General features: G+C 47.9%; 3 protein-coding genes and 2 long non-coding RNA genes across 7 annotated transcripts; 2 read left to right on the top strand and 3 right to left on the bottom strand.

Moving 5' to 3' along the window:
- Positions 1–20215: 20215 nt before the first annotated feature.
- On the bottom strand, positions 20216–22518 carry LOC134967012 (lutropin subunit beta-like). The gene is made up of 3 exons (XM_063944008.1): positions 22395–22518; positions 21769–21937; positions 20216–20622 (listed from the first exon to the last, which is right to left on the bottom strand). Exons 2-3 carry the CDS (start codon positions 21934–21936, stop codon positions 20392–20394), a joined length of 399 nt encoding a protein of 132 aa, XP_063800078.1. The 5' UTR covers position 21937; positions 22395–22518; the 3' UTR covers positions 20216–20391.
- Positions 22519–96153: 73635 nt separating this feature from the next.
- SAXO3 (stabilizer of axonemal microtubules 3) lies at positions 96154–112266 on the bottom strand. Its single transcript, XM_063942450.1, has 5 exons — positions 111930–112266; positions 111033–111233; positions 109563–109724; positions 97758–97885; positions 96154–96586 (listed from the first exon to the last, which is right to left on the bottom strand). Exons 1-5 carry the CDS (start codon positions 112023–112025, stop codon positions 96184–96186), a joined length of 990 nt encoding a protein of 329 aa, XP_063798520.1. The 5' UTR covers positions 112026–112266; the 3' UTR covers positions 96154–96183.
- A 65141-nt stretch (positions 112267–177407) lies between these two features.
- NTF4 (neurotrophin 4) lies at positions 177408–441631 on the bottom strand. 3 transcript variants are annotated; one of them, XM_063942449.1, is made up of 2 exons: positions 441141–441631; positions 177408–180394 (listed from the first exon to the last, which is right to left on the bottom strand). In XM_063942449.1, exon 2 carries the CDS (start codon positions 180371–180373, stop codon positions 179666–179668), a length of 708 nt encoding a protein of 235 aa, XP_063798519.1. In that variant the 5' UTR covers positions 180374–180394; positions 441141–441631; the 3' UTR covers positions 177408–179665. The 3 variants fall into 3 exon arrangements, with proteins under 3 accessions (XP_063798519.1, XP_063798518.1, XP_063798517.1); XM_063942448.1 differs by lacking the exon at positions 441141–441631 and adding an exon at positions 423479–423655; XM_063942447.1 differs by lacking the exon at positions 441141–441631 and adding an exon at positions 391340–391472.
- LOC134967011 (uncharacterized) lies at positions 294936–334157 on the top strand. The gene is made up of 3 exons (XR_010188767.1): positions 294936–295136; positions 324844–325050; positions 333978–334157. It is a non-coding gene; the product is annotated as an uncharacterized LOC134967011 (long non-coding RNA).
- Positions 391105–422690, top strand: LOC134965999 (uncharacterized). The gene is made up of 3 exons (XR_010188564.1): positions 391105–391242; positions 405644–405746; positions 422349–422690. It is a non-coding gene; the product is annotated as an uncharacterized LOC134965999 (long non-coding RNA).
- Positions 441632–576716: the final 135085 nt, after the last annotated feature.

The following is a 576716-nucleotide window of genomic DNA, read 5'->3' as shown; positions in this document are numbered from 1 at the left end:
TAAATACATTAATAGCAAGAGATTAAAGAAGGAGAGTATAGGCCCTTTAAAAGACAAGTTGGGAGTCTTAAGCAAAAATGATAATGACATAGCGGACACAGTAAATGAGTTTTTTTCAACAGTATTCACTAGAGATGACCCAATTCAGGGACTGACACATAATCTCAATAATGAGAATATCCCACTGATAGGTACTTATTTAAGCGAGGAAGTAGTCTGTGACCGATTAAAACATTTAAAGATAAATAAATCACCAGGGCCCGATGGTATTCACCCAAGGGTTCTAATGGAGCTTCACTCTGAACTGGCAAAACCGCTATCTTTGATCTTTAAGGATTCTGTTATATCAGGTATGGTTCCCAAAGACTGGCGTATAGCGGAAGTAGTGCCTATATTCAAAAAGGGAAGTAAAGCTGAACCAGGTAATTATAGACCAGTTAGTCTTATATCTATAGTGGGGAAAGTATTGGAAGGTATTCTAAGAGATAGTATTCAGAAGTTCCTTGAAGTCAATAAGGTCATTAAAAGGAATCAACATGGGTTTATGAAGGACAGATCCTATCAAACCAACTTACTTGGCTTTTATGAAACAGTAAGCGCAAACCTAGATCAGGGTAAAGATGTGGATGTAATCTTTTTAGACTTTGCCAAAGCGTTCGATACTGTACCACACATAAGACTTATCTACAAGCTACAAGAATCAGGGCTAGGAAGCACAATATGCACTTGGGTCAAAAATTGGTTAGATAATAGGGAGCAGCGCGTTGTGGTTAATGGATCTTTTTCAACTTGGACTGAAGTGCTAAGTGGTGTGCCGCAAGGCTCAGTATTAGGACCGCTATTGTTCAATATTTTCATTAACGACCTAACAGAAGGTCTAGAGAGCATGGTGTCAATTTTTGCAGAGGATACCAAATTGTGTAAGGCTATAAATACAGAGGAGGATGCCGAGTCTCTTCAGAACGACTTAGTTAAATTAGAAGCATGGGCAGCCAAATGGAGAATGCGCTTCAACACAGACAAGTGTAAGGTAAGGCACTGTGGTAACAAGAACAACAATTACACCTACCTACTAAATGCGGTAAAATTAGGGGATTCTGTACTGGAAAAGGACTTAGGTGTCCTCATAGATAGCAAACTAAGCAGTAGTACCCAAAGTAGGACTGCAGCAAAGAAGGCTAATAAGATATTAGCATGCATAAAACGGGGTATTGATGCTAGGGACGAGAGTATTATACTCCCGTTATATAAATCACTAGTGAGGCCACACCTTGAATACTGTGTACAATTCTGGGCACCGTACTACAAAAAGGATATCCTGGAGCTAGAAAAGGTTCAGAGGAGGGCGACCAAACTAATTAAAGGCATGGAGACGATGGAATACAAGGAAAGGCTTGAAAGACTAGGCATGTTTACATTGGAAAAGCGGAGACTAAGAGGGGATATGATCAACATCTACAAATATATAAGGGGACAATACACAGAGCTTGCGCGGGACCTGATTTTGGTTAGATCAACACAGAGGACTCGTGGACACTCGCTCAGGTTAGAGGAGAGGAGATTCCGCACAATAACGGCGTAAAGGCTTTTTCACGGTAAGGACAATACGTGTTTGGAATTCCCTGCCTGAGGGAGTTGTAATGGCGGAATCTGTCAACACCTTTAAGAATGGGTTAGATAAATTCCTAATGGATAAGGATATCCAGGGGTATGGTGCATAGTCATGCATTATAGTTACTATAAATAGGGATAAAATGCAATGGCTGACAGCAGCATCAGTCAGAAATTTTAGTCAAATCATCATGCATAGGAGACCACAAATAGGTTGAACTCGATGGACAATTGTCTTTTTTTCAACCTCAGATACTATGTTACTATGTAATATCTGCCTAAAAGACAATGTTTACACAAATCACGCTTGCATGTGCTCTACACAACGCGTATGATGATGAGATTTGCGCACAAATATGCAAAACTTCGTATCACGTTGCGCCACGTATTGCTCACACAACCATGCGGTCCAATCGTACCGCTTATAGATACTTGCTATCTATAAGTTGTAGGATCACTGGAGTCTTCACACTGTGCTCCAAAACAGCCGGAGTGTAATACCAAGAAAACAACACCTTTAAAAAGCTTTATCACACTCCGTTGCACGTATTCACCTAGACCGTGCTCACCAAGTTCACCAAGCGGGGTTCAATACATTCACACCTTTTTCAGCCCACACTAACACTCTATAGTTTTCTGATCAGAAAAATATCCTTTCCTGTTAACTGATAGCTTTCCCCAGAGGTAATACAGTAGAAAAGGTTTTATTTAAACTAAATTTTGGAAACCGAGCAATTTGTGCTATTGTAGTGTGGCTACTGTTCCGCCCGTAAACTAAACAATGCTATTGTGTAATTTGTACTTAGCGGTCGTACCCTTACACACGTTGCGTAAACACGCGACCGTGCGTGTCCCTTACGCTGCGTACGCAGTCTTGTACTTTGTCCAAGACACGTGTACAAAAACCGTACGTCCGCAATAGCACAAATCACACAATTCTATCAATGTGAGCAATATTAACTATAATCGCTCACTTAACACAACGCACCGTTTCTTCTGTATAAACCTTTACTACTAGGCCAGGCTGTGTGTGTGTCTTACACTTCCTTAAATATTTTTTTTAACTATATAGCACCAAATATCTCCGATTTTCACATAGTTCTAAATGAATCTAGCAATAATCAATAATTCAAATGGTATGATTCAGATTGGATAGCTATCTTGCAGAACATACACTGATATAAATATACACATAATTATAATAATATTATATATATTTATATAATATATATCACTTGACTCTCATATAACCCCCACACAGTACACACCTACTGAAATGAATGCATTTCCTTTAAAGCCTCTAATTTGCATATCAATGCTGTGTGCTTTTGACTGCCTGTTCAAGAGGGTTGTTCACTGCTAAGAAAAAGCAGTTACACAGGTTCATTTGCATTTCAATGGCTATCTTATAGTAAGCAGAGTTAGCTAAATCTTGGAGGTAAAAGAGAAAAACCTTTGTTTATATCTGTGTGTCGTTCTTACGTCAAGTATTCATCTTACTAATAACTTTCATTAAGCCCCATCTGAAACTATTTGTAATTGACTATGGCATGGGTTAAATAAATGCATTGGTAACTCATAAATGGTGATTGATTGTGACCAGGGAGAGCTGATTATTCTGGGCAGTGAAAATCAGCCATTTAGAAAAATGACCTTCCCAACATGGCCGCTGCTCCTCCCCCTTCCACATCCATGAGGGTTACACAAAATGGTGGACAGGCCATGTGGTTAGTCCAAAATGGAGGACAGACCATGCGACTTCCTTTGTCATAAAGAAATCACACACCATGCAAGCCCCTGAAGTTATTTTAGGCCTGAGTTAAAAAAAACACTATGTCAAGGCTATTGCAGCAACTTTTAAATGTACTTTTAACCCTACTTAACAGATAAGCAATCCAATCTGAATCAAACACAATATGACTCATTTGAACCTTGTTTTGCAACAATAAAAATACATTTTAGCATCTTAAATATTATGAGAAACGAATTGTCCCTTAAATTTCATATCAGCATCTTACTAATAACACAACACAATACACACGGATATGATTTTTTCATCAGCTTCTCAATGCGTCCATTGGAGCCGGTCAATTTCAGCCGCGTTTGTAATGTACAGTGCATTATTAAGAACGTGATATCGCGGAGCAGAGCCCCCATCTATGAATGCCATTTTTAGATTTCTCACAAATATTTAAAATGCCCGCTCTAATATATATTGTAAATGCCTGCACATCTTATTACCAAATCCCATAAATGTGCGCTGTACATCGCACAACACTGCATCCCATAAGAGAAAACACTACACCCACACATTATGAGTTCCAAAGCTCATTGATATATATATTTGTTTTTAAAAAGGATATGGATTCAATATATATTACAAAGTACAGTATACCTATAGTTACAACTCATACAGTAAGCAGTTAATACATAGTTACATACAATTACATACAATTTCAGTTACATGCCAGCGATACAATTACCATTCCCTCCAATGTAGCTTATGTCTCCCTCTCTCTGTAAATAAATACAGGAACTGATCTGCCAGCAAGTCCTCCATCTCCCTCTCAGACCAAAAGCAACTGACTCTGAGCCCACAAGAGACAGGAACTACCTTCCTGTGTGACTAGTTCCTGGGGGAGGGGTCTCTCTCTCATTTATGATCGAGTCACTATTCTCTTTGTATATGCTGATCAGGTTCAGCCCTGAAGACTGCCAAAGGGGCTGGCCGGAGTTCCCTGTTCACTGTATCATTCATTGTTCTAACAAAGTGATTTTAGCTTTTATACATTCAATCATAACTATTCGCTGCAATGTCCTACAACTTAATAACAAGTATCAAATTAATCTACACATTAAGCTGGTTGTTTTAATAGTAAATATGACCGGTGTATCTGGTTTCGTTCAAATAATACACATTCATGACATTACTTCAATATATATAATTCTAAATCATCATGAGCTCTGGCGCTTGATATTATAATTATGTACTGTATGAAATAAGTGTCGAATCCATCTCTGTGGCAAGTCCGTGTAAATGCGTGTGTTACCATATATTGCTGTGCTCGCTGCGCATATTTGCAAGTATAGCGACTTAAATGTGTGTAGTTTGTAGGTTCTCTTATGTAATATTTTTGACTTTGACATATGCTGCAGAGGATATGTCCTCTCAGGATGATCCCATTCCATGTAATCAGGATTGCACTGTGTTAGCGCAGGTCCCAGCAAGGGAGCCTGAGTGGTTAGCCTCTCTTAAAAGTATGATTTCTCAGATTTCTACTAGAGTTGCACAAAATGAGTCTGCAACTCAGGTTTTACAGAACTCGATGGCAGTTTGGTCTGGTTCGGTTACCTCAGGGCCCCCTAATGTACGCTCCCAAAAACATGCTCTTGCCCAGATTATGCAAGATGACACGGATACCGATTCTGACACGGCAGACGGTGAGGGGGATGTGCTGCGGGGGGCGGCATCTCTTGCAAAAGGGGTGTAGTTGATGATAGAGGCCATTAGAGATGTGTTGAGTATTGCTGATACAACACCTGAGCAGGTTGAGGAGGCTTACTTCATTGACAATAAGAAAGCCTTGCTAACCTTCCCTGCGTCTAAGGAATTAAATGCTATATTTGAGAAAACCCGGAGAAAACATTTCAGATCCCTAGAAAGGTTCTGGTTGCCATATACATGGCTTCAGGAGCAATACTACGTCCTACTATTGCCTGTGCATGGATTTCCAAAGCTACAGTAAAGTGGTCAGGCACGTTAATTGAGGATTTGGATACAATGGATAAAAGTGACGTTGAATTGTTTTTACGTAACATTCAGGATTCTGCAGGATGTATGGTGGAATCCATGAAAGACCTGGGTTCGATGGCTGCAGGGATATCTTCCATGTCTGTCTCAGCTCATGGAGGACTTTGGCTGCGCCAGTGGTCTGCCAACGCGGAATCCAGGAGAGGTGTCAGGCTCTCTTTGGGGAAGCATTGGATGCGTTGATTTCCACAGCTACAGCGGGTAAGTCACGTTTTCTTCCCTCGGCTGCACCTGCTACGAAGAAACCTTTTTCTTCAGCTTCATCACAGTCCTTTCGGGCTGCTGAAAAAAGGCCAAGCCGTTCAACACCTTCTTTAGAAGAGGTCGGCCAAAATCCAAGAAACCTGCTGCTGCGGATTCTCAGGAACAGAAGCCTGCTTCAGGTACGCCAAAGTCCTCAGCATGATGGTGGACAGCGCGGCCTGGAGGTGGGGGTGAGTCTGAGGAATTTCAGCCACGTCTGGGTGTCGTCCAGCCTGGATCCCTGGGTGCCGGTTTTGCTGGCAGACAAGGCTATCCTACAGGAAGCCATCCAGAAGTTGGTGGAGTCACAGGTCATTGTACGCGGATCTTCTGGATCTACTGCTAGAAGAGCCGTGCCTCTTCCTCTTCGGGAGGACCTGCTGCAGCAGGGGCCGTTTGCTTATCAAGACTTACAGCGGCTACGTTTGACTGCATGGGGGTTGAACGCCAGATATTAGCTCGGAAGGGCATTCCGAACAAGGTTATTTCTACCCTGATACAGGCTAGGAAAGGCGTAACGTCTAAACATTACCATCGTATTTGGAAAAAATATGTATCTTGGTGTGAGTCCAAGAAGTTTCCTACGGTGGAGTTTCAACTGGGACGGTTTCTCCTCTTCCTGCAAGCAGGTGTGGATATGGGACTGAGGTTGGGATCCGTAAAGGTCCAGATTCCAATCCTATCCATTTTCTTCCAGAAACAGCTGGCTTCCCTCCCGGAGGTTCAGACCTTTTTGAAAGGGGTTCTGCACATCCAGCCTCCCTTTATGCCGCCTACGACACCTTGGGATCTTAACATGGTGCTGCAGTTTCTCCAATCGGATTCGAGCCTCTACGGGAGGTTCAGGTCAAGTTTCTCACATGGAAGGCTGTCACTCTGTTGACCTTAGCTTTCTGCTAGACGTGTGTCGGAGCTGAGGTCTTTGTCTTGTAAGAGCCCCTACTTGAAGATAGAGCTGAGCTCCGGACACGTCAGCAGTTCCTTCTGAAGGCTGTGTCAACATTTCATATCAACCAACCTATTGTGGTGTCAGTTGTTGCTGACTTCTCAATTTCATCAAAGTTCTTGTATGTTGTAAGGGCTCTGAAAATCTATGTGAAGAGGACTACTCGTCAAAGAAAATTGGACTGTTTGTCCTGTATGATCCCAAGAAACTTGGGTGTCCTGCTTCTAAGCAGACGATCTCTCGCTGGATCAGGTTCACTATGCAGCATGCGTATTCTACGGCAGGATTTCCGTGTCCTACGTCTGTTAAAGCCCACTCTACTCATAAGGTGGGTTCTTCCTGGGCGGCTGCCTGGGGTGTCTCGGCTTTACAGCTTTGCCGAGCGGCTACTTGGTCAGGGTCGAACACGTTTGCAAAGTTCTACAAGTTCGATACTTTGGCCTCTGAGGACTTGAAGTTTGGTCAGTCAGTTCTGCAGGAGCTTCCTCGCTCTCCCTCCCGTTCTGGGAGCTTTGGTACATCCCCATGGTACTAAGGTTGACCCCAGCATCCTCTAGGACGTAAGAGAAAATAGGATTTTAATTACCTACCGTAAATCCTTTTCTCGCAGTCCGTAGAGCACTTCGTGATCCTGCAGTGGTTACTTTGTTCAGTACTGCATAGTTCTCGGGTTAGTACTGTTTTGTTAATTGGTTAAGTAATATTGTTCAGCCGTTGATGTTTCAAGCTAGTTAGCTTGGTTTGCCTTGTATGTGTGAGCTGGTGTGAATCTCGCCAGTATCTATGTAAAATCCTTCTCTTGAAGTTGTCTGTCTCCTCGGGCACAGTTTCTAGACTAAGCCTGGTAGGAGGGGCATAGAGGGAGGAGCCAGCCCACACTCTCAAACGCTTAAAGTGCCAGTGGCTCCTAGTGGACCCATCTATACCCCAAGGTCCTAATGTGGACCCCAGCATCCTCTACGGGCTGCGAGAAAAGGATTTACCGGTAGGCAATTAAAATCCTATTTTTATATATATATATATATATATATATATATATATATATATATATATATATATATATATATATAAAATATGTGTATATGTGTGTGTGTGTGTGTATATATATATATATATGTGTGTGTGTGTGTGTGTATGTATATATATATATATATATATATATATATATATATATATAGTGTACATATATTAGTCCAGTGCAGTTTTATTGTCATAATAACTATCTGCATTGCCTGTGACTGTGTGTGCCTGTATCTGCTGTGTGGTTTCACTTTCAGTGTTTCCTAGATATATCTATCACTGTATTCTGTACCCTAAGGGACTAGGTGCGTCAGGGTCATATATATATATATATATATATATATATATATATATATATATATATATTATAGTTCGTCACAGTATTTACCCATGACGTGTATTCTACTGTGTACTCAGTCACATAATACCGGATTTATTCGCTGGTGGTGTGTACTGTCTACAGTCACCTACTAACGGATTTATTCATGTTATGTGTGCAGCGACTGCAAATCTGTCCGTTCTGCTTTCTGCATTGATTAGCACCTGGATCCGGCTGCTCCCTTCTGTTGTTCTCGTTTCCTAGCAACTGATCTCCTGGACCTCATTACCTGCAACTTCAGCCTGACTATCATGTGATTGGTCTGTCTCCCTTTAACTAGGGAGTATCCACATACTACTTGGCCAGTGATAGAGTTCAGTATCAGAGAGTAATAGAGCCTGTTCCTGTGTGCTCAGCACGTGGCCAGTGCACGCTGTGCAAGTTCCCAGTCCCCTGTGTCCTGGTAACTGGTCCCAGTATTCCTGCCAGTCCTGCATCCAGTTCATCTTGGACCTGTATCTACTACAATTAAATATCCAGTGTGTCCTTCTGCCTTGGAATCCCTGCTTCAAGATATCTGTGCACCATCCCAGCCAGTCTTGCACCTTGCCTCAGTAATCCTGCACCTGTCCAGTTTTGCAAACAGCAGTCTAATCCCTCAGACCTTTCTGCATGTTCCTCTCCATTCAGTACCTGCAATTCTGTATCCAGACTCCAAACAAACCCCTGTGAATCCTGCCAAATTCCAGCTCTGCTTTCCAGAACTTTCAGCCTGCAAGTTTGTTTCCCTCTGTGTCCCAGTTCAGCTCTCATCAAACCTCTGCCATTGCCTTGCTGTGTCAGTCACTCTGCAAGTAACCCCTGCCTTACCAGCTGCATTTCTCCAGGTAAATTATCCTGTTTATACCTTGTGGACTCCCGTGCAGATACCAGGTGACCCAGGCAGAGGGCCGCAACCTGCACATCAGGGGCAGCGAAGCCCAAATCCACTTGCGGGGTTCCCTGGTGAACACCCCCCGGTGTGTTAGACTCCGCGCCTCTGCTGTGGGTCGCGCCAACCACCTGGTGTCTGCTTCCAGAATACAGGTGCTTCATAACATTATAACAATTCACAGGTATTGTACTCTGGCTTTATCGTACTAATTCGCTCTGTTGCATTTGTGTACAATGTCTAACAATAAGGGCAGTAAGTCTGTGGACGCTCCTGCATCATACAGAGCATGCGCAAAAAATTTACCAGATGGGGAAGCTGTGTATGATGGTCTGTGTACTATGTCTCGTACATCTCCCAGTCAGCCCGCAGCTCCTGTAACCAATCAGAATCCACCCTGGGCTGCATTCACAAACCTACTGGGTACTCTGGTGGAAAGCCTTACGCCCCCTATGGGACCACCTGTGCCATTACAGCCACAAATTGTCCCTATGATTAATCCGCCTTGGGCGGAAAATTTGTCTAACCAGTTGCAGCAATTAAATCATTCCTTGGTCAGACAAAAATCTACTCCAGGTCACTCTAGTGTCTCTGGGTCATCTTAAGTGGGCTGGTTCCTCCTCACAATCCACTAATCTCTCTTATCTGAAGAGGAGGGGGAGCTTACTGTCTTGTCAGACACTGAATCAGGTGTTTCTGACGAGGATTCTCCATTGCAAATTAATGTTTCTGCCCTTGTGGTTGCTATTAAGCAAATCCTACAAATCACTGATGATGAGGATTCAACTACTGTGGCTAAGAAAACTTATAGATTTTTTTTTTTAACCACCTTCTGCCGTTTAAACATATTACCCCAGTCTGACCAATTAGTGGACATCAGGTAGGAGCCCTGGTCTAATCCAGGGAAGAAATTCCATCTGTCTAAACTGGCCTTGGCTCGCTATCCTCTCCCGGCAGAGTTATGTAACAAGTGGGAAAATTCACCACCGGTGGATTGTCATGTCACCCGCCTAGTGGTGTCGTTCACTCTGCCTGTCACCACTGTCACTTCACTGACGGAACCAACAGATAAGTGTGTGAAGGGATATTTCAAGGACAAGATTAAAATCTGAAATGAAATGATATGCTCTTCCACAGCCAGTGACCTGCTCAATTCCCTTCCTGAACCCTCTAACACCTTCTCTTCATTTGATCCTATAAATGAAGATGAATTATCTGCACTCTTCTCATCTGCCTACTCTACTACCTCTCCCCTTGACTCTATACCCTCACAAATTAGTAAAGCTCTGTCTGCTGTGCTCATCCCAACCTTAACGAAAATGTGTAATCTCTCTCTGTCTACTGATATCTTTCCTTCTCTGTACAAGCATGCAGTGATTACTCCCATTCTAAAAAAAAAAAAACTCTGACCCTAACTCTCTCTCAAATTACCGTCCCATCTCTCAGCTCCCATGCCCCTCCAAGCTACTTGAGAGACTTGCCTACACTCGCCTCACACACTTTCTTAACTCACACAGCCTACTGGACCCACTTCAGTCAGGATTTCGTGCTCAACACTCCACAGAGACAGCACTGACTATGGTAGTGAATAATTTGGTCACTGCTAAATCTGAAGGCCATTACTCACTACTTATTCTCCTTGATCTCTCTGCTGCTTTTGACAATGTTGACCACTCTCTTCTCATACAAACATTACAATCCGTAGGTGTTCCGGACATAGCCCTTTCTTGGTTCTCATCCTGCTTATCTAATCGCTCCTTCAGTGTTCGTTTCTCTGATTCCACCTCTTCTTCGCTACCTCTCTCAGTTGGAGTACAGCTTTTCTCTATGCCACATCTCTTGGCAAACTAATCAACTCTTTTGGATTTCAGTACCATCTGTATGCAGATGATACTGAAATCTACCTATCCTCCCCAGATTTGTTACCATCTATATTGGGCCGTGTCACTGAATGCCTTTCTGCCATTTCATCTTGGATGACATCTCGCCACCTCAAACTTAATATTTCTAAAACAAAATTAATTATATTTCCAACGACCAATAGTAGTTACCAACCTGATATCTCTATCACTGTTGATAACTCAGCAATCATCCCTACCCCACAAGCTCGCTGCCTAGGTGTCATTCTTGACTCTGAACTGTCCTTTGTTCCCCACATTCAATCTGTCTCAAGATCATGTTACAGTCATCTAAGAAACATATCCAAAATACGACCATATCTTACACAAGACAGCAAAAACTCCAATCCATGCTCTCATCTCCCGCATTGATTATTGTAATAGTCTCCTGACTGGTCTTCCCAAACATAGCCTCTCACCACTACAAACCATTTTGAATGCAGCTACAAGGCTAATCTTCCTTGTTAGACGTTCATCGTCTGCAGATCCGCTCTGTCAGTCCCTCCATTGGTTACTGGTATTCTACCATATTAAATATAAAATACTTTTACTTACATACAAGGCTATTAACAAAAATGCACCAACATACATCTCTTCACTCGTCTCAAAATATCTCCCTATCCGACCTCCCCGCTCTGCACAAGATCTGCGGCTCTCATCCACACGCATTACTTGTTCACACTCAAAATTACAGGACTTTATCCGGGCTTCACCCACTCTGTGGAATGCCCTCCCATGCACAATAAGACTCGCCTCTAGTCTCCAAACCTTTAAACGTTCCCTGAAAACTCACCTCTTCAGACAAGCCTATCAAATTCCAGACCCACCAACATAACCTTCAGTGCTTCCCTATCTAATTACATCCTCTCTGTACAGTACACATGTAACCCTCCTTCCCTATTACTAATTTAATATGATACTATTCAGTATTTCCTTAAGGGATGGTTACTCATTGTATGTGCCTCCACCCAAGCTGATTATTTTAAGGCTCACTTGGGAAAGCCCTTCCCATGAGATGTATGTGTGATAGTGTTTAAATCACCTACTTATCACATTTTATATTGTACCTTTCTTTTCTTACAGATGTCCAGGATCCAAGTCAAGCAACACAGATAACGGTAAGTAATATTATTTTAATTATATAATCCTATTAAAACACTTCTGCATTTATAAAAGGTCTTGTGGATCATACAGACAATATTATATTCAATATATACATATATATATATATATATATATATATAGTTATATACTACTGCTAATCCTATACATAGTAGTTTGCATGCAATACAAAAAACTTTCCCTTGTGTCCAATTGAGATTGAGTTACCCGGGTACTCGTTAAACTAATGTGCACAAAAGGGCCCATACCATAAAAACAAACATTCCATGTATAGAAGGACTCAGTAAACTGACAGTGGTATTCTATTCTCCGTTTATATGGAGGAGGAAGTATTTAAGCAGTGGCTGATAAACACTATTGCAATTGTATTCCAGTGTCATAGATTCAATTATAAATGCTGTTCCAAGGGATACTGTTGTAGTGGTTTCCTGTTAAGGATATCTCATTACATGAAACACTGTAGCAGTAGCTTGTAGTGGTCCCAATAGTTGGTTACTTATGTTTCTATCCTAGCTGTATACAAAAGTTCCTCTCTATGAAGTGGAATTGTATCTTTGCCATATGAAATTCTCCTTGTCATAAAATATTAACTCCGGAGATGTGGTAACAATTCCCCCATTAGAGATCCCTTTAAAATCTCTTTGGGCTAAAACCCTGTTGATAGCTGAACTAAGTTACTAGTCTGTGGAACTATACGTTTCCAAATAAGAATTTACACTGTATAACATAAGTGATCCTTCCTGGTAGCAGATATCACCTTCCCTCCTGCCATTACATTCCTTACAGGGAAGTATTAGGAAACCAGCAAAAGTCAGTGAGTTAAATGGGCTGTTGTTTGCTACTAGTTCATTAGGTTGTCCTTCACTGCACAAAGCAAAGTAATAAGGCAGTACTCTTTCTTAATGCCCAGCAAATAAGTGCCCATCAAAGTCTATCTTGTGTAGGACCACCTGTCTATTGTCTGATTGTATGATGATGGTGCTATTTCAGTGTAAAAATTTGAGTGTCACAGACCTTAGCTGTCTTCACCCCCAGCTCCAGCTGAGGGCCAATCACGATAGAGTTCACCTCTTCAATCAGCTCACCAATTGGAGGACATTTGAATTCTTTCGTTCATCTGGAATTCACAGCTCTCCCCCGCTCTTACTTTCAGCTAGGAGGCTGACTTAACCACTGCTGCTGTCCCGCTGTCTTCAGCGACCCCTCCTTCCGACACTCCCCCAAAGGTGGGCTTCTTTGCGGACTCCCTTCAGTGGATCACCGTGCCTCAGTCCCCCCCACTTTCTGACGTGTTGGGGCAGGGACTGATGTTCGGGCGCCGCCTCAGCTGTTAGTAGCGCCTCTGCTCCGCCCCTTAATTATGCCTCAGGGCATGGACGGCGGGACGGGGCGTCCGTCTAGGTTAGCCGCGCCTCCAGTCCCCCTTCTTCGGCTTCGCCTCCTCTAGCGATCGGGACTCTCAGCGGCAGGGAGGAACTTCAGGTTGCCGGTACAGAGGTAGGTATCTTCCTCCCACTCCAGCGCCGCTATGTTTACAGCACAGCTCTTTCCTGTGCAGCGCGGAGAGGGGAGAGAAGCATTCTCCTCAGCGGCTCCCACACTGAACACCCAGCGCGGCTCTCCCTCTTTTATAGCCCTAAACAGTCCTCGTGAACCCCAGTTTTTCCCGCTCACCGCACGCGGCCCCCCAGTTCAGTGACAGTTTCAATACCCCCCAAACTGCAAGAGTCTCGTGCTGCCCCAGTTTTTCCCGCTCACGGCACGCTACTCTCCCCAGGTTATCAGCCAATACAGCGCTTGCAGGGCGCTCGTGCTCCCCTCAGAATTTCTTGTCAGAGCTGTCAGTGCCTCACACAATGGTCACTGACAGCTGTCATTGAGCCCATACTGCTTTCCCTCTGCCTCTATTCTTCTTTGCATGTTAAGCCCCTGCCCATATATCCATCAACTTATACAATTATAAATATGTATTTCATAAATTCTACCTTCAAACATGCTTATACTCACATATTATACATATACAATAAAGAAATATATTCTTAAGGTAAACATGTATATATATATATATATATATATATATATATATATATCCCCAAACTATCCATTAATTCATGACCCAAAACACTAACTATAACCTTGTTACACACATAACATGACATGTCTTTCTTTACTCACACCCTCCTGACACTTGGCCAACGTTGCTGGGTGATCATATCATATAACCCATTAAGAACTAGCAATCTGATGGACCATTATGCAACAGGTAGCATCTATCCTTGTGTATCCATGCCTATTTCCCTATATATTGTAAGCTTGCGAGCAGGGCCTTCCTACCTCTGTCTGTCTGGTTTTTACCCAGTTTTGTTCTATTACTGTTGTTCTAATTGTAAAGTGCAGCGGAATATGCTGCGCTATATAAGAAACTGTTTATAAATAAATAATAAATAATGCCTGAAGTCTATTTACTCCTTTACAGGTGCTGTACATAGACCCACTATTGCGATCGCATGGGCTGCAAAAGGAATAAAGCATGGATTCAGGCATTAGAGGAAGAGCTGCCCGAGGAAATATCTGACAATGAAAGACAATACCTGTCTCACATTGCCACCACTGCCTATTATATTCAGGAGGCGTCTTCTGAGGCGAGTGTGTTGGCAGCCAAGGCGTCGACTATGTCTGTTCTGGCTTGCCGTATTCTGTGGTTGAGGCCATGGAAGGTGGACCTAGACTCCATAAAGACCTTGAAGGTACTCCCCTTTAAGGGGGTACATTTTGTTTGGGGAAGACCTAAATAAAATTGTGTCTAAATTGGCGACTGCTAAGACTGCCTTTCTCCCAAATACTAATCCTTCTGCACAGAAGGCTAAAGGTACCACTTTTCGTTCCTTTCGGCCTCAAGGGAAAGCAAAAAGTCAGGCATACCTGAGACAATCTCGTGCTCCCAAAACCCCTAAGCCTAAGGCAAAGCAGTCGTGGGCAGCCTGTCAGCCTGCTTCTAAACAAGACAAGCCTGCCGCATAATGGGGCGGGCCTCCCCTTGGGAGACCCCAGGGTGAGAGGCCGACTTCTGCAGTTCACCCAGGTCTGGTTAATTACCACTTCAGACGCATGGGTGCGACAAGTTGTCTCTCACGGGTACGCAGTCTCCTTCAAGAGACGTTCCCCTCGCCAGTTTTGCACCGCAGTTATCCCTTCGGATACGTTAAAAGCGCAAGCTTTGCAAAAGGTTGTGAGTTCTCTCCTGAATACAGGAGTGGTAGTGCCGGTTCCTCTGGCCCAGAGAGGCAAAGGTTACTACTCGACCATTTTTCTAGTTCCAAAACCCAATTGGTCTTTCCGGCCTATACTCCACCTCAAATCACTGAACAAGTTTGTGAGAGTGTCCAAGTTCCGTATGGAAACTGCACTCAATTATACTCCCTATGGAACCCGGAGACTATATGGTATACCTGGATATACAGGATGCGTACCTGCATATACCTATTGCCATGTCGCATCAGCAGTATCTGCGGTTTGCTATAGGCAACCACCACTATCAGTTCCAGTCTTTGCCATTTGCACTGGCTACGGCTCCTCGGATCTTCACCAAGGTCATGGCTGTAATGACAGCCCATCTCCGTCGCCAGGGAGTAAGGATCCTGCCGTATCTGGACCACTTGCTGATTCTTGTAAATTCCCACGATGTCCTCCTCAGTCATCTGCAACTGATGGTAAGCTTCCTACAAGCCCACAGGTGGCTCATCAATTAGAAGAAATCCTCGCTGGTTCTAGCTCAGAGCATGGTGCACCTGGGGGCACTCCTGGATACACACAGTCAACGACTGTTTCTGTCTCCAGAAAAAGTCCTAAACTTCAAGACAGGATAAGATGCTTCCTTTGTCACCCCAGAGTGTCGATACACTCGGTGATGCAAGTACTTGGCCTGATGGTGTCAGCGTTCGACATGGTAGAGTACGCTCAATTTCATTCTCGCCCTCTGCAAAGGTTAATCCTTTACAAGTGGGGCGGCCTACCTCATCGGATCAGATCTCACATGATCACTTTGACTTTGGAGGTTCATCTGTCGCTGACCTGGTGGCTACAGGTCCAGCAATTGAGCAGGGGCCGTCCCTTCTGGATCCCCGACTGGGTCCTGCTGATGACATACTCCAGTCTGAGGGGATGGGTTGCAGTGTTGGAGCAACATTCTTTTCAGGGTCGCTGGACCAAGGAGGAGTCACTCCTCCCAATAAACATTCTGGAGTTGTGGGCTGTGTTCACTGCATTGACTCTCGCCCTGCGTCTGGTACAGAACAGGCCGGTTCAAGTACGGTCAGACAATACCACTACAGTGGCATACATAAACCATCAAGGCAGCACTCAAAGCCGCATGGCTATGATGGAAGTGTCAAAAATCCTTAGTTGGGCGGAATGCCATCTGCCAGCAATATTGGCAGTGTCCATTCCGGAGGTCCTAAACTGGGAAGCGGACTTCCTCAGTCGCCTCTTACGTGCATGCTGGAGATTCGAGTCTTCATCCAGAAGTCTTTCAACTCCTAGTGGACAAGTGGGGCCTACCAGACGTAGACCTGATGGCATCTCGACACAATCACAAGGTCCAGGTCTTCAGATTAAGGACCAGGGATCCTCAAGCAGCGTTGGTAGATGCACTGGCAATTCCATGGAAGTTTCGGCTGCCCTACGTATTCCCTCCGGTGTCACTCCTGCCTAGGGTCCTGCGGAAGTTCAAACAAGACGGGGGATTTCTACTTCTAGTCACTCCAGCGTGGCCCAGACGGCATTGGTTCTCAGACCTACGGTGTCTATCGACAGAGCGTCCTCTTCTACTTCCTCAGCGCCCAGACCTCCTCATACAGGGCCCTTGTCTTTTTCCGGACCTGGCCAGGCTGGCTTTGACGGCGTGGCTCTTGAGGCATCACTCCGGAGAGTCAAAGGATTCTCTGAGGCGGTCATCCAAACTATGTTAAAAGCCTGCAAACCGGCATCTGCTCGGATTTATTACAGGGTCTGGAATTCTTACTTCACCTGGTGTGCTGATAAGAATTATGTTGCATACAGATTCAGAACTTCCGGAATGCTGGCTTTTCTGCAAAGAGGCCTGGACTTAGGCCTTCGTCTGGCCTCCCTCAAGGTAAACATATCTGCCTTGTCGGTATGGTTTCAGAGAAAAATTGCATCTACACCTGACGTTCATACATTCACTCAGGGTGTCCTACGGATTCAGCCTCCCTATGTCCCTCCTGTGGCTCCATGGGATCTGTCTGTTGTCCTGAATGCCCTGCAAGAGTCTCCATTTGAACCTCTTGAGACAGTGGACCTTAAATGGCTCACAGCCAAGGTCTTGTTTTTACTGGCTATTGCCTCTGCAAGAAGGGTGTCGGACTTAGGCGCATTGTCCTGTCGACCACCCTTTCCTTTATTTAATCGTGACCGCGCAGTTCTTAGAACTTGCTCAGTTTATTTACCTAAGGTGGTGTCATCTTTCCACCTGAACAAAGAGATTGTGGTTCCGATCTCTTCTGATTTGTCCTCCAAAGTGTGGTCTTTGGATGTGGTACAGGCTCTCCGTATAAATGTGGAGAGGACTGCCTCTATGATTTGGAGGTCAGATTCCCTTTTTGTTTTGTTTGGTTTTCACAAACGTGGCTGGCCTGCGAATAAGCAAACCTTGGGCAGATGGATTAGAATGGTCATCCCAGGTCATGCTGCTATTAATGCCCATTCTACTCGGTCTGTTGGACCTTTTTGGGTGGCCCGCTGTGGCGTTTCCGCTGAAAAATTGTGCAAGGCGGCTACACGGTCCTCAGTGAACACGTTTATTAGGTTCTATAGATATATATATATATCTATACCTTTTGATACTTCCGCCTCCCAGGATGCTTCCTTTGGACGCCGGGTTCTCATACCCACTAAGGCGCGTCCCCTCCCTTGAGGAACTGCTTTAGGACATCCCCGATGTTTCCCTGTGGAAACCAATGTAACCTGCTGCAGAAAAGTAGAGTTATGGTAGACTTACCATTGTTAACTCTTTCTGCGAGGTACATTGGGTTCCACAGGGCTCCCTACCTGACGCACCTAGCTTCTATTGGTTTGTATGGCATTAGCCGCTGGTCCCTTCTCCTGTCGTGAGAATGTGGTTCTGTGGGACTAACATCTACCTTCTCTCTTATCTGCTCCTGCATTGGATTGGTTAACGAAAGTGAGCTCACAGTGCCTGGAGGCGGGGTTATAGAGGAGACCCCAATGCATCCTGGGAAAGCCTAAAGCTTTAGCCTGTTGGTTCCTCTGGATCAAGATCCACTCTACACCCAAGACCCCGATGTTTCCCTGTAGAACCTAATGTACCTAGCAGAAAGAGAGTTAACAATGGTAAGCCTACCATAACTCTCCTTATCTTTCAGTGTGCAGGTACCAACGATCAACGATGCGCAGCCCCGCGGTCGTTCATTGTTGGTGCCTGCTCGTTTTATACCTGCAAGCCAACATGGACAATATCGTCCATATTAGCAAACAGGGCTATGGCGCTGGGTGACGTCATGAAGTGAAGAAACTTCACTCCCCCCATCGATTCTCCCCCCTCCCAATCCCCCCCCCCGCCGACGGGTCAGCCACATCGGCAACTGTGTAAAGGGCATTACAAACCTCCCAAATCCAGTATATGTCCTTCTTACTCAAATCCTATTATACTATGTATCTTTGATATACGACCGCCAGTCTTTCTGGGTATCACAAACGGAGGAACAGTATACAGAGCAGGGGGGAGCTTGTTGTAAATTAAGCTACCGTGATGTACAGTGTTGGTAAAGCGGTATTCTATGTGTTGTCTGTACATGAATTGTGCTGGATGTGGGAAAAGCCTCTTTTAGAATTACTGCACCTCTAGCAGCTGTGCACACTATTGGTACTTCTTACTTGTGTTTTACATCAAATCCATTATAATTACTACATCCCAATTCTGCAAATAAAATCTCCAAGGCATAGTCCTATTCTGTTGAATGTGGGTATAGTATATATTGTAGCGTTTATAAAGCACAGAATAACCTGGTCATACTGATATACAGCATGTTGACATATCACTTTCCTTCCCCTGGGTTATCTGTGGCATAAGAAGAATACAGGATCACCACAACTCCTAGTTTTCCATGTTTCCATTCGCACCTTAGGACAACAGTGCGAGTTTGTCCAACGCGTGGTTTCCCGTCAAGGGTGAGTTTACATGTATTCTCTTTGATCATTAAATTACCAGTGTGATACACTGTATTGCTCTCTCTCCCTGCACACTCATTTAAAGAGAAATTATTATTTTAAGGAACTGTCATTTGGGGAAACTATCTGAATGACCCATCATCGAGGAATCCTAGAAATCACTGGAGCCACCTTCCCAACTCTCTAGAATACTTTTGAGTAGCCCAGTTGAAAGGCTCCTGGTGTTCCAGGCTGCACTTCTTTCCCCATCATCTGTTCCTCAAGAAGTGCTCTGTGCCAGTCACCTACACTTCTATCATATTGGCAGACACAAGAAAAGCACCGAAGCCTAAAGCTTCCAGGTTCTGATTGGCTTGCAGTTTCCTTGGCACTGGGAATGTTCTATTCAGATCTGTGGATTAAATTGCATAATTAGCTGTGATTATGCAAGGGGCTAATTGTAATTATCCTATGTGCCACTTGAGATTTTGTTTAGCCATTAGATGTAGTGACTATCTTTTTAAGGGATCAGTTCTAAATCCCGCTGGACGGGATCCCGGCGGTCGAAATACCGACGCCGGAATCCCGACCACACAATCCCGACAGGGGTGGCGAGCGGAACGCAGCCCCTTGCGGGCACGGTGCCTCGCTACGCTCGGCAAACTATTATATTCTCCCTCTATGGGTGTCGTGGACACCCACGGAGGGAGAATATGTCGGGATTGTGCCGGTCGGGATTCCGGTGTCGGTATTTCGACCGCCGGGATTCCGTCCGGCGGGATCTTGACCGCCTCCCATTTTTAATGTTCTCTCCTGTGTTCATGAGATTGATGTAACCTTGCTCGTTTGGAAAAACCACTGTTGCACTGAACAATTTGTTATCTTATGCTTTTAATTAGAGCTACAGATGGGTCCACGGTTATCTTGGCTAGTTTGCTGTCCCTAGACGCAACATGGGGATTAAGTCTGACTGCCCAGTCTCAGTTATCCTATTAAAGGTCAAGATAAACATGGACCCATCTGTATTCAGTTCTAAAGTTCAGTTGTCCTGAAGACAGTAACAGCTGTAATATTGTGCAAAATCATTGAGGCAAGTCTCGGAAGAATGAGGTAGTGATGCATGAAGCCCTTCCATTTATTTGGGTTCACCTTACAGAGGTGTACACACACACACATACTCAGGTGCTATTGCCAGATGTAAACATGCAAATATATCACATTATTTCAACATATATGTATAAAGAGGGCGGAGACCAAAGACAACTTAATAGGTGATTATATGCTGCGCTGTGTTTATGTGAATGATTAAATCTCAATGCGGCTCTTCACGCAGACGTCTGGCTCGCTGCTGTGCACGGTACAGTCGCTGTAGTCCATCTTGCAGTGGCCGCAGCCACAGCCCACCGCCACAGGATAGGTGAAGAAGGGGTCTGTGCCGGGCAGGCAATCGGGCAGCTTGATGGTCCTGTAACGGATGTCTGTATAGGTACAGATCTGCTGCTCGTGTGGGTACAGGGCTGTTTTGTACACCGAATCCTGAAGAAACAATATATATATACACATGGACTCAATACGGAGAGGCTGTTTATCATAGTGCCTGTTCAGTAGGGGTCGCTTATTGGGGTCTACGTAGCAGTAATCGTGATATTGACTCAAATATTTTTGGCCAATAGTGACACAATTATTAGCGATTTGCCTTCTTTTACAAATAACTGGTTTGATGTATAGGCCCCGTAGTTGTAACGGGTCTGGGACTCCAGGTCGACACACCTTATGTCGACACCAACTGGTCGACATGGACAAAAGGTCAACATGAACAAGGTCCACATGGGAAAAAGGTCGACATGAGTTTTTTTTATGTTTTTTTGGTGTTGTTTTCTTCGTAGTGTGACCGGGAACCCCAATTAGTGCACCACGTTCGCTTGCCATGCTTCGGGCAAGGTGCCTCGCTGCGCTTGGCACAGGTTACCGTTCCCAATCGTAGTCCATGTGGATCGTAAAGTGTGAAAAACTCATGTCGACCTTTTTCCATGTTAACCTTTTGTCAATGTCGTCCTAAGGTGTGTCAACCACTTTTTTGGTGTCGACCTGGAGTCCGGATACCATCGTAACTACTCACAAATTGTACACCATTCAGTGTTCTCATTACGCTAAAATATTAAGGAACTTATTACTAAGTCTTGGAGAGAGAGAGAGACAAAGAGGGCGGAGATAAAATATCAGAAATCTATTAAGTGGAGAGAGATAAAGCGCCAGCCAATCAGCTCCTAAAGGGGGTACACACGGAGAGATCCGTGCTTAAATTCTAAGCAACCAGACTAGATTGCTTAGAAGTTAAGCACGGATCTCTCTGTGTGTGTATACCCCACAGCGATAGCTATGCGTGGTCCTGCGCGTCGCTGTTGCCAGTGCTAGATTGGCCAATCTAGCACATCACTCATTTCGCCGCCGAGCGTCCCCCCCCCCCCCCCCTCGATCAGCACACATCGCGCTGTGTTCTGAGCGGTCTGTGCTAGATCGCTCAGCACAAATCTTCCGTGTGTACTGGCCTTAAATGCCATGTTACAGGCTGTGTTTGAAAAAATAAATAAATAACGAGCTGATTGGCTGATACTTTATCTCTCTCCAAGGCTTAATACATGTCCCCCGTAATACTACACCTAAATACAGAGCAAGACTCACTGTTGTATGACAATGACCACTACAGATGGTGGTGGTGAAGGTGATGCACCTTGGGCAGTGGTCTTTCTCTGCCGAGATGGTGGCGTTGGTGAGGTGGCAGGTCCGGTGTCCTTGCACAGCAGACAAGTAAACAACCAGGAGTTGCACCAACACCTGGGAACTGAACATCCTAGACGGATAAGAGTATAAATATAAGTTACTGATAAAGAACACCACAGGCACAACGTCACTCAGTGTGTATGCTCATATATGTACTTAAATGCAGCTCTGACGGTGTGTTGTGTGTTTTTTCTCCCAAGTTTGCAACCTGTATTCATGATGAAGCATTTGTTACTGACACGGTTTGTGGTTATTACAGTTTGTTGTTAATTTCTAGTATGCCCTATGCAAGGATAAAACGTACATAACATCACCTATCATATGCTGTGCTCCCTTAGGGTGGCTGCAAACTAGGAATACACAATAATACATCATTGCCCTAAACATGGTGACCAGCTGTCACTGTCTAACTTGCATTACACAGATCAAAGATAATTATAATAAGTTTGCACCTATAATCCACCTGGCTTTTGATTTGAGCACAATTAATCCAGGTACCGGTTCTAAAAAATGTTAGGGAGACTTACCTTCTGATAGGGAGCACCACGCGCAGGCTGAAGGGTGAGGCTCAGTACCTGGGCCGGAGTGGTCCGTTTGTTCAATGAAGCCCTCATTTAAATGTTCCAGCGTGACCCCTCCCCATCTGGTGCTATGAGTTCCTGTGGGGGTGTGAAGGCTGAAGGGATCTTCTGATTCTGTTTCCCCGGAACAGATTAGTGAATCATTACTAAGTGATATTTGACGGATATTGTACATCCTGAAATGAATGATCATGTTAATCCCGGAAGGACGAACGTGACCCGATCTGCTGTCAGTGAAACACCTTGCTGCTCTTATCATGTATCTCAGACTCCACACAGTAAGTGGTCTTCAGTTTGAAATGCTATCTATAGAGTGGGTTGGCAGTAACCAATTAATTACGCCTCCTAATTCTCTTCCTTTTTTTCCCCACATTTCGTAGAAATTCAGGCATCAATACAAGGAAAGATAAATAAAATCATTTCATTGAACACACTTATAAAAATATATCTGAGGAAAGGTTTCTTAGGCCAGGGGTGTCCAAACTGGGTGTGGTTCGTTTTATCGACAGTATCTAGGTCGACAATGTTTAGGTCGACAGTCACTAGGTCGACATGGATGGAAGGTCGACAGGGTTTCTAGGTCGACATGTGCTAGGTCGACAGGTCTAAAGGTCGACATGAGGTTTTTTGTTTTTTTTGGTGTCGTTTTCTTCGTAAAGTGACCGGGATCCCAAATTAGTGCACCGCGTCTCCTCGCATGGCTCGCTTCGCTCGCCATGCTTCAGGCATTGTGCCTTCGCTCCGCTACCGCTTCGCTCGGCACACTTTACCGTTCCAATCGTAGTCCACGTGGATCGTTAAGTATGAAAAAATCCCCCCCAAAAACAAATTGTGAAAAACTCATGTCGACCTTTAGACCTGTCGACCTAGCACATGTCGACCTAGAAACCCTGACGACCTTCCATCCATGTCGACCTAGCGACTGTCGACCTATAGTGGTCGACCTAAACATTGTCGACCTAGACACTGTCGATCTTCAGACCGGATCCCGTCCAAACTACGGCCAGTGACCTAAACGTGGTACATCTGCTGCTGCAATCCAGACCCATGTCCGGACTGCACTTTGGCCTGCAGTATAATAGGAGCTGACAGGTTGTTAGACGCAGCTTCTCCATTTGTCTGATTCTCCACTCTAGGAGGCATCATACATCTTCCACCTGGATGCAGCCTGTCCGTACTGCTGGCCCTCCACGCCTGCGTGCATCCTGCCCGCACTGCTGGCCCTCCACGCCTGCGTGCAGCCTGCCCATACTGCTGTCCCTCCACGCCTGCGTGCAGCCTGCCCATACTGCTGTCCCTCCACGCCTGCGTGCAGCCTGCCCATACTGCTGTCCCTCCACGCCTGCGTGCATCCTGCCCGCACTGCTGTCCCTCCACGCCTGCGTGCAGCCTGTCCGTAATGCTGTCCCTCCACGCCTGCGTGCAGCCTGTCCGTACTGCTGTTACTGCTGTCCCTCCACGCCTGCGTGCAGCCTGCCCATACTGCTGACCCCCCACGCCTGCGTGCAGCCTGTCCGTACTGCTGACCCCCCACGCCTGCGTGCAGCCTGCCCGTATTGCTGACCCTCCACGCCTGCGTGTAGCCTGTCCATACTGCTGGCCCTCCACGCCTGCGTGCAGCCTGCCCGTACTGCTGGCCCTCCAGGCCTGCGTGTAGCCTGCCCGTATTGCTGACCCTCCACGCCTGCGTGTAGCCTGCCCGTACTGCTGTCCCTCCACGCCTGCGTGTAGCCTGCCCGTACTGCTGGCCCTCCAGGCCTGCGTGTAGCCTGCCCGTATTGCTGACCCTCCACGCCTGCGTGTAGCCTGCCCGTACTGCTGTCCCTCCACGCCTGCGTGTAGCCTGTCCACACTGCTGGCCCTCCACGCCTGCGTGTAGCCTGCCCATACTGCTGTCCCTCCACGCCTGCATGCAGCCTGCCCGTACTACTGTCCCTCCACGCCTGCGTGTAGCCTGTCCACACTGCTGGCCCTCCACGCCTGTGTGTAGCCTGTCCATACTGCTGGCCCTCCCTCGCCTGCGTGTAGCCTGTCCATACTGCTGGCCCTCCACGCCTGCATGCAGCCTGCCCGTTCTGCTGGCCATCCACACCTGCATGCAGCCTGCCCATACTGCCAGCAATCCAGGAATTGGCTTTGGTATTCAGCTGAGTAATGGTGGATTTTAGCAATCTGTTCCTCTTAACTGAACCCAACCCATACTTTCCTACTTTTTCAGTCTCCTCTCCAGGAGAAGCGTGGACTTGAGACACTGTATGTCACTTTGGGAGGCAGGGTTGAACTGTCTCATCATTAGACCCCACCCCCAACACTAAAACACCTGTGATTCACAGGTCTGTGGCAAGTGGGTGGAGCTAAAGGCCCCACCCCCAACACAAGAAAACACCCACAATTTGAGGGACTGTGGTGAGGGGCGGAGCTATATGATGTAATTCCAGTGATTTAGCACTGCCCCTTCCCGAGGCCTCGCAATTGCGGTGATTATGGTACCATCCTATCCACTTTAAGAAGTGGGAGAGTCGCCTACTCTTCTCAAGCCGTGGGGCACTACCCCAAAAATCGTGATCTACCGCAGCTTCTGGGAGAGTAAGCAAGTATGCTCCAACCTTATTTTTTACAATACAGATCAAATAATTCTCCATTCCAGCAGCTAAAATTACAGATTAAGTGAATTATTCTGGCCTCCTATACCTGACAGTAATATGCTCAATAAGATCTGTATTAACATCAATATTCAAATTTATGTACAGTGCATCCGGAAAGTATTCACAGTGCTACACTTTTTCCACATCTTGTTATGTTACAGCCTTATTCCAAAATGGAATAAATTCATATTTTCCCTCAATATTCTACACACAATACCCCATAATGACAACTTGAAAAAAGGTTTTTTTTTGTGATTTTTGCAAATTTATTAAAAATAAAAAACTAAGAAATCACATGTAAATAAGTATTCACAGCCTCAGGCACATCCTTTTTCCACCGATCATCCTTGAGATGTTCCCACAGCTTAATTGGAGTCCACCTGTAGTAAATTCAGTTGATTAAACATGATTTGGAAAGGCACACACCTGTCTATATAAGGTCCCACACTTGACAGTGCATGTCTGAGCACAAACCAAGCATGAAGTCAAAGGAATTGTCTGTAGACCTCCGAGACAGGATTGTCTCGAGGCACAAATCTGGGGAACAGAAAAATATCTGTTGCTTTAAAGATCCCAATGAGCACAGTGGCCTCCATCATCCGTAAATGGAAGAAGTTCAGAACCACCAGGACTCTTCCTAGAGCTGGCCGGGCGTCTAAACTGAGCGATCGGGGGAGAAGGGCCCTAGTCATGGATGTGACCAAGAGCCCAATGGTCACTCTGTCAGAGCTACAGCATTCCTCTGTGGAGAGAGGAGAACCTTCCAGAAGGACAACCATCTCTGCAGCAATCTACCAATCAGGCCTGTATGGTAGAGTGGCCAGACGGAAGCCACTCCTTAGGCCAATACCATCCCTACAGTGGTTGCCACCACCAAGAATGGTGGTGGCAGCATCATGCTGTGGGGATGTTTTTAAGCGGCAGGAATGGGGAGACTAGCTAGGATAGAGGGAAAGATGAATGCAGCAATGTGTATCCTGGATGAAAACCTGCTCCAGAGCGCTCTTAATCTTAGACTGGGCCGACGGTTCATCTTTCAGTAGAACAATGACCCTAAGCACACAGCAAAGATGTCCTTCAGGACTACTCTGTAATGTCTTTGAATGGCCCTGCCAAAGCCCAGACTTGAATCCGATTGAATATCTCTGGAGAGATCTGAAAATGGCTGTGCACCGACGCTTCCCATCCAACCTGATGGAGCTTGAGGGGTGCTGCAAAGAAGAATGGGTGAAGTTGCCCAAAGATAGGTGTGCCAAGCTTGTGGCATCATATTCAAAGAGTCTGGAGGCTGTAATTGCTGCCAAAGGTGCATCAACAAAGTATTGAGCAAAGGCTGTGAATACTTATGTACGATTTCTTCGTTTGTTATTTCTAATAAATGTGAAAACTTTTTTCACGCTATCATTATGCGGTATGGTGTGTAGAATTTTGAGGGGAAAAATGTATTTATTACATGTTGGAATAAGGCTGTAACAAAATGTGGAAAAAGTGAAGCGCTGTGAATACTCTCCAGATGCACTGTATGTATCTTTTTATATATCTATCTATATATATTTTTTAGAAGAATCCCATGTTTGCTGAATCATAAATAATCAGGACCAGATTAACACTGTGATGAATGGGACTAGGGCCTGAAGCACACCTAAAAAATAAACCTATTATCATAATAAGGTAATGATTACTGTGGTTGGCCATAATAATAATAATAATCAGGTAGTCGCCGCCTACAGAGGGAGGGGGAATTCGCTGTGCAGGTGTGCGATCACATGTGCAGGAGAGCTGAACAAACAGCAGTTTGTGCAGTCTCTGCACAGCCCAGGACTTACTCTTCCAGTGCGACGATCGGGGCCGGAGCTGACGTCACGAATCCTCCCACAAAACGCCGGGTCCCTCCTGCGTTTTTCTGGACACTCCCTAGAAACGGTCAGTTGCCACCCACGAACGCCCTCTTCCTGTCAATCTTCTTGCAATCGCCGGTGCGATCTGTTTTTGTGCACCATTCCATCGCTGCCCGGCACTCACCGTCGCAGTGGACCATCGCGCTTGCGCATTGCGGTGCATACAATGAGCAGTTCAGACCTGATCGCTCGCTGTGCGCAAATGCACAGCAGTGATCAGGTCTGAATTACCCCCAATGATCAATATTATTTGAGAATAATGTAACAGTTGATGTTGCCCCTGCACCCCCAGTAATACAATAACAAGAGCGAGGGTTACTATAGAGCAGGGGTGGGGAACCTTTTTTCTACCGAGGGCCATTTGGATATTTATAAAATCCTTCGGGGGCCATACAAAAATTCTCAACTTAAAAAATGACCCTGCCCCCCAGCAGGTCTGCCCCATAGAGGTACAGTGTGTGCGCGCCGGAAGGCGCGCGCGCCAAAAAAATGGGTGTGGCCAGTTAAAATGGGACGTGATACACATATGCCCCCAATAGTGCAGTGCCAGATCCACAATTGCCCCCACAGTGCCAGGTATACAAATGCTCCTCACAGTGCCAGGTATACAAATGCCCCCACAGTGCCAAGTATACAAATGCCCCTCACAGTGCCAGGTGTACAAATGCCCCTCACAGTGCCAGGTATACAGATGTCCCCACAGTGCCAGGTATAAAAATGCCCCTCACAGTGCCAGATCCCGTCAGTCGGCATACTGAAGACCACCCGTTGTTATATATGTTTTAGATAATGAATTGCTATGGCTGTAAATGAGATGAATTCACACTTTAGAATGTAAGCTCTGACGAGCAGGTCCCTCAACCCTCGTGTGCTTATCCATCTCTTACTTAAACCGTCCTCGACGGCACCTAATCCCATGATTTTCTGCCACTCTGATACTTATGTCAGTGTTATTTACCCTTTACTTGTCCTATATCGTCTTCAACCGTAAGTCACTATTGTTTCTTTTTGATTATTCATTTATGTATTCTGTAATTGGGCGTTGTGGATCCCTTGTGGCGCGATTTAAATAAAGGTTAATAATAATAAATAACCTAATGGGTTTCTTTTTTTGCACAGGTGACATCAGAATGGGAGACCTTGGGCCCATGACCCCCGAGACTTATACCACCTTGATCATTGCTCTTGCAGTTTGCGGGCTGGCTTTGACAGCCTTTATAATATTCATTTATATCAAGTAGGTTCCTAACATCATTCACAGATCAGTTTATAGTTTATGTACAGAGATATTATCCCCAGAGATGGGACGCCACCCACATGCTTTGGGTTTGGGTATAACACCATTTTAGTATTTTGCTTTTGGCAAACCATCCTGAAACCCTTTCATTTTGTATCTGGATTTCCCAAAAATATTGTATTTTGGTGCGGTATTTGTCCACACATTAGTATTTCTATCATTATTACTGTTACCCCAATCTGCTGTCATGTGTACTCAGGGCCGGTTCTAGACTTTGTGGTGCCCAGGGCGAAAGTTTCCTTTTGGCACCAAAAAATAAATAAAAAAATTCAAAACAGGGACAGTGTGAAAAAAATGGAGGTGCATGGCTTCAAAGAGAAGAGGCGTGGTCACAGAATAGTACCAGTTCATATCACATCGAACAGTAGTGTCCGTCAGTCACATTACACCACACGGGAGTACCCCTTACACACATTACACCACAGTAGAGCAGAGACCCTTTATATACATTACGTCAGGTAGAGTTCCTTATACATGTTACACCAGGTAGAACCCCTTTTTTACAGTTTGCACCAGGTAGATCCCCTTTTATACGTTGACAGCTCTTACACTGTGCATCATCCTGGGACAGAGTTACTACCCCCTGTCCCTGTGATGTCAGACAGCTCTTACACTGTGCATCATCCTGGGACAGAGTTACTACCCCCGTCCCTGTGATGTCAGACAGCTCTTGCACTGTGCATCATCCTGGGACAGAGTTACTACCCCCTGTCCCTGTGATGTCAGACAGCACTTACACTGTGCATCATCCTGGGACAGAGTTACTACCCCCCGTCCCTGTGATGTCAGACAGCACTTACACTGTGCATCATCCTGGGACAGAGTTACTACCCCCTGTCCCTGTGATGTCAGACAGCACTTACACTGTGCATCATCCTGGGACAGAGTTACTACCCCCCGTCCCTGTGATGTCAGACAGCACTTACACTGTGCATCATCCTGGGACAGAGTTACTACCCCCGTCCCTGTGATGTCAGACAGCTCTTACACTGTGCCTCATCCTGGGACAGAGTTACTAGCCCCGTCCCTGTGATGTCAGACAGCACTTACACTGTGCATCATCCTGGGACAGCGTTACTACCCCTGTCCCTGTGATGTCAGACAGAACTTACACTGTGCATCATCCTGGGACAGAGTTACTACCCCCCGTCCCTGTGATGTCAGACAGCACTTACACTGTGCATCATCCTGGGACAGCGTTACTACCCCCGTCCCTGTGATGTCAGACAGCGCTTACATTGTGCATCATCCTGGGACAGAGTTACTACCCCCCGTCCCTGTGATGTCAGACAGCACTTACACTGTGCATCATCCTGGGACAGCGTTACTACCCCCGTCCCTGTGATGTCAGACAGCACTTACACTGTGCATCATCCTGGGACAGAGTTACTACCCCCCCTGTCCCTGTGATGTCAGACAGCACTTACACTGTGCATCATCCTGGGACAGCGTTACTACCCCCCGTCCCTGTGATGTCAGACAGCACTTACACTGTGCATCATCCTGGGACAGAGTTACTACCCCCCCTGTCCCTGTGATGTCAGACAGCACTTACACTGTGCATCATCCTGGGACAGCGTTACTACCCCCCGTCCCTGTGGTGTCAGACAGCACTTACACTGTGCATCATCCTGGGACAGCATTACTACCCCCGTCCCTGTGATGTCAGACAGCACTTACACTGTGCATCATCCTGGGACAGCGTTACTACCCCTGTCCCCGTGATGTCAGACAGCGCTTACACTGTGCATCATCCTGGGACAGAGTTACTACCCCCCCTGTCCCTGTGATGTCAGACAGCACTTACACTGTGCATCATCCTGGGACAGCGTTACTACCCCTGTCCCTGTGATGTCAGACAGCACTTACACTGTGCATCATCCTGGGACAGAGTTACTACCCCCGTCCCTGTGATGTCAGACAGCACTTACATTGTGCATCATCCTGGGACAGAGTTACTACCCCCCGTCCCTGTGATGTCAGACAGCACTTACACTATGCATCATCCTGGGACAGCGTTACTACCCCCGTCCCTGTGATGTCAGACAGAACTTACACTGTGCATCATCCTGGGACAGAGTTACTACCCCTGTCCGTGTGATGTCAGACAGCACTTACACTGTGCATCATCCTGGGACAGCGTTACTACCCCCGTCCCTGTGATGTCAGACAGCACTTACACTGTGCATCATCCTGGGACAATATTATTACCCCCTTGCCCCTGTGATGTCAGACAGAACTTACACTGTGCATCATCCTGGGACAGAGTTACTACCCCCTGTCCCTGTGATGTCAGACAGCACTTACACTGTGCATCATCCTGGGACAGCGTTACTACCCCCCTGTCCCTGTGATGTCAGACCGCATTTACACTGTGCATCATCCTGGGACAGAGTTACTACCCCCTGTCCCTGTGATGTGAGACAGCACTTACACTGTGCATCATCCTGGGACAGAGTTACTACCCCCCGTACCTGTGATGTCAGACAGCACTTACACTGTGCATCATCCTGGGACAGAGTTACTACCCCTCTGTCCCTGTGATGTCAGACAGAACTTACACTGTGCATCATCCTGGGACAGAGTTACTACCCCCGTCCCTGTGATGTCAGACAGCTCTTACACTGTGCCTCATCCTGGGACAGAGTTACTAGCCCCGTCCCTGTGATGTCAGACAGCACTTACACTGTGCTTCATCCTGGGACAGCGTTACTACCCCTGTCCCTGTGATGTCAGACAGAACTTACACTGTGCATCATCCTGGGACAGAGATACTACCCCCCGTCCCTGTGATGTCAGACAGCACTTACACTGTGCATCATCCTGGGACAGCGTTACTACCCCCGTACCTGTGATGTCAGACAGCGCTTACATTGTGCATCATCCTGGGACAGAGTTACTACCCCCCGTCCCTGTGATGTCAGACAGCACTTACACTGTGCATCATCCTGGGACAGCGTTACTACCCCCGTCCCTGTGATGTCAGACAGCACTTACACTGTGCATCATCCTGGGACAGAGTTACTACCCCCCTTGTCCCTGTGATGTCAGACAGCACTTACACTGTGCATCATCCTGGGACAGAGTTACTACCCCCCCTGTCCCTGTGATGTCAGACAGCACTTACACTGTGCATCATCCTGGGACAGCGTTACTACCCCCCGTCCCTGTGGTGTCAGACAGCACTTACACTGTGCATCATCCTGGGACAGCATTACTACCCCCGTCCCTGTGATGTCAGACAGCACTTACACTGTGCATCATCCTGGGACAGCGTTACTACCCCTGTCCCCGTGATGTCAGACAGCGCTTACACTGTGCATCATCCTGGGACAGAGTTACTACCCCCCCCTGTCCCTGTGATGTCAGACAGCACTTACACTGTGCATCATCCTGGGACAGCGTTACTACCCCTGTCCCTGTGATGTCAGACAGCACTTACACTGTGCATCATCCTGGGACAGAGTTACTACCCCCCTGTCCCTGTGATGTCAGACAGCACTTACACTGTGCATCATCCTGGGACAGCGTTACTACCCCCCGTCCCTGTGGTGTCAGACAGCACTTACACTGTGCATCATCCTGGGACAGCATTACTACCCCCGTCCTTGTGATGTCAGACAGCACTTACACTGTGCATCATCCTGGGACAGCGTTACTACCCCTGTCCCTGTGATGTCAGACAGCGCTTACACTGTGCATCATCCTGGGACAGAGTTACTACCCCCCCTGTCCCTGTGATGTCAGACAGCACTTACACTGTGCATCATCCTGGGACAGAGTTACTACCCCCGTCCCTGTGATGTCAGACAGCACTTACACTGTGCATCATCCTGGGACAGAGTTACTACCCCCTGTCCCTGTGATGTCAGACAGCACTTACACTGTGCATCATCCTGGGACAGCATTACTACCCCTGTCCCTGTGATGTCAGACAGCACTTACACTGTGCATCATCCTGGGACAAAGTTACTACCCCCGTCCCTGTAATGTCAGACAGCACTTACACTGTGCATCATCCTGTGACAGAGTTACTACCCCCCGTCCCTGTGATGTCAGACAGAACTTACACTGTGCATCATCCTGTGACAATATTATTACCCCCTTGCCCCTGTGATGTCAGACAGAACTTACACTGTGCATCATCCTGGGACAGAGTTACTACCCCCTGTCCCTGTGATGTCAGACAGCACTTACACTGTGCATCATCCTGGGACAGCGTTACTACCCCCGTCCCTGTGATGTCAGACAGTACTTACACTGTGCATCATCCTGGGACAATATTATTACCCCCTTGCCCCTGTGATGTCAGACAGTACTTACACTGTGCATCATCCTGGGACAGAGTTAGTACCCCCTGTCCCTGTGATGTCAGACAGCACTTACACTGTGCATCATCCTGGGACAGCGTTACTACCCCCCTGTCCCTGTGATGTCAGACAGCATTTACACTGTGCATCATCCTGGGACAGAGTTACTACCCCCGTCCCTGTGATGTCAGACAGCTCTTACACTGTGCATCATCCTGGGACAGAGTTACTACCCCCCGTACCTGTGATGTCAGACAGCACTTACACTGTGCATCATCCTGGGACAGAGTTACTACCCCCCTGTCCCTGTGATGTCAGACAGCACTTACACTGTGCATCATCCTGGGACAATATTATTACCCCCTTGCCCCTGTGATGTCAGACAGAACTTACACTGTGCATCATCCTGGGACAGAGTTACTACCCCCGTACCTGTGATGTCAGACAGCACTTACACTGTGCATCATCCTGGGACAGCGTTACTACCCCCGTCCCTGTGATGTCAGACAGCACTTACACTGTGCATCATCCTGGGACAGCGTTACTACCCCCCGTCCCTGTGGTGTCAGACAGCACTTACACTGTGCATCATCCTGGGACAGCATTACTACCCCCGTCCCTGTGATGTCAGACAGCACTTACACTGTGCATCATCCTGGGACAGAGTAACTACCCCCCGTACCTGTGATGTCAGACAGCACTTACACTGTGCATCATCCTGGGACAGAGTTACTACCCCCGTCCCTGTGATGTCAGACAGCTCTTACACTGTGCATCATCCTGGGACAGCATTACTACCCCCGTCCCTGTGATGTCATACAGCTCTTACACTGTGCATCATCCTGGGACAGAGTTACTACCCCCTGTCCCTGTGATGTCAGACAGCACTTACACTGTGCATCATCCTGGGACAGCGTTACTACCCCCCCTGTCCCTGTGATGTCAGACAGCTCTTACACTGTGCATCATCCTGGGACAGAGCTACTACCCCCGTCCCTGTGATGTCAGACAGCACTTACACTGTGCATCATCCTGGGACAGCGTTACCACCCCCGTCCCTGTGATGTCAGACAGCGCTTACACTGTGCATCATCCCGGGACAGAGTTACTACCCCCCGTCCCTGTGATGTCAGACAGCACTTACACTGTGCATCATCCTGGGACAGCGTTACTACCCCCATCCCTGTGATGTCAGACAGCACTTACACTGTGCATCATCCTGGGACAGAGTTACTACCCCCCCTGTCCCTGTGATGTCAGACAGCACTTACACTGTGCATCATCCTGGGACAGAGTTACTACCCCCCCTGTCCCTGTGATGTCAGACAGCACTTACACTGTGCATCATCCTGGGACAGCGTTACTACCCCCCGTCCCTGTGGTGTCAGACAGCACTTACACTGTGCATCATCCTGGGACAGCATTACTACCCCCGTCCCTGTGATGTCAGACAGCACTTACACTGTGCATCATCCTGGGACAGCGTTACTACCCCTGTCCCTGTGATGTCAGACAGCGCTTACACTGTGCATCATCCTGGAACAGAGTTACTACCCCCCCTGTCCCTGTGATGTCAGACAGCACTTGCACTATGCATCATCCTGGGACAGAGTTACTACCCCCGTCCCTGTGATGTCAGACAGCACTTACACTGTACATCATCCTGGGACAGAGTTACTACCCCCTGTCCCTGCGATGTCAGACAGCACTTACACTGTGCATCATCCTGGGACAGCGTTACTACCCCTGTCCCTGTGATGTCAGACAGCACTTAAACTGTGCATCATCCTGGGATAGAGTTACTAACCCCGTCCCTGTGATGTCAGACAGCACTTACACTGTGCATCATCCTGGGACAGAGTTACTACCCCCCGTACCTGTGATGTCAGACAGCACTTACACTGTGCATCATCCTGGGACAGAGTTACTACCCCCCTGTCCCTGTGATGTCAGACAGCACTTACACTGTGCATCATCCTGGGACAATATTATTACCCCCTTGCCCCTGTGATGTCAGACAGAACTTACATTGTGCATCATCCTGGGACAGAGTTACTACCCCCGTACCTGTGATGTCAGACAGCACTTACACTGTGCATCATCCTGGGACAGAGTTACTACCCCCGTCCCTGTGATGTCAGACAGCACTTACACTGTGCATCATCCTGGGACAGAGTTACTACCCCCGTCCCTGTGATGTCAGACAGCACTTACACTGTGCATCATCCTGGGACAGAGTAACTACCCCCCGTACCTGTGATGTCAGACAGCACTTACTCTGTGCATCATCCTGGGACAGAGTTACTACCCCCCGTACCTGTGATGTCAGACAGCACTTACACTGTGCATCATCCTGGGACAGAGTAACTACCCCCCGTACCTGTGATGTCAGACAGCACTTACACTGTGCATCATCCTGGGACAGAGTTACTACCCCCGTCCCTGTGATGTCAGACAGCTCTTACACTGTGCATCATCCTGGGACAGCATTACTACCCCCGTCCCTGTGATGTCAGACAGCTCTTACACTGTGCATCATCCTGGGACAGACTTACTACCCCCTGTCCCTGTGATGTCAGACAGCTCTTACACTGTGCATCATCCTGGGACAGAGTTACTACCCCCGTCCCTGTGATGTCAGACAGCTCTTGCACTGTGCATCATCCTGGGACAGAGTTACTACCCCCTGTCCCTGTGATGTCAGACAGCACTTACACTGTGCATCATCCTGGGACAGAGTTACTACCCCCTGTCCCTGTGATGCCAGACAGCACTTACACTGTGCATCATCCTGGGACAGAGTTACTACCCCCGTACCTGTGATGTCAGACAGCACTTACACTGTGCATCATCCTGGGACAGAGTTACTAGCCCCGTCCCTGTGATGTCAGACAGCACTTACACTGTGCATCATCCTGGGACAGCGTTACTACCCCCATCCCTGTGATGTCAGACAGCACTTACACTGTGCATCATCCTGGGACAGAGTTACTACCCCCCCTGTCCCTGTGATGTCAGACAGCACTTACACTGTGCATCATCCTGGGACAGAGTTACTACCCCCCCTGTCCCTGTGATGTCAGACAGCACTTACACTGTGCATCATCCTGGGACAGCGTTACTACCCCCCGTCCCTGTGGTGTCAGACAGCACTTACACTGTGCATCATCCTGGGACAGCATTACTACCCCCGTCCCTGTGATGTCAGACAGCACTTACACTGTGCATCATCCTGGGACAGCGTTACTACCCCTGTCCCTGTGATGTCAGACAGCGCTTACACTGTGCATCATCCTGGAACAGAGTTACTACCCCCCCTGTCCCTGTGATGTCAGACAGCACTTACACTGTGCATCATCCTGGGACAGAGTTACTACCCCCGTCCCTGTGATGTCAGACAGCACTTACACTGTGCATCATCCTGGGACAGCGTTACTACCCCTGTCCCTGTGATGTCAGACAGCACTTACACTGTGCATCATCCTGGGACAGAGTTACTAACCCCGTCCCTGTGATGTCAGACAGCACTTACACTGTGCATCATCCTGTGACAGAGTTACTACCCCCCGTCCCTGTGATGTCAGACAGAACTTACACTGTGCATCATCCTGTGACAATATTATTACCCCCTTGCCCCTGTGATGTCAGACAGAACTTACACTGTGCATCATCCTGGGACAGAGTTACTACCCCCTGTCCCTGTGATGTCAAACAGCACTTACACTGTGCATCATCCTGGGACAGCGTTACTACCCCCGTCCCTGTGATGTCAGACAGCACTTACACTGTGCATCATCCTGGGACAATATTATTACCCCCTTGCCCCTGTGATGTCAGACAGAACTTACACTGTGCATCATCCTGGGACAGAGTTACTACCCCCTGTCCCTGTGATGTCAGACAGCACTTACACTGTGCATCATCCTGGGACAGCGTTACTACCCCCCTGTCCCTGTGATGTCAGACAGCATTTACACTGTGCATCATCCTGGGACAGAGTTACTACCCCCTGTCCCTGTGATGTCAGACAGCACTTACACTGTGCATCATCCTGGGACAGAGTTACTACCCCCTGTCCCTGTGATGTCAGACAGCACTTACACTGTGCATCATCCTGTGACAATATTATTACCCCCTTACCCCTGTGATGTCAGACAGAACTTACACTGTGCATCATCCTGGGACAGAGTAACTACCCCCTGTCCCTGTGATGTCAGACAGCACTTACACTGTGCATCATCCTGGGACAGCGTTACTACCCCCGTCCCTGTGATGTCAGACAGCACTTACACTGTGCATCATCCTGAGACAATATTATTACCCCCTTGCCCCTGTGATGTCAGACAGAACTTACACTGTGCATCATCCTGGGACAGAGTTACTACCCCCTGTCCCTGTGATGTCAGACAGCACTTACACTGTGCATCATCATCATCCTGGGACAGCGTTACTACCCCCCTGTCCCTGTGATGTCAGACAGCTTTTACACTGTGCATCATCCTGGGACAGAGTTACTACCCCCTGTCCCTGTGATGTCAGACAGCACTTACACTGTGCATCATCATCATCATCATCCTGGGACAGAGTTACTACCCCCTGTCCCTGTGATGTCAGACAGCACTTACACTGTGCATCATCCTGTGACAATATTATTACCCCCTTGCCCCTGTGATGTCAGACAGAACTTACACTGTGCATCATCCTGGGACAGAGTAACTACCCCCTGTCCCTGTGATGTCAGACAGCACTTACACTGTGCATCATCCTGGGACAGAGTTACTACCCCCCCTGTCCCTATGATGTCAGACAGCACTTACACTGTGCGTCATCCTGGGACAGCGTTACTACCCCCCTGTCCCTGTGATGTCAGACAGCACTTACACTGTGCATCATCCTGGGACAGAGTTACTACCCCCGTCCCTGTGATGTCAGACAGCACTTACACTGTGCATCATCCTGGGATAGAGTTACTACCCCCTGTCCCTGTGATGTCAGACAGCACTTACACTGTGCATCATCCTGGGACAGAGTTACTACCCCCGTCCCTGTGATGTCAGACAGAACTTACACTGTGCATCATCCTGGGACAGAGTTACTACCCCCCCTGTCCCTATGATGTCAGACAGCACTTACACTGTGCATCATCCTGGGACAGAGTTACTACCCCCCCTGTCCTTATGATGTCAGACAGCACTTACACTGTGCATCATCCTGGGACAGAGTTACTACCCCCGTTCCTGTGATGTCAGACAGCACTTACACTGTGCATCATCCTGGGACAGCGTTACTACCCCTGTCCCTGTGATGTCAGACAGCACTTACACTGTGCATCATCCTGGGACAGCGTTACTACCCCTGTCCCTGTGATGTCAGACAGCGCTTACACTGTGCATCATCATGGGACAGAGTTACTAGTTACTACCCCCCCTGTCCCTGTGATGTCAGACAGCACTTACACTGTGCATCATCCTGGGACAGCGTTACTACCCCCCCTGTCCCTGTGATGTCAGACAGAACTTACACTGTGCATCATCCTGGGACAGAGTTACTACCCCCTGTCCCTGTGATGTCAGACAGCACTTACATTATGCATCATTCTGGGACAGCGTTACTACCCCCCGTCCCTGTGATGTCAGACAGCACTTACACTGTGCATCATCCTGTGACAATATTATTACCCCCTTGCCCCTGTGATGTCAGACAGAACTTACACTGTGCATCATCCTGGGACAGAGTTACTACCCCCTGTCCCTGTGATGTCAGACAGCACTTACACTGTGCATCATCCTGGGACAGCGTTACTGCCCCCCGTCCCTGTGATGTCAAACAGCACTTACCCTGTGCATCATCCTGGGACAGTGTTACTACCCCCCTGCCCCTGTGATGTCAGACAGCACTTACACTGTGCATCATCCTGGGACAGAGTTACTACCCCCTGTCCCTGTGATGTCAGACAGCACTTACACTGTGCATCATCCTGGGACAGAGTTACTACCCCCTGTCCCTGTGATGTCAGACAGCATTTACACTGTGCATCATCCTGGGACAGAGTTACTACCCCCTGTCCCTGTGATGTCAGACAGCACTTACACTGTGCATCATCCTGGGACAGAGTTACTACCCCCTGTCCCTGTGATGTCAGACAGCACTTACACTGTGCATCATCCTGGGACAGAGTTACTACCCCCTGTCCCTGTGATGTCAGACAGCACTTACACTGTGCATCATCCTGGGACAGAGTTACTATCCCCCCGTCCCTGTGATGTCAGACAGCACTTACACTGTGCATCATCCTGGGACAGAGTTACTACCCCCGTCCCTGTGATGTCAGACAGCACTTACACTGTGCATCATCCTGGGACAGAGTTACTATCCCCTGTCCCTGTGATGTCAGACAGCACTTACACTGTGCATCATCCTGGGACAGAGTTACTACCCCCCGTCCCTGTGATGTCAGACAGAACTTACACTGTGCATCATCCTGGGACAGTGTGAGTGAGGTAAAGCATCAGGTGGACAGGTGGGAGGGCACGGTAGCTGTGTGGATATAACATAGTAGTGCGGCATGGTACAGTATCTGTTATATTGCCTGGTACACGCTCATCTTTAAGTTTTAGTCACTTATATTTTTCAATTAAGGCTGTAACACAATGCTGCCACTAATGTCCTAGACCTTACTGTAATGTCACACTCTGCCTATAATACATGTACCACGGCTGCTGCTGGCATCATACATGACCTGGTGACTCACTGCGAGTTCAGCCCACGTGTCTTGCTAGTTATAATCGCTAACTGTCCACTTTTTATTATTTTTGCAGCTGCAGAAGAATGATTACATACAATACATCTGTCATCGATGTGGAAGCTGCCATCCACAAACCAGGTAACAATCACTAGATCCAGGATTTACCTAATAATGAGTAACCACAGGACAGACTTGTGGTCAATCCGCTATTCTTGATCTTTAAAGATTCAGTTATATCAGGTATGGTTCCCAAAGACTGGCGTATAGCGGAAGTAGTGCCAATATTCAAAAAGGGAAGTAAAGCTGAACCGGGTAATGATAGACCAGTTAGTCTTACATCCACAGTGGGGAAAGTATTGGAAAGTATTGGAAGGTATTCTAAGAGATAGTATTCAGAAGTTCCTTGAAGTCAATAAGGTCATTAAAAGGAATCAACATGGATTTGTGAAGGACAGATCATGTCAAACCAACTTACTTGGCTTTTATGAAACAGTAAGTGCGAACCTTGTTCTGGGTAAGGAGGTGGATGTAATCTTTTTAGACTTTGCCAAAGCTTTAGACACTGTACCACACATGCGACTCTATAAGCTAGAGGAAATAGGGCTAGGGAGCACAATATGCGCTTGGGTTAAAAATTGGTTAGATAATAGGGAGCAACGCGTTGTGGTTAATGGATCTTTTTCAAATTGGACTGAAGTGCTAAGTGGTGTGCCACAAGGGTCTGTACTAGGACCACTTTTGTTCAACAGAAGGTCTAGAGAGTATGGTTTCAATTTTTGCAGACAATACCAAATTGTGTAAGGTTATAAATACGGAGCGGGATGCTGAGTCTTTTCAGAATGACTTAGTTAAATTAGAAGCATGGGCAGCCAAATGGAGAATGCACTTCAATACAGACAAGTGTAAGCTAATGCACTGTGGTAGCAAGAACAAAATTTACACCTACATACTAAATGGGGTAACATTAGGGAATTCTGTACTGGAAAAGGACTTAGGTGTTCACATAGACAGCAAACTAAGCAGCAGTACCCAAAGTAGGAATGCAGCAAAGAAGGCTAATAAGATATTAGCATGCATAAAATGGGGAATTGATGCAAGGGACGAGAGTATTATACTCCCATTATATAAATCACTAGTGAGGCCACATCTTGAATACTGTGTGCAATTTTGGGCACCATACTACAAAAAGGATATTCTGGAGTTATAAAAGGTTCAGAGGCGGGCGACCAAACTAATTAAGGGCATGGAGACGCTGGAATACGAGGAAAGGCTTGCAAGGCTAGGCATGTTTACACTGGAAAAGAGGAGACTAAGAGGGGACATGATCAACATCTACAAATATATAAAGGGACAGGACAATACACCTAGCTTGCACAGGACCTGTTTTTGGTAAGATCAGCACAGAGGACAGGTGGGCACTCGCTCAGGTTAGAGGAGAGGAGATTCCGCACAATGCGGCGTAAAGGTTTTTTCACAGTAAGGACGATATGTGTTTGGAATTTCCTGCCTGAGGGAGTTGTAATGGTGGACTCAGTCAACACCTTTAAGAATGTCCTCTTCATATCCATGACCTCTTCATATCTCACAACTTTAATCTGCTGACTATAACAGACACATGGCTCACACAATCAGACACTGCCTCCCCTGCAGCACTGTCACATGGTGGTTTCCACTTCTCACACACATCTAGGCCTAATAATAGTAAAGGTGGTGGTGTCGGAATCTTACTGTCACAGTTTTTCACATACACTGTTCTACCTCAGATTCCATCACTCGCATTCACCTCATTTGAAGTTCACTCTATCAGGATTTTCACCCCCTTCTCTCTGCGTGTTGCAGCTATCTATCGCCCTCCTGGGCAACCTAAACAACAATTTCTAGAAGATTTCTCTGCCTGGCTCCCACACTTCTTATCCTCTGACATCTCCACCATCATTATGGGCGATTTCAATACAGCTCTTGACAGTCCACAATCTGTTCATGCATCCAAACTCCTCTCTCTAACCTCCTTTCTTGGCCTAACCCAATGGTCCGACTCCTCTACTCACCATGAGGGCCACTGCCTTGATCTTGTGTTCACCAGGCTCTGCTCAGTTTCCGAATTCACTAACACTCCTTTCCCTCTCTCTTATCACAACCTGATCACCTTCACAATCTCTTCTATTACTTTAAATTCTAGGACACTAAAACCAAGCAAGCCTCCTCTAACCCGCAGAAACACTAACAATATACATTTTCAACAACTTTCCAGTTCTTTGCAACAACTGCTCTCACCAATCTCGACATTTACTACACCTGACACTGCTGTATCACACCTGCACCAGACCCTAGAGAGTGCCCTTGATGAAGTGGCTCCAGCTACCCATCATACTCCACGTAGGCTTAGATGCCAACCATGGCACTCTAAATCAACAAGACACCTACAAAAACTGTAAAGTAGAACGTCAGTGGCGGAAATCTCAGAATCCAAGTGACTTTCTCACATATAAGACCACCTACCACTCCTATCGTCAGGCCCTGGACACTGCCAAACAAACCTATTTCCAATCTCTCATCTCTTATCATGCCAACAACCCCAAGCGACTTTTTAATACATTTAAATCACTTCTTTACCCTCCCTCACCTCCCCCAATAGCTACTATCCGTGCACAAGAACTTGCTTCCTACTTCAAGGATAAGATTGATAAAATCCGAGATGAAATGGTATGCTCTAACTCAGCCAGTGACCTGCTCAATTCCCTACCTGAACCCTCTGGCACTTTCTCTTCATTTGATCCCACAAGTGAAGATGAAGTATCAACACTCTTTTCATCCTCCTACTCCACTACCTCTCCTCTTGATCCTATACCCTCACAGGTCAGTAAAACTTTGTCTCCTGTGCTTATCCCAACCTTAACTAAAATCTGTAATCTCTCTCTCTCTACTGGTATCTTTCCCTCTCTGTTTAAACATGCAGTCATTACTCCCATTCTAAAAAAACACAACTCTGACCCAAACACACTCTCTAACTACCGTCCCATTTCTCAGCTACCCAGTCCCTCCAAGCTACTTGAGAGGCTTGCCTACACTCGCCTTACACACTTTGTTAACTCGCACAACTTATTGGATCCACTTCAGTCAGGCTTTCGTGCCCAACACTCCACAGAGACGGCACTGACCAAAGTAGTGAATGATCTAGTCACTGCTAGATCAAAAGGCCATTACACACTACTTATTCTTCTAGATCTCTCTGCTGCTTTTGACACTGTTGACCACTCTCTTCTCATACAAACACTACAATCCCTAGGTCTTCAGGACACAGCCCTTTCTTGGTTCTCATCCTACCTATCTAATCGCTCTTTCAGTGTTCACTTCTCTGATTCTACCTCCTTTTCTCTACCTCTATCAGTTGGAGTACCGCAAGGCTCAGTCTTAGGTCCTCTGCTTTTCTCAATCTATACCTCCTGTCTTGGTAAACTAATCAGCTCCTTTGGATTTCAGTATCATTTGTATGCTGATGATACTCAAATCTACCTATCCTCCCCAGATTTGTCACCACCAGTATTGGCTCGTGTCACTGGATGCCTGTCTGCCATTTCATCTTGGATGTCATCTCGCCACCTCAAACTCAACATTTCCAAAACCGAATTAATTATTTTCCCACCAGCTAAGAGTAGTTACCAACCTGATATCTCTATAACTGTTGACAATGCAACTATCCACCCCACAAGCTCGTTGCCTAGGTGTCACCCTTGACTCTGAACTATCCTTTGTTCCACACATTCAATCTGTCTCTAAATCATGTTACATGCACCTTAAAAACATATCCAAAATACGCCCTTATCTTACACAAGACACTGCAAAAACTCTAATCCATGCTCTCATCATCTCCCGCATTGATTATTGTAATAGTCTCCTTACTGGTCTTCCCAAACATAGGCTATCACCACTTCAATCCATTTTAAATGCAGCTGCGAGGCTAATCTTCCTCGCCAGACGTTCTTCATCTGCTGATCCGCTCTGTCAGTCCCTCCATTGGTTACCGGTATTCTACCGTGTCAAATATAAAATACTTTTACTTACATACAAGGCTATTAACCAAACTGCACCATCATACATCTCCTCACTCATCTCAAAATATCTCCCTACCAGACCTCTCCGCTCTGCACAAGATCTGCGTCTCTCATCCACATGTATTACCTGTTCCCACTCAAAATTACAGGACTTTACCCGGGCTTCACCCACTCTGTGGAATGCACTCCCACGCACAATAAGACTCTCCTCTAGTCTCCAAACCTTTAAACGTTCTCTGAAAACTCATCTCTTCAGACAAGCCTACCAAATTTCAGACCCACACACATAACCTTCACAGCTTCCCTATCAAGTTACATCCCCTCTGTACAGTCCACATAAACTCACATTTTGTCTTCCAACATTGCTGGGTGATCATATCATATACAACCCATTAAGAACCTAGCAACCTGGGGAACCATTATGTTACAGGTAGTATCTATCCTTGTGTATCAATGCCTATTTCCCTATAGATTGTAAGCTTGCGAGCAGGGCCTTCCTACCTCTGTCTGTCTGTCTGTCTTTGCCCAGTTTTGTTCTATAATTGTTGTTCTAATTGTAAAGCGCAACGGAATATGCTGCGCTATATAAGAAACTGCTAATAAATAAATAAATAAATAAGAATGGGTTAGATAAATTCCTCATGGATAAGGATATCCAGGGTTATGCTGCATAGTCACGCACTATAGTTACTATGCAAAGAGGAATAAAACACAACGGCCGACATTAGCATCAGACAAAATTTAGACCAAAATAATCGTGCATAGGAGACCACAAATAGTTTGAACTCGATGGACAAATTGTCTTTTTTCAACCTTAGATACTATGTTACTATGTTACATTTACTACAGAAAGAAAAAAATTATCTACAGCTTTAGATAGGGCTATTGAAAAAAACCCTAATATTGTTTCCTGTTTGTCTTTTCTCCACAGATCATGTGGCAGCAACCCCAACCCCAGCACCCTCTCCCCCCTCATCTTCCCTCCAATCACCCCCAACATCCTGCACCCCTCCCCAACCCCAGCACCCTTATCTGCAGAACCGTCTCCTTTCCGGAATCTTCTGTAAATGTTGTGATTCCAATTTATAACCTAATCCTAACCCACCTGTCCTGCAGCCTGCCTCTACCCGTCCCCTCCTGGCAGGGAACTGTCAGCTAGAATAATGTGGACTGCACTACAAGTGACATATGATATCAGGATGGAGGTCTCATGAGGAGAATAAATTTAAGGTATGTATTGTACAGTATAACCATACTTGCCTACCCTCTCGGCATGGCCGGAAGGCTCTCGAAAATCGAGTGGCGCTCCCAGCCCCCTAGAAAGGTCGGCAGGTGTCCCGCATCCGCCGCCAGCTCCCGCATCCCCCCCTTGGCTGCCCACAACAGAGCCCCAGTGGGCTGTCCGAGGGGGACCCGATGACACGATTTGCGATGAATCGCATCATCGTAGCTCCGCCTCCTGCTCTCCAATGCCTGTTTCCTCGGCACTGAATAACGGGGGGCGGAGCACAATGATGTTTCCATGCAGCCACGCCCCGTCACTACTGGACACGCCCCCTACTTGCCGACCAGGCTGCCCCCTCCTGGAAGAAGGGGCAGCAATATCGGCAAGTATGAGTATAACACAAATGTACATGAATGCAGAAGTATAAATGATTATATAGACAGGATGCATTTTGCTTCTGTTAATGTGAAAATAGAAAATGAGGAAATTGCAACAGCCATGCTTCAAAATTTCATACCACAGTCTGACTTTTTAGTTGTAGCTTTGGAAGCAAACACTGAAAAGTTAACAACAGGCACAGTAAGCGCACTACGCTATGCAGTAATGACAAGTGAGTCACAGTCATTGGAACTCTGGCACAGAAGATTTGGTCACCTTGGATAAGACAATGGCCCTTATTCTGTAATAAATGCAAAGCTACGTTTACGTAGATTGGCCATGCTGCGTATGCAGGGGGGCTATCGGTAAGCTCTATGGTTGCGATGTCTGCATTGCATTCACATTTTTAAATGCGATCGCAGCACTGGGCAACACTTCTCATGCTGGGCAGCCTTGCCCTGTGCTGGGCAGCCCCCAACATGAGAATTTTCAGTATCATATTTTGCGATTTAGCAGATTCTGCTACTGAAGCTGAATGAGGGACAATGGGGGTCATTCCGAGTTGATAGCTCGCTAGCTACTTTTAGCAGCCGTGCAAACGCATAGTCGCCACCCACAAGGGAGTGTATTTTCGCTTTGCAAGTGTGTGAACGCCTGTGCAGCTGAGTGGTACAAAAACATTTTGCGCAAAAAAAGACCAGCCCTGTAGTTACTTATTCTGTGCGATGATTGCAGCGACGAAGGTCCCGGAAATGATGTCAGATACCCGCCCTGCAAATGCTCGGCCACGCCTGCGTTTTCCCAAACACTCCCAGAAAACGGTCAGTTAACACCCATAAATGCCCTCTTCCTGTCAATCTCCTTGCGATAGGCTGTGCGAATGGAATCGTCGCTAGATCCAGTGCATAGCAACAATGCTCTTTGTGCCTGTAAGACGCGCATGCGCATTGCGGCGCATATGCATGTGCAGTTTTGCCGTTATTTTACCTGATGGCTGAGCTGCTAAAATCGGCAGCAAGCGATCAACTCGGAATCACCCCCCCAATGGGCCTAATTCAGACCTGATCGCAGCAGCAGATTTGTTAGCTAATGGGCAAAACCATGTGCACTGCAGGGGGGGGGGGGGGGGGGGGGGCAGATGTAACATGTGCAGAGAGAGTTAGATTTGGGTGGGGTGTGTTCAAACTGAAATGTAAATTGCAGTGTAAAAATAAAGCAGCCAGTATTCACCCTGCACAGAATCAAAATAACCCACCCAAATCTAGCTCTCTCTGCACATGTTATATCATCCCCCCCACCCCCCTGCAGTACACATGGTTTTGCCCATTAGCTAACAAATTTGCTGCTGCGATCAGGTGTGAATTAGGCCTAATGCTGCAGAATGGGAAGGTCACAGGAATGTCAGTGAATGACACAGAGAAAGCATTGTGTGAAAGCTGCAGATTTGGAAAACAGCCTATCCTCTGAGGAAACAGCCATAGGCTGACAAACGCATTAGAGTTCGCTGAATTGTGACTCCAAGTGACATCCAAGTGTGAATCCTGGCAGTATCAGCATGTGTGAAAGAACTGCCTTTAATCCATCACCAGCTGCGCGCTCCCTCCCTGATCAGCATTCCCACTACAGGCTGCACAGCCTGGCTGCTATAAGGAGATTACGCAGCACACTAGCTTGTGGGGTACAGACTGTTATAAAGGAGGCTGAGTAAGCACAGCCACACATGCATATCTGCCAGTGATACTATAAACCTCCTAATGATAGTGTGTGGACCCTTATTCAAAAGTAAAGCATTCAATACCTTTAATAACAAGAAATAATGACACGGAGACTTGAATTTGGCAGAAAATTGTTAGCTATTTATTGTACCCTAACCATTAGAAAAACCTGTAAAGTAAAATTTTAGTTAACATGCCGATTCAGCCGGCATATGGTGGCAGAAAAAAGAACGGCTATATTCAACTAACGGTAACCTCAAAAACATTAAAAACCCAAACGATCCTAATTTACCACAAACCATACATAGGTAATAGGTGCCCGACTCAGACCTCCACGCTGACTGCCCACCCGGATGGGTGATGACGCTGCCCCCTGATGGGTGGTCTAGCGGCCTTAAAAGTCAATGGAGGTGAGTGCACCTAAACCACACCAAAACTGTAAACAACTGCAACTAACAAGTCAAATTACAACCTGCCGTTCTTTTCCGCCGACAAATAGCCAACGATAACACACACTAACAATTCAGAGCCAAGGTACTCCGTGCCAAAACCTCTACCAAATGGGGTGGGAGGGCGGGAAGGAAAACCAGCAGCAAGAGAGACCAAGCTAGGCTATACATCCCTATATATACTGATCCCTCCCCTCTCTATCATTGGCTATACTTTTCAACACAGTTAGGTCCACCCCTCACAGGAGGTTTAACTCTCTCCATTCCTATGCTGTCATTTCGTTCTCCTAAACCTCCTAATGATAGTGTGTGGACCCTTATTCAAAAGTAAAGCATTCAATCCTATAGATTGTAAGCTTGCGAGCAGGGCTTTCCTACCTCTATGTCTGTCTGTTTTTACCCAGTCTTGTTCTATTACTGTTGTTCTAATTGTAAAGCGCAATGGAATATGCTGCGCTATATAAGAAACTGTTAATAAATAAATAAATAAAATAAATACCTTTAATACCAAGAAATAATGACACGGAGACTTGAATTTGGCAGAAAATTGTTAGCTATTTATTGTACCCTAACCATTAGAAAAACCTGTAAAGTAAAATTTAAGTTAACATGCCGATTCAGCCGGCATATGGTGGCAGAAAAAAGAACGGCTATATTCAACTGACGGTAACCTCAAAAACATTAAAAACCCAAACGATTCTAATTTACCACAAACCATACATAGGTAATAGGTGCCCGACTCAGACCTCCACGCTGACTGCCTACCCGGATGGGTGATGACGCTGTCCCCTGATGGGTGGTCTAGCGGCCTTAAAAGTCAATGGAGGTGAGAGCACCTAAACCACACCAAAACTGTAAACAACTGCAACTAACAAGTCAAATTACAACCTGCCGTTCTTTTCCGCCAACAGCGAAAGACTCTTCCCCAGAGTCTTCGCACCGCCACCATACCCTCAACCTAACTCCTGCAACACTAGAAACAGATCCTCCAGGAAAAACAGCATCCCCTCCTTGGACAGATGCACACCATCAGGCCGAAAAAGGTGACTGTCACGTTACCGAATCCTAGGGTGGCGAACCACTTTCCCTCCGTGGGCCAACACCCACTTCGCCACCGCCGCATTCACCTTTTGCCTGGCCTCATCAATTGGGCGACCGTCCGCCACTCCTTGCCAACGCAACCTTGGCACCATCATAGAGAACACCAAGACGCAATTGGTCCACGCTGCTGCCACACTGGCCAGATCCTCCATCATGGCCCACCGCAGCTCCAAAGATGTCCTCTTCCCCAAATCGTTGCCACCCAAATGGACAACCAGCACCCTAGGGACTCCATGCTCGCTGACCTGACTGACCAATCTACTCTTCAGATCTTTCCACATCATCCCCCGCCAACCAAGCCAACGAACGCCATGAGCCCTAGGAAACATCTGTGCCCCCTCCGAGGCCAAAAACCTGGCTGCCCAGTACACATAAGAGTGGCCAACCACCCAGATTGCCAAATCGTCTTCTACCCAACCTGAAGAGAAGGAAAGGAGTAAAAATCGGTTAATAAGTATCCTACAGGAGTATATTAAACGCATTAACCTGAAGGATCTGTCAAAAGAAAAAAGGGGGTTTTCGTGTCTTGCAGAAGTCACGGCCTAGCCGATCTAAACAGGCTTCCAGCCAATCGAAGCAACATAAACACACAACGGGAAAAATCAAAATAAAATAAGGAAAGTAAAACGGGGGTGGGGGGGGGTATAAAATGGGAAAAACATGTAGGAACTCAGCTGGAGGTGAAAGCGTAAAAACCTGCTGAGGGACTTTGATTTGAACTGATTAGCCGAATTGTGGATTAGAATTCAGTCCGTCAAGTCAGGCAAAAAATCGCAAAAGAACTCCAGACCCCCGCTGCCAGCAGCGGCGAGTAGCTAATCCCTGAGTAGGATGAACAGGGGAGACAAACAGACACACTACACAAGGACGTACTTAACTTTACAACATGAACTTATACAACGACTAATAAAACTGAACTGTTAGTCAAACAAACAACTCATGGAACTGGGCGAATATATCGTCTGTAACTTGACGACTTCCATCGCCCCACTGCCTGGATTTCTGCAACGGAAAACCCCACCGACGCAGCTGACGTCGCCGCCCCGATACGGAAAGAATGCGTACCGAAAGCAGCGGGTGAAAGGCCCAAGCTCGCCAGACAGCGACTCAGCATCCAACGAAACTGATATTTCGTTAAAGGATAACCGTCATAATGCAGCAGCCACGACCCCTGCACACCGGGCCGAACCGCTGCATACTTCGATGCCAACCTCACCGGGCAAATGCTCTCCTCCAGAGACGGAACCAAAGTGACCCATCGACCTCTACCCACTTGGTCCTTCTTAGAGCGACGCAATCTGCACAGCAAGGACCTATCACCCACCACCACGTCATCCAGAAGCATGCGCGAGCCTGTCCGCTTAGATGGCGCTACCAGCTCCGAAACCCGAAAAGGCTCTGTGGTAAGCCATGGAGAACGCCAACTGGAACAAAAGCGATTAAAAAATTGACGACGCGATACCGCCAACCGCATCGATGACAGCCGGTAGCAAGGCCGCATCGATGGGCCGTCGCCTATCAGGCGGCGCTGGCGCCACGCGCGCCCACCCTTTCATCGCCTTAACCAGGAGCCCGCTCTTTGTCACGTCAGGGACACCCTTGAGTTTACTAAAAAACAAAATCCCAGCTAAGTACCAGGACACCACCGCTCTGGACCTACCCGTGACAAAAAGCTGCCAAATAAAAGAAAGCATCATCCGATGCCCGCTCTTACCTTCATGACTACGTCCTCGGACAAACTCTTCCCACTCACTCCAAGCTTGCCCGTAAGCCTTGAGCGTGTTCGGAGCCACCGACCGCATCGCTAGACCCTCCAGTCCGGTCCGATCACCTGCCAGACATAACCGGGACATTGAAACCCACGCTCATCGGCCTCGGGCGCCAACAAACGAAATCTCTCCCACTGCCCGCGGGACAACGCGTCGGCAATTCCGTTCTCAAGCCCTGGCACATGCTGCGCGCAGAACCATACATTCTTATGCAAGCATGTCAGCAGCAATCGCCCGAGCACCCTCAGAAACACCAGCGACTTCGCCCTCTGGTTATTGATCGCATGCACCACGCCCAGATTGTCACATCTAAACAAAATGCTGCGATGAGCCAGACGATCGCCCCAAAACTCCAGTGACACCATAATGGGGAAAAGCTCCAGCAGCAAAAGGTCGCGATGCCATTCCTCAGGCCACGAGGCCACGCACCAAGATCCCTCTAGGTAGCAACCGAACCCAGAGGAACCCGCCGTGTCGGTAAACAGCTGTAACCGAGCATTGCCGACCGTTGGGGCCAGCCAGATACGCACCCCATTGAAATCCTCCAGGAACGAGGCCCAGATGGCCAAATCCCTCTTAATCTCGGAGGACAAACGAATGAAATGATGCGCTCTGGCACACCCCGCCGTCGCCCTCTCCAGCTTACGGCAGAAAATCCTGCCCATCGGGATCACCCGGCATGCAAAGTTCAAGAGGCCCAGCAATGACTGTGCCTGCCTCAATGTGAATTTCCGCGACCTTACGAACTGGCGAATAACCTCGCGGAGCTTCGCAACCTTGGCCTGAGGAAGGCAACACGATCCCGCCACCGTGTCGATTTCAATCCCCAGGAACGACAAGCAGGAAACAGGTCCCTCCGTTTCATCCTCGGCTACAGGAACGCCGAAGTGATAAAACAACGCCTGGATGCTGAACAGCAAGTCGCTGCAGCGCGGCGGATTCGCCGGTCCCACACACAGGAAATCGAGGTAATGCGCCACTCCATGACCGCCTGAAGAAGACTCCACGCACCAATGCAAAAATGTGCTAAACCTTTCGAAAAACGAGCAGGAAACGGAACATCCCATCGGCAAACATTTGTCAATGAAATATTCCGCTCCGATCCGAAGACCCATAAAACGGAATGAGTCCGGATGCAACCGAAAGGCGGATTCCACATCTATCTTAGCCATCAGAGCACCCGGGCCGTAACTACGAACCAACTCCAGTGCCTCGTCAAACGACTGGTACACGACCGAGCAGTGTGCCGGCGGTATCGCGTCGTTGACCGATGACCCCGACGGGTAAGAAAGATGCTGAATGAGCCGAAAGGCACCCGGAGTCTTCTTGGGGACTACCCCTACTGGGGAAATGACCAAGTCATCCAAAGGGGGCGAGCTAAAAGGGCCCTCCATCCTACCGAGTCGCACCTCCTTCTCAACTTTCTCGCGCAAAACGGACGGCAAGGAGCGAGCGGACTGGAGATTCCGTGTAGCCTTGACAGATACCTCGCCCGCAACAGGCAGGTGGAAATCGAACTTAAAACCATGAAACAAAAACTGAGCATCCGTTCTATTCGGATACCAATCCAACCATTTGGACATGGCGTCCAAATTAATTGGCGTTGGGGCCCTGAGGAGCGATCCCGCTCGCGCCGGGCCTAGCGTAGCTTTGTTTCCCCCTCGCGCCTTGCCGATTCCCTTTAAAACAGTTGGAGGCTGGGTGGAAGCCGCCGCATTGCAAGCACGAATGTCGAAACCGACACTGCTTGCCGTAGGAACAGGTCGCATTATTAAATGCGAAGCACTTCCCCTTCGCGGCGGCCTGCCCACCCCCTCGGACGGCCAACCTACTTTTCCTACTCGGTCCCCCTTCTGCGCTACTCCCTTGAGCGGATGACCCTGCGCGCTGCCCGTCTGCCCCCGGATTTCGGGGCCCCTTTGTGGGTTGAGAAGCCCGGGTGACCTGGAGCCAGACCTATACGTCCTTGCACCCGAAGTCAATAACCCGTAAGCAGTCCTGCTTCTCTCGGAACTTCTCATCATACATCCGCCATTCGATACCTGACGAAGTGTGCTGCATATCGTGTATCAAGTGCAGGTATCGTATGACGTTCATATGTTCTTCGGGCCTATCTTCCAGGTAACACGCCGCAAAGACGCAAAAACCGGCCAGCCAGTTGTCGAAAGTTCGGAAAGCTTCAGATCCGATGCCTTTTTTAGCTGTCGCTGCCTTATACTCCTTCTTCGCGTCCTTAGTAAGCCCGAACAGATCGACATAGTCGCCCCTGCAGATCTTCCTACGGCAGCTATCCCGCAACCCCCTCAAAACTGCCGTATATACACAGTGGACAACCCCAGGCAAATCGCGGCGTTTCTTGGCCCTGCGCGCATCCTCGCTAAGCCGCTTGCGTCTCTTCCGCCTTTCCTGCTGCCCCGCCGCCCTCTTAGTGTACTTTGTCGCACGCTTTTTAGCCCTAGTCGTGCTACTGACGTCGGACGCCGACGACGACGGGGAAGAAGAAGAGGAGGAACTGAGAGAACTGGAGCGCGCGCTGGACCCCGACGCCGACTGGTCAACCTCACCTGACGCTGACGACTGCTCGGACAGGGCGTCTTCCGGTGTGGAAACTTCGCAATCTTCCTCCTCGCTCACGTCCAACTCCACCACTCCGCGATCTCCTGAAAAAGAAGACAAAGCACGGGACCCGGAAGCCACTCCTGGGGCATGCCTAGCACTCCGGGGCAAAGACGTCCCCACCGCGCGACCGCGCTCCTCCAGTACCGGACGGTGTCCCAACTGTGCCGCGGCCGCCCCCAGGTCGCGGCAAGCGCGGGCTATTCGCTGAGCTGCTGACCCTTGCTGAGTACCGGACGCCGCCGCTTCAGCGCGCGTGCCGGAATGCCTTGCTGCCCCCGGGGATGCTGCTGCGGCCAATGGGCCCAATGCCGCCGCCACCGTCGACAGAGCCGACGTCAACTCACCGGAAGCCTCCTGACTTCCCCAAAAATCGTTGCCGGCACTAGCGGGAGCCCCCGCGCACCTCTCCCGACCCGACGGCCGGCAGTCGCTGAAAAGGGGCCCGACGACCCCAGCCCCGCACGCCTCACTGGTGATCCGCTGGCCCCCCTGACCACAATTGGCGTGGTCCCCCACCAGTCCTCACGCCTGACCTGAACCTGCTGGCCCTCCCTACTGCTGCTGCGCCTGGCCCCTGCCCCCCCGCGGGCACCCTCCCCCCGCAGGCCGGAGCACTCCCCATCTGCAGGGAAGGCACGCCCGCGGGGCTCCACACTGGCGCTCATAATTCTATGGCGTCCCCCCCGCCGCCACTCCCCGCCGGACTCCGGCTGTAAGGGAGGCAGCAGGGGAGAAACTGACACTGGCACACGTGCGCGAACGGCGCCACTGGCTGAGCGCGCGGGCGTGCGCGCACCCCGTGCGCGCGTCCCGCCGCTACCCGCCACCATCCCCTCCGCATCTGTGCCACCAACAGGGTCCGCCGGACGTGGCCCCGCGATAGGCCTCGTCCGACCCGCCGCCGCACTCCGTCCACCCTGGCCCCCTCGCCTGGCACCACTCCGCGACCGTGGCAATGGGGACGGGTGAGAAGACGGAATGGGAGCTCCCGGAGGCCGCGCGCCCGCGGGTGCCTATACTCGGCAACGGCGCCTCACCCTCAAGCACTGACGGTGAAGGCCGACGCCTGGCCAACTCCGGACGGCTCCCCCGTGTCACCGGCTCCCCCTGCCACCCGCGGCCGGAGGTAAGCATCGAACCATCAACCAGGGGCAGGGAAGACCGGGTCCGCCCAGCGACCGCGGCGCGGGCACCCGCACCGGCGCCGGGGGACGGGGAACGGGTAAGTGAGCCCGCAGGCCCATCCGCGGACCCAGCATCACAGCCCGGAGAACGGAAGCGAGCTGGGGTACTGGCAGAGCGGAGGGGGCGAGAGGCGGCCATAATGCACAAAAGTATGTAGGTGGAAGATGAGAGAGGGGGGTTGAAGGGCCCTGAAGTTCAGTACTGTTATAAACAGTGAAACTGTGCCCAGTAAAGTATGAAATTAAGTCTCTAAAGTAAACAGCCAGCTAAGCAAAATCTGTGCAAGTGCAAAAACAGTCACACTCACCAGAAGGAAAACCAGCAACAAGAGAGACCAAGCTAGGCTATACATCCCTATATATACTGATCCCTCCCCTCTCTATCATTGGCTATACTTTTCAACACAGTTAGGTCCACCCCTCATAGGAGGTTTAACTCTCTCCATTCCTATGCTGTCATTTCGTTCTCCATCTCATACTTGTATTGTTCCCTCCCTGCCCTGTGTCTTGCATTGTCCTCTCCCCTCTCACCTCTGTCTTACATGGTCAAGCACCTCTGTCCTCTGCAGTTCTTTACATGGTGATAACCAGGGCCGGATTGGCCAGTGCTCTCACCGGGGTGGTCCCCGGTGGGCCGAGTGGCATGCGGGGCCGCCTCTCATATGTGGCTCCGCCCCCCACGTGTCACGCTGCGCCGCGGCCACCAGCAGCTGTAGGGAGCACAGGCCCTAGGCAGAGGCCAGCAGGAGAGACTGTGTAGCCCCGGGTCCTGCAGCAGAGCCGGCCCCAGCCATAACGCAAACTGGGGCCGACTTTGACTTCTGCTAGTGCTGGGCACAGTGGGGCATATCATTACTCCAGCGCCACCATCTCCTCTCATGGGCTACAGTCTGTAGCTTGCGATGGGGTTTTAAAAAGGGGGCGTGGCCACGGTGGTGGGGGGGGGGGGGTCCGTGATTAGGCCAAGCCCCCAACTTTGCCTGGGGTCAAGTGATCATCTGTGTGTCCCGTACCCTGCCTGGTAGCTGCCTGCCTCCCTCCTTCTGTGCTGTGGGGACCTGGAGGTAGCATTTGACTTATATGTATGTATGTATGCATGCATTCATACATACATATATGGGCTTGTGTGGAGGGTGGTGACTCCAGGGAACAGGGGGTGGGTGGGTGTGTGTGGTGAATGGGATGTAACAGGATGTGTGTGTGGTAACTTGGTGGGTAACAGGCTGTGTGTGTGGTGATTTGGGGGCTAACAGGCTGTGTATGTGAGGTGACTGGGATGTAATAGGCTGTGTGTGTGTGGTGACTGGGATGTAATAGGCTGTGTGTGTGTGGTGACTGGGATGTAGCATGCTGTGTGTGTGTGGTGACGGGGATGGGGTAAAAGGCTATGCGTGTGTGTTTGGGGGGGGTGGTGGATGGCGGGAGCAGGCTGTGTGTGAGGTGACAGGAGGCACTGTCAGATCCAGGGGGGCGGATGCACACAGACTTGGGCCCGTTCCACCCCGCATGTCATTAAGGGAGAGAGGGTGGCCTGCTGCGTCCCTGCTAAACCAACCCCAATATTTCCTCTACTGAAATCATACTCGGAGACAAGATCTGGGATTTAATCATTGGCCACAGTTTTATTAAACATTACCTTATTTACATTTTACATTTTGCAGGGCAGGGACAGAGAACGGTGGGCAAGGCACAAACCCTATCAATGCCTATCATTGATTTATGACGGGGCGTGCCACATACCTACGCCATAGGCCCTCAGCAACGCCCCCGCTATGGAGCCAGCCCCCACAGATCACTCTGGCCTGGTGCGCAGCCGACGGCCCGCCGCCGACAGCTGGGGCCTGGCGTGCGGCACCTCGCCGACGGTGAATCTGCAACCTCAGCTGGCTCCCCTGCTCCACCTGCCTTGTGCACCCCTTCTTCCCGCCACTGAGGTTCTCGGGCCTGCCCGGGTACCGAAAAACCCCCACCCTGCAATCCGCCCTTCCCTAGACTTCCCCTGCCTTTTGCAATGCGTCGTTGAACAAGTCACTGCTAACCTCCGACAGATGCCTCCGTCAGCCCCGAACATGCCCTTGACCTTCTGACTGATGACCTTTCCTCCCAGTGCCCTCACGCACTTACTGCCACATTGACCGTCTTCCTGATCCTCCCTATGGCAGCCCCCTTTCGCACGCCGCGTCAGGTCAGCCTGGAGATGATGCTAGACCACACGGTGCTGGCTGCGTGCCAATGCCCCTTTGCCCATGCTAGGTCAGTGCCAATCCCAATCCTTCTTAACATATCAAGGGACTTCGTGTCCCCCACATCATTACCTCCCGAATGAATGACTGTTGTGTTGGGCCGCTTCTCTTGCACAGTGCCCCCCGCTGACCAGGTACCACCCACCTTGCCGGCTGGCACCTTTCACTTCTATTCCATCAGCGATCAAGAAGCTGCTGGTCCTCCTGGCATGCAGCCTAGCGCTTCCCACTACTTGGCACCGCCGCGCTCTCTCCTGCGGGAGTCCCGTTTCCTTACCCAGGAAAGGGGGGGGGGGGACACCCCGACTGCCCCGGCTCCAAACCTGCCAGTTCAAGTATTTGCTTTGCACTAAACTTGATGCTGCTGCGCAGGCGCCCTGCCGCCAGCCCCCTCCTCGCTTGCTGGCACGTGGCTCCCTTGTTCCTCTGTCTGGCTTGGACATACAAGCTGGCCAGCTTGTGGGCCCTTATGCCCCTAGCTCGCCTGTTGGCGGCCACCATCATGCCACCTTTCTCCTGGCCAGCTTCTTGGCCAGACGAACTGCTTTGGCCCCTGCTGGGCACTCCCTGATTCCTGCATCTCTGCCAGCTGCAGTGGCGTAACTACTGCCCCCGCAGTCCTCGTGGTGGCTTGGGGGCGAGGGGCTGCGGGGGCGCCACTGATTTACAGCAGACTGACATGCGGACGAGCGTCCGCATGTCAGTCTGCAGTCTCCTTCCCTCCGCCGCTTTTTGGAGGGACACGGAGGGCACACAGCGCGCCTCCCTGTGTCCCTCCTGCTGCATCATCTCCGGCGGCCGCGGGTCTAATAGGGGGAAGTGCCGTCCGTGAGCTCTAATTGGCTCACGAACCGGCACTTCCCCCTATTAGACCCGCGGCCGCCGGAGATGATGCAGCTGGAGGGACACAGAAGAGACGAGCTGTGCCCTCCGTGTCCCTCCAAATAGCGACGGCGGGGGGGGGGGGGGTAAATATCTGGCACTGGGGGCATATATGGCAAGGGGGGGGGGGGAGGAATATCTGGCACTGGGGCATTTCTGGCACTGGGGGGAATATCTGGCACTGGGGGCATATCTGGCACTGGGGGGGGATATCTGGCACTGGGGCATATATGGCACTGGGGGGGAATATCTGGCACTGGGGGCATATATGGCACTGGGGGGGGGATATCTGGCACTGGGGGCATATATGGCACGGGGGCATATATGGCACTGGGGGGAATATCTGGCACTGGGGGCATATATGGCACTGGGGGGGGATATCTGGCACTGGGGCATATATGGCACTGGGGGGAATATCTGGCACTGGGGGGGGGATATCTGGCACTGGGGCATATATGGCACTGGGGGGAATATCTGGCACTGGGGGGAATATCTGGCACTGGGGGGGGGATATCTGGCACTGGGGCATATATGGCACTGGGAGGGAATATCTGGCACTGGGGGCATATATGGCACTGGGGGGGAATATCTGGCACTGGGGGGGATATCTGGCACTGGGGGCATATATGGCACGGGGGGAATATCTGGCACTGGGGGGGAATATCTGGCACTGGGGGTATATATGGCACGGGGGGAATATCTGGCACTGGGGGCATATATGGCACTGGGGGCATATTTGGCACTGGGGGGGAATATATGGCACTGGGGGCATATCTGGCACTGGGGGCATATGTGGCACTGGGGGGGAATATCTGGCACTGGGGGCATATGTGGCACTGGGGGGGTATATGTGTACCTGGCACATGGGGACGACGACTATATTTGGCACTGGGGCATGTAAGTACCTGGCACCGTGGGGGAATATCTGGCACTGGGGACATATGTGGCACTGGGAGCACAGCCCTAGCAACAAGGACTACCTCCTAGCAACGAGCATGACACCCAGTGCATGAAACACCTGGCAACGAGCATGACACCCAGTGCATGAAACACCTGGCAACGAGCATGACACCCAGTGCATGAAACCCCTGGCAACGAGCATGACACCCTGAGCATGAAAACCCCTGGCACCGTGCATGGAACCAAGAGCATGAAACCCCTGGCAACGAGCATGACACCCAGTGCATGAAACCCCTGACAACGAGCAGGTAATTGAAAAGTAATTAGAAGCCTTACTGTAGGACTTAATGTGTAATGGACATTACGGTGTGTGGCATAATGTATCACGGACATTGCGGTGTGTGTCATAATGTGTCACAGGCATTACGGTGTATGGTATACTATATCGCGGGCATTGTGATATGTGGTATAATGTCTTAGGGTCATTGCAGTGTGTGGCATAATGTATCACGGACATTGCGGTGTGTGTCATAATGTGTCAGGCATTACGGTGTGTGGTATACTATATCACGGGCATTGTGGTATGTGGTATAATGGGTTCACTACGGCTGGCCGGCGTTCGGGCTCCCGGCTACCAGCATCCCGGCGCCGGGAGCCCGACCGCCGGCTTACCGACAGCGTGGCGAGCGCAAATGAGCCCCTTGCGGGCTCGCTGCGCTCGCCACGCTACGGGCACGGTGGCGCGCTTTGCGCGCCACACTATTTTATTCTCCCTCTATGGGGGTCGTGGACCCCCACGAGGGAAAATAAGTGTCGGTATGCCGGTTGTCGGGCTCCCGGCGCCGGTATACTGAGCGCCGGGAGCCCGACCGCCGGCATACAGAAGACCACCCGGTATAATGTCTCAGGGTCATTGCAGTGTGGCATAATACATAACGGGCATTGCGATGTGTGGCATAGGGTATAACGGGCAGGGCATTGCGGTATGTGTCACAGGCATTACGGTGTATGGTATACTATATCACGGGCATTGTGGTATAATGTCTCAAGGTCATTGCAGTGTGTGGCATAATGTGTCACAGGCATTGTATGTGCTATAATGTATCGGGCATTGCAGTGTGTGGCATAATGTATCACGGACATTGCGGTGTGTGTCATAATGTGTCACAGACATTGTATGTGCTATAATGTATCAGGGGCATTGCAGTGTGTAGCATAATGTATAACGGGCATTGCGATTCCTGTCATAATGTGTCACAGGCATTACGGTGTGTGGCATAATGTGTCACAGACATTACGGTGTGTGGCATAATGTGTCGGGGGCATTACAGTGTGTGCATATTGTGTCGTGCATTATTGTGTGCGGCACAATGTCTAAGGGCCATTGCAGTATGTGGCATAATGTATACTGGGCATTACTATAAGGAGGAAAAATGACAAATAATGTAAGGGGCATGAATCAGGATTATTTTTCTTTCCTGTGGTGGCCAACGTATGGGCGTGCAGGTTGCAAAACTGGGGTATAAGGTAGTCTTTTCCTGCAATGCCACGCTACTTTATGCGAAACCACGCCCACTCCAACAAAACCACGCCCCTTTTTTGGCGCACGCGCCAAAGGCGCGCGCATATTTATCCCTTTCTTGCTAACAATTATGGAGCATGAAGGGAGGGGGGGGGGTCGCCGAAGAATTTTTTGGCTTGGGGGAGAAAAATTTCTAGTTACGCCACTGGCCAGCTGCCTGTGCTTCACCTGTCACAAAACTGCCAAACCTGACCAGGTGCCCTGGCTGTTTCTGAACGTGCCTTGCACTGTTCCTGACTAAGAAACCGCAGTGATAAATTTCATGCTGCCACAGCTTATCTCCCTACCCCCGCTCGGGCCTAACTCACGAGAAATAGCTAGAAGAGGCAAACCGTTCTATCCTCCTAACATCTGATGCAAACATCAATGGTTGCCCCCTATTGGATCCTGCTGCATTTCCATTAACTTCTGCTAACAAAACCAGTAGCACGCTACATGCAAACCTCAATGGTTACAAACCCTTGGGAACCAGCTGCCTCTCTGCGTCTCCGCTGCCGGCAGCCCGTGGGCCAACGCTTCAAAGCAGTTAGTTAGGAAAAACCTTCCTAACCTCCTATTGTATGCCAACATCGATGCTTTGAAACCCTCGGATGCTAAAACTGTCTTGGGCCCTCAGTTTCTCTGGTGCGATAGGCACGCTGAATACCTCCAGCATGACCTGTAGTTCGCGCAGCAATTGGCTGCGCTGCAGCTTGTGGCCCTGCCCCCAGGAAATCCTCTAGGTGGTGTGCTATGGCTCTTGACCCTGTGCGCACCTGCCGGCACAACTGCAGGGAAGAGTTAAATGCTCCGCAGACAGCACCCGAAATGGCGCAGCCCGTCGGCAATACATTTTCCCCTGAAAAATTCTCCACCGCAGCTTCGTCCCGTGAGACTGAAGCTCTCCTGATGCCGGGAAAGCAGCCTAAAGGCTGACTCTAAGTCCAGCTTTGCCCTTAGGGCTCCCAATGCCAGGATCCATAACGTGATCGGATCCTGAAATATGATATTGTGTATATACTGTCTGACATGTAGTATCATGTTATTCCCAGGAGCGGATCTTGGTGCGGGCAAGCAGTGCCTTTGCCCGGGGCGCTGCGGCCTGGGGGCGCGGCCGCAGTCACCCCGAAGGCACCGCCTCCTGCCCGCACTCCGTTCCCCGCTCCACGGCTGCAGCAGACGCCGTGGGCTGTGTGGGCGTCCGCTGCAGCCGGCTCCAGGCACAGACACTAGAGGTCGTTATTGACCTCTAGTGTCTGTGCGGCGCTATGGGAGAGACGTCATTGACGTCTCTCCCATAGAGAGGAGCGGGCAGCCCGACTGACGGAGCAGCAGAAGAAGCAGGAGCGGGGCAGTGGTAAGTATTGTTTTTATTATTTTGTGTGTGTGTGTTTGTAAGCGGGGGGCACAGCGAAAGGGGGCAAATAAAGAGGGGGCACAGTGACAGAGGGCAAATAAAGAGGGGGCACAGCGACGGGGAAAATAAAGAGGGGGCACAGCAACGGGGGGCAAATAAAGGGGGGGTACAGCGACAGGGGGCAAATAAAGAGGGGGCACAGCAACAGGGGGCAAATAAAGAGGGGGCACAGCGACAGGGGGCAAATAAACTGGGGGGCACAGCTACTGGGAGCATAACTGGCCACGCCCCTCCCCTATGAAGCCCCCAACCGCACACTAACTGTTTTGCCACGGGGGCGCGGGGGGGGGGGGCGCCAGTGGAAACTCTCGCACTGGGCGCCACAAGGGGTAGAACCGGCCCTGGTTATTCCTATATTGTAAATTACATTTCTTAAACTGCATGCTGCAATTCATATAGGGGACAGTTGTATTTCCCCTTTGCTGGATTGTAAAAGAACAGGATGTTTATTTTTCACCACAGGGGGGAGCTGTAATGTGGGACAGCTCATAAAGCCTGATACCTGGCTTCCAGACTCTGCCTCTTTCAAGGGGTTACTTATCACACCTCACAAGAGGAGTATCTGATAAGGCTGCTTACTGAATGACAGCCATTAAATTACTGTAGGTTGGACAGGAAACCCAATCTCTGAGCTTCAAACACAGATGCTTTTGAGTGTGTATAACTGGACAAGTAGGCTCAACACACAGTGTCTTCAATTCCTCCTGCCTTTGAAAAAGGGTTAAAACCCCCACCAGTAAGGGGGGTTTCTTTCAAGTGGCTAACAGGGCATAAGACTGACCTGCTCACCCTCCCTTGTGCTCGGACCGTCCTAATGGCCACATCAACTGGCTGGTACTGCCCTGAGCATAGTTCCTTGCCTAATGCGTCGGTCACCAACGCCCCTTCGGGGTAGGACAGGTGCTGGATGTGCCTGACCTCCCTCCCCAAAGGTGAAATTACCCATCCTGCAATGGCAGGGCTGCGAATGGCCTCACCGTCCTGCCTAACGCTAGTTCCTTAGCGATTTTCTCGCGTACCACCCCCAGCTGCCTCCTTACGGACCTTATGTCCCTGGAGCTACCGTTGGGCGTGCCTCTCTGGTTATAGGTACCCTAAAACCATCCTTGAAGCCCCCCCACAGAGAATTGGCTTCCTTAATCCTGGGATACCTGGGCAGCCCTGCCAGGCCCCTGCCCAACTCCACAGGACTATTCGCTTTTCCTAGGCCCAGCTGGTGTGGGCCCCTTTTGCGGGTGACTACCCCTCTCTCTGTTGCACTCCTTGATGGAGTGGTTCACGCCACAGAACGTGCATGCGTGCATGTAGTTGCACGCATAATGCAAAAAACCCAGCGTCTAATTTCTTGCTTTGCATGCCCTGCACTGGATTTTTTGCGGCGCTGCGCCCCATTTAGCTATGGCCGCCGCCTGCGCTTTGAGCCAGATGTCTAAGTCTCTAGTGCCAAAGTCAATGGGCTTTATGCCCCACGGCCTTTGCGCTGACAACCTCGTCATATTTTCACCACACCTTTCCCCTGTGTTCCTTGTACACAGGATACATGAAATTGGTGTATTTTAACATGCTCATGGCTGCCTCTGGGTAAAAACAGTGCCCCTCAGAGGAAAACCAGGCAAACACAGGTAGAACATACAAACTCCACACAGATATAGCTCTGGTCAGGAATTGAACTCACAACTCCAGTGCTGAGAGGAAGCAATGGTACCCTTTATGCCGCTCAGCCAGTGCTCAATTGTTTATAGTTGTACTGACTGTGTTCCACCCTTTTGTTTGGCCTTCTCCTTTTCCTCAAACCTGCCTCTATTAATGAACCTATATCTTTGAAAAACCCTTTTTCTATCCCTTTTCTAGTTAGTAACTTAGTATAGGCAAATGGCCTGCTACTGACACGGAAGCTGGGGCTTCCCTGGGGGAGTCCGGACCGGTGGGGGGCCGTCTACAAATATTCAGTCAGGTCTGGATTCAATCAGACCTGGATCCTTGGGTCCTAGAGATTGTGTCTCAGGGATATAAGCTGGAGTTTCGGGAGATACCCCCTCACCGGTTCTTCATTTCGGCGTTACCAGTAGCTCTTCCGGACAGGGAGGTGGTGCTGGCAGCGATACAAAAATTGTGTCTACAGAGGGTCATTGTTCCCGTTCCCACGTCCCAACGGGCGGAGGGGTTCTACTCGAGCCTCTTTGTTGTGCCGAAACCGGACGGTTCGGTCAGACCAATTCTAAATCTAAAATCCCTCAATCCATACTTGAAAGTTTTCAAGTTCAAGATGGAATCTCTTCGAGTGGTAATTGCCAGCCTGGAAGGGGGGGGATTTTATGGCGTCAGTCGACATAAAGGATGCCTACTTACATGTCCTTCACGTCAGGCCTTCCACAGGTTTGCGATACAGGATTCTCATTACCAATTTCAGACGTTGCCGTTTGGGCTTTCCACTGCTCCGAGGATTTTCACCAAAGTCATGGCGGAAATGATGGTTCTCCTTCGCAAACAAGGGGTTACAATTATCCCGTACTTGGACGATCTCCTGATAAAGGCGAGGTCCAAGGAATGGTTGCTGAGAAGTGTAAATTTGTCACTGTCGGTTCTACGACAGCACGGTTGGGTACTCAATTTGCCAAAATCTCAGTTGATTCCGACCACTCGGCTGCCTTTTCTGGGCATGATTCTGGACACGGATTTACAGAAAGTATTTCTTCCAGAAGAAAAAGCTCTGGAACTGCAGACGATGGTCAGGGAACTTCTGAGGCCGACGAGTGTGTCGATCCATCACTGTACTCGGGTTCTGGGGAAAATGGTTGCGGCGTACGAAGCCATTCCATTTGGCAGGTTTCATGCCCGGGTGTTTCAGTGGGACTTGATGAGCAAATGGTCCGGGTCTCACCTGCACATGCACCGGAAGATAAGTCTATCTCCCAGAGCCAGAATTTCTCTCCTGTGGTGGCTACAAAGTCCTCACCTCCTAGGGGGACACCAGTTCGGTATCCAGGATTGGGTACTTCTGACAACAGATGCAAGTCTCCGGGGCTGGGGCGCAGTCACCCAAGGAAGGAACTTCCAGGGGAAATGGTCGCTCCAGGAAGCTTGTCTCCACATAAATGTTCTCGAGTTAAGAGCCATTTACAACGGCCTGCTGCAAGCCTACTTCAGGGTCGACCTGTCCTGGTACAGTCAGACAACATCACAGCGGTGGCACATATAAACCGTCAAGGCGGAACAAGGAGCAGAGCGGCAATGGCGGAGGCCACAAGAATCCTTCGCTGGGCGGAACAACACGTGAGCGCCCTGTCAGCAGTCTTCCTACCGGGAGTGGACAACTGGGAAGCAGATTTCCTCAGCAGATACGATCTCCATCCGGGAGAGTGGGCTCTTCACCAAGAGGTATTTGCAGAGGTGACAAAACGTTGGGGAATTCCGTTGATCGACATGATGGCGTCTCGTCTCAACAAGAAGCTCCCGAGGTATTGTTCCAGGTCAAGGGACCCCCAAGTGGACGCCCTGGTGTCTTCGTGGGTGTTCCAGTCGGTGTATGTGTTCCCTCCACTTCCTCTCATTCCAAAGGTACTGGGGATCATTCGACGAGCAAGGGTTCAGGCGATTCTCGTCATTCCAGATTGGCCAAGAAGGGCCTGGTACCCGGATCTTCAGGAATTACTGGTGGAAGATCCTTGGCCGCTTCCTCTAAGAGAGGACCTGTTGTTGCAGGGTCCATGCGTGTTTCCAGACTTACTGCGGCTGCGTTTGACGGCATGGAGGTTGAGCGCCAGATCTTAGCTCGTAAGGGTATCCCCAGGGAGGTCATTCCAACTCTCATTAAGGCTAGGAAGGAGGTTACGGCTAAACATTATCACCGTATTTGGAGAAAGTATGTTTCCTGGTGTGAGTCTAAAATGGCTCCTGCGGAAGATTTTCACTTGGGACGCTTTCTCCACTTTTTACAGGCGGGAGTAGACGCAGGCCTGAAATTAGGTTCCATCAAACTGCAGATTTTGGCTTTGTCTATTTTCTTTCAAAAAGAATTAGCGGTCCTCCCAGAGGTTCAGACTTTTGTGAAAGGAGTAATGCATATCAATCCTCCGTTTGTGCCTCCTGTAGCTCCATGGGAGCTTCATGTGGTCTTACAGTTTCTCATGTCTTCCTGGTTTGAACATTTGCGTAAGGTTGAATTGAAATTGTCAGAGTTGGCGGCCTTATCTCATAAGAGCCCGTACTTGATTTTTCATTCGGATAGGGCGGAATTGAGGACTCGTTAACAATTTCTGCCGAAGGTGGTTTCTTCATTTCACATTAACCAACCTATTGTGGTCCCGGTGGCTACGGAGGCTGTGGCGATTCCAAAATCTCTGGATGTTATAAGAGCGTTGAAGATCTACGTCACTAGGACAGCTGTTGCCAGAAAAACTGAGGCGCTTTTTGTCTTGTATGCTTCCAACAAAATTGGTCATCCTGCTTCAAAACAGACTATTGCACGCTGGATTTGTAGTACGATTTAGCAGGCTCATTCTTCGGCCGGACTACCGGTGCCGAAGTCAGTAAAAGACCATTCTACCAGAAAAGTGGGCTCATCTTGGGCGGCTGCCCGAGGCGTCTCGGCGTTACAGCTTTGCCGAGCAGCTACTTGGTCAGGTTCAAACACTTTTGCTAAGTTCTATAAGTTTGATACCCTGGCTGATGAGGACCTTGCGTTTGCTCAGTCGGTGCTGCAGAGTCGTCCGCACTCTCCCGCCCATTCTGGAGCATTGGTATAAACCCCATGGTCCTTTTGGAGTCCCTAGCATCCTCTAGGACGTAAGAGAAAATAGGATTTTGGTACTTACCGATAAATCCTTTTCTCCTAGTCCGTAGAGGATGCTGGGCGCCCATCCCAGTGCGGACTGTTACTTGCAGTGTTTTCTTGCTAGTTAAATTAGTTTATACACGGGTTGTGTATTTCTTGTTTCAGCTTGTTGCTGTTGTTAATTCATACTGTTATCTGGTTTAATGTTACTCTGGTTGTACGGTATGTTTGTGGTGTGGGCTGGTATGTTGGTAGCCCTTAGTTTAAACAAAAATCTTTCCTCGAAATGTCCGTTTCTCCTGGGCACAGTTCCTATAACTGAGGTCTGGAGGGGGGGCATAGAGGGAGGAGCCAGTTCACACCCAGATTAAGTCTTTTCAGTGTGCCCAAGCTCCTGCGGATCCCGTCTATACCCCATGGTCCTTTTGGAGTCCCCAGCATCCTCTACGGACTAGGAGAAAAGGATTTATCGGTAAGTACCAAAATCCTATTTTTACAATTGAATATCCCCCTAAGAGTGTGCTATTGCGTTGCATAATTTGTATTGGGGGTACTATTGTGTGGCCACGCCCTTTCCATGTGATGCCGCACACCTTTTTTGTGACGCGCGCCTTCTGTGCGCACTGTTCCTTTAGACAGTATGGGGGTTAGGGCACAAATTTGTAGTTTACGGGGGGGGGGGGATGCCTAACACCCTACCATCGCCTCTGCTTAATGGGAGGGGAGTCGGTGGCGGGGGAAATGAGTTCCACCACCTCTCCAGAACCACTTTAAGCTCTAGTAGGGACAGACAACACACAAAGAGGCGGGGAATGGGGAAGAAACTGTATATACGAAACTGGAGACAAGAAGGCTAACAGAAGGTGAAAGACAGGCAGGTGATTGATAGATGAAGGCATACACACATGGGGAACAGACAGCAGAAAGTGGAACAATTGTCAAAGCATGGGGAAGCGAATTGCTCAGAATTGTTCACCCAGTGGAAATGCAGTAAAGGTAGTATCAGGTGGTACAGCAGTAAGCTGTGCCCCCTATTTAAACAGGGTGGCTGCGTGCTTCCAATTGTGGCTGTCCCATTGGCGCAGAAGCCCTGCATCAAGTGACTGGCCGAAGCTTGGCAGGTATAAGGGGAGAGAGGCTGAAACTGTGCAGAAGGAGAAAGGCAGAAGGTGGTTAGTGAATAGACAGAAGGAAACATGCATAAGGGAAAATTATATAGGTGTGAAAATGAGAAAAGAGAGGCTGGGAGAAACATGCAGTAGATGGACTGAGAGGCAGGAGGAGACGCACGCAGAAGATGGACTAAGAGAGCGAACATATGCAGAAGATGGACTTAGTGGGGGAGATAGACTAAGGTGTTAATTCAATTCAACGCGGATTGGATAGCACCGGGAGGGAGCTTCTGGAGCTATTCAATGCAGCGCGATGCTAAGTCTGAGAATACCCGTATTCCCGTACTAAATAAGGTGTTAAGTCGTGAGAACAGGCATTCTCCAGCTAAACTGCCTCGCCGTGGTGCTGTTTGCACAGCGTTAGGTCACAAAGCAGCATTGTGGACCTAGTTTTGTTGAATTTCGGCTCGCACCCTTAGAAGGGTGCAAGAAGAAATCCTCTAGTCAGTGACAGCATTGCTCTGAATTGAATAGCACCAGGAGCTCCCTCCCAGCGCTATTCAATCCGTGTTGAACTGACCCCTTAGAAGCAGAGAAAAATTATGGGGATGGACTGAGATATGAGTGTGCAGAGGATTAAATGTCACCCCAGTATTAATTTCTTAACTACTCCTGCTACAACACAATACTTTCTAAACTTTTAATGTGTTAGGTCCAGCTAATTTGACATGCTCTGCCTTTTGTTGGTGTAACTCCGCCTACATTACATTTTTAAGTAAGCCCGCCTACTGTGGTATTGGCTCCGCCTACAGTTAGTTTGGTGCCGCCCACATGAGGCAACTTCTAGAAACTTTTCCAGGGCCACTTTTGTTTCCCAATCCGTCCCTGGTGATAACTTACCTCTGTCTTCTCCTGTTCTCTTGTGCTCCTCCAGGCGATGCAATCCCAATTTCTGTTTGATGAAGGGGGGTAGGTGGCGGTCAGCATGCTAGTCACATCCTGAAAACTCAAGCCTTTATAGCATGCAGCATTCTATATATACTTTCTGACCTTATGGCGGAGCAGCTTGGTTGGTGCAACACAGGGAGCCATGGGTCCAGAATATGGGCAGTCAAGGGGCATGGAGATGTCACATTACGCCCACATTACCGGCATTGTAAAGCGGAGGATGGGACTAAGTCATCACCCTGCCCATTTTTCATCCATGAGCAGGGTGCGGGCAGGGGTGACCAGGATGCAGGAGACTTTCCCACTATTTCAGGTGGCCGGTAGTGCCTCCCAATTTTTGCAAGCCTCCCAGCCATTCCAGGAGAGTGTCATGAACCTGACTGTATTTCTCATGTTTGGTGACTTACCTCTGCCATCTGTCCTGGTTCCTGCATCTTTTCTGCTTACTGGGATAAGCAGCTTGCCAGTGCAATGATCTCCCCGAGTGCTGAGTTCTCTGCCTGGAAGGTGAGAGTTAACGAGCTGCACCTGTGTTGATTGACCTTCTGTGTGAATACTGAATTCAGCAAGTCTCTCTATGCTGTGCCTACACAGCCATCATCATTTGTCATTATACTATATGTCTCTCTGACTCCAGTGATCACCAGATACATTCTCCACTGTGCTCAGCTCTCTGGTGTTTGGGCCTAAAAGCCAGCATCCTCTGCTCATTTTAGGAGTTTAGGCTTCAGTATTTTCCGGCCTGCTAGGCCTCAGTCCACATCATAGCCTAACCTGGAGAATTGACATGACAGGGACAGATCACCTGACCATGAGCTATCCAATCCCATGCCAGCCTGAGACTCCCTGAATCACTTGACCCTGTTCACCAATCACCAAGGACCAGGAAGTATAAGTAAAGAGACATGTGTTACAGAAGCCACCAGTTCCTTGAGTCACACTGCTCAGTGTGAGCATAGTAGCTGAGCTCCCTAAGAGGTAACACTATTACCTTAGTTCCTGTAAAACTCTGCCCTTTTGCTACCCAGTCCGGATTACAGTTGTGTTGCCAGTTATATCCAGTATCAGTCTCGTCATAAAGACACAGCCGCAGTATTCTTCAGTCTCGTCTTAAAGAGACAGCTGCAGAATTCTTCAGTCTCGTCTTAAAGACACAGCCGCAGTATTCTTCAGTCTCATCTTGAAGACACAGTCACATTATTCTTTAGTCTCGTCTTAAAGACACAGCCAGAGTCATCAGTTCTTCAGCCTTGTATTAAAGTCACAGCCACAGTCATTGTTTTTCATACAGAGTGCTACAGCATCATTTTACAATTATTAACTAAATTTTTCTGTTCAGTCATTGGGGTAAACTCAGCCTCTGTGAATTATCATTACTCCATTAAATCTTACTTTTTGTACCTACTTCATCATCCATAGTGTTCCTTGAGCTCTTCATCTCACTGATTCCCACAGACCAGCCAATATACTGTACACACAGTCCTCCAGTTACCCACACGGACTTCACATACACGCCAGGTTCACAAAACTACAATCATGACAGAAAGTAGGCAAGTATGATTCTATGTCTAACCAATTTTTTATGCAAAGCTGTAGCTACCATAGGTGCAGGGAGTGCAGCTGCTATGGGGCCCAGAGCTGAGAGGGACCACATTCCCTGTCTTAGTTACATTTGCTATATACAAGGGTGTAACTACCATAGGTGCAGGGAGTGCAGCTGCTATGGGTCCCGGAGCTGAGAGGGGCAACCTTCCCTGTCACAGTTACATGTGTTGTATACATTTTCCACCATTGGGCCCTTACAAACTTTTGTCTTTCAGCCTACAATATATCTAGTTACACCCGTGGACCTGCTCATTGTACTGTGGTATAAGATGAACTGGAGTGCATTATAATGTTACATACAATATTATGAATTGAGCTACTGTAATGTGGCACAACATGAGGTGGAGGCATCATAGTGTGGCCTAATATGAACTGTGGCCATTTTTTAAATGTGGCCTAATATGAACTGTGGACACTGTACAGTATAAAGGGGGTGATTCCAAGTTGATTACAACCAGCAACTTTTTGCTGCTGGTGCGATCAACTAATCCCTGCCTATGGGGGAGTGTATTTTAGCTTAGCAGGGCTGCAATTGCTTGTGCAGCCCTGCTAAGCAAAAATAGTTTTCATCAACCTAGGAGTAAGGCTGGAGCTACTTACCCTGTGTGATGGATCCAGCGACGTTCCTCCCGGCTTTGACGTCAGACATCCGCCCTCCATTTGCCTGGACACGCCTGCGTTCGGACGACCACTCCCCGAAAATGGCATCCAACGGTGAGTGTCCGCCCCGGAACGCCTCTCCGCTGTCAATCTTCATGCGATCAGCGTTTCATCTTCTTTTTTTGCTGTGCGCATCATTGCACGCTGTGCATGCGCAGTTCCGACCCGTTCGCACGGCATACAATGATCAACTGCTGCAAAGAGGTGTCTCTCTATAAGCATTGGGGCAGGGGACCCTTCAGTATGTTGCTTTGGGGCCCACAAAGTTCTGGCTACACCCCTGCTTTTACATGTTTCTCTTTTAAGGGATATACAGTACCTAAAATTCCCTTTAAATTGACTCTGAGCCTGATTCATAGTTCAGTATGCTGATGTTTTTGCAAATGAGCATTTATCAGTGGTCTGCTTATGCGTTACTGCCACAATGTGCACGTAACGCAATTGAATTGCGATTATGGATACAGTGAGAAATCATTTTTGGGGCGTGTATCAGCCGCCAAATGCGATCCTGTACGCAGGAAACATGCATCTGGCGACTCAGTTGTGGCGACCATTCTGAGTGGCCATAGACTCACTCCGGGAGTCGATGTTTCCTGGATATGCATTGATATGTACTCTATAGTAGGGAAAATCAAATGTAGGTTTATTGAAATAGAGTCAAAGTAAAGAAAATAATAACCTCTTAATATAATTCAAATGGCTGCTGCATACTATGTGCATATGCAGTGGACAGCACATGAGAGGGTCCGCTATTTGCATTAGAGGGTAATAGAAAGAAGAATCACAGGCATCTGCTGTTGTAGTCCTGTCCCAGGGTATGTCTGATACTAGATAGCGCTAACTGGGAATGAAAGCAATGAGAGTGCCTGAAATAATAAAGTAGTGAGGGGGCTGATCCTTCAGGATTATTATTATTACATTTTATTTATAGGGCGCCACAAGTGTTTTGCAGCGCCGTACAAAGGACAGTACAGGAAGACAAAACTTAGCATTACAGTAAATAAATAACAAAAATAGAGTACAGGTAACAAAGAGCACCACAATTCTCAAAACATAATACAGCTAAGATGTAAGTAGCGAGGGAATAATCATCGTACTACTTGGGGCTGGCAGCCATAGATAGAGAGGAGCCTTTACCAGCAGGAGAAAAAGCAGATAAAGATGGTCGCTGAGTAGGAGAGAGTTGTGACTGAAATGTGTCGAGAAGAGGGCTTTGACAACAGGAGGAAAGAGGGCCCTGCTCTGAAGAGCTAACAATCTAGTGGGAAGGGGTGACAGACAGATGACATGAGGTGCAAGCAAGCGGGAGGTAGCCTGATGGCAGTATGTAAGCAAAGCAGAGATGTTCAAGGCATTAAGCAGGGAGATGGAGTAGTAGCCTCAGGACTAAGTTATGCATCGGAAGGGTACGCTTTGATGAATAGGTGGGTTTTCAGTGCCCGTTTGAAGCTTTGCAAGATCGGGGAGCACGTTCCATTGAAGTGGAGCAGCACGGGCAAAATCTTGAACTCGTGCATGGGAAGCAGTGACCAGGGCAGAGGAGAGGCAACGGTCATTGGCCGACCATAGAGGGCGGGAGGGAATATGAAGGGAGAGGAGGTTGGAGATGTTGGGAGAAGTGGAATTATAGATGACCATGTCTGTAATGGTGAAGAGTTTGAAGAGGATTCTGTAGGGGAATGGGAGTCAGAGTAGATTTTGTCGAAGGGCAGTGGCAGATGTGGAGCGGTGGGAGAGGAAGATAAGCCTAGCTGTGGAGGACAGATTGGAGGGGAGCAAGATGGGAGCAAGTGAGGCCAGTGAGGAGAACATTGCAGTAGTCGAGTCGTGAGATGACCAGTGAATGGATGATCAGTTTAGTTGCACTCTGGGAGAGAAATGGCCTGATGCCAGCAATGTTGCGTAGCTGGAACCGACATGATTGCTCCAGAGCTTGGATGTGGGGTGCAAAGGATAGGGAGGAGTCAAGAGTAACACCCAGGCATTGGAGTTGGGGAACAGGGGAGATGATGGTGTTGTCAACAGTGATAGAGATATTGGTAGGGGGTGTTGCTCTGGCTGGGAGAAAGATAATGAGTTCAGTTTTGTCCATGTTGAGCTTCAGAGAGCGCTCAGACATCCAGGAGGAGATGGTGGAGAGGCAGCTGGAAACCTGAGAGAGGACAGAGGGGGACAGATCAGGAGAGGTAGAGTTGTGTGACATCAGCATAGAGGTGAAATTGAAGGTCAAAGGAGTTAATGAGCGCACCCAGGGAAGAGGTGTACAGGGAGAACAGAAGGGGGCCTAGGACAGAACCCTGAGGGACACCAACAGGAAGGATATAAGGAAGGGTGTGAGGTGATGACGGAGGCAAACACAGAGAAGGAGCGGTTAGTGAGGTAAGAGGTAAACCAGTCAAGGTCGGTGCTAGAAAGGCCAATGTTTTGGAGTGTGTGGAGAAGGACAGGATGATCCATGGTGTCAAAGGCAGCAGAGAGATCCAGAAGGATGAGCAGAGAGAAGTGGCCCCTGGATTTGGCCGAAAGCAGGTAATTGGTGACTTTCACCAGGGCGGTCTCGGTGGGGTGGAGTGGGCGAAAGCCAGATTGTAGTGGATCAAGGATGGAGTTGTCAGAGAAGTAATAATAATAATAATTTTATTTATATAGCGCTCTTTTTCCAATAGGACTCAAGGCGCTTAACAGATACATAGCATAATATAGTACAGAAAATAATGAAGTACATTTTCATAAAATACAGAAGCATGGAGTTACTAAAATGGACATTATGGAAATGCTTGAGTAAACAGGAAAGTCTTGAGCCTACTTTTGAAGGATTCTATAGTTGGGGCCTCTCGCACTATGCGGGGAAGTGAGTTCCATAGAGTCGGAGCCGCATGACTAAAAGCTCGACCCCCAGATGAATTACGGGAGATTCTAGGTACTGCTAAAAGTCCTTTATCTACAGATCGCAGTAATCGAGTGGGGCAGTATGGGGTCAGAAGCTGTTTCAGGTACCTTGGGCCCTGGTCATGTAATGCTTTGAAACTCAGTAAGCCAATCTTGAAGATGATTCGCCATCTTACAGGCAGCCAGTGAAGGGAGTAGAGGATGGGTGTTATTTGGCTAGAAAGGGGCTGGTTGGTTAACTGCCTGGCAGCTGTGTTTTGCACCAGCTGTAAGCGTTGCAATTCTTTTACTGGGAGACCAAGGTAGAGGTCATTACAGTAGTCTAATCGAGATGATACAAATGCATGGATGACTTTTGGCAGATCATCTGAGGGAATTAAGTGCTTGATTCTGCCTATGTTCCTCAGGTGAAAGAATGAGGATTTGATTGTGCGGTCGTATCATAAGGACCTCTGTTTTATCCGGGTTCAGTCGCAGCCAACAGGCGCTCATCCACTCCTGTAGCTCAGCTAGACAGCCATTTAGGGTTGCTATTGGGTTATCAGTGCCCCGAGCAAAGGACAAGTACAGTTGTGTATCATCTGCATAGCAGTGGTAGACCAGGCCATGGCGCCTGATTATTTCACCCAACGGGAGCATGTATACTGCAAAAAGCATGGGGGATAGTATAGAACCTTGTGGGACACCACATGGCAATGGCACTGGTGGTGATGAGTATACGCCAGATGATACTCTCTGTGACCTGCCTGTGAGAAATTATTTAAACCAGCTTAGGACTGTGCCATCCAGATCACAGAAATGTATCAGTCGCTCAATCAGAAGCCCATGGTCCATGGTATCAAATGCTGCCGAGAGGTCCAGAAGGATTAATATTGAACAGTCACCTTTGTCTCTTGCCATCAGAAGATCATTTAACACACACACCAGGGCTGTTTCAGCGCTATGTCTTCTCCTGAATCCTGATTGGAATGGATCATAAATATCATAGGTTGTCAGGCGGATTTCCAGCTGATTTGCAACCACTTTCTCAATAACCTTTCCTAGGAAAGGAAGGTTTGATACCGGTCTGTAGTTGGTCATGCTGTCGGGATCTAAATAAGGTTTTTTAAGAAGCGGTCTAACAATTGCTTCCTTTAGGGGGTCCAGGAAAAAATGCCTGTCTGCAAAGAACATTGAACAATTTTTGCAAAGACAGGACCAATTATATCCATACAACCTATTAGAAGCTTGGTTGAGGCCGGGTCCAGATCACAGGTGGTGGGACGCAAAATCCGAGCAATTTCAGCAATGTCCTTTACATCCACTGGGTCAAAGCTGGTCCATGAAGGTAGGTGGCTTATATTGGCAAGCTTTGTAGTTTGGCACTCCTTTGATGGCACTGTGGAGATTCCAGCCCGGATGGTGGATATTTTATCTGCAAAGAAGTTTGCAAACTCGTTGCATCTTGCCTGGGAGAGGGTTTCATCAGTCTGCAGGCATGCTGTTTGGAAAGCATCTCCACTGTGCAGAAAAGTTGAGCTGGCCTGTTGTTTGCTGCCGTGATCTCATTTGACAGGAACTGTGATTTCTTACGAGTGATTGTTGATTGATATTTTTCGTTATGCTTTATTAATTTTATTTTGTCATCCACTAGGTTAGTCTTCCTCCATCATCTTTCCAGTCTACACCCCCTTTTCTTGAGCTCACTAACACTGTTGTCGAACCATGGAGCTTGACGTTGTGCTTTACGAGGTCTTATACGCACAGAGGCAATAACATCAATTGCAGCCATAACATCCCTATTATAATAATGGACTGGGGAACACGGATCTTGTAGCTTGTGAGACGGCTGTAGACCAGTCGTTCAAGTAGTTTGGAGGCGAATGGGAGAAGAGAGATTGAGCGGTAGCTAGTGAGTGATGAAGGGTTGTTGTTTTTTTGAGAATAGGTGAGACCAGAGCATATTTGAATGGTGAGGGAAAGATGCCGGTAGAGAGCAATAGATTAAAGAGGTGAGCAAGGTGGGAGCAGGTAGTGGGGGAGAGGGAGCGGAGAAGACAGGAGGGGAGGGGGTCCAGGGGGCAGGTTGAGGGGGGGAGGATAAGATGAGGGAGCGGACTTTCTTGTCTGAGGTGGGACGGCAGCACGACAGGGTGGGATAGATGGAGGGGAGGGATGATGCGGGCAGGGGGGGCAGCAGTGGGGTGACAGGAGAAGATGTCATGTTGGATATCCTCAATTTTGGAGATGAAGGCAGAGGTAAAGTCAGTGGCAGTGAGGGAGGATGGGGGGCAAAGGAGAGTGTTGAAAGTTTCAAAGAGACGGCGTGTACTGGAGGACCTAGAAGAGATGAGAGCTTGGAAAAAGAATTGCTTGGCGAGAGAAAAAGCAGAGCTGTAGGAGGAGAGAATAAAGTCTGCCAGAAAGTGAGATTTCCTCCAGGAGCGTTCGGCGGAGCGTGAACATTTTTATAGGAATCGTGTTAGTTTGGTGTGCCAGGGTTGGGGTTTGGAGCGGCGGAGGGGGTCAGAGGAGAGGGGGGGCCACAGAGTCGAGAGCAGTGGAAAGGGAAGAGTTATAGAAGGAGGCTGCCTGATTGGAACAAGTCATAGTGGAAAGAGGAGAGAGGAAAGTCTCGTGGGAGGACAGGATAGTGGGGTTGAGAGACCCGAGATTGCATCTGGTGATGGTGGGTCTGGGCATGGAGAGGAGAGGGGAAGATGAGCGTGTGAAAGAAAGCAGATGGTGGTCAGAGAGAGGGAAAGAAGAGTTTGAGAAATCAGAGAGATCACATCGGTGAGTGAAGACAAGGTCGAGGGAGTGGCTGAGATTGTGAGTAGGGGTGGAGGTCCATTGAGAAAGTCCAAAGGAGGTGGAAAGGGCAAGAAGATTAGTGGAAGCTGCATTAGTGATGTCAATAGGGATGTTAAAGTCATTGAGGATGATAGCCAGGCAGCAAAGTTGTCAAGTAAAGGTGGACAGCGGCCAGGGTGGGGCGGTAGATCACTGCCACATGGAGGTGAATGGGGTAGAAGAGGCGGATAGCGTGGACCTCAAAGGAGGAGAAGGTGAGGGAGGGCTCAGGTGGGATGACACGAAAAGGTGCAGTTAGGCCTCCACCTTGGCGGTCACCAGGTCTGGCCGTGTGGGTGAAGGAGAGGCCTCCGTAGGAGAGGGCAGCAGGGAAATTAGTGTCAGAGGAGGAGAGCCAGGTTTAAGTGATGACGAGAAGGTTAAAAGAGTGGGAGATAAAGACGTGGATAGTTGGCAGCTTGTTGCAGATTGATCTAGCGTTCCAGAATGCGCAGGAGAAAGGAAGGGAAGGGACAAGGGAGACGGGGATCAGGTTGGCTGGGTTCTGAATGCGTGTGGGTGGTCTGGAAATTGGGGGACTTGAGGATTGGTATGGGACAGGATCGGGGAGCCATACTTCCAGTGAAGTAGTGTTGTTGGGAGGTATGAATGATTCTATATTATTCCTCTGAACATGACCCTCTCCAGGAGGGGCAGATTGCTCTGCTCCTGGACTTCCCTCTTACTGCTTATTGCTGGCACCTGTGCTGAAACACCTTTCTTATCCATTAACCTGTTCAATAGAGGTGCTGGCATTCATAAATTAAGAGAAAAATCCAGCCCTCCTGGAGAGGGTCATGTTGGGAGGTATGTAGAATGGAGTGGGTGTAATAATAAGATTTTACTCAACGGTAAATCTATTTCTCGTAGTCCGTAGTGGATGCTGGGAACTCCGTAAGGACCATGGGGAATAGACGGGCTCCGCAGGACCGCAGGAGACTGGGCACTCTAAAAGAAAGATTAAGTACTATCTGGTGTGCACTGGCTCCTCCCTCTATGCCCCTCCTCCAGACCTCAGTAAGGATACTGTGCCCGGAAGAGCTGACACAATAAGGAAGGATTTTGAATCCCGGGTAAGACTCATACCAGCCACACCAATCACACCGTATAACTCGTGATACTATACCCAGTTAACAGTATGAAATATAACTGAGCCTCTCAACAGATGGCTCTACAATAACCCTTTAGTTAGGCAATAACTATATACAAGTATTGCAGACAATCCGCACTTGGGATGGGCGCCCAGCATCCACTACGGACTACGAGAAATAGATTTACCGGTGAGTAAAATCTTATTTTCTCTGACGTCCTAGTGGATGCTGGGAACTCCGTAAGGACCATGGGGATTATACCAAAGCTCCCAAATGGGCGGGAGAGTGCGGATGACTCTGCAGCACCGAATGAGAGAACTCAAGGTCCTCCTCAGCCAGGGTATCAAATTTGTAGAATTTAGCAAACGTGTTTGCCCCTGACCAAGTTGCAGCTCGGCAAAGTTGTAAAGCCGAGACCCCTCGGGCAGCCGCCCAAGATGAGCCCACTTTCCTCGTGGAATGGGCTGTTACCGATTTAGGATGCGGCAATCCAGCCGCAGAATGCTCCAGCTGAATTGTGCTACAAATTCAGCGAGCAATAGTCTGCTTAGAAGCAGGAGCACCTATTTTGTTGGGTGCCTACAGGATAAAAAACGAGTCAGTTTTCCTGACTCCAGCCGTCCTGGAAATATAAGTTTTTAAGGCCCTGACTACGTCCAGTAACTTGGAATCTTCCAAGTCCCTAGTAGCCGTAGGCACTACAATAGGTTGGTTCAAGTGAAAAGCTGATACCACCTTAGGGAGAAACTGGGGACGAGTCCTCAATTCTGCCCTATCCATATGGAAAATCAGATAAGGGCTTTTACATGACAAAGCCGCCAATTCTGACACACGCCTGGCCGAAGCCAAGGCCAATAACATGACCACTTTCCACGTGAGATATTTCAAATCCACAGTTTTAAGTGGCTCAAACCAATGTGATTTTAAGAAACTCAACACCACGTTGAGATCCCAAGGTGCCACAGAAAGCACAAAAAAGGGGCTGAATATGTAGCACTCCCTTTACAAATGTCTGAACTCCAGGCAGTGAAGCCAGTTCTTTCTGGAAGAAAATCGACAGAGCCGAAATCTGGACCTTAATGGAACCCAAATTTAGGCCCATAGTCACTCCTGACTGTAGGAAGTGCAGAAAACGACCCAGCTGAAATTCCTCTGTTGGGGCCTTCCTGGCCTCACACCACGCAACATATTTTCGCCAAATACGGTGATAATGGTTTGCGGTTACTTCTTTCCTGGCTTTTATCAGCGTAGGAATGACTTCCTCTGGAATGCCCTTTTGTTTTAGGATCCTGAATTCAACCGCCATGCCGTCCAACGCAGCCGCGGTAAGTCTTGGAACAGACAGGGCCCCTGCTGTAGCAGATCCTGTCTGAGCGGTAGAGGCCATGGGTCCTCTGATATTATTTCTTGAAGTTCTGGGTACCAAGCTCTTCTTGGCCCATCCGGAACCACGAGTATCGTTCTTACTCCTCGTTTTCTAATTATTCTCAGTACCTTTGGTATGAGAGGCAGAGGAGGGAATACATAAACCGACTGGTACACCCACGGTGTCACTAGAGCGTCCACAGCTATTGCCTGAGGGTCCCTTGACCTGGCGCAATATCTAGTTTTTTTGTTTAGGCGGGACGCCATCATGTCCACCTGTGGCCTTTCCCAACGGTTTACCAACAGTTGGAAGACTTCTGGATGAAGTCCCCACTCTCCCTGGTGTCGGTCGTGTCTGCTGAGGAAGTCTGCTTCCCAGTTGTCCACTCTCGGAATGAACACTGCTGACAGTGCTAAGACGCTTCTGCCATCGCCATCCTGCTTCTTGTGCCGCCCTGTCGGTTTACATGGGCGACTGCCGTAATGTTGTCTGATTGGATCAGTACCGGCTGGTTTTGAAGCAGAGGCCTTGCCAGACTTAGGGCATTGTAAATGGCCCTCAGTTCCAGAATATTTATGTGTAGGGACGACTCCTGACTTGACCAAAGTCCTTGGAAATTTCTTCCCTGTGTGACTGCCCCCCAGCCTCGAAGGCTGGCATCCGTGGTTACCAGGACCCAGTCCTGTATGCCGAATCTGCGGCCCTCTTGAAGATGAGCACTCTGCAGCCACCACAGTAGAGATACCCTGGTCCATGGAGACAGGGTTATCAGCCGATGCATCTGAAGATGCGATTCCGACCACTTGTCCAAGAGGTCCCACTGAAAGGTTCTTGCATGGAACCTGCCGAATGGAATTTTGCTTCGTAAGAAGCTACCATTTTTCCCAGGACTCGTGTGCAGTGATGCACCGATACCTGTTTTGGTTTCAGGAGGTCTCTGACTAGAGATGACAGCTCCTTGGCTTTCTCCTGCGGGAGAAACACTTTTTTTCTGTTCTGTGTCCAGAACCATCCCCAGGAACAGCAGGCGTGTGGTAGGAACCAGCTGTGACTTTGGAATGTATAGAATCCATCCGTGCTGTTGTAGCACTTCCCGAGATAGTGCTACTCCGACCAACAACTGCTCCATGGACCTCGCCTTTATAAGGAGATCGTCCAAGTACGGGATAATTAAAAACTCCCTTTTTTCGAAGGAGTATCATAATTTCTGCCATTACCTTGGTAAAGACCCTCGGTGCCGTGGACAGTCCAAACGGCAGTGTTTGGAATTGGTAATGGCAATCCTGTACCACAAATCTGAGGTACTCCTGGTGAGGATGGTAAATGGGGACATGTAGGTAAGCATCCTTGATGTCCAGGGATACCATGTAATCCCCCTCCTCCAGGCTTGCAATAACCGCCCTGAGCGATTCCATCTTGAACTTGAATTTTTTTATGTATGTGTTCAAGGACTTCAAATTTAAAATGGGTCTCACCGAACCGTCCGGTTTCGGTACCACAAACAGTGTGGAATAGTAACCCCGTCCTTGTTGAAGTAGGGGCACCTTGACTATCACCTGCTGGGAATACAGCTTGTGAATTGCCTCTAGCACAGCCTCCCTGCCTGAGGGAGTTGTCGGCAAGGCAGATTTGAGGAAACGGCAGGGGGGAGACGCCTCGAATTCCAGCCTGTACCCCTGAGATACTACTTGAAGGATCCAGGGATCCACCTGTGAGCGAGCCCACTGATCGCTGAAATTTTTGAGGCGGCCCCCCACCGTACCTGGCTACGCCTGTGGAGCCCCCGCGTCATGCGGTGGACTCAGAGGAAGCGGGGGAAGAATTTTGATTCTGGGAACTGGCTGACTGGTGCAGCTTTTTCCCTCTTCCCTCGTCTCTGTGCAGAAAGGAAGCGCCTTTGACCCGCTTGCTTTTCTGAAGCCAAAAGGACTGTACCTGATAATACAGTGCTTTCTTAGGCTGTGAGGAAACCTGAGGTAAAAATTTTTCTTCCCAGCTGTTGCTGTGGATATGAGGTCCCAGAGACCATCCCCAAACAATTCCTCACCCTTATAAGGCTCTATGTGCCTTTTAAAGTCAGCATCACCTGTCCAGTGTCGGGTCTCTAATACCCTCCTGACAGAATGGACATTGCATTAATTCAGGATGCCAGCCGGCAAAATATCCCTCTGTGCATCCCTCATATATAAGACGACGTCTTATGTTCGCAAAATAGTATCCCTGTTTGACAGGGTTACAGACCACGCTGCAGCAGCACTATCTGCAGGTCTCAGTCTAGTACCTGAGTGTGTAAATACAGACTTCAGGATAGCCTCCTGCTTTTTATCAGCAGGTACCTTCAAAGTGGCCGTATCCTAAGACGGCAGTGCCACCTTTTTTGACAAACGTGTGAGCGCCTTATACACCCTAGGGGATATCTCCCAGCGTAACTTATCCTCTGGCGGGAAAAGGTACGCCATCAGTAACTTTTTAGAAATTACCAGTTTTTTATCGGGGGAACCCACGCTTTTTCACACTTCATTCACTCATTTGATGGGGGAACAAAACACTGCCTGCTTTTTCTCCCCAAACATAAAACCCTTTTTTAGTGGTACTTGGGTTAATGTCAGAAATGTGTAACACATTTTTTATTGCCGGGATCATGTAATGGATGTTCCTAGTGGACTGTGTATATGTCTCAACCTCGTCGACACTGGAGTCAGACTCCGCGTCGACATCTGTGTCTACCATCTGAGGGAGCGGGCGTTTTTGAGCCCCTGATGGCCTTTGAGACGCCTGGGCAGGCGCGGGCTGAGAAGCCGGCTGTCCCATAGCTGTTACGTCATCCAGCCTTTTATGTAAGGAGTTGACACTGTCGGTTAATACCTTCCACCTATCCATCCACTCTGGTGTCGGCCCACAGGGGGCGACATCCCATTTATAGGCATCTGCTCCGCCTCCACATAAGCCTCCTCATCAAACATGTCGACACAGCCGTACCGACACACCGCACACACACAGGGAATGCTCTGACTGAGGACAGGACCCCACACAGCCCTTTGGGGAGACAGAGAGAGAGTATGCCAGCACACACCAGAGCGCTATATAATGTAGGGATAAACACTATCACTGAGTGAATTTTCCCCAATAGCTGCTTGTATAAACAATATTGCGCCTAAATTTAGTGCCCCCCCTCTCTTTTTAACCCTTTGAGCCTGAAAACTACAGGGGAGAGCCTGGGGAGCTGTCTTCCAGCTACACTGTGAAGAGAAAATGGCGCCAGTGTGCCGAGGGAGATAGCTCCGCCCCTTTTTCGCGGACTTTTCTCCCGCTTTTTTATGGATTCTGGCAGGGGTAATTATCACATATATAGCCTCTGGGGCTATATATTGTGATTATTTTGCCAGCCAAGGTGTTTTTATTGCTGCTCAGGGCGCCCCCCCCCCCCCAGCGCCCTGCACCTTCAGTGACCGGAGTGTGAAGTGTGTATGAGGAGCAATGGCGCACAGCTGCAGTGCTGTGCGCTACCTTGGTGAAGACTGAAGTCTTCTGCCGCCGATTTTCCGGACCATCTTCATGCTTCTGGCTCTGTAAGGGGGACGGCGGCGCGGCTCCGGGAACGAACACCAAGGACGGGTCCTGCGGTCGATCCCTCTGGAGCTAATGGTGTCCAGTAGCCTAAGAAGCCCAAGCTAGCTGCAAGCAGGTAGGTTCGCTTCTTCTCCCCTTAGTCCCTCGTTGCAGTGAGCCTGTTGCCAGCAGGTCTCACTGTAAAATAAAAAACCTAACATATACTTTCTTTCTAGGAGCTCAGGAGAGCCCCTAGTGTGCATCCAGCTCGGCCGGGCACAGAAATCTAACTGAGGTCTGGAGGAGGGGCATAGAGGGAGGAGCCAGTGCACACCAGATAGTACCTAATCTTTCTTTTAGAGTGCCCAGTCTCCTGCGGTCCTGCGGAGCCCGTCTATTCCCCATGGTCCTTACGGAGTTCCCAGCATCCACTAGGACGTCAGAGAAATAGAACGAACAATGAGAAGGGGGGTGTAGTAAAAGCAGAGACAGTGCAAACAGGTTTTTTGGTGTATAATGGAAGGAACGGAAAGGCTGAGAATGTTACACAGTGGTTGTAGATAGTATAAATGAGGTGCAGAAAGTGTGTGAGAGCAGTAGGGCTGTTACTTACTCAGACAGGGAGGTCAGTGCCCAGGCTGTGCAGGCTGCAGGCATTGGTGGTAGTGGATTAGGTAATTAATTGTAGTATTTTGTTTGCAGTTCTTGTTGTGGAAGTGGGGAAGTTAGTCTGCTGTCCTTCTGTTTCTCTCCTGTTTATCTCCGTGTATCTCCAAAGTTCATATCCTCATACTTGACACTAACATATTTAGCAGCTAAGATGCTGGAGCACCCGTGGTGGCGGCGCGTCAGCTACTGTTTGGTAGGCTCCTCCCAAACAGTGCGGCTGTGTCCGTATTCCCTTTAACGATGCCTTAACTTCTCCCCGTGCTCCGGCCACAGCCTGGTAACGTCTGCTGGACCTGCTAGTTACATCCGACACAGACGACCATCGAGATAGCAATTGTACCGTGGGTAAGCGTTGTTGCGACCCGGCGGAGAGTTGTTGGAGCGACTCTTTCCAATATGCGTGTAAGACGCTGTTAGGAAAGATCACTCAGCAAACATAGTAAGACTATAAAAATAACAGGATTTTGATACCTACCGGTAAATCCTTTTCTCCTAGTCCGTAGAGGATGCTGGGGTCCACTTCATGACCATGGGGTATAGACGGTTCCGCAGGAGCCATGGGCTCTCTTAAGACTTTTCAATGGGTGTGAACTGGCTCCTCCCTCTATGCCCCTCCTCCAGACCTCAGTTATAGGAACTGTGCCCAGGGAGACGGACATTTCGAGGAAAGGATTTACTTGAAACTAGTGGTGAGATACATACCAGCTCATACCTCAACCATGCCGCACAACATGGCATTCAACAGAACACACGCCAACAGGCATGAACCAATTACAGCAACATGCTGAAACTAATATAACACAACTTGTGTAACTCTAATAACAAAACTGCAGGTAAAGTACGCACTGGGACGGGCGTCCAGCATCCTCTACGGACTAGGAGAAAAGGATTTACCGGTAGGTATCAAAATCCTGTTTTCTCATACATCCTAGAGGATGCTGAAGTCCACTTCATGACCATGGGGTTTATACCATAGCTCCAGTACGGGCGGGAGAGTGCGGATGACCCTGCAGCACTGATTGACCGAACTTGAGGTCTTCATCGGCCAAGGTGTCAAGCTTGTAGAATTTAGCAAATGTGTTTGACCCCGACCAAGTAGCTGCTCGGCAAAGTTGCAATGCCGAGACCCCCCGGGCAGTCGCCCAGGATGAGCCCACCTTCCTAGTGGAATGGGCCTTCACCGACGTCGGTAACGGCAATCCAGGCGTAGTATGAGCGTGCTGAATCGTACTTCTGATCCAACGCGCAATAGTCTGCTTGGAAGCAGGACACCCAATCTTGTTGGGAGCATACAGGACACACAAAGACTCTGTTTTCCGTATTCGAGCTGGATGTGCAGAACCCCTTTCACGAAGGTCTGAACCTCTGGAAGAGAGGCCAATTGTTTTTGGAAGAACACTGACCAGGCCGAAATCTGAACCTTGATTGATCTCAATCGTAGGCCCGCCTCCACACCAGCCTGCAGAAAATAGAGAAAACGTCCCAACTCAAACTATTCCGTAGGAGCCTTTTTGGATTCACCAAGACACATATTTTCTACAAATACGGTGGTAATCAGGGGCGGATTGGGAACAAAAAGCGGCCCTGGAAAAATTTGTACTAGTGGCCCCACATGGGCAGCGCCAGAGGTGTAAGGTCTAGCCATGGGCCATGGCAGAAGCACCCTTCCCCCAAGACTTTCCAGATAGTGGGCATGTCCAGCACCAAGGGGGAAGTTAAAAAGAAATAAAATTAAATATTATGAGCACGTTATATGACACACCTTCAGAATTTAGGAAACTATATCATTCTTTAGAAAGATATATTTTCTTGCTTATTACACCAACCGTATCCCAATCACTATTCACTCAATCTTATATGTCAGCCAAGCAGGCAGAGAGAGCATACACTAGATCATCTGCAATCACAGGCTAAGTGGCAAAGTAATTTTCATATATGCAAATTATTTTGCATCTTTATTATGTCTATAAAAAGGACCATATGTCCTCAAACAAAACAGGCCCCACGGGTGCGTCGGCCCACCGGGAATCTTCCCTGCAAACCCTATGGCCAATCCGCCTCTGGTGGTAATGTTTCGACGTTACTCCATTCCTGGCCTGAATAAGGGTGGGGATGACTTCCTTGGGAACACCCTTTCGGGCTAGGATCCGGCGCTCAACAGCTATGCCGTCAAATGTAGCCACGGTAAGTCTTGAAACACGCACGGCCCTTGCTGCAGCAGGTCCTCGCGAAGAGGAAGAGGCCGAGGATCTTCTATGAGCAACTCCTGAAGATCTGGGTACCAAGCCCTCCTTGGCCAGTCTGGGGCAATGAAGATTGCTCGAACTCTTGTTTTTCTTATGATCCTGAGCACTTTTGGGATCAGCGGAAGTGGAGGGAAGACATACACCAACCGGAACACCCACTGGGCCACCAGTGCATCCACTGCTATTGCTTGAGGGTCTCTCGACCTGGAACAATATTTCTGAAGCTTCTTGTTGAGACGAGATGCCATCATGTCTACTTGAGGAACTCCCGAAAGACTTGTACCCTCTGTGAAGACTTCTTGGTGTAGGCCCCACTCTCCTGGATGGAGATCGTGTCTGCTGAGGAAGTCTGCTTCCCAGTTGTCTACTCCCAGAATGAAATTTGCCGACAGAGCCTTTACATGTCTTTCTGCCCAGAGGAGGATCTTCGTCACCTCTGCCATTGCCGCTCTGTTTTTCGTTCCGCCCTGCCTGTTTATGTACGCGACTGCTGTTACATTGTCCAACTGGATCTGCACGGGATGATCTTGAAGAAGATGTACCGTTGTTGAAGGCCGTTGTAAATGGCTCTCAATTCCAGCACGTTTATGTGAAGGCAGGCTTCCTGACTTGACCATTTTCCCTGGAAGCTTTCTCCCTGAGTGACAGCTCCCCAGCCTCGGAGGCTTGCATCTGTGGTTACCAGGAGCCAGTCCTGAATCCCGAACCTGCGTCCCTCTAGTAGGTGAGAACTGTGTAGCCACCACAGGAGCGAAATCCTGGCTTTTGACGACAGGATTATCTTCCGGTGCATGTGTAGGTGGGATCCCGACCACTTGTCCAACAGGTCCCACTGGAATACCTTGGCATGGAACCTGCCAAACTGTATGGCCTCGTAGGCCGCCACCATTTTCCCCAACAACCGAATGCATTGATGGATCGACACACTTGATGGTTTCAATATCTGTTTTACCATTTTCTGGATTTCCAGAGCCTTTTCCACCGGAAGAAATACTCTCTGAACTTCTGTGTCCAGAATCATCCCGAGAAAAGACAATGTTGTCGTCGGTTCCAACTGTGACTTTGGATAATTTATGATCCAACCGTGTTGTTGGAGTATTGACAGGGTGAGTGTGATGTTTTGTAACAACTGTCCCTGAATCTCGCCTTTATCAAGATATCGTCTAGATAAGGAATTATATTGACTCCTTTTTGACGCAGGCGAACCATCATCTCCGCCATCACCTTGGTGAATACCCTCGGCGCCGTGGAGAGACCGAAAGGTAACGTCTGGAATTGGTAATGGCAATCCTGAACCGCGAATCTCAGATAAGCCTGGTGAGGATGATAAATGGGAACATGCAGGTAAGCATCTTTTATGTATACAGACACCATGTAGTCCCCCTCCTCCAGACTGGAAATCACTGCCCTCAGTGATTCCATTTTGAACTTGAATAGTTTCAAGTAGAGATTCAGATTTTTCAGGTTTAGGATCGGTCTGACCGAGCCGTCCGGCTTTGGAACTACAAAAAGGCTTGAATAAAACCCCTCCCCGTGTTGTGACAAAGGTACCAGGACTATGACCTGATCCTGACATAATTTTTGGATTGCCGCTGTTACGGCTTCCCTTTCTGGAAGAGAAGCTGGCATGGTCGATTTGAAAAATCGGCATGGGGGAACGTCTTGAAACTCCAGCTTGTATCCCTGGGACACTATTTGCAACACCTAGGGATCCAGGCCAGACAGAATCCAACCTTGGCTGAACAGTTTGAGATGTGCCCCCACCCAAGCGGCCTTCCGCAATGGAGCCCCAGCGTCATGCTGAAGATTTGGCAGAAGTAGGGGTAGACTTCTGCTCCTGGGAACCTGAAGCTGCTGTGGACTTCTTTCCCTTTCCCCTTCCCCTACCCACAAAGAAGGGGGAACCTCTTGCTTTTTTGTATTTATTGGGTCGAAAGGACTGCATGTGCGGGTGATATGTCTTTTTTTGCCGGTGCAGGCGCAGAGGGCAAAAATGTTGACTTACCTGCGGTAGCCGCCGAGACTAACGCATCCAGTCCATCGCCAAATAAGGCCTCACCTTTATATGGGAGAGCCTCCATATTTCTTTTGGAATCTGCATCCGCGTTCCACTGGCGAATCCACAATGCCCGCAGAGCCGATACTGCCATGGTAGCGGCTTGTGAACTCAAGAGTCCAATATCTTTCATCGCTTCTAGCATGTATGCGGCAGCGTCTTTGATATTCCCTAACTTAAGGAGTATCTCATCTTTATCAATCGTGTAAATTTCTGATGAAACGCTTTCTGACCATTTTTCAATAGCGCGACTCACCCACGCGCAAGCAATTGTGGGCCTGAGCATTACTATTGGCATACCATTGGCAACATAAATGGATTTCAATGTAGTTTCCATCTTTCGGTCTGCCGGCTCTTTTAGTGAAGCCGTGCCAGGTGCAGGGAGAATTACCTTCTTTGTCAACCTGGACAGTGCACTGTCTAACACAGGGGGTGACTCCCATTTTTTCCTGTCCTCCACCGGGAAAGGATAAGCTATCTGAATTCTCTTGGGAATATAAAATTTTTTTGGGGGATTCACCCACATCCCTTCAAAGAGTGTATCAAGCTCGTGGGAAGGAGGGAAAGTTACCTTAGATTTATTTTCTTTATAGAAATAAGCCTACTCCTGAGGTACAGGAGTGGCTTCCGTGACTTCCAGATCTTCCCTTATAGCCACAATCATATATTGTATATTTTTTGCCAATTTATGATCTATTTCTCTGGAGTCACTATCGTCGACACAAGAATCAGTGTCCGTGTCGGTATCAGTATTCACAATATTCGCAAATGGTCTCTTATGTGACCCAGAGGGGTCGCCTGCGGATGGAAGAACAGAGCCCTGAAAAATCACATCCTCCACAGATTTTCTCCAGCACTCAGAATGAGATTCAGACTTATCTAATCTCCTATTGAAATGATGCATACTATCACGTATTTCTTTCACCCATGCAGGCTCTTGGTGTGCCGGCAGTGCCGCCACATTACACTTCTGTGTCCCTAAAATGGTTTCCTCCGGGGAGGAACTCCCTGCCTCTGACATGTCTTACACACGTGTACAACACACATACAGACACACTGGGACTTATAGGGGACAGACCCACAGTAAAATCTGTCAGAGGGACACAGTTTAAGAGCAGCCAGTTCACAACCCCAGCGCCAGTATCTAATGCCTGTGAACACAGAATGCCCACTGACATGCAGCGCTTTTTATACAGTAAAACACACTTGTAAAACACCAAATTTGCTTGTGCCACCCCCTGGTTTGCACCCTGATACTTGTAGTCAGAAGTGAAGGAGGACCAGTGATGTCTCTGCAGCCTGAGGAGAGAGAACATGGCACTGAGCAGTGTGCTGGCTGCCTGAGGAAGAAGCTCCGCCCTTTTCACCTCAGAAACTTTTCATAATATTTATACTGGTGGGAGTAGGGCTGTGCCTGGGCATCTTATGCCCCCTTTTTGACAGTTTATAGAAGTGTTTTCGCTGCCCAGGGCGCCCCCCCCACGCCCTGCAGTGCATGTGTGTGTGGGCAGCAATGGCGCGCTGCACTCCCGCCAGCCGCGCTGTACCTCAGCCGTGACTTTTCTTGATAGAAGATCTGTCTTCTTCTCCTCACCGGTCTGACTTCTGGCTCTGTGAGGGGGGTGACGGCGTGCTGTGGGAGTGAGCATCTAGGCACGGCTAGCGGTCAGTTCCCTTCAGGAGCTAATGGTGTCATGTCAGCCAGAAGCAGAGCCATGAAACTCTTCAGGAAGTTGGTTCCTACTTCTGCCCCCTCAGTCCCACGAAGCAGGGAGTCTGTTGCCAGCACTTCTCCTTGAAAATAAAAAACCTAACATAAGTCTTTTCAGAGAAACTCAGTAGAGCTCCTCAGAGTGCATCCAGGCTGCCTGGGCACATTTCTAAAACTGAGGACTGGAGGAGGGGCATAGAGGGAGGAGCCAGTTCACACCCATTGAAAAGTCTTAATAGTGCCCATGGCTCCTGCGGAACCGTCTATACCCCATGGTCATGAAGTGGACCCCAGCATCCTCTAGGACATATGAGAAAACTAATTATAAATAAAGTTGCAGGTTATCTAGCACAATTCAAATAAGCATGTAAAGTTGCATGAGTGAGAGATTGTTGCAGGAGTGAGATAAAGTTGCAGGTTACCTGAAGAAGACAAAGAGAAGATAGGGGTCATATCAGCTGAAGCATATCCATGTATCTCCAAAGTTTATATCCTCATACTTAACACTAACATACTTAGCAGCTAAGAGGCTTTGCAGTCAAAAGGATGCTGCTTCCCAGAGTGTGTGGTGAAATAACACTGAAGTCTGGGTGAGCGATACCAGAGCAGAGAAAATAAACCTCAGAATAAGTGCAATAGATGGTCTTGTGTGTATAACAAAACTTCAGCAGGTTTGTTGCTATGTCAGTGCAAACCAGAGCTGAGGAAGTGTATTTAACAAGACATCAGAGCGGAAAAATGTTGAGTACATGGCGTTGTAATCAACTCGGTGCTGCTGGTGTTTGCCAGACGCACATTTCACTTGAGGAACTTTTTCATGGCCTGCCTGCAAGTGGAAAAGACTGGGAACCCTGATGTATCCAATTGCAGCACAGTCTGACACATAGACCAATAGTGGATATCCTCCGGATGAGGGAAGAACTGATGTATGCGGGGCACAACTGGAGGGCTGGGGCTGACGGGTACATACTACTACCAATAGTATTAATTCAAAGCTGGGACAGTATTCCAAGTTAGCAAACTGGGGGTTGGGGATAATTGACATTTCCACTTGCCTCTTAAAGTAGGTAAACACAGTTGAAGTTGAGGAGGTGTAGCGATATATTGTAAACGGAAGAGGATATATTTGATACTTAACATTAATCACTAAGAATAAAGTCAAAGACAACATTTGCTGGCGTTTTACTTTTTTTTTTTTTTTATGTATTAATGACAATATTTAAATTAACATTTTAAATGGTGGTTGCACTACAGAACAGATAAGACAACCAAACACACAACACCAAATGTTGTTGTCCAACTCTCTATTCCACAACTCACCTGTTCAGATGGTGTAACCATTTCCAGTCTAGGACAATTGCTTTGTGACAGACCCCACTGCAAGAACACCCGCTAAGCCTAAAACTTAACAAACAAGCTACCATTCTTTACCGCCATGCACACATGAACAAACCATCCGAAAGAAAAGGGAAACGGACGGTGGGAGAACCAGAACAAAGACGCAGATATTCTGCCTCTCATTACTATTAACTGTAAACATTCCTCCTAACTACTATTGGCTTTTAAAAGCAATCTGACTGCCTTAAAGGGGAAAATACCTGCATATTATTAAAGTGGCAACACCCAAAAGCTCTTATGGTTTAATGTCCTTCATGCTTCTGTCAGCCTTCTGTCAGATTTAGTGCAAAATAATCTTATTGGTCTTTACACAATTGTAGGCCTGTGATCAAGCCTTGTGAAACGTACGTCAGGTCTAAGTGGGTAAGTCACGTGGTGCGCACACGTGACCCACTGGTCCGTCAGCGGCACAGCATTGTGGCAGTAGGAACAGAGGGAGCGTGTGGTTGCCGCTGATCAGAGCGGCCACAGGCAGACGAGACCCCGTGCGGCTGATGAGCGGCGGGGATCATCTTTAACTAAAGACTCTTACATGTGGGACTCTGGGGCGGCATTCCCCTCTTCTCTCTGCAATCTATTTCAAGAGTGGTAACTATACAGACAAGGTGGTGGCCGGTGAATCTATTAACGGCTCCATAGATTTCTTCCACAATGCTGAAAATACCCTGTTTCATTCAATTATATCAGGGTTATAGCCATGAGGACATAAATTGCTTATAAAAATTGATTCAGTGCTATTCTCAGTGGGCAACCTCAGAACAGCAACATGTCTTTTGACAATGTATAATTTTTTTGATATAGGATCAACATTTAATTACAATTTGTTACTAGGTTGCTGGCAGTAGCTGAAAATACATAGTAGGGAACAGCTGATTGTTATATTCAGTGAGCTCTAATAGTGGCTGTAATTATTAGCAGTAGCTGAAATTTGCATAGGAGGGAACAGCTGATTATGATATTCAGTGAGCTCTAATAGTGGCTGTGATTATCTCTACTATCTCTTTTTTTTGTTTAAACTATTGGGGTATATGTAGGAAGATATTTTGGTAAAGAGAGATGGAGTAATATACAATACAAATTAATTTGTTTTATTACTGGCAATAGCCAATAGTGGTCATTTCTCCCTTATCTCTCTTAAAAATGTAACCATTCGGGAGCGTACCGCATCAGAGGCTTATGTGCAGGTTTAAATCTCTGCACTACCTGTTACAAGGCATCAGAGAGTACTTGCTATAGTCTCCTTGCTTGATACCTCCTCTTCCTTCCTTCTGGCCAAGTTGGGTGCACCTACCCTCTCTCATTCCTCGTCCTATACCTGCTGGCAAGACGGGAGAACAGCAGAAGGGGGGTCTATCTGTATCTTGGCCACTTCACACGCCTCTATGTGTTTAAAGAACAAATTACCATGTTATGAATTCAGCATTCCTAAACTGGCTGGCAGTTGTTGAGAAATTGAGATATATATGCCTTACACCTCTGTCAAAGTATGATTGTAATCAATTTTCACTATTACATGAATTCAGCATTTTGAAACCGCTTGGTAGCTGCTGAAAAATTGAGGTATTTGTGCCTCATACCTCTGTCAAGACATGATTGTAATTAACACCTGTTTTTGAATTCAGCATTCTGAAATTGCTTGGTAGCTGCTGAAAAATTGAGGTATATGTGCCTCATACCTCTGTTAAAGCACGATTGTAATTAACAACTCTAAAAAAGGTTGAGGTATTGGTGCCTCATACCTCTGTCAAGACATGATTGTAATTAACACCTGTTTTTGAATTCAGCATTCTGAAATTGCTTGGTAGCTGCTAAAAAATTGAGGTATATGTGCCTCATACCTTTGTTAAAGCACGATTGTAATTAACAACTTTAAAAAAGGTCTCTTAGTGAGTATGCTGTGAGTTCCTTAGAAGTGGATTATCTCTCAGATATGGATGGATCCAGTTGTTGATTACTGAGCTACAATTTCTCCGGTGCAATCATCATATGACCATTTGACATCAAACAACTGTTTCTCCAGATAGCTGTCATCAAGCACTGACAAATCAATTTTAGTTCTCCTGCTCAAACTGCTGGGATGTATGTGGAAGAAATTATGGCAAAGAGATTTGGAGATATATAGCGTGAGTTTTTTTCCAGAAAATAATTATCTCTCAAGACATGGGTGTATCTAGCTGTTGACAACTGAGGCATAACTTTCTTGGTGCGATCATTACATGACTGTTTGATACGAAGCAACTGATTATCCAGATAGCTGTCTTTAAGCACTGATACCTCACACCCCTTCCTTAACCCAGTAAGCAGAATGGTTGACAACTGCTGAAAATGGAGGCACATGTACCTCATACCTCTACATAGCAGCGACTGTGATCCATATTAAAGGTAAATTGATTTCCTTCTGGGTGATTAACACAGGACTATTTGACATAGAACAAATAGGTTTTTTTAAGTACTGGTGCCTCACACCCCTTCATTTTGTATATGCGTGTGATTTAACATAAATTAATTATCATTTTTTCACACAGGTGGCACCATTACATGGCTGACTGATGGCATGCCCATGTCCACTATATTTCTGAGAAACGGCTTCACAGACACTTCTCTTTGTTAATTGGGCCTCATACTGGTGTATAGGTGACCCAACTAAAAATAATCTATCAGTGACCTATGATTCAAACTTATTGCCTTGAGAATTTGTATATGGGCTATACAATTGATAAAGATGATGGTCACATTGTCCAATTTTTAACATATTCTTACTTAGCCACACACCAGTGGTAAGGGAATTATTACGTAGACGGACTTGAACATATAGAATTGTTCTGACAGAGGTCATCTAGATAAGACCATATCTCTCAATATATTTTCGCAAATGATCACATACTTATTAGTGAATTCACACGGACTGTGTAGACTTAAATTTTTAAGGCATATCTAATAAAATTTGTAATTTTAAGATTATTTCATTAATACACATTAATTAATTTTGTTACCTCAGATAAGAGTGCTCCCTACCAGGGTTATCTTGTCTTCTTTGTAGTCTTCTTTACAATTGTAGGCTTAAAGGTAATAACACCAGTACTAATGCGCAGACATACGGCCGTACTGGTGGCATGGGCCTAGTGCCAGAAATACAAGAAAGGATGACCAAAGTACCTGGTATCCATCTTTTCCCCTACTGCTTTTTTTCCAGCTATATAGCTACTGCTGATAGGAGTTTCTACCATGGTTGCAATGTGTGTGGTGCAAAGAGGCCCCTGGGTCCAGAGGGGGCCCACACCGCACCCATGTTGTTTTATACTTACCTTTCCGGAGTCCCGCGACGAGCACTGCAGCTGCTGCAAAAATCACTTCCAAAATGGCCGCCACGCATGCACAGTCGGAAATATGTCTCCGGACCATGGCGGGTGCCATGTTTCCGGAAATCTGCACATGTGCAGTAGACCCCGGCACAATTCCAGAGCCTGCAGCGACGTGGAGAGGAGGGAACCCACCCAGAATCTGCACACGGCTCCCTCCTCTCTTAAAATGCCCCTTAGCCACTGCTCCAGATAATACAGTCCACTGCCATACTCAAGACCCTGCTACTGTCTTCTGGCTTGACTTGCCAGCCACCACAGTCCTCAATGCTCTGCCGTCATCTTCTCTCTCCTTCCAGGAGTTGCTTTGAGGTCCTAACACTAGTGATGAGCGGATTCGGTTTTACTCGGTTTTACTCGGTTCTCAAAACCGAATCTTATTGGCTATCCAAAACACGTGACATCAGTGAGCCAATAAGATTCGGTTTTGAGAACCGAGTAAAACCGAATCCGCTAACACTGCCATTGACTGCTCTGCTCGAGATAACTATTATACGCCATTCTGAGGGGGCAGCGCAATGACACTATGACTGTATTGATCTGCTGTGGTGCAGAATTTAAAATATTGTCACCGGCCTGGTTGCGGATTGGCTAACAGGGAATCTGGCTAGATTCAGTATGGCCAGTGCTGAAAAGCATTATAGGCAGTGCTGACATGCCAAATCAGGAGCAGAGACCAAGTAAGTGTAATCTTGGTCTGGGGATCCTGCACAGATCTAGCACTTATAAATTGCTAAGCACGCCCTCTGTACCCATTGTGCACTGCCAAGGAGGGTGCAGGAGTGCACCTTTATTTTAGCTACCATGATAATAATCTATATTATCTTTACACCAACACCATGTATGGAAGCCATCAAACTGGCCTGTGGTCACAGTGCACAAAGAAACATAGGAGGCCACGGTTAAAGGGACATAGGGAGTTATTCCGACTTGATCGTAGCTGTGCTAAATTTAGCCGTCGGCGGTCAGCCATGCGCTGGTGCACTGCGGTGCCGACGCATGCGCAGTTCTGACCTGATCGCTGTGCTGCGAAGAACTGCAGCGAGCGATCAGGTCAGAATGACCCCCATAGCTGGGAGGTAAAAGGGCATGTTGGCTAAGTTTAGGGAGCGCCGTGGGCATGTCGTCAGGATTGCGGATATGCACCGCTGTGCGCACGTATAAATACACCTGTTTTCAGACACACTAATAATGATGGCGTTTGGGGAACTAAGTGTACAGATAGGGGTAGTGCAGTCACATAGATTCATAACATTCAGCATCGCTTCTTAAAAAGATAGAATAAAGCTCTATGGAGGTTATTTCTGATCATGGTTATACCCGCAATTTAAAAGGGCAATGATTATACTAGCTGTGTTTTGCTAGTAAAATCATTGCCCTTTTAAATTTCGGGTATAAACCCGATCAGAAGTTTCATAAATAAACCCTTATATATCAATTTATTATTGCGGACATTTCTTCTGGGGAACTTAAAGTTACTTCATCATCATCATCATCTGCAGCCTCCCTATATTTTCATAGCAATATTGACACTTAGCGCTCTGATTTGCACAGTGTTGTATTATTATTATTAATAATAATAATAATAAGGGGAGTTTCTTTGCACCTTATAAGAATAAATAGTATTAATACATCTCCTTACACAATATGTACGCACGGTCCCACGACAGTCGTGAAACCACCCCTCGGCGCCCACATCTATAGAACTTGTGATTTTCCACCTTGGTGTAAATTCGGTCCAAAAAAAACCTAAAGTGGCTGAGTAGCCGTCACATTCCTTTCTAATCTGTGTTTTTTAATGTTTCCAGTAATAAAATAACTTTCACCACTTCACGATGGTATTATTGAATACTGCATTACTCAACATGAATAAGGAAGATCATTTATTTAGGGACTGCTGTCAACCAGGATTTACCTGATGGAATTCCAAACACTTACATTCTTTTTTTCTTCTTCTAATATTTTATTAAATGACAGCCTCTTTGATTCTTTCCCTCATTATAAAATGGGGAGAAAGCATACACAGTGTAGCATGTGTGCGGCAATTATTATACTCTTGATGCTGTAAATCCATATTTATGCACTTACATACGAGAAATCCTAAACCAACGTTCATTCCAAGCCTAACAGCCCAACAGAAATCCAGTTATCGAGCACATTATCTCAGTACAGTACATAGTAATATAACAAGGTCAGCTTATGGGTTGGGTTCGTGTGACTGCCGGTCCTCATACCGACGCTCGGCTATTAGGTGGCCGGCAGGGAGAGGGGAGGGGGGGTCAAGTGCAACTAAGCCCCTTGTGGGCTCGCTGTATTTGCCACGCAGCGGGCTAGGTGGCTCACTGCACTGGCTGCAAGTATGGTGGCCAATCCCGGGATCGGGATCCCGGGATTTAGGCCCCAAAATGGCTGGGATTCAATCCCGGGATTGGAAGCTCCAATCCCGGGGATTGAGGGATCAGTGTTGAGCGTCCACAGGACGCTCAAACGCTGCCCGGCTTCCTCCTTCCGGGTCCCCAGCGCAGCATGAGAGGTCACGCTATGCTGTCAGCTGCTGGTGGGAGCCGCCAGCAGCGTTCACAGGATGTTTCCCTCCCCTCCGCCCCCGGTATATGGTGAGTTATGTGTGCGGGGCGGGGTGGGGCGAGGGGGCGGCCACCTAGGTAAAAGCCAATCCCGGGAATCCCGGGATTGGCCATTTTTCAATCCCGATACCTGGGATTGAAAAAATGGCCTGGGATTGGCTTCCCTTGCTGCAAGTTGTATTCCCACTCTATGGGTGTCGTGGAATAGTCCCTGTTGGTCGGCATGCCGACCGGCAGGCTATTCAGCGTTCGGGATTCCGGCGCAGGTGTTTTGACCGGTGGTCTCCCGCCCGTCGGTCACATAACCGCATCCCCAGCTTACACCTTACCATCTACAATAACAAACCAGAGAGGAATACATTAATGTGTTTTGTTTTTCCAGTTGCCTCGATCTTTCATTTGTAAATAAAAAAAAGCAATTCTCTATTAATAATGAACTATTTTCTATAATCGCTATGACAGATGTTTCAGTTGGACCGTTTATTGTGCCTTGTGTTACACGGCAACTGGCCGGTTACTGCCATACGTATCATATTCTTTTTCGTACATCTTAGGCACGGATGTTATCTCAGCTCCGGGATGTGGCATTGTCCAGGGGCATTCCAGCGGGCAGTAAACATCCCGGGACCTTTTGGCATCCAGGGGCCAGTGGTAGGTCTCCTGTGCCAGAGTTTTAAGTCCTCTGTGAGGGACAGATTTTGCACGTGGCGGTATCCGTGGCAATTTTGTGGCTACGGGAAACTGCATGGTGTCACGCATTGGAGGGGGGCGACGAAGTGTTGGCAGCATCTCCTTGGGCAAAGGGTTCTCTTTCATGCCATGCCCCCAGGCCTTAGGGTAATCCTCAGCCTGCCAGTATGTTAAGGCATCTTTTTTGGCATAGCCCTCCAGTTCTTTCCTAGGCAGAAGAAGACGGAAATACAGACATAAGAAAAGTGATGTAACCTGAGTATAACCTGTTCACTGGTAGAAAGATGACGGGCATTGGTGTAACAACAGCTGGAGTAATCTATGCTGTGCTACGGGCCCCAACAATGCTGGTCTATCCTCTCCAGGGGCCACTGCTCTTATGTATGAGCATGCATGTGGGGAACCTGTTTGGACTTTTAATTCCAGAACTGAAACCGCAAATGTGGCGTCACTAAGTCTGAGCTGCCCCTTGTGCAGAAGAGCTGGGAGGAGGAATCTGGGGACAGATTGCCCCTATATTTGACTGGAGGATGAGTCATACACCCTTATGTGGGGGAACTGGCTGTCTCCTCCCCCTGAGCAGAGTAGGGTGCACTCTATGTAACTGATCTGATGCTGCTTCCAAGTATTATGTTATGCTCATTCCCGGGCGGAGTCACCCCTACATGTGTGAAAGGAGCCACCCTGGAGAGAGTATAACATGTACGATGCTGAAATCAAGAGCAGGGCTGGACCAGTTACAAACAGCACACTGATATATGTTATGCTCACTCCTGGGCGAAGGGGGCGTATTATTACCCAAACACATAGCACACGGGATACGGTCGTTAGGCCGACACAGCTTAGGTCGACATGCGTTAGATCGGCATGTACTAGGTCGACAGGTCAAAAGGTCGACACGAGTTTTTCACCTTTTTTATTTTTTGGTCTTTTTCATACTTGATGATCCACGTGGACTACAATTGGGAATGGTAACCTGTGCCGAGCACAGCGAGGCACCTTTGCTTGCCATGCAAGGGTCCACGGTGCACTATCTGGGGTTCCCCGTCACTTTTCGAAGAAAACGACACCAAAAAAGTCCAAAAACCCATGTCGACCTTTGACCTGTCGACCTAGTACATGTCAACCTAATGACCATGTTGACCTATTGTCCCTGTTGACCTAATGCATGTCAACCTTCCATGGTCAACCTAATGACTGTCGACCTAAGCTGAGTCGACCCAACGACCCGTACCCTAGCACACAGGGGACTATATAACAGAACTCCTACACACAGGTGACAGGATCACTATTGTATCACTGCAGCCAGAACAGTGACATGTTTCCTAAAGACTCCTTATACCAGACGTGTGAGAGGGAGACATGGTGGTGTTACTCACGTGGTAAATGCCCGGAAGTCCCGCGCCGTAGTGGACGCATATATGTCATTCAGGCTCAAGACTCCATTGTCTCTTATATAGAAAGGTTCTCCAGACACAATCTTGTTTTCAGTAGTTGCCACTAATGACTAAACACCAACATATTATCGACACGACACCAACATATTATCGACACGTGACATGTGCACAGTTCAATCAACATTATTCACAAACGTTTGTAACTAGCACGTGTTTATGCATTTCTTTTATTCATGTGAGCTCCTATTTCTGATAGATGCTTTGTCGAAACATGTTTCTAACCTTCAGCCAACTTTAACTTCTTAGTTTGTACATGGGGGGTCATCGCTTTGCAGAAGTGCGAACGCTTGTGCAACAGAGCGCCTGCAAAAAATGTTTGTGCAAAACAAGACCAGCCCTGTAGTTACTTATCCTGTGCGTTGATTCTAACGACGGAGTGACGGCTTTTGACGTCACACACCCGCCCAGCGAACACCCTAGCCACGGCTGGGTTTTTTCAGCCATGCCTGTGTTTTTCTAAGCACTCCCTGAAAACGGTCAGTTGACAACCAGAAACGCCCACTTCATGTCAATATTCCTGCGTTCGGGCGTGCGACAGGAATGTTCGTTATACTCTGTGCAAACCCACGATGGTCATTGTACCCGCACGATGCGACTGCGCATTGTGGTGCGTACGCATGCGCAGAAATTACGATTTTTAGCCTGATCGATGCGCTGCGAACAACGGCAGCTAGCGATCAACTCGGAATGACCCCATAGTCTCTCGTAACTTATCATAAATAGAAATTTTTACTTACCTTTGTTTTTCTGTTATCTGTATGTTGCGTTTCTGTGTTACTATGATCTTTTTACCATTTAGCCAGTTAATTATGTTGCTGGCCTTTGGCTACAACATAAAACTAGTCTGTAGACATACTGTATACACAGGGGCGGATTGGGACGCTGGGACTCCATGGCGGTTTCTGGTTGGCCGTTCCCTTTGTCCCATCAGTGGCCGCCCCCCCCTTCCCCCCCCATTACAAGGCCATCCGCTGCAATCGGAGCTTGTGCAGCGTTACCTGACAGAAAGAGTGCTTTTGAAATTCCAGCCACCGTGGGGTTGTGGTGGTTTCCTATGCGGCGGCCGCACAGGAGAGGAGAGTTTTTATCTCCGAGCAGCAGCACCACCAGCGGCGGAGGCGGCAGCGCTACCAGCAAGCGGAAGCAGCAGCATCACCAGCGGCAGCAGCGTTACCAGCAAGCGGAAGCAGCAGCATCACCTGCGGCGGAGGCGGCAACGTTACCAGCAAGCGGAAGCGGCAGCATCACCAGCGGCAGAGGCAGCAGCGTTACCAGCGAGTGGAGGCGGCAGCAGTGGTCCCCCCCTTCCCCAGGTAACCTGTTAAAAATAAAATTTAATGCAATTGTTGAGCCACTGTGATGTGGTGAGAGGGGGTGTAGTATGGTATGCCAGCGGCCAGGCTCCCGGCGACCAGCATACCGGCGCCGGAAGGCCGACCGCCAGCATACCGACAGCATGGTGAGTGCAAATGAGCCCCTTGCCGGCTCGCTGAGGGGGGTCGTGGACCCCCACGAGGGAGAAAAACTGTCGGTATGCCGGCTGACAGGATTCCGGCACCGGTATACTGTGCGCCGGGATCCCGACAGTCGGCAACCTGAAGACCACCCGTGAGAGGGAGGGAGGGTTGCCGGCCACTGTGGGGGAAGAGAGCCGCTGATTGGGGGAGTGAGAGGGGGGTTGCCAGGTGCTGCGGGGGACAGAGATGGCAGGTTTGCTGGAGGCTGCTGGGGGAAGAAAGGGAGGTTGCAACATACTGTACCGGGGGGAGAGAGTGGGGGGAGAGAGGGAGGCTGTTGGTGGCTGTATACTGCTGGGGTATTTGCTGGCTGTATGTTGGCTACTTATGTGCATTGAATCTGACCAGGTAATCTCACCCGGCAGCTGCATGCATGGAGGCAAGGGAAACTGAAACAGTCAGTGTGTCCGTATGTCAGCATCTGTCTGTGTTATGTTTGTGTGTGTGTCATCGTCCGTGTGTCAGTGTCTGCATGTGTGTAGGAGTCTGTGTGTATAGGCTTCTGTGTGTCAGCATCTGTGTGTCAAGCAACACCGTGTCAGCATCTGTCTGTGTGTCACCATCAGTGCATCAATATCGGTTTGTGTGTCGGCGTCAGTGAGTCAGTGTCTGTTAGCATCAGTGTGTCAGCATCTGTTTATCAGCATCTGTGTGTCTGTGTCACGCTCTACCTGGTGCAATGTGTATAATGTGCTCTACCTGGCGAAATGTGTATAATGTACTTTACCTGGTGCAATGTGTATAATGTGCTTTACCTGGTGCAATGTGTATAATGTGCTTTACCTGGTGCAATGTGTATAATGTGTTTTACCTGGTGCAATGTGAATAACGTGCTTTACCTGGTGCAATGTGTATAACGTACTCTGCCTGGTGCAATGTGTATAACATGCTCTGCCTGGTGCAATGTGTATAATGTGCTTTACCTGGAGCAATGTATATAATGTGCTTTTCCTGGTGCAATGTGTATAATGTGCTCTGCCTGGCGCAAAGTGTATAATGTGCTTTACCTGGTGCAATGTGTATAACGTGCTCTGCCTGGTGCAATATATATAACGTTCTCTACCTGGTGCAATGTGTATAATGTGCTTTACCTGGTGCAATGTGTATAACGTGCTCTGCCTGGCACAATGTGTATAACGTGCTCTGCCTGGTGCAATGTGTATAACGTGCTCTACCTGGCGCAATGTACACAATGTGCTTTACCTGGTGCAATGTGTATGTGTGCTTTAACTGGTGTCAGCATCAGTGCATCAACATCGGTTTGTGTGCCGGCGTCAGTGAGTCAGTGTCTGTTAGCATGAGTGTGTCAGCATCTGGCTATCAGCATCTGTGTGTCTGTGTCATGCTATACCTGGTGCAATGTGTATAATGTGCTCTACCTGGCGTAATGTGTATAAGTGCTCTACCTGGTGCAATGTGTATAATGTGCTTTACCTGGTGCAATGTGTATAACGTGCTCTGCCTGGTGCAATGTGTATAATGTGCTTTACTTGGTGCAATGTGTATAACGTACTCCGCCTGGTGCAATGTGTATAACGTACTCCGCCTGGTGCAATGTGTATAACGTACTCCGCCTGGTGCAATGTGTATAACGTACTCCGCCTGGTGCAATGTGTATAACATGCTCTGCCTGGTGCAATGTGTATAATGTGCTTTACCTGGAGCAATGTATATAATGTGCTTTACCTGGTTCAATGTGTATGTGTGCTTTACCTGGTGCAATGTGTATAATGTGCTCTGCCTGGCACAAACTGTATAATGTACTTTACCTGGTGCAATGTGTATAACGTGCTCTGCCTTGTGCAATATATGTAACGTTCTCTACCTTGTGCAATGTGTATAATGTGCTTTACCTGGTGCAATGTGTATAATGTGCTCTGCCTGGTGCAATGTGTATAACATGCTCTGCCTGGTGCAATGTGTATAACATGCTCTGCCTGGTGCAATGTGTATAACGTGCTCTACCTGGCACAATGTACATAATGTGCTTTACCTGGTGCAATGTGTATGTGTGCTTTACCTGGTGCAATGTGTATAATGTGCTCTGCCTGGCGCAAAGTGTTTAATGTGCTTTACCTGGTGCAATGTGTATAATGTGCTCTGCCTGGCGCAAAGTGTATACCATGCTCTACCTGGCGTAAAGTGTAGAACGTGCTCTATCTGGCGCAATATGTATAACATGCTCTACCTGGCGCAGTGTGTATAGGAGGTTCTACCTGGTGCAATGTGTATAAGCGGCACTACTGTGTGGTGTAATGTGAATTGACGCTATTATGTGGCCACGCCCCTTCCCCACAAAGTCACGCCCCTAAAATTTTGCTGCGCGCCTCTGGCGCACACTTTCCATCCCGGCATGTGACCGGGCCTTCTGAGCAGCAATCCTGCCCACTTCACAGACTCCACCCCCTCAACAGAACAGACCCCACCCCTATTAGGGCTCCTTCCATAAAGGCTGGTTTTCGATCCCAATCCGCCCCTGCTATATAGTCATCCAATGCACAGAGCTGGTCATTGTCATATCCAAGACGGGGCAAACACAGGAATACTAGAGGGTGGGGGCATTTCCAAATGCTTTGCTTTAGAACAAGATGAGAAGAAAATCTATTTTTTCAGTTATGAAGAAGGAAGGTAATAGGTAGAATACTTGAAGGTGCTTCTCACGGGAATTAAAGGGTGTGGGGGTATCTAACTGCTGCCAGCTATAGCAGTGTTTTCAGTACTATAATTTTTTTAATATCCCCCATCCTGCTAGGTGCCTTCCTGTAAGCTGATATATCTCAGACACCAGGGCATAAGTCCATAACAGGGGCCAGGAGGGGAGATACTGGCTGGTGCCCACATTACCAACACCCCAACCCCCACAGCCCCCAGAGACACACTCCCCCCTGCCAAGAACCTATGCCCCGCAGCACCGAGACACACTCCCCTCTACCAACACCCTAAGAGTGTTTGCATTTAGAGATCATGTGATATTATTTGCATAATGCTATATGGGTGTATTACATAAAAGACCAGGCATGTGGACTTCTTTACCATGACAAAAGATGCCCATCAGAGCACCACTGCAAGGTGTGGTAGTCAGTCAATTAGGTGATGACAGGGTATGTGCAATATCTTTATTTCTCTCAGGGTGTGTGATCACGATTGAGATACGAGTATAGCAAAGATTAGAAAAGTGGATGCACTCAACTGAATAAAAAAAAATCTGCTTTTGATCAAGTGACCGTTGGCAGTGGATGACCAATGAGAAATCATGAACTCAATGCCTGTGCTAAAAGGGTTGCCCTGTATCTGCTGTCCGCTCCAGAAAGTTGAGCCAATGATAGTACAGAGAGGAGAGAAGATCTGAATTCTAATAGGAAGTACATGTACACATTAACTGCAACTATATAATATAATCGTTGTGTGTCTATAGAGGGCTATGACACTGTGTGTGGGTGATAAAGTGTTAAGTCTCAAATATTATCCAACATCAATAGTAATTCTAGCATATATGTGTGACACAGCAGTACCAGTTAATCAAAGGTATCTTTGTTAAAAGTCTTAAGAAACACAGAAACCAACACCCTAACCACAGCTGCACCCAGAGACATACTCCCCTCTACCAACACCCCAACCACAGCTGCACCCAGAGACATACTCCCCTCTACCAACAACCCAACCACAGCTGCAACCAGAGACATACTCCCCTCTACCAACACCCCAATCACAGCTGCACCCAGAGACATACTCCCCTCTACCAACACTCCAACCACAGCTGCACCCAGAGACATACTCCCCTCTACCAACACCCCAACCACAGCTGCACCCAGAGACATACTCCCCTCTACCAACACTCCAACCACAGCTGCACCCAGAGACATACTCCCCTCTGCCAAGACCCCAACCACAGCTGCACCCAGAGACATACTCCCCTCTACCAACACCCCAACCACAGCTGCACCCAGAGATATACTCCTCCATACCAACACCCCAACCACAGCTGCACCCAGAGACATATTCCCCCTAGCAACACCCCAACCACAGCTGCACCCAGAGACATACTCCCCGAAACCAACACCCCAATCACAGCTGCACCCAGAAACATACTCCCCTCTACCAACACCCCAACCACAGCTGCACCCAGAGACATACTCCCCCCTACCAATAGCCCAACCACAGCTGAACCCAGAGACATACTCCCCCCTACTAAAACCCCAACCACAGATGAACCCAGAGACATACTCCCCCCTACCAACACCCCAACCACAGCTGCACATAGAGACATACTCCCCTCTACCAACACCCCAACCACAGCTTCACCCAGAGACATACTCCCCACTACCAACACCCCAACCACTGCTGCACTAAGAGACATACTCCCCCCTACCAACACCCCAACCACAGCTGCACCCAGAGGCATACTCCTCCATACTAACACCCCAACCACAGCTGCACCCAGAGACATACTCCACCCTACCAACACCCCAACCACAGCTGCACCCAGAGATATACTCCTCCATAACAACACCCCAACCACAGTTGCACCCAGAGACATATTCCCCCTAGCAACACCCCAACCACAGCTGCACCCAGAGACATACTCCCACAAACCAACACCCCAATCACAGCTGCACCCAGAAACATACTTCCCCCTACCAATACCCCAACCACAGCTGCACCCAGAGACATACTCCCCCCTACCAATACCCCAACCACAGCTGCACCCAGAGACATACTCCCCCCTACCAATACCCCAACCACAGCTGCACCCAGAGACATACTCCCCACTACCAACACCCCAACCACAGCTGCACCCAGAGACATACTCCCCCCTACCAACACCCCAACCACAGCTGCACCTAGAGACATACTCCCCTCTACCAACACCCCAACCACAGCTTCACCCAGAGACATACTCCCCTCTACCAACACCCCAACCACAGCTGCACCCAGAGACATACTCCCCTCTACCAACACCCCAACAACAGCTGCACCCAGAGACATACCCCCCTACCAACACCCCAACCACAGCTGCACCCAGAGGCATACTCCTCCATACTAACACCCCAACCACAGCTGCACCCAGAGACATACTCCACCCTACCAACACCCCAACCACAGCTGCACCCAGAGATATATTCCTCCATAACAACACCCCAACCACAGTTGCACCCAGAGACATATTCCCCCTAGCAACACCCCAACCACAGCTGCACCCAGAGACATACTCCCACAAACCAACACCCCAATCACAGCTGCACCCAGAAACATACTCCCCCCTACCAATACCCCAACCACAGCTGCACCCAGAGACATACTCCCCCCTACCAATACCCCAACCACAGCTGCACCCAGAGACATACTCCCCCCTACCAAAACCCCAACCACAGCTGAACCCAGAGACATATTCCCCCTAGCAACACCCCAACCACAGCTGCACCCAGAGACATACTCCCATAAACCAACAACCCAATCACAGCTGCACCCAGAAACATACTCCCCTCTACCAACACCCCAACCACAGCTGCACCTAGAGACATACTCCCCCCTACCAATACCCCAACCACAGCTGAGCCCAGAGACATACTCCCCCCTACCAACACCCCAACCACAGCTGCACCTAGAGACATACTCCCCTCTACCAACACCCCAACCACAGCTTCACCCAGAGACATACTCCCCACTACCAACACCCCAACCACAGCTGCACCCAGAGACATACTCCCCCCTACCAACATCCCAACCACAGCTGCACCCAGACACATACTCCCCTCTACCAACACCCCAACCACAGCTGCACCCAGACATATACTCTCCTCTACCAACACCCCAACCACAGCTGCACCCAGAGACATACTCCCCTCTACCAACACCCTAAACACAGCTGCACCCAGAGACATACTCCCCTCTACCAACCCCAACTGCACACAGACACATACTCCTCTCTACCAACACCCCAACCACATCTGCACCCAGCGATATACTCCTCCATACCAACACCCCAACCACAGCTGCACCCAGAGACATATTCCCCCTAGCAACACCCCAACCACAGCTGCACCCAGACACATACTCCCCTCTACCAACACCCCAACCACAGCTGCACCCAGACATATACTCTCCTCTACCAACACCCCAACCACAGCTGCACCCAGAGACATACTCCCCTCTACCAACACCCTAAACACAGCTGCACCCAGAGACATACTCCCCTCTACCAACCCCAACCACAGCTGCACCCAGACACATACTCCTCTCTACCAACACCATAAACACAGCTGCACCCAGAGACATACTCCCCCCTGCCAACACCCCAACCACAGCTGCACCCAGAGACATACTACCCCCTACCAACACCACAACCACAGCTGCACCCAGAGACATACTACCCCCTACCAACACCCCAACCACAGCTGCACCCAGAGACATACTACCCCCTAACAACACCCCAACCACAGCTGCACCCAGACATATACTCTCCTCTACCAACACCCCAACCACAGCTGCACCCAGACACATACTCCTCTCTACCAACACCATAAACACAGCTGCACCCAGAGACATACTCCCCCCTGCCAACACCCCAACCACAGCTGCAACCAGAGACATACTCCCCCCTACCAACACTCCAACCACAGCTGCACCCAGACATATACTCTCCTCTACCAACACCCCAACCACAGCTGCACCCAGTGATACACTCCCCTCTACCAACACCCCAGTCATGTGCGGTGAGGTGAGGCAGAGCCTTTCCTGTCATACTAACACTTGCGCCAGAGTTTTGACTATATAAAGTATATGTAAAATACAAAGAATATATTAGAAATAGTCTATGACAGGTGAGGCAGTGCCCCCCCTCATCCCCCCCCCGACAATTTTTTTCCGCTCATCTCTGATCAAACTCACCAAATTTCCAGTAGTATACACTGCTGCATCTGTGCATAATGCCCACATGTATATACTGCTGCACCTGTGTATAATGCCCACATGTATATACTGCTGCTCCTGTGTATAATGCCCACATTTATGTACTGCTACACCTGTGTATAATGCACACATGTATATACTGCTGCACCTGTGTATAATGCCCACATGTATATACTCCTACACCTGTGTATAATGCCCACATGTATATACTGCTGCACGTGTCTATAATGCCCACATGTATATATTGCTGCACCTGTGTATAATGCCCACATGTATACTGTATACTTCTGCACCTGTGTATAATGCCCACATGTATATACTGCTGCACCTGTGTATAAAGCCCGCATGTATATACTGCTGCACCTGTGTATAATGCCCACATGTATATACTGCTGCATCTGTGTATAATGTCCACATATATATACTGCTACACCTGTGTATAATGCCCACATGTACATACTGCTGCACATGTGTATAATGCCCACACATATATACTGCTGCACCCGTGTATAATGCCTACACGTATATACTGCTGCACCTGTGTATAATTCCCACACGTATATACTGCTGCACCTGTGTATAATGCCCACATGTATATACTGCTGCACCTGTGTATAACACCCACATGTATATACTGCTGCACCTGTGTATAAAGCCCACATGTATATACTGCTGCACCTGTGTATTATGCCAACATGTATATATTGCTGCACCTGTGTATAATGCCCACACGTATATACTGCTGCACCTGTGTATAATGCCCACATGTTTATACTGCTGCACCTGTGTATAATGCCCACATGTATATATTGCTGCACCTATGTATAAAGTCCACACGTATTTACTGCTGCACCTGTGTATAACACCCACATGTATATACTGCTGCACCTGTGTATAATGCCCACATGTATATACTGCTGCACCTGTGTATTATGCCAACATGTATATATTGCTGCACCTGTGTATAATGCCCACACGTATATACTGCTGCACCTGTGTATAATGCCCACATGTATATACTGCTGCATCTGTGTATAATGCCCAGATGTATATACTGCTGCACCTGTGTATAATGCCCACATGTATATACTGCTGCACCTGTGTATAATGCCCACATGTATATATTGCTGCACCTGTGTATAAAGTCCACACGTATATACTGCTGCACCTGTGTATAATGCCCACATGTATATACTGCTGCACCTGTGTATAATGCCCACATGTATATACTGCTGCACCTGTGTATAATGCCCACATGTATATACTGCTGCACCTGTGTATAATGCCCACATGTATATACTGCTGCACCTGTGTATAATGCCCACATGTATATACTGCTGCATCTGTGTATAATGCCCAGATGTATATACTGCTGCACCTGTGTATAATGTCCGCTGCACCTGTGTATAATGCCCAAATGCATTCATGGGCTCATATATTGTGTCTAAATTTGTCTCTGGTACTAGCCAGTGCCCCCTGAGCCATTTACATCACTGCACGTCCCTGCAAGCAACACCCCAAGCACAGCTGCACCCAGAGACACATTCACATTTGAGAATGTTGACATTTTACATGTCGATCTAATGTCCATGTCAACATTCCATCGAAATTTAGAACCTGCTAACATCCTGGTATTCTGACTGGAACCCATCAAATTTTGATGCCACTGTCCTGATGCTACCCCTGCCCACTATTCACCCCACATGGGATCTTACAGGGTAGCACACTGCTTCTGGGCCCTGCATGTATCTGACCTGGAGGCCTTTGTGCTCGGACGTAATGCAAACAGACGCCCGGCTTCCTTTCCATCATGGGTGCCCGGCTCATATAAGCGTAGGGCAGCCAAGAGAAGGTGAAAATCGGATAGGATCCTGTAAGTAAGGTAAGTCTTCCCTCCACCCTGTGGCTGAGTGGGTGTAATTGGGGGATCGGTATGAAATACCTCCAATTAAAATCCCGACGGTCGAAATCCCGACAGCAATTGACCGACGGTCAAAATCCCAACAAGGTCAAAATACCGACATGGACAAAATACCGACATTTAAAATACCGACAAGGTCAAACTACTGACATGTAAAATGCCGACAGGCCAAAATGCCGACGTGTGTTTTTCATTGTTTTTGTGTGTATGTCGACATAGGTTTTTGTGTGTATGTCGACATGGACACCGTATAAGTGTACCGCGTCCCCACGCATGGCTCGCTGCGCTCGGCACACTATTATATTCCCCCTCCAGGTCCAAACTGGGATGGTAACGTATGAACAAGTCGGTTTCAATGAAAAAAAATCATGAAAAACTCATGTCAGCATTTTACATGTCGGGATTTTGACCGTCGGGATTTTGATTGGAGGTAAATTGACTGCATCCCGTAATTGGACCCTGCAACTGGGTGTCACAAGCAGGATAAGTGTTTGGAGGGCGTGCGTGGGTGTGGAGATGGAAATGTGAGCTATTCAGAGGTGAGTCCACACGGAGATGCTTCTGATCCCCAATGGATCTCTTGCACCGAGGACATTTGTTTTTCATCTCATTTTCTTTTTCAAACTTTTTATTTTTGAACTGACGCCATATGAAAAGCTGATGGAAATGTGAATAGATTGGAGCAGAATGTTTGGATTAGGCATTGAATGCATGTTTATGTTCTAGGAACACACCTTAGAACTACCTCTCAGTATTCTGAGTTCCTCCCACAATGGTGGTGGCTCCAGCAAATGGACTGCAGTTCTGAGGGGGTGCATTAAACAGTATTCGGAGATTGGGGGGACATGATTATGATAGTTATTGATGACATGATATTGCTTGACACCTCTCTAGGTGGTGCTAGACACACCCCTCAAGTGGCACTAGACACGCCCATCTAGCAGCACTAGAAATACCCCTCTAGCAGCACTAGACACGCCCCTCTAATGGCACTGGACAAGCCCCTCTAGCATCACAAGACACACCCCTCTAGCGGTGCTAGGCACACACCTCTAGCAGCAATAGACACGCCCCTCTAATGGCACTGGACAAGCCTCTCTAGCATCACAAGACACACCCCTCTATTGGCACTAGACCTCAGCATTAGACATGCCCATCTAATTTGGCACCAATTTTTACTTTCTGGATTTCCCTGGTTGCAGACCCTAATGGAATGCCCTGCACATGCCTATGATGAGAAGAAACATTATGTATATGTTATATGTAAATATGTGATGAGCAGTCTGTGTTCTCTTCCGGCTGTCTATGAAATGTCATTATCTAGTAATAGGACCCATGTGCGCTGTAAACCTGAAATACGCAGTACAGTGTAACCCTAACCTGTGATGGTCCCTTGTTGAGGTGATTTTCCAGAGTGAAGGGCTGAGGTCCTGCGTGGAAGGTGCTGGTGGTGGCCTGAGCTGGAGCCCCCAGGAATTGTGATTTCATTTCGGAGCTCTGGTTTACTGGATCCAGTGGGGTCCTCCATTCCCTTAGTTTTAGCTGCATGACATATTGTAAAACTGGTATTTAATCATTACAAGAAGATGAGATAATAACAAAAGCAGTAAACTCTGTTTTTGATTTCTGAACCATGCGTTTGCTGCTGATATCATACACAATAGCAGCCCAAAGTGTATAACTCTAAACATATAATAAAAACACATAATAAGGACCGCCCACAATCCACCCAGACCCAATCCTGATCTGACCAACCTTGACAAAATTGGAGCAAAACCGCACCCACTTTTAGGCCACCCCCCACTGATGGCCCAAGAATTGGAATGGTCCTGGCAAATTGTAGAGCTTGTACCCTTTCATACGGGATGGTATCGGAATTGGGACGCCAGTGGTCAGAATACCGACAGCGGCATCCTGACGTTCAGGATCCCGACTCATACTAGGTAAGTATTCTATCTCTAATCCCCAAACCCCCTAACCCTATAACCCTATCCTTCGCTACCCGCAGCCCAGGGCGTATTAACAGAGGCCCGCGTCCATCCACCTCTGTTTGGGCCCTCTCCTCTGTAGCCAGCGTATGTCTGCCCAATAGAGTTTGAGCACTAGAGGGGCACAGAATCTATTGCGCATACGCAAATGGAGTGGTGGCCATTTTCCCAGGGGTTTCCTTACTGCGCATGCGCATATTTGCTGAGAGATGCTGCAGCCGGAGGAGGACTCCGGAGAGGTGAGTATTTAAAACATTGGTGCAGGGTGTGCGGTGTGAGCTTCCCTGTACCCCAGAGGCTGTGTGCACCGCACACACTACACCCATTATAGATACGCCACTACCGCAGCCTATCCCTAACCCCCCCCCCCCCCCCGCCAAAGCTTAACCCTAACCCTCCCTGGTGGTGTCCAAACCTAACCCTTCCTCCCCGTAGCCTAAACCTAATCCTCCTTCCCCCGCAGCCTAACCCTAACCCTCCCCGGTGGCGCCTAAACCTATCCCCCCCTCCCCGCAACCTAACCCATCCAACCCTGCAGACTAAGCCTAACCTTCCTCCCGCAGCCTAAACCTAACCTCTCCCCATCCCCCCCACCCCTGCGGCCTGACCCTAAGCAGCCCCACATACTTACGTCGGGATCCCGGCAATCGGGATTTCGACTGCCGGGATTCCAAACATCATACATAGGCCCTATAAAGATGTATAGCCAAAGGGGTCCAGGAGACATGCCTGCCTTTCCAGACATCCGGGAGAGCCACCTGTGATTCGGTAGCATCCCCGGCGTTCAGGTAGACTACCAGTGTATTTAGTCAGTGGAAGCTACAAGCAGATTAGTACATTATGAGATGAATTCACCTCTCACCTTGTCCCACAGATCCTTGTTATAATGAACCTTCCAATGAGGTGGAGGGAGAGGGTGGTTGGGCTGCGCCAGGACACCCCCTGGGTACTTCCTGGCATGAGCGCTGCCCGAGGTCGTCTCATATATACTGATCAGTCCATCACATGCTCTGATGTCACTCGTCTGCTGCTGCACTGGTGGCAGAGGCTCGAAGAGGGATGACTGGGAAACAGAGCACAAATATCATGTAACATCACTGTATGTAAGAAATACTCAATAGGCCACAAACACTGATATACTGTAGTATTAGTGTATATATAAATCGTATATGGCAAATGAAACATTGATATAGTAACATGAACACTACATACACAGCATTGAGCAATGTAGTATAGTTGCTTACTGTAAACTGCCATATTTCTGTGAATGTCCATTTCACATACAAATCTGGAGCAATCATCTTGCCACTTTGTGAAACAAACCAAATTATTATATCTCCAAAACTCACGTAGATATTAATGGCAGCTGTGTAATATATATTATATATGCAGTTACAGCATACCTCCCAACATGACCCTCTCCAGGAGGGACACAATGCTCTGCTTCTGGACTTTTCTCTTAATTTATGATAGCCATCACCTGTGTTGAACAGTTTAATGGATAAGAAAGGTGTTTCAGCACAGGTGCTGGCAATCATAAATTAAGAGAAAAGTCCAGGAACAGAGCATTGTGTCCCTCCTGGAGAGGGTCATGTTGGGAGGTATGGTTACAGGATTTCTCCCCCTGGTAGTTGTACTTTTTCACTGTAGATTAATGCATGAATTACACGTAACCATTTCCTCTACTGTATATGTATCCAGTATATTATTATAATAACCAAGGTAAAATCTTGTAGGAGATTGCTAATTCTCACATTACCTGGATGTGTGCAGGGGGGAAAGGAACCTGAGCCCTGTAGTTGTGCCCAACGCCGGTACTGGTTAGATGCCAGTCTTGTCTCCTTTCCAGAGCCATTATAATAGCACCGAAACAAAATAATGCAGAGAGATAGCAGGGCACCAAAGTCTGCAGCCAGGAGGTCTAGTGACTTAGCATACGGCTATTGTATTGTGTGACCTGTTGTTGTCCTGTGGCCATGGTGATAGGCCACGCCTCCTCCTTTACAGCACTGAGCCACACACAAACAAAATCAGAGGTTGTTTACCTACGACTGAGACTCTCTCTGTCAAGTATGTGAATGCTGGGACTTGTGGTTCTACAACAGCTGAAGCGTTTATTAACGGGCAGATTTACTAAAGCTTCAGACAGGTGTAGGTGTTACCCCTAGCAACCGATCAGATTCTATAATGTTCTAGAATGCAATAGAGAAATTATAGCTTATATCTGATTGGTTGCTAGGGGCAACACCTGCACGTTTCATTTTTAGAAGCTTTAGTAAATCTACCCCTAGGAATCTTTTGTGTCAAGTCAATTTGGAAATAGTTGTCATGTTTGCTTTTCCGCATGAATACTTTTATTTAAATATTATGCCATACCTGGCAACACTTGGAAAGGGGGGCCATTGTGCTGGCACCAACAGTGTGCCGTAATGGGGTGTGGCTGCACTTAAGGCCCCGTTGTTCGTCACAGAGCTGCTGGGCTAACCAAGGCGGAATGACGGAACAGTGTGGTCTATTCATGTAGGAGTCGAAAAATGAATTGATACTTATCACTATATATCGCATCGGTCTGTCGGTCCGATGTTATATATAGATGTTATAAGTAGCAATTCATGTAGACTCACCCTTCCGGTGAAGCGATGCAGTATTCTAGGCTCCAGCGATGCTGTCTCCTCCAGCGGCGCTCCTCTGCAGTCTTGAAGTAAACCAGCGGGTCCTTCTGCGTATGCGCCGCAGTGGCAAACGCAGGATTTCCATGGGGGGGGTTCCGTACATATACTGTATGTACGTGTGGGTATATATATATCTCTATATATATATATATATATCTCTATATATATATATATATATATATATACAGACACATATATAATTATTGCGCAGATATATATCCATAAATTATATATGTCATATATATATATATATATATATATATATATATAAGAAAACACAATTCCTGAGTGCGCTGTATTGATTGTATAGATTTGACGGAAGTCCTTCCCAATGGGTATATCTTATACTGTGCAGGATTTTCTGGGTTCCTTCAAAAAGGTGCGAGTTCAACAAAAGGGAGTGTTTCCATAGACCGGATCCCTGACCAATGGCTGACAAATCCAACGCGTTTCGTCTGTTAGACTTCATCAGGGGTAACAAAAGTAAAAAAAATTTTTAGTAGGGATAGATCTTATATCAATAAATCTGTATAATTGGTGTTCTAAGCCACCTTTTATATAAATAGGCTCTTCATGTAAAAAGTAGTTCTTAAGAATGACTTCTTAATCAGACCCTATTTAGAGCCTCTATATCTTTAGTGGTGAATCCACCTGAACAAAATGGAATAGTTCAGTACGCTGAATTTGGAATTTTTATGAATGTGTACAGAAGTGTCTGCAGCATAGGCGTGGTGTATTTACACACGCCAGGTGTAAATACACCACAGCTATGCTGCAGACACTTCTGTACACATTCATAAAAATTCCAAATTCAGCGTACTGAACTATTCCATTTTGTTCAGGTGGATTCACCACTAAAGATATAGAGGCTCTAAATAGGGTCTGATTAAGAAGTCATTCTTAAGAACTACTTTTTACATGAAGAGCCTATTTATATAAAAGGTGGCTTAGAACACCAATTATACAGATTTATTGATATAAGATCTATCCCTACTAAAAAAAATTTTTTCTTTTGTTACCCCTGATGAAGTCTAACAGACGAAACGCGTTGGGTTTGTCAGCCATTGGTCAGGGATCCGGTCTATGGAAACACTCCCTTTGTTAAACTCACACCTTTTTGAAGGAACCCAGAAAATCCTGCACAGTATAAGATATACCCATTGGGAAGGACTTCCGTCAAATCTATACAATCAATACAGCGCACTCAGGAATTGTGTTTTCTGATCTATGTTAATCTGAGATTTGGCATCGGTGATCTCACCTGTAGTGCTGCTTTTCTTTTGAGCGCAAGATAAAGATATTTGTGTTGTGTGTGTATATATATATATATATATATATATATATATATATATATATATACATATATATATCACTGCACGGCACATCACGATTTTTAAATGCAGACTCTACTTTCTCAATGTTTTGGGGTCAACCATGCCCTCTCATCGGAATAAATATACAAAGGTATATTGTTTTTTTAATATTTATACTGACAATGGGGTACGGTTGACCCCTGAAAAGTTGGGAAAGTAAAGTCTGGATGTAAAAATTCAGAAGTGCTGTGCAGTGATTATACTGTATATTTTACCGATATATATCTAACTCACGTAGCTAGCTTCGGGTTTTAATTCTCCATTTTCAAGCAGAATATACAAAATTGTATATGCTGCTTGTAAAAGGGGTATTAAAGCCCAAAACGTCGCTGAAGCTGGCTACGTGAGTTTGCTCGAAGATAGAATGCTGAGTGCCATACTTGGAAAAATGCATGTTATATTGTAATAGACACTGCGGCAAACTGCTTGAGAGGGGACAGTGCCTGCAAATTGGATGATATATATATGTATATATATATATATACATACTGTATATACACCTCTATACATAAGCATTGAATACATATACATATAGCTGTATCATTGACACACAAAATACACCCCCCCCCCCCCTCCCCAATTAACAGAAAGCACAGCATGCAGAACAGTACAACCCCTCACCCGGTGAGACCCGTCCCCATCCCCACACTCACGCATGTACTTCCCCCGACCCTATATGTGACTCACTCCAGGCTTCTGCTGAGTCCGTGAGAGTGTCGGAGACGATCTCTGCTACCCAGCGCCTCACCCGCGTCAGTCAAAAAGTTGTGTGCGGAAGCTGTGCGCGGCCACTGCTGCTCGCCGTACATGCGAGCAGCCAATCAGTGCAGCCACATTGATTTCCTCCACACAAATAAAAACAAAATCGCTCCGCAGCGCAGATGGATCGGCGGTCAGGGGGGGTTTCTAGGTACTCGGAACCCCCCCCTGTGTGCGCTTGTGGCCGCCAGCTGACCTCCCGGGGTAGGCTGCAGTGGCTGATGGAAGGTCAGGAGGGCGGAGCCAGCATGGGTTCCGAGCAGAGAGCAGGGAAGCATTGAGCTCCCTTGCAGTTACCGCACCGTAGTACAGGTTACGCCATCCTGAGATGGTGAACCTGAACTCCTTGGAGAAATGGGAAGCTGAGCTTTCAGTTCCTTCATGAAATACACTCACCACACTAAAGTATGGTGATTTGATTCAGGCACGGAGCGGGGGTGCCGCAGGGGAAGTCAGGGAACTCGCACTGTGAATTGCGGTAAGCAGAGAAAAGCTTTTCTCTGCTACATGCATAGACCCCAGTGTCTGAAACATGGGACTGTCCTGGCAGCATCCGGAAGGTAAGGTTTTACTTAGCGCATACCTCCCAACTTTACATAGTCCAAGCCGGAAAGGGAGTGTGGCTTATTGTGGTAGGGGCGTGGCTAGACCAAGTGGGCATGGCTGAGCATCACGGACCAGTTTTTCGGCATTTTGGGGGCGTGCCCAGTGTTCCACGAGTGCTGGGCAGCCCCCTGCTTCCCTCCCAGCACTAAATAGATGCCGTGCGTGTACGCACGGCATCTATTCAGAGATCACTCGCTGCTTTGCAAAGCAGGGGTGATCAAAGCGTCCCCCAACTGCCCCCCCACCTGCGGGACACTGCTGCCCGCGGGAGAGACAGCGGGACAGTGGCCAAATAGCGGGACTGTCCTGCTGTAACAGTTGGGAGGTATGACTTAGCAGCAGGCCGACCATATAGTGCAGAGAGGAACCGCTTAGCACATACGTGCTCTGAAGTGTTTAATTTATGTGCTGGCTGGTTACTTCACAAGGAGATTGACAGGAAGAGGGCGTTTATGGGTGGCAACTGACCGTTTTCAGGGAGTGTTTGGAAAAATGCAGGCGTGTCCAAGCTTTGGAAGGGAGGGTGTATGACATCAATTCCGGTCCTGGACAGGCTGATGTGATCGCAGCGGCTGAGTAAGTCCTGGGCTGCGCAGAGACTGCACAAAATCAGTTTGTACAGTTCTACTACACATGCGATCGCACACTTGCACAGCTAAAATACACTCCACCTGTAGGCGGCGACTATCTGATTGCAGGGCTGCAAAAATCACTGCCTAGCGATCAGGTCTGAATGACCCCCTATATACTTCTTTATGTGAGATGGGGTAGTTCTGTATTTGTTAAATGCCAGCTGTTCCTGTAATGTATGTACTGTGCACAATATTGTTGTGTAATCAGACTTTCTATACTACAAAATAGCTGATGTATTTTTTTATTTCTCTAACGTCCTAAGTGGATGCTGGGGACTCCGTAAGGACCATGGGGAATAGCGGCTCCGCAGGAGACTGGGCACATCTAAAGAAAGCTTTAGGACTAACTGGTGTGCACTGGCTCCTCCCCCTATGACCCTCCTCCAAGCCTCAGTTAGATTTCTGTGCCCGACGAGAAGGGTGCACACTAGGGGCTCTCCTGAGCTCTTTGTGAAAGTTTTAGTTTAGGTTTATTATTTTCAGTGAGACCTGCTGGCAACAGGCTCACTGCATCGAGGGACTAAGGGGAGAAGAAACGAACTCACCTGCATGCAGAGTGGATTGGGTTTCTTAGGCTACTGGACATTAGCTCCAGAGGGACGATCACAGGTTCAGCCTGGATGGGTCCCGGAGCCGCGCCGCCGGCCCCCTTACAGAGCCAGAAGAGCGAAGAGGTCCGGAAAATCGGCGGCAGAAGACGATCCTGTCTTCAGATAAGGTAGCGCACAGCACCGTAGCTGTGCGCCATTGCTCTCAGCACACTTCACACTCCGGTCACTGAGGGTGCAGGGCGCTGGGGGGGCAGCGCCCTGAGACGCAATAAATCGATAAAAACCTTATATGGCTAAAATAAATGCATCACATATAACTCCTGGGCTATATGGATGCATTTAACCCCTGCCAAAACATACAGAAAAACGGATGATAAGGACGCCGAGAAAGGGGCGGAGCCTATCTCCTCAGCACACTGGCGCCATTTTCCCTCACAGCTCCGTTGGAGGGAAGCTCCCTGGCTCTCCCCTCCAGTCACTACACTACAGAAAGGGGTTAAAAAAGAGAGGGGGGCACAAATTAGGCGCAGTATAAACAATACAGCAGCTATAAAGGGAAAAACACTTATATAAGGTTATCCCTGTATATATATAGCGCTCTGGTGTGTGCTGGCAAACTCTCCCTCTGTCTCCCCAAAGGGCTAGTGGGGTCCTGTCCTCTATCAGAGCATTCCCTGTGTGTGTGCTGTGTGTCGGTACGTTTGTGTCGACATGTATGAGGAGAAAAATGATGTGGAGACGGAGTAGAGTGTCTGTAATAGTGTTGTCACCCCCTAGGGGGTCGACACCTGAGTGGATGTACTGTTGAAATTGCGTGACAGTGTCAACTTTGTATTAAAGACAGTGGTTGACATGAGACAGCCGGCTACTCAGCTTGTGCATGTCCAGACATCTCATACAGAGGCTCTAAAGCGCCCGTTACCTCAGATACAGACGCCGACACGGATACTGACTCCTGTGTCGACGGTGAAGAGACAACCGTGATTTCCAATAGGGCCACACATTGCATGATTGAGGCAATGGAAAATGTTTACACTTTTCTGATAATATGAATACCACCAAAAAAAGGGGTATTATGTTTGGTGAGGAAAAACTTCCTGTAGTTTTCCTGAATCTGAGAAATAAAATGAGGTGTGTGATGATGCGTGGGTTTCCCCCCGATAACAATTGATAATTTCTAAAAAGTTATTGGCAGTATACCTTTTCCCGCCAGAGGTTAGGGTGCGTTTGGAAACACCCCCTAGGGGGGATAAGGCGCTCACACGCTTGTAAGAACAAGGGCTCTATCCTCTCCTGAGATGGCCGCCCTTAAGGATCCTGCTGATAGAAAGCAGGAGGGTATCCTAAAATGTATTTACACACATACTGGTGTTATACTGCGACAAGCAATCGCCTCAGCCTGGATGTGCAGTGCTGGGTTGGCGTGGTCGGATTCCCTGACTGGAAATATTGATATCCTAGATAAGGACAGTATATTATTGCCTATAAAGCAATTAAAAGATGCATTTCTATATATGCATGATGCACAGCGGAATGTTTGCCGACTGGCATCAAGTATAAGTGCGTTGTCCAATTCTACCAGTAAAATGGTCAGGTGATGCGGATTCCAAACGGCATTTGGAAGTATTGCCTTACAAAAAAAAGGGGATGTACCCCTGGTCGCCTCTCAAAATAAGACGCCGTATTATCAGGCGCAGTCCTGGTTGGCAAGCGGACAAAAGGGTTCCTCTTTTCTGCACGTGACAGAGGGAGAGGAAAATGGCTGCAGAGATTAGCCAGTTCCCAGGAACAGAAACCCTTTTCTGCCTCTGCAAAGCCCTCAGTATGTCGCTAGGGCTTTACAAGTTCAGGCACGGTGGGGGCCCGTTCTCAATGAATTTCAGTGCGCAGTGGGCTCACTCGCAAGTAGACCCCTGGATCCTTCAGGTAATATTTTCAGGGGTACAAATTGGAATTCGAGACATATTCCCCTCGCCGTTTCCAAAAGTCTGTTTTACCGACGTCTCCCGCTGACAGGGAGGCAGTTTTGGAAGCCATTCACAAGCTGTATTCCCAGCAGGTGATAATTAAGGTACCCCTCCTGCAACAGGGAACGGGGTATTATTCCACACTATTGTGGTACCGAAGCCGGACGGCTCGGTGAGACCGATTTTAAAATCTAAAATCTAAAATCTTTGAACACTTACATTCAGAGGTTCAAATTCAAAATTGAGTCACTCAGAGCAGTGATTGCAAACCTGGAAGAAGGGGACTACATGAGGTCTCGGGACATCAAGGATGCTTACCTTCATGTCAAAATTTACCCTTCTCACCAAGGGTATCTCAGGTTATGGTACAGAACTGTCACTATCAGTTCAGACGCTGCCGTAGGGATGGGCAACGGCACCCCGGGTCTTTACTGAAGTAATGACCGAAATGATGATATTCCTTCGAAGGAAGGGAATTTTAGTTATCCTTTACTTGGACGATTCCCTGATAAGGGTAAGATCCAGGGAACAGCTGGAGATCGGTGTAGCACTATCTCAGGTAGTGTTGCGGCAGCACGATTGGATTCTCATTATTCCAAAATCGCAGCTGGTTCCGACGACTTGTCTTCTGTTCCTAGGGATGATCCTGGACACAGTCCAGAAAGAAGGTGTTTCTCCCGGAGGAGACAGCCAGGGAGTTATCCGAGCTAGCAGGAACCTCCTAAAACCGAACCAAGAGTGCATCAATGCACAAGGGTTCTGGGTAAAAATGGTGGCTTCCTACAAAGCAATCCCATTCGGCAGATTCCACGCAAGACTTTCCAGTGGAACCTACTAGACAAATGGTCCGGGTCGCATCTTCAGATGCATCAGCGGATAACCCTGTCACCAGGGACAAGGGTATCCTTCCTGTGGTGGTTGCAGAGTGCTCATCTTCTAGAGGGCCGCAGATTCGGCATCAGGACTGGGTCCTGGTGACCACGGATGCCAGCCTGCGAGGCTGGGGAGCAGTCACACAGGGAAGGAATATCCAGGGCTTATGGTCAAGCCTGGAGACATCACTTCACATAAATATCCTGAAGCTAAGGGCCATTTACATTGCTCTAAGCTTAACAAGACCTCTGCTTCAAGGTCAGCCGGTGTTGATCCAGTCGGACAACATTACGGCAGTCACCCACGTAAACAGGCAGGGTGCCACAAGAAGCAGGAGGGCAATGGCAGAAGCTGCAAGGATTCTCCGCTGGGCGGAAAATCATGTAATAGCACTGTCAACAGTATTCATTCCGGGAGTGGACAACTGGGAAGCAGACTTCCTCAGCACGACCTCCACCCGGGAGAGTGGGGACTTCACCCAGAAGTCGTCCACATGATTAAAAAACTCGACAGGTATTGCGCCAGGTCAAGAGACCCTCAGGCAATACTTGTAGAAGCTCTGGTAACACCGTGGGTGTACCAGTCAGTATATGTGTTCCCTCATCTGCCTCTCATACCCAGGGTACTGAGATTGATAAGATGGAGAGGAGTAAGCACTATATTCGTGGCTCCGGATGGGCCAAAAAGGACTTGGTAATCGGAACTTCAAGAGAGGCTCACGGAGGATCCGTGGCCTCTACCTCTAAGAAGGGACCTGCTCCAGCAAGGACCCTGTCTGTTCCAAGACTTACCGCGGCTGCGTTTGACGGCATGGCGTTTGAACACCGGATCCTGAAAAAAAAAAAAAAAAAAGGCATTCCGGATGAAGTCATCCCTATCCTGATCAAAAGCCAGGAAGGATGTAACCGCAAAAACATTATCACCGCAATTGGCGAAAATATGTTGAGTAGTGCGAGGCCAGTAAGGCCCGACGGAGGAAATTCAACTGGGTCGATTCCTGCATTTCCTGCAAACAGGAGTGTCTATGGGCCTGAAATTGGGGTCCATTAAGGTTCAGATTTCGGCCCTGTCAATTTTCTTCCAAAAAAGAACTGGCTTCAGTCTCTGAAGTTTAGACGTTTGTAAAAAGGGTACTGCATATACAGCCTCCTTTTGTGCCTCCAGTGGAAATTTGGGATCTCAATGTAGTTTGGGTTCCAAAAGTCACATTGGTTTGACCACTTAAATCTGTAGAGTTAAAATATCTCGCATGGAAAGTGGTCATGCTGTTGGCCCTGGCCTAGGCCAGGCGCGTGTCAGGATGGGCGGCTTTATCCTGTAAAAGCCCTTATCTGATTTTCCATTCGGACAGGGCGGAATTGAGGACTCGTCCTCAGTTTCTCCCTAAGGTGGTTCCAGCGTTTCACCTGAACCAACCTATTGTGGTGCCTGCGGCTACTAGGGACTTGGAGGAATCCAAGTTGCTGGATGTTGTCAGGGCCCTGAAAATATGTTCCAGGACGGCTGGAGTCAGGAAATCTGACTCGCTGTTTATCCTGTATGCACCCAACATGCTGGGTGCTCCTGCTTCTAAGCAGACTATTGCTCGTTGGATTTGTAGTACAATTCAGCTTGCACATTCTGTGGCAGGCCTGCCACAGCTAAAATCTGTAAAAGCCCGTTCCACAAGGAAAGTGGGCTCATCTTGGGCGGCTGCCCGAGGGATCTCGGCTTTACAACTTTGCCGAGCAGCTACTTGGTCAGGGGCAAACACGTTTGCTAAATTCTACAAATTTGATACCCTGGCTGAGGAGGACCTGGAGTTCTCTCATTCGGTGCTGCAGAGTCATCCGCACTCTCCCGCCCGTTTTGGGAGCTTTGGTATAATCCCCATGGTCCTTACGGAGTCCCCAGCATCCACTTAGGACGTTAGAGAAAATAAGAATTTACTTACCGATAATTCTATTTCTCGTAGTCCGTAGTGGATGCTGGGCGCCCATCCCAAGTGCGGATTGTCTGCAATACTTGTACATAGTTATTGTTACAAAAATCGGGTTATTATTGTTGGGAGCCATCTTTTCAGAGGCTCCTCTGTTGTCATACTGTTAACTGGGTTCAGATCACAAGTTATACGGTGTGATTGGTGTGGCTGGTATGAGTCTTACCCGGGATTCAAAATCCTTCCTTATTGTGTACGCTCGTCCGGGCACAGTTTCCTAACTGAGGCTTGGAGGAGGGTCATAGGGGGAGGAGCCAGTGCACACCAGTTAGTCCTAAAGCTTTCTTTAGATGTGCCCAGTCTCCTGCGGAGCCGCTATTCCCCATGGTCCTTACGGAGTCCCCAGCATCCACTACGGACTACGAGAAATAGAATTATCGGTAAGTAAATTCTTATTTTTTTTTATTTATTAGGCCCTGGAATATACTGTATTGATTTGCTTTAAAATATAAATTTAATGGTATGTGCCCCTTTTTCAATGTGAATGCTATCAGTATGCTCTGAATTGGGGTGTGGTATAGAAGATCTACAGTTATTAGACAGACAGTCAATAGGGTCGACCCTACAATGCATCCTGAAAGTATTCACAGCGCTTCACTTTTTCCACATTTTGTTATGTTACAGCCTTATTCCAAAAAGGAATAAATTCATTTTTTCCCTCAAAATTCTACACAGAATACCCCATAATGATAACGTGAAAAAAGTTTTTCTCTTACGTCCTAGAGGATGCTGGGGACTCCGTAAGGACCATGGGGAATAGACAGGCTCCACTGGAGACATGGGCACTAAAAAGAACTTTAGGTATGGGTGTGCACTGGCTCCTCCCTCTATGCCCCTCCTCCAGACCTCAGTTTAATACTGTGCCCAGAGGAGACTGGGTGCATTACAGGGAGCTCTCCTGAGCTTCCTGATAAGAAAGTATTTTGTTAAGTTTTTTTATTTTCAGGGAGCACTGCTGGCAACAGGCTCCCTGCATCGTGGGACTGAGGGGAGAGAAGCAGACCTACTTAACTGCTAGGCTCTGCTTCTTAGGCTACTGGACACCATTAGCTCCAGAGGGAGTCAGAACGCAGGTCTCCCCTAGCGGTTCGTCCCGGAGCCGCGCCGCCGTCCTCCTCGCAGAGCCAGAAGATAGAAGCCGGGTGAGTATAGGAAGGCAGAAGACTTCAAAGGCGGCAGAAGACTTCAGAGCTTCACTGAGGTAACGTTGCACGCCATTGCTCCCACACTGAACACACACAGCGCACACTGTTGGGTGCAGGGCGCGGGGGGGGGGGGGGCGCCCTGGGCAGCAATGTATACCTCTAGGACTGGCTGTAAGGAAATATACATTTATTTGTGTGTTTTTGAGTCTCCCCGCCAGTTTGTTCAAAGAGCGGGACCGAAGCCCGCCACTGAGGGGGCGGGGCTCCTCCTCAGCACTCACCAGCGCCATTTTCTCCACAAGCACACTCTGAGAAGCTGGCTCCCCGGACTCTCCCCTGCTGATCTCCGGTGACAGAGGGTTTTAAAGAAGGGGGGGGGGGGGGCACATAATTTGGCGCAGTGAATAGCGCTGTATCTGGGTAATTTTTTTCTGTTTCCCAGAACGTACTGGGTGTGTGCTGGCATACTCTCTCACTGTCTCTCCAAAGGGCCTGGTGGGGAAACTGTCTCCAGATAGAGTTTTCCCTGAGTGTGTGATGTGTCAGTACGTGCGTGTCGGCATGTCTGAAGCGTAAGGCTCTCCTAGGGAAGAGGTGGAGCGCATGAGTGTGGTGTCTCCGTCGGCAAGGCCGACATATGACTGGATGGATATGTGGAATATTTTAAATGCAAATGTGAATTTATTGCACAAACGTTTGGACAAAGCAGAGTCCAGGGACAGTACAGAGGGTCATACCCTGCCTTTCCCTATGTCACAGGGGCCTTCTGGGTCTCAAAAACGCCCACTTTCTCCGGTAGTTGACACAGTTACCGACACAGATTCTGATTCCAGTGTCGATTATGATGATGCGAGGTTGCAGCCAAAATTGGCAAAGAGTATTCATTATATGATTATTGCTATAAAGGATGTGCTGCATATTATAGATGACCCCGCGGTGCCCAATCCAAAAATCCACATGTTTAAAGAAAAGAAGCCTGAGGTTACTTTTCCACCTTCTTTTGAATTAAATGAGTTATTTGAAAGTGCTTGGGAAACTCCAGACAAGAAACTGCAGATTCTCAAGAGGATTCTTATGGCGTATCCTTTCCCGATCAATGACAGGATACGGTGGGAATCCTCCCCAAGGGTGGACAAGGCGTTGACACGCCTTTCCAAAAAGGTGGCGCTACCGTCTCAGGATACCACTGCCCTCAGGGATCCTGCTGACCGCAAGCAAGAAACTACCTTAAAGTCAATTTACACACATACCGGTACGTTACTCAGACCGGCAATAGCGTTGGCTTGGGTTTGTAGCGCTGTAATAGCGTGGACCGATACCTTATCTGCTGATATGGATACCATGGATAAGGAAACTATTTGATTGATCCTGGGCCATATTAAGGATGCGGTCCTTTATATGAGAGAGGCTCAGAGGGATATAGGCTTACTGGGGTCCAGAGCAAACGCTATGGCGATTTCTGCCAGGCGAGCACTGTGGACCCGACAGTGGTCGGGTGATGCCGACTCAAAACGGCATATGGAGGTGTTGCCTTACAAGGGTGAGGAGTTGTTTGGGGAAGGTCTCGCGGACCTAGTTTCCACAGCTGCTGCAGGTAAATCAACTTTTTTACCTTATGTTCCCTCACAGCCTAAGAAAGCGCCACATTATCAGATGCAATCCTTTCGGCCGCATAAATCCAAGAGAGCTCGGGGATCTTCCTTTCTTGCCAGAGGTAAGGGCAAGGGGAAAAAGCTGCCAACTACAGCCAGTTCCCAGGAACAAAAGTCCTCCCCGGCCTCTACTAAATCCACCGCATGACGCTGGGGCTCCGCGGGTGGAGTCCGCTCCTGTGGGGCACGTCTTCGTCTTTTCAGCCAGGTCTGGGTTCATTCTCAGGTGGACCCCTGGGCAATAGATATTGTTTCCCAGGGGTACAAGCTGGAATTCGAAGAGGTGCCTCCTCGCCGGTTTTTCAAATCGGCATTGCCGACGTCTTCCCCAGAGAGGGAGGTGGTTTTGCCAGCAATTCAAAAGTTGTACCTTCAACAAGTGGTGGTCAAAGTTCCCCTGCAGCAGCAGGGGATGGGCTATTACTCAACCCTGTTTGTGGTTCCGAAACCGGATGGTTCGGTCAGACCCATTCTGAATTTAAAATCCTTAAACCTATACTTAAGGAGATTCAAGTTCAAGATGGAATCGCTCAGGGCGGTCATTGCAAGTCTGGAAGAGGGAGATTATATGGTGTCCCTAGACATAAAGGATGCATACCTTCATGTCCCCATTTATCAACCTCATCAGGCGTTCCTGAGATTTGTGGTGCAGTATTGTCACTACCAATTTCAGACGTTGCCGTTTGGGCTTTCCACGGCCCCGAGAATTTTTACCAAATTAATGGCAGAGATGATGGTGCTCCTGCGCAAGCAGGGTGTCACAATTATCCCATACTTGGACGATCTCCTGATAAAGCGAGATCGAGAGAACAGTTGCTGGACAGCGTATCACTCTCCCTGAGGGTGTTGCAACAACACGGTTGGATTCTCAATCTACCAAAATCACAGTTAATTCCAACGACCAGATTGCCTTTCTTAGGCATGATTCTGGACACGGAACAAGAGAGGGTCTTTCTCCCGACGGAAAAGGCCCAGGAACTTCAGAGCTTGGTCAGGGACTTGTTGAAGCCAGACAGGGTGTCGGTACATCACTGCACTCGAGTGCTGGGAAAAATGGTGGCGTCTTACGAGGCCATTCCATTCGGCAGGTTCCATGCCAGGACCTTTCAGTGGGACCTTCTGGACAAGTGGTCCGGGTCACATCTACAGATTCATCAGATAATCTGCCTGTCCCCCAGGGTCAGGGTGTCTCTCCTGTGGTGGCTGCAGAGTGCTCACCTTCTAGAGGGTCGCAGGTTCGGCATCCAGGACTGGGTGCTGGTGACCACGGACGCGAGCCTCCGGGGATGGGGAGCAGTCACACAGGGAAGAAATTTCCAAGGTCTGTGGTCAAGCCAGGAGGCTTGTCTTCATATCAACATTCTGGAATTAAGGGCCATATACAACAGCCTTCGTCAGGCGCAGACCTTGCTTCAAGGTTTACCGGTTCTGATTCAGTCAGACAACATCACAGCAGTGGCTCATGTAAACCGCCAAGGCGGCACGAGGAGCAGAATGGCAATGGCAGAAGTCTCAAGGATTCTTCGTTGGGCGGAGAGTCATGTAAGCGCTCTGACCGCAGTCTTCATTCCGGGAGTGGACAACTGGGAAGCAGACTTCCTAAGCAGACATGATCTGCATCCAGGAGAGTGGGAACTTCATCAAGAAGTCTTTGCAGAGATTGCAAGTCAGTGGGGACTGCCTCAAATAGACATGATGGCTTCACGTCTCAACAAAAAACTTCCGAGATATTGCGCCATGTCAAGGGACCCTCAGGCGTTTGCAGTGGACGCACTGGTGACACCGTGGGTGTTTCAGTCGGTCTATGTGTTCCCTCCTCTTCCTCTCATCTCAAAGATTCTGAGAATCATAAGACGAAGAGGAATTCGGGCAATTCTCATTGTTCCAGATTGGCCTCGAAGGGCCTGGTATCCGGATCTACAGGAAATGCTCACCGAAGATCCGTGGCCTCTTCCTCTCAGGGAGGACCTGTTACAACAAGGGCCCTATCTGTTCCAGGACTTACCGCGACTGCGTTTGACGGCATGGCGGTTGAACGCAGGATCCTAGCGGAGAAGGGCATTCCGGATGAGGTCATTCCTACTCTGATAAAGGCTAGGAAGGAGGTGACATCGAAACATTATCACCGTATCTGGAGGAAGTATGTGTCTTGGTGCGAAGCCAGTACTGCTCCTCCAGCAGAATTCCATCTGGGCCGTTTTCTCCACTTCCTACAAACTGGAGTGAATTTGGGCCTAAAATTAGGCTCCATTAAGGTTTAGATTTCGGCCCTATCCATTTTCTTTCAAAAGGAATTGGCTTCTCTTCCAGAAGTCCAGACTTTCGTGAAAGGGGTGCTGCATATCCAGCCTCCTTTTGTGCCTCCGGTGGCACCATGGGACCTTAACGTGGTGTTACGGTTCCTTAAGTCTCACTGGTTTGAGCCTCTTCAGACAGTTGAATTAAAGTATCTCACTTGGAAAGTGGTCTTGTTATTGGCTTTGGGTTCGGCACGGCATGTGTCGGAGTTTGCGGCTTTGTCTCACAAAAGCCCTTATCTGATTTTCGATGTGGATAGAGCTGAGTTGCGGAATCGTCCTCAATTTTTGCCTAAGGTGGTTTCTTCTTTTCATATGAACCAACCTATTGTGGTGCCGGTGGCTACAAGGGACGTGGAGGATTCCAAGTCCCTGGATGTGGTCAGGGCATTGAAAATGTATGTGGCCAGAACGGTTCGGGTTAGGAAAACAGAGGCCCTGTTTATCCTATATGCAGCCAACAAGGTTGGCGCTCCTGCGTCTAAACAGACTATTGCTCGCTGGATCTGTAACACGATTCAGCAGGCCTATTCGACGGCTGGACTGCCGTTATCGACTTCGGTAAAGGCCCATTCCACTAGAAAGGTGGGCTCTTCTTGGGCGGCTGCCCGAGGCATCTCGGCGTTACAACTTTGCCGAGCAGCGACTTGGTCAGGTTCAAACACTTTTGCAAAATTCTACAAGTGTGATACCCTGGCTGAGGAGGACCTCATGTTTGCTCATTCGGTGCTGCAGAGTCATCCGCACGCTCCCGCCCGTTTTGGAGCTTTGGTATAATCCCCATGGTCCTTACGGAGTCCCCACCATCCTCTAGGACGTAAGAGAAAATTAGATTTTAAACCTACCAGTAAATCTTTTTCTCCTAGTCCGTAGAGGATGCTGGGCGCCCGTCCCAGTGCGGACTGCATTCTGCAAGACTTGTATATAGTTATTGCTTACATAAGGGTTATGTTACAGTTTTGATCAGTCTCTGACTGATACTGTTTGATTTCATACTGTTAACTGGTTCATATATTCCATGTTATACGGTGTGAATGGTGTGGCTGGTATGAATCTTGCCCTTGGATTTACAAAATCCTTTCCTCGTACTGTCCGTCTCCTCTGGGCACAGTTTCTCTAACTGAGGTCTGGAGGAGGTGCATAGAGGGAGGAGCCAGTGCACACCCATACCTAAAGTTCTTTTTAGTGCCCATGTCTCCAGTGGAGCCCGTCTATTCCCCATGGTCCTTACGGAGTCCCCAGCATCCTCTACGGACTAGGAGAAAAAGATTTACCGGTAGGTTTAAAATCTTATTTTTTTTTTTTGATTTTTGCAAATTTATCAAAAATACAAAACTAAGAAATCATACGTACATAAGTATTCACAGCCTTTGCTCAATACTTTGTTGATGCACCTTTGGCAGCAATTACAGCCTCCAACCTTTTTGATTATGATGCCACAAGCTTGGCACACCTATCTTTGGACAGTTTCGCCCATTCCAGCACCTCTCAAGCTCCATCAGGTTGGATGGGAAGCGTTGGTGCACAGCCATTTTCAGATCTCTCCAGAGATGTTTAATCGGATTCAAGTCTGGGATCTGAAGTTGTCCTGAAGCCACTCCTTTGATATACTGGCTGTGTGCTTAGGGTCATTGTCATGCTGAAAGATGAACCATCGCCCCAGTCTGAGGTGAAGAGCGCTCTGGAGCAGGTCTTCATCCAGGATGTCTCTGTACATCGCTGCATTCATCTTTCCCTCTATCCTGACTAGTCTCCCAGTTCCTGCCGCTGAAAAACATCCCCACAGCATGTGTGATATGTGGTGCTGAGTACCTGGAGTCTGACGCCCGTCCGGAGGCGGCTTCTCTGATGGCCCAGTTCTTACTTGTCGCGGCCTCGGCAGGGATCTGCGTCGAGCGGCTGGACCTGGGCAGAAGGACGGAGATACCCCAGTACGAACAACACCCCACCTTGTACGTACAAGAATAACTATGGTGCAACACGGTAACAAGGCTTTATTGTAAACAGGACTAGTCCCTGTCTAGGGGAAAACCAGTCCTAAGATATGTAACCCTAGCACATTTCAGTTAGGATAATTACCATCGCTCACATCTCACTTACAAAAGTAATATGAATGTAACAGCATAATGACACAAATACATTCCTGAACTTTAACAACCTGACTGGGTCTTTAGGAAAGTAAGTTCCACAAATACACAAGCAATATGCTGAACCCGCCACTAGGTGGCACTATGAACTCGATACAAGGATCTCTAATCCAATGTCTCTATATATAATCCTGAGAAGTTCCAACGTGCGTTTGCACGGAAATGTCAATGGACTTATGTCTATTCTCCACTTGGAGGGAATTGTAAATCCTGCACACAATGCGCGGGGCTATTATCCTTGGAGATGGAAACTTGGGGGGGAAAGGCACGGGCAACTACATCCACTGGGACGCAGATCAAACGGCGTCCGCTGCCTTGCGGAGTACACCGCCCTAGGTGTAACGTGGGGAGGGGATGCCGGTCATTGGCGTCCTTCTCTTAGGGCCGGCCCCGGTCCTGTTATATAGCCGCGGGGATGGATGATAGGTAGCGCTTTGATCCCAAGTGGGCTTTCGTGGTCAGGCCTGCGGTGGCGCAGAGGACTCCCTCTGGGGTGGATTGCTGTGCGGGTGTGCGTGCTGAGGGTGCTTGTTATGTGGGGAGTGGGCGCTCTTCCCTCTCGCCTGTCTGACCAGTTAGGGCTGGTGTGAATGGGGCTGACAGTTCTTATACCCTTGCAGAGTGTCTCTCAGTTCATTTAAAGTGGGAGGGGAAAGGCCGCACGGATTCTCAAAGTACCTGGTGCCCTGACGTGGCTCGTTCAGTCCCACTGTCCGCAGCTTCTTCCGACCGGCGCGGGGATGTCCTCAGCAGCAGCGTCCGATCTGTTCCTCCGCTGCTCCCCTGGTGTAGCAGTGTCATCCGCTTGGCTGCGGCTCGCAGCTGTCCCTTCTGTTCAACGTCAGGGCGCACTCCGCCTTGTCAGCCGCCGCCCCGTTCGTGTCTCTCTCTCTTCACGTCTCCGCGGTCGGGCGCGCTCTGACTCTCTCCCGCCTGCTTTTTTCTTTCTTGGCGCCAGTCCCGCCTACTCCTCTCCCGCTCTCTGAGCCGCCAATCCCCGCGAGCCGACAGCTTCTTCCCTCCTGGGTCCTAAGATCCTCCAGGTAATTGTCGGGACCCGCTTTTGTTGCCTAGCAACCGGGCAACCTATTAAACCCTGCGGGTCAGCGGCTGCAGTGGTAGTTATAACGGGTCAGAGGGCCAAGTGCTAGGTATCACACATGATGCTGCCACCACCATGCTTCACTGTAGGGATGGTATTGGCCTGGTGATGAGCAGTGCCTGGATTCCTCCAAACATGATGCCTGGCATTCACGCCAAAGAGTTCAATCTTTGTCTCATCAGACCAGAGAATTTTGTTGGTGGATTTTCACCCAGGTGTGGTTTTCCAGCATTTGGGAGCAAGAGTAGTTGTTATTTGCCCCCATGCATTGCCAGAGTTTTGTTACCACCAGACAGATTGGACAGATAAATCTGTAGATGTGTACTCAGCTTAACCCTATAAGTAGTGCCTAACCCTTACCTCCCCTTCCACAGCCCAGCTCTATCCCTCTATGTAGTGCCTAACCCTAACCTCTCCTTCCACAGCCCAGCTCTATCCCTCTATGTAGTGCCTAACCCTAACCCCCCCCACCAGTGTCTAACCCTAACCTCCCCTTCCACACCCCAACTCAAACCCTCCATGTAGTTCCTATCCCTAACCTCCCCTTCCACACCCCAACTCAAACCCTCCATGTAGTTCCTAACCCTAACCTCCCCTTCCATAGCCCAGCTCTATCCCTCTATGTAGTGCCTAACCCTAACCTCTCCTCCCCCCTAGTGCCTAACTTCCCCTTCCACACCCCAACTCTAACCCTCCATGTAGTACCTAACCCTAATCTCCGCTTCCACAGCCCAGCTCTATCCCTCCATGTAGTGCCTAACCCTACCCCCCCTAGTGTCTAACCCTAACCTCTCTTTCCACAGCCCAACTCTATCCCTCTATGTAGTGCCTAACCTCTCCTCCCCCCTAGTGCCTAACCCTAATCTCCCCTTCCACAGCCCAGCTCTATCCCTCCATGTAGAGCCTAACCCTAACCTCTCCTCTCCCCAGTGCCTACCCCTAACATCCCCTTCCACACCCTAACTCTAACCCTCCATGTAGATCCTAACCTCCCCTTCCACAGTCCAGCTCTATCCCGCTATGTAGTGCCTAACTCTAACCTCTCCCCGCTAGTGCCTAACCCTAACCTCCCCTACCACACCCCAACTCTAACCCTCCATGTAGTGACTAACCCTAATCTCCTCTTCCACAGTCCAGCTCTATCCCTCTATGTAGTGCCTAACTCTAACCTCTCCTCCCCCCTAGTGCCTAACCCTAACCTCCCCTTCCACACTCCAACTCTAACCCTCCATGTAGTGCCTAACCCTAATATCCCCTTCCACAGCCCAGCTCTATTCCTCCATATAGTGCCTAACCCTAGCCCCCCAGTGTCTAACCCTAACATTCCTTTCCACACCCCAACTCTAACCCTCCATGTAGATCCTAACCTCCCCTTCCACAGTCCAGCTCTATCCCGCTATGTAGTGCCTAACTCTAACCTCTCCCCGCTAGTGCCTAACCCTAACCTCCCCTACCACACCCCAACTCTAACCCTCCATGTAGTGACTAACCCTAATCTCCCCTTCCACAGTCCAGCTCTATCCCTCCATGTAGTGCAGGGGTGGGGAACCTCAGGCCCGAGGGCCGTATAAAGCCCTCAAAGCCACTTGATCCGGCCCGGCCAGGCTCACCTAAACGAGAGGAGATGCAGAGCGCCCGCTGAGATTTTACGACCAGCGGGAGCCCAGCTCCTCAGCAGCAGCCGGAGGCAGGAGCTCACTTCTGAGCTCCAGCTTCTGGCTCAAGCAGTGTACATGTGTGGCTGTGCGGTGCTATGGGAGAGACGGCATGACATCTCCCATAGTTTCGAGGAGAGGGAGGGCAGCGGTCCGGAAGAAGGAGCAGGGCTGGTGAACATTGTGTTTTTTTTTCTTTCTTTTAATGTGTGTGTGTAAGCGGCACTACTAGGGGGCATATTTAATGGGGCATAACTACAGGGGGCATAACTACAGGGGACATATTTAATGGGGCATAACAACTGACGGGGCATATCTAATGGGCCAAAACAGCTGACAGTGGGCATATCTAATGTGGCATAACAACTGACTGGGGGCAAATCTAATTGGGCATAACAAGTGACTGGGGGCATAACTACTGACTGGGGGCAGGCTAATTTTTAAGTTGATAATTTTTGTATGGCCCCCGAAGGATTTTTATAAATATCCAAATGGCCCTCGGTAGAAAAAAGGTTCCCCACCCCTGATGTAGAGCCTAAACCTAACCTCCCCTTCCACAGCCCATCTCTATCCCTCTATGTAATGCCTAACCCTAACCTCTTTCCCCTAGTGCCATTAAAGAAGGCTCTCGGCTTTTATGGCTTATTTTGATTTATTTATTTATTTTAATTAGAAATCAACTTATTTAAATGTCTTCTTATGATATATGAGGGACTAGAGATGAGTGATTCGCTTTTGACTTGGTTCATCCCAGTGAAGATGTCCATGAAAGATGATGTTTTTCCTCATCTTCTGCTCTGAACTGAGTCACCTCTCCCAGGGACACATTGTAGCGACCGCTGTGCCCTGTGCATGGCACAGCAGCACAGAGGTTATGCTAACACTTGAGAGCTGCCCATCTGTACACTGAAATCAATAATGGTGCTGGCCCAACATATCTAGCTCCAACAGAATAAAGTCAGTAGGGACGAGAGGGGCATATTGGTGGTAGTGGGGGCGATGTGAAAGAGATGAGGCAAGAAGAGGAGAGACAGATGAAGTGGAGATAGAGATTTAGAACGTGGGGGGAATGAGGAGAGCCAGATAAGGCATAGGATGGAAGGAGAGAGACAGAGAAGGGGGAAAAGGGGGCACAGATGGAAAGGGAGGGTACAGAGGAAGGGAACACAAGTTAATGCCGGCCACGACAGCTAACAATGGAGGGGTGGAGGGGGGCACTGATGCTGTCCCTGCCACACAGCACCAAACTGTCTAGTTACAGCTCTGGTGCTGCTTCACCCCACCGCACGTCGGGGGTGATTCCGAGTTGATCGTTATTGTTTTCGTTCGCACAACATATTCGCAAAATTGCGAAAGCGTTGCACAATAGCGAATATCCGCCCCAACGTGTTTTTGCTATTTCGTACGCAGTATTACACAAAGTAGGCGTATGCCAAATGACATCGCACTAATGCGAACCCATCGCATTCCCACAAACCTCATCGTAAAAATACAAACTTCTCGTAGATTTACACATTCTTCTTAACATTGCACACGCTTTTGCTGAAAAACGCACAGCAATGGGTTTTTTTTTCAAGTTATATTACACCTTTCAATTCAAACTCAACAAGCCTTCCTCAATTATGAATCTAATTAGTGTAATGAATGATTGTGGTCATGACCAATTAAGTCTTCAAAGAATACCTACAGAACACTTTGTAGGCAGAATTGGCCATTACCATGTTTGTTTATAAATAAGTGAAATAGATGTGTAAACTGTGCCTGGCCTAATGTTAAATAGCATATTTTTGTGTGGAGGTGTAGTGTGTGAATATATGTGTTTACATGTTTTTCTAAACAATAAGCTACTAACTGACATAATTTGTTTGTTTGTAAATAATAAGATTAATAATCGTAAGTTTGATGTGTGTTTTTTGTAAGGTAACCAATTTCTGCTAGGCAATATGCTGTTCCTTTATTGCATTAAAAAACACAACAACCGCTTAACTGTAATAAACAATTTTTTATTTTTGAACATATTTTTTTTTGTTTTTTTTTGTTTTGAACAAATAACAAATATTTTTCAATTAAAAATTTTTTTGCAGCCGGTCAACATCGGCCAGCATGGCCTGCAAATTTGCCTTTAGGCTGGCAAGGATGCCAGGCAGGCTTGTGGGATCTCCAACTGCACCATCTGAAAAGAAGAGCAAAAATAAAAATAAAAAACTTACTCACATTATCTATTACACAAGCAAGCCACAAAGCACACTTTAATGGCAAAGGGACTACATCATGGATGTTTGAATGTTAAAACAGTAGCATACCAACACACAATCATGCTCAGCAATGTTTGTTATTGTTAACTTACATTTTTAAAAAGTGTACCACACCATGATGTACATTTACTAAGATGGGAGTTCTATTTAAGATGGGACGTTGCCCATAGCAACCAATCAGATTCCACATATCTTCTAGAAGGTGCTAAATAAATGAGAAGTTGAATCTGATTGGTTGCTATGGGCAACATCCCATCTTGAATAAAACTCCCATCTTAGTAAATGTAACCCCATGCTGGGATTCATTCACATCTGGAGTGAAGCAGACTTGTCTTTTTTGGTGTTTGCCCTGCATCATCACACTGCATATCAACATCTTCAGAAGGACAACATATCCTAGCATGCCCACACTCTCTGAAAGCCTGCCTTACTACATAAGGTGAAACAGGTTTTTTTTAATTAAAATAATTATTTTTTAGTGTAACTTTCACAACACAAATAATTGTGTCCTTAGCCTGGCTAACAAAGTGAAGCATGCGAGTTGAATGTGCAAATATTAGGAATACCCAGGCACAAGTGTAAAAGACCAACAACATACTAAACTCCACTCAGGTCTAACTGTTTCACTGACAACCTAGCACATATAAACCCTGTTGTCCTGGCAACCCTGTCAACCTAATGAGTGTCGACCTAGAGTGGACACCCTAAACATTGCAGACATAAATACTGTACATCTAATGATACTCACACAAATGTAAATGCAACATCCATACCATGATGAAGAACACAAACATTTTTCCTTGGGCCAAGATTGGCCACAGTACAACACTGCATGTATTTGATTTTGAAGTTTAAGTAGGTAACAAATACATTTTAAATGTGTTAAAACTTACTCTCATCTGCCACATGCGCACTACCCTGAAGATCCGCAGGGGCTTCTGCTGCCCATTCACTGGGTGGGGAAGGAGGCTGGATGGGGAAGGAGGCTGGATGGGGGAAGGAGGCTGGATGGGGGAAGGAGGCTGGATGGGGGAAGGAGGATGGATTGGGGAAGGAGGATGTATTGGGTAAGGAGGAGGGATTGGGGAAGGAGGATGGATTGGGGAAGAAGGATGGAATGGGGAGCTGTTTACAGAGGGTGGGTCTGATTGAGAGGGGGAGGGGGGCGGAGAGGGTGTTTGGGCCACAGAGGGGGAGGGGGCCAGAGAGGGGGAATGGGAAAGGGAGGGGGAGGTGGGCGGAGTGGTGGTTTGGCCTACAGAGGGGGAGGGGGACAGAGAGGGGTATTGGTAAAGAGAGGGGGAGGGGGGCTGAGAAGGGGATTGGGAAGGAGAGGGGGATTGGGCGACAGAAGGGGAGGGGGGCTGAGAAGTGGATTGGGAAGGAGAGGGGGTTTGGGTGACAGAAGGGGAGAGGGGCTGAGAAGGGGATTGGGTAGGAGAGGGGGTTTGGGCGACAGAAGGGGAGGGGGCTGAGAAGGGGATTGGGAAGGAGAGGGGGTTTGGGCGACAGAAGGGGAGGGGGGCTGAGAAGGGGATTGGGAAGGAGAGGGGGTTTGGGCGATAGAAGGGGAGGGGGGCTGAGAAGGGGATTGGGAAGTTGAGGGGGATTGGGCGACCGAAGGGGAGGGGGGCTGAGAAGGGGATTGGTCCGGACTTCCAGCAGCAGCTTGCCGTTGTGCTCGCCCTAGAATGACATATGTAATATTAAGGTTGTGTCTTTAAAAATTATAACAGCATTTTTCTATTACACTTTTCTGTCCCATGTTAAAGACACAGGGGTAAAATTGCTAAGTTTTTTTTTTAAACTGGTGATGTTGCCCATAGCAACCAATCAGATTCTACGTAACATTTATTAAGCTGCTTCTAGAAGATAATAGATTGAATCTGATTGGTTGCTATAGGCAACATCACCAGTTCTAAAAAGCTCCCACCTTAGTAAATTTACCCCACAGAGCAAGTTATTGGGTTCAGTTGACAGCCTGTGTAGCAACTCAGTACAACAACATTCACTTTTTCAGAAGCACTTTGATACACAGTCAGTACTGCTTGCCCTAACAACACACACTGTGTCATGTTTGTTCTACAATAGTTCATTGTCAGTGTGCCAATTTTCACACTATATAACTTAGTGAAAATATGTAAGTTTTGCATTAAAAGTTTCTAATAATCTCAGTGTTATTTAATGTAATATGAAACTTACTGCGCCTACGTCTAGTACGGATTTGTTGGCGGAGCTCCGCCAACAGGTCCGGTGTGCGACGGCGGAGGTCGCTCCAGCGCCTTTCAAGCTGAATAATGGAGCGTGTGGTCCGGGTGCGGCTGCGGAGTATGCGGCAGACCTCCGCGTAGGCCTCGCGCTTTATCCTATTGGGGCTAAAGGGGCATGCGCGGCCTATGCGGCGGTCCATCACCGTGACCAACACACGCAGCTCACGGTGGGTAAATGCAGCTGCGCGCATGGTGCCAATGGCGTTTTCCATATATGGGCTTATATTTATAGTGTGTGGTGGCATGTGATTGGTTGTAAATTTATGGTGTCATCTAATAAACTTTATTGATGTGTGCATTGCTGTGAAGGACAGTGGGTACAGTTCGCAATAGCGGAAATTCGCAGCCGCGGAAGAACAAGAAAAACAATACATACACTCACAATTACACTCACACACACTCACATACACACACACACACACACACACACACACACACAAACACACTCAAAATCACACACTCACAATCACACTCACACACACTCACATACACACACACTTATAGAAAAGTAATTGTTACAATCTGTGTACTCACCACATTTGTCAATAACAATCAGCTGCACAAAGTCACAAAGTTTTCGACATTTAGGATCATATGTTGTGTCATTTGTAATGTAAACAGATGCATGGCATATAGACATTTGTGGAGCAAGGGTTACAATCAGAATATTTAGACAAACATTGCATATTAAAAATTTAAACAGGTATGCCTTGCACAACACTTAACTGGGCATATAATTAAAAATAAAAAAATAGGACCTGGGGTTACTAGGGGCAACATTACCTAATATTAGATATGGACACATATTCCCAAAAATTTTTAAATACATTTTATTAAGTAACATTAAGTGTAACCTGCATTATGTGGTTCATGTTATTTGGTATGTACAAAGGAATATGTCTATGTCGATAAGATTTAGCTGATGTAGTTTATAAGTTGGTTTATTCACACGTGATTGCATTTGCTACTATTAAATAATTACAACATGCATTTAACATCAATGTTTATTTTGCAAAAAAAAAACAAACAAGATTATTTGGGAGCATGTCAGATGTGTAGGTGCTAACAATAAAAATGTTATGTGTCCAGACAATTGCTGTTTGTAGTATTTTGGCTGAGCAGTGTTTGCTAAGTAATTGGACAACAGGTGAATTCATTGGCATAATAATTGCTAATTAGGGCAGACACACTAGTAACAGTACTTCGCAAGTGCAGAGTAACTGCAGACTTACTCCTCGGCTGCGACAGGATAGCGAACATTTGTTGTGTACATTTACCATCGTATATGCATTTCTGCTCAAAACACGCCTACTGCTGGTTGCATACTCCCACACTAGCCGCCCACTTTCACGCCCATTTCGTTAGATAGCGAAGCCGTGCCTCTGTCACGCCTCTGTCACTCCCTATTTTCGGTGGTGTAGTACGAGCAGATTTTCAGTTAGTAATTTTGCTCAAGCGTCGTATCGCTCCCTTTGCGCACGCGCAGTCTAGCTGTTGCGCATGTGCAGTTGGCGGATTTTCGCCATTTTGCGATGCGATGAACTGCTGCGATCAACTCGGAATGAGGGCCGTCACTGCTCTGGTGTATGCCCAGCATAAGGAGCAATGTGGATGACATTTTCCTCCCAGCAGAGGCTGAGCAGCTTTTCTGCAGGACATTGTAACATTGTTGCACTTTACACCAGCTCCCAGACACAGGTGCAAGCCTCCTAGGCTGCTGTAAACTCTGTGGTGGCACTTATAAAACAAAGGTGAGGTCTCTGGTTTATGCTGCTTTTCCACCAAAATCCCAGGTCTGACCCGGTATTTGGAACATGGTTCCAAGCTGGAAAGACCTGGGATTTACCTCCTTTCCACAGTGGTGCTGACCTGGGATATACCCAAGTCGGCACCGTTTCCACTACACCTGAAGTCATCTCAAGCGCCGTAAACAGTGGACGGAGACCGGCGGCGGGCCAGCAGAGACCGGCGGTGGGAGGACTGCCAGGAGACCGTCAGCGGGTGGTCTCTAAAGCACCGCAAACAGCAGACCGGAGACCGACGGTGGGTGGTGTGCGGCGACTGGCGTCGGGGTGGGTGTGGCGTGTTTGGGAGGGTTTTTAGCTAATCACCAGGCTGTAAATGGGTTATCCTGTTCAGATGACCCGGGTAAACTATTTCCCCTGCAGCTCACATGCAAAAGACCTGCTAAAAACCCTCCTTGTTACCAGGGTAAAAATCCCAGGTCACTTTACCCAGGATTTTTGCTTTGCAGCCGTTTCCACTGACAAAAATCTCGGGTTGATGCGCGTTCATGTGCAAAAACCCGGGATTTTATTGACAGTGGAAAATGGGTATTTGTGGATTAATATGTCAGCTGAACTCTAGCTCACAAGTTGATAAGTTAGAAACAACTTTCATGTTTACTATTTTGCCTTCTAAAATGCAGCCGAAAAGTTAACAGTAATTTGTAAATATTGAATTTGGGACATAAGTTTTAATAAAAGTTGTTACATCTCTACTTTCATGTGGTAATAATTGTACAATGTGGGGATTGAGCAGTAGAATTGCATTTTTGCACAGCTGTAACAGTATATTTGGGAATGTTACAAGCCATAATTGTTTTATATCAAGCAACTTACAATTTAGGGATAGTGTCCTTTTAATTTCTGAACACAAGGTGGCAGTATTTAGACATGTATAAATGAAGATATCACAGTTTAATAATGGTGCAGACTGGAGTACAATATGTACTATGCACTATTACACGTGCATACGTCCCAATCTTGTCATTTTCCAAAGAGGGACACTCGCAAGGCGCAGCAGCGCGGGTTCCAGAAAGGGGCGTGGCTTCACGGGAGGGACCACGATCGTGAGCCACGCCCCCATTTTCGTCACTGAGGGGGCATGTCCAGTGCTCCCTAAGCTGCTGGCATGCCCCTTCTCCCTCTGTCTCCAGTGCACAGCGTCTATTCACCACTACTCTGCTAAGCAGGGCAGCGATGACAGGAGCCTCTCGACTGCATCCCACCGCGGGACACTGCGGCCCGCAGGTGGGACAGCGAGACAGTCCCAGAAAAACGGGACTGTCCCGCGAAAATCGGGACAGTTGGGAGACATGCACGTGTGAGACGTTCATCGCTTTACGGCGCTACCTAATTGGTTGGCGGCTCCCCAAGTGACAGGAGTCATGAGGTGTCCCGCCATTCGGGGAAAGGGGATCACCTTCAGTTGCGTGGACCGGGTTTTCAGCAGTTTTTTTGTTTTTTTATCCCCTGGATGTCTACATGGAACGAAGAGGAGCGATCTACACCGGATTAGGTGAGTATAATTTTTTTATGTACAAGTACCCGTGGATTCTACTTGACACGGGGACCGAGGGGCTCCAAGGGGCACTAGGTAAGTATGTGTGAGTGTGTATGTATGTTTGAATAAAATTTTACTTTCACGGTGTGTGTGTGTCCTTTTTTTAATATTTCTTTTACTGTGGAACTACAAGTACCAGTGGGCCCTTAAATGCCCTCCATGCTGGCACTTGTGTCCAAGTACCAGCACGCGGGGGAGGCTTATTGGGACTTGTAGTTTCACAGCAAAAGACAATATTTATTCTTATTTTTTTACACATTTTATGGCTATCAGCCTGCTATCCACAGCCCACGGATGGCAGGGACAGCCGCAAATGTAACAGGCCTAGACGATGATGTAGTGCCTGCTGCCGTGCAGGTGTCGTCACTCCACCCACCTGTGCAACTCCCGTCACCGACGATGCCCGAAGCGTCAGGGGACTCCGCCTTCCGGACCTATCACCAGCGTGAACACCACCTTGCAGGGGGTGATGCGGAACCTAGGAAGAAGGAACGAACCGGTAGAGACGTGCGTGTTGGCCTCCGTCCGGAGTACGGGGCACGTCAGGGGTAGCAGCGACCTTCACCGGCTGGGCGGAAGGTCATCACCGGCCGGCAGGCCTCAGCTACCCAGTTCTCACACACTCGCACGTTGTGTGGTGAGGGGGGGTCCTCACGTCCGTGAGCAGACCCCCGACCGGTTATACGGGGTGATGACAAAACAGACACAGAGTAATACTCACTCCCGACTTGCTGGTCACCTTGATTGTCGCGCCTCTCCACTCCTGTTGGGGCAAGAAGAGCAGCCTCCCTAACTACAGGCTACACTAACGGCTAACAACAACTACAGCCAACTACGCCTGCCTGAACAAACAGTCTACGACAACTGAGGCTACTGGTTCTATCCCAAACTAGCAGAGACCGGACAAATTAAACACATTCACTAACCAACAAGCCAGTAGAACAATTTCCCCGGCCCAAACGCGTACCCCGACTAACCAGTCCTACCTACCAGATGCTGGCCACTGGCCACTGCCTTTTGCTCTCAATGGGGAACGGGGGTCCAGAGCAGACGGTTGCCCACTCCAGACGACCGGGGGATGGCGACGTGTGGGACGGGGACGTTACTCCACACTTCCGAATCCCCTGGAGTATACACCGCGTGGGGCCGGTCGGCTCCTAACACCGGCCACGGATCCCTCGGAAGCTGCCGCACAGCCCACCTCCAGCCAATCCGGGCCGGTCCGCACAGAAATTGCCCCGGGTCCCGTGTAAGGCAGTAGGCCTGGGAGCCTGAGTGAGGGCACAGGCCGGAGGCCTGGGTGAGGGACACAGGCCGGAGGCCTGGGAGTGGGGCGCAGGCCGGAGGCCTGGGTGAGGGGCGCAGCCCGGAGGCCTGGGTGAGGGGCGCAGGCCGGAGGCCTGGGTGAGGGGCGCAGGCCGGAGGCCTGGGTGAGGGGCGCAGGCCGGTGGCCTGGAAGAGGGCTCAGGCAGGAGGCCTGCCTACCGTGGGCACAGGCCGAGGGGGCCTGATTATCCCTGCAGGCCTAGCGCCTGTCCCTGGTGCTCTAGGGTGGACTCAGAGGTAGGTGGAGGTGGCCCAAGGCCGCCTACCTGTCTCGGAGGGAGAGGCTGCAGCGGGGAGCTTCGTTAGCTCTTTTGCTCTCCACACGCTGCAGCACTCTCCGCCGGACTTCCGCCGCTGGTCGCCGTCCTCCGCCGACACCTTCCGCCTCTTCTTCCTCTCCGCCGACGTCTTCCTCCTCTTCTTCCGCTCGGCCGCCGCTGCTGCCGCCGCCGGATCTTCTGTCTTCCGCGGGAGGTCTTCTTTCTTCCTCAGGAGCTCTTCCTTCTTCTCCGTCCGACGCTCGACTGACTCTTCCCGCTCTGCAGCGTCTCTTATATGACGCTGGGAGCGGGCGGAGCTATGACGCGGCGAGCTCCGATTGGCTCGCCGCGGCGAGCTCCGATTGGCAGCCAAGGCGCGAGCCCTGATTGGCTCGCGCTTGGCGCGCTGTTCAAAATGAGACGTCGCGATTGGAGGGACTTGAATCCTTTCGGATGCAAGCCCCTCCAGGCTAGGGCCTGCCCGCCGCGCCGAAACCCGTCGCTCCGCCGTCCGCCGCGATGCACGGGAGAAGGGGGCAACCCCCTTCACACAGGCTTCATCCCTGGCCCTGGAGGGGGGGACACCCCTTTATTGTGGGGGTCACCACTCCCACAGGGAACCCCGTCCAATGTTGACTAGTTGGGAGGGGGGGGGGGGGGGAGGTAATGCCACAGCTACAGGGACCTAAATAAATGTGTCCCCTGACTGTGACATTAACTCCTTGGCTAGTAGAGCCCTGTGCTGGTTTCAAAAATACAGGGGACTCCTACATCCTTTTTCTGCAACAGAAATGTTAGTAAATGTACCATTAGCCTACCCCTTTCACGCCGCAAATAGATTCTGGGATATTGCCGGGTCGAGCTGTCGCGACCAGGATCGAGGTGCAGTCTAAAAGCACCACTTTTGAATATCCCGGGTGAAGTAACCATGCATTTCAACCCAGTATAAAAGCAGTGTTATACACGGGTCCAACTCTAAAGTGTCCAACCCGGGTTATTCAACCCTGCATTCATGTAAACGTGCTGATTGGCTGTTCTTTGTGTGCCTTGATGATGTCAGCAGCCTGAGGCCTGCTACACAGGAGAGAACAGCGAGCATTAGAGCTATTAAGAATTAGGGGTGAGGCAGTGATTGCTAGGCAGCTTACTGTATACCTCCCAACTTATTAAAAGTACAAAGAGGGACCTTGGCGCGTGCACTGGGGTGTGGCCTATATGGAAGGCAGCAGAGTCGCGCTCGCGAGTCACACCCCTTGTACCGTCACTGAGGGGGCATATCCAGCCCTCTCTGAGCTGCTGGCATACCCCCTCTCCCTCTGTCACCTGTGAATAGACGCTGTGCGCGTGCGCATAGCGTCTATACACCGCTGCTCTGGCAAGCAGAGCAGCAGTGACAGAAGCCTCCAAACTGCCCCCCCCCCCCCCCCCCCATCGCGGGACACTGCGGCCCGCGGGTGGGACATTGGGCAGTCACAAAAAATGGGACTGTCCCGCAAAAATCATGACAGTTGGGAGGTACAGTATGTTACTGGAACAGTGAAAGATGTGTATAAAAACATAGCTCTCTCCGCCATGATTCCTGCAATGCTGTGAGCTGCCCCCACCCTCTCCTTTTGTCCCCTTCTGACACCTCATCTTTCTGAGCCAAAATAAGTGCATTTGAAATGACATCCATGGTGTTTTAGTTGCTGACCCGGGTTGAGTTAAAAGGAGCCAACTCTGCAATAACCCGGGTTGAAAGTGTAGTGTGAAAGGGTCTGACCCAGCTTTGCGGTGTGAAAGGGGAGAGAAATTAGTTGAAATGCAGAATCACTGTAGTCATGCAGTCCTCAGAAATGATCAAACATCATATAAATGTACATGTATTATATCCTGCTCTTATCATATGTGTGATATAAATATATAACAATTGTCAAACTGTGCCCTGTGCAATTTACATATACACAAGGAACAAAGCATCGGGGATCTCTGATGCTGAATTGCACATGCAAATGTATCAGGGTAATTCATATAACTGCATATCTAAAACACTCTTTTAAAAAAGAATCAATTTGCACCTACAACCTATTGAGTAATTAAGCACAGAAATAACATGTAGGGCAGGATTATACGAAGGAATAAATCCTTAGTACTCAATGGTTGCAATAAAACTAAAGACTTCCCATCGTAAGGATATAAATTCTGTCTATGGGGGTAATTCTGAGTTGATCGCAGCAGCAAGCTTGTTAGCAGTTGGGCAAAACCATGTGCACTGCAGGGGAGGCAGATTTAACATGTGCAGAGAGAGTTAGATTTGGGTGTGGTGTGTTCAATCTGCAATCTAAATTGCAGTGTAAAAATAAAGCAGCAAGTATTTACCCTGCACAGAAACAAAATAACCCATCCAAATCTAACTCTCTCTGCACATGTTATTTCTGCCTCCCCTGCAGTGCACATGGGGGGCCATTCCGAGTTGTTCGCTCGTTATTTTTTCCCCACAACGGAGCGATTAGTCGCTAATGCGCATGCGCAATGTCCGCAGTGCGACTGCGCCAAGTAAATTTGCTATGCAGTTAGGTATTTTACTCACGGCATTACAAGGTTTTTTCTTCGTTCTGGTGATCGTAATGTGATTGACAGGAAGTGGGTGTTTCTGGGCGGAAACTGGCCGTTTTATGGGAGTGTGTGAAAAAACGCTGCCGTTTCTGGCAAAAACGCGGGAGTGGCTGGAGAAACGGAGGAGTGTCTGGGTGAACGCTGGGTGTGTTTGTGACGTCAAACCAGGAACGACAAGCACTGAACTGATCGCACTGGCTGAGTAAGTCTCGAGCTACTCAGAAACTGCACAGAGAAGTATTTTCGCAATATTGCGAATCTTTCGTTCGCAATTTTGATAAGCTAAGATTCACTCCCAGTAGGCGGCGGCTTAGCGTGTGCAAAGCTGCTAAAAGCAGCTTGCGAGCGAACAACTCGGAATGACCACCATGGGGGGTAATTCTGAGTTGATCGCAGCAGCAAGTTTGTTAGCAATTGGGCAAAACCATGTGCACTGCAAGGGGGGAGGGGGGGACAGATATAACATTTGCATAGAGAGTTAGATTTGGGTGGGTTATTTTGTTTCTGTGCAGGGTAAATACTGGCTGCTATATTTTTACACTGCAATTTAGATTTCAGTTTGAATACACCCCACCCAAATCTAACTCTCTCTGCACATGTTATATCTGCCTCCCCTGCAGTGCACATGGTTTTGCCCAACTGCTAACAAAGTTCCTGCTGCGATCAACTCGGAATTACCCCCTATGTGGTATATGCTAGTGAATGTCTGGAATTCAATCTAGTTGATAGTGTAAAGGGGGATACACGCTAGGTGATTTCTGGCTAATAATAACATTTATGTCGTTATTGTTTATTTTTAGCCTTAAATCGTCCAGTGTGTATGGGGGTGATATTGGTGAGCGATGTGCACTTCCGCACATCATTCAGCGTTCACCAATTTTGAGCTAACATGCAACTCAACCCGTCAGTGTTGGGCTGAACTGCATGTTCGGGAATGCCGGTGGTGATGTCACTGAACGTGTATTCACTATATCGTTGAAAGCTATATCATTCAACAAATATAGTCGTTCATTGCTGGCATTTAAACATTGGGTAGTGTGTACCTGCCTTAAGGGAGGACCAATCTGGTGGCTAGTGTATGGTAGGACCTCCAATCTGGTGGCTAGTGCAGGTCTGTCTTTTCGTATGGGCTCAATGGGCAGTTGCCCAAGGTCCCCAGGAGTATAAGGGCCCTAGGCAGATAGCTGGGGGGCTCCTTTTTTTCAGGGGTACCAGAATTATGAAAATCGGCCCTGGGGAACCGGAGTTATCCTAATTCAAAGCAGTGTTCCCCATCCAAGCCTATTAATTGCTCTTCCCAGCCAGATATCTTGGGTTCTGTCTGACTTAGAGTTTTTCTGAGGGTATACTCCAAAAGCTGGGACTCTCCCTTTTCCCCAGAACAGAGATATCAGCCTTCCAGTAGCTGGTCCCTGCTCCAGCGCTACATGTCTGGTATTCAGTTTTACATTTTCGTCGGTAGATTGCTCTGGCTCCTGAACTCTGATCCCCATGGGGCAGATGTATTAAGCCTGGAGAAGTGATAAAGCAGTGATAAGTGGAAGGTGATAACGCACCAGGCAGTCAGCTCCTAACTGTAATTTCTCTAACGTCCTTGAGGATGCTGGGACTCCGTAAGGACCATGGGGAATAGACGGGCTCCGCAGGAGATAGGGCACTTTAAGAAAGCTTTGGACTCTGGGTGTGCACTGGCTCCTCCCTTTATGCCCCTCCTCCAGACCTCAGTTTTAAACTGTGCCCAGAGCAAGATGGGTGCACTGCAGAGAGCTCTCCAGAGTTCTCTGCCTAGAAGCATTTTTGTTTGGATTTTTTCTTTCTACCTTTTACTACTTTTTCACAGGGAGCACTGCTGGCAACAGGCTCCCTGCATCGAGAGACTGAGGAGAGAGGAGCAGACCTTCTTGTCAAAGATAGGCTCTGCTTCCTCGGCTACTGGACACCATTAGCTCCAGAGGGGGTGAACGCAGGTTCTTACTGGGCGTCCACCCCCGGAGCCGCGCCGCCGTTCTCCTCACAGAGCTAGAGGTACAGAAGACAGAAGTCGTCAGGCGGCAGAAGCCTTCAGCTTCACTGAGGTTATGCACAGCACTGCAGCTGTGCGTCATTGCTCCCATACACCTCACATACTCCGGTCACTGTAAGGGTGCAGGGCGCAGGGGGGGGGGGGGCGCCCTGGGCGGCAATATAAACCTCTGCATGGCATAAAGAATATATACATGTACAGGTGGGCTCTGTACATGTATATAAAAGAGCCCCCGCCATATTTCACTAAGTTTGAGCGGGACAGAAGCCCGCTGCCGAGGGGGCTGGGCTTCTCCCTCAGCACTCACCAGCGCCATTTTCTCTCCACAGCACTGCTGAGAGGAAGCTCCCCGGACTCTCCCCTGCTTACACACGGTGAAAGGGTGCTTAAAAGAGAGGGGGGGGGGGGGGCATAATTGGCGGTTTACATATTATACAGCGCTGCTGGGGAAAAACAATTTGTGTTGGTCTCCAGGGTTATTGCGCTGGGGTGTGTGCTGGCATACTCTCTCTCTGTCTCTCCAAAGGGCCTTGACAGGGATACTGTCTTCAGGAAAGGGGTTCCCTGTGTGTGTGTGAAGTGTGTCGGTATGCGTGTGTCGACATGTTTGACGAGGAAGGCTCGCTTAATGTGGAAGGGGAGTGCTTGAATGTCAGGTCGCCGTCGGCAACGCCGACACCGGAATGGGTGGATATGCTGAATGTCTTGAATGCAAATGTCAATCTATTGCATAAAAGAATAGACAAAGCAGAAGCTAGGGATCAGTCAGGTAGCCAGTCCATGCCTGTCCCTGGGGCGCCAGGTCCTTCGGGGTCTCAGAAGCGCACCATATCCCAGATCGATGACACTGATACCGACACAGATACTGACTCTAGTGTCGACTATGAAGATGCAAAATTACAGCCAAAGGTGGCTAAGGGTATACGGTACATGATTATGGCCATTAAAGAGGTTTTGCATATTACTGAGGAACCCCCTGTCCCTGACACGAGGGTACACATGTATAAAGGGAAAAAGCCTGAAGTCACTTTTCCATCCTCATTTAAATTAAGTGACTTGTGCGAAAAGGCTTGGGAATCTCCGGATAGGAGACCACAAGTTCCCAAAAGGATTCTCCATGGCTTATCCTTTTCCACAAACTGATAGGATACGATGGGAATCTTCGCCAAAAGTTGACAAGGCGCTGACACGTTTGTCCAAAAAGGTGGCACTGCCTTCTCAGGATACGGCTTCCCTCAAGGAACCTGCTGATCGCAGGCAGGAAATTTCCTTAAAGCACATTTACAATCATTCCGGTACTATTGCTCGACCGGCTATGGCGTCGGCCTGGGCTTGTAGTGCGGTTGTAGCATGGGCAGATTCCTTATCTACGGAAATTGACACCTTAGATAGGGACGCCATTCAAATGACCATAGAGCATATCAGAAATGCTGCCTTGTATATGAGGGATGCTCAGAGAGACATTTGTTTATTAAGCTCCAGAATAAATGCTATGTCTATTTCTGCTAGGCGGCTCTTGTGGACCCGACAGTGGACGGGAGATGCCGATTCAAAGCGGCATATGGAGTCCTTGCCTTACAAGGGGGTGGAGTTGTTTGGAGACGGCCTCTCGGATCTTGTCTCTACGGCTACGGCTGGTAAGTCAAATTTCTTACCTTATGTCCCCCCGCAACATACAAAAAAAGGCACCTCATTATCAAATGCAGTCCTTTCGTTCTAATAAAAACAAGAAGGTACGTGGATCATCCTTTGTTGCCAGAGGGAAAGGCAGGGGAAAAAAGCTGCCTACAGCTAGTTCCCAAGAGCAGAAGTCCTCCCCCGCGTCTGCAAAGTCCACCGCATGACGCTGGGGCTTTCCAGGGGGGAGGCAGATCTGGTGGGGGCTCGTCTTCGATTTTTCAGCCACGTCTGGGTTCACTCGCAGGTGGATCCCTGGGCATTAGAGATTGTTTCCCAGCGATACAGGCTGGAATTCGAAGACTTGCCTCCTCGCCGATTTTTCAAATCGGCTCTGCCGGCTTCCCCGTCAGGGAGGGAGCTAGTGTTGACAGCAATCGAAAAATTGTATATTCAACAGGTGATTGTCACAGTTCCTCATCTCCAGCAAGGAGAGGGATATTACTCAACCCTGTTTGTGGTCCCGAAACCGGACGGTTCGTCAGACCCATTTTAAACCAGAAATCTCTGAACCTGTACTTGAAGAGGTTCAAGTTCAAAATGGAATCACTCAGGGCGGTCATCGCCAGCCTGGAGGGGGGGGATTGGATGGTGTCCCTGGACATAAAGGATGCTTACCTTCATGTTCCGATATTCCCCCCGCATCAGGCGTTCCTGAGATTTGCAGTGCAGGACTGTCACTACCAATTTCAGACGTTGCCGTTTGGGCTTTTCACGGCCCCGAGAATTTTCACCAAGGTAATGGCGGAAATGATGGTGCTCCTGCGCAGGCAGGGGGTCACAATTATCCCATACTTGGACGATCTCCTCATAAAGGCGAGATCTCGGGAGAGGTTGCTGGACAGCGTGTCTCTGTCCATGAAGACGTTGCAGTTACACGGCTAGATTCTCAATATACCGAAGTCCCAGCTAGTCCCTACAACGCGTCTGACCTTTTTGGGGCTGATTCTAGACACAGACCAGAAAAAGGTTTTTCTTACGATCGAAAAGGTTCAGGTACTCATAGCCATGGTCAGGAACCTATTAAAACCAAAAAAGGTTTCAGTGCATCATTGCACGCGGGTCCTGGGGAAGATGGTGGCTTTCTACGAGGCCATCCCTTTCGGCAGGTTCCATGCGAGGACCTTTCAATGGGACCTTTTGGACAAGTGGTCTGGGTCCCATTTACAAATGCATCAAAAGATCACACTGTCTCCCAGGACCAGGGTATCTCTCCTGTGGTGGCTGAACAGTGCTCACCTACTAGAAGGTCGCAGGTTCGGCATTCAGGACTGGGTCCTGGTGACCACGGATGCAAGCCTCCGAGGCTGGGGAGCAGTGACACTGGGAAGAAATTTCCAAGGTCTCTGGTCAAGCCTAGAGTCTTGTCTCCACATCAACGTCCTGGAGTTGAGGGCCATATACAACGCCCTGCGTCAAGCGGAGGAATTGCTTCAGAGAAAACCGGTTCTGATTCAGTCAGACAATGGCCCTCATTCCGAGTTGATCGGTCGCAAGGCGAATTTAGCAGAGTTACACACGCTAAGCCGCCGCCTACTGGGAGTGAATCTTAGCTTCTTAAAATTGCGACCGATGTATTCGCAATAATGCGATTACTAACTACTTAGCAGTTTCAGAGTAGCTCCAGACTTACTCTGCCTGTGCGATCATTTCAGTGCTTGTCGTTCCTGTTTGACGTCACAAACACACCCAGCGTTCGCCCAGGCACTCCCACCGTTTCTCCGGCCACTCCTGCGTTTTTTCCGGAAACGGTAGCGTTTTCAGCCACACGCCCCTGAAACGCCGTGTTTCCGCCCAGTAACACCCATTTCCTGTCAATCACATTACGATCGCCGGAGCGAAGAAAAAGCCGTGAGTAAAAATACTTTCTCCATAGTAAAGTTACTTGGCGCAGTCGCAGTGCGAACATTGCGCATGCGTACTAAGCGGATTTTCACTGCGATGCGATGAAAAATACCGAGCGAACAACTCGGAATGAGGGCCAATGTCACGGCAGTGGCTCATATAAACCGCCAAGGCGGAACAAGGAGCAGAATGGCCATGGCAGAAGCGACCAGGATTCTACGCTGGGCGGAAGGCCATGTAAAGGCGCTGTCAGCGGTGTTCATCCCGGGGGTGGACAACTGGGAGGCGGACTTCCTCAGCAGGCACGACCTGCATCCGGGAGAGTGGGGACTTCATCAAGAAGTCTTCGCACAGATCACGGATTGTTGGGGACTGCCTCAAATCGGCATGATGGCATCCCGTCTCAACAAAAAGCTAAAGCGGTATTGCGCCAGGTCAAGGGACCCTCAGGCGGTAGCGGTAGACGCTCTGGTGACACCTTGGGTGTTCAGATCGGTCTATGTGTTTCCTCCTCTTCCTCTCATACCCAAGGTGTTGAGAATAATACGAAGAAGCAGGGTCAGAACAATACTCATTGTTCCAGATTGGCCACGGAGGACTTGGTATCCGGAGCTGCAAGAGTTGCTCGCAGGGGATCCGTGGCCTCTTCCTCTAAGGCAGGACCTGCTGCGGCAGGGGCCCTGTCTGTTCCAAGACTTACCGCGGCTGCGTGTGACGGCATGGCGGTTGAACGCCGGATCCTAGCGGAAAAAGGGATTCCGGAGGAGGCCATTCCTACCCTGATCAAGGCTAGGAAAGACGTGACGTTAAAACATTATCACCGTATATGGCGGAAATATGTTTCTTGGTGTGAGGCCAGAGCCGCTCCTATGGAGGAGTTCCATTTGGGCCGTCTACTCCACTTCCTTCAAACAGGAGTGACTTTGGGCCTAAAATTAGGGTCCATAAAGGTCCAGATTTCGGCCTTATCCATTTTCTTTCAAAGAGAATTGGCCTCTATTCCTGAAGTACAGACTTTTGTGAAGGGAGTGCTGCATATTCAGCCTCCTTTTGTGCCTCCGGTGGCGCCTTGGGATCTTAACGTGGTGTTACGGTTCCTCAAGTCACCTTGGTTTGAACCACTCAAAACTGTGGAGTTGAAATACCTCACGTGGAAAGTTGTCATGTTGTTGGCGTTAGCTTCGGCAAGACGTGTTTCCGAATTGGCGGCTTTATCACATAAAAGCCCATACTTGTTTTTTCACGTGGATAGGGCAGAGTTGAGGACTCGCCCTCACTTTCTGCCAAAAGTGGTCTCATCTTTTCATGTGAACCAACCTATTGTCGTGCCTGTGGCTATACGGGACTTGGAGGATTCCGAGTCCCTGGATGTAGTCAGGGCTTTGAAGATTTATGTGACCAGAACGGCTAGAATCAGGAAGACTGAAGCTTTGTTCGTTCTGTATGCGGCCAACAAGGTTGACGCTCCTGCTTCAAAGCAGACTATTGCTCGCTGGATCTGTAACACGATTCAGCAGGCGCATTCTACGGCAGGATTGCCGTTACCGAAATCGGTTAAGGCCCACTCCACTAGGAAAGTGGGCTCTTCTTGGGCGGCTGCCCGAGGGGTCTCGGCATTACAGTTGTGCCGAGCAGCTACTTGGTCGGGGACAAACACCTTTGCAAAGTTCTATAAGTTTGATACCCTGGCTGAGGAGGACCTCCTGTTTATTCAATCGGTGCTGCAGAGTCATCCGCACTCTCCCGCCCGTTTGGGAGCTTTGGTATAATCCCCATGGTCCTTACGGAGTCCCAGCATCCTCAAGGACGTTAGAGAAAATAAGATTTTACTTACCGGTAAATCTATTTCTCGTAGTCCGTAGAGGATGCTGGGCGCCCGTCCCAAGTGCGGACTTCTTCTGCAAGACTTGTATATAGTTATTGCTTACATAAGGGTTATGTTATAGTTTTCGGTGGTACCGTGGCTATGTTGTTGTTCATACTGTTAACTGGGTAAGTTTATCACAAGTTATACGGTGTGATTGGTGTGGCTGGTATGAATCTCGCCCTTAGATTTACAAAAATCCTTCTTTGTACTGTCCATCTCCTCTGGGCACAGTTTCCTTAACTGAGGTCTGGAGGAGGGGCATAGAGGGAGGAGCCAATGCACACCCAGAGTCCAAAGCTTTCTTAAAGTGCCCTATCTCCTGCGGAGCCCGTCTATTCCCCATGGTCCTTACGGAGTCCCAGCATCCTCTACGGACTACGAGAAATAGATTTACCGGTAAGTAAAATCTTATTTTTTCAAATCCATAATGATTGGCTGGCACGTTATCGCCTTCCACGTATCACTGCTTTATCCCTTCTCCATGTTAATACATCTGCCCATTGGTCCCCAGTAGCTCCTGAAAGGTGGGACTCTCTAATTTTTTATCTAAAGCTAAGAAATCTATTTACTGTAACTGAATATATCTGCAGTCAAGCAAGCTGTCCTCCTACCGGAAAATGATGAATATTAAGCCCACCCCACTACCCACCCCTCCCCTGCATATTAAACACCCCCTACAACCCTAGAATTCATGTACCCCTTCATTCAGCCCAAAGACCCCTTCTTCAGTTTAGTGTTCTCCGTTCCGCCCCATCTCCCACCATCTGTGCAGTAAAGGAGTAATTATCAGAAATTACAGCTCCAGGTCGTACATGCTGAGCAGAAGATAGAACACCCTCTATTGCCCGGTGGGGGCATCAAATGATAGCAACTCCCACCCAGGCTCGGACTGGCCCATTGGGGTACAGGGGAAACCACCGGTGGGCCTCACTGCCTGGGGGCCCACCCTCTCAGTTATACATTATGAATATGTTACATTATACTGCACAGGACTATGGTGTATTTTCTACAGTGCTTTGCTGTTATTAATCCGGTACATTATCATGCATGTACTAGCAGTATTTACTATATATATTATTTATCAAAGGGCCCAGACCATGAACTAATGGTTAGCCAAGCCTCTAAGACATACTTACCTACTCTCCCGGAAGCTGCGGGAGGCTCACGTTTTTTGGGGTAGCCCCCCGCACCCCCTGAAGAGTGGGCAGGTCTCCCGCATCCTGCTCGCACCTTAGTGATGCGAGCAGGATGGAGAGATAATCTCCCGTTTTCGCGGGTCCGTCGGGTGGGGAAGGGGTTAAAATGATGCAAATCACCATCCGCCCCCGCCCCCCGAAGACTACTGCAGCATCTCCTCTCCGGGCTTCTCCCGGAGAGGAGACATACAATGTAGGCAAGTATGCTCTAAGAATGGGCCCCTACCACTGCATTTCCCAAGGTGGGCCCTTCATGCCCCTGTCCGACACTGCTCCCACCCCTATCGCTGGAGGATGGGTAGGGGCCCCAGTGCATTGCTTTGCCCATGGGCCCACACTGCTCTTAAGATGGCCCTGGGCTAGTGTATGGGAGGACCTCCAATCTCTTGGCTAGTGTATGGTAGGACCTCCAATTTGGTGACTAGTGTATGGGAGGACCTGCAATCTCTTGGCTAGTGTATGGCAGGACCTCTAATTTGGCGAATAGTGTCTGAGAGGACGTGAGGACATACACACTGTACATATCGGCAGCACTCTTTCCTGAGTTGAGAAAAGAAGTGTTACATTGATAACTCTGACTCCTTAACCATAATGCTATTAGTACATTATAGCTGATCCCCTATACACATGGCCGTAAATAGGGGTGTGCGACCGGGCGCTCAGGAGGTGGGCTGGCACAGGGCACATTTGAGCCTTATGGCGGTGCTACCTGTACATTATCAGTGTCTAACTTGACTCTCCGAGACCTGTCCTCATTTGCCATTTGCATTGCTCCAGGTGTCCAGAGAGTGTCAAGATCTGGCCCAGGGTGTGCAGAAGAATTGCACACCCTATTACCAGCATTACCAGCAGACTGTAATGAGTCAGACTGACTCATTATAGCACATCGGCAGCCGCCACGCAACCAGGGTCACGGACATACTGTAGTAGAAGGAGGAGGCGGCCCCGCTGGAAGAGAAAGGGACCCATCATCTCATCTCCCTGTTGGCTCCTTTTCTCTGAGGCGGTCCTCCTGCTGTTGCCTCTGCTAATATTCTGACGTCCCAGGCACCCACATCGTGAAAAACAGGAGGGAGGAGAGGAGCCATCCTGCCTGCTTCTGCCTGAATTCACCCTGGCTAGGAACTGGGCTCTTGAGGAGAGGATGCTGCTGCGGAGCCATCCTGGGCTTCTTTCTGTTGTAGAGGTAAGGATAGGGACCTCCAGGGTATAGGAAAGGGGGGGGGGGATAGTTGGTCTGCCGCCCCTCACAGCAGCTCTCATTTTCAGTCTGATGTGTGCCATAGAAGTGAATAAGCAGCACCACTGTGCGACGTAACATGATTGTGGACACCACTGTGTGACGCAACGTGATTGTGGGTACCACTATGTGATGTAACATCATTGTGGGCACCACTGTGTGGCGTAACGTGATTGTCGGCACTACTGTGTGACGTACATAAAATGATTGTGGGTACCACTGTGTGACGTAACATGAATTGTGGGCACTACTGTGTGACGCAACGTGAATTGTGGGCACCACTGTGTGATGAAACATGATTTTGGGCACCACTGTGTGACGTAACGTGAATTGTGGGCACCACTGTGTGATGTAACATGAATTGTGGGCACTACTGTGTGATGCAATGTGAATTGTGGGTACTACTGTGTGGCGTAACGTGAATTGTGGGCACTACTGTGTGACGCAATATGAATTGTGGGCACTACTGTGTGGCGTAACGTGAATTGTGGGCACTACTGTGTGACGCAACGTGATTGTGGGCACCACTATGTGATGTAACATCATTGTGGGCACCACTGTGTGGCGTAATGTGATTGTCGGCACTACTGTGTGAAGTACATAAAATGATTGTGGGTACCACTGTGTGACGTAACATGAATTGTGGGCACTACTGTGTGACGCAACGTGAATTGTGGGCACCACTGTGTGATGAAACATGATTTTGGGCACCACTGTGTGACGTAACGTGAATTGTGGGCACCACTGTGTGATGTAACGTGAATTGTGGGCACTACTGTGTGATGCAACGTGAATTGTGGGCACCACTGTGTGATGAAACATGATTTTGGGCACCACTGTGTGACGTAACGTGAATTGTGGGCACCACTGTGTGATGTAACATGAATTGTGGGCACTACTGTGTGACGCAACGTGAATTGTGGGCACCACTGTGTGATGAAACATGATTTTGGGCACCACTGTGTGACGTAACGTGAATTGTGGGCACCACTGTGTGACGTAACGTGAATTGTGGGCACTACTGTGTGATGCAATGTGAATTGTGGGCACTACTGTGTGGCGTAAAGTGAATTGTGGGCACTACTGTGTGACGCAATGTGAATTGTGGGCACTACTGTGTGGCGTAACGTGAATTGTGGGCACTACTGTGTGACGCAATGTGAATTGTGGGCACTACCGTGTGGCGTAATGTGATTTGTGAGCACTACTGTTTATGTGGGCAATACTGTATATGCGTACCAGCTAGGGCTTACCAAGGTCAGTGTGTTATCAATGGGGCACCTCCATAAGGGCGTGGGCAGGGTGCAGCACCAGCTGAAACAAATTAGTGAGAACACTGTCTATTCATATAATTGAATGCGTGGGGGTCCAATGCATATTGTTGCACCTGGGCCCACCACTAGTTCCTCCACCGAAACCATGTCAACACTGGGGAGCCGGGACTGTTACCGACCAGAGCCACAAGTCTTGTTTTTAGGAGAGATTTTTATATGCTAATAAAAGACTGGTAATGGCTGGCAATGTGATTGTACCCTATTGGCCGATTGTACAGGCAGATCCTGATTTGTCATCCTTAGCTTCAAAGCGTTTATTACACTGTTATCGCAGAGGATGGAATTTGTGGGATATGTACACTCAGATGTCTCTGCTTTTGCTATATCTAGACCCAGTAATTTTCTCTCTAAAAAGCCTGGAAATTATAGATGCTTAGGGTGTACTACTTGCATCTAACTAGAAACGGGTGATACATTTTTCATCCCCAGTCTGGCAAGTCGATTAAGATCTCACATTGTCTGACCTGTACGTCTAGGTTTGTGATTTATTATATTAGATGTCCCTGTGGCTTATTTTATGTGGGGAAAACCTCCTGTACATTGAGGGAAGGTATGGCCCAGAATTGGAGTGCCATCAAACAGGCATCCGAGGGTAAGGTCTCTGAACAGCCAGTGGCTAAACATTTTATATTATGTGGCCATAATTTGTCTAGTTTACGCTATAAGATGATCGACCACAAACCTGAAAACAGAAGAGGTGGTGACAGAAAGAAAAATGATTGCAATGTGAGGCTCATTGGATTTATCGCTGCAACACTATTGAAGCCCTGTCTTTTAACAGTTTCCTTTGATTTAATATAACTGAAACGTCTAGAAAGCCCATTATCTAGAATTATGCTAACGTATTAATAGATGAGTTTTTATTATAAGAGTGGTATGCTCTAACAGAAGGGTCTCTGTTGCTTGATGTCAGCTGATGCTGGTTAAAGTTAAGCCGTTCATTCGGATATGTGTATCTTTAGATGTAACTATTATACTAATTACCGTATTTGCCGGCGTATAAGACGACTGGGCGTATAAGACGACCCCCCAACATTTCCACTCAAAACATAGAGTTTGTTATGTACTCGCCATATAAGACTACCCCTGCCGTCTCCCTGTCACTAGCAGCTGTCTGGTCCGCCCTTGAATCCATATTATGGATACCTGTAGTACCAGTATTAACCCACCACATAAAGTTGTAAGCCCCCTTCACCTGCAGCTTCCCTGCAGTGCTGCCGCTGTCCCCCCTGCCTAAGCCGCTGTCCCCCCCCCCCCCCTTCTTATGCATACCTTGATACTCCAAATCTCTTATACTGTAAGAGACATGTCAGTGCTGCCGCTGTCCGCTCTGCCTAACCGCCTGCCACTGCTGAATGTCGGCTCCTGCTCAGTGACATGAGCCGGGTGCTGCACTGTAACAATACATGCAGCACCTGGCTCCTGTCCCTGTGTAGGAGCCGGACTTCACACAGCTTCACCCGCCGGCAGCGCCGTACACTCACACAGGTGAGATAGAGGCACTTCACGGGGGAAGTGGGTGGGGCAGCCAACATCATCTTTTTAACCCCCTGGATTGCTGAAAACGGGGGTCCGCCCGTGAGGCCACGCCCCCTTATGCTAGGCCACGCCCCTGTTTCGTGACTTCTTGCACCGGGTGTATAAGACGACTTCCCGCCCGGCGTATAAGACGACCCCCGGCGTATAAGACGACCCCCCGCTTGGAGGCATGTTTTTCAGGGGGAAAAAGTCGTCTTATACGCCAGCAAATACGGTAGTTACTTGTACATTGCTACCTCTTTTATTTGTTGTCTTAGCATGTTTAATAGCTCCTTGATTATGTATATTTTGTTTTACAGCGTATTCCTGTATCATGGCCCTCATTCCGAGTTGTTCGCTCGCAAGCGGATTTTAGCAGATTTGCTCATGCTAAGCCGCCGCCTACTGGGAGTGAATCTTAGCATCTTAAAATTGCGAACGATGTATTCGCAATATTGCGATTACACACCTCGTAGCAGTTTCTGAGTAGCTTCAGACTTACTCGGCATCTGCGATCAGTTCACTGCTTGTCGTTCCTGGTTTGACGTCACAAACACACCCAGCGTTCGCCCAGACACTCCTCCGTTCCTCCGGCCACTCCTGCGTTTTTTCCGGAAACGGTAGCGTTTTTTCCCACACGCCCATAAAACGGCCTGTTTCCGCCCAGTAACACCCATTTCCTGTCAATCACATTACGATCGCCAGAACGATGAAAAAGCTGTGAGTAAAATTCCTAAGTGCATAGCAAATTTACTTGGCGCAGTCGCAGTGCGGACATTGCGCATGCGCATTAAGCGGAAAATCGCTGCGATGCGAAGATTTTACCGAGCGAACAACTCGGAATGAGGGCCCATATTGCTTTTTTTCACATGATGAAGGGTTAATGGGTGAGGTCCGTTCTGACTGGCATCAGCGGACGTCCAGTGTTCCGGACGTCCTGGGACCATGCCACTTCAAGTTACTGTATGTTATAAAGGTAAGACTTTTTGTATATGTTTATTGAGCCTGATGACGGTTGAAATAAATACCGAAACATTGCTATACATGGGGTGAGGACCCATTTCTTATCATGAAAGTCATGTGAGTGCCGTTCACAAGTTTGTATATATATATATGCCCTTGATGAAGTCCTTTGCATTAGGACGAAACGCGTCGGAAGTTACCCTGGACCCTCTTTTAATGGACAGATAAGCTTTTATATCAATTGTTTCTTGTACGTGTGATACCTGCTCGTTTTAAACCGTGGATATATTTTATGTACTTAATTAAATATGAAAAATTATCTTTCTACTACGCTATTGTGGAGTGTGATATTCTGGGAGCATTTCCAATTAACACTCACTAAGTAGAAAATGCTATAAGTACATATAGGTTTAAACGGTACACACTATTGGTTGTTTCTTTTTCTCTTTTGCATATCACTGTGATGATATTGGTCTGAGGACCGAAGATTCCTATCTGAGATAAGTGTTTGTCCCATTTTTTTCACTAAATTTCATTCTATGTCCCCACCGTCATTTTCTGGGCATTATTAGGCGCTGATTACTTCTATTTTTTACACATACTAATCGCCATAATTTGTTATCAGCTGCCACCCACGTTTGTGAGAAATGCATGTGAAAATATTTTAAATTATAAGAAAATATTTAAATATTTTACTAGAGATTATATTTGATCCACATGAGCGCACACTTATACATTTTGACTATATATATATATATATATATATATATATATATATATACATATAATATACTTCCCAACTGTCCAGATTTTTGCGGGATAGTCCCGATTTTTTGGGACTGTCCCGCTGCTCCACCTGCGGGCCGTTGTGTCCCGCGGTGGGGGGGTGGGGGGGGCAGTTGGGAGGCTCTATGACTTGCACAGAGCAGCGGTGAATAGACGTTGGGGGTAATTCCAAGTTGATCGCAGCAGGAATTCTGTTAGCAACTGGGCAAAACCATGTGCACTGCAGGGGAGGCAGATATAACATGTGCAGAGAGAGATAGATTTGGGTGTGGTGTGTTCAATCTGCAATCTAATTTGCAGTGCAAAAATAAAGCAGCCAGTATTTACCCTGCACAGAAACAAAATAACCCACCCAAATCTAACTCTCTCTGCAAATGTTATATCTGCCCCCCCTGCAGTGCACATGGTTTTGCCCAACTGCTAAAAAATGTCTTGCTGCGATCAACTTGGAATTACCCCCTGGTTTATTCCAGGTACTTTGGTTTCCTCCCATGATCAAAAAATATACCTATAAGTCAATTGGCTCCCAACAAAAATTAACCCTAGTGTACATGTGGTAGGGAACATGGGCCCTCATTCCGAGTTGTTCGCTCGTTAGATTTTTTTGCAACGGAGCGATTAGTCGCAATCTGCGCATGCGCAATGTTCGCAGTGCGCCTGCGCCAAGTAAATTAGCACAAAAGTTTGGTATTTTACTCACGGCCTAACGAAGATTTTTCATCGTTCTGGTGATCGGAGTGTGATTGACAGGAAGTGGGTGTTTCTGGGCGGAAACTGGACGTTTTATGGGTGTGTGCGAAAAAACGCTGACATTTCTGGGAAAAACGCGGGAGTGGCTGGAGAAACGGGGGAGTGTCTGGGCGAACGCTGGGTGTGTTTGTGACGTCAAACCAGGAACGAAACTGACTGAACTGAGTAAGTCTCGAGCTACTCAAAAACTGCAAAGAAATTTCTATTCGCAATTCTGCTAAACTTTCGTTCGCAATTCTGCTATGCTAAGATACACTCCCAGGGGATGCAGTCAGTTTACCTCCAATCAAAATCCCGACGTTCAAAATCCCGACACCAATTGACCGATGGTCAAAATCCCGACAAGGTCAAAATCCCGACATGGACAAAATACAGACATTTAAAATACCGACAAGGTCAAAATACTGACATGTAAAATGCCGACAGGTCAAAATACCGACATGAGTTTTTCATGATTTTTTTCATTGAAACCGACTTGTTCATACTTTACCATCCCAGTGGACCTGGAGGGGGAATATAATAGTGTGCCGAGCGTAGCGAGGCACCGTGCCCGAAGCATGGCGAGCGCAGCGAGCCATGGGAGGGGACGCGGCACACTTTATATGGTGTCCATGTTGACTTATGTCGACATACACACAAAAAACAACAAGAAAACATGTGTCGGTATTTTGACCTGTCTGCATTTGAAATGTCGGTATTTTGTCCATGTCGGTATTTTGACATTGTCGGGATTTTGACCATCGGTCAATTGGTGTCGGGATTTTGAACGTCGGGATTTTGATTGGATGTATTTCATACCGATCCCACTCCCAGAGGGCGGCGGCTTAGCGTGTGCAATGCTGCTAAAAGCAGCTAGCGAGCGAACAACTCGGAATGAGGGCCATAGACTGTAAGCTCCACTGGGGCAGGAACTGATGAATGGTAAAAAAAAATATTCTCTGTATAGCGCTGCGGAATATTTTTGCGCTATATAAATAACTCGTAAAAAATAATAAATACATTTAGCATGGCAATTCAATCCGCTCAGCCCCTCCTCTCAGCAGTTGCCAATATTTTGCATCACTGCACTAATCTATATATTTCCTATGAAAACAGGTGCCTTTGAGCATAAAGAGCATAAATAGGTGCAAACGGTATCCGGCTTTTCCCAGACATTGTCGACACTTAGGTCGACAATGTCTAGGTCGACCACTATTGGTCGACAGCAACCAGGTCGACAAGATTTATAGGTTGACAGGGTCTCTAGGTCGACAGATCAAAAGGTCGACATGAGTTTTTCACATCTTTTCTTTTTTTTAACTCTTTCATACTTAACGATCCACGTGGACTACGATTGGGAATAGTAACCTGTGCCGAGCGCAGCGGAAGCGGAACGAGGGGACACGGTGCACTAATTGGGGTTCCCAGTCTCTGTATAGATAAAACGACACCCCCCAAAAAAACAACCCTCATGTCAACCTTTTGACCTGTAGACCTAGACAGCCTGTCGACCTAGAATCCCTGTCGACCTAATTACTGTCGACCAATAGTGGTCGACCTAGACACTGTCAACCCTCCATACCACAACTGTGCAAACTGTTGGAATTTTTTTTACAGAATATTAAATGTCTTAAATAACTGTAATGGCCAGTCCCAACCACTAGAGGTCTCTTTAAACCAGTGCAAATCCGTTTACTGGCATTCCATTCTGTTTTTTCAACTTCATGCTGTGTACTTACTGCAAGCCCTTATTACTGTATGGGAAAACCCTTTCCTAAGGCTGCTGTGGAGAATGACAAGAGCTGTCAACACATGCTGCAATATTGGCAGACAAAAAGTAAGCCCAATAATAATCTTATTGAAATCAAGCAGGGTTTTGTTTTTGTTTTTTTTATCATGCTTTGGTAAAAATGCAGCTGCTTGGTCAGTTCACCAACACCATGGATCTCAGCCAGTTTGTCCACCTAATAGGTCACTGATCCACATTCATTTTCAGGCCAAACAACAGGATTGTTGCACTTGTGGTGGAGATGACATGAGAAGGGCAGTTCCTCAATATTCCATCCAACCGGAATGGGGATGGCTGTGAGGATGAGCCCAGTCGCTGCAAACTGAAGCACTCTGACTGCTACCAAGTGCAGTACTTGTCTGTAGGAAGCAGCCAGTGGGGATTTAGCCGACACCAACCAGGAGGTGTTGCTGCAGCGTAGCTGCACAAAGAAGTAGGCGGATCCAGGTGCCGGTGTAGGTGCCTGGTGGTGACAGTTACCCGCCCATGATGCAGTGGGCGGAGTCAGTAACAGGCGGTTACTGATGTTGATAGTGATCCCTCCATATACGAAGTAAGCAGAGGCGTATCTAGGGTAGGGCGAGTGGGGCACGTGCCCTGGGTGCCTTGGCAGGCCCAGGAGAGGGGGGCGCCGCCGGCGTCCAGGGCATCATGCCCCACTCGCCCCGTCAACCCTAAATGTGAGGGGAGGAGAGCGCAGCGTCTCTCCCTCCCCTCACCGCCGCTGCCAGCACTAGTCCGGTGGCACAGTGGGGCATGTATCTGGCACCAAGTGGGGCCTGGCACTGTGGGGCATGTATCTGGCACTGTGGGGCATGTATCTGGCACTGTGGGGCAATGTATCTGGCACTGTGGGGCAATGTAACTGGCACTGTGGGGCAATGTATCTGGCACTGTGGGGCAATGTAACTGGCACTGTGGGGCAATGTATCTGGCACTGCGGGGCATGTAACTGGCACTGTGGGGCATGTATCTGGCACTGTGGGGCAATGTATCTGGCACTGTGGGGCAATGTAACCGGCACTGTGGGGCAATGTATCCGGCACTGTGGGGCATGTATCCGGCACTGTGGGGCATTGTATCCGGCACTGTGGGGCAATGTAACTGGCACTGAGTGGGGCATGTATCTGGCACTGAGTGGGGCATGTATCTGGCACTGTGGGGCAATGTAACTGGCACTGAGTGGGGCATGTATCTGGCACTGAGTGGGGCATGTATCTGGCACTGTGGGGCAATGTATCTGGCACTGTGGGGCATGTATCCGGCACTGTGGGGCAATGTAACTGGCACTGTGGGGCAATGTAACTGGCACTGTGGGGCAATGTAACTGGCACTGAGTGGGGCATGTATCCGGCACTGTGGGGCAATGTATCCGGCACTGTGGGGCATTGTATCTGGCACTGAATGGGGCATGTATCTGGCACTGAGTGGGGCAATGTAACTGGCACTGAGTGGGGCATGTATCCGGCACTGTGGGGCAATGTATCCGGCACTGTGGGGCATGTATCCGGCACTGTGGGGCATGTATCCGGCACTGTGGGGCAATGTAACTGGCACTGTGGGGCATGTATCCGGCACTGTGGGGCAATGTAACTTCGGCGCGCGTGCATGTTTCTTTTTGTGTGTTTTTTTTTTTTTTGGGGGGGGGGGGGGGGGGGGCGCCATTTCCCATCTTGCCCTGGGCTCCAAAAACCCTAGTTACGCCTCTGGAAGTAAGCCCACTCAGGTTGCTCAGGGAAGAGTAACCTCTATGCAAATTGTCAGAATGAGGTCTTAACGATGAACTTCCAATGTCCTAGGAACACAGAACTGAAGCATCAGGAGCATGCAGATCACTGTATGTGTGTAATTGGTATGCGTTCAGGACACCAGCTGTTGGGATCCCGGCAGCTGTAATAAGTTATAACCAACACCGGAATCTCGTCAGACGCCACAATACCGACGATGGCATCCCGAAGACATCAGGATCCTGACGACGATATCCTGCCAGTCAGTATCCCGAAGGTAAGTATTAACTGTTGGGTTAGGTTTAGCATGTGAAAGGGGGGGGGGGGGGCATAAGTTTAGGCACACTCCGGGGGGGTTTGGGCTAGGCTGCGGGGTGGGAGGTTAGGGTTAGGCTGCGGGAAGGGAGGGTTATGGTTAGGGGGTAGTGGCTAGGGTACCTGAGCACCCTTGTTGGCATTGCCGCGATCGGCTATGCAGGCGTTTGGATACAGACCGCCTTTTCATACTGAACCCATGTAATTTGAACTTTTTTGACAAAATTTGGCATTTTTTTTTTGCATTTAGATTCTAATCTTCATAAATGAAGATGCAAGTTTTTAACGTTATTTTAATATTTAACAGCTAATTAATGCCACCTGAAGCATAAGGACTGCGAGACGTGTCAGAGGTTCTGCAACGGTTCCCTTCTGTGGAATTAAAATGAAGTGGAAGAAGATGTAAAAAATCGAATCATTTATGTTTGGATCAGGACACACCCGGACAGCTTTTGCAGCATTGGGATAAACGTGCTTATTTTGCTGGCGTTACAAAAACATTGCCCCACTTATTCTTTTCTGTAATTACCACCAACACCGGGAGGCGGAAACGATTTAAAAATATCATTGTACGGGTCGATTCTGAGGCGGACGCAGCGGCGATGTCGGACGCAGTGGAGGGATGTCTTTGTAGCAGAAATGTAAGGAACGCGCCTGCACGTGACCAGGAGGTGACGGAGGTGACATAAGACACACAGACAGGTTGCATCATTTTAGCCTTACCTGAGGATGTCATATGGATAGAATGAATAGCTTGTATTGTTCTTGCTAGACAACATTTTGGGCAATGAGGTGCAATCCATGTCTGGTCACAGAGGGGTTAAGTGTGTCCCATATGGATAACAAAGGGTTAGAATCATGTTTCCTCCTTAAATTAAACCGTCTGGATGCGCTGGTTATATCCTAATGAGGGACACATTATCATCCTTGTAGGCTGTGGAAAGAATGCTGTAATGTGTTGCAGATTAATGGACAACGCATTGGGCGGGCATACACTGGCATCTCTTTTCATTCACACCACTGGCAGTGCCAAGTCCTGCATGGAGGATTTGTCTTTCTTTCCATGCACTCATGGACCCTCAGTTATGCATTCTGTAGGCAGGGTATTCAGGGAACTGGCTCATGGGTTTCCATACAATTGCTGCCCCTGCCATGCCACCCTCGCCACTACCACCCTCATGGTGCACTGCTCGCAAAAAAACTCTTTATGCAATCATATTGGACAACAAAGTTTTGGAGTAGTGTCCCCACAAGATATTTGCCTTTGGGCCCCTGCAGAACTAAGGGTCCAATTCAGACCTGATCGATGCTGTGCGTTTTTGTATAGCGGGCAATTATCGATTGACTGCGCATGCATATGCAGCGCAATGCGCACGCATGGCACTAAATAGCGACAAGCTGGTGCGAAAATGTAGATCGCACAGCCATTCACAAGCTGATTGACAGGAAGAGGATGTTTGTGGGTGGTAGCGGACCATTTTCTGGGAGTGTCAGGAAAAAATGCAGGCGTTACCAAGCGTTTTCAGGGCGGCTGTGTGACGTCAGCCCCGGCCCCGATCAGCCTGTGCTCATCACACTGCAATAAAAGAAAGAAACTAACTTTGTATCTGGAACAAACCATGCTGCAATGTAAGGGGTGCAAACACATTTATGCTTGCATGCAGGGTAAATACTGGCTGCTTTTGCATGTACCCCACAAATGCTGGACAGCATTATTGTTACATTTGAGTAAGGACACGACCCTCCCACATCTAATCTCCCTGAAGATGTTACATCTGCCCCACCTGCAGCGCAGAATGGTTTTACCAAGGTGTAAAAGTTACTGCTTTTCTCCCAACTGAGAATCAGGCCCTTAGGCTTGGAATACTACAGTGTTAATATAATAATACTGTCGCCTTTATAACCAGTTTATGATCATAATAATTTGAGTCCTCTCTATTGCAAAATGTTTTAATGAGCTTTATATCTGAGTCTATTCTGCTGCATGTGTTTAATATATGCTACTATTTGTGGTCATCAGGTGAATGCTAGATTCCCTATTTTCTATGTATTTGCTCCTTCTATATGACGCGACGATGTCATACGATCATGCATGGTATACTTACTGTACTATTATTTCTGAATAGCATAACTACTGTTCCTTTTTCCTGCAGCCCTAATATCTATGGTACCACCCAACGTTAAGGGTCCTACACACTTGCCGATGTGTGCGGCCGATATAAAAAATCTTGTTCAGTAATGAACGATAAATTGTTCATATCGCTCAGTGTGTAGGCAGCAACGATGAACAATGTGCACCAACGATGAACAATACGCGGCCCCACGGTCGTTCATCGTTGGTGCCGGGTCGTTTATGCCTGCAAGCCAATGAGGACAATATTGTCCATATTAGTATGCAAGGCTATGGGCTAACTTCACCCCCCCGCCCATCACCCATCGACCCCCCCCCCCTTCTCCCCGCCGCCGGGTCGCCCGTAATAGCAAGAGGTAACAAATAGAAACCCATACTGATTTAAAAACCAAAAATCAAACTAAAAAGCAGAAGTTTAATAATGATGTGGTCCGGTAGACCCTGTATGTGTGTGCCCAAAGTGTACAGATGTATCCTTTTATACTGTGCCTTCAGTGGCGCCAAATAACCCCTCTTGGTGCACCAGGTCCCTTGGCCGCACCAAGCATCTTTTCGCTTACAATGTGCATTTCATTTGCACACATAGAACTACTGGGAGCGATAAAGCTGTATTGCCAGCGTACGCAGACCACCGGGATTTGTGGCATTTGTACATCTGTGTGCGATGCCTCCATTTGCGATGGAGACATCGCAAATGTTTGGAGCCCTGGCACTGCTGTGAACGCGTGATCTGAACGCGTGCCTATGTACGCGCTCGTGAAAAGGGGGCATGATCACAGCTCATAGAACGTGACCTTTGCGGAAAGCGCCCATGTCTCTGTATGCTGGACGGCCGAGCAAAGGCGCACAGAGGCAGACCGTCTTCATATACTGGGCAGTCAAGTGCCGGGAGGCTGCAATGCTCTGCCAGCCCATCTCTCTATGTAGCCAGACCGGCCCATCAGACCATCAGCCCTTGTGGCATTTGCCAGAAGTGCCAGATGGGCAGTCCGGCGCTGTCTGGGGCAGTGCCATAGTGTCAGAGTTTGCGGCTGTCATGAGGCCCAAGAAAGTCTGGGGGCACTGTGCACCAGTATCGCTGAACAGTAGCCCAGTTCTAGAGCCAGGAGCCACGCCCAATGGCTGTAGGGTCTGCGCAGCTACATGCATGGGGCCAGGGACCAATTCAACAAATAGGGGACTTTGTACAGTGTAAAATACTGCATGGAGACATCGGACAGCGCTACATAACTGAGTGATATTTAGGTAATTGGGAAGGAGCGGCAGAGGCTGGAATTCAAGAAGGGACCCATCTCAGGAATGCCCCAGGATACATATTGCACTGAATTGGGCATTTGGATCTTTGAGTTAAGATAGCCATTATTGGACTGATGAAGTCTGGGCCATATTCCGCCTTGTGTTTTCTGCACTGTACATGCCCTGGTACTGGCTAAATGCCATGCAGAGATGTTCGCAATTCTGTTATATTTCCATTTGTCTCTGAGTAGACATAATTGGACCTTAATAGGCAGTACTCACGCAAATAAAGTTCAGGGAGGGAGTGGCGACATTACCACGGACTGTGCGCAGTTGGGTGGAAGCCTAAACACCGCCCGCTCCCAGATGCTACTTTTGCACCATGTATAAGCTGGTGTAAATGCCCACTGCTATCAAAAGAGTATGAATAAGGGCGGTGAGGCCGCACAGATCCGTACCACTCAGCATACTGGCCAAAATAAATATTTAGTTCCGTAAACGCAATACTGGAGCAATGGCCGCCCCGATATTTCTATAAGATATTTTATTATTTTTTTGGTTAATATTTTTGCACTCTTTGCAGACCAATATTTTGTTTGTTTTATGAGCAGGAGCAGTCTGGGCAATAACAGACCAGACTGTTCTAAAAAGTGTTGAACTGGTTGTAAAATTCACCGGTGAACTTGCAAAAAAATAAGTGAAAATACCAGAGACTTTACAGACCCCCAGGTGCACACACCAGCGGGCAAATGGCCACACACCGACATAAACAGTGGCAGCACACTCCGTAGCAAAAAGCTACAGGGAATAACAGAACATAGAGAAAGCGTATCTTAAAAAAGAAAAACCCATTCTTTAGTTAGTGCGATACAAAATATGTAGACGTTCAACTGTTCCAAGACCAAGTCTTTCCTGCTAAGCTTCGCTCCATAATTCATTCAAAATACTTTACGGAATGTCTGCAGCGAGTTTCTAAGGACCAGGGTGCGTTCTGCACCATATAAAATCTTGTTTATATATTTGATTTCTGCTTAAAAGATTCTGACACCATTTTTCAAATACTAATAAACTGTTAATGATTAATCCGGAGACGTTTAAAAATAAGGTGTTACACGCTTGGGGGCATTCCGTACTTTATGTCACCAGAATACTTATTTTTACGTGAAAATACACCTTTGATTAATTTACACAGTAAACAATATGCAAATGTATTTTATCTTTTTCGGCATGATAAGACCTAGATTATTTATGGTTCCCATAATAATAATAATAATAATAATAATAATAATAATAATAATTTTAATACAGCATTCTGAAATTTACATTCAGTTCTGTGTTGCTACAGTTGTCCAATTGGAGCTTCTCCAATTAGAACTTCAGAAACTGGATAGCGGTTAAATCATTGTTTAAAAACAATTATTTATTCTCTACAAATCACACCAGGGGCCGTAACTTCCAGCACAAGAAGAAGATGAAGCAATTGGCTCTCTCCTTATAAGGAAAATATTTGCTACACTCCCATATTTTTAAAAACAGACCTGTCATTTACTTCCACTTCGATTATTCTTTCCACGTATTTTTGAGAGTACAAGACATTGGGGGAGATTTATCAAACATTGGAGACAGATAAAGTGGAGAGAGACAAAGTACCAACCAATCAGCTCCTTTCATTTTTCAAACACAGCCTGTGACATGGCAGTTAGATAAAGTACCAGCCAATCATATCCTCTCCCCAAGCTTTGATAAATCTCCCACATTGTACTCTGTATCCTGTTTCTTGTAAAGTATTAATTAGCATTTTGTTTATTAACATTTAAGCATGGCAAGATATTACACAAGTCTGTTCCAGCTTTAACATTGCTTAATTTATTGAATCCAAGAAGATTACACAATGTTGTGTTGGCATACATGCTTGATGTTTTGTAACCTGCATTATTATGACACGATAGAAAGCATGATAATTGCATTATACAGGTTGAGTCTTCCTAATCCAAAATTCCGGAATACAAATTTTTTAATCTCAACTGAGATAGTGACACCTTTGCTGTGGATTGGTTCTGGGTACACAAACTTTGCGCCATGTACAAAATTAGTAAAGATATTGTACAAAATGACATTCGGACTGTGGGCCTAATTCCTCAGACCTGATCGCTTGCTAGGGTTTTTTTGCAGCACTGCGAACGCCGCCTGCAGGGGGAGTGTAATTTCGCTTTGCAAGTGTTCGAACGCATGTGTAGCAGACATATTTGTAATTATTTATGGGGTGGGTGTGGGGTGCGGTGGCCCCTGTGTCGGTATGGCTGCTTCAGGTCGGCACACCCTAACACTTTATTAACACTTATAATTTTTCCTATCACTTTGTATATATTTTTGTATTATTTTAATCACACCACCTATATAGCACTTCTGTGCTTCTTATTAACCCTTATTAACTCTCACTTGTGTGCTGACCTGGGGTAGCCGACCTGTGCCGACGTTATGGGGTCCTGCACCCCGGACCCATACCCAGTATTAGGGACCCCCAGTGACGGAGAAGCCTTGTCGATCGGCCTGGGGGCTTAACCCTATATCTGCAGATATACGCAACTAAGATCTCCGTATTATCTGACTATTATGTCGTAATATTTTTCACTCGGTGTGCATTAGGGAACCTTTGTTTTTTCCCAAACAGATTTTGTGCAGTCTCTGCGTAGCCCAGGACTTACTCAGCCGCTGCGATCACTTCTTCCTGTCCGGGACCAGAATTGACGTCAGGAACCCTCCCTGCGAACGCCTGGACACGCCTGAGTTTTTCCAACCACTGCCAGAAAACGGTCAGTTGCCACCCACAAACGCCTACTTCCTGTCAATCTCCTTGTGATCGCCGGTGCGAATGGATTATTCGCACAAACCCATTGCTGAGCGTCGATTCGCTTTGTACCTGTGCATTGCGGTGCATACGCAGTTCTGAACTGATCGCAGCGCTGCAAAAACGCTAGCGAGCGATCAGATCTGACTTATAGAATATATGCTGTACACTACATGCCTTTTTTTAGCAGCACTTTACCAGCTGATCCCGCAGATTAGTTACCGTGGCTGGAAAATGGCTGATACTTGGTTAGATCAGGTAATAATAGTCAATTCAAATTTTCAGCTTTCCTGGTCAGACTCTAAAGCTGGGCACACATTGGGATGATGTGTACCCAGCCGATATGTTGTCCCAGCAAGCTGCCATTTTGGATCCTGGTTACACATTGGGTGGTCATTCCGACTCATTTGCACGCTGCGGTTCTTCGCAGCGGTGAGAAAGGGTCAGTTCTGCACATGTGCGATGGCCGCAATGTGCACGCGTGTCATTGCCCAGCGAGCAACGACAAGAATAAAGAAAGAAAGCGATCGCTACTGCGATCGCAAGAAGAGTGACAGGCGGAAGGCGCTCCGGGGTGTCAACTGACCGTTTTCTGGGAGTGGAGCACCGAAAGCAGGCGTGTCCAGGCGTTTGGAGGGCGGATGTCTGACGTCAATTCCGGGATCTTCATCGCTGGATCCATCGCACAGGGTAAGTAACTGCAGGGCTAGTCTTGTTTTACACAAAACTTTTTTAGCATAGCAGGGCTGCACAAGCGATCGCAGCCCTGCTATGCTAAAATACACTCCCCCATAGGCGGCGTCTAGTTGATCACACGAGCAGCAAAAAGTTGCTACGTGCGATCAACTCGGAATGACCCCCTTTGAACGATGTAATGAATGTCAGCGAGACACATAACTCCTTCCTTCATTACACATGCTGCAGTAGCTACATTGGCGTAACTAGAAATTTTTCTCCCCCAAGCCTCAACATTCTCTGGTGCCCCCCCACCCCCACCCATAATTGCCCCTAGAAATGTGGTGAATCTGCTACAAAAGGGGGCGTGCTGAAATGGGTGTGGCTTTGCTGAAAGGGGCGTGGCATTGCAGGAAAAGACTACCTTATACCCCAGTTTTGCAACCTGCACGCTCAGATGTTGGCCACCACAGGAAAGAAAAATAATCCTGATTCATGCCCCTTACATTATTTGTCATTTTTCCTCTGTATAGCAATGCCCAGTATACATTATGCCACATACTGCAATGGCCCTTAGACATTATGCCACACACAATAATGCCCCCAACACATTATGGCAAACACCGTAATGCCCCCGACACATTATGCCACACACCGTCATGCCTGTGACACATTATGCCACACACTGCAATGCCCGAGACATTATAGCACATACAATGCCTGTGATACAGTACACCACACACCGTAATGCCTGTGACACATTATGCCACACACTGCAATGCAATAAGTGGTTATACCAAGGTATACTCGGGCGCTGAAAACATGAGATGCTGTACTTAGCAGCTGCCTCTATAAATTGGGGAAGTCACTCCCACGATGCATAAGAGATATACAAAAAACAAGAAGGAGGCTGCGCTTTGATGCACCAATGAATGAAATTAAACAATGTACCAGAGCGATTTTGGGGGGTCATTTGCAGCGGTGCGATCGGGTCAGAACTGCGCAAGCGCCGGCACCGCAGTGCATGCCAGACGACCAAAGGCTGTCGGGCCACTACGATCGCCTCAGGCAGTCGCTGGGCGGGAAGGGGGGGCCCGCTGTTTCGTGGGCGCGGTCCGGACAACGCAGGTGTGGCCGAACCGAATGGGGGGCCGCTGTGGGCCGGGGAGCGATGAGTAGCTCCCGGCCAGCACGCTAAAGCTGCGCTGGTCAGGAGCTACTCTTGAAGTGCAAAGACATCGCCGCTGTGCACTGCCTTTGCACTTCTGCGGGGGGGGGGGGGCAGCACGGACATGCGGGGCTAGACGTCCCCCCGCATGTCAGTGTGAATGATCATAGCTGTGCTAAATTTAGCACAGCTACGATCATCTGGGAATGACCCCATTGGTACTGTAATTGCACAAATTATTACAGGTACACCACCGATTTTCCGGCATCCTCGGTTCCAGTGCCGTGCCGGATTATCGATTTTGCCGGATTAACGGTGGAAACTAATTTTGCACCTTCAGAACATTTCTAAAGCAATAAATAGTAAAATATATGCTACAGTATAATATTAATTAATGAATAAACACAGTAGTGTATGCAAAACTGTTTATAAGCAAAACAGGTATCAGGCTCAGGCTGTGTGTTCCACCCATGTGCGGTACTTGCTGTGACCTTGGACGCCATAACAGCCCCACTGATGCTTGCTGTGTCACCTGCAGTGTCCGTGGAAGCTGTACCCACTGACACTTGCGCGTTTTGCGTGTTACGCCCATGCGCAGAAAATGTTCCAGATTAAAGGATGTCCCTAACCCCCTTTAATCCGGACAAATCAAAATTGTCCGGATTAAAAGAGGTTCCGGATCATCGTTTGCCGGAAAATCGGTGGTGTACCTGTATTACAAAAAAGAAAAATGAATGTTAAAAATTAGTAAACCATAAAACTGCTGCATATCACTGAATTTAGAAGTGTGAATTCACATACATATAGTTGAGTATTGTTACCCAATAGTCAGGACAGTCCTCCTCTATACCGTAATGCACGAGGAGCTTGTTTCTCAGACATCGGAGTATACCATCCTCTAACGGTGAACTGCGCACCTCCCACTGGTCTCTCATTCATTTTCAGAGACTTCGCTGCTTGGATAAGTACCTCTGCTACAGGGGAACATCACTGGAACCGACTCCTCCAATTATCCACACTCAGTTCCTGACTATTGGGTAACAATACTCAACTATATGTATGTGAATTCACACTTCTAAATTCAGTGATATGCAGCAGTTTTATGGTTTACTAATTTTTAACATTAATTTTTCTTTTTTTGTAATAATAAATTGTACAATGACAGTACCAAAATCGCTCTGGTACATTGTTTCATTTAATTAATTGGTGCATCAAAGCACAGCCTTCTTCTTGTTTTTTTGTATACAATGCAATGCCCCTGAGACATTATGCCACATACCACAATGCCCGTGATATTGTATACCACACACCGTAATGCCTGTGATACATTATGCCACACATTGCAATGCCCATTACACATTAAGTCCTACAGTAAGGCTTCTAATTACTTTTAAATTACCTGCTCGATGCCAGGGGTTTCATGCTCTTGGTTCCATGCACGGTGCCAGGGGTTTTCATACTCAGGGTGTCATGCTTGTTGCCAGGGGTTTCATGCGCTGGATGTTATGGTTGTTGCCAAGGGTTTCATGCACTGGGTGTCATGCTCGTTGCTAGGGTGTAATGTTTGATGCTTGGGATTTCATGAGCTGGGTGTCGTGTTTGTTACCAGGGGACAATGCTTGTTGCTAGGGGTGTGCCCCCAGTGCCAGATATTCCCCGACAGTGCAAGATAAAAATATGCCCCCATAGTGCCAGAAACACATATGCCCCCAGTGCCACATATGCCCCCCAGTGCCAGATACACATATGCCCCCACAGTACCAGATACACATATGCCCGATTGCCAAATATGCCTCCCAAGTGCTAGCTGCACATATGCCCCAGTGCCAAATATGCCACCCCATTGCCAGATACACTTATGCCCCAGTGCCAAATATGCCCCCCCAGTGCCAGATACACATATGCCCAGTGCCAAATATGCCCTACCAGTGCCAGATACACATATGCCCCCAGTGCCACATACTGTATGCCCCCACAGTACCAGATACACATATTCCCCAATTGCCACATATGCCCCCCAAGTGCCAGCTACACATATGCCCCCAGTGCCAAACATGGCCCCTAGTGCCAAATATGCCCCCCCAGTGCCAGATACACATATGCCCCCCCGTGCCACATATGCCCACCCTCAGTGCCAGCTACAAAAGCTCCACCCGCTCCCCGCTGCTATGCTGCCTGTGTGTGAGTCCGGAAAGGAGGGCGCAGCGCACGCCTCTCCTGTGTCAGTCCTGTGTCTCCAGCGGCGGCATTGCTGTCAAATTAAGTGCCGGTTCAGGAGCCAATCAGAGCTCGCGGACTGGCAGCTGTGGCTCCTGATGGACTGTCGGTCCACAAGCTCTGATTGGCTCACGAACGGCACTTCATTTGACAGACACGCTGCTGCTGCCGGAGACACAGGAGAGGAGCGCTCTGCGCCCTCCTTTCCAGCCTCACACGCAGCACTATTCGGCGTTGCCTCCGCAGTGGCTGCGGGGGTGGTAGTTACGCCAGTGAGTAGCTAGTGTTATCGCCCAGTTGGCTGTGCAGCAAGACCGACCAGGCGATGTCACTAGCGACTGCAGGCACCCGTAAATCAGGCATACACAATGAACAATATGCCCAATTTGCCGTTCCAATTCGTCTGGAAATGACAAATCAGGCCAATATTGTCTCAGTGTGTACCCATCTTAAAATATGCTGACCAGAGCTGATCAGATCAGATTTGGGTTCCTTTTGAGCCCACACAGGCTTATGCCAGCAGAGTAATAAGTCTGTGTGGGAGATTTAAAAGGGGGCAGGTAAAAGGGAAAGGGGGCGATTATGGGCAATATAATGCTGATCTGTATAACCTAGAGAAGTAACCTATAATGCCCTAATTCTAGAGTCTATAACAGGACCAGCAATAGCTCTCAAACGGGGGTCATTTTTACAAAAAGTTACTAGATTTTTTGGTGGAGAAGGGTAAAAAGTTGGATTATTTTATTCTTTACATGTTAATTTTCTATATCCTTCAACATTCATTATTAGCATTACCTAAACCAAATATAACCATTGACGTTTATGTGGACAGGTGAAACAGGATGTATAGTGGGGGTAATTCTGAGTTGATCGCAGTAGGATTTTTGATAGCAACTGGGCAAAACCATGGGGGGTAATTCCAAGTTGATCGCAGCAGGATATTTTTTAGCAGTTGGGCAAAACCATGTGCACTGCAGGGGAGGCAGATATAACATGTGCAGAGAGAGTTAGATTTGGGTGAGTTATTTTGTTTCTGTGCAGGGTAAATACTGTCTGCTTTATTTTTACACTGCAATTTAGATTGCAGATTGAACACACCCCACCCAAATCTAACTCTCTCTGCACATGTTATATCTGCCCCCCCTGCAGTGCACGTGGTTTTGCCCAATTGCTAACAAAGTTCCTGCTGCGATCAACTCAGAATTGATTGAACGGTAAAAGCTGTAGATTTGAATTGGAAGTCCCGAGGTTCCATCCGGAATTCATTAGTGTTCTTCCTTCACTGTTGGTCACAAACAAATAAGAATAAAAAGAAAAACAAGAAAGTATAGGAAAAAGTGTTTTATTCGTTTTCTTTCCATTTCAGAGTAGTTTCATAAAACAACAGAGAAACATATCAGACTATTTGTCATAGAAAATAGTAACACAAATAAGTTACGATGGAGAAAAGGAACGGTTGCAGAGTTTGTAAACCGCATACATTCAGGATTAATACAACTTTGAGTTCGTTATTTATGACATTTCCCTAATTAAATTATTTCTCATGTATTTTTAATTTTTTTTAGTTCGGAAGAGCGGGGCCATGAATAAAATGCCGTTTATAAATAGCTATTGTGACAGTTGTAAGAACCAAGTGACCCATTAAGACACTTGCATAGAAATATCTTAAGGTGGGTACACACTAGGCGACGTGCTGTATGAGCCTAGTGTTTCCCCTCCTGGGCCGGAGCGGGGTGGTCGGGCATACACACTGAGCAATACGACGACCATATCGCTCAGTGACATCATGCCGCAGCCGGGCCGTGGATGCAGCTCTTGGACGACAGTTCAAATTGAACTGCATGCACTGCCGACAGTGAGGGTCGTTAACGACCCACGGTGCCGTGCATAGATCGTCGACGGCGGCATACACACTTGTCGAGAAAGTGAACGACGTCGCTCAGGAAGGGTGAAAATGAGCGACAATGTTTACTTTCTCGGCAAGTGTGTATACACCATTAGAGGTCTAATGGGAATTCCCAGTTGAGCATCAGTCACATGACCCATAATTCCACTGTCCAATATAAGTCATATGGCCTGAATGAATGATTTAATGTTGTGCATTTTTGCATGAATTAGTTATTGGTATTTGATCTATACATAACGATGATAAAAGAGTATTAGTTATTGGGTGTTATAGATCTGCTATCATTATACTGTGCACAAATACTATGTGGGGAAACTACATATACAGTATTGCTCTATAAATTCCAAAGTTTTCATTAGAATTTTACTGTATAATGTCTTATATTGGAATTTATAATAGTTGAGATTTTATTTACTTTGTTCCATGTTTACCCCAATAAACAGATAAGACAGTTCTGCTACATTATTATTACTACATACAGTTACACAACTTAATGGGTCCACAACAATATCACAGCTGTTCTGCTATCAGGGTCCTGGGACAGCTGGCACCTATAGCTGTTACCTCTGGCCCCCGCCTCCTCAAAAAAAACCCCAGAAAAACAATAAAACACACAAAGATAGGGCCGACTGGATGGACCTGTAGGTTAGTTCCCGCTGTCACATTCTATGTTTCGGGCATCTGATTGGTGCAGTCTGAACGGCATGGGCTATGTCTAGGGATGCTAGACGTCAGAAGAGCCAATTCTAGGTCCACTCTTAGGAATTGATGGATAGAGGTAAGGGATTATAGAGGATACACAGACACGTAATTACGGTATTGACAGGGAGGTCCGATTTGTGGCACTTCATCATTAAGGGAAGTTCTGTTGGATCTAGTAAGATGAATTCAAATACAAAGTTCCTAGCTTTCAATGTATCGGCTAGTGGTGGATGTACTGTACTGCAGGAGTGAGAACAATGGTAGAAATTAGAAGCAGTAGAGCTCAGGGGTACCAGCGAAGGTGGGGATGGTGGTGGGGAAGAAGGGGTATTAGGGGGTCAGACATGTATGGGGACCCAAGAGAAGCCATGTTCCATTAAAGTCTACCCATTCCCCCTCCAGGGTTGCTCTACCACAACAGTGTCTTGGTATTTGCAACAGGACATGCCCGAGTACAGCTGACAGTGGTGCAAGTAGAAATATTTTCTTAGTGGTACTGAGTGCCAAAAAATGGGCGTGGTCATGTGTTGTGAGGGGGCATGGCCACATGCTGCTAGTGGGAGTGGTTACATGACACTAGCAGTGTGGCCACGTGACAGACCCTTTTTTTTTTGGTATCTGGAGGCAAGGCTAAAAATATATAGTAATGCCCCCAATTTAATAACAATATATAGTAATGCCTCCAGTATAGCAGGAAAATACAGCCACTGTCGCACTCCCAGTAACCCTGACAAAGTGGGAGTAGCCGTCATGCTGCCAAGCACCATGGTCTTGCTGCTTTGTGGCACATTGTAATTGTGTACCCGCTGCCACATTCTTAAGGGTACTCCGTACCCGAGCGTACCCGCATACTTGCACCGCTGACAGCTGACCATGCCCAACCAGCATGGGGCCTGAAATTAATTTAGTGGCCCTGACAGCGCTTTGGTATTAGGTGTATGTAGACTGAAAACTACATATGGAGACAACAAGCTGTAGCCCTGTTGCTGTTTTTGCTTCTCTAAGATAAATTCATAGGCGCTGACCTTTCTACTGCCCCCTCCTGGAGGGGGCAGGCAGGTTGGTGTCCAAGGAGCCATGGCGCAGTAAAGTGGATGCTACAGGATGGGGTGAAGCGTTGCTTGCATTATTGCGGCCCCGCCCCCTAAAATACAAGCCGCTCTGACCGCCCACTACACTTTAAAATGCATTGCCAATAGAAATCAACGGGAAAATCGTAGCCAATCACAAGCTATGAATACATGCAGGGTACTTTTGATTGGTTGAGCAGCTACTGTTCTACAACAATAGGGCTGCAACAATATACTATAGAGGAATTAAATTTTATCCCATCCACTTGCTTCCATCAAGTGCTGGGACTTGTAGTTCCACACTACTATTTCAAAATATTTTTTTTCATTTCTATTTTTAAATCTGTTTATTTGCTTCACAGAGAATTTTCACCATTCAATTCAATCGGCAGCGCATTGCTAAAGGTTCTCAGACCCTAGTGATTATTATCCATTTATTTAAATAAGTAATCTCATTAATCTCACTGGTTTTTGGGTAATCTCCACTGCGTGTAATCATCTGGATTACTGTGAGAGATTCCCATGGTGATTGTGTAAAAGCACTCTCTAAAGGCCAGCACTCACGGGCCGATGTTGGAGAGATGTGTGCTGAGCGAACTGCACAGTACACATCTCTCCTCCCGCTCAGCACAGCGCGATGTGTGCTGAGCGTGCGGGGGGGGGGGCCTCATTTCACCCAGCGGGTGAAGTGGGCGACCTGCTAGATTGGGCCAATCTAGCACCAGCGATAGCGATGCGCTGTGAGGGGGGTACACACGGAGTGATCGCTGCTTAAAATCTAAGCAATCTAGTCAGATTGCTTAGATTTTAAGCGGCGATCGCTCCGTGAGTACCCCCCTTAACAGAGACCCCTGCTCTGCACTCAATGATTTCTGGTATTATGAGATGTATGGCGATTTCTTATCAAAGTGGGGATTTGCATGGGGAATTGCTTTTGGTAAATTAGGGGCAATGCTGTAGAAATTAGAACACACTTTGATAGACATCTTCCCAGATAACGTCTTCCTGTGATAACATAAGTAGAACCCACAGATGTTTATTCATATACCTAGCCTGAATATGCGAGACGCCTTGCGCGAGTGATTCTTGCCGAGCGGTGTAGCGTCTTAGTTGCATCACAGATACAACGAAACACCACTCAGTCTGTACCAGAGACACCGGGCTTTGACTTTAACACCACAGGAATTGTTTTAGATATGTACAACGTCACAAACGAAGCGGTTTTGTCGCATTGCCTTGTGACTGAGACGCACATTGAGTTGCACGGGACCTAGCGCGCCGAGCTGGGTTGCACGGGACCTAGGGCGCGACTGAAGTCACATTGTATGAGGATACATCTGTACCTGACACACAAAAAGGGGATAAAATAACAAAAAATACACATAATAGAATATATGTGATTATTTCTCCAATAATAAGTCCAACCAATTATAGGATATCTTACAGAGGAGGTTAGAGGTTCTAGTTTGTATAATAATCCCATTTATGGATAAACCATTACCCCAAGTCTGTTCCTGACCATTACTAATGGACACATGTACACAGTGATATACAGTACGTGGCAAACATGAGGGTGAATGCTCTGACAGTGAGTAAGGGGTAATAAATATGGGGTAGAAAGCAGCTCTGATGGGCGGGAAGCAATGATGGGGAGGGGGGGGGACTGTCACATGCGGTTCATAAAAACAAAATTACAATAAGTTATATTTCTCAATATATATACACATATATATTTATAGATATATAAAATTTACAAATAGAATAACAACTTTATAATAGCTTACAATGTAAACTGCCTAGTACCTGGGGACAAGTAAAATAAACACACGTTCTCCAGCAGTTCCCTTCTACACAATTAATAAGAATCAAATGCAAACAGGTCTCTCATTGAAAATGCCAACATGGGCTGACTTTGTCCATAGCAGACATGTGTAAACCGGATTTTCAGATTATGGGGCTGATTCAGTCTTGGGGGCAAAGCAAAAAAGAGCAAGTACTTTACACCTGGGCAATGCCATGCTGCCCTGCAGGTGGGGCAGATGTATCATGTGCAGGGACACTAACTTACACCTGTATAATACCGTGCTGCACTGCAGGTGGGGCAGATGTATCATGTGCAGGGACAGTACCTTACACCTGGGCAATACCATGCTGCACTGCAGGTGGGGCAGATGTATCATGTGCAGGGACACTAACTTACACCTGTATAATACCGTGCAGTACTGCAGGTGGGGCAGATGTATCATGTGCAGGGACACTAACTTACACCTGTATAATACCATGCTGCACTGCAGGTGAGGCAGATGTATCATGTGCAGGGACACTACCTTACACCTGTGTAATACCATGCTGCACTGCAGGTGGGGCAGATGTATAATGTGCAGGGACAGCAGTTTACACCTGTGTAATACCGTGCTGCTTTGCAGGTGGGGCAGATGTATCATGTGCAGGGAGATTTAGATATGGAAGGGACTTGTCCAAACTCACATCTAAATTGCAGTGCAGAAATAAAGCTTCCCACCATTTGTGGGCTACATGCACCTGCAGCTAGTCTTTACTGTCCGTGCAAAACATATAAATGTATTTGCACCGTTGCATTGCAACGTGGTCTATAGTTACTTGCTTTTTTTGCTCTGCTCATACTTTAGCCTCTCTACCGGTAACGGTACACGTAGGTGATTATCCACGGTGCCGCTTCTGAAACTGTACTGGCTGTTAGTAACAAAACTCCGTTTTACTGATCACTATACTGTGCAAATTCAAAGTGAAAGGCACTAAACTGCAGAAAGCACGGGGAGGTGACGCCTTAGTCCCGGGGGCAGCGTGTCTATTTGTATCCAGTTTTCGTGCTCCTTTGCGACGTGGTAACGTTAAAACCACTCCTGATGGCAGCTGTTGCTTCATGGCTCCTCCATCCCCCAAACATTTGTGTGTTTGTGGCGTGACTCCAGGAATGTGTTATGCAGGCCGCTGTGCCATATTGTAAACAGCTTAAGGAAAACTACAGGAGCTCCATCCGCTTTCCCTAACCACAGTAAACCACGGTGAGGATCACCCTCTGCCTTCCCCAATTTTACGTCCTTCCACTTCTGTTTAACAGGGTGCAGACACAAGCAGTATCTATCCGGATCCAGCGCCACCCAACCTGCTTGTCATCCATGGTCAGTGCCCGGACGTAGGACTGTTTTGCTTTGCACTCTGATATCCACTGTCTTTTATCCACCCCTCGGCAACCATTAGTGGTACCACCAGCAGGGTTACACTTGGTTTCAAAAAAGTACTGCTTCAGGGGTCCTGTGAGGGTCTGAATTTCAGACATGATGGTTACGGTCTTACCCCGAACATCCACAGCTGAGCGCTTGTCCGTAACCCAGACGTTCATGCTATCACACACGGAAAGATCTCCCCTCCGAGAGGGGCTGATAGACTCCGACCCCTGTGCCCTTTTCACCCGAGAAGTCCTATTGGCTGGTTCTGAATGGGCAACTACCTCCTCAGCCAAGAACAGAAGAGGGGGTCCTGATGGCTCCTGACTAGAGAGGGCCACTCTTGGGGAATAAAGGTTCCATTCTTTACCAGACATGTCGGGATATGTGGTTGACAAGTCTGGGTAGATGCCTTCATGTAGTCCCTCAGTGAAATTATAGGGTCCCTGTGGTCGGTCTGAGGTGTAGGTGGAATTGTCTGGTCCATAATCACGGTCAGTGCTCTGGTTTTGGAAGGGGGCAGCGCTGATGGCACAAAGGTATGAGATCACCATGACATAAAGGCGGAGGAGCATTACTTAATCCACCTCAAACAACTGCAAAGAGAAGAAAGGAGACCGTTAGGAAATGTCTCTCATTTATCAGCGAAACAACTTTATTTGTCAAAACTACAGATTCGTACAATACACTCCAAGCCAGTGGTTCCCAAACTTTTTTGAATCACGGCACCCTAGAATATCAGAATTGTTTTCATGGCACCCCTGGGCCAAAAGTTTCTTATTGAGAAATTTAGAAATAAATATTAAATTACGTAAATTGTGTTTATATGTCATCCTTAGGTTCAATTGTGTGGTGAGGGAAAAGATTTGCTCCTGTTTGTCCACATATTTTATGACTGGAAGCCACCAGCACTGCTTTTACCTATTACACTGACAATAAATAATTGGAATTGGTCCTGGACCACCAGCCCAAGGCACCCCTGCAAGTGCTCTGAGGGACCCCAGGGTGCCACGGCACACAGTTTGGGGACCACTGCACTAAGCACAAGACAGAGACACTAAAAAAATGAGCAATACAAAGCTCAAATGTAAAACAGAAGGTCATTATTCTTAAAATCAGAGGTATCTAATGATATAACCTCCATAGCCACCTTCTCTGCATTTCCACCTTTAGGATAAGACTGTTGCTCCTCTGTGAAAGGCAACGTTCCTATGCTATGTTCTCATAGACCTGTGGTGGGACATCCCAGAGACAGCTGAATGTATGCAATAAAGATTTAGGGAATGAACACTCTCATTGGGAAGGCTGTATCAAGGTGGCACCATCCCTGCGGATGACATTTGAGTATCTGGTATCTGTGCCTAGGACTAGACCCTGGTATATATATAGAGCATATAGTTAGCAGCCTGCCATCCCATAGGGCATACTTGCCTACTTTTGAATAAGCGTTTCAGGGAGATTGTGAAAGTAACACCTATCAGCATGGGCGCATATTGCTACATAGGAGAGGCGTCATGAAAATGACTTACATCCAAATGTAAATGAGCCCCAAAGTTATTAAGATCTATTTGTTGAAGAAAAACCAGTGATATTTTACAGGATTTGTTCATGTATTGTGTTTTACAAGAGGTTCCATATACTGTAAGTGGCCATAGGGATCATTGTGCCTTATAACCAATGCAGGGAAATGGCACTAATGATCCCATTTGAATGTATATATCTCTGATTTATTTTCCCCCCAAGAATGTAACAGCTGCATAATGGGGATAAGGTGTAATCAGGGAGATTTCTGGTCTATTCAGGGAGTGAGGGAGATTGCTGCTATTTCAGGGAGTCTCCTGCAGAATGAGGGAGGGCAGGCAACTATGCCATAGGGTCAAATTAACCTACAAGCTAGACATCCATCACATGAAACACAGACGGCAACAAATACAATGGAAAGCTGTGTAAGGTACCCAGAGAAACCTACACGATACGTCTGACCATAGAATTGTCTGGATATGAGATTTCACTGACATGCTGCTGAATTCAGCATAATCCTTTAGCACCCTGCACCACTGGAGCTAATAATCTATGGGCCTAATTCAGACCTGATCGCAGCAGCAAAATCTTTCTCTAATGGGCACAACCAAGTGCACTGCAGGGGGGGGGGGGGCAGATGTAACATGTGCAGAGATAGTTAGATTTGGGTGGATTATTTTGTTTCTGCAGGGAAAATACTGGCTGCTTTATTTTTACACTGCAATTTAGATTTGTTTGAACACACCCCACCCAAATCTAACTCTCTCTGCACATGTTACACCCCTCCCCCACTGCAGTGCACATGGTTTTGCCCATTAGAAGACAATGTTGCTGCTGCGATCAGGTCTGAATTAGGCCCTATATTTGGTACCACATGAGTACAGACACACAGTCACGTCATACAAAGCCTGTTAACCTACCAATGATGTTTTTTTTTAACAGTGAGAGGAAGCTACAGTACTCAGGATGAAATCCATGCTAATATGGGGAGCACATACAAACTATACACATATTAGGCCCTTTATCCCCAATGCTGAGGCAGTAATGCAGACATATGTGAACATATGCTTATGATTCAATGGAGCAAAATAAAGAACACACACGGTCAGAGTACTGTCTTGCACATAGGGCTCAATTCAGACCTGATCGCTGCTGTGCGTTGGCCATCAAAGCCCAGCGATCACCTCTGCCTGATTGACAGGCGAGAAGGAGCGGGTCGGAGCCGTTTGGCCGCCGTTTTGAGGGTGCGGTCCGGGTAACGCAGGCAAGCCCGGACCAGGTGGGGGTGGGCCACGACGTCACAAGCTGCCGCTGCGACCCAGGAAGCAACGAGTAGCTCCCTGCCAGCGTGCAGGAGCTGCGCTGGCAGGGAGCTACTCCTCAGGTACTAAAGTATTGCCGCAGTGCAATGGTTTGGGGAGGGCAGAGCCATACATACTGTGTGGGGAGGGCAGAGCCATACATATGGGTCGGACTAGCCATGTGCTGGGTGCCCCTCCGCATGTCTGTGAAACTGATCGTAGATGTGGCCCATAGAACGTGTTGTCATTCTACTAGTGTGTGATATTGGAAGCTTAAAACAGTCTATTCTCTAAAGCTGATGTGTTACACTGTATCTCAGGGGCGTAGCCAGAACTTTGTGGGCCCCATAGCAACATTTGAAGGGGCCCCTGTCCCAATGCTTCTAGAGACACCTCTCCACATAAGTTGTTCATTTTATGCCCCACAATAGAGCCCTAGTTCACGTTATGTCACATTGTAGGACTGGCAGTACACATTATGCAACAGAGTACCCCAATTTACATTATGAAAGTGTCCCCAATTTATATTCACAAGATCTACGTCTCTCATCCGCAATCATTAGTTGCTCACATGCACGATTACAGGACTTTCTGCGGGCTGCACCCACTCTGTGGAATGCCTTACCACGTACAATAAGACTCTCCTCTAGTCTTCAAACCTTCAAGCGTTCCCTGAAAACTCAACTCTTCAGACAAGCTTATCAAATTCCAGAACCGCTCACATTACCTTCACAGCTTTCCTATCCAATTATATCCCCACAGTACAGTCCACGCATATCCCCCACATATCTCTTCACTCTCCCTCCCTCCTGACCCGGGTTCATCATTGCTGCGATGTGGTATCCTTTCCAATCTGGTGGACAACTATACAATAGATAACACCTATCCTCGTGTATCAATGCCTATTTCCCCATAGATTGTAAGCTTGCGAGCAGGGCCCTCCTACCTATATGACTGTTTGTTTTTACCCGGTTTTGTCTTCTAATTGTGTAGATACCACATGTCATACCACAGTGCAGTGTTTACCAACCACGGTCCTCAAGGCACACTAAAGGGCCCTACACATTTAAAGATCGTCCGCCGAGGTGCCCGACGGCGGATATGGGCGACAGGCGACCCGGCGGCGGGGGGGGGGGGCAGTGACGGGGGAGTGAAGTTTCTTCACTCCCCCCATCACACGGCACCACTGAAGTGCAGGCAAATATGGGCGAGATCGTCCATATTGGCCTGCATGCACAGCCGACGGGGCACCAGCGATGAAAGAACGTGGGGCCGCGCATCGTTCATCGCTGGTGCCTCCACATTCAAAGATATAAACGTTATCTCGTTCATTAATGAACGAAATCGTTCATATCTTTGACGATTATCGGCCAGTGTGTAGGGCCTATAACAGTCTTGGTTTTAGTGATATCCAGGCTTGAACACAGGTGACTTAATTAGTACCCCAGTTATTTTGATTTAACCATCTGTGCTGAAGCCTGGATATCATTAAAACCTGCGCTGTTAGTGTGCCTTGAGGACCGCGGTTGGGAATGCCTGCCATAGTGCCTCCACTTCATATTGTGTCACATTACAGTGCCCCAGGTCATATTATGTAACATTTTAATGCCCTTCTGTTCATTTATATATCACATTACAATGAGCAGGTACAGGGGCATAACAAGATATATAGTAGTCCACAAGGCAAACGTTTGTAAAAGCCTCTATGTGCCACACAATGGTGAAAAATGTATATAATGACAGGAAAGATGGGGCCCTCTCAGCTCTGGCCCCATACTCCCTGCACCTATGGTAGCTACACCCCTGCTGTACCTACAGAATGATTGTCTCTAATTAAACATTAAACATTGGTTGTAGGGCAACAAACCTTACAATATGATCCCACTGCTTATAAAATAAGCTTTGTCAAAATGTCTCTCTTTAAGAGTCTACCATTAATAATTGTTCCCAGAATAATGACATAAGGCGTGATACAGAGATGGACGCACACACTGCCTGGCCCCTGCAACGAGTGGCTTGCACAATACCATGGGTGCTGTCAAGTGATCTAATGCCGAGTCTTAAGGCTCATATAGACGGGCCGATGCGGGAGAGATGTGTGCTGAGCGAACCGCTCAGCACACATCTCTCCCGCAGCTCAGCACAACGCGATCTGTACTGAGTGTGCGGGGGGGGGGGGGGGGGATGCAGGCCAATCTAGCACCAGCAATAGCGATGCGCGGGGCTGCGCATCGCTATCGCTGTAGGGGGTACACATGGAGCGATAATGCTCAAATTCTAAGCAATCTAGTCAGATTGCTTAGAATATCGCTCCGTGAGTACCCCCCTTTAGGACGCAGACCGCATAACTCCTGGCAGCTCAGCGGCGGATCGGCCAATGTGTAGGGCCTATTAGGGGCAGATATATTAACCTGGAGAAGGCATAAGGATAGCATCTCCAGCCACATCTGATTCAGGCCCATACTGTGATAAAACGTTTTATGGCATAGGACAATTTCTTTTCCAAAATTGCCATCAAGGTCTCCCAGCAAAAACATCTCAAGAATTCCCCACGGAGCTATCCGTAGAGAAATGTACGTTTGGTAATATTTTATAGTTTAAGGCAATATGCTAGGTGTCACAATAACCTAAACTTTGATATGCAGGAATAAGCAAGCCTATCCTCTATATTGCATCAGCGTTGCAAGAGAGTGATTTTAGTAATGGTTATAGGGGGTCATTCCGAGTTGATTGCTCGCAACTTTTTGCAGCGCTGCGATCAGGTTACATTTTGGCAAAACTGCGCATGCATATGCACCGCAATGCGCAGGCGCATCGTACGGGTACAAAGAGGATCGGTGCTGGGTGATGGATTTAACGAAGAATCCATTCGCACAGCTGATCGCAAGGTGTTTGACAGAAAGGGGGCGTTTGTGGGTGTCAACTGACCGTTTTCTGGGAGTGTTTGGAAAAACGCAGGCGTGTCCAAGCGTTTGCAGGGCGGGTGTCTGACGTCAATTCCGGGACTGGACAGGCTGAAGTGATCGCAGCGGCTGAGTAAGTCCAGAGCTACTCAGAAACTGCAAAAAAAAATTTTGTGCCGTCGGCTGTAAAAGCGTTCGCACACTTGCAAAGCTAAAATACACTTCCCCATAGGCGGCGACTATCTGATCGCAGAACTGCAAAAAGTTGCTAGCGAGCAATCAACTCGGAATGACCCCCATTGATCTCGCCATGTAACACAGAAAATAAACCAGGCATGCTCTGTTTTTGCTGCACAGTAGAACACTCCACCTGTATAGCTGGCTTTCTATGGCCATGGCAAAAACTGGCCTCATTCTAGGGGTTGTGTGCAATAAGTGATTATTTATTCAGTATGAGACCCTGGGAAATGGCAGGATAAAGGAGGCTGGTGTACTCTTTTGGTAGTCTGGGAGTGCTCCTCAAAATTCCTGACTCCCCCGAAAATTCTGGAGTGTAGTAGAAAAATAAACAGGCTTCATATCTTTTTGCTATATTTTGCTGTCACTTATTAAGTAAATCTATTATGATCTCTTGGCGGAGGTTACAAATGCAAAACTGATAGGAAATGTAGAAATCGGACTTATCCGTAGGCGCCGATCTCATCAGAGGCGCTGACCCGTGCAAAATGGAGATTTTCTAATAGTTTGGAAAGGAATCCTGTGTTTAGCGCGTTCCGCCATCAACAATCACAGGAGCTGAACTTCACAGGGAAACGGGAGGAGGGGGGAACATGTTCTTCAGCTTTCTTCTTCTGAAATGTACACAACAATTAAGTCAAATCTGTACTTGACTGGAGCTGCAGGGACTCAACATGCAATGTGGCTCTTTAGTACAGATCTGTAAGCCTGTTAATCCCAAAACACAGATGGGAAAAGCCTAAAGAGTGGGAAGGGAGGCTCTCAGATAAACTCCCTACATGGCCACATGCCAAATAGTAATAGTCATTTATTTGTCTTTTTTTGGGCTGTGCACAGGAGAGATACACTGTAGCTAATTCTGAATATTCTCTAGTAACTAGGCACTAGAGAGATGTTCACTTAGCCCTATGTAAAGCCACGCAGCAGTCGTGTGGGAATACCTGGCCCCTGACATTATGTAAGTATTATTGGGAGGCTACTTCCTGGAAGCAATAGACTTCGGACAGGGCAGAAATTCAGCCGACTGAGCAGTGGATGAGCAGATGACAGGACACCAATCACCTTCATCTTCCTCAGGGCTGAGAGTCTCCTTCTCTGATTCCCCATTCCCATTTCCTCCCCCCATTCACACCTCCCGGTCAATTCAGCAGCTCAGGATGGTGGCTGGAGAGAACCTATATGGTGACATAGAATGGCCACCAGGGCCAGATTATAGGGGAGGCAAAAGGGGTGGTCGCTCCGGGCCCCCACATATTAGGGCACCCCACGCACTGTCCCCAGGATTGGCCACTGGCACTATTATTAAAACCGGAGCATAGCTTTTAGCTGCATTTCCGTTCCCCTCAGCTCTTCCTTAACAGCAGGCGCCGAGGAGCTCCTCACAGTCAGTCTCCCGGGATAGTGACGTCATGGCCGCTGCAATGCTAAAGGAGCCGACTAAAGGTGCATACACACGGCTAGATATTGACTATCTCCGATTTTCACTATCGTTACTTGGGGTATGGGTCATTAGGTCGACAGTCATTAGGTCGACATAGGCAATAGGTCGGCATGTAGTATGTCGACATGGAAAAAGGTCGACATGAGTTTTTGGTGTCGTTTTCTTCGTAAAGTGACGGGGAACCCCAATTAGTGCACCGTGTCCCCTTGTGTGCTTCGGGCGAGGTGTTTTGCTCTGCTACCGCTGCGCTCGGCACAGGTTACCGTTCCCAATTGTAGTCCACGCGGATCATAAAGTATGAAAAACTTCAAAAAATTAAGGGAAAAAAATGTGAAAAATTAATGTCGACCTTTTTCCATGTCGACCAATAGTGGTCGACCTAATGACTGTATCCCCTTTACTTGAGATATTGGCTATGTGCGATTTTGACTTTGTACTAGATAGTCTTTTACTATCTTTTCTTGCGATACCAACCCCACGGGAGCGCGCATCGGTATCTCAAGCTGTATACACACGCTGCCATATTCATTAACTTTCCTCACGATTTTTACTGTATAGTCAAAATCATAAGCATACACTGCACCGTGTGTATGCACCTTTAGACACCAGGGGGTAAATTTACTAAGATGGTAGTTCTATTTAAGATGGGATGTTGCCCATAGCAACCAATCAGATTCTGTTTCTCATTTCTCTAGCACCTTCTAGAAGATAATACCTGGAATCTGATTGGTTTCTATGGGCAACATCCCATTTTAAATAGAACTCCCATCTTAGTAAATTTACCCCCAAGACGCTGAATCTCTGCGCGGTCTCCTAGCTCCCCGCTCTCCCAGCCCAGGCTGCTGCTCTGACAGGTAACGCACCAGTGCCCAGTTCCTGCCCTCTTGTGTGTGCTATTGCAGTGACAGCAGATGTTACTGGGGGATCCGGAGGGGTAACACAGGGGATATCATGGATCTCTTGCTTACATTGCATGGCCAATGTGATCCACAGTCCCCATTCATCAGTATGGGGACCTAACTTTATCAAAAGTCTGACTGTGAGAACTGATGCTGTGTTCAGATGGTGTCAGTTCCCAGAGATTAGCTCCCCTCCGCCCCTGCCGCCCCTCCGGTAGTGCGTGTTCATGAACTCAGCTCACTGCAGGGTCATACCTGGCCTCAAAACTTTAGCCTCTAGTAAATGGTGATAGGACTCGTGGGATAACTGCTTATAAGGGTGGCAGTGCCCACAGTTGAGCAATACTGGATTTGCTTAAGTGCAGCCACTGGTTGTTTGGTGCGGGTGGTATTCATATACCGGTTGTTGGGATCCCGGCGCACAGTGTATCGGCGCCGGAATACTGACAACCGGCAAACCGACACCTTTTCTCCCTCTTGGGGGTCCACGACCCCACTGGAGGGAGAATAGATAGCGTGGCGCACGTAGTGCGCCTCCATGCCTGCAGCGTGGCGCGCGCAGCGAGCACACAATGGGCTCATTTGCGCTCACCCCACTGTCGGCAAGCCGGCGGTCGGGATACCGGTGCCGGTATGCTGGCCGACGGGAACCCGGCTGCCAGCAACTCATACCACACCCGTTTGGTACATGCTGCTGCAATTTGCAGGGAGTTGGATAGCAATTTGGGGGAGACTGGATGAAGAATGGACCCCTAAAGGAGAAATGTTTCATTTGGGAAATCCTTTCACATGCTGAATGTGAGCTAATAATCTGAAACAACCAATCAGAAAGCTGCCTACAGGCTACACAGCAGGAAAGAAAATAGAAAACTCTATTAGTGTATACATCGGTAATATCACATGCAGCAATAAATGTACTACAGTCATGACAAGACACAATGCAGAACAGCAGTCCCGGGGAGACTGTTATATACTCTTACAGAAATCAGACCATGGGGTAAATTTACTAAGATGGGAGTTCTATTTAACATAGGATGTTGCCAATAGCAACCAATCAGATTCCAGGTATTATCTTCTAGAAGGTGCTAGATAAATAAGAAGTAGAATCTGATTGGTTGCTACGGGCAACATCTCATCTTGAATAGAACTCCAATCTTAGTAAATTTACCCCCATGATCGCAGAGACACGTCACCATAGCGAAATGTAAGAAAATCTCTGATCATGAGAATTCATTATTGGAATGTGGTGAGAAGAAGAATTAGCACTGTGGCAGCCAACATACTCTGCATGCCCGTCAGCTAATGTACCACATTGCTCACCGGGCATGATTCAGATGTGATTGGAGCAGCTATCGCTGCTGCTGACATAGAAACAGCAGAGGTAGCACTAATATGGTCATGCAGCAGGGGGCGCCACATCTCATGCTGTACTACTGATCCGAGCTGCATCCTAAGACTCGGCATTGCATCATCTGCAACACCATTGTCCGGCTTCGTAACCCAAAGAGGGAAAGATATCTCTGTCTTCTGACGGTGGCGACACATTTCCGTGTTGAGAAACGGAAGCCGTCGCTGCACTCAGTCGGCATCAGACCGTCAATCACCGATAGTCTGATGCCGTAGTGTGACCATCGTCGCCGATCAGCAATAAGATCCTGTGGGTATGTAAGATCCCGCATGTGCACAGTGGGGTCACCCAGAAGCCGTGCCGTAGCTCTAGTCTAATGCTCTTCTGCAGAGATCACCAGAGCGGGGAGTTTTCTCTCCCGATAAAAAACTGCAACTTATACCATCAGCCAGGGCTGCCTTCAGAAATTATGGGGCCCGGGACTGCCAAAAGAGACAGGGCTCCTCTGCCCTCCCAATAAAAGATTCTGCCGCACTGCTCCACCCCTATGTGATGTCATACATTGTGGAGTCTTACGGCCCACAGGAATGGCTGGCAGAGCTGATGCGCAGTTGAAGGCTTATTTTAAGAAGTCCTCCCTGTGCATCGGCCCTCTGTTATTTAACAACCTGGTGCAGCTCTCCAGGAATTGGTGCCAGGAGCCTGGGTTGGGCCCCCCTCTCTGTAACACCAGTCTCCCGCCTCATGGCTGCCCTGCCGTCAGCCAGACTCACCAGAAAGTTGCCTATGCTTGCAATTGACAGGCTATTACATTTAATTCAGGGGGCATATTCAATTGAAAGCAGCGTTTTGACAGACCCGCGGCACGGCGCAGGGTTTTCCCTATTCAAGTAAGGGAAAGAAAATGAGACAGTGATTTCTGTAGTCTCTTTTCACGCATCCCCAGAGCAAGTCTGATTTTTCCTAAAATCGTTATTTGTAGGAGAAATCAGCGGGACTTGCTCTGGCATCGTTGTAGGACCCCCACCCCCCACCCTACAATTGGAAGTTTCCAATTACTTTAATTAGTCCTTAATTACTCACCTTACGAAGCAGTGTCTCCTTCCTCCAGCGTCGGGATCTAGTCTTCTGCAGCTGCGGTGTGTGTAAGTATAATGTGTGAGTGTGTGCAAGTATATGTGAGTGTGTGTAGTATGTGTGAGTGTGTGTAAGTATCAGTGTGTAACTAGGGCCAGTTCCAGCCCTTGTGGTGCCCCGGGTGAAAATAGGGGCGTGGCTTCATACATGGGCGTGGTCAGTTATGCCCCCTGTAGAGTTGTGCCCCCATTTGTGCCCCCAGTAGAGTTGTGCCCCCAGTTGAGTAGCGCCGCTTACAAAAAAATAATTAATTAATTAATACTTACTATCCCCGCTCCTGATTCCCGACCGCTGCTGACCTCCGCCGGCGCCGCTCCTCGGATCTATGGGAGAGATGTCATGATGTCTCTCCCATAGCACAGCATAGACACTAGAGGTCAATTATGACCCCTAGCGTCTATGTGCCAGTCCGCACGCACAGCAAAGGTCCTGTCCACGAAGGGAAACTAGACGGGTAGCGTCTAGTTTCCTTCACAGCACCGGGGGGCACTGACCAACAGTAGCGGATCTTGCCATGCAGGGGCGCTCTCCGGATGGCGGCGGTGCCCTCCGGAAGGTGGCGCCCCGGGCAAAAACCCTGTGTGCCCGTAGCAAGATCTGCTACTGTGTGTAACCCCCCCTGGAGGCAGCAGCGGGGAGACCTACATCTCCGAACAGCCACCTCCCCTTCTTAAAGCCCCCTATCCTCCCAGCAGCCGCTTTCCCAGTGGAAAATGGAGGGTAGATGACAGGGAGCTGAGGAGACCACCGGACTGGTAAGTATCATTCTTTTTTTCTCACACAGCGGAGTTTTCAAAGCTGAAAACCCAGCGTGCATTTTTTGAAAATTGGATACTGCAGATATCGGGTTCACGCTTGCCCACAGTAATCCAAAATTAGGCGCAAGGTCTTCAAGTTTATTTGCAGCAAAAACTTTATGCCCAATTGAATACTCCTCTATATGTCCAAAAATTGTGGACCAGCTGTAATGGCCGGAGGTGCGTATTGTAGTGCGAGTTGGCCGGAGATGGAGGTTGCTGGCCGAACACTGACTGTTTTTTAAAGTGGCAATCATTTACAAGGCATGGATATCCATGGCTGAGCCATGGATAGCTTTAAAACCTGGTCCGTTGGGGTGCCTTGACCTTGAGGACGGCGTTTGGGAACCTCTGGTGTAAGGAATACCAAATGGTTAAAAGAAACAAAAAACAAAAAACCAGCTCATATGAAACTATTGACTTATTATAGACCTGTCAAGAAAAGAACATTGCTCATTGGCCCTCATTCCGAGTTGTTCGCTCGGTATTTTTCATCGCATCGCAATGAAAATCCGCTTAGTACGCATGCGCAATGTTCGCACTGCGACTGCGCCAAGTATCTTTGCTATGAAGATAGTATTTTTACTCACGGCTTTTTCATCGCTCCGGCGATCGTAATGTGATTGACAGGAAATGGGTGTTACTGGGCGGAAGCACGGCGTTTTAGGGGCGTGAGGTTGAAAACGCTACCGTTTCCGGAAAAAACGCAGGAGTGGCCGGAGAAACGGTGGGAGTGCCTGGGCGAACGCTGGGTGTGTTTGTGACGTCAACCAGGAACGACAAGCACTGAACTGATCGCACAGGCAGAGTAAGTCTGAAGCTACTCTAAAACTGCTACGAGGTGTGCTAATCGCAATATTGCGAATACATCAGTCGCACTTTTAAGAAGCTAAGATACACTCCCAGTAGGCGTAGGCTTAGCGTGTGTAACTCTGCTACATTCGTCTTGCGAGCGATCAACTCGGAATGAGGGCCATTGTACGAGAGGACACCACAAATAACGTTTTGGGGTATACCTTACAAAGTTATATCAAATCTGTGTCGATGGTGAGCTGGCATGTAACAATTTGCTCCAGTTCTCTAGTGAGGTTAGTAAATCCTAATAAAGGGTAAATGAGTAGAAACAACAATTAGTTGGAACTAATTTGGCACGATTTCGCAGGAATTTGACAATTAAAGCAAATGTTTGTTTAGGTGCTAGGGGTTACTCACATTTATGCACAGTAATCACAATAACCCACATTACTGTACCTCAAATAAGATATACAATGGTAAAAACATGTGACATATTACCGTAGATAAAAACAAAAACATTTTCATCGGCCTTCCTATTTTTTTGCCATCTCTTTAATGTTGCACAAATGTGCTTAAAACAATTATGACAGTTATTTGGGGTTCAGATCTTGTTGAAGACAGCGGCACAATAAACAATGAAGAATCACAATACGAAAAACAGATAACGTGTTTAAAAATAGCCACTTTGCAATTATTTTTCACGTGGAGGTTACCAGAAGTCAAGGTGACCCCCAGTTTCCTGTGCCCGGTCTTCAACAAGATGGCGTCACGTCAAGACAACTGGTAACCTCTAGTCATCTGCACTGGTCAATATGGCCAATGACATGTAGTGGGTAAAGCAATTACAGGAAATCGCTGTGTGTAGATGGATGCTTAGGATATGGTTTTGATCTGGGCATCTCTGGAGACTTGCTGCTGAAACCAGTACGTATGTTTCAAATGATCTTCCCTCCTGTGATATTAAGAAACCGATACACACTTGCACACAGGCAGAGACTTTGGAAGAGATCACATTGCTTTTCATCCACACCAGCTTGGTCCCTGGCCAAGAACCTGAGCACGCTCCTCCGGCACAGATCAAATAGACTTCTGTAATTCCACCCCAGGCTCAGGTTAATCCTCACGCGGGGACTGAAGTGCAGATCGGAACCCGCCCGCATCTACTCTAAGACAGATATTACTGATAAGGGCCATGCCACCCAGCTGCTGCCTCGCTGGCGTGCTGACATGGAGTGCCCCCCCCCACCATCCCCAAGGACAGGCTTCTCCTCTAGCTGGGCCTCCAGCTGTTTTTACTGGCATGGTTATATGAGTGCAAGTGAGCTGTCCTACCCATCATGGCTCAGTCCCTCTATCGCAGGTCCTCTTTGTTATGTATACAGCTCTGTGAATGTTAACTACTTGCTTGTTCTTTACTATGTAACCTCTAGCAACCTGCACCCGGTCACCTGCATTCTGCATGTTCCTGTGGTGTCGGCACAGAATGTTCATTTGCTGCAAAGTATAATGGGAATGTACACATTCATCATATTACTATTAACACTCGGGTGGCTTGCAGCTTATATACTCCAGATATACTTAGTGGGATGCTAGCGGCTAGCCTTGACCTTATCGCCTGGTTATTCTGAGTCACTTTTTATAAAAAGAAAATTAGAAAAGGAGATTTATGGTAGACTTACCATTGTTAAATCTCTTTCTGCGAGGTACACTGGATTCCACAGGGAAAAACATCGGGTGTACAGTTGCATCTTGATCCGAGGCACCAACAGGCTAAAGCTTTGACTGTTCTCAGGATGCACTGCACCGCCTCCTCTATAGCCCCGCCTCCAGGCACTGGAGCTCAGTTTTGTTAACCAGTCCAATGCAGTAGCAGGTAAGAGAGACGGTAGGTGTTAGTCACATAGACCTACATTCTCACGACAGGAGAAGGGACTAGCGGCTAATGCCATACAAACCCAAAGAAGCTAAGTGCGTCAGGGTGGGCGCCCTGTGGAATCCAGTGCACCTCACAGAAAGAGATTTAACAATAATAAGTCTACCATAAATATCCTTTTCTGCAGCGGGGTACACTGGTATTCCGCAGGGAATAACATCGGGGATGTCCTACAGTAGTTCCTCATGGGAGGGGACGCACTGTAGCGGGCACAAGAACCCGGCATGCAAAGGAAGCATCCTGGGAGGCGGAAGTATCAAAGGCATAGAACCTGATGAACGTGTTCGCTGAGGACCACGTAGCCGCCTTGCACAATTGTTCTGTGGGCGCGCCACGTGGGCCGCTCAAGAAGGTCCAACCGACCGAGTAGAATGGGCCTTGATAGCAGCAGGAGCTCGGAGCCCACCCTGTGCATAAGCTTGTGCAATCACCATTCTAATCCATCTGGCCAAGGTTTACTTATTCGCGGGCCAGCCACGTTTCTGAAAACCAAAAAGTACAAAAAGAGAATCTGAGCTCCTGATGGAGGCAGTCCTTTCCACATAAATACAGAGAGCCCGTACCACATCCAAAGAGCTTTCTTTGGACGACAAACCAGAAGAGATGAAGGCCGGAACCACAAGCTCCTGGTTAAGGTGAAAAGATGATACCACGTTAGTTAAATAACCAGGGCGAGTTCGAAGAACTGCCCAGTTACGGTGAAAAATCAGAAAGGGTGGACAACAAGACAAAGCACCTAAGTCCGCCACCCTTCTAGTAGAGGCAATGGCCAACAGAAACATGACCTTAAGCATAAGACATTTAAGGTCCACAGACTCAAGAGGTTCAAATGGAGACTTTTGCAGGGCATTTAAGTCGACAGACAGATCCCATGGAGCCACAGGAGGGACATAGGGAGGCTGAATCCTTGGAACACCCTGAGTGAAAGTGTGACCGTCAGGAAGAGATGCAATTTTTCTCTGAAACCATACCGACATGGCAAATATATGAACCTTGAGGGAGGCCAGACGAAGGCCCAAGTCTAGGCCTTGTTGTAGAAAAGCCAAAAGTCTGGAAGTTCTGACAGTATATGCATCATAATTCTTAGCAGCACACTATGTGAAGTAAGAATTCCAGACCCTGTAATAAATCCGAGCTGAAGCTGGTTTATGGGCTTTCAACATAGTTTGAATGACCGCCTCAGGGAATCCGTTTGCTCTCAGAAGTGATGCTTCAAGAGCCACGCTGTCAAAGCCAGTCTGGTCAGGTCCGGGTAGACACAAGGGCCCTGAACGAGGAGGTCTGGGCATTGAGGAAGTAGAAGATGAACGAGGAGGTCTGGGCATTGAGGAAGTAGAAGAGGATGATCGATCGAGAGACCCTGCAGGTCTGAGAACCAATGCCATCTGGGCCACGCTGGAGCGATCAGAAGTAGTATGCCTTCTTCTTGCTTGAACTTCCGTATTACCCTGGGCAGGACTGACACTGGAGGGAACATATACGGCAGCCGAAAGTTCCATGGAATTGCCAGTGCGTCCATGAACGCTGCTTGAGGATACCTTGTCCTTGCTCCGAAGACCGGAACCGTGTGATTCTGTCGAGACGCTATCAGGTCTACTTCTGGTAGGCCCCACTTGTCCACTAGGAGTTGAAAGTCTCCTGGATGAAGGCTTCACTCTCCAGCGTGCACGTCCTGACAACTGAGGAAGTCCGCTTCCCAGTTGAGGACTCCCGGAATGAACACTGCCTATATAGCTGGCAGATGGCGTTCCGCCCATTGGACGATTTTTGACACTTCCAACATTGCCATGCGGCTTTGAGTGCCGTCTTGATGATTTATGTACGCCACTGTGGTGGTGTTGTCTGATTGTACTTGTTCTGTACCAGAGGCAGGGTGTCACGATCCGGGTATCTGGACGCCATTTCTTACCCATCAGATGCCTCCTAAGGCTGGCTCAGCGCTCCAGGACCGGATCCCATCTGTTATCCTGATGTGCATATTCCCGCATCCTCTCCTGTCTCTCTGGACGCTGTCACAGTAACGCCTTATACATCTGGCATGGCGTCTCCCGCGGCCTCCGCCGCCGTTCCTGAGCTTCTGCATTCAGAGTGGCGATTACGTCAGCCGCGGCCTCCGCTGTGTCCGCGTGGTTGGATGTGCACCTGTCAGCCTGGCGTCTCCTGTCTCCGGTGGCCGGCGCCGCCATTACTGTTTTCCAGACCACATGGATTACAAACCAAACTTCCCTCCAAGTGTCTGCATGGGCGCAGCCATCTTGGATTCTGTCATCTGATCATATTCACCAATCTGCTGTCTGTATTATTAATTTGCATAATTGCCTAGCCAATGCCTTCCTTGCTGCAGGTATAAATAGGTTGTGCCTGAGCAAGGAAGGCGTCAGTGCTTTGGTTGTCAAACCTAGTTCCAGTTTGTCTCTCTCCTGTGAATGTCTTCCAGGTTCCAGCTCCTGTCTCCAGACTTCTGCTATAGAGACCCGCACCAGCATTCCATCTGCGGTGTAGCCTGACTCTCCGATCCATTCTGGACTCACCTGTTTCCAGCTACAACATCACCTGCTTCCAGCTCAGCTTCCAGCAGTGTACAGCTTCTCTTAAAGGGCCGGTGTCCTTTCTGCAGTTTACCACTCTCCACCGGTATTATTATTTCTCCGCTCTCAAATTCTACATTTCATCTATATTGCATCGCTCTCAAGCTTTATCTATTATTTAACTGGTTCCAGCCAGTATCTACTCCGTGCCAACACCTGTCTGGTTCTAACCAGTACCCACAGCAGCATTTTATCTACAGCAGTCCAGCTTTCCCTGGAACACCAGCTGGTACGACCCTGGGCTTTCCTCATTGCTACAGTTGAGCCTGGTAAGGACTTTCCAACTTGCAGATAATAAGAACTATCTCATACCACCAGAGCTCTGTGGCCCCTGCCACCCTGTAGTACCCAGGAACTGTATTATTATTTCTCTGCTGATTTTGATGTTTCTTTTTACTGCTACTGTGATGCATGGAGTTTGTCATAAATAAATATCATTGACTTTTACTCAAGTTGTCGTGGTCACGCCTTCGGGCGGTTTCTCTTCATGTTACTTACATGTCCAGGGGTCTGATACAACCTCCCAGGTTCCGGTACATCTCAGCCCCTACAACTGAGGCTGCCTTCCGTCAGCTCAGGCCCTCAGTTGTGACAGTAAGCACTGACGCAAATGAATCCAGCCGGAGACCAGGATCAAGCGGCCAGGCCGATGCAAGAACTGGCAGCCCGACTTGAACATCAGGAGGCTGCACAGGGCCACATCATCCGCTGTCTCCAGGATCTCTCTACTCGGCTGGATGGGATTCAGACAACTCTCCGTGGATCAGACGCGTCCGGTGCGTCAACCACAGTGACTCCAGCTATAACCCCATCCACCTTACCCGTTTCTGCTCCACGTCTTCATCTTCCAACGCCAGCAAAATTTGACGGTTCTCCAAGATTCTGCAGGGGATTTCTCAACCAGTGTGAGATTCAGTTTGAGCTACAACCTGGCAATTTTCCCAGTGACCGTACAAAAATTGCCTACATCATCTCTCTTCTCAGTGGCTCAGCCCTTGATTGGGCATCACCGTTATGGGAGAGGTCCGACACCCTGCTATCTTCTTACACTGCATTCGTGTCAACATTCAGGCGCATCTTCGACGAGCCAGGCCGGGTAACTTCAGCTTCGTCTGAGATTCTCCGTTTACGCCAGGGATCACGTACTGTAGGACAATATCTTATACAGTTCCAGATCCTGGCATCCGAACTGGCATGGAACGACGAGGCCCTGTATGCTGCATTCTGGCATGGTTTATCTGAGTGTATTAAAGACGAGTTAGCTACCAGAGACTTACCCTCCAAGTTAGATGAGCTAATCTCACTTTGTACAAAAGTTGACTTACGTTTCAGAGAGAGAGCAACTGAGCGTGGAAGATCATCTGCTCCAAAATCTTCTGCTCCTCCTCGCCAACTGTCACCAATTAAAGATGAGCCCATGCAAATTGGCCGTTCCCGTTTAACTCCTGCTGAGCGCCGAAGACGTCTCTCCGAGTCTCTCTGTCTTTATTGTGCAGCTCCGTCTCACACCATTAATGCTTGTCCCAAACGTCCGGGACTCCAGACCCTAGCTCGCCAAGGAGAGGGCCGGCTAGGAGTAATGATCTCCTCTCCATCCCCTCAAGATTGTAATCTCCCAGTCTCGCTTCAAGTTGCTCAACGTTATCAGAACGTCATTGCCCTCCTTGATTCCGGAGCAGCTGGGAACTTTATTACCGAAGCCTATGTTAAACGGTGGTCCCTACCCACCGAGAGACTTCCTTCCTCCTTTTCCTTAACTGCCGTGGATGGCAGTAAAATTTTTGATACAGTTATTGCTCTAAGGACTCTACCAGTTCGTCTGAGAGTGGGAGTTCTTCATTCCGAACTTATTTCACTTTTAGTGATTCCAAGAGCCACACATCCTGTGGTCCTGGGCCTTCCATGGCTCCGTCTTCACAATCCTACAATTGATTGGACGACTACGCAAATCCTGGCATGGGGTCCCTCCTGTGCGGAGACATGTTTGTTTAAAGTGTTGCCTGTCTGTTCTTCCTCCCCCAGGTCGTCTGATGTTCCACCTCCTCCATATCAAGATTTCACGGATGTGTTCAGTAAGGCTTCTGCTGATATCCTTCCTCCTCATAGAGAATGGGACTGCCCGATTGATCTCGTTCCAGGGAAGGTTCCACCTCGAGGCCGAACTTATCCGTTGTCTCTGCCCGAGACGCATTCTATGGAGGAATACATTAAAGAGAACCTAGCAAAGGGGTTCATTCGACCTTCTTCTTCTCCAGCCGGCGCAGGCTTCTTTTTTGTAAAAAAGAAAGATGGTGGTCTGCGGCCGTGCATCGACTACAGAGGTTTGAACGACATTACCATCAAGAACCGCTATCCTTTACCTCTGATTACTGAGCTCTTTGACAGAGTTAGCGGAGCTACCATCTTTACAAAGCTGGACTTGAGAGGTGCATACAATCTCATCCGGATCCGTGAGGGTGACGAGTGGAAGACCGCATTTAACACCCGTGACGGACATTATGAGTACCTCGTCATGCCCTTCGGATTGAGCAATGCTCCAGCTGTCTTCCAGCATTTCGTCAATGAGATCTTCAGAGACATTCTATACCGTCATGTCGTGGTCTATCTAGATGATATCCTCATTTTTGCCAACAATTTAGAGGAACATCGTTTTTGGGTAAAGGAGGTTCTGTCCCGTCTCCGTGTCAATCATCTCTATTGCAAATTAGAGAAATGCGTCTTTGAAGTCAAGTCCATTCCGTTTCTAGGGTACATTGTGTCCGGTTCCGGACTAGAGATGGATCCTGAGAAACTACAAGCAATCCAGAATTGGCCGGTACCCTTAACCCTCAAAGGGGTCCAGAGGTTCTTAGGGTTCGCCAATTATTACCGAAAGTTTATACGAGACTTTTCCACCATTGTGGCGCCTATTACTGCTTTCACCAAGAAGGGTGCTAACCCGTCCAAGTGGTCTGAAGAAGCCATGCAAGCTTTTCATCTTTTAAAACAGAGGTTCATCTCTGCGCCTGTCCTGAAACAGCCTGACATCGACTCTCCTTTCATCTTAGAGGTGGATGCCTCCTCCGTTGGAGTAGGAGCGGTGTTATCTCAGAGGGCTAAAGATGGCCATTTACATCCTTGCAGTTTCTTCTCACGGAAGTTCTCCCCAGCGGAACGCAACTATGCCATTGGCGACCAGGAGTTGCTAGCCATCAAGCTCGCTCTAGAGGAGTGGAGATATCTGTTGGAGGGAGCCTCTCATTCAATCACCATCCTTACAGACCACAAGAACCTTCTATATCTGAAAGGCGCACAATGTCTCAACCCTCGTCAGGCCAGATGGGCACTTTTCTTTTCCAGGTTCGACTTTAAACTCCAGTTCTGTCCGGGCTCTCAGAATCGCAAGGCCGATGCCCTTTCCCGCTCATGGGAGCAAGAAAATGAGTCAGAGTCTTCAGACAAGCATCCTATTATAAATCCGTTGGCATTCTCCACGGTAGGGATGGACTCTACGCCCCCATCAGGGAAAAGTTTTGTGAAGCCGACACTAAGGAAGAAGCTCATGCATTGGGCCCATGCTTCCCGCTTTGCCGGACATACAGGTATCCAAAAAACCCTGGAGTTTATCTCTAGGTCCTATTGGTGGCCAACTCTGAAAAAGGACGTTTTGGAGTTTATTGCATCTTGCCCAAAGTGTGCTCAACATAAAGTATCCCGCCAGTCGCCTGCGGGGCAACTGGTTCCACTATCTGTTCCCCGTCGACCATGGACCCATTTGTCGATGGATTTTATTACTGATTTGCCCATGTGCAACAAGTTCAATACCATCTGGGTGGTAGTTGACCGGTTCACCAAGATGGCACACTTCATTCCTCTCACCGGTCTTCCGTCAGCTTCCAAGTTGGCTCAAGTATTCATACAAGAGATCTTCCGACTCCACGGTCTTCCAGAAGAAATTATCTCAGATCGAGGAGTTCAATTCACAGCCAAATTCTGGCGAAGTTTATGTCAAGTCCTCCAAGTCAAGCTAAAGTTTTCCACGGCTTACCATCCTCAGACCAATGGTCAAACTGAGAGGGTGAATCAGGACTTGGAGTCCTTCCTCCGCATCTATGTGTCCTCCTCTCAAGATGACTGGGTTCAATTACTTCCCTGGGCCGAGTTCTGTCATAACAACCAGTATCATTCTTCATCTTCTTCAACACCATTCTTCACCAACTTTGGATTCCACCCTAAAGTCCCTGAGTTCCAACCGCTTCCAGCAACTTCTGTTCCCGCAGTGGATATCACCTTGCATCAGTTTGCCAATATCTGGAAGAGCGTACGATCAGCTCTGCTCAAGGCATCGTTCAGGTACAAGAAGTTTGCGGATAAGAAGCGTCGAGCAGTTCCTGCTCTCAAGGTGGGTGATCGGGTATGGTTATCCACGAAGAATTTGAGGTTGAGAGTTCCCAGTATGAAGTTTGCACCTCGCTTCATCGGTCCTTTTAAAATTGATCAAGTCATCAATCCTGTTGCTTACAGACTCCAGTTACCTCCTTTCTTAAAAATACCCAGGACATTCCATGTTTCCCTGTTGAAACCGTTAATCTTGAATCGGTTTCATTCCTCACTTCCTCCAACTCCGAAAGTCCAAACTCAACGAGGCGTTGAGTATGAAGTGGCCAAGATCCTGGACTCACGTCACCGTTACGGTCAACTTCAGTATCTTATTGACTGGAAGGGTTATGGCCCTGAGGAACGTTCATGGACCAATGCTTCTGATGTCCATGCTCCTGCCTTGGTCCGGAGATTCCATTCCAAGTTTCCTCAAAAGCCAAAGAAGTGTCCTGGGGCCACTCCTAAAGGGGGGGGTGCTGTCACGATCCGGGTATCTGGACGCCATTTCTTACCCATCAGATGCCTCCTAAGGCTGGCTCAGCGCTCCAGGACCGGATCCCATCTGTTATCCTGATGTGCATATTCCCGCATCCTCTCCTGTCTCTCTGGACGCTGTCACAGTAACGCCTTATACATCTGGCATGGCGTCTCCCGCGGCCTCCGCCGCCGTTCCTGAGCTTCTGCATTCAGAGTGGCGATTACGTCAGCCGCGGCCTCCGCTGTGTCCGCGTGGTTGGATGTGCACCTGTCAGCCTGGCGTCTCCTGTCTCCGGTGGCCGGCGCCGCCATTACTGTTTTCCAGACCACATGGATTACAAACCAAACTTCCCTCCAAGTGTCTGCATGGGCGCAGCCATCTTGGATTCTGTCATCTGATCATATTCACCAATCTGCTGTCTGTATTATTAATTTGCATAATTGCCTAGCCAATGCCTTCCTTGCTGCAGGTATAAATAGGTTGTGCCTGAGCAAGGAAGGCGTCAGTGCTTTGGTTGTCAAACCTAGTTCCAGTTTGTCTCTCTCCTGTGAATGTCTTCCAGGTTCCAGCTCCTGTCTCCAGACTTCTGCTATAGAGACCCGCACCAGCATTCCATCTGCGGTGTAGCCTGACTCTCCGATCCATTCTGGACTCACCTGTTTCCAGCTACAACATCACCTGCTTCCAGCTCAGCTTCCAGCAGTGTACAGCTTCTCTTAAAGGGCCGGTGTCCTTTCTGCAGTTTACCACTCTCCACCGGTATTATTATTTCTCCGCTCTCAAATTCTACATTTCATCTATATTGCATCGCTCTCAAGCTTTATCTATTATTTAACTGGTTCCAGCCAGTATCTACTCCGTGCCAACACCTGTCTGGTTCTAACCAGTACCCACAGCAGCATTTTATCTACAGCAGTCCAGCTTTCCCTGGAACACCAGCTGGTACGACCCTGGGCTTTCCTCATTGCTACAGTTGAGCCTGGTAAGGACTTTCCAACTTGCAGATAATAAGAACTGTCTCATACCACCAGAGCTCTGTGGCCCCTGCCACCCTGTAGTACCCAGGAACTGTATTATTATTTCTCTGCTGATTTTGATGTTTCTTTTTACTGCTACTGTGATGCATGGAGTTTGTCATAAATAAATATCATTGACTTTTACTCAAGTTGTCGTGGTCACGCCTTCGGGCGGTTTCTCTTCATGTTACTTACATGTCCAGGGGTCTGATACAACCTCCCAGGTTCCGGTACATCTCAGCCCCTACAACTGAGGCTGCCATCCGTCAGCTCAGGCCCTCAGTTGTGACACAGGGCCAGTGTCAACACATTGAACACTGCCCGCAATTCCAGAATGTTTATCGGGAGGAGAGATTCCTCCCTGGTCCACCGACCCTGGAGAGAGTGTTGCTCCAACATCGCACCCCAACCTCGCAGACTGGCGTCCATTGTCAGGAGGACCCAGTTGAAGATCCAGAAGGGACGGCCCCTGCTCAACTGTTGGTCCTGTAGCCACCAGCTCAGTGACAGACGAACCGCCGGCGTCAAGGAGATCATTTGAGACCTGATCCGATGAGGCAGGCCATCCCACTTGGAAAGGATTAACCTCTGCAGAGGGCGGGAATGAAATTGAGTGTACTCTACCATGTCGAATGCCGACACCATGGGGCCTAGTACTTTCATCGACGAGTGTACTGACACTCTCTGGCGAGAGAGGAAGTATCTGATCCTGTCCTGAAGTTTCAGGACCTTCTCTGGAGACAAGAACAATCGTTGGTTGTATCTGTCCAAGAATGCCTCCAGGTGCACCATGCTCTGAACAGGGACCAGCGAGAACTTCTTCCAGTTGATGAGCCACCCGTGGGCTTGTAGGAATTGGACCGTCAGTTCCAGATGACTGAAAAGAACCTCTGGGGAGTTTGCCAGGATCAGCAAGTTGTCCAGATACGGCAGGATCCTGACATCCTGACGGCGGAGAAGAGCCGTCATGACTGCCATGACCTTGGTGAAGATCCGACGAGCCGTGGTCAGTCTGAAAGGCAAGGCCTGGAATTGATAATGTAGGTTGCCAATAGCAAACTGCAGATATTGCTGATGCGACATGGCAATAGGAATGTGCAGGTAAGCATCCTGTATGTCCAGGGATATCATATAGCCCATGGGTTCCATGGGCAGTACAATGTAACGCAGAGTTTCCATACGGAATTTGGATACCCTCACAAATTTGTTCTAAGATTTGAGGTTGAGTATAGGCCAGGAGGACCCATTTGGTTCCGGGACTAGAAACAGGGTCGAACAGTAGCCCCTGCATTTTTGAGACAGAGGTACCAGCACAATCACTCCAGTATCTAGGAGAGATTGTACAAGAGACTGTGTAAAGTCTGTGCTTTCAGCGGATCCGAAGGGATAACTGTCGAGAAGAACTGGTGAGGGGGACGTCTCTTGAAGGAGATCGCGTACCCGTGAGAGACAACTTCCCGCACCCAGGCGTCTGAAGTGGTCTTTAACCAGGCCTGGGCGAACTGCAGAAGTCGGCCTCCCACCCTTAGATTGCTTGGACTTGGGCTTGGTGGTTTTGAAAGTACGAGCCTGACTCGGCATGCCTGACCCGTTGCTTTACCTGGAGGCCGAAAGGAACAAAAAGTGGTACTCTTAGCCTTTGGAGCAGAAGGATTAGTACTTGGAAGAAATGCAGTCTTAGCTGTTGCCAAGTCAGTCACGATCTTGTTCAGATCCTCTCCAAATAGTATGTCTCCCTTAAAAGGAAGAACCTCCAAGGTCTTTTTGGAGTCCAGGTCCACTTTCCAGGACCTTAGCCAGAAAATCCGGCAAGCCAGGATAGACGTAGTAGACGCCTTGGCCGCCATTACGCCTGCATCAGAGGCCGCCTCCTGAATATAGTGAGAGGCTGTGGTAATATACGACAGATATTGTCTGGCAGTGTCAGAAAAATTTAGAGGTAGCTCATCCTCAATTGCCTGAACCCATGCTTCAATAGCTTTTGCAGCCCAAGAGGCTTCCATAGTGGGTCTATGCACAGCACCGATAGGTGTGTAAATAGACTTCAGGCATCCCTCCACACGCTTATCTGTCGGTTCCTTCAGTGAAGCGACAGTGGTGACAGGCAGAGTAGAAGATACCACTAGACGGGCGTCATGAGAGTCCACCGGCGGTGGAGTTTCCCACTTGTTACTCAACTCCGCAGGGATAGGGTAATGAGCTAGCATTGTTTTGGACAGGGAAATTTTCTTCCCTGGAGATGACCAGGATTCCAGACGTATGTCAATTAAGAGGTCAGAATGTGGCAAAACGACTTTAGCAAACTTCTGACGTTTAAACTTAGACGTAGCGGTTGGGGGGGGGGGCTCAATATCATCATCAATCTGGAGAATCAGCTTGATAGCCTCCACTGGGTCAGGAACATCAACTTCAGTTGTAGATTCCTCATCAGAAGCAACTGTATCAGTTTCTGACTGATCAGTATAATCTCCATACTCATCGTAAGAATTATCCAAAATATTAGTGGATTGTGAGGAAGAAATAGCCCGTTTAGATGACCCCTTGACCCCAGCAGGCCGAGGGGTAGGCTTTTGTCTAACCAAAGACTGATTTAATTGTTGTAACTGGGTAGACAGAGCATCCGCCCAAGGCGGGTTGACTACAGGGACAATATGTGGCTGCAATGGCACAGGAGGTCCCACAGGGGGCATAAGCCGCATTACAAGCGTGGACAGCATATTTGAAAAAGCAGCCCAAGGTGGTTCTTGATTTGCCACAGGTGCTGCAAACTGACTGGAAGGTGCAGGGCACGCAGTACCTAAACCCTCAGCTGAAACCTTTTCCTCAGACAAATCCGTAGCGCCAGCACTGCATGATGCAGGTGCGTCTGCGGATTTCCCGCCCTGAGTAGCAGACATTATTGAGAATATAGCCTTAGGGCGCAGCAGTACAATGTAGGCAGACAAACACAATACCTGCAAAAAAACCTGTGTTATGTGATAGCAAATGCAAAGCAAAAAAATAAGATTTTACTCACCGGTAAATCTATTTCTCGTAGTCCGTAGTGGATGCTGGGGACTCCGTAAGGACCATGGGGATTAGCGGCTCCGCAGGAGACTGGGCACAACTAAAGAAAGCTTTAGGACTACCTGGTGTGCACTGGCTCCTCCCACTAAGACCCTCCTCCAGACCTCAGTTAGGATACTGTGCCCGGAAGAGCTGACACAATAAGGAAGGATTTTCAATCCCGGGTAAGACTCATACCAGCCACACCAATCACACCGTATAACTCGTGATACTATACCCAGTTAACAGTATGATAACAACTGAGCCTCTCAACAGATGGCTCAACAATAACCCTTTAGTTAGGCAATAACTATATACAAGTATTGCAGACAATCCGCACTTGGGATGGGCGCCCAGCATCCACTACGGACTACGAGAAATAGATTTACCGGTGAGTAAAATCTTATTTTCTCTAACGTCCTAAGTTGATGCTGGGGACTCCGTAAGGACCATGGGGATTATACCAAAGCTCCCAAACGGGCGGGAGAGTGCGGATGACTCTGCAGCACCGAATGAGCAAACTCTAGGTCCTCCTCAGCCAGGGTATCAAACTTGTAGACTCTTGCAAGAGTGTTTGAACCCGACCAAGTAACAGCTCGGCAAATTTGTAAAGCCGAGACCCCTCGGGCAGCCGCCCAAGAAGAGCCCACTTTCCTCGTGGAATGGGCTTTTACAGATTTAGGGTGCGGCAGTCCAGCCACAGAATGTGCAAGTTGAATCGTGCTACAGATCCAGCGAGCAATAGTCTGCTTAGAAGCAGGAGCACCCAGCTTGTTGGGTGCATACAGGATAAATAGCGAGTCAGTTTTCCTGACTCCAGCCGTCCTGGAAACATATACTTTTCAGGGCCCTGACTACGTCCAGAAACTTGGAATCCTCCAAGTCCCAAGTAGCCGCAGGCACCACAATAGGTTGGTTCACATGAAAAACTGCTACCACCTTAGGAAGGAATTGGGAACGAGTCCTCAATTCCGCCTTATCCATATAAAATACAGATAAGAGCTTTTGACAAAGCCGCCAATTCTGATACACGCCTGGCCGACGCCAAGGCCCACAGCATGACCACTTTCCACGTGAGGTATTGTAGCTCCACGGATTTAAGTGGCTCACCTCAATGCGACTTCAGGAAATCCAACACTACGTTGAGATCCCACGGTGCCACTGGAGGCACAAACGGGGGCTGACTATGCAGCATTCCCTTAACAAAAGTCTGAACTTCAGGCAGTGAAGCCAGTTCTATTTTGGAAGAAAATCGATAGAGCCGAAATCTGGACCTTAATGGAACCCAATTTTAGGCCCATAGTCACCTCTGACTTGTAGGAAGTGCAGAAATCGACCTAGCTGAAATTCCTCCTTTGGGGCCTTACTGGCCTCACAGCACGCAACATATTTCCGCCATATGCGGTGATAATGGTTTGCGTTCATTTCTTTCCTAGCTTTAAATAGCGTAGGGATAACTTCCTCTGGAATGCCTTTTTCTTCAGGATCCGGCGTTCAACCGCCATGCCGTCAAACGCAGCCGCGGTACATCTTGGAACAGACAGGCCCCCTGCTGCAGCAGGTCCTGTCTGAGCGGCAGAGGCCATGGGTCCTCTGAGATCATTTCTTGGAGTTCTGGGTAACAAGCTCTTCTTGGCCACCCGGAACAATGAGTATAGTTCTTACTCCTCTCCTTCTTATTATTCTCATTACCCTGGGTATGAGAGGCAGAGAAGGGAACACATACACCGACTGGTACACCCACGGTGTTACCAGAGCGTCCACAGCTATCGCCTGAGGGTCCCTTGACCTGGCGCAATATCTTTGTAGCTTTTTGTTGAGGCGGGACGCCATCCTGTCCACCTGTGGCCTTTCCCCATGGTGTACAATCATTTGGAAGACTTCTGGATGAAGTCCCCACTCTCCCAGGTGGAGGTCGTGTCTGCTGAGAAAGTCTGCTTCTCAGTTGTCCACTCCGGGAATGAACACTGCTGACAGTGCTAACACATGATTTTCCGCCCATCGGAGAATCTTTGTGGCTTCTGCCATCGCCATCCTGCTTCTCGTGCCGCCCTGTCGGTTTACATGAGCGACCGCCGTGATGTTGTCTGACTAGATCAGCACCGGCCGGTGTTGAAGCAGGGGTCTAGCCTGACTTAGGGCATTGTAAATGGCCCATAGTTCCAGAACATTTATGTGTAGGGAAGTCTCCTGACTTTTCCATAGGCCTTGGAAGTTTCTTCCCTGTGTGACTGCCCCCCAGCCTTGAAGGCTGGCATCCGTGGTCACCAGGACCCAGTCCTGTATGCCGAATCTGCGGCCCCCTAGAAGATGAGCCCTCTGCAGTCACCACCACAGCGACACCCTGGCCCTTGGAGACAGGGTTATCCGCCGATGCATCTGAGGATGCACCCCGGACCACTTGTCCAACAGATCCCACTGGAAGATCCTTGCATGGGACTTGGCGAATGGAAATTCTTCGTAAGAAGCTACCATCTTTCCCAAGGCTCGCGTGCCTTGATGCACCGATACCTGTATTTGTATTAGGAGGTCTCCGTCTAGAGACGCAAACTCCTTGGACTTCTCCTCCGGGAGAAACCCTTTTTATCCTGTTCTGTGTCCAGAACCATACCCAGGAACAGTAGACGCGTCGTAGGAACCAGCTGCGACTTTGGAATATTCAGAATCCAGCCGTGCTGTTGTAGCACTTCCCGAGATAGTGCTACTCCGACGAACAACTGCTCCCTGGACCTCGCCTTTATAAGGAGATCGTCCAAGTACGGGATAAGTACTTCGGTCATTACCTTGGTAAATACCTTCAGTGCCGGGGACAGACCAACGGCAACGTCTGGAATTGGTAATGACAATCCTGTACCACAATTTTGAGGTACACCTGGTGAAGAGGGTAAATAGGGACATGCAGGTAAGTATCCTTGATGTCCAGTGATACCCTGAAATTTTCCAGGCTTGCAATAATCGCCCTGAGCGATTCCATTTTGAACTTGAACCTTCGTATATAAGTGTTCAAGGATTTCAATTTTAGAATGGGTCTCACCGAACCGTCTGGTTTCGGTACCACAACATTTTGGAATAGTAACCCCGGCCTTGTTGAAGGAGGGGTACCTTGATTTCACCTGCTGGAAGTACAGCTTGTGAATTGCCGCCAGTACTACCTTTCTCCGAGGGCAGCAGGCAAGGCTGATGTGAGGCAACGGCGAGGGGGAGTCGTCTCGAACTCCAGCCTGTATCCCTGTGATACTACTTGCAGAACCTAGGGATCCACCTGTGGGCAAGCCCACCTGGTCCCTGCAGCTCCCGAGACGCGCCCCCACCCCACCTGTCTCCACCTGTGGAGCCCCAGCGTCATGCGGTGGACTCAGAGGAAGCGAGGGAAGATATTTGATCCTGGGAACTGGCTGACTGGTGCAGCTTTTTCCTTCTTCCCTTGTCTCTGTGCAGAAAGGAAGCGCCTTTGACCCGCTTGCTTTTCTGAAGCCGAAAGGACTGTACCTGAAAATACGGTGCTTTCTTAGGCTTTTGTGAGGAAACCTGAGGTAAAAATTTTTCTTCCCAGCTGTTGCTGTGGATACGAGGTCCCAGAGACCATCCCCAAACAATTCCTCACCCTTATAAGGCAGAATCTCCATGTGCCTTTTAAATGCAGCATCACCTGTCCACTGCCGGGTTTCTAATACCCTCCTTGCAGAATGGACATTGCATTAATTCTGGATGCCAGCCGGCTAATATCCCTCTGTGCATCCTTTTTTATATATATAAGACAACGTCTTAAATATGCTCAATGTTAGCAAAATATTATCCCTGTCTTAGCGTATTAATATTATCTGACAGGGTATCAGACCACGCTGCAGCAGCACTATTTATGCTGAGGCAATTGCAGGTCTCAGTATATAACCTGAGTGTGTAAATACAGACCTCAGGATCGCCTCCTGCTTTTTATCAGCAGGTTCCTTCAAGGTGGCCGTATCCTAAGACGGCAGTGCCATCTTTTGACAACGTGTGAGCGCCTTATCCACCCTAAGGGATATCTCCCAACGTGACCTATCCTCTGGCGGGAAAGGGTACGCCATCAGTAACTTTTTAGAAATTACCAGTTTCTTATCGGGGGAAACCACGCTTCTTTACACACTTCATTCATTCATCTGATGGGGGAACAAAACACTGGCTGCTTTTTCTCCCCAAAAATAAAACCCCTTTTATGTGGTACTTGGGTTCATGTCAGAAAATGCGTAACACATTTTTCATTGCCGAGATCATGTAACGGATGTTCCTAGTGGATTTTGTATATGTCTCAACCTCGTCGCCACTGGAGTCAGACTCCGTGTCGACATCTGTGTCTGCCATCTGAGGTAACGGGCGTTTTTTGAGCCCCTGATGGCCTTTGAGACGCCTGGGCAGGCGCGGGCTGAGAAGCCGGCTGTCCCACAGCTGTTACGTCATCCAGCCTTTTATGTAAGGAGTTGACACTGTCGGTTAATAACTTCCACCTATCCATCCACTCTGGTGTCGGCCCCACAGGGGGCGACATCCCATTTATCGGCCTCTGCTCCGCCTCCACGTAACCTTCCTCATCCAACATGTCGACACAGCCGTACCGACACACCGCACACACACAGGGAATGCTCTGACTGAGGACAGGACCCCACAAAGTCCTTTGGGGAGACAGAGAGAGAGTATGCCAGCACACACCAGAGCGCTATATAATGCAGGGATTAACACTATAACTGAGTGATTTTTCCCCCAATAGCTGCTTGTATACATATATTGCGCCTAAATTTAGTGCCCCCCCTCTCTTTTTAACCCTTTGAGCCTGAAAACTATAGGGGAGAGCCTGGGGAGCTGTCTTCCAGCTGCACTGTGAAGAGAAAATGGCGCCAGTGTGCTGAGGGAGAAGCCCCGCCCCTTTTTCAACTGACATTCTCCCGCTTTTTCTGGAATACTGGCAGGGGTAATTTTACATCTATATAGCCTCTAGGACTATATATGATGTAGATTTGCCAGCCAAGGTGTCATATATTGCCCTCAGGGCGCCCCCCCCAGCGCCCTGCACCCACCAGTGACCGGAGTGTGAGGTGTACATGAGGAGCAATGGCGCACAGCTGCAGTGCTGTGCGCTACCTTGGTGAAGACCGAAGTCTTCTGCCGCCGATTTTCCGGACTCTTCATGCTTCTGGCTCTGTAAGGGGGACGGCGGCGCGGCTCCGGGAACGAACACCAAGGTCGGGTCCTGCGGTCGATCCCTCTGGAGCTAATGGTGTCCAGTAGCCTAAGAAGCCCAAACTACCACTTGTTAGGTAGGTTCGCTTCTTCTCCCCTTAGTCCCTCGCTGCAGTGAGTCTGTTGCCAGCAGATCTCACTGTAAAATAAAAAACCTAAATATATTTCTCTATCGTCCTAGTGGATGCTGGGGTTCCTGAAAGGACCATGGGGATAGCGGCTCCGCAGGAGACAGGGCACAAAAAGTAAAGCTTTAGGATCAGGTGGTGTGCACTGGCTCCTCCCCCTATGACCCTCCTCCAAGCCTCAGTTAGATTTTTGTGCCCGGCCGAGAAGGGTGCAATCTAGGTGGCTCTCCTAAAGAGCTGCTTAGAAAAGTTTAGCTTAGGTTTTTTATTTTACAGTGAGTCCTGCTGGCAACAGGATCACTGCAACGAGGGACTTAGGGGAGAAGAAGTGAACTCACCTGCGTGCAGGATGGATTGGCTTCTTTGGCTACTGGACATTAGCTCCAGAGGGACGATCACAGGTACAGCCTGGATGGTCACCGGAGCCTCGCCGCCGGCCCCCTTGCAGATGCTGAAACGAGAAGAGGTCCAGAATCGGCGGCAGAAGACTCCTCAGTCTTCTTAAGGTAGCGCACAGCACTGCAGCTGTGCGCCATTTCCTCTCAGCACACTTCACACGGCAGTCACTGAGGGTGCAGGGCGCTGGGAGGGGGGCGCCCTGGGAGGCAAATGAAAACCTTTTTTGGCTAAAAATACCTCACATATAGCCTCCGGGGGCTATATGGAGATATTTAACCCCTGCCAGAATCCATTAAAGAGCGGGAGACGAGCCCGCCGAAAAAAGGGGCGGGGCCTATCTCCTCAGCACACAGCGCCATTTTCCCTCACAGAAAGGCTGGAGGGAAGGCTCCCAGGCTCTCCCCTGCACTGCATTACAGAAACAGGGTTAAAACAGAGAGGGGGGGCACTAATTTGGCGTTAGAAATATATAAAAGATGCTATAAGGGAAAACACTTATATAAGGTTGTCCCTATATAATTATAGCGTTTTTGGTGTGTGCTGGCAAACTCTCCCTCTGTCTCTCCAAAGGGCTAGTGGGTCCTGTCCTCTATCAGACCATTCCCTGTGTGTGTGCTGTGTGTCGGTACGTGTGTGTCGACATGTATGAGGACGATGTTGGTGAGGAGGCGGAGCAATTGCCTGTAATGGTGATGTCACTCTCTAGGGAGTCGACACCGGAATGGATGGCTTATTTAGGGAATTACGTGATAATGTCAACACGCTGCAAGGTCGGTTGACGACATGAGACGGCCGACAAACAATTAGTACCGGTCCAGACGTCTCAGAAACACCGTCAGGGGTTTTAAAACGCCCGTTTACTTTAGTCGGTCGACACAGACATAGACACGGACACTGAATCCAGTGTCGACGGTGAATAAACAAACGTATTCCTTATTAGGGCCACACGTTAAGGGCAATGAAGGAGGTGTTACATATTTCTGATACTACAAGTACCACAAAAGAGGGTATTATGTGGGATGTGAAAAAACTACCGTAGTTTTTCCTGAATCAGATAAATTAAATGAAGTGTGTGATGATGCGTGGGTTCCCCCCGATAGAAAATTATGGGCGGTATACCCTTTCCCGCCAGAAGTTAGGGCGCGTTGGGAAACACCCCTTAGGGTGGATAAGGCGCTCACACGCTTATCAAAACAAGTGGCGGTACCGTCTATAGATAGGGCCGTCCTCAAGGAGCCAGCTGACAGGAGGCTGGAAAATATCATAAAAAGTATATACACACATACTGGTGTTATACTGCGACCAGCGATCGCCTCAGCCTGGATGTGCAGAGCTGGGGTGGCTTGGTCGGATTCCCTGACTAAAAATATTGATACCCTTGACAGGGACAGTATTTTATTGACTATAGAGCATTTAAAGGATGCATTTTCTATATATGCGAGATGCACAGAGGGATATTTGCACTCTGGCATCAAGAGTAAGTGCGATGTCCATATCTGCCAGAAGATGTTTATGGACACGACAGTGGTCAGGTGATGCAGATTCCAAACGGCACAAAGGTGTATTGCCGTATAAAGGAAGAGGAGTTATTTGGGGTCGGTCCATCGGACCTGGTGGCCACGGCAACTGCTGGAAAATCCACCGTTTTTACCCTAAGTCACATCTCTGCAGAAAAAGACACCGTCTTTTCAGCCTCAGTCCTTTCGTCCCTATAAGAGTCATATCTGCCCAGGGATAGAGGAAAGGGAAGAAGACTGCAGCAGGCAGCCCATTCCCAGGAACAGAAGCGTTCCACCGCTTCTGCCAAGCTCTCAGCATGACGCTGGGACCGTACAGGACCCCTGGATCCTACATGTAGTATCCCAGGGGTACAGATTGGAATGTCGAGACGTTTCCCCTTCGCAGGCTCCTGAAGTCTGGTTTACCAAGGTCTCCCTCCGACAAGGAGGCAGTATGGGAAACAATTCACAAGCTGTATTCCCAGCAGGTGATAATCAAATTACCCCTCCTACAACAAGAAAAGGGGTATTATTCCACATTATATTGTGGTACTGAAGCCAGAAGGCTAGGTGAGACCTATTCTAAATCTAAAAAAAAAAAAATTTGAACACTTACAAAGGTTCAAATCAAGATGGAGTCACTCAGAGCAGTGATAACGAACCAGGAAGAAGGGGACTATATAGTGTCCCGGGACATCAGGGATGCTTACCTCCATGTCCAAAATTTGCCCTTCTCACTAAGGGTACCTCAGGTTCGTGGTACAGAACTGTCACTATCAGTTTCAGACGCTGCCGTTTGGATTGTCCACGGCACCCCGGGTCTTTACCAAGGTAATGGCCGAAATGATAATTCTTCTTCGAAGAAAAGGCGTCTTAATTATCCCTTACTTGGACGATCTCCTGATAAGGGCAAAGTCCAGGGAACAGTTGGAGGTCGGAGTAGCACTATCTCGGATACTGCTACAACAGCACGGGTGGATTCTAAATATTCCAAAATCGCAGCTGATCCCGACGACAAGTCTGCTGTGCCTAGGGATGATTCTGGACACAGTCCAAAAAAAGGTGTTTCTCCCGGAAGAGAAAGCCAGGGAGTTATCCGAGCTAGTCAGGAACCTCCTAAAATCAGTGCATCATTGCACAAGGGTCCTGGTAAAGATGGTGACTTCCTACGAAGCAATTCCATTCGGCAGATTTCACGCAAGAATTTTTCAGTGGGATCTGCTGGACAAATGGTCCGGATCGCATCTTCAGATGCATCAGCGGATAACCCTATATCCAAGGACAAGGGTGTCTCTCCTGTGGTGGTTACAGAGTGCTCATCTTCTAGAGGGCCGCAGATTCGGCATTCAGGATTGGATGCTGGTGACCACGGAGGCCAGCCCGAGAGGCTGGGGAGCAGTCACACAAGGAAAAAATTTCCAGGGAGTGTGATCAAGTCTGGAGACTTTTCTCCACATAAATATACTGGAGCTAAGGGTAAATTTATAATACTCTAAGCTTAGCAAGACCTCTGCTTCAAGGTCAGCCGGTATTGATCCAGTGGGAAAAACATCACGGCAGTCGCCCACGTAAATAGACAGGGCGGCACAAGAAGCAGGAGGGCAATGGCAAAAACTGCAAGGACTTTTCGCTGGGCGGAAAATCATGTGATAGCACTGTCAGCAGTGTTTCATTCCGGGAATGGAAACTGGGAAGCAGACTTCCTCAGCAGGCACGACCTCCACCCGGCAGAATGGAAACTTCATCGGGAAGTTTTCCACATGATTGTAAACCGTTGGGAAATACCAAAGGTGGACATGATGGCGTCCCGTCTGAGAAAAAAAACGGGACAGGTATTGCGCCAGGTTAAGAGACCCTCAGGCAATAGCTGTGGACGTTCTGGTAACACCATGGATGTACCAGTCGGTGTATGTGTTCCATCCTCTGCTTCTCATACCTAAGGTACTGAGACTTATAAGACGTAGAGGAGTAAGAACTATACTCATGGCTCCGGATTGGCCAAGAAGGACTTGGTACCCGGAACTTCAAGAGATGCTCACAGAGGACTTATGGCCTCTGCCGCTAAGAAGGGACTTGTTTCAGCAAGTACCATGTCTGTTCCAAGACTTACCGCAGCTGCGTTTGACGGCATGGCGGTGGAACGCCGGATCCTAAGGGAAAAAGGCATTCCGGAAGAGGTCATTCCTACCCTGGTCAAAGCCAGAAAGGAGGTGACCGCACAACATTATCACCACATGTGGCAAAAATATGTTGCGTGGTGAGAGGCCAGAAAGGCCCCACGAAGAAATTTCAACTCGGTCGATTCCTGCATTTCCTGCAAACAGGAGTGTCTATGGGCCTCAAATTGGGGTCCATTAAGGTTCAAATTTCGGCCCTGTCGATTTTCTTCCAGAAAGAAGTGGCTTCAGTTCCTGAAGTCCAGAAGTTTGTCAAGGGAGTATTGCATATACAACCCCCTTTTGTGCCTCCAGTGGCACTGTGGGATCTCAACGTAGTTCTGGGATTCCTCAAATCACATTGGTTTAAAACCAGTCAAATCTGTGGATTTGAAGCATCTCACATGAAAAGTGACCATGCTCTTGGCCCTGGCCTGGACCAGGCGAGTGTTAAATTGGTGGTTTTTTTCTCAAAAAAGCCCATATCTGGTTGTCCATTTGGACAGGGCAGAGCTGCGGACTCGTCCCCAGTTCTCTCCCTAAGGTGGTGTCAGTGTTTCACCTGAACCAGCTTATTTTGGTGCCTTGCGCCTACTAGGGACTTAAAGGACTCCAGGTTGCTAGATGTTGTCAGGGCCCTGTAAATATAGGTTCCAGGACGGCTGGAGTCAGGAAAACTGACTTGCTGTTATCCTGTATGCACCCAACAAACTGGGTGCTCTTGCTTCTAAGCAGACTATTGCTAGTTGGATGTGTAATACAATTCAGCTTGCACATTCTGTGGCAGGCCTGCCACAGCCAAAATATGTAAATGCCCATTCCACAAGGAAGGTGGGCTTATCTTGGGCGGCTGCCCGAGGGGTCTCGGCTTTACAACTTTGCCGAGCGGCTATTTAGTCAGGGGCAAACACGTTGGTAAAATCCTACAAATTTGATACCCTGGCTAAGGAGGACCTGGAGTTCTCTCATTCGGTGCTGCAGAGTCATCCGCACTCTCCCGCCCGTTTGGGAGCTTTGGTATTATCCCCATGGTCCGTTCAGGAACCCCAGCATCCACTAGGACGATAGAGAAAATAAGAATTTACTTACCGATAATTCTATTTCTCGGAGTCCGTAGTGGATGCTGGGCGCCCATCCCAAGTGCGGATTATCTGCAATACTTGTACATAGTTACAAAAATCGGGTTATTATTGTTGTGAGCCATCTTTTCAGAGGCTCCGCTGTTATCATACTGTTAACTGGGTTCAGATCACAGGTTGTACAGTGTGATTGGTGTGGCTGGTATGAGTCTTACCCGGGATTCAAAATCCTTCCTTATTGTGTACGCTCGTCCGGGCACAGTATCCTAACTGAGGCTTGGAGGAGGGTCATAGGGGGAGGAGCCAGTGCACACCACCTGATCCTAAAGCTTTACTTTTTGTGCCCTGTCTCCTGCGGAGCCGCTATCCCCATGGTCCTTTCAGGAACCCCAGCATCCACTACGGACTCCGAGAAATAGAATTATCGGTAAGTAAATTCTTATTTTTCTTTCTAGGAGCTCAGGAGAGCCCCTAGTGTGCATCCAGCTCAGCCGGGCACAAGAATCTAACTGAGGTCTGGAGGAGGGTCTTAGTGGGAGGAGCCAGTGCACACCAGGTAGTCCTAAAGCTTTCTTTAGTTGTGCCCAGTCTCCTGCGGAGCCGCTAATCCCCATGGTCCTTACGGAGTCCCCAGCATCCACTTAGGACGTTAGAGAAACAGAGGATTTAAGCGGTGTGAGGTGACTGAAACACACAGTAAAAAATACAAAACAGTATATCCTGTGGAACACTATATTTGAAATGAGACCCTGACGCACTTAGTCCCCCAGGGTACAGAATATAGTGATAGCAATAAGTGTGATACACAGAATAGAATCCACACAGCAGCTATAGGCACACACAGTCACAGGTACAATGCAGAAATTCTTACATATAAACAATAATATGTAAATCTACATATAGATATGTATGTATACAGATATAACAATGCACAGTAAACACTGGATGTATATCACAGAATACTTGTACTAAATTCATATAGCAGTACACTTGTTCTTAACTAATACTGTCTAAAATGACATGTAGAATACTTAAGTGTCTGTAAATACACAGCGCTGATGATATAGGCGGTTTTACAGAGGAGACAGTGCCCAGCAGTTCCGGAGATCAGCCCAGCTATGTAATGGCGCCAAAATCTCTTCAATGGAGTGAGGGAGAAAGAGAGATGCAGCTCCAGGGCGGGAGCATTAGCAGTAGATGGCGCCTGGAGCTGGGGGAGGGGCTACAGGTCAGCGCCTTATCCCCTCTGCTGGACTTCACCACTGGGTACTATGGAGCCTATATTAAACGGATTTTAGTAAATCCGACCTGTGCTCCCTGCCCTGGTGGATATAGTGGGGTCCCTGCACGGCCAAAGTGTCCACGCCAGCGGCGCGGTCCGTCTCCTGGGACCGTGGCCGGATCACGATTTACCGGCGGGTCCCACCTGGGGGACACTCCTACCTCCTCCCTGTCATACAGCCACGCAATCCAGGAAAGCAGCAGCGGCGGTGTGCCTAGAAACCGGTGCATCCTCGCTGCAAGTACCCGGGAACCAGGCCGCGGGAGTATGCAGCGCCGCTGAGGGAGGTGATGGAGCCGCAGCACAGCATGTCAGAATGATATAAAAGTGCTGCGGCCCCTTGAAGTCTTCTTAAAAAGCTCTTTTCAGGGCTGCCTAGCGCAGCCCCCCCCCCCCCCCCCCTTCCCCTTTTAGTGACCTGCACTGCAGGCACCAACTTAAAAACTGAGCTCCAGTGCCTGGAGGCGGGGGGCTATAGAGGAGGCGGTGCAGTGCATCCTGGGAACAGTCAAAGCTTTAGCCTGTTGGTGCCTCGGATCAAGATCCAACTCTACAACCGATGTTATTCCCTGTGGAATACCAGTGTACCCCGCTGCAGAAAAATGAGTAGGTGCACAAAGTAAAAGGAAAACGATGCTGAAAGTTTAGACATTTAAAAAAAGACAACACGCGTTAACAAGGGATTAAGTCAGCATACCGGCATTCGGGATCCCAAAGCCGGAATCCCAACACTGGTCAGAAGAACAATGCCGGAATCCTGACAAGGATCACAATGTTGGCACTGGAATCCGGACTGCCGGCATCCCAAACTTAAAGTATGCTGGGTCGGGTTAGGGTCAGGCTGCTTGGGGGTGTCGGTTAGCTCTAGGCTATGGGGGAGGGTTTGGCTGCAAGGGGGGAGGTGGGGTGGCCAGGCTGCGGGGAAGGAGGGTTAGGTTTAGGCACCAAGAAGGGGGAAGGGGGGGGGGAATGATAGGCACTAAGCGGGGAGGGTTAGGGTTTGGCTGCAAGGTAGGAGGGGAGGTGGACAAGCTGCGGGGAGAGAGGGTTAGTTTAAGCACCAAGAAGGGGGGGTGGGGGGGTGGTAGGCACTAAACGGGGAGGGTTAGGGTTTGGCTGCGGGAAGGGTTAGACTACTTACCTACTAGGTGTTGGGGTCCTGTGCATCTGGATGCCGCTGTAGGTATTCTGATTGCCAGCATCCCAAGCACCGGGATTCCAATACCAACCTGTTAGCTATACCTGTCTACTTTCATTCATACACAGCTAAAATACAGTCTGAACAAGTGTAAAAAGTTTATATAGTAATAGTCACAAATACTGATGTAAAAGAGCACACAGCACAACGTTGTACAATATATATGGAGTTATGTGTTATTAGGCGGCCAAAGACAAATTATTTCTCCTGTGAACCCCGTTGGCCTGAGTCCTGATAGAGCCACTACGCCTAAAATACACGTTATCTTACATTATATCAGGACTGGATACGTCCCAGGAACCAGGGAACTAATAAGCCTAACAATGGCAACTACGACGGACATCAGTGTTCTTCTAAACGTTACTTCTACATTTTACCTTCATATACATAAAAATGTATATGTCTATGTAGATAGATATATAGATAGATAGATAGATAGATAGATAGATAGATAGATAGATAGATAGATAGATAGATAGATACTGTAGACAGACTCCGACTAACCATTACATTGAGCCCGGTGCACTCACATTCCCATAGGAAAATATATATATATAGATGGGTACTGTAATACAAACAGCGGCACTCAGAGACTGACACAGCCGGAAAGATGTAAAGTGCTGGTGCTATTTATTCCATGATACAGGCTAAGTGTTCCAACGTTTCGGGGCACGCAAGCCCCATTGTCAAGGTGAGCCAAATACACTCTGTATTTGGCTCACCTTGACAAAGGGGCTTGCGTGCCCCGAAACGTTGGAACACTTAGCCTGTATCATGGAATAAATAGCACCAGCACTTTACATCTTTCCGGCTGTGTCAGTCTCTGAGTGCCGCTGTTTGTATTACAGTACCCATCTGCATGAACTTTTCCAGAAGGCACCAGAGCAATTTACTCATATCCAGGAGAGTGCCGATCCGATACCAGCTGCTATATATATATATATATATATATATATATATACACTGCTCAAAAAAATAAAGGGAACACTAAAATAACACATCCTAGATCTGAATGAATGAAACATTCTTATTAAATACTTTGTTCTTTACATAGTTGAATGTGCTGACAACAAAATCACACAAATTATCAATGGTAATCAAATTTATTAACCCATGGAGGTCTGGATTTGGAGTCACCCTCAAAATTAAAGTGGAAAAACACACTACAGGCTGATCCAACTTTGATGTAATGTCCTTAAAACAAGTAAAAATGAGGCTCAGTAGTGTGTGTGGCCTCCACGTGCCTGTATGACCTCCCTACAACCCACACAAGTGGCTCAGGTAGTGCAGCTCATCCAGGATGGCACATCAATGCGAGCTGTGGCAAGAAGGTTTGCTGTGTCTGTCAAAGTAGTGTCCAGAGCATGGAGGCGCTACCAGGAGACAGGCCAGTACATCAGGAGACGTGGAGGAGGCTGTAGGAGGGTAACAACCCAGCAGCAGGACCGCTACCTCCGCCTTTGTGCACGGAGGAACAGGAGGAGCACTGCCAGAGTCCTGCAAAATGACCTCCAGCAAGCCACAAATTTATTTATTTATTTATTAACAGTTTCTTATATAGCGCAGCATATTCCGTTGCGCTTTACAATTAGAACAACAGTAATAGAACAAAACGGGGTAAAAACAGACAGACAGAGGTAGGAAGGCCCTGCTCGCAAGCTTACAATCTATATGTGCATGTGTCTACTCAAACGATCAGAAACAGACTCCATGAGGGTGGTATGAGGGCCCGACGCCCACAGGTGGGGGTTGTGCTTACAGCCCAACACCGTGCAGGACGTTTGGCATTTGCCAGAGAACACCAAGATTGGCAAATTCGCCACTGGCGCCCTGTGCTCTTCACAGATGAAAGCAGGTTCTCACTGAGCACATGTGACAGACGTGACAGAGTCTGGAGATGCCAAGGAGAATGTTCTGCTTCCTGCAACATCCTCCAGCATGACCGGTTTGGCAGTGGGTCAGTAATGGTGTAGGGTGGCATTTCTTTGGGGGGACGCACAGCCCTCCATGTGCTCGCCAGAGGTAGCCTGACTGCCATTAGGTACCGAGATGAGATCCTCAGATCCCTTGTGAGACCATATGCTGGTGCGGTTGGCCCTGGGTTCCTCCTAATGCAAGACAATGCTAGACCTCATGTGGCTGGAGTGTGTCAGCAGTTCCTGCAAGACGAAGGCATTGATGCTATGGACTGGCCCGCCCGTTCCCCAGACCTGAATCCAATTGAGCACATCTGGGACGTCATGTCTCGCTCCATCCACCAATGCCACGTTGCACCACAGACTGTCCAGGAGTTGGCGAATGCTTTAGTCCAGGTCTGGGAGGAGATCCCTCAGGAGACCATCCGCCACCTCATCAGAAGCATGCCCAGGCGTTGTAGGGAGGTCATTCTGGCACAAGGAGGCCACAGACACTACTGAGCCTCATTTTGACTTGTTTTAAGGACATTACATCAAAGTTGGATCAGCCTGTAGTGTGTTTTTCCACTTTAATTTTGAGGGTGACTCCAAATCCAGACCTCCATGGGCTAATAAATTTGATTTCCATTGATAATTTTTGTGCGAGTTTGTTGTCAGCACATTCAACTATGTAAAGAACAAAGTATTTAATAAGAATATTTCATTCATTCAGATCTAGGATGTGTTATTTTAGTGTTCCCTTTATTTTTTTGAGCAGTGTATATATATATTCTGTCAGCACACCCAAAACAAGTAATAATCTTACCGGTGCCCTCCTGAGTAACCTGGCAAGGTTACCCATACACACCAGACAATGCAGGCGGCACTCGGATAAATTGCAGGACCATAGCAGGTTTATTGTGTCAACATTTAAACATTTTCTACTCACTTCGTCTTCACGTCCTGAAGACAAAGTGAAAAAAATAACTTTGAAACAGTGACATAAATCTGATATGGTCCTGCAATTTATCCGAGTGCCGCCTGCACTGTCTCACGTGTGTGTGCGTATATATATTGTCAAAGCCGAAAAATATTACAGAACACACATCACGTACATACTGCACACACATGCCCACTACGCGTGCACTTGTTCTGCCGTGCGTGCACAAGTACGCACTTTGCGTATGGTCGCTCCCGCGATCCTGCGCATAGGCGCGTGGTATGGGTATTTATGGCAGAGTTTGTGTACGCATGGAGGGCCATCAGAACACATTACATATTTAATCCAAATAGTGCACAATGTACACATAGTCTCCTTGCACCACATCAGAAAGTTATAGCTGTTTAAATGGTTGCAGAACAAAGGGAACTTTTATAGGATAAGAGGGGACAGACTAAGGTTATAAGGTGGCATTTGGTATCCAGCTGTAGGGTATTTTAAGGGTAACATTCCGGTGTTGGTCTGCGGAAGATCGCATGTTCCTGCGGATAGTTATGTGCAGAAGCAGAATATAGATATAAACTGTATTTACTGTACATTATGTATGCGGCGGGAATCCAGAGGAGACCACCCACAAGAGCAGTGAAAATAGACATCGCCCACCTATTCAAACAGACCTATGACCTCTCCTGTACTGTAAATGACCATCCCTGTGTCCAATGGACAAAGAGATTACAGTATCCATTGTGTTATGTTTTGGATGAAGTGAATAAAGAGAGCCTGCAGCAGGCTTGGTCACACAAGACTCACAACGTTATCTATTTGATTACGGAGGACTGGACCAGGAAGCGCACGCGAATATTCTCACGTATGTACATTGACTGTAGCCATTATTCTGTTATATATATTGTCTTGTATTGTAGTGTATAATTTGTATTGTAAACCCCCTTTCAGAAATAATCCACTGTGGTGTCGGAACCCAGCGGTAAAATCACAATTAGTGTCGTGTCCTCATTGCCCTGCTAAGCTTTAAAGTGTTTTATCATTGCATTGCATTACTGCTAAGGTTTAAAGTGTAATAGCATCACACTGCATTGCTGCATAAGGTTTAAAGTGTAATAGCATCACACTGCATTGCTGCATAAGGTTTGAAGTGTAATATCATTACATTGCATTACTGTGAAGGTTTAAAGTGTATCTCTGGGTATGTGCGCGCTGTGTGTACTTTGTACCCCCAGCGCGGCGTTTGTACACTAAGTCCGTACAGTGATACGGGACTCCGTACGCAAACAGTGTATAAAGTACGTTGCGTGTGTATTAAGTAAAGCGGCCGCAGCGGCTAAAGGTTTAAAGTGTATATAAGGTGTGTTTAAGGTATAGCTTTCATTCCTGTAAGTTAATCGACATTATCAATATATATATATATATTAGAGATGAGCGGGTTCGGTTTCTCTGAATCCGAACCCGCACGAACTTCATGTTTTTTTTCACGGGTCCGAGCGACTCGGATCTTCCCGCCTTGCTCGGTTAACCCGAGCGCGCCCGAACGTCATCATGACGCTGTCGGATTCTCGCGAGACTCGGATTCTATATAAGGAGCCGCGCGTCGCCGCCATTTTCACACGTGCATTGAGATTGATAGGGAGAGGACGTGGCTGGCGTCCTCTCCATTTAGATTAGGAGAGAGAGAGAGATTGACCTGAGGCTGATACTGTAGAAGAGAGTGCAGAGTTTAGTGACTGACCACAGTGACCACCAGCAGTGCAGTTGTTTTATTTAATATATCCGTTCTCTGCCTGAAAAAAACGGTACACACAGTGACTCAGTCACATACCATATCTGTGTGCACTGCTCAGCCCAGTGTGCTGCATGCCTGCATCATCTATGTATATATTATATATCTGACTGTGCTCAGCTCACACAGCTTATAATTGTGGGGGAGACTGGGGAGCACTGCAGTGCCAGTTATAGGTTATAGCAGGAGCCAGGAGTACAAGACAGTCACATACCATATCTGTGTGCACTGCTCAGCCCAGTGTGCTGCATCATCTATGTATATATTATATATCTGACTGTGCTCAGCTCACACAGCTTATAATTGTGGGGGAGACTGGGGAGCACTGCAGTGCCAGTTATAGGTTATAGCAGGAGCCAGGAGTACATATTATATTAAAATTAAACAGTGCACACTTTTGCTGCAGGAGTGCCACTGCCAGTGTGACTGACCAGTGACCTGACCACACTGACCACCAGTATAGTTAGTAGTATACTATATTGTGATTGCCTGAAAAAGTTAAACACTCGTCGTGTGACTTCACTTGTGTGGTGTTTTTTTTTTTATTCTATAAAAAACTCATTCTGCTGACAGACAGTGTCCAGCAGGTCCGTCATTATATAATATATATACCTGTCCGGCTGCAGTAGTGATATATATATATTTTTTATATCATTATTTATCATCCAGTCGCAGCAGACACAGTACGGTAGTTCACGGCTGTAGCTACCTCTGTGTCGGCACTCGGCAGTCCATCCATAATTGTATACCACCTACCCGTGGTTTTTTTTTCTTTCTTCTTTATACATACATACTACTACATCTCTTTATCAACCAGTCTATATTAGCAGCAGACACAGTACAGTACGGTAGTTCACGGCTGTGGCTACCTCTGTGTCGGCACTCGGCAGTCCGTCCATAATTGTATACCACCTAACCGTGGTTTTTTTTTCTTTCTTCTTTATACATACATACTACGACATCTCTTTATCAACCAGTCTATATTAGCAGCAGACACAGTACAGTACGGTAGTTCACGGCTGTGGCTACCTCTGTGTCGGCACTCGGCAGTCCGTCCATAATTGTATACCACCTAACCGTGGTTTTTTTTTCTTTCTTCTTCATACATACATACTACGACATCTCTTTATCAACCAGTCTATATTAGCAGCAGACACAGTACAGTACGGTAGTTCACGGCTGTGGCTACCTCTGTGTCGGCACTCGGCAGTCCGTCCATAATTGTATACCACCTAACCGTGGTTTTTTTTCTTTCTTCTTTATACATACATACTACGACATCTCTTTATCAACCAGTCTATATTAGCAGCAGACACAGTACAGTACGGTAGTTCACGGCTGTGGCTACCTCTGTGTCGGCACTCGGCAGTCCGTCCATAATTGTATACCACCTAACCGTGGTTTTTTTTTCTTTCTTCTTCATACATACATACTACGACATCTCTTTATCAACCAGTCTATATTAGCAGCAGACACAGTACAGTACGGTAGTTCACGGCTGTGGCTACCTCTGTGTCGGCACTCGGCAGTCCGTCCATAATTGTATACCACCTACCCGTGGTTTTTTTTTCTTTCTTCTTCATACATACATACTACGACATCTCTTTATCAACCAGTCTATATTAGCAGCAGACACAGTACAGTACGGTAGTTCACGGCTGTGGCTACCTCTGTGTCGGCACTCGGCAGTCCGTCCATAATTGTATACCACCTACCCGTGTTTTTTTTTTCTTTCTTCTTCATACATACATACTACGACATCTCTTTATCAACCAGTCTATATTAGCAGCAGACACAGTACAGTACGGTAGTTCACGGCTGTGGCTACCTCTGTGTCGGCACTCGGCAGTCCGTCCATAATTGTATACTAGTATCCATCCATCTCCATTGTTTACCTGAGGTGCCTTTTAGTTGTGCCTATTAAAATATGGAGAACAAAAATGTTGAGGTTCCAAAATTAGGGAAAGATCAAGATCCACTTCCACCTCGTGCTGAAGCTGCTGCCACTAGTCATGGCCGAGACGATGAAATGCCAGCAACGTCGTCTGCCAAGGCCGATGCCCAATGTCATAGTACAGAGCATGTCAAATCCAAAACACCAAATATCAGTAAAAAAAGGACTCCAAAACCTAAAATAAAATTGTCGGAGGAGAAGCGTAAACTTGCCAATATGCCATTTACCACACGGAGTGGCAAGGAACGGCTGAGGCCCTGGCCTATGTTCATGGCTAGTGGTTCAGCTTCACATGAGGATGGAGGCACTCAGCCTCTCGCTAGAAAAATGAAAAGACTCAAGCTGGCAAAAGCAGTAGCACCGCAAAGAACTGTGCGTTCTTCGAAATCCCAAATCCACAAGGAGAGTCCAATTGTGTCGGTTGCGATGCCTGACCTTCCCAACACTGGACGTGAAGAGCATGCGCCTTCCACCATTTGCACGCCCCCTGCAAGTGCTGGAAGGAGCACCCGCAGTCCAGTTCCTGATAGTCAGATTGAAGATGTCAGTGTTGAAGTACACCAGGATGAGGAGGATATGGGTGTTGCTGGCGCTGGGGAGGAAATTGACCAGGAGGATTCTGATGGTGAGGTGGTTTGTTTAAGTCAGGCACCCGGGGAGACACCTGTTGTCCGTGGGAGGAATATGGCCGTTGACATGCCTGGTGAAAATACCAAAAAAATCAGACAACGCCAGCAATATTGTGTGTGCATTAAATATGGGCAAATTCCAGCACGTCCCATGTTTTGCACATACCTTGAATTTGGTGGTGCAGAATTATTTAAAAAACGACAGGGGCGTGCAAGAGATGGCCAGAAAAATTGCGGGACACTTTCGGCGTACAGGCACCACGTACAGAAGACTGGAGCACCACCAAAAACTACTGAACCTGCCCTGCCATCATCTGAAGCAAGAAGTGGTAACGAGGTGGAATTCAACCCTCTATATGCTTCAGAGGTTGGAGGAGCAGCAAAAGGCCATTCAAGCCTATACAATTGAGCACGATATAGGAGGTGGAATGCACCTGTCTCAAGCGCAGTGGAGAATGATTTCAACGTTGTGCAAGGTTCTGATGCCCTTTGAACTTGCCACACGTGAAGTCAGTTCAGACACTGCCAGCCTGAGTCAGGTCATTCCCCTCATCAGGCTTTTGCAGAAGAAGCTGGAGACATTGAAGGAGGAGCTAACACGGAGCGATTCCGCTAGGCATGTGGGACTTGTGGATGGAGCCCTTAATTCGCTTAACAAGGATTCACGGGTGGTCAATCTGTTGAAATCAGAGCACTACATTTTGGCCACCGTGCTCGATCCTAGATTTAAAGCCTACCTTGGATCTCTCTTTCCGGCAGACACAAGTCTGCTGGGGTTGAAAGACCTGCTGGTGAGAAAATTGTCAAGTCAAGCGGAACGCGACCTGTCAACATCTCCTCCTTCACATTCTCCCGCAACTGGGGGTGCGAGGAAAAGGCTCAGAATTCCGAGCCCACCCGCTGGCGGTGATGCAGGGCAGTCTGGAGCGACTGCTGATGCTGACATCTGGTCCGGACTGAAGGACCTGACAACGATTACGGACATGTCGTCTACTGTCACTGCATATGATTCTCTCACCATTGAAAGAATGGTGGAGGATTATATGAGTGACCGCATCCAAGTAGGCACGTCACACAGTCCATACTTATACTGGCAGGAAAAAGAGGCAATTTGGAGGCCATTGCACAAACTGGCTTTATTCTACCTAAGTTGCCCTCCCACAAGTGTGTACTCCGAAAGAGTGTTTAGTGCCGCCGCTCACCTTGTCAGCAATCGGCGTACGAGGTTACATCCAGAAAATGTGGAGAAGATGATGTTCATTAAAATGAATTATAATCAATTCCTCCGCGGAGACATTGACCAGCAGCAATTGCCTCCACAAAGTACACAGGGAGCTGAGATGGTGGATTCCAGTGGGGACGAATTGATAATCTGTGAGGAGGGGGATGTACACGGTGATATATCGGAGGGTGATGATGAGGTGGACATCTTGCCTCTGTAGAGCCAGTTTGTGCAAGGAGAGATTAATTGCTTCTTTTTTGGGGGGGGTCCAAACCAACCCGTCATATCAGTCACAGTCGTGTGGCAGACCCTGTCACTGAAATGATGGGTTGGTTAAAGTGTGCATGTCCTGTTTTGTTTATACAACATAAGGGTGGGTGGGAGGGCCCAAGGACAATTCCATCTTGCACCTCTTTTTTCTTTTCTTTTTCTTTGCGTCATGTGCTGTTTGGGGAGGGTTTTTTGGAAGGGACATCCTGCGTGACACTGCAGTGCCACTCCTAAATGGGCCCGGTGTTTGTGTCGGCCACTAGGGTCGCTAATCTTACTCACACAGTCAGCTACCTCATTGCGCCTCTTTTTTTCTTTGCGTCATGTGCTGATTGGGGAGGGTTTTTTGGAAGGGACATCCTGCGTGACACTGCAGTGCCACTCCTAAATGGGCCCGGTGTTTGTGTCGGCCACTAGGGTCGCTAATCTTACTCACACAGTCAGCTACCTCATTGCGCCTCTTTTTTTCTTTGCGTCATGTGCTGATTGGGGAGGGTTTTTTGGAAGGGACATCCTGCGTGACACTGCAGTGCCACTCCTAAATGGGCCCGGTGTTTGTGTCGGCCACTAGGGTCGCTAATCTTACTCACACAGTCAGCTACCTCATTGCGCCTCTTTTTTTCTTTGCGTCATGTGCTGATTGGGGAGGGTTTTTTGGAAGGGACATCCTGCGTGACACTGCAGTGCCACTCCTAAATGGGCCCGGTGTTTGTGTCGGCCACTAGGGTCGCTAATCTTACTCACACAGTCAGCTACCTCATTGCGCCTCTTTTTTTCTTTGCGTCATGTGCTGATTGGGGAGGGTTTTTTGGAAGGGACATCCTGCGTGACACTGCAGTGCCACTCCTAAATGGGCCCGGTGTTTGTGTCGGCCACTAGGGTCGCTAATCTTACTCACACAGTCAGCTACCTCATTGCGCCTCTTTTTTTCTTTGCGTCATGTGCTGATTGGGGAGGGTTTTTTGGAAGGGACATCCTGCGTGACACTGCAGTGCCACTCCTAAATGGGCCCGGTGTTTGTGTCGGCCACTAGGGTCGCTAATCTTACTCACACAGTCAGCTACCTCATTGCGCCTCTTTTTTTCTTTGCGTCATGTGCTGATTGGGGAGGGTTTTTTGGAAGGGACATCCTGCGTGACACTGCAGTGCCACTCCTAAATGGGCCCGGTGTTTGTGTCGGCCACTAGGGTCGCTTATCTTACTCACACAGTCAGCTACCTCATTGCGCCTCTTTTTTTCTTTGCGTCATGTGCTGATTGGGGAGGGTTTTTTGGAAGGGACATCCTGCGTGACACTGCAGTGCCACTCCTAGATGGGCCAGGTGTTTGTGTCGGCCACTAGTGTCGCTTAGCTTAGTCATCCAGCGACCTTGGTGCAAATTTTAGGACTAAAAATAATATTGTGAGGTGTGAGGTATTCAGAATAGACTGAAAATGAGTGGAAATTATGGTTTTTGAGGTTAATAATAATATGGGATCAAAATGACCCCCAAATTCTATGATTTAAGCTGTTTTTTAGTGTTTTTTAAAAAAAACACCCGAATCCAAAACACACCCGAATCCGACAAAAAAAATTCGGTGAGGTTTTGCCAAAACGCGGTCGAACCCAAAACACGGCCGCGGAACCGAACCCAAAACCAAAACACAAAACCCGAAAAATTTCAGGCGCTCATCTCTAATATATATATATATATATATATAAAATGCAAGGGAGACAGCACTCACTGGATTTAAATGCATAAATGAAGACACTGTACTACCACCTGTACAGTCTTCATTTATGCATTTAAGTCCAGTGAGTGCCGTCTTCCCAGCATTGCCTGTTGTATCTGTTTGTGGTTGGCACCGTGTCCGTTGCTGTAACTATTGTGAGTGCCGGGTTTATACCGTGTTTCCCCGATAATAAGACCTACCCGGATAATAAGACCTACCCTTACTTCTTCAGAACAGTACAAAATAAGCCCTACCCCGAAAATAAGACCTAGTTAAATCCCCATTTTGTCCGGTCCCTGCGCTACACTACAATGCCCCCAGCTCCACCCCCCCACCCCCGCATGAAAGGATGCCGCTGTTGCATCCAATCACAGCTGCAGCGTCTCACTCTCTCACAGTGAGCGTGCACTTTCCCCTCGTTTTCTGTGAATGACACTGGCGTGCGGTGACAGAAGTTGATTTCGGAGCATGGTTTTTGAACAGGAGCTTCAACCGTTTTGCAGCATATGAGAAATTCCCTAAGTCCCGGACCCATCGATTTTGGTCAAAAATGAAAATTCCAAAAGTGCCCCAATTTCTGCTTTAAACTTTAGGTACTATCCCAAAATGTATCACTGAGGTGACAAAAGTTGATTTCGGAGCATGATTTTTGAACAGGAGCTTCAACCGTTTTGTGGCATATGACAAATTCCCTAAGTCCCGGACCCATCGATTTTGGTCAAAAATGAAAATTCCAAAAGTGCCCCAATTTCTGCTTTAAACTTTAGGTACCATCCCAAAATGTATCACTGAGGTGACAGAAGTTGATTTCGGAGCATGATTTTTGAACAGGAGCTTCAACTGTTTTGCGGCATATAAGAAACTCCCTAAGCCCTGGACCCATCGATTTTGGTCAAAAATTAAAATTCCAAAAGTCCATTTACAGCAGCACCGCGGAGGAGAGTACAGAAAAAGAGGAAAGTGAAGACAACTTACCTGTTTATTGAATTGCTGTCAAAATTAATATAAGACCTACCCTGAAAATAAGCCCCATGGTGTCTTATTATCGCGGAAACACGGTGTGTATGTATATATATATATATATATATATAGATAGATAGATAAATAAATAAATAAAATAATCATTCAGTCAATGAATGGTTAAGGGAATTCTCTTAAGAGGACGTAAGTAGAGAAGACATCACTATGGGGCAGCACCGTGCTGTTACTGTCGTAGGAGAGCACTACCCTGTGCAGATGTCTACATCCAACACTAACCTGGAAGGATTTACACACAGCCATTCATGCACGTGCCTTCATGATAAATTGTTGCATTCCCTTACAGTACCATGCCTAATAAAGTTAGTAAACAAGGCGTGAGAACACCACGTATTAGCAGTGCCATGGAAATCCATATTTACCTGTGCTGATGGAGTACTGCTCTACCCTGCAGGGAATTCACCTAAGCAAGGCCTCTATTTTGAGAGGCTGCCATCTTGAGACCATCTGAAGGGAGGTAATGACTGCTGCACAGATCCACTACACTGCTTTTAAGTCTTTATTTGCAGCAGCAGCAGAGGGGAGCAGTAAAGCAAACAAAACCCCATGAAATTACTGCCTTGAACTCCTATAAACAGCCTAAGCCCTGTAAATCTGGTGTTGGCGAAGTACAGGTTAACGCTTGATATATCAGAGATCTGTGAACAGCACGGTCCAGCAGGAAGTTAGGATCTTGATATAATTACATTTAGTTATTACTACAACGCTGGCCTGCTTCTTTTTTTTTTTTTTTAATACATCATTAACTTGAGGCATGTGTGCAGGATGAAGCCAGAAGGTTTATATTGTTTAAACAGTTTACCTTTGTCAATCCCTGGAAATATCGGATCATCAAAGAAAGTACAGAGGGAGGAAGACATTTTACAAAACTTGACCAAAGTCAGCTGGACGGAGTGAAAATCATACTAGGGGGCTCATTTATCAACGAGTGATAAAATTTATTGTGAATGATAAAATATAATACCTATCGTAAATGGTGCTCCAGCCAATCAGCTCCTGTCATGTGTTTGAAAAATGACAGATGGGATGTGATTGGCTGGAGCATCATTTATCATACGCAACAAGTTTTATCATTCACAACGAGTTTTATCACTCATTGATAAATGGGCCCCTAAATGTCTATAGAGGACGAGGAGGTTGCATACCTCCCAACATTTTAAAAAATGGATGCAGGACATCCGTACGTGCATAGCGCGCACGTAGATGAGAAAAGGGCCATGGCCTATATGAAAGGGGGCATGGCCTTGCGGCAATCTGATAGCTGCAGAGAGCTGCTGGCATGCCCCCTCTTCTGATGTCTCCTGCTAATTAAGGCAGCAGGTGACAGGAGCCTCCCAACTGCCCCCCCCCCCACCACCACCACCTCCGCCCCTACACCACTGCGGCCCGCGGATGGGACAGCGGGAGGTATGGTTATTGTGATATTCCCAGGGCAGACAAAACCCCATGCAGCATGTGAACCCTAAGCTGACAGAAAGGGTGCTCACTGTTCACCTGGAAGTAACTGTGCTCTAAATCAGGGGCGGTTTAAAAGAGGAGGGGGCCCGTGTGTGCATTACTGGTGTGGACCCCTCAACTCTCTTGCTGCACAGTAGACTCTGGCATTGTCTCAAAGTCCTTGTCCTCGTGGCCTGAAATTCTTTTCCAGGTCTTGATGATTCAAACTGCTTGTGGCTACTCCGCCTGTTGCTTGAAGCGAGAAATTATAGCGTTAAGCAGCAGGGGGCAGGACTGTGATGATGCAAGTCACTGTGCAACGCCCCCCACACCTCCCATCTGGACCTTCCCAGGTCACCCTGCTGAATCCCACCCACTTCTCTCTGCGATACCACGAAACGTGGTATTGGGTAGCAAGGGGCGCTGGCCATGATAACACAAATCACATCGCCACCACCACTGCACTTGGCATGTGGACCTAAAAAAGTAGGTATGATTTATTTTTATTTTTAAATTCAAACAGGTTTTTATTCCACACAACCTTGGAGACACACAATAAATACATGAAACCATGATACATACAAAAGTACAGAAATACAGGAAAAAAGCCACGTAACAGAAGTATACAAAGTCCGGTATTAGTAGAGATATCACAGGCCACGCAACTTTAATAGAAAAGGAATAAAAAAAAGGGGGAGGAAGAAAATGCAGGAAAGGGTGTGAAAGACAGAGGGGCAGAGGGTATTAAATTAAGGGGCAGATGTATTAACCGGGAGAAGGCATAAGGAAGTGATAAACCAGTGATATGTGCAAGGTGATAAAGGCAGCAGCCAATCAGCTCCAATATGTAAATTAACAGTTAGGATCTGATTGGCTGGTGCCTTTATCACCTTGCACATATCACTGGTTTATCACTTCCTTATGCCTTCTCCAGGTTAATATATCTGCCCCTAATAGGCCCTACACATCGGCCGATCCGCCGCCGAGCTGCCCGACGGCGGATACGGCCGACCCGGCGGCGGGGGGGCAGTGACGGGGGGAGTGAAGTTTCTTCACTCCCCCCGTCACGCGGCTCCATTGAAGTGCAGGCCAATATGGACGAGATCGTCCATATTGGCCTGCATGCACAGCCGACGGGGGACCAGCGATGAACGAGCGCGGGGTCGCGCATCGTTCATCGCTGGAGCCTCCACACTGAAAGATATGAACGAGTTCTCGTTCATTTATGAACGAGATCGTTCATATCTTTAACACAAATCGGCATGTGTGTAGGGCCCTTAAGAGAGATAATTGTGGATCCTTAAATGATGGAAGAGGCCAGTGGTGTTGTCCCATTTCATCAATCGGATGACAGATTGAAGGTACTAGGACAGGGAGTGAGGGGAGCGAGAGAAAGCTACAGCAGGACCCAAGAATGAGGCGTAAAGCAGAGGACTCATTGAATTCCAGCCATGATAACCATGTGGGTAGGTTTGATTGAAGTTATCATTAGGAAGGCATTAAAAGGGAAAATAATCCCTAATTATAAGCACAGCTAGAATCAGTTTGGTACAGGTGTCACTATTGCCGGAGTTCTGTCAGAGGATATATAAGAAATACCAGCGCTGTGGCTTGATTCAAATAAATGTATTAAAAAATGGACGGATAGGATTAAAAGTTACAACATACATTTATTATACATGTAAAAAAGTAAAGCTGATACTACTACAGTCATTTTTGCCTGCTTTACTTCTTTACATGTATAATAAATGTATGTTTTAACTTTATATCCTATCCGTCCATTTTTTAATACATTTATTTGAATCAAGCGCTGGTATTTCTTATATATTTTTGGCGATAGCACTTTTCATAGGGATTGACACCCCTTTACCAGCTGCTGTTAGTGCGCAGTGGTTCTCCATTATATTTAGTGACGGAGAAGAACGTATGGACCTTCAAACTGGAATTAGAGGCATTGATGTATATGCACTTGACACCAGTTTTCATAAATGAATGTGACAGGAACCTTACATCTATATCCTGTGCTGTTGGTGGTCTCTGATTATTCCACTATCTAACTCTCAGTCTGCTTCTTCCTGTTTCCCTTATGCACTTCTCACAACATGACAGTGGGGGTAATTCCAAGTTGATTGCAGCAGGACATTTTTTAGCAGTTGGGCAAAACCATGTGCACTGCAGGGGGGGCAGATATAACATGTGCAGAGAGAGAGAGATTTGGGTGTGGTGAGTTCAATCTGCAATCTAAATTGCAGTGTAAAAAATAAAGCAGCCAGTATTTACCCTGCACAGAAACAAAATAACCCACCCAAATCTAACTCTCTCTGCAAATGTTATATCTGCCCCCCCTGCAGTGCACATGGTTTTGCCCAACTGCTAAAAAATTTCCTGCTGCGATCAACTTGGAATTACCCCCACTGTCCTTATAACAGCCAGCCCAAGCATCATGCATTTGGGCCCCTGAAATACTCCAGAGGGAAACTGGTCATATATCAGTTTCCCCAGACGACTTTCTGGCTGCCACCTCTGAGAGCGGGAGCCGTGGTGTGCCTCAGTGGGTGGCACTAGGGGTGTTGTGTGGCAAGGTGGTGGCATGACGGCGTGATTGAATCATCCTGTCATAGCGTGCCGGAACCCGGTGCTCACTTTCTGGGTCTGGCAGTGCTGGTCCGTGGAATCTACAGCAGGGCAACGGGCAGAGAGTCCCTGGCGTCTGCTGTTGTAGTTTCTTACAGGCCATAGTTTCTCTCCAGCTGCAGCCTCTGAGTGTACCTGTGGCCACAGCTCCCATAGGAATGCACAAACCGCTCTGTGTGAAATGTAAAGGGCCAGGCTCGCATAAATGTGACTTTTGGCATCAGAATCTCCACCTATATAAGGGACTTTCTAGTCACTCTCTGGTGCCACAATATAGGCTCCCAAACCTTACCCCAGTGTTCGAGCCTTGTGCTTACCAGTTCTCCTGTGAAGCTACAGTATGTCCATGTCTTCCCATGCTCCGTTCCTTATTCCTGCAATCTGGCTCTGACCCATTCTGTTGCCCCTATATCTATACGCCTCTCAATAAATCAACATTGTCTTCTCCAGTGCAAACCAGCTCCGTACTAGTGAACACAGACAGAGGGCCGAGACCTGCATGACGGGCGCAGTGAAGCCCAAACCCCCTTGCGAGGGTCCTTGGTGAACATTAGACTCCGCTCCTCTGCTATGGATCTCATTGTGAAATGGGGGGATGCTGAAATTTAGTGCCAATCTCTTTGTAGGCTGCCCTGTCTGAGTGAAGTGGGCAGCCTCGGGAGTATGGCGGACGGCCTTTGGGCGAGTAGCCCACTCTTCTGACCATCTGGGAGAGTCAACCAAGACTCGGGAGCCTTTCAGATGTTCTGGGAAAGCAGGTAAGTATGAGTTTCCTCATGGGTGTATCTATAATGGGGTGCAGGGTGTACAGTGCACTTGGGCCACTGGGTCTACACATCATACCCTGCACCCATAGACGACACTTACCTGTCAGCGCTGCAGAAATCACTGGTAGGGGGCGCAGAGAGGCTGCACATGGGCCCCCATCTCTCTTAGTCCTTCTTTGATTCCCCTCTTCAGTACATCTGTGTCCACTGCAGATAGACCATAGAGGAACAGATATGTTCCCAACTGAGCACAGATTCTGGGGTGTTAATTAGATCCTAGTGTCGGCGGTCAGATCAGAGTGCTCATTACACCCTGACCATAGTGACGTAGTAACTGGCTGCAAGAGGTCTATCCCACCCACTTAAAAAGTGAGGACATCTCAGACAGGGTTGGGTACGGGACACCGGCGCTTAGGATGCCGGCAGTTACAAGACCGATAGCAGCAAACCCGACGCTCAGAATCCTGACACCTGGTGGGTAAGTATGCTACCACCCCCACCCCTCCCTTCCCGCAACCTAACCCTCCGTTCCAGCAGCCTGACCCTTACCCTCCCCCCACCCACGCCGCAGGCTAACCCAAACCCTCGCCGGCATAGTTACGTTCGGAATGTTGACTGTCGGATTCTGGCATCGGGATTCTGATGGGTGTCGGGATTCCCGGCGCCAGTCTTCTAAAAGCCAGCATTCCAAGCGTCGGGATGGCCACTACACCCCCTCAGACAAGCAGGAGTTTAAGATTTACTACAATTAGGTGTTTGGACCCCCAGGCAAGTATTTGCTTAAACGAAAACAAGAACAAAAGATATTCCCTGGGAAATAAAAAAATAAAAAAAGATTGGAAGCAGAAATAATCCAAGACATGGGGTCATTTATCCTGAATCCCAATATTTATAAAGTTTCTTAATGATAAATATAGTAAATTAATGCTACTATGAAGTCATAAAAAAAATGAATACAATGGCTTTATTGCTATGTACCTCCTTCTGTTGTCACCGAATGAAAAGAATGCAAAGGGCAGTGGGGGTAATTCAGACCTGATCGCAGCAACAAATTTGTTAGCATTTGGGCAAAACCATGTGCACTGCAGGGGGGGGGGCAGATGTAACATGTGCAGAGAGAGTTAGATTTGGGTGGGGTGTGTTCAAACTGAAATCTAAATTGCAGTGTAAAAATAAAGCAGCCAGTATTTACCCTGCACAGAAACAAAATAACCCACCCAAATCTTACTCTTTGCACATGTTACATCTGCCCCACCTGCAGTGCACATGGGGGCTAATTGAGACCTGATCGCTGCAGTGCGCATGTGCATGCCAGAGATGCGATCGGCATCTCAGCCCAGCGATCGCCTCTGCCTGATTGGGGGTGGGCCGGTGGCATTCGGCCGCCGATTTGGGGGCATCGTGTGGGGGCCGGGCCGCGGCGGCTGCGTGACATCACCCGGGATGCGGCAAAAAATAAGAATTTACTTACCGATAATTCTATTTCTCGTAGTCCGTAGTGGATGCTGGGGACTCCGTAAGGACCATGGGGAATAGCGGCTCCGCAGGAGACTGGGCACAAAAGTAAAGCTTTAGAACTACCTGGTGTGCACTGGCTCCTCCCCCTATGACCCTCCTCCAAGCCTCAGTTAGGATACTGTGCCCGGACGAGCGTACACAATAAGGAAGGATTTTGAATCCCGGGTAAGACTCATACCAGCCACACCAATCACACCGTACAACTCGTGATCTAAACCCAGTTAACAGCATGATAACAGAGGAGCCTCTAGAAAAGATGGCTCACTACAGCAATAACCCGATTTTTTTGGTAACAATAACTATGTACCAGTATTGCAGACAATCCGCACTTGGGATGGGCGCCCAGCATCCACTACGGACTACGAGAAATAGAATTATCGGTAAGTAAATTCTTATTTTCTCTAACGTCCTAAGTGGATGCTGGGGACTCCGTAAGGACCATGGGGATTATACCAAAGCTCCCAAACGGGCGGGAGAGTGCGGATGACTCTGCAGCACCAAATGAGAGAACTCCAGGTCCTCCTCAGCCAGGGTATCAAATTTGTAGAATTTTACAAACGTATTTGCTCCTGACCAAGTAGCTGCTCGGCAAAGTTGTAAAGCCGAGACCCCTCGGGCAGCCGCCCAAGATGAGCCCATCTTCCTTGTGGAGTGGGCATTTACAGATTTTTGGCTGTGGCAGGTCTGCCACAGAATGTGCAAGCTGAATTGTACTACAAATCCAACGAGCAATAGTCTGCTTAGAAGCAGGAGCACCCAGCTTGTTGGGTGCATACAGGATAAACAGCGAGTCAGATTTTCTGACTCCAGCCGTCCTGGAAACATATATTTTCAGGGCCCTGACAACGTCTAGCAACTTGGAGTCCTCCAAGTCCCTAGTAGCCGCAGGCACCACAATAGGTTGGTTCAGGTGAAACGCTGAAATCACCTTAGGGAGAAACTGAGGACGAGTCCTCAATTCCGCCCTGTCCGAATGGAAAATCAGATAAGGGCTTTTACAGGATAAAGCCGCCAATTCTGACACGCGCCTGGCCCATATTTTAACTCCACAGATTTAAGTGGTTCAAACCAATGTGACTTTTGGAACCCAAAAACTACATTGAGATCCCAAGGTGCCCCTGGAGGCACAAAAGGAGACTGTATATGCAGTACCCCTTTTACAACGTCTGAACTTCAGGGACTGAAGCTAGTTCTTTTTGGAAGAAATTTGACAGGGCCGAAATTTGAACCTTAATGGACCCCAATTTCAGGCCCATAGACACTCCTGTTTGCAGGAAATGTAGGAATCGACCCAGTTGAATTTCCTCCGTCGGGCCTTACTGGCCTCGCACCACGCAACATATTTTCGCCAAATGCGGTGATAATGTTTTGCGGTTACATCCTTCCTGGCTTTGATCAGGATAGGGATGACTTCATCCGGAATGCCTTTTTTCCTTCAGGATCCGGCGTTCAACCGCCATGCCGTCAAACGCAGCCGCGGTAAGTCTTGGAACAGACAGGGTCCTTGCTGGAGCAGGTCCCTTCTTAGAGGTAGAGGCCACGGATCCTCCGTGAGCATCTCTTGAAGTTCCGGTTACCAAGTCCTTCTTGGCCAATCCGGAGCCACGAATATAGTGCTTACTCCTCTCCATCTTATCAATCTCAGTACCTTGGGTATGAGAGGCAGATGAGGGAACACATACACTGACTGGTACACCCACGGTGTTACCAGAGCGTCTACAGCTATTGCCTGAGGGTCCCTTGACCTGGCGCAATACCTGTCGAGTTTTTCCCAACGGTTTATAATCATGTGGAAGACTTCTGGGTGAAGTCCCCACTCTCCCGGGTGGAGGTCGTGTCTGCTGAGGAAGTCTGCTTCCCAGTTGTCCACTCCCGGAATTGCTGACAGTGCTATCACATGATTTTCCGCCAAGCGAAGAATCCTTGCAGCTTCTGCCATTGCCCTCCTGCTTCTTGTGCCACCCTGTCTGTTTACGTGGGTGACTGCCGTGATGTTGTCCGACTGGATCAACACCGGCTGACCTTGAAGCAGAGGTCTTGCTAAGCTTAGAGCATTGTAAATGGCCCTTAGCTTCAGGATATTTATGTGAAGTGATGTCTCCAGGCTTGACCATAAGCCCTGGAAATTCCTTCCCTGTGTGACTGCTCCCCAGCCTCGCAGGCTGGCATCCGTGGTCACCAGGACCCAGTCCTGAATGCCAGATCTGCGGCCCTCTAGAAGATGAGCACTCTGCAACCAACACAGGAGGGACACCCTTGTTCTTGGTGACAGGGTTATCCGCTGATGCATCTGAAGATGCGACCCGGACCATTTGTCCAGCAGGTCCCACTGGAAAGTTCTTGCGTGGAATCTGCCGAATGGGATTGCTTCGTAGGAAGCCACCATTTTACCCAGAACCCTTGTGCATTGATGCACTGAGACTTGGCTCGGTTTTAGGAGGTTCCTGACTAGCTCGGATAACTCCCTGGCTTTCTCCTCTAGGAGAAACACCTTTTTCTGGACTGTGTCCAGGATCATCCCTAGGAACAGAAGACGAGTCGTCGGAACCAGCTGCGATTTTGGAATATTGAGAATCCAATCGTGCTGCCGCAACACTACCTGAGATAGTGCTACACCGACCTCCAACTGTTCCCTGGATCTTACCCTTATCAGGGAATCGTCCAAGTAAGGGATAACTAAAATTCCCTTCCTTCGAAGGAATATCATCATTTCGGCCATTACCTTGGTAAAGACCCGGGGTGCCGTGGACCATCCATACGGCAGCGTCTGAACTGATAGTGACAGTTCTGTACCATAAAACCTGAGGTACCCTTGGTGAGAAGGGTAAATTTTGGACATGAAGATAAGCATCCTTGATGTCCCGAGACATCATGTAGTCCCCTTCTTCCAGGTTCGCAATCACTGCTCTGAGTGACTCAATCTTGAATTTGAACCTCTGTATGTAAGTGTTCAAAGATTTTAGATTTAGAATCGGTCTCACCGAGCCGTCCGGCTTCGGTACCACAACAGTGTGGAATAATACCCCGTTCCCTGTTGCAGGAGGGGTACCTTGATTATCACCTGCTGGGAATACAGCTTGTGAATGGCTTCCAAAACTGTCTCCCTGTCAGAAGGAGACATCGGTAAAGCTGACTTTAGGAAACGGCGAGGGGGAGACGTCTCGAATTCCAATTTGTACCCCTGAGATATCACCTGAAGGATCCAGGGGTCTACTTGCGAGTGAGCCCACTGCGCGCTGAAATTCATTGAGACGGGCCCCCCACCGTGCCTGATTCTGCTTGTAAAGCCCCAGCGTCATACTGAGGGCTTGGCAGAGGCGGGAGAGGGTTTCTGTTCCTGGGAACTGGCTGATTTCTGCAGCCTTTTTCCTCTCCCTCTGTCACGGGGCAGAAATGAGGAACCTTTTGCCCGCTTGTCCACGAAAAGACTGCGCCTGATAATACGGCGTCTTCTCATGTTGAGAGGCGACCTGGGGTACAAACGTGGATTTCCCAGCTGTTGCCGTGGCCACCAGGTCTGAAAGACCGACCCCAAATAACTCCTCCCCTTAATAAGGCAATACTTCCAAATGCCGTTTGAAATCCGCATCACCTGACCACTGTCGTGTCCATAACCCTCTACTGGTAGAAATGGACAACGCACTTAGACTTGATGCCAGTCGGCAAATATTCCGCTGTGCATCACGCATATATAGAAATGCATCTTTTAAATGCTCTATAGGCAAAAATATACTGTCCCTATCTAGGGTATCAATATTTCCAGTCAGGGAATCCGACCACGCCAACCCAGCACTGCACATCCAGGCTGAGGCGATTGCTGGTCGCAGTATAACACCAGTATGTGTGTAAATACATTTTAGGATACCCTCCTGCTTTCTATCAGCAGGATCCTTAAGGGCGGCCATCTCAGGAGAGGGTAGAGCCCTTACAAGCGTGTGAGCGCTTTATCCACCCTAGGGGGTGTTTCCCAACGCACCCTAACCTCTGGCGGGAAAGGATATAATGCCAATAACATTTTAGAAATTATCAGTTGTTATCGGGGGAAACCCACGCATCATCACACACCTCATTTAATTTCTCAGATTCAGGAAAACTACAGGTAGTTTTTCTCCACCGAACATAATACCCCTTTTTGGTGGTACTCGTATTATCAGAAATGTGTAAAACATTTTTCATTGCCTCCATCATGTAACGTGTGGCCCTACTGGAAGTCACATTTGTCTCTTCACCGTCGACACTGGAGTCAGTATCCGTGTCGGCGTCTATATCTGCCATCTGAGTTAGAGCCCCTGACGGCCTATGAGACGTCTGGACAGGCACAAGCTGAGTAGCCGGCTGTCTCATGTCAACCACTGTCTTTTATACAGAGCTGACACTGTCACGTAATTCCTTCCAACAGTTCATCCACTCAGGTGTCGACCCCCTAGGGGGTGACATCACTATTACAGGCAATCTGCTCCGTCTCCACATCATTTTTCTCCTCATACATGTCGACACAAACGTACCGACATACAGCACACACACAGGGAATGCTCTGATAGAGGACAGGACCCCACTAGCCCTTTGGGGAGACAGAGGGAGAGTTTGCCAGCACACACCAGAGCGCTATATATATACAGGGATAACCTTATATAAGTGTTTTTCCCCTTATAGCTGCTGTATCTTTAATACTGCGCGTAATTAGTGCCCCCTCTCTCTTTTTTAACCCTTTCTGTAGTGTAGTGACTGCAGGGGAGAGCCAGGGAGCTTCCCTCCAACGGAGCTGTGAGGGAAAATGGCGCCAGTGTGCTGAGGAGATAGGCTCCGCCCCCTTATCGGCAGCCTTATCTCCCGTTTTTCTATGTATTCTGGCAGGGGTTAAATGCATCCATATAGCCCAGGAGCTATATGTGATGCATTTTTTGCCATCCAAGGTGTTTTTATTGCGTCTCAGGGCGCCCCCCCCCCCCAGCGCCCTGCACCTTCAGTGACCGGAGTGTGAAGTGTGCTGAGAGCAATGGCGCACAGCTGCAGTGCTGTGCGCTACCTTGTTGAAGACAGGACGTCTTCTGCCGCCGATTTTCCGGACCTCTTCTGTCTTCTGGCTCTGTAAGGGGGCCGGCGGCGCGGCTCTGGGACCCATCCATGGCTGGGCCTGTGATCGTCCCTCTGGAGCTAATGTCCAGTAGCCTAAGAAGCCCAATCCACTCTGCACGCTGGTGAGTTCGCTTCTTCTCCCCTTAGTCCCTCGGTGCAGTGAGCCTGTTGCCAGCAGGTCTCACTGAAAATAAAAAACCTAAAACTAAACTTTTCACTAAGCAGCTCAGGAGAGCCACCTAGTGTGCACCCTTCTCGTTCGGGCACAAAAATCTAACTGAGGCTTGGAGGAGGGTCATAGGGGGAGGAGCCAGTGCACACCAGGTAGTTCTAAAGCTTTACTTTTGTGCCCAGTCTCCTGCGGAGCCGCTATTCCCCATGGTCCTTACGGAGTCCCCAGCATCCACTTAGGATGTTAGAGAAAGATGCCTACCAGCGCTGCAATGCTGCGCAGGTAGGGACTTACTCGCCGAGTGCAATAGCATCGCCATTGTGCGATGCTATCGCCCCCGTGCGGCGGGGGGAGGGCCAGACATGCGAGGTGGACTAGCCCTGTGCTGGGCATCCCCCCGCATATGAGGGTGGCTGATCGTAGCAGTGCAAATTTTTACACGGCTACAATCAGGTCTGAATTAGCCCTATGGTTTTGCCCAACTGCTAACAAATGTGCTGCTGCAATCAACTCAGAATTACCCCCAGTGTGCGGAAAGACAAGCCTTTCTTTAAAGGGTATATTAGGAATTATGCTCCATTTGAGTATTTTTTTGAGTCTATGGGTGTGATTTTATGTTGTAGTTTTTGCGTATTGTTGATCAGTATAGTCTAGTATAAAAATCTTGCCTGCAAAATGGACATGAAGCATGTGCTAGCACCTGCATGTCTCATAATGACTAATGTTAGACTATAGTTCCTATGCCAGGAGCGTAGCATTAGGCTGGTTTGTTTTGTATAAGCTATCAGGGGAAGGTAATTGTCCGTGACCAATTGTTCACTAATGCCTCTGCTCACTGGTAAATCGGCAGCCGCTGCATTCACAGACCAACGCTCCCTCTCCTCACTATCTACATGAAATATGTTTAACGTATTAGGATAAAGAACAATTTGTTTTTGCAGATATCTATCTATATATATATATATATATATATATATATATATATATTTTTTTTTTTTAAACGTGAAAAAATCCTACAAATATTTATTATACAAATGCAAAATTTGATACCTTTGAAAAACACACGTAAACTATTTTCCTATTCACGCCATAACGTATTATGTACAAAATGTGAAACTTTGCAAAAGTTCTATTGTATGCAGGCAGCATTGTAAAATAGAATACATTATATATAACAAACATCACATCAATACAAAAATATGCTCCAATTTGCTGCCAATTTACCCCATCATTGCTAAGGCATTTTCTCACCCCTGTGCTGAGCCCACTATGGCACTTGTGGGCTCATCTCTTTCCGACTTCAATATTGGTAATTTTGTGGCCCTCACACAAATCCCATCGCTTTCAAAAGACTTTGCATTGTATTTTCTGGCAATGAATTTCTTTCTGAGAAGATTAGCATGTCATTTCTGGAACGTGTCGCAGCTTGGGATCAACGTTGCGACCGACGGTCACGATATTCCCCGCAGATTGTCAACTGAGTTAGCCTCAGCTTCCTCAGGCTGGTCATCGCACTTGGCCTCGCCACTCCTGGAAAACGGAGGTGAAACACCAGCCGTTTCCGCCCCCCTGCCTCGCGAATGCCTCTGCCTGGCTGTTGCAAAGATGCGAGCCACATACAGGACAGCTCTGCACATACGCAGAACAGGTCAATAATCAGGGAACTGCGCAGGGGATCACAATAGTGATCCTTACTGAATAAGGCCCTATATGCAGCATACATGCCAATGTGCTCTTAGAAATCTCATCTAGCTTTAAAACCCTTTCGAACTGTGACCGGGAAAAACTGCCGTTTGGTCACATGTGAATTGCATTTGAATTGAGGTTAACGACGCAGGTTCAAGGGCTAGTGGGATGGTATATCATATGACATGCAGTTATTAACAAGAATTTCCACTTGCATTCAGGTCACTGGAGGTCATTAAATTGACTTTGGTGCTTTTAACATGTATTAATCGTATTGATTAGAGCAAGAAGGACCCCCCCATAGACACACACACACAATATCAGAACATGTGAACGCAAATAAGAGTGTGAGTGGGTATGCTGACATTGAAAATAATAAGAATTTACTTACCGATAATTCTATTTCTCGGAGTCCGTAGTGGATGCTGGGGTTCCTGAAAGGACCATGGGGAATAGCGGCTCCGCAGGAGACAGGGCACAAAAAGTAAAGCTTTAGGATCAGGTGGTGTGCACTGGCTCCTCCCCCTATGACCCTCCTCCAAGCCTCAGTTAGGATACTGTGCCCGGACGAGCGTACACAATAAGGAAGGATTTTGAATCCCGGGTAAGACTCATACCTGTCAAAGTCAGAAAAATGTCTCTATGCACGTTGCCATATTTGCACCGCACACTGGTCCGTGCTGCGCATGCGTACGCTCTCCCGTGAAGGCGCATACCCGCAATAGCGTGCACTCGCAGGCGCGGTATGCGTATTTACGGTAGAGTTTATGTAGTCGTAGCGTGCGACTCATTCGTTACATATTTTCACAATTAATGTAGTTTATAGATCATGGTCCCTTTGATAGTTTCTGATAGTTTGGTTAATATAGAAGGTCCCTGAGCTAAGGAATCCCTCTTTGTATCGTACGAAGGGTCTAACAGGAATCATACAGCAGTGTTTGGTACCCATCGGAAGAGTATTTAATTAGCAATATTCCGGTGTTGGTTTGGAGCGTATTAATCGCTCGTGCGAATAGTTATGGACATAAGAAGTTTATGTCCATTTCTACTATTTACTCATACTCAGGTATGCGGCGGGAAACCTAGTTCCCCACCCACCTGAGCTGTTTGAAATCGTCACAGCCCACCTGTATGAATCACCCTATGACCTTTTGTTGTGATACAGGGTCGAATTCCTTCATCCAATGGACAATGGGATTGTAGGGACTGTAGGATTGCATTGTGTGTGGGGCATAAATAGGCAGGCCGACCACATCCAGCTCTCACTCTTCAACGGTTCTCATTGCTGAAAATCGGGTGCTGGATGTCCAGGCGCATGCGACCGTTTACCCTTGTGCGTAAGTTTCTCTCCGTTATCATTGTCTTTCTGTGAGCCAATTTCTCTCATCTCTCTCCGTCTCCCTCTCTCTCTTTCCCTTCTCTCTCTCTCTCGTATCTCCCCTAGACTAGTATTGTATTGTATTAGATAGTATTGTTTAGTTCTGTGGTTAGGAAGTCTCTGTTATATTGTAGTGTATCATTTGTACTGTTATCCCCTTTTTACAAGTATACTAGATATAATACAGTTAATAGGCTTTGGAACCTAAACCAGTATCTGTGTATTTTCTATAGTGTTAAGTGTTCACTTGAGCGTCGGTGACGCTCAAGCAGCTTTGTAGTTAGTCAGGTTACACAAGGTTGCACTTACACCCTGTATTCACATGAAGGTATTCTGTGTATTTCTTTGGTATAAGGTTTAGACATAAAGGTATAGCGTTGTGAGCGTCTGCGCCGCTGGTGATCTCCTCGTGGTCTCGAGCGTCCGCTACGCCATAGCGAATCATTACTCTAGTCATAGCCAATAACGTGTCCTGTGATCGCTGGGCCGTGAGCGAACGTGACGCTTGAGCGTCTCGCCTACGGCTGAGCGATCGTTACGCAACTAGCGTACCATTACGGTACTTCTTAAGTAAACAGCGTACAGTGTTCTTAGCTTCATAAAGGGTTGTTTATACGACAAGGGAATTTAGCATTGTCAATTGGGGACTCGTCCTATCCTTCTCATATCTGCACTAGGTAGATCAGCAGACATTATCCATCAGCAAAGGGCGGGATCATATTCCTTGCAGTGCTGATTGGATAAGCGTCTGCTTCGCTTAGATAAAGAGTGCTGAAGGAATCCGGGAACCGGAAGTAAGAACAAAACGCTTGTGTCTTTTAAAACTGTTTTATTTTTCTTCTGTCTTGCGTATACACGCACGCATACATTTATCTGCATTTCTTTTTCAAATTTCGTATATCACTATTCCTGTTTGCCAAGTTTTATAGTTGATAGAAAGTGCAAAAAGAGATTTGCTGTTATTTCATAGTAGAGGTAATAGTTAAAGTATAGACCAACACACGGCTTGTCTGGGAGATAAGACAGTCAGTGTGGTGTGCGGTAGATGATCAGAGATCATCTACATTGATAAAGGTAGAAATTGTGTTACGGTGGATCTTTGTTTTGCGTACACGTGTCCCTAACAAAAGACTTGCGTACGCAATCCAAACGGCAGACGCACGCAGCGTACATTACGCAACGTAGCGTCTGGTTACGCCCACGTAGCTCAAGTCACGAAAAGTTGAATTAGCGCAAAGGCGATAAGTAACGCACAGCGGTAAATAACGCGACGCGGTAAATAACGCAAATCTATTTTTGGAAAATCTGAAATTTAGCTTAACAGATCCTGCTCCTAATTAGTAACACTGTTGGACTGAAGACAATTTCTGCGCAGAAATAGATATAGAAACAAAAGTGTACATGTGTTGAGTGAGTGTGGTTTTGTATACAAAAGTTTATATAACTTTAAGGTGGAACCAAAAGGAAAGTCGGGTACTCGTCAAGGGACACACGTGTAAGTGACATATACGGTGGCTAGGGAGGCATCCCTGGTTAAATAATATTTGAGCATTAGAGTATAGCGGACCATAAGGTAACAGACCAGGAGGTCATTAACAGAAGGTAACAAGACCAGGAGGTCGTAAGGTACTAAAGAGGTCCGCTATAAAAGTCCAGTGGCACAACGCCTGGGGTGTTGGTGCAGAACCCATATAGGCCATAAGCTCTTGCTGAAGGAATCGCGGCCGGAAACATCGATTCCATTGATCTTTCAGTACATGACAAGTAGTGCTTATGTACTGAACGATTGGACCGCACGTAATTGTGTGCAGTAGTTAGTAATCTGACCTAATACCATTAGAGTAAAGTGGTCACAAACGCTATCTGTACATTCTGACGTGATTTGTGTAATTTTTTATTTTTGGAAGGGAAGTTCGCTGGTCACTCAGGAACTATCTAACAACCCCACCTTTACTGGAAAGAGTAAGTGTCCTGCGGGTAACCCTCATATGTTCCAGTAAACTGAAGGTTCCATAGGGGCCCTGTATCGAGTACGCCAGCACCATATCGGTGTGATCAGGTCGTATTGGTCGAGGTGGGCGAGTGAGTGGGGTACTCGGTAAACCGCCACCGCCGGCCTACTGTGGAGTAATTTGGTTGTCTGTAAAGGCTTGCTGAAAACCTTGATACAGAAATCCAAGGAGGACTAAGCAACACCTGCAGACTATGGGGGCCAGTTGCTCAGGTAGGGGGCGATCAACCCTGGTTCAGGTTGATTCTGTGAACCGACCAGTTGGGTCGGCACGATATGTAATGTGTGAAAAATACGGAAGTCACACAGAATCTTTATGTGATGAATGGGAGAGAATGACTGTACAAGACAGGGACAAATTCCCAAGAATAGGTAGCTTCAGTCCAGACGTGTTACAAAATTTAAGGAGGAGGATATGTCTCGTAAAATCATCAAAGAGACGAATTCAGCATCATGATTACTTACAGTTATGGCACCAGGAAGGTGAGATACAGAGAGGTTTGGCTCTGGCGGCGGGATCTGGGGCAGTCAGGAAGCTGATAGCCACAGCTCCACCTCCACCATACATTGCAGGAGAGAAGCTGATTACGGAGAGAAACGCACTGGGTTGTAAAACACAAACTCTTAGTAACCCTGTAAATGTTAATGATGTTAACCAAATAACTCATGCAAGTATTAACCCGTGCAAGATGTACCCTGTTTTGAACCTTCCTCAGGAGTGTGATCAAGAAGAAGATTCGGCAACAATTTCAGCGCTCTCTCTAGCGGCCACCATATCAGAAACCACAGTAGGAACTGCACCACCCACGAGATTAGTTAAGGCCCCTAGCGGAGGGATAGGTGAGGTCGTGTCAACGGGTAAGTACGGCACCATGCATTACACTGAAACAATTGTACCACCACAAGTTGTAGAATCTACGCAGAATGAGGCTGTTAGAATTGCTCCTGTAAAGGTGATAGTAGTTCCCAATGGGAAAACAGATGCATCAGGAGCCACACCCGTCAGGAACATTGCCATGTATTGCCCGTTCACTAGAATGGAATTGAGGACCATAGTGTCTGAATTCCCAGACCCCAGAAAAGATTTAGTGGCAAGCCAAAAATACATCAGGGATCTAGGAAACACTTTAGAGCCCAATAATAAGGATTGGCAGATAGTGCTAAGAGCTTGCTTACCTTCCAATGTCGACTCAGTTAAATTCTTGGCTGATTGTGGACTAGATAAAGATGTACCGCTTACAGATGTGTACGACCAGGATAATGTAAAAAGGATAAATTTACAGCTAAAGGAGTATTTCCCAGCCGTTGTTAAATGGAATAAAATATTTTCCATTAAGCAAAAGGAGTCCGAAACGGCAGCAGAATATTTCCACCGGGCACTATCAGAAATGGCAAAATACACTGGTATAGAAGACATTAAGACCAACCCAAACCATCGAGAAGTAGCAGTATCTGTACTGATGGATGGTTTGAAAGAAACATTAAAAGCTAGGGTACAGACCACACAACCATGTTGGCGAGGTCTGTCAGTGTCCACCTTGAGAGAGGCTGCTGTTGATCACGACAAAAACATCACTAGACACAGGGAGTCGCAAAGTGATAAGTTGATGTCCGTAAGTATACAGGCGCTGACCACAAGGCAGCCTGCGTATGTACCACCGAATCCTGTGGGTAAGGCAAGTGTAATAACATGTTTTTCTTGTAACAGACCGGGACACTTTGCACGAGAATGTAGAACAAGGAATGTACAAAGATCTTTTCAACCCCCTAGACAACAACACAACACACGACATTGGGAGCAGGGTCCACAGAGGCGGAGTTTTGAGCCACATACAGGGGAAACAAAAAGATATCCCCCGAACAGAGACTGGCAGGCCTCTGGTAGTTCCCAGCTAACTCCCCCACAAGTAGTTGCTGCCAATGGGATTCAGGGAGGTCAGCATACCCAATAGGGGTGTGGCCACACCTGTAATCTGCAGCCAGTTAAATTGATTGCCAGTCTTGGAAGCGAACCAGAGATTGCAATCAATGTAGCTGGTAAAACTTTAAACTTTCTTGTAGACACAGGGGCGGCCAAGTCAGTGATAAATTCGACAGTGGGCATGAGAACCACTGGTAGGACAGTTCCAGCCATGGGAGTAACAGGAGTAGTCCAGCACTACCCTGTTAGCAAACCAGCCGAGATTACAATAGGGCCTTTGCATACCAAGCATTCCTTTTTGCTGGCTGCATCGGCACCAACTAATCTCCTGGGGAGAGACCTACTATGTAAAATGGGTTGCGTCATTTATTGTACTCCTGAAGGTGTATTCTTGGACATTCCTGAGAATCACGCTCAGGAGGTACGAGACATGTTAGACTCCCCATCAAAATTAATGTCACATTCCATTATGACAAATAGGAATCCATCCCAAGTAGAAGAGATGATATCTCAGATACCAGAGTCACTTTGGACAAAAGATGGACAGGACACTGGATTAATGGCAAACGTAGCTCCAGTAGTTGTACAAGTAAAAGATGGTAGGATAGCTCCAAAAATCCCACAGTATCCTCTGAAGCCAGAGGTGGAGTTAGGAGTTTTCCCAGTAATAGAACGCTTGCTACAACAGGGCATTCTGGTAAGAACGTCCAGCACAGCCAATAGTCCCATCTTCCCTGTTAAAAAGAGTGGGGGGAGGGGTTACAGGCTAGTGCAGGATCTAAGGGGGATTAACAAAATAGTTGAGAGTCAGTTCCCCGTAGTGCCTAATCCAGCTGTCATCCTAATGCAAATTCCTCCCACTGCCAAATTTTTCACTGTTATTGACCTCTGCTCCGCTTTCTTTTCGGTACCTCTGCATCCTGACAGCCAATATTTGTTTGCATTCACATACAGAGGAGTCCAATACACGTGGACTCGGCTACCCCAAGGTTTCATAGATAGTCCAAGTATATTTTCTCAGGCTTTGCATGATTGTTTACAGTCTTTCCAACCAGACAGTGGATCAGTATTGATACAGTATGTGGACGATTTATTACTGTGTTCAGATTCACTGGAAGCATCTCTGAAGGATACGAAACAGCTCCTGTTTCATCTTTCAGACACAGGTCACAAGGTTTCCAAAGACAAGTTACAATTATGCCAAACTAAGGTAAAATATTTGGGACACTGTCTAACACAAGGACTGAGACACCTGACCGCTGATAGAATCCAAGCCATTAGAGACATGACACTGCCACAAACCCAGCAACAGATCAGGACGTTTTTAGGAATGTGTGGGTATTGCCGTAATTGGATCCCAGGGTTTTCCATATTGGCGTTACCTTTGCAGGAAATGGTCTCTTCAAACAAACCTGATCGGATTTCGCATACAGACGAATCTGAAACAGCATTTGAGAGACTCAAACAGTGCCTAACGCAGGCACCAGCACTAGGTATGCCAGACTATGGGAAACCCTTTGAACTATACGGAACAGAAAGTGCTGGGTGCGCAGCAGGTGTACTAACACAAAAACACGGTGACGCCAGCAGGCCAATTGCATACTACAGCGCCCAGCTAGACACGGTAGCGCGATCCCTCCCCACATGCTTGCGTAGCGTTGCGGCGATAGCATTGCTAGTGACAAAAAGCGAAGATGTCGTGCTAGGCCACAACCTCACAATCCATACACCGCATGCGGTATCTGCCTTATTGAATTCTGCCCAAACCAGACACGTCTCATCAGCAAGGTTTACGAGATGGGAATTGGCATTAATGGCCCCAGTAAACATCACCATAAGGAGATGCAGTGCATTAAACCCTGCAACATTTCTCCCAGGTGTGCCTGGTCAGACACAAAGGGTGGAAGGTGAGAGTGATGGGGAAGGAGGATTTAATGCAAAGGAAGATACACATGATTGTATGGAATATTTGACCCAAAATTTTACCGCAAGGCCTGACATCAGTGACAACCCACTGGAAGATGCAGAACTAACGTTCTACACGGACGGTAGTTGTCATAGACAGTCAGACTCGGGAGACTTGTGTACTGGATACGCAGTCGTAGATGACCAAGGCACCATAGAAGCGGAACCGCTAGGCCCACCTCACTCAGCCCAGGTTGCTGAACTGGCCGCCCTAACCAGAGCATGTGAATTGGCTAAGGGTAAGTCAGCCAATATCTACACCGATTCTAGATACGCCTTCGGGGTAGTACATGATTTCGGAGCCCTATGGCGGCTCAGAAATTTCATGACGGCGGCTGGTACACCGATAGCGCATGCAGCTCACATAAAAAGGCTTCTAACAGCGATACAGGAACCCGACAGAGTGGCTGTTATCAAATGTAAAGCACATACATATAGCCAAGACCCAATATCCCTTGGTAACAGCCGAGCAGACGAAGCCGCAAAGCTTGCAGCTGCTACCCCCATACAGACAGACACCACACAACTGATGGTATTTAATACCATCAACACACAGAAGTTGTGTGAGATGCAGAATTTGTGTTCCACACAGGAAAGAGCAGTCTGGAAGGCAAAGGGATATGGCCAGGAGTCCTCAGGGCTCTGGACGGATGGACATGGTAAACCGGTGGCCCCCAGGGCATACCTTCCATGTCTGGCTGAAGCAGCTCACGGGCTGACTCATCTAGGCAAGGAGGGGATGTGCAAATTGGTAAGAGCATACTGGTGCGCCCCAGGATTCTCCTCTCATGCGAGTAAAAGAGCAATGTCATGCCTTACCTGTCTGAGAAAGAATGTTGGAAAAGCAATACCTACAGAACCATCCCATATCCCACCTGCCGGCGGCCCTTTCCAGGTAATACAAATTGACTTCATTCAATTACCCCCATGTCGAAATTTGAAATATGTACTTGTTTGTATAGATGTTTTCTCGAATTGGGTCGAAGCTTTCCCAGCAGCTACAAATACCGCTATGTTTACCGCTAAGAAAATTGTGCAGGAATTTGTATGTAGATATGGTATCCCTAGAATCATTGAAAGTGATAGGGGTACCCATTTTACAGGTGATGTCTTTCAAGGAATGTGTAAGTTGATGGGAATTGATAGCAAGCTGCACACTCCGTACCGTCCACAGGCGAGCGCGAAGGTCGAAAGAGTGAACAGCACTATTAAAAATAAATTGAGTAAAGTAATGGCAGAGACAGGATTGACGTGGCCAGAAGCTTTACCCATTGTTTTGTATAGCATCAGAACCACTCCCAGGTCCCCTCTTAATCTGTCTCCTTTTGAAATCTTGTTTGGTCGACAACCGCATGTCATGATTAACCCTCAGGATGATTTGAAATGTAACAATGAAGTAACTGTAAAGTACTTGATTAACATGAGTAAGCAGTTGAGGAATCAAAATGATAATCTGAAGTTGGTGATTCCTGATTTACCAGATAGTAATTGTCATGACATTGAACCTGGGGATTGTGTAATGATACGAAATTTTCTACGCTCAGGTTGTCTTATTGATAGATGGGAAGGACCATACCAGGTCTTATTGACTAGCACCACAGCATTGAAGGTGGCTGAGAGAGAGACTTGGGTCCATTCATCCCACTGCAAAAAGGTTGCTGATCCAGAGAAGTCCCGTGATAAGGAACAGACGGTAGAGGTTGTATCACTGGAGTGTCTGTTCCAGGAGGACTGAGGCGGCACCTGAGCCTTGAAGACCGAAAGCAGTTGTCGACTCCCTTCTCCCTTTTATTGTTTTTCTCCACTTCCCATCCCCTCTTCCTTGAAATTTCTTTTTCCCCCTTCTCATTCTTCTCTATTTCCTCCTCAAAGATGGACTTGCCCCAAGAGACTGTGATCCGGATTTTGATGTTAACCATGATGTTGACCAGAGCAGTCTGTTCCGGCGAGAGTACCATAGAGGTCGAGAGAGGTTCTGGAATGGGTTCCGATTATGATGATGGAGGCGTAGTTTTCCAAGATCAACCAAACCAACAAGCAAAGGCGAGTATCAGAAAACGATCCGATAGAAGAAATTGTGATGGATTGTTAGCTGAAGAAAATTGTATCTGTAGGCTCTGTGATAATCTGGTTGAAGATGGATGCATAAAGAAATGCCAATCTAGTTTTAATATCCATATAGACCGGCATCCATTGAGTGACTATCACTCCTTAGTGGGTAACGTGTTAAACCAAACAGATTGTTGGGTATGCTCTCAAGTACCTCAGGGTCATAGCAAATCAGGGCTAGTACCATTTCCTTTAACGTTAGGGGAGGTACTTGAGCTAAGTGGTGGGAGACCGGTGGACCGGAGGTTTAATATCTCCAGCCCTCCTAGTTTGAAGCTCCACCAATACCATGTGGATAGGTCCCTCTTATGTTTCAATATCTCCAATCCCAGAAAACCGGGAAATTGGGAAGTGTCATGGAGCAACCTTACCATGACCTTTTCACACAGAGCAGATAGAATGCCTACAGATACAGAGCTGGTACGCCACATAGCCAGTAGAGGAAAATCTTTCCGGTATCGATATACCTTAGGAAATAGGATTACTAGAGTTGGAGAGGTATCACCAGGATACTGTGCACATATTGTACAAACTGATACGTGCATTAGGCAGATGGAAGAATTAGGGTCAGGAGATTTCACCTGGAAGGTTTGTAACATGGTCATGTCCTTCTCCGTCCCATATGTTCTCCCCGATGATGCATATTTCATATGCGGGAGAAAGGCGTACAAGTGGCTTGCCCCAAACTCTGAAGGATTGTGTTATATTGGAAAAGTATTGCCTGAAGTGATGACTGTTACACATGACAAAATGAAGGACATACACCGTGGTGCCCAAGCTCCTTATACTCACACTCATTACGAGCACCGAGTTAAAAGACAACTGTCAGAAAGGTTAGAGCATCCGGCCTCTGATCTTATCCATGAATCCACCGGGATTCAGGTTCTGGTAGCGTTAGATTTCACTCGTACCGCTCGGGGAGTGATGAATTATAGATACATTTCCGCACTCGCCAATTTGTTAGATAATATCACTGAAATGTATGATGACACGTTTAGATACACTGGAAGAGAGCTTCAAGCTTATAAAACAGAACTAGTTCAGCATAGGATGGTTCTTAATTATCTTACAGCAGTAACAGGCGGATATTGTGTTACATTGGCAACACAGTACGGCATAAAGTGTTGCACGTATATCACAAATAGCACCGAGGATCCGGTAGAGGTCATAGACCAAAAGATGGACGACATTCTCCAATTAAAGTGGGAATTTCGCCGAAAACACAATCTCACCCTTGCTGCTGTAGGTAATGAGCTGACTGGTTGGGTGTCATGGTTGAACCCGCGAAATTGGCTCTCCGGTTTGGGAGACTGGGCTCAAGGAGTCATAATGGATGTTGGAAAGTTTCTACTATGTATCTTGGGTGTCGTTATATCGATTGGATTGATATTTAGATGCGGGCAGGCTTTAATGAGGTGCAAACAAAGTACAAAAGTGATGAGCTTGAGGAGTGAGGAAACCGTAATTAACCTGGATTTGATTTATGACCCAATGATAGAAACCAGGATGTGATGAAAATGCGATTATACGGTCCGTTTCTTTCACCTGTTTTTCTGCTTTTCTCCAAGATACAAAGACCCCCTTGGACGAGGAAGCTGACGAGACGAGATGTATACAGACAACGGATTGACCAAAGAAGAAGATTTGACAACTTTAAATATGGACACTTGATGAACTTTGCCATGGATCCCCAGTTTCCCTAGTACTTTTAAACTCACGCTAGCCCAACATTTTTTGTAAATCTGATGGCTCAGACAAAGCTATTTGCTCATGCCCAAGGAGCAATACAGCGCAAAGAAGACGACTCTCAACAGATACCGAACACAACTTCGACGACAGATGTACATTTCCCTGACATAGAATATCATTGCATTTTCCATAAGTGTTCTTTATCTTCATCTCTACAACCCTCAGGTAATGACACACATAGACGATAGGGAATACAGGCACAGATATCAGCAACCACATACCTCCCCCATTCATGTATCATCAACTAAAATGTGCTCCCCATTTTGTTCAAAATCCGAAAAGAGCTCGGTAAAGTTTGACAGCCCATCCACAGACCTGTACCACAGGATAAGAAGGAATTCAAATGTATACTTCGCAATACCTCGAAGCTTGATTTACCACACGTACGGCACGATGATACATGACCCTCCAAACATGGATTCATACACACATGCTTCTGCTATCTCACTAGGTCATACCCTCTTCACACCTTCTCCTCTCTCCTCCCTTACCCAACCATGGAAATCAATTAACCCCTGACTTGCATTTTTCTCCTTAAATGTTTTGTGGCAGTTATTATTGACTGCCAAAGGGTGGACTGTCAAAGTCAGAAAAATGTCTCTATGCACGTTGCCATATTTGCACCGCACACTGGTCCGTGCTGCGCATGCGTACGCTCTCCCGTGAAGGCGCATACCCGCAATAGCGTGCACTCGCAGGCGCGGTATGCGTATTTACGGTAGAGTTTATGTAGTCGTAGCGTGCGACTCATTCGTTACATATTTTCACAATTAATGTAGTTTATAGATCATGGTCCCTTTGATAGTTTCTGATAGTTTGGTTAATATAGAAGGTCCCTGAGCTAAGGAATCCCTCTTTGTATCGTACGAAGGGTCTAACAGGAATCATACAGCAGTGTTTGGTACCCATCGGAAGAGTATTTAATTAGCAATATTCCGGTGTTGGTTTGGAGCGTATTAATCGCTCGTGCGAATAGTTATGGACATAAGAAGTTTATGTCCATTTCTACTATTTACTCATACTCAGGTATGCGGCGGGAAACCTAGTTCCCCACCCACCTGAGCTGTTTGAAATCGTCACAGCCCACCTGTATGAATCACCCTATGACCTTTTGTTGTGATACAGGGTCGAATTCCTTCATCCAATGGACAATGGGATTGTAGGGACTGTAGGATTGCATTGTGTGTGGGGCATAAATAGGCAGGCCGACCACATCCAGCTCTCACTCTTCAACGGTTCTCATTGCTGAAAATCGGGTGCTGGATGTCCAGGCGCATGCGACCGTTTACCCTTGTGCGTAAGTTTCTCTCCGTTATCATTGTCTTTCTGTGAGCCAATTTCTCTCATCTCTCTCCGTCTCCCTCTCTCTCTTTCCCTTCTCTCTCTCTCTCGTATCTCCCCTAGACTAGTATTGTATTGTATTAGATAGTATTGTTTAGTTCTGTGGTTAGGAAGTCTCTGTTATATTGTAGTGTATCATTTGTACTGTTATCCCCTTTTTACAAGTATACTAGATATAATACAGTTAATAGGCTTTGGAACCTAAACCAGTATCTGTGTATTTTCTATAGTGTTAAGTGTTCACTTGAGCGTCGGTGACGCTCAAGCAGCTTTGTAGTTAGTCAGGTTACACAAGGTTGCACTTACACCCTGTATTCACATTAAGGTATTCTGTGTATTTCTTTGGTATAAGGTTTAGACATAAAGGTATAGCGTTGTGAGCGTCTGCGCCGCTGGTGATCTCCTCGTGGTCTCGAGCGTCCGCTACGCCATAGCGAATCATTACTCTAGTCATAGCCAATAACGTGTCCTGTGATCGCTGGGCCGTGAGCGAACGTGACGCTTGAGCGTCTCGCCTACGGCTGAGCGATCGTTACGCAACTAGCGTACCATTACGGTACTTCTTAAGTAAACAGCGTACAGTGTTCTTAGCTTCATAAAGGGTTGTTTATACGACAAGGGAATTTAGCATTGTCATACCAGCCACACCAATCACACTGTACAACCTGTGATCTGAACCCAGTTAACAGTATGATAACAGCGGAGCCTCTGAAAAGATGGCTCACGACAATAATAACCCGATTTTTGTAACTATGTACAAGTATTGCAGATAATCCGCACTTGGGATGGGCGCCCAGCATCCACTACGGACTCCGAGAAATAGAATTATCGGTAAGTAAATTCTTATTTTCTCTATCGTCCTAGTGGATGCTGGGGTTCCTGAAAGGACCATGGGGATAATACCAAAGCTCCCAAACGGGCGGGAGAGTGCGGATGACTCTGCAGCACCGAATGAGAGAACTCCAGGTCCTCCTTAGCCAGGGTATCAAATTTGTAGGATTTTACCAACGTGTTTGCCCCTGACTAAATAGCCGCTCGGCAAAGTTGTAAAGCCGAGACCCCTCGGGCAGCCGCCCAAGATAAGCCCACCTTCCTTGTGGAATGGGCATTTACATATTTTGGCTGTGGCAGGCCTGCCACAGAATGTGCAAGCTGAATTGTATTACACATCCAACTAGCAATAGTCTGCTTAGAAGCAAGAGCACCCAGTTTGTTGGGTGCATACAGGATAACAGCAAGTCAGTTTTCCTGACTCCAGCCGTCCTGGAACCTATATTTACAGGGCCCTGACAACATCTAGCAACCTGGAGTCCTCCAAGTCCCTAGTAGGCGCAAGGCACCAAAATAAGCTGGTTCAGGTGAAACACTGACACCACCTTAGGGAGAGAACTGGGGACGAGTCCGCAGCTCTGCCCTGTCCAAATGGACAACCAGATATGGGCTTTTTTGAGAAAAAAAACCACCAATTTGACACTCGCCTGGTCCAGGCCAGGGCCAAGAGCATGGTCACTTTTCATGTGAGATGCTTCAAATCCACAGATTTGACTGGTTTTAAACCAATGTGATTTGAGGAATCCCAGAACTACGTTGAGATCCCACAGTGCCACTGGAGGCACAAAAGGGGGTTGTATATGCAATACTCCCTTGACAAACTTCTGGACTTCAGGAACTGAAGCCACTTCTTTCTGGAAGAAAATCGACAGGGCCGAAATTTGAACCTTAATGGACCCCAATTTGAGGCCCATAGACACTCCTGTTTGCAGGAAATGCAGGAATCGACCGAGTTGAAATTTCTTCGTGGGGCCTTTCTGGCCTCACACCACGCAACATATTTTTGCCACATGTGGTGATAATGTTGTGCGGTCACCTCCTTTCTGGCTTTGACCAGGGTAGGAATGACCTCTTCCGGAATGCCTTTTTCCCTTAGGATCCGGCGTTCCACCGCCATGCCGTCAAACGCAGCTGCGGTAAGTCTTGGAACAGACATGGTACTTGCTGAAACAAGTCCCTTCTTAGCGGCAGAGGCCATAAGTCCTCTGTGAGCATCTCTTGAAGTTCCGGGTACCAAGTCCTTCTTGGCCAATCCGGAGCCATGAGTATAGTTCTTACTCCTCTACGTCTTATAAGTCTCAGTACCTTAGGTATGAGAAGCAGAGGATGGAACACATACACCGACTGGTACATCCATGGTGTTACCAGAACGTCCACAGCTATTGCCTGAGGGTCTCAACCTGGCGCAATACCTGTCCCGTTTTTTGTTCAGACGGGACGCCATCATGTCCACCTTTGGTATTTCCCAACGGTTTACAATCATGTGGAAAACTTCCCGATGAAGTTTCCACTCTGCCGGGTGGAGGTCGTGCCTGCTGAGGAAGTCTGCTTCCCAGTTTCCATTCCCGGAATGAAACACTGCTGACAGTGCTATCACATGATTTTCCGCCCAGCGAAAAGTCCCTGCAGTTTTTGCCATTGCCCTCCTGCTTCTTGTGTCGCCCTGTCTATTTACGTGGGCGACTGCCGTGATGTTTTTCCCACTGGATCAATACCGGCTGACCTTGAAGCAGAGGTCTTGCTAAGCTTAGAGTATTATAAATTTACCCTTAGCTCCAGAATATTTATGTGGAGAAAAGTCTCCAGACTTGATCACACTCCCTGGAAATTTTTTCCTTGTGTGACTGCTCCCCAGCCTCTCGGGCTGGCCTCCGTGGTCACCAGCATCCAATCCTGAATGCCGAATCTGCGGCCCTCTAGAAGATGAGCACTCTGTAACCACCACAGGAGAGACACCCTTGTCCTTGGATATAGGGTTATCCGCTGATGCATCTGAAGATGCGATCCGGACCATTTGTCCAGCAGATCCCACTGAAAAATTCTTGCGTGAAATCTGCCGAATGGAATTGCTTCGTAGGAAGTCACCATCTTTACCAGGACCCTTGTGCAATGATGCACTGATTTTAGGAGGTTCCTGACTAGCTCGGATAACTCCCTGGCTTTCTCTTCCGGGAGAAACACCTTTTTCTGGACTGTGTCCAGAATCATCCCTAGGCACAGCAGACTTGTCGTCGGGATCAGCTGCGATTTTGGAGTATTTAGAATCCACCCGTGCTGTTGTAGCAGTATCCGAGATAGTGCTACTCCGACCTCCAACTGTTCCCTGGACTTTGCCCTTATCAGGAGATCGTCCAAGTAAGGGATAATTAAGACGCCTTTTCTTCGAAGAAGAATCATCATTTCGGCCATTACCTTGGTAAAGACCCGGGGTGCCGTGGACAATCCAAACGGCAGCGTCTGAAACTGATAGTGACAGTTCTGTACCACGAACCTGAGGTACCCTTAGTGAGAAGGGCAAATTTTGGACATGGAGGTAAGCATCCCTGATGTCTCGGGACACTATATAGTCCCCTTCTTCCTGGTTCGTTATCACTGCTCTGAGTGACTCCATCTTGATTTGAACCTTTGTAAGTGTTCAAATTTTTTTTAGATTTAGAATAGGTCTCACCTAGCCTTCTGGCTTCAGTACCACAATATAATGTGGAATAATACCCCTTTTCTTGTTGTAGGAGGGGTAATTTGATTATCACCTGCTGGGAATACAGCTTGTGAATTGTTTCCCATACTGCCTCCTTGTCGGAGGGAGACCTTGGTAAACCAGACTTCAGGAGCCTGCGAAGGGGAAACGTCTCGACATTCCAATCTGTACCCCTGGGATACTACATGTAGGATCCAGGGGTCCTGTACGGTCCCAGCGTCATGCTGAGAGCTTGGCAGAAGCGGTGGAACGCTTCTGTTCCTGGGAATGGGCTGCCTGCTGCAGTCTTCTTCCCTTTCCTCTATCCCTGGGCAGATATGACTCTTATAGGGACGAAAGGACTGAGGCTGAAAAGACGGTGTCTTTTTCTGCAGAGATGTGACTTAGGGTAAAAACGGTGGATTTTCCAGCAGTTGCCGTGGCCACCAGGTCCGATGGACCGACCCCAAATAACTCCTCTTCCTTTATACGGCAATACACCTTTGTGCCGTTTGGAATCTGCATCACCTGACCACTGTCGTGTCCATAAACATCTTCTGGCAGATATGGACATCGCACTTACTCTTGATGCCAGAGTGCAAATATCCCTCTGTGCATCTCGCATATATAGAAAATGCATCCTTTAAATGCTCTATAGTCAATAAAATACTGTCCCTGTCAAGGGTATCAATATTTTTAGTCAGGGAATCCGACCAAGCCACCCCAGCTCTGCACATCCAGGCTGAGGCGATCGCTGGTCGCAGTATAACACCAGTATGTGTGTATATACTTTTTATGATATTTTTCCAGCCTCCTGTCAGCTGGCTCCTTGAGGACGGCCCTATCTATAGACGGTACCGCCACTTGTTTTGATAAGCGTGTGAGCGCCTTATCCACCCTAAGGGGTGTTTCCCAACGCGCCCTAACTTCTGGCGGGAAAGGGTATACCGCCCATAATTTTCTATCGGGGGGAACCCACGCATCATCACACACTTCATTTAATTTATCTGATTCAGGAAAAACTACGGTAGTTTTTTCACATCCCACATAATACCCTCTTTTGTGGTACTTGTAGTATCAGAAATATGTAACACCTCCTTCATTGCCCTTAACGTGTGGCCCTAATAAGGAATACGTTTGTTTATTCACCGTCGACACTGGATTCAGTGTCCGTGTCTGTGTCTGTGTCGACCGACTAAAGTAAACGGGCGTTTTAAAACCCCTGACGGTGTTTCTGAGACGTCTGGACCGGTACTAATTGTTTGTCGGCCGTCTCATGTCGTCAACCGACCTTGCAGCGTGTTGACATTATCACGTAATTCCCTAAATAAGCCATCCATTCCGGTGTCGACTCCCTAGAGAGTGACATCACCATTACAGGCAATTGCTCCGCCTCCTCACCAACATCGTCCTCATACATGTCGACACACACGTACCGACACACAGCACACACACAGGGAATGCTCTGATAGAGGACAGGACCCACTAGCCCTTTGGAGAGACAGAGGGAGAGTTTGCCAGCACACACCAAAAACGCTATAATTATATAGGGACAACCTTATATAAGTGTTTTCCCTTATAGCATCTTTTATATATTTCTAACGCCAAATTAGTGCCCCCCCTCTCTGTTTTAACCCTGTTTCTGTAGTGCAGTGCAGGGGAGAGCCTGGGAGCCTTCCCTCCAGCCTTTCTGTGAGGGAAAATGGCGCTGTGTGCTGAGGAGATAGGCCCCGCCCCTTTTTCGGCGGGCTCGTCTCCCGCTCTTTAATGGATTCTGGCAGGGGTTAAATATCTCCATATAGCCCCCGGAGGCTATATGTGAGGTATTTTTAGCCAAAAAAGGTTTTCATTTGCCTCCCAGGGCGCCCCCCTCCCAGCGCCCTGCACCCTCAGTGACTGCCGTGTGAAGTGTGCTGAGAGGAAATGGCGCACAGCTGCAGTGCTGTGCGCTACCTTAAGAAGACTGAGGAGTCTTCTGCCGCCGATTCTGGACCTCTTCTCGTTTCAGCATCTGCAAGGGGGCCGGCGGCGAGGCTCCGGTGACCATCCAGGCTGTACCTGTGATCGTCCCTCTGGAGCTAATGTCCAGTAGCCAAAGAAGCCAATCCATCCTGCACGCAGGTGAGTTCACTTCTTCTCCCCTAAGTCCCTCGTTGCAGTGATCCTGTTGCCAGCAGGACTCACTGTAAAATAAAAAACCTAAGCTAAACTTTTCTAAGCAGCTCTTTAGGAGAGCAACCTAGATTGCACCCTTCTCGGCCGGGCACAAAAATCTAACTGAGGCTTGGAGGAGGGTCATAGGGGGAGGAGCCAGTGCACACCACCTGATCCTAAAGCTTTACTTTTTGTGCCCTGTCTCCTGCGGAGCCGCTATTCCCCATGGTCCTTTCAGGAACCCCAGCATCCACTAGGACGATAGAGAAAATTGGTTGCAATTTAAGACTTATAGCATGCGTTATACTGCTCTTAAAGGGCAGTAAAACCCCCATTTTTTTAAATGTACTAAGACGCGGCCGCCCGCTTTTTTCGATGCAGAGAGTATCGCCATCTTTTTATGGCGATACCCTATAGAAGCCTACGGGCTTTTTACCGCATCCCGTCACACCTGCCGCTCACACCGCCCCCCTGCCGGCAGCTCCCATCGCAGTCCCGGATCCCAGCCACCTCCTCCCCATGGTACACAGCCATCTGTACTTCTGGTTGCAGGGAGGAGGTGGAGGAGCCCGGTACTGACAGCAGACGTCACCTCCCGGTGCTGGGAGATGACGGAGACTCATGGAGGCCCCCGTAGACCCTTCCTCCGGACCACCAATCTTCACAGGGGGTCACTGCCATAGCATTGCGATACTAATCGCGTATACTGTATTAGTACATATGCGATTGCATCGGTGCGTTAGCAGACGATGGTCCGCGTAGATTATTAGTACATCCCGCCCAAAGAGTGCAACGCATGCAGCCATTTCTATTGCTGTCAGTAACCTTGTACCCACGTGTGATAACATGCTGCAGAGCTTCCTTAGCCTGGTACACTTGTGCTTACATACTGGGGAAGCCTGGGTGTCCTTTCATGACCTCCTGAATGCGAGTAAAAGTCAATTCATTTTTTAGCTTAGCTTGTGTTTCCGTGAATTACACCGTGCAATTCAGCTGTAACCTAACACACGTGTATGTACAGTACATCGCTGATAACACGGAGCTTAATGCAAGCTTTCTGCAGAAATACATGTTACAGGAGAAAGGGTTCCCGCTCTGAATGATCCTTAGCTCTGTTTACACATCTCTCTTATTCACTTGTTATCACCATTGTAAATCCTTCCCACAGCAAACTCAGCAAACAGAAATGTCCTTTTCATCTACGCTGCATTAATAGTTCCTTACAATGCTGGAACAAAATCTGCTGAAAGATCATAGGTAAGTGTCAGACAATGGGAGATCTCTTTTTTCTTCTCACTCATTCAGCGGCAGATGCTATTTAACTCATTCACAGACACACAGGCGTCACCTTGCAGGTGCTCGGGTCACGTGACCACAGGTGTCACCGCACAGTCAGCTGACCTCCCGGGGGGATGGAATGGTCACATGGTCTTCCACGGCTCAATGGCAGCAGTGAGGGCTTGCTGAGACTTGTAGTCTCACGACACCTGTAAATCCATAGGATGCAGCTATATACTTATTACGGTATCCGGACTCCAGGTCGACAGCACAAAGGTCGACACACCTTAGGTCGACACACCTTAGGTCGACATGGACAAAAGGTCGACAGGAACAAGGTCGACATGGAAAAAGGTCGACATGCGTTTTTCACGATTTTTTTCTTTTTTTGAACCTTTTCATACTTAACGATCCACGTGGACTACGATTGGAACGGTAAAGTGTGCCGAGCGAAGCGGTAGCAGAGCGAAGGCACCATGCCCGAAGCATGGCGAGCCATGCGAGGGGACGCGGTGCACTAATTGGGGTTCCCGGTGACTCTACGAAGAAAACGACACCAAAAAAACATAAAAAGCTCATGTCGACCTTTTTCCATCTCGACCTTTTGTCCATGTCGACATAAGGTGTGTCGACCAATTGGCGTCGACCCAAGGTGTGTCTACCTTTGTACTGTCGACCCTCAGTCCCAGACCCACTTATTACTGCCCTCTGCGGTGATCATGGGTAATGGCTTTCTGTACAGGAATACGTGTAGGTGAGGCAGGGCTGCTTCAGATGCTGGTTGCAGATCTCACAGTGTGGTGGAAGTAGCGCAGGCTTTGGGCGGAGCAGACACGGTATGACAGGCGCTACACGTCCCCAGTCAGAGGAACATGAGTGTGTACAGGGAAGAAAAACAAAAGAGATGACAGCTATGATCTAAAGATAATGAAGTGATTTGTACATAGTTGGAGCAATACACGGAGCCATGGAGCATAAGATTGTTTAAATGATGTACGACCATGACTAAAACCAATACCAGGAAAGAGAACGGATTGCGTTTTATTCATGTAAGCAGCTGTCTCACGGTGCTGGTATTATACAATATCTATCTATAGGGTCTATGTACTAAGCCTCGGAGAGAGATGAAATGGAGAGAGATAAAGTACCAGCCAACCAGCTAGTTCTGTTAGGAGCTGATTGGCTGGTGTTTTATTATTATTTCTAATATTATTATTATTCATTTATATGGCGCCACAAGGGTTCCGCAGCGCCCAATTACAGAGTACAAAAACGAGTAAGCAAAACAAGAAAACAGTAACTAACAGTTCAAGACAATATAGGACAAGTACAGGGTATATTAACATAGCTGCGTCAGCAGACGACACTGAAATAAGTATCAGGGTGGCAGAAAACCAAGGAATCTGGTGCCGTCAAAAGGAAGTATGGAGTAGAAGATAATGAGGAGAAGAAAAAGCACATGAGGGAAGAGGGCCCTGCTCGTGAGAGCTTACATAGCATTTCTCTCCATCTCCAAGGCTTAGTACATTTATTTCCTTTTTTCTTTCTCTTTCGTATCTATAATCTTATTGTATTGTTCCTATCAACCAGCTATCTTATGTCTATTCATCTCATATTGATCTACCTATCTCTATCACAGCTAGCTACCCTATTATTCGCTTACCTATCTCATATCTGCACCCATCGCAGATCAGTCAATTAACTAATTAGTGGGTAGCCATATGGTGTTGCCGCATGGCTGCAGGAAGTGACATTGCAGTCACAGCCTCCAACATGTCCCCAAAACGGTTACGACTCAATTTTGCCGCCACTCCACGCTACCTCCCCCAAACGATCCCTGACTGTCAATCATATGCAAATAAATTCTCTCTGTGACCACCATCGCAACACCATGGCGGAACATTCGCAGACTGACATTGGGAGTCATTCCGAGTTGATCGCTAACTGCTTTCGTTCGCAGTGCAGCGATCAGGCAAAAAATTGGCACTTCTGCGCATGCGTATGATGCGCAGTGCGCACGCGTGACGTACTTTCACAACAGCCGATGCAGTTTTACATAAGGTCTAGCGACGCTTTTCAGTCGCACTGCTGGCCGCAGAGTGATTGACAGGAAGTGGGTGTTTCTGGGTAGTAACTGACCGTTTTCGGGGAGTGTGCTGAAAAACGCAGGCGTGCCAGATAAAAACGCAGGTGTGGCTGGGGAAACGAGGGAGTGGCTGGCCGAACGCAGGGCGTGTTTGTGACGTCAAAACAGGAACTAAATAGTCTGAAGTGATCACAAGGTAGGAGTAGGTCTGGAGCTACTCTGAAACTGCACAATTTTTTTTTGTAGCAGCGCTGCGATCCTTTCGTTCGCACTTCTGCTAAGCTAAGATACACTCCCAGAGGGCGGCGGCTTAGCGTTTGCTCTGCTGCTAATAGCAGCTAGCGAGCGAACAACTCGGAATGAGGGCCATTAATCGCTCAACTGCGAAAAAAATCAAGTTTGCATACATCTCTGGATCATGCCCCCATCCGTGTCCTCTTGCATCCGTGTCCGTCAGCCAGGGACGTGCAGTCAGGGGAGGCAGAGCGTCACCTGTCATGCTCTCCATCATACTCAGAGTTCTCACTATAAAAATGACAGGGATAGCACAAAGAAGATATTTATTACTTATAAGCATCTTCTTTGTATTAATGCAATCATTATTATAGATAAAATGGACAGATCTACAGGGCGCCTCCAATTGCAGGGAGAGCTTGTTGAAATATGGACAACAGACTATGGTTTCGTTTATATGCATGTAGTTACCGTACAGGGGCAGCAGATGGCGCTGTATAGTCACAGAGATGTAGTGTTTGTCTGTTGCATATGTTATGTACTTGTTTGTTTTACCTCACATGTGTTCTTTCTAGAAGAGTCTCTGAGGGAGAAGGACATAAGCTGATGATACTGAAACCTGTTGTATTGATCCTGCTATTTCAGTACTATATAAAGGAGATATACATCTCAAGTCTCGTTCTGTCTGTATACAAGGTAACTCCTGAGGTAATACTTTATCTAAGGCTCCCCACTGCACACCTATGGTATCGATCCATCGCACTATACCAACAGGTTATGGGCCCAGACTGGAGTCTGTACAAGATAAAGTTTTCAGGAGTGCATCCTAAGCAGCATCCAGATCACGAGTCGCACTGCAAGTCCCAGCAGGCGCAGACAGCAGACTGTGTAACGCACAAGAAACAACCCAGGAGAACCTTGGAAAGAAAACTGTGAGTAAAACAAGTTCAATACCACAGAAGAATAGAGAGATCTATACAAGGAAGGGTTATGGCAAATTACACAGATCTCAGACTAGCTGCTAGCAAGCTTTCTAATGAGAACTATCAAACATGGAAGTTTAAAGTAGAAATGCTATTAACCAGAGATGATTTATGGGATGTTATAAATGCAGACAGACCTGAAGGAGAGGATCAGCAGTGGATTAAGAAGGACAGACAGGCAAGAGCCACTATAAGTTTACTAGTGGAAGATGAACAGCTTATACACATAAGACAAGAGAGTACAGCTAAAGGCATGTGGTGTGCTTTGCAGAGAGTGCATGAAGGAGCAAGTTTGAACAGCAAACTATTCCTATTAAGAAAATTATATCAAATGAGATTTAATAAAGGCAAGACAATGCAAGAACACATCAGTGCACTACTAGAGATAACCATACAGCTCAGGTCAATGGGAGAAGAAATCAAAAGCAACCACATAGTAGCCATCCTCCTTTGCAGTTTACCAGATACATACAGTGCACTAATAAACGCACTAGAAATGAGACCTGAAGCAGAAATCACACTAGACTTTGTGAAGAACAGGCTCATAGAGGAGTATCAACGCAGAAAGGAGCTTACAGAGTGCAATACTGAAAGTGACACAGAGAAAGCACTTAAAATGGCGGACACTAAGCCACACACCAGGGAAACAAGAGCATGTTTCAGATGCAAGAAAGTGGGTCACCTGAAAAGAGATTGCACCATATGGAAGACAGAGCAGTACAAACCACCAGAAAGACTACACAAACAAAGAGCCAAAGCCACACTTACAGATACAGGAGCACACAATTGGAATGGAACATTTAAAGCGACAGTAAACCAATTATCAGAAAAGTGGTATGTAGACTCAGGAGCGACTAGTCACATGACAAATAACAAGGACTTCTTTACTGAACTTGATTTGAACCATAAAGAAACAATCTACCTAGCAGATGGAACAAATATCATTGCAGAAGGGAAAGGGAATGGTAAATTCCTATGTTCCAAGGGTAATGGCAGCTATACAGAAATACCCGTAACAGATGTGCTATATGTTCCCAAGCTTGAGGGAGCACTGCTATCAGTAAAGAATCTAGTAGAAAAAGGACTTACTGTAAAGTTTCAGAATAATAAGTGTTTTATCCAAAGCGGAAGAGAAACACTAGCTACAGCCAGAATAAAAGAACATTTATACTGTCTGGATATCGCAGCACAGCAGGCAAAGCTGAGTACACAGAAACACGCTGACTGTATTCACAAGTGGCATAGAAGATTAGGACACAGACACCCAGATTGCATAAAGGAAATGCAGAAGAGAGACCTAGCCAGGGATCTCAAAGTGTCAGACTGTTCAGAAATGATGAAGTGTCAATGTTGTATAAAAGCAAAAGCAACGAGGATTACAATTCCTAAGAAAAGTGAAAACAGAGCTTCCAGACCACTAGACCTGGTACATAGTGATGTATGCGGACCTATGAAAACGCGAACCGTAGGAGACAAAAGGTATATACTGACATTCATTGATGACTACTCCAGGTTCACAGTCACTTATCTAATAAAAAGTAAAGATGAAGTCTTTGAAAAGCTGCAAGACTATGTGAACATGACCAGAAACAGGTTCAAGAGGAATATGCTAACTCTTCGCAGCGACAATGGAGGCGAGTTCACAGGACAGAAAATAGAACGGTACTTAAGAGGACTCGGTATTGAGCATCAGAAGACAGTACCATATACACCAGAGCAAAATGGCGTATCTGAGAGGAAAAACAGATCACTAACAGAAATGATAAGGTGCATGCTTACAGATTCAGGACTACCTGATAAATATTGGGGTGAAGCAGCAGCAACAGCCACCTATCTTCAAAACAGACTACTTTCCAAAGCAGTAAGGAAGACACCATATGAGCTGTGGCGCGGTAAGAAACCCAGCTTAAAGCACATTAGAGTTTTTGGATGCAGAGCCTTCGTTTACATTCCTGCTGAAAAACGAAGCAAGTTGCAGAACCGAGCAGAAGAGGGAGTTCTAGTCGGCTATAGTGAACATTCAAAAGGCTACAGAATCCTAAATCCAAGAACTGGAAAAGTAGTTATAAGCAACAGTGTGACATTCATAGAAGAAACACGAGATGATGTCATAATTCCAGTAGACTCTACTGAAGAAGAAGAAAGCACCAAATCCAAAGAAACAGATGAAGTAGAGATCATTCAAGAAGTTGAAGTACAACACAAGACAAATACCAGCGACACTCATGAGAGTGCATCCGAGGGTGTGAGACGCTCTTCAAGAGAAAATAAGGGAAAAGCACCTACACGTTTATCTTACAAAGCAAAAGCCATTAACATACAAGAACCGGCATCATGGGAAGAAATTGCAAATTTTTCTGAAAGAGAAGCACAGAAATGGCTAGGAGCCGCAAAAGAAGAAATGGAATCAATGGAAGACAATCAGACATGGACATTGACCAGACTACCATTAGACAAAAAGGCCATAGGATGTAAATGGACTTTTAAGGTCAAGTATGATTCTGAAGGAAAAATAGAAAGATACAAGGCAAGACTTGTTGCTAAAGGATATTCACAGAAATTTGGAGAAGATTATGATGAAACGTTTGCTCCAGTTGTGAAGCACACTACCATTAGAACCTTACTCCTAACAGCAGCCATAAAGGGTATGAAAGTGAAACATTTCGATGTAAAGACGGCTTTCCTACATGGTGAACTAAAGGAAGATATATACATGGAACAACCACCAGGCTTCGTGAATTCTCAGAACCCAGATCACGTATGTAAACTGAACAAGAGTATATATGGTCTTAAACAAGCAGCAAGAGCATGGAATACAAAGATAAATGGAGTTCTGACAGAAAAGGGATTCATCAGAAGCAAAGCAGACCCATGTCTCTATACAAAGTTGATAGAGGAAAGATGGTTCTATGTATTAATTTACGTGGACGATTTGCTAGTTTGTTTCGAACAAGAAGGGGACGAAGTTGAATTGTTACAAGAACTAAACCGTCAGTTTGAAACAAAAGACCTCGGCCACATAACGCATTACTTGGGAATGCAAATCTCAAGAGAAGGTGATGGAACATTCACACTAAGTCAGAAATACAAAATTCAGGAAACCATTGAGGAATTTGGTATGCAAGATGCAAAGACAGCAAGCACTCCTATGGAGACAAGCTATGAAAAGGAACCAAATGATCAGAGCAACCTGTTAGAGGACAACCATCTATACAGAAAAGCTATAGGAAAATTGCTATACATTGCAACCGTCACCAGACCAGATATCTCCACAGCAGTCGGGATTTTAAGCAGAAAAGTCTCTAAACCAACAAAGATGGATTGGAACGCAGTTAAGAGAGTAATTCGTTACTTAAAAGGAACGATTAACAAGAAGCTTAAGCTCTCAGCAAACACAAGTCACAAGTTAACAGGATATGTTGACGCAGATTGGGCTGGAGACACAAGTGACAGAAAATCCACAAGTGGATATCTATTCTCTATTGGAGAAGGATTAATCAGCTGGACAAGCAAGAAGCAGTCTACCGTAGCACTATCTTCTACAGAAGCTGAATATATTGCAGCAGCTCACGCCAGTCAAGAAGTGGTATGGTTTATGCAACTACTATCAGACCTAGGAATGCCTCAAGAAGAACCTATCAAGATATATGAGGATAATCAAGGATGCATAGCATTAGCGCAAACAGAAAGAGTGAACCCAAGAACCAAGCACATTGATGTCAAGCATCACTTCCTGAGGGATCTACAGGAACAAGGTCTTATAGAGTTGAACTATTGCCCAACAGAAGACATGACAGCTGATATCATGACTAAGCCTCTTACCAGAGAGAGACATTGGAGACTTACGTCAAAGATGGGTCTAACTGAAGAAACCCAGTCTGTTGAGAAGGGGTGTTGAAATATGGACAACAGACTATGGTTTCGTTTATATGCATGTAGTTACCGTACAGGGGCAGCAGATGGCGCTGTATAGTCACAGAGATGTAGTGTTTGTCTGTTGCATATGTTATGTACTTGTTTGTTTTACCTCACATGTGTTCTTTCTAGAAGAGTCTCTGAGGGAGAAGGACATAAGCTGATGATACTGAAACCTGTTGTATTGATCCTGCTATTTCAGTACTATATAAAGGAGATATACATCTCAAGTCTCGTTCTGTCTGTATACAAGGTAACTCCTGAGGTAATACTTTATCTAAGGCTCCCCACTGCACACCTATGGTATCGATCCATCGCACTATACCAACAGAGCTATACTGTAGATGAGGCATCGGCAGCTCAGCCTCATCTCACACACTGTCAGGCAGTGTCTGTGCAGTGGGGCGGGGCTACACTGCGGCCAAACAGAACAGGGAAATGGGAGGCATGCCTCACAGCGGGGGCGTGTGTGAGCTCTGATGGACAACTCAGATTGGTCATGTGACCAATCCAGGAAATTCAAGAAGATTGGAGCTGAGCAGTGTGGCAGGGGAGGAGGGAAATGGGGACCCGAAGTGCCAGCAGCAGCCACCCGTGCACAGTGACTGGGGTGAGTAGATGCCAGTACCTGGACTCTGTGTGTGTGTGTGTGTGTGTGTGTGTGTGTGTGTGTGTGTGTGTTTGTGTGTGTGTGTGAGTGTCATCTGAATTGAGTGTACGGACATGACTGTGTGTGCGTCATCAGTAGTGAGTGTGGGGACAGGGGTGTTTGTGTGTGTGGCATCTGTAGTGAGTGCGGAGCCATGACTATGTGCGTAATCTGTAGTGAGTGCGGAGCCATGACTATGTGCGTCATCTGTAGTGAGTGGAGAAAAAATAAGATTTTACTCACCGGTAAATCTATTTCTCGTAGTCCGTAGTGGATGCTGGGAACTCCGTAAGGACCATGGGGAATAGCGGCTCCGCAGGAGACTGGGCACATCTAAAGAAAGCTTTAGGACTACCTGGTGTGCACTGGCTCCTCCCTCTATGCCCCTCCTCCAGACCTCAGTTAGGATACTGTGCCCGGAAGAGCTGACACAATAAAGAAGGATTTTGAATCCCGGGTAAGATTCATACCAGCCACACCAATCACACCGTATAACTCGTGATACTATACCCAGTTAACAGTATGAAATATAACTGAGCCTCATCCAGGGACCCACGGGCTCCACACACAAGGAGACATCCTCCAGCCTGTCACAGCTGCGGCGGCCATCTTGGATTCAAAGTTACAGTGCACACATGCTGCCCACATAGAGAGCCCTTTCTGAGCTATCTGGCTCACAACTCCACACCTCACCAAATTAATATCACACCCAGGACTGTTATATTAACTAAAGCTCACTCACTCCCCACTGCCTGTGGGGGTGTCTGGAGCTGTGGGGTGATGCCAAACTGATTCCTGCCTGCCGAACCCCACTGAGGTCACCGGCCATCATCACTGCCTACTGACAGACAAAGCGGCTCCTAGACACCACCGGACCCGACGGGTGAGCCCTCTCGCGGCCCGCTGCTTATTGCGGGACCCGCGACTCCTCTATTCCACCCCCACGAGTAATAGCCTGTCTGAAGCCAACGACACAGGACCCCTGGACCTCCTGCGACACGGCATCCTAACCTGGATTCCTGGGGAGTGCCCGCGCCCTGGAGGCACGGAACCACCGACCCTCCACTCTCCCCTCGCTAACTACGAGGAAAGCTGCGGTCCCACAGTGCAGGTGCTTGGATAGCCCTCACCCCACCTACCCACCGCAAGAGCGACCTGCAAGTGTGACCTGCACTCCATTACCAAACCAAATTTCTCTCCCCGCTCGCTGAGCCTCATAGAGCTCATGGCTCCTTAAGCATAACGACCACGAAGTGACAGGGGGCTCTGCCATACATATTGCATTATTCTATTACATTGGTACAAAGCGCCTTATTTACAATGTCGCTAAAAAAACCCGCAAGAACTCTCAGATACCTAAAGCTAGTATCCTGCGTGCTTGGGAGAAGTCCGGCTCCTCCACCCGGAGCTCCCCATCAACTGAACAATCCTTTGATCCAGCTGACATCGCCACCTCCAGCAACCCATTGACCACTCAGGATGTGGTGGCTATCGTTACAAAAACGATTCAGTCAGAAATGAGGTCGGTTTTAACTGAGTTCAGATCCGAAATAGCCGACTTGGGCTCCCGCACAGATACACTAGAGCGCAAAGTGGACGACGTCTGCCAATTTCAAACGGTGGTGGAACAGGAACTTTTGGATATTCGGGCAGATATGGAAGCGTACAAAGAACAACTAGAGGATATGGACAACCGCAATCGTCGGAATAACATCCGAGTCCGCAACATCCCTGAAACTGTGTCCCCCAGCTCTCTCCCTGAGTATCTGGAGAGCCTTTTTTTACAACTGACGCCAGATGTCCCCGAGGCCCTTCTCCAGCTAGACCGAGCCCACAGGGCCCTCCGCCCTAGACCGCCTCCGACACAACCGCCACGAGACGTCATTATACGTTTTCATTACTACGCCACCAAAGAGCGGGTCATGCTGGCGGCTAGAGGTCTACCGACGGTGTCTTATGCGGGCTCCCAGTTACAGCTGTTCCAGGACCTTGCCCCCTCTACACTCAAGAAGCGCAGAGACCTAGCACATATTACCAAGGTTCTCCGAGCCCACTCCATAAAATATAAGTGGGGCTTCCCCTTCTCACTGCAGGTAACGCAGAATGGGAAGACTTTCACAGTCAAGACACCAACGCAAGGAGCTGATCTACTTAAAACTTTTGGCATTTTTGAAGATCTTCCTGAATCAACCCAAGACCAGATGTCACCCTCAATCTCAAGCCCACGGGCCCCAGCCCCGGCATGGTCTTCTACTTGAAAGATTTCAGATACCCGTGTTAAATGTACACTCAATAATTACTGAAAGCTTACATACCTCGGTTCGCCACGTATTCATATACGTTTTTCAGGCTCTACGCGTGACCTGCTGGCTACGGCGCCATGGGCGGTGCTCTCCACTTGGTTACACGTGAGAGTCAAATAGTTCTCCATTTATATTTTTGTCTTATTTATTTATTTTTATTTTTTATTTCTATAGTATGAAGGCCTTCATACTTCGGTTTGCCATGTTTTCATATATGTTTTTCAGGCTCTCCGCGTGGCCGAGTCGCTGCGACGCCATGGGCGGTGCTGTCCACTTGATTACGCGTGAGAGTCAAATAGTTTTTCTTTTTTATTTATTTATTTTTACTTCTATAGTATGTTATCATGTCTGTTCATGTTGGTTTATGATTAACATGGTGCACACTTGTTATTGTTATTATTCATAATCTCCTGGTTAGACTGATGTCGATTTTGACCCAAGACCAGATGTCACCCTTAATCTCAAGCCCAAGGGCCCCGGCCCCGGAGTAGTCCTCTACTTGACTGCTCGCAGGCACCCCATGATACAATCCTTGTTAAATGTGATACGTATAGTTGCTGAATAACCCAATCTGCATACTCTACTGCCTTGACGCGCTAAGTAATCACATGTGTTTGCTCAGGCCCTCTGCGTGGCCGACTGGCTGCGACGCCTCGGACGGCGCGGTCCACTCGGCTACGCGTGAGCGTCAAGCTGTTTTCTTTTTTCAAATTTGTTTATGTTTTTATTATTTCTATAGTCTGTTTTCATGTTTGTTCATGTTGGCCTATGATTAGCGTGGCGCTCATTTGTTACTGTTCATAGTCTCCTGGTAGGACCGATGTTGGTTTAGTATCCGACACCATTGCATGCTTTATCCTTCTCCCTCATCATATCTATACCGCTCACACTACTCCTATTTATCTCAATAATGCGATCCTCCTCGCTACCTTTATTCCCCCCTGTCACTTGGTCGTTCCTATTACAACCTCTCCCTCCCCTATGCCCCTCCTTACCCTACTTATCGTTCTGTCACAATGCCATGTCCCCCCCCGAAGGATACGCCAGGATGGCGTTTTTCCTTTTAGTGTTAAACCTTGCCCTTCTACAGGAAAAGGTTCTCCCCCTCTGTATTTTCATACAGTCCCTTTCCCCTTTTCTCTCTGTCTCTATTTCTCCTTTCCCCCTCTCCATCCCCATGGTCGGACCGCTCCCATCCCGCCCCTCTATTTGCGTCACCCACAGTTCTTCCCACCATGACCCTGAAAATTATATCGGTTAATGCTAATGGCCTTAACTCTCCCACCAAACGAGCCATGGCCATCCAATTCTTTAACAGACAAAAATCTGATGTGGTACTAATTCAGGAGACTCATTTTAAACCCCCACACCCCTCTATGTCCTGCAAACAATTTCCACATGTCTATTATTCAAACATGCCTACCAAACGAAGGGGAACCGCTATTATGATACGTCGAGGCCTCCCTATAACTGTTCATGATACTATCTTGGACCCCCAGGGCCGTTACGTTATCCTTTCATGTTCCTATAACCAAGCTCCCCTGATCTTGGCCTCCATATATGCCCCTAATGCGCAGCAGGGCTCTCTATTTACAGCCTTTTTTGACAGCCTATCCCGCCTTCCTACAAGCACGATTATAATTGGTGGAGACTGCAATGTCACGCTGGATCCACTCCATGACAGATCTCGCCCCGCCCCTACTACTTCTACTCCCGCCAAACTAGCCAAGCGTCTGCAGACACATTTAACACTATATAACCTGTATGACAGTTGGAGGACCTTGTACCCCTCAGCGAAGGGTTTCACTCACTACTCCCCGCCCCACGACCTCTATACCCGCATAGACTATATATTCGTCGACCGAGACACTACTCGTAAACTCCTCAGTGCCCAGACGCTCCCTATCTCCTGGTCGGACCACTCCGCTGCTTTGCTCGAGATCTCATCCTCTTCACCCCTCCCCACCAGATTCTGGCGGCTAAATGAATCTCTTCTGCTTAAAAAATGTACCGTAGCTGATATTGCCACCGCCTTAGCTAACTATTATGCGGAAAATGCGACTCCTGACGTCTCTCCCTCCCTAATATGGGAAGCACATAAGGCCACTATCCGAGGTTACCTTATAAGCCTTTCGGCTGCCCAGAAGAAAACTGAAGCCCAACGGATCCGAGTTTTAGAAACAGAACTTGCCGCCTTGACCCTTCTGCATCAGCGCCGCCCCAGAAAGAAAACATATTCCAAACTCCTAGCAGTTAAAGGTCAGCTATCCCAAATCCTCACCAAAAAGGCAGCCAAGGCACTCTTATGGGCACGCCAAAGGTTCTATGAGAAATCTGATAAGGCTGACACCCTGCTAGCCCAAAAACTAAGAGCGAAACGCACTCAAAATCGCATTATATCCCTACGCTGTGCGGACGGGTCTGCCACATATGATCCATCGCGAATGGCCGCCCAATTCCGGGATTATTATACATCCTTGTACAATCTCCCTTCCACTCTTGATGCAGATCCTGATCACGTCTCTAAACTCAGAGACTATCTTTCCACTTGCAAACTCCCTAAACTTTCCGACTCGGATATATTGACACTCAATGCCCCCATTTCCACAGAGGAAATCTCAGTGGCCATTCAGCAGTTACGCCGCACCGCAGCCCCTGGCCCTGATGGCTTCACCGCTCTATATTATAAAAAATTCACTACCTCTTTGCTCCCCATGCTCCAATCTCTGTTTAACGCAATCCTAGATGGGGACTCATTCGACGCAGCCACCACCAGGGCCAACCTTATCCTCATTCCGAAACCTGACAGGGACCCGATGGAGATGAAGAACTATCGACCCATCTCGCTCTTGAATGTGGACCTAAAGCTTTTCGCCAAAATCTTGGCTAATAGACTTGCTCCATTCTTGCCCGCCCTCATTCACCCCGACCAGGTCGGTTTCATTCCCTCCAGACAAGCCGCAGATAATACCAGGCGCCTCATTGACCTCATCCAGTTGGCACAAGACAAGTCTCTCCCGACGCTGGTCGTGGCTCTCGACGCAGAAAAGGCCTTCGATAGGGTAGCTTGGCCATTCCTACAACAAACACTCCTAAATATGGGCCTGCATGGCGCCTTCTATAAAGGCGTTACTTCGCTGTATCAGAACCCCTCAGCCTCTATCTTAATTAATGGCCTTTCCTCTGATCCTCTTCCCATACGCAACGGCACCCGACAGGGCTGTCCCCTTTCCCCCCTACTCTTCGCCCTTATTATGGAACCGTTGGCAGCTAGAATTAGACTAAACCGTAACATATCTGGTGTCACGTCGGGAGCTCACAATCACAAAATTGCTCTATATGCCGATGACGTCATTCTCACCCTGACTGACCCACCTGCCTCCCTCCCACATCTGATAGAGGAGATAGCTACGTATAGCAGATTTTCAAATTACAACATTAACTCAGACAAAACCGAAATATTAGCCCTACATGTCGCGGACCCAGATCTTCGACTCCTACAGGCCGCCTTCCCATGTGCTTGGCGAGCTGATAAACTCAAATACCTGGGCATCTATCTCACTAAGTCCTACTCTGGTCTCTATGCTGCCAACTTTCCCAGACTCTTAACCTCTATTAAACACGATATGACAAAGTGGAATAAATACATCCTGTCTTGGTTTGGACGAATGACGGCCGTTAAGATGACACTACTGCCCCGTCTGTTATATCTATGGCAAACTCTTCCCATCCACGTCCCCACCTCAATCCTTAAAAATCTTCAAGCAGACCTCACCAGATTTATCTGGGCAGGGCGAAAGCCCAGAGTAAAGATGCGAATCCTCCAAAAGCATCGTCTAGAAGGGGGTCTAGGAGTTCCTGACCTCCTTAAATACTATAGAGCTGCTCACTTAACCACATGTGTCCTTTGGCACGATAATCCTGGACACAGAATCTGGACGCAACTAGAGACTACCACACTCCACAGATATTCCCCCTACAGCTTGCTCTGGTGTCGACCGAATAGCCGTCCCCCAGCTTCCTCGCTGTTGCCCACAGTGAAATTCACCCTTGCCATATGGGACCTTTGCTCACGTCTTTACCGGCTACGCTCCTTTCACCCTCTACTCACCCCTCTGTGGAACAACCCGGCATTCCCGCCAGGGGAGAACCACTTAGCTTTTGAGTCCTGGACCAGCCATAACTCACTTTTCCTTCTAGACATCGCCCCGCTACATACGTTCCCCACGTTTGACGTCTTACAATCCCGTTTCTCGCTCCCACGCTCAACCTTTTATCAATTCTTGCAGATACGCCACTTTTTTGCCTCTATCTCCGGAACACCGCCCGTGGGAGGTAAAACGAGCTTTGAATCCCTCTGCTGTACCTGCCGATCAACTAAAGGCTTACTCTCAACTATATATCAAATCTTATTAGCTCACAACTCGCCCCCGAAGGAACCCCACGAAGTAGCGTGGGAGCGGGAGGTAGGTGAAACCCTGACGACAGATGAGTGGTCTGAGATCAGGCAAGAAATTTCCACAAGCTCCATTTCGGTCCGAATTAAAGAAAATGCCTACAAACTATATTACCGTTGGTACCTGGTACCATCGCGTCTCCATTCAATTTACCGCTCCTGCTCGGATAACTGTTGGCGTCAATGCGGCCAGCGCGGAACCCTGCTGCATATTTGGTGGAACTGCCCGCAAATTAAGGGCTATTGGACTAGGGTCCATAGACTTATCTTTAAGGTCCTCGGATTGACGATCCCGATGTCTCCTCTCTATTCCCTGCTCTCTCGCCCAATACCTCACACCCCTCGCCACCAACAAAAGCTAATTAAGCATATTTTAAATACGGCCAAATGCCAAATCGCGGCCAACTGGAAATCTCTGTCACCCCCCACGACCCCTGCTACCATTAATGCTATATGGCAAACCTATAGATTGGAACATATTACAGCGGTTCTCCGGGACACCCCTGATAATTTTAGCAATACGTGGTCACCCTGGACGTCACACTTCGGTGCTGAACCTCCACTAACTACCATATAAGATAATGGGAACCATCACAATACCCTATCCAACTGAGGATAATCTGACGCACTGCCCAGGCGACTGGGACCGCCCGACCATTCCTCCCTTTCCTCCCTTCCCAATCCTCCCTCCCTTCTTTTCTCTTCCCCCTCCTTGCCTCTTTTCTCTTCTACTTCTAATCTTAAACTTACTCTTTGTTTTTCTTTTATAAGCTATAATGCTTCATTAAGAGATATTCCTTCGCCCTTAGCTACGGTACACACCAAATGTATTACACTATCTATTGACAGCTTTCTATACATTGGCATGCGTGCCTGTTTGATTCTTTACTCACTCGATATTGTACATAGGCCCTCATTCCGAGTTGTTCGCTCGGTATTTTTCATCGCATCGCAGTGAAAATCCGCTTAGTACGCATGCGCAAAGTTCGCACTGCGACTGCGCCAAGTAACTTTACTATGAAGAAAGTATTTTTACTCACGGCTTTTTCTTCGCTCCGGCGATCGTAATGTGATTGACAGGAAATGGGTGTTACTGGGCGGAAACACGGCGTTTCAGGGGCGTGTGGCTGAAAACGCTACCGTTTCCGGAAAAAACGCAGGAGTGGCCGGAGAAACGGTGGGAGTGCCTGGGCGAACGCTGGGTGTGTTTGTGACGTCAACCAGGAACGACAAGCACTGAAATGATCGCACAGGCAGAGTAAGTCTGGAGCTACTCTGAAACTGCTAAGTAGTTAGTAATCGCAATATTGCGAATACATCGGTCGCAATTTTAAGAAGCTAAGATTCACTCCCAGTAGGCGGCGGCTTAGCGTGTGTAACTCTGCTAAATTCGCCTTGCGACCGATCAACTCGGAATGAGGGCCATAGATAGATACTCTGCCACTGCTCTTTGACAGTTGAATGCGATATGTACCAATGTGTGATACCTGTAATGTATATCTTATGAATATCTTGTTAAAAGTTCAAAATTCAATAAAAACTTTTTCTCAAAAAAAAAAAAAAAAGAAATATAACTGAGCCTCTCAACAGATGGCTCAACAATAACCCTTTAGTTAAACAATAACTATATACATGTATTGCAGACAATCCGCACTTGGGATGGGCGCCCAGCATCCACTACGGACTACGAGAAATAGAATTACCGGTGAGTAAAATCTTATTTTCTCTGACATCCTAAGTGGATGCTGGGAACTCCGTAAGGACCATGGGGATTATACCAAAGCTCCCAAACGGGCGGGAGAGTGCGGTTGACTCTGCAGCACCGAATGAGCAAACTCAAGGTCCTCCTCAGCCAGGGTATCAAACTTGTAGACTTTTGCAAAAATGTTTGAACCCGACCAAGTAACAGCTCGGCAAAGTTGTAAAGCCGAGACCCCTCGGGCAGCCGCCCAAGAAGAGCCCACTTTCCTCGTGGAATGGGCTTTTACTGATTTAGGATGCGGCAGTCCAGCTGCAGAATGCGCCTGCTGAATTGTGCTACAGATCCAGCGAGCAATAGTCTGCTTAGAAGCAGGAGCACCCAGCTTGTTGGGTGCATACAGGATAAATATCGAGTCAGTTTTCCTGACTCCAGCCGTCCTGGAAACATATATTTTCAGGGCCCTGACTACGTCCAGTAACTTGGAGTCCTCCAAGTCCCACGTAGCCGCAGGCACCACAATAGGTTGGTTCACATGAAAAGCTGATACCACCTTAGGAAGGAATTGGGAACGAGTCCTCAATTCCGCCCTATCCATATGAAAATCAGATAAGGGCTATTGCATGACAAAACCGCCAATTCTGATACACGCCTGGCCGACGCCAAGGCCAACCGCATGACCACTTTCCCCGTGAGGTATTTTAGCTCTACGGATTTAAGTGGCTCAACCCAATGCGACTTCAGGAAATCCAACACCACGTTGAGATCCCACGGTGCCACTAGAGGCACAAACGGGGGCTGAATATGCAGCACTCCCTTAACAAAAGTCTGAACTTCAGGCAGTGAAGCCAGTTCTTTTTGGAAGAAAATGTACAGAGCCGAAATCTGGACCTTAACGTAACCCAATTTTAGGCCCGTAGTCACTCCTGACTGTAGGAAGTGCAGAAATCGACCCAGTTGAAATTCCTCCGTTGGGGCCATCCTGGCCTCACACCAAGCAACATATTTTTGCCATATGCGGTGATAATATTTTGCGATCACATCTTTCCTAGCCTTAATCAGCGTAGGAATGACTTCCTCCGGAATGCCTTTTTCCTTTAGGATCCGGTGTTCAACCGCCATGCCGTCAAACACAGCCGTGGTACGTCTTGGAACAGGCAGGGCCCCTGCTGCAGCAGGTCCTGTCTGAGCGGCAGAGGCCATGGGTCCACTGAGATCATTTCTTGAAGTTCTGGGTACCAAGCTCTTCTTGGCCAATCCGGAACCACGAGTATAGTTCTTACTCCTCTCCTTCTTAGTATTCTCAATACCTTGGGTATGAGAGGCAAAGGAAGGAACACATACACCGACTGGTACACCCACGGTGTTACCAGAGCGTCCACAGCTATCGCCTGAGGGTCCCTTGACCTGGCGCAATATCTTTTTAGCTTTTTGCTGAGGCGGGACGCCATCATGTCCACCTGTGGCCTTTCCCAATGGTGTACAATCATTTTGAAGACTTCTGGATGAAGTCCCCACTCTCCCGGGTGGAGGTCGTGTCTGCTGAGAAAGTCTGCTTCCCAGTTGTCCACTCCGGGAATGAACACTGCTGACAGTGCTAACACATGATTTTCCGCCCATCGGAAAATCCTTGTGGCTTCTGCCATCACCATCCTGCTTCTTGTGCCGCCCTGCTGGTTTACATGGGCGACCGCCGTGATGTTGTCTGACTGGATCAGCACCGGCTGGTGTTGAAGCAGGGGTCTAGCCTGACTTAGGGCACTGTGAATGGCCCTTAGTCCCAGAATATTTATGTGTAGGGAAGTCTCCTGACTTGACCATAGTCCTTGGAAGTTTCTTCCCTGTGTGACTGCCCCCCAGCCTCGAAGGCTGGTATCTGTGGTCACCAGGACCCAGTCCTGTATGCCGAATCTGCGGCCCTCTAGAAGATGAGCACTCTGCAGCCACCACAACAGCAACACCCTGGCCCTTGGAGACAGGGTTATCAGCCGATGCATCTGAAGATGCGACCCGGACCACTTGTCCAACAGATCCCACTGGAAGATCCTTGCATGGAACCTACCGAATGGAATTTTTTCGTAAGAAGCTACCATCTTTCCCAGGACTCGCGTGCATTGATGCACCGACACCTGTATTTGTATTAGGAGGTCGCTGACTAGAGATGACAACTCCTTGGCCTTCTCCTCCGGGAGAAACCCTTTTTCCTGTTCTGTGTCCAGAACCATACCCAGGAACAGTAGACGCGTCGTAGGAACCAGCTGCGACTTTGGACTATTCAGAATCCAGCCGTGCTGTTGTAGCACTTCCCGAGATAGTGCTACTCCGACGAACAACTGCTCCCTGGACCTCGCCTTTATAAGGAGATCGTCCAAGTACGGGATAATTATAACTCCCTTTTTTCGAAGGAGTATCATCATTTCGGCCATTACCTTGGTAAATACCCTCGGTGCCGGGGACAGACCAACGGCAACGTCTGGAATTGGTAATGACAGTCCTGTACCACAATTTTGAGGTACTCCTGGTGAGGAGGGTAAATGGGGACATGCAGGTAAGCATCCTTGATGTCCAGTGATACCATGTAATCCCCTTCGTCCAGGCTTGCAATAACCGCCCTGAGCGATTCCATTTTGAACTTGAACCTTCGTATATAAGTGTTCAAGGATTTCAATTTTAGAATGGGTCTCACCGAACTGTCTGGTTTCGGTACCACAAACATTGTGGAATAGTAACCCCGGCCTTGTTGAAGGAGGGGTACCGTGATTATCACCTGCTGGAAGTACAGCTTGTGAATTGCCGCCAGTACTACCTCTCCTCGAGGGCAGTAGGCAAGGCTGATTTGAGGTAACGGCGAGGGGGAGTCGCCCCGAAACTCCAGCTTGTATCCCTGTGATACTACTTGCAGAACCCAGGGATCCACCTGTGAGCGAGCCCACTGGTCGCTGAAGTTCCCGAGACGCGCCCCCACCACACCTGGCTCCACCTGTGGAGCCCCAGCGTCTTGCGGTGGACTCAGAGGAAGCGGGGGAAGAATTTTGATCCTGGGAACTGGCTGTCTGGTGCAGCTTTTTCCCTCTTCCCTTGTCTCTGTGCAGAAAGGAAGCGCCTTTAACCCGCTTGCTTTTCTGAAGCCGAAAGGACTGTACCTTATAATACGGTGCTTTCTTAGGCTGTGAGGAAACTTGAGGTAAATTTTTTCCTTCCCAGCTGTTGCTGTGGATACGAGGTCCCAGAGACCATCCCCAAACAATTCCTCACCCTTATAAGGCAGAATCTTCATGTGCCTTCTAAAGTCAGCATCGCCTGTCCACTGCCGGGTCCCTAATACCCTCCTGGCAGAATGGACATTGCATTAATTCTGGATGCCAGCCGGCAAATATCCCTCTGTGCATCCCTCATATATAAGACGACATCTTTAATCTGCTCTATGGTTAGCAAATAGTACCCCTGTCCTGGCAGGGTAATAGACCACGCTGCAGCAGCACTATCCATGCTGAGGCAATTGCAGGTCTCAGTATAGTACCTGAGTGTGTATATACAGACAGTGTGTATATCCAGTGTCGGGTCTCTAATACCCTCCTGACAGAATGGACATTGCATTAATTCTGGATGCCAGCCGGCAAAATATCCCTCTGTGCATCCCTCATATATAAGACGACGTCTTATGTTCGCAAAATAGTATCCCTGTTTGACAGGGTTACAGATCACGCTGCAGCAGCACTATCTGCAGGTCTCAGTCTAGTACCTGAGTGTGTAAATACAGACTTCAGGATAGCCTCCTGCTTTTTATCAGCAGGCTCCTTCAAAGTGGCCGTATTCTAAGACGGCAGTGCCACCTTTTTTGACAAAAGTGTGAGCGCCTTATCCACCCTAGGGGATATCTCCCAACGTGACCTATCCTCTGGCGGGAAAGGGTACGCCATCAGTAACTTTATAGAAATTACCAGTTTCTTATCGGGGGAACCCACGCTTCTTCACACACTTCATTCACTCATCTGATGGGGGAACAAAACACTGTCTGCTTTTTCTCCCCAAACATAAAACCCCTTTTTTGTGGTACCTGGGTTAATGTCAGAAATGTGTAACACATTTTTCATTGCCGAGATCATGCAACGGATGTTCCTAGTGGATTGTGTATATGTCTCAACCTCGTCGACACTGGAGTCAGACTCCGTGTCGACATCTGTGTCTGCCATCTGAGGTAGCGGGCGTTTTTGAGCCCCTGATGGCCTTTGAGACGCCTGGGCAGGCGCGGGCTGAGAAGCTGGCTGTCCCACAGCTGTTACGTCATCCAGCCTTTTATGTAAGGAGTTGACACTGTCGGTTAATACCTTCCACCTATCCATCCACTCTGGTGTCGGCCCCACAGGCGGCGACATCACATTTATCGGCATCTGCTCCGCCTCCACATAAGCCTCCTCATCAACCATGTCGACACAGCCGTACCGACACACCGCGCACACACAGGGAATGCTCTGACTGAGGACAAGACCCCACAAAGTCCTTTGGGGAGACAGAGAGAGAGTATGCCAGCACACACCAGAGCGCTATATAATGCAGGGATTCACACTACCCACAGTGATTTTTCCCTTATAGCTGCTATAATACACATATTTGCGCCTAAATTTAGTGCCCCCCCCTCTCTTATTAACCCTTTGAGCTTGAAAACTACAGGGGAGAGCCTGGGGAGCTGTCTTCCAGCTGCACTGTGAAGAGAAAATGGCGCCAGTGTGCTGAGGGAGATAGCCCCGCCCCTTTTTCGGCGGACTTTCTCCCGCTTTTTTATGGATCCTGGCAGGGGTATTTTTCACATATATAGCCTCTGGGACTATATATTGTGATTATTTTGCCAGCCAAGGTGTTAATATTGCTGCTCAGGGCGCCCCCCCCCAGCGCCCTGCACCCATCAGTGACCGGAGTGTGAGGTGTGCATGAGGAGCAATGGCGCACAGCTGCAGTGCTGTGCGCTACCTTGTTGAAGACCGAAGTCTTCTGCCGCCGATTTTCAGGACCATCTTCATGCTTCTGGCTCTGTAAGGGGGACGGCGGCGCGGCTCCGGGACCGGACGATCGAGGTCGGGCCCTGTGTTCGATCCCTCTGGAGCTCATGGTGTCCAGTAGCCTAAGAAGCCCAAACTACCTCCAGTCAGGTAGGTTCGCTTCTTCTCCCCTTAGTCCCTCGTAGCAGTGAGTCTGTTGCCAGCAGATCTCACTGAAAATAAAAAACCTAAATATACTTTCTTTCTAGGAGCTCAGGAGAGCCCCTAGTGTGCATCCAGCTCAGCCGGGCACAAGATTCTAACTGAGGTCTGGAGGAGGGTCATAGAGGGAGGAGCCAGTGCACACCAGGTAGTCCTAAAGCTTTCTTTAGTTGTGCCCAGTCTCCTGCGGAGCCGCTATTCCCCATGGTCCTTACGGAGTTCCCAGCATCCACTAGGACGTCAGAGAAAGGTGTGTGTGTCATCTGTAGTGAGTGTGGGTACAGGACTGTGTGTATGTGTGTGTGGCATCTAGTGAGCATGGGGACACGACTGTGTGTGTGTGTGTGTGTGTGTGTGTGTGTGTCATCTGTAGTGAGTGTGGGGACAGGATTCTGTGTGTGTGTGTGTGTGTGTGTGTGTGTGTGTGTGTGTCATCTGTAGTGAGTGTGGGTACAGGACTGTGTGTATGTGTGTGTGGCATCTAGTGAGCATGGGGACACGACTGTGTGTGTGTGTGTGTGTGTGTGTGTGTGTGTGTGTGTGTGTGTGTGTGTCATCTGTAGTGAGTGTGGGGACAGGATTCTGTGTGTGTGTGTGTGTGTGTGTGTGTGTGTGTGTGTGTGTGTGTGTCATCTGTAGTGAGTGTGGGGACAGGACTGTGTGCATACCTCCCAACTTTTGTCCTCTGTGAAGAGGGATATATGCGCGGCAAAGCCGCGCGTGCTCCTGAAAAGGGGGCGTGGCCTACATAAAGGGGCGTGGCTTCACGGAGGACCCCACGATCGCGAGCCACGCCCCCATTTTCGTCACTGAAGGGGCATGCCCAGCGCTCTGTGAGCCGCTGGCATGCCCCCTCACCCTCTGTCTCCAATGAATAGACGCTGTGCGCATGCGCACAGCGTCTATTCTCCGCTGCTCTGCTAAGCAGGGCAGCAAGAGACAGAGACTCCCAACTGCCCCCCCCCCCCCCCCCCCCCCACCGCGGGACACTGCGGCCCGCGGGTGGGACAGCGGGACAGTCCCCAAAAAACGGGACTGTCCCGCGAAAATCGGGACAGTTGGGAGGTATGCTGTGTGTGTGTGTGTGTGTGTGTGTGTGTGTGGCATCTGTAGTGAGTGTGGGGACAGGACTCTGTGTGTGTGGCTACAGTAGTGAGATGTAGTGTACAGATATGATCCTGCTCTCCCTCCCCAGGTGCTGCCTACTGAATCACCGATGACTGTATTGCCCTGTGTAACCTCCTGCACCAGGCCAGCGGTGTTCTGCAGGTGAGGGGCAATGGGGGACACCTAACCCAGAAGTTAGTATCCACCACTTTACTCACAACGCTAGGGTGATGGCTGCGACCTGGTTATTTCTTTATATATGTTTTCCATGTGTTTGCATGGATGTAGTGCAGAGAAATAAGACTTAAAATGCGTAGGGGGGGAGACAGGCTCCCAGCACTGAGACCCACCAACATTTGTGCCTCCCCAGCCTCTGACCTCACCGCATGTCACTGCCTTCAGCGTAGATGTCCCTGCTCTAAACCTGTACTTTGATTCTTTCCATACAGTATATATGAGATCAGGATGCTATGCAATGTAGGACCAGAAGGGTATGAATATTTTAGGGTCTTTTCTTTGCAATCCCCAATATAGCACTTTTATTTGGTCCTCTTGCAACAGATCCGTCACCCCAGCTGCAAATGTTTTCTGTAGTTGGATAAGCCTGCTAGTACAACTTCCTTTCTCTATATGCTCAAAGAAGCATTACAGCTGCGGATCAATAATCGATCATAATCCTGACGTGAACCGGCTCTGGACTCATCAACTGATGGGTGTGTCTGATCGCTGCCCGGCCACATGCTGTCTGCAGAGGCCATTAATACACGGTTATGTGCATTCCGCACCAGCTTGGACCATGGCCTATGTACTAGCTGGTATGCAGTGACATAACCGCTCAGAAACTATAATCATATTTGTCATAGATCTTAACTTTGTTCTGAATAATCAGTATCAGCGAAGGGCAGATGTTCGCCATGGATGCCCGATGACAGGAGGATGATTAATTAGATATTTCTGCCTGAAATATGCTTAGCTGGATACAAAAATTAAATAAATAAACTTTAAAAAAAAATTACATAACCTTTTGAAGCTTTTGCTGAGGATTTACTGTAAGTCTTGGATGGCTTTGTGCCAACTTTCTGTTTCATTGCTGCCTCTACAACACTCGCAAGGAACTCGCCTCTATCGAGCGTTTGGTAAACTAAGGGCCTATTCGGAGATGAATGCAAACCAGACGGTCTGGGTACTTTACTGATGGTGGGGCGTCTGTACAGAACGGCTCCCGCGTCATTGCAGGGCCAATTTGAGTAAGCTCAGATGGCCAATGGTCTTGCAGGTGATCCGATGCTGGCAGCAGTCGTCTTTTTCCCTCAGATGTTTCCTGTGGCATTAGAATATTTTCACATCACTGCGGCGTCTTTGGACGCAACACCGATGTGAACTGCGTCCATCATTTACGAATCAGGCCCAAAGACAGGAATAACATGGGAGTGGTAGATGAACTTGGCTGAGTAATCATCCACCCTCTTGTTACAACTCACTTTGTGCACTGGGACACTAGCAGGGCCATAGGTTGGGTTGTGTGAGCGGTGCTGTCGCCCCGGGGTCCCACCCGCGGCCCCTGCATCTGGCTAATAGAATGGAACCTTGCGGCCAGTAGCGCTGCTCCAGTGGGTACGCCCCCTGCAGTATGTAGAGCCGCTGGGAGCTTTCAGCAGTGAGTCTTGCTCCGGCACTGGGCTCTATTACTGTCCATATCTGGTGTTCCTTCACGTACAGAAACGCATGCAAGAAAAATAACATTGCGCTCACATCTCAGCCATGCCATACTTTTTACATATTTTGATCAATTTTAGACTATGGTGGTCATTCCGAGATGATCGCTCGCTAGCTGCTTTTAGCAGCATTGCACACGCTAGGCCGCCGCCCTCTGGGAGTGTATCTTATCTTAGCAGAATAGCGAACGAAAGAGTAGCAGAATCGCTACATTTTTTTTTGCAGTTTCTGAGTAGCTCCAGACCTACTGCTAGATTGCGATCAGCTCGGTCCGTTTAGTTCCTGGTTTGACGTCACAAACACGCCCTGCGTTCGGCCAGCCACTCCCCCGTTTCTCCAGTCACTCCTGCGTTTTAGCCTGACACGCCTGCATTTTTTAGCACACTCCCGGAAAACGCTCAGTTACCACCCAGAAACGCCCCTTTCCTGTCAATCACTCACCGATCAGCAGTGCGACTGAAAAGCGCAGCAGAATCCACAGCAAATCTACTACGTTTTTAGTAAAATAACGAAGCGCATGCGCCCTGCGTGCCTTGCGCATGCGCATTTTGCAACAAATCGCAGCATAGCGAAAATCGGCAACGAGCGAACAACTCGGAATGACCCCCTATATGGAACCCCAATTATCATTATTTAAAGGGTAGACCTATCCAAACGATCTTTACATTTTTACAATTAAAGATCATTGATCTTTACAGTTTACTGTATGAAAAAGGTAGCCATAGACATCATATATTTCTCTGGTTTTACCCTACTTACCGCACCTTACCGCTGTCCTCATAGATTCTATAGGGACTGCAGTTTTGTTCTACACGCAAGTTCCTTCATTTCAATGCTCTGTAAAGCCATCATGAGGTTTCCCTACCTATACCTATACCTACCTAACAGAGACTGGCGGGGTGGCTCGGAACAGGTCCTGCTCGTGCATATTTCTCATTGGCCTCTTTGTGAATATCACAAGAGGACACTAGCAAGCAGGATGACGCGCACACACCTCCCTGGACAGGTAAGTATTGAGAAATACCGGCAGCACCTACTCATAGTATCAGCAATAAACAGTATACTATAGGAAAGGTACTGCCAGAGTCGGTGAATATTGAGAAGCAGAGCTCTCTATGGGGCATATTCATCAAGAAAAAATTGTGAAATAAGAATTTTTAGTTTCCTATTCTCACCCTCTCATTTCACACATTTTTTTCGAGATTTACTATTCTTCTATAATAATTTTATTGATTCCGATAAAAATGCTCCTTTTGCGGAGACAGCATTTCGGAAATCAATATAATTATCCTGTGCTCCTCAGTGTTGTTATCTCCTGCACATGCTCAGTTGGACTCGGAGGAGTAAGCAGGATCCGCCGCTGAAGGGAGAACTCGTGGGGAGCCTGACCCGCTGCCAGGACACGTGTGAGCCTGGAACTGCTGAAAGGGGACACTCCGCTACCGCATAAATCCCGGGGACACTTGAGAGCCAGGAGCAGCTGAAAGGGGTCCGCTGCTGCCGGCGGGGACACAGCGGGAGGGAAGCCGAAGGGGATGAGGAAGAGGTACGGGCAAGGGAGGCATCTGGGACCGGCAGCCACACAGCCGGACAATGCTTCTTTGGAGTTTGATGAATGTACTAATTGCTACGCCCCCATACTATAGTATGGGAAGTGTAGAGATAATCGAAACAGGCTGTAACAAAGGAGATATTCATTATATCGCCTTTGTTCCAACTTTGATGAAGGAAGATTAGTGAGAGAAAAAAATGACAATTTGATAAAATAATAAAAATGTAGTGATAATGAATATGCCCCTATATGTGGAGACAACATTTTCCATATACTTTGTGTATTCCTTTCTGTCGCCTCTCCAATCACATATTTATTATTATTACATTTTATTTATAGGGCGCCACAAGTGTTTTGCAGCGCCGTACAAAGGACAGTACAGGGAGACAAAACTTAGCATAACAGTAAATAAATAACAAAAATGGAGTGCAGGTAACAAAGAGCACCACAATTCTCAAAGCATAATACAGCTTAGATGAAAGTAGCGAAGGAGTAATCATTGTACTACTTGGGGCTGGCGGCCGTAGATAGAGAGGGGCCATTTACCAGCAGGAGAAAAAGCAGGTAAAGATGGTCGCTGAGTGAAATGTGTCAAGAAGAGGGCTTAGACAAGAGTAAAGAGGGCCCTGCTCTGAAGAGCTAACAATCTAGTGGGGAGGGGCAACAGACAGATGACATGAGGTGCAAGCAAGCAGGTAGAAGCCTGATGGTGGTATGCGAGCAAAGCAGAGATGTCCAAGGCATGGGGCAGGGGGATGGAGGAGCAGCCTAAGGACTAGGTTATGCATTGGAGGGGTACGCTTTGATAAATAGGTGGGTTTTCAGTGCCCGTTTGAAGCTTTGCAAGGTCGGGGAGAGTCTAATGGAGCGGGGGAGCGCATTCCACTGAAGGGGTGCAGCACGGGCAAAATCCTGAACTCGTGCATGGGAAGCAGTGACCAAGGCAGAGGAGAGGCGACGGTCATCAGCCGACCGTAGTGGGCGGGAAGGAGTATGAAGGGAGAGGATGTTGGAGATGTAGGGAGCGGTGGAATTAGAGATTGCCTTGTATATTTACTATAAAATATTCCGTGATGTTGGGGTTGATGATAATTTTGTTTGTGTTTTGCACTGCACAAGCTCCAAAACTCTGCGCGCCAAGTACAGGCAATGCGGATCCCGACGCATTTCGCTCACATGTACACTTCTGTCTGTAATGTCACGTTCTCACATAGGCAAAGTTCAGTGGGGGGCGTGCCGATTCACCTGCGGTCTGTGGAGAGCAGGACGTAACCATTTACCGTATTCCAGGCAAATGTTTAGCTCCTAATATAATCCGGTGCATGTTTACACTAATGATGATGATAATAACTAGTGTCATACCAAGCGGACTGATATGGTGCAGGTGCAAAGCACGGTGTGTGCAGCTCTGCATATATTCAGTTATGCGCATTCATTACCAAGCAACACACAACGCCGGAGCGCATACTTCTCATTCCCATCTCACTCTACACCAAGCCCAGGTCTACACCAGGCCCAGTTTGTACACAGTGTAGGGTTTACAGATGTGCCCTCATATATCATGGCTGCAGTCATGCCAAACAGCCCCTCTCAGTGCGCCAGGTGACTCTACTAGATGTGGGCGCTTTTTTTTAATCTGAAAATGAAATGTGATGTGACTAGGGTGCACCAGAGACTGCGATGATTAATTTTATATGCGACACTTGTATATCTGTGTGTGACCGAGTCTCTGAATCTGCTTACCAAGTGCTACGATGCAGCAGCTGCACTTTTTATCCACGCCAAGTTCCACTGTGCTTTGTAAACAAGCTCAGTCACACACAGCTATACAAGTGTCGCATATCAAATGCGCATAGTCTCCCAGTGCGTCCTAGTCACTTTGTGTTTTCTGACTAAAGTCCCCTATACATCTGCCGGCATAAACCGACACGTCGGCACCACTGATCCGCCGACCGGATGCGCCGATCATCAATGATTGGCGATCCGTCAAGGGGTCACGGAAATTAAACATGTTAAAAATGACCAATTTTCCCATCCCTGCTGGGATCAGAATTTTTAAACATGTGTAATATCCCCGATCCCCCACCGCAACCGTCACGGGATCAGGAGATTGCCCAAATATATCACCAGTGTATTGGGGGCTTAAGACGTATTTTAAGATAAAGAGATTCAAAAAAAGGATGCCTGGCGCTAGCAGAGCCACACTGGGCCTGGTGGCTCAATTGCGCCAGTGATCTCGCATTACATGGCATAATGAGGCTGTTTTTTTGGGGGGGGGGGTTTAGCATATTTTAGGTTAATATGTAACGAAATGTGAATCCAGTTAGGATTCTTTTAAAATGAATTTACAACGTATTCATAATATTATAGTATTCAAACATTTGTAGTTATTGACCTAGGCAACTTCTTTGAGTATATTTATCTACTTATACAACCAATTAAAAAAAACTAAATTCCTCATATGATTAATATGACGTCTATTGGGCATCATCAAACAATCAAAACTCTGGCAACCAGCCTACCGATTTATTCCTGCCTACACATGTTCCTTTGTTCTTTGGATTCCACTTTTATATATTTAAAATGCTTAGTTTAATTATGTTCCTGGCGCTTAGGATACACACAATAGAAAGTAAAGTAGGTTATACAGTACATATACTATATTTAGCACAGGCCTGGACATGGCGGTTAGAACGGTGCCGCTGTCCACACTATGGGGTGGCTTCTGCATTGGGAGCAAATCACTTTGTGCCTGGGACAAGCCATGGTGCGATGCAAGGGGACCAAATACATTTATACCCCTTTTCCACTAGCTTTTAGAACACGGTAAATGCGCGGGGCCGCGCATTTACCCGTGTTTTTTTCTAGTGGAAAAGTTCCCCCCTGCAAATTTCTGGATCAAGTGATCCGGGAATCCTATGGGGATCATAGTGTATGGGAGGGCAGCGCTGGGAGATCATGTGATCTCCCAGCACCGCCCCTGCCGCGTCAGCAGCAGCGTCACCAACCCGGCAATATGCCGGGTTGGTGAGCGCTGTGGAAAAGGGGCCTGTAGCACGGGTCGCAGCCGTGTCAGGCTCCCGGCTGCGACCCGTGCTACAGGTGGAAAAGGGATAAAATTATTGTTGCATGCAGGATAAATACTGGCTGCTCCTGCATGTAGCTCACACATACTGGACGGCTTTATGTGTACACTGCAATTCAGATTTCACTTTGGACACGCCCCTCCCACATCTAATCTCCCACCACATGTTACATCTGCCCCACCTGCATGGTTTTACCAAGGTGCAAAGTTACTTGCTTGTTTTGCTTTGTTCCCAGCGCAGAATCAGACCATTTTCCTTGCATTGTTTGACTGAAGGATCTGCATGTTGAAGTCTGCATGTGGGAAGATATTGCCTATGTCAGAGGTTCCCAAACTTTTTTGAATCAATGGTACCCTAAAGTATCAGAATTATTTTCACAGCACCCCTAGACCAAAAGTTTCTTATTGAGAAATTCAGAGAAAATATGAAGTAAATTGTGTTTATAAGTCTTCCTTAGGGACAGTTATGTGGTGAGGGACACAGTCCTTGGCTACTCCCGGAAAATGGAGGTGACATGTCCCTATTTTCTCCAATGCCCCGCCCCCATCCCTCCCCACCAACACCTCTGCCTGTCAATCAGACAGAGGCGTTTGCATCCTTGCGATGCGATAGCAGGGGTATCCGGACTCCAGGTCGACAACAAAAAGGTCGACACCAATTGGTCGACACACCTTAGGTCGACGTGGACAAAAGGTCGACGGGAACAAGGTCGACATGGAAAAAGGTCGACATGAGTTTTTCACAATTTTTTTCTTTTTTGGAACCTTTTCATACTTAACGATCCACGTGGACTACGATTGGAATGGTAATCTGTGCCGAGCGGAGTGGAGCGAAGGCACCATGCCCTAAGCATGGCGAGCGAAGTGAGCCATGCGAGAGGACGCGGTGCACTAATTGGGGTTCCCGGTCACTCTACGAAGAAAACAACACCAAAGAAAACCCCATAAAAAACTCATGTCGACCTTTTTCCATGTCGACCTTGTTCATGTCGACCTTTTGTCCATGTCGACCTAAGGTGCGTCGACCAATTGGCGTTGACCTAAGGTGTGTCGACCTTTTTGTTGTCGACCTGGAGTCCCAGACCCGATAGCAGGACCCGTTCTACACATGCACAAAACGGGTCCTGTGCGTGAAGTTGGAGGCACTGAAGGAGTGAGGTCTGTGAGAAGTTTTAGGGTAGAACGAGAGGGGATGGCAGAAAGCGGGGATTGCACAAGACCATAGGTATGGTGAGACATCTCCAGCAGCCATGGGAAGGATCCTATAGAAAGATCAACATGTCTATCAATCTCACTACTATAAGGAACATTCAGACAGAACAATATAACCACATCTTCCTAATGACAGACTTACCCGCATATATGTGACTCTTTCTTTAAATATCTGCTTCATTTGCTATACTAATCCTAAATACTCAGTGACCTATTAGTGATTTATACACTATTAGCAAATTATGATGCCAAATTCAGGAAAAAGGACGTAATCTGGGTAAAAGACAAAAGACAAGAGGTAATCCTACAGTACAGGAATTCATAGGGAATTGTGAGCTGTGCGAACAAGCTAGGGCTGACATTAGGACAGAGGACCCAAGCTGCAGGTTTTCCTGTTATAGTGTCACAGGCCAGCCTAGCGCTGACAGTGCTGGGAGGGACTGCAGTTAAAATGCCGGCTGTCGGGATCCCGGCCTTCAGGATACCGACACCAAAATCCCAACAGCTGACCATATCGACAGCTGGAATCCCGGCGCACAGGGACTATTCTCACTCGTGGGTGTCCACGACACCTATAGAGCGGGAATAGATCCTGTAGCGAGCGCTGCGAGCCCGCAAGGGGACTCTTAGCGCTCGCCCCGCTGCCGGCATTTTGACAGACTGGATACTGCTGTCGGGATATTGACAGCCGGCATCCCGTCCGCCGGTAAATAGTATGTATTCCGCTGGAAGCTGCATCTACGAGAGCAGTAGTACTTGGGGTACAAATGGTAAAAGGGATACTCACTGTGACGTTCAGGTGTACTTGAAAAAGTTTCTGTAATATCCAGGTGATATGTAGACACATAGGGAAAATAGTGTCCTAGAGCAGGGCAGTAAATAGGAGTGTGCGAGCGGTACCGTAGCACAGGGGATATGTAGGCGGTACCGTCACTGCCCCACGGTCCCTACATCTGGCTAGTACGGTGCCTGGAATAGCCTCCTGCACTCCTTTAGGATGCTCCAGACGTGCACACTGCAGCCAGTATGACCTGCCACCTCAGCATGACATCATGAGAGCAGGGGGCGTGGCACTGTCCTAGAGATCTGTAGCCGCATGCATCACTCTCGTATTACCCTGACATCTGAGCCCTCCGGGATGAAGCAGCCAGGACGGCCCAACAGCAGGTGGGGCGGCATTGATTACGTCATTGGGGTTCAGATTACCGGCATTGTTGAGCTGGGGCTACTATGAAGCGATTCAGCGCAAATCGCATCATCGCCCTGCCCACTTTCACTCAGCAAGCGGGCTGGTGGCAGAGGTGTGTGGCCAGCTGCATGGGGGAGAGGGCAACTGGAAGCCGTCTCCAGGAGAATTACCTACTATTCCAGGCGGGTGGGAGTGCCACCCAAGAATGGTCTTGTTCCACTTTTTTTTTAACTTCTTCTCCTATATATTTGGCTACATCTGTGACTCTGGGACAGATGTATTAACCTGGAGAAGGCATAAGGAAGTGATAATCCAGTGATATGTGCAAGGTGATAAAGGCACCAGCCAATCAGCTCCAATATGTAAATTAACAGTTAGGATCTGATTGGCTGGTGCCTTTATCACCTTGCTCATATCACTGGTTTATCACTTCCTTATGCCTTCTCCAGGTTAATACATCTGCCCCTCTGTGCCTGGCCGTAACGCTGGGTGGAGTCACAGCGGTGGGCGGAGTCAGCAAGTCTCTGCTCCTGCTGCCTGTCCATCTCTCTCTCTCCCCTCCCCCCACCCATCAGCAGCTCTGACTCCCCGGCCGCGGCGCCGGGCCAACAACAACGGCTGATGCCGCCCCCGGCATACACATCAGGAGGGACGGGTGGCGCAGGAGAAGGCTTTCATAGCCCTCCCTTCCCCGCGTACACAGACCCGCCGCCTCCTCCACACACATCCGCTGTCCGCTCTCCTGCTGTGACAGGAGGCGAGTGCTGCAGTGACGTCATCTCCTGCAGCACTCGCCTCCTGTCACAGAGAAGAGCCGGCACACACACTCCAGTCTCCGGGGGCTGCCAGCATCTACAGGCAAGCTGGAAACACCCCCGGAGCGAGAGAAAACATACCCGTGAGGCCACGCCCCTTTCACAGCAGGCCACGCCCCTTTTCGGCCGCGGTGGGGTGAGAGATGTGTGTAACAGTAATACTGACCCGGTGACGCCTCTGGACACTACTGTTTACCAGCCTGCAGCAGCCGCCCACAGCCTCAACGGTGAGTCCCTCCGGCCATCCTACCCACTGATTCTATGTGTGGTCCGCACTTTACAAATGTCTCCTCTTCTGGTGCCCTCCCCCTCCACTACTTTCCCCCCTTTCTTCATCAGCTTCCTCACTGGGGACCCTCCCTGCCGCCCCGCGTCTCTCTATCCCCTCCCTACCGCCCCGCGTCTCTCTATCCCCTCCCTGCCGACCCGCGTCTCTATATCCCCTCCCTACCGCCCCGTGTCTCTCTATCCCCTCCCAGCCGCCCCGCCTCTCTGTATCCTCTACCTGCTGCCCCGCGTCTCTGTATCCCCTCCCCAACACCCTGCATCTCTGTATCCCCTCCCTACCGCCCACGTCTCTCTATCCCCTCCCTGCCACCCTGCGTCTCTCTATCCCCTCCCAGCCGCCCCGCCTCTCTGTATCCTCTACCTGCTGCCCCGCGTCTCTGTATCCCCTCCATAACACCCTGCATCTCTGTATCCCCTCCCTACCGCCCCGCGTCTCTCTATCCCCTCCCTACCGCCCTGCGTCTCTCTATCCCCTCCCTACCGTCCCACGTCTCTGTATCCCCTCCTCCCTACGCCTCTGTATCCCCACCCTACCACCCCGCTTCTCTCTATCCCCTCCCTACCGCCCTGCGTCTCTCTATCCCCTCCCTACCGCCCTGCGTCTCTCTATCCCCTCCCTGCCGCCCCCTGCGTCTCTCTATCCCCTCCCTGCCGCCCTGCGTCTCTCTATCCCCTTCCTACCGCCCTGCGTCTGTGTGCCCTCCCTACCGCCCTGTGTCTCTGTATCCCCTCCCTACCGCTCTGCGTCTCTGTATCCCCTCCCTACCGCCCTGTGTCTCTGTATCCCCTCCCTACCGCTCTGCGTCTCTGTATCCCCTCCCTACCGCCCTGTGTCTCTGTATCCCCTCCCTACCGCTCTGCGTTTCTGTATCCCCTCCCTACCGCTCTGCGTCTCTGTATCACCTCCCTACCGCTCTGCGTTTCTGTATCCCCTCCCTACCGCCCCGCATCTCTGTATCACCTCCCTACCGCTCTGCGTCTCTGTATCCCCTCCCTGCCACCCTGCGTCTCTCTATCCCCTCCCTACCGCCCTGTGTCTCTGTATCCCCTCCCTACCGCTCTGCGTCTCTCTTTCCCCTCCCTACTGCCATGTGTCTCTGTATCCCCTCCCTACCGCTCTGCGTCTCTGTATCCCCTCCCTACCGCTCTGCGTCTCTGTATCACCTCCCTACCGCTCTGCGTTTCTGTATCCCCTCCCTACGGCCCTGCGTTTCTGTATCCCCTCCCCACCGCCCCGCGTCTCTGTATCCCCCCCCCTACCGCCCTGTATCCCATACACGGTCCATACCACTGGCTCCTTGATACCTCCCTGACAAACCCTCACCAGGAGTACAGGAGCCATAACCCCCTGCGGTGCCCCCCATAGTTACCGGTATATCGGTGATGTTCCGCTCTGCCGCCTCCTCCCTATCCCTCACACAGCAAGCGCAGGGCGCAAGCCCAGCACCGAGCACATGACCGCGCTGTCCATGCCCATTGGCCCTGGTACCAGCTCCAGCCATCGCCCCCTCCTCCTACTGCACCTGAGGGGGGCGCGCACATAGCGCATGCAGAGGGGACTGGTGCACCTGTGGCTGCGTGGAGACCTTGCGTGCGCAACATGTCCGTGTTGCTACACCTGAAGGATGGTACGGTGTAGAGAGAGGACACAGCTGCCCCTGCTCCGCATTGTACCAGCACTTCCCTCTGTGTCTAATGACACCATATACCTCTTCATGCGGGTATGTCTATATCACATACATCCTTATCCGTGTCCTATATATTGTTACAAATAAAATGACATAGGTATAGGTCCCGCACCCCCTCCCCCCACACCTGCATCCACCTCCCCGTCCACTCGCAGCATCTACATACTCCCTGCCTCATCCGCGGTCCCCCCCGCACCCGCTACATTCTGTACATCGTGCTCTGCAGGCACTGTTCACGCCGTCGCAAGGGGCTACGCCCCCTTCACCATTGGAAGCACTTTCGTCGTGCAATATTTAACCACTAACAAACCTAGGAATGCAGGTAATACTCATACAAATATTGAACCGCAGCAAGGCGTGCAGGGGTTAAGGGGGCGTAGCCCCTTGCGACGGTGTGAAGAGCGCCCGTAGGGCGCGATGAAGCTCCTAGTTATAGAGTATTTATTGCTTTTACATATAGCAGTACCTGCACAGATTATCGAATATCAATTATTTTCATTACACATGTGTTACTTTGCAAATGCTGTGAATTCAGATAAAGCAAATGGGCTGCCAGGGCGTACCCAGCTGGTAAATGAGGGAGAACCACTGTACCAGAGGGCCTCCGCTTGTCTATTTGTAAATGGTGATATCTGCTCAGGCTACTTTTGACTTATGTTGTTTTTTTTTTTTTTTTTAAATTGTGTATTCTTTATTTATAATTTCAATACAGAGAAAAAAAAACCCACAATAACAACAGAACAATACAAACATTAACAATTACATTATGTCATATACCACTCGATTATACAGTCAAAGTAGCCCACACATATTAGTGACCAGAACAACCTTCCAGTTAAAATTCATATACGAAGAAATGTTACACCACTACTTGTCCTATGTGTAAAAAGTACCCACAGATATAGTTATTCTGCTGTCGCTGCACCCGTCACCCTTCTCAACACTGACTCGCACCATCTACCCCATTTATGCAAAGCATTCTGTTTTGTAAACATATTTTTTTCATGCCTGACTACGTTATCCACCAAAGCCCTCCATTTGTGTATCACTGGGGGAGTATTTGTACACCAGACTCCCGCAATAATGACCTTGGCCAATGTAGTGAGGCACAAGACATACCTATATAACACTAAAGAATGTGTCTCCTCTATATCTAGGCCAAACAAACATATTCTAATACTAAAACCAGGCAGAGAGGGAGACGTCTGCAAGACATCTCTCCACACCGCCTCCCAAAAGGAGAGTACTAACGGGCAATCCCACAGTAGATGCCAAAATCCAGCATTTTCCACTTGGCAACGAGGGCAAAAGGTATCCTCTCTAATCCCAGTCCTTTTCATAGATAAAGGCGTATGATATACTCTATGTAATATATATAGTGTTCATTCTAGCACCCTGCAACTTTCAAAATCGGTGCAGTTCCTCATTCCTGCCTGAGGTGTCACTCTCTGCTGTGATGCTTCTCAGCACACTCTGATCCGTTACTCAGTGCTGTGATACAGACCTGTGTGTGCTGAGAAGCACCAGAGCAGAGAGTGACACCCCAGGCAGGAAAGAGGAACTACACAGAATTTGAAAGGTGCAGGGTGCTAGAATGAACAGTAATATAGAAATATATTTGCTGATAACGAACACAAGGAGTAGTATACCTAAGAGATCCTAAAATCTGAATCCAGTGCTCGGTTGATAACGGGCCTATATCCATTTCCCATTTCAATTTCAGAGGAATCTAGCTGGTTCGATTAAATTATTATTAATCTGGGCATATATACTGGAAACATGACCTCTAGAACCCAAATGCAATAACATTGATTAACGGGTGAAGGTGACAGTACAGGGTCAGTGCGTGAAAACTGAGTTTGGATCGTATGCCTTATTTATAAATATCGAAAAAAGGCACTATTAGGAATATTAAATTCACTCTGGAGATGAGGAAAATAAGATTTTACTCACCGGTAAATCTATTTCTCGTAGTCCGTAGTGGATGCTGGGACTCCGTAAGGACCATGGGGATTAGCGGCTCCGCAGGAGCACAACTAAAGAAAGCTTTAGGACTACCTGGTGTGCACTGGCTCCTCCCACCAAGACCCTCCTCCAGACCTCAGTTAGGATACTGTGCCCGGAAGAGCTGACACAATAAGGAAGGATTTCGAATCCCGGGTAAGACTCATACCAGCCACACCAATCACACCGTATAACTCGTGATACTATACCCAGTTAACAGTATAAAATATAACTGAGCCTCTCAACAGATGGCTCAACAATAACCCTTTAGTTAGGCAATAACTATAAACAAGTATTGCAGACAATCCGCACTTGGGATGGGCGCCCAGCATCCACTACGGACTACGAGAAATAGATTTACCGGTGAGTAAAATCTTATTTTCTCTGACGTCCTAAGTGGATGCTGGGACTCCGTAAGGACCATGGGGATTATACCAAAGCTCCCAAACGGGCGGGAGAGTGCGGATGACTCTGCAGCACCGAATGAGCAAACTCTAGGTCCTCCTCAGCCAGGGTATCAAACTTGTAGACTCTTACAAAAATGTTTTAACCCGACCAAGTAACAGCTCGGCAAAGTTGTAAAGCCGAGACCCCTCGGGCAGCCGCCCAAGAAGAGCCCACTTTTCTCGTGGAATGGGCTTTTACAGAATTAGGGTGCGGCAGTCCAGCCGCAGAATGTGCAAGTTGAATCGTGCTACAGATCCAGCGAGCAATCGTCTGCTTAGAAGCAGGAGCACCCAGCTTGTTGGGTGCATACAGGAGAAATAGCGAGTCAGTTTTCCTGACTCCAGCTGTCCTGGAAACATATACTTTTCAGGACCCTGACTACATCCAGTAACTTGGAATCATCCAAGTCCCAAGTAGCCGCAGGCACCACAATAGGTTGGTTCACATTAAAAAATTATACCACCTTAGGAAGGAATTGGGAACGAGTCCTCAATTCCACCTTATCCATATAAAATACAGATAAGGGCTTTTGTATGACAAAGCCGCCAATTCTGATACACGCCTGGCCGACGCCAAGGCCCACAGAATGACCACTTTCCACGTGAGGTATTATAGCTCCACGGATTTAAGTGGCTCAACCCAATGCGACTTCAGGAAATCCAACACCACGTTGAGATCCCACGGTGCCACTGGAGGCACAAACGGGGGCTGACTATGCAGCACTCCCTTAACAAAAGTCTGAACTTCAGGCAGTGAAGCCAGTTCAATTTTGGAAGAAAATCGATAGAGCCGAAATCTGGACCTTAATGGAACCCAATTTTAGGCCCATAGTCACCTCTGACTGTAGGAAGTGCAGAAATCGACCTAGCTGAAATTTCTCCTTTGGGGCCTTCCTGGCCTCACAGTACGCAACATATTTCCGCCATATGCGGTGATAATGGTTTGCGTTCACTTCTTTCCTAGCTTCAAATAGCGTAGGGATAACTTCCTCCGGAATTCCCTTTTCCTTCAGGATCCGGCGTTCAACCGCCATGCCGTCAACGCAGCCGCGGTACGTCTTGGAACAGACAGGCCCCCTGCTGCAGCAGGTCCTGTCTGAGCGGCAGAGGCCATGGGTCCTCTGAGATCATTTCTTGGAGTTCTGGTTACCAAGCTCTTCTTGGCCAACCCGGAACAATGAGTATAGTTCTTACTCCTCTCCTTCTTATTATTCTCATTACCCTGGGTAAGAGAGGCAGAGAAGGGAACACATACACCGACTGGTACACCCACGGTGTTACCAGAGTGTCCACAGCTATCGCCTGAGGGTCCTTGACCTGGCGCAATATCTTTGTAACTTTTAGTTGAGGCGGGACGCCATCATGTCCACCTGTGGCCTTTCCCCACGGTGTACAATCATTTGGAAGACTTCTGGATGAAGTCCCCACTCTCCCGGGTGGAGGTTTCTTAGTTGTCCACTCCGGGAATGAACACTGCTGACAGTGCTAACACATGATTTTCCGCCCATCGGAGAATCCTTGTGGCTTCTGCCATCGCCATCCTGCTTCTTGTGCCGCCCTGTCGGTTTACATGAGCGACCGCCGTGATGTTGTCTGACTGGATCAGCACCGGCCGGTGTTGAAGCAGGGGTCTAGCCTGAATTAGGGCATTGTAAATGGCCCTCAGTTCCAGAATATTTATGTGTAGGGAAGTCTCCTGACTTTTCCATAGCCTTGGAAGTTCCTTCCCTGTGTGACTGCCCCCCAGCCTCGAAGGCTGGCATCCGTGGTCACCAGGACCCAGTCCTGTATGCCGAATCTGCGGCCCCCTAGAAGATGAGCACTCTGCAGCCACCACAACAGCGACACCCTGACCCTTGGAGACAGGGTTATCCGCCGATGCATCTGAAGATGCGACCCGGACCACTTGTCCAACAGATCCCACTGGAAAATCCTTGCATGGGACCTGGCGAATGGAATTTCTTCGTAAGAAGCTACCATCTTTCCCAGGGCTCGCGTGCATTGATGCACCGACACCTGTATACGTATTAGGAGGTCTCTGTCTAGAGACAACAACTCCTTGGACTTCTCCTCCGGGAGAAACCCTTTTTATCCTGTTCTGTGTCCAGAACCATACCCAGGAACAGTAGACGCGTCGTAGGAACCAGCTGCGACTTTGGAATATTCAGAATCCAGCCGTGCTGTTGTAGCACTTCCCGAGATAGTGCTACTCCGACGAACAACTGCTCCCTGGACCTCGCCTTTATAAGGAGATCGTCCAAGTACGGGATAATTATTTCGGCCATTACCTTGGTAAATACCTCGGTGCCGGGGACAGACCAACGGCAACGTCTGGAATTGGTAATGACAATCCTGTACCACAATATTGAGGTACTCCTGGTGAAGAGGGTAAATAGGGACATGCAGGTAATCATCCTTGATGTCCAGTGATACCATGAAATTCTCCAGGCTTGCAATAATCGCCCTGACCGATTCCATTTTGAACTTGAACCTTCGTATATAAGTGTTCACAGCTTTCAATTTTAGAATGGGTCTCACCGAACCGTCTGGTTTCGGTACCACAACATTTTGGAATAGTAACCCCGGCCTTGTTGAAGGAGGGGTACCTTGCTTTCACCTGCTGGAAGTACAGCTTGTGAATTGCCGCCAGTACTACCTTTCTCCGAAGGCAGCCGGCAAGGCTGATGTGAGGTAACGGCGAGGGGGAGTCGCCTCGAACTCCAGCCTGTATCCCTGTGATACTATTTGCAGAACCTAGAGATCCACCTGTGGGCAAGCCCACTGGTCCCTGAAGTTCCCGAGACGCGCCCCTACCGCACCTGTCTCCACCTGTGGAGCCCCAGCGTCATGCGGTGGACTCAAGAGGAAGCGGGGGAAGATTTTTGATCCTGGGAACTGGCTGCTGGTGCAGCTTTTTTCCTTCTTCCCTTGTCTCTGTGCAGAAAGGAAGCGCCTTTGACCCGCTTGCTTTTCTGAAGCCGAAAGGACTGTACCTGAAAATACGGTGCTTTCTTAGGCTGTGAGGAAACCTGAGGTAAAAATTTTTCTTCCCAGCTGTTGCTGTGGATATGAGGTCCCAGAGACCATCCCCAAACAATCCTCACCCTTATAAGGCAGAATCTCCATGTGCCTTTTACAGGCAGCATCACCTGTCCACTGCCGGGTTTCTAATACCCTCCTGGCAGAATGGACATTGCATTAATTCTGGATGCCAGCCGGCAAATATCCCTCTGTGCATCCTTTATATATAAGACAACGTCTTAAATATGCTCAATGTTAGCAAAATATTATCCCTGTCTTAGCGTATTAATATTATCTGACAGGGTATCAGACCACGCAGCAGCCCTATTTATGCTGAGGCAATTGCAGGTCTCAGTATATAACCTGAGTGTGTAAATACAGACTTCAGGATCGCCGCCTGCTTTTTATCAGCAGGTTCCTTCAAGGTGGCCGTATCCTAAGACGGCAGTGCCACCTTTTGACAAACGTGTGAGCGCCTTATCCACCCTAAGGGATATCTCCCAACGTGACCTATCCTCTAGCGGGAAAGGGTACGCCATCAGTAACTTTTTAGAAATTACCAGTTTCTTATCGGGGGAAACCACGCTTCTTTACACACTTCATTCATTCATCTGATTGGGGAACAAAACACTGGCTGCTTTTTCTCCCCAAAAATAAAACCCCTTTTATGTGATACTTGGGTTCATGTCAGAAAATGCGTAACACATTTTTCATTGCCGAGATCATGTAACGGATGTTCCTAGTGGATTGTGTATATGTCTCAACCTCGTCGCCACTGGAGTCAGACTCCGTGTCGACATCTGTGTCTGCCATCTGAGGTAACGGGCGTTTTTTGAGCCCCTGATGGCCTTTGAGACGCCTGGGCAGGCGCGGGCTGAGAAGCCGGCTGTCCCACAGCTGTTACGTCATCCAGCCTTTTATGTAAGGAGTTGACACTGTCGGTTAATACCTTCCACCTATCCATCCACTCTGGTGTCGGCCCCACAGGGGGCGACATCCCATTTATCGGCCTCTGCTCCGCCTCCACGTAACCTTCCTCATCCAACATGTCGACACAGCCGTACCGACACACCGCACACACACAGGGAATGCTCTGACTGAGGACAGGACCCCACAAAGTCCTTTGGGGAGACAGAGAGAGAGTATGCCAGCACACACCAGAGCGCTATATAATGCAGGGATTAACACTATAACTGAGTGATCTTTCCCCAAATAGCTGCTTGTATACATATATTGCGCCTAAATTTAGTGCCCCCCCCCTCTCTTTTTAACCCTTTGAGCCTGAAAACTACAGGGGAGAGCCTGGGGAGCTGTCTTCCAGCTGCACTGTGAAGAGAAAATGGCGCCAGTGTGCTGAGGGAGAAGCCCCGCACCTTTTTCAACTGACTTTCTCCCGCTTTTTCTGGAATACTGGCAGGGGTAATTTTACATCTATATAGCCACTAGGACTATATATGATGTAGATTTGCCAGCCAAGGTGTCATATATTGCCCTCAGGGCGCCCCCCCCAGCGCCCTGCACCCATCAGTGACCGGAGTGTGAGGTGTACATGAGGAGCAATGGAGCTGTGCGCTACCTTGGTGAAGACCGAAGTCTTCTGCCGCCGATTTTCCGGACTCTTCATGCTTCTGGCTCTGTAAGGGGGACGGCGGCGCGGCTCCGGGAACGAACACCAAGGTCGGGTCCTGCGGTCGATCCCTCTGGAGCTAATGGTGTCCAGTAGCCTAAGAAGCCCAAACTACCACCTGTTAGGTAGGTTCGCTTCTTCTCCCCTTAGTCCCTCGCTGCAGTGAGTCTGTTGCCAGCAGATCTCACTGTAAAATAAAAAACCTAAATATACTTTCTTTCTAGGAGCTCAGGAGAGCCCCTAGTGTGCATCCAGCTCAGCCGGGCACAAGAATCTAACTGAGGTCTGGAGGAGGGTCTTGGTGGGAGGAGCCAGTGCACACCAGGTAGTCCTAAAGCTTTCTTTAGTTGTGCCCAGTCTCCTGCGGAGCCGCTAATCCCCATGGTCCTTACGGAGTCCCAGCATCCACTTAGGACGTCAGAGAAATGATTTTAAACATTCCTTCACTGTACAATTGACCTAAAGTAGTAACGCCCTTCAACAACCATATATTGTCAGCTGAAATTTTAAGCAACTCGGAATATGAAGTATTGTGCCACAGTGGGGACTCCGCATCATAACCGGACCACTCAAAAAAAGTATGTGCATGTCGCCAGATCAGTAGAGCCTGCCGGAGCAATGGAGGCAGATTAGAGACAGACAGTCCAGAAAGCAGAAAGAATAAGGGAGAAAAGAAGGGCCCCACCTGCTCACCCAGAAAGCCCACCAGAGTCAAGTCAACGGTGTCCTGAACCCAACTAACTAAATGCGCCAGTTGAGTCGCTATATAATAGACCCTAAGATTGGGAAGACCAAGTCCCCCAGACGTCTTGGATTTATATAACGTTTTAATGGGAATTCTTGACGGCCTATCCCCCCATATAAATAAATGATGACAAAATACTCTCAATAGCAGAGAATACCACCATGGGAATATATACTGGAGAATGCTGCAGAACATACAAGAACTTCGGTTGAACCGACATTTTAAACAGATTGATACGGCCTAAGACAGATAGCGGCAGTTTTTTTCACACATGAGTTTTCATCTTAAAACCCGCCGTTATGGAAGCAATATTTTGGGATACATAATCTCCCTCCTGCGGCGTAATCCAGACACCCAAGTATTTAAACCGCGTTGTCCACTGCAAAGGGCAATCCGTAAAATCGACTTATGTTTGTTTTAACTAAAATTTCATAATCGCCAATTGACGAGGACGATTGCTGTTTCTATGCCTGCCATATATGGATAGCGGGAATCTACAGACCACACATTGCAACATACTTGATCATGATCCGACATCAGTTGAATCATTCTACGGCATGATGCGTGGTTTGGAGGCGCAAAACGCGCCAATATCAACTCAAATGCTGGATATTACAGAAGCTTTGTCCATCTCTACTTATAGATTGGTTTACCAAGACATAAAGTGCTGTATAGTCATCAGCATACTCATGCTGCAATAAAAATATTATTATTAGTAATATAAAGAACAGGGAGAGAATCAGTTAGCATGAAGGCTTTTCATTCATTTCCCTTAGACACTTATGTTTTATTAGTAATCATATTACAGGACCCTGTGTAATAATCCTGGTTCACAAAGAGATGTAAGAGGGAGAATGCTGGAACTAAAAGTCAGTTCCAAGAGCCCTCTCCAGGCTGCTTCTCACGGGCCAAGAACATGCTGGAGTTCCAGACAGACACGCTAAGTGATTGGGAAAACATTTTATCCCCCAGGAGGAACCCAGAGTATAATACCCAACTATTTAACATTTCTTCTTTTCCCAAATGACAATATACTTCAAAAACAGTAATTACTATCAGAAAGAGTCGATGAAATGCCAGCGAACAATCACCAACAAAAGCAGACTCTCTCCCCTGGTAATCTGGTTTCGGGATATTCCGCAGGAGGAATCAGACACCCTACGGTTTGCTGGTAATACAATAACAGCCCTTGACAGGTTGTATAATCGCTTACAGTAACTCCTGATGTAAAGGAGCCGTAATGCATCCAGTCGCTTCGTGTCATTAAGTGTCTTTTATACCCCATGAAATTAGAGGGCAACCACCAAGCTGACGTTTTAATGCCGAGCCTGCTTTCACCTCCAACCGTGACGATCCTGGATTCAAATTAATCGAAATGTCCTATTTATCTTCAAGAGATTCCAGTTGTTTGTTTTTATGAGTTAAATAGTTATTTCTACTTCCCCCTCCTGTGGAAAGCTTGTGGACATTGGCAAAGGTAGTAGATGAAGGAAACAGGTTCAGGAGTCATCCTACGTGGTTTAACCACTTGAGTGCTAAGAACAAGCCTGGCTCATCTGTAGCATGGAGAGTAAAATTGCTGAAGATGGTCCTCACTTGTCTTCACCACTCAAGAACTTCAAGTAAGTTACCAGGCACCCACCAGTAATTACTATTGGCGAGTGGCAAGGGCTGACGGTAGCGTATGTGCAGGACTACCGGGTTATAAACCCAGAAGTCCCCACACCGCAAAGGACAGTTCTTATTGGGACAGTTGGTCTTTGCTTAAATCTACATGCATACCAAGTTAATAAATACAGCTATTTACTGTATGTGATTAGTGGTGGGATGTATTCCGCCCATTGTCTGGTGATCAGAGTGAACACCAGACAATGACCCCTTATACTTCAGAAAACGGTAAGAAGTCTAGGGATGGGGTAAGAGCTCCACAATCTTGGCTCACATAAAGTCAATGGCATCCACATTTGAAAGAAGAGATTCTCCTCATTAAAATGATGTGATCCCACCAGACAGGGATGGATTGGAATGTAAAACCAACACAGGAAATGTATAGACGAAGACCTAATGGGGGCGGGGTTTGTTGTGAGGGTGGAGTCTGTTGAGGGAGTGGGATTGTTCCTCATAGGGTCTGATTCTGAGTTGGCTGCAGTTGTGGCGTTCCTTACATTTTTTTCTGCAGTTGTGTCTGTCATTGTGTGGTGTACATCCGTGCATCCAAATATGCAAGGACAGAGATGCCCACTTGTCTACAGATGCTGCAATTGCGCTTTGTGCGTCTTTAGACGCCACCATTGGTTGCACCAGTCTATGCTAGGTGCAGATCATCCGTTTGAGTATGACCTCCAATGTGAGCAATTCAATGTCTATATATGCAACCACTATCAGCAGCATGCCCATACTACATTACATCTGCGTCTGATTAGCCAACCCCCTGTAACCACACAGGAATGCCCAACACATTTCTAATGCACTTCTTGGTGCGTGTGTCTGACTCTGTATGAACACCACTGCGGTGAATGCATGCGTCGTGCAACTCAGATGCAAGAGCAGATGAAAAACTTGCACAATAAAAAAAATAAAACACATTGGCCCTCACAGGAAAAACCACGCACATTGGCCCCCACAAAAAAACAATAAAACAAATTGCCCCCTACAGGAAAAAATAATGTATAATATAGCTTTTGGTATTAGAAGTTGCTTAACATTTCCACTGCTGTTTGAGAGGCCCAGTGACACCAAGAGGTTTTATAATTCTTGTCTGTAACCTATATATTCATTTATTTATGATCATTTATGTAGTGCTAGCATATTCCATTGCACTTTCTTTCAACATCGGGCAGGGGTGGATAGGGCAGCACTAGAGGTATACAATGTAACTCTGCCGGCAGCACCACCCCTCACATGTGAACAAACACAACAGGCCCCACATGCACGTCAGCCCACTCTTCCCTGTGAGCGCTATTGGCGATCCACCCCTGTCACCAGACCAAGCGGTCTATTTACGAAACCTTGGATAGAGATAAAGCCGCTGGAGATAAAGTACCAGCCAATCGGCTCCTAACTGCCATGCCACAGGCTGTGTTTGAAAAAACGAGTTTTATGGTAAGAACTTACCTTTGTTAAAACTCTTTCTGCGAGGTACACTGGGCTCCACAAGTCTGGATAATGGGGTGTAGAGTAGGATCTTGATCCAAGGCACCAACAGACTCAAAGCTTTGACTGTTCCCAGAATGCACAGCGCCGCCTCCTATATCACCCCGCCTCCCTGCACAGGAGCTCAGTTTTAGTTAACCAGCCCAATGCAGTAGCAGGAAAAGAGACGACAACGGTTAGTAGCCACATACACCACACTCTCACGACAAGAGAAGTGTCAGCGGCTAATGCCATATCAACCCAAAGAAGCTAAGTGCGTCAGGGTGGGCGCCTTGTGGAGCCCAGTGTACCTCGCAGAAAGAGTTTTAACAAAGGTAAGTTCTTACCATAAAACTCGTTTTCTGCTGCGGGGTACACTGGGCTCCACAAGTCTGGACAATGGGGATGTCCTAAAGCAGTTACTTATGGGAGGGGATGCACTGTAGCGGGCACAAGAACCCGGCGTCCAAAGGAAGCATCCTGGGAAGCGGCAGTATCGAAGGCATAGAACCTTATGAACGTGTTCCCGGAGGACCACGTAGCCGCCTAGCACAATTTATCAAGGGTCGCACCACGGTGGGCCGCCCAAGAAGGTCCAACAGACCGAGTAGAATGGGCCTTAATGTGATCAGGAGCTGACAGACTAGCCTTCACATAAGCATGTGCAATCACCATTCTAATCCATCTGGCCAGCGTCTGCTTGTGAGCAGGCCTTAAGTGCCTGCTTACTGCAGCACCAACTTACAAAACTGAGCTCCTGTGCTGGGAGGCTGGGTGATATAGGAGGCGGCGCTGCTGTGCATTCTGGGAACAGTCAAAGCTTTGAGTCTGTTGGTGCCTCGGATCAAGATCCTACTCTACACCCCATTGTCCAGACTTGTGGAGCCCAGTGTACCCCGCAGCAGAAATGACAGTTAGGAGGTTTTTGGCTGGTACTTTATCTCCAGCTACTTTATTTCCATCCAAGGCTTAGTAAATAGACCCCCAGAACACCCTGTGGGGTATCTCCCCTAAACTGTCATGTACACACCCTCATTTCAAAAAGAGTCCTCTCTTTCAAACGAAATGCACCCTTAGGGGCTGATTCTGAGTCAGAGGAATGGTGAGTTTTTACATTCAGCGCATGCACAGATATAAATTTAGGCATTTTTGCGTATTTCCGTCCTATTCTAGGGGGCATGTATCAACGCTTGGGAAGTAATATAGTGGAGAGAGATAAATTACCAACCAAATAGGATGCCAGGGCTTCGCCTATTGAATCATATGGACTTCTTTCCGTATCCTTCTCGGCACCCCCTGCGGCCGCCTTCGTCACTCTGTGCGTGCACTGACGAACTCCCGGGTCATGAACCCACGAAATCCAGTGACCGACGCTGATCTCAAAGGACAGCTCTTATCGGGAGAGCTGTTCTTTGCAGTACTAACCACATGTTAGTACAGATGTGATTAGTATGAATGCGATGTGTGCCGGGATGTACCGCCATTGGTTAGTACATCCCGCCTTAAGCAATATATCGGACGCAGGGGCGTAGCCAGAACTTTGTGGGCCCCATAGCAACATTTTAAAGGGACCCCCATCACAATTCTTCTAGAGAGACACTTCTCTGCAGCGATTGTCACTTTTATGCCCTATAATAGTGCCCTAGTTCATTTTCTGAACCATAGTAGAGCCTTATTTAATATTATGCCCCGTAGTAGTGCCCTAGTTTCTTTTATGAATCGCAGTAGTACTTAAGTTCACCCTATGCCACATTTCAGAGCTGCCAGTACACATTATGCCGCACAGTATCCCCAATTCACATTATGATATACTGTAGTGCTCCCCGTTCATATTGTGCCTCATTTGTGCCCCAGTTCATATTATATAACATTATAATGTCCTCCAGTTCATTTTATACCACACTACAATAAGCAGGTCCAGGGGCGTACCTAGATATAGTGCAGGCCCCAAGGAAAAAGTTTGAAAGGACCCCTATGTATCACCCAATGGCAAAAAATATATATAACACATGTAACTGTGACAGGGAAGGTGGCCCCTCTCAGCTCTGGGCCCCATAGCAGCTGCACTCCCTGCACCTATGGTAGCTATGCCCTGTATATAACACATGTAACTGTGACAGGGAAGGTGGCCCCTCTCAGCTCTGGGCCCCATAGCAGCTGCACTCCCTGCACCTATGGTAGCTACGCCCTTGATCGGCCGATATACTGCGTGCTAGTCGGTGGGTGCGTACACACGATATGGATGTATGGCAGCTTCACTTGTATCTAAATGCACACAACATGCACTAGATCATAAGTGTACGTCTCGCGTGCAGCGTGCAAAAGCCCATGGGCAACTAGCCTCATAAAAACACATACACGCAAAAGCATACTATAACGGTATCTGGTCCATAGATCTACATTAAAAAGGCCTACAGTCAATAGGTCGAACACTAATGGTAGACATGAATTAGGTTGACAGGGGCAAAAGGTCGACACGACAATTTTCAACATACATATATGGTTGACACAAGTTTTTTTTTAAAAATCTTTTTTCAACTTTTTCATACTTTACCATCCACGTGAACTGCAATTGGGAATGTGAACTGCAATTGGGAATAGTAACCTGCACCGAGCGCAGCAGTAGTGAAACGAGGCTCCTTGCCTGAAGCATGGCGAGTGAAGCGGTACAGTAATGGCGCTTGTTTGCGGCAGAAGTGACAAAACACCCAAAGAATAAGAAAAAATAATTGTGTCTACCTTTTTTGTGTCGACCATTTCCATGTCGACCTTTTGGGCGCTGCGGAACCCTTGTGGTGCCATATAAAATAAGAATTTACTTACCGATAATTCTATTTCTCATAGTCCGTAGTGGATGCTGGGACTCCGTAAGGACCATGGGGAATAGCGGCTCCGCAGGAGACTGGGCACAAAAGTAAAAGCTTGAACTAGCTGGTGTGCACTGGCTCCTCCCCCTATGACCCTCCTCCAAGCCTCAGTTAGGATACTGTGCCCGGACGAGCGTACATAATAAGGAAGGATATTGAATCCCGGGTAAGACTCATACCAGCCACACCAATCACACCGTACAACCTGTGATCTGAACCCAGTTAACAGTATGATAAACGAAGGAGCCTCTGAAAAGATGGCTCACAACAATAATAACCCGAATTTTGTAACAATAACTATATACAAGTATTGCAGACAATCCGCACTTGGGATGGGCGCCCAGCATCCACTACGGACTATGAGAAATAGAATTATCGGTAAGTAAATTCTTATTTTCTCTAACGTCCTAAGTGGATGCTGGGACTCCGTAAGAACCATGGGGATTATACCAAAGCTCCCAAACGGGCGGGAGAGTGCGGATGACTCTGCAGCACCGAATGAGAGAACTCCAGGTCCTCCTCAGCCAGGGTATCAAATTTGTAGAATTTAGCAAACGTGTTTGCCCCTGACCAAGTAGCTGCTCGGCAAAGTTGTAAAGCCGAGACCCCTCGGGCAGCCGCCCAAGATGAGCCCACCTTCCTTGTGGAATGGGCTTTTACAGATTTTGGCTGTGGCAGGCCTGCCACAGAATGCGCAAGCTGAATTGTACTACAAATCCAACGAGCAATCGTCTGCTTAGAAGCAGGAGCACCCAGCTTGTTGGGTGCATACAGGATAAACAGCGAGTCAGATTTCCTGACTCCAGCCGTCCTGGAAATATATATTTTGAGGACCCTGACTACGTCCAGTAACTTGGAGTCCTCCAAGTCCCTAGTAGCCGCAGGCACCACAATAGGCTGGTTCACGTGAAACGCTGAAACCACCTTTGGGAGAAATTGAGGACGAGTCCTCAATTCTGCCCTATCCGTGTGAAAAATCAGGTAAGGGCTTTTATAAGATAAAGCCGCCAATTCTGAGACACGCCTGGCTGAAGCCAGGGCTAACAGCATTACCACCTTCCATGTGAGATATTTTAATTCCACAGTGGTGAGTGGTTCAAACCAATGTGATTTTAGGAACCCCAAAACCACATTGAGATCCCAAGGTGCCACCGGGGGCACAAAAGGAGGCTGTATATGCAGTACCCCTTTGACAAACGTCTGGACTTCAGGCACTGAAGCCAGTTCTTTTTGGAAGAAAATCGACAGGGCCGAAATTTGAACCTTAATGGACCCTAATTTTAGGCCCATAGACAGTCCTGTTTGCAGGAAATGTAGGAAGCGACCCAGTTGAAATTCCTCTGTAGGGGCCTCTTTGGCCTCACACCACGCAACATATTTTCGCCAAATGCGGTGATAATGTTTTGCGGTTACATCCTTCCTGGCCTTTATCAGGGTAGGGATGACTTCTTCTGGAATGCCTTTTTCCTTCAGGATCCGGCGTTCAACCGTCATGCCGTCAAACGCAGCCGCGGTAAGTCTTGGAACAGACAAGGTCCCTGCTGGAGCAGGTCCTTTCTTAGAGGTAGAGGCCACGGGTCCTCCGTGAGCATCTCTTGAAGTTCCGGGTACCAAGTCCTTCTTGGCCAATCCGGAACCACGAGTATAGTTCTTACTCCTCTCCTTTTTATGATTCTCAGTACTTTTGGTATGAGAGGCAGAGGAGGGAACACATACACTGACTGGTACACCCATGGTGTTACCAGAGCGTCCACCGCTATTGCCTGAGGGTCCCTTGACCTGGCGCAATATCTGTCTAGTTTTTTGTTGAGACGGGACGCCATCATGTCCACCTTTGGTTTTTCCCAACGGTTTACCATCTCTTGGAAGACTTCTGGATGAAGTCCCCACTCCCCCGGGTGAAGGTCGTGTCTGCTGAGGAAGTCCGCTTCCCAGTTGTCCACTCCCGGAATGAACACTGCTGACAGTGCTATCACATGATTCTCCGCCCAGCGAAGAATCCTTGCAGCTTCTGCCATCGCCCTCCTGCTTCTCGTGCCGCCCTGTCTGTTTACGTGGGCGACTGACGTGATGTTGTCCGATTGGATCAATACCGCCTGACCCTGAAGCAGGGGTTTTGCTTGACTTAGGGCATTGTAAATGGCCCTTAGTTCCAGAATGTTTATATGAAGAGATGTTTCCATGCTTGACCACAAGCCCTGGAAATTTTGTCCCTGTGTGACTGCTCCCCAGCCTCTCAGGCTGGCATCTGTGGTCACCAGGATCCAATCCTGAATGCCGAATCTGCGGCCCTCTAGTAGATGAGCACTCTGCAGCCACCACAGAAGAGACACCCTTGTCCTTGGCGACAGGGTTATCCGCTGATGCATCTGAAGATGCGATCCGGACCATTTGTCCAGAAGATCCCACTGAAACGTTCTTGCATGGAATCTTCCAAATGGAATCGCTTCGTAAGAAGCCACCATTTTTCCCAGGACCCTCGTGCACTGATGCACTGACACCTGGCCTGGTTTTAGGAGATTCCTGACTAGCTCGGATAACTCCCTGGCCTTCTCCTCTGGGAGAAACACCTTTTTCTGGACTGTGTCCAGAATCATTCCTAGGAACAGGAGACGTGTCGTTGGAATCAGCTGCGATTTTGGAATATTTAGGATCCTCCCGTGCTGACGTAACACTAACTGAGATAGTGCTACTCCGACTTCTAACTGTTCCCTGGACCTTGCCCTTATCAGGAGATCGTCCAAGTAAGGGATAATTAAAACGCCTTATCTTCGAAGAAGAATCATCATTTCGGCCATTACCTTGGTAAAGACCCGAGGTGCCGTGGACAACCCAAACGGCAGCGTCTGAAACTGATAATGACAGTTTTGTACTACAAACCTGAGGTACCCTTGGTGAGAAGGGTAGATTGGGACGTGGAGATAAGCATCTTTGATGTCCAGAGACACCATATAGTCCCCTTCTTCCAGGTTTGCTATCACTGCTCTGAGTGACTCCATCTTGAATTTGAACCTCTTTATGTAAGTGTTCAAGGATTTTAGATTTAAAATTGGTCTCACCGAGCCGTCCGGCTTCGGTACCACAAACAGCGTGGAATAATACCCCTTTCCCTGTTGTAGGAGAGGTACCTTGATTATCACCTGCTGGGAATACAGCTTGTGAATGGCTTCCAAAACTGCCTCCCTGTCGGAGGGAGACTTTGGTAGAGCAGACTTCAGGAACCGGCGAGGGGGAGACGTCTCGAATTCCAGTTTGTACCCCTGTGATACTACCTGCAGAATCCAGGGGTCCACTTGCGAGTGAGCCCACTGCGCGTTGAAATTTTTGAGACGGGCCCCCACCGTGTCCGAGTCCGCTTGTAAAGCCCCAGCGTCATGCTGAAGACTTGGCAGAAGCAGAGGAGGGCTTCTGCTCCTGGGAAGAGGCTGCCTGGTGCCGTCTTTTTCCTCTTCCTCTGCCCCGGGGCAGAAATGAGTGGCCTTTTCCCCGGCTGTACTTATGGGAACGAAAGGACTGAGTTTGAAAAGACGGTGTCTTTTTCTGCTGAGAGGTGACCTGGGGTAAAAAGGTGGACTTTCCGGCTGTTGCCGTGGCCACCAGGTCCGATAGACCGGCCCCAAATAACTCCTCCCCTTTAAACGGCAATACTTCCATATGTCGTTTGGAATCCGCATCCCCTGACCACTGTCGCGTCCATAACGCTCTTCTGGCAGAAATGGACATAGCACTCACTCTTGATGCCAGGGTGCAAATATCCCTCTGTGCATCACGCATATATAGTAATGCATCCTTCAAATGCTCTATAGTTAGTAATATACTGTCCCTATCCAGGGTATCAATATTTTCAGTCAGGGAATCCGACCACGCCACTCCAGCACTGCACATCCAGGCTGATGCGATTGCTGGTCGCAGTATAACACCAGTATGTGTGTATATACCCTTCAGGATATTTTCCAGCCTTCTATCCACTGGTTCTTTGAGGGCGGCCGTATCAGGAGACGGTAACGCTACTTGTTTAGATAAACGTGTGAGCGCTTTATCTACTTTAGGGGGTGTTTCCCAACGCGCCCTAACCTCTGGCGGGAAAGGGTATAGTGCCAATAATTTATTAGAAATTAGCACTTTTTTATCGGGGGAAACCCACGCTTTATCACACACCTCATTTAATTCATCTGACTCAGGAAAAGCTACTGGTAGTTTTTCACTCCCCACATAATACCCTTCTTTGTGGTACTTGTAGTGTCAGAAATGTTCAATGCCTCCTTCATTGCCGTGATCATGTAACGTGTGGCCCTACTGGACATTACGTTTGTCTCCTCACCGTCGACACTGGACTCAGTATCCGTGTCTGGGTCTGTGTCGACCCACTGAGGTAACGGGCGTTTTATCGCCCCTGACGGTGTCTGAGACGCCTGGACAGGCACTAATTGATTTGTCGGCTGTCTCATGTCGTCAACAGTTTTTTGTAAAGTGCTGACATTGTCACGTAGTTCTTTAAATACAACCATCCAGTCAGGTGTCGACTCCCTAGCGGGTGACATCACTAATACAGGCAATTGCTCTGCTTCCACATCATTTTCCTCCTCATACATGTCGACACAATCGTACCGACACCCAGCACACACACAGGGAATGCTCTGATAGAGGACAGGACCCCACTAGTCCTTTGGGGAGACAGAGGGAGAGTTTGCCAGCACACACCAGAGCGCTATATATATATATATATATAGGGATAACCTTATATAAGTGTTACTCCCTTTTATAGCTGCTGTTTATAATTTAGCTGCCAATAGTGCCCCCCCTCTCTCGCTTTTACCCTGATTCTGTAGGGACTGCAGGGGAGAGTCAGGGAGCCGTCCTTCCAGCGGAACTGTGAGGGAAAATGGCACTTGTGTGCTGAGGAGATAGGCTCCGCCCCTTCACGACGGCCTTATCTCCCGCTTTTTTCTGGAAAACTGGCAGGGGTTAAATACATCCATATAGCCCAGGAGCTATATGTGATGTATTTCTTTTGCCATCCTAAGGTATTTCTGTTTTTATTGCGTCTCAGGGCGCTCCCCCCCAGCGCCCTGCACCCTCAGTGACCGGAGTGTGAAGTGTGCTGAGAGCAATGGCGCACAGCTGCAGTGCTGTGCGCTACCTTAGTTGAAGACAGGAACGTCTTCTGCCGCCGATTTCACCGGACCTCTTCGTTCTTCTGGCTCTGTAAGGGGGCCGGCGGCGCGGCTCCGGGACCCATCCAGGCTGAACCTGTGATCGTCCCTCTGGAGCTAATGTCCAGTAGCCTAAGAAACCCAATCCACTCTGCACGCAGGTGAGTTCGTTTCTTCTCCCCTTAGTCCCTCGATGCAGTGAGCCTGTTGCCAGCAGGACTCACTGAAAATAAAAAACCTAAAATAAACTTTTACTCTAAGCAGCTCAGGAGAGCCACCTAGCATGCACCCTTCTCGTTCGGGCACAAAAATCTAACTGAGGCTTGGAGGAGGGTCATAGGGGGAGAAGCCAGTGCACACCAGCTAGTTCAAGCTTTTACTTTTGTGCCCAGTCTCCTGCGGAGCCGCTATTCCCCATGGTCCTTACGGAGTCCCAGCATCCACTTAGGACGTTAGAGAAATAAAGGATAATAATATAATAATGTGCAATCAGCATGAAAACAGGAGATGTGTCCGTTTTCACAGATGCATGCAATCAGGCCTAGTGTGTGGAATCTACCCAGAATGAGGCTGCGTGCGAGCGCACCCTGAGCGAATCTGTCCCTTACACTCTCCGATACCTCGCGAGGCGGCCACACACAGCATAGGCGTGTTTACACAACTGCAGACAGACGCATAGCAAGAGGCTCTGCAATGTGGGGAAATACTTTCAAAATATAAGGGCTGATTGAGCCGCGCACGCAGCCGCAAATCGGTTGCAATTGACCAAAGTTTTTGGGGCTGCACAAGTGCTGGAGCCACAGTGCGCATGTGCGGTGCCCTGGATGCTGCAGCCTGATTGGGGAAGAGAGAGAAAGCGTTACAGAACATGGGGGGCTTGCGTCCTCGGCAGACGGACATCCTGAGTAACCTAATGTCCGACCTGCAGCCGATGAACGCGATGTTGATCCGATGCTGCTTCTGCAAACACCGCAGCGGATCAGAGAAGACGTCAGTGTGCGGCTTTTTGCACGAGACGCTTTGTGCGGCTTTTTGCACAGTTTCTGTGTACACAGACGCAGCGGCTCTGCCATTTGCGGCACCTCTGAATCAAGCCAAAAGAGCCTGGAAAAAGAATGTTATTTACTCCCATATTTCCGACAACTGCATCAGCCCTACAGATTATGATGGGGGGAAAAAAGTAACACTATATACTCTCCAGTAACTGGATAATAAATCGACAGTGTATAGGTCCACATTCCATAGGTCGACACCCAGTAGGCTGACAGGTCCTAAAGGTCAACAGAGAAAAGGTCGACAGTGCTTAAGGTCAACTGGTACAAAATGTCGTCATGAAAATGGTCGACATATTTTAAATGGTTTACACGTGTTTTCAACATCTGCTTGACTCACTATAGATGTGAACACCTGTTGGGAATAGTAATCTGTGGTGAGCAAATCGGAGCGAGCTAGCAGCCCCAAGGCATGGTGTGCGAAGCAAGCCGACGAGAGTCGACGTTTCTACTGATGGCGGTCAGATAACATTACGAAGCCAAGATTTGGTACAAAATAATCCCCCCCAAAAAATGTGTCAACCATTTCCATGTCGACCCAATGCAAATCGACCACTCACTGTCGACCTAAACATTGTGGCTCTATTAATCCACTTAACTTCCAGCGCAGCACTGGGAATCCTGCACAACACATCCTGTCGCTCTCTCCAGTTCTCTAACTATTTCTTACACCCGAAAGACAGGGTGACAGCTTCATTTTAAATGTTAATTCCAGTTTGCTTAATAATTTTGGATATAAGCCTCCCTAAAACTAATAAAATTCCCAGAGTCTGAGTTACTTAACCCCCGGGCAGCCTGCTCAATGTATCCTCCAGGCAGCTGTGTCTGGAGAACGTTGAGAGAAGGCAGACGCCTGTGCACACTGTCAGGAGGTAGCGCGGCTGTGGGAAGCCGTGTCTTGTGCAACCAGCAGCATCCTGGACACTTTCCTAAACCCTCTTTACATCTTTACATTACAATATATATATATATATATATATATATATACTGCAGCTATAGAATATAGATGACGAGGGGGGTCCTGTGGGGATAAGTTTCCCAGGAGCTGCATGTGAGAGCGACTCCTGAAGAAGTGCTAGCTGGGAATAAAGAAGACTTACAGAAACATCTTAAGGGGTCTAGAGGGGAGTGGTATGACTAGTTTACATTCATAAGTCAGAATGTCGACATGGCCATTAGTCTGACAACCAATATGTTGACCATACACTTAGGTCGAAATTGTTCAAATGTCGACACATTCAGACTGTCTACATTTAACTTGTCGACACCAGAATGTTGACATATCGGTGCGGTTTTGCTTAATTTAGTCTAACCCTAAAACTAACTCTAACTCTAACCCTAACAACCGACTAAAACCATATGTCGACAATCTGGCATGTTACATGTCTACATTCTGAACATGTTGACATTTTAACCATGTCAACATAATTGTATGTCAACATATTGGTTGTTGACCTGACGTTCATGTCAACATTCTGTCGACATTCTGGTGTCTACTTTCTAAATGTCGACAAGCTGACCAGATGCCACCTAGAGTTCTAGTTCCGTGGGTAAGAGTCACCTAAAGCTTTATTACATGTGTACACATTGTATAATTTATTATGGAAGTTGTTTTGGGGGTTTTTAGGTTCCCCTTGCAGTATACAATGACTGTCAAAAGTTATATTTATTATTATTATTTTGTTATATACAGTATTTACAGTTAATTCAACCAGGTACATGTACAATTACTGGGGTCTATTCATGAAGCAGTCAAAAGTGTGGAGAAGTGAGCCAGTGGAGAAATTGCCCATGGCAACCAATCAATAATTTTTTAAAATGCACTTGATAAATGTTACTTCAAAGCTGATTGGTTGCCATGGGCAACTTCTCCACTGGCTCAAGTCTCCACTCTTTTCACTGCTTCATGAATAGACCCCATTGTCTCTAAAGGCAGTGGGTATTTCGGGCCTTTATTATAGGTTACATAAAACCAAATGTACACAGCACAGATACTACTCATATGATTGTCAGCATTGTAGTTACCAAGTCCATAACCAGGCTAAATAAGATGCTAAGTAAAAGAATGACATGGAGACTCTGCGGCCATAGGTAGCACACATTCTATTTATACATCCCATTTACACCCTGGAAGAGTGGGTGGATCTCCCGCAAGCCCTGCCCACTTCCTAGTGGAGTGAGCAGGATGGGTAGATAATACCGGGAATCGTAGGCTCATATGGAGGGGGCAGGGCCAACATGACACGAAGAGCCAGGCCCCGCCCCTGGAGTTGTCACCTGCATCTCCTCACCACACCTCTCCCAGAGAGGAGAGATGAAAAGTATGCCCCAACTCTCCATGCATTCACTTTGTATTTATCATATCCGAGATGCCTGGAAAGAGAATCCAAGGAAGCCCTGAACCAACAAAGGGTTAAGGAGTTGACGGGGGAGTGAAGTTTCCCTGGCGGCTTGCAGATATAAACGAGCCGGCACCAACGATGAACGACAGCGGGGCCGCGCATCCTTTTTTGCTGGTGCCTACACACTGCCTGCAATGAACGATTTCTTGTTCATATCGGCCGCACAAGAAGCGAAGTAATAGTACCACTATCCCATTACTTCCCGGCATAATGTACATGTGTGACCGTCCATCTGTCTTGTCTGCACATGTGTGGCCGTCTGTCTGTCTTGTCTGCACATGTGTGGCCGTCTGTCTGTCTTGTCTGCACGTGTGTGGCCGTCTGTCTGTCTTGTCTGCACATGTGTGGCCGTCTGTCTGTCTTGTCTGCACGTGTGTGGCCGTCTGTCTGTCTTGTCTGCACGTGTGTGGCCATCTGTCTGTCTTGTCTGCACGTGTGTGGCCGTCTGTCTGTCTTGTCTGCACGTGTGTGGCCGTCTGTCTGTCTTGTCTGCACGTGTGTGGCCGTCTATCTGTCTTGTCTGCACGTGTGTGGCCGTCTGTCTGTCTTGTCTGCACGTGTGTGGCCGTCTGTCTGTCTTGTCTGCTCGTGTGTGGCCGTCTATCTGTCTTGTCTGCACGTGTGTGGCCGTCTGTCTGTCTTGTCTGCACGTGTGTGGCCGTCTGTCTGTCTTGTCTGCACGTGTGTGGCCGTCTGTCTGTCTTGTCTGCACGTGTGTGGCCGTCTGTCTGTCTTGTCTGCACGTGTGTGGCCGTCTGTCTGTCTTGTCTGCACGTGTGTGGCCGTCTGTCTGTCTTGTCTGCACATGTGTGGCCGTCTGTCTGTCTTGTCTGCACATGTGTGGCCGTCTGTCTGCGCATCCACCAATTCTCTGCAGGTTCCCCTGTTTCCAGGAATTCTCTGCAAAATAAATATGCCCCTTACTCTCATTTATATCTTTCATTGTAGGGCCCAATACATGCTTATACGCAACTGCAATTGCAAGTGCGATTCTCTAGGTGACGGAGCTACTAATGTTAGCAAGTGAGGCTACCGCCCAGGAAAGAAAGGCGACACCCGCCAGAGTCACCGCAAACTCATTCACAATTGTGTACACATTGGCAGTCTATACGCAAAAACAGGGAACACTAAGGTGAAGGGTTGGTCTGTGGCTACACAGAATGGACACCATGTTTTTGCGCAAATGAGCTCGCAGCCATCAATAGATACACGTCCTGAAAACGGCCATGACACTCCTGCATTTTCCCAACCACTCTCTGTAAACTCCCCGTTAACACCTCCAAGCGGTCACTTATTGTCAATCACTTTTCCTGGATTTTATGAAATCCTCATTGCGAGTGCGATCGCAGCGACACCTTTGCACATGCGCATAGCCATCGCAGCACATGCGCAGTCTGCCGATAATCACTCACATGTGATGATAATAATCTGCCGTTGCGTACAAACACGAATTAGGCCCATGGCACATTATGAAAAGTGAAGAAGGAACATTGGATATTTAGCATTTTCTAGCAAATAGTTTTGTGCACAAAACCCAACGATTAAATAATACAGTCACAACAAAGGGTGAAAGTGTGAACCTGGAAGGAATTTACAGCAGCCTGGGATCATGACCTTGAAACTGAGAATGGCAATGCAGCAAGATGCCTGACCTTGTTGGTGTATATTAAATGTCAATGAATTCAAATAAATATAAATATATATATATATATATATATATATATTCTTGTACGTACGTACGTTCGTACATACACACAAAAGTATGCAATTCAACTATATGCAAGTTAACAAATAATTCTAATACCTGTGCAGACCAAGCTTATGTATATAACATATACCAGCCTTCCAGCCCTGTCCGTCATTATGCTGAAATATAAAGTCTTTCAATCTACTGGGACTACAAGCTTCAGCCTGCCCTGCCACCCACAGGCAATACCAAGACTAGGGGAGAGGTGTATTACAGCATGTCATATAGAGGCAAAGCAGGAAGCAATAACATCAAGATTTATTCACATCTCAGAGGTAGGAGTGGGGGACAGAGAACCCCCCCCCCCCCTCCTTCGGCATTCCCTGCACACCCTGTAACCCATCAGCCTAGTGCTGATGTGCTGTATCTTGCATCCTCAATAGCCCTGATGCGCATGTGTGAGATCTCGCCAAAATTGCGAGATCTTGTGCGCAGAATGACCACCAAGGCCACCGCTGCTGCAGGTACTACTGACGATATGTGAGAAAATGATAAGCCCAAAAAAAAAGTGCCCGGCAGCTGCATGAATCTCCATCGCCAAAAGTATGGTGACAGCGAAATCGTTATATGCATACTGTAGAGAATTCGATATACCCGTGTAATACTTGACACTTTTCCCGCTCAGTATATATTAATGATGATTATTTATTGCTTTGTTTCAATGCGGCTTCATTTCAGAACGTTGATCTGATCAATTTAACAACCTACAGGTGTCACTGAGGTTCATTTATGAAGATTAAAAGTCATCACTGATATCGTATCACTGCCTGTAATACATAATGAAATGTACCAATCTCTTGGAGACGCCATGAATACTCTACTGCTGAGTGGTGCTGGCAGGGAAGAGTTACGGTAATATAGGCACACTGCAGCAGGGATCCAGAAAATACAGACAACCGGCATCCCGATCGTTCGGACAGCGGGACTCGCTCCCGCAGGGGGTGGGTTAGGTTTAGGCGGCAGAAGTGGGGTTAGGGTGCAGCCACGGGAAGGTTAGGGACCAGGGACGGAAGGTTAGGGTTAGGCACATAGAAGGGAGGGTTAGGCATCAAGCGGGGAGGGTTAGGCACCCACAAGGGAGGGTTAGGGTGGGGGAAAAGGTGAGGGGGCTTAATGGGGGGCTATTGGGATTCTGATGGACAGGATGCTGCTATCTGTATACCCCGTCCATCGGCAAATCATATTGAACCCCCAGGGAGATAGGCAGCAACTTAATAGGCACTGTATATAACTAGGCCCCTAAGATATGTCACGTTTTATCCTAAAGAATACAATTCCCTGTATAGAAACAGCACAATTCCTTCCCTAAATTAAGCACAATTAGGATTTCTTTAATGCAGGTCTTTAAAAAATTAAAAATCAATCAATCAATCAATCAATCAATCGAGAGTTTGACAAAAACGATGTCACCTTTTTGCACCTCTTATTGTGTATGTGTATGGTATGCACATAATGGCATTTCAAGCAAGTTTAACCACATAGGCAAGTTCTGCAGGGATCACATAGTCAGACATATTTCCCTGCGTTGGTGTAATCTAACACTGCTGCCCCTCAGGGTGATATAGTAACCGAACTCTCAGAAGTGGAGCGGCATAAGGGCCAGCGTCTCTTCCTCTAGAGAGGGGGGGGGGGGGGGTCTCTGGCGACCTTGCATTGTACACCTTATACACTGTCTGCATACTTCCCTGTAACGCAGAACACGCTTTCCTGAGACAAAACAGGGCTTCCGGCTAGGAGAATAACTCCAAAGTGTGAGCTTGCAATATGACAGAAACCGCACAAGGTGATGAAGTGGCAAATACGTCTCTGGATAGAGTCAAACGCTGGAATAAGGGTCATTGTGTAAGATGCAACAAAGCTTTCACAATGATGAAACATGCACATATAAGAGCTTACACATACACAGCACAATAACACCACAGCCAGGGTCACTCATAGTACGCTCACTATATACAATGGTGCACTTGCACAAAAGAGAAAAATATTAGAACATCCAAATACAAGTTTGAGAACTAAAGTTATTAAATAAAATATGTAAAGCCCGCCCCGTGCAAGTGTGCAAATGCATGCGTACGCCATCTGAAAATTCCGCCAGACAGCGGACACCTTCAAATCCGTTCTCAACTCACTCACCATCGAATGATTTTTCCAGTCTGTGCGTAGCCCAAGACTTATTCCTAGAGTGCGATACAAACAGGCTGATCGGAATCGGAGCTGACGTCACACAGTCACACACCCTCCCTCAAAACGCCGGGGAACGCCTGCGTTTTTCCTAACACTCCCTGAAAACGGCCAGTTACCACCACAAACGTCCTCTTCCTGTCAATCACCTTGATCGAAATTTTCGCAACGCGCCTGCGCATTCCGGTGCATACGCATGCACAGTAATTCGATAATCGGACGCTGTGCGAATTCGCACAACAGCTATCAGGTCTGAATCAGGCCCTAAGTGGGGTACCGACTTTGCAGATGGCTCGGCCATCCAGCTGATCCACCGACTGACTGGCTGATTTTATACGTATGTGGCACAACACAAACACACTAATACCCCTTTTCCACTGTGACACGTCTGCGACCCGTGCTACAGCCCCCTTTCCCTCAGCGCTCACCAACCCGGAATATTGTCGGGTTGGTGACACTGCTAGTGATGCGGCAGGGGCGGCGCTGGGAGAACACATGATCTCCCAGCGCCGCCCTCCCATACACTGTGAACGGGAGCCGTGTCGCATCGACACGGCTCCCGTTCACACTAGACAGCTTACCGGGTTGAACACGTGTTCAACCCGGCAAGCTACCCGGGTAGGATTCCCGGATCACTTGTTCCGGGAATTTGCAGAGGAACCCTTTTCCACTAGGGAAAAACACGGGTAAATGCGCACCCCCGCGCATTTACCCGTGTTTTAAGGAGCTAGTGGAAAAGGGGTATTACTAATCGGATGACCGATATGTTTGGCCACAGGAACTAGTACTGACCTCATTGTCAATGGTTCCTACGGATAGTTTGTGGTCAGTCGGTTGCCCGTACACACAGATGCGCATGATCTATCTATCTATCTATCTATCTATCTATCTATCTATCTATCTATCTATCTTTCCCATCTCTAACTCATATCTATCTATGTATCTCATAATTATCTTATATCTACTATATATTTAATATATATTTATCTGTGTATATCGGTATCTGGACTCTAGGTCGACACCTATTGGTCGACACACATTAGGTTGACACAGGCAATAGGTCAATGCAGCCATTAGGTTGACATGGAAAAAGGTCGACATGCGTTTTTCACCTTTTTAAAAAAAAAATTGGAACTCTTTCATACTTTACGATCTACGTGGACTACAATTGGGAACGGTAACCTGCCGCTGCGCTCGGGCACCTTGCCCAAAGCATGGCGAGGGGACACGGTGCACTAATTGGGGTTCCCCGTCACTTTACGGAGAAAACACCCAAAAAACATAAAAAACTCACGTCGACCTTTTTCCATGTCGACCTAATGGCCACGTCGACACATTTCCTGTGTCGACCTAGTCACTGTCGACATAATGTGTGTCGACCTAGGCACTGTCGACCCTGAGTCCAATACCCTTAAATGTCTATCTCATAACAACCCGTCTCATATCTATCTATCTATCTATCCTTTATGTATCTCAAATCTATCTTACAGTATATCTATGTATCTACAGTAAGTATCTCATATCTATCTCATAACTCTCTATCTGTGGCTATTTAACTGAACTCCCTTTTTGTCTTAACAGGCGTTAACACACAGAATCAGAGGAAAGCTCACAGATTTGCTTGTTAACAGGGTTGCGGCACCCGTTATCCCACTAATTATTGGGGATTTTATTTTGAATCGCTGAGGCAGGTGATAAAAAAATCCTACATAGCTTCTGACTTCGGGGCTAATTGGAAATCCCCGGGGGATCAATTAGCCAAATGATCAATTGGATTCCGGCATAAGGGTTAGTGCCTTAGCTGCTTTTTTAAAAGTTACAAGATCAGATAGTTTTTAAGGTGTACAGTGCCTGTAAAAGGCCGATCGTCAGATACACAGCAATGTATACTACAGAGACAAGGTACCAAGCTGTTTGGTTAATGCCATGCATCTTATGTAGCCAATAGCGAATTTAGTTTTACGTTGAACTCAATCTGTAAAGGGAAATCTCCAATCATTTCTGGCATACGTTTCTGTTCCTTAACATCAAGCATTGTTCTACATCACATTAGGGATGGAAATCGACTGGTCTACCATCAATGGTGTAATCTAATCAGTGGTTTACTTTGATGGCATGAAACCATATATTGTAGACAATCGACAGTTTACACCATCGATGGAAATCAGTGTGGAGGCTGTGACACAGTGGGAGGGGGGACTTTGTGGGCCAATCATAGGAGCGGTGGGGCTTCACCAGGCAAATTGTGGGCGGAGCTAAGATCTGTGTTGTCTGCGCTGGAGGGGGAAAAAAATTGCCATCGACTGCAGAAAACCATCAGATCTTCACCACCAATGGCAAAACCATCAACCTTCGTTGACAAACCATCAATGGTTGGTAACTAACGATGGCCATCCCTAAATCTAATTACAGCACCTGGGAGACACCACGAGGTACAGTCTCATCCTGTAATTGCCATCTGCCTCAGGCGCAAGACATGCAAACACATATAGCACGTAGCAAGTGTTGTATTACACAGCAAACTGCTAACTAACCATATAGGTGGATCTCATAGCCACTTCTTTTTTTTAAACTTGTGTAATTTTTTTTATTGAAGTTTTTCAGAGAAAAACAAAAAACATTAAATACAGAACAAAACCAAACACCAAACAAAACAAAAAAAAAGACAAAGGTACAGGAAAAATACAGCAAATAATGCAATCTGTATCACAGTGTCACATAGATAGAGATAATAAGTGTCACGGCAATCTCGCAAATTCACATACTAAACATCAATCAGTTAGAGAGTAGTGCCCCAGCTGCAGCCAGACCTATCCCACTTGCTGAGGTAATGGGGCAGGGTCCCTCTAGACCTATGTGTAAACCTCTCATGTCCTGACACCTCATTCACCAGAGCTCGCCAATTGTACACATTAGGGGAAGAAGTAGCAAACCAGTTACGCGCTATAATCACCTCAGCTAAGGTAGTCAGGCAAAGAACATATTTGTACAATGCCGGGCAGTAGGATTCCTTTAAGTCTAGCGCAAACATACACTGTGTAGGAGAGAGGGGGGGCAGCGTAGGTTCAGTGAGCAGAATATCCGACCAGACTGCTTCCCAAAAGGCATATACAGTGGGGCACAGCCATAGTAGATGCCAAAAGGTAGCTTCAGGGGCACCACATCTTGGACAGGTAGTACCAGGCCGTAGACCTGCTTTACATAAAGAAACTGGAGTTCTATACGTCCTATGCAAAACAAAGAAATAAACCTGCTGGTACTTGACACACTGGGTAGTATATTTAAGAGAGCACAACACCTGGAGCCATTGGTCATCTGTAAGTGAGCCAATGTCTTGCTCCCACTTAAGTTTAAGTTGGTCAAATATATTCGGGCAGATGTGGGCATTAAGACTACCATATAAAATGGAAACTTGGTGACTTGTACCCAAATTCATAACCATGTCTTTAATCGGAGATTCAGAAATGGACGTAGGCGAGGCCCCAAACTGTGCCTGCACCGCATGGCGGAGCTGTAGATAACGATAAAAGGATCTATTGGATATTTCAAGCTCCTGCCGCAGTTGTGTGAAAGATTTAAAAACACCATTATCATACAGTTGTGAAACTGTGGTAAGGCCCGCCCCAATCCATATATTGTCCTGTGAGAGCTGCAATAACTCCCTATACGCTGGGTTAAACCAAAGTGGCGTGTCATAATCTGTACCTTGCTATTCATAATAGGAGTGAGTTTGACGCCATACAAGTAGCGACTGACGGAGTAAAGGAGGAAGACCAGCAGTAGAAGAGGCAGAAAGAAGGAACTGGACAGGGGAGAAGTGAGACCCCACATACTCGGCAAAGAATCTCTCAAACGTGGGACTATCCCTACTGAGAATCCAATTAGACAAATGCGCAAGTTGGGCAGCTAGATAATAGGCCCGCAGATTGGGAAAACCCAAACCTCCATCCAATTTAGCCCTAACCAGAGCTCTCAGAGCAACCCTAGGCGTTTTGTCGCCCCAAACAAAAGAGGAAAGCACGCTATCAATGCTAGTGAAAATTTTCTTGGGGATAAAAGTAGGAGAGTGCTGTAATAGATAAATATATTTTGGTTGTATCACCATCTTGATCAAGTTAATGCGACCCGTGACAGTAAGGGGAAGCTTCTTCCATACATGGATCCGTCGCTTCAGATCCACCGTGACCTGGTCAATGTTTTGATGTACAAAAGACTTAACATTAGGAGTGATCCAGACACCAAGATACTGAAAGCGAAGGGTCCAGTGCAAGGAGGACACAATAGGCAATGGGTCAGGAAGAATACCAGATATGGGAAAGACATTAGATTTATTCCAGTTGATAGTCAGGCCGGAATAGAGGCCAAATGTATCAACAATACTTAGAAGGGAGGTCAGGGAAGTATCAGGGTCATTGAGAAAAAAAAGCATGTCATCGGCATATAATGCAATAACATCCTCATGTCCGTCAATAGTAATGCCCCTAACATCAGGAGACGCTCTAATGAAATTTGCCAATGGTTCCACAGCCAGGGCAAAAAGGGCAGGGGACAGTGGGCAGCCCTGTCTAGTACCACGGGACAAAGTAAATGGGGATGTTACATAGCCATTGACAGATATTCGAGCCACGGGGGAGGAATAGAGTAATTGTACCCAGCGTATGAATTTGGGGCCAAAAGCAAATCGTCTAAGGACTTCCCACAAATACTCCCATGCCACAGAGTTGAAGGCTTTGGCAGCATCCAGGGAAACCACCACAGCCCCCGACTCGGACTGGTCCCCCATCTGCAGGTGACAAAACAGTCGCCTCAAATTTTGGAGAGTAGACTTGCCTGGCATAAATCCTGTCTGATCATCATGAATGATCGAAGTGATAACACTATTGAGTCTAAGTGCCAGAATTTTGGCCAAAATCTTGACATCAGTAGGTAGCAATGAGATTGGGCGGTAGGATTCTGGGGCCGTGGGGTCCTTACCTGGTTTGAGGATCACCACAATAATAGCTTCTGACATAGAAGGAGGCAAACGAGCACCCTCTAGTAAAGCATTAAAGAGAGTCAAAAGATAAGGGACAAAGTATGCACGATATTGTCTATAGACTTCAACCGGTATACCGTCGCTACCCGGGGCCTTTTTATTAGGGAAGGAGGCAATAGCTGCCTCAACTTCCTCTGGAGTGATACTAGCATCTAGAAAATCTATAGATTGTTGGGACAATTGTGGTAGGACAATACATGAAAGATATTGCTGTAGTTGACTGGAGGTATAAGTGACTTTAGAGGCATACAACGAGGAATAAAAGGACTGGAAAACCTGGGCTATCTCAGGAGTGGCATAGACCATTTCGCCCTGGGCGTCACAGATCTGCTGAATGGAACCTCCAGTTCTCTCCCCCCGAGCTAGAAAAGTCAAGTAACTACCCCCCGTTTCCGATTGTGAATAGAGGGTATGCTGGGAGAAAAGTAATTTGCGCCTTGATTTATCAAGTAAATGGTCAGACCAGGCTTTCCTGGCCAAATCCCACCTCACTCGGTCACTAAGGGTCTTAGTAGAAAGATAAACAGAATCAGATTGGGAACAGGCAAGCTCCAGGCGCACCTCCTCCTCCCTACTAGATTTTTTAACATTAGCAATTTGTCGTATGAAGGAGCCCCGTAACGAAGCCTTAAATGCGTCATGTTTAACCAGTTGATCAGAACAGGACGCATTATGAACCTCAAAATCACTCCATTCACGAACCAAGGCCTCATGATCAGTCAACAAGGTCAACCAAAAGGGGTTCAATTTCCAGAGTTTAGCCCCACAGACAGGCACAGAATCTAGGGCCACCAGCAGGGGTGAGTGGTCCGAGATTCCCCTCTGTAGGTACTGGACATCTAGTATTCTAGCAGTGAGATCAGGGGAAACGAGGGCCAAATCTATTCTCGAGAACGTGTGAAAACTGGCCGAGTGACAAGAGTATTGTAGTTGTTTAGGGTGCCTCAGCCTCCAAATATCCAGGAGCCCAAGCTCGGTAACCAGCCTCGCAAACGGTGTGGGGGACGGGGAAGTAGAGGGTAGAGAAGGGGGAAGCTCAGCCCAACGATCTAAAACTTTATCTAAAACATTATTGAAATCTCCGATGCAAAGGACCGGTGCTGAGGGAGAAGTAGCAATAAACGACATTGCCTGTCGGAGTACTTCGTTAGTGTAGGGGGGGGATATAAACAGCAAGTATATGTAAAAGTGTACGGTTAACATAAGCCCTAAGGAATACATTGACTATGAACAATTTGAACAATTTGACTATGACAATTTGACTATGAACTAAATGGAAATTAACCGACTTCCGCACCAAAACTGAAACCCCCCTGGAATTAGCAGAAAAGGTGGAATGATAGGAGAGACCAACCCAGGGCTTCCTGAGAGCCAAGGTTCTAGTACCAACCAAGTGTGTTTCGGAGAGGCATATGACATCTGCCTTATACTTCCTCACCTGAGATAAAACCAGAGCCTGCTTGATGCGGTCATTCAGGCCCCTCACATTCCAGCCGAGTATGCGGAGTCCATCAACCCCTGCAGCCATGAGTATAAGAAAGAAAGGACAGAAGGAGAAAAGAAGCAAGGGGAGAACAGGGAGTGGCAGAAGAGGAGGAATATCCAAGGCAAGCAGGGCACGTAACAGAGAGGAACCTGGAGTGTAGAGAAGGAAGGAGCAAAGGGACCACTGCGGCCCTCCACCAGCAAGCAGGTAGAGCATCTGGAGACCAGAAGGCACATATAAGAAAAAACATAGACACATTGCAATTCAAGAAAAAAAATAACACAGTGACACACGGAGCAATACACATACAAGAAAAACAAACAAACAAACAAACCCAAAATAGCCCAAACACCCCCCTCCCTGCATATCCATCCCAAACTAGACACGCCTGGATCCCAAAAAACCAACTAAACTAAAGCTGAAAACCTATAGCAACCCCAGGGAGTAGAGACAAGTATTGCCTCTACAAAAAAGCTATATCCTAGCATTCAGCTCCTAAACTTAAAGATCGTCCCCGCTACATAAATAGCAGAAGTACAAAACCCAGCAAACAATGCGACCCCTGAGAGAGAAACAGTCCTCAGTTAGGGGCCCGAGGTCTACGCTCCAGCCAGGCCTCCGCCTCTTGAGGGGTATTGAAGAAGTGTGTGAAGCCATCATACACCACCCTTAAACGTGCCGTAAACAGCATGGCATATTGGATTTGATGGTCACGAAGCTTCCTTTTGACCTGAAGGAACTGCGCACACGACTTCTGGACATCTACGGCGAAGTCCGGATAAACAGAAATATCATGGTTGTCAAATTTCAAAGGACCCTGTGTGCGGGCCAGCCGCAGGACCGCATCCCGGTCCCTGTAGTGCAGGAAACGAGCTATGAAAGTGCGTGCAGGTGCGCCCGGGGGAGGAGCCCTGGCAGGTAATCAGTGCGCCCTCTCCACAGGGAACTGAGGACCAAAGTCATCACGTTGAAATAATCGGATTAGCCATGTTTCCAGGAACGATTCAGGAGAGGAGCCGTCCGCTCTCTCCGGGAGGCCCACAAAGCGGACGTTATTACGACGGAGTCTTCCTTCAATATCAGAGAGCTTCGCCTTAACTGCCGACATTTGAGTTGTGAGATTGGATACCGTATCTTTAAGAGGATTGGTGACGTCTTCTAAGTCGGAGATACGGTGCTCCGCTTCCCCCACTCACAAATCTTTTGCATATCATGTCTGATTAAAGTGATATCCACCTGTACTTGGCCAATTTTATCCATGACTCTGTGTTCGGACGTGGATATGGCCAAAAGAATTTGCGGCGTCGACTGGGACGTGTCATCCTCTCGAGGAGGTGTCCCCAAGGGGGAAGGAGGGGATGGGGGAGCAGTACCCCGGGTGAGTTGGGAGGAAGAACACATAAACATTTTTATTCATAAGCATTATAACTACATACCTCTTAACTGTCCCGATTTTGGTGGAACAATCCCGTTTTTCGGGCACTGTCTCGCTGTCATTCCCGCCCCCGTGGGCCGCAGTGTCCCGCGGTGAAGGGGGTGGGGTGTTGGGAGGCCTCCTCTCATGTACACAGCCTCTATTCACTGGGAGAGAGGGCCTGAGCTCCCAGGGATATGGTCATACCCCCACAGTGATGAAATTCAATTGTGGCACTTCCTGTCAGATCACGCCTCCTAGTCGTAATGCCACACACCCTAAATTCAGGCGCATGCAAGTGTCCCTCCTCCAGTCCAGACAAAGTTGGGAGGCAACTAGAGATCTTCAACATAGCTGCCACATTATAACACCTAAAAGGTAAATATAGAACCTGAATGTACAGTATATGAAAATATACCCTTCACTCATTACTGCATAAAATCTACAAACTAACGAAGCATTGTGCCTTATGTTTACATTTAACAAGATGTACAATTATGCAACTGGTCAGTTAAAGCATTTACAAAGGGGCCAATCCCAATAGGTAAACTAGCTGCTGATATAGCGTTACAACTAAAATTGCGACATTTGCTCACGGTAAAAAAAAAAATGCGTCCCTAAATGCGGCTTTTACATGCCTCTGCAATCATAAATGGGGGCATGCATAAGATACTCTAAGATCAAGGTAAGGCAACAAGTTGTGCAGCTGTTGCAGGTTTTAGGCAAGTCGCTATTTTACATGCTGACAAATGAGCGTACGTCCAATGGTAGCACGGACCTTGTGGTGGAGATTCTGAGTTGGATGCATCTGTTATAATGGACGCATCTCCTGATTCCACACCGTCCGCACATGTGTAGGATTCTGAAAATATGGGCCCTCATTCCGAGTTGATCGGTCGCAATGCGAATGTAGCAGAGTTACACACGCTAAGCCGCCGCCTACTGGGAGTGTATCTTAGCTTCTTAAAAGTGCGACCGAAGTAATCGCAATATTGCGATCACAAACCTCGTAGCAGTTTTGGAGTAGCTTCAGACTTACTCTGCCTGTGCGATCAGTTCAGTGCTTGTCGTTCCTGGTTGACGTCACAAACACACCCAGCGTTCGCCCAGGCACTCCCACCGTTTCTCCGGCCACTCCTGCGTTTTTTCCGGAAACGGTAGCGTTTTCAGCCACACGCCCCTGAAACGCCGTGTTTCCGCCCAGTAACACCCATTTCCTGTCAATCACATTACGATCGCCGGAGCGATGAAAAAGCCGTGAGTAAAATTACTTTCTACATAGCAAAGTTACTTGGCGCAGTCGCAGTGCGAACATTGCGCATGCGTACTAAGCGGATTTTCATTGCGATGCGATGAAAAATACCGAGCGAACAACTCGGAATGAGGGCCATGGTGAGCGCATTCGCTGCAAGATTCATTCATAGTCACAAGTAGGTGCTTCCGTGTGGCATCTTGTGGAAACGGAGAGTAACATGAAGCAGGTATTTCTGGGCGGTAAGTGTCAAGACGCACAGAGCAGCTGTGTCTGATGGGAGGGTCAGGCGTGCATTAGTGAGGTGTTGGACCCTGTCCCATAACAGATCTCCTGCACCCAGCACGGTGCCGGTAAAAGCCCACATACAGTACAAATAACACGGCAGGAGTATTAAGCCTGGAGAAGGGATAAAGCAGTGATAAGTGGAAGGTGATAACGCACCAGCCAATCAGCTTCTAACTGTAATTTTTCAAACCTGTAATGATTGGCTGATGCGTTATCAACTTCCACTTATCACTGCTTTATAATTTCTCCAGACTTGATACGGGTTGGGCGCGTGTTGCCGACTGCTGGGATCCCGGCAGTCAGTATACCGACCTCGGGATCCTGGCAGCAGAATGCTGGGGGAGGGGGTGCAACAAAGCCCCTTGCGGAGTCACTGTGCTTGCCACGCAACGGGCTCGGTGGCTTGCTGTGCGCGCCATAGGTTCTACTCCCACTCTATGGGTGTTGGGTAGGCATTGTGACAGCTGGCATTTTGAGCGCCTGGGATTCTGGTGTTGGCATGGTGACCGCCCGGATCCCGAGACCGCATCCCATTAATACATCTGCCCAAATGACGGCTGAAGCACGGATGCAAAAAATAAACTAAAAAAGTGGGCGGTGCACCTAGGACACAGGAAACCACATTTATATGCACACAGACGGAAAGATAGCTGTATTAACATATGTTAGTCCATAGGCTGACGCAACAGACGCACATTCCGCACGACTGTGTGTGACTCAGAATCGGGATTGCATGTACCTATACATATGCTCAGCAAATATAGCAGCAATTTTTATGTCATTTTGCATCTTTCAAAATGAGCCTCACAGACATCTAAGGGATGAATGTGTAAGACTGTGGAAATATGAAAAAAAAAAAACTGTTAGAAGTAATCAGAAACGCTGAGTGATAGCTTACTCTGAAATACCAGACGTTTAACCACTTAACTGGCATGGTCAGATCAAATGCGACCGCGCCGCCCCACTGTGTCACCCAGTTTTTGACGAGGAAATCCGTTCTGCATATGTGCATAATATAATATTTAAAAAAATAAGTTTTAAACTATACTAAATAAAAAAAACAAAAAACAATTATTAATGGTTCTGAAGGGAAAAATCATCAGGTAAGTGGTTAAGGCAATAAAGGATTTTAATGTGCATTAGTATATGTTTTAATACTGTAGTTCTAAACGTCAATACGGAATTGTTGAACGTATGAGCTTTAAAAACTAATTACAAATGTGATCCTAATAAATTTCAGGTTTCGATGCCATGGAACTTCTGTACATAGGAACTTAGCAGATGGTTTCCACAATTGTAAGAAGCCAGTATGGATTTCCTCACAGTAAAACTACAAGAATACATAAATGAAAAATGTGAAACGTGTTTTCTTCCCGTCAACGTGTGGAATGTGTTTTAATCGAATAGAAAGGAAGTGCGCTGTCCATCATGTATGATTATCCTGTCAGAAGGTGTTTAGATCAATAAAACCCTCCTTTCAGAAGAACGTCAAAGACTCTTCACACGGACCACATGTAAAGTTTAAGCGCGTATGTGTCTCACTGGAAGTAAGGGCTGCTATTAGGCCTGATGGTTTACTTAACGGTTTTTCAAATAACATGTCTTCAACTAAAAGACAATTGGCCTGCTGAAGAGCCGGACACGAGGGAGACTAAAAACCTGCACAATTGTGTGTAAATGTGTCGGCCAGAACCAGTAAGATACAGGAGGGCAAATTCACAGCCGCACGCAACGCCGAAGTTCACGTTACGGAGCGATTATTTGCAACTGCGCATTCACAGATATTTCTAACATTACCTATGGCGCCGGCGTTACACAAAGTCACTATTGCGATCGCAACAGACGGCATCCGAAATGCTGTGGAAAAGTGATTGGCGTTCCTGGGCAATGATTGTGAGGTCACTAGAAACGAACGTAAAAATGGTCCGTTCAGTGGGAGTTTTATATATTATCTTTGGCAATAATATAACATATAATATGACTAGTATTTTTTACTTATTTGCCAGGTCGCTAGTTAATGTGGTTGTCATTTAGCCTTATCTCTGTGTTGTTACTTGCCTCCCCTAACGCCTGTATAATCTCATTCATCAAAGTTTTATCTAGCCTCATGCCCTCCTGTGTCTCCGAGTCCAGTCTCAAAAACTCCTGCCTCATTCCACCCCTTGTCTCTTCAGCCTTATGCCACCCTCTGTATTTCTCCAGGCTCATGCTACCCCCAGTGTCTCTCCAGCCTCATGTCCACGCACCTCTCTTGCATCATGCCCCCACGTCTCTCCAGCCTTATGCCACCCCCTGGAATTTCTCCACCCTCATGCCCTACTGTGTGTCTCCAGCCTCATTTTGTATTATATAGCGCAGCAAATTCGTTACACTTTACAATTGGAAGCAACAATTGTAAAACAAAACTGGGTAATAACAAACAGTCATAGAGGTAGGAAGGCCCTGCTCGCAAGCTTAAACTCTATACCCCACCATGTCTAGGGCAGTACAGATGGTGTAATGGTTAGCATTACTGCCTCACAGCACTGAGGTCATGGGTTCGATTCCCACCATGGTCCTAATTCTGTGGAGTTTGTATATTCTCCCCGCACTTGCGTGGGTTTCCTCCAGGTACTCCGGTTTCCTCCCACAATCCAAAAATATACTGGTAGGTTAATTGGATCCCAACAAAAAATTTAACCCTAGCATAAATGTGTGTGCGTGTACATGTGGTAGGGGAATATAGATTGTAAGCTCTACTGGGGCAGGGACTGATGTGAGTGGGCAAAATATTCTCTGTAAAGCGCTGCGGAATATGTGTGCGCTGTATAAATAACTGGCAATAAATAAAATAAGAATTTACTTACCGATAATTCTATTTCTCGTAGTCCGTAGTGGATGCTGGGCACTCCGTAAGGACCATGGGGAATAGCGGCTCCGCAGGAGACAGGGCACATCTAAAGAAAGCTTTAGGATCACCTGGTGTGCACTGGCTCCTCCCCCTATGACCCTCCTCCAAGCCTCAGTTAGGATACTGTGCCCGGACGAGCGTACACAATAAGGAAGGATTTTGAATCCCGGGTAAGACTCATACCAGCCACACCAATCACACTGTACAACTTGTGATCTGAACCCAGTTAACAGTATGATAATAGAGAAGCCTCTATAAAAGATGGCTCACTACAATAATAACCCGAATTTTTTGGTAACAATAATTATGTACCAGTATTGCAGACAATCCGCACTTGGGATGGGCGCCCAGCATCCACTACGGACTACGAGAAATAGAATTATCGGTAAGTAAATTCTTATTTTCTCTGACGTCCTAGTGGATGCTGGGAACTCCGTAAGGACCATGGGGATTATACCAAAGCTCCCAAACGGGCGGGAGAGTGCGGATGACTCTGCAGCACCGAATGAGAGAACTCCAGGTCCTCCTCAGCCAGGGTATCAAATTTGTAGAATTTTACAAACGTATTTGCTCCTGACCAAGTAACTGCTCGGCAAAGTTGTAAAGCCGAGACCCCTCGGGCAGCTGCCCAAGATGAGCCCACCTTCCTTGTGGAGTGGGCATTTTAAGATTTTTGGCTGTGGCAGGCCTGCCACAGAATGTGCAAGCTGAATTGTACTACAAATCCAACGAGCAATCGTCTGCTTAGAAGCAGGAGCACCCAGTTTGTTGGGTGCATACAGGATAAACAGCGAGTCAGATTTTCTGACTCCAGCCGTCCTGGAAACATATATTTACAGGGCCCTGACCACGTCAAGCAACTTGGAATCCTCCAAGTCCTTAGTAGCCGCAGGTACCACAATAGGTTGCTTCATGTTAAATGCAGAAACCACCTTAGGTAGAAATTGAGGACAAGTCCTCAATTCTGCCCTGTCAGAATGAAATATTAAATAAGGGCTTTTATATGATAAAGCCGCCAATTCTGACACACGCCTGGCTGAAGCCAGGGCTAACAGCATCGTCACCTTCCATGTGAGATATTTTAAGTCCACAGTGGTGAGTGGTTCAAACCAATGTGACTTTAGGAAACTCAACACAACATTGAGATCCCAAGGTGCCACTGGAGGCACAAAAGGAGGCTGTATATGCAGTACCCCTTTTACAAATGTCTGAACTTCAGGCACTGAAGCCAGTTCCTTTTGGAAGAAAATCGACAGGGCCGAAAATTGAACCTTAATGGACCCTAATTTTAGGCCCATAGACAGTCCTGTTTGCAGGAAATGGAGGAAACGACCCAGTTGAAATTTCTCTGTAGGGGCCTTCTTGGCCTCCCACCACGCAACATATTTTCGCCAAATGCGGTGATAATGTTTTGCGGTTACGTCCTTCCTGGCCTTGACCAGGGTAGGGATGACTTCATCTGGAATGCCTTTTTCCTTCAGGATCCGGCGTTCAACCACCAAGCCGTCAAACGCAGCCGCGGTAAGTCTTGGAACAAACAAGGCCCCTGCTGGAGCAGGTCCTTTCTTAGAGGTAGAGGCCACGGTTCGTCCGTGAGCATCTCTTGAAGTTCCGGATACCAAGTTCTTCTTGGCCAATCCGGAGCCACGAGTATCGTTCTTACTCCCCTTTGCCGTATAATTCTCAGTACTTTTGGTATGAGAGGCAGAGGAGGGAACACATACACTGACTGGAACACCCACGGTGTTACCAGAGCGTCCACAGCTATTGCCTGAGGGTCTCTTGACCTGGCGCAATACCTGTCCAGTTTTTTGTTGAGGCGGGACGCCATCATATCCACCTTTGGTTTTTCCCAACGGTTCACAATCATGTGGAAGACTTCTGGATGAAGTCCCCACTCTCCCGGGTGTAGATCGTGTCTGCTGAGGAAGTCTGCTACCCAGTTGTCCACTCCCGGAATGAACACTGCTGACAGTGCTATCACATGATCTTCCGCCCAGCGAAGAATCCTTGCAGCTTCTGCCATTGCCCCCCTGCTTCCCGTGCCGCCCTGTCTGTTTACGTGGGCGACTGACGTGATGTTGTCCGATTGGATCAATACCGCCTGACCCTGAAGCAGGGGTTTCGCTTGACTTAGGGCATTGTAAATGGCCCTTAGTTCCAGAATGTTTATATGAAGAGATGTCTCCAGGCTTGACCATAAGCCCTGGAAATTCCTTCCCTGTGTGACTGCTCCCCAGCCTCGCAGGCTGGCATCCGTGGCCACCAGGACCCAGTCCCGAATGCCGAATCTGCGGCCCTCTAGAAGATGAGCACTCTGCAACCACCACAGGAGGGATACCCTTGTCCCCGGTGACAGGGTTATCCGCTGAAGCATCTGAAGATGCGACCCGGACCATTTGTCCAGTAGGTTCCACTGGAAAGTCTTGCGTGGAATCTGCCGAATGGGATTGCTTCGTAGGAAGCCACCATTTTTACCCAGAACCCTTGTGCATTGATGCACTGAGACTTGGTTCGGTTTTAGGAGGTTCCTGACTAGCTCGGATAACTCCCTGGCTTTCTCCTCCGGGAGAAAACACCTTCTTTCTGGACTGTGTCCAGGATCATCCCTAGGAACAGAAGACAAGTCGTCGGAACCAGCTGCGATTTTGGAATATTGAGAATCCAATCGTGCTGCCGCAACACTACCTGAGATAGTGCTACACCGACTTCCAAGTGTTCCCTGGATCTTACCCTTATCAGGGAATCGTCCAAGTAAGGGATAACTAAAATTTCCTTCCTTCGAAGGGATATCATTTCGGCCATTACCTTGGTAAAGACCCGGGGTGCCGTGGACCATCCCTACGGCAGCGTCCGAACTGATAGTGACAGTTCTGTACCATAACCTGAAATACCCTTGGTGAGAAGGGTAAATTTTGACATGAAGGTAAGCATCCTTGATGTCCCGAGACATCATGTAGTCCCCTTCTTCCAGGTTTGCAATCACTGCTCTGAGTGACTCAATTTTGAATTTGAACCTCTGTATGCAAGTGTTCAAAGATTTTAGATTTTAAAATCGGTCTCACCGAGCCGTCTGGCTTCGGTACCACAATAGTGTGGAATAATACCCCGTTCCCTGTTGCAGGAGGGGTATCTTGATTATCACCTGCTGGGAATACAGCTTGTGAATGGTTTCCAAAACTGCCTCCCTGTCAGCGGGAGACGTCGGTAAAACAGACCTTTGGAAACGGCGAGGGGGATACGTCTGGAATTCCAATTTGTACCCCTGAAATATTACCTGAAGGATCCAGGGGTCTACTTGCGAGTGAGCCCACTGCGCACTGAAATTCATTGAGAACGGGACCCCACCGTGCCTGAACTTGTAAAGCCCTAGCGTCATACTGAGGGCTTGGCAGAGGCGGAAAAGAGTTTCTGTTCCTTGAAACTGGCTGATCTCTGCAGCCATTTTCCTCTCCCTCTGTCACGAGCAGAAAAGAGGAACCCTTTTGTCCGCTTGCCAACCAGGACTGCGCCTGATAATACGGCGTCTTATTTTGAGAGGCGACCTGGGGTACATCCCCTTTTTTGTTAAGGAAATACTTCCAAATGCCGTTTGGAATCCGCATCACCTGACCACTTTACTGGTATAATTTGACAACGCACTTATACTTGATGCCAGTCGGCAAATATTCCGCTGTGCATCATGCATATATAGAAATGCATCTTTTAATTGCTCTATAGGCAATAATATACTGTCCTTATCTAGGATATCAAATTTCCAGTCAGGGAATCCGACCACGCCAACCCAGCACTGCACATCCAGGCTGAGGCGATTGCTGGTCGCAGTATAACACCAGTATGTGTGTAAATACATTTTAGGATACCCTCCTGCTTTCTATCAGCAGGATCCCTAAGGGCGGCCATCTCCAGAGAGGGTAGAGCCCTTGTTCTTACAAGCGTGTGAGCGCCTTATCCCCCCTAGGGGGTGTTTCCCAACGCACCCTAACCTCTGGCGGGAAAAGGTATACTGCCAATAACTTTTTAGAAATTATCAATTGTTATCAGGGGGAAACCCACGCATCATCACACACCTCATTTTATTTCTCAGATTCAGGAAAACTACAGGAAGTTTTTCCTCACCAAACATAATACCCCTTTTTTTGGTGGTATTTATATTATCAGAAGAGTGTAAACTTTTTCCATTGCCTCAATCATGCAATGTGTGGCCCTATTGGAAATCACGGTCGTCTCTTCACCGTCGACACAGGAGTCAGTATCCGTGTCGGCGTCTGTATCTGAGGTAACGGGCGCTTTAGAGCCCCTGTATGAGACGTCTGGACATGCACAAGCTGAGTAGCCGGCTGTCTCATGTCAACCACTGTCTTTTATACAAAGCTGACACTGTCACGCAATTTCAACAGTACATCCACTCAGGTGTCGACCCCCCAGGGGGTGACAACACTATTACAGACACTCTACTCCGTCTCCTCATCATTTTTCTCCTCATACATGTCGACACAAACGTACCGACACACAGCACACACACAGGGAATGCTCTGATAGAGGACAGGACCCCACTAGCCCTTTGGGGAGACAGAGGGAGAGTTTGCCAGCACACACCAGAGCGCTATATATATATACAGGGATAACCTTATATAAGTGTTTTTCCCTTTATAGCTGCTGTATTGTTTATACTGCGCCTAATTTGTGCCCCCCTCTCTTTTTTAACCCCTTTCTGTAGTGTAGTGACTGCAGGGGAGAGCCAGGGAGCTTCCCTCCAACTGAGCTGTGAGGGAAAATGGCGCCAGTGTGCTGAGGAGATAGGCTCCGCCCCTTTCTCGGCGTCCTTATCATCCGTTTTCTTGTATGTTTTGGCAGGGGTTAAATGCATCCATATAGCCCAGGAGTTATATGTGATGCATTTATTTTAGCCATAAAAGGTTTTCTATCGATTTATTGCGTCTCAGGGCGCTGCCCCCCCAGCGCCCTGCACCCTCAGTGACCGGAGTGTGAAGTGTGCTGAGAGCAATGGCGCACAGCTGCGGTGCTGTGCGCCTACCTTTATCTGAAGACAGGAAAGTCTTCTGCCGCCGATTTTTCCGGACCTCTTCGCTCTTCTGGCTCTGTAAGGGGGCCGGCGGCGCGGCTCCGGTGACCCATCCAGGCTGAACCTGTGATCGTCCCTCTGGAGCTAATGTCCAGTAGCCTAAGAAGCCCAATCCACTCTGCACGCAGGTGAGTTCGCTTCTTCTCCCCTTAGTCCCTCGATGCAGTGAGCCTGTTGCCAGCAGGTCTCACTGAAAATAATAAACCTAAACTAAAACTTTCACAAAGAGCTCAGGAGAGCCCCTAGTGTGCACCCTTCTCGTCGGGCACAGAAAATCTAACTGAGGCTTGGAGGAGGGTCATAGGGGGAGGAGCCAGTGCACACCAGGTGATCCTAAAGCTTTCTTTAGATGTGCCCTGTCTCCTGCGGAGCCGCTATTCCCCATGGTCCTTACGGAGTTCCCAGCATCCACTAGGACGTCAGAGAAATAAATGTGTCTCTCCAGTCTCAGGCTCATTCTGTGTCTCTCCAGCCCCATTCCCAACCTGTGTCTCTCCAGCCTCACGCCCCTCTGTCTCTCCAGCCCCATTCCCAACCTGTGTCTCTCCAGCCTCACGCCCCTCTGTCTCTCCAGCCCTATTCCCAACCTGTGTCTCTCCAGCCTCACGCCCCTCTGTCTCTCCAGCCCCATTCCCAACCTGTGTCTCTCCAGCCTCACGCCCCTCTGTGTCTCTCCAGCCCCATTCCCAACCTGTGTCTCTCCAGCCTCACGCCCCTCTGTCTCTCCAGCCCCATTCCCAACCTGTCTCTCCAGCTTCACGCCCCTCTGTGTCTCTCCAGTCTCATGTCCCCCTGTGCCTTCCTGTCATCTGTAGTCCCATGTTTCCCTCACTCCGCCCCCTTCCTCCCTATCTCTAATCTCTGCTCTCCTATCCCCATTGGATAGGGATGTGTATGTAGGGTTCACCAGAGGTGTCTTCAACTACCTTCCCATACCTGTTGCTCCCCCTCCACCCCATATCCCTGTCTGTCTCTTTCATCTCTGCCCCCTCCTACCCTCTTTCTCTTTCATCCATGTCCCCATCCAACAGCGGTAAATTTTACTGGGGTCAACATAGTGGTGCTGGGATTATCATGCCGACACCGCAATGTTGTTGCTGACATAATGTACCACACACAGCATATGCGCACCAAAAATACACATGTCCATAAGTAGACTTTTGTATATTGTTACCTGCGTCCCCTAAATCTTCTTGAGGTGGAACAGGCGGGCAGGCGTAGGCTGAGCACAGTATCAGCATGTTCATGTAATTGTGAAATATATTTTAGGAGGTGTATTTATACTGGTAGGCTGGTGCATCAATATGCACAAATATCGGTTGAATGCCTAATGACCCCTCAATCTACTAGTACTTATCATTACGACTATTGCAGGAAAGAGCATACACATTTAATTTTTAAAGGGCAAAACAACAGATCATGATTATGGGCCCGATTCAGACTTGATCGCTGCTGCGCGTTTTTGCAGAGGTCTGCGATCAGACAGCTGCTGCTCATAGAGAGTGAAAACCTGCCCCGTGCAAGTGTGTGACTGCATGTGTACGCCGTGCGAATACTTCACCAGACAGCGGACATCTGCAAATCCGTTTGCAGCTCACTCACCATTGAATGAATTTTTCCAGTGTGTGCGCAGCCCAGGAATTACTCCTAGAGTGCGATAGAAACAGGCTGATCGGGTCCGGAGCTGACGTCACACACGCACCCTGAAAACGCTAGGGCACGCCTGCATTTTTCCTGACACCCCAGAAAATGGCCGCTACCTGTCAATCACCTTGTGATTGAAATTTTCGCACCATCCTGTCGCTCTTTGACGTCGCACCTGCGCATTGCGGTGCATACGCATGCGCAGTCATTCGATACTCGACAGCTGTGCGATCAGGTCTGAATGGGCCCTATATTTGATATTAAAAAGAGTGACTCCATCACTTTTGTTTTAAACAGTCAGTACACTATTCTTTCCTGTCACTTCATATTGTGAACAAACAGGGTGAACAAACATAATATTGTGAACAAACAGGGTACTGTGACTGTAGCACTTACTACTAGATGTAAATATATGTACGTATATGCGCGATGTATGTCTGGCGAAAATACTAACGCTTTGGGCTAGAAGCGTCTTGAGGCACAATGACTGCACATCTTCACATACTGTACAAACCCTTTTAAGTATGCGTGGTTTCCTACATATGTTTGGTGAGCAAATACGTCAAAGTTTGAATAAGCCCCAAAGTGCCCACAGAGATCGTAATGGCTAACATTATGGAAGTGTGAGTGCAACAAGAAAAAAAAAAATTTTTGTCTAACCCAGCAAAATATTGCGTCTTAAAATCTGGCGCAAAAGTGTAAATGGAGTTGTATGTTATAAAGTAATAAAAAAACTTCTTCACTCCATTAAATTCGGTATGATCCTTAGTGACCTCCATTGTGTTATTTACAGTACATACAAATGAGAGACTATTACGATAAAGACATAAGACCCCATTAGCATATGGCCACCTACAGATATGTCCTCATACATCTAGCCTCAATACGCCACGCAGTGGGAGATGCTTGGCGCGAGTGAGCTGCCGGGACCCGTGCAACTCCACTAACACTGGGCGTCTTTTTTTGCCAAATGTCCAACTTTGGGGAGGATTTCGGCTTTCCACCTCAGAAGGGTGCATGCAGTAATAATGGCCACCCTGTGTACTAGCGTACATTGGCAAAACAGTTGACTATCACCCTTTGGGTACTCATTACTTATGGACGCCCAAAAACAATTGAATTTCCAGGTTACATACTATTTATCGGTGGGCGGGATGCCGGCTGTCAAGAACCTGACAGTGTCATCCCGCCCGCCAGAATGCCATCAGCGGGGCGAGCACTAAGAGTCCCCTTGCGGGCTCACTGCGCTCACCATGCTGCAGGCTTGGTGACTCGCTGCGCTTGCCACAGGTTCTATTCTCCCTCTATCTGTGTTGTGGACACCCACGAGTGGGAATAGCCCCCGTGCCCCGGGATTCCGACTGTCGACATTGTCGGCATTCCGGTGTCGGTATATTGACCGCTGGGATCCCAACAGCCGGCAAATTGATTGCATCCCAAATTTTCCCCTTACAATCTAGTGATATGGGCCATACAAGGTAACATTTTTTATACAGTTTGTGAGATCTTAAGATGTCCATTGCTTTAAGCCACAGGTTCTCAAACTCGGTCCTCAGAATTCCACACGGTTCATGATTTCCAGATCACCTGTGGATTTTTAAAATGTAAGAGTTGGTGATACACAGTGCACCTGCCGGATGACCTGGAAAACGTGACTTGTGTGGGGTCCTGAGGACCGAGTTTGAGAACCACTGCCAATGGAAGGTGCCTTACATGATTTTCAGTATTATAGGACGGGGCTCTTGGCTGCATTTTGCAGTACAAAAAGTCATAGCCCACTTGTAAGCCCCAGTAGATGAGCTGATACATTGAAACAAGGCAGTCCTTGGATAATATAGGAGTTCAAAGTTAAGTAATTTAACCCCAACACAATGTAGAACATTCAGAAAATATTAACAGAACTCCGAACTTATTGGCAACAATCTGTAGTTCAATTCTTGTATTCGGAACCTATTACACCGGAGACAATGAGTAGACCTTTTTCACTAACCTTTCCAAAACAAAAATACTTTAGTCATGTCTCTTTCCCAGTCATTTAAGAATTTAGGAGGATTAGAAAATCAGGAGATAACATCTGATACATTAATAATTCACAGTGTGTAGATACAAAAGACATCTTCTAAATCTGTATAGAATTTGTTAACTCAACAACGGTTATTAATGGTTTTGGCAAGTACACCACAAAATGACTGAGTTGTTTGAATCTTCAATGATCTAATGTGTAAAAGCCATCTAATGTCACTGCTTACCACAGTGTATGATCTCCATGGAGTCCTCTATTTCTGCTCCTGACTGCAGATACAATCTAGATGTCTAGTAAGAGACACAACATCATAACATTTTATGATCAAGATGATCCTGGACTTTAGGTCACCTCCGGGTCATGAATGTAAGCCTAAGCCCCTTGCCCTGCCAAACAAAACCATTGATGAGTATATGAGGAGACCACTATGAGGCAAGATATACATGTTTTATTTAATGGTAGATTTACAGGAAATCTTAGACAGGTAAATAAAAGTGTAGACAGGTTTGAGGTTAGATATTAGAACAAATCGGTCTTCCTTTGGAAAGAAAATGTATCTTGAAGGGAGAAGACTCATCTGGTGAGAGAGATATGGAGAGGATCTCAGACTTACTGAGGTTCATTCTGAAGCCCAAGATCCTTCCAAAATGGTCCAGCACTTGTAACATGCTAGGGAGAAGAGGAAGGATTATGTTACATGAAGGAACATAGTCATTCTTCATTCCAATCCTCAGGTCATGGAGTTTTCTTGTACAGTATAAGGTGAGACTTCCAGTATTATGAAACTAAAAGGGAACAAAGGGAAACCCCACACTGTGCCAGAGAGGGAACTGAGAGAGAGCTGAGAGGGACCATTCACATGCATCCTTTGCTAAGAATCATGAATAAAGGGTCTGATCCAAGAAGAAGCTGCTTGCTCCCAGCAAAAACAACAAAACTGACAAAGCAGAAGCTCCAACTTACTATGTTAGACAGTATCTCAGCAAAATGGAAGCCCATAGGGATCTGGCTGAGTGTATTATAGTAAGGGTACATAGCGGTTTATGTATTAAGCAGTGAAAATACTGGAGAAGTGCCCATAGCAACCAATCACCATCAAGGGGGAGCCATTCAATTTTCCGGCTGTCGGGATCTCAGTGGTCAGGATACCGACGCCGGAATCCCGCCAGCCGGCAATGCCGCCAGCCGAAATCCCTAAACGACAGGACTATTCCCACTCGTGGGTGTCCAAGACACCCACAGAGTGGGAAGAGATCCTGTGGCAAGCGCAACAAGTTCGCAGCGTGGCAGCTTTCTGGAGGGCAGAATGCCGCTGTCGGGATATGGACAGCCGGTGTCCCGCCCACCAGTAAATCGTATGTATTCCCATCAAGGTAGTATTTATCAAGTACATTCTATATAATGATAGGTATTAGATGATTGATTGCTATGGGCAACTTCTCCTCCGGTCTTCGTCTCCGCTATTTTCACTTCTTAATACATCAACCCCATAGAGTGTCCCTGGCATTTGGGGACAAAGCCCAACTGGTCTGTGGATCCTAGCAGGTCAAAATATCTTCAATCTGTTCACTAGGCATATACATTTGTAGTTATCAATATTCAACAATCAAATTGGATGTAGCACAAGGCAGAGTTCTAATGCTGGCTATATACTGGGTGATATATCGTCCGTTCAACTGAACGGCTGATATATTGTGGGCGCGTCGGCAGGTAAGTACCAGCGATATGTCTGTGAACAACGTTGTTCCCAGAGATATCGCATTGGCTGCTGCAGAGTTGCCGGTGACTGACATTACAAGTGTGCTGGCACATGTAAATGCGAGCCCAGTTGATACATCACGCAGGACACATCGGATAGGTCGGTGGATCAGCCGGATGGCCAATCAGTCGTTCTATGTGTTTCCAGCATTACACTCCTTTTTGACAATATACGTTGGCAATGCTTCAGGAGAAACAAAAGGGCTTTTTGGAGGCTGAGTTCACGTATTTTGATAAATACGTATGATTGGGTTTAGGCAATTGTTGCAGGAGTAAGAACCCATGAGGGCCTGTAGACTGATGTCTGATGTAAACAGGGGGCTTCCCACAAGGCCACACCCTCTTCCCCCCAAGGAGGCCACACCGCACACCTCCATGTGAGGCCACGCCCCCTTTCTAAAGGCACGCACTGAGGGCTATATACCGCCACTGTTAACAGAGACTTGTGCACTCTCCACTGCAGGGGCACTGATAGGGGTGGTTGGTTACTGATACTGGTTACCCAGGTGTGGGTTTGATAGAGGGGCACTGGTCAGCTGCTGAGGGGGACAAATTTTGCACGCCTTGCACAGTATTTTTACATTTTTCCCCAGAATTTTGCCCCTCTTCTCCCCAGTGCCCAATCAGCTCTTGTCGGCCCTGCTCCACAGAGGCTGGAGGCACTGAACTGAAGCTGGTGAAAAACTTTGGTACTTCTTTTGTCTTTACAGTCCCAGAGACCTCTGTTGTTCTATGATGTCACTGAAACTTGTATGTCCAGTGAATATTTACTGAGTCTTTCACCATGAAACGTTTGTGTTTATTTGCTGAGAGAAGCAGTAATATACAAATTAGGAAAAAGAGATTGAACTTGTTGTCAGACTCTCTGCTGTTGGGTGCACACTGTTTTATGTGCATCTTAATAGCAGTTTGCACCATTTTATTACCCCCAGTATATCAAGATGTGCAAATGTCTCACACACACCATACTAGGTGCGATGTGAGGACTGAAAACAAGAAAGTTTTATGTCTTCTGCCTAACATTTGGCATACCTATTCCTACAAAACCCTAGCTGCTTTATTATTCCAAGTTACGGAGCCCAAACTGGCTAATGTACTGTATTATAATTAAGGCCATTTATCATTAGCTTTCAGGGCTATCATGTCTGTGCAGACATTGCCCTGGATCATTTGCCTCATATTACTTCTTCCCCAAACGCAAGTATAGGGCAAGCGACCAGCCATCATTTCTCCATGGTTCCAGGACACGGAGCCTAACCCCAACATCACCCACAAAGTACCTCCCACCTCTGATTGGCCCATCTGCCCTGGAAGTAATAGACCAGGGATGAACATTGTTGTGCAAAAGCCATTGATGGTTCCCCTGTTGATGGCTACATACCATCCAGGGCAACCACCAATGGTATCATTGATGGTAAAAATCAATGCTTGACCCACAGATGGCCATCCCTATGTCGGAGGAGGAAAGTATGAAGTGAGTGTTCTTCCTGCTTCCTCCCCCATCTGGGTTACTAATATTCAGATCTTTTTTTGTTCCTTTTACTGTCTCAGATCCCCGTATCTCCCCACCACCATACAGAGTACACAGGCTTATTTTCTGTGCTAGTCAGAGTGGAGGAGTGGGGTCACATCTTAATCGAAATAAAATAATAAAATATATACTTAGATACTATCTTTTTCCAAAAATAACAAATATTTTTAATAAGGTATAACCATTAAATATATTATAATATATTTATAAATGTATAACGTAAGCGCTCATTCCACTTGAGGGGTGGTCCTCAGTATGCCGACTGATGAGATCCCGGCGCACAGTATACCGGCGCCGGAATCCCGACAGCCGGCATACCGACAGATTTTCTCCCTCGTGGGGGTCCACGACCCCCCTGGAGGTAGAATAAATACCGTGGCGTGCTTACCGCACCACCGTGCCCGCAGCGTGACAAGCGCAGTGAGCCCGTAAGGGGCTCATTTGCGCTCACTACGCTGTTGGTATGCCGGTGGTCGGGCTCCCGGCGCCGGTATGCTGGTCGCCGGGAGCCTGGCCGCTGGCATACCATACTACACCCCACTTGAGACATTTGTTTCCCATACAATCACATTATTTTACGTTCCACATCACGGTGTTATGTCAGTGCATATGTTTCCACAGGAGGGACAAGCATTCATAAAGCGGGATAGTCCGCGCCGCATGTCAGGCCCGACCCCCCCCCAGCACAAGTACAGAAGCATTGCAGAGTGGCGATGCTTCTGTACTGGAACAGTAGCTCCCTGCCAGCGCAGCTCCTGCGAGCTGGCAGGAGCTACTCGTCGCTTTGAGGGTCGCAGTGGCTGCATGTGAAGTCACGCAGCCGTCGCGGACCGCCCCCCCCCCCTCCCCGCGGCGGCCGAACACCGCCGCCCACCCCCTTCCGCCCAGCGACCGCCTCTGCCTGTCAATCGGGCAGAAGCGATCGCAGGGCTGAGACAGCCGTCAACTGTCTGGCATGCGCTGGTGCACTGTGGCACCGGCGCATTCACAGTTCAGACCTGATCGGCTGCTGTGTGAAAACGCACAGCAACGATCAGGTCTGAATTAGGCCCACCGTTCATTGGGGTAGATTTAATAGCGGATTGCCGGCATTGGCGACTTCCAGGCTAGTCAGGCTGATCTTTTAATTCTAAATAATTGCTATGGTAAAACACTGGCCAGACTGACCGGGAAGGCACCAGTACCTGCCAGGCTATTACAGTTACTCCATTGAGTCTATAGTACACCTCCCAACTGTCCCGATTTCAGCGGGACAGTTCCGCTACTTGGAGACTGTCCGCTGTCCCACCAGCGGGTCGCAGTGTCCCGTGGGCGGGGGGGGGGGGCAGTTGGGAGATCCTGTGATCACTGCTGCTCTGCAAAGCAGCCGGTGATCACTGATTTAGATGGCGTGCGCATGCGCACAGCATCTAAACAGTGCAGGGAGTGAGGCGGGGGCTGCCCAGCTGCTCAGGAGCGCTGGACACGCCCCCAAAATGTAAAAAAATAGGCCCTTCCGATCAAGCTCTGCCCCTTCTGACAACACCCCACCCCTTTTTGAGCGCGGCCCTCCTTACCCGAGGCCAAAGTTGGGAGGTATGCTATAGACATCCTCTTTGCAAGCACTGTGAAGTCTCAGCTGAGTTCCAAAAGCCTCAGACACTGCTAAAAACTGAATACATACATATTCACGGCGGACGGTATGCCGGCTGTCAATGGGGTAAATGTACAGTATGAAGCAGTGATAAGAGTGGAGAAGTGAGCCAGTGGAGAAGTTGCCCATGGCAACCAATCATCACTGAAGTAACATTTACAATTTGCATACAATAAAATTATACAGAGCAGCTGATTGGTTGCCATGGGCAACTTCTCCGCTGACTCACTTCTCCACTCTTATCACTGCTTCGTACATTTAACCCAATATCCCGACAGCAGCATCTCGCCCAACAGAATGCTGGCAGACGGACGAGCGCAGAGTCCCCTTGCAGGCCCAATGTGTTTTCCACATTGCGGGCTCGGTGGGTCGCTGCGCTCGCCAAAGTTTCTATTCCTACTTTATGGGTGTTGCGGACACCCACAAGTGAGAATAGCCCCTGTGCACCGGGATTCCAGCTGTCAGCATTGTCGGCTGTTGGTATCCTGACCGTCGGGATCCCGCCAACCAGCAAATGAACGGCATCCCCTAAAACCCTATACAAAACTGTAGAATGGAAACGCATCATTATCAGGCAATATTCGAGAGACAGTAATCAGTTAAGCATCATGTTGTCCAAGTAATGAGTTATTGCAATCATTTCTTTCTAGCTAGGTTTAAAGATAATGCAGTAAAAGGTGAAAATCTGCACTGGTGCAAGAATAATGCCATACCTTCCACCTGTCACGATTTAGGTGAGACCGTGGCAATCATAGGGCTCTGTTCCGCCTTCATGATCGGGACTGCTTTGTTCCAATTCATCTGGCAATTGGGGAGGTACAGTATGTTCCATTCACATCACAGCAGTGCCCTCACCATGCACCCAAGACGCTGCTTCACACTGGGGGACCGATGCATCAACCTGTATTTCTCTGAAAATGCTGCTTTCGGAGGCTTGGCCGCTTACCACAAATGCACCAAGCTCTGGGATGTGATACATTCCGAAGCTTGGACCCCATGGGTTATACCATTTTTAAATGCCGTTACAAAATAGAAACCCATGGCCTTCTATTTGCATTGCCCTATGAGAGGAATCCGTCCCAGCACCCCCCGCTAAAGTGTGCATCATACAACGCATGCACAGATAGACTCTTGGGTTATAAGCCCTGAAGTCTCCACACCGCAGAGGACAGCTCTGACCGGCAGAGCTGTCCTTTGCTGAAATCTTCATGCATAGGGCGTTATTAAATCCCAATATACATGCGATGAGTAGCAGGATGCATTGCATTCAAACTGTGATCCTAGATGCATCCCACCCTCTGTCTTGTCCCAATTCTGAAGGAGCAAATGTTAACAAAACTCAAGCATGAGACACAAATGCCAATAAAATGAAAGTATGCCCATACGGCATACCATTAAGAAATCAGTAGCTGGTACGCCGTATTGCTCGACTACCATACCGCCGTAGGGGCCACGAAAACCGGACAAACTGCTGGATGGAGGCGGTGGAGCCCGGAGAGCTGCCAGCGGGAGGCTGTGGCACAATAAAGTTTTTCTTGCAGATGCAGCAGCGTGATGTCATGACGTCGTGCCACTGGACATTGAACAGGAGCCGAGCCGCCCGCAAAGACGGAGACAGAGAGCGAGGCTCACAGAGGCTGAGAGACACAGATTTGGAGGCTGAAAGACAGAGTGGGAGCCTGTGAGAGTCTGAAAGACAGAGGGGGAGGCTGACAAAGAGAGGGATACCGAGAGAAGATGAGAGACACACCTTCTCCAATCTTTGGGCTTCATACTATTCTTTCAATGACACGCACTTTGCACACTCAGTCGCACTTATGTGAAAAAGCACATTTAGGGCCCTCTTGAGTAAAGCTAAACAAACACAGGAAGTGACAAATGTACCACAGGAAGTGACAACTGTAACACAGGAAGTGACAAGTGTTAATCCCAATGTCCTCTCCCTTTAATTTAAGACATGATGACTTTATATCAGGCAATATGTTAGGATAGAGGTTTCATTGATTGAAGAAAGTGGTCCTAGCATGTGCCAGGCATACAGAAGCAATGATGAGCTATGGTTTTTGTGGTTCAAAAATAACCATTATTGTACAAAGGACTTAATAATCAAATTAGTGATGTGCACCGGAAAAATTTTCGGGTTTTGTGTTTTGGTTTTGGATTCGGTTCCGCGGCCGTGTTTTGGATTCGGACGCGTTTTGGCAAAACCTCCCTGAAATTTTTTTGTCGGATTCGGGTGTGTTTTGGATTCGGGTGTTTTTTTCCAAAAAACCCTCAAAAACAGCTTAAATCATAGAATTTGGGGGTCATTTTGATCCCATATTATTAACCTCAATAACCATAATTTCCACTCATTTCCAGTCTATTCTGAACACCTCACACCTCATAATATTATTTTTAGTCCTAAAATTTGCACCGAGGTCATTGGATGACTAAGCTAAGCGACCCAAGTGGCCGACACAAACACCTGGCCCATCTAGGAGTGGCACTGCAGTGTCAGACAGGATGGCACTTCAAAAAATAGTCCCCAAACAGCACATGATGCAAAGGAAAAAAGAGGTGCACCAAGGTCGCTGGATGGCTAAGCTAAGCGACCCAAGTGGCCGACACAAACACCTGGCCCATCTAGGAGTGGCACTGCAGTGTCAGACAGGATGGCACTTCAAAAAATAGTCCCCAAACAGCACATGATGCAAAGGAAAAAAGAGGTGCACCAAGGTCGCTGGATGGCTAAGCTAAGCGACCCAAGTGGCCGACAAAAACACCTGGCCCATCTAGGAGTGGCACTGCAGTGTCAGACAGGATGGCACTTCAAAAAATAGTCCCCAAACATCACATGATGCAAAGATAAATTAAAGAAAAAAGAGGTGCAAGATGAAATTGTCCTTGGGCCCTCCCACCCACCCTTATGTTGTATAAACAGGACATGCACACTTTAACAAACCCATCATTTCAGCGACAGGGTCTACCACACGACTGTGACTGAAATGACTGGTTGGTTTGGGCCCCCACCAAAAAAGAAGCAATCAATCTCTCCTTGCACAAACTGGCTCTACAGAGGCAAGATGTCCACCTCCTCCTCATCCTCCGATTCCTCACCCCTTTCACTGTGTACATCCCCCTCCTCACAGATTATTAATTCGTCCCCACTGGAAGCCACCATCTCAGGTCCCTATGTACTTTCTGGAGGCAATTGCTGGTGAATGTCTCCACGGAGGAATTGATTATAATTCATTTTGATGAACATCATCTTCTCCACATTTTCTGGAAGTAACCTCGTACGCCGATTGCTGACAAGGTGAGCGGCTGCACTAAACACTCTTTCGGAGTACATACTGGAGGGGGGGCAACTTAGGTAAAATAAACCCAGTTTGTGCAAGGGCCTCCAAATTGCCTCTTTTTCCTGCCAGTATACGTACGGACTGTCTGACTACTTGGATGCGGTCACTCATATAATCCTCCACCATTCTTTCAATGGTGACAGAATCATATGCAGTGACAGTAGACGACATGTCAGTAATCGTTGGCAGGTCCTTCAGTCCGGACCAGATGTCAGCACTCGCTCCAGACTGCCCTGCATCACCGCCAGCGGGTGGGCTCGGAATTCTTAGCCTTTTCCTCGCAGCCCCAGTTGCGGGAGAATGTGAAGGAGGAGCTGTTGACGGGTCACGTTCCGCTTGATTTGACAAGTGTCTCACCAGCAGGTCTTTGCACCTCTGCACACTTGTGTCTGCCGGAAAGAGAGATCCAACGTAGGCTTTAAACCTAGGATCGAGCACGGTGGCCAAAATGTAGTGCTCTGATTTCAACAGATTGACCACCCGTGAATCCTGGTTAAGCGAATGAAGGGCTCCATCCACAAGTCCCACATGCCTAGCGGAATCACTCCGTTTTAGCTCCTCCTTCAATCTCTCCAGCTGCTTCTGCAAAAGCCTGATGAGGGGAATGACCTGACTCAGGCTGGCAGTGTCTGAACTGACTTCACGTGTGGCAAGTTCAAAGGGTTGCAGAACCTTGCACAACGTTGAAATCATTCTCCACTGCGCTTGAGTCAGGTGCAATCCCCCTCCTTTGCCTATATCGTAGGCAGATGTATAGGCTTGAATTGCCTTTTGCTGCTCCTCCATCCTCTGAAGCATATAATAAGAATTTACTCACCGGTAATTCTATTTCTCGTAGTCCGTAGTGGATGCTGGGACTCCGTAAGGACCATGGGGAATAGCGGCTCCGCAGGAGACTGGGCACAACTATAAAGAAAGCTTTAGGTCTAACTGGTGTGCACTGGCTCCTCCCACTATGACCCTCCTCCAGACTTCAGTTAGGATACTGTGCCCGGAAGAGCTGACACAATAAAGAAGGATTTTGAATCCCGGGTAAGACTCATACCAGCCACACCAATCACACCGTATAACTCGTGATACAATACCCAGTTAACAGTATGATAACAACTGAGCCTCTCAACAGATGGCTCAATAATAACCCTTTAGTTAAGCAATAACTATATACAAGTATTGCAGACAATCCGCACTTGGGATGGGCGCCCAGCATCCACTACGGACTACGAGAAATAGAATTACCGGTGAGTAAATTCTTATTTTCTCTGACGTCCTAAGTGGATGCTGGGACTCCGTAAGGACCATGGGGATTATACTAAAGCTCCCAAACGGGCGGGAGAGTGCGGATGACTCTGCAGCACCGAATGGGCAAACTCTAGGTCCTCCACAGCCAGGGTGTCAAACTTGTAGAATTTAGCAAACGTGTTTGACCCCGACCAAGTAGCTGCTCGGCAAAGTTGAAGAGCCGAGACCCCTCGGGCAGCCGCCCAAGAAGAGCCCACCTTCCTCATGGAATGGGCTTTCACTGATTTAGGATGCGGCAGTCCAGCCGCAGAATGTGCAAGCTGAATCGTACTACAGATCCAGCGAGCAATAGTCTGCTTTGAAGCAGGTGCACCCAACTTGTTGAGCGCATACAGGATAAATAGCGAGTCAGTCTTTCTGACTCCAGCTGTCCTGGAAACATATTTTTTCAGGGCCCTGACTACGTCCAACAACTTGGAAGCCTCCAAGTCTTTTGTAGCCGCAGGCACCACGATAGGTTGGTTCAGATGAAAAGCTGATACCACTTTAGGGAGAAACTGGGGACGAGTCCTCAATTCTGCCCTATCCATATGGAAAATCAGATAAGGGCTTTTACATGACAAAGCCGCCAATTCTGATACACGCCTGGCCGAAGCCAAGGCCAACAACATGACCAATTTCCACGTGAGATATTTCAAATCCACGGTTTTCAGTGGCTCAAACCAATGTGACTTTAGGAAATCCAACACCACGTTGAGATCCCAAGGTGCCACTGGAGGCACAAAAGGGGGCTGAATATGCAGCACTCCCTTAACAAAAGTCTGAACTTCAGGTAGTGAAGCCAGTTCTCTCTGGAAGAAAATCGATAGAGCCGAAATCTGGACCTTAATGGAACCCAATTTAAGGCCCATAGTCACCCCTGACTGTAGGAAGTGCAGGAAACGGCCCAGCTGAAATTCCTCCGTTGGGGCCTTCCTGGCCTCACACCACGCAACATATTTTCGCCATATGCGGTGATAATGGTTTGCGGTTACTTCTTTCCTAGCTTTAATCAGCGTAGGAATGACTTCCTCCGGAATGCCCTTTTCCTTCAGGATCCGGTGTTCAACCGCCATGCCGTCAAACGCAGCCGCGGTAAGTCTTGGAACAGACAGGGCCCCTGCTGCAGCAGGTCTTGTCTGAGCGGTAGAGGCCATGGGTCCTCTGAGATCATTTCTTGAAGTTCCGAGTACCAAGCTCTTCTTGGCCAATCCGGAACAATGAGCATAGTTCTTACTCCTCTTCTCCGTATTATCCTCAGTACCTTTGGTATGAGAGGAAGAGGAGGGAACACATAAACCGACCGGTACACCCACGGTGTCACTAGAGCGTCCACAGCTTTCGCCTGCGGGTCTCTTGACCTGGCGCAATACTTTTCTAGCTTTTTGTTTAGGCGGGACGCCATCATGTCCACCTGTGGCCTTTCCCAACGGTTTACAATCTGGATGAAGTCCCCACTCTCCCGGGTGGAGGTCGTGCCTGCTGAGGAAGTCTGCTTCCCAGTTGTCCACTCCCGGAATGAACACTGCTGACAGTGCTAACACGTGATTTTCCGCCCATCGGAGAATCCTTGTGGCTTCTGCCATTGCCGTCCTGCTTCTCGTGCCGCCCTGTCGGTTTACATGGGCGACCGCCGTGATGTTGTCTGACTGGATCAGTACCAGCTGGTTTTGAAGCAGGGGTTTTGCCTGACTTAGGGCATTGTAAATGGCCCTTAGTTCCAGAATATTTATGTGCAGGGAAGTCTCCTGACTTGACCATAGTCCTTGGAAGTTTCTTCCCTGTGTGACTGCCCCCCAGCCTCGAAGGCTGGCATCCGTGGTCACCAGGACCCAGTCCTGTATGCCGAATCTGCGGCCCTCTTGAAGATGAGCACTCTGCAGCCACCACAGCAGAGACACCCTTGTCCTTGGAGACAGGGTTATCAGCCGATGCATCTGAAGATGCGATCCGGACCACTTGTCCAACAGGTCCCATTGAAAGGTTCTTGCATGAAACCTGCCGAATGGAATCGCTTCGTAGGAAGCTACCATCTTTCCCAGGATCCGCGTGCAGTGATGCACCGACACCTGTTTTGGTTTTAGGAGGCCTCTGACTAGAGATGACAGCTCCTTGGCCTTCTCCTCCGGGAGAAACACTTTTTCTGTTCTGTGTCCAGAACCATCCCCAGGAACAGTAGACGTGTCGTAGGGACCAGCTGTGACTTTGGAATGTTTAGAATCCAGCCGTGCTGTTGTAGCACCTCCCGAGATAGTGCTACCCCGACCAACAACTGCTCTCTGGACCTCGCCTTTATCAGGAGATCATCCAAGTACGGGATAATTAAAACTCCCTTCTTTCGAAGGAGTATCATCATTTCGGCCATTACCTTGGTAAAGACCCTCGGAGCCGTGGATAGACCGAACGGCAACGTCTGGAATTGGTAATGACAATCCTGTACCACAAATCTGTGGTACTCCTGGTGAGGATGGTAAATGGGGACATGCAGGTAAGCATCCTTGATGTCCAGTGATACCATGTAATCCCCCTCGTCCAGGCTTGCAATAACCGCCCTGAGCGATTCCATCTTGAACTTGAATTTTTTTATATATGTGTTCAAGGATTTCAAATTTAAAATGGGTCTCACCGAACCGTCCGGTTTCGGTACCACAAACATTGTGGAATAGTAACCCCGTCCTTGTTGAAGTAGGGGTACCTTTACTATCACCTGTTGTGAATACAGCTTGTGAATTGCCTGTAACACTGCCTCCCTGCCTGAGGGAGTGGTTGGCAAGACAGATTTGAGGAAACGGCGGGGGGGAGACGTCTCGAATTCCAGCTTGTACCCCTGAGATACTATCTGAAAAATCCAGGGATCCACCCGTGAGCGAGCCCACTGATTGCCGAAATATTTGAGATGGGCCCCCACCGTACCTGGCTCCGCCTGTGGAGCCCCAGCGTCATGCTGTGGACTTAGAGGAAGCGGGGGAGGACTTTTGCTCCTGGGAACTGGCTGTATGCTGCAGCTTTTTTCCCCTACCTCTGCCTCTGGGCAGAAAGGACGCGCCTTTAACCCGCTTGCCCCTATTGGGCCGAAAGGACTGTACCTGATAATACGGTGCTTTCTTTGGCTGTGAGGGAACATGGGGTAAAAAATGTAGACTTCCCAGCTGTTGCTGTGGAAACGAGGTCCGAGAGACCATCCCCGAACAACTCCTCACCCTTATAAGGCAGAACTTCCATGTGTCTTTTGGAATCTGCATCTCCTGTCCACTGCCGAGTCCATAACCCTCTCCTGGCAGAAATGGACATTGCACTAATTTTGGATGCCAGCCGGCAAATATCCCTCTGTGCATCCCTCATGTATAAAAGTGCGTCTTTTATATGCTCTACGGTTAGCAATATAGTGTCCCTGTCTAGGGTATCTATATTTTCTGACAGGGAATCTGACCATGCAGCTGCAGCACTGCACATCCATGCTGAAGCAATAGCTGGTCTCAGTATAACACCTGTGTGTGCGTATATATAGATTTCAGGATAGCCTCCTGCTTTCTATCAGCAGATTCCTTCAGGGCGGCCGTATCCGGAGACGGTAGTGCCACCTTGTTTGACAAGCGTGTGAGCGCTTTATCCACTCTAGGGGATGTTTCCCAACGTGACCTATCCTCTGGCGGGAAAGGGTACGCCATTAGTAGCCTCTTAGAAATTACCAGCTTCTTATCAGGGGAAGCCCACGCTTCTTCACACACTTCATTTAACTCCTCAGATGGAGGAAAAGCTACTAGTAGTTTTTTCTCTCCAAACATAATACCCTTTTTTGTGGTACCGGGGGTAACATCAGAAATGTGCAACACATTTTTCATTGCCTCAATCATGTAACGTGTGGCCTTACTGGAAGTTACATTAGTCTCATCGTCGTCGACACTGGAGTCAGTATCCGTGTCGACATATGTGTCTGCCATCTGAGGTAGCGGGCGTTTTAGAGCCCCTGATGGCTTTTGAGACGCCTGGGCAGGCACAGGCTGAGAAGCCGGTTGTCCCACATTAGGTATGTCGTCAAACCTTTTATGCAAGGAGTCGACACTGTCGCGTAATTCCTTCCACAGCACCATCCACTCAGGTGTCGACCCCGCAGTGGGTGACATCAAATTTACAGGCATCTGCTCCGCCTCCACATAAGCCTCCTCATCAAACATGTCGACACAGCCGTACCGACACACCGCAAACACACAGGGAATGCTCTGACAGAGGACAGGACCCCACAAAGCCCTTTGGGGAGACAGAGAGAGAGTATGCCAGCACACACCAGAGCGCTATATAACACAGGGATCCCACTATAAATGAGTGTTTTCCCTTATAGCTGCTTTTTATATATCTATATATATTATCCTGCGCCTAAATTTAGTGCCCCCCCCTCTCTTTTTTACCCTTATGTAGGTTTCAGACTGCAGGGGAGAGCCAGGGAGCTTCCTTCCAGCGGAGCTGTGAGGGAAAAATGGCGCCAGTGTGCTGAGGGAGATGGCCCCGCCCCTTTTCCGGCGGACGTCTCCCGCTTTTTCTGGAATACTGGCAGGGGTATTTTTACATCTATATAGCCTCTAGGACTATATATGATGTAGATTTGCCAGCCAAGGTGTCATATATTGCCCTCAGGGCGCCCCCCCCAGCGCCCTGCACCCATAAGTGACCGGAGTGTGAGGTGTACATGAGGAGCAATGGCGCACAGCTGCAGTGCTGTGCGCTACCTTGGTGAAGACCGAAGTCTTCTGCCGCCGATTTTCCGGACCTCTTCATGCTTCTGGCTCTGTAAGGGGGACGGCGGCGCGGCTCCGGGAACGAACACCAAGGTCGGGTCCTGCGGTCGATCCCTCTGGAGCTAATGGTGTCCAGTAGCCTAAGAAGCCCAAACTACCACCTGTTAGGTAGGTTCGCTTCTTCTCCCCTTAGTCCCTCGCTGCAGTGAGTCTGTTGCCAGCAGATCTCACTGTAAAATAAAAAACCTAAATATACTTTCTTTCTAGGAGCTCAGGAGAGCCCCTAGTGTGCATCCAGCTCAGCCGGGCACAAGATTCTAACTGGAGTCTGGAGGTGGGTCATAGTGGGAGGAGCCAGTGCACACCAGTTAGACCTAAAGCTTTCTTTATAGTTGTGCCCAGTCTCCTGCGGAGCCGCTATTCCCCATGGTCCTTACGGAGTCCCAGCATCCACTTAGGACGTCAGAGAAAGAGGGTTGAATTCCACCTCGTTACCACCTCTTGCTTCAGATGATGGCGGGGCAGGTTCAGGAGTGTTTGCTGGTGCTCCAGTCTTCGGCACGCGGTGGCTGAATGCCGAAAGTGTCCCGCAATTCTTCGGGCCACCGACAGCATCTCTTGCATGCCCCTGTCGTTTTTTAAAAAATTCTGCACCACCAAATTCAATGTATGTGCAAAACATGGGACGTGCTGGAATTTGCCCACATGTAATGCACGCACAATATTGGTGGCGTTGTCCGATGTCACAAATCCCCAGGAGAGCCCAATTGGGGTAAGCCATTCTGCGATCATGTTCCTCAGTTTCCGTAAAAGGTTGTCAGCTGTGTGCCTCTTATGGAAAGCGGTGATACAAAGCGTAGCCTGCCTAGGAACGAGTTGGCGTTTGCGATATGCTGCTACTGGTGCCGCCGCTGCTGTTCTTGCTGCGGGAGGCAATACATCTACCCAGTGGGCTGTCACAGTCATATAGTCCTGAGTCTGCCCTGCTCCACTTGTCCACATGTCCGTGGTTAAGTGGACATTGGGTACAACTGCATTTTTTAGGACACTGGTGACTCTTTTTTTTCTGACGTCTGTGTACATTCTCGGTATCGCCTGCCTAGAGAAATGGAACCTAGAGGGTATTTGGTACCGGGGACACAGTACCTCAAACAATTCTCTAATTCCCTGTGAATTAACGGTGGATACCGGACACACGTTTTACACCACCGCAGCTGCCAAGGCCTGAGTTATCCGCTTTGCAGCAGGATGACTGCTGTGATATTTCATCTCCCTCGCAAAGGACTGTTGGACAGTCAATTGCTTACTGGAAGTAGTACAAGTGGTCTTCCGACTTCCCCTCTGGGATGACGATCGACTCCCAGCAGCAACAACAGCAGCGCCAGCAGCAGTAGGCGTTACACTCAAGGATGCATCGGAGGAATCCCAGGCAGGAAAGGACTCGTCAGACTTGCCAGTGACATGGCCTGCAGGACTATTGGCTTTCCTGTCTAAGGAGGAAATTGACACTGAGGGAGTTGGCGGTGTGGTTTGCAGGAGCTTGGTTACAAGAGGAAGGGATTTAGTTGTCAGTGGACTGCTTCCGCTGTCACCCAAAGTTTTTGAACTTGTCAATGACTTCTGATGAATGCGCTGCAGGTGACGTATAAGGGAGGATGTTCCTAGGTGGTTAACGTCCTTACCCCTACTTATTACAGCTTGACAAAGGCAACACACGGCTTGACACCTGTTGTCCGCATTTCTGTTAAAATAATTCCACACGAAGAGGTGATTTTTTTTGTAATTTGACCAGGCATGTCAATGGCCATATTCGTCCCACGGACAACAGGTGTCTCCCCGGGTGCCTGACTTAAACAAACCACCTCACCATCAGAATCCTCCTTGTCAATTTCCTCCTCAGTGCCAGCAACACCCATATCCTCATCCTGGTGTACTTCAACAGTGACATCTTCAATTTGACTATCAGGAACTGGACTGCGGGTGCTCCTTCCAACACTTGCAGGGGGCGTGCAAGTGGTGGAAGGCGCCACCTCTTCCCTGTCCAGTGTTGGGAAGGTCAGGCATCGCAACCGACACAATTGGACTCTCCTTGGGGATTTATGATTTAGAAGAACGCACAGTTCTTTGCTGTGCTTTTGCCAGCTTAAGTCTTTTCATTTTTCTAGCAAGAGGATGAGTGCTTCCATCCTCATGTGAAGCTGAACCACTAGCCATGAACATAGGCCAGGGCCTCAGCTGTTCCTTGCCACTCCGTGTCGTAAATGGCATATTGGCAAGTTTACGCTTCTCATCAGACGCTTTTAATTTTGATTTTTGGGTCATTTTACTGAATTTTTGTTTTTTGGATTTTACATGCTCTCTACTATGACATTGGGCATCGGCCTTAGCAGACCACGTTGATGGCATTTCATCATCTCGGCCATGACTAGTGGCAGCAGCTTCAGCACGAGGTGGAAGTGGATCTTGATCTTTCCCTATTTTACCCTCCACATTTTTGTTCTCCATTTTTTAATGTGTGGAATTATATGCCAGTAATATATCAATAGCAATGGCCTACTATACCGTACGGCTATATATATACTGGTGGTCAGCAAAATTCTGCACTGTCCTCCTACTATATACTGCGCACAACTAAAATGCAGCACAGGTATGGATGGATAGTATACTTGACGACACAGAGGTAGAGCAATGGACTACTGTACCGTACTGCTATATATATATATACTGGTGGTCAGCAAAATTCTGCACTGTCCACCTACTATATACTGCGCACAACTAAAATGCAGCACAGGTATGGATGGATAGTATACTTGACGACACAGAGGTAGAGCAATGGACTACTGTACCGTACTGCTATATATATACTGGTGGTCAGCAAAATTCTGCACTGTCCTCCTACTATATACTGCGCACAACTACAATGCAGCACAGATATGGATAGTATACTTGACGACACAGAGGTAGAGCAGTGGACTACTGTACCGTACTGCTATATATATATACTGGTGGTCAGCAAAATTCTGCACTGTCCTACTATATACTGCGCACAACTAAAATGCAGCACAGGTATGGATGGATAGTATACTTGACGACACAGAGGTAGAGCAATGGACTACTGTACCGTACTGCTATATATATATACTGGTGGTCAGCAAAAATCTGCACTGTCCTCCTACTATATACTGCGCACAACTAAAATGCAGCACAGGTATGGATGGATAGTATACTTGACGACACAGAGGTAGAGCAATGGACTACTGTACCGTACTGCTTTATATATATATATATATATATATATACTGGTGGTCAGCAAAATTCTGCACTGTCCTCCTACAATATACTGCGTACAACTACAATGCAGCACAGGTATGGATGGATAGTATACTTGACGACACAGAGGTAGAGCAATGGACTACTGTACCGTACTGCTATATATATACTGGTGGTCAGCAAAATTCTGCACTGTCCTCCTACTATATACTGCGCACAACTAAAATGCAGCACAGGTATGGATGGATAGTATACTTGACGACACAGAGGTAGAGCAATGGACTACTGTACCGTACTGCTATATATATACTGGTGGTCAGCAAAATTCTGCACTGTCCTCCTACTATATACTGCGCACAACTACAATGCAGCACAGATATGGATAGTATACTTGACGACACAGAGGTAGAGCAGTGGACTACTGTACCGTACTGCTATATATATATACTGGTGGTCAGCAAAATTCTGCACTGTCCTACTATATACTGCGCACAACTAAAATGCAGCACAGGTATGGATGGATAGTATACTTAACGACACAGAGGTAGAGCAATGGACTACTGTACCGTACTGCTATATATATACTGGTGGTCAGCAAAAATCTGCACTGTCCTCCTACTATATACTGCGCACAACTAAAATGCAGCACAGGTATGGATGGATAGTATACTTGACGACACAGAGGTAGAGCAATGGACTACTGTACCGTACTGCTTTATATATATATATATATATATATATATATATACTGGTGGTCAGCAAAATTCTGCACTGTCCTCCTACAATATACTGCGTACAACTACAATGCAGCACAGGTATGGATGGATAGTATACTTGACGACACAGAGGTAGAGCAATGGACTACTGTACCGTACTGCTATATATATACTGGTGGTCAGCAAAATTCTGCACTGTCCTCCTACTATATACTGCGCACAACTAAAATGCAGCACAGGTATGGATGGATAGTATACTTGACGACACAGAGGTAGAGCAATGGACTACTGTACCGTACTGCTATATATATACTGGTGGTCAGCAAAATTCTGCACTGTCCTCCTACTATATACTGCGCACAACTACAATGCAGCACATGTATGGATGGATAGTATACTTGACGACACAGAGGTAGAGCAATGGACTACTGTACCATACTGCTATATATATATACTGGTGGTCAGCAAAATTCTGCACTGTCCTCCTACTATATACTGCGCACAACTACAATGCAGCACAGGTATGGATGGATAGTATACTTGACGACACAGAGGTAGAGCAATGGACTACTGTACCATACTGCTATATATATACTGGTGGTCAGCAAAATTCTGCACTGTCCTCCTACTATATACTACGCACAACTACAATGCAGCACAGATATGGATAGTATACTTGACAACACAGAGGTAGAGCAATGGACTACTGTACCGTACTGCTATATATATACTGGTGGTCAGCAAAATTCTGCACTGTCCTCCTACTATATACTGCGCACAACTACGATGCAGCACAGATATGGATAATATACTTGACGACACAGAGGTAGAGCAGTGGACTACTGTACCGTACTGCTGTATATATATACTGGTGGTCAGCAAAATTCTGCACTGTCCTCCTACTATATACTGCGCACAACTAAAATGCAGCACAGGTATGAATGGATAGTATACTTGACGACACAGAGGTAGAGCAATGGACTACTGTACCATACTGCTATATATATACTGGTGGTCAGCAAAATTCTGCACTGTCCTCCTACTATATACTACAATGCAGCACAGATATGGAGCGTTTTTCAGGCAGAGAACGTAGATATTTGCAGCACACTGAGCACAGATATTTGCAGCACACTGAGCACAGATATTTGCAGCACACTGAGCACAGATATTTGCAGCACACTGAACACAGAAACTGAGAGAACGCAGCCACGTCCTCTCGCTATCATCTCCAATGCACGAGTGAAAATGGCGGCAACGTGCGGCTCCTTATATAGAATACGAATCTCGCGAGAATCCGACAGCGGGATGATGACGACCGAACCCGCTCATCTCTAAATCAAATGATATTTAAAGTCAAATGTTTCATGTGGGAACGATGTGAAGGGCAAAGCCCTCGGCACATTCCTCGGGGTGACACTACACACAAAATGTATTTTTAGAAGCAGCCTGAATGCGCAGTCACTGTACCCTGTCACACATTACGTAATTAGACATTCCGAGAAGCCTGCTGTAAGTGCATTATCATAAACTCCAGACTTCCCCTTCAAAGGAAGAGATGTACAGAAAATGCACGCTGCAGTGACATGCAACAGGACATCTAATCCTGAAGCCATCCACAGCTTTCAGCTCAACCCCACAGCTGAAGGCAAGCGCCCTGTAGGTTACATAGGAAACAGATCTACGGGTGCTCTGTGAGTAAAGTGCCGCACAAAGTTTTCACCTGTGATAAAGGGAGTTCCCAGTCATGGTGCTGTTTAAGTTATATAAATGAGTAACAGGCACTTCCACCTCTGCTGCTTCACAAATAGGTGCACGGTGGTCACCATACCATGCCATACCGGGAGCAGGGGTGAGTAAGGGGGGGTTATCCCCTCTCCCCAACCCCCTAACCCTTTCTCCCAGCAGCCTAACCCTAACCTCCCCCTTTGGTGCCCAACCATAACCACCCCCTGTAGGTGCCTAAACCTAACCCCCTGTCCCCGCTGCCTGAACCTAACCCTCCCCCCTGGCAGCCTAACCCTATTCCACCGAGGGGGGTGCCTAACCCTAACCCCCCCTGGGACACAGCCTAACCCTAAACCCTCCCCCCGGATCCTAAACCTAACACCCCCGCAGCTTACCGGCCTTGCGCCGCGGTCTCTTCTCGTTCGGGATTACATCTGTCAGCATTCAGAATAGGGTCGATATTCCGGCGTCGGTATTCTGGCTGCCGGAATACCAACAGCCACGATCCTGACTGCTTCCCTACCATACCCTGGCAGAAGTCTATATTGAGGGGCACAAGAGGCCCAAAGCTGCATTTGCACTAATGGACATTATACGGCAGAGAGAAGGTTTTATCCAACTATACATTGGCCCAGAATGGCTAGGAGTGGACAAAGTGAACACAGATAGAGCCATTAAGAAGAAAAAAAAGAGGCATTTATTTTGGGCCTTCCAAGAATGTGGGCCCACCATAAGACTGTAGTAGTAAACAGTTCAGGATATTAGAGGCCCTAAAACAGATATAGAGCCAGATGTAATGACGCCCGCGTTCGGTGGCTGTGCAGGATGCCGGCCGAACTCAGAGTTTTTTTTATAGGGGCAATCACTTACAAGGCAAACCATGCCTCGTAAGTGATTGCCCCTTTAAAAAAACGTTCCGAGTTCGGCCGGAATCCCGCACGGCCACTGAACTTGGGTTTTATTACATCCAGCCCTATATCTCAGTCATCAGCCTCATAGGAACATAAAACACCCCTTGTTGTATAGAGAAGGATAAAAATACTGGTGTGGCATAGTGTGCATCAGTTGATTTTATGGGTCATGGGTTACTCTTAAGAAACATCCAACACACTTGCTCATGCCTCAGCGTTGATACGGGTTCCTACAGATTGGGGTTGGGTAGGCTATATATAGGTTCAGTCCACAAAATGACTAAGGAGTGGATTTACTAAAACTTCTAAAAATGATGGCCCTCATTCCGAGTTGTTCGCTCGTTCTTTTTCATCGCATCGCAGTGAAAATCCGCTTAGTACGCATGCGCAAAGTTCGCACTGCGACTGCGCCAAGTAACTTTACTATGAAGAAAGTATTTTTACTCACGGCTTTTTCTTCGCTCCGGCGATCGTAATGTGATTGACAGGAAATGGGTGTTACTGGGCGGAAACACGGCGTTTCAGGGGCGTGTGGCTGAAAACGCTACCGTTTCCGGAAAAAACGCAGGAGTGGCCGGGGAAACGGTGGGAGTGCCTGGGCGAACGCTGGGTGTGTTTGTGACGTCAACCAGGAACGACAAGCACTGAAATGATCGCACAGGCAGAGTAAGTCTGGAGCTACTCTGAAACTGCTAAGTAGTTAGTAATCGCAATATTGCGAATACATCGTTCGCAATTTTAAGAAGCTAAGATTCACTCCCAGTAGGCGGCGGCTTAGCGTGTGTAACTCTGCTAAATTCGCCTTGCGACCGATCAACTCGGAATGAGGGCCGATAAGTGGAGGTGTTCTCTATAGCAACCAATCAGATTTTAGCTGTTATTTATCTTTGCATTGTAGAAAATAATAAAAAAGGATCTGATTGGTTGATATGGGCAACATTACCGCTTGTCTGTTTTAGAAGCTTTAGTAAATCTACCCTTACTTCTTCTAAGTGTAGGTGACCAGTACAGTGGAAGAAGGTTAGAAGCCTCCTAAGGCGGAGATTTATCAAAGCTTAAGAAGAGAGAGAAAAAGTAAGTGAAGAGAAACAAAGAACCAGTCAATCAGCTCCTAGCTGCCATGTTACAGGCTGTGTTTGAAAAACTAGAGCTTGGAGCAGATTGGTTGGTACGTTATCTCTCTCCAAGCTTTGATTAATCTCCACCCCAAGTCTCCATCCCTATGGATATGTGTGACATAAGAGAACCCAACCATGCTTATTAGTGGACATTCATGTCTTCTATTCAATTGGTTCATTGCGAATAACCCCATTTCATCCACAGAGGCTCCAATCAGTTCATTGCAGACAGTATAAAAGACACATAAGTACATCTGAAAAGCTATTAGAAGGTTGCGACCTCTTCATCACCTGTAAGGTCACTATCATATTCTTCCGGAATGTGACTAGGGCTTTAATGCTCTCAAATCTATTGTGTTTAATTGAGCAGTAATATAGGACCCTTCATTAGCTTTAGGCAACAGAAGAAGGGTGGGAGTCCTAGCGCTGTAACATGGTATTTGCAGCTTAACACCGGGACAGGCTCCGACCTGCTTCCTTATACTGCAGGGCAAGTATCATCGTTTACAGGAAATTCCATGAAGACCAGAACTTTGCAGTGACTCTTATAATTCCAATTATTTCTTTCAAGGCAATGAGATTCTGCATCAGTTGTCTGGTGATATTGCAGAGCACCACGCTTCCCATACACACAAAGAACCACGCTTACAAGACACACAAAGCACCAGGCTTAAAAGACACACAAAACAACACAACATCACATAAACATATAGCGTAGAACTGTAGAAACATCTCAGCAATAATAAATAACTAAAACAACAAACATCCAGATGTAATATAACAAACCATAGGAGAAAATAAGATTTTACTTACCGGTAAATCTATTTCTCGTAGTCCGTAATGGATGCTGGGGACTCCGTAAGGACCATGGGGAATAGACGGGCTCCGCAGGAGACTGGGCACTCTAAGAAAGATTTAGTACTACTGGTGTGCACTGGCTCCTCCCTCTATGCCCCTCCTACAGACCTCAGTTAAGGAAACTGTGCCCGGAAGAGCTGACATTACAAGGAAAGGATTTTGGAATCCAGGGTAAGACTCATACCAGCCACACCAATCACACCGTATAACTTGTGATAACTTACCCAGACAACAGTATGAACAACAACAGAGCATCAAACAATGGATGCCAACATAACATAACCCTTTATTACGCAATAACTATATACACGTATTGCAGAAAGTCCGCACTTGGGACGGGCGCCCAGCATCCACTACGGACTACGAGAAATAGATTTACCGGTAAGTAAAATCTTATTTTCTCTAACGTCCTAGTGGATGCTGGGGACTCCGTAAGGACCATGGGATTATACCAAAGCTCCCAATCGGGCGGGAGAGTGCGGATGACTCTGCAGCACCGAATGGGCAAACACCAGGTCCTCCTCAGCCAGGGTATCAAACTTGTAGAACTTAGCAAATGTGTTTGAACCCGACCAAGTAGCTGCTCGACAAAGCTGTAATGCCGAGACCCCTCGGGCAGCCGCCCAAGAAGAGCCCACTTTTCTTGTGGAATGGGCTTTCACTGATTTTGGATGCGGCAATCCAGCCGGTCTTAAGTGGCTCAAACCAGTGGGATTTCAGGAAACCCAACACCACGTTGAGATCCCAAGGTGCCACTGGTGGCACAAAAGGGGGCTGAATATGCAGCACTCCCTTAACAAACGTCTGAACCTCAGGAAGAGAAGCCAGTTCTTTTTGAAAGAAAATGGATAGGGCTGAAATCTGGACCTTTATGGACCCCAACTTCAAGCCCATAGTCACTCCAGACTGTAGGAAGTGCAGGAACCGTCCCAGCTGGAATTCCTCTGTAGGTGCCTTCCTGGCATCACACCAGGCAACATATTTTCGCCATATACGGTGATAGTGTTTTGCTGTCACGTCCTTCCTAGCCTTTATCAGCGTAGGAATAACTTCATCCGGAATGCCTTTTTCCGCTAGGATCCTGCGTTCAACCGCCATGCCGTCAAACGCAGCCGCGGTAAGTCTTAGAACAGACAGGGCCCCTGTTGCAACAGGTCCTGTCTGAGAGGCAGAGGCCAAGGGTCCTCTGTGAGCATTTCTTGCAGTTCCGGGTACCAAGTCCTTCTTGGCCAATCCGAAACAATGAGAATTGTTCTCACTCCTCTTTTTCTTACGATTCTCAGCACCTTGGGTATGAGAGGAAGAGGAGGAAACACATAGACCGACTGGAACACCCACGGTGTTACTAGTGCGTCCACAGCTATCGCCTGAGGGTCTCTTGACCTGGCGCAATACCTTTGTAGCTTTTTGTTGAGACGGGATGCCATCATGTCCACCTGTGGCAGTTCCCATCGATTTGTAATCTGAGTGAAGACTTCGTGATGAAGTTCCCACTCTCCCGGGTGGAGGTCGTGCCTGCTGAGGAAGTCTGCCTCCCAGTTGTCCACTCCCGGAATGAACACTGCTGACAGTGCTTGCACGTGATTCTCCGCCCAACGAAGAATCCTGGTGGCTTCCGCCATCGCCACTCTGCTTCTTGTGCCACCCTGGCCGCTGCGGTGATGTTGTCTGACTGAATCAGCACCGGTTGGTTGTGAAGCAGAGGCTCCGCTTGACTCAGGGCGTTGTATATGGCCCTTAGTTCCAGGATATTTATGTGCAGACAAGTCTCCTGACTTGACCACAACCCTTGGAAGTTTCTTCCCTGAGTGACTGCCCCCCATCTGTATGCCGAACCTGCGGCCCTCGAGAAGGTGAGCACTCTGCAGCCACCACAGTAGAGACACCCTGGCCCTCGGGGACAGGGTGATCAGCCGATGCATCTGAAGATGCGATCCGGACCACTTGTCCAACAGATCCCACTGAAAGATCCTTGCATGGAACCTGCCGAAGGGGATGGCTTCGTATGATGCCACCATCTTTCCCAGGACTCGCGTGCAGTGATGCACCGACACCTGTTTTGGTTTTAAGAGGTCTCTGACTAGAGTCACGTGCTCCTGAGCCTTCTCCGCCGGGAGAAACACCTTCTTCTGGTCTGTGTCCAGAATCATGCCCAGAAAGGGCAGACGCGTCATAGGAATCAGCTGCGACTTTGGGATATTCAGAATCCAGCCGTGCTGCTGAAACACTTCCTGATCAGCAACTGCTCTCTGGACCTCGCCTTTATGAGGAGATCGTCCAAGTATGGGATAATCGTGACTCCTTGCTTTCTCAGGATCACCATCATTTCCGCCATTACCTTGGTAAATATTCTCGGTGCCGTGGAGAGCCCAAACGGCAACGTCTGGAATTGGTAATGACAGTCCTGTACCACAAATCTGAGGTACTCCTGATGAGGTTGATAAATGGGGACATGCAAGTAAGCATCCTTGATGTCCAGAGACACCATAAAATCCCCCTCTTCCAGGCTTGCAATGACCGCTCTGAGCGATTCCATTTTGAACTTGAATCTTTTCAGATAAATGTTCAGGGACTTTAAATTCAATATGGGTCTGACCGAACCGTCCGGTTTCGGTACCACAAACATTGTGGAATAGTATCCCCTTCCCTGTTGAAGGAGGGGAACCTTTACCACCACCTGCTGGAGAAATAACTTGTGAATTGCCGCTAATACTACTTCCCTTTCCATGGGGGAAGCTGGCAGGGCCGATTTGAGGTAACGGTGAGGGGGCATCACTTCGAATTCCAGCTTGTATCCCTGAGACACAATCTGTATAGCCCAGGGATCCACCTGTGAGCGAACCCACTGGTGGCTGAAATTTCGGAGAAGCGCCCCCACCGCTCCTGGCTCCACCTGTGAAGCGCCAGCGTCATGCGGTGGATTTAGCGGAAGCCGGGGAGGACTTCTCTTCCTGGGAACTAGCTGTATGGTGTAGCTTTTTTCCTCTACCCCTGCCTCTGGCAAGAAAGGATGCACCTCTGACTTTCTTGCTTCTTTGTAAACGAAAGGATTGCATTTGATAATACGGTGCTTTCTTAGGCTGTGAGGGAATATATGGCAAAAAATTTGACTTCCCAGCCATAGCTGTGGAAACTAGGTCCGAGAGACCGTCCCCAAACAATTCCTCACCCTTGTAAGGTTAAAACCTCCATGTGCTTTTTGGAGTCGGCATCACCTGTCCATTGCCGAGTCCACAGGACCCTTCTGGCAGAAATTGACATTGCATTTATTCTAGAGCCCAGTAGGCAAATGTCCCTCTGGGCATCCCTCATATATAGGACAGCGTCTTTCATATGCCCCAGGGTCAGTAAAATAGTATCCTTGTCCAAGGTATCCAGTTCCTCAGACAGATTATCTGTCCATGCTGCTACAGCACTACACATCCAGGCCGACGCAATTGCCGGCCTCAGTAGAGTACCTGAATGTGTATAAACAGACTTCAGGATACTTTCCTGCTTCCTATCGGCAGGATCCTTTAGGGAGGCCGTATCCTGTGACGGCAGGGCCACCCTCTTAGATAAGCGCGTCAGAGCTTTGTCTACCCTAGGGGAGGATTCCCAGCGCATCCTGTCCGTTGGCGGGAAAGGGTACGCCATAAGTAACCTTTTGGAAATCAGCACTTTCCTATCGGGGGAATCCCACGCTTTTTCACATAACTCATTTAACTCATGTGAAGGGGGAAAAGTCACTTCTTGCTTTTTCTCCCCAAACATATAAACCCTCTTGTCAGGGACAGGGTTTACCTCTGATATGTGCAATACATCCTTCATTGCTATAATCATGTAGCGGATGGCTTTAGCAATTTTAGGCTGCAATTTTGCATCATCGCCATCGACACTGGAGTCAGAATCCGTGTCGATATCTGTGTCAACAATTTTGGATAGTGGGCGCTTCTGAGACCCTGACGGCCTCTGCGCTGTAGGATCAGGCATGGGCTGAGACCCCGACTGTCCCAATGCATCAGCTTTATCCAACCTTTTATGCAAGGAGTTTACATTATCATTTAACACCTTCCACATATCCATCCAATCAGGTGTCGGCGCCGTCGGCGGAGACACGTCATTCATCTGCACTTGCTCTGCCTCCACATAGCCCTCCTCGTCAAACATGTCGACACACGCGTACCAACACACCACACACACAGGGGATGCTCTATATGAGGACAGGACCCCCCACAAGGCCTTTTGGAAAGACAGAGAGAGAGTATGCCAGCACACACCCCAGCGCTATATGACCCAGGAATCACACAGTAACTTAGTGTTTACCCAGTAGCTGCTGTATATATGATTAATGCGCTAAATTTATGTGCCCCCCCTCTCTTTTTACCCTCTTTCTACCGTGAGTCTGCAGGGGAGAGCCTGGGCAGCTTCCTCTCAGCGGAGCTGTGGAGAGAAAATGGCGCTGGTGAGTGCTGAGGAAGAAGGCCCCCTGCCCCCTCAGCGGCGGGCTTCTGTCCCGCGATTTTGTGTAAAAGTAATGGCGGGGGCTCATGCATATTACAGTGCCCAGCTGTATATATGCTGCTTTTTTGCCAGGAGGTAATCAATTGCTGCCCAGGGCGCCCCCCCCCCCCCCCTGAGCCCTGCACCCTACAGTGACCGGAGTGTGTGGGTTAGTGTGGGCGCAATGGCGCACAGCTGCAGTGCTGTGCGCTACCTCATATGAAGACAGGAGTCTTCTGCCGCCGATTTTGACGTCTTCTTGCTTCAACCCGCCGGCTTCTGTCTTCTGGCTCTGCGAGGGGGACGGCGGCGCGGCTCCGGGAACGGACGACCAAGGTTAGGTTCCTGTGTTCGATCCCTCTGGAGCTAATGGTGTCCAGTAGCCTAAGAAGCGCAACCTAGCCGCAGTTAGTAGGTTTGCTTCTCTCCCCTCAGTCCCACGTAGCAGAGAGTCTGTTGCCAGCAGAAGCTCTCTGAAAATAAAAAACTAAAATACTTTCTTATTAGCAAGCTCAGGAGAGCCCACTAAAATGCACCCAGCTCCTTCCGGGCACAGATTCTAACTGAGGTCTGGAGGAGGGGCATAGAGGGAGGAGCCAGTGCACACCAGTAGTCCTAATTCTTTCTTAGAGTGCCCAGTCTCCTGCGGAGCCCGTCTATTCCCCATGGTCCTTACGGAGTCCCCAGCATCCACTAGGACGTTAGAGAAAGGTGTATACTGTAGTATTCTTGCAAGCTGCAGAAACGGAAACACTTGGACCATAGCAGCCTGATACAGTTGCACACATGGAAAGTATGATAAGGAGAGTTTTTGGCACAATACAGCAGAGGTATGTGGGAAGGAGACAAGCCAAAGAGGTGAACAGAGGAATCCAGACACACAGCAGAAGACAAATGAAGTACAAGAGAAGAATATTAGATCGGATGCCGAGTGATGGACCCAAGCCTGTATTCACCACTCACAGCAAGGGAGAACGGAAATATATTAAACGTTCTCTACAGATAGGAGAGAAGATATAGCAGATATTCCACTGTCGGTCAAGTGGACTTATCTCCCAACCCCTCCCCCAACACTATAACCCTGGGAACAAGTGATTTAGGAGTACATTCCAGCATATATCTTTCCTTCTTTTTCCTAGATCGGAAAAGTACCAGTTAAGTCAGCGTCCTGAATCATGACTATACTTTGTACGAATCCACAGGCAAAAAGAAACTGCAGCTGGGAGTAGCCTGGAGCTGGGCTGTCTCCCTATGTACTGTGTGATGATCTTATCAGGAGTCATCATGCATGGATAGTATCCCAGAGGGGGTGTACTACGAGTGACCGGCTGTCAGGATCCCCGTGCCCAGCATACCGACGCCGAGATCCCGACAGCCGGCCAATGCCGTCAGTGGGGCGAGTTGCAGGCTTGATGTCGGGATCCAGGCGCCGGGATGCTGAGCGCTGGGATGCCGACAGCGCCGACAGCCGGTATATTGCGTGCCACCCTCCTAGAGGTGTCAATGATTGCAATGATGACCTCAGACATATCCACATCAGGTACAAATGTGTCACGCTGATCAGTGAGAGGACTAGGATAGGTCTATGGGGACTGGGACACATCTGTAGCTTGTATCCAAAATCACCTCTAATCTGTTCTCATTATTTCATAAATATGCACACAGGTGTTGTGCTGAGACACAGAGGGGGATGTGAATTCCACAGTTACAGAGAAGATAAAGAACAGCGGGTAGGTGCACCCAGGACAGGGGAAACACCAGCACTACATTACCCTTAGGATCCCTCAGTCCTATGGTAAGGTATTTGAAACATTTTGGGCGGGATGTACTAAAGTGGAAATGAGGTCAAAACCCCCAAAGCGGGGACAAATTCTCCATATGTACTAAGGGGGTCATTCCGAGTTGTTCGCTCTGTATTTTTTTCTCGCAACGGAGCGATTAGTCGCTAATGCGCATGCGCAATGTCCGCAGTGCGACTGCGCCAAGTAAATTTGCTATGCAGTTAGGTATTTTACTCACGGCATTACGAGGTTTTTTCTTCGTTCTGGTGATCGTAATGTGATTGACAGGAAGTGGGTGTTTCTGGGCGGAAACAGGCCGTTTTATGGGTGTGTGCGAAAAAACGCTACCGTTTCTGGGAAAAACGCCGGAGTGGCTGGAGAAACGGAGGAGTGTCTGGGCGAACGCTGTGTGTGTTTGTGACGTCAAACCAGGAACGACAAGCACTGAACTGATCGCAGATGCCGAGTAAGTGTGGAGCTACTCAGAAACTGCTAAGAAGTGTCTATTCGCAATTCTGCTAATCTTTCGTTCGCAATTTTACTATGCTAAGATTCACTCCCAGTAGGCGGCGGCTTAGCATGTGCAATGCTGCTAAAAGCAGCTTGCGAGCGAACAACTCAGAATGACCCCCTAAGTCCTGCACCGTTCCAGAGAGTGCTGGCATTACACTATAGTAGCCTTTGGGCCCACAGCAGTGACAGGTGTAACACCTTATTAATGTGTCTGACTGGGGCCTGACAACTTTCTCTGCTTCATTATGCATCAGCCCCACACACCTAACCAACCTTTCCATCAGACCAACCAATTTCTCTCCAACTTGTGATGTCACAGCAGTAGGCGGACAGTATCTGTCTATTTCTGCATGCTTTAAATAAATACTTCTTTGTTAAAAATGTGAATGTCTTTATGCGCATTTATTACTTTTAATTTAATGTAGGAATTAAAGATTGACACAGAAAACACGTGGACAACCGCTTAGGTTAGAGAAGAGGAGGTTCCGCACACTAAGGCGAAAACGTTTTTTTCACAGTTAGGACAATACGAGTTTGGAATTCCCTGTCTGAGAGAGTAGTAATGGCAGACTCGGTCAATATTTTTAAGAATGGGCTGGATACATTCCTAATGGATAAGGATATACAGGGATAGATCACACGCTATAATTATAAAAAAGAGTAATAAACATAACGGCCGACTTTAGCACAAGTTAGATTAGTCCAGGAAAAAATACAGCGTAGGAGAACACATAGGTTGAACTCGATGGACAAATTGTCCTTTTTCAACCCCAGAAACGATGTTACTAATATATATATATATATATATATATATATATATATACAGTAGCGATGAGCGGGTTCGGTTCCTCGGAAACCGAACCCACCCGAACTTCACCCATTTTACACGGGTCCGAGGCATACTCGGATTCTCCTGTATGACTCGGTTAACCCGAGCGCGCCCGAACGTCATCATCCCGCTGTCGGATTCTCGCGAGATTCGGATTCTATATAAGCAGCCGTGTGTCGCCTCCATTTTCACTCGTGCATTGGAAATGTTAGGGAGAGAACGTGGCTGGCGTCCTCTCCGTTTATTCATTGTTGAGTTGATGCAAATATTTGTGCTTGCTTATATCATTGTGGGGACTGGGGAGCAGATTTATATTAATATAGGAGGAGTACAGTGCAGAGTTTTGCTGATCAGTGACCACCAGTTTTATCCGTTCTCTGCCTGAAAAAAACGCTCCATATCTGTGCTCAGTGTGCTGCATATATCTGTGCTCACACTGCTTAATTGTGGGGACTGGGGAGCAGCTGTATTATATAGGAGGAGTACAGTGCAGAGTTTTGCTGACAGTGACCACCAGTATACGTTGTCTGCCTGAAAAAATAAGAATTTACTTACCGATAATTCTATTTCTCATAGTCCGTAGTGGATGCTGGGGACTCCGTAAGGACCATGGGGAATAGCGGCTCCGCAGGAGACTGGGCACATCTAAAGAAAGCTTTAGGACTAACTGGTGTGCACTGGCTCCTCCCCCTATGACCCTCCTCCAAGCCTCAGTTAGGATACTGTGCCCGGACGAGCGTACACAATAAGGAAGGATTTTGAATCCCGGGTAAGACTCATACCAGCCACACCAATCACACCGTATAACCTGTGATCCGAACCCAGTTAACAGCATGATAACAGAGGAGCCTCTGAAAGATGGCTCACAACAATAATAACCCGATTTTTGTAACAATAACTATGTACAAGTATTGCAGACAATCCGCACTTGGGATGGGCGCCCAGCATCCACTACGGACTATGAGAAATAGAATTATCGGTAAGTAAATTCTTATTTTCTCTAACGTCCTAAGTGGATGCTGGGGACTCCGTAAGGACCATGGGGATTATACCAAAGCTCCTAAACGGGCGGGAGAGTGCGGATGACTCTGCAGCACCAAATGAGAGAACTCCAGGTCCTCCTCAGCCAGGATATCAATTTTGTAGAATTTTACAAACGTATTTGCTCCTGACCAAGTAGCTGCTCGGCAAAGTTGTAAAGCCGAGACCCCTCGGGCAGCCGCCCAAGATGAGCCCACCTTCCTTGTGGAGTGGGCATTTACAGATTTTTGGCTGTGGCAGGCCTGCCACAGAATGTGCAAGCTGAATTGTACTACAAATCCAACGAGCAATAGTCTGCTTAGAAGCAGGAGCACCCAGCTTGTTGGGTGCACACAGGATAAACAGCGAGTCAGATTTCCTGACTCCAGCCGTCCTGGAAACATATATTTTCAGGGCACTGACAACGTCTAGCAACTTGGAGGCCTCCAAGTCCCTAGTAGCCGCAGGCACCACCAATAGGTTGGTTCAGGTGAGACGCTGAAACCACCTTGGGGAGAAACTGAGGACGAGTCCTCAATTCCGCCCTGTCCGAATGGAACATCAGATAAGGGCTTTTTCAGGATAAAGCCGCCAATTCTGACACGCGCCTGGCCCAGGCCAGGGCCAACAGCATGACCACTTTCCATGTGAGATATTTTAACTCCACAGATTTAAGTGGTTCAAACCAATGTGACTTTTGGAACCCAAAACTACATTGAGATCCCAAAGTGCCACTGGAGGCACAAAAGGAGGCTGTATATGCAGTACCCCTTTTACAAACGTCTGAACTTCAGGGACTGAAGCTAGTTCTTTTTGGAAGAAAATTGACAGGGCCGAAATTTGAACCTTAATGGACCCCAATTTCAGGCCCATAGACACTCCTCTTTGCAGGAAATGTAGGAATCGACCCAGTTGAATTTCCTCCGTCGGGCCTTACTGGCCTCGCACCACGCAACATATTTTCGCCAATTGCGGTGATAATGTTTTTGCGGTTACATCCTTCCTGGCTTTGATCAGGATAGGGATGACTTCATCCGGAATGCCTTTTTTCCTTCAGGATCCGGCGTTCAACCGCCATGCCGTCAAACGCAGCCGCGGTAAGTCTTGGAACAGACAGGGTCCTTGCTGGAGCAGGTCCCTTCTTAGAGGTAGAGGCCACGGATCCTCCGTGAGCATCTCTTGAAGATCCGGTTACCAAGTCCTTCTTAGCCAATCCGGAGCCAAGAATATAGTGCTTTCTCCTCTCCATCTTATCAATCTCAGTACCTTGGGTATGAGAGGCAGAGGAGGGAACACATACACTGACTGGTACACCCACGGTGTTACCAGAGCGTCTACAACTATTGCCTGAGGGTCTCTTGACTTGGCGCAATACCTGTCGAGTTTTTTAATCATGTGGACGACTTCTGGGTGAAGTCCCCACTCTCCCGGGTGGAGGTCGTGCTGAGGAAGTCTGCTTCCCAGTTGTCCACTCCCGGAATGAATACTGTTGACAGTGCTATCACATGATTTTCCGCCCAGCGAAGAATCCCTGCAGCTTCTGCCATTGCCCTCCTGCTTCTTGTGCCACCCTGTCTGTTTACGTGGGTGACTGCCATGATGTTGTCCGACTGGATCAACACCGGCTGACCTTGAAGCAGAGGTCTTGCTAAGCTTAGAGCATTGTAAATGGCCCTTAGCTTCAGGATATTTATGTGAAGTGATGTATCCAGGCTTGACCCTAAGCCCTGGATATTCCTTCCCTGTGTGACTGCTCCCCAGCCTCGCAGGCTGGCATCCGTGGTCACCAGGACCCAGTCCTGAATGCCGAATCTGCGGCCCTCTAGAAGATGAGCACTCTGCAACCACCACATGATGGATACCCTTGTCCTTGGTGACAGGGTTATCCGCTGATGCATCTGAAAATGCGACCCGGACCATTTGTCCAGTAGGTTCCACTGGAAAGTTCTTGCGTGGAATCTAACGAATGGGATTGCTTCGTAGGAAGCCACCATTTTTACCCAGAACCCTTGTGCATTGATGCACTGAGACTTGGTTCGGTTTTAGGAGGTTCCTGACTAGCTCGGATAACTCCCTGGCTTTCTCTTCCGGGAGAAACACCTTTTTTCTGGACTGTGTCCAGGAACATCCCTAGGAAACAGAAGACAAGTCGTCGGAACCAGCTGCGATTTTGGAATATTGAGAATCCAATCGTGCTGCCGCAACACTACCTGAGATAGTGCTACACCGACTTCCAACTGTTCCCTGGATCTTACCCTTATCAGGGAATCGTCCAAGTAAGGGATAACTAAAATTCCCTTCCTTCGAAGGGATATCATTTCGGCCATTACCTTGGTAAAGACCCGGGGTGCCGTGGACCATCCCTACGGCAGCGTCTGAACTGATAGTGACAGTTCTGTACCATAACCTGAGGTACCCTTGGTGAGAAGGGTAAATTTTGACATGAAGGTAAGCATCCTTGATGTCCCGAGACATCATGTAGTCCCCTTCTTCCAGGTTCGCAATCCCTGCTCTGAGTGACTCAATCTTGAATTTGAACCTCTGTATGTAAGTGTTCAAAGATTTTAGATTTTAGATTTAGAATCGGTCTCACCGAGCCGTCTGGCTTCGGTACCACAATAGTGTGGAATAATACCCCGTTCCCTGTTGCAGGAGGGGTACCTTGATTATCACCTGCTGGGAATACAGCTTGTGAATGGCTTCCAAAACCTTTTGGAAACGGCGAGGGGGAGACGTCTCGAATTTCAATATGTACCCTTGAGATATTACCTGAAGGATCCAGGGGTCTACTTGCGAGTGAGCCCACTGCGCACTGAAATTCATTGAGAACGGGCCCCCACCGTGCCTGAGCTTGTAAGGCCCTAGCGTCATACTGAGGGCTTTGCAGAGGCGGGAAAGGATTTCTGTTCCTGGGAACTGGGTAATCTCTTCAGCCTTTTTCCTCTCCCTCTGTCACGAGCAGAAAAGAGGAACCTTTTGTCCGCTTGCCAACAAAGGACTGCGCCTGATAATACGGCGTCTTATTTTGAGAGGCGACCTGGGGTACAAACGTGGATTTCCCAGTTGTTGCCGTGGCCACCAGGTCTAAAGGACCGACCCCAAATGTCCCCTTTCAAAGGCAATACTTCCAAATGCCGTTTGGAATCCGCATCACCTGACCATTTTACTGGTAGAATTGGACAACGCACTTATACTTGATGCCAGTCGGCAAATATTCCGCTGTGCTTCATGCATATATAGAAATGCATCTTTTAAATGCTCTATAGGCAATAATATACTATCCTTATCTAGGATATCAATATTTCCAGTCAGGGAATCCGACCATGCCAACCCAGCACTGCACATCCAGGCTGAGGCGATTGCTGGTCGCAGTATAACACCAGTATGTGTGTGAATACATTTTTGGATACCCTCCTGCTTTCTATCAGCAGGATCCTTAAGGGCGGCCATCTCATGAGAGGGTAGAGCCCTTGTTCTTACAAGCGTGTGAGCGCCTTATCCCCCCTAGGGGGTGTTTCCCAACGCACCCTAACCTCTGGCGGGAAAGGGTATACAGCCAATACTTTTTAAGAAATTATCAATTGTTATCGGGGGGAAACCCACGCATCATCACACACCTCATTTTATTTCTCAGATTCAGGAAAACTACAGGTAGTTTCTCCCTCACCGAACATAATACCCCTTTTTGGTGGTACTCGTATTATCAGAAATGTATAAAACATTTTCCATTGTCTCAATCATGTAACGTGTGGCCCTACTGGAAATCACGGTTGTCTCTTCACCGTCGACACAGGAGTCAGTATCCGTGTCGGCGTCTGTATCTGCCATCTGAGGTAACGGGCGCTTTAGAGCCCCTGACGGCCTATGAGACGTCTGGACAGGCACAAGCTGAGTAGCCGGCTGTCTCATGTCAACCACTGTTTTTTTATACAGAGCTGACACTGTCACGTAATTTTCAACAGTACATCCACTCAGGTGTTGACCCCCTAGGTGGTGACATCACTGTTACAGACACTCTGCTCCGTCTCCACATCATTTTTCTCCTCATACATGTCGACACAAACGTACCGACACACAGCACACACACAGGGAATGCTCTGATAGAGGACAGGACCCCACTAGCCCTTTGGGGAGACAGAGGGAGAGTATGCCAGCACACACCAGAGCGCTATATATATATATACAGGGATAACCTTATATAAGTGTTTTTCCCCTTATAGCTGCTGTATGTTTTAATACTGCGCCTAATTAGTGCCCCCCTCTCTTTTTTTAACCCTTTCTGTAGTGTAGTGACTGCAGGGAAGAGCCAGGGAGCTTCCCTCCAACTGAGCTGTGAGGGAAAATGGCGCCAGTGTGCTGAGGAGATAGGCTCCGCCCCCTTTTCGGCGGCCTTATCTCCCGTTTTTCTGTATATTCTGGCAGGGGTTAAATGCATCCATATAGCCCAGGAGCTATATGTGATGTATTTTTTGCCATGTAAGGTATTTTTATCATGTTTTATTGCGTCTCAGGGCGCCCCCCCCAGCGCCCTGCACCCTCAGTGACCGGAGTATGAAGTGTGCTGAGAGCAATGGCGCACAGCTGCAGTGCTGTGCGCTACCTTATTGAAGACAGGAACGTCTTCTGCCGCCGATTTTTCCGAACCTCTTCGCTCTTCTGGCTCTGTAAGGGGGCCGGCGGCGCGGCTCCGGGACCCATCCAGGCTGGGCCTGTGATCGTCCCTCTGGAGCTAATGTCCAGTAGCCAAGAAGCCCAATCCACTCTGCACGCAGGTGAGTTCGCTTCTTCTCCCCTTAGTCCCTCGATGCAGTGAGCCTGTTGCCAGCAGGTCTCACTGAAAATAATAAGAATTTACTCACCGGTAATTCTATTTCTCGTAGTCCGTAGTGGATGCTGGGCACTCCGTAAGGACCATGGGGAATAGCGGGCTCCGAAGGAGGCTGGGCACTCTAGAAAGATCTTAGACTACCTGGTGTGCACTGGCTCCTCCCACTATGACCCTCCTCCAAGCCTCAGTTAGGTACTGTGCCCGGACGAGCGTACACAATAAGGAAGGATTTTGAATCCCGGGTAAGACTCATACCAGCCACACCAATCACACCGTACAACTCGTGATATGAAACACAGTTAACAGTATGAAACAATAGAGCCTCTCAACAGATGGCTCAACAATAACCCGATTTAGTTAACAATAACTATGTACAAGTAATGCAGATAAACCGCACTTGGGATGGGCGCCCAGCATCCACTACGGACTACGAGAAATAGAATTACCGGTGAGTAAATTCTTATTTTCTCTAACGTCCTAGTGGATGCTGGGAACTCCGTAAGGACCATGGGGATTATACCAAAGCTCCCAAACGGGCGGGAGAGTGCGGATGACTCTGCAGCACCGAATGAGAGAACTCCAGGTCCTCCTCAGCCAGGGTATCAAATTTGTAGAATTTTGCAAACGTGTTTGCCCCTGACCAAGTAGCTGCTCGGCAAAGTTGTAAAGCCGAGACCCCTCGGGCAGCCGCCCAAGATGAGCCCACCTTCCTTGTGGAATGGGCATTGACAGATTTTGGCTGTGGCAGGCCTGCCACAGTATGTGCAAGCTGAATTGTACTACAAATCCAACGAGCAATAGTCTGCTTAGAAGCAGGAGCACCCAGCTTGTTGGGTGCATATAGGATAAACAGCGAGTCAGATTTTCTGACTCCAGCCGTCCTGGAAACATATATTTTCAGGGCCCTGACAACGTCTAGCAACTTGGAGTCCTCCAAATCCTTAGTAGCCGCAGGCACCACAATAGGCTGGTTCAGGTGAAACGCTGACACCACCTTAGGGAGAAACTGGGGACGAGTCCTCAATTCTGCCCTATCCATATGGAAAATCAAATAAGGGCTTTTACAAGACAAAGCCGCCAATTCTGATACTCGCCTGGCAGAAGCCAAGGCCAATAACATAACCACCTTCCATGTGAGATATTTCAGATCCACGGTTTTTAGTGGTTCAAACCAAAGTGATTTTAAGAAAACTCAACACCACGTTGAGATCCCAAGGTGCCACAGGAGGCACAAACGGGGGCTGACTATGCAGCACTCCTTTTATAAATGTCTGAACTTCAGGTACTGAAGCTAGTTCTTTTTTGAAAGAAAATCGACAGAGCCGAGATCTGTACCTTAATGGAACCCAATTTAAGGCCCATAGTCACTCCTGCTTGCAGGAAATGCAGAAATCGACCTAGTTGAAATTCCTCTGTTGGGGCCCTTTCGGCCTCACACCATGCAACATATTTTCGCCATATGCGGTGATAATGAGTTGCTGTAACCTCTTTCCTGGCTTTAGTAAGCGTAGGAATTACTTCCTCCGGAATACCCTTTTCCTTCAGGATCCGGCGTTCAACCGCCATGCCGTCAAACGCAGCCGCGGTAAGTCTTGGAACAGACAGGGCCCCTGCTGCCGCAGGTCCTGACTGAGTGGCAGAGGCCATGGGTCCTCTGATATAAATTCTTGAAGTTCTGGGTACCAAGCTCTTCTTGGCCATCCACGAGTATCGTTCTTACTCCTCGCCTTCTTATTATTCTCAGTACCTTTGGTATGAGAGGCAGAGGGGAGAACACCTAAACCGACTGGTACACCCACGGTGTTACCAGAGCGTCCATAGCTATCGCCTGAGGGTCCCTTGACCTGGAGCAATATCTTTTATAGCTTTTTGTTAAGGCGGGACGCCATCATGTCCACCTGTGGCCTTTCCCAATGGTGTACAATCCTATTGGAAGACTTCTGGAGGAAGTCCCCATTCTCCCGGGTGGAGGTCGTGTCTGTTGAGAAGATCTGCTTCCCAGTTGTCCACTCCGGGAATGAACACTGCTGACAGTGCTAACACATGATTTTCCGCCTATCGGAGAATCCTTGTGGCTTCTGCCATCGCCATCCTGCTTTTTGTGCCGCCCTGTTGATTACATGGGCGACTGCCGTGATGTTGTCTGATTGGATCAGTACCGGCTGGTTTTGAAGCAGAGGCCTTGCTGGCCTCAGGGCATTGTAAATGGCCCTCAGATCCAGAATATTTATGTGTAGGGAAATAACCTGACTTGACCAAAGTCCCTGGAAGTTTCTTCCCTATGTGACTGCCCCCCAGCCTCAAAGGCTGGAATCCATGGTCACTAGGACCTAGTCCTGTATGCCGAACCTGCGGCCCTCTTGAAGATGGGCACTCTGCAGCCACCACAGTAGAGATACCCTGGTCCTTGGAGACAGGGTTATCAGCCTATGCATCGGAAGATGCGATCCGGACCACTTGTCCAACAGGTCCCTCTGAAAAGTTCTTGTATGGAACCTGCCTAATGGGATTGCTTCGTAAGAAGCTACCATTTTTCCCAGGACTCGCGTGCAATGATGCACCGCTACCTATTTTGGTTTCAGGAGGTCTCTGACTAGAGATGACAACTCCTTGGCTTTCTCCTCCGGGAGAAACACTATTTCTGGTTTATGTCCAGAACCATCCCCAGGAACAGTAGACGTGTCATAGGAACCAGCTGTGACTTTGGACTGTTTAGAATCCACCTATGCTGTTGTAGCACTTTTCAAAATAGTGCTACCCCGACTACCAACTGCTCCTTGGACCTCGCCCTTATAACGAGATTGTCCAATTACGGGATAATTACAACTCCCTTTTTTTTTTTTTTTGAAGGAGTATCATCATTTCGGCCATTACCTTGATAAAACACCCTCGGTGCCATGTACATTCCAAACGGCAGTGTCTGGACTTGGTAATGGTAATCCTGTACCACAAATCTGAGGTACTCCTGGCGAGGATGGTAAATGGGGACATGCAGGAAAGCATCCTTGATGTCCCGGGATACCATGTAATCCCCCTCGTCCAGGCTTGTAATAACCGCCCTGAGCGATTCCATCTTGAACTTGAATTTTTTTATGTTCAAGGATTTTAAATATAAAATGGGTCACACCGAACCATGCGGTTTCGGTACCCCAACCCGTGTGGAATAGTAACCCCGTCCTTGTTGAAGTAGGGGCACCTTGAGTATTACCTGCTGGGAATACCGCTTATTAATTGCCTCTAGCACAGCCTCCCTGCTTGAGGGAGTTGTCAGCAAGGCATATTTTAGGAAACGGCTGGGGGGAGACTTCTCTAATTCCAGCTTGTACCCCTGAAATACTACTTGGAAGAAACAGGGATCCACCTGTGAGCGAGCCCACTAATTGCTGAAATTTTTGAGGCGGCCCCCCACCGTACCTGGCTACACCTGTGGAGCACCCGCGTCATGGTGTGTACTCACAGGAGGCGGGGGAAGAATCTTGATTCTGGGAACAGGCTGACTGGTGCAGCTTTTTCCCTCTACCCTTGTCTCTGTACAGAAAGGAAGCGCCATTTGACCCGCTTGCTTTTCTGAAGCCGAAAGGACTGTACCTTTTTCTGTGAGGAAACCTGAGGTAAAATTATTTCTTCCCAGCAGTTGCTGTGGATACGAGGTCCCAGAGACCATCCCCAAATAATTCCTCACTCTTATAAGGCTCTCTATGCGCTTTTTAAGTCCGCATCACCTGTCCAGTGACAGGTCTCTAATACCCTCCTGACAGAATGGACATTACATTTATTTTGGATGCCAGCCGGCAAAATATCCCTCTGTGCATCCCCCATATATAAGACAACGTCTTTAATATGTTTTTATGTTTGCCAACTATTATCCCTGTTTGACAGGGTCACCAACCACGCTGCAGCAGCACTATCTGCAGGTCTCAGTCTAGTACCTGAGTGTGTAAATACAGACTTCAGGATAGCCTCCTGTTTTTATCAACAGGTACCTATTAAAGTGGCCGTATCCTAAGACGGCAGTGCCACCTTTTTTGACAAACGTGTGAGCGCCTTATCCACCCTAGGGGATATCTCCCAGCGTAACTTATCCTCCTGGCGGGAAAGGGTACGCCATCCGTAACTTTTTATAAATTACCAGTTTCTTAACGGGGGAACCCACGCTTTTCACACACTTCATTTATTCATCTGATGGGGGAACAAAACACTGCCTGTTTTTTCTCCCCAAACCTAAAACCCATTTATAGAGGTTAAAGTCAGAAATGTATAACACATTTTTTATTGCCGGGATCAAGTCACGGATTGGATTGTGTATATGTCTCCACCTTGTCGACACTGGAGTCAGACTCCGTGTCGACATCTGTGTCTGCCATCTGAGAGAGCGGGCGTTTTTGAGCCCCTGATGGCCTTTGAGACGCCTGGGCAGGCGCGGGCTGCGAAGCCGGCTGTCCCACAGCTGTTACGTCATCCACCCTTTTATGTAAGGAGTTGACACTGTCGGTTAATACCTTTTACCTCTCTATCCACTCTGGTGTCGGCCCCACAGGGGGCGACATCACATATATCGGCCTCTGTTCCGTCACCATATAAGCCTCCTCATTCAACATGTCGACACAGCCGTACCGACACACCGCAGACACACAGGGAATGCTCTAAACGAGGACAGGACCCACAAAAGCCCTTTTGGGGGGACAGAGTGAGAGTATGCCAGCACACACCAGAGCGCTATATACTGCAGGGACTAACTGAGTTATGTCCCCTATAGCTTTATATCTATATATATAATGTATACTGCGCCTAAATTTAGTGCCCCCTCTCTCTTTTTTTAACCCTTGTAGACTGCAGGGGAGAGCCAGGGAGCTTCCCTCCAACGGAGCTGTGAGGGAAAATGGCGCCAGTGTGCTGAGGAGATAGGCTCCGCCCCTTTTTCGCGGCCTATTCTCCCGTTTTTTATGGACTTCTGGCAGGGGTATTTACCTCATATATAGCCCCTGGGGCTATATATTGAGGTATTTTTGCCAGCCAAGGTGTTTTTATTGCTGCCTCAGGGCGCCCCCCCCCCAGCGCCCTGCACCCTCAGTGACCGGAGTATGAAGTGTGTGAGAGGAGCAATGGCGCACAGCTGCAGTGCTGTGCGCTACCTTGGTGAAGACTGATGTCTTCTGCCGCCGATTTTCCGGACCATCTTCTTGCTTCTGGCTCTGTAAGGGGGACGGCGGCGCGGCTCCGGGACCGAACATCAAGGCTGGGCCTGCGGTCGATCCCTCTGGAGCTAATGGTGTCCAGTAGCCTAAGAAGCCCAATCCGGCTGCAAGCAGGCGAGTTCGCTTCTTCTCCCCTTAGTCCCTCGCTGCAGTGAGCCTGTTGCCAGCAGGTCTCACTGAAAAGAACAAATTCTAAGACTATAACTTTCTAAGAGCTCAGGAGAGCCCCTAGTGTGCATCCAACCTCGGCCGGGCACGAAATCTAACTGAGGCTTGGAGGAGGGTCATAGTGGGAGGAGCCAGTGCACACCAGGTAGTCTAAGATCTTTCTAGAGTGCCCAGCCTCCTTCGGAGCCCGCTATTCCCCATGGTCCTTACGGAGTTCCCAGCATCCACTAGGACGTTAGAGAAAACAAACCTAAACTAAAACTTTCACTAAGAAGCTCAGGAGAGCCCCTAGTGTGCACCCTTCTCGTCGGGCACAGAAATCTAACTGAGGCTTGGAGGAGGGTCATAGGGGGAGGAGCCAGTGCACACCAGTTAGTCCTAAAGCTTTCTTTAGATGTGCCCAGTCTCCTGCGGAGCCGCTATTCCCCATGGTCCTTACGGAGTCCCCAGCATCCACTTAGGACGTTAGAGAAACACTCATTATCTGTGCTGCATTGTGTAGTATATAGTAGGAGTACAGTGCATAATTTTGCTGACCACCAGTATATAATATATAGGAGTACGGTACAGAAGGCCACTGCTGTACCTACCTCTGTGTCGTCAAGTATACTATCCATCCATACCTGTGGTGCATTTAAGTTTTGCACAGTTTGCTGACCACCAGTATATAATATATAGCATTACGGTACAGTAGGCCACTGCTGTACCTACCTCTGTGTCGTCAAGTATACTATCCATCTACATTCTATACCTGTGGTGCATTTTAGTTTTGCAGTTTGCTGACAGTGACCACCAGTATATACATACCCTCCAACTGTACCTTTTTAATAGGTACAGTACCTTTTTTTTATGGTCTGTACCTATTTTTGGCTCTCCAAACTTCCATTGAAAGTATAGGAAAAGGGACATGACCACGCCCCCTTTACCCGTGACCACGCCCCCTTTCTAATTTGTACCGATTTGTGTGTGTAAAATGTTGGAGGGTATGGTATATATAGCAGTACGGTACGGAAGGCCACTGCTGTACCTACCTCTGTGTCGTCAAGTATACTATCCATCTACATTCTATACCTGTGGTGCATTTTAGTTTTGCAGTTTGCTGACAGTGACCACCAGTATATATAGCAGTACGGTACGGAAGGCCACTGCTGTATCTACCTCTGTGTCGTCAGCTATACTATCCATCTAGATTCTATACCTGTGGTGCATTTCAGTTGTGCAGTTTTCTGACACAGTGGCCACCAGTATATATAGCAGTACGGTACGGAAGGCCACTGCTGTACCTACCTCTGTGTCGTCAAGTATACTATCCATGTACATTCTATACCTGTGGTGCATTTCAGTTGTGCAGTTTGCTGACACAGTGACCACCAGTATATATAGCAGTACGGTACGGAAGGCCACTGCTGTACCTACCTCTGTGTCGTCAAGTATACTATCCATCTACATTCTATACCTGTGGTGCATTTTAGTTTTGCAGTTTGCTGACAGTGACCACCAGTATATATACAGCGACCTTGGTGCGCCTCTTTTTTTCTTTGCATCATGTGCTGTTTGGGGACAATTTTTTTGAAGTGCCATCCTGCCTGACACTGCAGTGCCACTTCTAGATGGGCCAGGTGTTTGTGTCGGCCACTTGGGTCGCTTAGCTTAGTCACACAGCGACCTTGGTGCGCCTCTTTTTTCTTTGCATCATGTGCTGTTTGGGGACAATTTTTTTGAAGTGCCATCCTTCCTGACACTGCAGTGCCACTCCTAGATGGGCCAGGTGTTTGTGTCGGCCACTTGTGTCGCTTAGCTTAGCCATCCAGCGACCTCGGTGCAAATTTTAGGACTAAAAATAATATTGTGAGGTGTGAGGTGTTCAGAATAGACTGGAAATGAGTGGAAATTATGGTTATTGAGGTTAATAATACTATGGGATCAAAATGACCCCATACAGGAGGCAGATATAACATGTGCAGAGAGAGTTAGATTTGGGTGTCCCAAATCTAACTCTCTCTCTGCAAATGTTATATCTGCCTCCCCTGCAGTGCACATGGGGGGTCATTCCGAGTTGTTCGCTCGCAAGCGGATTTTAGCAGATTTGCTCATGCTAAGCCGCCGCCTACTGGGAGTGAATCTTAGCATCTTAAAATTGCGAACGATGTATTCGCAATATTGCGATTACACACCTCGTAGCAGTTTCTGAGTAGCTCCAGACTTACTCGGCATCTGCGATCATTTCAGTGCTTGTCGTTCCTGGTTTGACGTCACAAACACACCCAGCGTTCGCCCAGACACTCCCCCGTTTCTCCGGCCACTCCTGCGTTTTTTCCGGAAACGGTAGCGTTTTTTCCCACACGCCCATAAAACGGCCTGTTTCCGCCCAGTAACACCCATTTCCTGTCAATCACATTACGATCGCCAGAACGATGAAAAAGCCGTGAGTAAAAATCCTAACTGCATAGCAAATTTACTTGGCGCAGTCGCAGTGCGGACATTGCGCATGCGCATTAAACGGAAAATCGCTGCGATGCGAAGATTTTTACCGAGCGAACAACTCGGAATGACCCCCCATGGTTTTGCCCAACTGCTAACAAATTTCCTGCTGCGATCAACTTGGAATTACCCCCACGGTCTCGCTCCTTTCATCTCCCACTGCCTCTCTCTCGCTCCCTCTGTATCCTTCAGTCTCTCACTGTCTCTCTCTCACCCCCTGTCTCTCACTTTCTTACACCCTCTGTCTCTCTCTCTCCCTCTGTCTCCCACTGGCTCTGGTGGAGCAGCAGGGATAACCCATGTGTGGTCACCATCAATTAGATTTTATTAGCCATAAAGTAATAAATGGAAAGGGAATTTTTTAAGTATTGAAAATACAGCTAGTGCTTTACTTATAACCAAATCACTGGTTACAAAGGTAATAAATGAGTTTCCCGCGAGACATCTTTCATTTTTGGGGTTGTGCATTTATTTCTACAACTTCTATCACTTGCCTTGCTTGATCTTTGACCTTCTATGGGGGTCATTCCGAGTTGATCGTAGCTGTGCTAAATTTAGCACAGCTACGATCATAAACTCAGACATGCGGGGGGACGCCCAGCACAGGGCTATTCCGCCCTGCATGTCAGTGCCCCCCCCCCCCCCCGCAAAAATACAAATCATCGCACAGAGGCGATGCCTTTGTATTTGAGGAGAAACTCCCAGCCAGCGCAGCTTCTGCGGCTGGCCGGGAGTTACTCGTCGCTCCCGCTGGCCACAGCGGCTGCGTGAGACGTCACGCAGCCGCCGCGGCCCATCCCCCGAACCGTCCGGCCACGCCTGCGTTGGCCGGACCGCTCCCCCTAAACGGCGGCTTAACGCCGCCGTTCAGCCCCCTCCCGCCTAGCGACCGCCTCTGTCTCAGAGGAGATCGCTAGGTAACGACAGCTGCCATGCGCTGGCGCATGCGCAGTTCCGACCCGATCGCTGCGACAAACTGCAGCGAGCGATCGGGTCGGAATGACCCCCTATGTGCTTCAGCGGGAAGCGGTTAGTTTCTCGGCGGTCAGTTTATACTGCATCCTTATTGCAGCTCTATCCTTCTGCTCTCCAGCTTTCCCTCAGTACAACTGTAGCACACTGTGCAGTGTTGCTGCCAAGTTCCTATTCCGGCGCCCGGAAATCCACCACAACTACCCGCAGCAGCATCACCTTTATCCTGGGACATGCAGTTCAACAAGGCTGATTTCTTAAATTGATATTGCAACCTGATGTACATTTATGTGATATCAATCCATTAAGATTAATGTGAAGTTTTACTATATCATTGATGTTTTTGTTTGTTTTTTCTTTGTTTTGTTTTTATATATGATTAAAGATTATTTCCCTAATAAATTGTGTCTTGCTAACTTTCCATACAAGTGGTGTACATATATCTATCTATCTATCTATCTATCTATCTATCTATCTATCTATCTATCTATCTATCTATGTAGAGAAATTTATTTATTTATTTATTATTTTCTTTCTCCTTTAATTGTTATTATTGCTATTCCATTGGATAGAGATTGGAGGGAATACTGTGGTTCAATTGTGTCACCGATTCAACATTTAGGAACTAGCGGTTTATTTATCTATTTACAAGTATTAATATCTATTATAATACCACAGATAGGGGACTTTGTACTCCCTCAAATAGCGCCAAGGAATGTTTCAGGTTGTTTTTTTTTTGTTGAGCCCAGAACATGGTTTTTCAGGTTAAAAATGCTCAATATTTTAAGACCTATACACATTTTCTTTAATAGAGGATCTGTTATAATATTCCTGCAGTAGAAAAAAAGTACAACCCCCATTATTATGAAAACTTACACACCACCTACTACAACCATAGGCATCCGTGACCTTTCCTTAAGAGCGAGTTTACATCTTGTGCGTTTATACAGCTATGAAACTGTTCCATGACCTTTCCTTTTTTAATGTACATAGTACATAACGGAATGCATTTAATGATAGCATATACAAAGCTGTCAGACCAATCTCTGTTAAATAAATTGGGCAATAGACTAAAGCACCTTGTGAAGATTCTGATAGAGAAAGGCATGACAGGAATGGATCTAACCTTTCTCTACAGCATAAATCACTATAAGGCAGCCACAGACAAGTGGATTAAGCAGGACATGAAACTATAGTCTTATGCTCTCCAGAGAACACAAGCTTGTCTTAGCCAGCATCACCTTCTATCCTCCGTCTTAGTCAACCGGGTTTTTACATCGTGTCAACACTTAACCTGTCTCTGTCAGTCGATAGACATCAAACCCAGGGTGCTACCAGATGTTCCACCATGTACTGAAATATAGCTGCCTGCCAGGATTTCAATCAGACATGGGGGTAAATTTACTAAGATGGGAGTTCTATTTAAGATGGGATGCTGCCCATAGCAACCAATCAGATTCTACTTCTCATTTAGCTAGCACCTTCTAGAAGATAATACCTGGGATCTGATTGGTTGCTATTGGCAACATCCCATCTCAAATAGAACTCCCATCTTAGTAAATTTACCCCTTGGAAAATCATAGCTACACAGCATCGTGTACCGTGACTGCCTACAAGGCCTGAGGTGCCCCCTGCTGGTGCACGGCCGCAAAGCACACAGTGTGGGGTAAATGAGGGGAGTCTTCCAGCGTTATGACTATCGCACCTCATTATACAAGGTAAATAGACATGTGTGAGGCTGTTTATGGATTCAGAGACAAGCTCTTGCTGGTACGGTGCATCCGGCTAGACCGGCATGGTGGTAACGTATCTCACCTCAGCAGATGGCTAACATCACACTCGTCATAATATTCCTCTACCCACTCATGGACGGGAGAACCTTTTAAGCCAACACAGAGGCATTGATGTCTGGAGCCCAAGTGACAATGAGAAATGACCTGACCTCTGTCCCGGCTAATTAGCATATTTACAGTACGTACAAGCTGCACGCTCCGGCGTAACATGACGTTAATGAGCAGAATTATGTATCTGTAAATATGAAAATAATAAAAGAAAAAAAAAGTGGGAATAATTACATACCCGTGGATCTGATGCAGTGCGACTGCACGGTACTTCTACTTTTCCCACTTATTTTCCAATTCCAATAACTTGGGCAGAATGAGTGTGATGTTAAACTACAATTAATTCCAGTAAGTTCTTTCTGCCCAGGTTATTACTGTTGGAAAATCAGTCGGAAAGATGGAGGGGCATCCACTGCCACTTTCCTGTCCGCTCATGGCTGCTCACTACATTATAGTAATACGAGAAGCCGCTTTTGTATAGTAAATCTGTGACCGATGTTCTTGTGTCTGCTGCCATCTTTATTAGTATCTGGACGTACACCAACCCCATGCTGTGTGCACATGATACATCTGCAGGCTACGTTCAAGCAAAAGTCTTAAACCTCTGCAACGCTCCTGTGACTGTCCTACAGCTCTACTGTGACACTCCCGCAGCACTCCTGTGACACTCCAACAACACTCCTGTGACACTCCAACAACACTCCTGTGACACTCCAACAACATTCCTGTGACACTCCAACAACACTCCCGTGACACTCCAACAACACTTCTGTGACACTCCAACAACATTCCTGTGACACTCCAACAACACTCCTGTGACACTCCAACAACACTCCTGTGACACTCCAACAACATTCCTGTGACACTCCAACAACACTCCTGTGACACTCCAACAACACTCCCGTGACACTCCAACAACACTTCTGTGACACTCCAACAACATTCCTGTGACACTCCAACAACCCTCCTGTGACACTCCAACAACATTCCTGTGACACTCCAACAACACTCCTGTGACACTCCATCAACATTCCTGTGACACTCCAACAACACTCCTGTGACACTCCAACAACATTCCTGTGACACTCCAACAACATTCCTGTGACACTCCAACAACAATCCTGTGACACTCCAACAACACTCCTGTGACACTCCAACAACACTCCTGTGACACTCCAACAACACTCCCGTGACGCCTCCACAGCGCTCCTGTGACAATTCCGCTGCGCTCCAGTGACACTCCAACAACACTCCTGTGACACTCCAACAACACTCCCGTGACGCCTCCACAGCGCTCCTGTGACACTTCCGCTGCGCTCCTGTGACACTCCAACAACACTCCTGTGACACTCCAACAACATTCCTGTGACACTCCAACAACACTCCCGTGACGCCTCCACAGCGCTCCTGTGACAATTCCGCTGCGCTCCAGTGACACTCCAACAACACTCCTGTGACACTCCAACAACACTCCTGTGACACTCCAACAACACTCCCGTGACGCCTCCACAGCGCTCCTGTGACACTTCCGCTGCGCTCCTGTGACACTCCAACAACACTCCTGTGACACTCCAACAACACTCCCGTGACGCCTCCACAGCGCTCCTGTGACACTTCCGCTGTGCTCCTGTGACACTCCAACAACACTCCTGTGACACTCCAACAACACTCCCGTGACGCCTCCACAGCACTCCTGTGACACTTCCGCTGTGCTCCTGTGACACTCCAACAACACTCCTGTGACACTCCAACAACGCTCCTGTGACGCCTCCACAGCGCTCCTGTGACACTTCTGCTGTGCTCCTGTGACACTCCAACAACACTCCTGTGACACTCCAACAACACTCCTGTGACACTCCAACAACGCTCCTGTGACGCCTCCACAGCGCTCCTGTGACACTTCCGCTGTGCTCCTGTGACACTCCAACAACACTCCTGTGACGCCGCCACAGCGCTCCTGTGACACTTCCGCTGCGCTCCTGTGACACTCCAACAACGCTCCTGTTACACACCAACAAAACTCCTGTGACGCCTCCACAGCGCTCCTGTGACGCTCCTGTGACACTCCCGCAGCGCTCCTGTGACACTCCAACAACATTCCTGTGACGCCTCCACAGCGCTCCTGTGACACTTCCGCTGCGCTCCTGTGACACTCCAACAACTCTCCTGTGACACTTCAACAACATTCCTGTGACACTCCAACAACACTCCCGTGACGCCTCCACAGCGCTCCTGTGACAATTCCGCTGCGCTCCAGTGACACTCCAACAACACTCCTGTGACACTCCAACAACACTCCTGTGACACTCCAACAACATTCCTGTGACACTCCAACAACACTCCCGTGACGCCTCCAGAGCGCTCCTGTGACACTTCCGCTGCGCTCCTGTGACACTCCAACAACACTCCTGTGACACTCCAAAACGCTCCTGTGACACTTCCGCTGTGCTCCTGTGACACTCCAACAACACTCCTGTGACACTCCAACAACGCTCCTGTGACGCCTCCACAGCGCTCCTGTGACACTTCCGCTGTGCTCCTGTGACACTCCAACAACACTCCTGTGACACTCCAACAACGCTCCTGTTACACACCAACAAAACTCCTGTGACGCCTCCACAGCGCTCCTGTGACACTCCAACAACACTCCTGTGACACTCCAACAACATTCCTGTGACACTCCAACAACACTCCCGTGACGCCTCCACAGCGCTCCTGTGACAATTCCGCTGCGCTCCAGTGACACTCCAACAACACTCCTGTGACACTCCAACAACACTCCCGTGACGCCTCCAGAGCGCTCCTGTGACACTTCCGCTGCGCTCCTGTGACACTCCAACAACACTCCTGTGACACTCCAAAACGCTCCTGTGACACTTCCGCTGTGCTCCTGTGACACTCCAACAACACTCCTGTGACACTCCAACAACGCTCCTGTGACGCCTCCACAGCGCTCCTGTGACACTTCCGCTGTGCTCTTGTGACACTCCAACAACACTCCTGTGACACTCCAACAACGCTCCTGTTACACACCAACAAAACTCCTGTGACGCCTCCACAGCGCTCCTGTGACACTCCCGCAGTGCTCCTGTGACACTCCAACAACACTCCTGTGACACTCCAACAACACTCCCGTGGCGCCTCCACAGTGCTCCTGTGACACTTCCGCTGCGCTCCTGTGACACTCCAACAACACTCCTGTGACACTCCAACAACACTCCCGTGACGCCTCCACAGCGCTCCTGTGACACTTCCGCTGCGCTCCTGTGACACTCCAACAACACTCCTGTGACACTCCAACAACACTCCCGTGACGCCTCCACAGTGCTCCTGTGACACTTCCGCTGCGCTCCTGTGACACTCCAACAACGCTCCTGTGACACTCCAACAACACTCCCGTGACGCCTCCACAGCGCTCCTGTGACACTTCCGCTGCGCTCCTGTGACACTCCAACAACACTCCTGTGACACTCCAACAACGCTCCTGTGACGCCTCCACAGCGCTCCTGTGACACTTCCGCTGTGCTCCTGTGACACTCCAACAACACTCCTGTGACACTCCAACAACGCTCCTGTGACGCCTCCACAGCGCTCCTGTGACACTTCCGCTGTGCTCCTGTGACACTCCAACAAAACTCCCGTGACGCCTCCACAGCGCTCCTGTGACACTTCCGCTGTGCTCCTGTGACACTCCAACAACACTCCCGTGACGCCTCCACAGCACTCCTGTGACACTTCCGCTGTGCTCCTGTGACACTCCAACAACACTCCTGTGACGCCTCCACAGCGCTCCTGTGACACTTCCGCTGTGCTCCTGTGACACTCCAACAACACTCCCGTGACGCCTCCACAGTGCTCCTGTGACACTTCCGCTGTGCTCCTGTGACACTCCAACAACACTCCTCTGACACTCCAACAACGCTCCTGTGACGCCTCCGCAGCGCTCCTGTGACACTTCCACTGCGCTCCTGTGACACTCCAACAACGCTCCTGTGACGCCTCCACAGCGCTCCTGTGACACTTCCGCTGCGCTCCTGTGACACTCCAACAACGCTCCTGTTACACACCAACAACGCTCCTGTGACGCCTCCACAGCGCTCCTGTGACACTCCCGCAGCGCTCCTGTGACACTCCAATAACACTCCTGTGACACTTCCACTGCGCTCCTGTGACACTCCCACAGCGCTCCTGTGACACTCCTGCAACGCTGCTGTGACACCTCCACATCACTCCTGTGACACTCCAACAACGCTCCTGTGACACCTCCACAGCGCTCCTGTGACACTCCAACAACACTCCTGTGACACTCCAAAACGCTCCTGTGACACTTCCGCTGTGCTCCTGTGACACTCCAACAACACTCCTGTGACACTCCAACAACGCTCCTGTGACGCCTCCACAGTGCTCCTGTGACACTTCCGCTGTGCTCCTGTGACACTCCAACAACACTCCTGTGACACTCCAACAACGCTCCTGTTACACACCAACAAAACTCCTGTGACGCCTCCACAGCGCTCCTGTGACACTCCCGCAGTGCTCCTGTGACACTCCAACAACACTCCTGTGACACTCCAACAACACTCCCGTGGCGCCTCCACAGTGCTCCTGTGACACTTCCGCTGCGCTCCTGTGACACTCCAACAACACTCCTGTGACACTCCAACAACACTCCCGTGACGCCTCCACAGCGCTCCTGTGACACTTCCGCTGCGCTCCTGTGACACTCCAACAACACTCCTGTGACACTCCAACAACACTCCCGTGACGCCTCCACAGTGCTCCTGTGACACTTCCGCTGCGCTCCTGTGACACTCCAACAACGCTCCTGTGACACTCCAACAACACTCCCGTGACGCCTCCACAGCGCTCCTGTGACACTTCCGCTGCGCTCCTGTGACACTCCAACAACACTCCTGTGACACTCCAACAACGCTCCTGTGACGCCTCCACAGCGCTCCTGTGACACTTCCGCTGTGCTCCTGTGACACTCCAACAACACTCCTGTGACACTCCAACAACGCTCCTGTGACGCCTCCACAGCGCTCCTGTGACACTTCCGCTGTGCTCCTGTGACACTCCAACAACACTCCTGTGACACTCCAACAACGCTCCTGTGACGCCTCCACAGCGCTCCTGTGACACTTCCGCTGTGCTCCTGTGACACTCCAACAAAACTCCCGTGACGCCTCCACAGCGCTCCTGTGACACTTCCGCTGTGCTCCTGTGACACTCCAACAACACTCCCGTGACGCCTCCACAGCACTCCTGTGACACTTCCGCTGTGCTCCTGTGACACTCCAACAACACTCCTGTGACGCCTCCACAGCGCTCCTGTGACACTTCCGCTGTGCTCCTGTGACACTCCAACAACACTCCCGTGACGCCTCCACAGTGCTCCTGTGACACTTCCGCTGTGCTCCTGTGACACTCCAACAACACTCCTCTGACACTCCAACAACGCTCCTGTGACGCCTCTGCAGCGCTCCTGTGACGCCTCCACAGCGCTCCTGTGACACTTCCGCTGCGCTCCTGTGACACTCCAACAACGCTCCTGTTACACACCAACAACGCTCCTGTGACGCCTCCACAGCGCTCCTGTGACACTCCCGCAGCGCTCCTGTGACACTCCAATAACACTCCTGTGACACTTCCACTGCGCTCCTGTGACACTCCCACAGCGCTCCTGTGACACTCCTGCAACGCTGCTGTGACACCTCCACATCACTCCTGTGACACTCCAACAACGCTCCTGTGACACTCCGGCAGCGCTCCTGTGACACTCCAATAACACTCCTGTGACACTCCGGCAGCAGTACTTTCTGTGACACTCCCGCAGCACTCCTGACACACTCCAACAACACTCCTGTGACACTCCGGCAGCGCTCCTGTGACACTCCTGCAACGCTCCTGTGACACTCCAATAACGCTCCTGTGACACTCCGGCAGCGCTCCTGTGACTCCCTCAATACTCCTGGCATATCTGGCTGCTTCTCCTCCTGGATGCTGGGTCTGAGGGAGTCCCAGTGCCTCACTGTTTCTGCATACCAAAGCCCTTAATCGTGGTACAACCGCAGGACCAGCGGGGGAGCAGCCATCTTGGAAGGAAAGGCTGAAGGGCTGGATGCCTGCACTATATGTAGCTGCTGCTAGATAGGGACAGTGGGAAAATCTCCATCCCTCCATATGGTATACTACTGTAATATTATAGCGCTGCTTTCCCTAAGCATGTCCTGAAATAAGTTAAAGACTGTAGGGCAGCATGACAAACCAGAGTCACACCATTCTTGTACTGTAACTGCTCCATAATGAAGTATTTAAAGTCTTCAATCGACCTGCACAGGTTGTTGCAAAGACACCAAATTACTGCCTTGCCCCGGGTGACATAAATCCTAGTTTCGGCCGTGGCCCCTTTATTCTCAAAGGTTCTTATCATACAGCTTAGACTTGGCCTACCATCAGACAGTTAAAACCATGGACAATTTCCCAAGTTAAACAAAGCATACAGTAGATTTTGGAGATTGGCCCTGATAACTAACACCATCTATAGGCTACAGTATCAATAGAGACCTATACTGTGCGTAAGTGCAGCCCAAGGGCTCACATGTGCAGTGGGGAAACTGGATCGGAATAGACAGGATAAAACAGACACCCAACTGACTTTTAAAACAACTGAATTCCACCCTTAGTGTGAGGATGCCGCGGTTGGTCATGTGACTTTAGTTCATATGCAGTAAACGTCTAAGGATAAAGATTAGGCTTTGTCTGTCTGAGTCGTAGGAATTCGGTCAAATCTAATTCTTGATCATGACCTCTAGGATTAGTCATACTCAGAGCTCCACTGGAACTGACTCTACTACAAGGAATGATACTCCTACTGTATACCCTATGTTGATGTATTATCTAAAACGTTAGACTTTATCATTTCACCAGTGCAGACGCACGATGATCACATTTCAGAGGTTATATATACTTTGGAGTCCAATGTACATAATGTGCACATCATTTATCAAATTCTTGTTTCTGTAACCTTGCCCGGTAAGTTTCGCTCTTAGCTTGCCAACGACTGTAAACATTAGCTGCCAGTGAGTTGCGTGTTACAGGTATCTATAACGTAAGGACGCGATAACGCTACAAAATATTTCCACGATTAGATTTTTAACATACATCACATTCTAGATTTGTTCCAGACTTCCGTAATAAAATCTGTTATCCAGAATTTTCAATACACTTGCAAATTATTGTACCTTGGCCCTGGCGCTCCATGATATGAATCAGACCGGGCTATTGCTCCCAGAGTGTGCGGCTCTACCTCTGAAAGACCATAAAATGCTGGGAACAACCAGCCACTTGTCGGACGCCTGACGCTTCATTTCCAGAAGATATAAAAATAAGAATTTACTTACCGGTAATTCTATTTCTCGTAGTCCGTAGTGGATGCTGGGGACTCCGTAAGGACTATGGTGAATAGCGGGCTCAGCAGGAGACTGGGCACTCTAAAGAAAGATTTAGTACTATCTGGTGTGCACTGGCTCCTCCCTCTATGCCCCTCCTCTAGACCTCAGTTAAGGAAACTGTGCCCGGAAGAGCTGACATTACAAGGAAAGGATTTTGGAATCCAGGGTAAGACTCATACCAGCCACACCAATCACACCGTATAACTTGTGATAAACTTACCCAGTTAACAGTATGAACAAACAATAGAGCATCAACCAATGGATGCCAACATAACATAACCCTTTATTAAGCAATAACTATATACACGTATTGCAGGAAGTCCGCACTAGGGACGGGCGCCCAGCATCCACTACGGACTACGAGAAATAGAATTACTGGTAAGTAAATTCTTATTTTCTCTAACGTCCTAGTGGATGCTGGGGACTCCGTAAGGACCATGGGGATTATACCAAAGCTCCCAAACGGGCGGGAGAGTGCGGATGACTCTGCAGCACCGAATGGGCAAACACCAGGTCCTCCTCAGCCAGGGTATCAAACTTGTAGAACTTTGTAAATGTGTTTGAACCCGACCAAGTAGCAGCTCGGCAAAGCTGTAATGCCGAGACCCCTCGGGCAGCCGCCCAAGAAGAGCCCACCTTCCTTGTGGAATGGGCTTTTACTGATTTTGGATGCGGCAATCCAGCCGCAGAATGAGCCTGCTGAATCATGTTACAGATCCAGCAAGCAATGGTTTGCTTTGAAGCAGGAGCACCCAGCTTGTTGGATGCATACAGGATAAACAGCGAGTCAGTCTTCCTGACTCCAGCCGTCCTGGCAACATAGATCTTCAAAGCCCTGACTGCATCAAGCAACTTGGAATCCTCCAAGTCACGAGTAGCCGCAGGCACCACAATGGGTTGGTTCAGATGAAAAGATGACACCACCTTTGGCAGAAACTGCGGACGAGTTCGCAATTCTGCCCTGTCCATATGGAAAACCAGATAGGGGCTTTTACATGACAAAGCCGACAATTCTGACACACGCCTAGCTGAAGCTAGGGCCAACAGCATGACCACTTTCCACGTGAGATACTTTAGCTCCACCGTCTTAAGTGGCTCAAACCAATGGGATTTCAAGAAAGCCAAAACCACGTTAAGATCCCAGGGTGCCACTGGTGGCACAAAAGGAGGTTGAATATGCAACACTCCCTTAACAAACGTCTGAACCTCAGGCAGTGAAGCCAGTTCTTTTTGAAAGAAAATGGATAGGGCCGAAATCTGGACTTTTATGGACCCTAATTTCTGGCCCATAGTCACACCCGACTGTAGGAACTGCAGGAATCGACCGAGTTGGAATTCCTCTGTAGGGGCCTTCCTGGCCTTACACCAAGCAACATATTTTCGCCATATATGGTGATAATGTTTCGCTGTCACGTCCTTCCTAGCCTTTATCAGCGTAGGAATAACTGCTTCCGGAATGCCCTTTTCTGCTAGGATCCGGTGTTCAACCGCCATGCCGTCAAACGCAGCCGCGGTAAGTCTTGGAACAGACAGGGCCCCTGTTGTAACAGGTCCTGTCTGAGAGGCAGAGGCCATGGGTCCTCTGTGAGCATTTCTTGCAATTCCGGGTACCAAGTTCGTCTTGGCCAATCCGGAACAATGAGTATTGTTCTCACTCCTCTTTTTCTTACAATTCTGAGCACCTTTGGTATGAGAGGAAGAGGAGGAAACACATAGACCGACTGGAACACCCACGGTGTTACCAGTGCGTCCACAGCTATCGCCTGAGGGTCCCTGGACCTGGCGCAATATCTTTTTAGCTTTTTGTTGATACGGGACGCCATCATGTCCACCTGTGGCAGTTCCCATCTATTTGCAATCTGCGTGAAGACTTCTTGATGAAGTCCCCACTCTCCCGGGTGGAGGTCGTGTCTGCTGAGGAAGCCTGCTTCCCAGTTGTCCACTCCCGGAATGAACACTGCTGACAGTGCTAGTACGTGATTCTCCGCCCACCGAAGAATCCTGGTGGCTTCTGCCATTGCCACCCTGCTTCTTGTGCCGCCCTGGCGGTTTACATGGGCCACTGCCGTGATGTTGTCTGACTGAATCAGCACCGGTTGGTTTCGAAGTAGAGGCTCCGCTTGACTCAGGGCGTTGTATATGGCCCTTAGTTCCAGGATATTGATGTGCAGACAAGTCTCCTGACTTGACCACAACCCTTGGAAGTTTCTTCCTTGAGTGACTGCCCCCCACCCTCGGAGGCTTGCATCCGTGGTCACCAGGACCCAGTCCTGTATGCCGAATCTGCGGCCCTCGAGGAGGTGAGCACCTTGTAGCCACCACAGAAGAGACACCCTGGCCCTGGGGGACAGGGTGATCATCCGATGCATCTGAAGATGCGATCCGGACCACTTGTCCAGCAGATCCCACTGAAAGATCCTCGCATGGAACCTGCCGAAGGGAATGGCTTCGTATGATGCCACCATCTTTCCCAGGACTCGTGTGCAGTGATGCACCGACACCTGTTTTGGCTTTAGGAGGTCTCTGACCAGAGTCACGAGCTCCTGAGCCTTCACCTCCGGGAGAAACACCTTCTTCTGGTCTGTGTCCAGAATCATGCCCAGGAAGGGCAGACGCGTCGCAGGAATCAGCTGCGACTTTGGAATGTTCAGAATCCAGCCGTGCTGACGCAACACTTCCTGAGAGTGTGCTACACTGAACAGCAACCGCTCCCTGGACCTCGCCTTTATGAGGAGATCGTCCAAGTATGGGATAATTGTAACCCCTTGCTTCCGAAGGAGTACCATCATCTCCGCCATCACTTTGGTAAAAACTCTCGGTGCCGTGGACAGGCCAAACGGCAACGTCTGGAATTGGTAATGACAGTCCCGTACCACAAACCTGAGGTACTCCTGATGAGGCGGATAAATGGGGACATGCAAGTAAGCATCCTTGATGTCCAGAGACACCATAAAATCCCCTTCCTCCAGGCTTGCAATGACCGCTCTGAGCGATTCCATTTTGAACTTGAATGTCTTCAGATAAATGTTCAGGGATTTTAAATTTAAAATGGGTCTGACCGAACCGTCCGGTTTCGGTACCACAAACATAGTGGAATAGTAGCCCCTTCCCCGTTGAAGGGGGGGGACCTCTACCACCACTTTCTGGAGAAAAAGTTTGTGAATTGCCTCCACCACTATCTCCCTTTCCATGGGGGAAGCTGGTAAGGCCGATTTTAGGTAACGGTGAGGGGGCATCACCTCGAATTCCAGTTTGTATCCCTGAGACACAATTTGTATAGCCCAAGGATCCACCTGTGAGCGAACCCACTGGTGGCTGAAATGTCGGAGACGCGCCCCCACAGCTCCTGGCTCCGCCTGTGGAGCCCCAGCGTCATGCGGTGGATTTAGTAGAAGCCGGGGAAGACTTTTGTTCCTGGGAACTAGCTGCGTGGTGCAGCTTTTTTCCTCTACCCCTGCCTCTGGCAAGAAAGGACGCACCTCTGACCTTCTTGCTCCTCTGAGAACGAAAGGACTGCATTTGATAATACGGTGCTTTCTTAGGTTGTGGAGGGACATAAGGCAAGAAATTTGACTTCCCAGCCGTAGCTGTGGAAACTAGGTCCGAGAGACCGTCCCCAAACAATTCCTCACCCTTATAAGGTAAAACCTCCATGTGTTTTTTAGAGTCGGTATCCCCTGTCCATTGCCGAGTTCATAAGACCCTTCTGGCAGAAATGGACATAGCGTTAACTCTAGAGCCCAGCAGGCAAATGTCCCTCTGGGCATCCCGCATATATAGGACCGCGTCCTTGATATGTGCCAGGGTCTGTAGAACAGTGTCCCTGTCCAGGGTATCCAACTCCTCAGACAGAGAATCCGTCCATGCAGCTACCGCACTACACATCCAGGCCGAAGCAATTGCTGGCCTCAGCAGGGTGCCAGAATATGTATAAACTGACTTCAGGATAGCTTCCTGCTTTCTATCCGCAGGATCCTTTAGGGCGGCCGTATCCTGAGACGGCAGGGCCACCTTCTTAGACAAGCGTGTCAACACCTTGTCTACCCTAGGGGAGGATTCCCAGCGTAACCTGTCCGTTGGCGGGAAAGGATACGCCATAAGTAATCTCTTGGAAACTATCACCTTCCTGTCAGGGGAAAACCACGCTTTTTCACATAATTCATTTAATTCATGTGAAGGGGGAAAAGTCACTTCATGCTTTTTCTCCCCATACATATAAATCCTCTTGTCAGGGACAGGATTTTCCTCAGAAATGTGTAATACATCCTTCATAGCTACAATCATGTAGCGTAAGGCTTTAGTCATTTTAGGCTGCAACTTTGCCTCATCGTCATCGACACTGGAGTCAGATTCCGTGTCGACATCTGTGTCAACTATCTGGGATAGTGTGCGCTTTTGGGACCCTGACGGCCTCTGCGCTGTAGGATCAGGCACGGGTTGAGACCCTGCCTGTCCCCCGGTTACAGTTTTATCCAATCTGTTATGCAAGGAGTTTACATTATCATTTAACACCTTCCACATATCCATCCAATCAGGTGTCGGCACCGTCGGCGGCGACACCACACTCAGCTGCACCTGTTCTGCCTCCACGTATCCTTCCTCATCAAACATGTCGACACAGGCGTACCGACACACAGCACACACACAGGGAATGCTCTGACTGAGGACAGGACCCCACAAAGGCTTTTGGGGAGACAGAGAGAGAGTATGCCAGCACACACCAGAGCGCTATATAATTAGGGATTACACTGTAACTTTGTGTTTACCCTGTAACTGCTGTTAATATATATACTGCGCCTAAATTTATGTGCCCCCCCTCTCTTTTTTACCCTCTATTGCACCTGTATACTGCAGGGGAGAGCCTGGGGAGCGTCCTTCCAGCGGAGCTGAGAAGAGAAAATGGCGCTGGTGTGCTGAGGAAGAAGGCCCCGCCCCCTCAGCGGCGGGCTTCTTTAATGTGTAAAAAATGGCGGGGGCTCTGGCATATATACAGTCCCAGACTGTATATATGTCTCTTTTTGCCAAAAAAGGTATTTAATTGCTGCCCAGGGCGCCCCCCCCCCCCCCCTGCGCCCTACAGTGACCGGAGTGTGCGGTGTGCTGTGGGAGCAATGGCGCACAGCTGCAGTGCTGCGCACTACCTTAGGTGAAGACAGGAGTCTTCAGCCGCCGATTTCGATGTCTTCATGTTTCTGCTGCTTCTGTTCTTCTGGCTCTGCGAGGGGGACGGCGGCGCGGCTCCGGGAACGGACGATCAAGGTTAGGTACCTGTGTTCGATCCCTCTGGAGCTAATGGTGTCCAGTAGCCTAAGAAGCGCTACCTAGCTGCCGTGAGTAGGTTTGCTTCTCTCCCCTCAGTCCCTCGTAGCAGTGAGTCTGTTGCCAGCAGAAGCTCTCTGAAAACAAAAACCTAACAAAATACTTTCTAATCTAGCAAGCTCAGGAGAGCCCACTAGGAGCACCCAGCTCGGCCGGGCACATATTCTAACTGAGGTCTGGAGGAGGGGCATAGAGGGAGGAGCCAGTGCACACCAGATAGTACTAAATCTTTCTTTAGAGTGCCCAGTCTCCTGCGGAGCCCGCTATTCCCCATGGTACTTACGGAGTCCCCAGCATCCACTAGGACGCTAGAGAAAGTGTCCTGGTGATAATTAAGTAATGTGATGTAAGAAGCTACACAGCTGTATCTCACTGTACATGTAACATATGTTTATGTTCTGTCTGGTCAGATAACTGTTTGATATGCAGTTGTGTGTAGTTTATAAAACGTGTAATACCCCGCTGTTAAAGAGCATGTGTACATTAACAAGATACAAATGGGTGTGGGTGTGGCAGGGGGTGACCCCAATACCCATCTCCACCTGCAATTGGAGCAGCGGTGGTGCAGTATCCACTTTAGACACTTTGCATGCAATGCAGCCAGAGTCACACGGGTATTGTGGGTAGGACAGTAAAGCAGTAAAGAGCCTGAGAGTATTTTAAGCGCTTCCTTAGCCACACTGCAGCTGTTTGTTGGGCTAAGGAAAAGAGCTGCAACTGCCAGGTACAGGGGCGTGGGGGGGGGGGAAGTACACCTAGGTCCCACTAGGTCCCTCCATCAGACCTGAGCTTGGGTAATTTGTCCCCTTAACCCTTCTTGGCGCCACTGACCGTGGATACAGAACCAAACGCGGGTATAAGATCATACGCTGAGTTATTTGAATCTATGGTGGTCATTCCGAGTTTTTCGCTCGCTAGCAGTGTTTAGCAGCCGTGCAAACGCTATGCCGCCGCCCACTGGGAGTGTATTTTAGCTTAGCAGAAGTGCAAACGAAAGGATCGCAGAGCGGCGGCAAACTTTTTTGTGCAGTTTTAGAGTAGCTCAATATCTACTCAGCGCTTGCGATCACTTCAGACTGTTCAGTTCCTGTTTTGACGTCACGAACACGCCTTGCGTTCGCCCAGCCACGACTGCGTTTTTCCTGGCACGCCTGCGTTTTCCGAACACTCCCTGAAAACGGTCAGTTGACACCCAGAAACGCCCACTTCCTGTCAATCACTCTGCGGCCAGCAGTGCGACTGAAAAGCTTTGCTAGACCCTGTGTGTAACTACATCGTTCATTGCAATTATACGACGCGCGTGCGCATTGCGCCGCATACGCATGCGCAGAAGTGCCGTTTTTTTGCTTCATCGCTGCGCAGCGATTGAATGAAGCTAGCGTAGAACTCGGAATGACCCCCTATGTAACCACTATTGATACAATATGCTTGGTTACATAGCTGTCATCACAATCAATCTGGCTTGAATGAAACTCTGCATTAACCCTGTATGCTCTGTTTTCTAGGTTCACACTGGCATTATTAACAGGATCCATAATGCAATGCATGTGAAGTGAACGCAAGGGAAGTTGATGGGGTGTCTGTCATTAACACACCCTGACTGTAGGGGTAAGCGCTGGTTACACACCGCATGTAAATGTTAATTGCAGTATCACTGGCATGTTCTTAAAGTCTGTGGTTAACCGGCCTACAGAATCCCAAACCACTGTTACTTGTCTCCTCCGCGGTGTATAACCGTATCCACTCACTGCGTTTTATGTAAGAGCTGGATGTGTGTATAATACAGATGTGTCTTCACACACCTAGCCTCAATATGCCACATGCGCGAGTAAGATGCGCTCAGCGATATAGCATTTTTTTTTTCATTTTTTTTGCATTTGCAACTGAATGTGTGTTTCATGGCAATGTGATGGGACAAAACCAATTCACGAGACTGCACCGATTATTTTGATATGCGACAACTGTGTGCGGCTGAGTCTGAAGTGCTACAATGCAGCGGCCGTGGCTTTTTTCCCACGCCAAGTTCCGCAGAGGGTTACTTAGGACAGAGCCAGGGGGCACACGCCCATGTTCTACAGACAGTAAGCTGACACCTGCTCAGGGTTAGCAAGTGAATGAGGTGCGTGCTGATGGGTCCATGTGTGTGTGATATTGTCATGACCCACCTGATGCGGTCACTGTGATAGGTGGACCCACATTTCTGGCCAAACGTGCTAAACGCCTCAATTGTAGTCAATGTTAAATTGTAGAGTTTATTATAACTGTTTTCAATATCAGCATTCTTAGTGGTATTCACCTGAATTTTCTTTTTTTCCTGTGTGGCACTATAAGTCTCAGCATGGTAGCAACTCCCCCATCCTTGTCTTCTATCTCCCTCTTTCCTGCCATAAGATGTGGACTCTATAGGTGTGATGTACTACGCATTGCATTATGGCTTCCACTACTAACACTGGTGTTTACCTAGATATGCAATTAGAATCGCAAAGGACAGCTCCCCTGGTAAGATCTGTCCTTTGCGGTAGAAGGACTTCCAGGGTTATGACCCGGGAGCCCTTCTGTGCATGCGCAGTGTACGCGCGCACCACAGGGGACATTGGGAGGGATCAGATTTGATCCCTTTCAGGAAGAATGTGTTAGGAAGCCCATAGGATTCTCTTGGCAACATCACATAAAGGTGGTGTTACCTACCAGCTCCAAGCTTCAGACTGCATTGCATTATGGAGCTTGGTGCATATGGGAAATGTGGCCAAATTCCGAAAATGGCCCCATATATCACACGCTGTGTTCCATATTATAACACACTGTCCTCCATGTAAGTATGTCATGCACATTGTACTCAATATTGTGAAACAAATGCCCTAGAGTATCACAAGGCTCTGTAGTGTATGTCACAGCCTCCTTTGGTGACATTGGGCGGGATGTACTAAAGTGAAAATGCGGCCAACATTCTGAAAACTGAAATTTTCTGAGTTTTGGCTGCATTCCCATATGTACCAGGCTCTGGAATGTGGTACTAATCTTGTCTCCGGTAGGTAACGCCATCTACACATGGTGTTGCCTAATAGAAGACTATGGGGGTCATTCCGAGTTGATCGCAGCCAGCAACTTTTAGCTGCTGCTGCAATTAACTAGTCCACGCCTATGGAGGAGTGTATTTTAGCTTAGCAGGGCTGCGATCGCTTGTGCAGCCTTGCTAAGCAAAACAAATTCAAGCAAAAGTAGACTAGGCCTGGACATACTTACCCTGTGCGACGATCTCAGCGATGCTGGGGCCGGCTTTGACGTCAGACATCCGCCCTCCGTTCTCCTGGACATGCCTGCGTTTTCCTTACCACTCCCCGAAAATGGCAACCAATTGTCCGGATCCACCCTGGAACGCCTTCTAATGTCAATCTTCTTTGCGGTCGGCTGTACAACCGCTTCCTTCATTAAATGCGACGTGACCCGGCCACTGCGCATGCGCATTCCGGACCCGTTCGCACCGCAGCGATAAACCGCTGCATGCAAACGGGTCAAAATGACCCCCAATGGGCTTCTCTCCACAATTCCCCTGAGAGAGATCCAATGGGATCCCTACCAACACCCCCGGAGGCTGCTGCGTCACTCTGCGCACGGATCCTTCTATTGCAAGGACCGCTCTTATAGGGAGAGCAGTCCATTGCAATTTTAATTGCATTTCTAGTTACGTATCAGCATTAGTTATGCCGGAATGGATTCCATAAGAGGAGGGATGTACCGGATCGCAGAAGCAATGCTTAGTACATCCGCCCATGGAGTTTTGTGATGTGATATATACACCCATGAATATATGTGACTGGTATCCATAGGACCTATAGATAACAATCACATATTTATATATATATATATATATATATATACACACATAAAAAAAAAAAAAGTGTAGGCCTGATTCGGATGTGGTTGGAGATGCAATCGCTCCTGGTTACATGGAGGCAGCAGCGACGCACAGAAATGTGAATGCAGCAGGAGGCGTCTGATATAAGCAGACGTCCCCTGCTTGCATCGGATCACATGCGACACCATCGGCCGGCTGCATGACCCACGGGGTCACGTAAGCCGGCTGCCACAGTTCCTACATAGAGGCCAGGAAATCTCCATGTTACAATGGAGATCCTGGCCTCCCCCCTCCCCCCACAATAGCAGCGTTTTGGGACACGGCACTCATCGGCACCCCTCCCCCCCGAAACGGCAGCAGACTGTCAATCACTGACAACAACACATGTGCAGTACAGGTCTGGCGCTGCGCAAGATACTGAACATCGGTTCTTTGCGCAATGTGCCTCCAACCACATCAGAATCCGGCCCTCTGTGCACACTGCATATGCTGATAGCAGCTCCAGTACTCTGCGTGATGATAAGAGTTGTACACTGGCAACAGTAATACTATAGTAATAATGGTGCAGTATACAGTATACACGAATATCGCTGGGCTATGGGGGTCATTCCGACCTGCTCGCACGCAGCGGTTCTTTGCTGCGGTGCAAATGAGTTGGAACTGCGCATGCGCGGTGCCCGCAATGCGCCCATGCGTCGTTGCCCGGAGACGCAACGACCAGAAGAGGCAAGAAAGTGATCGCTAGTGCGATCGCAAGAAGACTGACAGCGGGGAGGTGTTCTGGGGCGGATACCCAACGTTTTCCGGGCGTGGAGATCCGAACGCAGGCGTGTCCAGGCGTTTGGAGGGTGGATGTCTGACGTCAATTCCGGGACCTTCGTCGCTGGATCCGTCGCACTGGGTAATTAAGTCTGACCCTTGTCTTGTTTTGCAGGAAACTTTTTTAGCATAGCAGGGCTGCACAAGTGATCGCAGCCCTGCTATGCTAAAATACACTCCCCCATAGGCGGCGTCAAGTTGATTGCACGAGCAGCAAAAAGTTGCTACATGCGATCAACTCGGAATGAGGGTCTATGTACAAGTGCTGTGCTAATGCTGCCAACACGAGAACTGCAATGGAATCCAAGATATACATATATGTACACACTGTATGTATATGTATGCATATGAATAAGAATTAAGGTTCAAAAAGGGTTGAGAGTACCTAAAGGATAAAAAAGGGGCAGACTAGATGGGCCAAGTGGTTCTTATCTGCCGTCAAATTCTATGTTTCTATGTTTACATGAAGAAGATAATGTACCTGCAAATATTGGGCCTGATTCAGCGGTGGGGCGATGTTTTGCTACTGCGCATGTGCCTAAACCGTAACGCGCATGCACGGCAATGTATTGGCGATGGCGTATGCACAAAGGATTTATTTGCATAGTGAGTGACAGGTAGGCAGCGTTTGAAGGAGGTAACAGGGTGGTTAGAAAAATGCAGGCGTGTCGGGGCCATTTTCTGTGTGCCATAGTCAGCCTCTGTGAATTCGCTCGCAGCTTGAGAGCCCTCGACATCATAGGTGAGACACTCGGTCTGACACAGCAGAGCGTTGCTGAGAGGTTCCAGGCTGCGCCCTGTGTGCGTCTGATGCTCCTAAACTGCTTATGTACATAATTGTTATCGACTTGGAGGGGGTATTCAGGTTTGTTAGCCAACCAAAAAAATAAGAAATTCGGCAAAACCATGTTGCACTGCAGGTGGGGCACATGTAACATGTGCAGAGAGAGTTAGATTTAGGTGGGGTATAGTGTTTCTACATTGCAACTTATACCCTTTTCAGATAGAAATCCCAGCAATTACCCGGCATTTCAGTGCCAGGTCATTTTTCCGGTCTCTGCCTGACCCCCCCTTTCACACGGAGAAGCATATTACCGGGTCAAGAATTTGCGGATCAAAATGGATATTTCGTCTGTATGAAAAGGTCAACCGTGAAAAGGTCAGCCTGGGTTGACCCTTTCACACAGAAAAAGGACCCGTGTTTTCTGCAAATTGCCAGGTAGAACTTCTTCACCCGGGAATTTCATTTTCCGTGTGAAAGGGGTATAAGAATTCAGTTCGAACACACCCCACCCAAATCTAACTCTCTCTGCACATGTTACATCTGCCCCCCCTGCAGTGCGACATTGTTTTGCAAAGTTGCTTACTTTTTTGGCTTGCTACGAAACCTGAATAACTCCCCTGATATAGTATTTATTATTTATTTATTACCAGTTATTTATATAGCGCACACATATTCCGCAGCGCTTTTACAGAGAATATTTGCCCATTCACATCAGTTTCTGCCCTAGTGGAGCTTACAGTCTAAGGGGGTCATTCCGACCAGATCGCTCGCTGCAGTTTATCGCAGCGCAGCGATCGGGTCGGAACTGCGCATGCGCTGGCGCCGCAGTGCACTGGCGCAAGCCGGACGCCCAAAGGCCGTCGTTTCCTAGTAACCGCCTCTGCCTGACTGACAGGCAGAGGCGGTCGCTGGGCAAGGGCAAGAGGGGGCGGCACGGCGGTGTTTGGCCGCCATTTTGGGGGCGCGGTTCGACCAATGCAGGCGTGGCCGGACCGTGCGGGAGGCAGGCCGCAGCGGTTGCGTGACGTCACATGCAGCCGCTGTGACCAGGGGCAGCGATGAGGTTCTCTTGGCCAGCGGCACGGACTAGCCCTATGTCTGAGTGCCTGATCGTAGCTGTGCTAAATTTAGCACAGCTACGATCAACTCAGAATGACCCCCTATATTCCCTATCACATGTACACGCAACACACATTCACGCTAGGGTTAATTTTGTTGGGAGCCAATTAATCTACCAGTAAGTTTGTGGAATGAAACCGGAAACCAACGCAAGTACGGGGAGAATATACAAACTCCACACAGTTAGGGCCATGGTGGCAATCAAACCCATGACCTCAGTGCTGTGAGGCAGTAATGCTAACCACTACACCATCCGTACCACCCTACAGCAACTATATAGTAACTATTATACAGAGAACTAGTGTTCACTCTAGGATTTTTTTAGGGCAGGGTGCTGAGCATTGAAGAGGGCACATTTTTATTCTGAAGGGCACATTTTTGATGTGACGCTTTGTGCACAAAGCATAGCGCATATGTTTATAGTTTTTGTAGATACATTTTGCCCTTAGTAAATCATATACCCATGCATACATATAAGACACCTAACATCTGTACTGAGAAACATACTGTATATGTCCAGTCTTCTTGACAGATCGGCTGTAGCAAATACATAAGTAGATAATTATAAATGTCTTTTCCAGTGCTGAAGTAGTTACTTATAATCCGTATGTGTTATAAAACAGAAAAGTTAAACAATGGGTTAAAATATATAGGAAAAAAATAAGTCTGTTCTACTAGGGAAATACTGTAAGCAGTACATGCTCACTGCTTACCCTGTTCTTTCCCTCTTTATCAGAATGCTGTGTTATATGGGATCCGGTCTGAAGATCGACAGTATCTAGGTCGACAATGTTTAGGTCGACCACTATAGGTCGACAGTCACTAGGTCGACATGGATGGAAGGTCGACAGGGTTTCTAGGTCGACATGTGCTAGGTCGACAGGTCTAAAGGTCGACATGAGTTTTTCAAAAAAAATTTCTTTTTTTGAATTTTTTCATACTGAACGATCCACGTGGACTACGATTGGAACGGTAATCTGTGCCGAGCGAAGCGGCAGCGGAGCGAAGGCACCATGCTCGAAGCATGGCGAGCGAAGCGAGCCATGCGAGGGGACGAGGTGCACTAATTTGGGATCCCGGTCACTCTACGAAGAAAACGACACCCAAAAAAAAAAATCCTCATGTCGACCTTTAGACCTGTCGACCTAGCACATGTCGACCTAGAAACCCTGTCGACCTTCCATCCATGTCGACCTAGTGACTGTCGACCTATAGTGGTCGACCTAAACATTGTCGACCTAGATACTGTCGATTTGATGAACCACACCCGTGTTATATACAGTGCCTCCTCTGCCATCCAGTTGGCTAAGGATAGAAATTGTGTTCCAATTTCAGAGGTGGGCAAGGAATAAATGACAACATTGTAACATGCACTCTGACTGTTACATTCTGTATACAAGGGGGCGATTTATGGTCCTGCAGGGTGCACTGAAAAAGGGCAGGGTGCTTTTTCACATTTCAAAAATGGGCAGGGTGCAGCACCCTGCTAAAACAGCCTAGAAGGAACACTAGAGAACTCTATGGGGTTGTACATTATATAAAGTAGTTTAAAAGGCTGAAGTATGAATTTATTAGGAAAGGTGTGAAAAGCGTGTGGGAGATGAGCGAGACCACCTAGGAGTAGCCTATGGAAATATATGGAAATGACAAGTGTTTAATACATTATTTAATACGCCCTATTCTTTTACCATATCTTTTTAAGTTATGTCTTTTCAGAGTCATATAAATGGAATTAATAAGCAGCGTACGCTATAAAAGCACATCAGTAAAGCCATTTACATTGATAATGTCAAAAGTTTTCACAATTGTAGTTTCAAAGCAGAAGTCGTGTAATAGACATTTAAAGTGAACCTGAGACCTATGCAAAGTACAGGCAGCAATTTTCCTGTGTACGCCTCAAACAGGTCTTGACTGCAGCATCACATAGATGAATGTACAGTGGAACTCAGGGTTTATATCTTTTACATGAAAGCATGCAAAATACACGTAAACAGGTCAAGCACTAGTAGCCATTGAACTTACTGCAGTGCCTCAAAATACTGCAAACACTGACAGAACATACAAACTCCACACAGACAGCACTGCAGAAGCCAGCAACGTTAATCACTGGAATAAGATCGAATAAAATCTAACACTACAGGTTGATTACATTTTTGTGCACATTTCTGACCACTGTATGGAAATCGCGCTTGATTTTTTTGATCGCACCTCTACGGGGTGCAAGCTAAAACAAGCAATATTTCCTTTACCCGAATATCCCGTAATGCATTAAACCATATGGGTCTGACAGAACCTCACAGCTAATTAAATAATCCCCTATTTGTTAGTTACAGAAGCAGTTAGAATATAGATGAATAATAATAAAATATTGTGCCCCATGAAAAAAAAACAGTAAAAATTAAAGTGGAGACCAAAGCAATCAGCTGATTAATAAATATGTTACATTAAAAAAAATAAAAAAATCCAGTTATCCACTGTCTTTATTATAGATTATAGGATTATTCATTAAAGTGTCTGCATATGAAGCACCAATTAAACCATCTTTCTTAGAATTGATCAATTGATACATATATATAATGTATTTTTTTATTTTTTTTGTCTACATATATGGCTGATTTGTTTCTGGGAAGATCAATTATATATTCAGGGGCAAACGCAGGATTTAGCGAGGGGGGTTTCCATGGGTGTGTATGTACAGTATATGCGCAGGTATGTGTAATATATATATATATATATATATACACACACACACACACACACACAAACAAACATACATACATACATATATATATATGTACGAAGGCAGACGGCACTCATAGAGACTGGTAAACCATAGAAAATCAGCACAGGACGCTGAAGCTGTTTGTCAACGTTTCAGAGTTAGACTCCTTTAAAAGAGTCTAACTCTGAAACGTTGACATACAGCTACAGCGTCCTGTGCTGATTTTCTATGGTTTACCAGTATCCATGAGTGCCGTCCTGCTTCCATACATATTATCTGAATCTGACAGGCACCGGACCGGAGCATGTTGTGCAGTACTAGTAAGGAGTGCCATTCATCATTTGCAGATATATATATTTGCGTGGTCGTCTGGCACTCTGGATGAAAAAAAGCAAAGATGCTGGGGTGCCCTCCTGAAATTAATATCTATAACTGGTAATCCTCCTTGGGTCCTGTGATAGGACCTCTATTGAAGGAAAATAGGCGGCACTCCACGGACTTAAATATGGTCAAACTGTATTTAAAAAAAAAATTTCATGGTGCAAAAAATTGAGTACTGTTTGACTCTATGTAAAACCTTGGAGTGGTGCCTATTTTTCTTCAATAGAGGTATATCACAGGACCCAAGAAGGATTACCAGTTATATATATATATATATATATATATATATATATATATATATGTATATAAACCACACAATTATATATACATACAGAAACTCACACATGTAAACACACATACATAGGTACGTACGTACACAAGCACACACACAAACCCACATACATACATACATACATACATACATACATACATATCATACAAAAACACACATAAAAAAACTTACATACAGTATACAAGGCTGGGAGCAGAGGGGCGGCCGCGGCAGTGTGAGGACGGAGGGAGCTGCTGTGGCTGAGCGTGCGCAGTCAGCAGCTCCCCCGGCAGCCGGAACATTCTCTAAGCAGAGAGCTGCATAGCTCTCTGCTGTTGCTACAGCTCCCTGTCCGCGATCAGCTGTGTCTCCGTCTCAAAACATATTTTGTGGTCATCGGGGGGTTCCAGGTACTCGGAACCCCCCCCTGCGTGCGCCACTGATTATAGACTCAGTTTTCGCCATGGGTGGAGATGAGACTAGCATTAATGGCGGCTCTCTTTAGACTGCACTTAGGGCCTAATTTATATTTGTATGCACATGGCTTTAGCAAGTGCAATTTTCTAGGCTACGGAGCGGCTCATGTTAGCAAGTGAAGCTGCCACCCTGAAATGACAAGAGATGCAACGGGACTCATTGCAAACTAATTTACAACTGTGTACATATTTGCAGCCTATATGCAAGAACGAAGAACATTGACTGTAAAGGTCAGTGACGTGTGGTGGGGTGAGGCAGGGCCTTTCCTGCCATACTAACATTTGCACCAGAGTTATGATAGTATAAAGTATATGAAAAATACAAAGAATGTGTTAGAAACATCCTCTCTGTATTATTCTAATCATTTTTATAGTCAAAACTTTGGAGTAAAATGTCTATGGCAGTGCCTCACATGTGTATCTTTTCCGCACATCTCTGATTAAAACTTTACTGGAGTTTATACTGCTGCACCTGTGTATAATGCTCACATGTATATACTTCTGCACCTGTGTATAATGCCCACATGTATATACTGCTGCACCTGTGTATAATGCCCACATGTATATATTGCTGCACATGTGTATAATGCCCACATGTATATACTGCTGCACCTATGTATACTGCCCACATGTATATACTGCTGCACCTGTGTATAATGCTCACGTGTATATACTGCTGCACCTGTGTATAATGCTCACATGTATATAATGCTGCACCTGTGTATAATGCCCACATGTATATATTGCTGCACCTGTGTACAATGCCCACATGTATATACTGCTGCACCTGTGTATAATGCCCACATTTATATACTGCTGCACCTGTGTATAAAGCCCACATGTATATACTGCTGCACCTGTGTATAATGCCCACGTGTATATACTGCTGCACCTGTGTATAATGCCCACATTTATATACTGCTGCACCTGTGTATAAAGCCCACATGTATATACTGCTGCACCTGTGTATAATGCTCACATGTATATACTGTTGCACATGTGTATAATACCCACATTTATATACTGCTGCACCTGTGTATAATGCTCACATGTATATACTGCTGCACCTGTGTATAATGTCCACATGTATATACTGTTGCACATGTGTATAATACCCACATTTATATACTGCTGCACCTGTGTATAATGCTCACATGTATATACTGCTGCACCTGTGTATAATGTCCACATGTATATACTGCTGCACCTGTGTATAATGCCCACATTTATATACTGCTGCACCTGTGTAAAAAGCCCACATGTACCCTTTGGCTCATATATTGTGTGTAAATCTGGCTTTGGTACTAGCCAGTGCCTCTTAAGCCATTTACCTCACCGCACATCCCTAGTAAGGGTAGCTCCACGGCTATGCAAGCTAGTTGCGGCAGAAGCGACAGTGGCGCCATGTTTCTCTGCGTACATGATCACAGCTGAATGCAGACACATGCCCCAAAAACGTCCATGACACGTCTGCATTTTTGGACCAGCTTTTACGTCTGGTTGTTGGGGTGGGAGATACCGGAGTGAAACTTGTTTTACATGAAAATTGAAGATAAGTAAAAAATAAGAATTTACTTACCGATAATTCTATTTCTCGGAGTCCGTAGTGGATGCTGGGGTTCCTGAAAGGACCATGGGGAATAGCGGCTCCGCAGGAGACAGGGCACAAAAGTAAAGCTTTCCGATCAGGTGGTGTGCACTGGCTCCTCCCCCTATGACCCTCCTCCAAGCCAGTTAGGTACTGTGCCCGGACGAGCGTACACAATAAGGGAGGAATTTTGAATCCCGGGTAAGACTCATACCAGCCACACCAATCACACCGTACAACTTGTGATCTAAACCCAGTTAACAGTATGATAACAGCGGAGCCTCTGAAAAGATGGCTCACAACAATAATAACCCGATTTTTGTAACTATGTACAAGTATTGCAGATAATCCGCACTTGGGATGGGCGCCCAGCATCCACTACGGACTCCGAGAAATAGAATTATCGGTAAGTAAATTCTTATTTTCTCTATCGTCCTAGTGGATGCTGGGGTTCCTGAAAGGACCATGGGGATTATACCAAAGCTCCCAAACGGGCGGGAGAGTGCGGATGACTCTGCAGCACCGAATGAGAGAACTCCAGGTCCTCCTTAGCCAGGGTATCAAATTTGTAGAATTTAGCAAACGTGTTTGCCCCTGACCAAGTAGCTGCTCGGCAAAGTTGTAAAGCCGAGACCCCTCGGGCAGCCGCCCAAGATGAGCCCACCTTCCTTGTGGAATGGGCATTTACATATTTTGGCTGTGGCAGGCCTGCCACAGAATGTGCAAGCTGAATTGTATTACACATCCAACTAGCAATAGTCTGCTTAGAAGCAAGAGCACCCAGTTTGTTGGGTGCCTACAGGATAACAGCAAGTCAGTTTTCCTGACTCCAGCCGTCCTGGAACATATTTTCAGGGCCCTGACAACATCTAGCAACTTGGAGTCCTCCAAGTCCCTAGTAGGTGCAAGGCACCACAATAAGCTGGTTCAGGTGAAACACTGACACCACCTTAGGGAGAGAACTTGGGACGAGTCCCAGCTCTGCCCTGTCCGAATGGACAAACAGATATGGGCTTTTTTGAGAAAAAACCACCAATTTGACACTCGCCTGGTCCAGGCCAGGGCCAAGAGCATGGTCACTTTTCATGTGAGATGCTTCAAATCCACAGATTTGACTGGTTTTAAACCAATGTGATTTGAGGAATCCCAGAACTACGTTGAGATCCCACAGTGCCACTGGAGGCACAAAAGGGGGTTGTATATGCAATACTCCCTTGACAAACTTCTGGACTTCAGGAACTGAAGCCAATTCTTTCTGGAAGAAAATCGACAGGGCCGAAATTTGAACCTTAATGGACCCCAATTTGAGGCCCATAGACACTCCTGTTTGCAGGAAATGCAGGAAACGACCGAGTTGAAATTTCTTTGTGGGGCCTTCCTGGCCTCACACCACGCAACATATTTTCGCCACATGTGGTGATAATGTTGTGCGGTCACCTCCTTTCTGGCTTTGACCAGGGTAGGAATGACCTCTTCCGGAATGCCTTTTTCCCTTAGGATCCGGCTTTCCACCGCCATGCCGACAAACGCAGCTGCGGTAAGTCTTGGAACAGACATGGTACTTGCTGAAGCAAGTCCCTTCTTAGCGGCAGAGGCCATAAGACCTCTGTAAGCATCTCTTGAAGTTCCGGTTACCAAGTCCTTCTTGGCCAATCCGGAGCCATGAGTATAGTTCTTACTCCTCTACGTCTTATAATTCTCAGCACCTTAGGTATGAGAAGCAGAGGAGGGAACACATACACCGACTGGTACACCCACGGTGTTACCAGAACGTCCACAGCTATTGCCTGAGGGTCTCTTGACCTGGCGCAATACCTGTCCCGTTTTTTGTTCAGACGGGACGCCATCATGTCCACCTTTGGTATTTCCCAACGGTTTACAATCATGTGGAAAAAAACTTCCCGATGAAGTTTCCACTCTCCCGGGTGGAGGTCGTGCCTGCTGAGGAAGTCTGCTTCCCAGTTTCCATTCCCGGGATGAAACACTGCTGACAGTGCTATCACATGATTTTCCGCCCAGCGAAAAGTCCTTGCAGTTTTTGCCATTGCCCTCCTGCTTCTTGTGTCGCCCTGTCTGTTTACGTGGGCGACTGCCGTGATGTTTTTCCCACTGGATCAATACCGGCTGACCTTGAAGCAGAGGTCTTGCTAAGCTTAGAGCATTATAAATTTACCCTTAGCTCCAGTATATTTATGTGGAGAAAAGTCTCCAGACTTGATCACACTCCCTGGAAATTTTTTCCTTGTGTGACTGCTCCCCAGCCTCTCGGGCTGGGCTCCGTGGTCACCAGCATCCAATCCTGAATGCCGAATCTGCGGCCCTCTAGAAGATGAGCACTCTATAACCACCACAGGAGAGACACCCTTGTCCTTGGATATAGGGTTATCCGCTGATGCATCTGAAGATGCGATCCGGACCATTTGTCCAGCAGATCCCACTGAAAAGTTCTTGCGTGAAATCTGCCGAATGGAATTGCTTCGTAGGAAAGCCACCATTTTTACCAGGACCCTTGTGCAATGATGCACTGTTTTTAGGAGGTTCCTGACTAGCTCGGATAACTCCCTGGCTTTCTCTTCCGGGAGAAACACCTTTTTCTGGACTGTGTCCAGAATCATCCCTAGGCACAGCAGACGTGTCGTCGGGATCAGCTGCGATTTTGGAATATTTAGAATCCACCCGTGCTGTTGTAGCAGTATCCTAGATAGTGCTACTCCGACCTCCAACTGTTCCCTGGACTATGCCCTTATCAGGAGATCGTCCAAGTAAGGGATAATTAAGACGCCTTTTCTTCGAAGAAGAATCATCATTTCGGCCATTACCTTGGTAAAGACCCGGGGTGCCGTGGACAATCCAAACGGCAGCGTCTGAAACTGATAGTGACAGTTCTGCACCACGAACCTGAGGTACCCTTAGTGAGAAGGGCAAATTTTGGGACATAGAGGTAAGCATCCCTGATGTCCCGGGACACTATATAGTCCCCTTCTTCCTGGTTCGTTATCACTGCTCTGAGTGACTCCATCTTGATTTGAACCTTTGTAAGTGTTCAAAAATTTTTTTAGAATAAGTCTCACCTAGCCTTCTGGCTTCAGTACCACAATATAGTGTGGAATAATACCCCTTTTCTTGTAGTAGGAGGGGTAATTTAATTATCACCTGCTGGGAATACAGCTTGTGAATTTTTTCCCATACTGCCTCCTTGTCGGAGGGAGACCTTGGTAAAGCAGACTTCAGGAGCCTGCGAAGGGGAAACGTCTCGACATTCCAATCTGTACCCCTGGGATACTACTTGTAGGATCCAGGGGTCCTGTACGGTCTCAGCGCCATGCTGAGAACTTGTCAGAAGCGGTGGAACGCTTCTGTTCCTGGGAATGGGCTGCCTGCTGCAGTCTTCTTCCCTTTCCTCTATCCCTGGGCAGATATGATCTTATAGGGACGAAAGGACTGAGGCTGAAAAGACGGTGTCTTTTTCTGCAGAGATGTGACTTAGGGTAAAAACGGTGGATTTTCCAGCAGTTGCCGTGGCCACCAGGTCCGATGGACCGACCCCAAATAACTCCTCTTCCTTTATACGGCAATACACCTTTGTGCCGTTTGGAATCTGCATCACCTGACCACTGTCGTGTCCATAACATCTTCTGGCAGTTATGGACATCGCATTTACTCTTGATGCCAGAGTGCAAATATCCCTCTGTGCATCTCGCATATATAGAAATGCATCCTTTAAATGCTCTATAGTCAATAAAATACTGTCCCTGTCAAGGGTATCAATATTTTTAGTCAGGGAATCCGACCAAGCCACCCCAGCTCTGCACATCCAGGCTGAGGCGATCGCTAGTCGCAGTATAACACCAGTATGTGTGTATATACTTTTTATGATATTTTCCAGCCTCCCGTCAGCTGGTCCTTGAGGACGGCCCTATCTATAGACGGTACCGCCACTTGTTTTGATAAGCGTGTGAGCGACTTATCCACCCTAAGGGGTGTTTCCCAACGCGCCCTAACTTCTGGCGGGAAAGGGTATACCGCCCATAATTTTCTATCGGGGGGAACCCACGCATCATCACACACTTTATTTAATTTATCTGATTCAGGAAAAACTATGGTAGTTTTTTCACATCCCACATAATACCCTCTTTTGTGGTACTTGTAGTATCAGAAATATGTAACACCTCCTTCATTGCCTTTAACGTGTGGCCCTAATAAGGAATACGTTTGTTTATTCACCGTCGACACTGGATTCAGTGTCCCTGTCTGTGTCTGTGTCGACCGACTAAAGTAAACGGGCGTTTTAAAACCCCTGACGGTGTTTTTGAGACGTCTGGACCGTGTTTGTCGGCCGTCTCATGTCGTCAACCGACCTTGCAGCGTGTTGACATTATCACGTAATTCCCTAAATAAGCCATCCATTCCGGTGTCGACTCCCTAGAGAGTGACATCACCATTACAGGCAATTGCTCCGCCTCCTCACCAACATCGTCCTCCTACATGTCGACACACACGTACCGACACACAGCACACACACAGGGAATGCTCTGATAGAGGACAGGACCCACTAGCCCTTTGGAGAGACAGAGGGAGAGTTTGCCAGCACACACCAAAAACGCTATAATTATATAGGGACAACCTTATATAAGTGTTTTCCCTTATAGCATCTTTTTTATATATTTCTAACGCCAAATTAGTGCCCCCCCTCTCTGTTTTAACCCTGTTTCTGTAGTGCAGTGCAGGGGAGAGCCTGGGAGCCTTCCCTCCAGCCTTTCTGTGAGGGAAAATGGCGCTGTGTGCTGAGGAGATAGGCCCCGCCCCTTTTTCGGCGGCCTCGTCTCCCGCTCTTAACGGATTCTGGCAGGGGTTAAATATCTCCATATAGCCTCCGGAGGCTATATGTGAGGTATTTTTAGCCAAAATAGGTATTCATTTGCCTCCCAGGGCGCCCCCCTCCCAGCGCCCTGCACCCTCAGTGACTGCCGTGTGAAGTGTGCTGAGAGGAAAATGGCGCACAGCTGCAGTGCTGTGCGCTACCTTTAGAAGACTGAGGAGTCTTCTGCCGCCGATTCTGGACCTCTTCTTACTTCAGCATCTGCAAGGGGGCCGGCGGCAAGGCTCCGGTGACCATCCAGGCTGTACCTGTGATCGTCCCTCTGGAGCTGATGTCCAGTAGCCAAGAAGCCAATCCATCCTGCACGCAGGTGAGTTCACTTCTTCTCCCCTAAGTCCCTCGTTGCAGTGATCCTGTTGCCAGCAGGACTCACTGTAAAATAAAAAACCTAAGCTAAACTTTTCTAAGCAGCTCTTTAGGAGAGCCACCTAGATTGCACCCTTCTCGGCCGGGCACAAAAATCTAACTGGCTTGGAGGAGGGTCATAGGGGGAGGAGCCAGTGCACACCACCTGATCGGAAAGCTTTACTTTTGTGCCCTGTCTCCTGCGGAGCCGCTATTCCCCATGGTCCTTTCAGGAACCCCAGCATCCACTAGGACGATAGAGAAAAAACCTTACTAGTCAGAACTTGGATTCGGTACTGGAGCAACAGCTAACTCTCCTGCCTATGATCTCTTGAAGTGACAATTACATTGAAAAAGACATTGCTAAGTTTCACATATAGTTATAATATAATATATTCTATTTATCTATTTTAGATTTGACGCATTAATTGTGCCAAGCCTTTTATATTCACCTATTGTTTTGATTTATCGCCAGAAAGACTATAATCAATGTTTCCATGGAAATATCAATAACGCGTATATCAGCTATGTCCAGTTCTATAAACAGCGTTTGTAGATCTCTCCATCAGACAATTAGGCGCGAGATTCTGAGATCCCTATCGCCAGCATTACCGGGAAACGCTGCATATTATCTGCCACGAAAAGACTCTGCAGGCCTGGTTATTCTCTCTCTGGTCTTCTGAGTTTATTTGTGTGCACGGGGATCTACATGTTTTAATCATGAGGATGTATTTGTTATGCTTTGGTGTGGACGGGCTGGGTAATAACCACTTTTGTCTAAGATAAAATTGCTTACAGTTCAATTTGCATTTGGGATCAAGGGTTCCCAAACGAGAAGACACGTTGATGAATTAATTGCTGTAAACCAGCCGCAATCAGTTAAAACGAGACGATAACGAGGGCTTTAGGCTGAACAAACGAAGTACCCGCAGCCAAGTTCCCCAGTGAATCAGCCTCTTTTATCCAACAGGCATTGCGGAGCATTTGTGCCTTGCGAAAATGGGGACAACGAGTCCTGGTAATGCAATCCCCATCTTTGTGGAAGACTTTCAAGGCAGTCTCTCATCTCACTGCAGCTGTTCTCAATTGAACAAAAAAAGCTGAACGATACCATCTGAGAGGAGAAAAACCAGGTCTCCAAATGGGATGAGAAAAAAAAAATCTGCATGGTTTATAAGACATCAGAGAAAGAGAATCTGCGAAACATGCGGCAGAGATGTTATCCGTATACAGGCAAGGTAAAACTGGCATTACAGAGAGCTCTGACCTAGAAGCTATACCTGCTGGGTTCTACGCTGTATGAACGCATAAAATATGTTATATCCCAAATGGACAAAAGATTAGTGGAGCCTATAGTTATTTTTCCTAGTCCTAAAAAAGATACACAATGACAAGTAAACACACATATACAGTATAAATGATTATTAAAGCCTGTATACTACAAAGCACTAGAACTGACAATACTAAACACGGAGGACATAACAACTTCATTTGGTTGCCAGAAAATGAGGACGCAACCAAGAAAGTGCATTCATTAACATATCAAAAAGTAGAATAGGGGGGTAGACGAGGACAAGTGATGGGAAGACAATTCTTTCTGACACATGCGCGGACGTATTTGATAAGGAAGCATAAGGTACATCTTCATAAATGACCTATTACCGAGACCAAGTGGAAGAGCACACCTACTGTATACTAAATTACTCGACTTAACTCATACAATAGAAATACACTGTTGACTGTATAACTCTGCAAAACATTAACCTGGAAGACAGAGACTCTTTATTACCTAGTGCAGTATTTACATATAAATTGTTTTTGAACCAGAGAACACTCTAGTCTATGACGGCCCGTCACTGTTTAGTCTTCATTGTCTCTAATGAAAAGAACAGGTGCACACCTACTAGAATAATCATCCGATGTTTAACAAGACGAGTCCATTTTTATAACCCCAGAAAACACACAAAGGAATATGCTTTCGTGTTTGCCAGTCAAACATCCCCATTATCCATAAAGGAAGCAGACGTCACACACCGGACAATGGTAAACACACAAACACACCACCACACCGCCCAGCACAAAGACACAGGTTGACAATACCTTGACTGGTGACTATTCTGGGTCTTAGGAGGGTTCTCTCGTCTCCGTGGTCCGAAGGTCTTCTTGAGGAGTCATCCCACCAGGTGTAAGGGGTTTTTCTTTTCTTATTTCTTCTCTAATAAATGAGTTTGCAGTTACTTTACAACATGCTGAATGACCGAAACAATGTGACCTCAAACACTGATCTAGAGACTGTGCACGGATAGAGCCGGTCATGTAGAGTTTGGGAATTATATCTACCCCCTCCGAGCACTATACCTGTAGGCTGCTTATCCACATCAAACCGAAGTGTAGGATGAATAGAACCCCCCCCCCCACCCCCTCCTCTATCTCTCTCTCTCACCTATTCTGCCATCACCAGAGAGTAAAATAGAAGGCGTTTCATCTTTCACATGAAAACTTAATAATGCTCTAACAAGAGGGAGATCACCTTTCCTACTGCTATTCAAACACAAGAGGGGCGAGGAGAGAATAAAGAACAACCGAGAGAGAGAAAAGAAAGAGTAAAAGAGTTAACTATGTAGCAAGACAGAAGCAAAGGGCACTTTGCGCACTTCTGTCCTTTGATGTCGGAGTTTGTGAGACCCATGTTTGCAAAAAATCAGAGAAAAGCCGACAAAAAGAAGAAAATGATTGTAAGACAGATTGGGTAACATGGCACATCATCACACGTCTCTCAGTAATACAATCTATAGATAAAGACGCTCTAGAGTTACATGTACATATAGACTTTAGGCCTTTTCTAACCTGACGAGCCCCGCTTGTTTGCTTTATATAATCTTATGGCTTAGTTTACACGTTTGAAGTCTTGCTTGTCCCATCCACCAAATCAAGGAGTGGAGACAGATAAACCAGTAGCAGATACAGTAGTAGCTGGAAGTTTGTCTTTTACCCTGGCAAAATTAAAGGGGTGTAGTATGGTTTGCCGCCGGCAACCTGAAGACCACCCAATTTAAAGGGGTTGGCCACAAATCCCAGGAACGCTTGTTAGGAGTGACTTGCAGATTAAAGATCAAGGGGGAGATTTATCAAAGCTTGGAGAAAGATAAAGTAAAGAGAGGTAAAGTACCAACCAATCAGCCACTTATCATGGCTGTAGACAGCGTGGCCGGCTGGGTCCAGGAAAATGGGAGGATTGGGGGGGGGGGGATCCTATTGGAAGGGGGCGTGACCATGGCTCCTTCCAGAAACATATAATTGAAACTAGTATACTCTAAGGGGGATCCACTGCTGCTGATCGGCGGCAGCAGCCTCCTTGAAGTCACTGCAGCCCAGGGTGGGAGCAGACAGGTAAGTGGGGTTGAGTGGATGATCGGCGGACCCAGGCCCCCACCAGCCCCTACATCAGGCCGGGTAATGTGTACCCGTTCCCCAACCCAGCTCTTGGCGCCACTGCTCCTAACTGTCATATTTCAAACACAGCCTGTAACATGACAGGAGCTGATTGGTTCGTACTTTCGGGGTTATTCAATTTGGCCCGAAGCTGGCGGGTGATAAGTATCGCCGCCGGGAGCTATTTAATTGGCCCTGATAAGCCGGCGGGTGCCGCGGCTTATCGGGGGTTTTGCTTCACCTGCCTCCGAAGGCGAAGCAAAATGCCCGATAACAGCCCCTATTTCACCCGAAAACACACAGGTTTCATTGAACCTGTGTGTTTACAGATGAAAAGCAGGTTTCACCGACCGAGCTAATTAAATAGCCCGACCGCAGCACCAGAAGAAACATCGGGGGGGGGGGGGGGGGGGGTTTAGTCCTGATGTCTCTTCGGGCCAAATTGAATATTTGTCTTTTTCCGCTGTATCTTTCTGCAAGCTTTGATAACTCTGCCCCCAAATCGAAGTCAGATTAATTCCCAGTAACGCAATCAGACAGACAATCAGATACTCGGAGTTGTAGTATTTAGTCTATAGGGAATTTAAATAAGAGCGGGAAGTCTAAAGAAAAAAAATCCGGCCGCAGGTTTCTCCTATTCAATTAGAGGACAGAAAATGAGACGCAGTGATTTCTGTAGTAATCACTGCATCTTTTTTTCGCACCCCCACAGCAAATCTGCTTTTTCCTAAAATTGTTATTGCTCTTGCACCCCTCCCTCCCTACTCACCCTGAGGACTAATTAAGAAATTAGAAGTTTCCAATCAGCTTAATTAGTCTGTGATTACTCACCTTCCAAAATGGTGTCTTCTCCTCCAGCGTCGGGATCCAGACTCCTGCAGCAGCAGTGAGTGTAATGTATGTGTGAGTAAGTATGTGTGTGTGACCCCCCTACCACCGGAAGCAGTAGGTGGCAGCCACCTCCACCGAGAGCATGGAGACCACCGGACAGGTGAGTATATTTTCTTCTTTTCACAATGAATACTCTGCATGCCTTTTTTTTTTTTTAAATGAAATCTGCGGGTATCAGGAGTGCGCATACCCGTGGCAATTTAAAATTGGGCACGAGGTCCGGAGGTTTTTGTTTATTTTCGGGATAAACCTCACGCCTAATTGAATGTGCCCATAAGAGCTTCTGAGAAAAAATTCACAGGGCACTAAAAATAACCTGGGGGAGATGTATCAAACCTTGGAGAGAGATACAGTGGAGAGAGATAAAGTGCCAACCCATCTGCCTCTATCATTTTTCAAACACAGCCTGTAACATGGCAGTTAGGAGCTGATTGCCTGGTACTTCATCTCTCTCCACTTTATCTCTCTTCAGTGCTTGATACATCTCACCCTGGTCGTTTTTTTTACAAAACCAGTATTGCACTGTGCTTTATTAAGTGTAAAAAGATATACATTTGTTCTAAAGACTTTGGTGCTGAGTGAAGGAAGCTGCAGTAAGTAAATATTGAGCAGGGTGCTGGTGCAGATGGGTAATGGCAAGTATGCAGGGGTCAAGGAGGTAGTGCAGAGAGATAGTGGCAAATATGCAGGAGTCAGGGAGGTAGTGCAGAGTGGTAGTGGCGAGTACGGTGGAGTCAAGGAGGTAGTGCAGAGGGATAGTGGAGAGTATGCAGGAGTCAGGGAGGTAGTGCAGAGGAATAGTGGAAAGTATGCAGAGGTCAGGAAGGTAGTGCAGAGAGGTAGTGGCGAGTATGCAGGAGTCAGGGAGGTAGTGCAGAGAGGTAGTGGCGAGTATTCAGGAGTCAGGGAGGTAGTGCAGAGGGGTAGTGGCAAGTATGCAGGAGTCAGGGAGGTAGTGCAGAGAGGTAGTGGCGAGTATGCAGGAGTCAGGGAGGTAGTGCAGAGAGATAGTGGCGAGTATGCAGGAGTCAGGGAGGTAGTGCAGAGGAATAGTGGAGAGTATGCAGAGGTCAGGGAGGTAGGTCAGGGAGGTAGTGCAGAGAGGTAGTGGCGAGTATGCAGGAGTCAGGGAGGTAGTGCAGAGGGGTAGTGGCGAGTATGCAGGAGTCAGGGAGGTAGTGCAGAGAGGTAGTGGCGAGTATGCAGGAGTCAGGGAGGTAGTGCAGAGGGAGAGTGGAGAGTATGCAGGAGTCAGGAAGGTAGTGCAGAGGGATAGTGGCAAGTATGCAGAGGTCAGGGAGGTAGTGCAGAGTGGTAGTGGCGAGTATGCAGGGGTCAGGGAGGTAGTGCAGAGTGGTAGTGGCGAGTATGCAGGGGTCAGGGAGGTAGTGCAGAGTGGTAGTGCAGAGAGACAGTGATGAGTATGTAGGAGTCAGGGAGGTAGTACAGAGAGGTAGTGGCGAGCGTGCAGGAGTCAGGGAGGTAGTGCAGAAACGTAGTTGCGAGTATGCAGGGTCTTGGAGGTAGTACAGACCGGTAGTGGCAATTATGCAGGAGTCAGGGAGATAGTGCAGAGGGGTAGTGGTGAGTATACAGGAGTCAGGAATTTACTGCAGAGAGGTAGTGGTAAGTACTATGCAGGAGTAAGGGAGCTAGTGGTAAGCATGCAGGAGTTAGGGAGGTAGTGCAGAGAGATAGTGGTTCGTAAGAAGGGGTCAAGGGGTAGTGCAGAGAGCCTGAGAGGTAGTGGCAATTATGGAGGGGACAGGGAGGTAGTGATGAGTATGGTGGAGTCAGAGGGGTATAAGACCACCATATACGTACTAACATATTTGGTCAGGTCTAACCTTGATGCAGATTCCTGCCTGATGTCCCAGCGCTGTAACTAGACATTTTAACGACTTAGACGGGAGAGACCACAGGTATCCCCCCTGAACTCTTTTATATGCTATATTCTCCGCTCCATATACCCATATTTTATTTCTATTGATCTTGTGCGATATGTCTCTCCTCCACCATTTCCTAATATATATTCTCAACCCCTCCTCACCTTTTATTACATATTATTGTAAATATTTTCATTACTCAGTACTAGTTCTCAAAGGGAGCTCAATGTTCAACTACTATACAGCCATATTAATTGAACTGTGTATGTGGTACTGAGGATGGGACCTGCACACATAATGACTATGAAATATACCGCTTTTACACCAACTGAGGCGGGTCGCAGCTGGGAGCCTGACACGGGTGCTACCTGGCTTCGACACGCCTCAGGCCCCTTTCCCACTGCTGTCTCCAACCCGGCATATTGCCGAGTTGGTGACGTTGGCGGTGACGTAGTGGGGAGGGCGGCGCTTGGAGATCACATGATCTCCAAGCGCCGCCTGTCCATTCACTGTGATCGGGAGCCGGGTCTATGCGAACCGGCTCCCGTTTACACAGCACAGCTTGCCAGGTTGAACCAGTGTTCAACCCTGCAAGCTACCTGAGTTGGAATACCGGGTCACTCAACCCGGATTATTCCAACTTGGCCCTTTTACACCGAGCAGCAACACGGGTTATGCACGCTCATGTGCATTAACCCGTGTTATATGCTGGCGGTGTAAAAGGGGCATAGATGTGCAAAACTGCTGACAGTCCCACTCCCCGCCTCCACCACCGATATCACCCCCATCCCAATTACTATCGTTCTCACATTATACCACACTATAGTACCACACTTTTTGTTGTCGACCTGGAGTCCGGATACCCCACACATTATACCACACTGCAGTGCATCCACATTATACCACACTATAGTACCACACATTATACCACACTGCAGTGCATCCACATTATACCACACTGCAGTGCATCCACATTATACCACACTATAGTACCACACATTATACCACACTGCAGTGCATCCACATTATTCCACACTATAGTACCACACATTATACCACACTGCAGTGCATCCACATTATACCACACATTATACCACACTGCAGTGCATCCACATTATACCACACTGCAGTGCATCCACATTATACCACACTATAGTACCACACATTATACCACACTGCAGTGCATCCACATTATACCACACTGCAGTGCATCCACATTATACCACACTGCAGTGCATCCACATTATACCACACTATAGTACCACACATTATACCACACTGCAGTGCATCCACATTATACCACACTATAGTACCACACATTATACCACACTGCAGTGCATCCACATTATACCACACTATAGTACCACACATTATACCACACTGCAGTGCATCCACATTATACCACACTGCAGTGCATCCACATTATACCACACTATAGTACCACACATTATACCACACTGCAGTGCATCCACATTATTCCACACTATAGTACCACACATTATACCACACTGCAGTGCATCCACATTATACCACACATTATACCACACTGCAGTGCATCCACATTATACCACACTGAAGTGCATCCACATTATACCACACTATAGTACCACACATTATACCACACTGCAGTGCATCCACATTATACCACACTGTAGTGCATCCACATTATACCACACTGCAGTGCATCCACATTATACCACACTATAGTACCACACATTATACCACACTGCAGTGCATCCACATTATACCACACTATAGTACCACACATTATACCACACTGCAGTGCATCCACATTATACCACACTGCAGTGCATCCACATTTTGCCACACTGTAGTGCCAACACATAACACACTGTAGTGCATCCACACTGTAGTGCCCACACATTACACCACACTATAGTGCCCACACACCATACAACACTTTGGTGGCCACACACTATACCACACTGTAGTGCCCCCACATACCACATGGTAGTGCCCAAACATTATACCACACTATAGTGCCTACATTATACCACAGTGTACTCGCAGAAAGCAGCCTCAGGCACCCGGCCAGCAGAGCAGCCTCACCAACTGTCACTCTCATGAGGCTGCTGCTGCTGATCTCTAGGTGTCAGAGGAGCACGTGATGGGCTCCCCCAATCAGAGCTCAGCGCATGATCCTCTGACCCCTCAGCACAGTCTCATAGGAGTTATTTCCCAGTAGTGAATTGGTAGATGCTAGATCCAAGTGAGCTAAAGGACCTTTGATGTCACCACCATGTGACCCGCAATGGCAGAGGGAAGGGCAATGTTGGTAGACTAGCACTTTTTTTTTATCCACGTGGATACGTGGGAACAGTAACCGGAGAAGAGTGAGCCACCATGCCCGAAGGGAGCCTGAGGCAAGTGAAGCGAGGTCGCGAGGGTACAACCTGAGCCGACCTTGCTCCTCCACCTGCTGTCGTGGGTCACATGGTTGTGATGTCAGAGGTTCTTAAGCCCACTTGAATTCAGTCACAACCGTAGTGCATTGCTGCAGTAGTTGCCGGGCCTCAGTGCCATAACTAGAAATTTTAGTGCTGTGTGCAAGAAATGTAAAATATAGGCAGCGCGTGCCGTAGGCGCGCAAAAAATATATAGGGGTGTGGCTTCATGGGGAAGGGGTGTGGCCACAAAATAATACCAATTCATATTATGGTGCACAGTAGTCTCCATTGTTCAAATTACACCGCACAGTAGCGCCAATACACCAGGTAGAGACCCTTTTACACATTACGGCAGACAGTCCCCCTTTTTACACATTACGGCAGACAGCGTCCCCTTTTTACACACTACGGCAGACAGCGTCACCTTTTTACACACAACGACAGACAGTCCCCCTTTTTACATATTACGGCAGACAGCGTCCCCTTTTTACACACTACGGCAGACAGCGTCCCCTTTTTACACATTACGACAGACAGTCCCCCTTTTTACACATTACGGCAGACAGCGTCCCCTTTTTACACATTACGGCAGACAGTCCCCCTTTTTACACATTACGACAGACAGTCCCCCTTTTTACAAATTACGGCAGACAGCGTCCCCTTTTTACACATTACGGCAGACAGTCCCCCTTTTTACACATTACAGCAGACAGCGTCCCCTTTTTACACATTACGGCAGACAGTCCCCCTTTTTACACATTACGGCAGACAGCGTCCCCCTTTTACACATTAGGTAGATAGATAGATAGATAGATAGATAGATAGATAGATAGATAGATAGATAGATAGATAGATAGATAGATAGATAGATAGATAAATGATACGTACCATCTATCCGCTGGCTCAGGCTGTCATGCTCCTCGGTGCTGGCAGCTCCGAAGGCAGGGGAGAAGGAGGAGGAGGGAGGGGGACCCAGGAGCCGCAGCAGCGCACTGTAATTGGTAGCGGCGCCACATGCAGCTGTCCCTCTCCTTGCACATAGGCTGGCCGCCGCTGTGAATGCTGGGATGAGGGAAGCGCATCCCAGCATTCACAGCGGTGGCGGCGGCCAGTCTATGTGGAAGGAGAAGGACAGCTGCAGCGGCGCCGCTACCAATTACAGTGCGCTGCTGCGGCTCCCTCCTCCCCCTCCTCTTCCTTCTCCACTGCCTCCGGAGCTGCTCCTCTCCTCTTCCGGCGCATACAGGCGGCTTGTAATGAGTAAATTTGACTCATTACAAGCCGCTGATTTGGAATGTGGGCAGTTGCACCCTCAGGACGACTGCGTTGTGTGCCAGGCACACCTAGCACGCACGTAGTTAACGACTCTGCCAGGGCTCATTATCTGCCCGCTGCATGCAGCCATTGCAGGGTTAGTCAAACAGCCTTTATGACTGGCCCGGCAAGCAGCTGCCCTGTGCCCTGCTAAAGCGACCTACTCTGTAGGCCACACCCTGGAGCGGGCGTGGCTACAAATCAGTGGAGACCACCATGGATTTATCCTACCCCCGGTAGCCCAGTCCGATCCAGACTGCACTTGCCATGGGGCTGAGCAAGTTCTGACGGTGCACCGATGGCGCGTTTAAAGACACACACTAAGAGGAATCTACTGTTCTAATACGCTGCAAGCGAGCGACTCAGTTGTTTGAAAATCGGATGCAACATTAACGTAACGTACACACAGCTTCACCTTTATGTTAGAATAAAGTTTAAAAATAAATCCAACAAATACAGTAAGTATAACACTCCATCGTGTGTACCAAAAAATAAAAATCCTCTAGAAATACAAAAGCAAATCATGTATGACCAATGAGAAAGCAGCTATCAGTGGCTAGCTAGTGCTGGTGATCGGCATAGTGTAGCATTTCCACAGGTAATTGTTACGGCTTGTATATTTGTGCAGGTCCGCTTCTGTTTGCAATCACGCAAACACTCCATATGAAATCCCAGGGATGCTTAATATTTTTGGGTGGCCCCTTTAAGAGAAGCTTTTCTGCAGCATAGAAACCTAATGGGGTCATTCCGACCCGATCGGTCGCTGCAGTTTCTTGCAGCGCAGCGATCGGGTCGGAACTGCGAATGCGCCGGCGCATGCCAGCCGTCGTTGCCTAGTGATCGCCTCTGAGGCAGAGGCGGTCGCTGGGCAGGAGGGGGCTGGACGGCGGCGTTAAGCTGCCATTTAGGGGGTGTGGTCCGGCTAACGCAGGCGTGGGTCGCTGGGCAGGAGGGAGCTGGATGGCGGCGTTAAGCTGCCATTTAGGGGGTGTGGTCCGGCTAACGCAGGCGTGGCCAGACCGTTGGGGGGGCAGGCCAGGGAGCGACGAGTAGCTCCCGGCCAGCACGCTAAAGTTGCGCTGGTCGGGAGCTACTCTTGAAGTGCAAAGGCATCGCCGCTGTGCGATGCCTTTGCACTTCTGCGGGGGGTCCGGCACTGACATGTGGGCGGACTAGCCCTGTGCTGGGCGTCCCCCCGCATGTTAGTGTGAATGATTGTAGCTGTACTAAATTTAGCACAGCTACGATCAACTCGGAATGGCCCCCAATGCCCTTAATGGTGGTAATTCAGCTTAGTGAGGTCCTGAGATGTTACAGGTAGGAAACAATGAGGCAGCTGTATTAAGTCTGGAGAAGTGATAAAGCAGTGATAAGTGGAAGCTGATAACGCACCAGCCAATCATTACGTGTTTCAAAAATGACAGTTAGGAGCTGATTGCTTGTGCGTTATCACCTTCCACTTATCACTGTTTATCATTGCTTTATCACTTCTCCAGGCTTAATACATCTGCCCCAATACTTACAGTATTTTTTCCTCTCACCCGATAAGCAATGTTTTGCTTACTGTAATACAGATGTGTCCTCTGGGTGCACCATGTCCCGCATACCTTGCGCCTGGCGTCTTTTTTGCCGAAAAAGCATCTTAGTTGCAATGTGATCAGGATGCACCAGGAGATTGTGCTAATTAATTTGATATGAAACATTGATCTGAATCTGTATACAAAGTACACAGTGACCGCTGCAGTTTTCCACGCTAAGTTTCGCTGTGCTCCGTATACAGACCAGGTTGGTTTTGCCTTCTAACTGTTTGCCGCTTTGAAAAAAAGTCAGAGATCGGCCGGCATACCACCCCTCCAACAAACTAGAACCCTATTACATATGCCCCCCTATGCAAATTTTCACTGCCACAGCATTTAAACACTGGCAACGGCTCCCTGTCTCCAACCCTTCACCCGGCTGGTCGAATGCCCGTTTTGCACAAAAGTGCTCGCTACCCTATGGCGCTACCCTATGGAAAAGCGAAGACTTTTGTGTGAGTTCCCGCTGCCGTAAAGTGCGGCTTCTGCTGAGCAGATTCTGCATGGGCCAAGGATTCGCCAGCAATTTGAATTCACCCCTTAAAATGCATATCACCAACTTAATATTAATGCCAGTGTTTACAAGGCCTAAAACTACTTTACAGAACTTGGTGACTATAATATGGCAAATATTTATAGGGGAAGATGTATCAAAGCTTGTAAAGAGGGCAGGAGGAGACAAGTGGAGAAGTTGCCCATAGCAACCAATCACATTCTAGCTAACATTTTATAGAATGTACTAGGGCCCTCATTCCGAGTTGTTCGCTCGCAAGCTGCTTTTAGCAGATTTGCTCATGCTAAGCCGCCGCCTACTGGGAGTGTATCTTAGCTTCTTAAAATTGCGAACGAAAGATTCTCAAAATTGCGATTACACACCTCTTAGCAGTTTCTGAGTAGCTTCAAACTTACTCGGCATCTGCGATCAGTTCAGTGCTTGTCGTTCCTGGTTTGACGTCACAAACACACCCAGCGTTCGCCCAGACACTCCTCCGTTTCTCCAGCCACTCCCGCGTTTTTCCCAGAAACTGTAGCGTTTTTTCGCACACACCCATAAAACGGCCAGTTTCTGCCCAGAAACACCCACTTCCTGTCAATCACACAATCACCAGAACGAAGAAAAAACCGTGAGTAAAATTCCTAACTGCATAGCAAATTTACTTGGCGCAGTCGCACTGCGGACATTGCGCATGCGCACTAAGCGGAAAATCGCTGCGATGCGAAAAAATTTACAGAGCGAACAACTCGGAATGAGGGCCTAGGTAAATGCTAGAACTCGTTTATTTTCCTAGTAGTGCACTTCTTTTTCCATTAGTGTAATAATAACCTTAGCAAAATGAATGTCACCATCAATTAACTAAGGATATACGCCCTCATTCCGAGTTGATCGCTCGCTGACGTTTTTCGCAGCCCAGCGATCAGGTGAAAAATCTGCAATTCTGCGCATGCGCTAAGTACTTTCACACAAAACTTTGTACTTTTACACAAGGTCGAGCGACGCTTTTCAGTCGCTCGAGTGTTCGTAGTGTGATTGACAGGAAGTGGGTGTTTCTGGGCGGCAACTCAGCGTTTTCAGGGAAAGTGCTAAAAAACGCAGGCGTGCCAAGAAAAAACGTGGGAGTGTCTGGAGAAACGGGGGAGTGGCTGGCCGAACGCAAGGCGTGTTTATGACGTCAAACCAGGAACTAAACGGACTGAGGTGATCGCAATCTAGGAGTAGGTCAGAAGCTGCTCAGAAACTGCAGGAAAAAAATTTCAAGCAGTTCTGCTAATCTTTCGTTCGCAATTCTTCTAAACTAAGATACACTCCCAGAGGGCGGCGGCCTAGCGTATGCAATGCTGCTAAAAGCAGCTAGCGAGCGAACAACTCGGAATGAAGGTCATTGTTGTATGAATGCATACATGGGAGTCAGATACACCATATGGGAGTGAGGGGCAGATGTATTAACCTGGAGAAGGCATAAGGAAGTGATAAACCAGTGATAAGTGTAAGGTGATAAAGGCACCAGCCAATAAGATCCTAACTGATAATTTACATAATGGAGCTGATTGGCTGGTGCCTTTATCACCTTGCACATATTCTCCAGGTTAATACATCTGCCCCTTATACCCCTTTCACATCGCACTAAAAACCCGGTATCGACACGGCATATTGCCGTGTCGAAACGGGTCAGTGTGCGATGTGAAAGCTCCTTTTCAGAATTAGCGGGTCGCCTGACCCGGTAATTCAACCCGGTAAAAAAGAAGGGTTATTACCGGGTTGATTACCGGGTCAGGCGCAGTGTGAATGGGAGCCGTTCCGATGCGACGCGGCTCCCATTCACAGCATAGGCAGAGGCGGCGCAGGAGATGAGCTCATCTCCCGGCGCCACCTCCACCCCCGCCCCTGCTGCTGCTGCGCCCTCCGCTGCTATGGCAACCGACCCGGTATATTGCCGGGTCGGAAAGCCAGCAACGGAGCGCAAATGCCGGATCCCACCCTGTAAGTACACGTTTCTCTTACCGGGTAGGATCCGGCATTTGCGATCTGAATGCAGCATTAATGAGCTTGGGAAAATAAATGTGATGTTTTGTTACATGTTTCTTTGTTTTGTTTTGTATCATGTTTGCTTTGTTAGTTACCAAAATACAAACATACCTGAGATATTTTACAAAGACCAACGTGACTCTAATAACTGGATTGTACAGTATGTATATTCATTTGTTATTCAGTGCTCGGACTATAGTCTACCTATTGTCAAACAGGCCCTTAACTGAGAGTCCCACACCAGTCCTCCGGTCTCAGCAGCGATGCATGATGCCCTCACATAGGGCGGGATGTACTAAGCGGAAAATGCGGTAAACTCCCTGTTTACCGCATTTTCCTGATGTACTAACCCCCGGCCGGCAGGACAGCGCCGCGGCGGGGTACGCGTACGTCCATAGAAGCCTATGGGCTTCTCTCCGCGGCGCTGTGTGAGGGATCCGATCGGATCCCTCCCAGCATGCCCTGCGGCCGCCCCCGTCACCCCGCGCATGCGCAGACTGACTTCTGAGGCCGAATCCCAGAAGTCAGGCTGCCGCTGCGCATTGCAGAGGACAGCTCTTATCGGAAGAGCTGTCCTCCGCAATGCTGATCGCATATGTTAGTACATATGCGATCAGCATCGTGGCGCAGGGCGGCGATGGGCGGCGATGTACATTAGTACATCCCGCCCATTAGCACATGTTGAAATCATTGATTCAAATAATGGGGCAGATGTATTAACCTGGAGAAGGCATAAGGAAGTGATAAACCAGTGATATGTGCAAGGTGATAAAGGCACCAGCCAATCAGATCCTAACTGTTAATTTACATATTGGAGCTGATTGGCTGGTGCCTTTATCACCTTGCACATATCACTGGTTTATCACTTCCTTATGCCTTCTACAGGTTAATACATCTGCCCCAATGTATTTGGTATGCAGTCATGTTTTCTACATTCACAACGTCAACAGTAAAAAGGTCGACACCATAATGTCCAATGTCATAATGTTAAAATGTCGACACCTGCAAAATGCTGACACAGCTAAAATATTGACACAGTTACAATGTTGACAATAGAAATTGAAGGCTTAGGGTTAACATCAGTAATGTGTAGTCAGGGTAGACAGGGGGAGCAGAGCCTCACCTGTCATGGGGGGTGATTCAGATCTGATCACTGGGCTGCTAAATTTGTAGTCCTGCGATCAGATAGTCACCGCCGTGTATATTCGCCGTGCAAGTGTGGGACCGCACGTGTACGCCGAGCTGAAAAAATCCCCCAGTTACCACTCACAAAAGGCCTCTTCCTGTCAATCAGCAATGGCTGTGTGATTTAAATTTTCGCACCAGCCTGTTGCTATCTAGCGATGCCTGTTGTTGTCTGCTGATGCACATGCGCATTGCGATGCATATGCATGAGCAGTCTACCGCTAATTGCCCGCTGGGCAAAAACGCACAGCAGCGATCAGGTCTGAATCAACCCCACACTCCAGTACACACCAGAGTTTGGACTATAAAATGATTAGAATAATACAAAAGATATTTATAACTTAAGGCCGATATATCGCGGGTCCGTCGGCCAGTGTCTATGGGCGAAATGTCTGTGAACTCCGTCGTTCACAGACATATCGCGTCGGCTCCACAGCACAGCCGACGGCCAATATATCTACTGATATATTGGAGCATCGCTGTGTGTGTACGGGCGACCAGCCAACCGCCCATACACAGGCTGCGGCAGCCGGCGGTGATTGACAGCTGAGTGTACACGCCCGCCCAGTTCATGACGTCAGTCCCCGACAGATCAGGCAGTGTGTATGCACAGCACACTGCCCGATCCGTCCATAGCTATATCTGCCGATCAATTGATCTGCAGATATATCTATCAGTGTGTACCCACCATAAGAAATATCATCATCTATATTATTCTAATCATTTTTATAGTCAAAACTCACCAACAAATCATATATGTGTGTGTAAATTTGGCTCTGATACTAGCCAGCGCCTCCACTGACCTCACGGATTAGCATTAGGGTTGATAGGGGTTAGGGTTAAGGGATGGTATCAGGATCCCAGCGTTTGGGATGCCGACAGTCAGAATACCGCCAGCGGCATCAGATGCACTGGATCCTGACACCTGGAAGGTAAGTAGGCTAACCCTCCAGTCCTACCCCCCTAACCCTCCCTTTCTGCTGCCTGACTCTAACCGCCCCCGCAGCCTAACCCTAACCATCCCCAGTGGTGCCTAAACCCTGCCTTCCCTTCCCGCAGCCTAAACCTAACCCTCCCTGGTGGTGCCTAACCCTACCCCCCCCCCCCCCCCCCCCCCACACGCAGCCTCCTCCAGGACCCGTGCGGTGTGAACGGGTCCCGAAACGCATCAACCAGGGTAACCCGTTCACACCGCACATGACTCGGTAAGAAATAACCCTGCCTAGCCTAGGGAGTACCACTGGTGAAGACAAACAAAATGCGACATTTCAAATGACAAATAATATGAGTTCATGCAGTGTTCCCTTGCAGCACACCAACAAACATTTACCTTCTAATTGAATCATCCGCTAATGTGTTAGCCAAAATTGCCTTGAAACACGGATTCCAAATGAGTGGAAAAACATTTGCTGAAGTTTTGTGTGTGGAAGTTATTGCTCTGATGGAATTTGACATAAACAAACACGATTAAGACCTTCATTTGGATTTACTATAATATTGCATTAAAAAAAGCGAACTGTGCGTCAACAGTTTATGTAGCTCAACCAAACAGCCAACAGAGGGTGGGCAGCTATAATTGGAAAGATTTCTGGCATTAAAACGGTTTAGTCACCGCATTGGTAAACGGGTCATTAAAAAAAACATGCGCTAGACAAACATATGAGTGATCTATGGAAACAAGGGGGGGGGGGGGGGAATCAAACTAAAACAGATGGCTGGCTACAAAGGAGGCGTACCGGAATCTCCCATGTGTTCGCTTTTAAAGGAAGTCTTACAAGTCTTAAACTATCAAAAGCTGAGATTTACATTAAGTTAAGCGCTGCATTGTTCCCTGTGTACCGTACACAAAGTAAAAATATGAACGTAATGGGTTTTACAGGCTGATGAATTTCAGTCACCGAAAGAGTATAACATACTCCATCCATAAACTTTATTATAATAAAGATGTGCTTAAACTGGAAGTCAAATTGCAGACAGTATTGATGCAAAACTAAATCCTACTATACAAGTACTCAAGTGGTCATCAGCCTTCTATACGAAACAAGACTACAAAATGCAGGACGTTTCTCGTGTAGTTACAGGTCCGAGCCTCTCCAAACCAGCCTGTCTCATAACTTGCGTGATCAAATGCGAAACAGCTGGCACGGAAAAAAATACAGGACCTTTTGCTGTAGACTAATCACACCCCCCCCCCTGTCTGATTGTGTGCCTGGTTTTATGAATGAAATAACAAAAAATAACCAAAGCTGAAAGCAATTCTAAATAGGATTACTTTAAATGACTTAAGTTACAGCACAACCTGGCTACTTTTACCTCATAAAACCCAACCTTGTGATTTAACCTATTCAATTCTACAAGAGAAAAAGATGCATTTAATAAACACGGTTCAAATAAATAAAAGGTGATGTAATCTACAGAAATCAAAGATTGGCTCTGATCAGATTTTGCAGACTATGCTGCCGTACATGGAACAATTGGTCAGTAATGCTAACCACTATGCCACTGTTCTGTCCCATATTAAAGAAATTAACTATACCCATAACAATCGGCAAACCTGATACAGTAAAACGATTTTTTGGTCAGCACAGCAAGCACGCGTCTGCGGTCACTGGCCAATCACACTTCTTGGACCAACATCTGCCAATCAACCTGATGTTCACCGAACCACCAAATCTGTACAATTCGTCAGAACGAATGAATGCACTTATTTGGCCAGCACCAGAGTAATAATATTGTTAAACGCTTCATTGGTTGCTGTGGGTAAAACACTCAATTTGTGCTACTTGAAACAAATCATTAAAAAATAATTACCACCGCGTTCTCATTTCTAAAAAATATGACATTTACTTCCATAGCATATTCCTGTTTGTGAAATGATCACAAAAGTCGCTTTCTAGACAGATATTATCTAATTGTGAACAAGTCTGCAATTTGGCAGATTCGTGCTTCAGCCTCCTGTCTGCAAACAGAATGGTATCCGTTCACATGGTCGACCATGTTATGGTCGACAGTCATTAGGTCGACCACTATTGGTCGACATTGACATGGTCGACATGGACACATGGTCGACACATGAAATGTCGACACATGAAAAGGCCGACATGAGTTTTTTTTTTCTTTTTTCTTTTTCTTTTGGGGAACTTTTCCATACTTTACGATCCACGTGGACTACGATTGGAACGGTAATCTGTGCCGAGCGAAGCGGTAGCGGAGCGAAGGCACCATGCCCGAAGCATGGCGAGCGAAGCGAGCCATGCGAGGGGACGCGGTGCACTAATTGGGGTTCCCAGTCACATTACGCAAAAAACGACACCAAAAAAAGTTAAAAAACTCATGTCGACCTTTTCATGTGTCGACCTTTCATGTGTCGATCATGTGCCCATGTCGACCATGTCAATGTCGACCAATAGTGGTCGACCTAATGACTGTCGACCATAACATGGTCGACCATTCATACCGGAACCAAACAGAATACCTCATTGTTTTTTCCTGTCATCAAGGCTAGCACCTATGGGAAACAGCCGCAGAGAGTGATCTGTCATTCTCCTGTAAACATTTTTCACACCTTCACTTACCACGCGTCCACTACAGATATATACCCATAATTATTTGCTGTGTCACTTAACGCAAGAGCATTTAGGATGCACCATGTGTGAGTCTCTGTGTTAGCGCCTGTGTTACATTGCCTCATGTAACCTCTCTTACAACTCTGTTTACATAATACAGTAACATCAAGTCATATAGGCAATAGGCAGGATTACATTTGACATTCAGACATTTGTCTTGGCTGTTACTAGTAAAAAAAAGAAAAAAGAAAATACAGCTCATAACCAATAAATCTCTTTAATTTTCCGCATTCTATCATTGGAGAGTTAACAGGTTATTTTTCACAGGGTGCTAAAATAGAAGCAATGTTTAGTGTAGCCTTTCCAAAGACGCCATAAGACTGTCATGCTGGGAATTTGTTTTTTACCTTCATAGCTAAAGGAATATATATATATATATATATATATATATATGGACAGATAGATAGATAGATAGATAGATAGATAGATAGATAGATAGATAGATAGATAGATAGATAGATAGATAGATTAGATAGATACGGTATGTATATACACTTTTCTCAGCTCTTTGCTTTACTTCCAGATCATTTCTCTCATTCTAATAAAGCAAAAAGCCTTTGGCAATTTTTGACGGTAAACAGTTTGCACCTACTGTACAGTTTGCAATAACCTATACACACATCTGAAACATGACAATTCACCATGCACTATCTCTTGCAGAAAGAGCTTGCAATCTACCTAGTACTGCAAGAACTGTATTATGATCAGCTGCCTACACAAACACAATAGTCTCAATAACCAGTAACAATGCCAAATTCCCCCCCATATGATTTAGCTACCAGTACAAGCATGGAGGGATATGTCAGGGACATAAATACACCAGATGGAGATTCAGCCAGCAGGAATTTATCTGATAAACACATTACTTCCAAGCTGGGGGGGAAAAGTACAAAAGTTTTAGCAAAGTTGAAAAACTTACCGTCCCCCAGCAGTGAGTAACTTGTGCAGTATCCCAGGCACACATGTGATCAGGGGAGAAAGTTGCAGCTTCTTTTGTCCCTCTTTTCTGTCACTCCAAATGAAAATGGGGAAAAAAAAATAGAAAAGAAAATGGAAAAGCAGAGTGGTAAATGCAATGACAGGGCACCCTGCTCCTGCTCAGGACACTTTGCTGCCAAGACTCGCAGAGAGAACCTGTGTCCACATCAGGGAGAGAAAAGTCATTCTTGCAGGTTCCTTGCACTGGAGAGTATGAAGGAAAAGCAGTGGTGGGGGAACAGCCTGCAAAGATGCAAGGTAGACTAGCCCCAGCTAGGTCTCTTGCTCCTTGTGCTGGTGGTATGGCCAGTGGGCACCTTCCTGCCTCCCATATAGCAGCCAGACCAGTAACAGAGACCTCCCTGCTTGCTGCTGCCTCCTATGTACTATAACCTGATCCCTGCTGCTGTGAGATTCCCAGCAGGAGGCGAGATACACTTCACTCATAGACAAATTCTCTTTCTCCCCTGGTGACGTGTCTCATCCTCCACTCCCCTTTTTCTAGATAATTTCACCCTGATAATAACACCCAGGCCACTAGGCAAAATACCTGGGTGGATCAGCCTGCTTAAACTAGGTCCCTCTGACTCCTGAAGTGCCTCCTACTGTCAGCTGCAGTGCATGGCTGCAGCTCTGCTTGTAATGGTAATCCATGGTTATTTGTCATTAACAGGACGGATATATATTATTTACAGGACAATAGGTAATACTGTACACTATATATGTATCTATCTATCGATCTATCTATCTATCTATCTATCTATCTATCTATGTATACAACTTTTTAAAAGTTTTTAAATCGGCATTACAATCCATAAAATATTAATATTTATCAACAGGTATTTATACCCATTGGAGCTTATTATCTGTAGGCATGATTCAGAGGTGGAAGCAAATCTTGTCGTGGCTCCCATTCCGTACGCAGCAGATTTGCAAACCTATGCAAATGTCACAGCCGCGGGCATTTCTACAGTGACAACTGCAGTCGGCGTCTCAGATCCGTGGCTTGCATGCAAAGATGCACATTGGACGCACAATCGTATGCGTATTCATATGCGCATTTAAAAAAAAAATAGTTCAAAACCGCAAACATCACCATTGAATCCCAGTCCTATGGTGGTCATTCCAAGTTGATCACTCGCTAGCCGTTTTTAGTAGCCTTGCAAACGCTATGCTGCCGCCCACTGGGAGTGTATTTTAGCTTAGCAGAAGTGCGAACGAAAGGATCGCAGCGCGGCTACAAAGTTTATTTTGTGCAGTTTCTGAGTAGCTCTAAACCTACTCAGCGCTTGCGATCACTTCAGACTGTTCAGTTCCTGTTTTGACGTCACAAACACGCCCTGCGTTTGGCCAGCCACGCCTGCGTTTTTTCTGTCACGCCTGCGTTTTTCCGAACACTCCCTGAAAACGGTCAGTTGACACCCAGAAACGCCTACTTCATGTCAATCACTCTGCGGCCAGCAGTGCGACTGAAAAGCTTTGCTAGACCTTGTGTGAAACTACATTGGTCGTTGTAATAATACGTTGCACGTGCGCATTGCGCCGCATGCATATTGCGCCGCATGCGCAGAAGTGCGGTTTTTTTTGCCTCATCGCTGCACAGCGAACGAAAGCAGCTAGCGATCAACTCGGAATGACCCCCTATGTTCCTTATTAAATGGGCACATAAACACTAGGCTTAATTTTTTTTTTTTTTTTTTTGCAGAAAGCCAAATAACCTAGTAGTATGTTTTAGGAGCATGGGAGGAAACCCATGCAAACATGGGGAGAGAGTACAAAATCAACACAGATGTGCCATGACTGAGGCAAAAATCGGACACCCTGCATCCATGTTTAGTTACTTACCTCTCAGGAGTCCCGCGTTGGTGCTGCAGCTGAAACAGAAATAATCGGGAAAATGGCGTGGCGGACATTTTCACGGTGATATGCGCATGCGCAGTAAGGATTAGTTTGCCTGTAGCACAATGAGGCCTGATTTTGAAACGATTGCTACGCCAATATGTACGCAGTTGGGCAATATTTTAAGTAGTGCGCATGCCTAAAGTCACAGCCACGTCTGTGATGCAGAATAAGCCCACAGTGACCCAGGGGGCACAGTCACACATACATTTGTAGCTAGAACAGAATGAGTTTGATAAGGGAGTCGGCTTAAGGTCCATACACACTTAACGATAAAATGAGCGACGTTCCTCATTTTCCCCCTCTTTGAGCGACGTCGCTCATTTTATCGTCAAGTGTGTATGCCGCCAGCGACAACCGATGCGCGGCCCCGCGGGTCGGCAACGATCGTCGCTGTCGGTAGGGCATGCATGAAGGATGTGGACTGTCGTCCACGACCTTCATGCAGGGCTGGCGGGGGTGTGACGTCACTGAGCAATATGAGCGGTCATATCGCTCAGTGTGTACAGTCGGCCGCCGACCGGCCGGCCCGGGAGGGTGAAACATTAGACGATGTCGCTCACAGAGCGACATCGTCTAATGTGTATGGGCCTTTAGTCTATTGGTTTAAACCATTAGAAATAATGACGTTAACCTGAAATTCATGTGTTTTGATTTTTCAACAGTATTTTATATTTGTCGGCCTAAACTCCCCAAATGATTGCACAATATACATTTCATATTAAATTGCCTCACACTTATGACTATCTGATGGAGCCGTATCTCGTTGCCCAGCTGTGGGACATAAGAGAATACAGCCCAGAAAGCGTTGTACTGTGAAAAGGATCGCTGACCCCTATGATTACAAGGCCTATTTATTTGCCCTGTGCTGTGTGAGTCGCCCTTGTCATCATCACAGGGATAATTGAGTCCTTTTATCACGTTCTGCCTGAGCTGCCTTCAAAAAGAACACGGCTCACATGACACATGTATGCACCCTCATGGAGGATTTGCATTTCATTTCATTTCCAGTTTATGTTCCTTTGTAGAAGCACCAGCAATATACAGCAATGTTTGTTCTGTCTTCCTGTGATTTTTAAAGACATTCCAAACTTGCGTCTAGGACGCACGGAAAGGATGCAATCTGCTCCGTTCCGAATGAAGGGATGCCTTTTTTTTTCCACCAATGCATTTATTTGAATACTTTATATACATTTTTTTCTGTTGCCGCTATCCATTTTCTGCCTGCTTTGCATTCATCGACACAAAAGCACAAAATCTGGGATGTCATTCAAACAACAACAACAACAAAAACAAAATAACAAAAATAACACTTGACAAACATAAAAAAAAAGAGTGTAATAATTTGTATCTGCATTTTTTTTTTTTATGTTCCTGTGAATGAGGATTTCTACTGCCAATGACGACTTACACCATTGTTAGGGATGCAGTTAATATTCCGGCTGTCAGGATCCAGGCGTTCAGGCGACTGACGCCGGAATCCCGACAACCGGTGAAATGCTGACGGCTGAAATACCGACAAACGCTGGGTATTCCCACTCGGTTGGTGGGTCCACGCCACCAACCTGTGGCAAGCGAAGCAAGCCACCAGGCCCAAAGTGTGACGAGCGAAGCGAGCCTGCGAGGGGACTCGCTGCCTGGACTCCGGTAGACAGGATGTCGCTTTCGGTATAGCGAGAGCTAACATCCTGTCTGCCGGTCAATGATATAGGTCTGCAGTAAATAAGGAGGTCTGTATTCAGGGCCGGTGCAAGGTTTCACGGCACCCTAGGCAAAACTTCTGCCTACTGCCCCTTGCCCCTACCTGATCTTCAGGAGAAAGGCATACTGCTGCTCTCCCCCACCCCGTCTGTTGTATGGCTGCTCTCTTCTCCCCATCTCGCCAGTCTGTGTGGTCTCCTGCTGCCCCCCTCAACCCCACTCTTTTAAATGTCCTCTGTTCTATCCCCTCCACCATCTTCGTGCATGCCAGCTGCTCATCTCCGCCCCCCCCCCCCCCCCTCTCCCACCCCCCAGACTGCTGCTCTCCCCTTCTTTTCTTATTAAATGCAGAGAGTGCACTGTGCAGCCACCTTACCTGCAGGCTACAATGAGGAGTTGGGACTGAGTAGTCTGTGAAAGAGCCTGGAATGAAGAGCAGCGCCGCATGTCACCCCCCAGCCAAGACTCCAGGAGCTGTCAAAGTTACTGCCTGTGCCAGGTGGAGCTGGATGCTGCAATACAGGAGCTTGGCAGTCGCGGCTACTGTAGATACGAGTGCCAGGGAGATTGCGGCGGCTATGAGATGTAGGACCACACTACCTTTTTTTTGCAGCTGTAGCAGACTGCCCCTTCAGTTCCCGGCGCCCCTAGGCAGCTGCCTAAAGCTGCCTAGTGGAAGCTCCGGCCCTGTCTGTATTTCCAGAGAAGGTGACAATTCTACTCTTAGCAATATACATACTGTAATTAGATGTTAGGTTACACCTGGCATGGTGAGAGCTCTAAGTGTCGTACATGTTTTTTTTCTGAGATGTAGTTACAATTGCAACATCAACAGCTATGATGTCGACAATGTTAAAATGTTGACATTGATCATGGCGTGTGCAGAATGTCAACATGTTCACAGTATCAACATGTGAAATGCCAGCATTCTGTAAGTGCAGCGGAAGGTTAGGGTTAGGCTGAGGGAAGGAATTTTGGGGCTCACACCCCCCAGGGCCGTTGCAAGGTTTCCCAGTACCCTAGGCAAATAGTCAGTGCCAGACGCCCCCGACATCCCCCCCCCCCTCCCGTGCAGACACGCCATTTTATGAGTTCCATAGCCACCGCCTGATAATTTTGCGATTTGGGTTAGGGTATTATCGATAGGATATTAGGGCTGATTTGCCAGCGTGGGTTAGGGGTTATTATTAGGGAGAGGTATGTGACGCAGACACTGGTCGCTGCCAGGGAGCCATGTACGGCTGTACGGTGCAGTGCTGACAGTGTGTTACCCGCCGCCTGCACTGTTCCGTGCGATGCTGCTCACCTTTTCCTTCTGCTGGGCTATGAGAGTGAGTCAGTGAGTTGCGCCGTGTGAAGGTCCTGCCCCTGGTCTCCTCCTCGTGCTCCAGTAGTTCCGTGCCGTGCCCTCCATTGCTTGGTAGACCCGGCAGAGGGAGCAGATCTTTTACACGATCACCGGGTCGGGACAGCGGGGTAAGTGAGCGACACAGTCACTTCCCTCATTTTTTTTTTTTAGTTTAACTCCGCACCGTCCTTTTTAAGTGCTACCGCCCTTAGGCAGCTGCCTAATGGTGGTGCCGGCCCTGAAGGCCCCCATACCTCAACGGCAGTTTGCTGCAATTTCCCGAGCCCCTGGCAGAAATCGAGAATATTAAACAAACATGTTTAAAAATCTCGATTTTCCAATCCCGACTGAGAATTGATCTGATCATAGTTATATAGTTACATAGTTGTTGAGGTTGAAAAAAGACAAATGTCCATCAAGTTGAACCTGTATTATAATTTATTTATTTTTTTAGATTAATTAAATGCTGTATCCTTGGATATTTTTTTCCACTAGGAATTTATCTAATCCATTTTTAAACTTATTGATTGAGTCCACCATTACTATATTCTCTGGCAGAGAATTCCAAATCCTTACTGCTCTTACTGTGAAGAACCCTTTTCTCCGCTGTGTATGAAAATGTTTTTCTTCTAACCTCAGAGGATGTCCTCGTGTCCTATGTAGTGTTTTTTTTTATAAACAAATCATCTGATAAATCCTTGTATTGTCCCTTAATGTATTTATAAATATTAATAATGTCCCCTCTCGATCGCCTCTTTTCCAGTGTAAATATATCTAACCTTTTAAGTCTTTCCTCATAATCCAGTGCCTCTAACCCCTTAACCAGTTTGGTAGCTCGCCTCTGAACCCTTTCTAGTTCCAAGATATATTTTCTATAGTGAGGTGCCCAGAACTGTACACAATATTCCAGGTGTGGCCGCACGGCCCGCACCAATGATTTATACAGTGGCAGGATTACACTCTCATCCCTTGTCTCCATTCCCGTTTTATGCATGCTAAGTTGCTAACACCTTATTTGCTTTTGTTGCGGCATTTTGACATTGCATACTGCTACTAAGTTTATCATACCTCCCAACCTTTGAGAGATGGAAAGAGGGACATCTTCACGCGCGCAAAGCGCCTCCAAAAAGGGAGCGTGGCGTACTGAAAAGGTGGCGTGTCTTGGCGAGAGGGCCGCAGTCGTGAGCCACGCCCCCATTTTCGTCACTGAGGGGGCATGCCCAGCGCTCTGGGAGCTGCTGGCATGCCCCCTCTCCCTCTGTCTCCACTGAATAGACGCTGTGCTAAGCAGAGCAGTGAGTGACAGAGCCTCCCAACTTACCCCCCACCGCGAGACACTGCGACCCGCGGGTGGGACAGCGGAACAGTCCCAAAACAACGGGACTGTCCTGCGAAAATTGGGACAGTTGGGAGGTATAAGTTTATTGTCGATGAGCACTCCCCAAATCTTTTTCAACTACCGTTATCCCTACATTTTCCCCATTTAGTTTATAGGCTGCATGAATGTGTTTAGTCCCAAAGTGCATAACGTTACATCAACAGACCGGTGGTGTCATCGGATCAGGGAGTTTGGGAAATGGGTTCCAGATGTATGGGGGCCTTTAGGCCGGGGGTTGGAGATTAGGGTTAGGCGCTAGGGTTAGGAGTTAGGTTAGTGGTTCCCAAACGTTTTTGAATCACAGGGCCCTAGAGTATCATGTTTTTTTCATGGCACCCCTAGGCCAAAAGTTTCTTCTCATCCTAATGTTACATTGTGTGGTGAGGGACCGGATTTGCTTATGTTTATAACCATAATATATGTTTGGCAGCCGCCAGCACTGGTTTTGCCTATTACATTGACCATAAATAATTATAATTGGTCCTTGACCACCAATTCCAGGCAGCCCTGCAAGTGCCCTTGGGCATACAGTTTAAGAACCACTGGGTTAGGGGATTAGGTGTAGTCACTGCCGCAAGTGCTGCTGAATCCAATGAAAGTCATCAGCTGACCGCAGGTGTGTAGGTGGTGGGTTGGTTTCCATAGGGCAATTAAGTGACAATAAACCTAATTTATAAAGAATATTCACTTAAACACTGACCAATTCTTATGTAAAGTCATTTCATGTAAAATCATAATGACGAGCGTTCCGGCCATGATACAAATAATACAGCGTCTCCCTGAACAGCGAGCAGTTTATTTTTGTTGGTAGCTCATGTGTAGCTAAAGGTTGACCTGCGGGAGGTCAGACAAAGCTGACGTGAAGCCTCTGTGCAGCGCCTGGGAGCAGCAGCCATCTAGCACATGGTCACTTTATCACTGTCACTGTCGGCATATGGGTTTACCATCAGCTCCTCAGCATTACACTACTAGGTGCCAAAAGCTGTCCCTGACATCCATATGAGCTCAGTCATTTCCCTTTCTGGCTGACTATTGCCATTATCTCCTAATTATCTAATAGACACTGCTGGCACAACCATAAACCCAGATTTATCAAGCCTTGGAAAGTGATAAATTGCACGGTGATAAAGTGCCAGCTAATCAGCTCCTAACTGTCATTTTTCAAGCACAGCCTGTAACACGGCAGTTAGGTGCTGATTGAATGGTACTTTATGTTTGTGCAATTTATCACTCTCCAAGGCATGATAATAGTTTTTAAACTGTCGTTTTCAAGAACTGCTAGCAGTTAAGATTTTTAGGATGTCCCTGTTTAAGCAGAGCTACAATATTAAGGTAATCAACCAATTTCTAGAATTGCCAAGTAACGGTTTTATTCACGATTTACACGCGAACATACATGATGAACATACGTACAACAATACGGGCCTATACCCGCTAGTCTCCAAAATGGATTAATCATTTACCAACAATAATTTCCCTGACTAATAATTTTTATATAAATTGTATTATATCAGGAGCTATTTATGACAGGCTGATCAGCCTTAAACATGGAGAAACTGACTAATTAATCCAGAGAATGGCCATCACATCTTGCTGCACAAATGTATCAATGCCTTAACTTATTTAACAATTATTAATACAGGGCCTAATACAGACCTGATCGTAGATGTACACATCTACGATCAGACACACAGACATGCGGGGGGACGTCCGCCCCGCATGTCAGGCCCGACCCCCCTGCACAAATACAAAAGCATCGCACAGTGGCGATGCTTTTGTACTTTAGGAGTAGCCCCCTGCCACCGCAGCTCCTGCGCGCTTGCAGGAGCTACTCGTCACTGTGAGGGTCGCAGCGGCTGCGTGTGATGTCACACAGCCGCCGCCGCCTGCCCCCCCAATGGTCCCGGCACCCCTGGATTGCCCAGACCGCGCCCCCTAAACGGCGGCCAAATGACACCGGCCCACCCCCTCCCTTCCAGCAACCGATTGACAGGCAGAGGCAATCGCAGGGCTGAGACAGCCGTCGGCTGTCTGGCATGCGCCGGTGCACTGCGGCGCCAGCGCATGCGCAGTTCAGACCTGACCGGCTGCTGTGCGAAAACACACAGCACCGATCATGATTGAATTAGGCCCACAGTCTCCATAGGAGACTGCAAACGTTTTCAGGTTATCAAGATTAACGCCGTGTCAGGAAGGTGATCCCTTATTTTGGCATGGTGATGCTGCTACAGTACTGTAGGTCGGAGAGTCTTTGTGGATCCCTACTGAACCAAATCTCACAGAGCAGCCATGACATGGTAAATAGCAGCTCTCAGCTATATGCAGTGATACATTGTGATAGTTACCGCAGGTTCACTGTCTGCCACCAATGCTAAATGCAGCAGACCCCATTTTATTATTTATATATATATCAGTGCAAATGTCACCTTGACACAACTGCATACGTTATTTATGCCGGTATGTACCCGATAAATGGTGGGATGTGCTGCATGGCGTATGCGATGCTTAGAAACTGAGTTCTGTATGATCTTGATATGACATCAGGGAGAGGAGCAATAAAGGATAAAACAGATGCTTGCCACTCGGCACGTGCAGTGTGCAGGCTCCTCAGGTCCAGAATGACTATGGGGCCTATTTATTAACATTATTTTTACTAAAATAATGTGAAAAGGGGTGTTTTCTGTTTTCACACCCGTTTCACATTATATTAGTATCACCTGAATGTATTAAAGGCAGGGCTTAAAGTGGTCCTTGAGAGGTCGGGGAACTCATCTACCATGCCACCCCTCCCACTCAGTGTGCGACGAAAGCACGCGCACCGCCAAAAGGGGTTTGTCCTCACAAGGAAGGGGCGTGGCCACACAACAGTACCCCCAATTCGAATTACACATCACAGTAGCACAAACTTATTTACTTTGCCCCACATACTATTGCCCACAGTAGCAGTGCCCTTTACACACACAATGCCCACAATAGTAGTGCCGCTTACACACGCATTGCCCACAGATGTGGTGCACAATGTAGCAGGATATGTTGAACAACCTTTGCTCACCTCTCTTATGTCTTCCATGTACCCACTCTGCTTGTTCCCTTTGTTAGTCACTCTCGTTATGTGTCCATATCTTCATCCTAGGTAATACTCTTCTTTGTGTCTGATCACCTGCATCTTTCTCTACTTACCCCCTACACCTCTCATTCCCTGTGCCTCACTCCCCCATCTCACCCCCTGCACCTCTCACGACACTCACCCATCTCAGCCCCTTCTCCATCCATATTTCACCCCCTGCTACTCTCGCACACACCCTCATGGTGCCCTCCCCTGACACCTCTTATCCGTCACACAGCTCTCCCCCCTGACACCGCGTATCCTTCACACAGCTCTCCCCCTGACACCGCATATCCCTCACACAGCTCTCCCCCTGACACCGCATATCCCTCACACAGCTCTCCCACTGAAACCGCTTATCCCTTACACAGCTCTCCCCCCTGACACCGCTTATCCCTCACTCAGCTCTCCTCCCTAACACCGCTTATCCCTCACACAGCTCTCCCCCTGACACCGCGTATCCTTCACACAGCTCTCCCCCTGACACCGCGTATCCTTCACACAGCTCTCCCCCTGACACCGCGTATCCTTCACACAGCTCTCTCCCCTGACACCGCTTATCCCTCACTCAGCTCTCCTCCCTAACACCGCTTATCCCTCACACAGCGCTCCCCCGACACATCTTATCCCTCACACAGCGCTCCCCCGACACATCTTATCCCTCACACAGCTCTCCCCTACACATCTTATCCCTCACACAGCTCTCTCCCCGACACCGCGTATCCCTCACACAGCTCTCCCCTACACATCTTATCCCTCACACAGCTCTCTCCCCGACACCGCGTATCCCTCACACAGCTCTCCCCCAACACATCTTATCCCTCACACAGCTCTCCCCAACACATCTTATCCCTCACACAGCTCTCCCCTTGAAACTGCTTATCCCTCACACAGCTCTCCCCCCTGACACTGCTTATCCCTCACACAGCTCTCCCCCTGACATCAGTTATCCCTCACACAGCTCTCCCCCTGACACCACTTATCCCTCACACAGCTCTCCCCCCCTGACACCGCTTATCTCTCACCCCCCCCCCCCATGACACATCTTATCCCACACACAACTCTTTCCCGACACTACATATCCCTCACACAGCTCTTCCCCTGAAACCGCGTATACCTCACCAGGGGCGTAAGTTCGTCCCAGTTGCCCGGAGGCAAGATAAATATTGGTGCCCCCCTATTTCCTATATTAAGATAAATATATGTGTGTATGTGTGCGTATTATGTGTGTGTGTGTGTGTGTGTGTGCGTGCGTGCGTGCGTGCGTGTGTGTGTGTGTGTGTGTGTGTGTGTGTGTGTGTGTATGGAGTGTTCTGAAAAAATATATATACTGTATTTATACATTTAATTGTCTTTTATTTGAAATCACACATTTCTTAGCAGTCATACCCAGGAGTAGAACCCATGACCTGTTACACTAACAGCAGACACTTTACTGATGGAGCTATTTGCTCCTGTACAGGAAGCATGAGAATTCTAACTATATGAAGTTACGTGTAGTTGTCAGAGAAGTATCTTCATATAGTGAAAATTCTCATATTTCCTGTACAGGAGCAAACAGCTTCATCAGTGAGGTGTCTGCTTCCAGTGTGATAGGATATGGTTTCTAATCCTGGGTGTTACACTTGTAAAATGTGTATATTCAGTATAATAAAGAGGGTGTGATTTGCAGCTATCAATTAACTTCATTCAATTCAATGGTGTCACAGAATGGGAGGAGAGGTGCCCCCCTTCAGAGCAGGAGCCCGGCGGCAGATGACTCCGTTGCCTCCCAGAGTTCTGCTTCTGTACCTCACATAGCTCTTCCGCTGACATCACTTATCCCTCACACAGCTCTTCCCCTGACACCACTTATCCCTCACACAGCTCTCCCCGACAGCATTTATCCCTCATACAGCCCTCCCCCCCTGACACCGCTTATCCCTCACACACCCCCCATGACACATCTTATCCCTCACACAACTCTTTCCCGACACTACATATCCCTCACACAGCTCTTCCCCTGAAACCGCGTATACCTGACACAGCTCTTCCCCGACACATCTTATCCCTCACACAGCTCTTCCCCGACACATTATATCCCTCACACAGCTCTCTCCCCGACACCGCGTATCCCTTACACCAGGGACGTGCAAGTGCCTCCCGCTGACAATGGGAATAAAGATAAAGTGGGAGGCGGGGCCAAGCACTGCGCTGTAAAAGCCCATTCAAAAAAAGTTGAGAAAGTGGCACTTAAACAAGTGCCTCGCTGCTGACAGGGATGGGCTTCCAGCCCACATCAAAGCACGCCTCTGTCAGCGAGGCACACGTGATTGGACAGCGGATCCAGTGCTGGATCCACTGTCCAATCACCCATATTTGGCATGGGGAAGCGGCAACAGGACCCGGCGGATAGCAGAGTGAGTCACCCGCCAGGCAGTAGAGGGTGTGCGGCGGCTGTGGCCGGTGCTCTTCCCTTTCCTTCAGCCTCCTCAGCCGTCCCAGCCAGCAGCAGCAGCAGCACCTTCTCTCTCCCGGACGGGGGTCTCTGCACGGAATAAGTCTGCCCAGGACGAAGCAGGGCTGGACGTGTACTACCTGCAGGCTGCGTAAGTGCAGCAGTGCCATTTAATTCACTGCACGTCACTGAAGTACTGTGCTGTGTTTGGAACCATCAGTTTTTTGATCATTTGCTCCAAGCGCTGTCTTCTGTTGTGTCCAGTAATTTGCAATATATAAACTGCACAGAGGCTTGTTATTACTACACAGCAGCTGGAACATATTGTTTTATAAGCATACTGATTATATTTATTATATTTATGAGCGCCATTGTTCTGTTTTAACATTTTTATCCACACCCATGTGTGCCTCCCCAGCCACTGATCTCACCGCACGTCACTGCCTCACACAGTTCTCCCCCGACACCACTTATCGCTCACACAGCTCTCCCCCCCTGACTCCTATTACCCCTCACATAGCTCTCCCCCTGACACCGCTTATCTCTCACACAGCTCTCCCCCTGACACCACTTATCGCTCACACAGCTCTCCCCCCCTGACTCCTATTACCCCTCACATAGCTCTCCCCCTGACACCGCTTATCTCTCACACAGCTCTCCCCCTGACACATCTTATCCCTCACACAGCTCTCCCCCCCTGACTCCGCTTATCCCTCACACAGCTCTCCCCCTAACTCCGCTTATCCTTCACACAGCTCTCCCCAACACATCTTATCCCTCACACAGCCCTCCCCCCGACACCGCTTATCCCTCACACAGCTCTCCCCCTGACTCCGCTTATCCCTCACACAGCTCTCCCCCCCTGACTCCGCTTATCCCTCACACAGCTCTCCCCCTAACTCCGCTTATCCCTCACACAGCTCTCCCCAACACATCTTATCCCTCACACAGCTCTCCCCCCCTGACTCCGCTTATCCCTCACACAGCTCTCCCCAACACATCTTATCCCTCACACAGCTCTCCCCCCCTGACTCCGCTTATCCCTCACACAGCTCTCCCCCTAACTCCGCTTATCCCTCACACAGCTCTCCCCAACACATCTTATCCCTCACACAGCTCTCCCCCCTGACTCCGCTTATCCCTCACACAGCTCTCCCCCCCTGACTCCGCTTATCCCTCACACAGCTCTCCCCAACACATCTTATCCCTCACACAGCTCTCTCCCCCTGACTCCGCTTATCCCTCACACAGCTCTCCCCAGACACATCTTATCCCTCACACAGCTCTCCCCGACACATCTTATACCTCACACAGCTCTTCCCCGACACATCTTATCCCTCACACAGCTCTTCCCCGACACATTTTATCCCTCACACAGCTCTCTCCCCGACACAGCGTATCCCTCACAAGTCACACAGCTCTCCCCTGACACATCTTATCCCTAACACAGCCCTCCCCGACGCATGTTATCCCTCACACAGCTCTCCCCCCCCGACTCCGCTTATCCCTCACACAGCTCTCCCCGACACATCTTATCCTTCACACAGCTCTCCCCCCAGATCAGCTCTGTGTGTCTGATGGAAAAAATACTTACCAGTCCTGGGAGCCAGTGTCCGCTGCTCCGATGAGCGCTGCCGGGCACCGGGACATCCATATGCTGCGCTGTGACCCCGGTGCAGTAAAGTGACAGTGCACTTTACAGCGCAGGGGGTCACAACACAGAAGAAGGACCTGGTGCCCGGCAGCCTCCTGGAGCAGCGGACACCGGCTCCTGGACTGTTAAAATAGGATTTTAATTACCTACCGGTAAATCCTTTTCTCGTAGTCCGTAGAGGATGCTGAGGTCCACTTTAGTACCATGGGGTATAGACGGGTCCACCAGGAGCCATTGGCATTTTAAAAGTTTGAGAGTGTGCGCTGGCTCCTCCCTCTGTGCCCCTCCTACCAGACTCAGTCTAGAAACTGTACCAGAGGAGACGGATATCTTCCAGAGAAGGATTGTACACAGATAGATGCAAGATTCATACCAGCTCACACATACAAGGCAAACCCAGCTAACTAGCCTGAAACTCAGCAATCACTGAAACATTACTTACCGAGTAACAATGTAGTACTTAACCAAGAACAAAGTTGTACTGAACCAGATAACCACTGCAGGAAAACAAAGCGCTGGGCAGGCGCCCAGCATCCTCTACGGACTACGAGGAAAGGAGTTACCGGTAGGTAATTAAAATCCTATTTTCTTACGTCCTAGAGGATGCTGGGGTCCACTTTAGTACAATGGGGATGTACCAAAGCTGCCAGAACGGGAGGGAGAACGCGGAGGCTCCTGCAGAACTGCTTGACCAAACTGTAGGTCCGCAGAGGCCAAAGTATCGAACTTGTAATACTTAGCAAACGTGTTCGACCCAGACCAAGTAGCCACTCGGCAAAGCTGCAAAGCCGAGACACCCCGGGCAGCCGCCCAGGAAGAGCCCACCTTATGAGTAGAGTGGGCCTTAACAGATTTTGGACACGGCAATCCTGCCGTAGAATATGCAGGCTGGATAGTGAACCTGATCCAGCGAGAAATCGTCTGCTTAGAAGCAGGACACCCCATTTTCTTGGGGTCATACAGGTCAAACAGTGGGGTATATTTACTAACATTCGTAATTCTCCCGATTTGGTGGGAGAATAATCACGAATGACATCGAAAGTGTAAAACTGCAACTTTTTGAATTTGTTACGACTAATTTACTAAGCTGCCGTATTCTGCATTTTCGGGTTTTCCGATGTCGATGTCATTCGTTTTTTTAGGCAGTGTTTTACGTGAGTGACTTGTAAAACACTGCCGACTTTAATACAATGAATCTCGTCCGGATCTGAGAGATCCGTGCTGGGCTTCATTGTGCACTTTGTTAAAAAATAAATAAATGTTTAAATGTAAAAAAAAAATTGCGTGGGGTCCCCCCTCCTAAGGCAAACCAGCCTCGGGCTCTTTGAGCCGATCCTGGTTGCAGAAATATGGGAAAAAAATGGACAGGGGTTCCCCCATATTTAAACAACCAGCATCGGGCTCTGCGCCTGGTCCTGGTTCCAAAAATACGGGGGACAAAAAGCGTAGGGGTCCCCCGTATTTTTAAAACCAGCACCGGGCTCCACTAGCTGGACAGATAATGCCACAGCCGGGGGTCACTTTTATACCGTGCCCTGCGGCCGTGGCATCAAATATCCAACTAGTCACCCCTGGCCGGGGTACCCTGGGGGAGTGGGGACCCCTTCAATCAAGGGGTCCCCCCCCCAGCCACCCAAGGGCCAGGGGTGAAGCCCGAGGCTGTCCCCCCCATCCAATGGGCTGCGGATGGGGGGCTGATAGCCTTTTTGTAAAAGTGATTGATATTGTTTTTAGTAGTAGTACTACAAGGCCCAGCAAGCCTCCCCCACATGCTGGTACTTGGAGAACCACAAGTACCAGCATGCGGCGGAAAAACGGGCCCGCTGGTACCTGTAGTACTACTACTAAAAAAATACCCAAAAAAAGACAATACACACACACCTTGAAAGTAAAGTTTTATTACATCCATCCACACAAACATACATACATACTTACCTTATGTTCACACGAGGGTCGGTCCTCTTCTCCAGTAGAATCCATGGGGTACCTGTTGAATAAATTATACTCACCAGATCCAGGGTACCAGGCTCCTCGGATAATCCTTTTGTAATCCACGTACTTGATTAAAAAAATAAAACGGATACCCGAGCCACGCACTGAAAGGGGACCCATGTTTTCACATGGGTCCCCTTTCCCCGAATGCCAGAAACCCACTCTGACTGATGTCTAAGTGGGTTTCTTCAGCCAATCAGGGAGCACCACGTTGTAGCACCCTCCTGATTGGCTGTGTGCTCCTGTACTGACTGACAGGCGGCACACGGCAGTGTTACAATGTAGCGCCTATGCGCTCCATTGTAACCAATGGTGGGAACTTTGTGGTCAGCGGTGAGGTCACTTTCGGTCAACCGCTGAGCAGAAAGTTCCCACCATTGGTTACAATGGAGCGCATAGGCGCTACATTGTAACACTGCCGTGTGCCGCCTGTCAGACAGTACAGGAGCACACAGCCGATCAGGAGGGTGCTACAACGTGGCGCTCCCTGATTGGCTGAAGAAACCCACTTAGACATCAGTCAGAGTGGGTTTCTGGCATTCGGGGAAAGGGGACCCATGTGAAAACATGGGTCCCCTTTCAGTGCGTGGCTCGGGTATCCGTTTTATTTTTTTAATCAAGTACGTGGATTACAAAAGGATTATCCGAGGAGCCTGGTACCCTGGATCTGGTGAGTATAATTTATTCAACAGGTACCCCATGGATTCTACTGGAGAAGAGGACCGACCCTCGTGTGAACATAAGGTAAGTATGTATGTATGTTTGTGTGGATGGATGTAATAAAACTACTTTCAAGGTGTGTGTGTATTGTCTTCTTTTGGGTATTTTTTTAGTAGTAGTACTACAGGTACCAGCGGGCCCGTTTTTCCGCCGCATGCTGGTACTTGTGGTTCTCCAAGTACCAGCATGTGGGGGAGGATTGCTGGGCCTTGTAGTACAGCTACTAAAAACAATATCAATCACTTTTACAAAAAGGCTATCAGCCCCCCATCCGCAGCCCATCGGATGGGGGGGGGACAGCCTCGGGCTTCACCCCTGGCCCTTGGGTGGCTGGGGGGGGGGACCCCTTGATTGAAGGGGTCCCCACTCCCCCAGGGTACCCCGGCCAGGGGTGACTAGTTGGATATTTGATGCCACGGCCGCAGGGCACGGTATAAAAGTGACCCCCGGCTGTGGCATTATCTGTCCAGCTAGTGGAGCCCGGTGCTGGTTTTAAAAATACGGGGGACCCCTACGCTTTTTGTCCCCCGTATTTTTGGAACCAGGACCAGGCGCAGAGCCCGATGCTGGTTGTTTAAATATGGGGGAACCCCTGTCCATTTTTTTCCCATATTTCTGCAACCAGGATCGGCTCAAAGAGCCCGAGGCTGGTTATGCTTAGGAGGGGGGACCCCACGCAATTTTTTTTCAAAAAATTAACACTTTCCCACCCCTTCCCACTGATATACATGCACGGATCTCATGGATCCGTGCATGCCTATCCAATCACGGCTCAAAAAAGCAGGTCTGTTTTTTTTTAGCACTTTTTTACGAGTTGTATTTTTTCACGGCAGTGATTTTTTTTTTTTTGCTTTGCACTTCTTAGTAAATGACCGAGATTCATATCTAAACAGCCGCGTTTTGACCGATGGTGTATTCATTCGTATTTTTATTCTTGGACTTGCAAAAAAATACGAATGGCCTCATCACTGCCGTGATTTCTGCTTAGTAAATTCCCGAGATGACACTTTGAAGAAAAAACGGCATCTCGGTCAAAATCGGGACCTTAGTAAATATACCCCAGAGAGTCCGATTTTCTGTGATGAGCCGGCCTCTTCACATAGATCTTCAAAGCCCTCACAACATCCAAGGACTTTGATGTAATTGAGGAGTCAGTAGCCACTGGCACCACAATAGGTTGGTTGATATGGAAAGCCGACACAACCTTTGGAAGGAACTGCTGATGCGTCCTAAGCTCACCTCTATCTTCATGGAAGATTAAGTAGGGGCTTTTACAGGACAAAGCCCCCAATTCCGACACACGTCGAGCCGAGGCTAAGGCCAACAAAGTGACAGCCTTCCATGCGAGAAACTTGACCTCTGCCTCCTGCAAAGGCTCAAACCAATCCGATTGGAGGAAATGCAACACCACTTTAAGCTCCCAGGGTGCCGTCGGCGCCACAAAGGGAGGCTGGATGTGCAGAACCCCTTTCAAAAAGGTCTGAACTTCAGGGAGGGCAGCCAATTGTTTCTGGAAGAAAATGGACAAAGCTGAAATTTGGACCTTTATGGATTCCAAACGCAGGCCCATATCCACACCTGCTTGCAGGAAGAGGAGAAACCGTCCAAGTTGAAACTCCACCGTAGGAAATTTCTTGGATTCACACCAAGACACATATTTTTTCCAAATGCGATGGTAATGTTTAGACGTCACACCTTTCCTAGCCTGTATCAGGGTAGGAATAACCTTGCTCGGAATACCTTTTCGGGCTAAGATCTGGCGTTCAACCACCATGCCGTCAAACGTATCCGCGGTAAGTCTTGATAAGCTAACGGCCCCTGTTGCAGAAGGTCCTCGCGAAGAGGAAGGGGCCTCGGATCCTCCAGCAGTAAATCCAGAAGATCCGTGTACCAAGCTCGCCTTGGCCAGTCCGGAGCAATGAGAATTGCCTGAACCCTTGTTCTCTTTATGAGTTTTAGAATTCTTGGAATGAGTGGAAGTGGAGGGAACACATACACTGACTTGAATACCCACGGAGTTACCAGGGCATCCACCGCCACTGCTTGTGGGTCTCTCGACCTGGAACAGTACCTCCGAAGTTTCTTGTTGAGACGTGAGGCCATCATGTCTATGTGAGGCACACCCCAATGACTGGTCACTTCTGTAAATACTTCCGGATGAAGGCCCCATTCTCCTGGATGGAGATCGTGTCCACTTCCCAGTTGTCCACTCCTGGAAGGAAGAATGCTGACAGCGCCAACGCATGCCTTTCCGCACAGAGGAGGATTCTTGTCACCTCTGACATTGCAGCTCTGCTTTTTGTTCCTTCCTGTCGGTTTATGTAGGCCACCGCCGTTACATTGTCCGACTGTACTTGAATGGCCCGATCTTGTAGAAGATGTGCCGCTTGAAGAAGACCGTTGTACACAGCTTTCAGTTCCAAAATGTTTATTGGAAGAATGGCTTCCAGGTTTGACCATCTACCTTGGAAGGTTTCCCCAGAGCCGGCGCTACCCGCTCAGCAAGGGGATGCAGTGCAGGGAGGCGCCGTGCTGAAGGGAGGCGCCGACCTGCTCTGCAACCCCGCTGATGCTGGCAGCGTGTAGCATGGCTCTCTCCCCGCATCCTTCCCCAGAGAGTGGCCTCAGGCCGATGGGTATCATTTTGGGGGCGTGGCCTAATCGGGGGAGGCATGGCCACGTCCCCTTGTGAAAAAAAGTTGTTTTTTCTTTATAACTTTGGCGTGCCGAGCAGGGTGTAGGGGTTCGGGGGGGGGGGGGTGTCCTGATCCCTGAGCCAATTTGAGGGGGGAGTGTGATCACTTCCCCCCACTACCCAAATAGGCATTGGCTCAGCAGTAGCAGCAGCCTCACAGCAGCACAGCACACTGCAGCATGTGCTGTGCTGCCAAGATGCGTGCTTATGCTGCTGTCCAGTAAGGAGGGAGGGTGTAGGGAGTGCGGTGGACCAGGGCCCCACCGGGCCCTCCATCAGTCCGTGGCCCGAGAAATTAGTACCCGTTCCCTCCCTCTCGGCATAACTGCCGACATCCTACAGAGCCGCTGCTGCGGGGGTAACGGCGCCTCCGAGAGACATGAGGAGAAGGCCGAGGAGGAGCAGCGCCGGAGTTGGGGACCTCCTGCAGGTACTGGGGCAGTGCTGTGGAGGGAATGAAGGATGTACCTGGCATAATATGTATAATAGGCTCTACCTGGCCGCATGTGTATAAGGTGCTCTTCTGTGTGGGTACTACTGTGCAGTGTAATGTGACTAACGGACACTACTGTGCAGTGTAATGTGACTAACGAACACTACTGTGCAGTGTAATGTGACTAACGGACATTACTGTGCGGTGTAATGTGACTGACGGACACTTCTGTGCAGTGTCATGTAACTAACGGACATTACTGTGTGGTGTAATGTGACTGACGGACACTACTGTGTGGTGTAATGTGACTAACGGACATTACTGTGCGGTGTAATGTGACTAACGGACACTACTGTGCGGTGTAATGTGACTAACGGACTCTACTGTGTGGTGTAATGTGACTGACGGACACTACTGTGCGGTGTAATGTGATTGACGGACACTACTGTGCGGTGTAATGTGACTGACGACACTACTGTGCGGTGTAATGTGACTAACGGACACTACTGTGCGGTGTAATGTGATTGACGGACACTACTGTGCAGTGTAATGTGACTGACGGACACTACTGTGCAGTGTAATGTGACTAACGGACATTACTGTGCGGTGTAATGTGACTGACGGACACTACTGTGCGGTGTAATGTGACTAACGGACTCTACTGTGTGGTGTAATGTGACTGACGGACACTACTGTGCGGTGTAATGTGATTGACAGACACTACTGTGCGGTGTAATGTGACTGACGACACTACTGTGCGGTGTAATGTGACTAACAGACACTACTGTGCGGTGTAATGTGATTGACGGACACTACTGTGCAGTGTAATGTGACTGACGACACTACTGTGCGGTGTAATGTGACTAACGGACACTACTGTGCGGTGTAATGTGACTGACGGACACTACTGTGAGGTCTAATGTGACTAACGGATGCTACTGTGCAGTATAACGTGACTAACGGACGCTACTATGTGCTGTAATGTGAATAACGGACGGTACTGTGCGGTGTAATGTGAATAACGGACACTACTGTGTGGTGTAGTGTGAATAACGGACGGTACTCTGCGGTGTAATGTGAATAACGGACACTACTGTGCGGTGTAATGTGAATAACGGACGCTACTGTGCGGTATTATGTGAATAACGGACGCTACTGTGCGGTGTAATGTGAATAACGGACACTACTGTGCGGTGTAATGTGAATAACGGACGCTACTGTGCGGTATTATGTGAATAATGGACGCTACTGTGCGGTGTAATGTGAATAACGGACACTACTGTGCGGTGTAATGTGACTGACGGACACTACTGTGCAGTGTAATGTGACTGACGGACACTACTGTGCAGTGTAATGTGACAAACGGACAGTACTGTGCAGTGTAATGTGACAAATGGTCAGTACTGTGCAGTGTAATGTGACTAACGGACACTACTGTGCAGTGTAATGTGACTAACGGACACCACTGTGCAGTGTAATGTGACTAACCGACACTACTATGCTGTGTAATGTGACTAGCGAACACTACTGTGCAGTGTAATGTGACTAAAGGGCATACTACGCAGTGTAATGTGACGAGCGAACAACACTGAGCAGTGTAATGTGACTAGCGAACACTACTATGGGGTGTAATGTGACTAACGGACACTACTGTGCAGTGTAATGTGACTAATGGACACTACTATGAGGTGTAATGTGACTAGCGAACACTATTGTGCAGTGTAATGTGAATTGGTACTATTGTGTGGCCCCTATATTTTTGGCGCTTCCCCCTGCTGGGGGAAGCTGCATGTGTAAAAGGGTGCTCTACCTGGCGCAAAGTGTAGAAGGGTGCTCTACCTGGAATAATGTGTGACTGGCTCTACCTGGTGCAATATGTAAAAGGGGGCTGTATCGGGCGTAATGTATATAAGGGGCACTACCTGGCGTAATGTATATAAGTGGTAATACGGTGTGGCGTAATTTTGAATAATGTTGACTACTATGTGTCATAATTATTTTACGCCCCTATATTTTATGTCATTTTTTTATGACCCTATATTTATGGATCTTGAGGGGGGTGGGGGCACCAAAATGTCTAGTTACAGCTCTGAGGATGAGATCGGTCACATTTGTATTTGTAGAAAGGCGCAAAATTGATAGTTTGCAGGAGGGCGCCGAACACCCTAGCACCGGCCCTGGGTTTCCCCCTGGGTGACCGCTCCCCAACCTCTGAGACTTGCATCCGTGTTTAGGAGGATCCAGTTCTGAATTCCAAACCTGCGGCCCTCCAGAAGGTGAGGCATGTGCAGCCACCAGAGGAGAGAGATCCTTGCCTTCAGTGAAGTAAAAACTGCAAATATTGTTTACAAAGAAATTTTGTAATCAATGTGTACAATAAAAAACATTCATCAAAATATTAGATGGCACGACTGTCTTTGTAAAATTACAGTAGTTCCGCTGAGCAATAACAGACATCCACGCAAGCGAAGCCGCAGGCAAAAATTTGTAACTACTATTTAAATAAAAAGTCATACATACCGTGCTCTGCACTTACCTAATGACACTACATACGGTAATTCATTTAAATTCAGGGAGTGTTAATTCCAAAATATTGCAATGCTTTGCCAAGCTGGCCAGCCACGTCACGGCCTCTCCTTTCTGGCCAGTCCCTGTATCATTTGCCACAGATTTGAAATACAATATATCACACCTCCCAGTAGCGTCTCTTGCCACGGGCAAGCAGGCTTTTTGCCCGGGGCGCCGCTACCCTGATGGCGCCGCAGTGGCAAGAGCCGCTACTGCTCCTCCTTCCCTCCCGCTCCCCGGCTGCAGCGAGCGCTGTGTGCGCCCGCTACAGCCGGCATCACTGACTGACGCTAGAGGTCAAAATTGACCCCTAGTGTCAGTGCGGCGCTGCTATGGGAGAGAGACGTCATTACGTCTCTCCCATAGAGCGGAGCTGGCGCCCGGAGACAGCAGCAGCGGTCCGGAAACAGGAGCGAGGCTGGTAAGTATTTTCTTTTTTCTTTTAGGTTTTGAAAGCGTCGCTACTACTGGGGGCACATATAGGGGGAACAGCTACAAGGGGCCCTATCACTGGGGGCATAGCTACAAAGGGCACAACTACAGAGGGCACATACAGGGGGCACTGCAACAGGGGGAACAGCTACTGGGGGCACTACTACAGGGGGCACATACTAGGGGCACATTCTGGGGGCACTACTACAGGGGGCACAGCTACTGGGGGCACAGCTACTGGGGGCACAGCTACAGAGGGCACATACTGGGGGCACTGCTACTGGGGGCACTACTACAGGGGGCACAGCTACAGAGGGCACATACTGGGGGCACTGCTACTGGGGGCACTACTACAGAGGGCACAGCTACAAAGGGCACAGCTACTGGGGGCAAATCTACAGGGGGCCCATACTGGGGGCACTGCTACAAGGGGAACAGCTACTGGGGGCACTACTACAGGGGGCACAGCTACTGGGGGCATATCTACAGGGGGCACATGCTGGGGCACTGCTACAGGGGGAACAGCTACTGGGGGCACTGCTACAGGGGGAACAGCTACTGGGGGCAAATTAACTGGGGGCACAGCTACTGGGCGCAAACCTACAGGGGGCACAGCTACAGGGGGAAAATCAACCAGGGGGCACAACTACTTGGGGCAAATCTGGGGGCACAGCTACTGGGGGCATAACTGTGGAAACTTTCGCACTGGGCGTCGCAAGGTGTAGAACTGGCCCTGACACCTCCCCACTTTTCATAGTATGGTTTGGCCTCATTGGGGTGGGCGTGGCCGCACGTAACAACCCGTTTTTTTGCCATTTTGGTGGTCGTACCCAGCACTGCCTGAGCAGCTGGGCATCCGGCTGCTCCCCTCCCAGCTCTGAATAGATGCTGTGTGCACCGCATCTATTCAGCGATCACTTGCTGCTTTGCAAGCAGAGCAGCGGGTGATCAAATCTTTCCCCAACTGTCCCCCCATCCGCAAGACAATGCTGCCCGCAGGAGGGACATTGGGACAGTGTCCAAATAGCGGGACTGTCTCTCTGGAATCAGGACAGATGGAAGGTATAATAATGAGATTTATGGTAAGAATTTACCGTTGTTAAATCTCTTTCTGCGAGGTACACTGGGCTCCACAGGGAATGACATTGGGGGTGTAGAGTAGGATCTTGATCCGAGGCACCAACAGGTTAAAAGCTTTGGCTGTTCCCATAATGCATAGCGCCGCCTCCTCTATAACCCCGCCTCCGTGCACAGGAGCTCAGTTTTTGTTAACCAGTCCAATGCAGTAGCAGGCAAAAGAGACGACAACTGTTAGTAGCCACATACACCACACCCTCATGACAGGAGAAGGTGACAGCAGCTAATGCCATACCAACCCAAAGAAGCTAAGTGCGTCAGGGTGGGCGCCCTGTGGAGCCCAGTGTACCTCGCAGAAAGAGATTTAACAACGGTAAGTTCTTACCATAAATCTCGTTTTCTGCCGCGGGTACTCTGGGCTCCACAGGAAATGACATTGCGGATGTCCTAAAGCAGTTCCTTATGGGAGGGGACACACTGTAGCGGGCACAAGAACCCGGCGTCCAAAGGAAGCATCCTGGGAGGCGGAAGTATCGAAGGCATAGAACCTTATGAGAACCACGTAGCCGCCTTGCACAATTGTTCAAGGGTCGCACCACGGCGGGCCGCCCAAGAAGGTCCAACCGACTGAGTAGAATGGGCCTTTATGGTAGCAGGAGCTGGAAGGCCAGCGTGTACATAAGCATGTGCAATCACCATTCTAATCCATCTGGACAGGGTCTGCTTGTGAGCAGGCCAGCCATGTTTGTGAAAACCAAACAGAACAAAGAGAGAATCCGACTTCCTGATGGAGGCAGTTCTCTTCACATAGATACGGAGAGCCCGTACCACATCCAAAGATCGCTCTTTGGAAGACAATACAGGAGAGGCAAAGGCCGGAACCACAATCTCCTGATTAAGGTGGAAAGAAGACACCACCTTAGGTAAATACCCGGGATGTGTTCTAAGAACCGCCCGATCACGGTGAAAAATCAGATATGGTGACCTACAAGACAAGGCACCCAAATCCGACACCCGTCTAGCAGAGGCAATAGCCAGCAGAAACAATACCTTAAGAGAAAGCCACTTAAGGTTTGCAGATTCAAGAGGCTGAAACGGAGACCCTTGCCACGCCTCCAAAAACCACGACAAGTCCCCAGGGGACACAGGCGTGATGTAGGGAGGTTGAATCCACAACACACCCTGAGTGAACATATGTACATCAGGTAACATTGCAATTTTTCTCTTGCACCAAACCGACAAGGCAGAAATATGAACCTTGATGGAGGCCAGACGAAGGCCCAAGTCCAGGCCCTGTTGTAGAAAGGCCAAAAGTTTGGCCGTACTAAACTTGTAAGCGTCATGATTGTTAGATGCGCACCAAGCAAAGTAAGAATTCCAGACCCTATGGAAAATCCGAGCAGAAGCCGGTTTACGGGCCTTCAACATAGTTTGAATGGCCGCCTCAGAAAATCCTTTGGCCCTCAAGACGGAAGCTTCAATAGCCACGCCGTCAAAGCCAACCTGAACGAGGAGATCTGGGCGCTGTGGAAGTAGAAGGGGACGCTCTATCGAGAGACCCTGAAGGTCTGAGAAGAGAACCAATGCCGTCTGGGCCACGCGCGAGCGATCAGAAGTAGGAGTCCTCCTCTTGCTTGAACTTCCTTATTTACTCTGGGCAGGAGTGACACTGGAGGGAACACGTATGGCAGCCGAAAGTTCCATGGAATTGCCAGTGCATCCACGAATGCTGCTTGAGGTTCCCTTGTCCTTGCTCCAAAGAGGTCCACATCTGGAAGGCCCCACCTGTCCACAAGGAGTTGAAACACTTCTGGATGGATGCTCCACTCTCCGGCGTGTACGTCCTGACGACTGAGAAAGTCTGCTTCCCAGTTTAGGACCCCCGGAATGAACACTGCCGATATGGCTGGCAGATGGCGTTCTGCCCACTGAAGAATCCGTGATACTTCCCTCATTGCCATGCGGCTTCAAGTGCCGGCTTGATGATTGATGTGTGCCACCGTTGGCGTTGTCTGACTGTGCTTGAACAGGTCTGTTCTGTATTAAATGCTGGGCCAAGTTCAATGAGTTGAACACCGCCCGCAACTCCAGAATGTTTATCGGGAGGAGAGACTCCTCCTTGGTCCACCGACCCTGAAGGGAGTAATGCTCCAACATCACGCCCCAACCTCTCAGAGTGGCATCCGTCGTCAGAAGGACCCAGTTGGATATCCAGAAGGGACAACCCCTGCTCAATCGTTGGTCCTGAAGCCACCAGCTCAGTGACATACGGACCTCCGGAAACAAGGAGATAATTTGAGACCTGATCCGGTGAGGCAGGCCGTCCCACCTGGCAAGAATCAGCTTCTGCAGAGGGCGGGAATGGAATTGAGCGTACTCCACCATGTCGAAAGCCGACACCATGAGACCTAGCACTTGCATTGCCGAATGTATCGACACTTGCGGACGAGATAGGAAGCATCAAATCCTGTCCTGAAGCTTCTCTCCTGAGACAAGAACAACTGCTGGTTCGGGAGCCTTGCATATTGGCGCGTGGTATGAGTATATACGGTAGCATACGCATTCGCACAGAAAAGCCACAAAGACATATTCAATATTCTATTCATATAGTGCATAATTTACGTATAGGGGGTAAATTTACTAAGATGGGAGTTCTATTTAAGATGGGATGTTGCCCATAGCAACCAATCAGATTCTATTTCTCATTTATCTAGCACCTTCTAGAAGATAATACATGGAATCTGATTGGTTGCTATGGGCAACATCCCATCTTAAATACAACTCCCATTTTAGTAAATTTACCCCATAGTCTCCACACACTTTGCCAGCAACTTACATATACTCAAAAGGTAGAACAACAGAGTTATTCAGGGTTACAGGATGTGAGGGGAAGGAGCAAGGTTAGAGCTTAATGTTTGGTATCCAGATGTGCAGTATTTTGAGATCTACATTCCGGTTGCTATTTGCAGTTTATCACATGTTTCTGCGCATAGATATGCGCAGAATTGTAATTTTCACGAAATACTGTAAATACTGTACTCTTGATATTCGGCAGGAACCCAGTGGCGAACACCTGCAAGAACACCTGGACCAAGCATCGCCCATTCATTTAAAACAACCTATGACCCCCCATGTACTGTAAATAACCTGACCTTTGACCTATGAAAGAAGAGCTTACATTTCCCATTGTACTGTATTTGGACACATTGTATAAAAGAGAGTCCTCCTGGCCAGGCTCAGTCTATTCTCTGAAGGTCTGCGTTTCAACCTCCACTGAAAAAGGTGGGGTATTAATTTATTGCTGTTAATAGTATACTTCATACTTACAGTGCTGAGGGGTCTGGCAGGGGTCCTCACTGGGTACGCGGGGCGATCACTACTGGAGTGGACTGTGGTACTGTCCAGTGGAGACGGAGCGGGTGAAAAACGCTCGGAGGAACTTTTCACCGTCATCTCGCGTGGGCCATTTGGTGTTTGTGTTTAAAAAGTCCACACTGGGAGCCAAGTGGGCATGCAGAGGCGTTCAGGAGCCAGGGTTCAGGCTGAGGAGCAGAGGCCGAGAGGGTCCGCTCGGTATATTATGTGTAGGAAGTATGGTCCTTACACGGAGACTTTTTGTGATGAATGGGTACGTATGACTGTTGAAGACAGGGCATCATTTTCTTGGGTTGTTAGTTTTGAACCAGAGGTGCTGCAAAATGTTAGAAATAGAATATGTCTGATCAAATCCAAGAAACAAAGGATCAGACATAACAACTGTTTAAACATATGGCAACAAGAGGGAGAAATGCAAAGGGAACTTGCTCGTGTAGCAAGTTCCAAACCAGACAGAAATGTGAATGCGAGTGCACCACCACTGCCATATGTCGATGGAGAGAAGGATGCTACAACCAATAGCATACTAGGAGATGAAGAAAGGCATTTGAAAAATGTATTAACCCTAACCCATGCAAATTGTACCCTGTCCTAAGTTCTTCCAAGGGTTATAGTTCAGAGGAGGATGACAAGCCCAGCCTGATCTCAGCCCTCTCTCAGGCAGCCACCATGCAGGAAACTCAGATGGACACAGACCAACCAGTAAGTACAGTGGCTGTGTCTTCCACTGGAGGGATGGGCGAGATCATAGCCACCGGTAAGTATGGGACTGTTCATTACACAGAGACAGTAGCTCCCTGCACTGAGACAAACAGGAATGAAGTGGTTGGATTAAACCATGACCGGGTAATAGCAGTTCCCAATGGGAGAACTGATAACCAGGGAGTAACCCCCATCAGGAATATTGCAATGTATTGCCCGTGGTCCAGGTCGGAACTGCGGTCAATCATTTCAGAATTCCCCGATCCCAGGAAAGTTTTAGCCGGATGCCAGAAGTTTATTAAGGATCTGGGTAATGCCCATGAACCCACAAACAAAGATTGGCGGACAGTGTTAAGAGCGTGCCTACCCCCTAATATTGACACCGAAAAGTTTATAACGGATTGGAAGATAGAGGCAGACAGTCCTCTGACTGATGAATACAATCAGGAAAACGTGAAACAAATCAATATACAACTAGGATTGTATTTCCCCACAATTGTAAAATGGAATAACATTTTCACTATCAAACAGAGAGAAAGTGAACTGGCATCCGAATATTTTCATAGAGCCTTACAAGATATGACTAAATACACTGGGATAAGAGATCTAAAAAATGATGTAAACCACAGGGAGGTAGCTGTCTCTCTGTTAATGGACGGACTCAAAGAGGCATTGAAAGTCAGGGTACAGACTTCTTTGTCTAATTGGAGAGGGGTCACTGTAGATGTGCTGAGAGAGTCTGCTACTGAGCATGACAAGAATATCTTCAAACATAAAGAACAGCAGGGGAAAGGTTGATGACGGTGAGTACACAGGCTCTGGAAGGCCAAACTACACAACCTACCCTCCCATGTGTTTGAAGAACCGAGAAGGAGAGTAAGTAGGTGTTACACTTGTGGGAGAGAGGGACATTTCACCAGGAACTGTACACTGAAAAGACCACAAGCCCCTAGACATGAGCCACGTACACAAAACTACCCAACACATATACGGGACAAAGGGACATATAGAAGGGACTTGGAGCAACATAGAGGGGAAACACATAGATTTCCCCCAAGGAGGGATGGGCAGGCCTCCAACTCATCGCAGTTACTTCCCTCACATATGATAGCTGCCAACGCCCTCCGGGAAAACCAACAATGCAGACAATAGGAAGGTGGTCACACCTGTATCTTACAGCCAGTGAGGTTGACAAATAGCCTCAGAGATGAACCTGAGGTCATGGTCAAAGCAGCTGGTAAAGGACAACCGTTCCTTGTAGATACAGTGGTGGCCAGATCTGTATTAACCTCTTCAACAAGAATAATGACCACGGGCAAAACGGTTTCGGCAATGGGAGTAACGGGAAAAGTGCAACAGTATCCTTTGACTAGACCTGCAGAGGTTACGATAGGGCCCTTGCATACCAAACATTCATTCTTGTTGGCTGCGTCGGCCCCAACTAACCTACTTGGCAGAGACTTATTATGTAAAATGCGGTGTGTTATATATTGTACCCCTGAGGATGTGTTTTTAGATATCCCTGAAAGCCATGCACAGGAAGTACAAGATATGTTAGACACACCTCAAAGGCTAATGTTGCACTCTACCGTTCTAGACACAAGTCCATCGCAGGTAGAGGAAATGATCTCACAAATACCGGGTTCCTTATGGACTAAAGATGGACAGGACACTGGATTGATGGCAAATGTAGCCCCAGTAGTAGTACAAATAAAGGATGGCAGGATAGCTCCAAAAATCCCCCAGTACCCTCTGAATCCAGAGGTGGAATTAGGAGTATACCCTGTCATAGAACGGCTGCTACAGTTAGTTAGGACATCCAGCACAGCCAATAGTCCCATCTTCCCTGTGAAAAAGAGTGGGGGGAGGGGTTACAGGCTAGTGCAGGATTTAAGGGGGATAAACAAAATAGTCGAGAGCCAATTCCCCGTAGCGCCCAATCCAGCTGTCATTCTGATGCAGATTCCCTCTACCTCTAAGTACTTTACTGTGATTGACCTTTGCTCTGCTTTCTTTTCTGTTCCTCTTCACCTCGACAGCCAGTACCTCTTTGCCTTCTCTTACAGGGGAGTACAGTACACCTGGACCCGTCTTCCCCAAGGTTTCATTGACAGCCCGAGTATTTTCTCCCAAGCCCTACATGACTGTTTGCAATCTTTTCAGCCGGAGAATGGGTCAGTGCTGATACAATATGTTGATGACTTGTTGTTATGCTCTGATTCATTTGAGTCTTCCCTGGCAGACACTAAACAGCTGTTTCACCTCTCCCAGACAGGACACAAGGTTTCTAAGGATAAATTACAGTTGTGCTGGACAAGGGTTAAATACTTGGAACACTGCTTGACACAAGGACTAAGACACCTGACCACAGACAGGATACAGGCCATCCGTGACATGAATCTGCCGCAGACTCAACAACAAATTCGCACATTTCTAGGAATGTGTGGATATTGTCGGAACTGGATTCCGGAGTTCTCTATTTTGGCATTACCACTGCAAGAAATGGTCTCTTCAAGTAAACCAGAACGGGTTACTCATACTGAGGAGTCCGAACTGGCGTTTGAGAGACTGAAAGAGTGCTTGTCTCAAGCACCAGCATTGGGGATGCCAGATTATGAGAAACCTTTTGACTTATATGGTACCGAAAGTGCTGGGTGCACGGCAGGGGTCCTAACACAGAAACATGGCGATGCCAGCAGACCAGTAGCCTACTACAGTGCACAGCTGGACACTGTAGCACAGTCTCTCCCCACTTGTCTACGAAGTGTTGCAGCTATAGCTTTGTTGGTAAGTAAGAGTGAAGACGTAGTGTTAGGGCATGACCTGACAATCCATACACCTCATACAGTATCAGCCTTGCTAAACTCCGCCCAAACCAGACATGTCTCATCCGCTCGGTATACAATATGGGAACTATCACTGATGGCCCATGTAAACATCACCATAAAAAGGTGTAGCACACTAAATCCTGCAACTTATTTGCCAAGTGTGCCTTGTCCTGCACAAAGGGTGGAGGATGAGAATAATGGTAAAGGAGGATTTAGTAAAGACACTGATACGCATGACTGTATGGAATACTTGTACCAGACTTTAACTGCAAGACCCGACATCAGTGACAACCCACTAGAAGACGTAGACTTTACCTTTTACACTGACGGTAGTTGTCACAGACAGACGGACTCACGAGACCTGTGCACCGGATACGCAGTTGTAGATGACGAAGGTATCATAGAAGCTGAACCCCTTGGTCCACCTCACTCAGCACAAGTCGCTGAACTGGTAGCACTGACCAGAGCATGTGAGTTGGCAAAGGTTAAGTCAGCTAATATATACACAGATTCTAGATATGCTTTCGGAGTAGTGCATGATTTTGGGGCCCTGTGGTGCCTCAGAAATTTCATGACAGCAGCTGGCAAGCCTGTGGCGCATGCATCACACATCAAAAGGCTTCTGACAGCCATACAGGAACCTGACAGAGTGGCTGTTATCAAGTGTAAAGCACACACTTACAACCAAGACCCAAGTTCACTTGGTAACAGCCGGGCGGACGAAGCTGCTAAACAGGCAGCAAGCACCGCCACACAAAGTACCACCACACAACTGATGACATTCAATACAGTAAACACACAACAGCTAATTGAAATGCAAGATTTGTGCTCATTGTAAGGGCTTGTATTTTAAAGTGCTGCTTGGATTTGTAAGTGTGAGTTGGTAACAGCAAAAGGTGAGTTCTGATTATTCTCTGTCTATCCATATAGAGATAGTAATATTGTGAGAGAAAGTTAATCTGTATCTGATTGTTTGTATCTATACTGTTTTTTTTGTATCTACTGTTTTATTTATTTTTATTTATTTTTTGTTGGAGGGGAAAAATAAAAATAAAAAAGTGTGAGGAGAAAGCCAGGGGAGGGGGTTGAATCAGGTGTGAGTAATCAGGAGGAGGAGGGGCTGACTAAAGCAGCTGGCTGAGCCTATATTATCAGTGTTTAGACTCATTGGAGCTTGCTCATTGTAAGGGCTTGTATTTTAAAGTGCTGCTTGGATTTGTACGTGTGAGTTGGTAACAGCAAAAGGTGAGTTCTGATTATTCTCTGTCTATCCATATAGAGATAGTAATATTGTGAGAGAAAGTTCATCTTAATCTGATTGTTTGTATCTAAACTGTTTTTTTTTGTTTGTATCTGTACTGTTTTATTTTTATTTATTTTTTTGTTGGAGGGGAAAAAAAGTGTGAGGAGAAAGCCAGGGGGAGGGGGTTGAATCAGGTGTGAGTAATCAGGAGGAGGAGGGGCTGACTAAAGCAGCTGACTGAGCCTATATAATCAGTGTTTAGACTCATTGGAGCTTGCTCATTGTAAGGGCTTGTATTTTAAAGTGCTGCTTGGATTTGTAAGTGTGAGTTGGTAACAGCAAAAGGTGAGTTAGAATACAGAAAAAGGTGTACACATATTTGCAGTACCATTAAACTTCTGGTGAGGCTGCAAGGGGCTGACCTTATGAGAGAGTGAGAGGGTCTCTTACTTGGAGTAGCAGAGGGGCTGTGATTGTGCGTGGGTGAGGGGCATTTTTTTTTAGCAGGAGCTGTAAGCCGAGTGAAAAGGAGGTGCAGTGAGCTGGAACAACTGCAACTTCTAAGTGGAGTATTGGTGCCGCAGGAGAGAGTACTACGGCTGCATAAAAGTGAAGGACCAAGAACCGCACAAAGATAGATAAGTATATGGGAGGGGCTGTGATTGGGGACCTCACTCAGTGCATGTCGTGCAAGATGTATGCACACCTGGAGCTACCGGCCCAGTGTGATTACATCTGCACGAGGTGTATGCGAACGGTTGCCCTGGAAGGCCAGGTAACTGATCTAGAGCAAACCGTTACTCGACTGAGGGAGATTCACAATCTCGAGCGAAGTTTAGACAGAACGGTGGATGAGTTGCGGGAGGGGTCACTGGTAGAAGAGGATGATGATCAGGTAGCCAGCTGGGTCACAGTTAGAAGGAAGAAAAAGAGGGGGAGGCTCGACATCTCCGAACTATCAAACCCGAACAAATTTGCCCGACTGGACGAGCAATCGGAGGATGATAGTGAAGAAATGACGGTGCCGGAGGAGACTGCTACCTCTAGCATCCAGAGGAATGGTCCCTCTGGCGCAGTTGGGATAAAAGATAGTGAGGTACCTAGTCAGATGGTGGTGGTAGGGGATTCTATCATCAGGACGGCAGATAGGGCAATCTGCTACCGGGACCGTGATCGCCGTACAGTCTGTTGTCTCCCGGGTGCGGCACATCGCGGACCGGGTAGATAGATTGTTGGGAGGGGCTGGGAAAGACCCGGCGGTCTTGGTGCACATTGGCACCAATGACAAAGTTAGCGGAAGGTGGGATGTCTTTAAGAAAGACTATAGGGACTTAGGAAAGAAACTTAAGGCAAGGACATCTAAGGTAATATTCTCCAAAATATTACACGTGCCACGCGCTAGTCCAGGGAGGCAGAGGGAGATTAGGGAGGTAAATGTGTGGCTTAGGGATTGGTGCAGGAAAGAGGGGTTTGTGTTCCTGGAACACTGGGTGGACTTCTCAGTCAGGCGCCATCTCTTTTGTCGTGACAGATTGCACCTGACTGAGGAGGGGGCAGCGGTGCTGGGGGGAAGGATGGTTAGAAGGTTGGAGGAGATTTTAAACTAGGAGCCTGGGGGGAGGGTTTAGCTAGAAACTATGGGTCATGCAGTGAGAATAGTGGGGATGGCGGTAGTAAACGAAATGGGGGAGAAGTTGGGGGGAGGGTAAGAGCAGGCGGTAAGGTTACTAACATGGGTACTAATAGAGATTTTATCAAAGCACTAACCAATGACGATTACAGGTCATCATTGCTACATAAGGTGAAAGATGTCCCTAACGCAAGGGAAAATACTTATCTTAGTTGTATGTATGTAAACGCTAGAAGCATTACTGGTAAAAAGGGCGAACTAGAAATACTTGCAGCAACCAAACAGTATGATATTATAGGCATTACTGAAACTTGGTGGGACAAATCTCATGATTGGACAGTCAATCTAGAGGGCTATACACTGTTTAGGAGAGACAGACTAAATAAAAAGGGTGGAGGGGTGTGTCTTTACGTAAAGCCGTTTTTAAAACCTGATATACGGGAAGATATTCAGGAGGGGACTGTAGACACTGTCGAGACATTATGGGTAGAAATTGCATCCGGGGAAAGGAAAAAGGAATAAAAAAGTTAGTATTGGGTGTATGCTATAGGCCGCCTGGTATCAACGTATCTGATGAGGAATTGTTACTAAAGCAAATTGAAAGAGCAGCAGGAGTAGGAGACATAGTAGTGATGGGAGATTTTAACTATCCAGAGATAAACTGGAAAAACGATTCATGTGATACTGCTAGGGGCAATATGTTTTTAAACACACTTAATGATAACTACTTAGTTCAACTAATTGAGGAACCAACTAGGTACAATGCAATCTTAGACCTGGTATTAACAAACAATGGGGATTTGGTATCAGGTATTATAGTAGGGGAACCCATAGGAAACAGCGACCACAATATGGTCACATTCAAAATCAGTTTTCATAAACACCCCTATACTGGCTCAACTAGGACTCTAAACTTTAGCAAAGCGAATTTTGAAAAGATGAGGGTATTTTTCAGGGATATTGAATGGGAAGGTTTGTTTTTAGGAAAAAATACTACGGAGAAATGGGAGGTACTAAAATTCCTGCTAGCTAAAAATACACTCAAATTTATTCCTACAAGCAGCAAAAAAAGGAATAAAAATCATAAACTGATGTGGCTTAACAAAAAGATAAAGGAACTTATGGGCAAGAAAAGGAGAGCATTTAAAAAATACAAATCTGACGGGGAAGCAGAGTCATTTCAGCACTATAAGGAATGTAACAAAATTTGCAAAAAGGAAATAAGAGCGGCTAAAGTAGAAACTGAAAAACTAGTTGCAAAGGAAAGCAAAGCGAATCCCAAAAAATTCTTTAAATACATTAATAGCAAGAGCTTAAAGAAGGAGAGTATAAGCCCTTTAAAAGACAAGTTGGGAGTCTTAAGTAAAATTGATAATGACATAGCGGACACACTAAATTAGTTTTTTTCAACAGTATTTACTAGAGAGGACCCAATTCAGGGACTAACACATAATCTCAATAATGAGAATATCCCACTGATAGGTACTTATTTATGCGAGGAAGTAGTCCGTGACCGATTAAAACATTTAAAGATTAATAAGTCACCAGGTCCCGATGGTATTCACCCAAGGGTTCTAATGGAGCTTCACTCTGAACTTGCAAAACCGCTATTTTTGATCTTTAAGGATTCAGTAATATCAGGTATGGTTCCCAAAGACTGGCGTATAGCGGAAGTAGTGCCTATATTCAAAAAGGGAAGTAAAGCTGAACCAGGTAATTATAGACCAATTAGTCTTACATCTATAGTGGGGAAAGTATTGGAAGGTATTCTAAGAGATAGTATTCAGAAGTTCCTTGAAGTCAATAAGGTCATTAAAAGGAATCAACATGGGTTTATGAAGGACAGATCCTGTCAAACCAATTTACTTGGCTTTTATGAAACAGTAAGCGCAAACCTAAATCAGGGTAAAGAGGTGGATGTAATCTTTTTAGATTTTGCCAAAGCATTCGACACTGTACCACACATGAGACTTATCTACAAGCTACAAGAATCAGGGCTAGGAAGCACAATATGCACTTGGGTCAAAAACTGGTTAGATAATAGGGAGCAGCGCGTTGTGGTTCCTGGATCTTTTTCAACTTGGACTGAAGCTGTCATCCTCATGCAAATTCCCCCTACTGCAACATTTTTCACTGTCATTGACCTCTGCCTTCTTTTCTGTCCCTCTGCACCCTGACAGCCAATACCTGTTTGCATTCACATACAGGGGAGTACAGTACACCTGGACTCGCCTACCCCAAGGTTTCATTGACAGCCCAAGTATTTTCTCCCAGGCTTTGCATGACTGTTTACAATCCTTTCAACCTGAGAGCGGATTAGTATTAATACAGTATGTAGATGACTTATTGCTGTGTTCTGATTGACTCGAATCGTCCTTGAAAGACACAAAACAGCTTCTGTTTCACCTTTCTAATATGGGACACAAGGTTTCAAAGGATAAGTTGCAGCTGTGCCAGACCAGGGTAAAATATTTGGGACATTGCTTGACGCAAGGACTTAGACACCTCACCGCTGATAAAATACAGGCGATTCGCGACACGACTCTGCCACAAACCCAGCAACAGATCCGCACCTTTCTTGGAATGTGTGGGTACTGCCGAAACTGGATCCCAGGGTTCTCCATACTGGCTTTACCTTTGCAAGAGATGGTCACTTCGAACAAACCAGATCGGATCTCGCACACAGATGAGTCCGAACTGGCATTTGAGAGACTCAAACAGTGCCTATCACAGGCACCTGCATTAGGCATGCCAGATTATGGGAAACCCTTTGAATTGTACGGTACGGAAAGTGCTGGGTGTGCGGCAGGTGCCCTAACCCAGAGACATGGTGATGCCAGCAGGCCGGTAGCTTACTACAGTGCACAGTTGGACACCGTAGCGCGGTCTCTCCCCACATGCTTGCGAAGTGTTGCAGCGATAGCTTTGCTAGTAAGTGAAAGCGAAGACGTAGTGTTAGGACACAACCTGACAATCCATACACCTCATGCAGTATCAGCCTTACTGAACTCCGCCCAAACCAGACATGTCTCATCGGCATGGTTTACAAAGTGGGAATTAGTACTAATGGCCCTGTAAACATCACCATAAAGAGATGCAGCGCCCTAAATCCTGCAACTTATCTGCCAAGTGTGCCTGGACAGGCACAAAGGGTGGAGGATGAGAATGATGGTGAAGGAGGATTTAGTGCAGACACTGATATGCATAATTGTATGGAATACCTGAACCAGACTTTCACTGCAAGACCTGACATTAGTGACAACCCACTGGAAGGCGTAGATTTTACTTTTTACACTGATGGTAGTTGCCACAGACAGACGGACTCGGGAGACTTGTGCACTGGGTACGCAGTTGTAAATGACAGAAGCATCATAGAAGCTGAGCCCCTGGGCCCACCGCACTCAGCACAAGTTGCTGAGCTGGTCGCCCTAACCAGAGCGTGTGAATTGGCCAAGGGTAAGTCAGCCAATATATATACAGATTCTAGGTATGCCTTTGGAGTAGTGCATGATTTCGGGGCCCTATGGCGCCTCAGAAACTTCATGACGGCAGCTGGCACAGCTGTAGCGCATGCGACCCACATAAAAAGGCTTCTAACACCGATACAAGAACCAGACAGAGTGGCTGTTATCAAGTGCAAAGCACACACTTACAACCAAGATCCAATCTCACTTGGTAACAGCCGGGCAGACGAAGCTGCTAAAGCAGCAGCCAGCACCCACATACAAATGAACATCACATCAATGATGACATTCAACACAATCAACACACAAAAATTAATGGAAATGCAAAATTTGTGTTCTCCACAGGAAAAGGCGGTCTGGAGGTCAAAGGGGTATGGCCAGGAGTCCTCAGGACTCTGGACAGGTGGACAGGGTAAGCCAGTGGCCCCCAGAGCGTATCTTCCAAGCTTAGCTGAGGCGGCACACGGTCTGACTCATCTGGGTAAAGAGGGTATGTGTAAGCTGGTGAGAGCCTACTGGTGTGCGCCAGGATTCTCTTCTCATGCGGGTAAGAGAGCAATGACATGTCTTACTTGGTTGAGGAAGAATATTGGAAAGTCAATACCAACAGAACCATCCCATATCCCTCTGACAGACGGCCCTTTTCAGGTAATACAAATTGATTTTATACAGTTACCACCCTGTAGGAATTTAAAATACGTGTTAGTCTGTATTGATGTGTTTTCCAACTGGGTAGAAGCGTTCCCTGCTGCCACAAATATTGCTATGTTCACTGCAAAGAAAATTGTGCAGGAATTTGTGTGTAGATATGGTATCCCTAGAATAATTGATAGCGATAGGGGTACCCATTTTACAGGTGAAGTCTTTCAGGTTATGTGCAAACTGATGGGAATTAATAGCAAGCTGCATACTCCGTACCGACCACAGGCGAGTGCGAAGGTGGAGAGAGTGAACAGCACTATTAAGAACAAGCTGAGCAAAGTGATGGCTGAGACTGGATTGTTGTGGCCAGAAGCTTTGCCACTAGTATTGTACAGCATCAGAACCACTCCCAGGTCCCCCCTTAACCTATCACGCTTTGAGATTCTTTTTGGCCGACAACCCCATGTAATGATAGACCCCCAGGATGATTTGAAATGCAATAACGAAGTGACTGTAAAATATTTGGTTAAGATGAGCCAGCAGTTGAGGAATCAAAATAGGAATCTAAAGCTGGTGATTCCTGACCTACCGAACAGTAATTGTCATGACATTGAACCTGGGGATTATGTAATGATTTGAAATTTTCTACGCTCAGGTTGCCTCATTGACAGGTGGAAAGGACCGTACCAAGTCTTGCTAACCAGCACGACAGCATTAAAGGTTGCCAAAAGAGAGACTTGGGTCCACTCGTCCCACCGTAAGAAGGTCGCTGACCCAGAGAGAACCCGTGACAAAGAACAGAGTGTAGAGAACATCGTATCGCTGGAGTGTCTGTTCCGGGAAGGTTGAGAGGCAGTACTGTTGAGACGGCACCTGAGCGCAGAGAACAACAAGACGCGAGGCGGTTGTCGCCCCAGTTTTTCTTTTTTATTATTTTCTCCATCTCCCACTACCCTCCTTCTCTCCTTCTCTTTCTCCCCCTTCTTGTTTCCCTTCTCTTCCCTTAACAAGATAGACTAACCCCAAGAGACTGCGTTCCGGGTTTTCCTGTTAATCCTGTTGTTGACCAGGACAGCCTGTTTCGGTGAGGGTCCCAGAGAGGTCGAGAAAGGATCTGGAATGGGTTCTGATGGCGAGGATGGATTTGTAGAATCTCAAGAGCAACACATCACTCGAGCAAAGGCGAGTATCAGAAAGCGATCTGGTAGTCAGGGAGCTCGGAGGCACTGTGAAGGGTTATTGGCTGAGGAAAAATTGCATTTGTAGGAATTGTGAGAACATAGTCGAGGATGGGTGCATCCAGAGATGTCAGTCCAGCCTTAATATCGACATGGACCGTCATCCGTTGAGTGATTAACACTCACTAGTGGGTAAGGTCTTAAACCAGACAGAATGCTGGGTGTGCTCACAAGTACCTCAAGGTCAGAGCAAGTCAGGATTAGTACCGTACCCTTTAGCAAAAGATGAGGTACTCGAATTACGGGGTGGGAGACCGGTGGACAAGAAATTCAATATTTCTAGGCCCCCTAGTTTGAAGCTCCACCAGTATCATGTAGATAGATCCTTATTATGTTTCAATATTTCCAATTACCGAAAACCGGGAAATTGGGAAGTGACGTGGAATAACCAGACAATGGCCTTTTCGCACAGAGCTGATAGGATACCCATAGACTCTGAACTTGTACGCCAAATAGCCAACAGTGGAAGGTATACTCGACTCGAGGAAGCAAGACCATGTGGGTTGGAGAAGTATCACCAGGGTACTGTGCTCATATCATCCAGCCTGATACTTGTACTGAGCAGATGGGAGAACTAGGGATTGGGTTTTTCACTTGGAAAGTTTGTAATATGGTAATGTCATATTCTGTCCCATATGTTCTCCCCGATGATGCCTATTTCATATGTGGGAGGAAGGCGTATAAGTGGCTTGCCCCGAGCTCAGAAGGATTGTGTTATATTGGAAGAGTGTTGCCAGAGGTCATGACCATAACCCATGATAAGATGAAAGAGGTTCACCGCAGTGCTCAAGCTCCTTATACTCATACTCACTATGAACACATCGTCAAGAGACACCTCATAGAGAGGACAGAGCACGTAGCCTCTGATTTGATTCACGAATCCACCGGGATTCAATTCCTTCTCGCATTAGACATCACCTGTACTGCCAGAGGAATTATAAATTATAGGTATATCCATGCGCTAGCGAACTTGATAGATAATATCACTGAGATGTATGACGACACCTTCAGGTATACGGGTAGGGAGTTACAAGCTTAAAAGACAGAACTGATCCAGCACAGGATGGTCCTCAATTACATCACAGCCGTGACGGGTGGGTACTTTGTCACTTTGGCAACTCAGTATGGTGTGAAGTGCTGCACGTATATTACAAACAGCACTGACGACCCCACAGAGATTATCGATCAAAATATGGATGATATATTGCAGTTGAAGTGGGAGTTCCGGAGGAGACACAACCTTACCCTGACCGCTGTGAGTAATGAGCTGACCGGCTGGGTCTCATGGTTGAACCCACGAAATTGGTTCTCAGGATTAGGAGAGTGGGCTCAAAATGTTATTATGAGTGTAGGAAAGTTTCTCCTTTGTATCATGGGAGTCGTCATAATTATTGGCTTGATATTTAGGTGTGTTCGACTTCTAACGCGGCGCAAGCACGGCTCAAATTTGATGAGTTTAAGGAGCGGGGGCATTGTTACAGCAGCAGATTTAATTTACGACTCATCCATAGAGACAGTGTTATGATAAGGATTGCAAATGAATTCCATGGCCTGTTTCTTTCACCCGTTTTTCCTTTGTCTCCCCCTCTGCCCAGATACACCCATCCGGAAAAGACATCGACCATACCCAAGAATGTTTATGTAAATGTTTATGTGAATGTATTTTAGATTTTTGTCGTATCTTCATCTCTACAACCTTCAGTTAAATGACACACATAGTCGACAGGTGATATCCACATGTACTAGCACTCACATATGTTCCCCCTCCATGTATCGTCAACTAAATGTGCACCCCATTTGTTGGAACAAAAAGCCGAAAAGAGCTTGGTAGTGTTTGTTGGCCCACTTACAGACCCTTAATACGGGATAAGAAGGATTTAATGTATACTTCGCAATACCTCGAAGCTTATCTAGAACATATATGGCAAGATGATACATGCCCCTCAGACATGGATTCATACATACATGCTTTTTACTATCCCCCTAGGTTATATATTTCCCGCCTACAACTCTCCTCCGACCATCCAATCGTCTGTAGATATTGTATCGATATTTTTCTGTTTAGTGATTAGATAGTGGCAGTTATTGTTGACTGCCAAAGGGTGGACTGTCAAAGTCGAAAAATATTGAAGAACACACAGCACGTATAAACTGCACACACATGCCCACTGCGCGTGCACTTGTTCCGCCGTGCGTGCACATATCCGCAATTTGCGTATGGTCGCTCCCGCGGTCCTGCATGTGGTATAAGTATTTACGGCGGAGTTTGTGAACGCATGGAGAGCTATCAAGACATTACATATTTAATCCAAATAGTGCACATTGTACACATAGTCCCCCTGCACCACATCAGAAAGTATAAACAGTTTAAATGATTCCAGAACAAGGGGATTTGCCTTTACAGGATAAGAGGGGACAGACTAAGGTTATAAGGTGGTGTTTGGTATCCAGCTGTAGGGTATTTTAAGGGTAACATTCCGGTGTTGGTTTGCGGAAGATCGCATGTTCCTGCGGATAGTTAGGTGCAGAAGCAGAATATAGATATAAACTGTATTTACTGTATATTATGTATGCGGCGGGAATCCAGAGGAGACCACCCAGAAGAGCAGTTGGGAAAGACATCGCCTACCTTTTCAAATCAACCTATGACCTCTCCTGTACTGTAAAAGTGCATTCCTGTGTCCAATGGACAACGGGATTACAGTATCCATTGTATTGCTTTTGGAAGACTTGTATAAATAAAGCCTGCTGCAGCCCGGCCTGACACAAGACTCTCAACGTTATCAACCTGATAGCGGAGGACCGGACCGGGAGGCGCATGCGAATATTCTCACGTATGTACATTGACTGTAGCCATTTACTCTGTTGTATTGTAGTGCATAATTTGTATTGTTAACCCCCTTTCAGAAATATTACTCTGTGGTGTCGAAACCCAGTGATTAACTACAAAACGGTGTTGTGTCCTCTTTTCCCTGCTAGGGTTTAAAGTGTATTACATTGCCTAACTGTATAAGGTTTAAAAGTGTATTAATTGAGTGTGTACGCGCTGCGTGTACTTTGTACCCCCAGCGCGGCATTTATACGCAGAGTCCGTACATGGTACGGGACTCATTACGCAAATAGCGTAAAAGGTACGTAGAGTGCATATTAAGTTTAGCGGCCGTAGCGGCTCCATGGTAAAAGTGTGTTTAAAGGTATAGCTTTATGTTTTAAGATAATATCGACATTATCAGTACTATTGGTTGTAGCTCTTCTCTGTAATATTGTTGTATTTTTTATCTGTATCTCTTGAGTAAATACTGTTGATGCGTTGGACCACAACATTACATTTAACTACTGGTGTCGCATTCCATTCTTGTTTGGGGATAAGGTGTATTCAGCCACACGTGTCGCTGCATTGTACGCATAGCGTGTATACGCAACGTGCATACATAGTTACATAGTGAGGTTGAAAAGAAGCAAAATGCCCATCGGGTTCAACCTGTATTCTGCGTTAATCTGTTCATATTATAATGTGCATGCTGAAGTAATGGTTTAGTACCGATTTACAACAATGATTCCTACAACTCCCAGATAATTTTAATGTCAATATGCTAAATGCTAAAGCCCTGGATACGTTTTCCTGTTAGAAATTTGTCCAATCCATTTTTAAGTGCATTTACAGAGTCTGCCATTAATACCTTCTCCGGCAGTGAGTTCCAAATCTTTATTCCCCTTACGGTGAAGAACCCTTTCCTACGTTGTGTACGAAATTTTCTCTCTTCTAGCCTCAGTGAGTGAGTGCCCACGCATCCTATACAGAGTTCTATTAATAAACAAATCCACTGCTAACTCCTTGTAATAACCCTTTACATATTTGAAGATATTAATAATGTCTCCTCTTAGTCTCCTCTTTTCTAGTGTATACATATTTAATGGTCGACATTGACATGGTCGACATGGACGACACATGAAAATGGTCGACACATGAAAGGTCGACACATGAAAAGGTCGACATGAGTTTTTTTAACTTTTTTTTCTTTTGGGGAACTTTTCCATACTTTACGATCCACGTGGACTACGATTGGAACGGTAATCTATGCCGAGTGAAGGCACCATGCCCGAAGCATGGCGAGCGAATGCAGTGCACTAATTGGGGTTCCCAGTCACTTTACGCAAAAAACGACACCAAAAAAAGTAAAAAAAAACTCATGTCGACATTTTCGTGTGTCGACCTTTCACGTGTCGACCATTTTCATGTGTCGACCATGTGTCCATGTCGACCAGGTCAATGTCGACCAATAGTGGTCGACATAATGACTGTCGACCATAACATGGTCGACCATTCATACCGGAACCATATTTAATCTAGTAAACCTCTCCTCATATTCCAGCTACTCTAACCCTTTAATCAATTTAGTAGCTCGTCTTTGAACTCTTTCTAGTTCCCCAATATCTTTTCTGTAATATGGGGCCCAGAACTGAACACAATATTCCAGGTGTGGGCATACCAATGATTTGTACAACGGCAGGATCACATCCTCGTCCTTTGTCTCAATGCCCCGTTTAATGCACGCAAGCACTTTACTTGCCTTCTTTGCTGCAGTTTGGCATTGTGTACTGTTACTAAGCCTATTATCTATGAGCACCCCCAAATCTTTTTCCACCATAGTTACCCCTAGATTTTCTCCATCTAGAGTGTAGAATGCAAGTGTGTTTTTTGTCCCAAAATGCATTTTTCTATGTTGAACCTCATTATCCATTTAGACGCCCAGATTTCCAGTTTAACTAAGTCATTCTGTAGAGACTCCACATCGGTTTCTGAATTAATTACCTTACACAGTTTAGTGTCATGTGCAAAGATTGACACTGTGCTTTCCAGGCCTATTCCTAGATCATTGATAAATATAGTGAACAGCAGTGGGCCAAGAACGGACCCTTGTGGTATTCCGCTGACTACTGGTGCACAGCTGGAGAACATCCCATTGAGCACTACTCGTTGTACCCTGTTATCCAGCCAATTACCTATCCATGTATAAATAGTATTTCCTAGGCCAAGTTCCCTTAATTTGTGGACCAGTCTCCTATGTGGCACTGTATCGAAGGCTTTTGCAAAATCTAAGTAAACCACGGCCACTGCTTTTCCATGGTCAAGATTCTTGCTCACTTCCTCGTAGAAGCTAATTAAGTTGGTTTGACATGATCTGTTCCTTACAAACCCATGCTAACTTTTGGTAATAAACTTAGTTGCCTGTAGGTGCCCCTCTATGCTATCCCTCAAACATATCTTAGCGGATATTTGCTTATGTTTAACGGCTGCAGCGGCCCGAACCACAGTGTGAAAAGGTATTGTTTCTCCTTGTAAATTAATCGAACTTTAGAGTCCAGATCCTCGGACCAGGACCGCAACCATAGAATCCAGCGAGCCAAAATGGATGTAGTAGAAGCCTTGGCCGCCAGAATACCGGCATCAGAAGCCGCCTCTTTGATGTAATGAGAAGCTGTGACAATATACTATAAGCATTGTCTAGCATGATCAGAAGCGTTGGAAGACATCTCAGCTTCCAACTCCTGAGCCTACACTTCAATCGCCTCTGCAGCCCATGTCACTGCAATGGTGGGCCGATGCGCAGCACCTGCTAGGGTGTAAATCGCATTTAAACAACCCTCCACGCGCTTATCCGTCGGTTCTTTCAGAGATGTGATGGTAGTTACCGGCAGAGCTGAGGATACCACCAGCCGCGCCACCTGTGAATCCACTGGTGGGGGCGTTTCCCAATTTTTACTTAGCTCCGCAGCGAAGGAATAGCGAGCCAGCATCTTTTTGTGAGGCGTGAATTTCTTTCCTGGATTTTCCCAGGACTCCTGACGTATGTCAACTAAATGATCAGAATGAGGTAAAACTTGTTTACCCACTTTCTGACGTTTAAATCTGTCCAGTTTCTTAGGGGCAGCATCAGGCTCCGGGTCATCAGTAATTTGAAGAATGAGCCTGATAGCCTCCAACAAGTCAGGAACATCCACCTGTGAAACAGATTCCCCATCAGAAGCGTCAGGATCAGAATCTGTGGGGTCAGTATAAACGCCATCCTCAGATGAGGTGTCTGGGACGTTGGTGGATTGTGAGGAAGTAATGGCCTGCTTAGAGGACCCCTCGGTCTTAGGCGGGCGAGGGTTAGACTTCTGAGTAGTCAGTGATTGGTTCAATTGCTGTAACTGAGCAGACAGGTGATCTGCCCATGGCGGGTTAACCGCGGGGACCATAAGCGGTTGCACTGGCACAGGAGGTCCCATAGGAGGCGTTAGTCTAGTTACCAGCGTATTCAATAGCGTGGAGAAAGTAGCCCAAGGCGGGTCATTTTTGAACCCCCGTTGCTACGATACCACTGGGGGGTAAGGAGCCCCCAGAACCTGAACCCTCAGCTGCTATATTTTCCTCAAATGTGTCTGCAGCGTCACCACCACACAATGTGGGATCAGCCCCAGCACCATTGCCCTTTGTAGCTGACATATTCAAAAGCTCAATGCAGGGCAACCCAGTACAATATCAGCAGCACAATACCTGACAAGAACCCCCTGTGCAGTGTAACAGCACAAACAGGGAATTCAAGAGGTATATGGTGATTAAAATCACAGAGAAAAATACACACTGAGTATATCTTGTGAAATACCTATATTAAGTGATAAACCTGACGCACTTAGCCCCCTCAGGTTACAGAATATAGGGATAGCAATCTGAGTGAGATACACGAAATGGAGGTCACACAGCAGCTATATGCACACACACACATAGTCACATTATACAATGCAGAAATTATGACATATAATAACACTGCACTGGACTAGCAATACAGAGTAGTACTAAGTATAGATATACAGTCAATAGATATAACAATGCACAGTAAAGACTGGATGTATATAATAGGGTACTTGTACTATATAACCCTGACTAAATGCACTCTTTCTTAACTAACACTGTCAGCAGACATGTAGAATACTTAAGTGCCCTGTAAAATGCACAGCACTGACATGCAGGTGGCTTTACAGAGGAGGATTTGCCCAAACAGTCCCAGGATCAGCTCTGCTTGCTATAATGGCGCCCAAACGCTGACAGGGAGTGAGGGAGAGAGAGAGATGCAGCTCCAGGGCAGGAACATTTACTCTAAATGGCGCCCTGGGGCTGGGGGAGGAGCTACAAGTCAAAGCCTTATCCCCCTGCTGGACTTCACCACCGGGTACTATGGGCTATATAATAAACGTTGTTTTATCAAAACTGACCTGTGCCCTTGCCCTGGTGGTCTAGTGGGGTCCCTGTACTGCCACAGTGTCCACGCCAGCGCGCGCGGCCCGCCTACCACCGGCCGCGCGGGACCGCGATTTCCAGCGGGTCCCGTCTGAGGGACCCACTTACCTCCTCCCTGAGTGCGGCCACGTGATCCTGGAGAGCAGCGGTGGTGTGTGTGACTAACATGAGAGAAACTGGAGCCTCCGCTGTAGGTACCTGGCAACCAGGGCGCGGGAGTGTACAGCACCGCTGGGGGAGATGATGGAGCTGCAGCAGGAGATTTCTGACTGACATCTAACACTTACAGTGCCTCTGCTGCAGCCCTTGAAGTCTTCATTTTTCACTTTAAAAGCTCTTCTCAGGACTGCTGGAGCAGCCCCCCTGTTTTATGCCTGCACTGCATTGTACCAACTGCAAAACTGAGCTCCTGTGCACGGAGGCAGGATTATAGAGGAGGCGGCGCTATGCATTCTGGGAACAGTCAAAGCTTTTAGCCTGTTGGTGCCTCAGATCAAGATCCTACTCTACACCCCCAATGTCATTCCCTGTGGAGCCCAGTGTACCCCGCAGCAGAAATATGCTTTTTTTCTGGGTACCAGCTCATCAGCTTAAAGAGACAGAACTTCACCCAAGCATCCTACTGAATGAGTACCTGGTCAAATATATATATATATATATATATATATATATATATATAAAATATACATACATACATACATACATACATACATACATACATACAGCACATTAAGCATATTCATACATTTTTTAAAGTGATTAGGCCAAGGGAAGCGATTATCCTCTGTAGAAGGAGTGCGGCAGTAAATCTGACTGTTGGGTTATAACTGGATGAGACTCTTTGAGACATTTTAATTATTCTTTCTCTAGATGTTTTAACATGCGAGAAGTAGTCTCCTTATTAGGACACACTGTAGATTGTTCAGCTTCTTGATTCATGTTGTCTTAAATAGACTTTAGTGCTGAAAAGAAACATGTGTACCAATAAAGGGAGAGTGCACCAGGGTTCGCAGGAAGACGTGTCCTTAAAATGAATGTGCTCAGTGCTGGAGGTACGTGTCACAGCTCAGCCACTGAACAAACGTCACATTCCGGGATAAGTGCATTGATTCTATTAGCCAGGTTATGGTTGGCACCATAGGTGTGCGCAGGGGGGATGCCTGGTGCGCACAGGCACCCCCTAATGTCCGGCAACCCGATCTCACATGCCTGATGCAGCGATAGCCGAGCAGGCTGATTACTGTCCCCTCTGCGCTGCACCCTGTCAGGACTGCATTACTGACCGGACGCCTGGGTTAATCAAGGGTGCCACTGCCACTGGCATTCAAACTCCTGGCTCCATCTCCATGTACAAAAACTGCATGATGTGACGTGATGACGTCATGCTGCTCGCACGCCCACCCGTCACACCCGCCACACGCCCACCTCTCTCCTTCTATTTTATGCCAACGCCAGCCACTGATGAGGATCACCATGCAGCCAGCGTTCCTCTTAGGAAGACAAATTCAATACTGGCAGGCGGTCGGCAGCAACATTGACACGTCACTCGTTTTTCCAGCAGCAGCAGTACTAGTCTGCGACTGTCAGTGTCAGTGAGTGACTGACTTGTAAGTAAGCTGCTGCAGATTGCAGGGGAAAGAGAGGGGGAGCCAGACCAGGCTGAGGAGGAGCAGTGTAATTGCAGTGAGTGCCATCAGGGGTGTTTGTTTGGTGCACACCACAACATCTGACAATGCATCTTCATTACTAGGATTGGTACAAGGGTGGATATTTTATATTGTGTTGACCATCAATAGATGGTGCTAGACACGCCCAAAAGGCGGTGCTAGACACACCCCTCCGACGGTGCACCCCCTAATAAAATGTGCTGCGCACGCCTATGGTTGGCACTGAGTCTAATGGATTCCCCAGTACCCACCAAGAACTGCTGTGAGGTGGCCTAGGCTTCGCTGCCCTGACCCACAGATTGCGGCTCTCTAACTGCCACCTAAATGTGACTATGTGGGAGGTAGGGCTACGTGATACTCTAGTGATCTACAGAAACCAAATCCAAGATAAATGGTCAGACAAATACTAGGGGGCCCACACAACACGCCCTGCACATATTTTTTAATACTAACCCTCTGGAGTCCCGTGTCAGCAGCAGCAGCCCCACAGACGCTACTAGGAAAATTTAGCACCGGACATTTTCCCACCATGTGCACTAGGACAGCACCAGGGTCTCCTAGTGACCCTAGTGCCCGGTGTCTATTGCCATGCCGGCTAGAGAGCAGGGGCCCAGATGGAGACTGCACACAGGCCTGATCCTCTCTTGATGCGCCCCTGGCTCAGGTCCATTTTTAGCCACACAATCTCCTTTAACACTTAGTCACTGGTGTTTCCATCATAGGTGCAATGTGTGCGGTGCACATGGGCCCCTGCGTCCAGCGGGGGCCCACACCGCACACATTGCACCCATATTTTCATACTCACCTCTCCGAAGTCCACTGCCGGGCGCTGTAGCGGCAGCCGTCGCAGCCAAAAAACATATAAAATGGATGCCACGAATGCGCAGTTTGACTTTTGCCTCTAAAACATGGCGGGTGCATGTTTCAGGAGAACTGCACATGCGCAGTAGACTCCAGCGTGTTTCCAGAGCCTACGGCGCCGTGGAGAGGAGGGAGCCTACCCGGAGTGTGCACACAGGCCCCCTCCTCTCTTAAGACTAGAGATGTGCACCGGACATTTTTCGGGTTTTGTGTTTTGGTTTTGGATTCGGTTCCGCGGCCGTGTTTTGGATTCGGACGCGTTTTGGGAAAACCTCTCGAAATTTTTTTGCCGGATTCGGGTGTGTTTTGGATTCGGGTGTTTTTTTTCAAAAACCCCTCAAAAACAGCTTAAATCATAGAATTTGGGGGTAATTTTGATCCTATAGTATTATTAACCTCAATAACCACAATTTCCACTCATTTCCAGTCTATTCTGAACACCTCACACCTCACAATACTATTTTTAGTCCTAAAATTTGCACCGAGGTCGCTGGATGACTAAGCAAAGCGACCCAAGAGGGCGGCACAAACACCTGGCCCATCTAGGAGTGGCACTGCATTGGCAGACAGGATGGCACTTCAAAAAAATTGGCCCCAAACAGCACATGATGCAAAGAAAAGAGAAAAAGAGGTGCACTGTGGTCGCTGGACGGCTAAGCTAAGCGACACAATCACCTCAATATCACAGGAATTATTCGTTCTTCTAATCAATGGTATTATTGGTCCAAATCACTGGAAGAAAATGACAAAATCACTGGAATTATTCGTTCTAATCAACGGTATTATTGGTCCAAATCACTGGAAGAAAATGACAAAATCACTGGAATTATTCGTTCTAATCAATGGTATTATTGGTCCAAATCACTGGAAGAAAATGACAAAATCACTGGAATTATTCGTTCTAATCAATGTATTATTGGTCCAAATCACTGGAAGAAAATGACAAAATCACTAGAACTATTCGTTCTAATCAATGGTATTATTGGTCCAAATCACTGGAAGAAAATGACAAAATCACTGGAATTATTCGTTCTAATCAATGGTATTATTGGTCCAAATCACTGGAAGAAAATGACAAAATCACTGGAATTATTCGTTCTAATCAATGGTATTATTGGTCCAAATCACTGGAAGAAAATGACAAAATCACTGGAATTATTCGTTCTAATCAATGGTATTATTGGTCCAAATCACTGGAAGAAAATGACAAAATCACAGGAATTATTCGTTCTAATCAATGGTATTATTGGTCCAAATCACTGGAAGAAGACTGATGTTTTTGGGATTATGGAGACATAGGGGTAGATGCAATTGCCGGCGAACCGCGGCAATTTTTCACCCGTTTTTTAATTCGACACAATTCGACCGTCGAATTCCGGCAGGTGGGAATTCAACATATTCAATAAAAAACGGATTCGACAGTCCCGCTGTCGAAAAACAGCCGATTTGACAGATTTTTATTAGATTTTAAAAAATGTTAAAAAAAATAAGAATTTACTTACCGATAATTCTATTTCTCATAGTCCGTAGTGGATGCTGGGGACTCCGTAAGGACCATGGGGAATAGCGGCTACGCAGGAGACTGGGCACATCTAAAGAAAGCTTTAGGACTAACTGGTGTGCACTGGCTCCTCCCCCTATGACCCTCCTCCAAGCCTCAGTTAGGATACTGTGCCCGGACGAGCGTACACAATAAGGAAGGATTTTGAATCCCGGGTAAGACTCATACCAGCCACACCAATCTCACCGTATAACCTGTGATCTGAACCCAGTTAACAGCATGATAACAGAGGAGCCTCTGAAAGATGGCTCACAACAATAATAACCCGATTTTTGTAACAATAACTATGTACAAGTATTGCAGACAATCCGCACTTGGGATGGGCGCCCAGCATCCACTACGGACTATGAGAAAAAGAATTATCGGTAAGTAAATTCTTATTTTCTCTAACGTCCTAAGTGGATGCTGGGGACTCTGTAAGGACCATGGGGATTATACCAAAGCTCCCAAACGGGCGGGAGAGTGCGGATGACTCTGCAGCACCAAATGAGAGAACTCCAGGTCCTCCTCAGCCAGGATATAAATTTTGTAGAATTTTACAAACGTATTTGCTCCTGACCAAGTAGCTGCTCGGCAAAGTTGTAAAGCCGAGACCCCTCGGGCAGCCGCCCAAGATGAGCCCACCTTCCTTGTGGAGTGGGCATTTACAGATTTTTGGCTGTGGCAGGCCTGCCACAGAATGTGCAAGCTGAATTGTACTACAAATCCAACGAGCAATAGTCTGCTTAGAAGCAGGAGCACCCAGCTTGTTGGGTGCACACAGGATAAACAGCGAGTCAGATTTCCTGACTCCAGCCGTCCTGGAAACATATATTTTCAGGGCACTGACAACGTCTAGCAACTTGAAGGCCTCCAAGTCCCTAGTAGCCGCAGGCACCACCAATAGGTTGGTTCAGGTGAGACGCTGAAACCACCCTGGGGAGAAACTGAGGACGAGTCCTCAATTCCGCCCTGTCCGAATGGAACATCAGATAAGGGCTTTTTCAGGATAAAGCCGCCAATTCTGACACGCGCCTGGCCCAGGCCAGGGCTAACAGCATGACCACTTTCCATGTGAGATATTTTAACTCCACAGATTTAAGTGGTTCAAACCAATGTGACTTTTGGAACCAAAACTACATTGAGATCCCAAAGTGCCACTGGAGGCACAAAAGGAGGCTGTATATGCAGTACCCCTTTTACAAACGTCTGAACTTCAGGGACTGAAGCTAGTTCTTTTTGGAAGAAAATTGACAGGGCCGAAATTTGAACCTTAATGGACCCCAATTTCAGGCCCATAGACACTCCTGTTTGCAGGAAATGTAGGAATCGACCCAGTTGAATTTCCTCCGTCGGGCCTTACTGGCCTCGCACCACGCAACATATTTTCGCCAATTGCGGTGATAATGTTTTTGCGGTTACATCCTTCCTGGCTTTGATCAGGATAGGGATGACTTCATCCGGAATGCCTTTTTTCCTTCAGGATCCGGCGTTCAACCGCCATGCCGTCAAACGCAGCCGCGGTAAGTCTTGGAACAGACAGGGTCCTTGCTGGAGCAGGTCCCTTCTTAGAGGTAGAGGCCACGGATCCTCCGTGAGCATCTCTTGAAGTTCCGGTTACCAAGTCCTTCTTGGCCAATCCGGAGCCACGAATATAGTGCTTTCTCCTCTCCATCTTATCAATCTCAGTACCTTGGGTATGAGAGGCAGAGGGGGGAACACATACACTGACTGGTACACCCACGGTGTTACCAGAGCGTCTACAACTATTGCCTGAGGGTCTCTTGACCTGGCGCAATACCTGTCGAGTTTTTTAATCATGTGGACGACTTCTGGGTGAAGTCCCCACTCTCCCGGGTGGAGGTCGTGCTGAGGAAGTCTGCTTCCCAGTTGTCCACTCCCAGAATGAATACTGTTGACAGTGCTATCACATGATTTTCCGCCCAGCGAAGAATCCCTGCAGCTTCTGCCATTGCCCTCCTGCTTCTTGTGCCACCCTGTCTGTTTACGTGGGTGACTGCCATGATGTTGTCCGACTGGATCAACACCGGCTGACCTTGAAGCAGAGGTCTTGCTAAGCTTAGAGCATTGTAAATGGCCCTTAGCTTCAGGATATTTATGTGAAGTGATGTATCCAGGCTTGACCCTAAGCCCTGGATATTCCTTCCCTGTGTGACTGCTCCCCAGCCTCGCAGGCTGGCATCCGTGGTCACCAGGACCCAGTCCTGAATGCCGAATCTGCGGCCCTCTAGAAGATGAGCACTCTGCAACCACCACATGATGGATACCCTTGTCCTTGGTGACAGGGTTATCCGCTGATGCATCTGAAAATGCGACCCGGACCATTTGTCCAGTAGGTTCCACTGGAAAGTTCTTGCGTGGAATCTAACGAATGGGATTGCTTCGTAGGAAGCCACCATTTTTACCCAGAACCCTTGTGCATTGATGCACTGAGACTTGGTTCGGTTTTAGGAGGTTCCTGACTAGCTCGGATAACTCCCTGGCTTTCTCTTCCGGGAGAAACACCTTTTTTTTTGGACTGTGTCCAGGAACATCCCTAGGAAACAGAAGACAAGTCGTCGGAACCAGCTGCGATTTTGGAATATTGAGAATCCAATCGTGCTGCCGCAACACTACCTGAGATAGTGCTACACCGACTTCCACCTGTTCCCTGGATCTTACCCTTATCAGGGAATCGTCCAAGTAAGGGATAACTAAAATTCCCTTCCTTCGAAGGGATATCATTTCGGCCATTATCTTGGTAAAGACCCGGGGTGCCGTGGACCATCCCTACGGCAGCGTCTGAACTGATAGTGACAGTTCTGTACCATAACCTGAGGTACCCTTGGTGAGAAGGGTAAATTTTGACATGAAGGTAAGCATCCTTGATGTCCCGAGACATCATGTAGTCCCCTTCTTCCAGGTTCGCAATCACTGCTCTGAGTGACTCAATCTTGAATTTGAACCTCTGTATGAAGTGTTCAAAGATTTTAGATTTTAGAATCGGTCTCACCGAGCCGTCTGGCTTCGGTACCACAATAGTGTGGAATAATACCCCGTTCCCTGTTGCAGGAGGGGTACCTTGATTATCACCTGCTGGGAATACAGCTTGTGAATGGCTTCCAAAACTGCCTCCCTGTCAGAGGGAGACGTCGGTAAAGCCGACTTTTGGAAACGGCGAGGGGGAGACGTCTCGAACTTCAATATGTACCCTTGAGATATTACCTGAAGGATCCAGGGGTCTACTTGCGAGTGAGCCCACTGCGCACTGAAATTCATTGAGAACGGGCCCCCACCGTGCCTGAGCTTGTAAGGCCCTAGCGTCATACTGAGGGCTTTGCAGAGGCGGGAAAGGATTTCTGTTCCTGGGAACTGGGTAATCTCTTCAGCCTTTTTCCTCTCCCTCTGTCACGAGCAGAAAAGAGGAACCTTTTGTCCGCTTGCCAACAAAGGACTGCGCCTGATAATACGGCGTCTTATTTTGAGAGGCGACCTGGGGTACAAACGTGGATTTCCCAGATCAGAAATGTATAAAACATTTTCAATTGTCTCAATCATGTAACGTGTGGCCCTACTGGAAATCACGGTTGTCTCTTCACCGTCGACACAGGAGTCAGTATCCGTGTCGGCGTCTGTATCTGCCATCTGAGGTAACGGGCGCTTTAGAGCCCTTGACGGCCTATGAGACGTCTGGACAGGCACAAGCTGAGTAGCCGGCTGTCTCATGTCAACCACTGTTTTTTTATACAGAGCTGACACTGTCACGTAATTTTCAACAGTACATCCACTCAGGTGTCGACCCCCTAGGTGGTGACATCACTGTTACAGACACTCTGCTCCGTCTCCACATCATTTTTCTCCTCATACATGTCGACACAAACGTACCGACACACAGCACACACACAGGGAATGCTCTGATAGAGGACAGGACCCCACTAGCCCTTTGGGGAGACAGAGGGAGAGTATGCCAGCACACACCAGAGCGCTATATATATATACAGGGATAACCTTATATAAGTGTTTTTCCCCTTATAGCTGCTGTATGTTTTAATACTGCGCCTAATTAGTGCCCCCCTCTCTTTTTTTAACCCTTTCTGTAGTGTAGTGACTGCAGGGAAGAGCCAGGGAGCTTCCCTCCAACTGAGCTGTGAGGGAAAATGGCGCCAGTGTGCTGAGGAGATAGGCTCCGCCCCCTTTTCGGCGGCCTTATCTCCCGTTTTTCTGTATATTCTGGCAGGGGTTAAATGCATCCATATAGCCCAGGAGCTATATGTGATGTATTTTTTGCCATGTAAGGTATTTTTATCATGTTTTATTGCGTCTCAGGGCGCCCCCCCCAGCGCCCTGCACCCTCAGTGACCGGAGTATGAAGTGTGCTGAGAGCAATGGCGCACAGCTGCAGTGCTGTGCGCTACCTTATTGAAGACAGGAACGTCTTCTGCCGCCGATTTTTCCGGACCTCTTCGCTCTTCTGGCTCTGTAAGGGGGCCGGCGGCGCGGCTCCGGGACCCATCCAGGCTGGGCCTGTGATCGTCCCTCTGGAGCTAATGTCCAGTAGCCAAGAAGCCCAATCCACTCTGCACGCAGGTGAGTTCGCTTCTTCTCCCCTTAGTCCCTCGATGCAGTGAGCCTGTTGCCAGCAGGTCTCACTGAAAATAACAAACCTAAACTAAAACTTTCACTAAGAAGCTCAGGAGAGCCCCTAGTGGGCACCCTTCTCGTCGGGCACAGAAATCTAACTGGGGCTTGGAGGAGGGTCATAGGGGGAGGAGCCAGTGCACACCAGTTAGTCCTAAAGCTTTCTTTAGATGTGCCCAGTCTCCTGCGGAGCCGCTATTCCCCATGGTCCTTACGGAGTCCCCAGCATCCACTTAGGACGTTAGAGAAACTGGAAAAAACTGTAAAAAACCCGAAAAAAAATTGCGTGGGGTCCCCCCTCCTAAGCATAACCAGCCTGGGGCTCTTCGAGCCGGTCCTGGTTCTAAAAATCCGGGGGGAAAACTGACAGGGGATCCCCCGTATTTTTAAAACCAGCACTGGGCTCTGCGCCTGGTGCAAAAAATACTGGGGACAAAAAGCGTAGGGGTCCCCCGTATTTTTTGAACCAGCATCGGGCTCCACTAGCTGGGTAGATAATGCCACAGCCGGGGGTGACTTTTATACAGCGCCCTGCGGCCGTGGCATTAAATACGCAACTAGTCACCCCTGGCCGGGGTACCCTGGAGGAGTGGTGACCCCTTCAATCAAGGGGTCCCCCCTCCAGCCACCCAAGGGCCAGGGGTGAAGCCCGAGGCTGTCCCCCCCATCCAAGGGCTGTGGATGGGGGGCTGATAGCCTTTTGAAAAATGAAAAAATATTGTTTTTTCCAGTAGTACTACAAGTCCCAGCAAGCCTCCCCCCGCAAGCTGGTACTTGGAGAACCACAAGTACCAGCATGTGGGAGAAAAATGGGCCCGCTGGTACCTGTAGTTCTACTGGAAAAAAAATACCCAAATAAAAACAGGACACGCACACCGTGAAAGTAAAAGTTTATTTCATACATGCCGACACACACATACTTACCTATGTTGACCCGCCGACTGCCACGTCTCCAATGTCGCCGACGATCCCGGGTACCTGTGAATAAAATTATACTCACCTGATCCAGTGTCATGTGGTCTTTTATTATAATCCACGTACTTGGCACACAAAAAAACCGAACACTCGGACCAGGCGGACTGAAAGGCCCTTTCCCCGAATGCAGAGAGACCCCCTGTGACTCCTGTCACAGAAAGGTCCCTTCAGCCAATCAGCAAGCGCCACTTCGTGGCACTCACCTGATTGGCTCTGCGCGTCTAAGCTCAGACGCGCATTGCACAGCCCCCTCCATTACTTTCAATGGTGGGAACTTTGCGGTCAGCGGTGAGGTCACCCGCGGTCAGCGGCTGACATCGGGTAACCCCACCGCTGACCGCAAAGTTCCCACCATTGAAACTAATGGAGGGAGCTGTGCGATGCGCTGTCTGCCAGCTCAGACGCGCATAGGCAATCAGGAGAGTGCCACGAAGTGGCGCTTCCTGATTGGCTGAAGGGACCTTTCTGTGACAGGAGTCACGGGGGGGTCTCTGCATTCGGGGAAAGGGGTCCCATGTGTAAACATGGGGCCCCTTTCAGTCCGCCTGGTCCGGGTGTTCGTTTTTTTTTTTTTGCCAAGTACGTGGATTATAATAAAAGACCACAGGACACTGGATCAGGTGAGTATAATTTTATTTTCAGGTACACCGTGGATTCTACTTGGACAAGTGGACAGAGGTCGGCGTGTGAACATAGGTAAGTATGTGTGTGTCGACATGTGTGAAATAAAGTTTTATTCTCACGGTGTGCGTGTCCTGTTTTTATTTGGGTATTTTTTTCCCAGTAGAACTACAGGTACCAGCGGGCCCGTTTTTCTCCCGCATGCTGGTACTTGTGGTTCTCCAAGTACCAGCTTGCGGGGGAGGCTTGCTGGGACTTGTAGTACTACTGGAAAAAAACAATATTCTTTAATTTTTCAAAAGGCTATCAGCCCCCCATTCGCAGCCCTTGGATGGGGGGACAGCCTCGGGCTTCACCCCTGGCCCTCGGGTGGCTGGAGGGGGGGACCCCTTGATTGAAGGGGTCCCCACTCCTCCAGGGTATCCCGGCCAGGGGTGACTAGTTGCGTATTTAATGCCACGGCCGCAGGGCGCTGTATAAAAGTGACCCCCCGGCTGTGGCATTATCTACCCAGCTAGTGGAGCCCGATGCTGGTGTAAAAAATACGGGGGACCCCTACGCTTTTTGTCCCTCGTATATTTTGCACCAGCACCAGGCGCAGAGCCCGGTGCTGGTTTTAAAAATACGGGGGATCCCATGTCAGTTTTTCCCCCGGATTTTTAGAACCCGGACCGGCTCGAAGAGCCCGAGGCTGGTAATGCTGAGGAGGGGGGAGCCCACGCATTTTTTTTTCTGATTTTTACCATTCCATTAAAAAATAAATAAAAAAATAATAATATTTTAAAAAATATATAAATAATACTTGTGCCTCCAAAATAGAAAAACCAAGTACCTAATCCCTTCTAATATAAATAGATATGCTATTACCAATTAAAAAAACACAAAAAAAACATGTTTTTAAAATTTTTTATTAGATTCCGCCAGCAAAGTGTGGCGGATTGAAAATGACGAATTTACTGTCTAAAAGCACTGTTGTCGAATTTACAATCTTCAATTGAATATACTTTTGTCGAATTGCCGCATTTGTACCATTGCAGAAATGTCGAATTTGACAAATGTCGAATTTCAAAAAGTCGAATTTGGAAAGTCTGTTTTTTTGGCGAAAAGTACTGAATTGCATTGTCGAATTATTATTTTTGGTGAAAATGTCCCGTTTTTCGACATTTTCGGGAATTCGACCGCAATTGCATATACCCCATAATGTTTTTGAAAATAAATCCTAAAGCAGGTGGTGTATTAGAGCAAAAGAGTGCAAGAGACCAGCCATGCAGTTTCTGAAATATTATGACAAAATGTTACTGTATTTCATAAGCACTCATTCCTAACTCTGCTAAGTACTGTTTGGTATACTGTATCTGGCTTCCATAAGGTAGTTGTCCATTATTTCAGCTTCCATTGACCTTTTTGAAAGCGGTAGAAGTTATTGATTCTTTTTTTTTTTTTCCCTATTTTTAATTTTCTCCTGCATAGCCCAGTAAAATGTTGCAATGTTAAATATTAACTTGTGCCTTCTGGGGGTCCACTTCTTCACCAAACTCAGCCAAATCTCATCCTGATTCCTAACCCTCTGTTCCACGTTCTCTATGTACCCCATCTGTGTCACCCATGTCTGTCTACCCATCCCCTTTAGATTGTAAGCTCTCACGAGCAGGGCCCTCTTCCCTCATGTGCTTATATACTGTTGGTCACCAAAATGCTGCACTGTAATACTATATATACTGCTCACAAAAATGCTGCACAGATATGGAATGGATACTTGCAGTGACACAGAGCTGCAAGAATGATACAGCAATGTCCTACTGTACAACTATATACTGTTAGTCACCTAAATGCTGCACTGTAATACTATATATACTGCTCACAAAAATGCCGCACAGATATGGAATGGATACTTGCAGTGACACAGAGCTGCAAGAATGATACAGCAATGGGCTACTGTACAACTATATACTGTTAGTCACCTAAATGCTGCACTGTAATACTAAATGGGTGTATGCTATAGGCCGCCTGGTATCAACGTATCTGATGAGGAATTGTTACTAAAGCAAATTGAAAGAGCAGCAGGAGTAGGAGACATAGTAGTGATGGGAGATTTTAACTATCCAGAGATAAACTGGAAAAATGATTCATGTGATACTGCTAGGGGCAATATGTTTTTAAACACACTTAATGATAACTACTTAGTTTAACTAATTGAGGAACCAACTAGGTACAATGCAATCTTAGACCTGGTATTAACAAACAATGGGGATTTGGTGTCAGGTATTATAGTAGGGGAACCCACAGAGGCGTCACCAGGTGTGGTGACACCCGGTACGCACCCCTGATGTACTGCCGCGATCGCGGAAAAAATGGGGCGTGGCCTTACAGCTAGGGGGCGTGGCTTCGCGGGGATACTGGTATCGTCACTCTGGGGCTTCCCCCAGAGACGGTCTCAGTGTGCTGGGCTTCCCCCAGAGACGGTCTCAGTGTGCTGTCGGCTCCTCTGCTATGACAGGAGCCGGGTGCTGTAGCGGAATTTCACACTGCAGCACCTGGCTCCTGTCACTACGGAGGAGCTGACATTTGGTGTCACCCCCTCCAGGTGTCACACCCGGGTGCGGGCCGCACCCCCCGCACCCGCCTTGTGACGCCACTGGGAACCCATAGGAAACAGTGACCACAATATGGTCACATTCAATATCAGTTTTCATAAACAGCCCTATACTGGCTCAACTAGGACTCTAAACTTTAGCAAAGCGAATTTTGAAAAGATGAGGGAATTTTTCAGGGATATTGAATGGGAAGGTTTGTTTTTAGGAAAAAATACTACGGAGAAATGGGAGGTACTAAAATTCCTGCTAGCTAAAAATACACTCAAATTTATTCCTACGAGCAGCAAAAAAAGGAATAAAAATCATAACCGATGTGGCTTAACAAAGAGATAAAGGAACTTATGGGCAAGAAAAGGCGAGCATTTAAAAAATACAAATCTGACGGGGAAGCAGTCATTTCAGCAGTATAAGGAATGTAACAAAATATGCAAAAAGGAAATAAGAGCGGCTAAAGTAGAAACTGAAAAACTATTAGCAAAGGAAAGCAAAGCGAATCCCAAAAAATTCTTTAAATACATTAATAGCAAGAGATTAAAGAAGGAGAGTATAGGCCCTTTAAAAGACAAGTTGGGAGTCTTAAGCAAAAAATAAGAATTTACTTACCGATAATTCTATTTCTCGTAGTCCGTAGTGGATGCTGGGACTTCCGTAAGGACCATGGGGAATAGCGGCTCCGCAGGAGACTGGGCACAAAAGTAAAAGCTTTAGACTAGCTGGTGTGCACTGGCTCCTCCCCCTATGACCCTCCTCCAAGCCTCAGTTAGGATACTGTGCCCGGACGAGCGTACATAATAAGGAAGGATTTTGAATCCCAGCCACACCAATCACACCGTACAACCTGTGATCTGAACCCAGTTAACAGTATGATAAACGTAGGAGCCTCTGAAAAGATGGCTCACAACAATAAACAACCCGATTTTTTTGTAACAATAACTACATATAAGTATTGCAGACAATCCGCACTTGGGATGGGCGCCCAGCATCCACTACGGACTACGAGAAATAGAATTATCGGTAAGTAAATTCTTATTTTCTCTGACGTCCTAGTGGATGCTGGGACTTCCGTAAGGACCATGGGGATTATACCAAAGCTCCCAAACGGGCGGGAGAGTGCGGATGACTCTGCAGCACCGAATGAGAGAACTCCAGGTCCTCCTCAGCCAGGGTATCGAATTTGTAAAATTTAGCAAACGTGTTTGCCCCTGACCAAGTAGCTGCTCGGCAAAGTTGTAAAGCCGAGACCCCTCGGGCAGCCGCCCAAGATGAGCCCACTTTCCTTGTGGAATGGGCTTTTACAGATTTTGGCTGTGGCAGGCCTGCCACAGAATGTGCAAGCTGAATTGTACTACAAATCCAACGAGCAATCGTCTGCTTAGAAGCAGGAGCACCCAGCTTGTTGGGTGCATACAGGATAAACAGCGAGTCAGATTTTCTGACTCCAGCCGTCCTGGAAACATATATTTTCAGGGCCCTGACTACGTCCAGCAACTTGGAGTCCTCCAAGTCCCTAGTCGCCGCAGGTACCACCAATAGGCTGGTTCATGTGAAACGCTGAAACCACCTTAGGGAGAAATTGAGGGCGAGTCCTCAGTTCTGCCCTGTCTGAATGAAAAATTAGGTAAGGGCTTTTATATGATAAAGCCGCCAAATCAGAGACACGCCTGGCTGAAGCCAGGGCTAACAGCATGACCACTTTCCATGTGAGATATTTCAATTCCACAGTGGTGAGTGGTTCAAACCAATGTGATTTTAGGAGACTCAACACTACATTGAGATCCCAAGGTGCCACTGGAGGCACAAAAGGAGGCTGTATATGCAGTACCCCTTTGACAAACGTCTGAACTTCAGGCACTGAAGCCAGTTCTTTTTGGAAGAAGATTGACAGGGCCGAAATTTGAACCTTAATGGACCCTAATTTTAGGCCCATAGATAGTCCTGTTTGCAGGAAATGCAGGAAACGACCCAGTTGAAATTCCTCTGTAGGGGCCTACTTGGCCTCACACCATGCAACATATTTCCGCCAAATGCGGTGATAATGTTTTGCAGTTACATCCTTTCTGGCCTTGACCAGGGTAGGGATGACTTCATCTGGAATGCCTTTTTCCTTCAGGATCCGGCGTTCAACCTCCATGCCGTCAAACGCAGCCGCGGTAAGTCTTGAAACAGACAAGGTCCCTGCTGGAGCAGGTCCTTTCTGAGAGGTAGAGGCCACGGGTCCTCCGTGAGCATCTCTTGCAGTTCCGGGTACCAAGTCCTTCTTGGCCAATCCGGAGCCACGAGTATAGTTCTTACTCCTCTCCTTCTTATGATTCTCAGTACTTTGGGTATGAGAGGCAGAGGAGGGAACACATACACCGACTGGTACACCCACGGTGTTACCAGAGTGTCCACCGCTATTGCCTGAGGGTCCCTTGACCTGGCGCAATATCTGTCCAGTTTTTTGTTGAGACGGGACGCCATCATGTCCACCTTTGGTTTTTCCCAACGGTTTACAATCACTTGGAAGACTTCTGGGTGAAGTCCCCACTCCCCCGGGTGGAGGTCGTGTCTGCTGAGGAAGTCCGCTTGACTTAGGGCATTGTAAATGGCCCTTAGTTCCAGGATATTTATGTGAAGAGACGTTTCCATGCTTGACCACAAGCCCTGGAAATTTCTTCCCTGTGTGACTGCTCCCCAGCCTCTCAGACTGGCATCCGTGGTCACCAGCCTCCAATCCTGAATGCCGAATCTGCGGCCCTCTAGAAGATGAGCACTCTGTAACCACCACAGGAGAGACACCCTTGTCCTTGGAGATAGGGTTATCCGCTGATGCATCTGAAGATGCGATCCGGACCATTTGTCCAGCAGATCCCACTGAAAAGTTCTTGCATGGAATCTTCCGAATGGAATTGCTTCGTAAGAAGCCACCATTTTTCCCAGGACTCTCGTGCATTGATGCACTGACACTTGGCCTGGTTTTAGGAGGTTCCTGACTAGCTCGGATAACTCCCTGGCCTTCTCCTCCGGGAGAAACACCTTTTTCTGGACTGTGTCCAGAATCATCCCCAGGAACAGTAGACGTGTTGTTGGAATCAGCTGTGATTTTGGGATATTTAGAATCCACCCGTGCTGACGTAGCACTACCTGATACAGTGCTACTCCGAACTCTAACTGTTCCCTGGATCTTGCCCTTATCAGAAGATCGTCCAAGTAAGGGATAATTAAGACGCCTTCTCTTCGAAGAAGAATCATCATTTCGGCCATTACCTTGGTAAAGACCCGGGGTGCCGTGGACAATCCAAACGGCAGCGTCTGAAACTGATAATGACAGTTTTGAACCACAAACCTGAGGTACCCCTGGTGAGAAGGGAAGATTGGGACATGGAGATAAGCATCTTTGATGTCCAGAGATACCATATAGTCCCCTTCTTCCAGGTTCGCTATCACTGCTCTGAGTGATTCCATCTTGAATTTGAACCTTTTTATGTAAGTGTTCAAGGATTTCAGATTTAAAATTGGTCTCACCGAGCCGTCCGGCTTCGGTACCACAAACAGCGTGGAATAATACCCCTTTCCCTGTTGTAGGAGGGGTACCTTGATTATCACCTGCTGGGAATACAGCTTGTGAATAGCTTCCAATACTGCCTCCCTGTCGGAGGGAGACGTTGGAAGAGCAGACTTCAGGAATCGGCGAGGGGGAGACGTCTCGAATTCCAATTTGTACCCCTGTGATACTACCTGCAGGATCCAGGGGTCCACTTGCGAGTGAGCCCACTGCGCGTTGAAATTTTTGAGACGGGCTCCCACCGTGCCTGAGTCCGCTTGTAAAGCCCCAGCGTCATGCTGAAGACTTGGCAGAAGCGAGGGGAGGGCTTCTGCTCCTGGGAAGAGGCTGCCTGGTGCAGTCTTTTTCCTCTTCCTCTGCCCCGGGGCAGAAATGAGTGGCCTTTTGCTCGCTTGTTCTTATAGGAACGAAAGGACTGAGTTTGAAAAGACGGTGTCTTTTTCTGCTGAGAGGTGACCTGGGGTAAAAAGGTGGACTTTCCAGCCGTTGCCGTGGCCACCAGGTCTGATAGACCGACCCCAAATAACTCCTCCCCTTTATACGGCAATACTGCCATATGTCGTTTGGAATCTGCATCACCTGACCACTGTCGCGTCCATAACGCCCTTCTGGCCGAAATGGACATCGCACTCACTCTTGATGCCAGGGTGCAAATATCCCTCTGTGCATCACGCATATATAGTAATGCATCCTTTAAATGCTCTATAGTTAATAAAATACTGTCCCTATCCAGGGAATCAATATTTTCAGTCAGGGAATCCGACCAAGCCACTCCAGCGCTGCACATCCAGGCTGAGGCGATTGCTGGTCGCAGTATAACACCAGTATGTGTGTATATACCTTTTAGGATATTTTCCAGCCTTCTATCAGCTGGTTCCTTGAGGGCGGCCGTATCAGGAGACGGTAACGCCACTTGTTTTGATAAGCGTGTGAGCGCCTTATCTACCCTAGGGGGTGTTTCCCAACGTGCCCTAACCTCTGGCGGGAAAGGGTATAGTGCCAATAATTTGTTAGAAATCAGCAGTTTTTTATCGGGGGAAACCCACGCTTTATCACACACCTCATTTAATTCCTCTGATTCAGGAAAAACTACTGGTAGTTTTTTCACACCCCACATAATACCCTTTTTTGTGGTACTTGTAGTGTCAGAAATGTTCAATGCCTCCTTCATTGCCGTGATCATTTAAACTTTTACTTCTAAGCAGCTCAGGAGAGCCACCTAGCATGCACCCTTCTCGTTCGGGGAAGTAGTCTGTGACCGATTAAAACATTTAAAGATTAATAAGTCACCAGGTCCCGATGGTATTCACCCAAGGGTCCTAATGGAGCTTCACTCTGAACTTGCAAAACCGCTATTTTTGATCTTTAAAGATTCAGTAATATCAGGTATGGTTACCAAAGACTGGCGTATAGCGGAAGTAGTGCCTATATTCAAAAAGGGAAATAAAGCTGAACCAGGTAATTATAGACCAGTTAGTCTTACATCTATAGTGGGGAAAGTATTGGAAGGTATTCTAAGAGATAGTATTCAGAAGTTCCTTGAAGTCAATAAGGTCATTAAAAGGAATCAACATGGGTTTATGAAGGACAGATCCTGTCAAACCAACTTACATGGCTTTTATGAAATAGTAAGCGCAAACCTAGAGCAGTGTAAAGAGGTGGATGTAATCTTTTTAGATTTTGCCAAAGCATTCGATACTGTACCACATATGAGACTTATCTACAAGCTACAAGAAACAGGGCTAGGAAGCACAATATGCACTTGGGTCAAAAACTGGTTAGATAATAGGGAGCAGCGCATTGTGGTTAATGGATCTTTTTCAAATTGGACTGAAGTGCTAAGTGGTGTACCGCAAGGCTCAGTATTAGGACCGCTTTTGTTCAATATTTTCATTAACGACCTAACAGAAGGTCTAGAGAGCATGGTGTCAATTTTTGCAGATGATACCAAATTGTGTAAAGTTATAAATGCGGAGGGGGATGCTGAGTCGCTTCCGAACTACTTAGTTAAATTAGAAGCTTGGGCAGCGAAATGGAGAATGCGCTTCAATACAGACAAGTGTAAGGTAATGCACTGTGGTAACAAGAACAAAAATAACACCTACCTACTAAATGGGGTAAAAGTAGGGGATTCTGTACTGGAAAAGGACTTAGGTGTCCTCATAGATAGCAAACTAAGCAGTAGTACCCAAAGTAGGACTGCAGCAAAGAAGGCTAATAAGATATTAGCATGCATAAAACGGGGAATTGATGCTAGGGACGAGAGTATTATACTCCCGTTATATAAATCACTAGTGAGGCCACACCTTGAATACTGTGTACAATTCTGGGCACCTTACTACAAAAAGGATATCCTGGAGCTAGAAAAGGTTCAGAGGCGGGCGACCAAACTAATTAAGGGTATGGAGACGCTGGAATACGAGGAAAGGCTTGCAAGACTAGGCATGTTTACACTGGAAAAGAGGAGATTAAGAGGGGACATGATCAACATTTACAAATATATAAGGGGACAATATACAGATCTTGCGCAGGACCTGTTTTTGGTTAGATCAACACAGAACTCGTGGACACTCGCTCAGGTTAGAGGAGAGGAGATCCCGCACAATACGGCGTAAAGGCTTTTTTACGGTAAGGACGATACGTGTTTGGAATTCCCTGCCTGAAGGAGTTGTAATGGCCGACTCAGTCAACACCTTTAAGAATGGGTTAGATAAATTCCTAATGGTTAAGGATATCCAGGGTTACGGGGCATAGTCACGCACTATGGTTATTATAAAAAAGAGGGGTAAAACGTAATGGCAGACATCAACTTCAGTCAAAATTTTATACAAAATAATCGTGAATAGGAGACCACAAATAGGTTGAACTCGATGGACAATTGTCTTTTTTCAACCTTAGATACTATGTTACTATGTTACTATGTATATATACTGCTCACAAAAATGCAGCACAGATATGGAATGGATACTTGCAGTGACACAGAGCTGCAAGAATGATACAGCAATGGCCTACTGTACAACTATATACTGTTAGTCACCTAAATACTGCACTGTAAAACTATATATACTGCTCACAAAAATGCCGCACAGATATGGAATGGATACTTGCAGTGACACAAAGCTGCAAGAATGATACAGCAATGGCCTACTTTACAACTATATACTGTTAGTCACCTAAATGCTGCACTGTAATACTATATATACTGCTCACAAAAATGCCTCACAGATATGGAATGGATACTTGCAGTGACACAGAGCTGCAAGAATGATACAGCAATGGGCTACTGTACAACTATATACTGTTAGTCACCTAAATGCTGCACTGTAATACTATATGGGTGTATGCTATAGGCCGCCTGGTATAAATGTATCTGATGAGGAATTGTTACTAAAGCAAATTGAAAGAGCAGCAGGAGTAGGAGACATAGTAGTGATGGGAGATTTTAACTATCCAGATATATACTGGAAAAATTATTCATGTGATACTGCTAGGGGCAATATGTTTTTAAACACACTTAATGATAACTACTTAGTTCAACTAATTAAGTTACCAACTAGGTACAATGCAATCTTAGACCTGGTATTAACAAACAATGGGGATTTGGTATCAGGCATTATAGTAGGGGAACCCATAGGAAACAGCGACCACAATATGGTCACATTCAATATCAGTTTTCATAAACAGCCCTATACTGGCTCAACTAGGACTCTAAACTTTAGCAAAGCGAATTTTGAAAAGATAAGGGTATTTTTCAGGGATATTGAATGGGAAGGTTTGTTTTTAGGGAAAAATACTACGGAGAAATGGGAGGTACTAAAATTCCTGCTAGCTAAAAATACACTCAAATTTATTCCTACGAGCAGCAAAAAAAGGAATAAAAATCATAAACCGATGTGGCTTAACAAAGAGATAAAGGAACTTATGGGCAAGAAAAGGCGAGCATTTAAAAAATACAAATCTGACGGGGAAGCAGAGTCATTTCAGCAGTATAAGGAATGTAACAAAATATGCAAAAAGGAAAAAAGAGCGGCTAAAGTAGAAACTGAAAAACTATTAGCAAAGGAAAGCAAAGTGAATCCCAAAAAATTCTTTAAATACATTAATAGCAAGAGATTAAAGAAGGAGAGTATAGGCCCTTTAAAAGACAAGTTGGGAGTCTTAAGCAAAAATGATAATTACATAGCAGACACACTAAATGAGTTTTTTTCAACAGTATTTACTAGAGAGGACCCAATTTACGGACTAACACATAATCTCAATAATGAGAGTATCCCACTGATAGGTACTTATTTAAGCGAGGAAGTAGTCTGTGACCGATTAAAACATTTAAAGATTAATAAGTCACCAGGTCCCGATGGTATTCACCCAAGGGTCCTAATGGAGCTTCACTCTGAACTTGCAAAACTGCTATTTTTGATCTTTAAGGATTCAGTAATATCAGGTATGGTTCACAAAGACTGGCGTATAACGGAAGTAGTGCCTATATTCAAAAAGGGAAGTAAAGCTGAACCAGGTAATTATAGACCAGTTAGTCTTACATCTATAGTGGGGAAAGTATTGGAAGGTATTCTAAGAGATAGTATTCAGAAGTTCCTTGAAGTCAATAAAGTCATTAAAAGGAATCAACATGGGTTTATGAAGGACAAATCCTGTCAAACCAACTTACATGGCTTTTATGAAATAGTAAGCGCAAACCTAGAGCAGGGTAAAGAGGTGGATGTAATATTTTTAGATTTTGCCAAAGCATTCAACACTGTACCACACATGAGACTTATCTACAAGCTACAAGAAACAGGGCTAGGAAGCACAATATGCACTTGGGTCAAAAACTGGTTAGATAATAGGGAGCAGCGTGTTGTGGTTAATGGATCTTTTTCAAATTGGACTGAAGTGCTAAGTGGTGTGTTGTACACAGTATTCAAGGTGTGGCCTCACTAGTGATTTATATAACGGGAGTATAATACTCTCGTCCCTAGCATCAATTCCCCGTTTTATGCATGCTAATATCTTATTAGCCTTCTTTGCTGCAGTCCTACTTTGGGTACTACAGCAATGGCCTACTGTACAACTATATACTGTTAGTCACCTAAATGCTGCACTGTAATACTATATATACTGCTCACAAAAATGCCGCACAGATATGGAATGGATACTTGCAGTGACACAAAGCTGCAAGAATGATACAGCAATGGGCTACTGTACAACTATATACTGTTAGTCACCTAAATGCTGCACTGTAATACTATATATACTGCTCACAAAAATGCCGCACAGATATGGAATGGATACTTGCAGTGACACAAAGCTGCAAGAATGATACAGCAATGGGCTACTGTACAACTATATACTGTTAGTCACCTAAATGCTGCACTGTAATACTATATATACTGCTCACAAAAATGCCGCACAGCTATGGAATGAATACTTGCAGTGACACAGAGCTGCAAGATACAGCAATGGCCTACTGTACTGTACTACTATAATTATTATATACTGGTGGTCCCCAGTCCCCACAATGCAGCAAACTGATCAGATAATTGCAGCACACTGAGCACAGATATGGAACGTTTTCAGGCAGAGAACGTAGATATTTTCAGCACACTGAGCACAGATTATTTGCAGCACACTGAGCACAGATATTTGCAGCACACTGAGCACAGATTACGGAGCTTTTCAGGGAGAGAACGCTGCCACGTCCTCTCCGTTCAATCTCCAATGCACGAGTGAAAATGGCGGCGACGTGCGGCTCCTTATATAGAATACGAATCTCGCGAGAATCCGACAGCGGGATGATGACGTTTGGACGCGTTCTGGTTAACTGAGGAAGGCGAGAAGATCCGAGGCTGCCTCGGGAGTCGGAACCGTGTAAAATAGGTGAAGTTCGGGGGGTTCGGATCCCGAGGAACCGAACCCGCTCATCTCTACTTAAGACGCCCCTGCACTTAGGGGTATATTTACTAAAGATGGATTTCAAGCAATTTTCATTGATTACACATCAGTTGAAATCGATCTAGAGCGATGTTGTGCTTCCAGGTTTAAAACACAGATTTACTAACATTTAGAAATGAATATTAAAACCACCTGTTAGTAAATGTGTGTTTCAGCTCCTGAAACTCAACATCAATTGAGATCGATTTCCATTAGTATATAAACCCAGGGCCGGATTAAGACAGAGGGGGCCTGGTGGAAGAAGGGGTGTATATTAGATTGTGCATACCTCCCAATATGACCCATTCCAGGAGGGACAAAATGCTCTTTACCTGGACTTCCTTCTAAATACCTGTATATGATTGGTGTCTCTTGTGTTGAACTATTTAATTAATAAGAAAGGTGTTTCTACACAGGTGATTGCAATCATAAATTAAGATAGAAGTCCATGTAAAGAGCATTTGGGTCATGTTGGGAGGTATGGATTGTGTATATTAAATTTAAACCAATGGTGTATATTAGATTTAAACTAATAGTTTAATAATGCCTGTGTACTCTTTATAACTCCACTAAATTGAGAGACAACTATTTTATCAAATTTATTGTTGTGGAACAAAGATAACTTAACCTTAAAATACACATAAAAAAATTAAAATCTATAATTTATCGTATCACATGCAAGAATAGCAGCACCTCTGTATTACTTACACATTGGGACAGGACTCAGGAGGACGCTGTGTGTGTCTCTCACTCTAGGTCCTCAATAGATAACAGGTTACACAGGACCCAGACACCCAGGCAGGGAGGAGAAGAAGCTAGGATCCCTGTTTCACTTAAGGGGGGTACTCACGGAGCGATCACTGCTTAAATTCTAAGCAATCTGACTAGATTGCTTAGATTTTAAGCAGTGATCTCTCCGTGTGTACCCTTCACAGCGATAGCGATGCACTATCACTGGTGCTAGATTGGCCTGCATGCAGGCTCAATCTAGCCATCGCTCATTTCACCTGCTGGGTGAAATGAGCTGCCCCCCATCCTCCCCCGCATCGCTCAGCACACATCTCACTGCAGTCGCCGGGCAACGACGCCTGGAACGAGGAAAGCGGTAGCAGCGGCGACCGCAAGAAGATTTACAGGAGGAAGGCGTGTCGGGGCGTCAACTGACCATTTTCCAGGAGTGGTCCAGCAACGCAGGCGTGTCCAGGCGTTTTGAGGGCGGATGTCTGACGTCAAATCCGGGCCCTGCATCGCTGGATCCGTCGCAAAGGGTAAGTAGGTATAGGGCTAGTCTTGTTTTGCTTGAAACTTTTTTTTAGCATAACAGGGCTGCACAAGCGATCGCAGCCCTGCTATGCTAAAATACACTCCCCCATAGGCGGCGTCAAGTTGCGATCAACTCGGAATGACCCCCACTGCTTGCAGCAATTTGCGCACAATGGCCCTCATTCCAAGTTGTTCGCTCGCTAGCTGCTTTTAGCAGCTTTGCACACACTAAGCCGCCGCCTACTGGGAGTGAATCTTAGCTTTGCAGAATTACGAACGAAAGATTAGCAGAATTGCGAAAATAAATTTCTTTGCAGTTTCTGAGTAGCTCGAGACTTACTCCTACACTGCGATCAGTTCAGTCAGTTTCGTTCCTGGTTTGACGTCACAAACACACCTAGCGTTCGCCCAGACACTCCCCCGTTTCTCCAGCCACTCCCACGTTTTTCCCAGAAACGGCAGCGTTTTTCCGCACACACCCATAAAACGGCAATTTTCCGCCCAGAAACACCCACTTCCTGTCAATCACACTCCGATCACCAGAACGAAGAAATTTCTTCGTTAAGCCGTGAGTAAAATACCTAACTTTTTTGCAAATTTACTTGGCGCAGACGCACTGCGAACATTGCGCATGCGCAGTTTGCGACAAATCGCTCCATTGCGAAAAACACTAACGAGCGAACAACTCGGAAAGAGGGCCAATGCACATAAATATCCATATGAAATTTATAAACCTATTTTTTTTTAATATGATGTAAATTCAAATATTTGTCATTATTCCCATTACTTCATGGAGTTATATGGAAATAGATGAGGTTGGAATGAGCAGTATTTTGGGAGAAAAGTATAAAAAAATTAAATGAATGAGAACCACAAATGTGACGGTAGGCCATGCTTGGAAACTTGTAATATAAATAAAAAGCGTCAGGCAACATGCCGGCGCTATATGAGCAAATGTTAATAAATAAAATAAGTGTGAATACCCAGAAAAGTAGCTGCAATTAGAAGATAAAATGACAAGATGTAATTAGAAGAAATATTTAGAAGATATAGATTTTCTGCTCCCTTTATTGTCATTTTAATGATAATACATATAAAGCAAGTGTATATGCTATCTAGTTTAGATGGCATTATCACCTTAATGGAAATGTGTAGTTATAAAATACGTTTTTCCTGTAAAATAGAGATTTGAACGGACTCTCAAGACCCATTACTTCATCAATGCCTTCCAGCTCTCATCCTGGGATGCAGTCAAAATTTCGGCGGTTGGGATCCCAACAGCCGGCATTTTACCGACAGCCACCATACCGACATCTGCACCTTATCCCACCCCCCCATGCCCGAAGTGTAGTGAGTGCAGCGAGCCCGCGAGGGGATTCGCTGCCTCGCTGACGGTATTCCGGTATATTGACAGCCAGCATCCCGTCTGCCGGTATATCATACCGGATACCTCATACCAACCCGTTGCTCCATGCTCCTTCCTCCTTGTCTACCCTATCTGAGTCACGCCTGTCGGTCTGCCCCTCCCATTTAGAATGTAAGCTTTCGCGAGCAGGGCCCTCTTTCCTCATGTGCTTCTCCTTTCTTATAGTTTCATCTACTCCTTACTCCCCACAAAGGCACCACGCCGTGCGGCTTATTTGAGTGTTATGATCACTAATGCAGAAACTTTATAAACAATATCCTTGTCCTGCATTGTATTGTACTGTATGTCACTGGTTCACTTATTTGTTTATGTACTTAGGGCGTAATTCAGACTTGCACATCTACGATCACTTTCACAGACATGCGGGGGGACGCCCAGCACAGGGCTAGTCCGCCCCGCATGTCTGGCTCTGCCCCCCTTCACCGGACAGGTACAGAAGCATCGCACGGCGGCAATGCTTTTGTGAATGAAGAGTAGCTCCCTAACAGCGCAGCTCCTGCTCGCTGGCAGGGAGCTACCCGTCGCTGTCCGAGTCGCAGCAGCTACCTGTGACATCACGTAGCTACCGCGGCCCATCCCCTGCACGCTCTGGGCACGCCTGCGTTGCCCGGACCGTGCCCCCTAAACGGTGGCCAAACGCCACCGGTCCGCCCCCTCCCGCCCAGTAGGACGAGATGATCACAGGGCTAAGACAGACGTCGGCTGTGTGAATCATTTTGTCATCTGGGACCCCTAATAGTAAAAAAGCATGCCCTTGCGGGGCTCGCTACGCTTGCCACAAGGTTTGTAGCCAACTCTATGCCAACATTGATAGAGGAGGTATGAAAAAGTCCAAAAACACGTAAAATAAGAAAATAAATGTGTCTACCTTTTTTTATGTCGACCATTTTCATGTCGACATTTTGACCCTGTCGACCTAATGATTGTCTAACATATGGTGTCTATCTATTGACTGTCTAACTAAACACTGTCTACCTATCATCCAGATACCCAAAATCTATATCTAGGCCTTGGCAGTCCTAACTAAGCTGGTTTTATTTCTTAGTATCAGATATGTTCTCATAGGGGGTACAGTTATCTCAGTGTTTGTTCAGTAAAACTGTTCTGTTTATTGACGTTGAAAGATCTGTATAAACCGTCCTGCAATCATTTCTTTTCCTTCATCCTCTCTCTGGAACAAGTGTTACAATTCAGACACAGTGGAAGTTGCAGCACTCACACTGCACACAGAACTGCCCCAAGACGGAGATTGCAGTAAAAGTGGTTCTTCAAGTCTATGGAGATGATTGTCACTGGAGAGACGGATGTGAAGCATATTTTTGTGCCTGCACCTTATTTAGGGCTCGGGAATATATATAGGTAGCCAGGTGTGATTTATATTATTTTGCCTTTGTGACATATAGTGTGGAGATGCGCCCTGTATTGCAGGGCACATCGGGACTGCAGCAGCTGAGTGCAGGGGATCTGCGTCCTCTGCAGAGTACAGCGGTGGCCGGCGCTGGGGCAGTGTGTCTGTCCCCAGCGCCTGTTAGTAAGCGTCGGGTGTCCGGTGCAGGGACCAGGCGTTTCCCTGCACCAGACTGGCAGCAGCGACAGAAGCGTCGCTTTAAACTTGGTGCCAATTTGGCTGCCAATGAGAAGTGCCACCCGCGGCATTTTTAAATCCGGCTGGCCAGTGACATAAGGCGCTGCCGGGACCCTGAAGAGGAAAGAGGCCGCGTGGAAGAGCGGGACGGAGAGAAGAGACGGCGGCGGAGAAGAAGACGGCAGCCATGGGGAGAAGAGATCCGATGGCCGCTGAAGAGGCCTGAAGACACGGGCGTCGGCGGAGAAGATGTGGACGTGAGATGTGGAAGCTCATGGACGTGAGAACCCCTTTATCACACTACGCGCGAGAGTGCGAGTGTGTGAAAATTGGGTGGCTGAGGCCTTGTGCCGATGATGATTTTTACCTATCCGGTGAAAGTCGCCGCCACCCTGGGAGGGGTGGTATTCATGTGACCGCCGGTCAGCTGACCGACAGTCACATGACCTCCTCCGTGAGCCCGACGGCTCACTATCCCGATGGTCGGCATGCCGACCAACAGGGACTATTTCCACTCGTGGGTGTCCACGACACCCATAGAGTGGGAATAGAACCCGTGGCGACCGCAGGTCGCCACCGAGCCCGCAGCGTGGCGAGCGCAGCGAGCCCGCAAGGGGCTTGCTGCACTCGCCCCTCCCCGCCGGGATCCCGGCGTCGGTATGCTGCCGGGATCCCGGCGTCGGTAAGGTGACCGGCGGTCAGGAGACCGCCGGTCACCAGTACTACACCCCCCTGGGAGTATCCTCTTTCCCTTGGGAAAAGAGTTGATACTCCTTCATTTATCTCCTCTCCTCTCCAGCTCGTACGTCGTCTACATCTGGAAGGGGACCATCGTGTCCAGGTCCGTTGAAGGTTCCGTGACCTGAAGGTGAGAGAGTGCGGCGCCTGGTAAGTAGTGAGTCTACACCTGCACGGCAGCAGGCACTACACCGCACGCCAATCAGAGGCGTGCGTTTAGTTGTTCATAAATACTACAATACAGTATATCAACAAAACTACAGTGAGCCCCAATAATGAGGGTCATTACCAGGCATGCTGGGATATGGGTTTTAGATGATGTCCACCTGTAGCACAGCTCCTATTGGCCCGTGTGTGCAGTTATCCTCTGACCCCAACATCAGGCGGCAATGTCAGTCTATCCCTCAAGGTCTAAATGGTCAGATCCTGTCTGATTCAGCTACTAACGTGTTCAGCCGCATTGATTGGTAACATTTCAAGTGGCAAAATCCACCTATATATGGCCAGCTGTATCGCTGTAGGTCTAGAGGTGACCAACAGCCAACAATGGTTATCATGTCCAATATCCCCTCCTGCATTGACCTCAGTGACTGCAGGGAAAGAAGACCAGTGATTTCATATTGGATAGAAGAGTTGTTTTGCGGGACTGCAAGAAGTGACAGATATGAAGCCTAATTCAGGGGGTCATTCCGAGTTGATCGCTCACTAGCTACTTTTTGCAGCAGTGCAAACGCATAGTCGCCGCCCACGGGGGAGTGTATTTCAGCTTTGCAAGTGTATGATCCCCTGTGCAGCTGAGCTGTGCAGTTTCTGAGTTGCCCAGGACTTACTCAGCTGCTGCGATCACTTCAGCCTGTTCGTGTCCGGAATTGACGTCAGACACCCGCCCTGCAAACGCTTGGACACGCCTGTGTTTTCCCTACCACTCCCAGAAAACGATCAGTTGCCACCCACAAACGCCCTCTTCCTGTCAATCTTCTTGCGATCGGCTGTGCAAATGGATTCTTCGTAATATCCATCGCCCAGCACCGATCCGCTTTGTACCCGTACGACGCGCCTGTGCATTGCGGTGCATATGCATGCGCAGTAGTGACCTGATCGCTGCGCTGCGAAAAACGGCTGCATGTGATTAGGTCGGAATGACCCCATCAGACTGGAAGGCTGCAGCGGCAGCGTTCGCAGTCTGATGCCCTGTGCAGTGTGCACAGGTGCAGAAGCCGCACTGCATATGTGCACACAGTGAGATGTGACGGCATCTCACTTGTGCGATCACCTCTGCCTGATCAACACAAGTTTTTAATATCTTTTTGTATTTTTTTTTTTACATTTTTTCACCTTTTTCATACTTTACCTTCCACATGGACTACAATTGGTAATAATAACCTGCCCGAAGTGTCGCTTTTTGGGGCTTTTTTTGTAGCAGAATGGGGCTAATGGGGCTTTTTTTGTAGCAGAAAGTGACAAAACCCCTCAAAAAAAAAAACAATAAAACGTGTGTCGACATTTTTTGATCATTTCATGTCAACCTTTTGACCCTGTCGGCCTTTTGACCATGTCGACATTATATACTGTCTACCTATTCCTTGTCGACCATTTGAAACTGTCGCTCTTTCGACCCTGTCGACCTACTGTGTGTCGACCATTAGTGGTCGACCTATTGTCTGTAGACCTGTTTAGCGTAGATCTGATGATCCACACTCAAGGGGACGCGGTCATCACTGTCCCAACGGTATCCATTTGCAGTTTGTGGGTAACCTTGGTAGGTACTCCGCTCAGAGAAAGGGCATGCTTGCTGCTCACCCTACTGCTCTCCAGGCATTTGGTTAGTAACATCATGATGTGACATCACCTGCGCCAGGTGTGGGGGAGGGGTATGCCAACTCCAGGCGCCTTACTACAGTGGTGGCACTTCCAATTCAAATTGCAATGATAGAAATAAAAACATAAAAGACATATAAAGCCGGTGTAGTGTAATGATATCCTTCACGGAGGGAGCACAGATCTGCTACATGGCTTCTCCGCTAGACAAAAGGCGCCTAGAGAACACTGTAGGTGAGCCCTGATGTTACACAGCTGCTTTACACAACCCACAACAACTGATTCCTCTGTTACTGCTGATTAAAGCCGGATACACACTGCGCGATTTCAGACTAAAAAATAAACGATAACCACATAAATGGCGTTATCCTTTATATTTGAGGCTTATATCGTCCAGTGTGTATGGGGTAATATTGGTGAACGATGCGCACTCCCGCACGTCGTCCAGCGATCACCAATATTGAGCTCACATGCAGCGCAACCAGTCAATGTCGGGCTGAGCTGCATGTCCGGGAATGCCGACAGTGACGTCACTGATCGTTATCGTTGACGATAACGTTCAGTGTATACGTGCTATATTGTTGAACACTGTATGGTCGTTCATCGCCAGCATTCCATTTCGCCTAGCGTGTACCCGGCTTAGGTCTGGGTCAGTCAGCAATATCCTTTGTGATTGTTTAATTGGCATTGTGTACTGTATATGCCAGGCCTGGCCAGCTTGTGGGACTACAAGTCCCAGCATACCCTCCTGCTGATCAGCTGGTAAAGCATGCAGGGACTTGTAGTTTCACAACAGCTAGAGAGCCATGGGTTGGCCAGGTCTGCGTGTTCCAGTGTACTTTATGGGGGTCATTCTGACCCGATCACACGCTGCAGTTTATTGCAGTGGTGCGATCGGGTCAGAACTGCGCATGCGCCGCCGCAGTGCTCTGCCGCAGGGCTCCGCTGCAGTGCTCCGCCGCATGTCAGACGGCCGAAGGCCGCTACGATCACCTCTGCCTGATTGACAGGCAGAGGCGGTCGCTGGGCGCGGGGGGGTGGGGTGGAATGGCGGCATTCGGCTGCTGTTTCATGGGCGCGGTCCGGCCAACGCAGGCGTGGCCGGACCAAACGGGAGGCGGGCCGCAGCGGCTGCGTGATGTCACGCGCAGCCGCTGCGGGCCAGGGAGCGATGAGTAGCTCCCGGCCAGCACGCTAAAGCTGCGCTGGTCGGGAGCTACTCTTGAAGTGCAAAGGCATCGCCGCTGTGCGATGCCTTTGCACTTCTGCGGGGGGGGGGGGGGCACTGACATGAGGGGCGGGATAGCCCTGTGCTGGGCGTCCCCCCGCATGTCAGTATGAATGATCGTAGCTGTGCTGAATTTAGCACAGCTACGATCATCTCGGAATGACCTCCTATATTGGAACAGCATGACATATTATGTAGTAATTATCCATTTGTGTACAAATGATAATTATTATTTAACCTGATCAGTGTTTTTATTACTCTCACATCAATCAATGTTTTACGCTGGGTACACACCTAAACAACGGTGGAACCCAGCGATGCAATGTAACACTATGTCACATCCCCTGTACACAGTACACAATCCACTGTACAATAGCGCAATATATCATCACATGCTTCACGTAAGAATACCATGTCATCTGTGGAATCCTACCACTGGAGACGATGCAGCCACCCAGTTGGGAGGATTTGAGGGTACACACTATACCAGAGGTTCCCAAACGCGGTCCTCGAGGCACCCCAACAGTCCAGGTTTTAGGTAGATCCATGGCTCAGCACAGCTGGTTAAATCAAATTGACTAGGGTGCTAATTAAGTCACTTGTGGCCAGGCATGGATACATTTAAAACCAGGACCGTTGGGGTGCCTTGAGGACCGAATTTGGGAACCCCTGCACTATACGATGGAATCTGCGATTTAGTATCACCTCCACTCTTGAGAGTTGTCTCTATTCGGCCCTGCCTTGTCTGCTCCCTACCCTTGGTTATGTTCAGTGTCAGACTGGTGCAAGAAGGGCCCACCGGTGGTATGCAGTGGTAGGGGCCCATGATTAGAGGTGTGGCCAGCCTCCAAAGGGGGGGTGGCCAGCCAACACAGAGGTTTGGCTAACGATTATAGAGTACCTGGTCTGGCCTCCTTGATAATTTATATAGTAATTAATGCTAGTGCATGCATGATAATGTGCCAGATTAATGACAGCAATGTACTGTCGAGAATACATCATAATCCTGTGCAGTATAAGGTAACATATGTATAATATATAAGTCAAGTGCACAGTCTAGAACGTGATCCCTAGAGGAGGAGGGCCCCCCAGGCAGTGGGGCCTACCGGTGGTTTCCCCATTACCCCTGTGGGCCAGTCTGAGCCTGGTTATGTTGCTTAGCCCAGGTGAGATACCCTACCCACAGTGGTGCCTCATATCAGCTCACAGAAATTCACAATGCCTCTGTCTAGGGTTGTCGCCTGGAATATGAAAGAACAAGCACCTGCTAAGTATCTCTTTATCTGCTTTGCTGTAACTTACATATTTCTATCACTTGATGGACAAAAATTGTGGGTCGGAGGTCACCTTTAAAAGAACAATTTATTTCCAGAAAAGCAATGCAGCAATTTTAAATGTGGATAAATGTGCATAGAACTTTGGAACAAAATGGAAAAAAATAAGATTTTACTTACCGATAAATCTATTTCTCGTAGTCCGTAGTGGATGCTGGGGACTCCGTCAGGACCATGGGGATATAGCGGCTCCGCAGGAGACAGGGCACAAAAGTAAAAGCTTTAGGATCAGGTGGTGTGCACTGGCTCCTCCCCCTATGACCCTCCTCCAAGCCTCAGTTAGGATACTGTGCCCGGACGAGCGTACACAACAAGGAAGGATTTTGAATCCCGGGTAAGACTCATACCAGCCACACCAATCACACTGTACAACCTGTGATCTGAACCCAGTTAACAGCATGATAACAGCGGAGCCTCTGAAAAGATGGCTCACAACAATAATAACCCGATTTTTGTACCAATAACTATGTACAAGTATTGCAGACAATCCGCACTTGGGATGGGCGCCCAGCATCCACTACGGACTACGAGAAATAGATTTATCGGTAAGTAAAATCTTATTTTCTCTAACGTCCTAGTGGATGCTGGGGACTCCGTCAGGACCATGGGGATTATACCAAAGCTCCCAAACGGGCGGGAGAGTGCGGATGACTCTGCAGCACCGAATGAGAGAACTCCAGGTCCTCTTTAGCCAGGGTATCAAATTTGTAGAATTTTACAAACGTGTTCTCCCCCCGACCACGTAGCTGCTCGGCAGAGTTGTAATGCCGAGACCCCTCGGGCAGCCGCCCAGGATGAGCCCACCTTCCTTGTGGAATGGGCATTTACATATTTTGGCTGTGGCAGGCCTGCCACAGAATGTGCAAGCTGAATTGTACTACACATCCAACTAGCAATCGTCTGCTTAGAAGCAAGAGCACCCAGTTTGTTGGGTGCATACAGGATAACAGCAAGTCAGTTTTCCTGACTCCAGCCGTCCTGGAAACCGATATTTTCAGGGCCCTGACAACATCTAGCAACTTGGAGTCCTCCATGTCCCTAGAAGCCGCAGGTACCACAATAAGCTGGTTCAGGTGAAACGCTGACACCACCTTAGGGAGAAACTGGGGACGAGTCCGCAGCTCTGCCCTGTCCGAATGGACAATCAGATATGGGCTTTTGTGAGACAAAGCCGCCAATTCTGACACACGCCTGGCCGAGGCCATGGCCAACATCATGGTCACTTTCCATGTGAGATATTTCAAATCCACAGATTTGAGCGGTTTAAACCAATGTGATTTGAGGAATCCCAGAACTACGTTGAGATCCCACAGTGCCACTGGAGGCACAAAAGGGGGTTGTATATGCAGTACTCCCTAGAGATGAGCGCCTGAAATTTTTCGGGTTTTGTGTTTTGGTTTTGGGTTCGGTTCCGCGGCCGTGTTTTGGGTTCGACCGCGTTTTGGCAAAACCTCACCGAATTTTTTTTGTCGGATTCGGGTGTGTTTTGGATTCGGGTGTTTTTTTCCAAAAACACTAAAAAACAGCTTAAATCATAGAATTTGGGGGTCATTTTGATCCCAAAGTATTATTAACCTCAAAAACCATAATTTACACTCATTTTCAGTCTATTCTGAATACCTCACACCTCACAATATTATTTTTAGTCCTAAAATTTGCACCGAGGTCGCTGTGTGAGTAAGATAAGCGACCCTAGTGGCCGACACAAACACCGGGCCCATCTAGGAGTGACACTGCAGTGTCACGCAGGATGTCCCTTCCAAAAAACCCTCCCAAAACAGCACATGACGCAAAGAAAAAAAGAGGCGCAATGAGGTAGCTGTGTGAGTAAGATTAGCGACCCTAGTGGCCGACACAAACACCGGGCCCATCTAGGAGTGGCACTGCAGTGTCACGCAGGATGGCCCTTCCAAAAAACCCTCCCCAAACAGCACATGACGCAAAGAAAAAAAGAGGCGCAATGAGGTAGCTGTGTGAGTAAGATTAGCGACCCTAGTGGCCGACACAAACACCGGGCCCATCTAGGAGTGGCACTGCAGTGTCACGCAGGATGGCCCTTCCAAAAAACCCTCCCCAAACAGCACATGACGCAAAGAAAAAAAGAGGCGCAATGAGGTAGCTGTGTGAGTAAGATTAGCGACCCTAGTGGCCGACACAAACACCGGGCCCATCTAGGAGTGGCACTGCAGTGTCACGCAGGATGGCCCTTCCAAAAAACCCTCCCCAAACAGCACATGACGCAAAGAAAAAAAGAGGCGCAATGAGGTAGCTGTGTGAGTAAGATTAGCGACCCTAGTGGCCGACACAAACACCGGGCCCATCTAGGAGTGGCACTGCAGTGTCACGCAGGATGGCCCTTCCAAAAAACCCTCCCCAAACAGCACATGACGCAAAGAAAAAAAGAGGCGCAATGAGGTAGCTGACTGTGTGAGTAAGATTAGCGACCCTAGTGGCCGACACAAACACCGGGCCCATCTAGGAGTGGCACTGCAGTGTCACGCAGGATGTCCCTTCCAAAAAACCCTCCCCAAACAGCACATGACGCAAAGAAAAAAAGAGGCGCAATGAGGTAGCTGTGTGAGTAAGATTAGCGACCCTAGTGGCCGACACAAACACCGGGCCCATCTAGGAGTGGCACTGCAGTGTCACGCAGGATGGCCCTTCCAAAAAACCCTCCCCAAACAGCACATGACGCAAAGAAAAAAAGAGGCGCAATGAGGTAGCTGACTGTGTGAGTAAGATTAGCGACCCTAGTGGCCGACACAAACACCGGGCCCATCTAGGAGTGGCACTGCAGTGTCACGCAGGATGTCCCTTCCAAAAAACCCTCCCCAATCAGCACATGATGCAAAGAAAAAGAAAAGAAAAAAGAGGTGCAAGATGGAATTGTCCTTGGGCCCTCCCACCCACCCTTATGTTGTATAAACAAAACAGGACATGCACACTTTAACCAACCCATAATTTCAGTGACAGGGTCTGCCACACGACTGTGACTGATATGACGGGTTGGTTTGGACCCCCCCCAAAAAAGAAGCAATTAATCTCTCCTTGCACAAACTGGCTCTACAGAGGCAAGATGTCCACCTCATCTTCACCCTCCGATATATCACCGTGTACATCCCCCTCCTCACAGATTATCAATTCGTCCCCACTGGAATCCACCATCTCAGCTCCCTGTGTACTTTGTGGAGGCAATTGCTGCTGGTCAATGTCTCCGCGGAGGAATTGATTATAATTCATTTTAATGAACATCATCTTCTCCACATTTTCTGGATGTAACCTCGTACGCCGATTGCTGACAAGGTGAGCGGCGGCACTAAACACTCTTTCGGAGTACACACTTGTGGGAGGGCAACTTAGGTAGAATAAAGCCAGTTTGTGCAAGGGCCTCCAAATTGCCTCTTTTTCCTGCCAGTATAAGTACGGACTGTGTGACGTGCCTACTTGGATGCGGTCACTCATATAATCCTCCACCATTCTATCAATGTCGAGAGAATCATATGCAGTGACAGTAGACGACATGTCCGTAATCGTTGTCAGGTCCTTCAGTCCGGACCAGATGTCAGCATCAGCAGTCGCTCCAGACTGCCCTGCATCACCGCCAGCGGGTGGGCTCGGAATTCTGAGCCTTTTCCTCGCACCCCCAGTTGCGGGAGAATGTGAAGGAGGAGATGTTGACAGGTCGCGTTCCGCTTGACTTGACAATTTTGTCACCAGCAGGTCTTTCAACCCCAGCAGACCTGTGTCTGCCGGAAAGAGAGATCCAAGGTAGGCTTTAAATCTAGGATCGAGCACGGTGGCCAAAATGTAGTGCTCTGATTTCAACAGATTGACCACCCGTGAATCCTTGTTAAGCGAATTAAGGGCTGCATCCACAAGTCCCACATGCCTAGCGGAATCGCTCCCTTTTAGCTCCTTCTTCAATGCCTCCAGCTTCTTCTGCAAAAGCCTGATGAGGGGAATGACCTGACTCAGGCTGGCAGTGTCTGAACTGACTTCACGTGTGGCAAGTTCAAAGGGCATCAGAACCTTGCACAACGTTGAAATCATTCTCCACTGCGCTTGAGACAGGTGCATTCCATCTCCTATATCGTGCTCAAGTGTATAGGCTTGAATGGCCTTTTGCTGCTCCTCCAACCTCTGAAGCATATAGAGGGTTGAATTCCACCTCGTTACCACTTCTTGCTTCAGATGATGGCAGGGCAGGTTCAGTAGTTTTTGGTGGTGCTCCAGTCTTCTGTACGTGGTGCCTGTACGCCGAAAGTGTCCCGCAATTTTTCTGGCCACCGACAGCATCTCTTGCACGCCCCTGTCGTTTTTTAAAAAATTCTGCACCACCAAATTCAAGGTATGTGCAAAACATGGGACGTGCTGGAATTTGCCCATATTTAATGCACACACAATATTGCTGGCGTTGTCCGATGCCACAAATCCACAGGAGAGTCCAATTGGGGTAAGCCATTCCGCGATGATCTTCCTCAGTTGCCGTAAGAGGTTTTCAGCTGTGTGCGTATTCTGGAAAGCGGTGATACAAAGCGTAGCCTGCCTAGGAAAGAGTTGGCGTTTGCGAGATGCTGCTACTGGTGCCGCCGCTGCTGTTCTTGCGGCGGGAGTCCATACATCTACCCAGTGGGCTGTCACAGTCATATAGTCCTGACCCTGCCCTGCTCCACTTGTCCACATGTCCGTGGTTAAGTGGACATTGGGTACAACTGCATTTTTTAGGACACTGGTGAGTCTTTTTCTGACGTCCGTGTACATTCTCGGTATCGCCTGCCTACAGAAGTGGAACCTAGATGGTATTTGGTAACGGGGGCACACTGCCTCAATAAATTGTCTAGTTCCCTGTGAACTAACGGCGGATACCGGACGCACGTCTAACACCAACATAGTTGTCAAGGACTCAGTTATCCGCTTTGCAGTAGGATGACTGCTGTGATATTTCATCTTCCTCGCAAAGGACTGTTGAACAGTCAATTGCTTACTGGAAGTAGTACAAGTGGGCTTACGACTTCCCCTCTGGGATGACCATCGACTCCCAGCGGCAACAACAGCAGCGCCAGCAGCAGTAGGCGTTACACGCAAGGATGCATCGGAGGAATCCCAGGCAGGAGAGGACTCGTCAGACTTGCCAGTGACATGGCCTGCAGGACTATTGGCATTCCTGGGGAAGGAGGAAATTGACACTGAGGGAGTTGGTGGGGTGGTTTGCGTGAGCTTGGTTACAAGAGGAAGGGATTTACTGGTCAGTGGACTGCTTCCGCTGTCACCCAAAGTTTTTGAACTTGTCACTGACTTATTATGAATGCGCTGCAGGTGACGTATAAGGGAGGATGTTCCGAGGTGGTTAACGTCCTTACCCCTACTTATTACAGCTTGACAAAGGGAACACACGGCTTGACACCTGTTGTCCGCATTTCTGGTGAAATACCTCCACACCGAAGAGCTGATTTTTTTGGTATTTTCACCTGGCATGTCAACGGCCATATTCCTCCCACGGACAACAGGTGTCTCCCCGGGTGCCTGACTTAAACAAACCACCTCACCATCAGAATCCTCCTGGTCAATTTCCTCCCCAGCGCCAGCAACACCCATATCCTCCTCATCCTGGTGTACTTCAACACTGACATCTTCAATCTGACTATCAGGAACTGGACTGCGGGTGCTCCTTCCAGCACTTGCAGGGGGCGTGCAAATGGTGGAAGGCGCATGCTCTTCACGTCCAGTGTTGGGAAGGTCAGGCATCGCAACCGACACAATTGGACTCTCCTTGTGGATTTGGGATTTCAAAGAACGCACAGTTCTTTGCGGTGCTTTTGCCAGCTTGAGTCTTTTCAGTTTTCTAGCGAGAGGCTGAGTGCTTCCATCCTCATGTGAAGCTGAACCACTAGCCATGAACATAGGCCAGGGCCTCAGCCGTTCCTTGCCACTCCGTGTGGTAAATGGCATATTGGCAAGTTTACGCTTCTCCTCCGACAATTTTATTTTAGGTTTTGGAGTCCTTTTTTTACTGATATTTGGTGTTTTGGTTTTGACATGCTCTGTACTATGCCATTGGGCATCGGCCTTGGCAGACGACGTTGCTGGCATTTCATCGTCTCGGCCATGACTAGTGGCAGCAGCTTCAGCACGAGGTGGAAGTGGATCTTGATCTTTCCCTAATTTTGGAACCTCAACATTTTTGTTCTCCATATTTTAATAGGCACAACTAAAAGGCACCTCAGGTAAACAATGGAGATGGATGGATTGGATACTAGTATACAATTATGGACGGGCTGCCGAGTGCCGACACAGAGGTAGCCACAGCCGTGAACTACCGCACTGTACTGTGTCTGCTGCTAATATATAGACTGGTTGATAAAGAGATAGTATACTCGTAACTAGTATGTATGTATAAAGAAAGAAAAAAAAACCACGGTTAGGTCACTGGTATATACAATTATGGACGGGCTGCCGAGTGCCGACACAGAGGTAGCCACAGCCGTGAACTACCGCACTGTACTGTGTCTGCTGCTAATATATAGACTGGTTGATAAAGAGATAGTATACTCGTAACTAGTATGTATGTATAAAGAAAGAAAAAAAAACCACGGTTAGGTCACTGGTATATACAATTATGGACGGGCTGCCGAGTGCCGACACAGAGGTAGCCACAGCCGTGAACTACCGCACTGTACTGTGTCTGCTGCTAATATATAGACTGGTTGATAAAGAGATAGTATACTCGTAACTAGTATGTATGTATAAAGAAAGAAAAAAAAACCACGGTTAGGTGGTATATACAATTATGGACGGGCTGCCGAGTGCCGACACAGAGGTAGCCACAGCCGTGAACTACCGCACTGTACTGTGTCTGCTGCTAATATATAGACTGGTTGATAAAGAGATAGTATACTCGTAACTAGTATGTATGTATAAAGAAAGAAAAAAAAAACCACGGTTAGGTGGTATATACAATTATGGACGGGCTGCCGAGTGCCGACACAGAGGTAGCCACAGCCGTGAACTACCGCACTGTACTGTGTCTGCTGCTAATATATAGACTGGTTGATAAAGAGATAGTATACTCGTAACTAGTATGTATGTATAAAGAAAGAAAAAAAAACCACGGTTAGGTGGTATATACAATTATGGACGGGCTGCCGAGTGCCGACACAGAGGTAGCCACAGCCGTGAACTACCGCACTGTACTGTGTCTGCTGCTAATATATAGACTGGTTGATAAAGAGATAGTATACTCGTAACTAGTATGTATGTATAAAGAAAGAAAAAAAAACCACGGTTAGGTGGTATATACAATTATGGACGGGCTGCCGAGTGCCGACACAGAGGTAGCCACAGCCGTGAACTACCGCACTGTACTGTGTCTGCTGCTAATATATAGACTGGTTGATAAAGAGATAGTATACTCGTAACTAGTATGTATGTATAAAGAAAGAAAAAAAAACCACGGTTAGGTGGTATATACAATTATGGACGGGCTGCCGAGTGCCGACACAGAGGTAGCCACAGCCGTGAACTACCGCACTGTACTGTGTCTGCTGCTAATATATAGACTGGTTGATAAAGAGATAGTATACTCGTAACTAGTATGTATGTATAAAGAAAGAAAGAAAAACACGGTTAGGTGGTATATACAATTATGGACGGGCTGCCGAGTGCCGACACAGAGGTAGCCACAGCCGTGAACTACCGCACTGTACTGTGTCTGCTGCTAATATATAGACTGGTTGATAAAGAGATAGTATACTCGTAACTAGTATGTATGTATAAAGAAAGAAAAAAAAACCACGGTTAGGTGGTATATACAATTATGGACGGGCTGCCGAGTGCCGACACAGAGGTAGCCACAGCCGTGAACTACCGCACTGTACTGTGTCTGCTGCTAATATATAGACTGGTTGATAAAGAGATAGTATACTCGTAACTAGTATGTATGTATAAAGAAAGAAAAAAAAACCACGGTTAGGTGGTATATACAATTATGGACGGGCTGCCGAGTGCCGACACAGAGGTAGCCACAGCCGTGAACTACCGCACTGTACTGTGTCTGCTGCTAATATATAGACTGGTTGATAAAGAGATAGTATACTCGTAACTAGTATGTATGTATAAAGAAAGAAAAAAAAACCACGGTTAGGTGGTATATACAATTATGGACGGGCTGCCGAGTGCCGACACAGAGGTAGCCACAGCCGTGAACTACCGCACTGTACTGTGTCTGCTGCTAATATATAGACTGGTTGATAAAGAGATAGTATACTCGTAACTAGTATGTATGTATAAAGAAAGAAAAAAAAACCACGGTTAGGTGGTATATACAATTATGGACGGGCTGCCGAGTGCCGACACAGAGGTAGCCACAGCCGTGAACTACCGCACTGTACTGTGTCTGCTGCTAATATATAGACTGGTTGATAAAGAGATAGTATACTCGTAACTAGTATGTATGTATAAAGAAAGAAAAAAAAACCACGGTTAGGTGGTATATACAATTATGGACGGGCTGCCGAGTGCCGACACAGAGGTAGCCACAGCCGTGAACTACCGCACTGTACTGTGTCTGCTGCTAATATATAGACTGGTTGATAAAGAGATAGTATACTACTAATATTATATACTGGTGGTCAGGTCACTGGTCACTAGTCACACTGGCAGTGGCACTCCTGCAGCAAAAGTGTGCACTGTTTAATTTTAATATAATATTATGTACTCCTGGCTCCTGCTATAACCTATAACTGGCACTGCAGTAGTGCTCCCCAGTCTCCCCCACAATTATAAGCTGTGTGAGCTGAGCAGTCAGACAGATATATAATATATATAGATGATGCAGCACACTGGCCTGAGCCTGAGCAGTGCACACAGATATGGTATGTGACTGACTGAGTCACTGTGTGTATCGCTTTTTTCAGGCAGAGAACGGATATATTAAATAAACTGCACTGTGTGTCTGGTGGTCACTCACTATATAATATATTATGTACTCCTGGCTCCTGCTATAACCTATAACTGGCACTGCAGTAGTGCTCCCCAGTCTCCCCCACAATTATAAGCTGTGTGAGCTGAGCAGTCAGACAGATATATATAATATTATATATAGATAATAGATGATGCAGCACACTGGCCTGAGCCTGAGCAGTGCACACAGATATGGTATGTGACTGAGTCACTGTGTGCTGTGTATCGCTTTTTTCAGGCAGAGAACGGATTATAAATAAAAGTGGTGGTCAGTCACTGGTCACTATCAGCAAAACTCTGCACTGTACACTACTGAGTACTCCTAATGCTCCCCAAAATTAGTAAATCAAGTGTCTAAACGGAGAGGACGCCAGCCACGTCCTCTCCCTATCAATCTCAATGCACGTGTGAAAATGGCGGCGACGCGCGGCTCCTTATATAGAATCCGAGTCTCGCGATAGAATCCGAGCCTCGCGAGAATCCGACAGCGTCATGATGACGTTCGGGCGCGCTCGGGTTAACCGAGCAAGGCGGGAAGATCCGAGTCGCTCGGACCCGTGAAAAAAAACATGAAGTTCTGGCGGGTTCGGATTCAGAGAAACCGAACCCGCTCATCTCTAGTACTCCCTTGACAAACTTCTGGACTTCAGGAACTGAAGCCAATTCTTTCTGGAAGAAAATCGACAGGGCCGAAATTTGAACCTTAATGGACCCCAATCTGAGGCCCATAGACACTCCTGTTTGCAGGAAATGCAGGAATCGACCGAGTTGAAATTTCTTCGTGGAGCCTTCCTGGCCTCACACCACGCAACATATTTTCGCCACATGTGGTGATAATGTTGTGCGGTCACGTCTTTCCTGGCTTTGACCAGGGTAGGAAAGACCTCTTCCGGAATGCCTTTTTTCCTTAGGATCCGGCGTTCAACCGCCATGCCGTCAAACGCAGCCGCGGTAAGTCTTGGAACAGACATGGTACGTGCTGAAGCAAGTCCCTTCTTAGCGGCAGAGGTCATGAGTCCTCTGTGAGTATCTCTTGAAGTTCCGGGTACCAAGTCCTTCTTGGCCAATCCGGAGCCACGAGTATAGTTCTTACTCCTCTACGTCTTATAATTCTCAATACCTTGGGTATGAGAAGCAGAGGAGGAAACACATACACCGACTGGTACGCCCACGGTGTTACCAGAACGTCCACAGTTATTGCCTGAAAGTCTCTTGACCTGGCGCAATACCTGTCCAGTTTTTTGTTCAGGCGGGACGCCATCATGTACACCTTTGGTCTTTCCCAACGGTTCACAATCATGTGGAAAACTTCCCGATGAAGTCCCCACTCTCCCGGGTGGAGGTCGTGCCTGCTGAGGAAGTCTGCTTCCCAGTTGTCCACTCCCGGAATGAACACTGCTGACAGTGCTATCACATGATTTTCCGCCCAGCGAAAAATCCTTGCAGTTTTTGCCATTGCCCTCCTGCTTCTTGTGCCGCCCTGTCTGTTTACGTGGGCGACTGCCGTGATGTTGTCCCACTGGATCAATACCGGCTGACCTTGAAGCAGAGGTCTTGCTAAGCTTAGAGCATTATAAATTGCCCTTAGCTCCAGTATATTTATGTGGAGAAAAGTCTCCAGACTTGATCACACTCCCTGGAAATTTTTTCCCTGTGTGACTGCTCCCCAGCCTCTCAGGCTGGCCTCCGTGGTCACCAGCATCCAATCCTGAATGCCGAATCTGCGGCCCTCTAGAAGATGAGCACTCTGTAACCACCACAGGAGAGACACCCTTGTCCTTGGAGATAGGGTTATCCGCTGATGCATCTGAAGATGCGATCCGGACCATTTGTCCAGCAGAACCCACTGAAAAGTTCTTGCGTGGAATCTGTTGAATGGAATCGCTTCGTAATAAGCCACCATTTTTCCCAGGACTCTTGTGCAATGATGCACTGACACTTTTCCTGGTTTTAGGAGGTTCCTGACTAGCTCGGATAACTCCCTGGCCTTCTCCTCCAGGAGAAACACCTTTTTCTGGACTGTGTCCAGAATCATCCCTAGGAACAGCAGACGTGTCGTCGGAAACAACTGCGGTTTTGGAATATTTAGAATCCACCCGTGCTGTCGTAGAACTACTTGAGATAGTGCTACTCCGACCTCCAACTGTTCTCTGGACCTTGCTCTTATCAGGAGGTCGTCCATTTTCTTCGAAGAAGAATCATCATTTCGGGCATTACCTTGGTAAAGACCCGGAGTGCCGTGGACAATCCAAACGGCAGCGTCTGAAACTGATAGTGACAGTTCTGTACCACGAACCTGAGATACCCTTGGTGAGAAGGGCAAATTGGGACATGGAGGTAAGCATCCCTGATGTCCCGGGACACCATATAGTCCCCTTCTTCCTGGTTCGCTATCACTGCTCTGAGTGACTCCATCTTGATTTGAACCTTTGTAAGTGTTCAAATATTTCAGATTTAGAATAGGTCTCACCGAGCCTTCTGGTTTCAGTACCACAATATAGTGTGGAATAATACCCCTTTCCTTGTTGTAGGAGGGGTACTTTGATTATCACCTGCTGGGAATACAGCTTGTGAATTGTTTCCAATGCTGCCTCCCTGTCGGAGGGAGACGTTGGTAAAGCAGACTTCAGGAACCTGCGAGGGGAAACTTCTCGACTTTCCAATCTGTACCCCTGGGATACTACTTGTAGGATCCAGGGGTCCTGTACGGCTCCAGCGTCATGCTGAGAACTTGGCAGAAGCGGCGGAAGGCTTCTGTTCCTGGGAATGGGCTGCCTGCTGCAGTCTTCTTCCCTTTCCTCTATCCCTGGGCAGATATGCTTATGGGGACGAAAGGACTGAGGCTGAAAAGACGGTGTCTTTTTCTGCATAGATGTGACTTAGGGTAAAAACGGTGGATTTCCCAGCAGTTGCCGTGGCCACCAGGTCCGATGGACCGACCCCAAATAACTCCTCCCCTTTATACGGCAATACATCTTTGTGCCGTTTGGAATCTGCATCACCTGACCACTGTCGTGTCCATAAACATCTTTTGGCAGATATGGACATCGCACTTACTCTTGATGCCAGAGTGCAAATATCCCTCTGTGCATCTCGCATATATAGAAATGCATTCTTTAAATGCTCTATAGTAAATAAAATACTGTCCCTGTCAAGGGTATCAATATTTTCAGTCAGGGAATCCGACCAAGCCACCCCCGCGCTGCACATCCAGGCTGAGGCGATCGCTGGTCGCAGTATAACACCAGTATGTGTGTATATACTTTTTAGGATATTTTCCAGCCTCCTATCAGCTGGCTCCTTGAGGGCGGCCGTATCTGGAGACGGTACCGCCACTTGTTTTGATAAGCGTGTGAGCGCCTTATCCACCCTAAGGGGTGTTTCCCAACGCGCCCTAACTTCTGGCGGGAAAGGGTATACCGCCAATAATTTTCTATCGGGGGAACCCCGCGCCTCATCGCACACTTCATTTAATTTATCTGATTCAGGAAAAACTATAGGTAGTTTTTCCACACCCCACATAATACCCTTTTTTGTGGTACTTGTAGTATCAGAAATATGTAACACCTCCTTCATTGCCCTTAACAAGTAACGTGTGGCCCTAAAGGAAAATACGTTTGTTTCTTCACCGTCGACACTGGAGTCAGTGTCCGTGTCAGTGTCGACCGACTGAGGTAAAATGGGCATTATAACGTCCCTGACGGTGTTTTAGACGCCTGGACAGATACTAATATGTTTGCCTGCCGTCTCATGTCGTCAACCGACTTGCAGCGTGTTGACATTATCACGTAATTCCTTAAATAAGCCATCTATTCCGGTGTCGACTCCCTAGAGAGTGACATCACCATTACAGGCAATTTGCTCCGCCTCCCAACATCGTCCTCATACATGTCGACACACACGTACCGACACACAGCACACACACAGGGAATGCTCTGATAGAGGACAGGACCCACTAGCCCTTTGGGGAGACAGAGGGAGAGTTTGCCAGCACACACCAAAAACGCTATAATTATACAGGGACAAACTTTATATAAGTGCTTTTCCCTTATAGCATTTTAATATATGTAGTCATATCGCCAAATCAGTGCCCCCCCTCTCTGTTTTAACCCTGTTTCTGTAGTGCAGTGCAGGGGAGAGCCTGGGAGCCTTCCCACCAGCATTTCTGTGAGGGAAAATGGCGCTGTGTGCTGAGGAGAATAGGCCCCGCCCCCTTTTCGGCGGGCTTCTTCTCCCGTTTTTCTGAGACCTGGCAGGGGTTAAATACATCCATATAGCCCCCAGGGGCTATATGTGATGTATTTTTAGCCAGAATAAGGTACTATCATTGCTGCCCAGGGCGCCCCCCCCAGCACCCTGCACCCTCAGTGACCGCTGTTATGAAGTGTGCTGACAACAATGGCGCACAGCTGCAGTGCTGTGCGCTACCTTATGAAGACTGAAAAGTCTTCTGCCGCCGGTTTCTGGACCTCTTCATTTTTCGGCATCTGCAAGGGGGTCGGCGGCGCGGCTCCGGGACGAACCCCAGGGTGAGACCTGTGTTCCGACTCCCTCTGGAGCTAATGGTGTCCAGTAGCCTAAGAAGCCAATCCATCCTGCACGCAGGTGAGTTCACTTCTCTCCCCTAAGTCCCTCGATGCAGTGAGCCTGTTGCCAGCAGGACTCACTGAAAATAAAAAACCTAACAAAACTTTTACTCTAAGCAGCTCTTTAGGAGAGCCACCTAGATTGCACCCTTCTCGGCCGGGCACAAAAATCTAACTGAGGCTTGGAGGAGGGTCATAGGGGGAGGAGCCAGTGCACACCACCTGATCCTAAAGCTTTTACTTTTGTGCCCTGTCTCCTGCGGAGCCGCTATATCCCCATGGTCCTGACGGAGTCCCCAGCATCCACTAGGACGTTAGAGAAATATATATATTTTTTCCATATAGAGGGGTAGACAGTGTATATACAGTTCAGAAAATGCATTGGTGCATGCAACATGGGTCTGCAGTGCACCTAGTGTTCTACTGACATTGGGCACTGGAAGACTGGGACCTTGGTCGGACCCACTTTGCCTTATCAGGATCTGTCTTGGACTATTGGGTGCTGGTTGGGACATTGGGTTCCCTTCTGGTTTCTCCACCGACACCAGCCATTCTATTAAGAGTGAGGATCAACCCTGGAGAGGTTGGGCTACAGCCGGATGCTTGACCTAAGTGTAACATCAGGTATGACACATGGAGGGCAGGCTTCCACAACACACCCATGTAAGAATTGGCTGCACTTAAAAATATATTTGTCCATGCTAAGTTCATACATAACTTTTGGGAATGTGGTGTTATTAGATAATTTGGGAATAAATTACTAGTACACCTTAACACTATACTGTATGTCAGTGGTAGCCAACCCGCGGCTCTCGAGCCGCAAGCGTCCCTTTCTTCCTCCGCATGTGGCTCGGTCGGCTCCCACGGCGCCTCCCGCTGCCCGACAGCCCGGAACACTTCTTTCTAACGGCGCCGGCCCGTGAGCCAATCAGAGCTTGCGGACCGGCAGCAAAGACACCTGATTGGCTGCCGGGCCGCGAGCTTTGATTGGCTCACAGACCGGCGCCTAATTGGCGATAGAGTGACACCACCGCCGGAGACTGAAGGGCAGGAGAGGTGCACGCTGCTCTCTACTCCTAGCCCTCACAAACAGCAGCAGCGCGGTGAGCAGCACTGGAGAGGGGAGAGGGAGGTACTGTGGGGACAAGTGTATACTGGCACTGGGGGCATATCTGACACTGTGGAGACATGTGTATATGGCACTGAGGCACTGGCATATCTATAATGGGTGCAGTGTGTGCGGTGCACACGGGCCCCTGAGCAGGGCAGCTAAGTGAAATCCTGGGCCCCGGTACAGTAACTTCCCGGGGGCTCCCCTGCAGGGGGTGTGGCCTTCAACCTGTTAGTTGCATGGCTGCACCACTTTGGGGGCATGTCTAGAACACGAGAAGTACCCACTCACAGGAGTATGACATACCTCCCAGCAGTTGGGATAAAAGTGTTCAAAGTTGAATAAACTGAGATGTTGACTTGCACATTAGGGGTTATCCCCAGAATATATTGTTACATTACTAAGTCCCGAGAGTGCCACAGTATTTCTGCTTATACTACCTGTCATCCCACTAAGGGCACTGGGCAATTATGCAGTATTTTGGACAGAGTGCCAGCCATGACATATATAGACATAGATAGATATATACACACAGGGTGCAGTTATGTGACCGGCGGTCAGGAGACCGCCGGTTACAATACCGATGCCAGGATCCCGAAACCTGAATAACTCGCTGGTCGGGATTCTGACCAACAAGTACTATTCCCACTTGTGGGTGTCCACGACACCCATAGAGAGGTAATAGAACCTGGGGCGAGCGCAGTGAGCCATCAAGCAGACTGCGTGGCGAGTGTTCCGGGCCCACAAGGGGTTTTGTTGCACTCGCTCCCCCCACTGGCCATCTAAATGCCGGAATACCGGCGACAGGATGGTGACTGACGGTCTTCCAACCACCAGTCACACAAACCTAACCCATACACACACACACACACACACACACACACACACACACACACACCAGTAGAGAGTCTGGCTGGGCCCAGGTACTTTTCAGGGGCTGTGGCCTATTCACAGAAGGCGTGGTCATGCACCCTTAAAAAATAGTATTTTAAGCTCCACCATGGCCACACTCCAGCCCAGCAGTCAGCAGCGTGTGCTGGGCTTAGGAGAAGCGCTGTAGCTGCTGCTGCCAGTTAAGGGGGAAGAAGCCTGGGCCGCAACTGGGACCTCACTGGGTCCCTCCATCAAACCTGGGCCCGGGTAATTTGTACCCTCTCTCCCCCCTCTCTCGGCACCACTGCCCCTGACTCCAGAGGGGGCCCCCACCGCACACGCTGCACCCATTTTTTTTAATACTCACCCCTCCGGAGTCCCACGCCGGCATCCGCACCGGTGTTAAACACCGTGATAATGGCGCAGAGGCCATTTTCACGGAGTTCTGTGCATGCGCAGTACAAAAATCACTGGGAAAATGGCAGCCGTGCCATTTTCCCGGAGATCTGCGCATGCGCAGTAGAGTCTGAGTGCTCTAGTGCTCAAACTCTCATCGCTGCTGGCAGAGAGGAGGGGACTCGAACGGAGGAGGCTGTACCCCGGGCCTCCTCCTCTCTTAATATGCCCCTGCACTGGGGGTATATCTGGCACTGTGGGGACATGTGTATCTGGCACTGGAGCATATCTGGCACTGTGGGGACATGTGTATCTGGCACTGTGGGGACATGTGTATCTGGCACTGTGGGGACATGTGTGTCTGGCACTAGGGGCATATATGTATCTGGCACTGTGGGGACATGTGTATCTGGCACTGTGGGGCATATATGTATCTGGCACTGTGGGGACATGTGTATCTTGGAAGACGTTATGAAATGATGTACCTGCAGGAACTTCCAAAAATCAGAACTATGTATATTCCAATGAGACTGAACATCTGAGAATGAACGCATCCTACCCGATCTCACCAGCTGACCGACCCTGAAAATTCCGGCTTCCGCCCATGGCGTAAAAGCTGTCCCGCGGAAACCTGGATCAAATTCGGGATTATTGAGAAAGGAAGGATATATGACTCTTAGACCTCAACGTGGCCCATAATTTAAGCGTGGGGGAGACCGTGGGGTGGGTAATCTTCGGAAGGATAGGAAGCCAAGGCACAATTTCAATACAATGTGGGAGACAACCTTCCTCCAGAAGAACCCATTGTTTGCGATCTTTTGCCATTGACCATTCCAGAATCCTATTCAAATGTACTGCATGATAGTAACTAGAAATATGTGGTAGTTGTTGCCCACCTTGATGCTTTCTCCTAAATAAAATGTCATGTTTAAATCTAGGTGTTTTGCATCCCCAAACAAATGCGCAAATAAGAGTCTGGACGTCTCGGAACCAAAGTAGGGCGATGTGTATAGGGAGGGTCTGGAGAAAGAATAATATCCTAGGGAGGGCATTCATTTTGACAACATTGATCCTGCCAAACCACGATAATCGTAGTTTCCTCCACTTCTGGAAGTCTAAGCGAAGCTTCGCCAACAGGGGGCTAAAATTCAGGGAGAATAATTTGGATAAGTCGTTGGACAGTAGCACCCCCAAATATTTTAATTTGTGGTCGTGCCAAGTAAAAGGGAAGGAGCGTTTCAAACCTTCTACTACATCAGGAGAAGTAGTTAAGTTCATGGCAATAGATTTGGAGTAATTTATCTTAAAATTAGAGAGGGCTCCGAACTTCTCAAATTCTACCGTCAGGATTGGTAATGAGGTAACCGGTTTTGAAATTACAGCGAGTAAGTCGTCAGCATATAAAGCCAATTTGTATTCAGTCCCCTTTATCAGCAAGCCAGAAATATTCGGATTGGCCCTAATGCTTCGAGCTAATGTTTCCATACAAAGGACAAAAAGCAACGGGGATAGTGGGCAACCTTGTCGTGTGCCGTTGGTAATAGAAAAGGAATCAAAAAGGGAGCCATTAATCCTGATTTTGGCGGACGGGGAAGTATAAAGAGATAGGATTCTATGAAGACAGGTATTGCCGACCCCTAGATGTTTCAGTATGCCGGACAAAAAGTCCCAATCCACTCTGTCAAACGCTTTTTCAGCATCGGTCGACAGCATGATTGAGGGGGACGTAATCTGGCCAGCATAGTGAATCATATTAAGCACTTTGGAGGTGTTATCTCTGGCTTCACGGCCTAGAACAAATCCAGCCTGATCACCATGAATCAAACCGGGAAATAATAGTTTAAGGCGATTTGCAATCAGTTTGGCAAAAAGTTTTATGTCTATGTTCAATAGTGAAATTGGCCGATAGCTAGAGCAAAGACTGGGATCCTTGCCCTCCTTAGGTAAAACTGCAATATGGGCTTCGAGAGATTGCGGGGAAAAGGACGAGTGTTCCGATACAGTATTAAAGGCTCTCGTGAGAAGAGGGACCAGTTTTTCCTTGAAAGCCTTAAAATATGCAATGGTATACCCATCAGGGCCTGGACTCTTGCCGTTGGGAGAAGAGTCAATGACTTTCATTACCTCCTCACAGTGGCGCACCCAGGGGGGGTTTCCGAGCACCCAGAAACCCCCCTCCACTAAAAAAGCTGCATGAGTATTATTAATGACTGTCTAGCGTCCTCTGCAGCCTGCTGTCTTCCTGGTGGCACTTGTAAGTGCAATAAAAGTTTACTTTATTTTAATTATAGTACATATATATCCATGTGCATACATATATACACATGTATATACATACATACACACACACACACACACACACACACACACACACACGATATATATACATGTGTATATATATGTGTACTGTATGTGTGTGTACATATATATATATTTATATATATGTATATGTGTATGCATGTTTAATATGCTATGTGTATATGTATGTGTGTGTGTATGTATATATATATATATATATGTGTGTGTAGATATATATATATATACTAGGTGCTTCATCACGCCCTACGGGCGCTCTTCACACCGTCGCAAGGGGCTACGCCCCCTTAACCCTTGCATGCCTTTCTGGGGTTCAATATTTGTGTTATATGGAGTATCACCTGCATTCCTTTGTTAGTGGTTAAATATTGCACAATGAAAGGGTGTGCGATGGTGAAGGAGGCGCAGCCCCTTGCGACGGCGTGAACAGCACCTGCAGACCACAATGTACAGAATGTAGCGGGTGCGGGGGGTACTGCGGATGGTGTCTGTAGATGCTGCGGATGGAGGGGGGGCGGAAGTGGGGGTGGGGCCCGGATGGGGAAGGGTTGGGAGGTGCTGCGGGTGGGGGAGGGGCAGAGGAGTGGGGGATGCAGATGGGGGAGGGGTCCGGAGGCACTGCAGGTGGGGGAGGGGCAAGGGTGCCATGGGTGGGGGAGGGGCAGGTGTGGGGATGTTGCAGATGGGTGAAGGGTTCCGGAGGTGCTGTGGGATGGGAAGGGGCGGGAGTGCCACTGGTGGGGTAGGGGTCCGTAGGCGCCATGGGTAGGGGAGGGGCAGATGGGGAAGGAGGTCCGGAGGTGCTGCAGGTGGTGGTGGGGCAGGTGCGGGGGTGCCATTGGTGGGGGAGGGGTGGGTGAGGGGGGGACCGCGGATGGAGGAGGGTGTCTGCAGATGCTGCGGGTGGAGGGGGGCAGGTGTGGGGGAGACATATAAGGGGGGTGAATGGTGGAGGGGGCCTGGAGATTGCTGGGGGTGGTGAAGGGGCGGAGGAGTGGGAGCCGCGGGTGGTGTAGGGGGTCTGGAGGCACAGCATGTGGGGGAGGGGTGGAGTGCCGCATGTGGTGGAGGGGAAGGTGCGGAGGTGTGGTGCATTGGGGAGAGGTCTGGAGGTGCTGCGGGTACTGTACCTGCCAAAAAGGTAGTTGGAGGGTATGCAGTAACAGGGCCAGGACAGGGGTGACAGGGTCAGAACAGGGTTGACTGGGCCAGGACAGGGGTGACAGGGTCAGAACAGGGGTGACAGGGTCAGAACAGGGGTGACGGGGCCAGGACAGGGGTGACGGGGCCAGGACATGGGCGACGGTGCCAGGACAGAAATGACAGGGATAGGATAGGGGTGACAGGGTCAGTGTAGGGGCGGCAGGACCAGGACAGGGGTGTCAGGGCCAGTATAGGGTTGACAGGGCAAGCACAGGGGTGTCAGGGCCACGATAGGGGTAGCAGGGCCAGCATAAGGGTGACAGGGCCAGGATAAGGGTGAAAGGGCCAGGATAAGGGTGAAAGGGCCAGGATAAGGGTGGCAGGTCAAGGCCAGGGATTACAGGGACATGACAGAACACAGGGCACGGGAGAGATTGGTATTAGGGACAGAACAGTGGTGACAGACAGATGTGTCTTACCGGAGTCACTGCTGCTGGCTGCTGCTGTTCCACTCCAACCTGTTGGCATCTGCTGCTGGTGGAGACTTGGCATGGCTGACTCTCTTAGGCTGTATTCCTGCTTCCTCTGCCCGTCCGCATCACTCCCCCCCTCCTCAGTCACACACCGCAGACCTCGCGCAGCTGCCGGGCACTGTGGTAAGGTGAGACTGGGAGTGACTGGTTAGCCCCCAGGAGATGCTGCGGCTGGAGAGAGGAGGGGGTCATAGCATGCACGTGGCGCGGACCTCACGGCTGCTGGGCACTATGGTAAGGGGAGACTGGGAGTGACTGGTTAGCTCCCAGGAGACGCTGATGCTGGAGGGAGGAGGGGGTCAGAGCCTGCAAGCAGCGCGGACTTCTGCAGCGCTACCCGCCGGCTAAAGTGTGTGAAGGAGCTGGGCGCAACTCACTGCGGGTGGCAGCGCTGCAGCTAGCGGTGGGGTCGCAGGGGCTGGAGATAACAGAGGCAGTACGGAAAGTGCACAGCGGCTGGTGACCCACAAAACTACAGCTAAGAAGCGTGGAGTGTGCCAGAATGTGACGCTCCTCCCTGCCAGAGAGACCCTGCTGAGTATGCTGATGTGGGGGTCAAGTATGGCATACCCCCTCACACACCCCCATACCTCCCAAATGTCCCAATTTTCGCGGGACAGTCCCATTTTTTGGGGTCTGTCCCGCTGTCCCACCCGAGGGTCGCAGTGTCCTGCGGTGGGGGGGGGGGGGGGGGGAGCAGTTGGAAAGCTCCTGTACTCGCTGTTCTGCTTAGCAGAGCAGCGGTGAATAGTGGAGACAGAGGGAGAGGGGGCATCAGGGGGTACGGATTAAGGGGGGGTTTCAGCAGCAGAGCCGGATTAAGGGGGGGGGGGGGGCAGGCGGTATGTACCGTTGGCCCCACAGTTTTAGGGGGCCCCCTGGCTGGAGTAGCTCTGTCCCAGCTCAGAAGCTCCCCCGTCCTGCCAGCAACAGCGGCAGCATTGTGCTACAGTCAGCACACGCTGTTGCGTATTGGCAGGTCTGTGGTGTTGCAGGGAGGCAGCAGTCTCCCTGCTTTCTTCTGCCTGTGCGGGTGTGTAGGGGGGAGCGACCACCTCCTCTGGATTTACCTCTAGCTGAGGGGCCAAAATACCATAAAAAAAAAAAAAAAAAAAAAAAAAAAACGGAATTTGCATAATGGGGCGTGGCCTCGCGTCCCGCGATTAGGCCACGCCCCCAACCCACAGCAGGCACAGCAATGAGATAGGTCTCCCCTGTCTCAAGTACCCTGTGCCCCCCGGACTCATAATCAGCCCCTGGGGCCATGCCAGCAGCTCACAGAGCGCTGGGCATGCCCCCTCACTGACGAGAACGGGGGCCCTCCCACGAAGCCACGCCCCCTTTTCGCTGTGTGTGTGTGTGTGTGTGTGTGTGTGTGTGTGTGAAAGCTGGAAGGTATGCACCCTGCCTGTGCCATGTCCATACTATCTGCTTCTGCAGCTGCTCCTAGTGTCCTATAGATTTGGCCAGATCTGTGACTCATTTGACTAACTCCGCCCACTGTTGTGACTCCACCCAGCGTTAGCAAATGAATCACAAGATCACAGAATAGGGCTATTATATAGGAGATATATATACACACACACACACAGACACACTAGTTTTACGGACCCAGCATATACTGGGTCACCTCAGTCCCCACACCCGTGATTGGCTCCGCCCAGTTCTGGAAAACCCCCCCATGCAAATCCTGCGTTTGCCACTGCCTCAGTGGAGAAAGGGGCATCCAGATCCTCTACCTCTTTTGTGGACAGCGTAGGGAAGTCTAAGGCCTGTAAGTTGTCCGCTATGGCTGTTTGGTGGGACAGCTTGTCAGCCCTCCCAGTCGGACCGGAAAGGTTGTACAAGGTGGAATAATAAGCCCGAAAGGCCCTAGCAATATGAGGCGTTTCATGTTGGGGCTGACTTTGACTATCTTTAATTGTATGAATGAAAGTGAGTGCACGCTGCTCTCTAAGGGCTTTGGCTAGTAATTTCCCGCGTTTTTTACCCCATTGATAGTATCTGCTACGGCACTTCCGATATGAAAATATCAAAAAACATCATATCATAAACGTTCAAAAAAGAGAAGCGTTGGCCGTGTATATCACATTTTACCAGCAACCCCCTACCTTCAGCTAGTCTATGGGAAGTAACATTAAGGATAGGCAGGTGGCGAGCCAATAAAACAGCCACACCTAATGTCTTACCGGAGGGATTATTAGACAGGAAAACATGAGGATAGTAGTGACATTTCAGATACAGCACATGTCCCATCTTAAAATGCGTTTCCTGAATAAAAGCAACGTCAACTCTCTCATCTCTAAGCCATTTAAGGAGTTTAGACCTTTTCTCAGGGACATTCAACCCTTTAACATTAAGGGTAGTGACATGTAAATCGTTCACCCCCATTGTTACAGCAGACCCAAGAGCTTCACAACGGTCATCCCTACAACAGACACTTGAGGGGGGAAAGGAAGAACAGCAAGGAAAGGAAATAGAAAGAGAAGGAAATCAGAGAAAGGAGGAGAAGAAGATGCAGTGTGGAAAGCCACACCACAAAGTACCACGATATTTAACAAAGAAGATAACAATATTAGAAAAGGGACAGCTGCAAAAAGGACAGGAGCGGAATCCTGCCGACTCCCAGCCCAGAGAAACAGGGGATGCAGCATAATGGGGGTCCCATGGGGGGCCAAGGACAGTGACCACCCACAATATTGAAGCTAGACAAATATGAAGTAATACCAAGGAGTGTGCATAGGCACAGAGAAAGGTAAGAATAGGAAACCGTAAACCGTTCAGCAAGGTTTCATGAAAGCTGAACAATCACATAAATGAGTATCGTCACGGGGATAAAGAACATAGCTTAAACAAAATCAAAATGACATACCAACGATACTCCATCACTCATCTATGAAACCATTACAACATTGCAAGAACCGATACCATGAGTGAGCAACACATGGCAACATTCAAGAAAAGAAAAATCAAAAGTACAATAAGAGTAGCAGAGGAATTCACGTCAGCACGGGACGAGACCTCCCCATCATGGAGGCTCAGAAGAACGGGAACCAGCTGAAGTAGTCCCCCGCGTCTGCGGGGAGCGCACTTGTTGCCACGCGTCGTCTGGAGGAATCACAACAGGCAACTCCGGCAGGTGGTGAAAAGTTTCCCAGTCAGGTAGCGGCACCGGAGGTATTCCTAATGTCGTGAAGAAGGCCTGTAAGTCCGAAGGTCTGGATAGACTCGCCACTTTGCCACTATGAGAAACCTGAAGGGAAAAAGGGAAGCCCCATCTGTATTTCAGTTCAAGTTTCCTAAGGGAATCAGTGAGAGGCTTCAAGGCTCGACGCTGCTGCAAGGTCGACCAGGCGAGATCAGGAAATATCTGAATATTGTCTCCTTGAAAGTCGATACTATCCAGCTGACGGGCCGACCTCATAATTTCCTCTTTTTAGACATAATAGTGGAGCCTGCAAATTACATCGCGTGGCTTGTCAGCCGACAAGCCGCGAGGACGGAGGGCACGGTGTGCTCTATCAAATACGTCTTTGTTGGGATCCAGGTCGATAAGTTCCCCAAATATTGTAGTTAAAGCATTTGTCAGGTCAGCCTGTTGAACGCTCTCGGGCAGGCCCGGACCCTGATATTATTTCGCCGGCCGCGATTATCCATATCTTCGATACGTGATTTGAGGAAAGAGATATCCCCCATCTGATGAGAAAGCACCTCCCGAAATTTAGTTAGGGCATCCATGCTAGATGATTCATGACGTTCCAGTATATCTACACGGGCCACAATTTGAGACATGTCTTGACGAAGCGCTGCCACTTCCTGAGTGATGGTGGAAAGCAAGCGAGTCTCCAAGGCCGAAAAATCTTGTTTCGTGGGAAGTGATTTAACATGAGATAGGATCTCACTAATCTCTGCAGACAAGAGACCTGTGGAGGCTGCGGATTTCCGGGAGATGACATGTCGTCTACCAGACCGTGTAGAGTCGGGGAGGCCGGGACAGTAGAGGATGTAGCAGGGTATGAGGGCGGAGTGGTTAAGAACTGACGGAGATCCGACGAATGTCGGGACGCAGGGGATGGGGTCGCGTCCGGCTTGGTCTTGGCCTTTCTTTTCTTTATCCCTCTCACCATGAGATCGGTCTTCAAATAAGGCAGAACAGTATTACACTTTCACATAACCTCGGCAGTCTAAAAACATTGGATTGTCACCGTGCAAAGGCCCCCATGCAGCCTTAGGGTGACATCAGGCAGGCAGACACAGCTAGGGAGCTATACGGCAGATCACAGTGACGCAACATCAGAGCCCGGTCCAATCTGATTAGAAATACTGGACACCGTGGTACAAAGAGCAAGCAGCTGTAGCTCCGTGGCCCCCCCCCAGGTCAGAGGGGTTAAGCTGTATATAGATGACAGAAGCAGGAGATGTTGCATTTACAGCACCGATAAGAGCAGGGAGCTAGTCAGAGCAAACGGGGAACACCCCAGGGCCACTGGCTATATGTGGAAGGCAGTGAGGTCTCCACCTTTAATGCAGTGCCCTATGGTCACCCCCCCCCCCCCTGCTGGGGCCCCACAGACCGCAAGTCTGTAGATTGTACTCACTTCTGGGGCCCAGCAGGACAGAAGCTACAGGGAGCTGGTGTGCTGCAAAGATGGCCGCCGAGCGCCCATCGGCCCCGTCTCGTGCGGCAAGTGCTGGAATCCCCGGGCGGCGGAGGTAAGCTGCGGGCAGTGGAGAGCGGCTCTCAGCCGCAGCGGGGAATGTCCTTTAGCCGCGGCTGGCGGCAGTGTACAGAACAAGGGTCCCGGAGAGGTCCGCGGCCCGATTCAGACGGTGTTGGAGCTGCCGCCGGACCAGGGGAAAAATCGAGGCCCCGGCTTGTGTGAGCCCTGTAGGCCGCAACCCGCAGGAGCGGTAAAAACCACTCCCCGATTCCGCAGCTTAAACAGGGATACTGCAGAGGGAACAGGAGGGTTGCTGTGGGTATTAAGGGAGCCCAAAGAGGGGATTTTTAAAGAGAAAGGAGCCCCGGGTCGCAGGAGCTCTTCCAGTATGTGACTGCCACCTTCAGCAGCCAAGCCACGCCCCCGGGACATGTGTATCAGGCACTGTGGGCATATATGTATGTGGCACTGTGGGGACATGTGTATCTGGCACTGTGGGGCATATATGTATGTGGCACTGTGGGGACATGTGTATCTGGCACTGTGGGGCATATATGTATGTGGCACTGTGGGGACATGTGTATCTGGAACTGTGGGGCATATATGTATGTGGCACTGTGGGGACATGTGTATCTGGCACTGTGGGGCATATATGTATCTGGCACTGTGGGACATATATGTTACTGGCACTGTGGGGACATGTGTATCTGGCATTGTGGGGCATATATGTATCTGGCACTGTGGGGCATATGTGTTCCTGGCAGCATGTGTATCTGGCACTGGGGGCATATATGTATCTGGCACTGTGGGACATATATGTGTCTGGCTCTGTGGGGCATATGTGTTCCTGGCACTGTGGGGCATATATGTATCTGTCACTGTGGGGACATGTGTACCTGGCACTGTTGGTATATATGTATTTGGCACTGTGGGGCATATGTGTATCTGGAACTGTGGGGACATGTGTATCTGGCACTAGGGGCATATATGTATCTGGCACTGTGGGGACATGTGTATCTGGCACTGGGGGCATACATATATGTATCTGGCACTGTGGGGACATGTGTATCTGGCACTGTGGGCCATATATGTAACTGGCACTGTGGGGACATGTGTATCTGGCATTGTGGGGCACCCATTTTTTGGCATTTTTATATTTATGTGGCACTGTACTGGGGCATTCTATGTATGTGGCACTGTACAACATGACTAAAAACGGGGTTATGACACAAGGTCACACTCCTACACACGTCATACCGAAAGGTGTGCGCAAAAAAATGGGGTGTGGCTTTGTGCCAACTAGGCCACGCCCCATTTTTGCTCATGCACCTTCGGCGTGCGCATAATAGTGGCTCTTACCCTTGACTACAGATCTTTTCTGGCTCTTTGCCTCTGACTGGTTGCCCACCCCTGCTGAATGTCATCTACATCTTTCCCCTGATTCTTTGGCCCTTCATTTTGCTAACTTTACAGATAGGAATTTAGGGAAAGATAGGAATTTAGGGGTGGAGAACAAACAACTTAAACCCTTTCTCACTGTAGTAGTAGCAACAACATAATAATAATAATTTTATTTATATAGCGCTCTTTCTCCAACAGGACTCAAGGCGCTTTACAGACATGAAAACCAATGCACAATGGGGGTCATTCCGAGTTGTTCGCTCGCAAGCTGATTTTTGCAGATTTGCTCACGCTAAGCCGCCGCCTACTGGGAGTGAATCTTAGCTTCTTAAAATTGCAAACGATGTATTCGCAATATTGCGATTACACACCTCGTAGCAGTTTCTGAGTAGCTCCAGACTTACTCGGCATCTGCGATCAGTTCAGTGCTTGTCCTTCCTGGTTTGACGTCACAAACACACCCAGCGTTCGCCCAGACACTCCCCCGTTTCTCCAGCCACTCCTGCGTTTTTTCCGGAAACGGTAGCGTTTTTTCCCACACGCCCATAAAACGGCCTGTTTCCGCCCAGTAACACCCACTTCCTGTCAATCACATTACGATCGCCAGAACGATGAAAAAGCCGTGAGTAAAATTCCTAACTGCATAGCAAATTTACTTGGCGCAGTCGCAGTGCGAACATTGCGCATGCGCACTAAGCGGAAAATCGCTGCGATGCGAAGATTTTTACCGAGCGAACAACTCGGAATGACCCCCATAGTGCAGAATATTTAAGTAAGACAGCAATAGATAAGCCACACAGACATAATAAAAGAAAACCTTAAACACAGAAAGCATAATGCATGATTGGTGTAGGCATTTTGGGTAATAACTTCCAAGGGTTGTGTATTCCGCCCTCACAAGGTACCAAGTGCGGCAGCCATCTTGGGCGCTCAGCGTAGGATTACCGAGGGTGGAATAGTCCACCCCTAGAAGAGATGACACAAAATAGGGTTGATTTCAGAGTCCTAAAGTTCAGAGTAGGGTTCCGACAAAACTACCAGGTCCATGTATTTTTCATCCCATCCACAAGCATACCAGATAAGGCAGCCATGTTGGGCGCACTTCGAAGGTTACACAGTGGGAGGTGAGCCATACAAGGGCCAAGTGCGTATATGGGAAAACTGACGCTTATGTAGTAGTATGATGTACCCACACATATATACACACACACACACACACATACACACACAATACAAAATGGGAGATAAAGAACAATTGCATGTAACCAGTGTCAGAAGGAAAATTTGGATAACATTATTTTGATAAGATCATAGTATAGGTGGGTATGAGAATGTGGGGAGCACACTCAGGAGCAATGCAGATGTCCCAGCTGAACCTGGTCCTGGTGCTCTCCCCCCCAGTTCCCAGCTCATCTTGAGGGTTAAGCCCAGGGGCAGACTTGATGTTCTCAGCCAGAGAGGTGGTAAGCCTGGTCTTGGTGTTCTCATGGTAGAGATGAGGAGAGGCCACATAAAGATCCAGAGTTTTGTGGTTGTAATGCAGTCCCCCTGTTATCTTGTTAGATTGTTTGCCTTCTGTTTTCCTTTGGTTTAACACAGGTATAACACTGCTATTGATTTAAGCTGCCACTTTATAACTAGCCACTTCATATACTAGGCACTGCAGCGTCCTAACGGACTGGCGTCCTGACCTATACTGAATAAATAAGTCTACAAACACATGTTCACCCTTACAACCCACTCCCGCAAACAGCAGCCATCCACCTTCAGCAAAAGGTGTTACTCAAATCTAACAAATGTAAGGCCAGTAAACCCCACTCAATCACTATGTAAGTATTGTAAAACCTTGCAGTGTTTGAAGACATATCTGCCTCTCCCTTCCTATCAGCCTGTGTCGTGCAGATATCTTGCACCAGGTACAGAGTTGGTGAAAGTGCACGCTGATAGCCGTGATGGCTACTTCCACCAGCAGATAGATGGAGGCCAACTCTGAGTACGATCCAAGATCTGCATTCATTTGGCCGCATTTATACCTGACCTGCGTACAACACCGATTCAGACCCACAGCGTCCAAAGTCGCGTCTGTTTTCAATATATACGTAATTCTAAAAGATTCCAATGACTTTTGCAAGAAAATATTTTTTAGCGCAGCTATTTTTTATTTATTTTTTTAAATAGAAAATTGTACATTTTAAGTTGTGGTCGTATAATTCAGTCTGTATTTTGTCTCTTAACACTCACCTCCTTCCTTGTCATGACACTTCATTGCAACATCTTAATTAGGGAATTGATAGGGATTTAGCTGGATTAGTCTTCCCTTTCTCATAGATGATTGAATCTGGATTTTCTTTACACTTCACGTCCTTTCTCAACTAAATGTTAATGTAAACAAAATTAAAGGATTGAAATATCTGTAGATTTCCTAGACCTGCAACACAAAAAAAAATGTACCAAGGTTTGAGCCCTCTGGCCAGATTGCTATTGCGCTAATCTGATAATTTCCCAACACTTGTGTCACATGATGCATCTAATCGTTCTTTTATAATATTCAACTACCTTAACCGGGAACGCTGTACAGGAAGACAGCATAAATGTGCAATGTCAGTGTGTCTTTGCAAACAAGTTGTTGCACAAAGGACGCACAGGAGTTTTTCTGAGCTGAAATACTCTGTGCCACTGGTAATATGCTAATGCTCTCATTGGCAACAGGCTGTTCTAGCAGCGGTCACTTCATCTTCTGAGCCACCAGTTTTGTAAAATGACAGTTCGTAGCTGATTGGTTGGTACTTTATCTCTCTCCACTTTATTTCTTTACAAGATTTGATACATCTCACCCTTAAAGAGTAAAAACGTCAAATTAAAGTCCAGCCGCCTTTATTATCTGCGGGGTCTCCTTTCTTTTCTAAAATTCGACTCAGTTTAGCCTCAGCTATATTTTAAATTCATCATGAGAGTGACTTCAGGATAGACTGTATCAGGGCGGTAGAAGGGCAATAAGGTACCCCGTACCTGCCAGCCCCACAAGCATGTAACATCATGATAATGTTAGTATAAAGGTAAGCTTTTTTTCTGAGTTTGATAAATCAGCCAAAACTGCAGTCCCCAACACATTGCAAATAACACAATATCCTGCAGTAGCATTTCTTACATACGTGTAGCAACTATACTTATGACTTCTTTACATTGTCATCAGAACTGGGGCCTGCTATGGCACACTTTACAAATATACTGGTAGGTTAATTGGCCCTAGTGTGTTGGTGTATCTGCATACACAACAAGACTTACCTCTAGTCTCCAAACCTTCATGCGTTCCCTGAAAACTCTCCTCTTCAGGCAAGCTTATCAAATTCCAGCCTTCCTGTCTAATTACATCCCCTCTGTACAGGTCACACATAACTTCACATATTTTGTCTTTCTTGACTATCACACACTCGTGACCTCGGGCCAACATTGCTGGGTGACCATATCATGCAGCCCATTTAGTGGATCGCTGCTGTGCATTTTCACACAGCGGTCGATCAGATCCTAACTGTGCTTGCGTATGCACCACAATGCGCATGCGCGTCGGACATCAACAACCGGCATCGCCAGTCAGAGACGGGATGGTGCAAAAAATCAGAATGCACGGGCGTTCACAAGGTGAGTGACAGGAGGAGGCTGTTTGTGTGTGGCAACTGACCATTTACAGGGAGTGACCGGATAAAAGCAGGTGTGTCCAAGCGTTTTCAGGGAGGGTGTCTGACGTCAGCTCCGGCCCCGATCAGCCCGTACTCATCGCACTGTAGGAGTAAGTCCTGGGCTGCGCAGTGGAATTTTGCAGCTCTGCGTACACATGGGATCGCACCAGAGCCGGCGCAAGCCACTCAGCAAAGGGATGCAGTGCAGGGAGGCGCAAGGAATGGAGAGGCGTTCTCCCTGCTCTGCAGTCCTGTGCTGAGCTGATGTCCCCCTGTTGCTGCTGCGGCGCCTGCAGGAACGGCTCTTGCCGCTCTGAAGGAGCGCTGCCGCTGCTCCGCTGCCTACCCTCCCGGCTCCCACATGCTGCCGTGCGGTCAGGACCGGACCGACGCGCGCGACCACATGACGCTGCTCAGACAGTGAGAGACTGTCACTGTCCATACTGCCGGCGCCGTGGCCGCTCAGGCTGCACTTTGATAGCGCAGCTGTGCATCCTCCTGGCTCCTAGCCCTCCCGCGATGCCAGGGAAAATGGGAAGGAGACAATCTGCGTGCAGTATCAGATGAGGATGGGGAGCTGGAGCTGCACTGTGACAGAGTTGGGAGGTATGTGTCTCTGCATGGCTGCCAGCTCTACAATGTGTGTCAGTGTGCCTATAAACAATGTTTGTAAGTGTGCCACTGGGACCTATATAGTGTGTGTCAGTGTGCCTATATACAATTTGTTAGTGTGTCAGTGTGCTCCTGGTCCCTGTGTGTGTGTCAGTGTTCCCTATACAATCTATGAATGTGTGCACTAGTGGATCCAGGGATGGGAGAGGGCACGCGAGACTGTGCTCCTCGTTGTTTCTGCCTTTTTTTAAAAAAAACAGCAGTAGTGATGGAGATAGCGCAGGTCCAACCCGACGCATATGCAGGGTACATGGCTGCCTCGAACGCAAAATGATGAGGGAACTGCCGCAATGTTAACCCACCTCCCGCAGCCACAGTGGAGGCAGCCTAGCTGTGGCTCTCCCTCCTGTCTTCTACCCGCTCTCCCGGGCCCGCTGGCGGCACCTGTGGGAATCGGAGGAGGTTCCCAGCATTCAAGCACCACCAGTTTACGAGCAGCCAGGTCCCAAGGCGACGGGTTGTGCTATTCTAGATACAGCAGTCGGAAGCTATGCCCCCCAACCATGACTCCCTCCCCATTTGAAGCACCACCATATTCTGGAGCAGAGAGAGGAGGTGTTGCATGTTTGTAGGCGGCACTGCTACAGGGGGTGTTACGTGTGTAAGCGTCACTGCTACAGGGGGTGTTACGTGTGTAAGCGGCACTGCTACAGGGGGCATTATGTGTGTAAGCGTCACTGCTACAGGGGAAGTTACGTGTGTAAGCATCACTGGTACAGGGGGGTGTTGCGTGTAGCGTCACTGGTAAAGGGGGTGTTGCGTGTGTAAGCGCCAATGCTACAGGGGGCATTACGTGTGTACACTGCATTACATGTTTAAGCGTCACTAATACGGGGGGCTTTGCGTGTGTAAGCATCACTACTACATGGGGCATTACGTGTGTAAGCATGACTGGTACAGGGGGCGTTGCGTGTGTAAGCATCACTGGTACAATGGGGCGTTACATGTGTAAGCGTCACTGGTAAAGGGGGGTTACATGTGTAAGTGTCACTGGTAAAGGGGGGTTACATGTGTAAGTGTCACTGGTACAGGGGGCGTTACGTGTGTAAGCAACACTACTATAGGGGGCGTTATGTGTGTAAGCGTCACTGGTACAGGGGGCGTTTCGCGTGTAAGCGTCTCTGGTACAGGGGGCGTTACGTGTGTAAGCATCACTGGTACAGGGGTGTTACGTGTGTATGCGTCACTAGTACAGGGTGGCGTTACATGTGTAGGCGTTACGTCATGGGTAAAGTGGGCATTACATATGTAAGCATCACTGGTACAGGGGGGCGTTATGTGTGTAAGCGTCACTGGTACAGGGGGCGTTATGTGTGTAAGCGTCACTGGTACAGGGGGCGTTATGTGTGTAAGCGTCACTGGTACAGGGGGCGTTATGTGTGTAAGCGTCACTGGTACAGGGGCGTTTCGCGTGTAAGCGTCTCTGGTACAGGGGGCGTTACGTGTGTAAGCATCACTGGTACAGGGGGAGTTACGTGTGTAAGCGTCACTGGTACAGGGGGCGTTACGTGTGTAAGCGTCACTGGTACAGGGGGCGTTATGTGTGTAAGCGTCACTGGTACAGGGGGCGTTATGTGTGTAAGCGTCACTGGTACAGGGGCGTTTCGCGTGTAAGCGTCTCTGGTACAGGGGGCGTTACGTGTGTAAGCATCACTGGTACAGGGGTGTTACGTGTGTATGCGTCACTAGTACAGGGTGGCGTTACATGTGTAGGCGTTACGTCATGGGTAAAGTGGGCATTACATATGTAAGCATCACTGGTACAGGGGGGCGTTATGTGTGTAAGCGTCACTGGTACAGGGGGCGTTACGTGTGTAAGCGGCACTACTACAGGGAGCATTATGTGTATATGTGTCACTGCTTTGTAAAGTATGGGAGGGCGCAAATTTATAGTTTGCAGGAGGGCGCCGAACACCCTAGCACCGGCCCTGGATCGCACACACTTGCACGGCGAATTTACACTCCCCTGGAGGTGGTGACTATCCAAACGCAGGACAGCAAAGTTTGCAGCCCAGCGATCAGGTCTGAATCGGCCCTTAAGAACCTTTGCAATCTGCTGGACCATTATGCAATAGGTAGCACCTGTCCTTATGTATCAATGCCTATTTCCCTATAGATTAAAAGCTTGCTAGCAGGGCCCTCCTACCTCTATGGCTGTCTGTTATTATTACCCAGTTTTGTTCTACTGTTGTTGTTCCAATTGTAAAGTGCAACGGAATATGCTGCGCTTTAAAAGAAAATGTTAGTAAATAAAAAGAAATAATGTGGCAGGGAACAGAGAATGTAAGCTCCACTGGGGAAGGGACAGACGTGAAGGGTTCAAATATTCTCTGTAAAGCGCTGCAGAATATTTTTGTATTTTATAAATAAATGGTAATAAATAAATAATGAAACAAACAAATAAAACTGTTGTCTTCTATGAGACAAATACGAGAAAGTCACCTAAAAAGTACCGTACATGCTTCAAATATGAGTTTGTAAATATACTGTGTTCTCCGACAACACAGATGCTTTTACATGAACATGATATCTTATTTAGAAACCAATCAGGGCCGGTTCCGGGGCTTCTTGCGCCCCGGGCGGCGTTAGGGGGTGTGGCTTCATACAGGGGGCGTGGTCAGTTACGCCCCCTGTACTGTATGACGTCATCGCGCACCCCACAGCAAAGGTCCTCTCCACGAAGGAAAAATAGACGCTAAGCGTCTAGTTCCCTTCGTGGAGAGGACCTTTGCTGTGCGGTGCGCGATGACGTCTACGCGCACCGCACATCATTACAGTAAAGGTCCTCTCCACGAAGGGAAACTAGACGCGTAGCGTCTAGTTTCTCTTCACAACGGGAAGCTGACGAAGGGAAACTAGACGCGTAGCGTACCCTTCACAGCGGGCAGCGGCAGCACAGCAGCAGCGGATCTTGCCATGGTGCGGCGCCCTCCGGATGGCGCCGGCACCCTCCGGAAGGCGGCGCCCCGGGCAAAAGTTCTGCTTGCCCGTGGCAAGATCCGCTACTGAAACCAATGTATTTTCCAGCAAAGTGTTTCTAGAAGGACTTGTAAGTGAGATTACATTTTCCGTGCACTAAAGGGAAAGAAAGGTGTTAAATTGCTAGGAAGCTATTTTAATTGGTTCAATCAACCTTAAAACCTCTTTAAACTGATTGAAAGGTTTCTGTTTGTATTTTATTTTCTTTCCTGAGGCTCCGTGTGTGAGAACGGCAGAACATTTATAAAGTATGTTAAGACTACATCTAATCTGGCAGTTTAAACATGCCACAACTCAGGCAGGATGCGCCGCACTAAACATAGGACATTTAGCTGAATACGCTACACCTGACATCACTGGGTGCGGATCCCGTATACGGATATTCTTTCTAAATAAAAGTTGTCTCAGTACAGTTGCCAAGAGTCTCTAATTTTCAAGGCATAAACTTAGATTTTAAAGATCCAATTTTTACCATCTTTGTATCTGGATTTATTATTATCTGTGAACAGCGGAGCACAGTGGAGTAAAAGTAAAATGCATCATGAAATAATGATTATCAAAGTATCTGCGTTTTAAATAAACCCTCGTAAAAACAGCGCTTATCATCTCTGACATCATGTCCCAGGATTCTCAGAGTTCCTGAACAGAATCAGAATCAGCTTTATTGGCCAGGTCTACGTGCGTAGACTAGGAATTTGTCTTTGGTTTGCTATACAACAGCCAAATATGTAACAGATAAGCGAGTAAAGTCATACAGACAGGTATACCGTAGGAACACAAGTGAATTACATGTACGTCTAGTCAGTCAATGTTCAGGAGTTCAGCAGGCGGACCGCTTGGGGAAAGAAACTTTTGAGGCTTCTGGTGGACCCAGCCTGCCTGAAGGAAGCAAGTTAAACATGCTGTGGCCAGGGTGTAGCTGGTCCTTTACTATCTTCGTTGCCCGGTTTTTAGCTCTGGACTGAGGGAAGGTCAGCCCCTATGATCTTCTCTGCGGTTCTGACCACCTTTTGGAGCCTGCATCTGTCCCTCGCGCTGGCGTATCACGAAGGGTTTATCTGCAGAACATGAGAAACCTACATAATTTACTTTAGTACATCCATAAAGTGAACACACTTGCAATGGTGTCTCAGAATGTGTACCTAGGACACTGTAGAAAGGCTCAACAAGAGATTTTATGAATTCACATACTCAGTAATCCAACCCACAGGGAACACAATCAAGAATAACCAAAGCATTCCTAATCTTAGCCGTAACTTGATCTTCTAGATGACATATTCTTCCGGGGTGAACCCTTCTGCCACTTATCCTAGGTGCAGGTGAGCATACTGTAAGTGACAGAATGCTGCTAGTGTGGTCTGGGGCTGGAGACTCACTAATTTGGGGGAGTTGTACTGCACTTCGTTCGGTAAAGTATATCAGCTGGGGCATGATAATGCAGTTCCCGATGGAGTACATCACCATGGCTACACCCCCACTTATGCAAATAGTGGCATTCCACAGTGGGATCCCCCCCACTCACACTCCTTTCACATCCCTGGATCTCAGGGGCTGAACACCCTCTTAGTAGATAAGTATGTGTCCGGGTAATCTCTGGGGAGTTGGAAGCCAGGAACGCCGTCATATGCTGTAAACTACGGATGCAGTCCAGAGCAATAGTACTTCCAAATTCACATTTCTTAAGTCATGGGATCTGAACTTCTACTGCAGAGGTTTCTGCTTTGTGTATTGGACCCACTCCCATAATAATATTACCGCTACCTTACACACGGGTAATACTTTTCTGTTCATACCATTGATTTTCTCTTACTGTTATTAATCCAGTTTGGGAGCCGTGTTGTGACACAAGTGAAAAATGTAAGAGCTTGAGAAGCTTCTACTACAGAATGTTTACATGTTACACACATACATGTTTAGACTAGTGTGACGTCTACACTATCTAATGGACCAGACATACTTCAGAGATGTAAACATACTTGGATTCTCCTGAAATATGAATACATAGCATTAATCCATTATACAGAACATGGGAGACATTTCATATGACTGAAGCAAGTAGATTTTAGAGGCCATTTATATCAGGGCTAATGCACACCTGCCAAAATTCCTGATTAGAATATTGGGAGAGAAACCACAACCCTGACCCACCCGGGGTTTAGGCCGAATCACACTCAATCCGACCAAACAAGCCACACCCATCTCAATTTAGGCCGCACTGATTTCAGGTAAGGAAACTTCAAACTCCAGCCTTGACAATTATAGCAACATGGCAAATGATGCCTATCTGCGGCTTCACTGGTCAGTGGAGACATCCATAACATGGACGACACATCAGACCCCTCAGCAACATTTTGGGGAGGTCAGACACTGCAATCGGGATCAGAGCTTCACTGACTGCGCGCCAGTCCCTCCTTCTCTTCTATGAATGGTGGCCACAGGATGGTGCTGGGCCCACATGACCTGTAGCGGCCATACCTCCAGATGTCACCATAGTTCCATCACTCTTGCATGATATTGGCCGAAAATGTTCTTTAGTGCCTCTTTGTCCCAATAACAACCCATGACTGTTTAATCTACACCTGACTTAAGGTGCCACTGCCCATACACAGGGTCACCAAAAGCGGCCATGGGTCCGGTTACTAAGGGAGAATGACCATCGCGAGTAGGCGTGGCTACAACCTCTAGAAAAAAAATCAAAATAGTTTTTCCCGACACCGTGACCACACAGGGGGCACCAGCGGCCACACAGGGGGACTCCCCCTCAGCAGCCCTACAAATCAGCAATCATTGGAGTCCCCAGATTGGCAGATCGAATCGGCAGAATGGGTAATTGAGTTGTAGATGTACGACCCACATTACTATCTTGATTTAGCTACAGTATATTTCCAGCAGCTCCCTGAGAAATGTTTTTATTGAGTACTTTATTTGGAGCACGGAAAGAAGAGGGGTTTTGGGTGCAGAAAGTAAAGGCATAATCTGGCAACCTAGTGGATATAGATGTGGGATATAGTGTAGGAAGGTAGTGAAGTGATATAGTGCAGGCATGTAGTGATGTAGTGTGGTGAGATAGTTTGGGGTGGTAGATATAGAGCAGGAATGCAGTGTGGGCAAGTAGCATAGTGATGTAGTGCAGGCAGTGCCGTTTCTTGTGGCGGGCGAGCCGTGCAACCGCACGGGGCGACCGCAGCGGCACTTCCTTAGCACTTTCAAACCCCCCTCCCCTCTCCTCCCGAGTGCCCAGCTCGGGGGGCGGGATTTCGCGGAATGACGCGTTTGCGCCGTGACGTCACGACGCAATCGCGTCATTCCGCGAAACCCCGCCCCCCGAGCTGGGCACTCGGGAGGAGGGAGAAGGGGGAGCCAAGACAGCCAGCGCTGCGCAGACGAGGGAGAGGCGGCTGAAGAGCGGGAAGAACCGCTTCAAATGTAAGTCAGCCCCTCTCCCTCTCTCTCTCTCTCTCCCCCCCACCACCACCTGCCGTACTGTGTAAAATGGGGACACTTGTCTGCCGGAATGTGTAAAATAGGGACACTTGCCTGCCGGAATGTGTAAAATAGGGACACTTGTCTGCAGGAATGTGGAAAATGGGGACACGGACACCTGTCTGCCGGAATGTGTAAAATGGGGACACTTGCCTGCCGTAATGTGTAAAATGGGGGCACGTGCCTGCCGCAATGTGTAAAATGGGGACACTTTCCTGCCGCAATGTGTAAAATGGGGACACTTTCCTGCCGCAATGTGTAAAATGGGGACACTTTCCTGCCGCAATGTGTAAAATGGGGACACTTTCCTGCCGCAATGTGTAAAATGGGGACACTTTCCTGCCGCAATGTGTAAAATGGGGACACTTTCCTGCCGCAATGTGTAAAATGGGGACACTTTCCTGCCACAATGTGTAAAATGGGGACACTTTCCTGCCGCAATGTGTAAAATGTGAACACTTGCCTGCCGTACTGTGTAAAATGGAGGCACGTGCCTGCCGCAATGTGTAAAATGGGGACACTTTCCTGCCACAATGTGTAAAATGGGGGCACGTGCCTGCCGCAATGTGTAAAATGGGGACACTTTCTTACCGTGCTGTGTAAAATATGGACACTTGACTACCGTGCTGTGTAAAATGGGGACACTTGCCTGCCGTGCTGTGTAAAATGGGGACACTTGCCTGCCGTGCTGTGTAAAATGGGGTCGCGTGCCTGCTGTAATGTGTAAAATGAAGACTTTTTTTTTTTTATCGTGTGGTGGCCGTGATGATGAGATCAGATGAGACCACACCCATCTTAACAACGCCATGCTCATTTTAACGAGGTCACGCCCCCTTGCCGGGAGCGCGCGCGCCTAAGGCGCGCGCATACTTTTCCTCTTTATATCTATGGGGGGGGCGCATTTTTTCTTATGTGAATTGGGGGGGGGGGGGGGGGGGGCACATTTTTAAATCTCGCACTGGGAGCCAAATTGGCTAGAAACGGCCCTGAGTGCAGGGATATAGCGCGAAGATGTAGTGTATGAGTGATATAGTATAAAGCTGCATTGTAGTACAGTGAAGAGGGATATAGTTATGTGACCGCCGGTCACAATACCTCCCCCTAGATCCCGCCCCCTTAGAATCTCGACAGTCGGCATGCCGACTAGCAGGGTCTATTCCCACTCGTGGGAAAAGGCCCTTCAGGAATTATAGCTCCAGGCCTATATGGACCTTAATCTGGCACTGGGGATACATTATATACTGGACAGAAAGGACTGTATTACATACTGATCAGATGGGGAGCATTATATACTGGACAGAAAGGACTGTATCACACACTGATCAGATGGGGAGCATTATATACTGGACAGAAAGGACTGTATTACATACTGATCAGATGGGGATGCATTATATACTGGACAGAAAGGACTGTATTACATACTGATCAGATGGGGATGCATTATATACTGGACAGAAAGGACTGTATTACATACTGATCAGATGGGGATGCATTATATACTGGACAGAAAGGACTGTATTACATACTGATCAGATGGGGATGCATTATATACTGGACAGAAAGGACTGTATCACACACTGATCAGATGGGGATGCATTATATACGGGACAGAAAGGACTGTATTAAATACTGATCAGATGGGGATGCATTATATACTGGACAGAAAGGATTATATTACATACTGATCAGATGGGGATGCATTATATGCTGGACAGAAAGGACTATTACATACTGATCAGATGGGGATGCATTATATACTGGACAGAAAGGACTGTATTACATACTGATCAGATGGGGGTGCATTATATACTGGACAGAAAGGACTGTATTACATACTGATCAGATGGGGATGCATTATATACTGGACAGAAAGGACTGTATTACATACTGATCAGATGGGGATGCATTATATACTGGACAGAAAGGACTGTATCACACACTGATCAGATGGGGAGCATTATATACTGGACAGAAAGGACTGTATTACATACTGATCAGATGGGGATGCATTATATGCTGGACAGAAAGGATTATATTACATACTGATCAGATGGGGATGCATTATATACTGGACAGAAAGGACTGTATTACATACTGATCAGATGGGGATGCATTATATACTGGACAGAAAGGACTGTATTACATACTGATCAGATGGGGATGCATTATATACTGGACAGAAAGGACTGTATTACATACTGATCAGATGGGGAGCATTATATACTGGACAGAAAGGACTGTATCACACACTGATCAGATGGGGAGCATTATATACTGGATAGAAAGGACTGTATTACATACTGATCAGATGGGGATGCATTATATACTGGACAGAAAGGACTGTATTACATACTGATCAGATGGGGATGCATTATATACTGGACAGAAAGGACTGTATTACATACTGATCAGATGGGGATGCATTATATACTGGACAGAAAGGACTGTATTACATACTGATCAGATGGGGATGCATTATATACTGGACAGAAAGGACTGTATCACACACTGATCAGATGGGGATGCATTATATACGGGACAGAAAGGACTGTATTAAATACTGATCAGATGGGGATGCATTATATACTGGACAGAAAGGATTATATAACATACTGATCAGATGGGGATGCATTATATGCTGGACAGAAAGGACTGTATTACATACTGATCAGATGGGGATGCATTATATACTGGACAGAAAGGACTGTATTACATACTGATCAGATGGGGGTGCATTATATACTGAACAGAAAGGACTGTATTACATACTGATCAGATGGGGATGCATTATATACGGGACAGAAAGGACTGTATCACACACTGATCAGATGGGGATGCATTATATACGGGACAGAAAGGACTGTATTAAATACTGATCAGATGGGGATGCATTATATACTGGACAGAAAGGATTATATTACATACTGATCAGATGGGGATGCATTATATACTGAACAGAAAGGACTGTATTACATACTGATCAGATGGGGATGCATTATATACTGGACAGAAAGGACTGTATTACATACTGATCAGATGGGGATGCATTATATACTGGACAGAAAGGACTGTATCACACACTGATCAGATGGGGAGCATTATATACTGGACAGAAAGGACTGTATTACATACTGATCAGATGGGGATGCATTATATGCTGGACAGAAAGGATTATATTACATACTGATCAGATGGGGATGCATTATATACTGGACAGAAAGGACTGTATTACATACTGATCAGATGGGGATGCATTATATACTGGACAGAAAGGACTGTATTACATACTGATCAGATGGGGATGCATTATATACTGGACAGAAAGGACTGTATTACATACTGATCAGATGGGGATGCATTATATACTGGACAGAAAGGACTGTATTACATACTGATCAGATGGGGATGCATTATATACTGGACAGAAAGGACTGTATTACATACTGATCAGATGAAGATGCATTATATACTGGACAGAAAGGACTGTATCACACACTGATCAGATGGGGATGCATTATATACGGGACAGAAAGGACTGTATTAAATACTGATCAGATGGGGATGCATTATATACTGGACAGAAAGGATTATATTACATACTGATCAGATGGGGATGCATTATATGCTGGACAGAAAGGACTGTATTACATACTGATCAGATGGGGATGCATTATATACTGGACAGAAAGGACTGTATTACATACTGATCAGATGGGGATGCATTATATACTGGACAGAAAGGACTGTATTACATACTGATCAGATGGGGAGCATTATATACTGGACAGAAAGGACTGTATTACATACTGATCAGATGGGGATGCATTATATGCTGGACAGAAAGGACTGTATTACATACTGATCAGGTGGGGATGCATTATATACTGGACAGAAAGGACTGTATTACATACTGATCAGATGGGGATGCATTATATACTGGACAGAAAGGACTGTATTACATACTGATCAGATGGGGATGCATTATATACTGGACAGAAAGGACTGTATTACATACTGATCAAATGGGGATGCATTATATACTGGACAGAAAGGACAGTATTACATACTGATCAGATGGGGATGCATTATATACTGGACAGAAAGGACTGTATTACATACTGATCAGATGGGGATGCATTATATACTGGTCAGAGGTGACTGTATTACATACCGATCAGATGGGGATGCATTATATACTGGACAGAAATGACTGTATTACATACTGATCAGATGGGGATGCATTATATACTGGACAGAAAGGACTGTATTACATACTGATCAGATGGGGATGCATTATATACTGGTCAGAGGTGACTGTATTACATACCGATCAGATGGGGATGCATTATATACTGGACAGAAAGGACTGTATTACATACTGCTCAGATGGGGGTGCATTATATACTGGACAGAAAGGACTGTATCACACACTGATCAGATGGGGAGCATTATATACTGGACAGAAAGGACTGTATTACATACTGATCAGATGGGGATGCATTATATACTGGACAGAAAGGACTGTATTACATACTGATCAGATGGGGATGCATTGAATGCTGGTCAGAGGTGACTGTACTGATCAGATGGGGATGCATTATATACTGGACAGAAAGGACTGTATTACATACTGCTCAGATGGGGGTGCATTATATACTGGACAGAAAGGACTGTATCACACACTGATCAGATGGGGAGCATTATATACTGGACAGAAAGGACTGTATTACATACTGATCAGATGGGGATGCATTATATACTGGACAGAAAGGCCTGTATTACATACCGATCAGATGGGGATGCATTATATACTGGACAGAAAGGACTGTATTACATACCGATCAGATGGGGATGCATTATATACTGGACAGAAAGGACTGTATTACATACTGATCAGATGGGGATGCATTATATACTGGACAGAAAGGACTGTATTACATACTGATCAGATGGGGATGCATTATATGCTGGGCAGAAAGGACTGTATTACATACTGATCAGATGGGGGTGCATTATATACTGGACAGAAAGGACTGTATTACATACTGATCAGATGGGGGTGCATTATATACTGGACAGAAAGGACTGTATTACATACTGATCAGATGGGGATGCATTATATACTGGACAGAAAGGACTGTATTACATACTGATCAGATGGGGATGCATTATATACTGGACAGAAAGGACTGTATTACATACTGATCAGATGGGGATGCATTATATACTGGACAGAAAGGACTGTATTACATACTGATCAGATGGGGATGCATTATATACTGGACAGAAAGGACTGTATTACATACTGATCAGATGGGGATGCATTATATACTGGACAGAAAGGACTGTATTACATACTGATCAGATGGGGATGCATTATATGCTGGGCAGAAAGGACTGTATTACATACTGATCAGATGGGGGTGCATTATATACTGGACAGAAAGGACTGTATTACATACTGATCAGATGGGGGTGCATTATATACTGGACAGAAAGGACTGTATTACATACTGATCAGATGGGGATGCATTATATACTGGACAGAAAGGACTGTATTACATACTGATCAGATGGGGATGCATTATATACTGGACAGAAAGGACTGTATTACATACTGATCAGATGGGGATGCATTATATACTGGACAGAAAGGACTGTATTACATACTGATCAGATGGGGATGCATTATATACTGGACAGAAAGGACTGTATTACATACTGATCAGATGGGGATGCATTATATACTGGACAGAAAGGACTGTATTACATACTGATCAGATGGGGATGCATTATATACTGGACAGAAAGGACTGTATTACATACTGATCAGATGGGGATGCATTATATGCTGGGCAGAAAGGACTGTATTACATACTGATCAGATGGGGGTGCATTATATACTGGACAGAAAGGACTGTATTACATACTGATCAGATGGGGGTTCATTATATACTGGACAGAAAGGACTGTATTACATACTGATCAGATGGGGATGCATTATATACTGGACAGAAAGGACTGTATTACATACTGATCAGATGGGGATGCATTATATACTGGACAGAAAGGACTGTATTACATACTGATCAGATGGGGATGCATTATATACTGGACAGAAAGGACTGTATTACATACTGATCAGATGGGGATGCATTATATGCTGGGCAGAAAGGACTGTATTACATACTGATCAGATGGGGGTGCATTATATACTGGACAGAAAGGACTGTATTACATACTGATCAGATGGGGGTGCATTATATACTGGACAGAAAGGACTGTATTACATACTGATCAGATGGGGATGCATTATATACTGGACAGAAAGGACTGTATTACATACTGATCAGATGGGGATGCATTATATACTGGACAGAAAGGACTGTATTACATACTGATCAGATGGGGATGCATTATATACTGGACAGAAAGGACTGTATTACATACTGATCAGATGGGGATGCATTATATACTGGACAGAAAGGACTGTATTACATACTGATCAGATGGGGATGCATTATATACTGGACAGAAAGGACTGTATTACATACTGATCAGATGGGGATGCATTATATGCTGGGCAGAAAGGACTGTATTACATACTGATCAGATGGGGGTGCATTATATACTGGACAGAAAGGACTGTATTACATACTGATCAGATGGGGGTGCATTATATACTGGACAGAAAGGACTGTATTACATACTGATCAGATGGGGATGCATTATATACTGGACAGAAAGGACTGTATTACATACTGATCAGATGGGGATGCATTATATACTGGACAGAAAGGACTGTATTACATACTGATCAGATGGGGATGCATTATATACTGGACAGAAAGGACTGTATTACATACTGATCAGATGGGGATGCATTATATACTGGACAGAAAGGACTGTATTACATACTGATCAGATGGGGATGCATTATATACTGGACAGAAAGGACTGTATTACATACTGATCAGATGGGGATGCATTATATACTGGACAGAAAGGACTGTATTACATACTGATCAGATGGGGATGCATTATATGCTGGGCAGAAAGGACTGTATTACATACTGATCAGATGGGGGTGCATTATATACTGGACAGAAAGGACTGTATTACATACTGATCAGATGGGGGTGCATTATATACTGGACAGAAAGGACTGTATTACATACTGATCAGATGGGGATGCATTATATACTGGACAGAAAGGACTGTATTACATACTGATCAGATGGGGATGCATTATATACTGGACAGAAAGGACTGTATTACATACTGATCAGATGGGGATGCATTATATACTGGACAGAAAGGACTGTATTACATACTGATCAGATGGGGATGCATTGAATGCTGGTCAGAGGTGACTGTATTACATACTGATCAGATGGGGATGCATTATATACTGGACAGAAAGGACTGTATTACATACTGATCAGATGGGGATGCATTATATGCTGGGCAGAAAGGACTGTATTACATACTGATCAGATGGGGGTGCATTATATACTGGACAGAAAGGACTGTATTACATACTGATCAGATGGGGGTGCATTATATACTGGACAGAAAGGACTGTATTACATACTGATCAGATGGGGATGCATTATATACTGGACAGAAAGGACTGTATTACATACTGATCAGATGGGGATGCATTATATACTGGACAGAAAGGACTGTATTACATACTGATCAGATGGGGATGCATTATATACTGGACAGAAAGGACTGTATTACATACTGATCAGATGGGGATGCATTATATACTGGACAGAAAGGACTGTATTACATACTGATCAGATGGGGATGCATTATATACTGGACAGAAAGGACTGTATTACATACTGATCAGATGGGGATGCATTATATACTGGACAGAAAGGACTGTATTACATACTGATCAGATGGGGATGCATTATATGCTGGGCAGAAAGGACTGTATTACATACTGATCAGATGGGGGTGCATTATATACTGGACAGAAAGGACTGTATTACATACTGATCAGATGGGGGTTCATTATATACTGGACAGAAAGGACTGTATTACATACTGATCAGATGGGGATGCATTATATACTGGACAGAAAGGACTGTATTACATACTGATCAGATGGGGATGCATTATATACTGGACAGAAAGGACTGTATTACATACTGATCAGATGGGGATGCATTATATACTGGACAGAAAGGACTGTATTACATACTGATCAGATGGGGATGCATTATATGCTGGGCAGAAAGGACTGTATTACATACTGATCAGATGGGGGTGCATTATATACTGGACAGAAAGGACTGTATTACATACTGATCAGATGGGGGTGCATTATATACTGGACAGAAAGGACTGTATTACATACTGATCAGATGGGGATGCATTATATACTGGACAGAAAGGACTGTATTACATACTGATCAGATGGGGATGCATTATATACTGGACAGAAAGGACTGTATTACATACTGATCAGATGGGGATGCATTATATACTGGACAGAAAGGACTGTATTACATACTGATCAGATGGGGATGCATTATATACTGGACAGAAAGGACTGTATTACATACTGATCAGATGGGGATGCATTATATACTGGACAGAAAGGACTGTATTACATACTGATCAGATGGGGATGCATTATATGCTGGGCAGAAAGGACTGTATTACATACTGATCAGATGGGGGTGCATTATATACTGGACAGAAAGGACTGTATTACATACTGATCAGATGGGAGTGCATTATATACTGGACAGAAAGGACTGTATTACATACTGATCAGATGGGGATGCATTATATACTGGACAGAAAGGACTGTATTACATACTGATCAGATGGGGGTGCATTATATACTGGACAGAAAGGACTGTATTACATACTGATCAGATGGGGATGCATTATATACTGGACAGAAAGGACTGTATTACATACTGATCAGATGGGGATGCATTATATACTGGACAGAAAGGACTGTATTACATACTGATCAGATGGGGATGCATTATATACTGGACAGAAAGGACTGTATTACATACTGATCAGATGGGGATGCATTATATACTGGACAGAAAGGACTGTATTACATACTGATCAGATGGGGATGCATTATATGCTGGACAGAAAGGACTGTATTACATACTGATCAGATGGGGGTGCATTATATACTGGACAGAAAGGACTGTATTACATACTGATCAGATGGGGGTGCATTATATACTGGACAGAAAGGACTGTATTACATACTGATCAGATGGGGATGCATTATATACTGGACAGAAAGGACTGTATTACATACTGATCAGATGGGGATGCATTATATACTGGACAGAAAGGACTGTATTACATACTGATCAGATGGGGATGCATTATATACTGGACAGAAAGGACTGTATTACATACTGATCAGATGGGGATGCATTATATACTGGACAGAAAGGACTGTATTACATACTGATCAGATGGGGATGCATTATATACTGGACAGAAAGGACTGTATTACATACTGATCAGATGGGGATGCATTAGAATGCTGGTCAGAGGTGACTGTATTACATACTGATCAGATGGGGATGCATTATATACTGGACAGAAAGGACTGTATTACATACTGATCAGATGGGGATGCATTATATGCTGGGCAGAAAGGACTGTATTACATACTGATCAGATGGGGGTGCATTATATACTGGACAGAAAGGACTGTATTACATACTGATCAGATGGGGGTGCATTATATACTGGACAGAAAGGACTGTATTACATACTGATCAGATGGGGATGCATTATATACTGGACAGAAAGGACTGTATTACATACTGATCAGATGGGGATGCATTATATACTGGACAGAAAGGACTGTATTACATACTGATCAGATGGGGATGCATTATATACTGGACAGAAAGGACTGTATTACATACTGATCAGATGGGGATGCATTATATACTGGACAGAAAGGACTGTATTACATACTGATCAGATGGGGATGCATTATATACTGGACAGAAAGGACTGTATTACATACTGATCAGATGGGGATGCATTGAATGCTGGTCAGAGGTGACTGTATTACATACTGATCAGATGGGGATGCATTATATACTGGACAGAAAGGACTGTATTACATACTGATCAGATGGGGATGCATTATATGCTGGGCAGAAAGGACTGTATTACATACTGATCAGATGGGGGTGCATTATATACTGGACAGAAAGGACTGTATTACATACTGATCAGATGGGGGTGCATTATATACTGGACAGAAAGGACTGTATTACATACTGATCAGATGGGGATGCATTATATACTGGACAGAAAGGACTGTATTACATACTGATCAGATGGGGATGCATTATATACTGGACAGAAAGGACTGTATTACATACTGATCAGATGGGGATGCATTATATACTGGACAGAAAGGACTGTATTACATACTGATCAGATGGGGATGCATTATATACTGGACAGAAAGGACTGTATTACATACTGATCAGATGGGGATGCATTATATACTGGACAGAAAGGACTGTATTACATACTGATCAGATGGGGATGCATTATATACTGGACAGAAAGGACTGTATTACATACTGATCAGATGGGGATGCATTATATGCTGGGCAGAAAGGACTGTATTACATACTGATCAGATGGGGGTGCATTATATACTGGACAGAAAGGACTGTATTACATACTGATCAGATGGGGGTTCATTATATACTGGACAGAAAGGACTGTATTACATACTGATCAGATGGGGATGCATTATATACTGGACAGAAAGGACTGTATTACATACTGATCAGATGGGGATGCATTATATACTGGACAGAAAGGACTGTATTACATACTGATCAGATGGGGATGCATTATATACTGGACAGAAAGGACTGTATTACATACTGATCAGATGGGGGATGCATTATATGCTGGGCAGAAAGGACTGTATTACATACTGATCAGATGGGGGTGCATTATATACTGGACAGAAAGGACTGTATTACATACTGATCAGATGGGGGTGCATTATATACTGGACAGAAAGGACTGTATTACATACTGATCAGATGGGGATGCATTATATACTGGACAGAAAGGACTGTATTACATACTGATCAGATGGGGATGCATTATATACTGGACAGAAAGGACTGTATTACATACTGATCAGATGGGGATGCATTATATACTGGACAGAAAGGACTGTATTACATACTGATCAGATGGGGATGCATTATATACTGGACAGAAAGGACTGTATTACATACTGATCAGATGGGGATGCATTATATACTGGACAGAAAGGACTGTATTACATACTGATCAGATGGGGATGCATTATATGCTGGGCAGAAAGGACTGTATTACATACTGATCAGATGGGGGTGCATTATATACTGGACAGAAAGGACTGTATACATACTGATCAGATGGGGTGCATTATATACTGGACAGAAAGGACTGTATTACAATACTGATCAGATGGGGATGCATTATATACTGGACAGAAAGGACTGTATTACATACTGATCAGATGGGGATGCATTATATACTGGACAGAAAGGACTGTATTACATACTGATCAGATGGGATGCATTATATACTGGACAGAAAGGACTGTATTACATACTGATCAGATGGGGATGCATTATATACTGGACAGAAAGGACTGTATTACATACTGATCAGATGGGGATGCATTATATACTGGACAGAAAGGACTGTATTACATACTGATCAGATGGGGATGCATTATATACTGGACAGAAAGGACTGTATTACATACTGATCAGATGGGGATGCATTATATGCTGGGCAGAAAGGACTGTATTACATACTGATCAGATGGGGGTGCATTATATACTGGACAGAAAGGACTGTATTACATACTGATCAGATGGGGGTGCATTATATACTGGACAGAAAGGACTGTATTACATACTGATCAGATGGGGATGCATTATATACTGGACAGAAAGGACTGTATTACATACTGATCAGATGGGGATGCATTATATACTGGACAGAAAGGACTGTATTACATACTGATCAGATGGGGATGCATTATATACTGGACAGAAAGGACTGTATTACATACTGATCAGATGGGGATGCATTGAATGCTGGTCAGAGGTGACTGTATTACATACTGATGGTGGGAGACAGCACTGGGGATAAGAGTATCTCCACGTACTATCTCCTACGGGCATCTCTTGCTGTATGGTGGTGTGTCGCTGGTGCTAGATACAGTATTCCGGAGCTGAGATCCATCCAATATTCCATCTGGATGACCAGGACCCCAAAGACCACCGGCTTCTTTGTCTTTATGGAGACATGCTGTATGCGCTCTTTACTTCAGACCTATTGTAAGGCAATATGTGAATTAAACTTGTGGCTTTAAAAGGTTCATCTGCATCATGTCTTCTTCCATCCTTTGTGTCCCCTGTTATGACTTGTGTTGCCTGTCGGTAAAATAAGGGGGACACGGTTTATTTTCAGATACAATTCATATATGAAATTTGGCATACCTCCCAACTGTCCTGAATCAAGCGGACAATCCCGCTATTCGGACACTGTCCGCTGTCCCTCCAGCGAGCATCAGTGTCCCGCGGGTGAGGTGGGGAGGGGGGGGGGGGGACTTTGATCACCCGCTGCCCTGCTGCGCAAAACAGGAGTGTTCTCTGAATCAGTGCTGGGAGGGGAGCAGGGGGCGCCTAGCAGCTCAGGGAGCACTCACTCGGCATGCCCCCTAAATGCCGGACTATGGGTCAGTGGCACAAGACCATGCCCACTCTGACGAGGCCACACCCACTTTACATGATGCCACGCGACGCACGTTCTTCCAACTCCAGCTACTGAGCAGTTGGGAGTATGAATTTGGAATCTATTGGAATGGGGAATTAGAAGCTGTTTCCTGATTTACTGCTGTAACACATCAGAACGGTGATTATTGTTCAGCTGTTTTTTAACACAATGGGGCAAATGTATTAACCAGGAGAAGGCATAAGGAAGTGATAAACCAATGATAAGTGTAAGGTGATAAAGGCACCAGCCAATCAGATCCTAACTGTTAATTTACATATTGGAGCTGATTGGCTAGTGCCTTTATCACCTTGCACATATCACTGGTTTATCACTTCCTTATGCCTTCTCCAGGTTAATACATCTGCCTCAATAGTTGGTGCTATCTATGTAAACGTGGTCACCTATAAAGCGCCTGATTTATGTGTATATTCTCTTTTTCTCTATAACTTTCGGTACATTGGGATGTGTTAATTACACAATTTGCCTTCATCTAAATACAGAAGCATAGAGAGGGTGGAGCTTAGAAGGAACTTGACAGTTGCCAGGTCACATGATGAGCAGAACCTGTGTGAGTGCCTACAGACAGTATGACATCACTGGAATGCCAGTGTCTCCGCTCTCAGCTGTGCCATTCATTCGCCACCCAGAGCCTGGTCCAGCTATCACTCACACCCTGCCAGCACAGGTGGGTCTATGAAGAGTACTGTAATGTAATGTCAATAAGAAGCAATGCTGTTTAATGTGAATAAGCAGCAATATGGTGCAGTGTAATTTGAATAAGCGGCAATACAGTGCAGTGTCATGTGAATGAGCATCAATACGGTGCAGTGTCATGTGAATAAGCAGCAATATGGTGTAGTGTAATGTAAATAAGCATCAATACGGTGCAGTGTCATGTGAATAAGCAGCAATATGGTGCAGTGTAATGTGAATAAGCATCAATACGGTGCAGTGTAATGTGAATAAGCAGCAATACGATGCAGACATTTTAGCGCTGTGTGCAGGAAACATTACACCACGCAGTAGTGACACTTGTACACATTGCACCAGGTAGAGCCCCTTATACATGTTACACCAGGTAGAGCACATTATACACATTACGCCAGGTAGAACCCTTATATTCATTACACCAGGTAGAGCCTATTACACACATTACACAAGGTAGAGCACATTATACACATTATGCCAGGTAGAACCCTTATAATACATTACACCAGGTAGAGCCTATTACACACATTACACAAGGTAGAGCACATTATACACATTATGCCAGGTAGAACCCTTATATACATTACACCAGGTAGAGCCTATTACACACATTACACCAGGTAGAGCACATTATACACATTATGCCAGGTAGAACCCTTATATACATTACACCAGGTAGAGCCTATACACACATTACACCAGGTAGAGCACATTACACAAGGTAGAGCACATTATACACATTATGCCAGGTAGAACCCTTATATTCATTACACCAGGTAGAGCCTATTACACACATTACACCAGGTAGAGCACATTATACACATTATGCCAGGTAGAACCCTTATATACATTACACCAGGTAGAGCCTATTACACACATTACACCAGGTAGAGCCCATTATACACATTACACCAGGTAGAGCACATTATACACATTACGCCAGGTAGAGTCTCATATACACATTACACCAGGAAGAGTCCCTTATATACAGGGGAGTGCCGCACACAGGGGAGAGAGTGAGACGCGACCAGCGCTGACTGCTCACTAATGGTGCATACAGTATGCATCAACCAGCGGGGCTCTCAGCGCTCTACACAGGGTGCGGGAGGAGCAGACGCAGTGTCTGTCAGCACTCTAAACGGGAGTGGGAGGAGCGGCTTCAGCGGCTGTCAACGTTCTGCACAGGGGAGCGGGAGGAGCAGCATGGAGCATCCGTCAGCGGAGCACACGGGGGCAATAGGCGGCGGGCGGCCAATCGGTTTTATGTGGAAGGTGTGACAACAGGCCAAATGCATTGTGGGCAAAGCACCTTATGCCCACAGCTAGTTACGGCCCTGGGGACACAGGAGAAGGGAGTGTAAATGTGAGTGGCTGGGAACAGGAATTAGTGAGGGACGCGGAAGAAGGTGGTGTAAATGTATGTGGCACAGGTATTAGTGAGGGACATGGGAGAAGGGGGTGTAAATGTGAGCGGCTGGGGACAGGTATTTGTGAGGAACATGGGAGAAGGGGGTGTAAATGTGAGCGGCTGGGGACAGGTATTTGTGAGGAACATGGGAGAAGGGGGTGTATATGTGAGCGGCTGGGGACAGGTATTAGTGAGGGGACATGGGAGAAGGGGTGTATATGTGAGTGGCTGGGGACAGGTATTAGTGAGGGACATGGGAGAAGGGGGTGTATATGTGAGTGGCTGGGGACAGGTATTTGTGAGGAACATGGGAGAAGGGGGTGTATATGTGAGTGGCTGGGGACAGGTATTAGTGAGGGGACATGGGAGAAGAGGTGTGGGTGTAAGTGTGAAAAATGTATATTGGATAGGTGTGTAAATCATGTACACACCTATCCAATACACATACATTTTCACACTCATACCCATCCTCCAGTCCCCTCCCCCTGTCTTCCCTCTCTCCTTTTCTTCACGCTCTATCTATTCTGTTCCTTGTGCTTTCTTCTGTACCAACCCGCCCTCCAGTTTCCCCCTTCTCTGAGCTGCCCTGTATCTTTTCACATATACTGCACTTTACATACCCTCCCACACTCCCTCCATCTTCCCTCTCTCCTTTTCTTCACCCTCTATCCATTTCTGTCTCTTCTGCTTCCTTCTGTTACCTTCTCCTCCCCCTCCAATTTTCCCCTTTCTATCTGCTGTTATGTATCTTATTCTTTATATCATTCCCACCCCCACTCCCACCCCCATTGAGCGCAGCACAACTATGTTTTGTGTTAACTGACCTGCTGCCTGCAGCAGCGCCAGTCACTCTCCGTCCTGCTCTTCTACATGTGCCGATCTGTGCGCCTCACAGAGACGCTGCGTCCGAAAGGGGGGAGCAGGTGGGGCGGAGAGCGCTGGCGGGCAGCTGCAGCACTGCCCGGATAACTGTATGTAAGTTATAATTTGTGGTGCGCATAGGAGCTGCTAGCAGCGGTGGGAGTTGGGGCAGCCGCAGCAGGACTGGAGCAGGATGGGACAGCAGTGTGGCCCTGCGGGTGCTGCCGGTCGGTCCTCCGCCCACAGCGCATATGTGCTGTGTGCAAGGCACCGCTAGCACACCCCTAGCTACGGCTCTGGTGCAGTGTGTTCCAGGCAACCCAGGGACAGAGTTTTGGATGGCCCAGGGTTGGAGCTTCAGTCAGCACCAGGGGTGGGTGGGGCTTAGACTGTTTGTGGGAGTGATGGAAATGCTTTGGGCAGCTGGATGGTGAATAGGCGTGGCTTTGGAATGCTGTTTCTACCTGCACAGCAGTACAGATCCCGTGGGCCTATTTTTATAGGGGGTCTGGGGCTGCAGCTCCACCCACCCCGTTGTTAATTCAGCCCTGGAGGGAGACCGTGACTAATTACTCGGCTCCTGGGACTCTGGCCAGCTGCAATGGGGGCAAAGAGATTAGTATGGCCCTTCTCCAGGCCCAAGACTACAAAACTAAATGATCATGCTGATAAAACATTTTAAAAACTCAGATTTATTATTTATTACTAGCAGCAGCAGTAGAAGCCAGCACAAAGAACAGTAAGGGCCCGATTCTTAGCTGCGTGCTCTGCCGGTGTCGGACGCAGTACAGTACAGCGATGTCTTTGTACTGCGCACAGCGTTGTGATTGTCTGCATGCAGAGTCGCGGTACTGATTCAGATGCTCCGATGTAATGTACAGTATTAGCAATGTTTTGGGCGGTGACGGGGTGGGCTAATCATATGCACAGATATGCTGCATCTTATGGGATTTTTATAGAAGTGTCATGGGTGTGGCGATGAAAGCGGTTGAGTACACAGACACTTCATTGCTCACATCGGAAGCAACATTCAAACCGGTGACGTGCGGTGAGGTCTTTGGCTGGGGAGGCACATATATATCTCCATCTGCCCCCTCTCTCACTTGAGATGTGTGTGCAGGCCAGAGTGTAGGCGCCACTCAGGGCCGGTTCAAGGGTGTTCAGCGCTCTCCTGCAAACTATAAAATTGCGCCCTCCCCCCCTTAACTCATAAAGGAACAGCGTGCATCACAAAAGAGGGGTGTGGTCTCACAAGGAAGGGGTGTGGACACAATAGAACCTGAGAACAGTACCTCCAATTCAAATTACGCCACACTGTAGTGCAATCTTATTCACATTACACTGTATGTAGTCCCCATGATTCATATTACACAACATAGTAGTGTCCCTTATACTTATGTCCAGCATTGACTGGGTTTCTGTTTATTTTTTTAAGCTATTATCCCCAGCACTGCCTGAGGATATTTTATCTTCTCTCTTTTTACTCTTCTCTCTCAGCTCCCCTTTTCCCCATCTATTTCCCTCCCCTCTTTCCCTTTCTTACTCCCACTACTTTGAGAGTCACAGGGAGGGTGAGGGCAGGGACACTGAGGGGGAGATACAGGGATTGTGAGGGCAGGGACGCTGAGGGGGAGATACAGGGAGGGTGAGGGCAGGAATGCTGACGGGGAGGGTGAGGGCAGGGACGCTGAGGGGGAGATACAGGGAGGGTGAGGGCAGGAATGCTGACGGGGAGGGTGAGGGCAGGGACGCTGAGGGGGAGATACAGGGAGGGTGAGGGCAGGAATGCTGACCGGGAGGGTGAGGGCAGGGACGCTGAGGGGGAGATACAGGGAGGGTGAGGGCAGGAATGCTGGCCGGGAGGGTGAGGGCAGGGACGCTGAGGGGGAGATACAGGGAGGGTGAGGGCAGGAATGCTGACCGGGAGGGTTAGGGCAGGGACGCTGAGGGGGAGATACAGGGAGGGTGAGGGCAGGAATGCTGACGGGGAGGGTGAGGGCAGGGACGCTGAGGGGGAGATACAGGGAGGGTGAGGGCAGGAATGCTGACCGGGAGGGTGAGGGCAGGGACGCTGAGGGGGGAGATACAGGGAGGGTGAGGGCAGGAATGCTGGCCGGGAGGGTGAGGGCAGGGACGCTGAGGGGGAGATACAGGGAGGGTGAGGGCAGCAATGCTGACCGGGAGGGTGAGGGCAGGGACGCTGAGGGGGAGATACAGGGAGGGTGAGGGCAGGAATGCTAGCCGGGAGGGTGAGGGCAGGGACGCTGAGGGGGAGATACAGGGAGAGTGAGGGCAGGGATGCTGAGGGTGAGTTACAGGGAGAGTGAGGGCAGGGATGCTGAGGGTGAGATACAAGGAGGGTGAGGGCAGGAATGCTGACGGGGAGGTGAGGGCAGGGACCCTGAGGGGGAGATACAGGGAGGGTGAGGGCAGGAAAGCTGATGGGGAGGGTGAGGGCAGGGGTGCTGAGGGGGAGATACAAGGAGGGCGAGGGCAGGAATGCTGATGGGGAGGGTGAGGGCAGGGACGCTGAGGGGGAGATACAGGGAGGGTGAGGGCAGGAATGCTGTAGGGGAGGGTGAGGGCAGGGACGCTGAGGGGGAGATACAGGGAGGGTGAGGGCAGGAAAGCTGATGGGGAAGGTGAGGGCAGGGACGCTGAGGGGGAGATACAGGGAGGGTGAGGGCAGGAAAGCTGACGGGGCGGGTGAGGGCAGGGATGCTGAGGGGGAGATACAGGGAGGGTGAGGGCAGGGGTGCTGAGGGGGAGATACAAGGAGGGTGAGGGCAGGAATGCTGACGGGGAGGGTGAGGGCAGGGACGCTGAGGGGGAGATACAGGGAGGGTGAGGGCAGGAATGCTGACGGGGAGGGTGAGGGCAGGGACGCTGAGGGGGAGATACAGGGAGGGTGAGGGCAGGAATGCTGACGGGGAGGGTTAGGGCAGGGACGCTGAGGGGGAGATACAGGGAGGGTGAGGGCAGAAAGCTGATGGGGAGGGTAAGGGCAGGGACGCTGAGGGGGAGATACAGGGAGGGTGAGGGCAGGAAAGCTGACGGGGCGGGTGAGGGCAGGGATGCTGACGGGGAGTTAGAAGGCAAGTGAAGGTAGGGATGCTGAGAGGGAGTTACAGGGAGGGTGCGGGCATGGACACTCATGGGGTGTTATAGGGAGAGTGAGTGCATGTACGTTGACAGGGAGTTAGAGGAAGGGTGAGGGTAGGGACGCTGACAGGGAGTTAGAGAGATCATGAGGGGCGAGTTACAGGGAGGGTAAGGGCAGTAGTACTGTAGAGGGAGTTACAGGGAGGGTAAGGGCAGTAGTACTGAAGAGGGAGTTACAGGGAGGGTGAGGGCAGTAGTACTGAAGAGGGAGTTACAGGGAGGGTGAGGGCAGTAGTACTGAAGAGGGAGTTACAGGGAGGGTGAGGACAGGGGCCTAAAAAATAGATTAGAATAAACAAATGCTCTAAATCCCCCCAACCGTCACTTACCAGATATGTGCAGCGCCTCCTCCCTTCTTCAGTCTGTCACACGTGGGTCTCTATCAGTGATTGTGCAGGACAGGACTCGGAGCTGATGGTGTGGTTTCCACTCACCACTGGCAAACCTCTTGACTGTGGGCTGGGTCTGGATCCCATCTTTATGTGCCTGGGCGTCTCCTTCCAGATCAGTCCTGTGTGCCGCCACTCCACTCAAATGGCTGTCGAGCTGTCACATGGGGGGTCATTCCGAGTTGTTCGCTCGGTAAATTTCTTCGCATCGCAGCGATTTTCCGCTTAATGCGCATGCGCAATGTTCGCACTGCGACTGCGCCAAGTTAATTTGCTATGCAGTTAGGAATATTACTCACGTTTTTTTCATCGTTCTGGTGATCGTAATGTGATTGACAGGAAGTGGGTGTTTCTGGGCGGAAACAGGCCGTTTTAGGGGCGTGTGGGAAAAAACGCTACCGTTTCTGGGAAAAACGCGGGAGTGGCTGGAGAAACAGAGGAGTGTCTGGGCGAACGCTGGGTGTGTTTGTGACGTCAAACCAGGAACGACAAGCACTGAACTGATCGCACTGGCAGAGTAAGTCTCGAGCTACTCAGAAACTGCACAGAGAAGTCTTATCGCAATATTGCGAATCTTTCGTTCGCAATTTTAAGATGCTAAGATTCACTCCCAGTAGGCGGCGGCTTAGCGTGTGCAATGCTGCTAAAAGCAGCATGCGAGCGAACAACTCGGAATGACCCCCATGGTGATATACACACAGGGGCCTGAAAGGGATATAGTGACACATACTCGGGCCTGGGACGGTATAAGAGGAGACACACACACTTTAGCTTGGAGGATTAGGGGGGAGACATGGCATACACACTTTAGCTTGGAGGGGGGGGGGGACATGGCATACACACACTTCAGCTTGGAGGGGGGGGGGACATGGCATACACACATTTCAGCTTGGAGGGGGGGGGGACATGGCATACACACACTTCAGCTTGGAGGGGGGGACATGGTATACACACACTTCAGCTTGGAGGGGGGGGACATGGCATACACACACTTCAGCTAGGAAGGGGAGGGGGGAAATGACACACACTTTAGCTAGGAGGGGGGACATGGCACACACTTTAGCAAGGAGGGGGAGGGGGGACACGGCACACACTTTAGCAAGGAGGGGGAGGGGGGACACGGCACACACTTTAGCAAGGAGGGGGAGGAGGGGCACGGCACACACTTTAGCAAGGAGGGGGAGGGGGGACACGGCACACACTTTAGTTAGTAGGGGGAGGGGGGGACATGCCACGCACTTTAGTTAATAGGGGGAGGGGGGACATGGCACACACTCACACACTTTAGTTAGTAGGGGGAGGGGGGGACATGCCACACACTTTAGTTAGTAGGGGGAGGGGGGGACATGTTACACACTTTAGTTAGTAGGGGGAGGGGGGGACATGGCACACACTTTAGTTAATAGGGGGAGGGGGGACATGGCACACACTCACACACTTTAGTTAGTAGGGGGAGGGGGGGACATGCCACGCACTTTAGTTAATAGGGGGAGGGGGGACATGGCACACACTCACACACTTTAGTTAGTAGGGGGAGGGGGGGACATGCCACACACTTTAGTTAGTAGGGGGAGGGGGGGGGGGGGACATGGCACACACTTTAGTTAATAGGGGGAGGGGGGACATGGCACACACTCACACACTTTAGTTAGTAGGGGGAGGGGGGGACATGGCACACACTTTAGTTAATAGGGGGAGGGGGGACATGGCACACACTCACACACTTTAGTTAGTAGGGGGAGGGGGGGACATGCCACACACTTTAGTTAGT

Source organism: Pseudophryne corroboree, chromosome 10 (genome assembly GCF_028390025.1).
Source record: "Pseudophryne corroboree isolate aPseCor3 chromosome 10, aPseCor3.hap2, whole genome shotgun sequence".
In the NCBI taxonomy this organism is placed as follows: Eukaryota; Metazoa; Chordata; class Amphibia; order Anura; family Myobatrachidae; genus Pseudophryne; species Pseudophryne corroboree.
The sequence above is the reverse complement of the archived record's forward strand: the minus strand, read 5'-3'. Positions and strand labels throughout refer to the sequence as shown.

Excerpts from the sequence above, each read along its gene's own strand:
- LOC134967012 (XM_063944008.1), bottom strand. The coding sequence starts at position 21,936 with ATGTTCAGTTCCCAGGTGTTGGTGCAACTCCTGGTTGTTTACTTGTCT. Across the intron at positions 20,623-21,768 it reads GTGGTCATTGTCATACAACA|GATTCGGTGTACAAAACAGC; the intron begins GTGAGTCTTGCT and ends TTGTTTCTTCAG.
- SAXO3 (XM_063942450.1), bottom strand. The coding sequence starts at position 112,025 with ATGGCTCTGGAAAGGAGACAAGACTGGCATCTAACCAGTACCGGCGTT. Across the intron at positions 111,234-111,929 it reads TCCCCCCTGCACACATCCAG|TCATCCCTCTTCGAGCCTCT; the intron begins GTAATGTGAGAA and ends TCTGTTTCCCAG. Across the intron at positions 97,886-109,562 it reads TCAACAAGGGACCATCACAG|TCATTAGTGGCAACTACTGA; the intron begins GTTAGGGTTACA and ends GTTGGTGTTTAG.
- NTF4 (XM_063942449.1), bottom strand. The coding sequence starts at position 180,373 with ATGCTCCTCCGCCTTTATGTCATGGTGATCTCATACCTTTGTGCCATC.